At 40.5% G+C, this 523,275-nt stretch overlaps 1 protein-coding gene and 1 pseudogene across 2 annotated transcripts; one reads left to right on the top strand and one right to left on the bottom strand.

Annotated features, from left to right (window-relative positions):
* The first annotated feature begins 99,187 nt into the window (after positions 1 to 99,187).
* On the top strand, positions 99,188 to 491,895 carry VWA8 (von Willebrand factor A domain containing 8). The gene is made up of 45 exons (XM_081082746.1): positions 99,188 to 99,449; positions 124,342 to 124,419; positions 143,474 to 143,604; positions 147,621 to 147,731; positions 156,089 to 156,256; positions 163,200 to 163,364; positions 170,273 to 170,322; positions 171,041 to 171,149; positions 175,149 to 175,253; positions 182,946 to 183,077; positions 185,447 to 185,581; positions 185,671 to 185,748; positions 222,553 to 222,713; positions 224,674 to 224,787; positions 234,352 to 234,520; positions 236,283 to 236,360; positions 243,761 to 243,876; positions 248,196 to 248,302; positions 252,760 to 252,866; positions 259,202 to 259,273; positions 276,607 to 276,683; positions 308,990 to 309,065; positions 310,966 to 311,101; positions 313,604 to 313,723; positions 316,149 to 316,354; positions 317,876 to 318,027; positions 333,541 to 333,649; positions 335,296 to 335,434; positions 339,801 to 340,000; positions 351,013 to 351,123; positions 352,720 to 352,784; positions 353,199 to 353,324; positions 354,398 to 354,507; positions 355,456 to 355,610; positions 358,648 to 358,843; positions 370,819 to 370,900; positions 374,080 to 374,281; positions 441,923 to 442,031; positions 446,878 to 447,034; positions 453,119 to 453,227; positions 471,357 to 471,482; positions 473,454 to 473,612; positions 486,849 to 486,947; positions 487,954 to 488,192; positions 490,255 to 491,895. Exons 1-45 carry the CDS (start codon positions 99,290 to 99,292, stop codon positions 490,361 to 490,363), a joined length of 5,715 nt encoding a protein of 1,904 aa, XP_080938872.1. The 5' UTR covers positions 99,188 to 99,289; the 3' UTR covers positions 490,364 to 491,895.
* Positions 262,636 to 269,648, bottom strand: LOC308511732 (large ribosomal subunit protein eL31-like; annotated as a pseudogene). The gene is made up of 2 exons: positions 269,524 to 269,648; positions 262,636 to 263,021 (listed from the first exon to the last, which is right to left on the bottom strand). The product of its transcript is annotated as a large ribosomal subunit protein eL31-like (transcript).
* Positions 491,896 to 523,275: the final 31,380 nt, after the last annotated feature.

Here is a 523,275-nt window from a genome sequence, read left to right as displayed (position 1 = left end):
GCTCCTTCCTCCGGTTCACGGGCTGCAGGAGCAAGAATGGCCCTGGAGTAGAAAGGGAACCTCGATGCCTCCCGGCCCCCCTGGGTGCACCCTACCACCTCCTGGGCTCAGATCTCCCCAGAGAGACTTGGGCCTCTGCGCAGAGTTGGCGCTGAATAGAAGTTCCCTCCGCCCCCGGATGCAAGGACCTGCCCCGGGTCTGCCTCGCCACCCCTCAGCCTTTCTCCATCGAACCACACCTCTCCCGCCGCTCCCTGGGGCCCGGGTCCTCCCTTTCAGTTGCTGGCCCACCCCCACTCCCAGCCGGTGCACACGGAAGAGAAGAGCACTTTCCGGGAGGTTCCACTCGGCCCTGAGAACTTTTCGTTCCGAAAGAGCGATCCCTTTCGCTAGCAGGAAACTGGGAAGGACGTGGAGAGCGCCCAGAAACAAGACAGTACACGCAGCCCAAGACGAAAGAATGTAAAATAAAGGTCTAAGCTGAAGCGCTACCCGCGCCCGCCTATTAGAAAACAATGCACCGGAGCCCTGTGCATACCGGTGCCGGAGCACAAAAACAGTGGAAGTCCTGGGAGAGCCACTCCCTAACCAGAACCAGTGCAGGAGGAAATGGGATCAACAGGCTGCAGCCAAGGCTCAAAACTCGTTTGGAGCGCACACGAGGGAATAGCAGCCTTGAGGGCGGGCGGGTCGCGCACGCACAGCTTCAAAGAACCGGTGCAGGTGTGGAAGGCTGGCAGCTCTTGGAGGAGAAAATACAAAAACTACAGATGCCTCTTGTCATCCACAGAAAATTCCAAATTGGTGTTAGCTAAATTTTAAAGTCCGGGGGGAAAAAATGGGTCCCTGCCAGACTGGAGTCCCTTAACACTTCAGTAAAATCAATCTAAGGTGTTCATGGGCCTTTAGTACCCATTTGTATTTTTTCAGTTGACATGACCTATTTTTTCAGTTGATATAACCTTTAATGGTAGTCCACACTAAGAATCTATTGGGGGTTTTTTTTAGTTGTAATATTACTCTCAATAATTTGATCTAGTGTCAAAAAACTAACAGTTCTCGTAGTTTTTAAGAAATAATGTGCAATCCCAATACTGTATATACACATTATAGATGAAATTCATTAAACTTTAAAAATGTGCTGGTTTGTTTGAATCTTCAAAGGCAGGAGATTGCTGACTTGTAATACTAACTGATAAAGGCTACCTCTCCAGCTTCAATTGTCCTCATCAGTCAGGGAAGGAGTTGGGCAAAATAAACTTCGAGCCCTTATGAAGGTAAATATGTAATTCTGTATCGAAAAGAACATTACTGTGAACGGAATTCTTTGAGAGAAAAATAACTAATCAAAATAATGGCCTTTATCCCAACCTAGCTGTTTGCTCACTGCTAAGTCCAATGATTCTGCAATGCAGACAAGAACACCTAGTAAATGGTCTTTTGAAAGAATAAACCTAGTTCAAACCTCTTTTAATGTAAAGAAATTGAGGCCCAAGATCATAAGCTGGGACCAAGGTCAAAAATCATATGATTACTATTCTAATGTTCTATTCACTTTACCACACTATATAACAAAAGTTAGTCTATTAATGTTTCTAGTCATACTTTAAGCTTTCAAGTTTTATATAGTAACATTTTTCCAGAATCCAGCCAGAAAGAAAATGATTAAACTGAAAGGCAATTGTTTAAGGCCCATGCCTATTCATTCTGTGATCTTAAGAAGAAAACTGAATACATTTCTCACTGATTCAAATAGTGATAGCGTAAAGATACTTGTAGTTTTAAGCCGGGCCGGTGTTGTTCAGTGGTTGAACATCGACCTATGAACCAGGGGGTCAGTTCCCAGTCAGGGTACATGCTGGGGTTGTGGGCTCCATCCCCAGTGGGGGGCGTGCAGGAGGCAGCCGATCAATGATTCTCTCTCATCATTGATGTTTCTATCCCTTTCTCTCCCTCTCCCTTCCTCTCTAAAATCTATATAAAAATTTTTTTTAAATAGTTTCAAGTGCAAGAACTGGATAATTAATACCTCAAAGTAAAGGTATTCATAACTTCATGAAAATGTAGCCTCAGTTATCCCTGCCCTTCAAAAACTCCTATAACAAGTTCTAAAACTTGGTTGTGACTTTGAAAGCACAGCCAGCCTTTGCCTGCTCAAGCTAATAAATGATCCCTGCTCTACAATTTCCCCAGCACATAGAATGCTGAGTGATAATTCTGTATAGGATGGAATGTCACTTCATTTCGACAAAAGGCATCTTATGAAAAAAACTCTTTTCTTGCATCATTTCTACTGAAGAGAATGTTTCAAGTAATCCCTAATTTAAGGTACCTGACCCACTAGCTTCTTCTCAGGTCTTATCTGTAAATTAGAAGTTTCCAGAATGAATATTCAATCTGTATATTGTTTATCTGCAATGCACTCCACTTCCCTTAAAATATAACAGCAATGTCAAGAGCTCAATATTTTCAACCATTTTAATATAGCTCAAAATGGCAACTGAATAAATTTCATATATGTGGTATATTACATTATTTCTTTGATTTACAAGACTTCTTTGACTTTTTTCCTCAGTGTTTTCAGATTTTCAAACAATTTCTTAGATGTGTCTCACATATTTCTTTTATTATTGCTACTTTGAAATCTCTAGAACATAACATATCACAAACACACTATTAAAAATTTGGAGCCCTAACCGGTTTGGCTCAGTGGATAGAGCGTCGCCCTGCGGACTCAAGGGTCCCAGGTTCGATTCCAGTCAAGGGCATGTACCTTGGTTGCAGGCACATCCCCAGTAGGGAGTGTGCAGGAGGCAGCTGATCGATGCTTCTCTCTAACTCTCTATCTCTCTCCCTTCCTCTCTGAAAAAATCAATAAAATATATATTAAAAAAAATTTTTGGACATAAGCCATGTAGATGCTGCATTCAGGATAAAATGGGAATAAAACTACCACTAAATTAGGTTTCTATTGATAAGGCTTCCTGCCCCATTTTTAAAAAAACAAAGCTATTATACTGAATATATCTAAGGAACAGCCAATTCTCATGCCCATACCAATTTATGAATATTAGCATATTATAATTTATAAATATTTTGAATTATATTATTGATCACTACTTATAACAAAAGAGGTTTAAAATATATTTGGGATTTTTAAATCCTGTATGTTTTATGGCTTTATCTTAAATATTATATCATAAACATGTAGAAGTCTACATTTATGTCTTGAAAAACCCATGTAGGCACTTGAAAAACAGTCATGTTTTAGGACTCCAACTCCTAACCAATGGGAATCAAGCAGAGAACACTGCAGGTTGCACAAGTATAATAGGCCTGCTTTCATCCAAACTTCAGAACTACTTCTGTAATATGCTGTTACATATTTAGAATTTAACATTCAAAACTTTAATAAAAGTTGCCTTAGTTATTAACTGAATAAAAAAGATTGAAATTAATTGTGACATCAACTGCACGTACATATGGTCAACCTGCACCTTAGGTAAAATCCTTTCTTCATCTAGATCTAATGCATACATATACTTATAACCTCTCATTTAAATTTTGGCCTTTTTCCTTTGAAACTCTTCCCTCCTAATGTTCTGTTAGTTCTGAATAGTTTCATCAGAGCCTATGAAACTAGATATAAAAGTCATTTGGAAATAAAAACAAATTTTGGTAAATATATCCTAGTATCACTCCATTGTCTAAGAACTACTTTGCAAATACTCCCACACTTTTTAACTTTTGCCTATTTTTTGAGTAAGTGTTGTTCAGCTAACTACTTCCTACCTACCTATTCCCGTCACCAAAATATTTTTTAATTGATTAGAAATTTAGGTAATACCACTATTTCCAATAACTTGGTTACATTCTGAAGCTAGCATTAAAGAAAATATACAGATACCTGAATGCTAACATTTCTTTTAGGCCTAATGTCCAAGCTGGAGTAATGATGTGGCTAGCAGTTTATTTACATGCCCTCACTTAACTAAATAAATTTCACCCTCAAATACAAGAATGTCATGAAGTCCTACATCTCACAGCTCCAGTCATAGATACATTTCACACAAGAAGTGATGTTCTCTTTACTATCACTCAGCATCAATTCCCAAGGTTATTTATTCCTCTGTGAATAGTTCCATGTAGAATCATAACGTTTCAGATTCCATCAAAAAATAATGACAGTAAATCCTCACATGTATGCTGTTATATATGCAACATGGGATAATGCAACAGGATCTATGTAATGTGAACATTGCCTGTTTGTATGTTTTTCATAAGCATAAGTGCATTTACTTTTATAATAAAGAATTAAAGGTAACTATATTTGAATTCTAAAAGCAAATCCTACATAATAAAACCCTAATATGCAAATCAACTGACCAGTCATTCGCTATGTCATGCACTGACCACCAGGGGGCAGACGCTCAATGCAGGAGCTGCCCCCTGGTCGTCAGTGCACTCCCACAGGGGGAGCTCTGCTCAGCCAGAAGCCGGGCTCTAGGCTGGTGAGTGCAGCAGCAGTGGCAGGAGTCTCTCCCGCCTCTGTGGCAGCACTAAGGAGCAGCGAGCCAAGCGGTAAGGAGCAGGCCTAAGCCAGCAGTTGGCCATCCCCCAAGGCAGTAATGGCGAACCTATGACATGCGTGTCAGAGGTGACACGCGAACTCATTTTTTTGGTTGATTTTTCTTTGTTAAATGGCATTTAAATATATAAAATAAATATCAAAAATATAAATTTTTGTTTTACTATGGTTGCAAATATCAAAAAGTTTCTATATGTGACAGGGCACCAGAGTTAAGTTAGGGTTTTTCAAAATGCTGACACACTGAGCTCAAAAGGTTCGCCATCACTGCCCCAAGGGATCCCGGACTGTGAGAGGGTGCAGGCTGGGTTGAGCCCCCCCCCCCCCAAACACACACACACACACACACACACACACACACACACACACACACCAGTGCACAAATGTCATGCACCGGGCCTCTGGTTTTAAAATAACTGTGAAATGGGTCCAAGTCAAAGTAAATTATTTTTAACCCAAGGTTTTTGAGGGTTCACAGATTGGGCTTCAGGAAATCTGTGATTCCCCTAAAGTTTTATTTAAAATTTTACATGTATGTTGCATAGGAACATTTTGGGGTAAAACAGAGTCCATGGCTTTGATTGGATTCTTAAGAATCATTGATTTACCCTTTCAAAGTTCAAGGAAAGTTCAGGAATACCTCATTTTGATCAATTTTGTATTCCTTCAAAATATATTTAAATTAAACTGATGTTTCTTTTAGCTCAAAATGACTGAAATAATTAACATTTAAATACTCTACTCTTTTCCTCCCCCCAAAATTTATCCCTCCTTTTTTCTAATATATGTCACTTTTCAATAATTTGGATAATTTATTTTTTTAACACATTAAATGAGAATTCCCTTTATTAGTTCTTAGACTTAGTAATCATAGATGAATGGCCACAGTTTCAAATAAAACCACTGTGTCAAAAGTATCATTTTTATGCCACATACCTGAGATCTCTGCAGGTGCTTTCTGGCCTGAATGTAAACCAGGGGTGGGGAACGTCATTTGGTCTGGTCCTGCCAAGCCAACAGCAGTGGGACTCAAAATTCAATAAATCCAGGAGCTTTTTTTAATAGCAACGTAATCTTTAGGTTGATAATTTTGTATGGTTGGAGAATGAAGTTATAAATATCCAAATGGCCCTTGGCAGAAAAAAGCTTCCCACCCCTGATGTAAACCATTAACACATACGAAACAAGACACTGTTTAGTTAAGATGTATACTCTGAGGATTTAAGGATTTGTGTCTATGTTGTTAACTGCTACATCCAACAGTCCTGGAACATAGTAGGTGTTGGATAAAATATCTGTTGAATAAATAAAAGGCCTTCAGCGTTTAAAGAAAATAAAGCTAACTTTTAAGGAGAGTCCTGCAATCTGGATAAAGTGTCACAATTCACTCACACATTTGTGTTAGGGCTCGAGTTTTAAAAGCTAATATATGAGCATTACATGTCTGTCATTTTGAGATGTGAAACAAACAAACAAAGTTTCTCTGTATAATTCTAGACACAAAAGTAGTTCTGGCATCAGCACCCTAAAGTAAAATTAATACAACGGAGTATCTTTCATTGTAATTGGTGATGGCTTAAAATATCTAGGTTCAAAAAGGGCATCATATAGGAAAGTTTAAAAATAAACAAGTAACAAAAACAGGTCAGTCCCCGAGTTTAGTTCTTAGTGATCTTTGACTTAAACTTCAAAACTATATTGTATGTTCAATTTCAAGAATAATTTGATCTCCAGTGATAATCACAATAGAATCTGAGCAGATGGGCAACCTAACAACATGTTCAAATTTACAAAAGCAAAGACAGCTGCAGATACAGAAGGATCAGAGTCCAAGGACACTTATGAAAGGTCGGAAAACAGGAGGCAGAGAATCGTACTCCGGACAAAGGAGCAGGGAGTGTACATATTCGCAAAGAAAAAGGAGAACCAAGCCTGGCACCTGACCTAGACGCTCTCCGCAGGTAGGGGGCCAGCCGGAGCAGACACGCCGAGTCCCTGGGAAAAGAACAACTTGAACACGTTGCTGAAAACAACACGGGTGAGGCCAGAAATTTTGGACGAGGCTTTTCAAAGAGGTCCAGGAATTTCAGCTAAGACGGAGTAAGCAGGGCATGGAGAGGCAAAATCCGATGCCAGGGTAAAGGCAGCCCACGGAGGTTTACAGAGCTCTGAGTGAGCCGGGGATTTCGGGAGAGAATCCCTGGAGGGTTGTGAGGTGGTTCTGACTGTCTCGGTTGGAAGAAAGAAGGAAGTTGAAGGAGTTGAGGGAAGAACTCCAAAGCTCCCCCCCACCCCCCGCCCCCGTCTCCTCCTCCTTATCCACCCTAGCACAGAGAACACGCATACACTACTCTCGGCCCCTAACATTACCCAACCTCCGCGTTGCATGTGCAGAGAAATCGAGGTTAGCTTCCCGCTTCATCCCTGACAAAACCCTTGAACCCTAGCAAAGCCCGGGGCATTAGCGGCGCACAGGAGTCGGAGGCGTGGTTCCGGGCTGCCAGCTGCGAGCAGCCTCCCCGAGCGCCCGTCCCCGGGAACCTGCGCGCCCAGGTGACGGCCAGGGCGCGGTCTCGGTAGCGGAGACCAGGCTCCGCGCCCCACACGCTGATCCCAGAGCCGGGGCTTCTGCTCTCCTCCTCCCAGCCCACGACGCTCTAAAACCAACTTTCAAAGTTGAGAAACCGGCGAAGCGCGGAAACGGTCCTCCCAGGGCCGTCGTCAGCGGTTAGCCGGCGGCCCCTCGGGAAGAGCCGCGGCTGGCGGGACAAAGGCGCTCCGGGCGGCGCGCGAGGAGGAGCCCCAGCAGCGGAGGAAGCGCTGCCCCGGCTGGGAAGCAGCTGGGGACCTCATCCCGGGCCATTTCCTGAACGGAACCCGGCCCGGGAGGGGGGGAGGGCAGCGTAGAAGTGGAAGAGGGTGGGCGCGGGCGCTGTACCCACCGGTTCCTCGCAGGCCGGGCTGCAGGCGCCGGGCGCGGGGCGCACGTGCTGCGGCTCCATCGCGCCGGCCCGCGCCCGCCGGCCGCCCGAGCGCGCAGAACCGGGCCGCCGCCGGGGACGCTGGATGCGCTTCCCTCGCCGCAGTCTTCTCGGCCGCTGCTGCCGCCGCCCCGGCTCCCGCCGGGGGCCAGCCACCGGCCCTCCCGCCGTCTCCGGCTTCCGCCGCGCTGCGCTCTCCCACCCCCGCGCCGGTCCCTTCCTCCTCCACCTCCTCGATCCAGCTCCGCGCGATCCGCTCCCTGCCGCGGCCGCCGCCGCCGCCTCCCACGGCCGCAGAATCCGCCCCTCGCTCCTTCCTCCGCCCCCCGCTCCCTCCCCTTTTCCTCCCCGCTTCCCGCCCCTTCCCCTGCCGCCCCCTCCTCCCGGCGGGCCGCCCGGGACGCACGTGACCCCCCTGTCAGGCCTTATAAGGCACAGAAGCGAAAGCGGCCGCCGGTGGTCACGGGCACCGGGCGCCCACGAGAGGCCTCCCCCGGGAGCAGGCGGCGGGAAAGCCCGGGCTGGGCCGGCCGGCGCGCTGGCGACTGGAGCGGCGGTGGTCGCGAGCCCCGCCGGAGCCTCAGCGCCCCTCTTCCCCTCTCCCGCTCCCGGCGGCCGCCAACTCCAAACGCCGGCTGCCCACGCGACAGGCACCTCCTCGCCTCCGGGCGCTGAGGCTTGGACGAAATCACACTGGACAGTACCCGACTTGAACAGAGCAAGAGAGAAAATGCACTCAGGGCCGCTCTCGAGCCAACTGCGCCAGGGCCGGTGTTTTCATTGTGCGGTTAAAAATATTGCAGATCGGTTCCTTTCTGCAAGTGGGGTTAAGCTTGAGCTTCTTTGAATTCGTTTTGCATCATTAACGGTTTCCTGAAAAGAAAACCCCGCTAAGGAGTCCATCTGCCTTCCAGTTGGAGCAGTGCATTCAGGGGAGGGCAAGGGGCTGGCTCGCAGTGTAATGCTCGATACGTGGAAGTCACCTTCCCCCAACCTTTGAAAGCGTTGCAATAGCTTTCCCGATCATCTTTCTGGTATCTGAGTCTATTTGCATCTATTCCTGTCCAAGATGGGTTTTCACAGGTTATTTCCTCTCCTGGACTTTCAAGGCCCTTTCTGTCATTACCATCCCATGGCCCCTAATCATGTCAAAAAGTAATCACATTTTAAAAACAAATAGAAAACAGTTGAATCAAGTCTGCCTCCACAGTCCTCACCTCCTCACATCCAAGCTCTTTGGGAGATTAACTCCTGTTATTAATCTCACATCCACTTCTTAATCTGCCTTTCATTCTTCCCTCCAACCCAACTTCTGCGGCAACTATTACACAGGAGGCTCTGACAAAGGTCATCTGTGGCTTTGAAAATGTTCTAAACCATTGGGTTTGAAGTTTGTGGGTTTTTTGGTTTTTGGTTTGTTTTTTGTTTTTTTCTTTTCAATTCTCTTCTTACTTATCCTATCTGCAGCATTTGCCATTGGAGACCAGACTTTTTATCCTTGAAATTATCCCTTCCATTGGCTCCTGTGACAAATCAGTCTCCAAGTCCTCTAACCATTTCTTCCTCAGCCCCTTTTGCCGCCCCTCCCTGTTGCAGTGCCCAAATAGTCTGCCCTTGATCTGTTTCTAATGCTTCCTGGTCTATCCAGTCCACCCATGACTTCAACTACCAACCATGTGCTATCTCATAAATTCCCATTCCTATCCCAGATCTCCAGTTCTGGAAAGGCAACTTCTTTCCAGAAATTTCTACCCAGATGTCCCAGGGGCCTTAACCTCAGAAAGTTAACTAAAACAGAAGTTAACTTTCCTGCCAGTTGGCTTCTCTCTCTAGTCTCATTCTCTCAGTAAAATGTCTCCACAATCCCCCCAGACACCCAAAGGAGAAATCTGAAAATTGTCCCAGGCTCCTCCTTCTCCCTCACTCCACATGTTTCTATCTCCTTCCCCCCCATTTCACGGCTTTTCCTGGTTTCAGGTCCTTTGTTTCAAACCCCTGAAACATTGTATTATTTTCCTTATTAGCCTCACTGCCTCTAAGCGAGGGACACCTCTACCCCTGCCATCTCTTACATTTTGAACTTCTAGAATACAAGTACAAAACCGAGGGACACCTCTACCCCTGCCATCTCTTACATTTTGAACTTCTAGAATACAAGTACAAAACCGAGGGAGTCATCCCCTCAATAGCCCTTCAAATGGCTTCCCATTGCCTGTAGGATGAAGTCCTGATAGCTCCCTATCAAGCCACTTTCATTCTGTGCCCTCTCATGGAATGCCCTTTTTCTTACTCCAGCATGTCCAAACACCTACTCATCTTTCAAAATTCAGCCTGAGAGTCACCTTCCTGATAAAATCTTTTGAGCCTGCTGCAGGTTAGAGCTGGACACTCTTTCTAGACTAAATGTACCCTCTCCCCACCATAATGCCTTAGAAGACTTTATTAAACTACTAGAGGCCCAGTGCACGAAATTTGTGTGCAGGTAGGGTCCCTAGGCCTGGCGGGCGATCCGGGCCTCCTATCCAGGCTTTCCTTTCCCGGCTGCCACTGCTTGACATCTGTGCAGTACAGCCCCCACCACCAGTCACCTCCTTCTACGGGCGAAAGGGGTACAATCACTTGGCTGGCCTGGGCCTCCCTCTGCAGGACAATCTCTGGCTGGCCCTGCACACCCACCACACCATCGCTGGCCAATGGTCTGGGCTTCCTTCTGTAGGGCGATCGATTGCGGCCCCCCAGATTGATTACCCCCCGCAGAGAGAGGCCCCGCCCATCTTCCATAGCGCTGCCTGCCCGGTGGCCTGGGCCTCCCTCTGTGGGGCAATTGATCAAGGGGCTCTGTGATTGATTGTCCAGCAGAGGGAGGCCCCGCCCACCCACTGCAGCACCACATCATCTGGGCCTCCCTCTGCTGGGTGATGGTGGGGGAATGGCCAGGCCCTCCTGACCAATCGCATCACACCCACCTAGGTTTGCCTGGAACCAATGTGTGTCATAGCGTGATCGTTCAGAAGGTCGTCCAGACGGTCGTTCTGCTGTTTGGTCATTCAGTCGATTTGCATATTATACTTTTATTATTATAGATTTTTAAAAATATGTTTTTATTGATTTCAGAGAGGAAGTGAGAGGGAGGGAGATAGAAACATCAATGATAAGAGAGAATCATTGATAGACTGCCTCCTGCATATCCCCCCTGGGGATCGAGCGGGCAACCCAGGCCCTTCAGTCCATAGGCCAATGCTCTAACCACTGAGAAAACCAGCCAGGCTATTAAACTAATTTTTACATATAATCTCTCTGATGACAAATATAACTGATTTGCCTCCATTTTCCTAATTTTCAGTACCGTTTCTGATGCATAAAAGGTGCTCAGTAAATGTATTAATATGTGATAAAATTTTATTACTATATTTATGGCTGTAGAAAATCAGATTCCCATGCGTCATCTCATTTAATTTTGATTCTGCCAATATTATCACCTTTTATAGAGATATAAGCTGAAACTAGAAAAGAACAAAGCAATTTGCCCAAATCACAAATCCAGGACTACTAGTATAACCCAGTTTGCCTAGTTAAGTTTATTACATGTTTATCTATTCATTGTGGGGTTTTTTCAGCTCAAATTCTATTTTGTATGATGTAATCACTTTCTTTTTGTTAGTGGTTGCCTAGTATATATCTTCCCATCTCTTTAATCTCAACCATTCTGAGTCATTATGTTTTAAGTGTGTTCTGTAAATAATAGCTGATTTTCAATGTTATTAACTCATTCTGAGAATCTGCCTTTTAGTAGTCTATTTTAATCCATTTTTATTTATCATCTATATTAATTAGGACAAAGGTTATTATAAGAAAGAAGTCCTTTCTCCCTGCCTTTCTCCAAGCTCAATATATATTTCTGTCTCTTGAAATAATCATGGTCCAGGTTGTGGGGTCACTCCTTTGCTCGGTATTGCTATTCCATGCCCTTGCAGTGGTCGGCAAACACATTAGTCAACAGAGCCAAATATCAACAGTACAACGACTGAAATTTCTTTTGAGAGCCAAATTTTTTAAACTTAAACTATATAAGTAGGTACATTGTTATTAACTTAATTGGGGTACTCCTAAGGCTTAGGAAGAGCCACACTCAAGGGGCCAAAGAGCCGCATGTGGCTCGCGAGCCGCAGCTTGACGACCACTGCTAGGGCATTGCCTTTATTTATGTGGTAGAGACTCGTCAGGGAGTCCCAATGCACTGAAGAAGGAAGAGGGCATGAAGGAGCACGAGCCCAGCTTCTTAAGGTCTAGGCCGCGAGTGACACACCTCTCATCTGCTCATTCCCACTGACCAGAGCGTATTTACATGGTCACATCTATGATCAAGAAGTAGGAATATGAGGCCACTACCCAGGCAGCCATGTCCCAACCACAGAACTATTACTATGGAAGACGAGAATAGATCCTGGTGAAAACTAGCATTCGCTGTTACATTATGATCACCATCTTTGGATTTATTACCACCCTCTCATGTCATATTTATTTATCTTTCTTTTACTTTACCTGAGTTTTTCTCCTTTCTTGCTTTCTATTCTATTAACTGAATTTGTCTTTAGTTTACTCCATTTTCTAAACACTTCTACTGATTTGGAATTTATACCTTCTATTTCAATTCTTAGCAGTTACCCTTAAAATATTAACATTTATACTTAACAGCCAAGATTAGTCAATATCAGCATTCCCTTCCTTTAAAGGTAATCTTATACAAACAAAAATAAATAAAGCACCTTAACTCCCAAGTTTCTCTCCTATAAACTAGGTATTGCTATCCAGTGTTTTTAATTCCCCATTTGTTTTAAATTATTTACTAAATTAATCATCACTGTTACTACTTTCATAGTCATTATTTAATTAATTTTTTCAAAGTATTTTATCAATGTTTATCCTTACTATTTGTTTTTGTATCTCATTCTTTTCTACCAGGATCAATTTGTATCTTAGTGAAATACATTAGTATTCTTTTCCCCATCATATCTGTGAGTAAAATTCTCCTTATGTCTTTGTATATCACTCTCATTCTATTTTCTTTCACATTCTTGAATAATAATTTTATCAACTAAGGAATTCTAAGTTGACATTATTGACACCAACACCTTGAAGTTACCACCTGCTTACCTTCTGGCATCTATTGTTGACAATTAGAAGTCTGCAGTCAGCCTCGTTATTTCTTTATGGATTTTTTTCTCTATAGTAACTTAAAATTTTTCCCCCACTTGATGTTTACATTACTGATTAGTGCCTAGGTGGATTTTGTTTTTAGATATCTTGTTCAGGACTTGGTATAAATTTTTAAACTAAAGTTCTTCAGTTTTGGAAAATTTTCAGCCTTTACATAATTCAAATATCCCCTATCCCCACCCCCTGCCTCATGCATTTTTATCTGTTTTATCTTTCTGGAACACATTAGATAAGAGTTGGAGTTTCTCATTTTATCTTACATGTCTTAGTTTTTCTTTCATGTTTTCCATCTTTTTACTTCTCTGTGTTGAACTTGGAGAATTTTCTCAAAAATATCACCCACTTCCTTAACTCTCTTTGCAGCTATATTTTCTACCCTTTAATGTGTCTATTGAATGCTTATTTATTTACGTTTCTAGAATTTTCATTTCATACTTTTTCAAAAGTACCTGTTCTTTTTTTTCACAATATCTTACTTTTATCTTGGAGTCTATTCTTTTCTTTGTCTCTTTGACCATTTTAAACATATTTATATAAAAGTCTCTTTCAAATTGTTCTATTTTCTATAGTTGATAGAGTGTAAATTCTTCCATTTGTTGCACTTGCTGAGTCATATTTGTGGTGGCGTGCTTCCTTGCATGCTTTGTAATGTTTTACAGTGAGCTTACCTTCAATGGGACTTGTTTTTCATGGGAGTAATGCAAGCCCTATAGAGTGTTACTTTTTAAAAAAATATATTTTATTGATTTTTTACAGAGAGGAAGGAAGAGGGATAAAGAGTTAGAAACATCGATGAGAGAGAAATATCGATCAGCTGCCTCCTGCACACCTCCTACTGGGGATGTGCCCACAACTAAGGTACATACCCTTGATCAGAATCGAACCTGAGACCTTTCAGTCCGCAGGCTGACGCTCTATCCACTGAGCCAAACCGGTTAGGGCTGGGGTGTTACTTTTGATTCTTTCAAGACCTATAGATTTTCCTGGCTCACTTCCACATCTGGCAGTGGATGCCAGAACACTCAAACAGATGATGGCTGGCACAGCTGGGACTCCTTATCTATTTTTCTATCTCTAAGAGGCCTTTCCACTACTCTTCCCAGCTTAGTGGCTGGAGGGTACCTGGATGGACTTCTTATATGTAGGATCAGGGCTCCCAAGGTATATGTTGAGGGAGCAAGCTCATGGATGCTTTATCCTATTATGAACTCACCTCATAAATCATACAGCATCATTTCCACAAAGGAATAGATTGGAGCTGTCACAAAACCTTGCCTATTTCCTTAGGTATGAAACACAGACACCATTTGTCAGTTGGAGGCTTACCAAAAACATTGTAGGAAGAACAATGGGATGAAATACACACCCTCATGTACCCTCTTTGGAACACACAATCTACCACAATGGTATACACCTCAGTAAATTTCAGTGGTCATGTGTCTGGGCACCCAGAGATTTATTCTCAGATTACATTGTAAATATAGAGGGATAGTCCTTTCCCACAGGGCACCTGAAGAACATGGGTTATTGTCCACAAAGAATGCAGCCAACTGAAATATAGGCATGGAGTTTTCATACCGGAGAAGCAAAGAGCTGCAACATCTCACTGTTCCAGCTAGCTCTTTTTAATTTTCTTTTCTTTTCTTTTCTTTTCTTTTCTTTTCTTTTCTTTTCTTTTCTTTTCTTTTCTTTTCTTTTTGTTTGTTAATCCTCAGCTAAGGATGTTTTTTCCATTGCTTTTCAGGGAGAGAGGGAGGGAGAAACTGGTCACCTCTTCCACACACCCCAACTGAGGGTGGGGAGCAAACTCACAACCCAGGCTTGTACCCTTGTCCAGGAATTGAACCTGTGACCCTTCGGTGTGCAGTCCGACGCTCTAACGGTTAGAGTCTAACCACTGAGCTCACTGTCCAGGGCCCAGCTGGATCGTCTATGAAGCATATTGGAGTCTCACAAGCCTTCCCATAGAAATAATTCAATAAGACTCTGTACTTAAGGACTGTACTTGAAGCAACTTTAAAAATAGATTGTATTTTATAATAATTTACCTGAAGTAAGAAATAGAAATTTCAGCTCTTGTTTCACTTTATAAAAGTAACGTGGAACGTGCACATAGATCCATAGCAAACCCCATTCTCCTTGAGTCACATTGGTTGTCATCCCTGCTGTCTTAATAAAAAGGTCCTTCATGGTTCTTCCTGGCAGCAGGGTTCTGGTGATAATCTCTATCACAATTTGTAGAATTTGTGCAAATTCTACAAATGCCCTCGTTTCACACAATATCAAGAGAGAAAAAACTTTGCCTGTAGGGGTGGCTCAGTGGTTGAGCATCGACCTGTGAACCAGGTCATGGTTTGATTCCCTGTCAGGGCACATGCCCAGGTTGTGGGCTCAACCTCCAAGTGTGGGGCGTGCAGGAGGCAGCTGATTAATGATTTTTTTCTCATCATTGATGTTTAAATCTCTCTCCCTCCCTTTCTTTGAAATCAGTAAAACATATTTTTTTTAAAAAAAAGGAGAGAAAAATCTTCAGTATTATTAAAAAATTAGATATTTACCTGTAAGGATGCCAAAAATACAATAAATGAAAAGGCAGGTTTTAATACACAGTGTGTAAAAAAAATGTAAGCATTATATATGCTGGGGTCCAACCCCAGCGGGTCCAGGGGTCCCCAAAGGTGTGGACGGAGTCGGCAAAGAAGGAATGACAAGGAGGCAGCGTTCAGTTGATCAGCAGCCTAGCCAGGATCTCTAGCCAGGATCTCCAGGCAAGTTCTGGTCTGGATCTCCAGCGAAGTTCTGTGTCCATGTTCTCTTGCTAGGTTCTCCAGCCAGGTTCTCCAGCCAAGTTCTGGTCTGGATCTCCAGAGAGGTTCTGCTCTGGATCTCCAGCGAAGTTCTGGTTAGGATCTCCAGCCAGGTTCTGTGGCCAAGTTCCCTCGCTAGGTTCTCCAGCCAGGTTCAGTCACCAGGTTCTAGTCAGGTTCTCTTGCCAATTTCTGTAGTCAGGTTCAGTCCAGGATCTTTTGCCATGTTCTCTCCAGCGAAGTTCTTCTGTCTCTAGAGAACGTTCTGTGTAGGTTCTGTGCCAATTTCTGTTTCTCTGTCTCTTGCTGTCTTGTTACATCTGTATTTATACCAGTTGATTCCAATCCTATCAATCTCTATTTCAAAGGTTAGGGCGTTTCTTATCTCCATTCCAGGGAGTAAAGATTATGTAGCTTAAGCATGATTGTTCATAGTTAAAGTGATTAATTACCCGCCTGGCACTTAGTTGAGGGGTTTTATTCCCTCCCTAACTTCAGGGGAAAATCCCTACCTGGGGAAACAACCTTTCTCAGAGAGGAGACCTTGGCTAAAACACACAGTGCCAAGAAGGTGAGCAAACATATCAAGAACAGTATGCCATATATGCCAGGTCCCTTGAAACAGCAAGGATGGACCGGCTCCCGGCATATATAAATATGCATTAAGAAGTTTGGCAGGATATACCCCAAAGTGGGTAGTGATTATTGGTAGGCAATTGAATTCCATAATCCCAGGTAATTGTCCTTTCTTGTCTTGTTTGAAGTGTGGTAGAATTATGGATGTTCTTTGATCTTCTTATTTTTCCCACAATAAACATTTATTGCTTTTGAGAGAAGGAAATTATTAATAATTGATCATAATTAAATTAACAAAAATCAATCTATTTAGGGGAATGTAAATCTCTAAATGCATGAAAAGAGATATTTGGGACTGGGGAATGAGGCAGAGGAAAAGGGAGAATAACAGGGACACAGCGCATCTGTCCTCTAGGCCAGACAAGGGTGAATAATGGGTCTAGAGTTAAAATAAAATGTGACAAGTTTAGTTGTGATTTAAACAACAGCAAATTGTAGGGTTCCCAATAAGTGAGCAGAGCCAAGAGTGGGGAATCTAGCTTCTGGGATCCCTGAGAATACATTCAGTGGACTTCATCTGGGCAGTGACAGGGGCCCAGCCACTTTGGATTCCAGGTCAGAGTTCTAGGTCCTGGGGACAGGACTATGAGGAACCAAGTAGCAGGAACCAAGCCAAAGCAAAGAGCCGGCAACTGGGGCAACAGCTGGAGGATCTCCGACTGGGCAGCTCAGCACCCAGCTCAGTGGCCCCCAGAGAGATGGAAATCAGGAGTCAGGGAGGCTGGGGGAGGACAGTGGGAAACAGTGGTCAGTGATGGCCTTCAAGATTAGGATGGGGGCAATGAACTTCCACAAAACCAGTACAAACTGAGGGATGAATATTTATTCACTGGTGTTCTCAACGCTGGTTAGGAGTATTTTCTTTTGGAAAAGTATGCAAGGAAGAAATAAAGGCAAGGAGAGTGAGGTGTAGCACTTTGTAATTTGAAGTATAATAACATTGAATGGAAAGCACATGGGATTCGCTGTTATAGAGAATCTTGTCAAACTCAAGTTCCTCTACTTATCAACCTCGAACAAGTCATTTCCTCCTTTGTAACAGAGCATAATGACATCAATCTCTCAGCACTGTTTGAGGGCTATATTAAATACTGTCCTAAAAATGTTTGGCATAATACAGGGAGTCTCACAAACATAAAACTACCAGCTGAAAATTAAATAAAAATAATAATTTTTAATTTCTACATTTCACTATTTTTAGTGATTTACATTTTATTGTTTCTAGCACTATTTTTCAATTTAGACTTTTTGTCCAAATATAATAATTAATATACAATTCACATTGTGTCATGTCAAGAGGGATGCAGAATTCGATAATTTGATTAGGTGGTTCCCACTAGATTTATACATTATTAAAAAACTAGTGACCCAGTGTACGGATTTGTACACATTGAAAGGAAATTAATTAGAAGGTGGCCAGCAGGGCAGGACTGGGCGATAGGGCCGAACACACCCTGGAGCCAACCTCTGGTGGTCCCTCCCAGGCCAGCTGCACCTGGGGCATCATGGCTCAAAGGGCGTCTGCGGAGTGAGCAGGGTCCTTCTGGCAGGTGGGGGTCCTTCGGTCTGGCCTGCAGGGATCAGGTGGAAACCAGCTCTCTGACATCCCCTGAGGGGTCCAGGAGTACGAGAGGGCACTCTGCAAAGTTGCTGTCATACAGGATGTGTAATGCAAAGGCAAGTGTGCAGTAAACCAGATTCGGGGCCGACAGTGCCCAGCAAAACTATTACCCACAGCCGAAGGTAGAATTGCGCAGCCCTGCAAGGAATCGGGCTCCCTCATCTCTGGTTTCTGGGTGTGTCACCCGAGAACTGTCGCTGCCAAGTCACTGCAGCTCATCAGCTCCTGCATTGAGCGTCTGCCCCCTGGTGGTCAGTGTGCATCATAGCAACCGGTCGGATGGTCAGACATCTAGCATATTAGCCATATATATATAAATATATAAATATATATATATTTATATATATATATTTATAAATACATATATATATATATATATAAATACATATATATATATATAAATACTTGGAGTTTGTTAATATTCTGTTTCCCAATCAACTTGCATCCACTGGCTATAGCACCCATTGGTGATTCTTGCCTAAATAAATTTTTATATCAGTCCCTCAAATTAGAAGGGAAGCATTGCCCTCGGTCCCTCATGAAGCAAGTCATATATCTTTGAAATGAGCAGTTACTGGAATTAGAAAACCATGAATTTTACAAAAGTGTGCACATAGCAGTTTGCCACTGCCTTTAAGTAAGTGACACTGGATTTAATCATCACAACAACCGCATGCGGTCATTTTTATTATCCCCATTTTACAGATGAGGAGACAAAGGTTCAGGGATTAAGCAATTTGCTGGAGGTCAGAAGACTTGTGAGAACAGAGCCACCCTGTGTGGTGCTCAGCACCTAGGAGTCCTGTTAGAGAGGCAGAGTAAGAATCAGGAGACAGAGGTACAGAGGAAGGAGTGATGGGAGAATGGACCTCACATACTTCAAGAGCTTTGTTGGAAGTTAGTGCTGTTTTGTAGCATAGGGAAGCAAACATGTTTTTAGGCAAGTGGGAGGGAGCTAGTGGAGATAAACGACTGAAGTACCTAAATCCTGGGGAAAGTTCTGATGCCAGGTGAGGAATAAAGGTTACAGAATTCTGTCTCTTCAGAGCCAGGAATAAAGGAGTCAGGGAAGAGAAACGCACCATAAAGGTTGACTGTTGTGATGACGTAAGCTGGAATCTAGGACTAAAACGTGTTTTCTTTCCTGTTGCCCCAGGATACAGCAGCTGCCCTCAGTACAAAGGTCTCAGACAGGCCGGGTCTAGTCTGGCTCTCCTCTTTCCCAGCCTCTTGCCCACGATGCCCCTCGCCTGGATAGTTTTGTTCATTTGCTTTCCTTTGACTCTGCTTCCTGTAGTGCTGCCCGCCCGCCCGCCAGGGACCTGGCCAGCATTCCTTAGTGGCCCCTTCCTCTCCTCCACTTTCCCTACTCTGGCCTCTTCACCTGAATGACCGCACGCAGATAATGGGCCAGGACCTCAGGTTTGTCTGACCCAGCCAGCATTGCCTCATGCCTCTGCCACAAGTGGGTTCCAGGTGTACCTGGGCCCAGAACAAAGCACACGCCATTCTTCTGCCCAGTCCTGCCTCTCCTTATGCAGCCCCACCCCAGTGGACACTCATACACATGCGTCCAGTGGGGCTGGCAGCAGGCTGGGCGTCCAAGGGTGCTGACTGAAGAGGTGGGGGAGAGGAGGAAGCCAGGGGGTAGGAGCAGGCAGGGCTGTTTTCGTTTAATATTCACAAAGGTGCGTGGTACGTGCACTGCGGCAAGTCAGAGAAGACGTCATGGGGCTACTAAGTTGGATGTGAAAACCATCTGAGCATACCTCTGCTTTTTGTGCCACCAAGAAGTGTCTCACAACCTTACATTTCAATTTCTGTATCAATTTATAGAACACCTACTTTGTGCAAATCATTAACATGCAAATCACATTAAAATGTTCTCTAAAATTAGCTAAGTGTCTCTGGTCACAGGTGTGATATTTTGAGAACGTTACAAACTATTACACTGAAGTTAAAATAGCAATCTGTTTAATGTTTTACTTATCATTGTAATTTTTTGAATGCATTAAAGGAAAGTATTTTTCACTACTTAAAAATCATAGTTATTTCATTCATTCATTTATTCAGTGAATATGTATTGAGCACTTACTATTCCATAGGCTTGGTACCAGAGATGTGTCTGTACCTCTATAATGAAGTATGTTAACCCCTGGCCAGTGTACTCAGTGGTTAGAGCACCAGTCTGAGCACCGGAGGGTCATGGGTTCAATTCCCAGTCAAGGGCACATACCTGGGTGGCAGGTTCCATCCCTGGCCCAGGTTGGGGCATGTAGGGAAGGCAACCAATCCATGTGTCTCATCTCTCTCTCTGCCCCGCTCCTCTCCTCTCTCTAAAAAAAAAAAAAAAATCAATGGAAAAAATATCCTTGGGTGAGGATTAAAAAAGAAAAAGTATGCTAAGTGCTATGATGCAGGGAGTTTCAGAGCATGTAGAAGAGATGTCTAATCCAACCTTGTGTAGTTAAGGAAGGCTTCCTGGAGGAAGTGACATCTAAAAGTGAGCCCGAACACTCACTCATTAGCCAGACCAAATTGATTAGAAAGGGGAGAGGTGAAAGGAAGGGATTCTTATGGGAAGAAACTAATTCTTTACAAATGCCAAGAGGCAAAAGAGAACTCTGCTGGTTCTTTGAAGTGCTGTAAAGAATTGTGATATGATTGTTTAGTAACAGGTGGTGAATACGAGATGAGACTAAAGAAATGAACACATAATAGATCATGAAGGGCTTAATACAGCAGCAAAGATTTTCTGTGTTTACATCTTTAACACAATGATAATAGCAAGCAGTGAGCACATCATTTGATTGATTAATTAATCCTTATAATTCCTGGAAGGCAAGTGAGGTTTGATTATAACAACTTATTATCCTATATCTTTAATACTCTGATATTATGTAAACAGAACTATAGAGCAGATATTTTTAAAGACTGACTTCTATTTTCATATATATATTCTATATATAGATATATATATATAGATATATCGATATATACACATATGATTATATATGATCCTTTTTTTTTAATGGAGGCTGAAGGAGTGGGGAATCATAGGAGTGGTGATTGAAGTGTAGAGGGAGGCATGTTGAACAAGCTTAGAAATCCTCTGACTAACCAGTCTGGCATCTTGAAAGATCTAGAAATTAACAGTTTCCTCCAGGGTGGAGTAAAAAATACAGGCTGGAACAGGCTTTACCCTTTGGGGAGGGGGTGGGGACGAGGTTGGAAACCTATTTTAAACACAAGGTTCTTATAATTTAGTTTTTAAAGCACAGCTTTGAATAAAGAAATCAAAGTGAATAAACAATTGTAGGTTGAACTGGCCTATTATTAGAATATGATATTCTTGCCTCACTGTCTAAAGAATATCCTATCTATGACTAGACATCAGATGAATGTACCTACAGAGTAAACTTCCCTAAAGAAAAATTTCCTGTTGTAATCAGTCAGTGACTAGGCCACAGAATTAGTCATGTTGTTTAGTTTGCTTAAGCATATCGTTAACAAGCTTAAAAGCTTTCCAAAAGCTGAGATTAAAGGTAGTGTCATTAGCATTGAACACCTTTGCCCACCCCCCCAATGAAGTTTTTTAAATTAAATTAATATTCTAATACTTGTCAGTATTAAAGGTAAGTGTTGGCTGGGTTTCCCAGTGAATAGAAAGGGAAACAGATAGATTGTGACAGAAACCTAGGCTCCTGCTCTCCCAAAGGTTCTTCAGAGATTTTTTAAAAAAATGCAGAGGCAGTGTGCCTCTGAATTACAGTGAGACTTAGTCCCGAACCATGATTCAGCCCCTTGCTGAGCTGAGGTATGCTGAGGCAAGCCTAGAGTCAGGAGCCAAAAGCAGACCTCTCTTGCCCTTTCTTCCTTCTAAAACAAGCTGGTCTTTCCTTGCCTTCTCTCCTTACTACTCTAATGGTGAGGAAGAGCAGTCCAAAGAAAACAGAACCAACTCCACTTCGCCACTCCCAGCCTCTCCTTAACCCACCTATGAACCCAGCTCTGTCCCTCCCTGGCCATAGAAGCCAGTTGTCAAGCTCACCAGCACCCTCCACATTGACAAATCCAAGAGACACTTTTCAGTCCTCCACTAGCTTAGCCTGACAACAATACTTGACCTTTCAACAGACTTGACCACGCCCTGCTTTCAAAAGTACTTCCTTCTCTTGACCTCTATGTTTACAAATAACCAGGGAATTACACTGATTTTGTTTTCTTCCCAGCTCACTGGCCACTCCTTCCCAGGCTCCTTTGCAAGCTCCTCCTCTTCTGCTCAAACTGAATGATGATGAGACCCAAGGCTCCATTTCAGGCCGTTTCCCTTCTCCATCTGCTCCTTCCCAGGGACTCCTACTCGGCCTCATAACTTCACATTCCAATTATATGCTGATGACACCTATATTTATATTTCCAACCCTGACATTTTCTCAAACTCCATTCTCTTCCATACTCCTGCGCACACCCTCTCCTTTTAGGTACCTAATGTGCATATTAAACTTAACATATCCAAAATAGATCTCACCTTTAACCTGTTTCCCTCTCAGTTTCCCCATAAACGTATCAATATTCACAGAGTAGCTCAAGTGAAAGACCTAAAATGAGTTTTTACCCTTAACCCCCAGAACCAGTCCATTCGTAAGCTGTCAAATTAACCTCCAAAATGAACCTACCATTGTTAGCTGTCTCTCCTTTCTGCCTGGTGTAAGCCACCAGGACTCTTACTGGACTATCGCACTCATCTCCTGACTGGTCTCCCTGCTTCCACTATCCCTTTCGTGTACAATGCATGTTCAACATGGCAGATAGGAGTGTTTCTTTAAGGCGCAAATCAAATCATATCAGTTATCTGCTTAGTATTCACTAATGGCTTCACACACCACTTTGAAGATATCAAATTCTTGCAAACATTCTAAAATTTTTAAGATCCTTTTCATCTGTTCCCCCACCTACTTCTCTGACCTCATGCCGGACCGCTCTCCCTTCGTTCTCTGTGCTCTAGCCGCATTGTCCTCTGTTCCCAATCATGTCAAGCATCTTCTGCCTTGGAGGCTAAGCTGTTCCCTTTGTCTGTTATGCTCCTTCCCTAACCTGCACATGGCTGGCTCCTTTTTATTCCGCGTCATCTCCTTTAAGAGGTTGTCCCTAACCTAAAGCAGTTCCGCAGTCTCTCTCAATCACTTCATCCTCTTTCATAGTCTTCATAGCACTTCTCACTGACTAATATTATTTTGTCTTTTGATTTGCTCATTTGTTTATTAATCGCCTCCCTTCTACAATGCAAGCACAGATCTGGTCTTGTTCACTGCTTCATTCCCAGTATTTACATGCCTAACACATAATGGATGTTTCCTAAATTGATATTGGATGAATACTTTGTTTAAAAGCTAACACATGTATAACACCCACTCTGAACCAGAGACTGTAATAAAAATTTTACACGTGTGCCTTCATTTCAACCCCAACACAACCGTAGAGCCGGGTACTTTTTTCCGGCACTTTTCAGGTGAGGTGACTGTGGCACTGAAAGGTCACACACCTAGTAAGTAACAGAGTCTGTGCTTTTCAATACGTATTACTAGTACACTGCTTGGCTTAGGATGCCCTCCTGGTGCCTTCCCCGGTTAGGGAAGGACCCTCCAGTCTGTCAATCCTAAAATACCTGAGAAAGAGAGAGCCCTGAGGGAAAGCAGAAAGAGCTGAACACTGTTAAAGAAAGAGCATGTGAGCTGGGCTTGGACCTTAGGGCTTTTGCTGTCATAGTGGAATGCTCCAACCACTCTGTGCTCTAAAACAGTGTCCTGGGTGTATGCAAGCGTGAGTCCACCCCCATCACACTTCACTCCTAGTGAGGAGAGGGGAAAAGCGGAATAGGGGCCAACATTCCCCTGATTTTTGGTTCAGTCTCCACAGTGGAGGGAGGAGGTTAGTATAGCACTGAAAGAACCTTGTCTACACCTACAAAAGCCTACAGCCCACCTGTGCCTGTACTTGTGCCCAGGAGTTACCGCCCAGAGCCCATGAGATGGGGACTCAGCCCCTGGAGGCCCCACATGGCCTTGCTATGTCTCTGTGGCCACAGCACTCAAAGGGACCTCATCCTTCCCAGGACTTGAGATCTCTCTTTCCCAGGATCCCAGGTTCCTGCCTGACATCTTTCTTCTGCCTCTATAAATCACGTTCAGTCCAATCACCAGTTCTGATCACAGAGCAGTTAAATGTCCCTACTTCTTCCAGACCCTATCTTGAACAGCAGTTAGACCCAGGTACACACTGTTCCCCACTTCACATGGGGCCAGCCTGACCAAAAAGATCTCAAGCCACCACCTCTCCGGATCCTTTCCTCCTTCAGCTTCATGGTCATGTTTAAAGCTAAGACTGTTTCCTGGGCAACAGCTCTCCGTGCATTTGTAACACCCTGTGCCACTCTGTCCAGCCAACCAAAGACATCCCACTGCTTCTGTACCAACTTGGTGTCCCATAGCCAAGGCCTTTTAATTACAGGGATTTTTAAAGTAATGTTGATGTTTAGATTTTTGATGGTCTAAACTCTTCTCATTTAGAAATTACTTTTGCTATGTGGCAAGTCCACCAATTCTTTTGTATCTGATCACTGATGGACTTTACCACTCCAGGACCCTGAACTCTGTAGGCACAATCTAGCTTCTCTTGCATCCATGAGTCTTGCTGTCAAACCACACAGCCCAGTGAGACTGGCCCTGTTGCTCACCTCTCTGACTACCTCCCCACATAATTACAGAGAACAGAGGTCTGTAACTAGAACGAACCCAAGAGCTTGCAATAGAGTTCAAAGAGACTGCTGATAAGTCACAGGCATTCCCACAGTGAATATTACCCAGGCCCCTTCCTTGATCCTGGATTGGATCTAAGATGTTGGCAAAGATAGGAAAACAATAGAATTATAATAAGTGCGGCAGCAGAGAGCCTCCTCGGTTCCTCCGGACAAGTTCAACAAAGGCTAACAACACGGGCATCTCACTTCCTCTGCGTGTCCCGTGCTGCTCTCTGAATAAATGAGCATGACCTGGGGCAACCAATCTAGAACCATACAGAATTAACTATTAAAAAACCAAAATTCGTACACACCAGCACTGTTTATCTGAAGGTGGCCCACCGTGACCATGCGGAATTTCACCATTATTGCAGGTGACCAGCCACAGGTAATAGGCAAGCAAGACAGACAAAACCAGATAGATAAAGGAAAAAACCGACTAGAGGACAGAGTTTTAATTTTGTCTGTGGAAATACATAACATTATTTTCTACCCTGTCTTCAAAAGAGAAGGAGTCTAAATATGCATCCCAGTGACATTTCTCTGCTCCTTCAATGACACACTATTCCCTACCAAATTAAGTTCAAGCTTTTTAATGTATATCCAAACCTTCAGTGTTTTAGCTTCACCATGATCCTTTTTAGATTATTATTCACTCACTATAGTTCCCAGACTCTGGAATTTCATAAACCAGAGAAATTTTTAATTCTGAGAGATTAATATGGGGATGTTGTAGTAAAGAGCTGTCAATCACAGTGCCCAAAATCTTTTAAATACATTCTCCACAGAGTGATAGTCCTCCCTGTTGTAAGCCCTCCTTCCCATAGTCAGATCCACAAAGCTCCATTTCCCAGACTCCCTTGTCTCTAGGCTTCAGACCTGTGACTGAGGTTCAGACACTATGACCCACCCCTCCCCCCGAAGGAGGCTGACTCGGGCTTGCTCCAGGCGAGGAGTCCGAGCATGTGGCCCATGGTAGGAGCTGTGGTGGTGGCCTCTCTGATGGAACAAGGTCCTGATTGTGAGAGAGGCGGCAGTTCACTTGGGAGGCCGGTTCGGCAATGTGGTTCTGGGAGTGATATGGAGAGTTCACTTCTTTAGCCTTCATGGTAAGCTGTCTATATTCCTTAATTAATCCTTGTATGCTTAAATTAGCTGGAGTGATTTTTTTTGTTTGTTTGCAACCACAAACCTTGTCTAAGGGAGTTGCTTATTATTTTATTATGACAATAGAAAGTATTTTAAAACAAACAGATTTTCTTTCCAGTTAATTGGCATCAAAGGTTCATGCCTCCTTAAGACTGTTATCCTCTGGAGAGAGAAGACCAAATGGATATTTTTATTCAGAAATACATAACTGAAGGATGCGATGAGGTGGAATGCCATCCCACATCTGCCCACGCAGAGCTAATAAGAATGGCAGCAGAGAGCTTCTCAGTTCCTCTGGACAAGTTCCACGAAGGCTAACAACACAGCCTCTCACTTCCTCTGTGTGTCCCCTGCTGCTCTCCGAATAATTCCTACCCTGAGGTCTACAGCTGAACTCCACAGAAGAGCTCTCTGCTATGAAGACAAGGTGTCATTACTGTCTACCTAATCTGTTAAACTGCTCCAGTAGTTTATGGTTACAATATTAAATTCATTAGCCTTGATGGCTTGGAAATTTGTTTTTCATTAATGTCTTTTTCTTCAAGCTCACCATCTTCAATAGAGCAAGAAGAAAGAGACAGATGGTAAGAGGAAGGCAAAACTAAGGGGGGGTAAGAGGAGGGAAGAAAAACACCGAGAAAGAAAAGAAAAGGAAAGAATATATGTCAAGTGGAAGGAATGTCCTAGACTTTCCTTCCTCTTTGAATAGCTACATTGTATTTTCATGTTTGCTTCCAGCTTCCAGGCGATTGGGCCCACGGTTCAGTACCTGAAAGGGGGCACCAGCAATAAGAAATACTGAGTATAGGGCTATGTTGAGAGGGTTTCCCAGATGCCAGCCCACTTGATTCTAATAACCTCCATTTATGTTGGTAATCAGACTTTGATTTCATAGATCTAACCTGAATGAAGCCAATATCCGTGCCATTTCCTTGAGATTGCCTTTCCTGACCCCTTGCCCCAGGTTGACCCTTCTTTACAAGCTCCTATGGCACCTTATATGACTTCACTTTAGTATTGAACAATACTGTAAGTAAATAGCTAATTGCGCAGAAAGAAACTATCTACCATCACCCTCATTTCATAATAGAAAGGTATTTTTAATATAAAAACATTTAGGAAGAGACAAGTTTATTTAAGAAGATACAAAATGTTTTCAAATATAGAAAAATCATACTGTAATTTAAAATGTACATTTTAGGTAATTGTTTTTTGTTTTGTTTTTTTAATTAATTTTTTACAGAGAGGAAGGGAGAGGGATAGAGAGTTAGAAACATCGATGAGAGAGAAACATTGACCAGTTGCCTCCTGCACACCCTCCACTGAAGATGTGCCCACAACCAAGGTACATGCCCTTGACTAGAATTGAGCCTGGGACACTTCGGTCTGCAGCTGACGCTCTATCCACTGAGCCAAACCAGCCGGGGCTAGGTAATTGTTTTTGATGCAAGTTTGTTGACTTTGGCATCTTTATTGGACACTGCAATAAGGAAGAAGAGCTCAAAGTCCAATGTATTCTAGTAGTGTGGTTTTAAAAGATTTACCAAGGATTTTGAGCAAATGGATACCATATTCTCACGTGATCCACAAACATTCTGGGTGAACTGAGAAAGGCTAAAGAACAACAAACAGTGTCTAGAGGTTTAGCCGTTGTGCCCATCTTGTTCTCAGAGCATCAGGGCTGCAAGAACTCTCTCCTCTAATGTCCCTGAAGAGTCAGGAATCCATCTCTCAGGGGTGCTGTGTGCCATCTGGAGATGAATCACCTTTAGCCTGTGGACAGGTATTTGGAGGCAGCCTTGTTTAGTCCTTCTAACCACTCTCCTGCTCTTTTTGCTCCACTCACCCCGGGTGGTAGGGCTAGGAGCTTGTACTTTTCTCACATCTAGTTTACAAGTGTTTAAATGCTTTTAATAAATTTTCATCTTTGTTAACCATAGTGCTATTTTCTAATATAATTTCAAAGTTTAACTGAGGTATTTATAATTTACTTTGGCAGATGCTCTGTAAAGATCATAAAGCTGTTCTTAGTTTGTGCATGAATATAAAGTGGTTTTGCCATTTGTTGGAAGAAACATAAAAACAATCTGTCTTAATTCCATATTACCATGTTTTTTATTTGCAGTGTGACTTCTCTAAGAATCAAGTGACTTCTATCCATCAATTGAATAGAATTGATTCAAGTAATATGCACAGTTGACCAATAAGGTGGGTATTTATACATAACTAGCTTTAATCTTAAGATTTATCAAAATGATTTTAAAGGTCTTCTTTAACAAATATGACAACTTTTTACAACTGGCAACTGCACACCACTAAAAAGAAGATCCAAAATATAATGATTTAATCTGCTATTGGGTTTCATGATCAAATGTCTTGATAAGAATATTTGAAAAATCATCTCAAAATGCCATTTGATAAAATTCAATATCCATTTCCATTTAACACTCTGCATGCACTAGGAAAAGAAGGAAACTTCCCACTTGTACAAGGCTATGAATCACAAACACTAGCAAATATCACAGTTGACATTTATCCACTAAGCCCAAAGAGCAACTGCTTACTATTACTGGGCAAATATTATTAGACAAAAATACCTGTGATTACTGCTATAGATTTCTTTACAAAAATCAATAGCAATAATTAGTTGTACATTTAAAAATCCTACTCATAATAGTAACAAAAGATATAAAATACGTAGGGTAAATAAAAACATGTAAAGTTTATATAAAGAAAATTATAAAATTTAGCTAAAGGACATTCAAATAGATTTGAATATATCTTACTCCTGCATAGAAACATTTAAATGTTATATATAAATATTACATTATATATTCATATATAACATGTATAATGATGTTACATAACATATAGTTAAGTAAGGCATAATATGTAAAATATCTTAATATTTATGCATTATTATATATATTTAATATTAACATACTATTATATTATAATTATTACAACATATATTTTTATATTAGTATATTATTTTAATGCTATACTAATATATTATAGTATATGTTATATTATTATATTTTTATATCTAGTACATAAAAATACAAATATTATATATTTAATATGTAATTATGTATAATATAATATAAATTCTACCTAAATTGATCTATAAAATCAATGCAATTAGTTTTGTGACCAATGGTTATATATATATATATATCTAAAGATGTTCCTATTATATTTAAAAGCAACTTATGGGATAATACATACAGTATGATGGCATATTTAAAACAAACAACAGCCCTAGCCAGTTTGGCTCAGTAGATAGAGTGTCAGCCAATGGACTGAAGGGTCCCAGGTTCGATTCTGGTCAAGGGCACATTCCTCCATTGCAGGCTTGATCCCTGGCCCAGGTTGGGGCAGGCAACCAATCAATGTGTCTCTCTCACATTAATGTTCATCCTCTCTGTCTCCTCCTCTTTCCACTCTGTCTAAAAGTCAATGGAAAAAATATCCTTGGGTGAGGATTAACACAAAATATAAATAAATAAAACAAACAACAAAAACCTGTGGGTGTCCACATATACATGCATTTAAAAAATGGTTTGGAAGGTTGAACCAAGTAAACTATTAACAGGGTTTTATTAATTGCAGAAATATTCTAATTATAAAATAATTAGAATTGATTAATTTAACCAAATCTATATATGTATATGTAACATATAAAATTATACATTATATATCACATATATAACCAACCATTATAACCAAATATCAATTTACCCAACAAATCATGTACTAAACATTTATACTTATCAAGTACCCATTTTATAATATACTAGAGGTCCAGTGCATGAAATTCATGCATGGGGTGTGGGGGGGGGGTGTCCCTCAGCCCAGCCTGCACCCTCTCCAATCTGGGACCCCTTGGGGGATGTCTGACTGCTGGGCCTAACCTGGCAGTTGGACATTCCTCTCAGAATCTGGGACTGCTGGCTCCTAACCACTTGTCTGCCTGCCTGCCTGATTGCCCCTAACTGCTCTGCCTGCCAGCCTGATCGCCCCTTAACTGCTCCCCTGCTGGCCCCATTGCCCCCAAATGCCCTCCCCTGCCGGCATGATCGCCCCCAACTGCCCTCCCCTGCCAGCCACTTGTGGCAGCCATCTTGTGGTGGTCATGTTGTTGTGGCCATCTTGTGACAACGTGAGGGTGGTCATCTTGTGATGATGTCACACGTGGCACCACCTAGGCTTTTATTATATAGGATAGAAAAGTTATAACTTGTTCTAAAATAGTTTTAAGATTTCTACTTTTAAATACTTTGAGGACTACTTAGCTAATTTATTTAATATATTTTAGGCAAACAAGTAGATTTTAAGCTACTAATTGGAAAAAAGAGCAATACTCTCATAATGATAAATATAATTGGAGCATTTCACATTTCCTTGTCACCTCCTTTATCTTTTTTGTTTTGTTTTGTCATGATGAAAAAGAAGAAACAGGGACTGAGCCTAAGTGAACTTATTTCTGATAAAGACTATTTTCTCTGGTAAACTATAAATTTAGAGTTAACTACCAGGATCATTTAGAATCATAGTTCATACCATACACCAAAATGAATTCGGATACATTAGGGAGTTGAATGAAGACAATCACTTTTGGAATTGCTTCTGATCCAGGAACTAATTTTAACAGTAAAATAAATGGTTCAATAGGCTCATGCCCATGAAATTCACTGATTTTACCAAGTCCCCATAATCTAGTGGCCCTTTAGAGAATGCTGAAATGGTTCAAGGTTGGAGTGCTATCCTGTATGATGGAGTACACGTTTTGAACCAGTGATCAAAGTGACCAATTTTACATGGTGGTATTTCTCCCATAACCAGAATATCAGGTCCAGGAATCAGGGTATGGGGGTGGGGTTCACTCCTATCACTATCACATGAAAGAACCCACTTACAAACACTTGCTTCTCATCCCAGCAACTTTAGGCTCTGTTGTTTTAAGTCATAGTTCTCAATGAAGTAGTGTTTCCTTCAAAGTATACAACAATACTTCTTTTCTTGAACTGGCAGTTGAGACTCTCACTTGGTCCACTAAATTAACCTGCAAAGAGTAAACGACACAGGGACCTCCTCTAACTACTCCCACTACAAGAGGAGAGCAGCAGGTATCTTTAAAGGTTCAGCAATAATAGAAAGCAAATCTGAAATGATATGCTTTACAATTTAAAGCTTCAAAGAATACCTATAGACCTAAGAAAACAGATCTCTCCAACTCAACCTGTGAATAATGTTGTCAGAGAAAAAGAGAAGAAAAAGAACATGGAAAGCATACTGAGAGAAATCATTGAAAATAACTTGTCCTCAGTTAAGAAAAAATAAGAAATCTCTCTTGAGTACCTGGAGAATTATTCCTGGATATCTATCTACTTGTCAAATTCTTCAACTACAGAGACATTCAATATTTAATTGAAAAGAGGAAAAAGAGATATCATTCAAAATTTTAGAGTATAAGGTTTTAAAATTTCTATCATAGAGAGAACATAAGCAAGCCCTAAGAATAAAATCATCATAAATCTCTCAAAAACACTTGATTCTCACTTCACAAACATCATAATGCCCATCACCACTGTTTGTTTTGGATAGTAGTTGTTTTGTTTGTTATGGTTGTTGTTTTTGTTTAAGGCAGAAGAAAGTCCTTTGCAGACACAGAGCTTGAAGGAATATTTTAACACAATCTGCAGCTACTAAATAAACTACAAAAGATTGGGGATATAGAAATGACAGTAAATTTAAATGATCTCGATAACTATCATAGCAAAGATAATTAAATTCCTTTAGTAAAGTATTATTGTTATAAAACTTAAGGCAAAAAGAGAAGTGTGAAAGTTGTTTCTGAGCTAAATTTAAAGTTTGAAATTAACACTAAAAGATAAACATAGATCTTAATCTGTACTAAAACTTGGTACATTGCAGACAGCTCAAGATATGTTAATCTCCTTTTCCTATAGAAAAACAATTTTGGAATAAAAACACAGAGAAACAAGAAGTAGAAAAAAATAGATTTTATAAAAGATAAAAGCAAAAACATATGGGGAAATGTAGAAAGCAATTTTATTGATAAACCGAAGCAAGAATTGGTTTTTGTGTTACTAAAATTATTTGACCACCAGTATAACGTGGCTAAAAGAGAAAGAAACCAAATTTAAAATCTATACTAATAAAAGGGCAATATGCTAATTAGACCGGGAGACCTTCCGGAAGACCTTCTGGACCTCCTTCCGGACAAAGCCATGACTGGGAGGGCCGAGGCAAGCCTCCAAGGCTGGGAGGGCCCATCACAGGAGCCCCAACTGGCTGGGCAGGGCTTCCCTCTGCCCAGCATTGATCACAGAGCCCTGGCAGGGTGGGCAGGCAGGCAGGGGGCGGGGGCAGTTGGGGGTGAGCAGGCTGGCAATGGGGGGCAGTTGGGAGCAAGCAGGCCAGCATGCAGAGTGGTTAGGGGCTGTCAGGCAGGCAGGCAGGTGAGCGGTTAGGAGCCAGCGGTCCCACAGGGATTGGGCCTAAACCGGCAGTCGGACATCCTCTGAAGGGTCCCAGATTGGAGAGGGTGTAGGCCAGGCTGAGGGACACCACCCCTTCCCCCCATGCACGAATTTCATGCACTGGGCCAATAGTCTAAAATAAAGAAAGATCTATAATAACTGATATGGAAAAGTAATTAAAGACTATCATATGCAATTTATGCACTAATTTTTAAACCTAAGAGAAAATTTCAAATCTAAAACTGACATATAAAATAAAAAATAAAATTTGAGAATTGTTCCATTGTTTCAAGTCTCAGAAAATCTCCCTTCCTATTAGTTTGAGATATAGTCAATTACGTGGTCTTTTCTTTGTAACCTAAATTACATTGATTATGTTGTCCATCCAATCAGGCAGAAACTTCAGCCTTTTACAAAGTACTACTTGGCTCTCCCAAAGGTTTAGTGTGTGCGTGTGCGTGTGTGTGTGTGTGTGTGTGTTTGTGTGTGTGTGTGTGTTTGTGTGTGTGTGTGTTAGTGTGTGTGTGGCGGGGGTCAGGGGGTGTCGGGTCCTAGAAGGCAATTCCAAGAAGTTGTGATCAGTCCAAGTTGTTGTATCATTTGCTTGTTGCTAGGCTCTGCTGATAACATTGCTCTTGCCCTTCCAAGGTGCAGATCTTCTCAAAGCTCATGGTGTTAGGAGGAATTAGCATAGTCAGTGAATGTTGGCTCTCTTCCATTTGACCAATGGTCTGTTAAAGGAATCCCACAGTATATCTTCTGGGTGCAGAGGTGTTCCAGAGTTTATTAAGGTCCCTCTTTTGATTTATGCAAAGCTTTCTTCCCTCAGGGTACTAATTGTCTGACTTGCTTGAGACTTCGTCATATTGTGGCCACCACTCTCTCTTGACTCTCAGACTCTCTTCCTCTTTGGGGAGGACTCCTTTTATAGTGAGTTCTCTGCCACAGGGTCCATAATCTTCTAGTAATTTATCACCTCTCATTACAACCCCTACCTTCAGAATTCGCCCACACATCAGTTCTCCATATATCTACATCTATGTCTACAACATAGGTGGAAACAAGATTTCACTTTTCGATCCAGGAGTTTCCTGGCTTCCATACAAATCAGTGATGCAAACAGGGTGGGCAGGATGGTACCACCTCACTCCACCTACTCAGTGAATTCACACTTACCATGACTAGCTGATATGCCCTGCTGTATTAGTGAGGACCCAGTCTAGAACACAGAAACCACTTTAGGCATTTCAACAGACAGAACTTATTTAATATAATGATAAAATGTGAGAGTGCTTTATAAACACCACACACAATGGAAACCATTTTTTAACAGTCACCAATGAACTCCTAAATACCAAATCCATTGAACACATTTGATTACTTTGCAGTATTTAAACCTGTTGGACATTTGCTTCCTTCTGAAACCCTTTCCTTGCTTAGCTTCTTTGATACTTTCCTGTTCCCCTATCTGTCCAACCACACTCTTTCAGGCTCTTCACAAGTTCTTCTATTTCCACTTACTGTATCACTTAATAAATATTTGCTGAATAAATTAAGTTAGCACTGATGATCAGAAAAATTTACAATATGATATATGCACATTTTTTCTTATGTTTTTCAAATCTCCCCCCTCCCCCCAAATTTTTAGGTTATCAATACTTAAGCACTTTGTCCCAAACAGTTAATTTTGTTTTCCTTTGTTGAAGAGGAAACACAGGCCTTGAAGTGAGTCATGCATATAAAGCTACCAAGTGAGTTGAAATCAAAGATTCAGTGGCATTTATACAAGCCTGACTTCTAGTTCTTGGCTCTGGTCCAAGACAATAGTGTCTCTTCAAATAATAAGCAAATAAAATTTCTCAGGGAAGTGACAAAATGCCAGCAGGCATTGTTTCTTGTCATTTCCTTGTTTCTGTTTTAATTTAATCATTTGTTTGTTTGTTCTGTGAGAAAGAAATTAAGAAAAAGCCATATATAACATGCATATTTCTATTTTGCCCATTTCCTTCTCTCTTCCTGCCTAATAATATTTTTAGAGTTTTGAAAGTAGTTTTCATTTAAATAAGTTTAACTGAGTGAGTTTACAATATAACAAAATTATTCATTTGAATTATATTTTATTGAATTACTAGAGGCCTAGTGCATGAAATTTGTGCACTGGGGCGGGGGGGCAGAGGGGTAGAGTCTCTCAGCCTGGCCTGCACCCTCTTGCAGTTTGGGACCCCTCAAGGGATGTCCGACTGCCAGCTTAGGCCCAATCTAGGGGGATCAGGCCTAAGCTGGCAGTCAGACATCCCTCTCACAGTCCGAGATTTCTTTTGCAGTCCAGGACCCCTTGCTCTTTACCGCCACCTGCTCACTGCTCCTTACCACTGGGCTCGCTGCTCCTTAATACTTCTGTGGAGGCAGGAGAGCCTCCTGCTGCTGCACTTGCCAGTTGTGAGCCCGGCTTCTGGCTGAGCAGCACTCCCCCTATGGGAGCGCAATGCCCACCAGCGGGCAGCTTCCATTCTGCCATTCAGTCAATTTGCATATTAGGGTTTTATTATACAGGTTATTTATAACAATTCATTTGGATTTTAAGTTTGCAATATAACCAACTTTCTGATCTGAATTAATTTATAATATAACATTGGATTATTTAACTATAAATATTCAGCCTACTCTGTTTTGGATAACAAAATTGCCAATGTTATTGACTCTCCATAAGTTGCTTATGTGAATTATTTTAGTGATATATGGAATGGTTTTTTAGATTTTGTCAATTGGACTATGAAAAATAAATAAATCAAAATGAGGTGTGATAGGTCCATAATTTGAAAGTAGGACTTCAAGGCCCCACATGATCTGCTCCCAACCGTACTTTTACTTCTCTCTGGCTTTTTCCCCTTCTATCTTCCCCTTGCAGGAGCTCCTGTGCTTTTGGATCACACAACTAAATTTAGCACTTTTTCCTGAAAAGTACACAATAATGATACCATTGTTTTTCCTTGCTTACCTTAAATATCAGGCCTCTCCCACCTGAGGACCTTCACACAGGCTGGTCCCTCTACCTGGAACGTTCTTTACTCAAAAATCTTCATTACTCACAACTTTGCCTCTTATAAACCTTTGCCCAAAGGCCACCTATTCAATAAGGCCTACTCTGACAGCCCCATGTAGAATTCAACCTGCTCCTTCCTTCCTGGGCATGCCCTACTCTGCTTTGCTTTTTTCCATGACACTTCTCATCTTCCAACATTCCATATAACATTTATGTTCACGTTAATTTTGTGGGGTTAGCATTTACTGTGAAGGAACTTTGAGCTCAACCCGAGGCTCACTCCCACTCTTGAGAAAGCGACGATAGGCATCACCACCACCTGCTTACTCTGCTCAAAAAGTATCAGCGAAGGAGGAAGGAAAATGCCTTAGGTTCAGGACTCCAATCTTCCAGAGAAGCAGGACTTGGGCATTTTTCAGAGGAGGCATTTAGGCTCTGACTTGCTCAGGGTTGTGACACTGTGGAAGTCACACACCTTCAAATAGAATGGCCTGCTGCATCACTGGTAGCACCTCAGCTTTAGCAAAAAGCCCAACACTGCCAACAAAAATTATGCGCCTTTAACAAGTAGGCCCTTTCTGGGAAGCATCCATTTGAATCCAGTCATAGGAGCTCCTGTCCTTTTGCAGGAAGGGCAGTCAAGTGGGGTCATTTGCCTTAGACGTCTCTCCTCACCAGGCTCACATAAAGTCAACCTACACCTCTTCCTACTTTCTGGAAGAAATGCTAATCAGAAATATAGGAAAAGAGAAAGAAGAGGGGACCACAACCTGGATAATTTAAAAATTATTCAGACTGGATCATATAATTAAATTTAGTACTTTTTACTGAAAATTGCACAATAGGAAGATATATAATATTCAATAAATGGTATTGGAACATTTGGAAAAAGATGACATTATACCTTCCTCTTATACCTTATACTTTGCACTGGAATAAACTCCAATAAAATGAAATTTTAAAAAGTAACATAATAAAATATAAATTAATATTCATTCATTTATTATTTTCTAGCAGTATGTAACCAAAGGTAAAAAAAACAACAACAGATTTGATAGATTTCATTCCACACAAAATTTAACCTTTTATACAGAAAAAGAAATAAACAGAGTTAAAAACAAAGCAAATAAAGAAACATATTCAAAGGCCCAATTTCCTTCACATATAAAGATCTTGTACAAATCAATAAAAAAATAATGTGTTTTTTATTGTTTGTACTTTTGTTTTTAAATTCTTTATTGTTCAAAGTATTACATGAGTCTCCTTTTCCCCTCATTGACCTCTCCCTGGCCATCCCCACTCCACAGCACATGCTCTCACACCCTTAGTGTCTGTGTCCATTGGTTATGCTTATATGCATGCACACAAGCCCTTTGGCTGATCTCTTACCAACCCGCCTACCTTCCCTCTGAGGTTTGACAGTCTGTTTGATGCTTTTTCTGTCTCCAGATCTATTTTTGTTCATCAATTTATGATGTTCATTAGATTCCACAAATGAGTGAGATCGTTGTGATATTTATCTTTCTCTGACTGCCTTATTTTACTTAGCATAATGCTTTCTAGGTCCATCCATGCTGTTGCGAATGGCAAGAGTTCTTTCTTTTTTACAGCAGCATAGACTTCCATTGTGTAGATGTACCACTGCTTTTTAATCCACTCATCTGCTGATGGGCACTTAGGCTGCTTCCAAATCTTAGCTATGGTAAATTGTGCTGCTGTAAGCATGGAGGTGCATTTGTCCCTTCTAATTGGTGTTTCTGGTTTCTTGAGATATATTCCTAGAAGTGGGATTACTGGGTCAAATGGGAGTTCCATTTTTAACTTTTTGAGGAAGCTCCATGCTGTTTTCCACAGTGGCTGCACCAGTCTGCATTCCCACCAGCAGTGCACGAGGGTTCCTTTTTCTCTACATCCTCACTAGCACTTGTCATTTGTTAATTTGATGATGACAACCATTTTGACAGGTGTGAGATGGTATCTCATTGTTGTTTTGATTTGCATCTCCCAGATGATTAGTGACTTTGAGCATGTTTTCATATGTCTCTTGGCCTTCTGTATGTCCTCTTTTGAGAAGTGTCTATTAAGGTCCTTTGCCCATTTTTTGATTGGATTATTTATCTTCCTTTTGTTAAGATGTATGAGTTCCCTATACATTTTGGAGCTTGGGCCCTTATGGGATAAAACATTGGCAAATATGTTCTCCCATGCAGTGGGATTTCCTGTTGTTTTGTTGGTGGTTTCTCTTGCTGTGCAAAAGCTTTTTATTTTGATATAGTCCCATTTGTTATTTTCTCCTTCGTTTCTTTTGCCCTAGCAGCTGTATCGGTAAAGATATCACTATGACATATATCTGATATTTTGCTGCCTATGGATTCTTCTAAGTTTTTTATGGTTTACCATCTTACATTTAAGTTCTTTATCCATTTTGAGTTTATTTTGTATATGGTGTAAGTTGGTGGTCTGGTTACATTTTTTAGCATGTATCTGTCCAATTTTCCCAACACCATTTATTAAAAAGACTGTCTTGACTCCATTGTATGCTCTTGCCTCCTTTGTCAAATATTGACTGAGTAAAATGGCTTGGGTGGATTTCTGGGTTCTCTGTTCTGTTCCATTGGTCTATATGTCTGTTCTTGTGCCAGTACCAGGAAATTTGGAGAACAGTGGCTTTGTAATGTAGCTTGATATCTGTTATTGTGATCCCTCCAACTTTGTTCTCCTTTCTCAGGATTGCTGCAGCTATTATTGGTCTTTTTTTATTCCAGATGAATTTTGGAGAGTTTGTTCTAGGTCTGTGAAATATGCCATTTGTATCTTAATGGGAAGTGCATTGAATCTATAGATTTCTTTGGGTAGTATGGACATTTTAATGATATTGATTCTACCAATCCATGAACATACTAAATGGCATGTTCTTCCATTTGTTTATGTCTTCCAATATCTCTCTTTTCAATGTGCTGTAGTTTTCCAAATACAGGTCTTTTACCTCCTTTGTTAAGTTTGTTCCTAAGTATCTTAATTTTTTTGTTGGAATGGTAAATGGGATTTTTTGTTTGTTTGTTTCTCTTTCTGTGAGTTCATGATTGGTATATAAAAAAGACATAGATTTCTGGGTGTTAATTTTGTAACCTGCTCCATTACCTAATTCATTTATTAAATCTAGTAGGTTTTTTTGATGAAGTGTTTAGGGTTTTCTTTGTACAATATCATGTCATCTGAGAATAATGACAGTTCTACTGCTTCTTTTTTCAATTTGGATGCCTCTTATTTGTTGTTCTTGTCTGATATGGCTAGCACTTCCAGTACTATGGTGAACAGGAGTGGTGAGAGTGGGCATCTCTGTCTTGTTCCTGTTCTTAGGGGAAATGGTTTTTGTTTTTGCCCATTGAGTATGATGCTGGCTGTAGATTTGCCAGATAAGGCTTTTATTATGTTGAGGTCTGACCCCTCTATTACCACTTTGCTGAGAGTTTTTATAAAGAAAGGGTGTTTGATTTTGTCAATTGCTTTTTCTGCATCAATTGATATGATTATGTGATTTTTGTCTCTCAATGTGTTTATGTGTATCACATTTATTGATTTGCAGATATTGTACCTTCACTGCATCCCCGGAATAAATCCCACTTGGTCATGGTGTCTGATCTTTCTAATGTAATGCTGGATCTGATTTGCTAGAATTTTGTTGAGGATTTTAGCATCTATGTTCATCAGAGTTATTGGCCTGTAATTATCTTTCTTTGTAGTGACTTTTCTGGTTTGGGGATTAAGGTGATGCTGGCTTCATAGAAAGAGCTTGGAAGTATTCCTTCCTCTTGAATTTTTTTGGAATAGTCTGAGGAGGATAGGTTTTAGCTCTTCTTTGAAGGCTTGGTAAAATGCCCTTGGAAGACGTCTGACCCAGGGCTTTTGTTTGCTGGAAGTTTTTTGATGACTGCTTCAATTTCCTCCTTAGTTACCGACCTGTTGAGATTTTTTTTGTTTTTCCTGATTAGGTTTGGAAGGTTGTCTTTTTCTAGTAATATGCCCATTTCTTCTAGGTTGACCAGTTTATTGGAATAGAGATGTTCATAGTATTTTTTTTTTTTTTTACAATCCTTTGTATTTCTGTGGGGTCTGTTGTTATTTTGTCTCTTTCATTTCTGATTTTATTTATTTGGGTCCTCTCTCCTTGCTTCTCGGTGAGCCTGGCTAGAGGTTCATCAATCTTGTTTATCCTTTCAGAGAAGCAGCTCCTGGTTTTATTGATCTTTTCTATTGCTCTTTTGGTCTCTATGCCATTTATTTCCACTCTGATCTTTATTATTTCCTTCTTCTGCTTACTGTGGGCTTTTCTTGTTGCTCTCTTTCTAATTCTTTAAGTTGTAAAGTTAGATAACTTATTACCCTTTTTTCTTGTCTTTGTGGTAGGCCTGTAGAGCTATGAACTTCCCTCTCAGGACTGCTTTCACTGTGTTCCCTAGATTTTTGGATTGTTGTGTTTTCATTGTCATTTATTTCCAGGATGTTTTAAATTTCTTCTTTGATCTCTTTGGTAATCCAATCATTGTTTAATAACATGCTATTTAGCCTCTAAGTGTTTGAATTTTTTTGATCGTCTTTATTGTAATTTATTTCTAATATTATGACATTGTGATCTGAGAAGATGCTTGGTATTTCAATCTTCTTGAATTTGAGGAGACTGCCTGTGTCCCGATATGTGGTCTGTCTTTGAGACTGTCCCATGTGCACTTGAGAAGAATGTATATTCTGTAGCTTTGGGGTGAAATGTTCTGAAGATGTGATTAACTCCATTTGAACTAGTGAGTCATTTAGGATTGCTTTTTCTTTCCTGATTTTTTGTCTAGAGGATTTATCAGTGGGGCATTAAAGTCTGCTACTATGATTATATTACTGTCGATCTCTCCTTTGATATCTTCCAGAATTTTTTTTTATGTATTCGGGTGCTCCTGCATTGGGTGCATATATGTTTACCAGAGTTATGTTCTCTTGTTGAACTGCTCCCATCAGTATTATGAAGTGACCTTCCTTATCTCTTGTTATGGCCTTCATTTTGAGGTCTATTCTGTCAAATATAAGAATTGGTACCCCTGCTTTTTTTTTTTTTTTCATTTTCATTTACCTGAAAAATTTCCCATCACTTTACTCTCAGTTTGTGTGATTCCCTTGTAATGAGGTGGTTCTTTTGTAGACAGCATATATATGGATCATGTTTTTTTATCCATGCAGCCACTCGATATCTTTTGATTGGAGCATTTAGTTCATTTATGTTTAAGATTATTATTGAGAGGTATTTGTTTGTAGCCATTTTTATTCTTTATGGCCGTGTTCCTTCTTCTATTTTTATTTCTTCTTTTACAACAGTCCCTTTAGCATTGCTGGCTTGGTAGTGATAAACTCCCTAAGCCTTTTTTTGTCTGCAAAGTTCCTGATTTCCCCTTCAATTTTGAATGATAGCCTTGCTGGATAGAGTATTCTTACAATCAGTCCCTTGCTTTGCATCACTTTGTATACTTCATTCCATTTCCTTCTGCCCTGGTGTTTTTCTGTTGAGAAAGCATTTGATAATTTAATGGGAGATCCTTTGTAGGAAACTCTCTGTCTCTTTCAGCCTTTAATAGTCTCTCTTTGTCATTAACATTTGCCATTGTAATTATGATGTATCTTGGTGTGGGTCTTTTTGGGTTCATGTTGTTTAGGACTCTCCGTGCTTGTGTGAATTTTTTCTTCCTTAAATCATGGAAGTTTTGTGTCATTATTTCTTCAAATATCTTTTCTAATCCTTGCTCTTCTTCTTGTCCTTTTGGCACCCTGTTATACGTATGTTACTTCATTTCATGTTGTTCCAAAGCTCCGTTAGGTGCTCCTCCTGCTTTCTCTTTATTTTTTCTCCAACGCTGTTTAGATTGGGTGTGGTTTTTTTTGCCCTATCTTCTAATTCACTAATTCGATCCTCTGATTCTTCTAGTCTGCTGTTAGAACCTTCCTTTATGATTTTTTACTGTAGCTCTATATCATTTTTATTTCCTCTTGATTCTTACATAAGTTGTTGATTTTCTCATCCATCCATTTTATGAACTGTAGGACACATACTCTGTATTCTTTTTCTGACATATTGCATGCCTCCATTTCATTTAGTTCCTTTTCTGGCGATTTCTCCTTTTCTTTCCTTTGGGGTTGTTTCTTTGTCTCCCCATTTTTGCTGTGTCTTTGGTGGGGAGTATAAATTGGTACACATTTTTAGAGACACTGTGGCAATAAGAACCAAAATGTAATGGATACAGTCTGTAATAAAGCAATTCTATACCTAGCAAAGAATATTGCAGATATCTCATATAAATTTTCAAATATCCTATCTAATAAAAGAGAAACATGCAAGTTGACCATAACCCCGGCACCCTTCCCATTGGCTAATCAGCGAGGTATGCAAATTAACTGCCAACCAAGATGGCGTCCGGCAGCCACGCAGCTGAAGCGAACAGGAGGCTTGCTTGCTCCAGTGACGGAGGAAGCCAACGTTCCCGGCCTGCCGCTGTCAGCCTCTGAGCTGCACTCTAAGCAACTATGTTGCAATTATAGAAGCTAAACAAGCTCCAGAGACCTGCTTTCAGTCAGCTTCAACCTCAGAGCTTAGAGCTGCAGTGTTGGCAACAGAGTTTCAATTATAGAAGCCAAACAGACCCAGAAACCTGCTTTCAACCCTCAGAGCTGGAGCCGGCTCTCAGCTCCAATGACAGCTATAGAAGGTAAATAAATCCCAGAATAAAAAAAGAAAAGAAAAAAAGAAGAGGCTGGGAGCTTAAGTTGCCCTCCAGCCTGAAAATGGCTCTCAGGCCCTCACCCAGATTGGCCAGGCACCCCAGTGGGGACCCCCACCCTGAAGGAGGTGTGACCAGCTGCAAACAGCCATCATCCTGTCATCCAGGCTGGCCAGGCACCCAAGCAGGACCCGCACCCTGATCCGGGACACTTTCAGGGCAAACCAGCCCCGGCCCCCACCCATGCACCAGGCCTCTATTGTATACTACAGGCAGGGCAGGACAGCACGAACTGCCATCTGGGCCCCAAGTGCAGCCCTGGGCAGCAGGGCATAAGCCCCGCCCCCAGCTGGGACCCCTGTGTGCCACCTGAGCCCCCAGCCAGGACCCCTGTGCCGCCTAAGCCCCACACTGCTAAGCCCCTCCCCCAGCCGGGACCCTATGACTATTGGAGAGCAGGAAAGTGCCGCTGGGCCCTGGGTCGCTGTGGTGATCTGGCCATCGGTAAGTAGAAAAGTGCGGCCTGCAGGCAGCCCCGAGCTGTGCCTGATCCGAGAGCAGGAAAGCAAGCCCGGCCTGCGGGCAGCCCCAAACTTTCCCTTTTTCCAGGTCGCCAGGGTGATCCGGGAGTAGGAAAGCAAGCCCGGCCTGAGGGCAGCCCCAAATTTTCCCTGTTTTCCGGTCGCCATGGAGATCCTGGAGCAGGAAAGCCTGTCTTCCAAGCAGCATCCCCATCCTGGCCATAGCTCAAGGGAGAGTACAATATGCAGTAGAGGCCAGAAGCCTGAGAGATCAACACAGAGGGGCTCCTGCTCCAAACCTCCATGGTGTGGCTGGGGGCAGGCCCAGAGCAGACACACACACACAAACACACACACACACACACAGTGCCTGCTCTGAGCCTCCAATGTGGCTGGGGGCAGACCCTCAGTGGGGGGACACACACACACATGGCAACTGCTTTGAGCCTACGTGGTGCGACTGGGGGCAGGCCCTAGCAGACAGACACACACACACACACACACACACACACACACACACACACACGGGATGCCTGCTCCGAGCCTCTGCTGCCAGACTGTGGCCATCAGTAGGACATCCACTGAGGGCTCCCGGACTGTGAGAGGCGCAGGCTGGGCTGAGAGAACCCACCCCCCAGTGCACAAATTTCATGCACTGGGCCTCTAATGTATTTATAGAAATGATCATTGTTGCTTTGATGGAGAACCTGAAACCTGGGACTACCCAAATGTACACCAATATTGGACTAATGCAATAAGCAATACTATATATTGAGACAATTACATAGTATGCAACCATGTAAAGGTCTGGGGTAAAGGTACTTGTATTGATTTGGGGGAAAAAATCCCTGCTATTTCATTGAATGAAAAAAATCAAGCTGTAGAACAGTAGGAATAGAGGAATTATATTGTGCCTCCTCCCCACCCCCCTCCAAAAGGAAGGATCTCTGTAGGTGTAGCAGGATGACCCTTTTTGGTGTTTATAATGTGTCAGTCCCCCTTCACCTCCAGCTATCACTGGGGTTGCTATGACCTTCCACCTATTATAGGCAGAAGCTAGGGCAGCCCCAGGCCTTAGGGGAGCAAGGCATAAGAATCAATTTTAAACTTTTTAGTTTCAAAAGACTTTTGAAACACCTGGCAGAGACAATAGGCTAAATAATAGCTTTGAAAAGAATGAATGTTAATATAAGAGCCAATTTTCATGCTTTAAACTATACGAAAATATTCCTGGAGAGAAAAAAGTGGAGAGAGGAGAGCTGGTGGAATAATACAATGACGAGAGTCAACCTAAGCTGAACCAGAGAGTGTGGAAATCCAGGAGAATGCACAGCTGTGCCCAGGTTCCTGTCTGGGGCCCCACTGAAATTCCCTCTGCTGTCATGTCACAGAGTAGAGGAGAGCCAGAAAATTTAAGTTGTTACAGGTGGATGGGATTGGGGTAACTTCACTGGCTGGGACCCCAGACCCAGCCTCAGGTACCTTGTAGAGCAAGCATGTCAAACTCATGGCCTGTGAGCCACATGCAGCCCACAATGAATATTTTTGCAGCCCAGCCAATATAATGGTATGTAAGAAATGTTTTAATGAAAATTGCATAACTTAATTTTTTCAATATCCTCTTATACATAATTATTAATAATGAACTACAACATTCGCTTATGACTAATTACTATAATTATGTTGCATTCATTTCCCTTACACACATTATACACAGGTGCACTATTTTTCTCCACTAATACTAGTAGCAAATATTTTAGCAGCCAATTGCCATGTCATTAGGCTTGTACTGACTTGTTTGGTGTGCGCAACAGGAATTATTTTGCTTTCAGAGGACAAGAAAAATAGGTTTATTTGAGTTATGCTTACTAATTTGTGCAGTTATTCAGTGTCTGGTAAGTTAATGTTCAAAAAAATATTGATTTTTATTAAAATGTTCTATTATTTTATGTTAGTGATTACATTTATTTCAGCCCTTTGTATTCAGCACGTCTCTATCGAAATAAACCTACGTTTCTATAAAAATTGAAGCTTTTGGTTTTTTGCTGCCCACATAAACTTAAACCTTGTTTATTTGGCCTGTGGTAGCCATTGAGTTTGACACGTTTGTTGTAGAGAGTCAGCAGCCAGTTAAGACGTCTGAGTCAGTGTGAGGCAACACCATCAGCAGATGCAGTTTTAGCCATCTGGCCTGTACCATTTACCAATATGGAAGATTGATGGGCAGCAGCAGCCCAGAGCCAGATGTGGTCGTAGACACTGCCGTACACACACTGCCTGTGTGTTCACACCTGACCCAGGGCTCGCCGCCTCCTCCACAGACCCTGTGTGATCCTCTGGAATCTAGAATAATCCAGGGCAGTCCTGCAGAGAGGAAACTCCTCAGTTAACTGAGAAACCCGTGAAGTGCCGGTGTTTCCTTTGACTGGACAAACATTACATTTTCTATCACTTGACAGAACTGGTGCTCAAAAATAGAGATTAAGTCCTAGCTGGCCAGCTCAGCTGGGTGGAGCATCAATCCCATACACCAAAAGGTGTCCAGCTCGACTGCCCATCAGGGCACATACCCAGGTTGTGGTTTGATCCCCAATCAGGGCACCTAAAGTAGGCAACCAATCAATCTGATTTTCTTACTGTCTGTCTGTCTTTCTGCCTCTTTTTCCCTCTTTCTCTCTCTTTACCTCCCCCACCTCCCATAAGAGCAATAAAAACACATGTTCTCAAGTGAGGATTAAAAAAAAAGATTATGATATTATTTTTCTTAAAGCTACACTTTTGCACTTCTGAATGTGGTGTTCTGAAAATAACCCTGCCTGCAATGTATAGACGTGTGCTTGTTTATATTCAGGAAGGTATTTCAGAAATTTAAAAGGAATCACCTCCAGATAGTAGAAGTGAAAGGATGGGGGCACTAGGGGCTTTTGACTTCCACACTGGTTGAATTTTTGAGCATGTGTTAATTTTATAATAATTTTAAAAATACAGATAAAGACATCATTGCAGGCGAGTGTGTACATGCTCCAATTAAATAATAAATGTCTCCTTAGAGGTGACAATGCAAGGGCTCAGGTAAACCTTTGAAGACCCTAAGACACTTAGTAGGTAGAGAGTCCACTGAGAGCACCCTCCATTAGAATTATTGCAGACATCCCCTGAGTACCTGGTCTGTGAGGAGAGAGTGACTTAGAATTAAATTGTGGTATTTTTTGTTAATCCTCACCTGAGGACATTTTCCCATTGATTTTCAGAGAGAGTGGAAGGGAGGAGAGACAGAGAGAGAGAAACATCGATATGAGAGAGACACCTCCTGCACATGCCCCGACCAGGGCTGGGAATTGAGCTTGAAACCAAGGTAAGTGCCCTTGACCAGAATTGAACCCGGAACCCTTCGGTCCACAGGCCAATGCTCTATCCACTGAGCCAAACCTGCTAGGGCAAGAATTAAGTTTTGACCTAGATCCAGAAAGCAAAGGAATGGACACTTGAGCAATCCATTTGTAGCAATTAACTCACTCCTTTATATTAATCCTGTAAAATCCTGTGAATGTAACTCTTTTTTTAAAAGACTTTTGTTAAGAGCAATTTTAGGTTCACAGCAAACTTGAGGGGAAGATGAGAGATTTCCCATATATGCCCTGCCCCTACACTTGCATACCATCCCCCATTATTAACATCCCCCTTCAGAGTGGTACGTTTGTTACAATTGGTAAACCTATATTGGCACATCATCACCCAGAGTCCATAGTTTACCTTAGGGTTCACTCTTGGTGTTGTACATGCTATGAGTTTGGACAAACGTTTAATGACATGTACCCATCATTAAAGTATCATCCACCAAATGTATTTTCACCACATGTAACTTTAAAAAAGAAATCTGATTGAAAAAAGTTTTGCAAATGAGTGCCAAAAAATGGATAAGTATCCTCGAACTATTTTTCCTCACATAGTCCCCCAGGGTAGTACTGAGAGAGCAAAGTACATCTGTGTGCCCAACTACGGGTTAAATGTACACTGTTTACAATGTGCTTCTTCCTAGAGAGCTGAGTGGAGGGGTCATTAGTAAAACTTCTAACAATGGCAGGAAAGACTATGTTTTTATTACTGTTGCTATTGTTATTATCATTAATATTCTCATTGGTGGGACTAGGGAAGGGTGAAAAGTGTCATTTGAGCAAAGCTTAGACAGATATCTGGGGGAAGTGAGTTCCAAGCTGAAGGAAAGACTAGAGCAAAGTCACCGTGTGTGAGCCTGAGGCATTTGAGGACAGTGGAGGCCGCTGAGGTCAGGGAGCCCAGCAGGAGGGCCTTGCGGGCCATGAAGAGGACTAGGGTTTTATCCTGAGTGAAATGAGAAGCTGAGGGCAAGGAGGGTGGTGCAAATACAATTCAGAATTTAAAATCATCAAGCTGCTATGATCCAAGTGGACTGTTGCCGGCAAGGGCAGAAACAAGGCCTTAGAGAGGCTAGTGCGACACACACATTTTGTACAAGGTAAAGGGTTATCCATAAGCTGCCCCCCCCCCCCCAACCCTCATGTCTTATTCCCTCTTTTAGGCAGGCTGCACTGTTCCTTATAATTTCAACTCACCAAGTGAAAATGGTCAGGGTGGTGGTAAGTGGGTGATGAGCACAAAGCATATTTTACCCCCTCAATGTTAATAAAATAACATCTTTTTGGTGGTCATTACTGAAAGCTATAGGTAGGAAAGCTGGCAAGATAGTAAAGGCAGCACAAGATAAGAGAATCAGGAAGGAACAGCCATCCTTGAATATGTGTTGGGGACCAAGGAGTCTGGGTTTCACAAATAAATGTGTGGGTAGTGAAATGGAGATCAGAGGCACTGCCTGAAAATCCTATTACTTCAGGCCATTTTTAATCAACTTATTATTGTTTTATTTTGTCAAAGTACTGGGTTTGTGTGTCATTTCAGGCCCTAACTGATATGACTCAGCTGGTTGGCTGTCCTCAGGTTCCCAGAAGGTTGTAGGTTAGATTCCTGGTCTGGGCATATGTTGGGGGTTTCAGGCTTGATCTCTCTCTAGTGGGGGGCCTGCAAGTAGCAGCTGGCCAATTTTTCACTCTCACACTGCCCTTTCTCCCTCTCTCTCCCTCTCCCATCCTCTCTCTCTCTTTCTGAAAATCAACTTTAAAAATATTTAAAATAAAGATGTTGCAGGAAATCATAGTTACTCAGAGCAGAAGCAGATACTTTCCTAAGGACTGCCCTTAGGAAAGGCAGTGCGGAGTGGCACCTTCCCTCACACTGAAGAGCTTCAAGCTAAGGCTGGAATGACCACTTGGAAGGGACAGAGCAGAGAGAATCTGTGTGTATTAGTGGCTTAAAGAATACAAATTATTTTCTCAAGGATCTAGAAGCCCATGATCAAGGTGTTGGCAGGTGTGGTTTCCTGAGGCCTCCCCACTTGTCTTGCTGATAGCTGTCCATGGCTGTGTCCTCACATGGTCTTTTCTCTGTGTGTGCACATTCCTCGTGTCTCTCTGTGCGTCCAAATTTCCTCTTCTAATAAGAACACCCGTCATGTTGGATTAGGGCACACCCTAACAGCCTCATTTTTACTTGATCACTGCTTTTAGACCCTCTTCCAAGTAACAGTCACATTCTGAGGTACTGAGGCTAGGGCTTTGACATAAGAATTTGAGAGAGACACAATTCAGCCCAGAATGCAATGCTCCCATATGTTTTTAAGAACCACAAACATACATAACCAAAAATGAATTCATACCCCAAGGGATAAGTGTAGAGGAAGTATAGAGATGAAATTTAAATGCACGAAAATACATTGAAGAACAAAAAATTCTCTTGCTTAGTAGTAGGTTAAAGAAAAACACTTCACCAAAGAGTTAAATCATTGTCAAATCATTTTCAGCCAGTGGTTAGCTGGGTTAATTGTCACATACTTCAGCAAGACCTAGTGGGGGAGTTAACTCAGTTATTATCTTTAAAAAAACCCACACTTCTTTGAAATGCTATTATGTTTTTGAAGCACATAAAAGGTTTCCAAGGAGAGTCCCTTTTGTGTGATGATGCAAATTGAACCAAGTGGTATGCATCATTTCTAGAATGACAACTGTGGCAAAGTCAGAAAAATCCAAAGGCTGAACACTATGTTAAGATACATTTTCTTGAACTGGAAGAATTGAGATCGCTTCTGAAGATAGAACACACAAAGCTCTGTAAAAAACTGATAACACGAGGGGAAATAGCAGGTTTTAGAACCTTGCAGGTTTCTACTGTTTATAGCTCACAGATCCAAATATAGCTGAATTTTAAGTTTAAAAAAAAACATTCATTTTGTGAAAATCCTTCTCTATAGATAATCTTTGCCTTAGTAAAAAAAAAAAAAAAAGTAGGAAAAGAATATCTGGAACCTCATAGATCTCTTTTTCTTTATTTTTATTGATTGTTTTGAGAGAGAAGGAGGAGGAGGAGGAGAAGGAGGAGGAAAGATATTTGTTGCTCCACTCATGTATGCATTCGTTGGCTGTTTCTTGTTATGTGCCCTGATTGGGGATTGAACCTGCAACGTTGGCATATAAAATGATGCCCTAACCAACTGAACTATCTGGCCAGGGCCCCTCATAGATTTCTTAAAAAGAAAACAATTTGCTCCAAGGAAACCTGACTATCTAGATATTCTGAATATAAATAAAAGAACATCTGGGAAAAGTATAGCAGAAAGAGAAACATTAAAATGGAAGAAAAATGGGAAAAATTATTATCTAAAAAGATGTATAAGCATCTGCTATTACTAATTCTTCTCCTAAATTTGTATTTTATTTCCTGGCACTAATCCCCTTCAGAGACCAAGAATTTCTAGTCCCCTTATTTACTCTTACTATCACTTCTCCTGAGATTGGTATTCAAATAGTATGAAACAACTGAACACTTGCAAGTGCCTTGGCAGTGGGGAATTTTTTTAAATGTGAATCCATTAGACATCTGCCTTTATTACAGCGTAAGTGCACCCTGAGAATAATAAAGCTCTGGATGCATCCAGGCCATGCAGCAAATTTCTCTGAAGTATTTAGGTGCCACTGTGACGAGAACTTCATAAATAATTATGTGTTAGGGCATCACATCATCATTAGAAAAGTATGGTCTCTCTAAAGTGTTTTGAAGAACTCATCTGTGAAATTCCAGTAAAGGATTCATCAGTGTTGTTTGTGTTTGTTTTTTTAATACCGCCTGCACCCAGTCTACTTTGGCTCCATCTCCCATTCTCAATCTTGCTTTCAAATTTCCTGAGAGAATTGAAAACGGTTTGATAGCTGCGCCTCCGCTGATTCCATCTTCATCACCGTCTCCCAGGTGCTTTGTACTGATCGCATCCCCCCAACAACCATTGTTCTGCTTGTGTTCACAGCAAGTCCGAGATAGTGTATCAGAGCTCCAATGAGGGGCTTAGTCTCATAACCACACTAGGATTAACAAAAACCAAAGAGCCCACCCTGTGTCTGTGTCTCACTCTTCAAATGATTTTCCATAATAGTCTACATTTGCAATGCATTATTCATAATCTGTACCTTCACAAAGTGAAAGGGAAAGCAGTAGGAATAGCCAGCACTCAGCAGAAGTGATGTTGGCCAAGGTCTGACTTCCTTCCTTCCTTCCTACTTCCCTCCCTTCCTCCCTCCCTCCCTCCCTCCCTGCCTCCTACCTGCCTTTACATATTTTACACAACGTCTATTATATTTCAGGCCCTGTGTCAGGGCACTGGGCACTAAAAGATGCAAAGATGAATAAGGTAAAACAGCAATGATAATTCGATATAATAAACACTACTGCAGCTGTATAGACTGGATGCTATTAGAATATGTGTTCATTTGGGCACCTCCACCTCCCTGCAGATGTTTGACTTTTAAATCAAAGCCTAAGAAAAATATTTGGATAGAGGTAGTTTATTTGGGTGATCATGCCTGGAAGCAGAAGTGAGGCATATGGAGAGTGAGAGAGGGAAGGAGAAAAACGAACAAAGGGTGTCAATGAGCAACGATGACCTCAAGAGCGCAGTCCCACTGGAGACCCTCTGAGGAACTGGTAGGAAGGGCCTCAGATCATCCACGGACTCCTGTCCCCTATTATTTGGGGGTTGGCTCTGCAGGTAATAGCTACCACCACACTTTCACTTTCAGGCTGAGCAGTTTTCCATCTATTCAGGGAAGGCTCCAAAGCAGCAAAATACAAAGATATTTTAGACTTGACTTGGGGAGGGACAAAGTACATGGAACTGTCCCTAGGCAGGCCAAGAGGATGTGGCACAGTGCGTCACAAGTAATTGCTACAGAGAAGATCAAGGGGTTCCTACTTTGATCTTGGGGGAGGAAGAGGTGGTTTCCTAGAGGAAACAAGGTCTAAGCTAAATCTCAAAGAAAAAATAGGAGTGAGCAAAGGAGGAGAGAGGCATTCGAATACACAGAGGAACTTGAACAAGCACCATAGGAGAAGTGCAAGTGTTTTGGTTGGCTGAATAATGTGAGAAAATAGAGAGAAAGATATAAATCCCAGAGGATTTGGCAGGTGGACTGATGAAACTTGTTAAGGACAAATAGTGTTTTAATAAAGGGGGGAAAGAAGTTTCTGGTTAGGGTGGCAGAGTAGGTGGACACAGGGGGAGGATAGAGACTTATTTGTGGGCTGAGGAACATGATGAGGTTGCTTTGCATTTGAAAGGTCTAAAGTGCCTATGGAACATACAAGGTGCACGAATCCCATAGATAGTTGGATGTTTAAAACTGTGAATCCATTAGAAACCTGCTTTTATTATATTTTAAGTCCAGGTGTATCTGGCCATACATTAACTATGTTTCAGCTCAGGGAAGAGCTGAGGGCTAGAAATGCACACTTATATATACCCACCCCCAGGAGTGACCCAAGGATGTAGGTGCAGGCGAGATCATGAAGGGATAGTGTGTGGAACGATGAGAGAAGAGAGTTGAGGGCAGAGCCTTGATGCTTAAATGGCAGTCAAAGAAAGAGAACTTCATGATGGATGTTGAGAATCTTTGGTTAGAGGGGTAGAATAAAAACCATAAGAAAGTAGTAAAATGGAAACCAAGGGAAGAGAGAATGTAAAAAAGAGAGAGGCCGGCCATGTCAAATACTGTAGAAAGCTCAAGAAAGATAAGAAGTAACATCTGGATTTGGTGACAGGGAAGTTGTTAGTGATCGCAGCATAGTGAAAAATTTCTATTGCTATTTCGCTTTGTGCCCACTTTCTTATTCAGTCCTCAGATCCACCCTCTGTGTTGTTACAATCATTTTTATCTGAGTTGTACAGATGATGTAAGACACAGAAAGGTTATCTCATGAGGCTATGGAATGGTAGAGCCAGGATTGACATCTTGGCCATCTGAATTCCAAGCCCAACATTGCACCATAGTGCATCAGATGGCATGGCCTGAAGGAAGGATACTTCTTCTATGGTGAGGAGAGCGGAGAAGGAAAGAGACGGGTAGAAGCAGATGCTTGTTGTGTGAGAGTGTGTGACTCATGTAATTCATGTCAGCCTCCATTAAGATGACCAGTTCCTCTTCTGAGACAAAGAAGAGCAACACGAAGGCGAGGAGATAGGGCAGAGAACACTTTGGAATGCCTGCTGATGGAAGAAGCAGACATCTCTAATTCTGGAACCTCAAAGCCCTTTTTATTTTAAGAACTGTTTCTCTTCCCATGCCTTCTACCCAGCTGAAACTGGATCAGCCATGTTACCATTTCCCCTCACACAACAAAAATGCTTTCAGAGTCTCAGATAATCCCCACGGGCCACTGGCCCTGCAGCAGGGTGGGCGCAGTCTGAGCCTCTCACTCCGACCTCCACAGGGTGAGTACATTGCCCACACATGGGCCCTGCACGTTTAAGATGACAGAGCAGCTCGACTCGTCCATGAATCCCATGCACACCTCCCTACACTGTCCCTGCTAGCTGGTCCTGCGCAGAACATTGGTGATACTTGATGGGAAACATTGCTTGTTTCCAGGATGGTGGCGCAGCTACAGTGGGGCCGCCATGCTGTGTTACATTTTGATTTAACCTTTTTTTTTTTTTAATATATTTTATTGATTTTTTACAGAGAGGAAGGGAGAGAGATAGAGAGTCAGAAACATTGATGAGAGAGAAACATCGATCAGCTGCCTCCTGCACATCTCCCACTGGGGATATGCCCGCAACCCAGGTACATGCCCCCGACCGGAATCAAACCTGGGACCATTCAGTCCGCAGGCCGACGCTCTATCCACCAAGCCAAACCGGCCTCAGCTTGACTTAACCTTTTAAAAACAATCTTCCCTGAAGTGTAAAGATTGTGAGATATAAAAGCCTGGGGATGTTGGTGGCTGTGGGGTTTCAATATATAAAATCCTTGTTTTATATATACCCACCCAAGCTCAGAATCAACTGAGAAATAGATGTGGGACTCAGACAATTGGAGATCAAGATGTCGTATTTATTACTGATTAAAGTCAGTAGTTTGCTTACCTTCGGGTAAGCTTACCTTCCTCTTTTGGCCCTGTAACACTTTTTAAGCAATCCCTGTATAAAAATCTATGCTTTTTGAAATACTTCAAATGTGTGTGTGGGTTTTTTTTGTGTGTGTGTTTTATGAATGAACACTGACTAATATACCTGCACAGGTGTGTCAGGGGAGGTAGAGAAATACTCTTTTATTGGCACTGATAATATCTAACTGTTCATATTATCTTGTATTTTTTTTTTCAATTAATAAATATGTTTGGGGAATCTTTCCACATCAGCTCATATGAACTAGATACCTCATTGATTTTAAGACCTGTAAAATATTCCATTGGTTGGATATACCATCATTTATATGACCAAGACCCTACTGGAGAGCACCAGTTGTTTCTGTGTTTTCCACTATTACCAACAGTGCTACAAATAACAGCTTTGCACGTATATATTTGCATACTTGCACAAGTACATTTGTAGAATGACATGGAATTTCTGGCTTGTTCCAGTTTTAAAAACCGTATTCAAGACCCAACCCCTGCCTGTGGCCTACTTCTGGTAATTGGGTCACGGATTTTAGTTTCCACGTGGGAGTTTTGTCTTGCTTTTATCAGTACTCCAATCCTTAAAGCCCTGGGCCTCTGCTTTGCTCTTGTCAGTTCCCTACCAGAGACTAACATCCTGCACCTGAACATCCTTCCAGGTGTCTCGCTATCTTGCTACCTCCTGATAGACTTCTCTCATGTCTGCTTGGACCTTGGAATATTTCCATGCTTTGTCCACCTATTGGAATACCTGGTAAATGTTGAACCCCATGATACTATTTACATTGACTACCACTTGTTGCTCTAATTTCTGGATTTTGCCTTATCTGCTGAACTGGATGGTATCTGCAAATGAAGTTCTTAAAAACATAGACAGAACTATATATTATTCCTCTTTGTAGCCTCAGGGCCTCTCATGATAGGGGCTTGATACATGCTTTGAGGTAGTTGTGCATCTGAGGATTATCAAAGATTAGAAGACCAATCCTTGTGAATACAAAGGGTATCCTGTGATTAGAAAAAGAAATTTAGAATTAGAACAGAAAAAAGAAAGTAGAAAGGAGTACAGAGAGTTTTTGCAATCCTGAGGGCCAGATAAATAAAAGTGGTGGTGTTCATAACCTGGTTTTAGTAACAGTGAAAAGAAAGGGAATCTCAGGTGGTGGAGAGGAGGAAGCTCATGAGCATCTGTGGTTTGGTATGGTTTTATCAGGAAAGTTAAATAATTTCTTGGTATCGTTTCAGAAACATATATACTAACATGTTCAGGTCAGCTACTGTTCCAATTGTCCCCCATGCCAGAAAACCCATTGGCAAAGTTGGTAGAATCTAGGGGGCAGGAGAAAGACACAAAACCTCAGAGTGTTACACACACACACACACACACACACACACACACACACACACCCTGGAACAAAACAGGAGAAATTTAAGCATCTCACTAAAACTGCAGAGGAAGGTACTCCTTAAAAGTTTCTAATTAGCAAAGAATGGTAAATACAAAAAGCAGGCTGCCAATTATTGTCCATATAATGGCAATGATCATCAAATATCATTGTAAACTATCATTCTGTGATTAATGGTCTCCCGTTACTTTAGGGAATACAACATTTCAATGAGACTTTTATATATTCGTTCTCAATTTTAGTCCTTATATTCCTTTTTCCATAAAGTTGCTAACTAAAAACTCTCCTGCTGCTGGTGTGGCTCAGTGGTTGAGCACCAACCTATGAATCAGGAGGTCACAGTTCTCATTCCTGGTTAGGGCACATGCTCGGGTTGCAGGCTCGATCCCTAGGGTAGGGTGTGCAGGAGGCAGTTGATCAACGATTCTCTCTAATCACTGATGTTTCTATCTCTCTCTCCCTCCCCCTTTCTCTCTTAAATCAATTATAAAATTATATTAGAAAAATAAACCAAAAAAATTTTTTTCTCCTGCCATTAGAGTTTTTTTAGGGCCTTTTCTAATCCCCACAGTCAGAAGGGGCTAACGCACAGTAAGTTATCTAGGGAAGATGATGGCATTTTCTGGTGGCAGTGATGCTGGAAATGTGCCTTGAACAGGAAGAGTAAAGTTTACCCATGTGACTAAGTCAGAGGGGATATCCCAGGCAAGGAAACATCATGAACAGAATGGTATGAAAGCCTGATAAAGTTATGTTTAAGAACTGCAGGTAGATAAGTATTATTGGAACATAAAATAGAAGAGGCAGTGTATTTGTTATCTGTTGTTGCATTCACACATTATTATAAAGTCTGTGACTTAAAGCATCATGCAGTTATTAGTTCACTGTTTCTGTTATTGGAAAGTCTGGCACATTATAACTGGGTCCTCTACTCAGGTCTCCTGAGGCTAAAATCAAGGTGTTGACTGGTTAAACCTCCCCTAAAGGCTCAACTAGGAAAAGATCTGTTCAAAAGGCTCTTCAGAATATTGATTCTCTGACCTCTCCCAAATAGATCTCTGGATGCAGAATCTCTGAGAGTAGAACAGAGGATCTTTAACCCAGAATCCAAATTGCCTCTTTTTTTCATGACTCTTCCAAGTTATCATATACTTAGCCCATCACCACCACCATGAATACGGCTTTGTTCTTTGGGGTTTCTCTTGAAGGGGACTCATCACACTCCAGGCAAACTTTCTAGAGTCCCTTTGAATCAAGCTAATATGACATATTATGTGGATATAAAAAGATTAAGTGACTGGGCTTCTTTTTGTTGTTGTTCAGCTACCAGAATGGGAGATTGTAGACACATCCTATAACACAAACAAACCTTGAAAACATTACCCTAAGTAAAATAAACCAGTCACAAAAGAACAAATTCTGTGTAATTCCACTTATCTGAGACACCTAGAATAGTCAAATTGATATAAACCAGTGGTTCTCAACCTTCCTAATGCCGCGACCCTTTAATACAGTTCCTCATGTTGTGGTGACCCCCAATTTCATTGTTACAAATTGAACATAATTAAAGCATAGTGATTAATCACAAAACAATATGTAATTATATATGTGTTTTTCCGATGGTCTTAGGCGACCCCTGTGAAAGGGTCGTTCAACCCCCAAAGGGGTCGCGACCCACAGGTTGAGAACCATTGATATAAATAAAAAGTAGAATGGTAATTGCCAGAGGGCTTAGGGGAGAAGGAATGTGGAGTTGGTGTTTAATGGGTACAGAGTTCCAGTTTTGCAAGATGTAAATAATTCTGTGGATGGATGCTGGTGGTGGCTGCACAACATGAATGTACTTAATACCACTGAACTATCACTTAAATGTGGCTAAAATGGTAAATTTTATGTATGTATATTTTACTACAATTTAAAAAATGTCTTAAGGAAGATCGTACCAATGAAAACTCAGCAAGTTTCTTTCCGTGGGGATTCCTACTGTATCTTCATAGAACTAAAACTCTTCATAGAAAAGTAGTCTCCCAACTAATTAGTCTCTGTCTAATGATCCAGAGTCCAGAGCTTCAGTCACATGCTGGCTGTGTGTAGGAAAGGAGCTTTGCTCTTTGAATACTGTATATTTTAATACATTTGTTTATTTTATTTTATTTGTCTGGTATAGACTGTTAAACAAGCACTTGACTAGATTGTGATATGGGAAGAAAACACAAACACCAGGACTTGCTTTCCACAGGCAAGTCTTCGGAGTGATGACAGGTTCCCTGGAATAGAACCTCTTTTGCTCTAAAATAAACATGCAAATGCGTACATATCGGAGGGTCCAACTCCACCTATCTCCATGTTCATGTCTAGGCGCTGACTTTGACTGGTTCTAACCACAGACTGCACGGCAAGCGCTGACTGTCAAACGTGATCAAGCCCGTCGCACCTACAAAGCTGCTCTTTTTCCACTTCTAGGAGAGCCCTATTTTATAGTCTGTCTCTAAACTGTACACTAATCACTCTGTTTTATTTAAATCCATTCGTCCTCAAACTTTCATTTATAATATTAGATTTTAAAATTTATATCCCTGAAGCAATTTTTAAATTTGATAATATAGTAGTTGAGGCTTCACTCTTTCAGAGGCCATCAAATATGTAACTACACATATCAAAATCCCCCTTCCCTGCTTCCATGCTCATTTATAGCTAATGCCCAGAAAGGTTTTTCAGTAAGAATTGCTTTCTTACTGGGGTCATTCTTTCTGTACTAACCTCTGTTTTGTGTGGGTGTTTTTTTAATCTTAGTAACAAAATGACACCAGCATTTTGTTGCAACTAATGAACAGATGTGATAATAAGTAAAATTTTGCACTCTTTCCTGAGGAATTTTGATGTAAAATATCTATTAAAAGTCAATACAAAAGTTTGCATAAAATCATATATATACATACACATAATTATATATATAATTAAAAACTGTATATGCACTTTAACATCTGATAGTTCAATTTTGAAAATGAAATGTATTGTAACAAACACTGCCTTAATAATTATTCAAAGTGTGCGTATACATTGTTTTGGGACACCCTCTATATAATTCTAGATATTCTTTTGTTTCTGAGTCAGGGATTTAAAGCCATATATTTTCTGACTAATCAATTAGGTTTATGCCTAACTGTGTAACAGAGCCTACTGATTCCCCACCCTAAAGTCAGAGAGACTGCCTTGTAGGAGTTAAATATGATATTGTGGTTAATTGCAAAATGCTAACAGCATTACCAGAAGGCAGCCCCTTCTTGTGCCCAATCTGTTGGCACCCACGGGTGCACATTGTGGGTTTTGAGGCCACAGCCTCCACTGCTTCTTCAACATCATCTTGAGGCTAGCCGTATTTGGCGGTTATCTCTGTCGGGTGTTTCATCATCATGACTCTGCACATGAGTGTGTGTGTATGATATACAATTAGTCCCGGCTAGAGGCCCTTGAGAATGTTCTGTTCACTGACCACAAACTTTAATGAAGCATATAATCTGAACTTGGGTTCTGTTCAATTATTTGACTCCTCTAAACTGTTTACTTTTGTGGAAAATTGTCAGCAGGTCTAATTCAATAGTTTTTTTCTTATTTTCCCCCCTTGGATATATGCCTCTCTGCTGACTTCTTTTCAGTTCACATTGGTGGCCGTAATATCATAGTCTAGTTGTTTCCTGATTGGTTGCTTTAAAACAATTCTTCTTCTCTTTAATATATTCTATATGCTACTATGTTTACCTTTATTTTGCTATATTATTTTTCCTTAAATATGTGCAAAGTTATTTTTCTCTTTTTCAAGAAACTAAACTGTTCCTATTTCAAAACCCTTATCAAGTTTAAAACTAGAATACTATTTTTTCTTTAGCTGAACAAGAAATTACATTATAGTCTTCTTGTTAAAAGAAAAGGGCTTGTATTAATAAATTTCAAAGGGGAAAGGTAAAAAGAAGAACGATAAGCTGCTAATACAGCACTATATGTATTATATTAATTATATTTCACACTTGACAACTCAATCTGATAAGCTTGGTTGAAAACATAGAGTTTAACCTAAGAAAAGGAGTAGGTTGGTGTTTCCAAAAGTGTGTTCCATAAAACCTGGTCCCATAGCATGTACATAGTCATTAGGCCTCAAAAGGTTCTTTTGTCCAAGATATTTGGGAAGCAGTGGGTTAAACATAGTTAAGCTTATTCACAGTATGACTTTTAAGAACCTTTAAAATGCCAATGTGCATTGCATAGCACTAAGAGCAGCATTTCCAGCATGTGTGTGCATGTTTCAAAACATCAGACAGAACTGGTGTTTTACAAAACACACTTTGAGAAATACTGGCATAGCAGATGAATTCTTGACCTAGAGACTTGTCTGGCGTGGAATGTAGTTAGTTGAAGCAGTGTTCTAAAATAATTAGTATGGCTTCCCAGGAGCCATACTGAAAAACTTCATAAAAAATCGTGAAGTCTTAAACTGTCCATTTAATTATTTAGCTTCATGTTAATATTTTACACAAAGAAAGGTGAGACATAAAGGTGTCTCATTTTGGGGGTGGGACACAAAATGAGTAAACAGTAATTCAGTAGAGACGTTGCTGCCAGGAGAATGTCTAAAAATACCAGACAGTAAATGCCATTGTGATGCATAATGGAGAATCTGTTTTCAGCTTGGACCAAATGGAAAGTTTAAATACCCACCCCAGCCGCCACGCAACAACGAATGCAGGTAGTTCTGATGGAAGGGATATAAGTGGAAGTTTGCGGATGTGCCTTTTCTCCTTACTCTGCTGAGCTGTGGCCCGGAGATGCAGCAGCCATACGTGATCATGAGATACACAAGGACAAAAGCTGATGGGCTAAGAATGGCCGGGCAAGGAGAGAGAGACACACACAGAGCAAGCACAGGTCCCTGGCAGCCTCCTTGAGCCATGGCACTGGCGCTGGACTACTGTGTCTGAATGTTTTTTTACGAGGCAGAAATGAAATCCTATTTATTGAAGCTGCTATTAGTCAGGCATCATATTATCTGCAGCTGGAACACCTTCTTAACTGAACCACTACTCGGCCTTGGCTGGGAAAAGACCATTGTGGAAATAATACATCTGTATAGAAGGTGAGCTGAAAATCAGACATGACTGAGCACATTGGACAAAACAGTAGGACGACGCTTCCAGAAGCACAGTTTTCTGAGCTCTTAAAAGCCTCCTGGGGGAAACTCATCCTGCAGAAAGCAGGCGCCACACATTGTAAGAGCTTGACTCTGCAAGAAAACATTGGTGGTTTGAGGAGGAGGGAGCATTGTGAAAACAGTATTAATACTCAAACATGCATCTTACATATCAAATACTAGTACTGATATTAAAATTTGTTTCCTGACCCAGAATCTATTGGACGTATATTGAGTCATTAGGAAAAACTAAAGAAGATCTTGACCTCTGTATAACCTCACAGCACAAGCTCGGCTTTCCTCCCCCTTGAAGAGTGTAACACATAAGAGGCACTCTCCCCTGATCTGGAACAGAACACTGTGACGCTTTGACACCTCAAAAGCTCTGGTGTGCCCGCTGCTTCAGAAGGTGCTGATGCCCCAGTAAGCTGGCAAATGCCAGGTGTGAGATGGTGGTACCCAGTGGAAAGGGGAAATTTGTTTGTGGGAACATATAAGCTATTGTCTGGGGACAAGTATATGGAGGAGTCTTTACAGGGGGACTCAAAACTGTTGGATGGGGCACAACAAAACAACGAGAAAACCCACTGTGTGGGAAAACATATTTGCCAATGTCATATCTGATAAGGGCCTAATCTCCAAAATTTATAGGGAACTCATACAACTTAACAAAAGGAAGTTAAACAATCCAATCAAAAAATGGGCAAAGGACCTAGATAGACACCTTTCAAAAGAGGACATTCAGAAAGCCAAGAGACATATGAAAACATGCTCAAAGTCACTAATCATCCAAGAGATGCAAATCAACACAACAATGAGGTACCATCTCACACCTGTCAGACTGGCTATCATCAGCAATTCAACAAACGACAAGTGCTGGAGAGGATGTGGAGAAAAAGGAACACTTGTGCACTGCTGGTGGGAATGCAGACTGGTGCAGCCACTATGGAAGACAGTATGGAGTTTCCTCAAAAAACTGAAAATGGAACTCCCATTTGACCCTGTGATCCCACTTCTAGGAATATATCCCAAGAAACCAGAAACACCAATCAGAAAAGATATATGCACCCCTATGTTCATAGCAGCACAATTCACCATAGCTAAGATCTGGAAACAGCCTAAGTGCCCATCAGTAGATGAATGGATTAGAAAACTATGGTACATCTACACGATGGAACACTATGCTGCTGTAAAAAGGAAGGAACTCCTACCATTTGCAACGGCATGGATGGAACTGGAGAGCATTATGCTAAGTGAAATAAGCCAGTCAATGAAGGAAAAATACCACATGATCTCACTCATTCATGGATAATAGAGACCATTATAAACTTTTGAACAATAATAGATACAGAGGCAGAGCTGACTCAAACAGATTGTCAAACTGCAGCGGGAAGGCCGGGGAGGGTTGGGGGGCAGGAGGGAGGGGGGTAGGAGATCAACCTAAGGACTTGTATGCATGCATATAAGCATAACCAATGGACATAAGACACTGGGGGATAGGGGAGGCTAGGGGACTGTCAAGGGCGGGGGGGGGGGGAAGGACACATATGTAATACCCTCTGTAATACTTTAAGCAATAATAAAAAAAAAAGAACTGTTGGATGGGGCAAAAGTCCTCTTATCCAAAGGAATTGGGTAAGTGCTAGTAACATAGCCCTATCTATACCTATAGGCTGGTGGAGCCTAAGACAATTTATGTTATAGAATGTGCAGAAGCGTTAGCCACACATTTAACTTTACCCTTCATTTCAGCCTCTTCAGGGAGGGTCTCTTCAGGACAAGGCTACAGCACTTAGCTGGGAGGGTGACAGGATTGCAAATGCCATCTTCCTCTCTATGCTTTCTCTCTTGCAGAATAAGGCATGGGCTCTTTGTGTCATCTTAGGTAATATCTTTGATTCTGGTATTTTAAGAGGAATCAGGAAAAGGCCAAAAGAGAGTAGAATTTAAAAGTTGGCTATTCAGAGCTGGGCACGGGCTTAAGAAGAGGATACTCTGCATGTTAAGGTGTCTGTGTTCTCCGGCTAGTTCAACAGGTCAAGGAAGCAGACAAAGATGCAGGGAAGAAACTCTAGGAGAGTGTGCACTCAGCTGGAATAATGTCCTATATTTTACTTATGAATTAAAGTTCAGCAATAGGCAATAGGCAGGATTCAGATGCACTTAAGGAGGGGAAACTCAATAAGTACCAGCTATACCTAGAAACTAAATGGAGCAACATCCAATAATTTCAATTCTCTCTCTTCCCAAGTGTGTGTGCATGTGCGTGCACACACCATCCCTGAACATTCCTCTGCCCTGACTAGTAGTTGAGCTTCTTTACAAATAGAGAGGGGACAGACTTTGGGGGGAGGGTAAAGTGATATATAGAGAAGCCCGTATTCTATATTCTTGGTCTTGCATTTGTGAGCCATCTGCATGTGGGTTAGCCATAGCCTGTCTTTAATTCTTAATTTCCTCATTTGTAAAATACAGCATTATTTACTTCATAAGGGCTATATATATATATATATATATATATATATATATATATATATTACTATATATATATATATATATTACTGCATATATTACTCTATATTATATATATTAAAGCATTTTGTAAACAATGAAGTGCATTGGAGGTGTTCATTATTTGTGTCATATGTGCAGAATATGGTGGGGTCTGAACAGAGTGTGCAGAAGAGGCCAGCACTGGGGTACTGCAGGTGATTCTGGCAGGAATGCTGATCAAAAAGGCCATGGCTGAGATCAGAAAAATACGCAGGATTGGAAGGATTTGCTGGATATTGAGAATCAGGAAGATTAAACTTTGAGTATAGGGCAGGAATGGCTAGATGTATTTCAAAGTATTCAGTAGGATGGAATCATTAATTCTTTTATTGTGCAGTAATTATTGGTCTAACAAAAGCATACGTATTGTGCCCTAGCTGGTTTGGCTCAGTGGATAGAGCATCGGCCTGCAGACTGAAGGGTCCTGGGTTCAATTCCAGTCAAGGGCACATGCCTGGGTTTCGGGCTCAATCCTCAGTAGGGAGCATGCAAGAGGCAACCAGTCAATGATTCTCTCTTATTATTGATGTTCCTATCTCTCTCTCCCTCTCCCTTCTTCTCTAAAATTAATACAAGTATATACTTTTTAAAAAGGATACATATTGTATAATCCCACTTACATGTGATACCTAGAATAGGCAAATTCATAGACAAAAAGTGGAATAGAGGTTACCAGGGGCTACAGGGAGAAGAATGGAAAGTTATTCTTTAATGGGTACAAATTTCTGTTTGGGATGATGAAAGTGTTTTGGAAATGAAAAGTAATGATGGTTGCACAATATTGTGAATATAATTAATAACACTGAATTGTACACTTAACAATGGTTAAAATGGTAAATTTTATGCATATTTTCCACAAATATAATATTGGTGCAGAATCCAAGATTTCAAAGAGTTCTAACATGAAAAAGCAGTCACATTATGGTAGCCACAAGCTAAGGCTGTAGAAATACACAAAACTTGGGTTGAAAATTAGGTGCTTTCACCTAATAGCTCGTTGACCTTAAACAAAAAGTCAGCCAGATACTTTTTTTTTTTAAAAAGGTTGATTTGGGAACAGCAAAGAATTGCAATCCAGAACATGCAACCATGGTGAACCATGTGCAAGTCTGCTAAAACAAATTAATGGAAACTCTTTTATTGAGGGGGAAGGGAAGTAGGGAGGGCGATTACAAACATAGTGTTCCTGTTGTGCTTCTTGATTGACATAGGGAAGCGGTTCTCAACCTATGGGTCGCGACCCCTTTGGGGTCAAACGACCCTTTCACAGGGGTCGCCTAAGACCATTGGAAAACACATATATAATTACATATTGTTTTTGTGATTAATCACTATGCTTTAATTATGTTCAATTTGTAACAATGAAATTGGGGGTCACCACAACATGAGGAACTGTATTAAAGGGTCGCGGCATTAGGAAGGTTGAGAACCACTGACATAGGGCATGAGAGCTCCCCCTACAGGCCCTCCCAATTAATTTGAAATGAGGTTTCTGTTTACTAACACATTTTTACAAGCTATGTGAGGGGCCTTATTTATCAAAGGGGCCATGTTATATCTTTAACATGGGCATAATAACAGATCCTGCCTCACTATGTTATTTGAGGGTTAACTGAGATAATGTGGGGAAGTACTGAGCAGAGTGTTTAGAACATAATAGTTGCTCAGTGAAAGTTCACTCAGCAATAATGCTTAGTGAACAAAAGGCCCTGCTCACACTTGCATGTTGTGTTTGAGCCAAAAAGGCTCACAAGTCTGGGCTTGACCCAGAGGAGGAGGAAAAGTTTAAAATATGAAAATTGATCCTCATTATAGTGGGGGTAGAAGGGGTAGACTTCTTAGGATGCCCTTTGAAAAGAGAATGGAAAGACAGAAAGGATGAAGATTGAGGCTGGGAATCAAGGATAATAGTGATTTGCCCCTAAATAGGGAGATTTAAGTTGTTAAAAGACAATGAGGGTTTCCTTGTCCTATTTCTTCCAGTCTTATTCTTAAGGCATTGTTGAAAACTTTATGTAAGAAAGTGTGGGGGAGGAAAAATCTTTCCTTTACCTTCAAGGTTCTTTGGCTGGTCTAATAAGCAAACAGACATGAAATAGATTAGCAAGAGAAAATTTACCAAATTTAACTACGCACATGTGTATGGAAACCCTACATACATGAGAGAGTCAGAGAGACCCCACATACACGAGTGGTTCTAAGATAGAAACATTTTCCAGCCAGTTGGGCTCAGTGGTTGAGCTTTGACCTATGAAACAGGGGGTCACGGTTTGATTCCTGGTTGGGGTGCCTGGGTTGCGGGCTCCATCCCCGGTGGGGGAAATGCGGGAGGCAGCCTATTAATGATTCTCTTTCATCGTTGATGTTTCTATCTCTCTCTCACTCTCCCTTCCTCTATAAAATCAGTAAAACTATATTTTTTAAAAAAGAAAAAGAAAATGAGGTATATGTGACATTTTGAGCTAAGGATCATCTTGGGGTTTCAAAGGGGGGGGGGGCGGGGAAGGTAAGAAGAGCAGGTGTTCAGTGATTAGAAGTTTGTCCTGCTCTATAGATAGGTCAAAAAAAGGTTATCTTTGATAATTTCTTATTATGGACAAGCCACTAATTCCCATTCTCCTAGGTAGTTAAGAGGGTGGGGGCAGGGAGGGGGCATGGGTGTAGGAGTTGCTCATGAGTCTGTAGGGTCTTGGTTGCTTTTAGCTTAAAATTATCTGCATACCACAGAGGCATATCTTAGGGTGACTTGTTCTGAACCCCTACAGAAGAAAGGAAGAAAATAAGGAAGGAAGGAGGGAAGGAAGAAAGGAAGGGAAGAATTAAGAGGAAGTCAGCATGAGTCTTCCTGCCTTGCATTCTATTTATTGACACCCACAGAACATGCTTACACTTTTGACCAAGTTCCCAAGTCTACTAACACAGAACTTCCCAGGAAGGTGTGCTCTACTTTATTTTATTTGAGTTCCTCTGAGAACAGTTGTAGGACGCAAAAACCTTTTTCCGCTCTTGGTGGGTAATTGAAGCTGGTGAGGAAAACTTAAGCTGGAAAATGGAAATGAATTTAGTAGTTTTAATTCCCACCCCACCCCCCGGAAATGAAATGGAATCTGGGTGTTTTCATTTCCCGCCAGTCCACTAAATGATAGCTTTCTTTTTTCATTTCACTGATTCCCATCTCTAGAATGCACATAAAATCCCCAGTTTGGGAAGATGGACTTGATTTGAGAATGAGAAGAGCCATACTTTTCCAACACTCTCCTGGTTGCTACAGCCACTGTGCCTTGCTCTGTCCATGGGGGTGGCCCTGTTTTGAGGAATGGCCAAACCATTTCCAAAGTGGCTGCACCAGTTTATATTCCTATCAGCAATATAAAGAAGGTCATTTGGTAGAAATCATTCTAGAAACATCATTCAAAATGTTAAAAGTTTAAAGGTTTTAGCATCCCAATAAAAACAATATTATATAATTAATAATTATTTCATAGTACAATGGTTCCTATTATGTGTTAATAAATAACTCAGACAAAAATAAACATGAATCTTGCCCATGTAACTTAATTTTTTTCCTCTCAGTTGTACAGGTCAAATCCAAATGTCTTCACAGAGCAATACCCCATTCCCCTTTCTTTGGTCATAACAGGTAGAAGGAAATTGCTAAATTGTTCACAGAGCATAACAGCCAGAGAATAAAAGTTTCTTAAAATTTTTCCTGGCTCATGGTACAGAAGTAAAAGAAAAATTCCTTTAGACACAGAGCTTAGTATAAAAAGCTTGAAGCACAAACATCATTGTGCTTCATTTTCCTTGGAAAAGATACAAAGCCTAGAAATAAAGTCCAGGAGAAAATTGAGCATGAAAAAGAAATCCAAAGGTAATTATTTTTCCTGCTATAAAGCAGGCTTAGCAATAACCACTCTGTCATTCGCCCAGGGCAGCTGAAAATTTGTACCAGATGAAGGAATACTAAAGAATTCTGACTGTTTTACTCTTATGGAAGGGTTGTCTGGTTGAAACAAAATCGAAATTGATAAATTTATTTTCATTTTTGTGTAAAAAAGATGTGGAGATGAGAAAAATAAAAATCCCAAAGGGTCTTAAATAGCAAAGATACAACTTTTTAAAAACAAAACCAGAGCTTGAGCTACTAGAGTGCAGACCATTCTGGGTTTAAACTAAGGAGATTCACCATAAATGTTAAAGTGTAACAACAATAACAACAAAAATAGGGACAGTAAAATAAAAAAGTTATTTTAAAAAGTCAGCATAGTAATGCTAAAGCAATAAAAATGAGAGACAAAGGCAGTATTACTCATAACAAATTTACCCGAGGAAAAAGGATAAAGGATTACTTATATGGAAGAAAATATCTGTTACAGGAAATACTGATTCTGAGAGGGAAGCCTACACAGGAGGGGGAGTTGCAGGGATCAAAGAGGAGCACAAATAACTCAGTTCAAAACATTTAGAATTAGTAGAAAAAATTATTTTAACTATACATTTATTTTAAGTAATTCAGATATTAAAGAATACCTGCTCATTTAAGGTTTCCAACAAATAGTCCTGTCACAAAATGGGTGAGAGTCAGAAATAAAAATTAGGGGAAAATGTGTATTTTAAAAAAAAAAACACACAGACTCTAATTTCCCATAAAACTTTTCTTGGTGACATTTAAGCAAATGAGCTTCCTGGTAACACTTAAGGCATCTAATGGTGAAATAGTATTGTTCTTTTGAACACTGACTTCCACACAAAAAGCATTAAATTATTTCAGACTGCTAAGAAGCCTTTTTATAGTTGACTCAATTATTTAATAGGAAATGGTGAACCAATGGCTACATTATGTTTAAATGGTAGGGAGTAGGGAGAGTTGTGAAATATGAAAAAAAACACGTAATTCGCCTATTGAATGGTGCCACACTTTTTTCATCTGTAAAATGGGGATAAGAAAATTTATCTCTCTTTTGGATCCTTATGGTGCAAATTCAGTGAACTGCAACCCAGTATTGATGGTATAAGTCCTCTGTGGACTTATTACCAGGGACAAGTCCCTCAGAGTGACCCTACCTGTTTCTGAGGAGCCCCAACGGGCTGCCTAGGTTAGCTGGGCCCTCTGGGGCCCCATTCCTACCTCTTTGTCGAGCTGCCACACCACTGCTGCAGACAGGCTCTCCTGAGATGTCGTCTTTTTGCTCTCCCAAGTGGGAAACAGATTCCTCTTTCTTCCCCACAGCATGATGGTTTTCATGATATTTAAGGGATATTTAAGGGCCTCTCAGAGTGACCACTCCCCATCTTTTTCCTGACCTGCCTCCTGAGGCAGCATGTGCCAGTTGAGCCCTTTGGTAATTAGGAATATAAAAGGTTTATTGGCAAATAAGATCTGTGGGAAGAACAGGGATTGTATAGTTTGAGAGCCATCAGACTGAGCCATCAGCCATCTTCAATGAAGTCTCTCTTGTCCAATAGGAGCTCCAGAGCGAAGACTGTCTTTGCTGAGGTGGACCTGAGCAGTTAACATCTGGAGGCAGTTAGCTGACCATACTCCTCAGAGCTGGGCAATGATTCTTTCTTTCTTTTCTTTTCATTTTCTTTCTTTCTTTCTTTCTTTCTTTCTTTCTTTCTTTCTTTCTTTCTTTCTTTCTTTCTTTCTTTCTTTCTTCCTTCCTTCCTTCCTTCCTTCCTTCCTTCCTTCCTTCCTTCCTTCTTTCCTTCCTTCCTCCCTTTTTTTCTTTCTGTCTTCTTTTAAAATTCTTTGTTGTTTAAAGTACTACATATGCCTCATTTTCCCCTATTGACCTTTCTCCAGCCACTCCCACCCCCCAGCACATGCCCTCACGCCCCCTACTGTCTGTGTCCATTGGTTATGCTTAGATGCATGCATACAAGTCTTTTGGTTGCTCTCTTACCACCACTTCCCACCCTTCCTTGCCTTCCCTCTGAGGTTTGACAGTCTTTTCAATGCTTCTATGTCTCTGGATCCATTTTTGTTCATCAGTTAATGTTGTTCATTATATTCCACAAATGAGTGAGATAATGTGATATTTATCTTTCTCTCTGACTGGCTTATTTCGCTTAGCATAATTCTCTCCAGGTTCATCCATGCTGTTGCAAATGGTAAGCATTCCTTCTTTTTTATAGCAGTGTATTATTCCATTGTGTAGATGTACCATGGTTTTTAATCCACTCATCTACTGATGGGCACTTAGGCTGTATCCAAATCTTAGCTATTGTAAATTGTGCTTCTATGAACATAGGGGTGCATATGTCCTTTCTGATTTCTTGGGATATATTCTTAGAAGTGGGGTTACTGGGTCAAACGGGAGTTCCATTTTTAAGTTTTTGAGGAAACTCCATACTGTTTTCCATAGTGGTTGCACCAGTCTACATTCCCACCAGAGTGCACGAGGGTTCCTTTTTCTTCGCATCCTCGCCAGCACTTGTCATTTGTTGATGATAGCCATTCTGACAGGTGTGAGATGGCACCTTACTGTCGTTTTGATTTGCATCTCTTGGATGATTAGTAACTTTGAGCATGTTTTCATATGTCTCTTGGCCTTCTGTATGTCCTCTTTCAAGAAGTGTCTATTTAGGTCCTTTGCCCATTTTTTTTTTAAAATATATTTTATTGATTTTTTACAGAGAGGAAGGGAGAGAGATAGAGAGCCAGAAACATCGATGAGAGAGAATCATCGATCAGCTGCCTCCTGCACATCTCCCACTGGGGATGTGCCCACAACCCAGGCACATGCCCTTGACCGGAATCGAACCCGGGACCTCTCAGTCCGCAGGCCGACGCTCCATCCACTGAGCCAAACCGGTTTTGGTCCTTTGCCCATTTTTTGATTTGATTGTTTATCTTCCTTTTGTTAAGTTGTTTGAGTTCTCTATAAATTTTGGAGATTAAACCCTTATTTGAGATAACATTGGCAAATACGTTCTCCCATGCAGTGGGCTCTCTTATTGTTTGTTGATGGTTTCTTTTGCTGTGCGGAAGCTTTCTATTTTGATGTAATCCCATTTGTTTATTTTCTTCTTAGTTTCCATTGTCCTAGGAGCTGTATTGGTAAAAATATTGCTACAACATATGTCTGATATTTTGCTGCCTGTGGATTCTTCTAAGATTTTTATGGTTTCCCAACTGATTCTTTCTTAAAGGGGTCTCTGAGCAGCATACATCCCCATCTACCACACAGTTCTACACAGCTAGGTACCCATTCCAAATCATCAGAAATGCCTCAGCAACACTTTGCTCCCCAATCTACCCAAACTGCCCCCTGAGTTCAGAGAGGAGACCTAATTCCATATCCTCATGCTCTGCCCCAAGACAGACCTTTCTCTCATGGGACTGGCAATGGGAATGTCCATTCCACTCATAAGAAATCCTACTGCCACCTACAAAAATGTATTGGCCCTAATAAGACAATAACAAAAAAGTCTAATATTAGTATACAGATGCTCCTTGACTTACAATGAGGTTACATCCTGATAAACCCATAGTAAGTTGAAAATACTGTAAGTAAAAAATGCATTTATTACACCCAACCAACCGCACATCATAGCTTAGCCTAACCTACCTTAAATGTGCTCAGAACACTTCCATTATCAGGACGGACCCCCATCATAGTCAAGGGGCATCTGTAATTGACTTCCTCCTCTTCTTTTCACCATGGGCATTTGGTAGACATGATGGGATGTGAAAATACAATATCCAAAAAATGCTGGCAACATAGTACACTAAAAAGTGTTGGTTGTTTACCCTCATGATTGTGTGGCTGAGCAGGAGCTGCAGCTCCGTGCGATTGCCCAGCATCATGAGAGAGGCGCACTATATATTGCTAGCCCTGGAAAAGGTCAAATTTCAAATTCTGAAGTATGGATTTTACTGAATGCATGTCACTTTCACATCATCATATGAACCACATCCAGTATGGCCAGGGGTGAACCTAAGAAGCGGCGGTGAAAGATTAAAGAAAACAGATAAGAGAATACAGTTGGGACCAGGTGGATCACTGCCTGGATGAGGAAACAGTGACACAGCCTATAAGCAGAAGCTTTATTTTATAGTCAGATCACACAAAGCAAAACAAGGGAAGCAGTCAACATGTTTACAATGTTCTTGCGAGTTTCAAATCTATTTCGTTACTCAAGCCTTGTTTTGGCAGCACTTGCTGCATCTCCCACAGCCCATTAACTACCTACCAACAAGGGAGGACTATAAGGTCAAGCTTAATCATGCTAGAAGGGCTCTGCCCTCCAAGCTGGGACTTGTATGTGGCTCTGCCACAGGTCACTCTGAGGCTTGACCCTATAGTTGCTCCCTACAATCATAAAATTGAAAAATCTTACCTTGAACTATCATAAGTCAGGGACTATCTGTATTTTCCAAATATGGGATAATCTATTTTGAAAAGTATCACATGTGGCATATTGACAACGAATCCAACTGGCACTGTGCCAATTTCCGTAAAAATGCTTACCAGTCTCTTCTCTTCAAGGGTGCCATACTCTTGGAATTCAATTCCATTCAGGGAACCTTATTAAAAAATAAACAATATGTGTGAAAAGTGCCTTGAGATTTGCTTCCTATGTAAATGAAAGAGAATATCTACATAGTGCCAAATATTTATGAATGTATGAAACCATTCTTGGCCAAATTTCTCACTCTCATTCTAAATATAACTATCATGTATTTTCAAATAGTGAGTAATCCGCAGGAACAACATTTCTTAATCCTCACCCAATAACATTTTTTTAAAAATTAATTTTGAGAGGGAGAGAGAAACTGATGTGAGAGAGAAACATTGGTCAGTTGTCTCCCTGATTGGGAATTGAACCTGCAACCTTTTGCTGTATGAGATAATGCTCCAACCAACTGAGCCACCTAGCTAGGTCATCAAAACATTTTAAACGGAGTATTACTCACCCCCTTCACAATACAATTCAATATGGCTAGTAGGAGCACAAAGAAGACTCAAAGATAGAAACAGAAACTCAAAAAGGAGGAGGGAACAGAGGCTTGGAGGGGGGATGTGAGGAGAAAGCTTGGACAACTTTCTCTGTCCTCTTTTCTAATTTTGATTTGCGTTGGCTTTCACCATTTCCTCATTCCCCCAGTGCCTTTCAGTTACCTTGCAAACACCTTTCAGTTACCCATGCCGCTGGGATGGGAAGGGCAATAATGGACATATCACTTCCTCTCTCTCTTTCCCTTTCCCCTCTCCTCCAGTGTCCTCTTTTATCTCTATTTTCCTCCTTATTCTCCTCCATCTTCTCCTTCCCTTTCTTTCAAAAGCCTCGCTAGTCTTCTTCCCTGAGCCACATGCCCCATGATTGCTTGTGTTATATTGTTTCTACCTTTCAATTCCTCTCCAGTTTATCTCCTTTTTGCATCCTATGGTCATCACCTGCTCCGGGCTCTAATCATCTTACCTGCAGCCCACATAATTTTTTCTGCCTCTACTCTTATGCTTCCCATTCAGTCATCATCCTGTAAGACAAATGTCATCATGCTGCTTCCTTATTTAAGGACCCCAATACTTTGGAGATCAAATCTATACTCTTAATATGTGGGTCCTGGCTATTTCTTGAGCCTCGTCCGTTTGCCACCCCTCCATCCATTTCATCTGACTGATTGTTTCCTGGACCCTCAGATTGGGTCAAGTAGGCCTCCTGTAGCCCCCACCCCCACCAGTGTTTCCTTCTGTTTCTCCTACTAGATTGGGAGCCACTTGAGGAGAGTCCACTTTACTACCAGTTTTGGGCGTGGTGACAAGTAAGGTGAAACCTTGGAATAAGGTGAGAAGGAACCAGGAGTGACTCTGGGAAAGAAATGCAGCACATGCAAGAGAGATGTGTCATTCTGAGTGGCTGAGGATCTGAATTAGCATGAGGGAAAGCATCCTGAGTGAGAGGGCAATTCTCAGCTGCTGACGGGAGCAAGGGCCGCTGTTACAGCAGGTGCGAGAGCACAGGCAAGGAACTTGGGGTAAACTGGTTACAAGTAAGCCAGGAGCTTCCTGTACTACTGTTGTACTATATCACAACATAAAAAAGCAAATATTAGAAATTAGTATTACAACTCTAATGCTTTAGTCTTATAAGCTCTGTTGAAAATGATTGCTAAATATGTCTTGCTTTTAAAATTCTGTGAAATGCAGTAATTCTTGTGAAAAAAAAAAACTTCCTATGATACACTTCTAAAATCAAATGTAAACAAATATCTACATATACATCCCTATACATATATATATATATACATATATGCATTACATATAGTTATATATAATGTACATTCTGAAACAAACTCTATTGAATAGCATTTTATAAAGAATACTAGAGGCCCGGTGCACAAAAATTTGTGCACTTGGGGGGGAAGTGGGGGTCCCTCAGCCTGGCCTGTGCCCTCTTGCAGTCTGGGACCCCTCAGGAGATAACGACCTGCTGGCTGAGGCCTGCTCCCAGGTGGCAGAGGGCAGGCCCAATCCCTAGGTGCAGCCCCTAGTCGGGCTCAGAGCAGGGCCGATTGGGGAGTTGGGGCACCACCCCCTGTCATACACAGAGCAGGGCAGATTGGGAGGTTGCAATGCCACCCTCAGTCACGCTCAGGGTAGGGCCGATTGGGGGGTTGGGGCACTGCCCCCTGTCACACTCAAGGCAGGGTTGATGGGAAGGTTGTGGCACCACCCCCTGTCACGCACAGAGCAGGGCCCATCAGGGGGGTTGGGGAGCTCCCCCCTGTCACTCACAGAGCAGGGCCCATCAGGGGGTTGGGGAGCTCCCCCTGTCACGCACAGAGCAGGACCCATAGGGGAGTTGGGGCACCGCCCCTTGTCACACACAGAGCAGGGTGGATCAGGGGGTTGGGGCGCCGCCCTCTATCACCCACAGAGCAGGGCCAATGGGGACATTATGGCTCTACCCTATCACACACAGAGCAGGGCCCGTGGGGGGAGGGGGGATTGGGGCACCGCCCTCTATCACCCACAGAGCAGGGCCGATCAGGGGGTTGGGGTGCCGCCACTCTCACACTCAGGGCAGGGCCAATGGGGAGGTTATGGCTCTACCCTGTCACACACAGAGCAGGGCCCGTGGGGGCGGGGGGGGGGGGGGAGTTGGGGCGCCGCACCCTGTCACACACAGAGCAGGGCCGATCAGGGGGTTGGGGAGCTCCCCCGCATCAGGCACAGAGCAGGGCTGATCAGGAGGTTGGGGTGCCGCACCCTGTCATGAACAGAGCAGGGCGGATAGGGAGGTTGTGGCCCCACCTGCTGTCACACACAGAGCCGCAGGGCAATCCGGGGGTTTGTGCGCTGCCCCCTGTCACACTGATCCTGGTGCCGGGAGGCCTCTCGCTCCGCTGATCCCGTTGCTGGGAGGCATATTACCCTTTTACTATATAGGAGAGAGGCTTGGTGCATGGGTGTGGCTGGCTGGTTTGCACTGAAGGGTATCCTGGACCAGGGTGGGGGTCCCCACTGGGGTGCCTGGACAGCCTGGGTGAGGGGATGATGGCTGTTTGCAGCTGGTCACACACCCTTCAGGGTGGGGGTCCCACTGGGGTGCCTGGCCAGTCTGGGTGAGGGGCTGAGGGCTGTTTTCAGGCTGGGACTGAAACTCCCAACCACTCCTTTTTTTCTTTTTCTTTTTTATTCTGGGCCAGCTTTAGTTCTGGCTCCAGCTCTGAGGCCTCAGCTGCTGAAAGTAGGTATCTGGTTTGTTTAGGTTCTGTAATCGAAACTCTGTATCCACTCCAGCTCTGATATCCCAGCCAGCTGAAAGCAGGTTTCTGGAGTTTTGTTTAGCTTCTATATTTGTTACAATGTTTCTTAAACTGCAGGCTCAGAGGCCAGCAAGGCAGGCGGGGAACGTTGGTTTCCTCCGTCACTGAAGCAAGCAAGCCTCATGTTAGTTTCAAGCTGCCTGGCTGCCGGCCGCCATCTTGGCTGGCAGTTAATTTGCATATCTCGCTGATTAGCCAATGGGAAGGGTAGCGGTTGTACGCCAATTACCATGTTTCTCTTTTATTAGATAGGATTCGCTAAGACTTTCTTTTGCACAGGAAGAACCTCCTTCAAATCTACAAAACTTTTTCCTCCCAAGCAAATCTTGTTCTTAAAAATAGTACTTTTTCTCCCTGGCTGAAGTGGCTCCGTGGTTAGAGCCTGCACACCAGAGGATCATGGGTTGGATTCCCCAAGGGCACCTATTTGGGTTGCAGGTTTGATCCCTTCCCACCACTCCTTTGGCTAGGGGCGTTTGTGGGAGGCAACCAGTAGACTGTCTCTCTCACATCAATGTTTATCTCTCTCTCTCTTTCTCTCTCTCTCCTCCCCCCCATCTCTCTCCCTCTCTCGCCATCTTCCCTCACTTCCACTCTCTAAAAAGCAATGGAAAAAATATCTTCACTCCTCTGGTGAGGATTAAAAAAAAATAGCACTTTTCAAAGCAAGGACAACTAAACTAGATCCAAATTCCTGGTAACAGGATCATTTGCCTAAGAAATTTTCTTCCTTAGGAGTTGGCCGTGTCCATGAATTAACTGTCATGCTACAAGGGAAACACTAATTTACTAATTCTGGAGTGGAAATTCTTTTTTTCTATCCAAGCCCATAGAAATAACAACAACAAAAATCAGTCAAGATCTATATAAATAAGTAATTTAATAGGGGATTTAAAAAGAGAAAGTATTTATTTCATGCTTTAGCATTATATATATCTAATAAATGCAGCAAATTAAAAGATGCTTGTTTTCTTTCTTCATGTGACAGGGAAGACAGAGGATAAGGAAGAATGAGGAAGGGAACAGACTTGGAAATAAAATGAGAGGGAAGGATGCAGAGCCAGATAAACAAAGACAAGTCAATATACAAATGGAAAGGTAAAGAAAGGCAAAGTCAGAAAGGTAGACACAGAGGTTTCAAACCTCATTAGAAAGTGATTAGCACTAATCCAGATGAGAAACAGCAAGACAAGAGGTAAGAAGAGACATCGAGCTCTGTCTCTGAATATTGTGACTGAAGGAGGTTCTAATTCAATAATTGGAAATATAAGACTCAGAGCTAGTGACTTAATTTTGGAGTTCATCCCCTTACAGACAACTAAAGCTGTGAGACTGAAAGGAAAAAAGTATGAGGTGGAGAGTGAAGAAAGAAGAGGCCCGAAGTGAATGTTAAAAAAGGACTTCATTAAACTATTGTAATAACGATTTTTAGAGAAAGCAATGTAACAAAACATGCTGCATTATTTTGCAATATTTTGGTTGCACATTTTGTGATACACTGATCTATTTCTAATGTGATTTCTTGCTATATTTCATTTTAATGGTAATGTATCTCACAAAGATACACAGAATCAAAAGGCAAAAGTGCATCATTGGCAGCACAAACTAAATAACAATACTCATTTTTCTATCCTACGCATTAATTATTCAGAAGTTTCCGTTAAAATCCAGATGGTCAATTTTTTGTCTTCCCTGAGATCAGTTGGTTGTTCTTGCAAATTAATTAGAAAACATTGCCCAAAAATGGGTTCAAAGCCCACGGAAACTTTCATTTGGTAGGTTTTTGAGTTGGTTAGCAAATTAGCAAATAAGTTTTTAGGTGTGCAGATATGAAAGTAGTTTTTTGTTTATTTGTTTGTTTGCTGCTCATGGTCCGTTTTTTATTTTTTAAAATCTTTATTGTTGAACCTATTGTTGACCCCTCTGGCCTGCTCCCGCCCCCACCACAGGCCTTCACCACACTGTTGTCTGTGTCCATGGATTATGCATATATGCATACAAGTTCTTTGGTTGACCTCTTCCCACCCACCACCTTCCCTCTGAGATTCCGCAGTCTGTTCCATGCTTCTTTGTCTCTGGATCTATTTTGTTCATTAGTTTATTTTGTTCGTTAAATGCCACAAATGAGTAAGATCATGTGATACTTGTCTTTCTCCGACTGGCTTATAGCGTAATACTCTCCAGGTCCCTCCATGCTGTCTCAGAGCAGATAGGAAAGTTTTAGTAGGTGTCCTGATTACATTGATTAGGCAACAAAATCACTTAACAATGGAAACATTGCCAACTTCTGTTTTGAAAATGCTCTCTTCAGCTTTCGGACCCGGTGCAGCAGGGCTATCCTAGGAGTCCAGATCGGCCACCACAAGGAGGTTGGGCAAGGAACCCAAGAGCAGGACGTCTGCCTGAGGCTGTTGGTCAACCTGTGCCCAGAGGAACCAACTCCTCCTTCAACCATATGGTGCTGAAGAGGTTGTTCATGTGTCACACCAACTTAGCGCCTGTCCCTTTCCAAGGATCAGAAAGATGAAGCTTCCTGGCGGGGGCAGCACCGCTGTGGTTGAGGGGACTATAACCCATGACACGCGTGTTCAGGGGGGCCCGAACTGAGGTGTGTGCACCCGGAGCCACCTGAAGGCCAGGGGCAGGATCCTCACCTTTGACCAGCTGGCCCTGGACTCCCCCAAGGGCTGTGGCACCGTGTTGCTTTCTGGTTGCCAGGGCGGCGAAGTGTCCAGGCATTTCGACAAGGCCCCACCAAACCTAAGTGCGCTCCAAGGGCCGAAGATCCAGCGCGCTAGAGGCCATGGCACCGGCAAGCCCAGGCTATAAAAACTAACCCCAGGTCCTACCTTGTTATTAAAAAGATTTTGGGTGCTGGAGAAAAAAATAAGCTCTCTTCATAACATGAGTTTATTCTGAAAGCTAATTAACGTCTCATTCTTTGTCTGACTTCATTTTAGATATGATTAGACCATTGCTGCTTCCCTCCTGTGGCTGATGGAAGAGCACTTACTGCGAGGTCAGCTCTGCCAGGTCTTGTTCCCCTGGCTCAAAGTGTTAGTATCAGCTTCAATCAGTAGCCTCTTTGCAGTGATTTTTAAAACCCTTTGTCCATTTTCTGAAGGTTAGTTTGTTTAAAACTAGGTATTATAATCCATACATCCATGTAAACAGCAGCTCGTGGCAATATGCTGAAAGCAAATGAACCAAGGAGATCACAAAGGTCAACTTCCTCATTAAGTAATTCTCAGTCTTCCCTGGGACATCTTGTGCACCTGACATGGCACAGATGGAGAGGGGCAACAATGTCACTCTGCTTGTAAATATTGGTAAAGCCTTTAGAGTGGGACTTCAAAATAATAATTTCTCCATCTTTAGCTTTAAACATATACAAATAGCATTTCTATTATCTGCTTCCTATATCCCAGTGGTTTGTGTCCCAAAACCCAGAGATATGTCCCCACTTTGAAGACCATGACTTCAGAGCAGTAGTTCTCAAATGTCAGAGTGTCAAAGGATCTTTTGAAAGTTATTTATTCATTTATCAGGTTTATTGAGGAATAATTTACATATAGTAAAATTTACCTATTAAGTTATGTATTTCTATGAGTTTGTACCACTGAGTGTTTAACTACAGCTACAATTAAGATATAGAGCCCTGGCTGGGTAGCTCAGTTGGTGGGAGCCTCCTACCCTTCCTCCAAGGTTGTGGGTTCTATCCCAGGTCAGGGCATACAAGAATCAACCAATAACTAAGTGGAACAATGAATCAATGTTTCTCTCTATCAAATAAATCAGTGATTAGATAATTTTTTAAAAGATACAGAAAATTCTATCACCGCCCCCCAAAAAAACAATTACCTCGTTTCCCTTTGTAGTTCATTTTCTTCCCCTACCTGCAATCCTCGGCAACCATAGATGTAATTTCTGTCCCTATAGTTGTATTTTTTAAATATAACTTAATATTGACCATTTAAACCATTTTAAGTGATTTACATATATTCATAATGTTATGCAACCATTACCACCACCTAATTCCAGAAGATTTTCATTACCTGCAAAAGAAACTCCTACCCATTAAGCAGTCTGGAAATATTTATTTTAAAAGCTTGTTCAATAGTTGGATTCCCAAGCATGGGTTGGGGTTTTAGAATCTGCATCTTTAACAAGTCCCAGGTGTTTCTGACCCAGGTAGCCCCCAAGGCACATTTTGAGTAACTCTTCTAAAGATAAAGCTATTTAACTGTAACACAATGCAGTCTAATTTTAGAAGAGACACATATGTAGTAAATGGACTGTTATCTTTTTCTTTTTAAAAAATATATTTTTATTAATATTAGGGAGGCAGTGAGACGGAGAGAGTGATAGAAACATCAATGACGAGAGAGTCATTGCTCGGCTGCCTCCTGCACACCCCCTACTGGGGATCAAGTCTGCAACCTGGGCATGTGCCCTGACCGAGAATCACACCCATATGACCTGTTGGTTCATAGACTGATGCTCAACCACTGAGCCACAGCAGATGGGCTAGCTAGACTGTTTTCTTAGAATACTTCCTAGATCTCTCTGGGACCTCACCATCATCTTCCAACAAGTAAGGTCTCATTGACATTAACAATTAAAATATTTCATTCCTTAACCCCACTGCTCACTCAGGACTTCTGTCTTCTTAGTAAGGCTGTTCAGATATTTCTGAGCATCTGCAGTGGATGTTTCACATCTCTGTCCCATCCTCTAATCACAAAGTCACTTGGAGGCTCTTCCTAGTATCACAAGTCATGGTGGCCATACAAGAATGTCAAAGTCCATGACAAGGGTGCTGTCGTCCAAGCTTCCATGTCTTAGATAGGGTTCCCTCGAAACAGACTCTGAGATGGAGAATTGCATGTGGAACGCTCTCAGGATCTACACCCCTAAAGAAGGAAGGCAGATTGAGCAGAGGGAGAGGCTAAGGGCTCAGCTAGTCCTGTGATCCACTCGGGAGGGAGGACAGCCTTTCAGTGTTGTCCCACATTGAAAGGCAAGCCAGCTGGGTCTTTGTATTCCTGCAGTAGCCAGCCATTGGCCATAGGCTGCTCTTGGTGGGGGTGGGGAGAGGGGCAGTTCCCTGTGGTGGAGAGCATTATCTTGTGAGGGACACAGCTGTGAGTCATCAACAGCTGATACTCCCAGCATCTGAGGTAGGGGTGCTTAGACCCTGAAGAGGATATCTGAGCAGAACACTACAGAATCTGCTAAGGTCCACTCTTTGGCCACTCATGTATTTTTTTTAATCCTCTCCTGAGGACATGCTTATTGATTTTAGAGAGGGGAGAAAGGGTGAAGGCAGAGAGAGAGAGAGAGAGAGAGAGAGAGAGAGAGAGAGAGAGAGAGAGACATGGATCAGCTGCCTTCCCATAACCACCCTGACCTGGAATCAAACCTGAAACCTAGGTATGTGTCCTGACTGGGAATCAAACCCATGTTTCTGTGTACAAGAGGATGCTCCAACCAACTTAGCCACACTGGCCAGGGTCCATGTACTTTTTTAATAGCAAATTCACTTTATCTGGAAATAGGTCACTCAGGAACTTAAAAGAAAAGGTCAGTGGAAAGAACAAAAGTCCTACTGATGCAGTTGATTTGGAGGCTGTAACTGTTACTCAATATCCACCTCTTCCTTCACTCATTCTAGCTTCCCTTTAACCTCGGTTGGCACTCACGCTGAGCTAGATGGCTAGCCTCGTACAATGACTCAGACTCCATTCTTGCAGCTTTTGTATTTGTTCACTTACTATTAAACTGAATAACTGAAAATAAGAGATATTCCTAGGATTACTTGAGGACTAAACACAGTCTACCCTGCCCCTCTCGTGTAGCGGTGGGCTCTACACTCCTGTCAGGATCAATTGCACACCCACTTGGCTCCAATGGGCGGGGATTTTGATAGAAACTATCATAACACTCCTGAAGTCAATGGAGCTCTCAGAAATACTGTATCTTTAAGATGCTATGTGTAACTTGTTTACTAAAAATATTCTAGTTGGAAAGGAACTATTTTGATGAAATATTTCCAAGGTTCTCTGTCCTGATACCCGAAGCCTTTTCAATCAAGAAACTAAAACTTTTCATTGATCCTGAATGCTTACCTAGATACTTTTCACCTCTTTCTTTTCTTTCGTAGCCAAAATCTTCATTTTTCAAAGCATCCAAGGAATACTGGTTCCAAGGTATTAAAAAGCAATTTTATGGTAAATGCATTTGGGAATTTTAACTAACAGCTATTATTTGTTGATAGCTTACTAAAAATCAGGTACTATGCTAAGAGCTTTCAAAACATGATCTCATTTATTTTATTTAGGCATTCACTCATTCAACAGGTATTTATTGAGTTCCTACTATGTGCCAGTCACTGTAGTACATGCTATAAATTTAACATAATACAATAACTACAAAGACATAGTTCCTTTTTTCATAGGGTGCACACTATGGTGGGAAGACAGGTATTAATCGAAGAATCACAAGCAAACATACAATTGCAGTGGTGATTAATGCTATAAAGGAAAGATACACAGTAGTATGAGAATGTGATCAGGAAATTGACTTAGAAAAGTTGTAGAATTCCCTAAGAAATTTGAAATTGGGTTGGGAATAATGAATAGGACATATTCATTATTATATATATAGTTATTCGATATATACAATGAATATATAATACATACATATATATACACACACATATATATGCACACAAGTATATACAATTATATGTACTGTATAATTGAGGGTGAAGGGAAATCAGTCAGATATCATGATGTGATTAGATTTGCATTTTAGAAAGATTATCCTGGAAACGATGTGGAGAAGAGATGTGCGGCTGACAAGTTTGGAGAGGTTCCTGCGACAAACCAAAAAGTTGTGATTAAAGTCTGAACCAGGGCAATGGCAGGGTGACTGCGAGGAAGGGAAAGTCAATGGCTATGAGAGAGGTAAATTGGACAGGATTTGGCTATGATTTGGATATAAGAAACAAAGGTAAGGAAAGGTTTAAGGAGCACCTGAGTTTCTAATCTGGTCAACAGATTAAAATGGGTTGCTTCTGAGAAGGCTAGGAGAATTCAGATTTGGGGAGGAAGGATGAATTCAGTCTTGAGTCTAAGGTACCTGTCAGTCATTTATATTAGGATTACTCAGTTTAGACGCTGTTGACATTTTAGGCCAGATAATTCATTGTTGTAAGTGGTTGTCCTGTTCATTGTAGAATGTTTAATTTAGTAGTATCCTTAGCCTGACCCACTAGATGCCAGTACTACCCTATCCCCAATGCTGAAAATCAGAAATGTCTGCAGACATTGCCAAATGTTCCTTGAGAGGCAAAATTGCTCCTTGTTGAGAATCTTTGATTTAGATAGTGAAGGCTCCCAGGGTTTCAACTGCCATGCATATGCTAATGTACTCAGATTTGAATCTCAGCCCACACCTTCTCCTGAGCCCTAGGCTCGCATCATAACAGCTTACTAGACATTGCCAGATTGACTGGACAAGATGAGGGCCCAAATTCAGTTCAGGGTGATATTTACATTCCATCTGCACAAATTCTATTCAGAATTCCATCTGCCAGTTCTTAAAAATGCATAAGGGGCACAAACTGTTATCAAATTCTTATATGTATAGAAAAGCTTCTTTAAGAAAAAGAAAAAATATTATACTTTTATTCAGAGCTCTTTTTTTTTCTTGGAAGTAATGGCTCATTTGTACCTAAATAGGTAGATCTTTTAGGACCTTAGGGAAATCTAAGAATCCAAAAACAGACTTTTCAATTACCTAAAACTGGTCAAATTGGGTTGTCCTACATTCATGGATTTAAATGTGTCAAGGTGAATTCTTTTCTACACATGGTCCCAATGTAGGAATAGAGCTGATGTTCTTCACCTTCATTTTATTATTTTCCCCAATAATAAAATGAATATATGTTTGCAGTAGAAGTATTTTTAAACATAAAAAAGGATAAACAAATTTATTATTCATGAACTGAACACTTAGATGTAACTTAGATTATATGCCCTCATTATACATTTTTAAAAAATTAGAATCATGTTGGATACACAGTTTTGTTTTCTGGCCTTCTAAACATTGCATTGTGAAGATTTTATGACTGCAATATAATTTAGTTAGTTGTTCCTATTGAACAATTAGTCTTCTGTAGTATTTCAGTATAAATAATGCTGCACAAAACACCCTTGGACCAAATCTCTGATAGCATTTCTGTGTATTTCCCAAAGTTAGAATCCTAGAGGGGTGTAAAATATTTCTAGGTCCCTGATGCATGCCATATTGCATCCCAGAATAACTATACTAATTTACACACCCACCAGTAATGTGTAAGATTAACTGCTTACCCCTTTCTCACCTTTATTGCCAAGGCTTAAAAAAAAAAAAAATCTTTGCCTGTTGATGTGCATAAGCATTTTTTTTCACCTTAAGTTGGGTAATAAGATTTGTGTTATTATTGTTTTCCAAGGGCTACAATGCCCATTGCTACCGTGGGAAAGCAAAAGGATTCAGGCTGCTCTGTGCTCTGGGCTGCCAGGCTGGGTACCATGGGGAGGACTGTAAAGTGGGTTCACACCACAACACTTCTGTATACACTGTTGCCTCCTACAACGTGCCCTGTCTCAGGTGCATCCAGCATCATCATGCTTTTGTTCCCTATCATATTTTGCTTTCCAGGGATTTGATAGATATCGGGTAAGGAGAAATTTCTTAACCAGATGGGCATTTAAATTTTGGTTTTGTTTCTGTTACTTACAACACAGTGATATGTTCCTTCTGCCACACAGGGTCCTGTAGGTCTTGCAGGGTTAGGAGAAGACCCCTGTCCTGAAGGACTGACCGGGTTGGTTCTGAGAGAGTAAGATCGATGCCTGTATATTAAGTATGTGTTCCTGAAACTTGAGCAACCGAGTGTTAGAACAAAGGGAGGGAGTAGATAAGTCTGCCTCTGGTTTCAAGCACATCTGTGGATGAGAACTCCTGTTCGTTTTATTGATTTGTTCATTGGGTTTGTAATGTGGGCATGGTGCTGTAAGGTATTTTTTAAATATATTTTTATTTATTTCAGAGAGGAAGAGAGAGGGAGAGAGATAGAAACATCAATGATGAGAGAGAATCATTGATTGGCTGCCTCCTGCACGCTCCCTACTGGGGGGATTGAGCCCTCAACCCCAGGCATGTGCCCTTGACCAGAATCGAACCTGGGACTCTTCTGTCTGCAGGCCAACACTCTATCCACTGAGCCATACCAGGTAGGGCTGATGCAAGGTATTTTTTCTTCAACCTTCTCTTCCTTCTTTTCCTTTTCCAAATTATAAAAATAACATACACTTGTTCAAACCTGCATTTGTCGCAACAGCATGTGTCGTTCTGTCATTTAAAATAATACAAAAGGAAACAACAGAAATTTTTTTCTATCCTGTCATTCACCCCTCTGAGCTAATCAAGTTCGCTGACTACTATGTGACCCTCCCCGTGTTTTGGAGCTGCACTCACACAACATGTACCCACATGGGCTTGGGGGACTGTTCACTTCTTTTCCTTTTATTATTATGCCTATTATTATGTCTACTAGAAGCCCGTTGCACGATTCGCGCAATAGGCCTTCCTAACCCCTGGCTGCTGGCACTGGTTTTCCTCCAGCACCTGGGACCCAGGCCTGTGGTCTGGCCACAGCAGAGAAGCCAAGCCTCTTCAGTCTTCAGTCTTCAGTCTTCAGTCTTCAGTCTTCACTCCAGCTGGAGCCTTCAGTCTTTGTTCTATGTCTGTGTACGCAAATTAACCGCCATCTTTGTTGGTTTAATTTGCATACTCACTCTGATTTGCTGCTGGGCGTAGCGGAGTGACACAAATTTGCATGTTTCTCTTTTATTAGTGTAGATTACTATCATGTCTATTACTATTATTACTATTATGTTCATTACTCCATAGCTTGCTTTATTAACAATACATCATGTACATCATTTATAGTCAATACACATAGAATAACTTCTCTTCCCTTTAAAAATAGCTTTTAACTGAATAAAGCAACAGGTGCACAAGGTACAAAGTTCAAATGTATAAACATATGCAGTAAAATGTTCATCAGCCTCACACCCCAGATCCTTTTCTTCCCCACAGGCAACAACTGTATATACCAATAGGCCTTTAAGAAAGCACCATACATATGATTTCAGTTCTATTATAAATGATACAAATCAAGAGCAACCAAGTGAAGAGACATATAGGGTGAGATCTGGAGGGGGGAGGAGTAGGAGGGGTCCCATAGATACTCTGTGCCCTCTTCTCTAGGAACCAGGTGAATCACCCTCCAACACATCAGTGTGCTCACTATCAGGAAGCTCCCTGAACTTTGGTGGTCAGAATTTTTATTGGAGTTTTGCCCATATGGTGGTTCAAAGCCCCCATCCCTGTAATTTCAGTTAGTTGCTCTTTCCAGCATGACCAGCCTCCATCAAGCTATATGACTCACCTCATTAGCATAAACTCAGGTGCTATCCAATGTGTTTATTCTATCTAATAAAAGAGAAACATGGTAATTAGCGTACAACCGCTACCCTTCCCATTGGCTAATCAGGGCGATATGAAAATTAACTGCCAGCCAAGATGGCGGCCGGCAGCCAGGCAGCTGGAAACGAACATGAGGCTTGCTTGCTTCAGTAACAGAAGACTCCAACGTTTCCCGCCTGCCACTGCAGGCCTCTGAGCTGCAACTCTAAGCAACTATGTTACAAATATAGAAGCTAAACAAAACCCCAGGAACCTGCTTTAGTCGCTGGGCTTCAGCCAGCAGGATCGCAACATTGTTTCAAATACAGAAGGTAAACAAAGGCCAGAAACCTGCTTTCAGCAGCGGAGGCCTAAGAGCTGGAGCCAAGCCTCAAAGCTAAAGCTGGCAGAGAATACAAAAAAAGAAAAAAAGGAGCGGTTGGGAGCTTCAGTCACCCGCCAGCCTGAAAACAGCCCTCAGCCCCTTACCCAGACTGGCCAGGCACCCCAGTGGGGACCCCCACCCTAAAGGGTGTGTGACCAGCTGCAAACAGCCATCATCCCCTCACCCAGGCTGGCCGGGCACCCCAGTGGGAACCCCCACCCTGAAGGGTGTGTGACCAGCTGCAAACAGCCATCACCCCCTCACCCTGGCTGGCCAGGCACCCCAGTGGGGACCCCCACCCTGATCAAGGACACCCTTCAGGGCAAACCAGCCAGCCCCCAACCAATGCACCAGGCCTCTATCCTATATAGTAAAAGGGTAATATGCCTCCCAGCACCAGGATCAGTGGAGCCGCAAGGCCTCCTGGCACCGGGATCAGCGTGACAGGGGGCAGCGTCCAAACCCCCTGATCGCCCTGCGTCTCTGTGTGTGACAGTGGGCAGGGCCACAACCTCCCTATCCACCCTGCTCTGTTTGTGACAGGGGAAGGCTCCCCAACCCCCTGATCAGCCCTGATCTGTGCCTGATAGGGGGGAGCTCCCCAACCCCCTGATCACCTTGTGGGTCTGTGTGTGACAGGGTACGGCACCCCAACCCCTTGATCGGCCCTGCTCTGTGTGTGACAGGGTGCAGCGCCCCAACCCTCACATGGGCCCTGCTCTGTGTGTGACAGTGGGCGGCGCCCCAGCCCCCTGATTGGCCCTGCTCTGTGCCTGATAGGGGGGAGCTCCCCAACCCCCTGATCGCCCTGCAGCTCTGTGTGTGACAGGGGGCGGGGCCACAACCTCCCTATCCGCCCTGCTCTGTTCGTGAAAGGGGAAGGTGCCCCAACCCCCTGATTAGCCCTGCTCTGTGCTTGATAGGGAGGAGCTCCCCAACCCCTTGATTGCCCTGTGGCTTTGTGTGTGACAGCGTGTGGCGCCCCAACCCCCTGATCGGCCCTGTTCTGTGTGTGACGGGGTAGAGTCATAACCTCCCCATCGGCCCTGCCCTGAGTGTGAGAGTGGCGGTGCCCCAACCCCCTGATGGGCCCTGCTCTGTGGGTGATAGAGGGCGATGCCCCAACCCCCTGATCCGCCTTGCTCTGTGTGTGACAGGGGGCTGTGCCCCAACTCTCCTATCGGCCCTACTCTGTAAGTGACAGGGGGGAGCTCACCAACCCCCTGATGGGCCCTGCTCTGTGCGTGACAGGGTACAGAGCCCTAACCCCCTGATGGGCCCTGCTCTGTGCATGACAGGGTACGGAGCCCCAACCACCCTGATGGGCCCTGCTCTGTGAGTGACAGGGGGCAGCACCCCAACCCCCTGATTGGCCCTGCTCTGAGCCCGACCAGGGGCTGCACTTAGGGATTGGGTCTGCCCTCTGCCACCCAGGAGCAGACCTAAGCCAGCAGGGCGTTATCTCCCGAGGGGTCCCAAACTGCAAGAGGGCACAGGCCGGGCTGAGGGACCCCTCCTCCCCCGTCCCCCCGAGTGCACAAATTTTTGTGCACCAGGCCTCTAGTCCTATATAATAAAAGCATAATATGCAAATTGACTAAACCGCAAAATGACTGGTTGCTATGATGTGCACTGACCACCAGGGGGCAGACACAGGAGCTGCCCCCTGGTGGTCAGTGTGCTCCCACAAGAGGAGCGCTGCTCAGCCAGAAGCTGGTCTCAGGGCTGGCAAGCCTCTCCCACCTCAGCTGCAGTAAGGAGCAAGGGGTCCTGGACTGTGAGAGCCCAGGACTGTGAGAGGAATGCCTGACTGCCGGCTTACGCCCTAACAGTGAATAGAGCCTCAGCCTGCGGACTGAAGGGTCCCCGGTTCGATTTCGCTCAAGGGCATGTAACTTGGCTCGATCTCTGGTCCTGGTCTGTGTGTGTGGGAGGCAACCAATCGAAATATTGATGTTTCTCTCTCTGTGTCTCTCCCTCTCCCTTCCACTCTCTCTAAAAATCAATGGGAAATATCCTCAAGTGAGTATTAACAAACAAAAAAAAAAAAAAAAAAAAAGGAAAATCACTAATAGAGCAAAGCTAAGCTTTTAAATATAATACAGCTTAAAAATATTATAAATTCCATGAGAGCAGGGAACTGGTTTATTCACTACTATTCCATCAGTGAATAACACAATACATAGCATACAATCGGCACTCTGTAACAGTGTATGAAACTTTCCTTAAACTCAACCATATGTTGTCTAGGACTTTTTTCCTAGTTATTTCAAGCACCAATATGTATTTTCCCTTCCTTTTATCTACTCTGTAAGCTCCTGGAGGCTAGAGGCCTTTGTATATTCTGACTAAGGGTGTGATAAATGCTTATTAACCAAATTAATCCTACTTTATGAATAATCACAATGCATGATGCTCAAAAAATAATTTCCTTCAAATGATACTTGTGATGGAAAAAAAGAAAAGAAAACAGATATCACACATGATTTCATCATTACACAAACAATTCACAATGTTAATTTAATTTTTTTTAAATTAATTTTTATTTTTTTTAATTTTTTTAAATATTTTATTGATTTTTTCATAGAGAGGAAGGGAGAGGGAGAGGGATAGAGTTAGAAACATCGATGAGAGAGAAACATCGATCAGCTGCCTCCTGCACACTCCCTACTGGGGATGTGCCCGCAACCAAGGTACATGCCCTTGACCAGAATCGAACCCAGGAAACTACAGTCCACAGACCGATGCTCTATCCACTGAGCAAAACCTGTCAGGGCAATTTTTAATTGTGTAAAACATACATAACAAACTTTACCATTTTTATACATACAGTTTGGTGGCATTAAGTACATCCACATTGTTGTACAATCATCACTACCAACCATCCCCAGAATTACTTTCATCTTGTAAAACTGGAGCTTTGTACCCATGAAACAACTCCCTATTCTCCTCCCAGCCCCTGGAGCCAACATTTTACTTTCTGTCTATGAATTTGACTCCTCTAGGGACCCCCGATAAGTGGAATCATACAGTGTTTGTCTTTTCTGTGACTGCCTTACCTCATTTAGCATGATGCCCTCAAGGTTTATTTATGGTGTAATGTGTAAGAATTTCCTTCCTTTTTTATTTTATTTTAATATATCTTTATTGATCTTATTTTTTTATTTATGTTTTATGATATACAAAATAAATCTATTACCAGATTATTGATACAAAATAATTAGCCATTTATATGCAATAAACATTAATATTTCAAGAAAAAACGATTTTAAATATAATACTATCAAAACTGTACTAACAAAGTATATCACAAAAGTTGTAAGAAATATGAAAAATCTGCAAAGAACAGTATTACTTCTATTATATTCCACAAATGAGTGAGATCATGTGATATTTATCTGTCTCCAACTGGCTTATTTCACTTAGTATAATGCTCTCCAGTTCTATCCATGCTGTTGCAAATGGTAAGAGTTCCTTTTTTTTTTTTTTACAGCAGCATAGTATTCCATTGTGTAGATGTATCACTGTTTTTTAATCCACTCATCTGCTGATGGGCACTTAGGCTGTTTCCAAATCTTAGCTATTGTAAATTGTTCTGCTATGAACATAGGGGTGTATATATCCTTTTCGATTGGTGTTTCTGATTTCTTTGGAAATATTCCTAGAAGTGGGATTACTGGGTCAAAGGGGAGTTCCATTTTTAATTTTTTGAGGAAACTCTATACCAGTGGTTCTCAACCTTCTGGCCCTTTAAATACAGTTCATCATGTTGTGACCCAATCATAAAATTATTTTTGTTGCTACTTCATAACTGTAATGTTGCTACTGCTACGAATCATAATGTAAATATCTGATATGCAGGATGGTCTTAGGTGACCCCTGTGAAAGGGTCGTTCAACCACCAAAGGGGTCGCAACCCACAGGTTGAGAACCGCTGCTCTATACTGTTTTCCACAGTGGTTGCACCAGTCTGTATTCCCACCAGCAGTGTATGAGGGTTCCTTTTTCTCCATATCCTCGCAAGCACTTGTCATTTGTTGATTTGTTGATGATAGCCACTCTTACAGGTGTTAGATGGTACCTCATTGTTGTTTTGATTTGTATCTCTTGGATGATTAGTGACTTTGAGCATTTTTTCATATGTGGCTTGGCCTTCTGTATGTCCACTTTCAAAAAGTGTCTACTTAGGTTCGTTGCCCATTTTTTTGATTGGATTATTTATCTTCCTTTTGTTAAGTTGTATGAGTTCTCTATAAATTTTGGAGATTTTTTGGAGATAACATTGGCAAATATGTTCTCCCATGCAGTGGGCTTTCTTGTTGTTTTGTTGATGGTTTCTTTTGCTGTGTCGAAGCTTTTTACTTTAATGTAGTCCCATTTGTTTATTTCCTCCTTAGTTTCCAATGCCTTAGGAGCTGTATTGGTAAAGATATTGCTATGACATATATCTGATATTTTGCTGCCTATGGATTCTTTTTATGGATTTTTATGGTTTCCCATCTTATGTTTATGTCCTTTATCCATTCTGAGTTTATTTTTGTGTATGGTGTAAGTTAGTGGTCTATTTTCATTTTTTTGCATGTATCTGTCCAATTTTCTCAACACCATTTATTGAAGAGACTGTCTTGACTCCATTGTATGCTCTTGCCTCCTTTGTCGAATATTAATTGGGCATAATGGCTTGGGTTGATGCTGGGAAACAATTCCAGCATGTCATAATTTCAAGAGTTTCATCAAAAGGTTGATGAGACTTGGGGACTCAACAGGGTTGAGTCACACATGTAGTCATCTGTTGGGAATGGCTAAAGGCATTTCCCCAAACCTGAATAGGAAACTGATTGTGGCTGCCAGACAGTTAAAGGGTATCTTAATCTACATGTTATTGCCTCCTACTGGCCAAACACCTGAACAGCCGTAGGCTAATTCCCCAAACTGACAATGCTTCTGTACCCTTTGAAACCTTACCCATTGAAGTGTATTATCTCCACCTTGCCTTAGGACAAATTGTGTTAATAAAAGCAAGGGTCCTAGACAAGGAGGGACTCTTCAGTTCCTTTAGCTGAAGGTCCTCTGACCCCCAATGCCTTTCAAAATTATATCTCGTCTCCAGACTCTTTATTAGTCTCTGGATTTCTATGTCATCTATGTGCAGCCTTTTCCAGATTCTTGAACCCTTCTTGATGCTGGGACATGAACCCCGGCAGGTTGATTTCTGGGTTCTCTGTTCTGTTCCATTGGTCTAAATGTCTGTCCTTGTGCCAGTACCAGGAAGTTTTGAAAACAGTGGCTTTGTAATACAGCTTAATATCTGATATTGAGATCCCACCTACTTTGTTCTTCTTTCTCAGGATTGCTGCAGCTATTCGGTTTTTTGTGTGTTTTTTCCAGATGAATTTTTGGAGAGTTCGTCCTAGGTCTGTGAAATATGCTGTTGGTATTTTAATGGGGAGTGCATTGAATCTATAGATTGCTTTGACTAATGTGGACATTTTAATGATGTTGATTCTACCAATCTATGAACACAGTATATTCTTCCATCTGTTTAAGCCTTCCTCTATCTCTTTTTTCAGTGTCCTGTAGTTTTCCGCATACAGGTCTTTTACCTCCTTAGTTAAGTTTATTCCTAGGTATCTTAAATTTTTTTTGGTGCATTGGTAAATGGGATTATTTTTTTAGTCTTCTTTTTGTAAGTTCACTATTGATGTATAGAAATGCCATAGATTTCTTGGCGTTAATTTCGTATCCTGCTACATTGCTGAATTCATTGATTAAGTCTAATAATTTTTTGATGGCGTCTTTAGGGTTTTCTATGTACAATATCTTGTCATCTGTGAATAAGGACAGTTTTACTTCTTCTTTTCCAATTTGGATGCATTTTTTTCTTCTCCTTGTCTGATCACAATGGCTAATACTTGCAGTACTATGTCAAACAGGAGTGGTGAGAGTGGGCATCCCTGTCTTGTTCCTGCTCTTAGGGGAAATGATTTTAGTTTTTGCCCACTGAGTGTGATGTTGACTATGGGTTTGTGATATGTGGATTTTAATTATGTTGAGATATGATCCTTCTATTCCCACCTTGCTGAGAGTTTTTATCAAGAAAGGGTGTTGGATTTTGTCAAATGCTTTCTCTGTGTCTATTGAAATGATCATGTGATTTTTGTCTTTCAATTTGTTTATGTGATGTATCACATTTTTGATTTTCAAAAATTGTACCAGCCTTGCATCCCTGGAATAAATCCCACTTGATCATGGTGCATGATCTTTTTAATATATTGCTGGATATGATTTATTAATATTTTGTTGAGAATTTTAGCATCTATGTTCATCAGAGATATTGGCCTGTAATTCTCTTTCTTTGCAGTATCTTTATCTGGCTTTGGATTAGGATAATGTTGGCCTCATAAAAAGAGTTTGGAGGTGTTCCTTCCTCTTGGATTTCCTGAAATAGTTTGAGGAATATAGATGTTAGTTCTTCTTTGAATATTTGGTAAAACTCCCCTGTGAAGCCATCCAGACCTTGGCTTTGTTTGGTGGGAGTTTTTTGATTACTTCTTCTATTTCATTGGTTAGTATTGGCCTATTCAGGTTTTCTGATTCCTTCTGATTCAGTTTTGGGAGATTATATTTTTCTAGGAATTTGTCTTTTTCATCCACATTGTCCAGCTTGTTGGCATATAGTTGTTCATAGTATTTTCTTACAATTCTTAGTATTACTGTGGTGTCAGTGGTTACTTCTGCACTTTTGTTTCTGATTTTATTTATTTGTGGCCTCTGTTTTTGTTTCCTGATGAGTCTGGCTAATGTTTTATCAATCTTGTTTATCTTTGAAAGAACCAGCTCTTGGTTTCATTGTTTTTTTGTATTTTTTTTTTAGTCTCTATGTTATTTATTTTTGCTCTAATCTTTGTTATAGCCTTCCTTCTACTTACTCTGGGCTTTTCTTGTTGTTCTCTTTCTAGTTCTTTAAGTTGTAGGGTTAAATAGTTTATTGCTGATTTTTCTTGTTTTTTGAGGTATGCCTGTAGTGCTATGATTTTCCCTCTCAGGACTGCTTTTGTTGTGTCCCAGAGGTTTGGGGCTGTTGTGTGTTGATTTTCATTTGTTTCCAGGAAGTTTTTTATTTCTTTCTTGATCTCATTGGTAACCCATTCATTGTTTAATAACATGCTCTTTAGCCTCTATTGTTTGAATGTTTTGGGGTGTTTTTAGTGTAGTTGATTTCTAATTTCATTCCACTGTGATCTGAGAAGATGCTTGATATAATTTCAATCTTCTTGAACTTGTAGAAACTTGTTTTGTGTCCTAACATGTGGTCTATCTTTGTGAATGATCCATGTGCACTTGAGAAGAATGTATACTCTGCTGCATTGGGGCAATATCCTACATAATAAAAGGCTAATATGCAAATCGACCAAATGGCAGAATGACCAGTTGCTATGACACGCACTGACCACCAGGGGGCAGATGCTCAACATAGGAGCTGGCCCCTAGTGGTCAGTGTGCTCTCACAGTGGGAGTGCCACTTAGCCAGAAGCTGGCCTCATGCCTGGTGAGCACATCGGCAGTGGTGGGAGCTTCTCTCACCTCCATGGCAGTGCTAAGGACCCCTCCACAGACATCCCCCAAGAGGTCCCGGACTGTGAGAGGGCACAGGCTGGGCTGAGATACCCCCTCTAGTGCACAAATGTCTTGCACCGGGACTCTAGTGTTCTATTAATGTCAATTAAATCCATTTTATCCAGTGTCTCTGTTTCCTTGTTAAGTTTTTGTCTGGAAGATCTATCTAGTGAAGTCAGAGGGGTGTTAAAGCCCCCATATGACTATATTGTTGTCAATCTCTCCGTTAAAGTCCTCTAGAAGTTTGTGTTTTTTTTTGTATATTTAGGTGCTCCTGTATTGGGTGCATCATCTCTGACACCTTAGCCTTAAAGAGCTAATGCCAAAGAATCTAGTAAAAGTGACAAAAATGGACAGAAAGTGACTGAAATTTAACTAAAAGGAAACTGATAACAACCTCATACCCATTAGGAAGGCTGCTGTCAAAACAACAAACAAACAAACAGAAAATAACAAGTGTTGAGGATGTGGAGAAATTAAAACCATTATACACTAATGGTGGGAATAGAAAAATTATATTCCCCCCAAATTAAAGTAGAATTGTCACATAATTCAGAAATTCCACTCTGGGTATATTCTCAAAAGAATTGAAAGCAGGGCCTAGAAGATATATTTGTAAACCCATGTTCATGGGAGCTTTATTTACAATAGCCAAAAGTTGGAAGCAACCCAAGTGTCCCCTGAGGGACAAATGGATACACAAAATGTGTTGTATACATAGAAAGGGATATTTTTCAGCCTTAAAAGGGAAGGACATTCTGACACATGCTATAACATGGAGGGGCCTTGAGGACATCATGCAATATGAAATAAGACAGTCACGAAAGGACAAATACTGTATGATTCCACTTATAGGATGTAATGGTTAATTTTATGTGTTAACTTGGCTGTGCCAGGGGATGCTCAGTTATTTGGTCAAACATTCTGGGTGTCAGTGATGCTGTTTTTGAGTAAGATTAACATGCGAAATGGCAGAGTGAGTAGATTGCCCTCCCTAATTTGAGTGGCCTTCAGCCAATCTGTTGAAGGCCTGAATAGAACAAAAAGGCTGACCCTCCTGTAAGAGGGAATTTCTCCTGCCTGACTCTTTGAACTGAGACATTGGCCTTTTCCTGCCTTTGGACTCAAAATAACACATCAGCTCTTCCTGGTTGCAAGCTGCCAACTCTCAGACTGGCACAACACCAGCAGCTCTCCTGATCTCTACTTACCGACTGCAGATCAGCCTCCATCACTGTGAGCTAATTCCTTATAGTAACTCTCTTTCTATATATCGGTCTCTATGTCTGTCTGTCTATCTATCCATCCATCAACTATCTATCTATCTATCTATCTATCTATCTATCTATCTATCTAGTCTGTTAGTTCTGTTCCTTTGGAGAACCCTGAGTAATACATATGAAGTACCTGGGGTAGTGAAATTATAGAGACAGAAAGTAGAATTATGGTTGGCAGAGGCCAGGAGCAGGGAGAAAGTAGAGTTAGTGCTTAATGGGCACAGAGTTTCAGTTTGCCAAGATGAAAAGAGTTCTGTGGCTGGATGGTGGTAATGTACATCAATGCATTATTGTACACTTAAGATAATAAATTCTATGTGACATGCATTTTGCCACAATTTTTAAAAATTTGGAAGTTTTAAAAAGCCAACTAATAATCTTACTTATTAATAATTCCAAAGTTAGCTGTGATGACAATAATCAAATACAACATGTATTATTTACCAACCTCATTATCCATAGTTTGTGTTATGGAATCTGGTATCAGTGGGTGTAATGGCAGTCATCAACAGTCTTTTTTTTTTTTTAAATATATTTTTATTGATTTTAGAGAGGAAGGGAGAGGGAGAGAGAGATAGAAACATCAATGATGAGAGAGAATCATTGATTGGCTGCCTGCTGCATGGCCCAGTGTGCCCTTGACTGGAATCGAACCCGGGACCCTTCAGTCTACAGGCCAATGCACTATCTACTGAGCCAAACCGGCTAGGGCAGTTATCAACAGTCTTGCTAATGTCTTGATATTCATTTACTACTGACATTTTATTTCTGCTATAAAAAGCAGTCTTCACACACAATGAGCTTTTGTCTTTGTTGATTCTATTTTATTTTTATATCTTTAAATAATTTTAATATATTTATTATTCCTTCTTTCAACTTCCTTTAGATTTAATCTATTATTCTTTTTTATACTTAAGTTGAATAATTTGCCCATTTTCAGCCTCTAAGCACAGAATGGCTTTAGCTCCACATACAGGATTTAATAGGAGACATTTTCATTATTGTTCAGTTCCCAGGGTTTTTTAATTTTATTTTTTGATCCATGAGTATATCAAAGCATATTTATTAAAAATTGACATAAATTTATTTCTTACTTAATTATATTAATATCAGAAACTGTGTTCTCTATTCTTTGGTATTTGTTGAAACTTGCTTTATGTCTTTTAATATAACCCATTTCTAATGTTCTATTTGTTCTTGCAAATAATGTACACTCTCCAACTGAAGGTTGTTGATTTTTTGGTTTCATCAAATAAAGCTTATTAATGGCACTATTTAAATATCCTATATATTTACTAATTCCATTTTAGGTTAAAATTATTGACATATTTTTTAATAACAAGCAAATACTGTATATTCATGCCTCAAACCCATCTGAGTTTCAAGTAGAAGGCACAAATTCTTAGAGGGGAAAAAAATTCTACCTAGAATCAAACAGACAGACATTATTTCTTGCTGCTACCTCTGCAAATTTTATTTTTCCTAGTCAACCATTTAGCTAACTGCATAGCCCTTTGCCAGTCCTGGCTTTATGCTGGGGTCTTTGACCGCCTTCCTTCCTGTTGGTGCTATAGGCTCCAGAGATAGTAGAAGTTGATGTCTCCAAGGCACTCAGCACTTTCGATTATTCCTTTCCTTCCCAGCCGTTTTATCTAGCTTCATTCCTGGCTTTAGAGAACTTTCCTTACTTTCATATAAGGTTAAAAATTCATTTAAGATGGTATTTAAAAATATTTTATCCAGCATTAGGTTTTTGCCTTTGGAGAGTTTCTGCACGTATATTTCCTCTTTCTCTGTCCCTCTCTTCATCCCACCTTCCCTTCTTCAACTGGTAATATTCTTAATTATTCTTATTTCATGAAGGCTATCTATTCTTGTATCCTTGTTAAAATTAGCAAGCAACATCCCCCCTCCCCATCATTGTAAAAAATTTTCAGCATTTTACATACCTTCTGAATTGACAGCATGTTATTCTATTTTTTGTTCCACAGTATTTTAAAAATAGTTTCCATTTTCCCCTTATTGCCCATTCTTGAATATAAAATGATCTATGCTGACCTGTTTGCCAGCAGACAGACTGGACAAATTGGTTTTGACTCTCTTTTCTATCCACTTCAGTGCTTCAATTCCCTTCACAGATCTTCAGATCTAGCAGGCTTTAGCTCTTGTGGTTCCTCTGGGGTGAACCCACATAATAAAATAGATGGGATATTTTCATATCCTATCACATACATGACTTTTCCATACTCTGGATAGATGGAATTCAGGAAGAACTACAGTTCCAAGTTTTCTCTGGGCTGTTTTTCTGCCCATGGTCTCCTCTAAGAATGTTTTATGATATAAAGGGGCCCTCTTTTCTTCTTTCCTATTTTCTCCCATTCCCTGATCAATTTTATTTTATTGCTTGTAATAAGGAGAGGGTACTTACAAATTATTTTACAAAAAGTGCTGAAGAGGATGAAGAGATGGGACAACCTTAGCAGGAAAACAGAACAAAAGAGAGAACTGTTCTCTAGCTTTGTGACTAAAATGTGTGGCATATAGTTGATCTCCTATAGGTACACCTTAAAAGGCATTTTTCTTGGGCCCTTTCAGACCTCTTGAATGAGAATCTCAGGGTGGGGGTGGGAGTAAAACCTGTGAATCTACATTTTAATAACTTCTCCAGATGATCAGGCTGCACAGTGAAGTCTGGGAACCACTGGTATGGACCTGTGATTTCTCAGTAGGGTGGACAGTAAGGAGGGTTGAAGCATCTACCTTCTTGTAATTGGACATAGCACTGATGGATTAATTGCATTTCCATCCAGTTACATTAGTGTGGTAGGTAAACAATATTCCTCTCAGACTCCAGAAGAAGCTTAACAGTCAATACCAGTTTTTGGTAGTGTGATTTAAAAAATTATATAATTATTCTAGTGAGAATTTGAGAGAAGTTATGTTGAGGTTGTGATGGAGCTCTCTCTTTTTTAAAAAATAGGTTTTTATTGATTTCAGAGACAGGAAGGGAGGAGATAGAAACATCAACGATGAGTCATAGATCAGGGGACTCCTGCATGCCCCCTACTGGGGATCCAGCCTGAAACTCAGGTGTGTGCCCTGAATGGGAATTGAACCATGACCTCCTGGTTCAAGGGTCCATGCTCAACCACTGAGCAACACTGGCCAGGCATGATAGATAGCTCTTAAAACCAAATACCTCCAGTTCATCTTTCATACATTGCTAAGGTCCATTCCTTCCCATTCACCAACAGAATCTCACTGTTTTGAGCAAGAGACTATTTTTGCTGCCACATAGCTAGAACTACGTGGCAGTAAAATTAATGCATAGTTCATGTCACTGCCTTAAAAATGATCAAAATGCCTGGAGGTTAGCCAATTTGCCTATAAGTTGAAGTTCAACTTCTTCCAGCCAGTCAAGAGTCTTTACTCTACTCTTCACTTCAATCTTTTCCTCCATCTCTGACAATACCTTCTCCTACTTTCCAAAGATTATGCCCTCTTACCTTGCTAGTCTCACTGTTGTTAAACTAACCATGCTTGTCAGGCATTTAAGCCTGTTCTGATGCTCTATACTCCGAATCTTTGTTTATCCAAATCTAAAATAGTATTCAAAGTAAAGTTCTGGTGCCACCTTTATTTCTGGCTCAAATTTCTCCTTCATATTGCAGATTTGTCATTCTAAAAAATCATCTCCATTTTCCCATTTCCTGGAGGTTAATGTGCAAACTCTTATCCCTTGCAAACAACATGGTTCCAATTTTTCTTTCCAGGCTTATCTCTACAAACTGCTTTATGTACTTGAACTCCAGACACAGTGCATCCTCCCTGATTCTCAGTTTTGTCATGTATTTTCAGTTCTCTGTATCTTTGTATATGTTCTTCCCTCTGCCAGATATAATTTGCCCTTTTCTCAGCCTGAAACACTCGTTCATTTCCGTCAAAAGTCATTTCAAACATTACCTTCTCTGTGAAACCTCACTGACCTCTCCCAGGTGGAGTGCTCCACTTCAGAGCATCTTGAAGCAAAATATCCCAAACATAGGTACTCAAAAAGTAGTTAAGCATTTCATAAACTGTTACAGCTTGCATTTATGTCATTTTCCCTAGCACTCTTAGAGTTGTGAAGATTATAAGAGAACATGTGTAAAACCATGCTGCAACGCACTACAAAATGTTTACCTTTATTATTACAACTCTAGAATTAACCAGTCCTTTAGCTAAAAGTGAAGCCTCTGTCTTTTTATTATTTTTTGCTGTTGTTAATACCTGAGGATATTTTTTCCATTGATTCTTAGAGAGAGTGGAAGGGAGAGGAAGAGAGAGAGAGAGAGAGAGAGAGAGAGAGAGAGAGAGAGAGAGAGAGAAACATCAATGTGCGAGAGACACATAGATTGGTTGCAGGGGTCGAGCCTGCAACCGAGGAATGTGTACTCAAAGGGAATGGAACCTGGGACCCTTCAGTCTATGGGCCCACGCTCTATCCACTGAGCAACCCGCTAGGGCTTGGCCTTTGTTTTGTAGAACTTGATTTGAACATTTTGCCTTGATCAATTCACTCCTGACATTTTGGAGATGCACTGTAATTATATGAGGATTAACTTCCTTTGTGGTAGGATCACGTCTGCTTTGGGCAGTATGAACAGGAGGCAACTTTAGCCAGTGTCCTACTTTTCTCTCACTAAACTCACAAATCATGTTTATAACTCTTCACTGCAGAGTGATTAAAGAGTGCTTGATTTGGGGCCTTTCTGACATTTTGGCAGTTTCTACATATCACTAAGATATGGGTCTTCTATTTAAAATTTAGGAAAAACAGTAGGAAACAAGATAAGGCGTAAGGTTTTCAAATACTGTATGGGCACCCTGATAAGGATACAATGAATCAAGACAAGTGAAAGTTCTGCAACCTTGTGCATATACACTCGGCATCCGGGAAGGATCTGAAGCGCGCGCGGGGAAAGTGCGCGGTAAGACCAGGCTATGAACCAACAAACGAAGACCTAGTAGGAACCTGTGAAGAGTCCCACCGTCACCTGCCCGAACCCGCCGCATCCCCTGCACTCCGGGCGCCACGGGGTCGCGGGGCATCGCGGGGAGGGGGGAGGAGGCCGGTGAAGCCAGGCGCACGGGTGACGGCGAGGCGAGGCGCGGGAGTCGAGGGCCCGCAGCCCAGGGCGGCCGGCCCGGCCCAGGCTCCCCGCGCGGCTCCGCGGTCCCTCCCGGCGGCCTGGCGGCTTCCCCGCCCCCGCGGCCCGGGCCGGAGCCCGGAGAGCCCGCGGCGCCGGGGGAAGGAGTTTCCGGCGGACTCGGCGCGGTGAGCTTCCTGTCCCCCTGCCGCGCCGGCCCACGCTGCCGCTCGGGACGCGGTTCGCCCGGAGCCCCAAACCTTCGCCGGCGACACCCCGGCCCCATGCAGTCCCGGCTCCTGCTGCTCGGGACGCCCGGCAGCCCCGGCGGCGCGGCCGCTCGGCGCGTGCGGCTGCTCCTGCGGCAGGTGGTGCGCGGCCGGCCGGGCGGCGACGGGCGTCCGGAGGTCAGACTGCTGCACGCCGGGGCGGGGGCCGACACAGGTAACCCGGGCGCCCCGCGCGCCCCCGCCTCGCCCTGCCCGCGGCCGGGAGGGAGCGCGGCGCTCACTGCGGTGTGCGCGGGGGAGGCGGCTCGCTCCTGGCCGCGTCCAGGAGCCCGAGGGTCTGCACTAGGGTTTGGACGCCTTGGAACAGTGCTTTCTCCCCCGCACTGCTGCTTTCGCCCCGCTCCCCCCACCCCCACCCCCACCCCGATTCCGGCTTGATGACTCGATCGCAGTTCACGCAGAGGTTAAAGCAGCAGCCCTCCGAGGTGGTTGAAAGCCAAACTTGACCTTGCTCTCCGATCTCAAGGGCCTGGAAGCCGATTTGTCCCATGCTCCAGCCAGGGCTGGTGGGACATTGTCGCTAAAGACCGTCGTTCGCGGTGTTTTAAATGTATCCATGAGCCTTCCCAAGCTTTGCAGGAGTTTCCTTTCTCACAGGTTCACCTTCTCTTAGAGCTGAACATTACAACTCTAGTTACCCCCCCCCCCCCGCCCCCACGCGGCAATTGAGGTCACTGAGACAGGGGACAGTGGGTTGCCGGAGATCACACAGCTAACTGGGGACTGCACTGGACTCGCACGCTCTGATTTCTAAGCTCAGCATTTTTGTGTGTGTGTGTGTGTGTGTGTGTGTGTGTCCATCTGAACTTTTTTTTAAGGATCTCTCGCGTGTTGAAGTTAGAGCATTTGTTCTGGTTAAAGGAAGGCAAGTATGTATATTGTTACTGCTCTGGATTGGAAAGTGATTCTAGGCAAGGTTTTGTCAGTTATTGTGGTTCAGAATAATGGAGGTTTCCACTATGAAATTGTAGGTTTTATTGTTCCTCTTGCTTTCCTAGTTTTCCGAGCCCCAAATAATTCTCCTTGCTAGGAAATGAGGGCGTTTAAGTCCCATAATTTCATTCATTCATTCATTCACTGAACGAAAATTTTTTTTTCTGTTATGTCACATTTCGCCCCTTATCAATTATTATGACTTCTAGAGTATTTGTTTATTCCTTTATTTTTTTTTTTAATCCCTTGAGTTTCTTTTTGTTTGTTGCTCCTTTGTCTTCGAAGGCAAAGGTCAAGGGTAGGAGTGTAGCATAATCTGCAACTTGGGTTTGGAGTTAGTGTGGGTTGCAGTCCATTTCTGCACTGTTTAGATATGGAGATTTGAGGTAGGTTACATAATTTTGTGACCCAGTTTTCTTAATTATAAAATGAGGATAAGGAGAGTATATCTGATAGGTTTGTTGTGAGGATTTAATTAGTTAATAGAATCCTTGGCACATATTAATATTCAATAAAGTAAGCTTCTTTATTATTCTTAGTATACGTATTTTAAGCTTGAGAGCTATTCTGTGTGAGAGTTCTTGTTTGAGAGTTATTCTGTTTCCTGGGCATAAGAAGAACGGAACCAGTTCCTTGTAGGTTGAGAACTATCAGAAGTATCCGGGTATGCAGACAGAACCGAGTTAATTCATGTGAACTTTCTAAAAAAGAAAAAAATGTTCTTTGTATAGAATAATTCATGTTGGTTATAAAAACGTTAGAAATCCATGTGGGTGTGAATTTTTACAGTCTGTATTTATATAGGTATTGGTGATTACTTGTAAATGTCCTCAGAATTTGTGTTATGTCTGCAAATCAATGTATAAGCTTTGCTTCAAATGTGAGAGACACGGACACATTACAGACAACATATTAACGTAAATTCAGTCTTTGACTCTGGCATATCCATGAGGACTAGGTATGAGGACTATGGATAAATGCAGCTGGGAACTCACCGGAAATCTGGGCTCAAGTAAGGACAGCTCTGACCCAGGTAAACAGGAGGCAAGCTCTTGGCTACCTTGGGCCATGATGATGGCCATCAGGGTTGGAGTACCCATTTTTAAATCAGAAGTCATACATAGGAAAATGTAACACCACACAAAGCAGTGTGCCTTAATGCACTGCAATTCAGGTTGGAAAATGCTCTCAGGAGCACTCACAATGTGAACAGTAATTCTTACCTCCTCTCTGCATAGAATTGACTCTGCTTTCTAATATGTAGTTTGGAAAAAGAGCAACAAGGTACATAAAACAATAAATGCAAGTTATATGCTGTTCTTATTTTGTCTGTACTGTATGCCTGTCTTACTTATCAACACTTTGTATCTCATAAGCATTCAGTGACTTACTATGTTAAAGTTCATACAGAGAAGGAGCTGGAGAGGCTGGACTTGCCTTGTTGGCTTTCAAGATAGGAGCTTTACAAAGCCTGGCGAGCAGAAGGAAGAGGGGGTCATTTATGTTAAGAAAAAAAAAAAAATCCCCAAGCCCAAAGTTTTTTATCCCTGCCTATCAGATAGTCTTAGTATCCATAATTTTTAAATTCTTTGTATTTCTTTACTTCATAGTAGTATTGTATTTTGGTTTTAGGAACAAAGAGGTTAACAAGGAGGTTAGCTACTACAAAGAGTTTTCAATACAAATTATTGTAGTGTTTTCACAGATGGAGCCTAGCAAGTTGTTTCAGTAGGACTCTGATGCTGAATACGTTCAGATATACTATAGATCAAAATCAAACGATAAACTTGGAAACGTGACTTTATAAATCCATCGTGACATATATAGTGCTGTCCTTTAACACCATCACTATTATAGGAATTCACTGTTTTATCTTTATGATTTTTGTGTATGAAGTAATTTTTTAATAAAAATATTTACTTTTTAAAAAAGAAATCTATGTTCATTGTAGAAGACCAAAAAATACAGACAAATACCCTAAAACATAATGCTCCTAAACAGACTCATAACTGTCAATTTTTTGGTGTTAATCCTATCAGATTTTATAATATTTATTTTTTTATACAAATACATATTTCTTTTTTTAAATTGGGGATCATGTGTGTTTTATAATTCTCACTTAGCCTATTACAAACATATTAACAGTGATAAATATTATTATACATGATTTTTTATACCAATTTTCCATTCTTGGATATTCAGGTTGTCTATTTTTAAATATATAAAAAATGCAATAAATATCTGACTATAAGCATTTTTGTGATTTTTAAGATTATATTCTTGGGGTAAAATAGAACCGATGATTTTGGGGTTGGGAAATACAGAACTGGGGCTTCAACTGAGAAATATGGTATTAAGGGAAAAACTATATTATGGCTCAGGTCTTAGCACTAGGTTAACTTTGGGAAATTATTAACTACTTTGAACCTGCAGCAGGCTAGTTTGACCCTGAGAACATTGTGATCCTATTGCGTATTAAAGAATTTAGCAATACAATTCCAGAACAATTATAACTTAGTAAATCGTTGGGAAGACCTATATTAGAAACATGCAGACTAATCTGAAAATTGCTGATATGTTTGGTTTTCTCTCAGTCTAAGTTTTGTATTTTAAAAAAGGTGACAGTCAACCACGGGTGATTCCCCTCCCCCTGGGAACATTCTGCAGTATCTGAAGACATTTCTAGTTGTCATACCCGGGATAAAGAGGGTGTTAGTGGGTAAAGGCCAGGGATGCCGCTAAACATTTTATAATGCACAGGACAGCGCTCACAGTTATCCTGCCCCGTGTGTCAGTAGTGCTGCTGTTGAGAAACCCTGATCCAAAGCAACTTGTTTGTCAGAGCTGCAAGTCACTGAATTGTGAGCTCATTTGTTAGTTTTGAATATCCTAAAGAATGTATATTCTGTAATTTATAATTTTGAGTGGATTGAGAGCATTAAAAGCACATTTTAGATGGGCTTCCACAGATGTATCTGAGATATATAACTGAGAAAAGAGTTTTTGAGACTGGTAAAGATCTTAACACTATAACAACTTTAAAATATCTGAGGAAAATATACAGATTTCTCATGGGTTAGCTAAAAATGAAATAAAAACTATCATAAAAATAATTTAAGAATTATTAGGCACAAACAATATTCAATAAAATTCTGACAGTGCTATATACTGAAAAATTTGTTATTGATTAAACATTGAAAGAATAAAATCATTTTGGTATTCAACCCATGTTGATGGCCACAAAGGAAAACAGAGTTTTAGATGAAATACTCGGTAAAATTCTATATGGACAAAAAGTTATTCACTCTAAAATAATGCTTTAATAAAATATACTGTATAAAAATTGGCAATGGAATCTTTTGGCTTAATTTTTTTCTGAAAGCTAATTACTTGATGACAATTTATAAATGTTAATATTATTCTGCTTACAATGTTTGTTTTCAGAATATCCACAGGGACAAAATGTCCTATATTGCTCTTTGAGCATTTATCTTCTTTGTAAAATAGGAATAGTTACGTTTGCTTTGCCTACCTTTACCTTATAAAAAACTAGAGGCCCAGTGCACGAAATTCGCACACTCACTCGGGGGAGGCGGGGGAGGTCCCTCAGCCCGGATTGCAAGAGGGAGCAGGCCAGGCCAAGGGACACCACCTGTACACTATCGGGGCCGGGGAGGGATGCAGGAGGTTGACCAGCCAGGGAGGGACCACGGGAGGGCTCCAGGGCGTGTCTGGCCCGTCTCAGTCGTGATTGGCCGGACTCCAGCAGCAAGCTAACCTACCAGTAGGAGTGTCTGCCCCCTGGTGGTCAGTGCATGTCATAGAAACTGGTCGACCGGTCGACTGTCTGCCCCCTGGTGGTCAGTGCACGTCATAGCAAGTGGTTGAGCGGTCTTAGCATATTGTTAGCATATTACACTTTGATTGCTTGAATGGCCGACCAGACAACCAGACACTTAGCATATTAGGCTTTTATTATATAGGATGTTTAGCTAGCAATCATTTGCTTTTAAGTGACAGATATGTGCATAGAAAAATGCATTGATTGGTTCACAAAGGTGGGGAGGTCCAGTGGCTTCAGGCCAGGCTAGATGCAGGTTGTTCAAATAGCTTTAGGGCTTGGGCTCTCTCTGCTTTCCCCATGGTCTTCCTACTTTCCATTCTCCATTTATTAGATCTACCATTTTTGTTCTGCTCGTTTAAATGTCTGGCAGGCTTTTTTCAAGTGGTAGCAGTGATAGCCTTTCGGAGCAAGGCTTTCATTGTCCTTACAATTCACAGTGTCAGAAGAAGAGAGAACATTTTTTCCTGTGAGCTCTGACAGAAATCCTGGAGAGAACTTTTATGGGCCACGTTCATGTGCCCATCTCTAAAATACAGTGGCCTGAGGGTGGAATGTTCTTGTGCAGGGTACTTACTTTTGGAGTTTTAGATTTAGGAATAAAGGTTGGGATGAGTGGTATAAACTCTACTCAAACCAAATGGGATGGGTTCTCCACTGGAGGAAGGGATTCTGTCAAAAGAAAGGGGAAAGAGCTCTGGCCGGTTTTGCTAAGTGGTTAGAGCACCAGGCTGAGGACCAAATGGGTCCAGGTTTGGTTTTCGGTCAAGGGTGTGCAGGCCTGATCCCAGCCTGGGTCCAGGTGTGTTCAGGAAGTAACTGATCTGTCTCTTACACATCTATCTTCTCTCCTCCCCCCCTCTTCCTCCTCCTCCTCCTCCTCCTCCTCCTCCTCTTCTTCCTCCTCCTCCTCCCTGCCTTCCACACTCTCTAAAAATCAATGGGGGAAAAATTCCTTGGGTGAAGATTAATTTTAAAAAAATTAAAAAAAGAGAAAGAAAGAGGAAAGAATATCAGGTATGTAAAACAAAACAGTTGTTCATTAAAATTACCTAAAAATCAAGTGAATAATGTCTAAATGGGCTTGGTTAAGATTAAGTGTTACGTAAAAGGTACTATTAATTATCTTACATATAGAAATTTTTCTATAAACCTTTAGATAAATCCCCTTAAATTAGGATTATTGTATGTGATAAAATCAAGCCTTGTTATTTTAAATGTGGCCTTTAATTTCATTTGGAAGGTTTTATCTTTTGGATTCTTTTCAGGTTTTTTTTTTTTTTTTTTTAAGTAAGTCTTCACCCAAGGAGTGAGGATATTTTTTCCATTGAATTTTTTTTTAGAGAGAGTGGAAGGGGAGTGGTGTTGTGGGGGATAGAGAGAGAGAGAGAAACATCGATATGAGATAGACACATTGATGGGTTGCTTCTCACATGCACCCACACCCAGGGCGGGGATCAGACTTGCAACCCAGGTATGTGCCCTTGACTGAAATCAATCAAGACCTTCTGGTGCACAGGCTGACGTTGTAACCACTGAGATATGCCAGCCAGGGCTGGATTCTCTTCAGGGTTTTTAATTCTCAAGTACATATGCTTCATGCCTGAGTAAAATATATAATTTAATTATTGGTAGTAGTGTTTATGTGACAGTTTGTATACTGTACAGCAAGCATGTCAAACTCAAAGGCTAACATGAGCCAAATAAACAAGGTTTAAGTTGATATGGGCCGCTAAAAAACCAAAATCTTCAATTTTCATAGAAATATAGGTTTATTTTGATAGAGACATGCTGAATACAAAGGGCTGAAGTAAATGAGTAATCATTAACATAAAATAATAGAGCATTTTAATAAAAATTAGTATTTCTAATTGCACATTAACTTACTAGACACTGAATGACTGCACAAATTAGTAAGCGTAACGGAAATGAACCTATTTTTCTTGTTCTCCGAAAGCAAAATATTTCCTGTTGTGTACACCAAACAAGTCAGGCCAAGACTAATGACGTGGCAATCAGCTGCTAAAATATTCGCTGTTAGTATTAGTGGAGAGAAATGGTGCGCCTGAGCGTAGGGCACATAAGGGAAATGGATGCAACACGATTATAGTAATCAGTCATTAGCGAACGTTGTAGATTGTTAATAATAACTAGAGGCCCGGTGCACGAAATTCGTGCATGGGCGGGGGGTCTCTCAGGCCAGCCTGCACCCTCTCCAATAGGGGACCCCTCGGGGGATGTCCGACTGCCTCTCGCAATCCGGGACTGCTGGCTCCTAACCACTCACCTGTCTCCCTGCTGATTGCCCATAACCCCTCTGCCTGCCTGCCTGATCGCCACTAACTGCTCCCCTGCCAGCCTGATCGCCCCTAACTGCTCCCCTGCTGGCCTGATCACCCCTAACCACCTCTGCCTCACCCTGCACTTGCGACCCAGGATTCCCTCCTCGGGCTGGTTGCAGGCACCCAGACCCAGGCTTCCCTCCCTCTGGCCGGCCGCAGGCACGCAGGACCTGGGCCGGCTTCGCCTGGGATGGCCACAGCCTCAAGAGACCGTGGGCGGGCGGCTTTGCCTGGGCTGCAGCCACAGGTGCCCAGGACCATGGGGCGGGCAGCTTGTCTGTCTCCTGGGCCACGGCCACAGGCGCTAGCGCCTGGGACTGCAAGGCGGCCAGCTTGTCCCTCTCCCAGGCCGCAGGTGCAGTTGCTGGCTCCCAGGACCGTGGGACGGGCAGATTGTCCCTCTCCTGGGCTGCAGGCGCAGCCCCAGCTGCTGGCACCCAGGACTGCGGAGTGGGCGGCTTGTCCCTCTCTTGGGCCCGGCTGCAGGCGCAGCCGCTGGCACCCGGGACTGTGGGGTGGGCAGCTTGTCCCTCTCCTGGGCCACAGCCTGGCTGGTCCCCATTCCTCTATCCCAAGTGTTGAGTGTCTGAGCTGTTATGGTATGATGGCGTGAGGGTGTGATGTCCATTTGCATATTAGCTCTTTATTTTATAGGATTATGTATAACAATATTGTAAAAATTAAGTTACAAAATTTTTGTTTATTATTATTTTTTATGTCTGTTTATATATTTTATTCTTTTAATATTTCAAGAAAAACGATCTTAATATAATAATGTTACATGCAATAAACCTTAATATCTCAAGAGAAACGATTTTAAATATAATGTTACATGCAATAAACACCAATTATTTAAGAAAAACAATCTTAAATATAATATTAAATGCAATAAACATTAATATTTCAAGAAAAAAAAGGATTTTAAGTATAATAATATTACCAAAACTATACTAACATAGTATGACATCACAAAAGTTGTAGGAAATATTAAAAATCTGCAAATAACTGGATTACTTCTATTATATTCTAAAATAGTTTTTTACTCTGGCTCTATTTTTGTTCATTAGTGTATGTTGTTCATTATATTCCACATATCAGTGAGATCATGTGATATTTATCTTTCTCCGACTGGCTTATTTCGCTTAGCATAATGCTCTCCAATTTCTTCCATGCTGTTAAAAATGGTAAAAGTTCCTTTTTTATAGCAGCATAGTATTCCATTGTGTAGATGTACCACAGTCTATTAATCCATTCATCTGCTGATGGGCACTTAGGCTGTTTCCAAATCTTCGCTATTGTAAATTGTGCTGCTATGAACATAGGGGTGCATATATCCTTTCTGATTCGTGTTCCTGATTTCGTGGGATATATTCCTAGAAGTGGGATTACTGGGTCAAATGGAAGTTCTATTTTTAATTTTTTTGAGAAAATGCCATACTGTTTTCCATAGTGACTGTACCAGTCTGCATTCCCACCAGCAGTGCACCAGGGTTCCTTTTTCTCTGCAATGTCTCCAGCACTTGTCGTTTGTGGATTTGTTGATAATAGTCATTCTAACAGGTGTGAGATGGTACCTCATTGTCATTTTGATTTGTATCTCTTGGATGATTAGTGACTTTGAGCATGTTTTCATATGTCTCTGGGCCTTCTGTATGTCCACTTTCGAAAAGTGTCTATTTAGGTCCTTTGCCTGTTTTTTCATTGGATTGTTTATCTTCCTTTTTTAAAGTTATGTGAGTTCCCTATAAATTTTGGAGATTAAACGTGTATCAGAGATGACATTGGCAAATATTTCTTCCATGCAGTGGACTTTCTTGTTTTGATGATGGTTTCTTTTGCTGTACAGAAGGTTTTTATTTTGATGGAATCCTATTTGTTTATTTTCTCCTTAGTTTCCGTTGCCCTACAAACTGTACCGGTGAAGATATTTCTACAACACATGTCTGATATTTTGCTGCCTATGGATTCTTCTAAGATTTTTATGGTTTCCCATTTAACTTCTTTATCCATTTTGAGTTTGTTTTTGTATGGTGTAAGTTGGTGGTCTAGTTTCATTTTTTTGCAGGCATCGGTCCAATTTTCCCAGCACCATTTATTGAAGAGACTATCTTGTCTCTGTCAAATATTAATCGAGCATAATGGCTTGGGTTGATTTCTGGGTTCTCTGTTCTGCTCCATTGGTCTATATGTCTGTTCTTGTGCCAATACCAGGCAGTTTTGAGAACAGTGGCTTTTTAATATAGCGTGATATCTGGTATTGTGATCCCTCCAACTTTGTTCTTTATTCTCAGGACTGCTGCAGCTATTCGGGGTCTTTTTTTATTCCAGATGAATTTTTGGAGAGTTTATTCTAGGTCTGTGAAATATACCGTTGATATATTAATGGGGATTGCATTAAATCTATAGCTTGCTTTGGGTAGTATGGACATTTTAATGATGTTGATTCTACCAATCCATGAACATGGTATGTTCTTCCATTTGTTTGTCTTCCTCTATCTCTTTTTTTCTATGTCCTGTAGTTTTCCGAGTATAGGTCTTTTATCTCCTTAGTTAAGTTTATTCCTAGGTATCTTAATTTTTTTGTTGCAATGGTATATGGGTTTGTTTTTTTTAGTTTCTCTTTCTGTGAGTTCATTATTGGTGTATACCAAAGCCATAGATTTCTGGGTGTTAATTTTGTATCCTGCTACATTGCTGAATTCATTTATTAAGTCTAGTAGTTTTTTGATGGGGTCTTTAGGGTTTTCTATGTACAATGTCATGTCATCTGCAAATAATGACAGTTTTACTTCTTTTCCAATTTGGATGCCTTTTGTTTCTTCTTCTTTTCTGATCACTTTCAGCACTATGTTGAACAGTAGTGGTGAAGTGGGCATCCCTGTCTTGTTCCTGTTCTTAGGGGAAATGTTTTTAATTTTTGCCCATTGAGTATGATGTTGGCTGTAGGTATGTCATATATGGCCTTTATCATATTGAGATATGCTCCCTCTATTCCACCTTTGCTGAGAGTTTTCATCAAAAATGGATGTTGGATTTTTTCAAATGCTTTCTCTGTGTCAATTGTTCTGATCATGTGATTTTTGTCTTTCAGTTTGTTTATGTGATGTATCATGTTTATTGATTTGCGAATATTGTACCAGCCTTGCATCGCTGGAATAAATCCTACTTGATTATGGTGTATGATCTTTTTAATATATTGCTAGTTGCAATTTGCTAATATTTTGTTGAGGATTTTAGCATATATGTTCATCCGGGATATTGGCCTGTAATTCTCTTTCTTTGTAGAGTCTTTATCTGGTTTTGGAATTAAGATAATGCTGGCCCCATAAAAAGAGTTTGGAAGTGTTCCTTTCTCTTGGATTTTCTGAAATAGTTTGAGGAGTATAGGTATTTGAATATTTGGAAAAAAAACCCTGTGAAACCATCTGGACTTGGTCTTTTGTTTGGTGGGAGTTTTTTTTATTACTTATTCTATTTCATCGGTTGTTATTGGCCTATTCAGTTTTTTTTTTATTCTTCCTCCTTCAGTTTTGGGAGGTTGTATTTTTCTAGGAATTTGTCTACTTCATCCACATTGTCCAGCTTGTTGGCATATAGTTGTTCATAGTATTTTCTTACGATCCTTGGTTTTCCTGTGATGTCAGTGGTTACTTGTCCACTTTTGTGTCTGATTTTATTTATTTGTGTCCTCTCCCTTTGTTTCTTGATGAATCTGGCTAATGGTTTATCAATTTTGTTTATCCTTTCAAAGAACCAGTGCTTGGTTTCATTGATTTTTTTTTTGTATTGTTTTTTTAGTCTCAATGTTATTTATTTTCGCTCTAATCTTTATTATGTCCTTCCTTCTACTTACTCTAGGATTTGCTTGTTGTTCTCTTTCTAGTTCTTTAAGTTGTAGGGTTAAATAATTTATTGCTGATTTTTCTTGTTTCCCTAGGTATGCCTGTAGTGCTATGAACTTCCCTCTCAGGACTACTTTTGCTGTGTCTCAGAGATTTTGGGTTGTTGTGTGTTCGTTTTCATTTCTTTCCTGGAAGTTTTTTTATTTCTTTCTTGATCTCATTAATAACCCATTCATCTATCCCAGGGATGGGCAAACCTTTTGACTCGAGGGCCCACAATGGGTTCTTAAACTGGACCGGAGGGCCGGAACAAAAGCATGGATGGAGTGTTTGTGTGAACTAATATAAATTCAAAGTGAACATCATTACATAAAAGGGTACGGTCTTTTTTTTTTTTTTAGTTTTATTCATTTCAAACGGGCCGGATCCGGCCCGCGGGCCGTGGTTTGCCCACGGCTGATCTATCCTATCTAATAAAAGAGAAACATGGTAATTAGCCGTACCTCCGCTACCCTTCCCATTGGCTAATCAGGGCAATATGCAAATTAACTGCCAGCCAAGATGGCGGCCGGCAGCCAGGCAGCTGGAAGCGAACATGAGGCATGCTTGCTTCAGTGACAGAGGACTCCAACGTTCCCCGCCTGCCGCTGCCAGCCTCTGAGCTGCAACTCTAAGCAACTATGTTATAAATATAGAAGCTAAACAAAACCCCAGAAACCTGCTTCAGTAGCCGGGCTTCAGCCAGCAGGATCGCAACATTGTTTCAAATACAGAAGGTAAACAAAGGCCAGAAACCTGCTTTCAGGAGCAGAGGCCTAAGAGCTGGAGCCTCAAAGCTAAAGCTGGCCCAGAATTAAAAAAAAAAAGAACAAAAGGAGCGGTTGGGAGCTTCAGTCACCTGCCAGCCTGAAAACAGCCCTCAGCCCCTCACCCAGACTGGCCAGGCACCCCAGTGGGGACCCCCACCCTGAAGGGTGTGTGACCAGCTGCAAACAGCCATCATCTCCTCATCCAGGCTGGCCAGGCACCCCAGTGGGGACCCCCACCGTGATCCAGGACACCCTTCAGGGCAAACCAGCCGGCCCCCACCCATGCACCAGGCCTCTATCCTATATAGAAAAAGGGTAATATGCCTCCCAGCACCAGGATCAGCGGAGCCACGAGGCCTCCGGGCACCGGGATCAGCGTGACAGGGGGCAGCGCCCAAACCCCCTGATCATCCTGCAGCTCTGTGTGTGACAGGGGGTGGGGCCACAACCTCCCTATCTGCCCTGCTCTGTTCGTGTCACGGGAAGGCGCCCCAACCCCCTGATCAGCCCTGTTCTGTGCCTGATAGGGGGGAGCTCCCCAACCCCCCGATTGCCCTGTGGCTCTGTGTGTGACAGGCTGCGGTGCCCCAACCCCCTGATCAGCCCTGCTCTGTGTGTGACAGGGTGCAGCGCCCCAACCTCCTGATCGGCCCTGCTCTGTGTGTGACAGGGTGCGGTGCCCCAACCCCAACCCCCACGGAACCTGCTCTGTGTGTGACCGGGTAGAGCCATAACCTCCCCATCGGCCCTGCCCTGAGTGTGACAGGGTGCGGCACCCTAAACCCTTGATGGGCCCTGCTCTGTGTGTGACAAGGGGCGGTGCCCCAACTCCCCTATCGGCCCTACTCTGTGAGTGACGGGGGGAGCTCACCAACCCCCTGATCGGCCCTGCTCTGTGCGTGACAGGAGGGAGCTCCCCAACCCCCTGATGGGCCCTGCTCTGTGCGTGACAGGGTATGGAGCCCCAACCCCCCTGATGGGCCCTGCTTTGTGAGTGACGGGGTAGCGCCCCAACCCCCTGATTGGCCCTGCTCTGTGCGTGAGAGGGCGTGGCGCCGCAACCTGCCCATTGACCCTGTCTTGAGTGTGACTGGGGGCGGTGCCCCAACCCCCCAATCAGCCCTACCCTGAGCGTGACTGAGGGTGGCATCGCAACCTCCCAATCTGCCCTGCTCTGTGCATGACAGGGGCGGCGCCCCAACTCCCCAATCAGCCCTGCTCTGAGCCCGTCCAGGGGCTGCACCTAGGGATTGGGCCTGCCCTCTGCCAACCGGGAGCAGGCCTAAGCCAGCAGGGCGTTATGTCCCGAGGGGTCCCAGACTGCGAGAGGGCATAGGCCGGGCTGAGAGACCCGCCCTTCCCCCCGAGTGCACAAATTTTTGTGCACCGGGCCTCTAGTATATATATAAAAGCCTAAGTTACTGTTTGACCATTTGACTATTTTACCAGTAGCTAGGACACCCAGTGACCACCACGGGGCAGATGCTGAACACACGGGCATGGAAACATGGAACAGACTGATGAATCTCAGAGGGAAGGGGGCAGGAAGGAGGGTGGGAAGAGATTAACCAAAGATCTTATATGTATTGCAATCCCTGGATTGCAAGAGGGTGCAGGCCAGGCTGAGAGACCTCACCAGTGCACAAATCCGTGCACCAGGTGTTTAGTTGTTTAACCCTTTGTGTCGTTTGTCTACTCTCAGCCACCAAAGCTTTTTTACCTTTCCGGTCGTATGTCTGCTCTCAGCCACCACAGCAAGGAACCGTACGAATCTTAACTCTATTCATTCATGTATCAGTTCATAATTTCTCTGAAAGCTCTTAAGTGTCTAAGCGACCTTGTCACGAACCAAAACATTGCCCCGACAAATCGGAGATATCGAAACTCAATATAAACAAACGCGGTCGTTCCACACCCGCCATGCAAAACACCGTGGCGAGTCAGTCGCCTTTTGAGAGTGAAGAAATCGACAAGCTTCGGAGATACTTCGCAGAATTTCAAATAAAGCTTTACAAATTACGTTTAACTGTAATTAGGCATTCTCGCTTGTTAAGATATTTCAAAATAATACTCCAAAATGGCAAAAAGAAAGTTACCGAAAGAAGTGTACTGTGAATCTGAAAGTAATGATGAATACTTTTATTTTGGCACCTTGAATACTGACTGACGTAGAAAGTTATAACGTTTGTAGTGATTCTACTAGTAGTGACGTAGTTCCAAAAAAGAATTAATAAATCTTGTTTATCCTTCATAATCTTGCATGTTATGTATCACTGCTCTTTCAATGGAAATTAATTCCGACCAGTACAACACCCATGTCCAAATTTAATACGACCGCAAAGGGTTAATAACATGCTACGTAGCCTCTATGTGTTTGAATGTTTTTGGGTGTTTTATTGTAGTTGATTTCTAATTTCATTCCACTGTGATCTGAGAAGATGCTTGATATGATTTCAATCTTCTTGAACTTGTAGAAATTTGTTTTGTGTCCTAACATGTGGTCTACCTTTGAGAATGATCCATGTGCACTTGAGATGAATGTATACTCTGCTGTGTTGTGGTGAAATGTTTTATAAATGTCTATTAAGTCCATCTGAACCAGTGTGTCCTTTAGAGCCTATTTTTCCTTGTTTTTATCTGGAAGATCTGTTCAGTGAAATCAGAGGGGTGTTAATGTCCCCTACTATGATTGTATTGTTGTCAATCTCTCAAAGTCCTGTATAAGTTTTTTTTTTTTTTATATTTAGGTGCACCTATATTGGTTGCATATATGTTCGATCGATCCCTTTGTTGTCTCTTGTGATGGCCTTTATTTTAAAGTCTATTTTGTCGGATATGAGTATTGCTACTCCAACTTTTTTTCTTTTCCATTTGCATGGAAAATTTTTTCCCATCCCTTCACTCTCATCCTGTGTGTGTCTTTTGTTTTGAGGTGGGTCTCTTGTGGACAGCATATAGCTGGGTCATGTTTTTTTTTTTATCCATTCAGCTACCCTACACCTTTTGATTGGAGCATTTACATTTATAGTTATTATTGAGAGGTACTTATTTATAGCCATTTTAATTCTGTGTGGCTAGGTTTCTCGCCCTGTTTCTTTTTCTCAGCAATCCCTTACAGCAATCCCTTTAGCATTTCTTATAATGCTGGCTTGGTGGTGATGAACTCCTTTAGCCTTTTTTTGTCTGGGATGCTCTTTGTTTGACCGCCTATTTTGAATGATAGCCTTGCTGAATATAGTAATCTTGCTTTCCATTACCTTGAGTACTTCATGCCATTCCCTTTTGGCCTGTAGATTTTCTGATGAGAAATCAGGTGTCAGCCTTATGGAACTCCTTTGTAGGTAACAGTTTTCTTTTCTCTTGCTGCCTTTTGTATTTTTTTATTTTTATTTTCTTGTTGCCTTTAAGATTCTCTCTTTGTCTTTACTTTTTGGCATTTTAACACGTTAAGCATCCAGTCAGTCACTGGTGACTGATACTATAGTTTCCGTCCGGAAGACAAAACAGGCTGGGCACTTAACGTGTTAATTACGATGTGTCTGGGCATGGGTCTGTTTGGGTTCTTCTTGTTTGGGATTCTCTGTGCCTCCTGAACTTTTGTGACTTTTTTCTTTACCAGGTTAGGGAAGTTTTCTGCCATTATTTTTTCAAACATCTTCTCTCGTCCTTTCTTTCTGCCTCTTCTGGCACACCTGCTATTCTAATATTACATTTCACATCCCACAGCTCCCTTAAGCTGTCCTCCTGTTTTTTATTTGGTTTTTCTTTTTGATTCTCTGATTGAGTGATATTTTTAACCCTGTCTTCTAATTCACTGATTTGATCCTCAGCTTCCCCTAATCTGCTGTGTATTCCTTCCAATGCGTTCTTTATTTGTGTTATGTCATTCTTTATCTCAGAGTGTTCTTTTTTCATAGTTACTATGTCTTTTTTCATAGTGTTGAGCATTTTTACCATCATTACTCCGAACTCTTTTTCAGGTAACTTTCTTATCTCTGCTTCATTTATCTCTTCTTCTGGAGAATTCTCCAGTTCTTTCATTTGGGGGTTGTTTCTTTGTCTCCTCATTCTGGTTATCTTTTTGGGTTTGTGACTATGTTTTAGGTAGATTCTCCACACCTCTCAATTTCTAGTTCAGGACAGTGTTAAAGGCTGTTTCAGACTAATTGGATCAGGCAAAGCCTCTGGAGACTGCCTCTGAATACAGACTAATAGGATTCTGACTTGAATAGCCCCAGGCAATCATCCTCAGGTGTGGCAAGAGTTTTTTTTTTCAACAGGGTGGGGCAGTTGTTTCTCCCTGGAGGCTAATTGTTACTTTTAATCCCTTAAGTGGCCTCAGGGCAAGGTGTTTTCCAATAGGGTGTGTCAACTGTCTTCCCCCCAAGCAAGGCAAATGTGTAGGTGGGAAAGATGTCCTCTGCTGTGTGAGGGAATGACTCAGCCTAGGAAACTTGTGGTGTCTGCCTTCTGAGCTCTATCTCCTGAGTCCCCAGTCCTGGGTTCTGCTCTTACAGCTCCATCCCACTTCACCCTCCCTCTGCCTGAGCATAAGGTGGGTGTCTCCACAGGGAATTTTTATGCATTGGCCCTTCAGGAGGGTGTCCAAACTTTCAGTCGCCACTCCCTGGCAGATAGCACCCTGCTGCTTTTCACAGCACCCTGCTGCTTTTCACAGCACCCTGCTGCTTTTCACAGCTAGATATTATGTGGGTACCCTCCTCAGATTTGGTGCTCTCTGCTGGGGAGCCCAGCTTCGGGATTAGATCCCAGAGTTCTCAGTGGCACCCCCCCCCCCGCCCCCCCCAGCTGAGATAGCTCTCTGGGATTTCAGTTGCCGTCTGTGGGTGCCCAGCTAGTCTTTTTTCGCCACCGCCCCTCCTCCCAGTCTCTATGGGGTCTCCACCTTCGGTCCTTGGGTATCAAGGTTCTCTCCTGTGAGTTTTCTGTTGATTATTCAGGAAGCCTTTCTGTATTTCAGTTGTAATTCCAGTTTGTTCATGGGAGCATGTCTGTGCAGCATCCACCTACTCTGCTGCCATCTAAGTTGCCTGAAATTTTTATTAAAACGTTTCTTACATACTGTTATATCTGCTGGGCCACATGCGGCCCTCGGGCCCATCAGTTTGACATGCTTGCTGTACAGGGATTTAGTTAATCTGAGTTATGTGTGGTTGCTTTTTTGCGTTACTTGTAATAAATATAATTAAATGTTAAGCAGCATATTCTAGAAAAAAATTTTACCTTTTTATTAGCAATTTCTACTTTTATTATATTTTAGTTATTATAACAATTTCCATTTTGAGTATTTTATATTATTAAAATCTTAAAAAATATTATTTCACTTAATCAAAATAGTTTATTTGTAAAAAGGCATGCAGTATTTCCTCTGCCTATGTTATGCTAACTGTTGTTTTATAAGTATATTCATTTCTCTTTAGATGAATACTTATTTAACTGAATTTATGCGTAACTTTATATTTGTATAAAATGCTACTGTTTACAAAACAAAAAAATGAATTTTTAGTTTATTTAAACTTACAGTTGGCTTGACTTCTGAGCATATTGAAGATGGGCTGTTCATAGAAAATAATGAACCAGAGATAATTAAGAAAACAATTTAGTTTTAAACTATAATAATTTACTTATTTATTCATTTGCTAAACATTTATTTAATACCTGCTTGATCTGAGGTATTGTTTTTGTCCCAGAGGTGATTAAAATATAGGCCCTGCCCACAAGATGCTCTCATTTTGCCACATGAGTAAATTTGGAGAGTAGGAGTAAAATAATAGATCTCAGCCACATAGGTCATGAATTTTATTTTAATATTCTTTGTATGAATATATATATGTACTATATATATATATATACATATGTACTATATATATATACATATATATGTATATATATATAGTATATATATAGTTTGCTAAGTTCCTCATGAGTGTTTCCTTAAAACTTCAGTCAAGAAAAAACCCACAAAAAACAAACTTTTTTTCCCCACTTACCTCCTAAAAGGATTTTGCAAATATGTATCCCTTTGAACATTTTTAGGTTGATGTCTAAAAATGTTCCTGATAAGACTAAATACTTGCAGGGGATAATGTTTCCAGTGTGTTATAAATACTGACATTTAAAAGAACTGTTACAGTCCTTTTTAAAGTATATCTTTTAAATGGAATCAGAATATGCTAGTAATTTATTAGCTAGGATCTCTATTTTGAAAATAGATGAAAAGTTCTTTAACCGCCAGAAAATATACATTATTATTTTTATCTCCATGAATTTGTATTTAACTATGCTTCTCATAATTTTAACTTAACATATTTTTATTCTTGAAAGTTTTATCATACATTTCTGCGACAAAAAAATGTTTAAATGTTTCTATCGTTACAGTTATTAGAGCACATTGTTCACAAGAACATTAAAAGGTTCCAAATTTTCATAAAAACTAAAATTTTCTAGAAACATACCTGTTGATGACATGAGTGTTGAATCTTAATTATTGTGAAAAATTTTGATATAGTAATAACACTCAATTCTTTGCATACTTTCTGTTATAATAGTATGTTGATTTATTATAAAAAATGTTACTTTTAATGATCTATCAACTGACAACTTTATTTCAGTCTTTTTCAAATTTGTAGGTAACAAAGAATCAGAAACCACTTGACTTGGATCACTTATTGAATCACTACATTAGGGAGGTTCACTAAAAAGACTAGCAAAATGTACCAAATGGTTATGGTTACTTTCTCACCTAGAGGCTGTTGTTTAATCTAATGTCCACAGCAAATGCTGATAAAATTAAACCATTACTATAGAGGAGACATAATAATTGTAATATAGTATGAGAAATGTTATTATAGAAAATGAACCAGTTATTATACTAGCAGAAAGACGGGAATGGAGTGATCAATTCTTGTGGGAGGTGGAAATTGTGCAAAAAGAAAAGTTAGGGAAGGGTCAGTGGGGAGGTGAAGATATTTGAGGGATAGTTGTGTGAAAGGAAAGTGGTGTGAGAGATTTGAAGGGCCTTCTAGGCCAGTGATGGTGAACCTATGACGCGTGTCACAGGTGACACGCGAACTCATTTTTTTGGTTGATTTTTCTTTGTTAAATGGCATTTAAATATATAAAATAAATATCAAAAATATAAATCTTTGTTTTACTATGGTTGCAAATATCAAAAAATTTCTATATGTGACATGGCACCAGAGTTAAGTTAGGGTTTTTCAAAATGCTGACATGCCGAGCTCAAAAGGTTCACCATCACTGTTCTAGGCTGAGGAAATAAATAATTAGTCACTGAGAAAGGAATACAAGAGGTAGAGCTGTTTAGAGATGGCTGGACAGTACACAACAGAGAATATAGTGTTTGGTTTTTCTCATGTTAAAGTTGAGGTGTCTCTAATATCTAATTAAAATGCCCAGTAGGTTATTGACAGATATGGAGTTCAGGAGAGAGATCTGAGCACAGGTACACATTTAACACTTTAATCATAGTGTCAGAGTTGGGCTATTGGCAAGGATTAGATGACTCAGGAAAGTGTAGCATGGTAACAGAAGATGGCCAAGAACAGCAAGGTCTGAGGCAGGGAGGGCAAATGCCTCGCCCGTATGAATGTCATTTTCCTCTTTGCCTACAGTATCAGGCATGATTAATTGATCACTGCCCTATTTTTTTTTTCTTTTTTAAAATATGTGTTTATTGATTTCAAAGAGAGGAAGGGAAAGGGAGAGAGGGATAGAAACATTTACGATGAGAATCATCTAATCATCGTTCGGCTGCCTCCTGCACATCCCCTACTGGAGATTGATCTGCAACCGGGGCATGTGCCTGACTGGGATTCAAACTGTAACCTCATAATTCATGGGTTAATGCTCAACCACTGAGTCACACCAACTGGGCTGCCCTACTTCTCAATGAGTCCAATTTCCATTCTGATTTCTCTTTTTTTTTTTTTTGTTAATCCTCACCTGAGCATATTTTTCCATTGATTTTTAGAGAAAGTGGAAGGGAGGGACTGAGGAGGAGGAGGAGGAGGAGGAGGAGGAGGGGGAGAGAGAAACATCGATAAGAGAGACACAGATCCATTAGTTGCCTCTGGCACGCACCATGACCTGGACCAGGGATCGAACCTGCAATGGTACATGCCTTTTACTGGGAATTGAATCTAGACCCTTTGGAGCCTGGGCTGATGCCCTAACTACTTAGCACACCAGCCAGGGCTCTTATTTTGGATTTTCAAAGAAGCCTGTTTTTTGATACCCGATTGTTTAGAGACTTTCTAGTTGTTTCTAGATTTTTCTGTTACTGTTTCCATTTTGATCAGAGAACATACTTTGTGTGATTTTAGTCCTTTGAAATTTAATAATTCTTGCTTTATGGTCCAGCCTGTGATCTATTTTGGTGACTGTTCCATGAACAATTAAAGAGAATATGTATTCTGCTCTTGTTGAGTAGAATTAGGTTGAGTGGCTAATAGTGTTTTCATATCCTCTCAATCCTTACTTCTATTCTTAATCTTAGCCAAAAGGTTAAGAAGTGATTGTCTTTACTTCCCTACCTTCTGTTTTCCCCACGCCACACTCTTCTGTCAGCACTAAGAGAAATATCCTATCTAATAAAAGCCTAATATGCTAAGTGTCTGGTCGTCCATTCAATCAAAGTGTAATATGCTAATGATATGCTAAGGCTGCTCAACCGCTCGCTATGACATGCACTGACTACCAGGGGGCACACAGTCGACTGGTCGACCAGTTGCTATGACGTGCACTGACCACGAGAGGGCAGACGCTCCAACTGGTAGGTTAGCTTGCTGCTGGGGATCCAGCAAATTGGGACTGAGCGAGACCAGCTGAGCACACCCTAGAGCCCTCCCATGGTCCCTCCCCGGCTGGCCAACCTCCTGCATCCCTTCCTGGCCCCGATCGTGCCTGGGTGGGGTCCCTTGGCTTGGCCTGTGTCCTCTTGCAATTCGGGACTTCTCGGGGGATGTTGGAGAGCTGGTTTTGGCCCTGTCCCGCAGGCCAGGCCTAGGGACCCCACTGGTTCATGAATTCATGCACCAGGCCTCTAGTATTAATATATTAATCCAAATGATTTTGGATTTGTCAATTTCTACTTTTACTTCTGCCAGTTTCTGGTTCATGCTTATTCCTCAGCACCCTCTTGGCCAGGTCACCACCATAGGTTTGCTGTGTTCCTTCACAAAGAGTCACAGCTCCTTTTAGGGAACTTTCTAAATATACCTCCTCTGCTTGCTCTTTCTCTTGTGCCTCCAGGCTTAGGGGTGGTAGTGGCTTTCTGTTACTACTAGTCCCATTCTTGTTGGTTTTCCTAAGCTCTGCCCAGACCTGCATACATGGTTTCTTTATTATGCTGTCCTCAGTTTCTCAGTTTGAATGTACCATCTGTTTCTTGCCGGGACCCTGATTGGTAAATGGATATGTTTAGGATAAGCATTTCAGTCAGTGGGAAAATCCAGTTCAAAAGCCTGAAATGAGTATGTGTCTGACATGTTTAAGGAATAGTGAGGCTGGAGTAGACAAAGTGAGGAGGACACTAGGAGGAAATGAGGTTTGAGAGGAAATGGGGGAGCCTCATCAGAATAGCCTTTTAGGACATTGCAAAGACTGGAGGGTTGACCAGAGGACTGACGTTACTTGTTACTTGATTCCTATTTTATTATGATCACTGTGGCTACTCTGTTGCGAATAAACTGTAGGGTGCAAGGTTTGAAACAGGAGATCTGTGAGGAGGTGAGAGAGAATGCTGATTAAATGAGAAAATGATTTAACTAGTAAACCTCTAACTTGGGTCAGCATTTTGGTGGTAGAGGATGTGATGAAAAGTGGATGATACTGGATATATCTTAAAGACCAATTCAATGGGATTTCCTGATGGAGTATGAGAGAGAAGAGCTAAGAATGGCTGCAAGAGCCCTGGCCAGTGTGGTTCACTTGTTAGAGCATCGGCCAGGCCACTGAAGGGTTGCAGGTTCAATTCCAGGTCAGGGCTCATACCTAGGTTGCAGATTCCATCCTCTCATGAAGGCAACCATTCGATGTGTCTCTAACATTGATGTTCCCCTCCCCGCCTCTCCGTGAGGATTAACAAATAAAACAAAACAAAAAAGAATGGCTTCAAGATTTCTGGTTTGAGTAACTGGAAGGATTACATTGCCATCAGCAGAACTGTGGAATACTGTGTGGATGGAGCACATTTTGTGGGAAGATCATAAGTTCAGTTTTTTGTTTTATTTTCAGAGAGGAAGAGAGAGGGAGAGATAGAAACATCAGTGGTGGAAGAGAATCATCGATTGGTTGCCTCCTGCACATCCCCCATTGGGGATTGAGCCCACAACTTGTGTATGTGCCCTGACTGGAATCAAACCACGAGCTCCTGGTTCATAGGTCGATGCTCAGCCATTGAGCCACGCCGGCCGGCTAGGCAGAAGTTCAGTTTTGAATGTTAAGTTTAAGTTGACTATTAGGCGTCTCATTGTCTGTTGGTATGGATGTTTGGAGTTCTGTGGTCTGGGTTAGAGATATAAACTTGGAATCAGCAATATATATTAGTTGCACTTAAAAGCATAAGACTGGGTGAACACATCAAGGAGAGGTTATAGGTAAAATAGAAAAGAGGCTAGAACTGGGCCTCTGCACCCAATGTTAAGAAATTAAGAGGAAGAGAAAGCAAAGATGACTTGAGAAGTTAGAGTGAGGTAGGAGGAAAATAGAGGAGACAAGGGAGCAAGGAGGAGAGGGAAAGGGGATGGAGAGTGAGGTGGGATCTCCTATTGTGAGCCTTGACAGGAAACAGGGCCTTGAGTCCACTCTAGAAATCACAGGGACCTGCCTCATGGCAGCGAGGCTATGGACAGTAACTTAGGTTTGGCTAATTAAATGCCCCTACCCAAATGAATCATGAGGGAGTTACACAGAGGCTGCAGGAGCAGTCGCTTATGGCAATGTTCTTATTATAAGATGCTTCTGAAGACTTAAGACTAAAGATGAAGAATCATGATTTCTGCAGCTTAAGATAGTGTTTTTACAACTTTTTACAGGTTTGAAAAATATCAAACTAAAATTGGAAAAAGTTGTCCTCTGCTCCTGGTGTCCCATGGTGGATTTAGTGTTGCCAGGGGCAGTATCTCAGTGTGTTTCTCCTGGGGAGTGACTTTGACTCTGTTTCCTGTTGCCTTCCTGCTGTGCTTTGGACTAGATTCTGAGCCTCGGCCGCTTCAGTGACCTATGGTTTTGTGAGTTATCCTATATAATAAAGAGGTAGTATGCAAATTGACTGTCACACCCTCACAAGATGGCTGCCTACGGCCAGGCCAGCAGGGGGGTTAGTGAGGGACAACCAAACAACTGAACAGCAGGCTGCATGGGGCGACCAGGCTGGCAGGGGGGTTAGTGAGGGACGACCAAACGACTGAACGGCAGGCTGAGTGGGGTGACCAGGCCGGCAGGGGGGGCAGTTAGGAGTGACCTGGCTGGCAGGGAGGGGGCAGTTAGGGGCGACCAGGCCGGCAGGAGGGTCAGTTAGGGGTGCCCAGGTAAGCAGGCAGGGGAGCAATTAGGAGCCAGTAGTCCAGGATTGTCAGAGGGCAGTTGGACATCCCCTCAAGGGTCCCAGATTGGAGAGGGTGCAGGCTGGGCTGAGGGACATCCCCCTTCCCTATGCACGAATTTTGTTCACCAGGCCTCTAGTTTCATATAATTGCTGTAACAGAACCTTTTACTAAGCTACTTTGAGATGGCGTTTCTGTTACAGTAGTTATATGAAGGAGATCACAGAAACCATGGTTACTTAGAGTCAAGATTAAATGAAATAACATAAATAATGTATGTATAGCCCTAGCCAGTTTGGCTCAGTGGATAGAGCGTCCTCCCACAGGCTGAAGGGTCCTGGGTTCTATTCTGGTCAAGTGCATGTACTTCGGTTTCAGGCTCAACCCTGGTTGGGGCATGTGTAGGAGGCAACCAATCGATGTGTCTCTCTCACATCAGTGTTTCTCTCTCTGTCTCTCCCCCTCCCTTCCACTCTCTATCTTAAATAAATAAATAATGTATCTATAACAATATTTGCCAAATAGCCAGTACTCAATAAGTCCTCAGTTAACTGAGTAGTCTAGTTCAGAGGAAAATTCTTTTGATTTGTACAAGTGAACTCTAAATATATATCTTCTGTATCAGAAAGTATACTTGGGTTTTGCACAGTGTTTCTATATTTCTGTCAATTTAACACATACCTGTAATATATTTATTCATCTACTAAAACTATTTTCCCCACAGATTTATAAAATCTTTATTTGTAAAATCTGTCTCATGGGATTATTTTGGGAATGCGTGAAGTACTTAGAAGAGAGTAATCATTTAACAAGTGTTGACTGTTGTTATTATTACCATGATTTAAGGCCTTAGTCTCCAGGTATCTTACTGGCTCGAAACCCGGCAGTGTAAAAAGATGTGTCACAGCTTCTTTTATTGAGTCTTTGAGCCCTTTCCAAATGAAGTTCCAGGTGCAGATGGTATCAGTATGCCTATTTTGCTGTTGGAGAGAGCAAAGCAGAGATTGTTCAATTTAGTCTGGCACTTTAGAAGATCAGCCAGAAATTAATGTTACTTAAAAAAAACTAGAACCATGTAGAAGTTATTGAGAACTTTTGCTCTGTTTTGTTTCATGTAGCATTCTTAGCATACATGCCACTGGGCTTTTGTTCATTTTATGTACCTAGAAATATTGAATTTTGGGGTTATGTTGCTAGTGAACTTGAAGTTGTATGTAGTGAAAATAAGAACCTAAAAAGGTTGCAGATATACCTTAACCCCTGTGGATGCTTTGGATGATCCTAAACAAAATACTTCCTTCTGTATTGTTATTGACTCTATTAGTATTGCTATTAATGAGAAAATAAAGCTGGTTAATATGCATATTTTATTGTATTTCACCTTTTTTGCTAATATAGCATTTAAAATGTGAATTTCACTGATGCTTCACTTCTTTCCAGAACTTGTACTTTGGATAGAAGTTTAGAGCAGCAGTCGCCAATCTTTCGGACCTCATGGACCACCAGTGGTCTGCGGACCACCGTTGGCGACTGCTGGTTTAGAGTATAGTGTTTATGTGCTTGACAGAGACTGATGTGTGGTACATTTTGTAATATCCCTCTTTGTAGGTCAGGAGAATCATTGTTGGGGAAGGCATAGGGTATGTTTTTCTCATTTGTCTCTTGTAATGCTTGTGTTTCTTTATTCTCTTTAGGTGACACAGTTAGTATTGGAAATGTATCCTACAAGTTGAAAACTCCTAAGAGCCCGGAACTTGTGCCACAGAACTACAGTAAGAAATAGTTATTTATTTATGAATTAATAATTTTTAACTTTTCATTATGTGAATTTTTAAACATATACAAAACTAAAGAGAATAATATAAACCTGGTGTACGTATCATTTAGGTTCAGCATTTATCAGCATATGCCAGTTTTCTTTTACCTGACTCCGTTTTTTGTTCTGGAATATTTAAAACCTGCCCCCGACATTGTACCACTTCATCCATGAATATATTAGTAAAACTTGTATTTTTTTATATACTACTAGAGCCCCGATGCATGAAATTCATACGGGGGGGGGGTGGGGGTGGGGGCGGGTTCCTAAGCTCAGCCTGCACCCTCTCGCAATCCAGAACCCCTTGGGGGATATGGATGTCCGACTGCCGGTTTAGGCCTGAATCCGCAGTGGGATAGGGCCTAAACCGGAAGTCGGACATCCCTCTCACAATCCGGGACTGCTGGCTCCTAACCACTCGCCTGCCTGCCTGATTGCCCCTAACCACTCTGCCTGCCTGATCATCCCTAAACACTCACCTGCCTGCCTGATCGCCCCTAACCACTCTGCCTACCTGCCTGATTGTCCCTAACCGTTTGCCTGCCTGCCTGATCGCCCCTAACTATTCTCCTGCCTGCCTGATCGCTCTAACCGCCTCTGCCTCAGCCCCCGCCGCGGCGGCTTTGTCCAGAAGGACGTCTGATTAGCATATTATGCTTTTATTATTATAGATTATTTCTTTTTTAATTAGGATAGAATTACATACAATAAAATGCATAGTATTCATTTTGTTTAGTTTTGATAATGTTATAAACCTGTATAACCACCAAGATTATGTTCATCACTGAGTGTTCTTTTGTGCCCCTTTCCAGTTACTCTGCCTTGAAAACCACTGTTCTGTTTTCTACTATGACAGATTAGTTTTGCCTGTTTTTCAGCTGTATATAAATAGAATCCTATAGCATGGTATTTATGTGTGTGTGTGTGTGTGTGTGTGTGTTTGTGTGTGTGTGTAACTGTCTTCTTTCCATCAAGGTAATGATTTTTAGGTTCATCCATGTTGCTGTACCTATCAGTTTGTTCTTATTGCTGAGTATTATTCTGTTGTATAAATATACCACATTTTGTTTATCTGTTCTCCAGTTGATGGACATTTAAATAGTTTCCATTTTTGGACTGTTATGAATAAGGTGCTATGAACATTCCTGTACAATTATGTGGTCATAAGTTTTCACTTCTCTTGAGTAAATAGGAGTTGAGTTGAGATGTCATAGGATAGATGCCTGTTTAACTTTATAAGATACTGCCAAACAGTTCTACAAAGTAGTTGTGCCATTTTACCCTTTGAGTATGTAACTAGGAGTGGAATTGCTAACTCCATGTTTAATGTTTTGAGGGATTACCACTCTGTTTTCCAAGCAAGGTGCACATATTACATTCCCACCAACAATGTGTGAGGGTTCCAGTTTCTCCCCATCTTCACAACACTTGTTTGTTTTATTATAGCCATCTATCTTTGTGGGTGTGAAGTGGTATTGTTGTTTTGATTTGCAGTCCACTAATGACTCACAGTCACTTCTTTGCTCAAAATCATGCCACTTCTTTTCTCAAAATTCCGTACATGACTAATATCTTAGGAACAAAGGTCAATCCTTACCTTTCATGATCTAGTCTTAGCCTCATCTTTTGCCACTTTCCTTTCCCTATTCTCTGTTTCGGTCATTGGGCACAAAAACAGAATTCCTTTTTGTTCATTCTTCATATTCTTCCTCTAGACTACGTACTCCTTGAGGGAGAATATCTCACTTTCATCTAACATAGATTCTCATTTACTTTACCTCCCAAATGGCTCTGTAATCTGTCTTCCCTACTCTGTTCCATTTTCCTTTTACTGTATTTTGTTTAAAATATATTTTTTATTGATTTCAGAGAGGAAGAGAGAGGGAGAAAGAGAGATATAAACATCAGTGATGATCCTCTTGAACTGAGGATCGAGACCGCCACTTGGGCATGTGCCCTGACTGGGAATCAAACTGTGGCCTGCTGGTTCATAGGTTGACACTCAACCACTGAGCCATAACAGTTGGGCTCTTTTACTCTACTTTAAAAAAAAAAATCTTTATTTTTGAAAGTATTACATATGTCTCCTTCCCCCCTACCCCCTGCCCATTGACCTCTCCCAGCCCACTCCCACTCCCAGCACAGGCCCTCTCCCCCTTATTGTCTGTGTCCATTGGTTATGTTTATATGCATGCATACAAGTCTTTTGGTTGATCTCTTACCCCCCTCCTCTCGTCTGCCTTCCCTCTGAAGTTTGACAGTCTGTTGGATGCTTCTGTGTCTCTGGATCTATTTTTGTTCATCAGTTTATGTTGTTCGTTATATTCCACAAAGGAGTGAGATCATGTGATATTTATCTTACTCTGACTGACTTATTTCACTTAGCATAATGCTCTCCAGGTCCATCCATGCTGTTGCAAATGGTAAGAGTTCCTTCTTTTTTACAGCAGCATAGTATTCCTTTGTATATATGTACCACTGTTTTTTAATCCACTCATTTGCTGATGGGCACTTAGGCTGTTTCCAAATCTTAGCTATTGTAATTGTTCTGCTATGAACATAGGGGTGTATATATCCTTTCTGATTGGTGTTTCTGATTTCTTGGGATATATTCTTAGAAGTGGGATTACTGGGTCAAACGGGAGTTCCATTTTTAATTTTTTGAGGAAATGCCATACTGTTTTCCACAGTGGCTGCACCAGTCTGCATTCCCATCAGCAGTGTATGAGGGTTCCCTTTTCTCCACATCCTCACTAGCACTTGTAATTTGTTGATGATAGCCATTCTGACAGGTGTGAGATGGTAGCTCATTGTCATTTTGATTTGTATCTCTCAGATAATTAGTGACTTTGAGCATGTTATCATATGTCTCTTTGCCTTCTGTATGTCCACTTTCAAAAAGTGTCTATTTAGGTCCTTTGCCCATTTTTTGATTGGATTGTTCATCTTCCTTTTGTTAAGTTGTATGAGTTCCCTATAAATTTTGGAGATTAAACCCTTATCAGATGTAACATTGGCACATATGTTCTCCCATGCAGTGGGCTCTCTTGTTGTTTTACTCTGTTTTTTTTGAGATATTTTCTTAGTGGTCCACTTAAGATTACAATTAACAATTTAACTTAAAACAAACTTGTTCAGATTAATACTAACTTAAATTCATTCAATAGTATACAAAACTTCACTCTGTTCCCTTTCCACTTCCTTTGTGCTGTCATTGCTATACTAATTATAGCTTTATTCATTAAACATTTACTGGCACAGTAAGAAGAGTTACAAACAAAAATATGTTTATGCTGTCTTTCTCTTTGCATATGTGCAGTAAAACCTCGATGTAATGGACTAATTTGGACAAGGGGGTGTTCGTTAAAGCCAAAAGTTCATTATATAATAAAGTAGGTTTTCCAAACATGTATGTTAAAAAATTGACAAGTTAGTTTACTGTTTTTACTTATGTAGACACGTTTGTGTAATTACAATTAAGTACGTATGAAAAATTTAATTTCACAGAAAAGTTTTCCATATGCATTACTATAATTTTAAATTTATACTGAATAGGCCTAGTAAATGTGGGCACTCACCAGTCACCTCTAGTAAACAAATGCACATGGCTAAGGCGTGGCTCACCAGCACTAGTTAAAACTGCTGCAGAAAGTCTCGCCAAACATCAACAGAACAAGTGAAGGCTTGATGCGATGTGCTCACGCGCTACTCATTTCCTGAACATTATTTGTGAGTGGTGACTCTTGGATTTAAATATGTAGACTATAGTTGTAGGCATGTAATATTTACTGATGTCGGCAAATTACTATATTGTTTTTTCCAACATATGACCTATTTGCTAAAATTTGTTGAAAATAACAGTGAATTAATAACAAAAAAAATAACCTGTTAATTTAATTATAAGCAAATCTTGGTTAAAAGCATTTAAATTAATAGGGTATTAATTTTCACATAAGACATATGGACCGGAAAATTTGTCCATTTAATATGAGGTCCATTAAATTGAGGTCCACAAAACTGAGGATTTGATGTAGTAACTGTGACTGGTATTCTTTCTTTGTGTGGATTTGAGTTACATCTTGTATGCTTTAATTTCAGCATGAAGGAAGGATTTCCTTTAGTATTTCTTGTAGGAGAGATCTGCTGGGGATGAGTTCTCTTAGTATTTGTTTATCTGGAAATTTCTTGATTTTGTCTTTATTGCTAAAAGATAATTTTACTGGATATGGAATTTTTGTTTGACAGTTTTTTTTTTCTTTTAGCACTTTGAATATGCCATATTACTGCCTATGGCCTCCATAGTTTCTGATGAGTCATTATTAATTTTATTAAGGATCCTCCTCTGTGTGATGCATCACTTTACTTTGTGCTATCAAGATCCTCTGTTTGGCTTTGGCTTTTGATAGTTTGGCTATGGTATGTGATAACAAATCTCTTTGGGTTTTACCTTTTTGGAAGTTGTTGAGCTTTTTGCATGTGCAGATTAATCTTTCCCATCATTTTGGGGGAGTTGTTTTAGCAATTATTCTTTATTGTTTTATATAATTTTAAAAAATTTAAATTTAAAACAAGACTAGTATATTTGATTTATTACCAAGGTAATTCTAAAAAGGTAATGGTACTTAAGTTATCATGCATTAGAGAGCAATTTTTAAAATGACCATCATTGTTGGTAGAAAATTTTTTTCCTTGTAATTTATTGTTCTTTCTTTCTTTTTCTCTCTTTCTGGGACTCTCAGTATGTGTACATTAGTATATTAGATGGTGTCCCATGGATTTCTGAGGCCTTTTTTAATTTTTTTTTTTTTCTGTTTCTTAGACTGGATAATCTTAGTTGACCTATATTCAAGTTTGCTTGCCCACATCTGTTGTTGAGCTCCTCTAGTGAATTTTTAAATTTTACTTATTGTACTTTTCAACTTCAGAATTTCTACTTGAATTTTTTAAATAATTTGTTTCTTTTTGATATTTTCTGGTGAGATATTGTTGACAGGCTTTCCTTTAATTTGTAGACATGCTTATTTTTAGTTCTTTGAGCATATTTGTAATAGCTCATTTAAAATGTTGTCTACTAAGTTCAATGTCTGGCTTCCTCAAAGATAGTTTTTATTCACTGCCTTTTTTCCTCTATGTAGGGGCTATAATTTCCTATTTCTATGAGTTTCTTATAGATTTTTTGTTGGAAGGCAGCCATATTGAATAATATAATGTGGCAACTCTGGAAATCCGATTCCTCCCTTCCCAAGGTTTGTTTTTGCTTATTGTTGCTGTTTGTTCACCGACTTCCATGGATTATTTTTCTAAAGTCTGTATTCTTTGTCATGTGCAGCCACTGAAGTGTCTGATTGGATAGAAATTTCTTATATGCCTTGAACAAATAAGTTCTCTCAGCTTTGCCTAGGATCTCTGTGTGCATGTTGGGCATGATTTGAGTGTTCCACAGATGGCTTACAAGTGTGTCTTAGCCTTTATTTCCTGTTGTGTAAAGCTTTAGAATCAGCCAGCTGTGTGAGATTAGGTCCTTCTCAGGATTTTCCTGACGTGTGCATGGCCTTCTAGACAGCTAAGCATACACTGGAGCTTTTCAAAGCTTCCTTTGGACATCTCATTCCCAGGTTTTCCTTTTAAGTTTTTTTTTTTTTAAGTCTTTGTCATTCTTACCTTAGCTCCAACAGGTTTTGCTCCCTCAGGCAGCTGTGTTGTTAAGCACGAGTTGCTGATTTTTCTTTGACAAAGACCTTAGGGTAGTGCTGTTTGCACACAGGGAGTTCTGAGAGGGTCAAATAAAGACAAATTCTAAGAATGGAGCTTTTCAGGGAGCTACTGTACAGGTCAATATAGATAGTTCCTTGGAGGTGGGGCTTTGAGGAGCTCTGACCCTGTTCTGGCCCCCTCAGTGGTTGCCAGACTACTGGTTTTCACCATTGTTGTGAGCAGTTGGTGTTCAAGACTATTAAAGAGATGGGGAGAGAGATGAAACAGGGCAAGTTAAAACACCACAAAGCTCATTGTTCTTAGGGAGGTTCACCCATTTTTTCTTGGATAAATGTCAGATTGTTGAAAGTCTTCTGTTAATTATTAGAGTTCTGAAAAAGTTCATTTTTGACAAATCTTGCCAGTGTTCTTATTATTTTTATGGAAGAGTGGGTTTCAGAGGTCCTGAGCTTTGTTGATACTTTCATTACATTCCATTTAAAGCTAAAGAGCTTTCTTTACATATTTGAGGAAAAAATCAGGATTTTCCCTTCAGCAGGTTTGGGATCTGAATTCTGGTGAGATTCCAGAGTTTTTTTAATGTTTTATATCTCAATCTCAAGCTCTACAAACCATAGCCAATCTCTTTGCTTTATAGCTGCCAGATCTTTGGATTACTGGTGAATTCTCTTTGCTATTCAGTCCTCTATTCTGCGTTTGCAATCAGATCTCTCTTTCTCCTATTGCCCTGCCTCTATTCTTCAGAGGCCATGTCAGTGAAGATCAAGAGTGCCTCAGAAGGATTTATCTCAGCTCTTTTATCTCAGCTTCGTCCTTGAGAACTGCTACCTTGCACTGGGTGAAGTCCTGAAGTGCCTTGGAGGGATTTCTGCTGCTTTTTCTGTCCCGCCTTCAGCCTTTTGTGTGTTGTTGACTTGCTTTAAGGAGAAAGGCCCAGCATTCTTCAGGAAGGATGTTTCTCAGCTTCTGTCCTTCATCTGGTTTTTACTGTATACCCCTGTATACTTAGTGAAGGCCAATGGAAAAGAGTTGGTGGGTAGGCGGAGATTTTCTCTGTGACTGGGACTTCTCAGTAGATTAATTTATCTGCCAGGCCGTGTGTGTCCATTTTAAGTTTGTTAAAAGTTTAACTTGTTTGTTGCTTTAAAAATTTTGTTTTTATAAAGTTTACCTTGTTTATCATGACACATCTATGGCAGATTCTTCCTCGTCTTGCCATTGTACCAGGGATGAAAACCAGCTCTGTGTCTTTTCTGTCCTTGAGAGGGCTCATTACTTTTTAGAATTTAGTTCATTAAGGTTTCTTTGTATCCTTACTTGTATGATGTGTTTTTAAGAAACTTGTTTTTGATTGATTAACTGACTTGTTCTGGTTGTTAGATTGGAAATGAAATGCTCTTGTAATTCTCTTTAAGCTAACTAGAAGTGATAGTTACTTTTAATGTTCATTGTTTATTAGTTATGCCTAATTATGTTATTGTAATAGATAGGCTTTCTTTTCAGGGTTGAGACTAGTGACATGATTCTTTAGTTATTATACTTATCTAGAGAAAAATTAACAAAATATATCTGTAACACCTTACATGCCATAGGTACATAATAATTTAAAAAAATCACTCATTTTTCTGATTTCTGGCTTTTTTATTATGAATGTGGCTAACTTTTTAAATAAACTTCAGAAATGAGGAATAATATCCACTGTTAATAGACAATAGGAAGACTTTTATGTAGTCTGAGTTCTATAGGTTAACAACTTACTTAGAGGGAAATTATATTTAAAATTTTGCCAGTACTACTTTTTAGATGTGTGAATTTCATTTTCCTTTTAATTTTTAGATATGTTAATTTCTGTAGTCATTTAACTGCTCTGAGTCTCCTTGCGTATATGGGGATGATCATTTCAACCTTATGGATATATCGTCAGGATTAAGTCAAATAGCACATGTGAAGTGTGTAGGATAGTGCCTGGCACGTAGGGCTCAAATCAGTACGAATTCCTGACACACCATTCCCCAGGCTCCTGGTTCTTGTTCCCTTTCATTTTCCGTCAGTCCCTGCTTATGACTCTGTTGAGTATGGCATTACTGAGGGCTGCTCTGATTTTGCCTAAGACATGTGCTAAAGATATTTATTCTTTATCAGTCTTACTCTTAAAAGATTAATCTGGAATACAGTTTATCTAGATTTGATTTTGAATTAGCCCTGAGGTAGTTTGCAGGATCACAAATAGCATAGACTCTTCAAATAAGCTTTAATTTAATTTCAAAGATCAAACTTAATGTATTTATAGTGTGGAAAGAATGTTGGCCTTTTCAGTCTCACCTAAACATGAAGCATAGTCATTGTCTGATAGCTTTCAATAGAGGATAGCTATCTATCCCTTCTTTTTTTTTCAATCTTTACCCAAGGGTATGTTTTTACTGGTTTTTAGAGAAAGAGGAAAAAAAAGAGAGAGAGAAACATCAATGTGAAAAAGAAATATTGATCTGTTTTCCATACCAGCCACAATCGGGGATCGAACTCACAACCTAGGTATGTGCCCTGACTGGGAATCAGACCTGCAACCTTTTTGGTGCACGGGATGAACCTGTAACCAACTAAGCCACCCAGCCAGGGCATCTCTTCTTTTCTTTTACTTACCTTTTCTTTTTTAAAATCATTTCTTATTTTTAATTACAGTTGACATACATTGTTGTATTAGTTTCAGGTGTACACCCCAGTGATCAGCCATTACAGGGCATCCCTTCTTTTATTATTTTAAAAAATATATATTTTTATTGATTTCAGAGAGGAAGGGAGAGATAGAAAGGGAGAGAGATAGAAACGTCAGTGATGACAGAGAATCATTGATCAGCTACCTTCTGCATGCCTCCTACTGGGGATCGAGCCCGCAACCTGGGCATGTGCCCTTGAGTGGAATCGAACCTGGGACCCTTCAGTCCACAGGACGATGCTCTAGCCACTGAGCCAAACTGGTTAAGGCAAGGTTATCCCTTCTTTTAACAACTAAGATGCTGTAGTCTACTATCTGGGGTCTGTTGAAATATTTTGTCATAGTCACAAATGTTTAATCACTTGGGGGATCTTATTAAGTGAGAGAATTAATATTAGCTTTAAGGATTCAGTGGATCTAAGCAATAATATAAATTTTTAAACTTACAAACATAGGCTTTGAATGAATGTATTTTTATGTTTTGCAAGTGTAAAAGATATCTATTTTTAAATATAGGAAAACTCCCATAAATTGTCACCAAAACCCCATTTTGGTTATTTTCCATTTTTATTACTGTTTTCATGCATCTCTTATGTAATCAAAAAGTTTCACTTTCTTTGGTGTTGCCTTTTGAAATTTATCTGAAGAGAGTTTATATTAAAGCAGTTGGATGGTCCATAGGCACCAATTTGCATTTTCTGTGCTTGCTATTCATTCATTATTATTCCTACCATCTCCACAAGATAAGTATCCTTATCTATTATTTTTTGTATATCAAGATGATGATGCAGCCCTGGCTGGTGTGGTTCTAGTGAGAGCGTCAGCCATCACAACGAAGTGTCACAGGTTCCATTCTTGGTCAAGGGCATGTACCTGGGTTGCAGATTCCATCCCTGGCCCTGGAAGTGGGTGTGGTAGACAACCAATTGATGAGTCTATCTCACATTGATGTTTCTCTTTCTCTCCCTCTCACTCCCCCTCCCTCCCTTTCACTCTCTCTCTAAAAAAAAAAAAAAAAATCAACTGGAAAAATATCCTCAGGTGAGGATTCACAACAACAACAGCAAGAAGATGTTGGTGCATGTCTCTTATGTTTTACCCAGTAGGAGGTTGTTACATAGTTTTTCTTATGAACAACTGTGCCCAGTTGTTAGAAAAAGACTGTTTGGGAGTTTGTTTAACTTGAAATAGTGGCTGAGCTAAATCAACTAAATCTTATGCATCCTCATAAGTATTATGTGGTTGCTACATATTGGTTGGATAGGTATATTGTATTGCATACTATAACATATTTTTTACATCTGTTTACTGTATTAAGTTAAAACATTGTATTCTTTGAACTATTTCTGCCTTCTCTTTCGGACAATTTCCCAATGGGAAAATTATAGTTCTTTTGTTTGCTATTACATGATTGATTAGAAATTATGGGTTTTGGTTATTAGAAAACTTTGATGGATTTTTTTTCCTCTCTTGGAGCTATTTAAAAAGTATTTTGGAAATGGTATTCTGTTGAACTTTGATAATACATTGCTTTGCTTCCTGTATTTATGCTTCAAGTTAGCTTTTTGCCTTTTGAATATTTAATATTTTCAAATGAGACATAAAATGATAGACTTTGGTTAAAGAAAGGAACTTTAGCAATTATTATTCTCTCTGAAACTCCTTTTATAGCTAGGAAGGTAGGACCATGAGAAAGAGGTCCGAAGACTCATTAATTAGTAGCAAAACCTAAATTTCCTGACTTCAGTTTGATTTTTCTTTCATAGTCTATCTCAGTGTCTCTGGCTACTGTTCTTTAAAATAACTCCTGGGGGGAAAAACAAACACAAACAAACAAACAAACAAACAAAAAACAAAATAAAATAACTCCTGGAGTATGAAAGAAAGTCTTCTAGAATTGTGAAAAGTTATTGAAAAATATTGGAATAGCTGAGGCATGGCAGTGCTATTTATTTCTGTCTTTATCAGAGTTAGTATTCGGAGCACTGAAACTCACTGTTGTCTTTTAGTAATGAAGAAATGAAAATCACAGTGTTGAAATATGAACTTTGATATTCATATTTAACATTTCTCTAATAGAAGGGTAGAAATCCTTCTAACTGGCCTGGCCGATACTGTAGACTGGAAATATTTGTAAGTGGAAGTCTGAAATTCTATTAAAAACCCCAGGAAAGCATATTACCTCATCAAAGTAAAATTTCTTCAATTGGTGACTGTCTGATTGAGATAATGAATGCTTATATTTTACAGTCAGTTGTCACAGTGTTGGGCACAGTAGGCCATCTTTTCTGTCTCCAGCATCTATATAGCCCAGTGCCTGTCACGTAGTGGACACAGGAGTTGGATTGCTCTTCAGTTTTTTATTATCTAGGTTTTTCCACCTCCTGCCTTGACCATTATAACTTCCCCTTATCATCTTAGCCCCTGGTCTCTCACCTGCAGGTATTGAAGTGGATAATTAAAGCTTTTCTTCCCTTTTTGTATGAAAGCTGAATCTTATCGCTTAGATGAAATTGACAGCTTTTGATAAGAGATTTCCTTCATGTTTTTGTGCTTGAAGTTAAACTATATAGTATCAAAGTTGGTATTTCTTCCAGGTTTGCCTTATGAGGTTGTGCTCCTGGGTAGCAGTGTTCAATAGATGACTTTAAACCTGACCTTCGAGATATTTCAACTTCCTTATATAACTTTCTTGTTGCAGTCTGTGGATTAATTATATGTGAGGTCATTTAAGTTTTACTGGACACACTGACCTCTTATCCAGGCAATTAGGGCCCACAAAGATATTTTGCAAGAATTACAAAACTGCTTTTAAAATGTTTTGGCATAAAGTCAGCAGGATGAGAGGTGTTTTTTTTGTTGTTGTTGTTTTTTTTTTTTTGGGGGGGGGGTCGTATCCTTTGTTTTTAGTTTATAAATAATTTTAAGAGGTTTGAGAAACTTACCAGCATCATAAATGACAGAACACTATGGAAAAAACTGTCATTTTTGTGTAAATGTAGATGATGTGGAACAGCCATTGCAGCCCTTGTCAGCTGTAATGAATTAGTGACAAGCTTACACAGATGGCCTCCAGGAAGGTGTGACTAAGATTCTCTTACTTAATAGAGTCAGAGCTTGAAAAACAATCTTCGAAACAAGGCCTCCAATCCTTAAGCTTTACCTTATTTTTAATGGTTGCACTAATTGCCTCTCATTACACTAGAATTTGAGGAAAGGATTTCCTTTGAGATTTCTTTAGATGTATTTTAAAAAATAGATCTCTCAAAAGGAAGAGTTCCATCAGAAGAGTTCCATCACTTTAAAACCCTTTAAGGTGGCCTGAGGTTTCCTCTAGAGTCTCTTCAGCAATCTTTATTCGGTGCCTAATTTTTCTTCAGTCTTCTTTCTCCCAGGCACCATATTCAAGATAGCTCAACATTTTTTGATGCATTTTCTTTTCTGTTGAATGACTGTTGTTGTTTTCTGCAACTTTCATTGCAGACATACAATTTTTAAGCTCTATAATATGTTATATAGGTTTCTTTGGGTCCACCTGGTAATTCAGTCACCATTTATGACATTGTTTAAAGAGAAAATGACTTCAAGCAATAAACCATGTAACTCAAAAATCACATTTTTAATGTATATATAACATACAATAGACAGAGGATTAATACCCATAATATACAACTATACCTTACAAGTTGATGAGAAACATCATGTGATCCAGTAGAAGACAGGCAAAGGATTTAAGTAGGCATGCCACAGGAAATGAAGTCCAAATGGACAATAAGTGTATATACATGTGTTCTAACAATGGTTAATAGTTAGAGAGATACAAATGATACAATAAAATAGAACTTTTCATGCATAACGTGGGTCAAAATTTAAAAGTATTGTAATGTTTAGTACCTACACGGTTGCAGAGAAGTGTCATTTTCATACATTGGTGGTGTAAGCATGAGTACATATGACCTCTTTGGAAAATAATATAGTCGTAACTATTAAAAAATATACATACCTTTTGATGTAGAAGTCTCTTTTTAGGTTTTATCCATTAAGGAACAAACCAGCACATAAAAGAGGATATTTGTACACAACATAAATTGCAGCATTTTTGGTATTTTTGGTAGTGACAAAAACTAGAAGCTATCATAGTGAATCAAGAGGAATGATTGGATAAATTATTATATACCCATGTCATGTTATCTTCTGCAGCTGTTTAAAAAGATTAGACAACCAAGAGGCTGTCCATGTGATATTGTTAAAAAAAAAAATTGCAGACTGTAGAGTAGTATATAAAGTCTGATACCATTTTTGTTTAAAAAATTTTTTTTAAACACCTTTTACAGGTATTCTATATTCAGAGAGAAATGTTGAAGGATATACTTCACGCTCTTAAACTTTTATTTCCTTCTGGTGTATTGCCTTTGGAGTGGGATTAAGAATAGGAGGGGTTAAAGATAGATCATTAAAAAATTTTTTTACATCGCTCTAGCTCAGCCGTGGGCAAACTACGGCCCGTTTGAAATGAATAAAACTAAAAAAAAAAAAAGACCGTACCCTTTTATGTAATGATGTTTACTTTGAATTTATATTAGTTCACACAAACACTCCATCCATGCTTTTGTTCCGGCCCTCCGGTCCAGTTTAAGAACCCATTGTGGCCCTCGAGTAAAAAGTTTGCCCACCCCTGCTCTAGCTGGTTTGGCTCGGTGGATAGAGTGTTGGCCTGCAGACTGAAGGGTCCCAGGTTCGATTCTGGTCAAGGGCACATGCCCGGGTTTCAGGCTTGATTCCCAGTAGGGGGTGTGCAGGAGGCAGCCAGTCAAGGATTCTCTCTCCTCATTGATGTTTCTATCTCTCTCTCCCTCTCCCTTCCTCTCTGAAGTCAATAAAAATAGCCAATCTAATAAAAGAGAAACATGCAAATTGACTGTACCTTCACTACGTCACAAGCCATGCCCACCAACCAATCAGAGCGACTATATGCAAATTAACCAAACCAAGATGGCAGCCGGCAGCCACAGACCTGGAGCAAGGAGGAGGCTTGGTTGCCCCGGCAATGGAGGAAGCCAAGCTTCCTGCCTGCCCTGGCTGGCTGTGGCCTCCGCTAAAGGCAACAAAGTTTCAATTATAGAAGATAAATAAATCCCAGATACCTGCTTCCAGCCAGCCTCCACTGGGAGCTTAGGTGGCTGGGGGCCATGGCCAGCCTGCAAACAGCCATCAGCCCCTCACCCAGGCTGGCCAGGCACCCCAGGGGACCCCCCACCCTGAAGGGGGTGTGTCCAGCCTGAAAATGGCCCTCAGTCCCTCACCCAGGCTGGCCACACTCTCATGGGGTGAGGGTCCCCATTGGGGACCGTGGCCAGCCTGCAAACAGTCATCAGCCCCTCACCCAGACTGGCCAGGCACCCCAGGAGGATCCCCCACCCTGAAGGGGGTGTGTCCAGCCTGAAAATGGCCCTCAGCCTCTCACCCAGGCTGGCCAGGCACCCCAGTGATGACCCCCACCCTGAAGGGGCTGTGGCCAGCCTGCAAACAGCCATCAGCCCCTCACCCAGGCTGGCCAGGCACCCCAGCGGGACCCCCATCCTGATCTGGGACACCCTTCTGGGCAAACCAGTCAGCCCTCCCCCCCCCATGCACCAGGCATATAATAAAAGGGTAATATGCAAATTGACCCTAACAGCAGAACAACTGGGACTGACTGGTCACTATGACACACACTGACCACCTGGGGGAAAATGCTCAATGCAGGAGCTGCCCCCTGGTGGCCAGTGCGCTCCCACAGGGAGAGCTCAGCTCAGCCACAAGCCAGGCTGACGGCTGCCAGCACAGTAGTGATGGTGGGAGCCTCTCCCGCCTCCTCAGCAGCGCTAAGGATGTCCGACTGCACCTTAGGCCTGGTCCCCGCTGGCAAATGGATATCCCCCGAGGGCTCCTGGGCTGCCACAGGGATGTCTGACTGCCAGCGTAGGCCCGATCCCCTGGGGAGTGGGCCTAAGCCAGCAGGTGGACATCCCCTGAGGGGGTCCCAGACTGCGAGAGGGCACAGGCTGGGCTGAGGGCACCCCCTCTCCCCGAGTGCACAAATTTTTGTGCACCGGGCCTCTAGTATAAAAATAAATAAATAAAATAATTTTTTTTGTTACATTTTGGATTTTTCTTATGATAAGTATTAGCCAAATCTAATAAAAAACCCATGTTAAAAATGAAAGTTTTTTCAAAGTAAAGAATACATTCATTATGTTTTAATTGCTTTTTCTCTAATCTGACTTATAAAAATAGAAAGTTCATACTTTATGTTTAAAGAATTTGGACTCATTTGACAGGACCTGAAAATTCCTGGTTCTTCTGAGATAATGTTCATAACCAAAGGTCATTCCTTGGTTTCATTTTACAGTTTTGGTTGTCAATGTCTTGTCACGAGTACTAAGACCAACAAATATATCTTTAGTAAATTATCTTAACTTAGCAACAACTTATAGATAAGCACTTTGGGAGGCTGAGTTGCAAATTGAACTTTGGGTATTTTGTGATTTAATTTTCAGTCAAAATATTCTAATATATGTCACCTATTATATTGCTACTTTCTCTATCACAGTTCTCCCCTACTTCCAGTATGGCTATTATTATTTTGCAATACAGTTTTTTTAAAAAACCTTTGTTCCTATTACAAGAATAAAAACAGTCAATATAGAAAACTTGTAAAACACTAAAAATCACAAAGGATAAAACCCAATCATTCATAAGCCAAATAATAAACATTGTTAAATTTTAATTCACTATTATATTTTTTAACAGTGTGACTAAATATCAGTTACATATAATAAATTTCATAGCTTTAAAATGTTAAATTTTCCAAATTTTGGCATTCTATATAATAAAGAGGTAATATGCAAATTTACCATCACATCCTCACACAAGCTGTCCGCCCCCATATGGTCACAAAATGGCTGGCAGGGGAGGGCAGTTGGGGGTGACCAAGCCTGCAGGGGAGGGCAGTTAGGGGAGACTGGGCTGGCAGGGGAGGGCAGTTGGGGGCGATCGGGCCAGCAGAGGTGTGGTTAGGTGGGAATCAGGCAAGCAGGCACGCGAGCGGTTGGGAGCCAGCAGTCCTGGATTGTGAGAGGGATGTCTGACTGACGGTTTAGGCCTGATTCCCACAAGCCCAATCCCCTGGAGGGGTCCCAGATTGGAGAGGGTGCAGGCTGGGCTGAGGGACAACCCCCTCATCCCCCAGTGCACAAATTTTGTGCACTGGGCCTCTAGTATGTGTATAATCATGAAACATTACTATAATAAAAATACTGATTACATAAATTCATTACTCCCTCAAAGTTTACTTGTACCCCTTATAATATACCTAGTTCCTATATTCTCTGGGAATCATTTATCTGCTCATAGATTTATTTGAATTTTTTAAAATTTTATATAAGTGGAATCATACAATATATTCCCTTTTTTTCTCGTTCCTATCAGCATACTTTTTTTGAGATTCTTCCATGTTATATGTCTTAATAGTTCATTCCATTTTTGCTGAGTAGTATTCCATGGTATGGAAATAATGAAATTTGTTTATTCATCTGTTGATAGATTTATTGTTACCAATTTGAGGATCTTGAAATAAAGCTGCTCTGAACCTTCATGTACAATTCTTTGTATGCACATATGCTTTCTCTTTGTGTGTGTAAATAGCTAGTAGTGAATGGGTATATCTCGTGGTAAGTATTGAACTTTAAGGAACTGTCATTCTGTTTTCCAAAGTGGTTGTATTATTTTATATTTCTACCAGTAATGAGAAAGAGTTATAGTTCTTCCATATTCTTGTTATCTCTTGGTATGATCAGTCTCTTTAATCCCCTTCCATACTTGGTTCTTACTGACTGAAGGGCTGGATGAGGGGCTTTACTGATCCTCACAATAACCATGCTCAGTAAGTATTATTCCCTGTCTTTTGAAAATTAGGAACCTTAGACCCAGAAGATTCAGAATATTTGTCCAAGAATATTGGTAAAGGACAGAAAGAGAAATCACAACTTGGTCTGTTTGGCTTTTCATTATGGTATATTATGTTGTCTCTTGGGACAGTAAGAAAACCTCACTAGTTTTGAAGGATTTGTTATAACAGAATTTGAACTATGCATAATTTTCTGAAATTTTAATTTATGTATATATCTCACAAATTTGAGTCTGTGGAGGCAGAAAATTATAATTTATGTAGCTTTTGTAGAATTATTTTAAAGTCCTTGAATATGCCTGGGCAAAGATAGTACATATTTTTTTTTTTTGAAATAAGTATTGGTTAGGAATTGAATAAGGCATTTACCTCAACATGAACCAGATGTTTTATTCTTACATAGAGAAGGAAATTATAGAATATAGGATCAAGCTCTCTGGAATTATTATGACATAATTGTATTACTATGTGGACTCCTAGAAGGTAGCTTCTTGTGCCTGAAAACACTGAGGTTGGGGATTTCTCTCATGCACGGGGCTGTGTTTATATTAGGTTATGCATGGCAGTTTGGCAGTTTGTTTTGCAGATGTTCCTAATGTACAGTCTTACATCTTGTTTCTATTTCTGGAATGCTTTTAAGTATGACTCATGCCTTCTTGAGGCTATCCTAAAAATACAGCTAGTTTCAAGCATTAATGTAAAATACGCCACAGACACCACACAGCAGTACGTAATGCTTTCTCTCACTGGTTTAATGCAATTTCCTGACAAATATTTTCTTTGACAAAATACACTATACTAAAATATAAGTGGAAATGGGATTTAAAATTTTTTTTTTTGAGAAGTGGGTCCTTTGATAACATACTGTAAACAACAGAATGAATTTAAAATTTTAATAAAAGGAGTTAAATATGCTCTTGGTATCACCAAAATCCAAGAAATAGTATTAATGTTCAGAAAAGCAAGTCTACTAAATTTAGTGGACTCAGGTGAGGTCTACACTTATAGGGAAAATATTGGACCTGAAGAGAGAGCATGTTAAAAAGATTTTGGAAGGGCAATTAGACATATGGCTGGAATGCAAGCTTTGGACTAAAACAGTTTAGGTCTAACTCCTGGTTTATGCACTTATCACCTGTGGACAAAGGGTAATGAGCATTTAACAAATGCTTATATGGTAGTTACTATATTATCAGACATTTCTAAATGCTGATTTAATCTTCATAACAACTTTATAACTCAGTACATTTATCATCTCCATTATACAGTTGGAGAAACTGAGCACAGAGGGTTTAAATAGCTGAGTAAGGTTACATAGCTAGTAAACAGAATTGGGATTTGAGCAGTTCAGTTCAGGTCTGTATCCTTACATATTATATGTTGTGAGATCCAGATGCGACACTATACAAAAAATCATTTGTATTTTTACCTGGTACTTGACAAGAATGAAATAAATTATAACTATTATCATTATTATTGAGGGGCAGTAAAAGAAGGAAAATATTACCAATACCATTTGAAACTATGAGAATCTGATTCCATGCCCAGATAACCATTTTCCCGAATTTATCATTTATTGTATTTTTTCTTTTTCAAGTACTGTTTTATTGTATATGTGTATATTTATAATGAATTCAATTTGCTAGTTTATTGAGTTTTATCAAAATAGTACCAAATGTGATATATTCTGAGAATTAATTTCTTCACTCAATATTATACCTTTTAAGAGTTAAATATATTGTTCGAAGTAGTGGTAGTTTATTCTGTTTTTGTCTTTATATAACATTCAATTGTGTGTGTTTTATCCATCTCCTGCCTTTAATTTTATTTTGAATAACATTGCTATGAGTATTTTATATGTCCCCTAATGTACAGGAGTGAGAGTTTTTCTTATATACCTAGGAATGCACCTGCTGGTTCACTGGGTGATTTACAAATGAGCAAACACAAATTAATTGTATTAACTCAAACATTTCAGAAAATGCTTAGGCAGAAGATGAGCAGATTGATGGGTGATTTAATAGTAGACTTAGAAGGGCATTAAATGGAGTAATCTTCTATTCCCAAAAGAGTTGGTATAGAAGAATAGACAATTTCTAAAGAAGGCATTTAAGTCTTCATAAAACTCTTTTTTCATAAAACTTTTTAACTGTGAAGTTTGAGATCTCACATCTCACTGCCAACTAAGTTATAATATAGTTTTCTTAAATTTTAAAAGACTACAATAATCATTAATTGTCTGGGATGATTTTATCATATCCCCTTTTAGAACAAAAGGGGTGGACTATAAAACTGAGATAAATAAGATACTATTCTTTATATCATACTTGAAAATCACTTTCATTCCTTTAGTGACACTTACAGATGAGTGTTCAAATGTTCTTATAAGCTTTTAAGTGTTATGTACCTCTTTGTGATATCATAAACTTTGTCCTGTTTTAATATTGATAATGATGTTTTTATTGTAAAACAGTGTGAAAATTCACCAGGTGTATGTATCAATGGATGTGTTTATGCATGTGTGTATGTATTTTAATATAATATACAATTCTCATTGATTGCTTGGAGGTTTATATTATATGTAGTAGTTTGATCTGCATTTCACTTTATATTCCCTCTTCCCTCCCTTTAAAGTTTCAGACTCTCTGGCTCAATCTGTAATTCAGCATCTAAGATGGATAATGCAGAAGGATCTCCTGGGGCAGGATGTCTTTCTAATAGGACCTCCTGGGCCTCTTCGACGCTCTGTTGCTATGCAATACCTGGTGAGCAGTCAATTCTTGTGCATTCCTAAGGGTCTTAACATTGATAAGTTACGTTGAAAAATTAATTAAGATTAAGAATTTATAAAAATATGAGGATTAGTCATTACTGAAAAAAATTGTTAATGTTGGAGGCTGATTTGTTTATAAATAGTTTGGAATAAGTTATTTGCAAAGCAAGTGTGTAATACTTTTCATAGCTTTAGCAAATCTTTGTTGTAACTAGAAAGTTCTCCACTTCCAGTGGAAAGGAAATACAAATTCAGTCAATGAATAGCATATAGAATCAGCAACTCTGAGATCACAAAACAAAACTTAGTTTTATAATACTTAGGGAACATTCTCTTATCTCAGATCCACATTTTAAAAGGCCAAATAATTCTCTTGACTTTTTGATATAATATGGTCTTTAGAAAGAGAGCCTAGGGTTTGCAGACTATCTCATGTGTTATATGCTCTCTTTTTTTTTCTTTAAATAGATGAGAAAACCAATTCATTAAATTACTCACTCAAGCTCTCTTCATCTAGGAAATGATGGAGCTAGACTTCAAATCACATATTATTTCCCCTTTCTGAAATGTTATCCTTTTAAATGTTTGCAGTTCTATAAGCACATTGTGAAGTGAGTTGAAGTACTCAGTTTTCAATCCAAAATAAAAAATATTACAAGACTTCTTTTTATTTTGTCTTCATTAATAGGTATTGTTCTAGTGATTCGAGGAAGAATGTTATCAAATGAAGTTGCTTTGCTCTGAATATACTTTTTAGGATGAAGAGAAAAATCTTTCTTAAATTTTCCTTGTGTTCTTGATATTAATTCATTAATATGCTGTTGAAATATACTTTGTGTACTCTTTTATGTCACTGGTGAAATTATTTTGTTCCTCACAAAATCATGTAGGACAGGAATGATAATACAATGAGCAATTCAGAACCTAAGTACTTCTAGCCCATAAATCTCATATCTTTTGTTCCTAGAACCAGTTTGTGAGGTATAATGTGCCATTGTATGCATTGTATCCCTATCCTCACTTTATTAATATACAAGGCAAATCTGTCTTATTTAAGAATGCAGAGCCAGCTACCGAGAATTCAAATTCTAGAACCTCTTCCATTTTAAGATGTGCACTTTATACCTGGCTAATTTCAAAGACTACAATATCTCACTTTGTTTTGATTCTGGCAAGACTTGGAAGCTTGTTTGGAAGGAATGTGGAATGAGAAGGGGTAGGAGATTTTAGGAGTCTTCTTGGTTAAAAATGCAACATAAGTTTATAAGGGTGATGTCTTTATGTTAAAACAAAATAAACTTTAAATTGTGAAATAGATCTGAGGCAGCTTTAGGATGTGGAAATGCACCTAAGAAAACTTACTAGCCTAAGCTGCCTCGCAAACTCTGCAGTGGGTACTATGCTTAACTTAGTAATAGCCACAGAAAAGGAGGTCTATAAAAGCAGAAATTTGGGGGCAAGCCTGCTGAATCAATGAGAAATTAAGTAGAAATAATCTGATAGTCATGTTTATATTTATGTCATATATAAGCGGTTCTATAGATAGTTTAAAAAACCCAGCAGACCACTGCTGCCTCCTCTACCTGCTCCTTGGGTGCTGTTTCTGAGCTCGCTCAGACTGCTTCTGTGCAGCAGCAGCAGCTTGTGTGCTCGTTTTGGCTGATGCAGAGTCCTAGGAAGCTGTCAAAACTGCATATATCCTTGATGTGGCAGTTCAGGGTATTACAATGGTACAATCTATCCTATCTAATAAAGAGGGAATATGCTAATTGACCCTCACACCATTGCAGAGATGGTGGTGTTCACAGCCAATAAGGAGGGAATATGCTAATTGACTGCCCCACTCTCAAAGATGGTGATGCCCACAGCTAATAAAAAAGGAATATGCTAATTGACTGCCCCATCCTCAAAGATGGCAGCGCCCACAGCAAATAGGGAGGAAATATGCTAATTGACTGCCCCACCCTCAAAGATGGTGGTGCCCACAGCCAATAAGGAGGGAATATGCTAATTGACTGCCCACCCTCAAATTTGGCAGCACCCACAGCCACAAAATGTCAGTGCCCTGTCCCCTCAGCCTCACTGGGGTGGCAGGCGTGTGGCCTGCCTCCAGAGTCCCCCAGTCCCTTCAGGCCCCCAGCCCCCCAGGGCCGACCCAAGGCACAGGCAAGCCTCAGATGGTGACTGCCCAGCCGCCCAGGGCCGGCCCGAGGTGCAGGCAAGCCTTGATGGCAGCTGCACAGCTGCCCAGGGCCACCCGATGCTCAGGTAACCAGGGCCGGCTGAGGCTTGCGCTGCCGACAGTGACAGCAGCAGAGGTGTGATGGGGGTGTTGCCTTCCCTGATCACCGGATCGCCTCCGGCCCCTAAGGGCACTAAACTGTGAGAGGGGGAAGGCTGGGCTGAGGGATACCCACTCCAGTGCATGAATTTTCATGCACCAGGCCTCTAGTATATATAAAAAAGCCTAAGCAGCTGGCCAACCATTAGACTGGCCAACTGGTAGCTATGATGCGCACTGACCACCAGGAGTCAGACGCTCTATGCAGGAGCTCCTGAACAGCAGTGAATTGGCAGCTGTGGTTGACACACCTGGAACCAGAGAGGAGGGAGCTGATTCTGGGATGCGTCACCTGAGAACCGCCTTCTTGCAATCCGGGACCCCTCGGGGGATGTTGAAGAGCCTGTTTGGGCTCGATCCCCGCAGGCCTGGTTGAGGGACCACATCAGTGTACGAATCCGTGCACCGGGCCTCTAGTTTAGTGATAAAAGGCATGCATCACTTTGTCAAGCAATGTGAATGACAGGGTTTCATAAACAAGAAGTGGGTATCTGCTAAAAAGAGAATTTGCTACTTTACTTGTAAATTGTGTGCTCATAAGCAATTCATTCTTATTTTAAAAAGTCACTGCTATGATGTGTGTTTTCTCTATTTAAAACTTTTTCCTTCTTTCCATTTATTCTTAAATTTATGGGCACATTGCAACTGGCACATTTCAAGAAAACAAATTAAAAATAATATATTTTTATCACCATCACATGGAGATAAGGTGGAGAAAAAAAATCCCTTTTCTGGAGTTTTTTCCAGTATAAAGTAATTTACTGGAGTACTATATAAAGAAATAAGTTGAATGAGCTTGTGATTAAGGACCATTAATAGCATGCTCATTCTACTTTTTTCTTTATACTCCAATAAATTAGTTTTCCCTTTTTAGTAAAAACATCTTGTATGCCTTATTTAATTGGATAACGTCATTGTTTTCAATTCAATGTAAAACCAAGGATAATGTTAAAAATATTTTGTTCATAGATATTCCATGTAGGGTAAAATAACTTTTGAAATGGATAAATTATTCTAAAAGAAATGGATTCTAGATGGTTTCCCTTTCAAATCATATGGGATTTTTTGGGGGGTAAATAATTCTTTTTTCCCTCCTCCTCCTCTACCTCTTCTTGCTTCCCTTCCTCTCCTTTTCATACTTTTCTCTCTTTTTTTCCTTTCTGAATAGCTTTGTATGTATCTCTCTCTTCTGACTGTTGGTATATATCTTATTTTCACACATGGTAAAATACCTAACATAATGTATACAATTGGTAAACATTGGCTCATGGAATTAATTAATTAATTTAAATCACCCTTAAAAAGAAGATGAACATTACTTGTAGAAATGGCTATCATTGGGAGAACCAGGTAGCCAAATTATTACTCGTGACATTTAAAAAGAATTCTATAGGAGACGTTAAGTTTTATAAGATCTAATTTTGACTATTATTGCTTAAATTGTAAATAGTTATTAAGTGGTAAATTATGGGGTGCAGTAAAAGTAGAACTCTTCATGTTTTGATTAATGCTCAATTTATTGCATTTTTCTCAAAGCTGATACTCAAAAGATTTTAATCCAGAATTACCTTTAAATTCACTTCTCTAGGGCAGTGGCATTGTCAGCTTCAAAGCATATGTTGGAAATTTTATTTTATTTTGAAACAATTTCACTCTCTGCTCTGCAGGAGCTGACCAAACGGGAAGTCGAATACATTGCCTTGTCAAGGGACACCACGGAAACCGATCTCAAACAGCGTCGAGAGATCCGTGCAGGCACGGCCTTTTACATCGATCAGGCAAGTTCTGACCACGCTGTAACACATGACTGTTTACTCCAGGACTATATGGAATTGATTTTTAAAGTAGAAAGAGAGTGGTAGCTCATGTAGTAGTGAAAGATAGCTTGTACTGTACTCTCTCTAGATAGATTTGATCTCGATATTTTTTAGCTTCTGTTCTTGGAAATGCCTTCTTGGTTTCGTACTAAATAAGAAACCACAGATAAAATTAATGGTTCTAAAATGTTGGCTAAAGATCATTATGCCATTTTCTTAATTTTCAATTACTTTCTACTTTTTTGGGGGGGTTCTTAGGTACATATTACCAACTAAAATAACATTTTATTAATATTATTATGAAGCTTGTTATATATTTCTTCAAATTATTGTTTCAAATACTAAATATTGTTCTTTGTTAAAATACCTAGAGAAAAAAGGACAGAGATTTTAAATGAGCAGTTCATAGAGAAAATTTTTTAAATGTTCAACACATTTGTGACAAGATGCTTGACCATTTTATTTCTAAAAATAAAAATTAAAACAATAGTGAGCTGCTATTTTTTTTTTTAATTTCTTTATTGGTTAAGGTATTACAAATGTGTCCTCATCCCCCCATTAACCACCAACCCCCTCCCCCCCCCGTCAGCTGCTATTTTTCTTCCATCTCTCAGATAGGCAAAGATCAAAGAATTTAATTGTTGATGAGGAAAAAGGGCTGAGGAAAGAGCATTGCTGTTGATGAGGTCATAAATTTATACAATTTGAAATAAAATTTAGCAATCAATATCTATGTAAAGAATACATTTTGACCCAGCAGTTATGTTTCTAGCAAATTTTCTTTTAATTGTTATTCACAGAAGCATGCAAAGTTATATATACAAGGATGTTTATTATGGTACTAGAGGCCCGGTGCACAAAAATTTGTGCAGTGGGGGGAGGGGTGGGATCCCTCAGCCCGGCCTGTGCCCTCTCGCAGTCTGGGACCCCTTGGGATATAACGACCTGCTGCCTTAGGCCTGCTCCCGGGTGGCAGAGGGCAGGCCCAATCCCTAGGTGCAGCCCCTGGTCGGGCTCAGAGCAGGGCTGATTGGGGAGTTGGGGCGCCGCCCCTGTCATGCACAGAGCAGGCAGATCGGGAGGTTGCGATGCCACCCTCAGTCACGCTCAGGGTAGGGCCGATTGGGGGGTTGGGGCACTGCCCCCTGCCACACTCAAGGCAGGGTCGATGGGGAGGTTGCGGCGCCACCCCCTGTCAGGCACAGAGCAGGGCCAATCAGGGGCTTGGGGCTCCGTACCCTGTCACGCACAGAGCAGGGTCGATCAGGGGGTTGGGGAGCTCCCCCCTGTCATGCACAGAGCAGGGCCCATCAGGGGGTTGGGGAGCTCCCCCCTGTCATGCACAGAGTAGGGCCGATAGGGGAGTTGGGGCACCGTCCCCTGTCACACACAGAGCAGGGCGGATCAGGGGGTTGGGGCATCGCACCCTGTCACATTCGGGGCAGGGCCGATGGGGAGGTTATGGCTCTGCCCCGTCACACACAGAGCAGGGCCCGTCGCGGGGGGTGGGGGGGGGCGGTTGGGGCACCACACCCTGTCACACACAGATTTGCAGGGCGATCAGGGGGTTGGGGAGCTCTGCCCTATCAGGCACAGAGCAGGGCTGATCAGGGGGTTGGGGCGCCTTCCCCTGTCATGAACAGAGCAGGGCGGATAAGGAGGTTGTGGCCCCGCCCCCTGTCACACACAGAGCCGCAGCAAGATCAGGGGGTTTGGGCGCTGCCCCCTGTCATGCTGATCCCGGTGCCCGGAGGCCTCTCGGCTTCGCTGATCCCGGTGCTGGGAGGCATATTACCCTTGTACTATATAGGATAGAGTCCTGGTGCACTGGTGGGGGCTGGCTGGTTTGCCCTGAAGGGTGTCCTGGATCAGGGTGGGGGTCCCCACTGGGTTGCCTGGCCAGCCTGGATGAGGGGATGATGGCTGTTTGCAGCTGGTCACACACCCTTCAGGGTGGGGGTCGTCACTGGGGTGCCTGGCCAGTCTGGGTGAGGGGCTGAGGGCTGTTTTCAGGCTGGCGGGTGACTGAAGCTCCCAACCGCTCCTTTTTTTCTTCTTCTTTTTTTAATTCTGGGCCAGCTTTAGCTCTGAGGCTTGGCTCCAGCTCTTAGGCCTCCGCTGCTGAAAGCAGGTATCTGGTTTGTTTGGTTCTATAATCGAAACACTGTTTCAGCTCCAGCTCTGAGATCCTGGCTGGCTGAAAGCAGGTTTCTGGAGTTTTGTTTAGCTTCTATATTTGTAACAATGTTTCAAACTGCAAGCTCAGAGGCCGGCAGCGGCAGGCGGGGAACGTTGGAGTCCTCCGCTACTGAAGCAAGCAAGCCTCATGTTCGCTTCAAGCTGCCTGGCTGCCGGCCGCCATCTTGGCTGGCAGTTAATTTGCATATCGCCCTGATTAGCCAATGGGAAGGGTAGCGGAGGTACGGCTAATTACCATGTTTCTCTCTCTTTTTTTTTTTTTTAATATATTTTATTGATTTTTTACAGAGAGGAAGGGAGAGAGATAGAGAGTTAGAAACATCGATGAGAGAGAAACATCCATCAGCTGCCTCCTGTACATCTCCTACTGGGGATATGCCCGCAACCCAGGTACATGCCCTTGACCGGAATCGAACCTGGGACCTTTCAGTCCGCAGGCCGACGCTCTATCCACTGAGCCAAACCGGTTTCGGCGCATGTTTCTCTTTTATTAGGTAGGATTGTTTGATATCATATAAAAGTATAAATGAAATTATAATGATGTACATTTAGGAGGTAAATAAAAAGTGGTAAGTAGAGTTCTCTGTAGCCGTTAAAAAGAATGAGATGAATGTCTTTGTGGTGATAGAAAAGAAGACAAGTATGTGAATGAAAAAAATTAAGTTGCAAGACAGTGTATATAATATCCCATTTGTGATAAAAATGAATAAATCTATATATATAAAAGCCTAAGCGACTGTTATGACCAAATGACCGGAACAACCAGAATGACTGGTCAATCAGTTGTTATGATGTGTACTGACCACCAGGAGGCAGATGCTCAATGCAGGAGCTGCCCCCTGGTGGTCAGTGCGCTCCCACAGCCAAAATCCTGCAGCCGCTCCCCTTGGCCGGCCGGCCCCCATTGGCCCCTGGTGCTAAGCCATTCGTAGAGACCTGCTTCTGGGTCGGGGTTTATAACGTAGCAGAGCAGCTCTCTCTCTGTCTCAGCCCTTGACAGAAAGGTTTGTCTAGCTCCTATGCTCTCTCCCTTCTCCAGGGGCCGTCCGCCTGCTGCAGGGCAGTGTGATGTGAGGGAAGGAGGAGGGAGGGAGGCAGGGAATCATGTGGTGGTGGGGTACTGATGGTGGTGTGTGTGTCTGGCGTCCGTTCCTTCCATGCCTGGCCCGGCGACTGTCGCTGCCTCTCCTGACCCTGCCAGGGCCTTCGGGCCCAGGCGGGGATGGGGAACTGGGAGTGGGTGGTGGTGGATACGGCCCTTTTCCCAGGGGGACCGAGGTCCAGCTCCTTCCTTGGGGCCGGCAGCCAACCTCCTGCAGTTCCCCCTCCCCCCCCCCCACCCTCCATGCATGAATTCATGCACCGGGCCTCTATTAAATCTATAAGTGCTTGTGTATACCTTGGAAATTTCCAAAAGGAAACAGAAGAATCAGCTAACAGCTTACCTCTGTGGAAATGTGATTGGACATCTGTGGTGAGGTGAGGAAGGAACTTTCATGGTTCTTTAAATTTGAAGCTATAACAGGAGCACCCAATTACTCTATAATTTAAAAAAGTATAATTATAAAAACTACTGAGTGAAAAAAATTTTTGAGTCCAGAATATTCACATGTTGCATAGATTACTATTAATTACAAAAGGAAAAATGTTAGTGCTGAGTATTTCCATGTGTGTACTTTGCCAAATTGATAGGCTTTAATTTGTATTAAAAATTACTAACCAGGTTAAATATTTTTATGTTTATTGACTATTGCTTCTATAAGATGTCGATGAATTGAGTGGATAAGGAAAAGGAGAGCAGTACTGATAAATAACTTACAGAATATAAAACAAGAAATTTACACCATGTTTATCTATGTAAATATTTGCTATAACTTATCCACTTGTTGATATGAAGTTAATTTAAATACTTTAATGTAATTACTTTGATAAGCAGATAATACATTGAAGTATTGGAAGAATTGGTTAAGGACCAGAAATATGAAAATTTAGGGCTGATATTAAGACACAATGGAGAAATGAGAGATTTTTATTTGCCTCAGAAGAGAAAATAACCTGAAAAAGCCCAAATCAATATTCTAATCTCTTAAAAATCGATTATTGTCCTCATTATTTTCTTACTTTACTTATTGCCCTTATAGTCATTTATTCTGTTTATTGCCATGTGACTCTAAAGAGAGAAGGACTTTAAGTCAATATACAATTGCTTGGATACTCAAATATAAATCAATACAAATTTGCTAAGCTACAAATAAACAACATTTAGGTTTATGTCTGACTGTGAGGAACCACTCTTTATCCTCAAGTTAATTCTGGGAGTAGAAAGCCAGGATGGGAAGTTCAAATGATTTTCTTTAACTTTTTTAGCTAGGAACTCTTTTCACATTTGTATCTTGTTAATTTGTTTGACACAATACTGTGAATTTCCATGATGTACAATATACATAGTTAAGATTAAGTGTAAAGATGCACTTTAAACAATTATCTGATATTACAGTGTACTCTGTTTTGGATTATTCTTGATTTTTCTCTTACTAATAGAAAAAATGAGGATTCACTTTTTAAAGGCACTGTTTAAATATTACAGGTCCTCAAAAGCAACTCTTTATAATAAATTGAATAATCATGTTATCAGGAAATATTTTTATCTTATCTAAATTTCTTTTACTTATTTTAGCAAGTAGAGGGAAATTTTATATTATAAACTTTCTCATTTATGAATGCTGAAGCCACTTTCCACATATAACCACTGTGAAAACTACAAAGTAGTCTTTCAGAAGTTCATTCATAAATTAAGTACTTGGAATTTGGAAACCATCTCCTTCAGAAGCAGGCTCTTTAGGGTGGCTGCATTCTGGTACTTGCATCAGATCCTTTGCAGCCACATTGTCTAATACAGTGGTTCTCAACTTGTGGGTTGCGACCCCTTTGGCGGTCGAACGACCCTTTCACAGGGGTTGCTTAAGACCATCCCGCATATCAGATATTTACATTACGATTCATCACAGTAGCAACATTACAGTTATGAAGTAACAACGAAAATAATTTTATGGTTGGGTCACAACATGAGGAACTGTATTTAAAGGGCCAGAAGGTTGAGAACCACTTGGCTAATAGGTTCTAATTGTCACTTGCACAACTGGAGAAAATCTGCCTGTGTTTAGTGTGGCCTCTGTGTTAGTAACTCAGGCCTTGGCTCCTTACCATGTTGCCATCTTGCACAGGTCAGTTCTTTTCTACTCATATAATGTTAACTGTTTGGCAGAGTTATATAATTCATTTACAAAAATCAAGGAACATAAACATAACTTCTATTGAGGAGACCTCTGCTGTGGTAGGTGCATTTAATTCTCAAAACATCCTTAGGAAGGAGGTGACTTCCTCAGTTTATAGGTGAAGTAACAGAGCCTTAAAGGGCCATGGCCATACAACTGATAAATAGCAGAGGTGGAATTTGTCCAGTTTTAGAGTTTAGCTTTTTTTTTTTTTACCATATTATGCTACTTCCCTGAAAAAATGATGACAATGACTACAAGGATAATAGTATTCATAATAATAACAGCTAATCCTTTTTAAAAGGCTTACTGTGTGCCACAGGTTATCTTTTTTAATCTTCACCATAATCAATGAAACGTGTACCATAGAGTAGCTTTAGAAAGAAATGGAGACCCAGAAAGGTAAAGTGACTAACTTAAGTCATTGATATTTTAATATTTTAAAATAAAAAACTTGGAATGTAAATTTTTAAAATTTTTTCTTTGGCTTCCTGAATGTATTATGCTATAGCCCCTTGGAGTAATTTGAAGCTCTTTGGAATCTTATTTTCACTAAATCATGTCTATATATATTTTCTTTTTCTTTTCAAATGTATACTTTTTCAAGAATTTCATTATTTTTATTTAAATTGTTATTAACCTGCATTCTGAGCACAAGAAAGAGAAATTGTACAGAGAAATAAAAACCAAAATATTATAAAATACTGTCATTAAGGCACGAAACTGGTATTTGAGTGGATATTCATTATTAAAGCTCTAAACTATACAACCCCTTTGAGAATTAACTATTTAATAACTTATATTTATAAATGTATTAACACAAAAAATATTATGAAGTTATTATTTGATATTACCATAGAGCTATAAAGTCCTCAAAGTCAGGTGATGAACATGTAAGTGAAAAATACAGTAACTAAAAGAAAGATCCTATAGTAACAGACCATTAGTAAGCAATTTTGCTTTTCATGCAGCACATTCAAAGAAATTAAGGATTAATCAAAATAATTTTTTAAATCAACATTTTCCCACATGGTAAAAATAATGCCAAGGAATAACAGAACTGCCCAAACCATTCACATGAGCATTTATTAATCCTTTTAACTACGTGTTAATAATAGACATGCTCAAAAGAAAACATAGAATAATCATTGAAACAGAAAAGGGTAAAACAAACGTTAAATATTCCTTAAAAAAGGGCAAATCCTATCAAAAATGCTATCTCAAGAAAGAATTGCAATCACTGTTACTCATTTTCTGCTGCATTAAAGTTTCTGTCACCAAGATTACGTAAGGCCTGCATACCAAGTTCATCATGCAAACTGCTGCGGCTACAGCAGATGCACTGTCATGTGATGCTTCTAAGTGGACATTCCCATTTCTCACCAGCAAGGAGGCACTAGCCCTGAGCACTGCAGCCTGGGAAGGGGGGCGGGACTGGCCTTTGACCTGGGCTGTGGACTGCTGGCCTTCCTGCCCTTCTTGAAGGCGCCACTGACTGCATCTTGCTCTTCACCTTCAGGAAATGCAACTTGGCGTGGCAAGCTATTTCTAGATTGAGTGACTGCCTCTAACTGGGAAGCCCGTCCCAGTAAAGATAGCTCATCTAGCACCTCTCCTTCTCTGGCCTCCATGTCTGATTTTGAAGTGGTTAAGGGTTTTATACTTTTGGGTGCCATTAGCCTGTTGGAGTCATTCAAACACGCTATTGTGCTACTGTCCAGACTCAGCACTCGGGCCGAGTCTTGGGACTATTTGTGCTAGAAGTCCGACGTGTTGTCCACTTTTTGCCGGTTCCGTCAGGACCCAAATGCGCTTTGTGTGTGTTCAGTCTGCCCTTTTCTTTAGGGACAAAGTCATGTCTATGTTAATGGTAATGTATCTTTTAATGGGTTTGATAGCTTTAACATTTTTTCCACTACTGCTTTGATTCATAGTGTACACTACCCCTTGAGGATATTCTCATTTAGGAAATGAGGACACAGACCTCCAGAATAATTGTTTGCCTAAGGTCTTCTATCAAATCAGAAGCAAATCTAGGACAGGAGCTTAGACAGTTTTTGATTTTAGGTCATGCAGCTGCTTTTATCTTGAAATGCGTTGTGTCCACCTGTTGGGTTGTTAAACCTGTTGTATGAGATGATTTGTCCAGAAGGATCTTGCTGTGTTTTTTTTCTGATTTCTCTGAGAAAACCAGGTCTCTGGAAATTCTGTAGTTGGAAGGGCAGGAAAGGATCCTTATGGTTGATCTAATTTCTGTTTTGAGAAATGATCACATAAAATATCTATGCACCGCTCCCTTCTTTTTTTAAAAGACTTCACTAGAAATTGTTGGTAAGTTTGAAATGTTGGCAGCATTGAACATTAGGATAAACCTGAATGCATTTTAACGTGACCCTTGCTTAAAGCTTGACAGTCTCCATGTGTTCTCACCTTGCTTATTTGATCCTCCCAAGAAGCCTGTGGGATGGAGAGGACAGATTGTATCTTCATTTCCCTTCTCTAGTTAAGGACTCTGTTTCCTTGTTTAGTTATGTTACCAATTCAAAGAGAGTTCTGAGTTTTCTATTTCATTGGGTGTTATCTGAAGTGTTACAACTGAAAGGAACCTTAGAGATCGTTTATTTTAATCTCTTCATTTTACAAATGGAGGAAACAGGCCTAAAGAGACAGAAATCACTTGCCCAAGGTCATTTAGGCAGATAAAGCAAAATCAAGAACTGGAACCCAGCTTTCCTGATTTCCAGTCCCTGTAAGAACCACAAGTATAATTTGCATTGCAAGTAAAATTAGGCCATGCTCTGCTATTTTCTATATTTTCATGTTGTTTTTGTTTCTTGGAAATAGTGTGCAGTTCGTGCAGCCACAGAAGGCAGAATTCTCGTTTTGGAAGGCTTGGAAAAGGCAGAGAGGAATGTTTTGCCTGTTTTGAACAACTTGCTGGAAAACAGGGAGATGCAGCTTGAAGATGGACGCTTCCTAATGTCTGCAGAGCGTTATGACAAACTTCTCAAGGTAAGAAAAGAAAAGCTCAGCTGCTCTGTCTGAACTGCTGAGCTGTGGGCAGTGCCGTTGTTGTGTGAGACACACTGTAGCAGAATGAGGACACATGTTCAGGGGCCCATATCTGTGGCAAATTGCTTAAGTCAGGTCATGAGTCTGCAGTTTTACAAGACTATTCTAATATTTGCTGGCCATTTTAGAAAACCTCCAAGATTTTTACTTTATCTTACCAATCTAATAACTTTCTTTTCCCCTTCCTCTCTCTTTCCCTCCCTCCTCCCTCCTTTCCTTTTTTCTTTCCTTTCCCTTTCTCTTTCTTTCTCCTTTTAATTCTTCTTCCCTTTCCTTCTCCTTTCCTATCTTCCTTTTTCCATCTCTCAACAACTGTTTACTAAAAGCCTAATGGCTTTTAGACAGTGGTGGGAATACAAAGCTGAAAAAAGTTCAGTTCTTGGCCTCAGGAAGCACAAAGTCCAGTAGATATTGACAAAAATTAGTAGATATTTAAAAGGTACCCTGGCCCTGCTAGAATTCCCTTTACTACACCTTAAACATGTCAGATGGGCATTCTCCTACCTGATAGCTGCTTTGCACAAGCACTTGACTCTTCTGGAATGGTTTTCTCCCATATATCTGTCCAGCTTACTTCTATACCTCCTTCAAGTCTTTGCTTAAATATTATATTATACTAGAGGCCCAGTGCATGGATTTGTGCACTAGTGGGGTCCCTCGGCCTGGCCTGTGCCCTTTTGCAATCCAGGACCCCTCAGGGGATGTCGGGGAGCCGGTTTTGGCCCGATCTCTGCAGACCAGGCTGAGGGACCCCACTGGTGCACGAATCCGTGCACTGGGCCTCTAGTATGCATATAAGATCTTTGGTTAATCTCTTCCTGCCCTCCCCCCCTCCCTCCTTCCCTATGAGATCCATCAGTCTGTTCCATGTTTCCATGCCTGTGATTTCTGCTTCTGCATTGAACGTCTGTCCCTTGGTGGTCAGAGCACATCAAAGCTACCTGTCGGCCAGTTGCTTAGGGCTTTTATATATATAGATAGATTATCAATGAAGTCTGCCCTCACCCTCTATTTAAAACTATAATGTGCCCTCTATCCCCATACTCCCTTACCCCACTCTATTTTCCCCCCATAAAGTCTAGCATTCTATGTGCTTTACTTATTATGTTTTTAGTTCATTCTCTGCTTCCCTTTATTAGATTCTGACTTTCACAAGGGGAGGGTTTTTTTTTTTTCTTGTATATACTTCTTTTTTTTTTTTATTGCTTAAAGTATTACAAAGAGTATTACATATGTCTCCTTTTTTTTCCCCCCGCCCTTGACAATCCCCTGGCCTAAGGGGAGGGGTTTTTGTCACTGATGTTATCTCAACTCTCAGGGCAATGCCTGGCACCAGGTAGGTGCTCAATAACTGTTTGTTAGATGGATGAATAAGTGAAATAAAATCTTTAAATGCTGTGATACAAGTGTGTATAAAGAGGGCCACAAGTGATTGTGGGGCTTCAGAGACTTTGGAGAAGGGGTTCGTGTAGTGCCACAAAAGGACCAGAAGACAGCCCTGTTCGTTCATCTTCAGCCGTACCACACTGCAGCTCTCTGGCTAACCAGGTCCCAAGGGACTGATTGTTCTGCCTCTGCATTCTAGGATTTAGTCTCTCTCGCACCTGTTCTGTAGAGATACAAATGTGTTAATCTTATTACCCCAAGTTGGTTACAAATTGCTCAAGAACAGGATCTGTGTCTTAGGCTTCTTTTTGATCCTGCTCCCAGGGAGCTAATACAAGCCCAAAACAACCTAGGCATCAAATAATAGATGATACCAGAGGGTCTGATGGAACTGATGCCCATGACTGCTAGGACCAGGAGCATCTCTTTCTGATTTCACTGTATGAGTCTGTTTTCTTGGAAACCGGTTTGGCAACCCTTTCAGTACTCGTTTCTTCACTGTTTCCTAGCTGGTGTTTTCATTGTGCAGTATAGTTGTTTTCTTTTGTCTGTATCTAAAGATGGTACCATACTAGTATAATAATAAAGGGATACTTGATAATTTATTATTTTTATTGATTTTTTTAAAGAGAGGAACAGAGGAAGAGAGAGAGAGAGAGAGAGAGAGAGAGAGACAGAGACATTGATGTAAGAGAGAAACATCAATATGCTGCCTCCTGCACGTGCCCTGATCAGGAATCAAATCCACTTTTGGTGTATGGGACGATGCTCCAACCAACTGAGCCACACCAGCCAGGGCAATACTTGAGGATTTAATCAGTAAGAAAAGTTAAAATCATTCGTTCATATTGTTATAGTTAATTTATTTAAATGAAAGCCAGTTTATTATTATTATTATTATTTAAATATATTTTATTGATTTTTTTCAGAGAGGAAGGGAGAGGGACAGTTAGAAACATCAATGAGTGAGAAACATCGATCAGCTGCCTCCCACATGCCCCACACTGGGGATGTGCCCACAGCCAAGGCACATGCCCTTGACTGGAATCGGACCTGGGACCCTTGAGTCCGCAGGCCGACGCTCTATCCACTGAGCCAAACCGGTTAGGGCTTATTTTTTAAAAATCTTGTTTTATCAATTTATAGATTACAAATAAAGAATAATAATTGATGTTTATTTTAAAAGTAGATAGATATGATACAGAACATTTTCTCTTTAGAAACTTTGTAATCCTATCTAATAATAGACAAACATGGTAATTGACCGTACCTTTGCTATGCTCCCCATTGGCTAATCAGGGCGATATGCGAATTAACTGCCAACAAAGATGGCGGTTAACCGCCAACAAAGATGGTGGTTAATTTGCATATGTAGGCGCAATGCTGGGAGGGGAAAGGGGAAGGACGGAAGAAGCCACCTGCTGCTGATGATGATCGGACACCCAGGCGGCAGGCAAGAGCCGGGTGGCAGGGCAAAGGCGGCCCTGCCCCCGGCCCATGATAGAAGAACTGGGGCCGCCTTTTCCTGCCTCCCAGCTGGTGATTGGAGAAGCTGGGTGGGGCAGGGAAGGGGCAGCTGCCAGCGGCCACCCCTTCCCTGCCCTTCCCTGGCTGGTGATCAGTGTTTGGAGAAGCTGGGCGGGGCAGGGAAGAGTTGGTCGCCTGCGGCCGCCTCTTCCCTACCCCTACACGCCGGTGTTGGGAGAAGTACCTGTATTTTTTTTTCAAAGTACCTGTATTTTTAATAATTTCTTGACATGGTAAAAGAATTTTACATTACAATCCAGGGGTCGTAGGGTGAGGAGAAGGAGCAGCAGAACAATCCAACAAACAAAAAGGGAAACAGAAATGCATGGTGGAAGGGATTTGAAGGGTGGGTAGGGGCATTGCCTAACTAAAATGCAATTGGTTTGTTACTGAGTACTATTCATGGGAAGACAGCATCCTGACTCCTTCTCTATACAGCATATTGGGAGTAAAAATGATGCATCCAGGTGGAAATATGATTAGGGGTTGAAAGACAGACAGGGAAAGAAGAAGTCAGAAATAGACACTGAGAGAGTCACTGGCTGGCTGGCTGCAAATACTGACTCTCCAGTAGTGATAGAATAAAAAAGTGGGTGATATCTCTGGAAGATTCAAGAGACAGGGGGCAACTCTTCTATGGTTTTGACTTGCCCAGCAGATTTCCACATACACATGTGTACACGCCTATGTTTGCATGCACACACATATACACATAACTGACTGCCCTCCCTGGAAGCACAGATGAAGAAGAAGCTGCCAGAAGAAGAAGCTGCCCACCTTTGGTCCAAGCTGCAGCCACCCGGAGAAGCTGCCAGCCCTGTGGTCCAGGGCGCCAGCACCTGTGGCCAGGGAAATAGGTTCCTTCTTCTCCTACTGCAGTCATTACTTCAATATTCCCCTTCTGAATTTCTCTCCTGTGCTGCAACCCAACTCCACTTTTCATCGGAAGGATACGGAACAGAGAGAGCAGTGTTAAATCTTACATTTTTAAGCCGGTAAGGTTGGTACTTAAACATATAAATGGAAAACTAGAGTCCTTAAGGTAACAAAGGCTACAAAGGGAGGAGGACAGGGACAGCGCATGACCTATTATATCCAGCAATCCATATGGGGCTGAAAACTTTGCAATGATGACAATTAGTGAAGATATGAATCAACTAAAATAGTTGACAGGGACAATTCTTCCATCTTTGAAAATATCTACATCAAATCTGTTTAAATAGATTTTCATCTGCGTAATATAACAAATTCTGACAAGACCACCACCACAACCAATGTAGTCAGTGTTGTGCCAATAAATGTTTAATAACTGAGGGACTCCCCCCGACCGAGTGCACAAATTTTTGTGCATCGGGCTACTTGTTACAAAATAATTATTATTTGTCTCTATATAGTTATTTGGCTGCTTTTAGTAAATTACAGTGGGGCCTTGACTTACGAGTTTAATTTGTTCCGTGACGGAGCTCATAACTCAAATTACTCGTGTGTCAAATCAACAGTGAACGAGTGAGACATGTGATGCTGGGCTGATATTGTGGCGTTCACTGTGACGTTCGCTGTGCCAACTAGCGGTGGGATATCTGAAGCTGGCTCGTAACCCGAATTTTAGCTCGCAAATCAAAGCAAAAAATCAGCCGAGAGACGGCTCGTATCTCGAAAAACTCGTTAGTCGGAACACTCGTAAGTCAAGGCCCCACTGTATTTGAAAAAGAATACTTAGATTATTGAATCATTCTTTTCGAGTATATGAGTTACTTCATAATAAGAACTTCAACATATTATTTGTTCGTGTAGTAGAATTCTGTGCAAAGTTATTGAACATATTACTTTGGATAGGAATTTGGGGTATGGGGTCAAGCAGGTTTTACTTTACAAGGAGTGCTTATTATTATTAAATGAGAAGGATGTACTACATTTTTTCCAATGTAATTATCAGTATAAATACATAATTTTTATTGGTAAGTATAATTTCTGTATTCATAGAATCTGTCTCATGGGAACCTCACAGAATATAGGCAAGATCTTTTCACAAAACACCACCATGTTAAAAGGATTTGAACACCATAACTGAAGTCCCATATATTTCTAGCTAGATTCAATATACTAAATTAGAATATCTCAAAATGTTAATGATTTCATAGAGGTGATTATAGTAGAATGTTATTATGGAAACAGATACAGTTGGCTTATATAAATTTTATTTATATTCCGATTATAATTTTCAGATAAGTGGAAAATAGAAATATTTAGCTCTCTGAAAATTATACTCTTGGTTTCTCAGACAGGGTTATATCCAGATTCTTGTTTTTGAGTGCATATGACATAGTGTAGTGTTAGTCCTATTAATTAAATGTAGGGTCATGGTTTTGGTAATGTTAGAAACAATTGTTCATTATGTTTTTTATTTTATTTTTTAAAAATATATATTTTATTGATTTTTTCACAGAGAGGAAGGGAGAGGGATAGAGAGTTAGAAACATCGATGAGGGAGAAAAATCGATCAGCCGCCTCCTGCACACCCCTTACTGGGCATGTGCCTGCAACCAAGAATCGGACAAGGTACATGCCCTTCAGTCCGCAGGCCGACGCTCTATCCACTGAGCCAAACCAGTTAGAGCTCATTATGTTTTTGAATTATTTCATGCAGTCAATCAACAGACATTTGTCCTGCTATGTGCTAGAGGTAATAAGTAAGTCCTTGGATCCAGCAAGAGAAAATCATGTACAGAAGTCAGTGCACATGTATGATGATAGACGCTTGCATAGGACATAGTGGAGGGGTACAAAAGTGGTTCTGATGGAAGGAGGGGATGAGAAAGGGTCCCATTTTAAAGAAGCATTTTTTGTGCTGAGCTTTGAATAATACTTGTGTTTAAGCTGTGCAAAGTGGAAAGAGTGTTCCAAACAAGTGGAGCAGTATTGGTGAAACAGCATGATGTATCTGGAGAGCCACAGTTGTGAGATGGGCACAAGCACAGAGTCATGGAAGGTGGGCTGAGGGGATGGGTGTGAAGTGGTTGCCAAGACTGGGAGAATCAGACATGAATCTGGCCAGAAAAGGCCTTGATAGTCATGTTAAAAGTTTCTACACTGTCATGTGGGCCACATTCATATGAACTTTCTAAGCTCTGTGGATTCAACAGCTGAACACAGTGAAGAGCCATTGATAAAGTCAGGCAGATGTAAGAAATAGCATTTAATAGGTGCCTGCTATGGACCAGTTGCTTTTACATATATAATCACATTTAATTTTCATAAAGCCATAATAATGTTGGTGATATTATTCCCACTTTATAGGTGAGAAAGCTGAGGCTCAGAGAGTGCACTAGAGCCAGGATTTAGAAATCTAAAACCTGCACTGTTTCCAGTCTCTCAACTCCACCATATACTAGTTGCAGGACCAGGGGAAAGTTATATAACTCCTCTGAACAGCAGTTGATTCACTCATAAAAAGCAAGTAAATGACTGTTTAGATTCTGGTGAAAGTTAAATGAGAAAAATTCATGGAAAGTGCTTACCATGTAGTAAGTTTTCAATACATGTTGGTTATGACTATTATTCTACCTTGGTAGAAATATACCCATAGACATAATTATCTGTTTAAGGCCCATGGGCAGGCTCTGCTCTCTGGGTCTACTTTTTTACATCCTTTGGTCTTAGCCGGTACGTTGTCCTTACCCTCGTAACTCTGTTACTCTGTGTGACTGCATTTGACTTAGAAACTGACCCACATCTCCTTTGTTCCTCGATATGTTCACTGCCTCTCCTTTCAACACCAGTCTTCATATTGTGAGCCTTCCCTGGCATCCTGATCCTCCTTTCACTTTGCTTCCTTCCTTGGCAGTTTGACATTGAGAATTTTCTCAAATAGGTTACTCAGTAGTCAGGGCCCAAATTTCTTAGCCTAGAAGCTCTTACAGTTGTAACTTGTATTAGTTATGATGTAATTTTTGATCTCATACTCTTTAAGGATCATACGAAAGCAGAACTGGATGCGTGGAAGATTGTTCGAGTTAGTGAAAATTTCCGAGTGATTGCTTTGGGCTTGCCAGTGCCTAGGTACTCTGGGAATCCATTAGACCCCCCTCTTCGTTCTCGATTTCAAGCCAGAGATATTTATTATCTACCCTTCAAGGTAAGTATGAACAGGATAATTTATTTTTTAAATATTTTTTCTATTCATAATAAATTCACTTACTATGGAAATATTACTGTGTTTATAGATGTCCTTCTCACTAGCTAATGGTAAGGAAAAAGGATATAGGGTGAAGAAGCATTACATATGTCTCCTTTACCCCCATTGACTTCTTCCCTGCCAATCCCACCCCCCAGCACATGCCCTCATCCCCCTAGTGTCTGTTGCCATTGGTTATGCTTATATGCATCCGTACATGCCCTTTGGTTGATCTCTTACACTTCCCCTCCCACCTTCCCTCTGAGGTTTGACAGTCTGTTTGATGCTTCTCTGTCTCTGGGTCTCTTTTTGCTCATCAGTATATATTGTTTATTATATTCCACAAATGACGAGATCATGTGATATTTATCTTTCTCCAACTAGCTTATTTTGCTTAGCACAATACTCTATATTTATCCATGCTATTGTGAATGGTAAGACTTCTTTCTTTTTTACAGCAGCGTAGTATTCCATTATGTAGATGATGTACCAGAGTTTTTTTTAACCCACTCATCTGTTGATGGGACTTAGGCTGTTTCCAAATCTTAGCTATTGTAAATTGTGCTGCTATGAACATAGGGGTGAATGTATCCTTTCTGATTAGTGTTTCTAATCTCTTGGGATATATTCCTATAAGTGGGATTACTGGGTCAAATGGGAGTTCCATTTTTAATTTTTTGAGGAAACTCCATACTGTCTTCCACAGTGGCTGCACCAGTCTCCATTCCCACCAGCAGTGCATGAGGGTTCGTTTTTCTCCACATCCTCTCCAGTACTTGTCGTTTGTTGATTTGTTGATGATAGCTATTCTGACAGATGTGAGATGGTACTGCATTGTCATTTTGATTTGCCTCTCTCAATGATTAGTGACGTTGAGCATGCTTTCATATGTCTCTCGGCCTTCTGAATGTCCTCTTTCAAAAAGTGTCTATTTAGATCCTTTGCCCATTTTCTTATTGAATTATCTTCCTTTTGTTAAGTTGTATGAGTTCCCTATAAATTTTGGAGATTAGACCCATATTGGAGATAACATTGGCAAATATGTTCTCTCATGCAGTGGGCTTTCTTGTTTTGTTGATGATTTCTTCTGCTGTGCAGAAGCTTTTCATTTTGATGCCGCTTTTTATTTTGATGTAGTCCCATTTGTTTATTTTCTTTTTAGTTTCCATTGCTCTAGGAGCGGTCTCGATGAAGATATTGCTTCTGTGTATGTCTGAGATTTTGCTGCCTGTGTATTTCTCTAATATGTTTATGGTTTCCTGTCTTATGTTTAAGTCCTTTATCCATTTTGAGTTTATTTTTGTGTATGGTGTAAGTTGGTGATGTAGTTTCATTTTTTAGCATGTTATCTGTCCAATTTTCCCAACACCATTTATTGAAGAGACTGTCTTGACTCCATTGTATGCTCTTGCCTCCTTTGTCAAATATTAATTGAGCATAATGGTTTGGGTTGATTTCTGGGTTTTCTGTTTTGTTCCATTGATCTATATGTCTGTTCTTGTGCCAGTACTGGGCAATTTTGAGAACAGTGGCTTTGTAATATAGATAGATATCTGTTATTGTTATTCCTCCTACTTTGTTCTTCTTTCTCAGTATTGCTACAGCTATCTGGGGTCTTTTTAAATTCCAAATGAATTTTTGGAGTTTGTTCTAGGTCTCTAAAATATGCCATTGGTATTTTAATGGGGATTGCATTGAATCTATAGCTTGCTTTGAGTAGTATGGACATTTGAATGATGTTGATTCTACCAATTCATGAACACGGTATATTCTTCCATTTGTTTATGTCTTCCTCTATTTCTTTTTTCAGCATCCTGTATTTTTCCGAGTACAGGTCCTTGACCTCCTTGGTTAAATTTATTCCTAGGTATCTTAATTTTTGTATTGCAATGGTAAATGGGTTGTTTTTTTAGTTTCTCTTTCTGTGAGTTCTTTATCCATAGATTTCTGGGTGTTAACTTAGTATCCTGCTACATTGCCAAATTCATTTATTAGTTCTATTATTTTTTTTGATGGAGTCTTTAGGGTTTTCTATGTATAATATCATGTCATCTGTGAATAATTTTACTCCTTATTTTCCAGTTTGGATGCCATTTATTTCTTCTTCTTGTCTGATCACTATGGCTAGCATTTCTAGTACTATGTTGAACAGGAGTGGTGAAAGTGGGCATCCTTGTCTTGTTCCTGTTCTTAGGGGGAATGGTTTTAGATTTTGCCCATTGAGTATGATTTTGGCTGAAGGTTTGTCATATAAGACTTTTATTATGTTGAAGTCTGATACCTCTAGTCCCACTTTGCTGAGAGTTTTTATGTGGAAAGTGTGTTAGATTTTGTCAAATGCCTTTTTTGCATCAATTGATATGATTATGTGATTTTTGTCTCTCAATTTGTGTATGTGATGTATCAGTTAATTGATTTGTGGATATTGTACCAGCCTTGCATCCCCAGAATAAATTCCACTTGGTCATGGTGTATGATCTTTCTAATGTAATGCTGGATCTGATTTGCTAGAATTTTGTTGATGATTTTAGCATCTATGTTCATCAGGAATATTGGCCTGTAATTCTCTTTCTTTGTAGTGTCATTATCTGGTTTTGGAATTAGGGTAATGCCAGCTTCATAGAAAGAGATTGAAAGTGTTCCTTCCTCTTGAATTTTTTGGAATAGTCTGAGAAGGGTAGGTTTTAGTTCTTTGAATATTTGGTAAACCTGCCCTGTGAAGACATCTGGCCCCGGGCTTTAGTTTGCTGAAGGTTTTTTGATGACTGCTTCAATTTCCTCCTTAGTTATCGACCTGTTGAGATTTTATGATTCTTTTTGATTGAGTTTTGGAAGGTCGTATTTTTCTAGGAATTTGTCCATTTCCTCTAGGTCAGTGGTCAGCAAACCGCGGCTTGCGAGCCACATGCGGCTCTTTGGCCCCTTGAGTGTGGCTCTTCCACAAATACCTACTTCTGCGCATGGGCCACAAAGTTTCATTCGCACTATACGTGCACACCCGCACGTGGTATTTTGTGGAATAGCCACACTCAAGGGGCCAAAGAGCCACATGTGGCTCGCGAGCCGCAGTTTGCCGACCACTGCTCTAGATAGTTTAGTTTGTTGCAGTAGAGTTGTTCATAGTATTTTTTTACAATCTTTTTTATATCTGTGAGGTCTGTTGTTATTTCACCTCTTTTATTTCTGATTGTGTTTATTTGGGTCCTCCCTCTTTGCTTCTTGATGAGCCTGGCTAGAGGTTTATCAATCTTGTTTATCCTTTTAAAGAACCAGCTCTTGGTTTCATTGATCTTTTATATTGGGTTTTTTTTTTTTTGGTCTCTATTTCATTTATTTCTTCTCTGATCTTTATTATTTCCTTCCTTCTGCTCAATGTGGGCTTCTCTTCTTGCTTTCTTTCTAATTCTTTAAGTTGTAGAGTTAGATAATTTATTACCAGTTTTTCTTGTTTTTTTGATGTATGCCTGTATTGCTCTGAACTTCCCTCTCAGGACTGCTTTCATTGTGTCCCATAGATTTTGGAATGCTGCGTTTTCATTGTCATTTGTTTCCAGGATGTTTTTTATTTTTTCTTTGATCTCTTTGGTAACCCAATCATTGTTTAATAACATGCTATTTAACCTCCAAGTGTTTGAATTTTTTTGTTGTTTTTATTTTAGTTTATTTCTAATAATATGCCATTGTGATCTGAGAAGATGCTTGATAAAATTTTGAATTTCTTGAATTTGAAGAGTCTTTGCCTGTGTCCTAATATGTGGTCTATCTTTGAAAATGTCCCATGTGCACTTGAGAAGAATGTATATTCTATAGCTTTGTGGTAATTAAGTCCATCTGATCTAGTGAGTCATTAAGGATTGCTGTTTCTTTGCTGATTTTTTTGTCTAGAGGATTTATCCAGTGATGTCAACGGGGTATTAAAGTCCCCTACTATGATAGTATTGCTGTCAACCTTTCCTTTGATATCTTCCAGAAGTTTTTTTATGTATTCGGGTGCTCCTGCATTGGGTGCATATATGTTTACCAGAGTTATAGTCTCTTGTTTTATTAATCCTTTTAGTATTATAAAGTGGCCTTCCTTATCTGTTGTTATGACCTTCACCTTGAGGTCTATTTTGTCAGATAAAAGTATTGCTACCCTAGCTTTCTTTTTCATTTCCATTTGCCTGAAAAAATATTTTTCCATCCCTTCACCTTCAGTCTGTGTGATTCCCGTGGTTTTAGTAGGGTCTCTTATAGACAGCATATATGTGAGTCATGTTTTCTTATCCATTCAGCCACCTGATATGTTTTGATTAGAGCATTTAATCCATTATGTTTAAGGTTATTATTGATAGGTAGTTGTTTGTAGCCATTTTTATTCTTTATGCCTGTGTTCCTTCTTCTCTTTCTATTTCTAATTTTTACAACAGTCCCTTTAGCATTTCTTGCATTGCTGGCTTCATAGTGATATGAAGCCTTAGCCTTTTTTTTTTTTTGTCTGCGAAGCTCCTGATTTCCCCTTCAATTTTAAACGATAGCTTGCTCTGTAGATTATTCTTGGATTCAGTCCCTTGCCTTGCATAACTTTGTATACTTCATTCCATTCCCTTCTGGCCTGATGTATTTCTGTTGAGAAATCATTTAATAATGTAATGGGAGATTTTTTGTAGGTTTCTCTGTCTCTCTCTTGAAGCTTTTAAGATTCTCTTTGTCATTAACATTTGCCATTGTAATTACGATGTATCTTCATGTGTGTCTTTTTGGTTTCATCTAATGTGGGACTCTACGCTTATGTGACTTTTTTCTTCCCCAAATAAGGGAATTTTCTGTTATTTCTTCATATTGTTTTTCTAAACCTTGCTCCTCTTCTTGTCCTTTTGGCACCCCTGTTATATGTATATTACTTGGTTTCATGTTGTCCAAAAGCTCCCTTAAGCTCTCTTCCTGCTTTCTAATTTTTTTCTCCAATTGCTGTTCAGATTGGGTGTGTTTTCTGCCCTGTCTTTTAACTCCACTTCTTCTAATGTAGTGGTGAAACCTTCCATTGTGTTTTTTATTGTAGCTATGTCATTCTTAATTTCCTTTTGATTCTTACATTAGTTCAGTGATGGCAAACCTTTTGAGCTCGGCATGACAGCATTTTGAAAAACCCTAACTTAACTCTGGTGCTGTGTCACATATAGAATTTTTTTGATCTTTGCAACCATAGTAAAACAATGATTTATATTTTTGATATTTATTTTATATATTTAAATGCCATTTAACAAAGAAAAATCAACCAAAAAAATGAGTTCATGTGTCACCTCTGACATGCGTGTCATAGGTTCACCATCACTGCATTAGTTTTTGATTTTCTCATCCAGCCGGTTTAGGAACTGCGTGATCCTTACTCGGAATTCTTTTTCTGACATATTGCACGCCTCCGTTTCATTTAGTTCTGGTGCTGGCAATGCCTCCTTTTCTTTGCTTTGGGGGTTGTTTTTTTGTCTCCCCATTTTTGCTGTCTCTTTCTGGCCCTGGGCTTCCTACTTGGGGTCTGAGGTGTTGAAGCCCCTAGCGGTTCAGTGATCTGGGACTCACTAGACCAGAGGCTGGGTCTGCCTTTTGTTTCACCCCTTTATTGTCTCTGCTCTGAGTCGCCCCCTTCTCCCCCCCTCCCCCCCCCCCACACACCCCTGCTTCTCCCCTGGTTCTGGTTTCTCAGTTGTCCACTTCAGATTCTTCAGGTTGGCAGGGGTGCATGCACAGTTCCTCTGGTGTGCAATTCCCTGTGAGGGCCCAGAGCCCTCTGGCATGCAATTCACTGTATGGCCTTGGCACCCAAGGTAAGATGGTGCCCTAGGTCCCTCTGGCAGCACACATGCAGTGTGGTTCTGTGACCTGTGTTTGGGCACACCAGGTAGCACCAGCAGCTCTGACTTGGGCTGGGGGTAGGACGTGCGCCAGGTGACAGTTCTGTCTGTGCCAGAAGGCGGAGCCTGCCCAAATGCTCTGACCGAGCCAGTGGGCAGACTCTGCAGTGTACTTGTTCGTAGGGGTGGGTACTCTATGAGTCTCATTAAGCAGTCCAGGTGCCGAGTTGTACGGATCCTGTGGCTGAAGTGACGGCCTTAGCGGGAAGGAGCATACTCCGGGGCTCACAGGAGGCTGTGGCCAGGGAGGCTGGAGTCCTGGAGGCTGTGTGTCTGCAGTTGAGGTAACAGCTCTTTGGCTAGAGTGGTACAGGGTCCCGGATGGTATCTTTGGCCAGTCTGGGTGGTGGCCAGCTGGGTTCCTAGTCATGGCAGCTCTCCCCTTCAAGATTGCGTGATTTCTGTTCCAGAGCCAGCCTCCCCTGGAGTGCTTGCAGTGGTATCAGGGGCTCCCCATCTAGGAGAGCCCAGTCTGCCAGCCCCTGCAGGATCTAACTGTCCCTCACTCACACACACACCACACATCCATACACTACCTTTTCGCTCCCTTACTCATGCTCTCTCCCTCACTGCTGTCCTACCAGCTGCCATCTTAACACTCCTCCTTCTTTTTTAGATAGTGGTCGGGGGAGAGAGAGAGAAGTATGGATATGAGAGAAGCACATCAATTGGTTGCCTCCCATATACACCCTTACTCGGCAAGGAACTAACCTGCAACTCTGGTACATGCCCTTGACCTGGAATCAAACCTGTGGCCCTTTGGTCTGCAGACTGATGCTAACCACTGAGCAATGTGGACCAGAGCTGTGATTTTTTAAGAAGGTTACTTTTTTTAGAAAATGAAATGTATCAGTAAATTATTTTTTGCTCTTAATTACTTAGTGTCTGATTAATTCAAAGGTTGGATTGTTTAGAAAACATTTGTACTTAATCCATTATATTCCTTATTAATTTTCTTGATGTTTCTATGTATTTTAGGACCAACTTCAACTGTTATATTCTGTTGGATCCAATGTTTCTGCTGAAAAGTAAGTCAGCTATACATTATATATTTTTATGTAAATATCTGGACACTTAACATAGAATTTGTATTGCCCATTGATTGATTCATTTGTTCATTTGACAACAATTCTTTGAAGAATTTTTTAGTAGTTGTGTTAAGTGCTGATGATAAAAATAACAAAGAAGATAATAAGGTAAAAATCATGGTAAAGACATGATATTTGATGGTAAGAAACTCAACATCTAGAAGAGGTTAAAGATAATTTGAATATTTAAAATAGTTTAACACAGTATAATAAGGTAATACTTTCAAATTGTAGTTGAGAGTTTCTATGGACTTCATAAGGCATTGGCATTTGAGATGGGTCCTAAAGAATGAGTAGGCTTTGCCAGATAGATAATGGAATTAAGGAATTCCAAGAATATTTCCAAAAGCATGGGATATGAGAGTATGTCTCATTTTTGAGCCTATAAAAAGCTGCTGGTGGCTAGAGATAGGTTTAGATTGAGATTGTGAGGTGAGGCGGCCAGGTTATGAAAAACTTAACATATTTTGATGGATGTCAGAAACAGATCTGTTATCTAATCATCTTCTGATTTTTAAATGGAATATTTTAATGTGGAGCTCTTGTTCCTTAATAATCTAATAGTAGATGTCATTTTCTTAAATGTAACATATTTGTGCATATGATATATGAAAACTATTAGAATAAAATTTTAATACCATTTATCTTTTTCCCCTAGAGTTTCTCAGCTTTTGTCTTTTGCTACCACACTCTGTACCCAAGAATCTTCTACTCTAGGACTTCCAGATTTTCCTTTAGATAGTTTACCAGCTGCAGTTCAAATTCTGGTATGTATAGAATAAATTAACGACTGGTGTACCCAAATGTGGCAAAGAATTTAAAAGTTCATCCTTGGATATTCATCACTTTAGTCTGCTTGACATATTCTTTTTAAATATTGTCAGAACTGAGATTAATTTATTGTGCAGTGCAGCAGACTGGACAGAGACCAATGGTATGTTCTGAGCCCTTAAAGAGCTTACAGTCTTAAAGGGGGGAAGGTAGAGATGCAACTCAAGTGAAAATTCCACAGAGAGAAAGACTTTAGCTTGATCACACAGAGGTATGCTCTAGTGTATGTTGTGACTCAGACTTGCCCCTACCTGATGTGAGGGAGCTGGGGCTTTCACATTCTAGCACCATCAGTCATTGGTAAATGGTCGTCCCAGAGTACACAAGTTCCCAGGCACTAGCTAATCTCTCAGCTTGAGCAAAGCTGGCTCTAGGAGCTCAAGGGACATCTTCAAAAGACGGAGGGAGACCTATAACAACTGGCTGCTTGAAGGGAAAGCTGGATGCACAGAAAAGATAAGGACAGATCTGGGGGGATTTGATGGAGCAGTGACATTGTCCACTACAGTATCACAAAAGTCATGACAGTAGTATCTGGAGGGTGGAAAGGCCCTCCAGGTAGAGGGAACAGCATTTACAAGGGTGTTGAATCATAAAAGGGCCTGGTATGTTTGGAGAATAAGTTGTGTCACTAGAACAAGCCTGTGCAGTGAAGAGAGGGATTAGAACCTTAGAATGAAGTGCTTTACATGGTGAATAAAGTTGTCTGGGTTTTATTAAATGGAAGAAGTGGCCTATCAAACATTATTAAGTAGGCCAGGTGTGTAGCAATCAGATATACAGGGGTGAGCAAAAGTACATTTACAGGTTGGAGGAAGATACCTCTGTTTGCAGGAGGAGGCATGGGGAGAGCCTGGATGCACGGGGAGCATATAGACTGTTAAAATAGTTAGTGAGAGACTCTGCCAAGGAGCCCAATTCGAGGTAGTGGGAACACCACCTAGATGAGACATTTTAATTTGATTTATTTTTATCTTTTTTAAAAGTTTATTTTAATTCTTGACACTATTACAGATGACCCCATTTTTCTTCCACTTTGCCCATCTCCACCCAGCTTTCACCACCCCCCTTCCTTCTGGTCATCACCGTACTGTTGTTTATGTCTATCAGTTCTTTGGCTAATCTCTTCATCTACTTTTATCCAGTCTCCCTCCTCCCTTCTCTCTAATAGCTGTCATTCTGTTCCTCATATCCATACTACTGTTTTTGTTCGTCAACTTATTTTGTTTATTAGATACCACATATAAGTGAGATCAATGGTATTTGCCTTTCTCTGACTGGCTTAATCCAATTAGCATAATAATCTCCAGGTCCATCCATGCTGTCACAAAAGGAAAGATTTCTTTATATTTACGGCTGAGTAGTATTCCATTGTGTAAATGTAACACCACTTTTTTTATCCCCCCATTTATTGATGGGCACTTGGCCTATTTCCAGATCCACTTATCTAATGGTGGGCACTTGGCCTATTTGCAGATTTGGCTATTCTATATAATAAAAGAGTAATATGCAAATTGACCCTAACAGCGGAACGACTGTGAACGACTGGTCACTATGACGTGCACTAACCACCAGGGGTCAGATGCTCAACACAGGAGCTGCCACCTGGTGGTCAGTGCTCTCCCACAGGGGGAGTTCCACTCAGCCACAAGCCAAGCTGACAGTTTGGAGCGCAGAAGCAATGGCGGGAGTCTCTCCTGCCTCCTCGGCAGTGCTCAAGATATGTGACTGCAGCTCCCTATGGGGAGCAGGCCTAAGCCATCAGTTGGACATCCCCTGAGGGCTCCTAAGCTGCCAAAGGGATGTCTGACTGGCAGCTTAGGCCCGATCCCCTGGGGAGGGGGCCTAAGCCAGCAGGTGTACATTCCCTGAGAGGTCTCAGACTGCAAGAAGGCTCAGGCCGGGCTGAGGTACCCTCCCCACCCTCCCCTGCCCCCCCAAGAGCAGGAATTTTCATGCACCAGGCCTCTAGTTATAAATAATGCTGCTATGAACATGGGGGTGCAGATATTCTTTTGAATTGGTGTCTTGGGATTCTTAGGATATATTCTCAGAAGTGGTATCACTAGGTCAAAAGGCACTTCAATTTTTAATTTTTTTGAGGAAACGCCATACTATTTTCCACAATGGCTGCACTAGTTTGCATTCCCACCAACAGTGCATGCGTCCCTTTTCACCACATCCTTGCCAGCACTTGTTTGTTGATTTATTGATGGTAGCCATTCTGACAGGTGCGAAGTGATAGCTCATTGTGGTTTTAATTTGCATCCTAGGGCAAGGGAAACAAAGGAAAAAATAAAGAAATGGGATTACATCAAACTAAAAAGCTTCTGCACAGCAAAAGAAACCATCAACAAAATGAAAAGGGAGCCCACTGAATGGGAGAACATATTTGACAATGATATATATCTGATAAGGAATTAATTTCCAAAATATATAAAAAACTCATACAACTCAATACCAGGAAGACAAACAATCCAATTAAAAAATGGGCAATAGACCTGAATAGACACTGCTCCAAAGAGGACATACAGATGGCCAATAGATATGAAAAGATGCTCAGTGTCACTAATCAGAGAGAATTAAAGTCACAATGAGATACCACCTAGATGAGACATTTTTAAAACTTATGTTGCAATTTATTTTATATTTCCTGAGAGTTGGTGAGTTAGGTTTCCCAGGTATTGCTCACATTGTTCTATCCATCTAGAACAGTTTTTCTTATCCTTTTTATTATGTCTTTTACTTTTCATTCTTTTTGTTTTTGCTCAGAACTTTTTACTTGGACAGTTCTTAAATCTAAAAAGGGTTAAAAATATTAAAATGAACGTCTCTAATTCCTTCAAATAGAATCATCAATTGTTAACATATTGCCACATTTGCTTGCTCTCTGATTTTTTTTTTTTTTTCTGGACCATTTGAAAGTACACAACAGTTAACATTCTTTTTTTTTTTTTTTTTAAAGCGTCCCAACTTCGTCACTTTTACAGACCCAGCTAGGCCCTTTTCTTTTGTTCTTTTGTGAGTTTTCTTTTTTATTTTTTTCTTTCTTTATTTTTAAATATATGTTATTGATTTTTTACAGAGAGGAAGGGAGAGGGATTGAGAGTTAGAAACATTGATGAGAGAGAAACATTGATCAGCTGCCTCCTGCACACCCCCTATTGCGGATGTGCCTGCAACTGAGGTACATGCCCTTGACTGGAATCGAACCCGGGACCCTTCAGTCCACAGGCCAATGCTCTATCCACTGAGTCAAACCGGTTAGGGCCACAACAGTTAATATTCTTAATACTTCAGTATTCAGCTTCTCAGAATTAGGACATTCTCTTACATAACCAAACACCATTATCATATTAACAATAATTCTATATCATCTAATAGAGGGTCTATAATAAGTTTTCTCTAATTGTCTCTGTTAATAGACTTTTAAAAGTAAGGTGAACTGAATTGAGAAAGCAATTTATAACTTTGAAGCTAGGTGAATGTGGATGAGATTAATTAAGATTAGGAATAAAGATAGAGGAAAAGGGAGTTTGGGACAAGTAGGGTAGGTAGATGTGTTCAGACATGTAGTTTCAGACATGCTGAATGGGGGACAATGGGATATTCATATAGTCATGTCTAATGTGCAATTGAGAGTTCAAGTCTAGAGTTCAAGAAAGAGGTTAGGACTAGGGATATAAATAAGGAAGTCATCAACACATAGATGGTAACTGAAAGATGGGTGTGGGAGAGCTTACCAAAGGAAAGGTAGTGGAACAGGAAGAAAAGAAGAAATACTGAATATTTGCTTATGTAGACTTTTGGGAAATATGAGTACCATATTGGTTATTGTTTATAAGGTAATTTTAATATCATATGTACATTTCGGATAATTTTTTCAAATTTATTTTAGATGTTCCTCACTCATACATGTTTTTGCTCCTAAATAGAATTCCTTTCCTATGATGTCAATCAAACATGCAATCCACTGGCTTTACCCGTACACTATTTTACTAGGACAGGAAGGGAAGATGGCTGTGGAAGATGTTTTAAAAGTAAGTATCTTCTCCCTTTCCCTTTCCTTTTCCTTTTCCCTTTCCCTTTCTCTTTTCCTTACCCTTCGCCTATCCCACCCACTCCCCCTTCCCTTCCCTTCTCTTTTCTACCCTCTTCCCATCTCTTCCTTTCTCCTTTCCTACTTTTCTGTCTCTTCCTTTCCCTTTTCTTACTTTGTAGGCATAGGGGTATTGGCATGCCAAAGATGGGGGCAGCAAGCATTGAGGTGGCTGGTGTGGCTGGGAGATTGGTTATACTGAGTAAATATGTAAGTCAATTGAACAAATAAGTGAATATATTGAGGAGAATAAGATCTGCATTTTTCACTGTTGGAGCAGGAATTTATAAACAGAAAGGGAGGATGAAAGAACCCTCAGGTATTATACTGGAAATGGAGAAATTGGTATGAACTCATTTTTTTTAGTTTTTGTTTCTCTCTCTCTCTTTTTTTTTTGTCTAAGGTTTTACATATACTTTTTTCCTGCTTGACCCCACTCCCCCAGCCATTCCCACCCTGGGCAAGCCCCACTGCCCCAGTGTCTGTGTCCATTGGTCATGCTAATATGCATACATACAAGTCCTTTGGTTGCTCTCTAACCGCCTCCTCCCCTACTATTTATCTCTGGATCTATTCTTGTTCATCAAATTATGTTGATCATTATATCTCACATTTGAGTGAGATCATGTGATATTTATCTTTCTCTGACTGGCTTATTTCACTTAGCATAATGCTCTCCAGTTCAATCCATGTTGTTGCAAATGGTAAAAGTTCCTTCATTTTTATAGCGGCGTAGTATTCTGTTGTGTACTTAGATGTACCACAGTTTTTTAATCCACTCATCTGACGATGGGCACTTAAGCTGCTTCCAAGTCTTAGCTATGGTGAAGTGTGCTGCTGTGAACTTAGGGGTGCATATATCCTTTCTGATTGGTGTTTCTTATTTCTTGGGATATATTCCTAGGAGTGGGATTACTGGGCCAATGGGAGCTCCATTTTTAGGAGGAAAGCTTTTGAAGGAGAAGGAATAATCAATGTAAAAGCCCTGAGGCAGGAGCACTCTTAGGGTATCTTATGAATAGCAAAGGACAGTGTGAGGGGGGGCAGGGTGAGGGAAGAAGATGTGAGGAGGACATGAGATCACTAGGTAAAGAATATTAGATCATGTGGGGCTTTATAGGTTATTGCCTTCAGTTTGAATGAGATAGAATCTATATATATAAAAGGCTAATATGCTAAGTGTCCGACCATCCGACTGGTCGCTATGATGCGCACTGATCACCAGGGGCCAGACGCTCAATGCAGGAGCTGCCTTGACGCACACTGGCCATTTACAGAGAAATGGCACCACGGACCTGGTGCCGGCAAAGCCACCCTTGGCTTTCCCCAAGTGGGACACAGGCCCCTCTACCACCTCAGAGTGACAAGAGGGTCCCAGACTGCAAGAGGGCACAGGTCGGGCTGAGGGGACACCCCCCCCCCCCCATGCATGAATTTCATTCACCGGGCCTCTAGTTTAATAATAAATGGCACTGTGGACCTGGCGTCCACAAAGCAACTCTTGGCTTCCCCCAAGTGGGACACAGGCTCCACCACCACCCCGGAGTGACACCTTACCAAATCATGGCTGATGCTACTGAGACCCCATGGTGCAAAATGCGGTCCACAGGCCAGCCCAGAAATGGCTGTGGGTGTCGGGTAATGACGTCGCATAGCAACGCCCAGCTTCCTCTCCCTAGCAACTAACCTCCTTGGAGTTTATTCAGCCCAGGAACACGACTTGCTTTATAGCCAGGTGGAAACATTTTACACTTTAACCAAATGTCTGTGAAGCATTTTCCCATGCCCTATCTTATTTGATCCTCACAGAAGTCCTAGGGTAGGTAGATAGGAGACTCAGTGGAATCCTATTTTCTTTTCATTAGCCAGAAAATGGAGATTTAGAAAACTTAGAAACTTGACCTGGCTGAAAAGAAGTAAGAAATGGTGGACCTTGAAAATGACTTCAGGTTGAATTTGGTTGACACTTCTATTATAGGAAAAGGGAAGATAGTGATATTAAAATATTTCTTCTAATTTCCTTTCATTGTCCATGAATCCATGCACCAGGCACTAGTGTCATTATAAGATTTTGAACATAGGAAGCTCTTAAACTGAACCTCTTAACAGGCTCACTCAAGTTACTAAAAAGTGACTAGAAGGTGGAGAATAAGGGTGAAAGCAGGGAAAAAACAGTTGGTAGGTTGTTGTGGTAACCTAGTTAAGAGAGTGTGGCTTTGACCAGCTTTGAGCTTGGTAAGAAGTGGTTGCTTTTGGGTCATATTTTGAAGATAGAATGTGATATGCTGAAGAATTGGAAGTAGGGTTGAGACAAAGAGTTAAGGATAATTTCAAGCTTTTTGGACTGAGCACCTGGAATGATAAAGTTGGAGATAGAGAACATGGGAGGAAGATCAAGACCTGAGTCTTGTGTTTATTGAATTTAAAATGCAAGTGGAAATGTCAAGGGGCAGTTGCATATACAAATCAGGAGTTTAAGAGAGTAGTCTGCATTTCTAGGAGAGAGAAAAGTGGGAGTCAAACTGGATAAGATTATTTACAAAGTGAACATAGGTAGAAAATGTAAAAGATCCACTCTTAGAGTAACGTAACATGTACTGCTCAGGTAGTGAAGAAGGACCTGCAAGAGAGACTGAGAAGGAGGAAACAGTAAAATAAGAAAAGTAATTTATTTAATTTGGTAATAAATAGGATATTATTGGTTGACTTACCAGGAGCAGTGCAAATAGAGTGGTGGGATTGTAAGCCATAAATTAGTGGGCCAAATAGTAACTCAGAGATGAGGAAGCTGAAACAGTGATTATTACTTACTTGTAAAATAAGTTTGATGGTGAGCAGAAACAAATAGGTGGTGGGTCACTCAAGGATGATGTAGAATTAAGAAATGGCTTTTTGTTTGTTTCTTGGAATGGGGAGACAAATGACTTCATAGGAAAAGGGGACAAAATCTGTGGAGAGCATGGAAAGTACTTATAGAAATATGATCTGGGGGAGGCAGGAAAGGACATTTCCAGAGCATCATTGTACCCTGATTTGGAATAGTGGAAAACATATTTTGTACGTAGCAACTGGAATGATCATAAACTGAGATGGAGAAAGTAGACTTCTACTGATTTTTCCATCAACTCATAATGAAAGGAGAAGCCCTTTTTACTGAGACAGTGGGAAAGAATTAAGCATTGATGAAAATGTAGATGATTTTGAGGATGAAGGAAAAATAATTTAATTTGTTTATTCATTTAACAAATCTTTCCTGACCATTGACTATGTTCTTTGTGTCTGATTCTAGGTTCTGGAGATTTAGAGTGAACCAAATAGATACATTTTGATATTACTCTAATGGGGTTAATATTCTTGTGAAGTGTGAAGGTGTATGTGCCTGAAGGCTCTGATGTGGGTGGCAGAAGCAACTAGATTACCTGCTGAAACAGGGATGAATGAATTCAGATAGACTCCTAAGGAGAAAAGTAATGGTTTATATCAGTTGCTAAAGGGCTTTGGGAAGAGCCCAGCAGAGACTGGAGGCTACATCATATTTATTCAGTAGCCAGACAATATGGTATGGTGATTTTCTCTGTTAGTGCTCAAAAGCTTAGAAAAGGGTATGAAGAAAATAAATAGCTTGGTGGGTCAGGATTGGGAATTGTGAGGGTGAATATGGAGGCCTTGCAGACCAACATCCTTGTGATTTACATTTCCTTTTATTTAATTACTAGGGGCCCGGTGCATGAAATTCATGCACTGGGGGGGGGGCCCTCAGCCCAGCCTGCCACCTCTCACATACTGGGAGCCCTCAGGGGATGTTCTACTGATGGCTTAGGCCTGCTCCCTGCTCCCCTTGGGGTGCGGGCCTAAGCCGCAGTCTGGCCTCCCTTTGTGGGATGCAACCGGGCTGATCAGGGGGAGGCACCAGGCCCATCACCCTGCTGCTGCAGCCACTGCCAGTCACCGCAGCCACCAAGGTTTTTTCATCAACATGGACTCCAGTCCCTTCACCATGAAAAAATGACAACTTTCTTTAGGCATTTTCAAGATGTGTCTTTCATAGGATATGACATTTCTTTATTATTTTTTTTATCCTCACCTGAGGATATGTTTCCATTGATTTTTAGAGAATCTGGGAGAGAAAGGGAAAGACAGAGAGAAACATCAAAGTGAGAGGAACACTATGGTTGCCTCCTGCATGAGCCCTGACCTGGGCCCAGCCAGGGAGGAGCCTGCAACCTAGGTACATGCCCTTGGTCAGAATTGAGCCCAGACCCTGTGGTCGGCAGACTGAGGCATTATCCACTGAGCCAAATGGGCTAGGGCAGAATATGACACTTCTTAGCCCCCCAGCAGCGGACCTTCCTTTTTTTTTTTTGCCAGGAGTGTGGTGAAAAACCCTAGATCACCTTTTTGGATTTTTATTACCCAAGTTACTAAGAATATTACCAGTGGCATACAGGGAACTTAGCCAATGAGCAGTCAGAAAAGGTGTTTCCTCTGTAGTTCACACCGATCTCCGGCTCGGCCCCCCACCCAGGCCTGACGCCTCAGCCAGAGGTGTCGACCCCCATCACCCTCCGATTGCTGGATCTGCCCCTCGCCCAGGCCTGACGCCTCTGAACCAGGCATCAAACCTGGGCAGGGGAGCCCCAGACCCCTCTGATCGCCGGCTCTGCCCCCCACCCAGGACTGACACCTTTGGCCCAGGCGTCAGGCCTGGGCAGGGGACCCCCATCTTCCCCCATCACCGACTCCGCCCCCCGCCCAGGCATAATGCCTCTGGCGGAGGCTTTAAGCTTGGGCAGGCCCCCCCCCCCCCAGCTCCGATGGCCTTCTCTGCCCCTGCCCAGGAGCCCCCTGGCTCAGGCCCTTCCTATGCTGCTCAGGGCCCACATGGGGGCACCTTGGAGTGACCTGGGTGCCAATGATGTTCCCGGGACCCAGGCTGCTGGGCGCCTATGTATTCAAACTAACCGCCATCTTTGTTGGGTTAATTTACATACTCATCTGATTGGCTGGTGAACGTAGTGGAGTGACACCAATTTGCATGTTTCTCTTTTATTAGTGTAGATACTTCACAGTTCAAATAATGTAATCCCAAAGAAAGTGTAACAAAAACACATTGGTACTGTTTGTTTAATTGAAATTCAAGGTTTCACAGGAAATAGTCATTAATATAAAATGATAAAGTAAATAAACTTGGTTTTCTACATCTTGCTAAGATGTAGCCTATAATAATTATATATCTACTACAGGCCCAGTGCACGAATTTGTACACCAGTGGGGTCCCTTGGCCTGGCCTGTGGCATCAGGCTGAAACTGGCTCTCCGACATCCCCTGAGGGGTCCCAGATTGCGAGAGGGTTCAGGCCAGGCCGAAGGACCCTACCAGTGCACAATTGGGGCCAGGGAGAGACATTGGAGGTTGGCCAGCCAGGAAGGGACTGTGGGAGGGCTCCAGGGCGTGTTCGGCCTGTCTTGCTCAATCCCCATCGGTCAGACCCCCAGCAGCAAGCTAACCTACCAGTCGGAGCGTCTGCCCCCTGGTGGTCAGTGCACATCATAGCGAGCTGTTGAGTGGCCTTAGCATATTATTAGCATACTAGAGGCCCAGTGCATGAAATTCGTGCATGGGTAGGGTCCCTAGCGGCTGCCAGCTGCCAGCAGGGGCCTCCCTTCCCTGGCTACCGACCTGGGCCTACCTTCGTTCTGCGCTGCCCACTGGTGGTCAGCGCACATCATAGCGAGTGATTGAATTCCCGCTTGGTTGAACTCCTGAGGAGACATTTTGCATATTAGACTTTTATATATATATAGATTACGCTTTGGTTGAACGGCCAACCGGACACTTGATACAGCATATTAGGCTTTTATTACATAGGATTTTACTCCTCAGTTGCCTTTTTGATCAACAGTCTTCTAAATTTCCTATGCTGGCAATGGTAATTCACCTTTCAATTTGAGTTCTTTTACTATCTTAGTTTATTCTAGCCTACTATTATTATCCTACTGAAATATTTTAGCTTGAATTATTTATAATGATGTAACCAGTTTAGCAAATGGTTCAAGGCATTATTTTCATTTCTGGAATATAAGTGCTCTGACATCAATCCTATATTAACTTAGACCAGTGGTTCTCAACCTTCCTAATGCCGTGACCCTTTACTATAGTTCCTCATGTTGTGGTGACCCCCAATTCCATTGTTACAAATTGAACATAATTAAAGCATAGTAATTAATCACAGATACAATATGTAATTATATATGTGTTTTCCGATGGTCTTAGGCGACACCCCTGTGAAAGGGTCGTTCAACCCCCAAAGGGGTCATGACCCACAAGTTGAGAACCACTTACTTAGACTGACAGTATTATAGGTGGGGTAAAAACATACCTTTAAGTACATATGTTTGTTTTCTTAGAATGTAATGTCTCTAGGTTCTAAACTCTCATGAATTTAAACACTTGGCTAAGGTCTTATTCCTTTCCTATTAAATCTCCTTCAAAATACAGTGTAATTTTTTGCAAGAACTTGAAGTGTCAATAATTGTCATATTCCTATGACTTGGAAGCAGTTCCTACCAAATTATGTGATACTATGGGCATTTGCATACATAAAATGTATAATGTGTAAAACTTACTCTGTGTAGTAGCACTAACAGATAACTGTTCTTAGGTTTGGGGAAAAGAGTGAGTGATTGTCTTAAATACTTATGATACCAAACGAAGATTTGAACTAGTCTGCTATGTTTAGAATGTTGAGGTTGAAGATAATTTTCTTTTAAAAAATCTATTTTCTTGGGTTGTGTCATTCTGTTGAGTAAGTGGTGATCTATTCTTTCATTGAGGTTCAATCTTTCACTGTAGTGATAATGTTATGGTTGGATTGGGGGAGCAATTATTTCTGCCTGTTTAATACTAAAATGTATTAAACTTTTCATATTGAACATGCTGCTATTAGTAGGCCATAGTATTTAATTAATTTTAAATTAGTATTCTCATTTTTCATATACTTATTTGTGTTTTCTCTGTGCCTTTTTTACATAACTAGGGGGTATCACCAAGTTAGAGCATTGCTAATTGGCCCACATGGAGAAAGAGTCAATGTTGTTGGCCTTTTAAATCCAGTTTGATAATATTGAGAACCTACACTGTAGAAGGCACTGTGCCAGATACTGTGGAAGATTGGTTGTTATAATTCATTGTAATCAGTTAAGCTAACCACACACACAAACAGCAGAATTATGTCTAGGAAGTTCTGGTTTCATGAATTTCAGGTCAGTTTATTTAAGAAATCAACTGATACAGGCCTTACTTTACTTTACATGTTTTCATGAGTTTCATCATCCCTTTCTAGGAAACTGGACATTTTTATTATCAAGAAATGTAGGCTGCAAACTTTTACCAGTCAGAAATTCAGTAATTCCACTTCCTGTCCTTAGTAAAATTTGGGGACTATTTTCATATCACTTTTAGTAATTGGCGTAAGTAGAATGGTATTCATGAAAGTAGGAAAAAAATTCTCTTTAATTTTTTACCTCTACCTTTATAATGTAGAGTGAGTTTCAGTTCTAATAAGACAGAATCTTCAAGATATCCAACATTAATACTAAAATGAAAAGTCCATGATTTTCTTGTAATTTTACAGCGCTTTGAACTCCAAGATTCAAGAAGCTCTTTGCTTCCTGAAGAGATTGTGAGAGTGGAAAGGATGACTGAAAATCACATCTCCCAAGCTTCTGTTACTGTCCGGATTGCAGGAAAAGAGGTGACCATTAAGGTAATGAGTCAGAGTTTATACTTTAAAAAATATTGATTTAAGAGAGAGGAAAGGGGGAGAGAGAGAAACATCAGTGTGAGAAACATCAATTGGTTGCCTCTCATAAGCATCAAGCCCGGGGATTGAACAACCTGCAACTTGGGTATATGCCTTGACCAGAATCAAACCTGCCACCTTTAGGTATATGAGATGATTCTCCAACCACCTGAGCTACACTGTCCAGGGCCAGAGTTTATACTTTCTAAGATGTGCCTGGTTCTGCCTATTTTTATGACCTACATTGGGTGTATGACCCCCTTATTATTATTCTTTGGCTCTATAGCATCTACATAGCTGTATCTATATTTATCTATGTCATGTATGTTTTAAACTGGAAAAGTTCAGGAGAAACATATGGATAGCCTTTTATTAAAAGCAAAAGTTGACCTCTGAGAAAATGAAGTTAAGTGTTGATTAATGAAAGCATTTTGTAGTCGGAGTCCTTAGTAAGAAACAGTCAGTCTTTTCAAACAAATTTTAGCAGCTAGGGAATACTTTTTAAATAAAATTTTTGTTAACTACATGGGACAGTTGAAAGAAGAGCTGTTCTAGTAAACAGTTTTCAGAGGAGGGGAATGGTATTTGGTCATAGAGCTCCATTTGCTTGCTCTACCATCCTTTCTAACCCTTTCTTTGAGCTCCCTAAGAACCTTAAGAGGCGATGGAAGCTATCTCAAGGAAGCCCAACTTGGAAAAAATCCTGACTTAAATAAATTATAAATAAATAGAGGAAAGAAAAGGCTTGCCTTCTTATGTTGTGACAGACCAAACTTTAATTATAGACTTTTTGTTGTGTTTTAATGTGATATGATTAATACTTATTCATGTTACTGTTTTACTCATTCGTCAGACTGAACATTGATTATGTCTACTATGACCTAGGCTCCGTATTAGGCTTTACTAGTGCTACTGTATACTAGTCACTGTATTTGTCTCTTTGTATATATTATGCTATTAAATCTCCCAGTAACCCTGGAGTTAATTTTATTATCTCCCTTTTGCAGATTAGAAAACTGATATAAAGAGAGTAATCAATTCACCCATGATCACCAGCTAGGAAATATCACTGCTGGGACTTCTAGACAGGATTATTTTCTACTATACCTTTCTGTGTCCTTCAGATGAATGACTTCACCAAGCTAATGGTCAGGGATAGAGGTAGATAAATAGGGACTGCATTGGAATGGTTATGGGTATATAGAGAAGGAAGTAATACAGGAGTCAGAAGGAGTAGAGTAAGTTTCAGAGAGGAGGTGGGACTTGAGCTAAGTCTTGAAGTATGACATAAGAATTTTCCAGTGGCCCAGGGGTAGAAAGATGAAAGGACATTATAGGCATTCTAAACAGTAAATCCAGAGACATGAGGTATGAGCAAGGTTTCATTATTTCCTTCCTTTTAGTGATAGTTTTCGAACTTCATTGCCTCCAGTCGCTTCCAGTTAGCCTTTTATGTTACCACCAGGCTGATCTTTTTAAAATGAAAATCTGATGTTGTCACTTCCAAACTTACAGTTCTTTAGGGTTCATGTGTATATGGTATGATTAAGCCCAGAGTCCTCAGCAGAGCATGGAGATCTTCTTCTGATAGGAGACTAATAAGGAGGAGATAGGAAATAGAAGAAGTAGGTATATGGGATTCGAGGAGAGATTTTAAGAACAGATGCTTCTGAGTGGTTAACTAAAACAAGAGTGGGAAAGGATTTATGGGCATGGATTTCAAAAGTCAGCAGGTCATTGGTGACTTTGGAGAGTCCCAGTGGACTTATTTTAAATTCTATGCTTATAACTGGAATTTGGACAAAAACCTTCATTCTCAAGTAGTGACATTGTTATTATAAGTTATAAATAGGATGAAGATTACATGATTCTTATGAAAATATCTGCCAGCATGGGGCTTTCATTTTAGAGGGATGATTGATTTGGAGGTTGGTTGATGATCATCAGATCTGTGAATGAGAAAATAGTTGCTGCTCTATTGAAATATCAAAAAGAGTATAGAACAGTGGTCGGCAAACTAATTAGTCAACACAGCCAAATATCAACAGTACAAAGATTGAAATTTCTTTTGAGAGCCAAATTTTTTACATTTAAACTATATAGGTAGGTACATTGTTATTAACTTAATTAGGGTACTCCTAAGGCTTAGGAAGAGCCACACTCAAGGGGCCAAAGAGCCACATGTGGCTCGCGAGCCACAGTTTGCCGACCACTGGATAGAATTGAATTGAGCAAGAAATTAGTAGGGGCTTTAAATGGCAGTTATGCGCTTTTACTTACTAATATTTTGAGAAAACCATATGCTTATTATATTTACCTCTCTTTTATTACAGGTGCCAGCTGGGACTAGGCCATTCAGTCAGCCTTTTGCATCAGAACGTTTTATACAGACTTTAAGCCATAAACAACTACTGGCTGAAATGATGCAGTCTCACATGGTTAAGGACATATGTTTAATTGGAGGAAAAGTAAGAATGGCAGCCTCACTGCAAACTTCTGTTTTCTGACTTTTGGTTGTTTTGATTTATCTCTTAAATGATTGTGTTTCTGTTTATAGGGTTGTGGAAAAACAGTCATCGCTAAGAACTTTGCAGATACCTTAGGATACAACATAGAACCTATCATGCTCTATCAGGTACAATGTCCAATTTTATCACTTGTACTATAAACAAATATGTGTAGACCATCAGTTGAATTGATAGGTATTTTCCTTTAACTTATGACCTATTAATTTAGATGTAGATAAATAACTGAAATAGCAATCAAATTGCAAGTATAATTATTTCGAACTTCGAAGGTATGTTCAAGGATATCTGGTGGGCACAGCGTGCCAGGATCTCTTTTTAAAGGGAGATTCATTATACATGCATGTACAAACACACAGTACATTTAATCGTAATTTGGAATTCTAAACAAGGTGCATTTTAGCAGCAGTGGGATATAAGTAGGTACTCACCAAATAGATTATTTTTTGTTGTGGTAAAATATGCATAACATAAAATTTACCATTTTTACGTGTACAATTCATTCGCATTAAGTACATTCACAATGTTGTGTAACCGTCACCACTATCTATTTCTAGAACTTTTTATCATCCCAAATAGAAACTCTATACCAATTAAACAATAACTTTCAATTCATCCCTTCCCCCAGACTCTGGTAACCTCTGTATAATTTTCTATCCCTGTTAATTTGCTTATTCTAGGTACCTCATATAAGTAGAATCATATACTTTTTATCCTTTTGTCCCTAGTTAATATTACTTAGCATATAGTTTTCAATATTTAGCCATGTTATAGCATATATCAGAATTTCATTAACTTTTTTTTTTATGGCTGAATAATATTTGGTTGCATGTATATGCCCCTTTTTGTTTGTCCATTCACACACTGAAAAATTTTGGCTATTGTAAGTAATTCTACTATAAATTATTATACAATAATTGTACAAGTATCTGTTTGAGTCCCTGGGTATTCCTGAATCATATTGTAATTCTGTGTTTAACTTGTTGAGGAGTCCATAGTAGCTGCACCATTTTACATTTCCACCAGCAATTCACAGGTTCCAATTCCTTCATACTAGTATTCTTGTCAATACTTATTTTGTACTTTATAGTAGCCATCCTAAAGGGTGTGAAGTGGTAACTCATTGTAGTTTTGATATTGAGCATCTTTTCATGTACTTATTTGCCATTTGTGTATCTTGTAGAAATGCCTATTTAAGCTTCTTGCCAATGTTTTAACTGGGTTGTCTTTTTTGTTATTGAGTTGTAGGAGTTCTTTATGTATTCTGGATATAAATTCATTCTCAGATATATGATTTGCAAATATTTTCTCTCATTCTGTGGGTTGTCTTCTCACTGTCTTCATAGTATCTTTTGATGCACAAAGGTTTTAATTTTGATAAAATCTAATTTATCTTTTTGTTGCCTGTGTTTTTGGTGTTATATTCAATAAATTATTGCCAAGTCCAGTGTTATGAATTTTCCCTCATGTTTTCTTCTAATAGTTTTACAGTTTTAGTTCTTACATTTATATCTCTCAGCCATTTTGAGTTACTTTTTATATATGGTGTAAAGTAAAGGTCCAGCTTCAATCTTTTGCATGTGGATATCCAGTTTTTCCAGCACTATTTGCTGAAAAGACTGTCTTTTTCCCATGGGATGGTCTTGGCATCCTTGTCAAAAATCAGTTGACTTTATATATGGAAGGGTTTATTTCTGGGCTCTCCATTCCGTTGGTCTATATGTCTGTCATTATATCAGTATCACACTGTTTGGATTGCTATAGCATTGTAGTAAGTTTTGAAATCAGGAAGTGTGAGACCTCCAGCTTTGTTTTCTTTTCCAGGATTGCTTTGCTGTTCAGGGCCCCTTGAGATTTCATATGAATCTTAGGTTATGTTTTTCTACTTATGAAAAAAAAATGCTGTTGAAATTTAGTAGGGATTTCATTGAATCTGTAGATCGCTTTGGGTGGGTAGTATTGTCATTTTAATATTGTCTTCCAATCTGTGTCCATGGATGCTTTTCTGTTTATTTATGTCTTTAAGTTCTTTCAGCAGTGTTTTATATTTTCAGTGTATTAGCCTTTCATCTCTTTGGTTAATTTATTCCTATGTGTGTTTTAGTATTATTTTAGTGGATGTACATGTTGTACACAGTATGATGAAACAGCAAACTTAACAGCTTGTGTTTTTACAGAGTGAAATTTTCTGTCATGTATTTTTTGGTGATAATGTATCCTAAGACATTTTTATTCTTCTAATTTATTGATTTTATATATTAGTCTTTGGGTGATTTTCCTATTTTTTTACTTAAAGAAGAGCCTCTCTTTTTATTCTTTGAACAGTTCTAGAAGTGATTGTGATCCTGTTTATTTACATTTTAGAATGCATTTTTTTTTTGTTTTTTGTTTATTCTTTGGTTAAACATTTTTATTTTTACTGAATATATTTATACATAAAATGTTCTTAATTTTTTCCTGGCCAGTATTCTCCGTGGATAGAGCTTCAGCCCACATACCAAGGGGTCTCGGGTTTGAACCCTGGCCCAGGTCAGGGCACGTGCAAAAGGCAAACAATTGATCTGTTTCTCTTTCATTGTTATTTCTCTCTCTGTCTTTCCCCCTCCTTCCCTCCCTTCCACTCTCTCTAAACAATACCCCTGGGTGAGGATTAACAACAACAACAAAAAGTTCTTATTTTTGAAAAATGACATTTAAACCAGCTTCTTGTAGTGACCTTAGGTAACAGAAAATTTTGTTAACAACTCATATTTCAGATGATTATGTTGAGGATACTGCTTCGTGCTGCTGTAAGGTACTTTGTGCCTATTGGTTGAAGTGGTCAGAATTTAGAAGGAATTGTAATCACATGGTACTGGTAACTTTTGGGCTATAAGCAAGATAATCTATTGTAAAAGATATGTGAGAGTTCCCCCTGAAATTAAATTTTCTCTTTCTTTTGTGTAGTTTAACTCACTCAGAGCACCAAGTTATTTAGGATTTGGAGTTACATTGAAAATAATTTTAGAAACAAAAGAGAAAACATCCTTCCTTTGTACAAAACTATGGTGGCTTTATACCCCTACTATTTTGTTCAATTTTCATTGTCATATTTCAAGAAAGATAGTAAAGGTATGTAGGTAAAAAAGGAGATGAAGGAAAATAGATAATTAACTGATTGGAAAACTTAATAGGTTCAAATATTTACTAAGAAGTACTTTATGATTTTAAAAGATGAAATCAATAAAAAAGCATGTGATCAAGATTATGAAGTCATGAAGAATATGAATTAAGATGAAGATACTTCAATTAGTGGTGATTTTATCTGAGTCTTGAGAGATAAACATGTAGTGAAAAGAAAATAAATGTTTACCTTGTACAGCTGGCAGCAAGTATTGGAACTCACTGAAAGTATTTTTTGAAATTAATTTTTATGTATTGATTCTAGGTCTATTGCATTTTTTAAAGGGAAATAAGGAATTTGGGGGAGGGTAATATCTTTAACTTCGTTTATGGAAGATGCCATGAAGAATACCCTACCCTCTTACAGAATTACCTCTCTTGGTGTCTTCATCAGAGATTAGAAGTCAGGTGGTTAGCTCAGTATGCTAGTTCATCTGTCCTTCACCCTCCACAGTTCATGTTAAAAGTGATCTGAGGAGGACATTCTATCAACTCATCAACCTCTTAACCATCAAATTTCTAGTTTCCAATGAAAATACTTTTCTACCAAATACTGGGGTAGAAAAAAATCATCAATGTTATTGTAAAACAGGTTAAATTCTATTATAAATATACGAGTGACCCGGTGCACGGATTCATGCACATTGAAAGGAAATTAATTAGAAGGTGGACGGTGGGGCGGGACTGGGTGAGACGGGCTGGACATGCCCTGGAGGCAACCTCCTGCTTGAAAGGCTTCTGTCGAGTGAGCAGGGTCCCTCTGGCAGGTGGGGTCCCTTGCCCTGGCCTGTGGGGATTGGGCCAAAACCAGCTCTCCAACATCCCCTTAGGGGTCCCAGAGTGCGAGAGGGCACTCTGCAAAGATGCTGTCGTACAGGGTGTAAAACAGGTTAAGTTCTATTATAAATATACTAGAGGCCCGTTGCACGAAAATTTGTGCACTGAAGGGGGCTGCCTCAGCCTGGCCTGCCCCTTCTCACAGTCCTGGAGCCCTCAGGGGATGTCCTAAGCCGCAGTCCGGCCTCTGCGGGAGGCTACCAGCTGATCAGGGGAAGGCACCGCCCCTATCACCCCCTCGCTGCTGCTGCCTCTGGCCTCCCTCTGTGGGAGGCGATCAGGCGGATCAGGGGAAGGTGATGCCCCCATCTAATATGATCTAGACCAGGGGTCCTTAAACTGCGGTCCACGGGCCACGTGCAAATACAAATATTGTATTTGTTCCCGTTTTGTTTTTTTACTTCAAAATAAGATATGTGCAGTGTACATAGGAATTTGTTCATAGTTTTTTTTTAAACTATAGTCCGGCCCTCCAACGGTCTGAGGGACAGTGAACTGGCCCCCTGTTTAAAAAGTTTGAGGACCCCTGATCTAGACTAATAAAAGGGTAATATGCTAATAAGACTGGACGTCTTCCGTATGTCCTTCCAGACAAAGCTGCAGCGGCTGCCTGAGCCTCGGCCCGGCCCTCACACCAGCAGCCGCCATCCGCAGCTTGCCTGAGCCTCGGCCCGGCCCTTGCAGCAGCAGCAGCCACCATCCACGGCTTTGTTTGGAAGGACATCGGAAGACATCTGGTCTAATTAGCATATTGCCCTTTTATTAGTATAGATTATATTCCATTTTATACGACAAGGGTAAATACAAGCATAATTAACCTCTTCAGGTGCCATTGCTTTGAAATCATATGGAAAAGACCTTTTTTTTTTTTTAATATTTTATTGATTATTTTTTACAGAGAGAAAGGGAGGGGGATAGAGAGTTAGAAACATCGATGAGAAAGAAACATCGATCAGCTGCCTCCTGCACATCCCCTACTGGGAATGTGCCCGCAACCAAGGTACATGCCCTTGACTGGAATTGAACCTGGGACCCTTCAGTCCACAGGCCGATGCTCTATCCACTGAGCCAAACCAGTTAGGGCGGAAAAGACCTTTTGAGGATGATACTTATTTTCTCTGTGACTCCATCCCAATTTGTTATTAGTATTTATAAAATTATATACATGACTAGAGGCCCGATGCACGAAATTCATGCAAGAGTAGGCCTTCCTTCCCTTGGCTGCCAGCACCGGCTTCCCTCTGGCACCCGGGACCTGGGCTTACCTTGCAGCCCGGCTTTGTCCAGAAGGTCATCCGGAAGGAAATCCAGTCTAATTAGCATATTATGCATTTATTTGTATAGATTATTTTCTTCACATGAAAATAAAAACTCTCCTAGTACAAGCTGGAAATTCTGCCTCATCTTTTTCCGGACAGTCCTGTTTCTGCATCAGGTTTCTGTAGTTAGTTTACAGTGGTTTCTTTATTGTAGTGGTAAACTATCCTAAAATCATATGCTTGAGGTGTTAATACTATGGTCACTTCATTCTGCTATCCTTTAAAAGAAGAACCCAGCAAGAGATTATGTATATAGCCATCACTTCCAATCTCTCAGCTCCACTGCAAAACTCTGAACTATCTTGTCATTGAGAACATTATCTTTTTTTAAAAAATATATTTTTATTGATTTCAGAGAGGAAGGAAGAGGGAGAGAGAGATAGAAACATCCATGATGAGAGAAATCATGGATCGGCTGCCTCCTGCAAGTCCCCCACTGGGGATCGAGACCACAACCTGGGCATGTGCCCTTGACCGGAATCGAACCTGGGACCTTTCAGTTCCCAGGGTGACGCTCTATCCACTGAGCCAAACTGGCTAGGGCGAGAACATTATCTTTATATGTGAAAGAAGTAAATATTTTTGGAGAGTGACAATGAGCTTACAAAATTAAAAAAAAATTTTTTTTTTTTTTAACTTTCCTGTTCAGTTTGTTGATTAATGGATAAACAATGGTAGGAAGATGCTACCATTAAAGTTTATGGCAAGGCATTCTATTTCCTGATACTCTTTTGAAATATGAAGTCAGTCTCTTCTAGTTCCTGTCACAGAATAAGATCATCTGTAATATATAATAATAAAAGCATAATATGCTAATTAGACCAGATGCTCTTCCGGACGACCTTCCGGACGAAGCCGGGGCTGTGAGGGAAGTCCGGTTCCCAGGTGCCCTGTTGGTTGCTGGAGGGAAGCCCGGGTTGTGGGTGCCAGAGGAAAGCCAGTGCCGGCAGCTGGGGAAGAAAGGCCTACTCTTGCACAAATTTCGTGCATCGGGCCTCTAGTTTAATCATATTTAATTAATCCTCTGTCTAAAAAATGTAGTTAATGATAGCTGAAAGGAACTTAAGTTTCCCATAAGAATACTTAAAAAAAAATTTTTAAATTGATTTTTAGAGAGAGAGGAAGCGGGGGTGAGAAGAGAGAGAGAAACATTGATGTGAGAGTGAAACATTGATCTATTGCCTCCTGCATGCCCCCTACTGGGGATCGAGCCCAAAACCCAGGCATGTTCGCTGATCAGGAATCTAACTGGTAATCTTTCAGTGCATGGGACAACACCCAACCAACTTAGCCACACCAGCCAGGGCTCCCATAGACTATTTTGTTCATCCTCTGCATATACACTGTCTACCTTGTAGATAGCCTACAAGGATTTGGAAAACTGGTATAGAGATAAGCAAACTAATCACATATTCTGAAAACCCTTTTCTAATTTTACTTTTCTCTATATTAATCTTTAGAGAAATGTCTAGGAGAAAAGAGGTTTCCAGAAGTATGGACTCAGAAAGTTACCCCTCCCCCCTGCCGGCTAACCTCCCCTGGCCCCTTCCCCGCCCAACCTGTGGCGGTCCCAATCAGCCCAATCGCCGGCCAGGTCAAGGGACCACACCAGTGCACAAATTCATGCACCGGGCCTCTAGTAGAGAAATAATAATGGTAACATATTTTTAAGTGAATTTGCTTTTTTCTCATGACTTCTTTTCATGAACTGGACCAAAGCATATATCAGGCACTGTATTAACATTTGCAGATTTTGAAACTGTTAATCCCTTGGTTTTCATGATAGAAACCAAGCTTCTGAGATTAAATATAAGACTTTTATTGCTCACACTTTCATGTTTATTAGAGCTCATTGATATCTGTGGGACAGAGGAACTAATTTAATAGAATTAAATAATGGATTTGGGTTTTATAATGAAAAATTTCCAGACCTGACAGAGAATTCAGTGTGGATAAGTAACCCAACATCTGTTTTCCTAGATGTGGAGATTTCCCTGTTACATGTGCATGTATAAAGCTACGCTTAATCTGTGGGTTCTGCCTTATTTTTAGACTTGTCTATTTCTAGAACTGCATTTCAGATGAAGAAAAACAGAACCTTAACACAAATATGTGGCAGTACATAAAATGAGTTTCATAATAGGTTATGAAAGTCTTGTTTACATCATTTGGCGCAAGTGTTAGGTCAGATTCTTTTAATTGGTTATTCTTTTTTTAATGTTGAAGCCAGTGGTTTCATAGTACTGAAGAAACACAGTTATTATTCTTTTCCTTCACAACCAGATAAGGGCATATTTCCAGATTTCTTTCCACATCATAAACAGCACCAGATTTAAGATCTCTTTCTTCTGTTTAAATACTGGTTGGATTAAAAGCCAAGTCAACTCCAATCACAATTTAAGATCAAATACATTTAAGGGATTTTTAATGAAATAATTACTGTCTAAAACATATTGGAATCTTAGGATCATTCTTGACTCCTTGGCTAAATTTTAAATTTATTTTATTTATTTTTAAAGAGAGGAAAATAGGAGAGAGAAACAGAAACATTGATGTGAGGGAGAAACTTCTATCAGTTGCCTCCCGTATGTGTTCGGACTGGGGATCCACCCTGCACTGTTCGGGTGTACAGGACGACACTGCGACCACCGGAGCCACACTGGCCAGGGCTCTTTCGCTAAGTTTTTCTTCCTGTAGCTAAATTGCAACCAAACCCTTTTCTCCCTCTTCCATCTAATCTATAATCCCCACTTCTTCCTGTTTATCCAAATACAGTGGAAATATCTTCTTTTATTCTCTCTGGTTTGTTTTCACTTCTTTGTCTTGGATTTATTTTCTTGCTTCTCGTTTTGCCTTGACTTTTTGCACTTTTCTCTCATCAAGATTTCAGGATATCTGTATTCACTTAAGTGGTTTATAGTCCACTTTGGAGGCCGACTTTATTATTTTGCTCCACTCTGTCATCCTTTCTGTCTTCTTTGAAATTTTTTCTTTTCCCACGTGGAATAACCTTCATAATGTTATTTTAAGAGTTGACTTACCTCAACTCCTTCAAATTTTTTAAAATAAAATTTATTTTTAAAGAACAATGTATATCATTATCACATAAGAACTTTAAATGCCGGACTCAAGTAATCCCTTCAAGTCCCAGGCTTACCAAGACTTTTATCTCATGTCTTTTTCAGCTTCTTCTTGATAATAATGTTGTGTTATGTAGAATATATCCTGCCTCCTTTATGTAGGATATATTTTTAAATTTTATTTTAACCTATCTGAGTATAAAACATAGTACAGTATCAAATTTTAAAAGTTAGCAGAATAAAATTTCCCTTCTAATTTTAAGGTACATTTTTAGTATATATGATTTTATATTTCCTGCCTATAATATCAGAGGCATGCTATAAGTGGGCCAATAACTACCATGTTCTTTGCCATAATTTAATAGATAAATTATAATGCATTATGATGTTATTTGTAATTGTAAAATTATAAATATTACACCATGTTTTAATCATTTCAGTAAGTTTCATCAGGCTACTAATATGCAGGTATCAATTGCACACACAAGGAATTTTATAAATTAAATTGTAAAGGTAGGAAGTATAACCTTTACTCCAATAAGTTGCTTCACAAATATACTTTATTGAAAATGATGGAGAATGGTGACTCTCTGTAATATAACACCAAGTTTATGCCCAACTAATTATAAGTCACCATTATAATTATTGCCTATGCATACTAACATTTTATATTTCTTCATTTAAAAAATAAATAATGAGATAAATACAAGTTATATAATGGAGGAATTTTTTAGGCAGCTAATATAATTTCTTCTGTTATCACATCTAAAAAATCTTCACATAGTACTTGTGCTTTAGTTTTTATGTAAAAATGCCACACACTTTGTTATTTATATTTCCCAGCTTTAAAAGAAAAGTGAAAGTCAATTTATAATACTTCTCTAATTATTTGAATTCATACTTTAAATACATAGGAAAGCTAGTTGTTTCAGGTAGAAATGGTATAAAGAAGCAGTTATATAGGTTGTAGCTAATTAATTAATTAAAAGGCCAGTGTTTTGTTACTTTAACAACAAAATCCGACAGATGTATAATATAAATAGTAGGTCCAAATGGGAAATGTGATTATAATGGGAAATTTTTGTGAAAGTTTCTTTTAAAATATCTGTAGCTGTTATTGAGAACTGACTGGAGACTTAATTCAGGCTGCATTTGGAAAATAACTCCTTTCTATACCCCAGTGATTTGAATAGAACATTTATGCACATTCTGTTACCTTCTTCCTATTCATTTTATGGACAAGTTTTTTTAATAAGAACCAGACAAATGGGTGATAGTACTTTATAACAAGGTTGAAAATCTCTTTTTGGTTTTTCTTGAGTGAAAGAGAGGGAGGGAGGGAGAGAAACATCGGTGGGGGTGGGGGGCGGAGAAGGGCAGGGATCGAACCTGCAATCCAGGTATGTCCTTTGGCCAGGAAAAACCCTTTGGGATGAGGTTGATGCTCTAACCACTTAGTAACCTAGCTTTTTTTTTTTTTTTAAAGACCAGATAATAAATATTTTAAGCTTTGATATTTTAGGCTTTGTGAACTTGGCAGTCCCTGATGCTCTAACCACTTAGTAACCTAGCTTTTTTTTTTTTTTTTTTTTTTTTTTAAAGACCAGATAATAAATATTTTAAGCTTTGATATTTTAGGCTTTGTGAACTTGGCAGTCCCTGTTGAAACTTCTCAACTCTGCTGTTGTAGTGGAAAAACAGTCATAAGCAATATATAAATGAGTAAATTTGGCTGTGTTCTACCTTATCACAGTTGGTGTTCTTAAAGTAATGTTTATTGAGATTTAATTAACATATAGTAAAATTCAGTCCATTTTGCCAAACACATTGAGATATAACCACCATGATTGAGATATAAAATATTTCCATCACCTAAAAAAATTCCCTTGCGCCTCTTTTAGTCACCCCTCTTTCCTGGCAAACACTGATATGTTTTCTGTTTCTATTAGTTTTGCCTTTTTCCAAACTGGCATATGAATGGAATTAAATAGTTTGTGCCTCTTGAGTCTGGTTTCTTTCACTTTAATAATGCATTTGAGATTTATCACAATGTTGCATGTACTAGTAGTTTGCTCTGTTTAATTGCTAGGTACCTTAACTCATTTTATTAGTGTTTAAATGTCAATACTTCTCTGTGTTCCTACTACTTTAGCTTTATGTCTAATGCTCAGGCCTTCTCACCTAGTTGTCAACACTAGCTTCCTAAGCTTTCCCCCTGTTTCCAGCCTGGGTTTTGCCTAATCTGTTCTTCCAACACTAATTTTGTTCTTTCTTACTTTGCCCTGGCTTTTTATTATTATTATTCAGTTTATTTAAACTAAAAAAAAATTCACCTGTTTCTCTCATCCCCATTTCCTTCCTCTGGTAACCATCAATCTATTCTGTATCTCTAAGCTTAGTTAATTTATTTTATTAGATTCTATACATAATACATATGTGGGATTTGCTTTCTCAATCTCACTTATTTCACTTAGCATAATGCCCTTGAGGTCCATGAATGGTGTTACAAATGGCAATATTTCATTCTTTCTTATGGCTGAATAATATTCTATATGTAAGATATAGAATATTATTTACATACATGTATATTACATCTTTATTCATCTATAGATGGACACTTGGGCTATTTTCATATCTTGGCTTTGGTAAATAATGCTGCAATGGGGGTGTATATAACATTTCAAGTTACTGTTTCAGTTTTCTTCTAATACCCAGAAGTGGGATGCTGGATCATATGGTTCTATTTTGAATTTTCTGAGGAACCTCCATACTATTTTCCATAATGGCTGCAACAATTTACATTCCCACTAACACTGCACAGGGATCCTTTTTTTCTACATCTTCACCAACACTTGTTATTTCTAGTCTTTTTAATAATAGCCATTCAAACAGATGTGAGGTAATATTTCATGTAGTTTTGATTTCCATTTCCCTGATGATTGATGAGGTAGAGCATCTTTTCATATTTGTTAGATATCTGTGTGTCTTCTTTGGAAAAATGGCTATTCAGATACTATTTTTTAATTGTTTTTTTGTTTGTTAATTTTGAGTTGTATGAGTTTCTATATATTTTGGATATTAGCCCTTTATTATGTATATATGATTCATAAATATTTTCTCATTCGGTAGGTTGCTTTTTCATTTTCTTGATGGCTTCCTTTGCTGCACAGATGCTTTTCAGCATGATGTTGCCTTTTTTTAAGTGGCAGATTAAAAAACCATCTCCAAGATCTTTGTCAAGGAGTTTATTGCCTATATTTTCTTCTGGCAGTTTTATGGTTTCAGATCTTGACACTCAAGTCTTTAGTCTATTTTGAGTTAATTTTTCTAAATGGTGTAAGAGAGCAGTTCAGTTTCATTCTTTTGCATGTGCTGTAACATTTTCCCAACACCATTTATTGAAGAGACTGCCCTTTCCTCATTGTATGTTCTTGGCTGTTTTGTCATAAATTAATTGACCATATATGCATGGGTTTATTTCTAGGCTCTGTTCTGTTCTATTGTTCTATGTGTCCGTCTTTAAGCCAATACCATACTGTTTTAATTATAATAGCTAATAATATAATTTGAAATCGGGGAACGTGAAGCCTCCAGCTTTGTTCTTCTGTCTCAAGATTGCTCTGGCTATTCAGGATATTTTTATGGCTTGATACAAATTTTAGGTTGTTTGTTCTAGTTCTGTGAAAAATGCCATCCATTGATAGGACTGCACTGAATTTGTGGATTGCTTTGGTGGTATGGACATTTTAATAATATTAATTCTTCCTATCCATGAACATTTATTTGTTTCTTCTTCAATTTTTTTCTTTAATGTCTCATATTTTCCAATATACAGGTCTTTTACGTTCTTTGTTAAATTTATTCTTACTATTTTATTCTTTTTCATACAATTGTAAACTGTTATTTTCTTAATTTCTCTTTCCAGTAGTTCATTATTAGTGCATAGAAATGCAACAGATTTTTGCTATTGATTTTGTATCGTGAAACTGTACTGAATTTTTTTTATTAGTTCTGTTTTGATGAAATCTATAGGGTTTTCTACATATAGTATAATGTCATCTTTAAATAGTGACAATTTTACTTAATCCTTTCCAATATGGATGCCTTTTATTTCTTTCTCTTACTAATTACTTTGGCTAAGACATCTAATATGTGTTGAATAAAAGTGTTAAGAGTGGGATTTCCTGTTACTAGTAAAGTGGTGGCCTAAGTAAACGCAGTACTTGATTTCTCCCACATCCATATCAATAATACATGTAAACTACAGAACAGCCATCATTCAGGACCGCTTGAATTCTAGCTGAATGTAAGTCCTACAACTAGGGATTTAAAGAAGAGGCCACGTCAAGACTGGTAGGAGGGGTGGAGACGTGGAATGGACTGGTCCTATATCCATGTGTGGTGGTTTAAAATTGGGAGGGATATCTTGGCTGCAGGGCTCCCCCTTGAGGAGTGAGGGGCTCCAGCCCCACACCAGAGCCCCCAGCCCAGGGTTCCATTGCTAGGAAGACAAGTCCCCATAACTTCTGCCTGTCAAAACTAGCAATGATTGTGTGTGAGTGAGATGGAGGGCTGCTGGTGTTCTAGGCAGGGCCTGGGCACGAACTTATTTGGACTTACTCCTTCTGAGCTCTAGCATGAGGGCAGCAGCTTGAAAGGAGCTAGGGACATATGGTAGGAACTGAATTGTCTGGTATCAGGGCCAGAGCTGTGGGCAGGGGGGCAACTTTCTGCCACACAGAAGTGCTGGCAGAGACCATTGTTTCTTTTCTGAGACCCCCCTGCTCCCCCACTGAGCCCACAGGGGGCTCCATATCTGATTCTCCATCAACGTGGCTCACACTGTTTGCCTTACCTGGTAATTCCCTGAAACCCTTTCCTACTCAACTTGTGGGCCCATCCAAATCATTTCTTGTGGCTTTTCCATATAAGTGACCTCTCTTGACTCATGCTTTGGACTTTCCTAAAATCTCTCAAACAAGCAGCATCTGGCTTCTGTGTACCCTGTACCTCTTGCTAAGTGATGTCAGGCTCACCGTTAGTGGTAGCTTGCCTTGGTTCATAGCTTGCCCTCTACTGGGCACCTCCAAGCCCAACACAAGTAGCATCCATCTGCAAATTGCTCTGTAGCTCATGCCTGGTGGGCACAGGCAGTGGTGGTCTTGCATCTCCCAAGAGGCCCCCAAGCCAGTGCACACAGTGGATAGCTTAGACCATGCCAGAATACAACCCTCCATGAGTGACATACACAAAGGTGAATTCAGTGACCATCGAAGCTCCACTGAAGCAAGTCTTGCTCCATAAGGGTGTCTCCTACACAGCAGCTCCTCCACTTTAGTTGCAGCCATATCTCACAGATTAATGGCCTGAGGGACAATCCCTCCCATTGATGTCAACAGCAGTCAAGGCTCAGCTACAACAGGGCAGTGCATACAGCCCACACAGGAGTGCACCTGGAGTACCCAGCTCAGATGACTAGGGAGGCTGTGCCACTGGGCCCTACACATTGCCTACTACACAAGGCCAGTCTACCAATTCCAGGAAATGTAGCAGCTCTACCTCATAAGTAGAAACAAACATAGGAAGCAGCCAAAAAATGCAGAGACAAAGGAACAGGTCCCAAATGAAAGAAGAGGAGGAATTTCCAGAAAAAAAACCTAAATGAAGTGGAGGCATGCAAACTACCAGCTACAGATTTCAAAACAGTGGTAATAAGGATACTCAAGGAATTTAGCAAGAACTTCAGCAGCATAAAAAAGACATAGAAACCATAAAAAAGAGTCAGTCAGAAATAAAGGATACACTAACTGAAATGAAGAATAATTCAAGGGAATCAACAATAGATGACATGGAGAATTAAATCAACAATTTGGAATATGAGGAAGCAAAAAATACCCAATCAGAACAGTAAAAAGAAAAAGAATAAAAAAATATGAAGATAGTGTAAGGATCCTTTGGGACAACTTCAGGCATACCAACATTTGCATCATGGGATTGCCAAAAGGAGAGCGAGAGCAAGAAATTGAAAACCTATTTGAAAAAATAATGACAGAAATCTTCCCTTACATGGTGATGGAAATAGATATACAAGTCCAGGAAGCACAGAGAATCCCAAATAAGATGAACCCAAAGAGGCTTACACCAAGACACATCATAATTAAAATGCCAAAGGTTAAAAACAAGGAGAGAATTTTAAAAGCAGCAAGAGAAAAGCAGTTAGTTACCTACAAGGGAGCACCCATACAACTGTCAGCTGATTTCTCAACAGAAACTTTGCAGGCCAGAAGACAGTGGCAAGAAATATTCAAAGTGATGAAAAGCAAGGACCTACAACCAAGATTACTCTACCCAGCAAAGCTATCATTTAGAATTAAAGGTCAGATAAAGAGCTTCCCAGACAAGAAAAAGCTAAAGGAGTTCATCAGCACCAAATCAGTATTACATGAAATGTTTAAGGGTCTTCTTTAAGAAGAAGAGGAAAAAAAGGATAAAAAATATGAACAATAAAAGGCAATAAATACATATTATCAACAATTGAATCTAACAATCAAAAGAAATGAACAAGCAGCACAAAAACAGACTCATAGATCAGAAGACATCTTGATGGCTGCCAGAGGTGGGTTGGGGATGGGTGTTAAAAGGTGAAGAGATTGAGAAGTATAAATTGGTACTTACAGAATAGCCATTGGGGTGTAAAGTATAGTATAGAGAATATAGTCAATAACATTCTAATAACTATGTATGTTGTCAGATGGGTATAAGATTTATTGGGATAATCTTAGTAAGTTTAGTAAGTTATATAATTTCTAAACACTGGGGTGTACACCTGACACTAATATAGTATTTCATGTCAACTGTAATTGAAAAATTAAAAATGATTAAGAAAGAAGTGGTGAGAGTGGTAATCCTGATTTCAGAGATATTAAAATGTAAAAAGTGTGTATCTTGGAATTAGTGAAATTTATCAGTTTGTCTCTCCCAACATTTGTAAGGTCCTTCAGGTCAGTGACAATACACTGTTCAGTTTTCTATTCCCTTCATGGGCACATAGTCGACGGCTAATTGAAAAAGTAAAGCTGGCAAATTGTACATTCCTTATGAATTTTATAATAGAAACATTAAAGTAAAAGTAGTTGTCTTTTCCTTTTCCTAGAGATATTCCTCATTCTTTTTATTTTTGGTTGCATATTATTCCATTATTATATGGATGTACCAAAGTTTATTCAACCAATCTACCTATGGATAGTTGGGTTGTTTTCCATATCTATACTTATAATAGGGTAATATGCAAATTGGTTGGGACACCATCATGTAACGACTGATCAGCAGGAGCGGGACTTGCAGCATTGGGGATGGGGGTGGGAACTTGTGCCGCTGGGACGTGAGGCTCCCTCCCATCCTGGTGCCCGGCCAGGAACGTGAGGCTGCCTCATGGGCTCCTCATGTGAAAGGTGAGCTCAGATCTTCATTCTTATTCAGTGTAGTAGAGAGTGGGAATTGGTTTATAGGATCCAGTCCCACTTGGGGAAATATTACTACAGTCTGAGAGTAGATGTAAAATGGGGATCATATTTATTTGCTCACAGGCTTACTGTAGAACAGACAGAGTCACCATCCTCACAGAATTTAGGATGCCCTATGTGCAAACCTAGAATGAAAAGTCAGCAACACCCCACATGGCCAAGAACTAGAAACTTCCCTTTGAAAGGAGCGTATGCAACAGAACTGTGAGTCCTTGGAGGGCAAAGAGGAAAGCTGTCCTTGCGGTTAATTTAAGAGTTTAAGGTGAAAAATTGGCATCAGAAAGTAATGGCATAACACCGAGCCCATGCAGTCATGTGGCAACACTGAGACCGCGGGACCCTTGGGAAGAGCGGTTTCCGATGCCGTGGGAACCCCCTGCCCCCACCTTGGCTTCTGGGTGCCAGTTACAGACGATCATGTGCACAGGGATGAGGGCCTCTGGGCCTGCATTGGCGGGGTTAGGGGACAGAGGACCTCCTCCCACAAAGTCTCCCCCAGCCTGCGCAGCATCAGGCTGTGTGGCATGCCCCCACTGATGGCATCACCAGGTGACATCACCTAGGGGGGCTGCTTAGGCAGTTTCCCTGAAGAGGGGCATGCGCCCATCTCAGAGATGAGGAGGTATAGGCTTGGAGGCCACACGACTCCCTGCAGCTCCTGCAGCGAGGCCGGAGCTGAAGCCGTAGGTCTGTCTGGCTGTCACAGGGCCTGGACAGTGCGGTGGCCCCGGTGCTGGCGGCGAGTGTTGAGCGCCTGAATCCAGGGAGCCACCCAGACCCACAGGCCTTCCCAGGTAGACCGCTCCCCTCACCAAACCCAGGTCTGACCCTCATCCTCCCCAACAGACCCCAGGGGCCCAACCTCCCAAATGGTGACCTTTGACTGCTCGCCCTCACCCTAACATTTCAGTTTCAGAACCTAACACCTCCCTTGACCACCTCACCTCCAATCTAACCTTTAACAGGAGCCATTTACAACCACATCTGGTCAGCACCACTCTCCCCCCTCTAGCCTCCCACCTTCCTCAATGGAAGCTTGCCGGGAGCCGGTCCATGCTTGCTGTTTCAAGGGACCTGGCATATATGGCATACTGTTCTTAATATGTTTGCTCACCTTCTTGGCACTATGTGTTTTAACCAAGGTCTCTGAGAAAGGTTGTTTCCCCAGGTAGGGATTTTCCCCTGAAGTTAGGGAGGGAATAAAACCTCTTAACTAAATGCCAGGTGGGTAATTAATCACTTTAACTACGAACAATCATGCTTAAGATACATAATCTTTACTCCCTGGAATGGAGATAAGAAACGCCCTAACCTTTGAAATAGAGATTGATAGGATTGGAATCAACTGGTATAAATACAGAACTAAGAAGACAGAACCAAGAAGACAGAACCTACACAGAACCTAGAGACAGAAGAACTTCGCTGGAGAGAACATGGCAAAAGATCCTGGACAGAAACTGGCAACAGAACCTAGAGACAGAACCTAGCGAGAGAACATGGCAAAAGATCCTGGACTGAACCTGACTACAGAAATTGGCAAGAGAACCTTACTAGAACCTGGTGACTGACCTGGCTGGAGAACCTGGACAGAACCTGGCTGGAGAAGCTGGAGAACCTAGCAAAAAAACATGGACACAGAACCTGGCTGGAGAACCTAGCAAGGGAACATGGCTACAGAACCTGGCTGGAGAACCTGGAGAACATATCAAGACAACTGGACACAGAACCTGGCTGAAGATCCTGAACAGAACTTCGCTGGAGATCCTGGCTGGGCTGCTGATCAACTGAACGCTGTCTCCGTGTCACTCCTTCTTCGCCGACTCCGTCCACACCTTTGAGGACCCCTGGACCTGCTGGGGTTGGACCCTGGCAGAAGCTGCTATTGCTTTCTGTGAACTCTAATGAAATGGGATTAGTTAAAGAAGAATATGTCCAAGCAAAGACCTTGAACTAAAGAAGAAATAAAGTAACTAATATACATAAGAAAGGTTAACTTCAAAGGTAATCAAGTAATTGCAAAGGAAAGATACCTGGAACATTTAAAAAATCACAATATTCAGTACTGGAGAGGGTGTGATGAAACAGACACCTGAGAGCACTGGTCTGGAGTACAGGGGACAGCATTTCTAGAGACAGTTTGACAGGATATAGCAAATATTCAGGCTCCTGGGCTGGATGATTGCATTTCCAGGAATTTATCATCGATAATAATCAAAAAGTTGGGCCAGATATCATCATAATAATAAAAGGCTAATATGCAAATGGTCATCACACCATGACACCATAACGACCGAACAGCAGGAGGCTGCATGCAAGGCAGGCGTGGGTGGGCGGGGACTTGTGCCAGCCTGGGACGTGAGGCTGCGTCCCAGCTCGGTGCTTGGCCTGGAATGTGAGGCTGCCTCCCCGTCCAGCGCCAGGCTGGGGGACGTAACTAGCAATATTAAAATATTTCCTCTCATTAATCCCCTTTTAATGTGCATGAATTTTGTGCACCGGGCCACTACTTTTGTAATAACAAACTAAGTTGCAATGAAATATTTTGTGTACATGTATTTTGTTCGAAGTGTCTCTACAAGATTAATTCCTAGAAGTGTGATTGTTAGGTCAATAGGTAAATGTATGTGTAGTTTTGTTAGATACTGCCAAATTTTCTTCTATATGGATACTATTTTGCATTCCCACCAACAATGACAACAGAGAGGATTCTAAGCTCTTTAATGTTTGCTAACTTGGTAGTTAGGAATGTATCTAAGGAGTAATTTTAATTTGCATTTCTTATATTAGGAGAGAAATTGAAAATCTCTATTTGTAAGGGTTATTATTACATCTTTCCTTAGTAAATTATCTGCTAATTCCTTTTGCCCATTTTTTCAATTGAGTTTTTGGTATTTTTTTCAATTGTTTTTTTTTTTTTTTTATTGCTTAAAGTATTACAAAGGGTATTACATATGTGTCCATTTTATCCCCCCGCCCTAGACAGTCCCCCAGCCTCCCCTATCCCCCAGTGTCTTATGTCCATTGGTTATGCTTATATGCATGCATACAAGTCCTTTGGTTGATCTCTTACCCCCCTACCTCCTGCCCCCCAACCCTCCCCGGCCTTCCCGCTGCAGTTTGATTCAATTGGTTTTTGAGTTCTTAATATTACGCATAATTTACCTTTTTTTTAAAAAAAATATTTTTATTGATTTCAGAGAGGAAAGGAGAGGGAGAGATAGAAAAATCAATGATGAGAGAGAATCATTGATCGGCTGCCTCCTGTACACTCCCTACTGGGGATTGAGCCCGCAACCCAGGCATGTGCCCTTGACCGGAATCGAACCTGGGACCCTTCAGTCCGTAGGCCAACGCTCTATCCACTGAGCCAAACCAGGCAGGGCCATAATTTACCTTTTATCTGTGATAAATGCTGCATGTATTTTCTCTCACTTTGACTTTATGAATAAATTATTTTTGCCTTGTAAAATTAAATATCACAGGTTAAATTATTAATATTTTGTCTTATTGCATCTAGATTTTGAATCAAGTTAGAAAGTTTTTCCTCATACCCAGATTATGGAGGTATTAACATTGTTTGCGTGTAGTTTTTATCGCGCGCTAACAGGTGGCGTGGGCCATTTTTGCTAGTTTTTTGTGCAAATGGCAACGTTCAGTAAAATTACGATAACTTTAGTTTACGTATTTATACGTTACCCGCATTTTACCGCTAGTCTATAAAAAACGTATTAATACGTGTCCCGCGCTCTACTACTACAGTCAACGTAAAACGTATAAATACGTTTCCCGCATACAATGTGTTAACTTATGACTTTTTCAGCTTCTAGATTGACCTCACTTCAGTTCTTGCACAATAGCCCCTTACATTTCAGAACCAGTAACAGAGCACTAAATCTTTCTCATACTGCCACCTCTCTCTTTGGAGCATTTAATCTATTTACATTTAAGGTTGTTATTGATAGGTACTGCCGCCTCTCTCTGAATGCAGCTGGGAAGGGTCCTCCAAATGAAAGGAATGGTGTTATAAGATTGGGCCCACATGGTTAATTCAGGATAATATTTGCATCTCAAAGTGCTTAACTTAATCACATTAGCAAAGTTCTTTTTGCTATGTAAAGTAACATTCACAGGTTTTGGGAATTAAGACATGGACATCTCTGTGGGTAACCTGCCTATCACTCTGACCATTTTGGAAGACCCCACTATTGAGAGCATTGTCATTCATAATATTTGAGTTAAAATAGAGCACACCTGTCTCATTCCATATAGTCCCACCCTCGTGGTGCCCTGACTAGGAATCGAACCTATGACTCTTAAGTGCATGGAATGACGCTCTAACCACTGAACACACTGGCCAGGGCATATAGTTTTCATATTCATAACGATTCTATGTATAGCTTAAAGTATCTAACTTCATCATTATATTTTTTTGTATAGGTCTACCCATTTATTTGTTGAAATATGTGCTATTTTACAAGTTGTTTTTCCTGTACTAAAGATTAAGCATTAAGCTGAGCTTTTATTTGCAATTATGTGTGTAGGCCATCTATTACCTATGGATTTTTTTCGAGGTTATAAAGCAAACATTACACACTATTGTTTGTAAAATGAGGATTTTGGGTCTAACAGAATTGAGAACCAGCTGGTTAGATAGACTGCTGCATCGTGGTTGACATGAAGTAGATACTCAGTTGAATATGCACTATCCTAGAGGCTTGGGAAATCGGAAAATATTTTAAGTAGAATGATTTTTATATACATGAGGGATAGGTGTGATCCTTCGAACACTGTCATTTTCCCCATGAAAAACATTTAGTTGGTTCTCTATAGCATTTTCCAATGTAGAAAAGCTATAGAATTACTTAGATCAATTTCTGATTTTTGAGAATTAATAAGTTCTTATAGTATAGGGCAGGAGATTCTGTTTTGAGACAGATTCATTTCAGTTATTTAATTATAATTTTGTATGTATTTCCTATGTTTTTCAAAAATAAAATTTTACAATAATTTAATAATCTCTTTGCAGCCTCTTGGAAGTAATCAAAATTATTTACTAAATGTTAACCCACTAATTACTCTAAAATAGGTTATTAAAGTAGAATTTCCTCTCTTTCAAAATTAAGTATCAGAAAGGTTAAGTACTAGAGCAGTGGTTCTCAACCTTGGCTGCACATTAGAATCACCTGGGAATCTTTTTTTAAAATCCTGATATCTGGGCCTCAATCTCCAGAAATTCTGTTTCTTTGTTATGGGGTGGCCACAACATTAGTAACAAAGAAACAGAATTTCTAGAGGATGAGGCCCAGAAATCAGGATTTTAAAAAGATTCCCAGGTGATTCTAATGTGCAGCCAAGGTTGAGAACCACTGTACTAGAGTTTATATCTCAAATTAAGCCAAACCTAGTACAACAGACCCTAGTTTATTAAAATTCAACCTATTTTCTTGCCTGCTGAATTGTACATCTTTCAAAACAATAAGTAGCAGATAATGAGGCTCACTCTGAGATAAAAAAACTGAGTTGAGGCCCTACAAGTACCATCTGTTTTTATTTGGAATGTTTTCCTTCATATTAGCTTGATTTGCTTTAGAATGCTATTGTTCTTGTCACATGTTTGTTTTTAAGTATAGTATTGATCTGTTTTCTACTTGCTAGATTTTTTTTCTTTTTTCTTTTTTTTAAATCATATATATCTCTTCAGGACAAAATAGACACTATTGAGTGTCTATTACATCCTATGGAGAACTTCAATTTTAGGTCACAGCGTTAAGAGTACTTGCTAGATTTTTAAAAAACTAATTTGATATTTATTAACCTGTTAATCTCTATAAGCATAATCACATGCACATACATATATTTACATAAATGTTAAAACAACATAATAGAATGGAATAATATTGTAGTTTCTAAACATTAGTGTTGTTTACAACTGATAGAAGTCCATCTCAACAGTGTGTTATTTTTATAATTGAAACTTTGTTAAACATATCTTAGGTTCTCATTTTGTCAGAAAGATAATCTCAAATATTGAATATAATGATACTTATGGTATTTTAATTTAATTTCACAACTAGAACTACTTCAAGTGTTTACATGATAGGACATAGCACAAAGTTATATACTGAGAAAAAAATATATTTGCTGGTTTAACTTGATAATATTTTAAACTTGTACATTCCCCAAACACAAAGTATGTCTTAAGGTTTAACTGTGCAATATATGTTATAAAGGTTCATTGTGAAGAACTGTCGTATGTTGCATAAATTTGTCATTTAAAAAGCAGTCAGTACTTTTAAAACGTATCCAAATTTGATATTCAGATCTAAAGTATGCACTGGACTCATTAATTGAAACAGTACTTTTTAAAAGTACTGAACAACATCTTTTGTGTTATTTTAACAAATTTAGTTTTCATGAGGTATTTATTAGATTTACAAAAACATACTAGGAAGATTTTGGGCATGTGTACAAAAGTAAACATTATAATAAAACCAAATCCATTAGCCCAAGGGGAAAAAAAGTTACCAAGGAACCCTACCAAATAAGGAACTCCAGCTTGAAAGGTATTTCATTTACTATCCTTGCTGATCTAAAAACATAGGATTCATAAACTTGGAGAGGGCAGGAATTTCAAATATGGGGTTTTCCTGTGGAATCGCTCCAAACGTAAGGACATTGTGTAATGAAGATCTAGCACTGGTGGTAAGAACACATTGTTATGCTTGACCATCTCCATTAGCTAGTACTTTTGTTTCGAATAACTTTATAGTAATTTTGATTAGAGCTCTTAGGGCAATCTTTTAAAAGTCCTCAGGATTTAATTAAATTAATTAACTAATTAATTTAATCCTCACCTGAGGATATTTTTTTCTATTAATTTTTAGAGAGAGTGAAAAGGAGAGGGAGAGACAGTGAAAAACACCGATATGAGAGTGACACATGGATTAGTTGCTTCCTGCATGCCTCCGATCAGGGCCAGGATCCTGCAACTGAGGTACATGCCCTTGGATTGAAATCAAGCCCCGGATCCTTCAGTCCGCAGGCCAACGCTCTATCCATTGAGGCAAACTGGCTAGGGCAGGTCCTCAAGATTTTATAGTCATCAGAGATTGCTGCAAGAGTAAGGAGTTTGCTGAAGCTTAATGAGATTAGTGATGAAGGTATATATGTTATATTCTCCTTACAGGGAATATGTTGAAAAAGAAAAGAAAGAAGGATAAAACTTTGATTTGATTTTGAAATTCACAAATTTTCTAATGTATTTTTAAACATTTTATTCTTGGAAATAAAAAGTAAACATGTACTTCACAGATTATCATCTAGTTGCCTTTTATGATTCCTAAATGCTTTCTTTTTCTACTCTTAGCCTATTAAAAAACCTCAGTAACTCAGGATCCAAACCACTTTCTGAATGCATAGTATTTTATTGCTGATTCCAAGCCAGTAGAAACAGGGCTTTCTGAGGTGTGTGAACTGAAAGCTGCTTGGCAGAACCACAGAGATAGAAGAAAAGAAAAAGACAGCAAAGGGAAAGTGTTCTTTAACAGAGCTTAACTAGTGCCTCTGGAAACCTAAGAGTTGAAGTGCGCCCAGCCAGTGTGGCTCAGTGGTTGAGCGTCGACCTATGAATCAGGAGGTCACGATTCAATCCAGGTCAGGGCACATACCCAGATTGTGGGCTTGATCCCCAAAGGGGAATGTGCAGGAGGTAGTCCATTGATGATTCTCTCTCATCATTGACCTTTCTATCTCTCTCTCCCTCCCTCTCCCTTCCTCTCTGAAATCAATACAAATATTTTAAAAAATCAGTTGACGTAGTTTGTGATTTAAGCTGGTATAGAAGCTACCAAAATCTTGATTTTACTTTCTATTGACTACTCTGAAAAGCTAATCAGAGGAGGGGCCTTGGCCAGTCTAGTTCTATGATGCTTCCTGCTCATTTCCCCTCAAGCCTCTGTGCAGGAGAGGAGCGATGCCCATTATGCCCTCGCATAGGTGGGAAGTTGAGCAGGGTAAGCAGATTCCCCTGTTACCTCCACCAGCACGTTTCGTTAGCATTAGCAAGCCTCTTTCTGTGCTGCTTCAGGAAGGAGACTCCACATTTATCCTTCACAACACTCCGTGAATCCTATCAACTCTTCCCTATCACCTACCTAGGGAACAACTGTTTGGCCCCCTACTGCATAGTGTCTCCCTGGGGAAGCAATTCAGGGAAAGCAGCTTTAGCTTTGTGAGGAAGGTTCCAGAAGAGACACATTAAGCCAATCAAAAGAATTGTCCATTGTTGGAGCCATAGCATACTTTTTAGCCTTTTCCTAATCTACCCTACCCCCACAGCCAATTACCAGACGAACATCATTTGCTTTTCGCAGGATACACTGTAGCTACAGACATCTCCAGCGGTTCTAACCCATCATGCCTAGACCCATTGTAGAGAATTTGGTGGAAAATGCATTTAACCTATGCAGTTTTACTTTGTACAGTTTTTTTTTAAAATATAATTTATTGATTTTTTACAGGGAGGAAGCTTGTGGGATAGAGAGTTAGAAACATCGATGAGAGAGAAACATCAATCAGCTGCCTCCTGCACACTCCCTACTGGGGTTGTGCCCGCAACCAAGGTACATGCCCTTGACCAGAATCGAACCTGGGAAACTTGAGTCCGCAGGCTGACGCTCTATCCACTGAGCCAAACCGGTTAGGGCTGTACAGTTTTTAAGAACACATCAGTTATGGTGGAACATATGTAAATATTTATTTATTTATTTTTGGTGAGAAGTTGAAGTTCTGTTCTCCAAATTCAATTATGTAATACAGTGTAATCAGCTTTACCCACCATATTTTACATTAGATCCTCAGACCTTAATTCATCTAATACCTGAATGTTTGTTTGTTTGTTTTTTATTGCTTAAAGTATTACAAAGAGTATTACATATGTCTCCTTTTTTTTCCCCCGCCCTTGACAATCCCCTGGCCTCCCCTACCCCCCAGTGTCTTATGTCCATTGGTTATGCTTATATGCATGCATACAAGTCCTTCGGTTGATCTCTTACCCACCCCCCTCCTGCCCTCCCACCCTCCCCGGCCTTCCTGCTGTAGTTTGACAGTCTGTTCGAGGCAGAGCTGCCTCGAACAGACTACCTGAATGTTTGTACCATTTACCAACCTCTTCCTATTCCTGTGCTGCCTCCCCCCCACCGTGACCCCTCCCATCTAACACCCTGCCCCGGCAGCCACTTTTCTACTCTCTGTTTCTGTTTTGACTTTTTTTAAAAAAGATTCCACATATGAGTAATACCATACAGTATTTGTCTTTTTCTGTCTGCTTAATCACTTACCATAAAGTCCTCAAGATCCATCTATATGTTTGTAGGTAATAGAACTTCCTTTTTCTCATGGCTGAATAATATTTTATTGTATATCTATATATAAAACATCTTTTTTTTTATCCATTCATTTAGGGATGGTGGACACAAGTTGTTTCCATATCTTGGCTATTATGAATAATGCTGCATTGAACATGGGAATACAGATACCACTTTGATATCCTGTTTTCATTTTTTAATATATATCCAGAAGTGGCATTGTTGCATCATATGGTAGTTTAATTTTTAATTTTTTCAGGGACTTCATCTGTTTTCCATAGTGACTGTACCAATTTGTATTCCCACCAACAGTTCATAAGGGTTCCCTTTTTTCCACATCTTTACTAACATTAATCTCCTGTCTTTTTTTTAATAGGCGTTCTTATAGGTGGGAGGTGATGTCTCATTATGGTTTGATTTGCATTTTCCTGATGATTAGTGGTGTCAAGAACCTTTTCATGTACCTGTTGGCCATTTGTATGTCTCTGTTACAAAATTGTCAATTCGGATTCTCTGCCTATTTATTTATTTTATTTTATTTTTTGTTAATCCTCACCTGAGGATATTTCCCCCATTTATTTTTAGAGAGAGTGTAAGGGAGGGAGGGAGAGGGAGAGAGGGAGAGAGAGAGAAAGAAAAAATGTCATTGTGAGAGAGACATGTTGATCGGTTGCCTCCTGCATGGCCCCAATTGGAATCAGAGATCGAACATGCAACCCATGTACATGCCCTTGACTGGGAATTGAACTCCTAACCCTTCTTGCTCGGGTGGACACTCTAACCACTGTTTTTTGTTTGTTTGTTATTTTTCTATTGAGTTGCATGAATTCTTTATATATTCTGGATATTAACCCCTTATGAGATACATGATTGGAAAATATTTTCTCCCTTCAGAAGGTTGCCTTTTCATTTTGTTGATGATGTCTTTTGTTGTGTAGAACTTTTTGTTTGATGTAATCCCACTTTTGTTGCCTTTGCTTTTGGTGTCAAATCCAAAAAAACCCACTGCCAAGACCGATGTCAAGAAGCTTAACCCCAATGTTTTCTTCTAGGAGTTTTATGGTTTCAGGTCTTACATTCAAGTCTTTAATCCACTTTGAGTTGATTTTTGTGTATGGTGTAAGATAGTGGTCCAGTTTAGTTCTTTTGCATGTGGCTATATAGTTTTCCTGCATCATTTCCTTTTCCCAATGACTCCTTTGTCACAAATTTTTTTACTATGTATGAATGGGTTTACTTCTAGGTTCTCTGTTCTATTTTATTGATTTCTCTGTGTGTTGTTTTTTATGCCAATGTCATCCTGTTTTGATTACAATACCTTTGTAATATAGTTTGAAACCAGGAAATATGATGCCTCCAACTTTATTTTTTTCTCAGGATCGGCTATTCAGTATATTTTGTGGTTCCATATAAAATTTAGGATTGTTTGTTCTATGTCTGTGAGAAACACTGTTGAAAATTTGATGTGGGTTGCATTGAATTTGTAGATTGCTTTGGGTAGTATGTATATTTTAGCAACATTAATTCTTCCAATTCATGAATATGGAATTTCTTTTTATTTGTGCCTTTGTGTCTCATAATTTTCAGTTATGTTAGTTGAACATTTGTAGATATCTTTAATTTTTTAAAATTTATCTTTTTTTGGTGAGAACATTTAAGTGCTACTCTCTTTTCTAAAAAATACACTGCCGTATTTGTACATATTAAATATTTTTAGATATTTAATCAGAATACATTGCATTGCTTAAAGAATGGTGGGAGTAACAGTTTAAGAATATAATACAGATCGTGTCGTTTCCCTGCTTAGACTCACTCAGTGGCTTTGCGTCGTACTCAGAATAAAGCATGAGTACTCCATCAGTACTTTTCAACCTTGGCTGCCTGGTGGAGCCATTCAGGGAGCTTTGGTAGATTTCCAGTGTCTAGGCCACACCACCAGATAGTCCGAAGTAATTAGTCTGAGCTGGGACCCGGACTTTAGTATATTTTAAAAAATATTTAGTATTCAGTAATTCTAAAAGGCAGCCAGGGTTAATAACCACTGCCCTACATGATCCAACCCATGCCTGTCTCTCCAGCCTTCTCTCACCCTCCTGTACCCTCTGCTGGTTATGTTTCAACTTCATTGGCTATTTCCATCTCTTATATCTGTCTAACTTTTTCTGCTTCAGGTGTTTTGCACAGATGGATTTTTTGGCCTGGAATACTCTTTTCCTGATCTCCACATGGCTTTTTGTCATTCAAATCACAGCTTGAATATATTTAGAGAAATTATCCTTGACCCACCAAGTCATGTGCCATCACATTACCCTATATTTTCTGCATAGCACTGATCACTACGTGACATTTTTTCTCATTTGTTTCTCCTCTGTATCTTCCTGCCTTCCTTCTTGTCCTCTGTCTACTTTCTTTTTGCTATTTTTGTTCTTTTCCAGTGGAATATAAGATCCATGTTTATTTTTTTCAATGCTGTGTTCTCAGTACCTGGAACAGTGAAGTAGTCTATCAATATATGAAAGAGTGGATAAATACATTTTGAAACATTTTTATTATTTTTGAAGGAACCAGCATAGATCTGACCTTTGTCAACTTTTATTTTTACTAATTCCTACTTGTTTTAATATTATCATTTCTTTAAATTCTAAGACAAGAATTTCTGCTGTCATACAGTATTGTTATGTCACTTCTAATAGTGTCTTGAACTGTCAACTTACAACTATTAGATTTAAGTTTTAATACATTTGTATTTGTTTTTTCAGTTGCCTCAGATTCAGCTGCCATTTATTAAATACCCACTATGTGCCAGACATTATCTCATTTGATATTAAAGATATTTTACTTACTTTACCCATTTATCATATTATAAGGAAGTGGCAGGATTGGAATTGAAACCTAGCTTTCCTCATGTGTTCCCATCCTTTCAGTTGTGTTACTTTCCACGTTGGCTGATGAGAAAGGATTTGAGTGTTGTTGAGTGAGGCCAAGTGCCACATCTGCTCTTGGTGTCTTTACTGAATACTGAACAGGTTATTATTACTTACAACAAGCTTGATCTTAAATCCTATTTACTTCCTTTTAAAAACATTTATTATAAGGCAAGTATTATTGTAGATATTTAAACTAGAATTGATTGCTACTTTCCCACCTGTTCTAACAGTCATATGCTACATTTGTGATAAAATGTAGCATAGTTTGTAGTACCATTTGTTGTTTTTCCATTTGTTGGTTTTTTTTAAAGAAGTATATATTTTTTATTGATTTCAGAGAGGAAGGGAGAGGGAGAGAGAGATGGAAACATCAATGGTGAGAGAGAATCATTGGTCAGCCACTTCCTGCACACACCACCCTGGGGATTGAGCCTGCAACCCTGGCTTGTGCCCTGACCGGGAATACAACTGAGACCTCCTGGTCAATGCTCAACCACTGAGCCATGGCTGGGCTGTAGTACCATTTGAATGAAATGTAATTCTTTAGTTTGTGTATACTGGGGTTTTACTCTATAACATACCTGCTTTTTGCCGTTCTTTTTGAAACTGTCCTTACCCTTTTAAAAATATACTTAGCTGTCTGTAAATATTTCTTCAGAAGCGTTCATAAGTTAGTTTACTTTAAAACATCATCCTTAAGTTGTGGCTGTCTAAAACTGAGAGGGATTTATTTCAGGGTATTAGGTAGCTAACAGAATTTCTGGCAGTATTCAAGTTGCGTGCAGTAGGTACTCAGTGAGTCACCAGGTGGGGGTTAAGAGGTGTTCACAAGATCTATATAGGTTCAAAATTGGTGCCAGTTCGGGTCTGACGCCACTCAGTAAATGTCCCATGGTGTACCAAGTCTAGCTGCCCTTTGCTGGGTTCTCTCATACCTGTGTAGAGGGGCAGGGTCTCAGGGAGTCATCATGGTGAGGCCAGCTGAGTTGATCAGGCCCAACAGACTACGACTTGGCCCTGTGAAGGGAAGACACTGAACCAGTTGGGGTGCGTGGGAAAACTTCCCTTTTCCTAGGGCTACACAACTGAGTCTGTCCCAGATTCTACCAGGCGCCTGACTGAGCAGGGTGGGGTTGCTGGGAGTCCTGAGACGGGGAGTTACTGGTCAGGCTTGGGGGAACTTGCGGGTCGTAGTCATGGTCCCTGTCCCAGAGCCATACTGTTCAGTCTGTCCTGGTTTCTGCCCAGACGTTGGCAGGGTGCACCAACCCAGAGTCAAGAGGGTGAGGTCACAGGGAGCCAATAGAGTGGGGCTAGTAGATCGCACATGTAGTGGAGGTGCCAGTCAGATTCATGGGGAAGTAGGAAAAATGGCTTCTGTCCCAAGCCATACAACTCAGTCACTGACACCCCCTGAGTTTGCCCAGACCTCTGTTCCCCAGCCCAGGCAGCTGACTCCTCACCAGGGCCAAAGCTCTGCAGAGTGTGTTGACAAGGAATCCGAGAGTGGGGGGATTGTATTCCCCCAGGCTGATGCCCGAGGAGGGGTGTTCCACCCAAGAATGATGGCATCTGTGGTGCAGTTGAGGGACTCAGGACAGTGGATGCCGTGGTTGTCCCCTCAGCTCTCTCTCTAGGGCAGCCGTGGGCAAACTACGGCTGGATCCGGCCCGTTTGAAATGAATAAAACTATTGAAATAAAAGAGCGTACCCTTTTATGTAATGATGTTTACTTTGAATTTATATTAGTTCACACAAACACTCCATCCATGCTTTTGTTCTGGCCCTCCGGCCCAGTTTAAGAACCCATTGTGGCCCTCGAGTCAAAAAGTTTGCCCACCCCTGCTGTAGGGGCACAAACCCCAGTCTCTGCTTTGGCTTCCTTCCACAGGAGCCCAGGGCAAATGACTGCGAAGTAGATTTTGTGCATTGGCTTTTTTAAGAGGGTACCTGTATCTCTAACCGACTTCAGTCTCTCCCTGTTGGACAGAATCACTGCTGATTTTCACAGCCACATGTTATGTGGGTGCCTCTTCCTATCTCTGTTGCTGAGGAGCCCAACTTGGGGTTGAGACCCCACAATTGTCAGCAGGAACCTTTGCAGCTGAGATATCCCTCTGGAATCTCAACTGTCACCGTGGGAGCAGGGCTAGTCCTTTTTGCATCTCTGCATTTTCTATGAGTCTTGATGTTCATTCTCCTGTAAATCATTGGTTATAAGACTTCTCTTCAGCTTGTCTTCAGCTGGTTCTTCAGGATGAGTGTTCTGTAATTTAGTTGTAATTCTAGTTTGATTCTGGGAGGAGGTGAGTGTAGCTTCCACCTACTCCACTGCCATCTTGGATCCCCTGTTGTTAGCTTTAATCTGAAGAATTTTGTTCAGTGTTCATAGAATAAATCTTTAACTAGAACAGATATCTTGAAATGGATCACCCAGGTTACAATGAAGAGAGCTGTAAATGATTCAAAATCAACTTCTTTCCATCAATAGCAGAGCAATGTAAAATAATAATAGTACTCTATAACAACATGATCGTGTACATAAAGGGAGCATTTATCCTGTGTGACAGGTTAAAAATAGTTCTTTAAAGGAAGAACCAGAGGGAGAAGCATGGAAGTGTTTATGAATAATTTTACAGTAGCTGTAAAACAAGAGGCCTTTTTGTCTGAGATCAAACATAAATGACACTGAAGAATGTTGGCAACATGCCTTGCATTCTGTTCACAGAGCATGCTTAGACTGTAAATAATGACTTCATTTCTATTATGGGACCTAAAAATTATTAACATTCCGTGTTTATGCAATATTTATGCAGTATTCTGCCAATAATAGTACAGGCATAAGAAACCCCTTATTGCAAAGTTGAAGGCTTGTATCTGCTAATCTTGGTGTATTCTTTTATTCACTTAAGTTCCAGATTTTCTTAATATTTATGCTACTGGCAAGATATTTTTTGGTAAACTTGGAAAGCCTACAAAATTCCAGCTAGTTTCTTCTGGAAAAAAATCATTAATAATACTTATTTACCCAATCAAAACAAATTAATGCCCGCTGTTTATAGTTTTAATTTAGATATCAGGAAATTAAAAGTATATCCACCTAGCGGTACAATTACTGTTAACTGAAGCATTTTTATTTTACTCTTTGGGATATACACTTAATATATTTTAACAGGAATGGAGACGAGGTGTATTTGGGGGCATTTCGGGGAGTAGTCACTAGTTTCCGACTCTTCGCAAAGACTTTGATGGAGAAACAGCTTTCGGGAAGAGTAGCTGAGAAGTGTGCATTTGGTATATTAGCGCTACAGTATATCCACGGGTTGATTATCCAGACCAGCTCTTTCTCTATGGAATTTATTTTCAGAGATTGTTGCTGTATTTGTCACAGTGATAGTCTTGAGGACTGCCTGGCTCCTCTCTTATTGTTTGGATAAGCCATTTAACCTCTTTGTAACTCAGTTTTCTCATCTACAAAATGAAGGCATTGATTGTATCTATCTCTTAGGTTTATGTAAGGATTACATGAGTTAATTTATATAAAGTATTTGACACCTAGTAAGCTCCCCATAAGTCTTAGCTGCTTATAATTATTGTTATTTCTATTAACTCATTAACACTCTTTTCTTTATATGATGACCTGACCCATGTGACACATTTTTCTGAATCTCATTTTCAAGAATTGTAGTGCTGCTGCTCTTTTGGTGTCAATGCTGTTGTCATTATGACTTATGTAACTTTTTTTTTGTCACTCTCTTTTTGTGTGTGTGTTTAGTATTAAAAAGATTAGATTTGCTTTTGAGGTTTTTATAATGCATTTTGTGTATTATCTTTACTTTCCTTTGTTTTATCTTCCCCTTTTTAGTTTTCTTTATCCACTTATTTTAAATATATCCTACTTTTGCTATAATCATTTAAATTTTCTATCAGAAAAATTATATATTCATCAGAATGTAAAATTTTACTTTCTTTATTTTTAAATATGTTTTTGTTGATTTGAGAGAGAGAGAAAGGGAGAGGGAGAGAGAGAGAGATAGAAACATTGATGAGACAGAGACATGGATCAGCTGCTTCCTACACACTCCCTATTGGGGATCAAGCCCGCAACCCAGGCATATGCCCTGACTGGGATTCGACCTGGTGACTTCTTGGTGCATGAGATGACACTCAACCAGCTGAGCCACACTGGCCAGGCTTTACTTTCTTATCAATATTCATATTTAAAGATAAAGGTAGCTCAAATTTCTTTATACACAAAAATTTTACTATAATACTTTCAGTTGTCTTTCTGAATATTATATCTTGGAAAACTAATTCTAATCTGATTATAGCTATTAAACACATAACTACTTTTTGCAGTTATTTTATCAAACTAATGACTTATACCCAGCTTTCTAAGAGAATCTCAGAAAAAATTAGGGTTTACCATTTAAAGGTACTAAAATCCTTAAGATATATAATTGTTTTAGGTTTCAAACCTAGTCTCTGATATATATCATTCAGTTATGTTTCTTCTTATCTTAATGGGATATTTCTGTTTTTAGAAGGGTTTCTTTGTTGCAAATAAAAAATTCAAAATGACAGAATCATAAGAGATATGATATGGGTATTTTCCAGGGATCTAAATGAAGATGAGGTGTTGAAGGATAGACAATGGTAGCTCTAAAGCAATGGTTCTCAACCTTCCTAATGCTGCGACCCTTTAATACAGTTCCTCATGTTGTGGTGACCCCCAACCATAAAATTATTTTCGTTGCTACTTCATAACTGTAATTTTGCTACTGTAAACAATATGTAATTATATATGTGTTTTCCGATGGTCTTAGGCGACCCCTGTGAAAGGGTCATTTGACCCCCAAAGGGGTCGCGACCCACAAGTTGAGAACCGCTACTAAAGGAACTAGATTTCATGTCATGTTATGTTAAATTTTTAAGGAAACAGAAAGAAAACGGTTTGGGCTCTATGATATCGTTAGTACTATTTATATTCTCTTAAGTTCAGAGGTTTCAGGGATAAGAAAATATATGCAAAGATGGAGACATCTTAATTTTTATTGGTGTACTTTCAAAATGCTCTTATGGAATAAGCACACTTTCTTTTTTTAATTTTCTTTCAATTTGCTTTAAGATGTATATGTAGGTGGGAAGAAAAGGAAATCATATATTTTTAACAGTTCCATGTTAAAGTAAAGATATTAAACCAGTATTATGGCAATAAAACCCAAATATTCTATAGATGTAGAAATGCTGTTACTCTATTTAAAGTTAACTTATTATTTAGATTAATTCATATCTCTGACCTTTTTTAAACCATGCTGAAAAAGTTATGTTAATTAAGTTTGATTAGATTGTTTTCTGTGAAAGTTCACTTTTACTCTCCTTGCACTTTCACACAATTAAAAATAACTCACATCATTGAAAATAATTTCTGATTATAAATAATATTGTAAAAACTGGGGCCAATTATTTAAGAAAAAGCTAGAATTTCATCTTCTCTCCCAGTATAGGATCTTAATTATGAAAACCAATCACTTGTCATAAGGGAATGCCTTTTTTCTCTTTAGGAAGGTTTTTATTTTAATTTGGAGATATATTAGAAATGGAGAATAGCTCTTTAAACATGATAATATGCAGAGACTGTAAGTGACAAAACTGAACTGAGCTAGTCTTTTAAGAAATGCCAAGTTTTTTCCATTTTCTTTCTATCCCTCTAAAGATTGAAAAAAGGGAGACTATCTCAGGTCTGTAGTTGTGGTTGGCATTAATATCATTGAACTCTGTTATCTGTTACTGCTAGTTGTGTAGCAACAACTTATCCCTTCATTTACTTCATTAAGTATAAGGGAGTCTTCAATGGCTAAGTTGGAAAAAAGGAGCGGTATTTATTGTCTTTCTCATCATTGTTATTAGTAGATATTTCCTTATTTGAATGGGGCAAGTATTGTAGACATTGTGTGAATTAGCAAGATAGGCAAGTGCTTTTGAATCATAACCATGAAGTAGTGTTTATTCGTGTTGTTCACAGAATACTGATTCAGGATATGTTGATATGAGAGTAAGGAATTTTTTCTTTTGAATTTTTGTTTGTTTATTTTATTACCAATTGCTAGCTCCTTAGGAGTCTATCCTCTTGTGCCAGAGTCACATTCCTCATTTTCATTCCTGGGCCTAGGCAAAAGACTCAAGAGCTGAGTTTGGGTCAGGATCATCATCTATTTTCAGCTTGAAGCTGGGATTTTCAGAATTAACATCTATCCATTTCTTTAAAAATATGGTCAGTGAAATGCCTTCTTTTTAAAAAATATATGTTTTGATTGATTTCAGAGAAGAAGGGAGAGGGAAAGAGAGAGAGAAAAACATCAATGATGATAGAGAATCATTGATTGCCCACCTCACACCTGCTGTTGGGGATGGAGCCTGCAACCTGGGCATGTGCCCTGACTGGGAATCGAAACATGACCTCCTGGTACATAAGTTGATGCTCAGTCATTGAGCCACAGCAACTATACAGTGGGATGCCTTCTTCATGTTACTTTCTCTCTGAATACTTAAAAGAAACAAGGCCCACTCTATTTTTTTGCCTTCATTTTTTTCAACTTTTCATTTATGCCATTTTGTATATCCTCATGCAATCTTATAATTCCTATTAAAATGAAAGGATATAAATACATAGGATGAAACAAAGTTTGACACTAACTTAATGTCTCTTTTGTGTTTGCCACCTGTGAAGCATATCAGATATCACCTATGTAATGTTTAATCAAAAACATGTGGTAAGCCCTACTTTGGACCTATTGAATTCAAAATTTAGGGTAATGAGGCCTAAACTTATATTTTTCAAAACTTCCCCCAGCTCTTTCTGACATGTGTCTTTGATTTAGAACCACTGTGCTAAAGCATGTTTTCTGTTTGTTTTATTTTTCTAGGACAGTATGTGATGTAACTCTATGGTGAATATTTTTCTGGAATAAGTATTATTAGGAGTTGTTGTTTTTTTAATTTTTATTTTTTAAATATATTTTTATTGATTTCAGAGAGGAAGGGAGAGGGAGAGAGAGATAGAAACTTCAATGATGAAAGAGAATCATTGATTGGCTGCCTCTTGCACACTCACACTAGGGATTGAGCCTGAAACTCGGGCATGCACCCTGACTGGGAATCGAACCTGTCACCTTCTGGTTCATAGGTCAATGCTCAACCACTGAGACACACTGGCTGGGCAGGTATTTTTTATTTTTTTGGTTTGTTTGTTTTTTAATTACCTGTTTTTATATTAACTTTAAAAAGATTTTTATATATGTACTTGTGTGTACTTATATGTATGTATATATATGCATACTTAAATATACATACACACTTGATTTTTTCATCATTGGATTATGAAAATGACTACAAACATTTATTTTGATATGTCCTATTTTCCTTGCAGAAGGATCCATTTCCTGGTGTGTAGCACAGCTATGAGTGGGAATGATCTCATTCTCACCATTAACCATTTTAGTAAACACTGATGATGGTGATAAATTTAGTTTTGGCTGTTGTAACTGTCATTGGCAGCTTAGAATGACATGCTCATATAGTTTGCATAGAATTTAAATTCATAATTGAGAAATCAAATAAAATTAATGAGTTAAGCCAAATTTTGGTTGCCAAAACCAGCCTTTTGGGGATTGAGGACTTGCTGAATTTGAATATTATTGTTTTTCAAGTGTCTTTATGATTTAATATAAGCCTATTCATACTTCCTAAGTCGGCACTTTTTTGATAGTGAGAACATTGCTTTTGATACAGATTTGTTGCTATTGTGAATATAAGCAAATTCATTAGTTTTTTTATCTGCTTAAAACTTGAAGTGCATATCACAGAATTTACAAAGACTGAATTTTTGGTTAAAATTGCCTTTTGTTTGATATAAGTGGACAAAATTTATATGAAGCTGATAACAGAAAACAAACTATTGTCTTCAACATAAACACATTTAAGAAAAATTGCTCATATTATATGGCACCAAAAATTTTTAGTACCAGGTAGTAGTTAGATTTTTATATGCAACTACTATTAATAGTTTGCTTAAATCTGTTACACTGTTTTCATGCTAGCACATTGTGTGAGTTAAAAAATTGCTTATAAGCGCGGTGCTATTGTTTGTCAATTCCTATACCTCATCTGATGACTGTTCTCAGCAGTTTCCTTCATTTTCAAGCCCTTTAAATATAATGAGTCACTTTGATGGTTCCTAGCATGGCTTTTCAGAACTCATCAAGAAAAGGCATGTTATTGATAAGCATCTCCACCCATTGAGTTCTCTTATTCTTAAAAAGGAATCCATACATTTTCATCCCTATCAGAATAAAGCTGGTAGAGTTAATTCCATTAAAATCTGGGGAAACAACTGCCATCATCTGTGTAGATATTAAGTGAACATTTTAAAAGGGGAATAATGCTAAATTAAAAGGAAAATAATTCACCCTCACTCTTACTATGTTATGTGGATGAATAAATAGGGAAAAAACCTCAAATGGCCAAGAAAAGCTTCTAAATCTCATTTTCTTTGATGGGTTTGGAGATGAATTCCCAGTTGTTGCATGTAATGTTCAGAGAGAGGTAACTATAAAGCTAAATAAGCTGCCAACCATGTCTTAAAAATTAATTCCGCTTTTTTGTTTTTTTTTTTTTTGGTGGGTGGTGGATTTGGTTTTAGGATATGACAGCTCGTGATCTGCTACAGCAGAGATACACTCTTCCCAATGGAGACACCGCCTGGCGGTCCTCGCCCCTTGTGAATGCTGCTCTGGAGGGAAAGCTGGTCCTGTTGGATGGCATTCATCGGGTCAACGCAGGCACGCTCGCTGTGTTGCAAAGGTTTGCATGTGTCAAACACAAAAAATACTCCAAGGAAACAGTAGACATGGAACTCCCTCCATCTTCTCTTTTAAAACTGGGCTACATAGATCCTTAAAAACTTAAAATTCTATAGCTAAGTAGAACAGACTTTAAAAAAAAAGTCTGTGTGTTTTAAAAAACTTTTAAGTAGTGATTTTGAATGACTTTTTATATATGCTTATTAATATATGCAGCAAGTCACACAGCTCCAGTGTCTACAGTTTGTCAGAGTCACCTCTCCACTGTTTACAACTCCTTGTGAATCATAGATTTACATTACTGGTTGATCTTGTTGGAATTTTTCTTTTTGAGAGAAAACGTAGTTCCTTCTGTAAAATGTGCAATAGCTGTTTTATTGTATTTTTAATCTGAAAAGCTCACTTTGTGTTTACAAACTGGAACATTTGTTTAACTGTTGTTCTCTTACTGTATTTTAGGTGAGGAAAATATCCACACATTCCTAATTAACTGCTCTTGAATTTAATATTAAGGAAAATTTTCATGTGTGATTTTTATGGAAAATATTCCCATTCTATGTCTTCAGTGAAGATACTAATTTTTATAGTTGTTCAAGCTTGATTCTATCACTTATAGGCATTTGGTTTCTAACTTTGACTTATCAGGAAAGTTCAAATAAGTGGAATGATTCCCCAACTAACTATTCAGAGTCTTTTTCCCTTGAAAACATGTAGATACTGAGTATAATTAAAGATTCCAAAAACATTGTGTTAAAAATCCTGATTAGATTTGAGAACATTTAAAAATACTTTCAGTGATTTATCATAAACAATCAATAGATTTATAATTTTTCTCTTCTAAACAGACTGATGCAGACACAAACAAAATAACACTCCCCCCTTTTATTAGCTATCGCTTGCCCATTAGGCCAAGTAGTAATAGCTGCAGCAGCTACCATTAATTGAGTACTTACTCTGTGCTGGGCATTGGGCTAAGCCAGTGTGTCTGAATTCTCAACTTTGGAATCACCTTGTGGGCATGAAGCTTAAAAATGCTTGATGCCTGGGCTCTAGCCAACTTGAAATTTCAAAAGGTGCACCTAACCCTTCTCAGGAGATTCTGATGTGCAGCCAAGGTTGAGAACAACTGTATTAAGCACATGCCTTCCATCAACTGTTTATGTGGTTGGTATTATAATCCTAATTGTATAAAAAAATAAAAGTTTAAAGAGGTGGAGTAATTCCCCCCTCCCTAGTCATTCTTCTCATAATGTACAGAGGTGGTTTGAACCCAAGTCCAACCGATGCCACTGCCCATGCTTCTAACCTTTGCATTGTGCAGACTCCCTTCCCCTCAGTGCTTATAAGTGGCCATTGTGTGGGGCACCTGTAATGTGGGCATCAGGAGACTTGGTGGCCGGAGTAAGATCTAGAACAGCACTTTTCAACCTCTGCAACATCTGGAAGACAATGCTGCCGTGCTGTGGATAGTTAGGTCAACATAATAGTGGATACATGAAATAGCACTAGCTATTATACAGATTTTTGATCTTTTAAATCCTGTAATTCCAAAGGTAGAAATATTTTGAGTAGTTAAAAAATTATATGGACTCAAGGGAGCCCATGCCAACTGCTTTAAACATTAATTTGCACCTCATGGTTATCCTGAGTCACTCATTCAGCTGTTTCTTTTTATTCCCCTCCCCCCTCCACCTTTCCAGCTCCTCCTTATCCTCAGCCTCCTCCTCCCTGTCCATATCTAGTATCCATGACTGTTGCTGTTTAGTACAGAAACCAACATTTTTGCCAACTATAACAGCACTAGCCAACTTGAAATTTTGAAAGATGCAACAAAAATTGTTAGACTCAATTGCCAGTAATAATGGACATTATTAAAATGTTAACTGACTGATTTCTACTTCCAATAACTTCACTGTTCAAAACTGATTACTTTGTTTTCTGATTTTTCTCTGTCCCTTTAGGTTGATCCATGATCGAGAGCTAAGCCTCTATGACGGTTCCAGGCTGCTGAGGGAAGACAGGTATATGCGTTTAAAGGAGGAGCTGCAAATGTCTGATGAGCAGCTACAGAAGAGGTAATTTTGTATACACTTATACTTACTCTTATTATCAAGTGTGCCTTCATTTTCTTCTTCTTCTAACCTTAGTGTCAAACCAAGATAATTTTGAACAAATTAATAATTCGTTGTCCTAGGCATGTTTGTAGTTTGACACTTTTTAAAACTTTGAGGTTACTACCCAGGATGAGTTCCATACTCTTAGCCTAATTTATATAAGTGTTTAAACATTTTATAAGGATATTAGTTTTAAGAAGGTAGTTTTCTGTTGCCCTAGCCACTTGTTTCTTTTCAACAAACAAACAAAAAGTTTCATCAACTCAGCCCACTCCTAAGAAGTCATCGGTTATTACTGGGGTATGCCACCTGGTTCAGGATTATCCTTTGTGGCTTCTTTAAGCATTTTCCAGAGACATAACCACAAAATGCTATGTATGAGACTTGATGGGATCTTGAATCAGGACATAAAAATGAAAACGGCTATAAAAGACACTGTAGGGACATTGAATTAATAATAATTTTCTTAAGTATCATAATGGTATTGTGGTTATGAAGGATAATATCCCTATTCTTAGGGACACAAGCTGAGATATTTAAGGAATAAAGTAGAAAGATGTTTATAACTTACTTCCAAATGTTTCAGGGGAAAAAAGACATACAGACATATACACACTCCATGAAGAGAGGGAGAGAGATCAAGAGAGCGAGAAAACAAATGTAAAATCTTAACAATTGGTGAAATCTTGGTGAAGGATATATGGGTGTTCATATTCTACTCTTTCAAATTTTTGTGGGTTTGAAAAATTTCAAAATAAAAAGATTGAAGGAAAATATTTTTTTCTGCTGCGTACTGTACTTTTCCTTAGAGGAGGTTTGGCAAGTACAAGTTATTTTTTTGTTTCATTACATTTCCATGTTATTTTGACATAATTAGAGATTGTTACTTTGGATAATTCTTAGTCACTTAGTTGGATCTTATTTAATTAAAGCTTAACCTTGATCCAAAGGGTTTGCTGTCACATTTAAAACGTTAAAATTCTACAAATGATAATTAAGTATTTATGTTTTAAGGAGAGTTTTGTTTAAAGATTGCCTTGGTATTTTTTCATTGAGAGGAAATGTTAAATTTTTTACTACCGCTGTATAAAATATTTAAAAATTCACTTGATTGTACAACTATTTATGCTCCTGAGGTGCACATCGTCACACTTCTCCACCCAGTAAGTGGATTGATTGAGTGTTAGGGAGGCAAGGTATAAAGATCCCATTCATTTCACACCTTCAGTTTATGACATTCAGCTTTTGCATGTGACTCATTTGTCAGAGAGAAGTTTTCATTTCTCAGGGAGATGAATCAAAGCAGTTGGGCAGTAGCTCTCAGCAAGCCTGCCAGTCAGTTTCCCTTAGGACCTCAGGAGCATCGTGTTTGTAGCTAAACATGCAGGAAGTGATAACCCTTTTCTATGAAAAGTACCCAAGTTCTCCCTAATGGTCATAGGCAGTTTTACAAATGAAAACACTTTCAGGAAAAGAGTAGCACTGAGCATCATACTCAGGGTTTGGCCCATGTGGTTAGTTGTACTCCTTAATGTGTCCCATCTTCGCATTGTTGATTTTCAACTCTCCCTTGAGTATAAACCAGACTCAATTCCATCTCCAGAGATCTGGGTAGGTGGAGACAGGTCATAGCACTGCTTGGTTTCCTTCACTTACATTTTATTTGAATTTTTTATTACTGTTAAACATTCATGAAATTTGAGCCAGATAGTTTTTCAAGGCTTTTAATTTAAAATATCAGCCCTGTCATCTGTTCTAGGACACTCCCTTTTGCCATTCTCCAAAAGCTACCACTTTCAACTCTTAACTGTTTCTTTTGGTATTTACCTCCATATCACTAAACAATATACTTTCAGTGATATTTCTTGATATATTTTTCAGTATTTGGCACTATCTAGTGATTTCCTACAATGGAAAATTAAGATTTAGCATTCTTTCACCATCCTTCTTCCCATTACACATACATACTTCCTATTCCCCATTCCTCTCCTACATAGTTATATAGTAACTAGGAGCCCAGTGCATGAATTTGTGCACCTTGAAAGGAACTGTGGCTGCGAGACTGTGGTGGGCACAGGGGCGGGTCTTGGCCCATTCTCCGCACCCCTGCCCAGCACCTCCCACTGAGGCCCACGGTCCCCTGTGTGCTGGCAGCCCCACTCCTGCCACTCCCACATGCTGATAGCACCGGCCCCACTCGCACCCACTGATGGTGCGGAGTGATTGGGGCAGCGCCAGCAGTGGGTGCAAGCGGGGCCGGGGTTATCAGCAGGTACAAGTGGTGGCTGCTACCCTGATTGCCCCTCAGGAGCAGGGGGATGTGGAGAAGCCCTCAGGAGTGATCAGGGTCAGTAGCCGCCACTTGCACCCACTGATGGCGCCGAGCGACTGGGATCAGTGCCAGGTGCCAGCAGCTGGTGTGAGCGGTGGCTCTGGTGCTGGCTGTGGGTGTGAGCGGTGGCTCTGATGCCAGCAGTAGGTGTAAGCGGGGCCAGCGCCAGCAGCAAGTGCAAGCTCCAGGTGGGACCGCGGCACGCAGGAGCAAGAATATTCAGTAACCACCAGAGGCTCGCCCCGATAACAGTGACCGGCGCCTGCCTTGGTCTGGTGCCCCTGCTCACCTGCTCCACCATCCCACCATGGTTGACACCTACCATGTTCCGTGCTCTGCTACCTGCTGCCGATACCTGCCATGTTCTGCGTGTGCCCCCTGGTGGTCAGTGCACGTAATAGCAACCAGTTGTTCGGTTGTTCCGCCGTTTGGTCTATTTGCATATTAACCTTTTATTATATAGGATTTTGTTTGGAACTTGATATCGAGTGTTTGCATTATTACCACAGCATAAGAGCTATACACAGATGAGCCATTCAGTAAACTACAGTTGTTTATCCTTTCTTGCATACATTTGTTTTCCTAAAGTTAATACTTGCCTACATATGAAAAGTGGCAGATGTATAAATAACTAATTACAATGCAGCTTTTAAATGTTAGACTAGAGATCTGTATAGTAATGCTTTGGGAACATAGGGGAGGAAATGACCCAATTTTCTATGTACTTATCACTTTTTCATCCAACACTTCCCTATTGTCTCAATCTCCTCTCAACACATTAACATTATCAGTGTATCTTCTGTCAATTTCATTTTCCTCCCATAGTGTATACTGACTAGCAATAATTGGAACTTGTTTTCTATGCTTATAGTTCATATGTCATTCTACCTCTCTCCCCACTTCATTCTACCTCTTACTCCCACTTCCCCTTTCCTCTGGTCTCTTTTTCTGCAACTTTCATTAGTTAAATGTTGAACCTCCTGGGCTGGAATTCTAATCTTCTTTTCTCTCCGAAATTCTGACAGTTTCTCAGGACTTCATTGACTTTTCAGAGGTGAGATATCTAACAACTGATTCTTCTCTCTGTCAGAAATATATCTACCATTTGAAAGCCTAATTCCTTTTCTTATCAGAATCTGCTTCACCTGGTGATATGGATTGTTGGTAAATTTCTTTACATTTTCTTGGTTAACCTTGATTAAATTTTGTAGCCTATTTTTGTCTTTCTAAGAATGTGTTCTCTTGTAGGGTTTTATTAGGTTAGATTTTTTCCTTTAAGCCAGTGGTTCTCAACCTTCCTAATGCCACGACCCTTTAATACAGTTCCTCATGTTGTGGTGACCCCCAATCATAAAATTATTTTCGTTGCTACTTCATAACTGTAATTTTGCTACTATTACGAATCGTAATGTAAATATCTGATATTCAGGATGTATTTAGGCGACCCTTGTGAAAGGGTCGTTCGACCCCCAAAGAGGTCGCAACCCACATGTTGAGAACCGCTGCTAAGCCAATTGACAGTATTTCTTTCAAGGCTGTTTATTGGATAGAGAGCTGGCACCTTAACTAAAAGGACATAGCATAGCCTAAAAAGCAGGAAATTTGTACTCAGTGAGGAAATTAATTTATTTCATGTGTTGTTCTTGTAAGTAATATGGCCCATTATTTAGCTTGGGTTGATCTTATGTGCTCTCTATATCTAATATGTTACTCTTGGCATTAGCATTAGACCTGCAAATTACAAACTCAAGCCTAAGTCATCTGTGCTTTTCATTTCTGTACCTAATAGCAAACTGAAGTTCAGAAAAATGATCTTATATAATAAAAGGCCAATATTCAAATCGACCGAACGGTGGAATGACCGGTCAATATGATGCGCACTGACAACCAGGGGGAAGATGCTCAATGCAGGAGATGCCCCCGGTGGTCAGGGCACTCCCACAGGGGGAGCGCTGCTCAGTCAGAAGTGGGGAGCGGGCCTAAGCTGGCAGTCGGACATCCCCTAAGGGCTCCCGGACTGCAAGAGGGCACAGGCTGGGTTGAGGGACCCCCCGAGTACATGAATTTCGTGCACTGGGCCTCTAGTTATTTATGATAGTCTTGAAACAAACTCAGCTATCAATGTTTGGGGATTTTGAAATAGAAAAAAAGATCAAAGTTATAATGAAGGGAAGGCAAATTTAAGAGCTTCTTTGCCTCTAGACCAGCTGTGGGCAAATTACGGCCCGTTTGAAATGAATAAAACTAAAAAAAAAAAGACCGTACCCTTTTATGTAATGATGTTTACTTTGAATTTATATTAGTTCACACAAACACTCCATCCATGCTTTTGTTCCAGCCCTCCGGTCCAGTTTAAGAACCCATTGTGGCCCTCGAGTCAAAAAGTTTGCCCACCCCTGCTTTAGACCCAAATTGGTAAATTTAGAAGTCTTTTGGGCTTTCAGATAGGAATAATTTTTATATTTGTGTTTGGCAGGACTCCTTTAGTTACAAGTAACAAAAAAAACTTTGTCTTAAAAAGGAACTTAATGGTATCTCCTACTTTCAAAGGAAGTGCAAGAATGAGGTTGTGCCTCATGAAATAACTGGAACCTAGGACTTTAATCTTGTCAGGACTCTCTGTCTTGCTCTATACTTTATTTCTTTCTAATGTCACAACACCTGGCACATACTAGATCACTTAACAAGTGTATTTGAATGAGTAACTAAATCTTAACCTAGGATAAACTCTAGGAAAGCAAGGTAAAGCTGATTCTATTAATCTAGTTTTAGATTATCTTCTAAGCTAGCAATATTTCTTTTTATGAATCTTTCAATTAGGAACACTTTGCCTTTTAATGACAAGTCTGATGCCATAGGGTTTCATAATTAGCAACTAACTACCAAGACTTTCAACTTCATAGTGTTAAACCTTATATTTGACTCCTTTCTGGACTTCATTGTCTATCATGTGAATGATATTATTTGTTTTAATCAATTCTGTTCAAAACCCCAATAGAAATATTAACTTTAGAGGGTAATATCATCCCATGCTAAGAGAAAGGAGAGATGAAACTCACACACTTGCCAAGATATTCAGAAAAAAACAATACAAGTACATAACTAGCATTTCTCCAGAAATGGACTGTGTGTTGCCATTAACTATTATAATGGAGCCTGATAGTTAAGTGATTAGGCTGCTAGCATATCAGGAAGTAGGATATGTGTGGAGAAAAATCAGATAAGTATTTTAACGATTTCGGATAAGGAAAAGTCCTCCTGAAACAACAGGTAGGTCTAAGCCCCTGACCACATAATCTGTAATTGAGAGGCCACACCATAATTTGTAAGCCAAGTAAAAGCAGTTTTTAGAAATGCTCATGTGAAATGTCTGGATGAATCTTTGAAAACTCTCAGACATGATTTCTTTTCTCTAGGTAGGGAAAAAAGACTTATCTACAGATATTCAAGCAGGGCATAGGATAATTTGTCCAAAGGAGTTGTTCTGGGAAAAGAGGGAATGATTACAACATAGATAGTACGTAAAAGTCTTGAGGATAAAGCGATCACTCAGAATTTCTAGTAATTAATTAGGTAGTCATGTAACAGAATCTGGACACAGAAAATTCTGTGATTTGAAAGCTAAAAGGGAAAGTTATCTATTTTTCACTTCTGCTAAGTGGTTTGTTATAATCCAGAGATCTCTGCTTCATGGCCCAGCAACAGATGTTGGATTCATCCTTGGTCCTCTTCTCTCCTAGTTAGAAGAGTAATTAACATGAAGGCAAGTTAGGTGGTTAGAATTTAAATAACATGATGGTCATTGGTCTGGACTAATATATACTAGTATATATTACCTGTGGCTTGCTTTTTTGATACTGACTCTAGCTGGGTACCTGCCCCAATTTAAAGAAGGCAATTTCTGAGATAGAAGGTAGGTTAGGCAGAGAAGTGTATGCTGACTACAGAAACGTTATCAAGCTATTAAATAACAGGATGAGAAGGACTTTTTTGTTTGCTAGCTTCTCCCCAAAGGCTTCCTTATATGTTAATAGGTCATGTGGAAAGTCATTTCCTGATGATATTAGGTTCTCCAAGTCTGCAAGTTAGAGAAGAGAGTACTTCTGAGGATCTGCCAACTAATTTCAGGTGGTTTGACATACTGGTGGGTAATACAAAGGCTGAAGTGGTGCATAATTGGGAATTAAGACACAAGCACTATTAAAATTTAAACTCAAGGGTTACTTTAATTTTACCAGAATTTAACAACAAATAACAAATGAAACTAAAGATATGGCTTAACTTTAGATAAATAGATATTATTTCCTAAATACTAAAATTTTTTAAAGCAAAAAATCTTACAAAAAGATTTTTAAAATAAAAATATTGGAGTCAATATGTTTGTTTGGAGGGTGAGTATAAATTTTTAGAGAGTACTTTTCAGTGCTTCTCAGCAATAAAAAGGAGTTAATTATTGATATATATATATATACATATATATATATATATATATATATATATATCAATGTGGAAGATAATTATGCTGAGTGAAAGAAGCCAGACCAAAAAGAGTACATACTGTGTGATGCCATTTATATAAAACCCTAGAAATACAAGCTATAAAAATAGTTTCCTAAGGGTGTGAGAAAGGGCAGGAGTAAGGGATTACAGAAGAGTCTGAGGATACTTGGGGGGTCATAAATGTTTTCATTTGCTTGATTATAATAATGGTTTTATAGGTATGAATAAATATAAAAAATTATCAAACTGTACACTTTAAATATGCATGCAGTTTATTATATGTCAGCTATACTTCAAGCTATAATAAAACAAAAGAGAAAGGTTACAATAAACTCCAATCTTTTGAAGGAAATATGGTATATTTTTGTCGATTTGTATATAAAGGAACTTGAAAGAATTATATAGAAGGTTTCTGCAAAGACATTAATCATGAACAGAAGAGGATTTTGTAACTGGCCTCCCATACCAGAATACTAGTGCTCCACTTCAGAACCTAGAGGTTATGCAGTTCAGTACACACCCCACATTTCCCCTTTTTTTCTATGCAATGTAGCAAACTCCATAGACACATTCCTTACTCATCTTTATACCACCCAAGGTCTAGTGTAATTCCTGAAGAGAGCAGATGCTAATTAAATAAATGAATGCATTGCTATAGTTCATCACCATCACTGCAAGAAACTTTTTAAAGACCTTTGGTGGAAACCACAAAACAAAAGTAAGTGATAGGAACTGAAAATAATGTGTTCATACCCAAAAGCAGAGCCACTAGTCTAAATCTGGTCTTGAATGAATTTGTGAAACAAGGTAGATTCTCTGAATAAAAGAGACGAAACCAGTACATAAAATAATAATTAGGCCCTTCAGAGTCACAGAATTTAAAATTGGTCCTTGACCATAAAAATGTTTAGGATTATTTTTCCAACTCAGAATCGAGTTAAGGCTTTTTGTTTTGAGAATCAAACACAAAGACTTAGGCATACAATACTGGATCTAGCCCTAGCCAGTTTGGCTTGGTATTTAGATTGTCGGCCTGAAGGGCCTTGGGTTCGCTTCTGGTCAAGGGCATGTATCTCAATTGCAGGCTGGTTGGGGCATGTGTGGCAAACAACCTATGTGTCTCTCTCACGTTGATGTTTCTCTCTCTCGATCTCTCCCCCTCCCTTCCACTCTCTAAAAATCAATGGAAAAAATATCCTCGGGTGAGGATTAACAACAACAAAAATCTGGATCTACCTTAAATTTTTAAAAAAACTTACATGACCCAATTCGCTTAACAAGAAGATGCTTGAGTTTCTGGGAAAGTAGGAGACAAAGCTCAGATCATAACTATCTTCAAACCTAAGAGTAAGAGTAAAAGGGTCCAGAGAAATCTACCGATTATGGATCTGCCCAGTGTCCAGTTATGGTTCACCACTGACCTATATAATAACTGAGAGATTATAAACTGTTTTCAATGTTCAATCACAATAAAAAATAATATATTCAACAACAATGAAAAAAAACAAAAACAAAACCACACATGTTAGAGCATCTATAATTAAAACTGAGACTAGGCCACTGATCTTTACTGCTTCCCTGAGATAACCAGTAGCCTTTTCTTGGCAAAATAAACTATTGGTAATTCATTATTTCCTCAAGAAAATCTCACCCTCCTCATCTATGCTCAGACCAATGGCAGGAAGAGACACATTTAGCAACCTATAGTATTTGTACTCAACCTTTCCCCAAAGAAGTTTTTCTCATCAAAGGAAGCAGTTCTATTTTGGTTCTTACTTCCTGTGAGAAATGCAGGCATGATGTCTGCTGGTGTGTGGCCATCATGCTATTTCTAACTAGCATGTCCATGGTATTACTGGTATTTTGCAACAAGAGGAGAAATGTCTCTTAACATTTCTTAAGCCATTTTTAAGGCTATCTTAGCCATGTGATTACCTGCAAAGAATGTAAAAGTCCTCAGAAACAATAAAGGAATGCATATGGTTGTGGTGAATAGATCACAATAAGGGATTTCTAGTCCCTTCTCCAAAAACTACTCAAGTCATTCCACAAACCATGGCAAGTCTTATTTTATTCCTCTATGTATCCTAGAATATTTACATTTTCAGATTTGCTAGCACAGATTTATAAAAGAGATCACCTTAAAAATCATGTTTCCTATAAAATGACAAGAGTGAATTATATAAAAGTTGTTCCCTCTACTTTTTCAAGACCTAAGTATTCTTATTGCCAATCCAAATTTAAATTTAATCCAACCCCTATGCTGCTTAAATTTTCTATATTAGGAAAAGTTTCCTCATCTTGAATCATACTTCTCTGTCTTTCTAAGTTTGACATATGGTGGGTTTCTTGCAATATAGGAGATTTTGAGGGGATTTGGATAAAGAAAAGAGACGTATGTACTGGATGGGATTTTGTTTCTGGAGATGATGGAGAAAATTTATTGTAGGCACAATAGCATGTCCAAAGCAGTGTTTTGTTCCAGGGATGGAGTTTCACCTGTGGATATGATACATCTTATATTAGCAGTAGGTGATTCTTTCTGTTGTTGTTTTAATTTTAGGTTCTTAGAATGTCCTGACTTTTTTCAAAGTCTGTTCTTTGGATAGTAACTTTGATTATATTAACAGCATTATAGATTTATCTAATTTCTAATGTGATAGATTATGGTTGTTTTTTTTTCTCTCTTTTAGATCCATTTTTCCTGTCCACCCGTCCTTCAGAATCATTGCCTTGGCAGAGCCCCCTGTTATTGGAAGCACAACACAGCAGTGGCTGGGGCCAGAATTCTTAACCATGTTCTTTTTCCATTACATGAAACCACTTGTCAAAAATGAAGAAATCCAAGTGATTAAGGAAATGGTAAGGGTGAGGCCAGCTCTAGCCTGTTGCCTTCAGTTTTTCTCTTTTTAAGGCACTCTTACCCCTGCTGGAGCAGAACTGGACATTTTTGGCTTCTCCCTACTTACTCCCAAATGTCCTTATGAAATGGTTCTCAAATGTTAACATTTTGCAGAATCATCTGGAGGATTTGGTAAAATTCAGATGGCTGAGTCAGTAGGTCTGGGATATGGTACATGATAATTTGCATTTCTGAAGTTCTTAGGTAATGCTGATATTGCCACTGGTCTTGGGAATACTCTTTGAGAACCATGAATGTATTGCTGTCACTCCTCTTTCCTTGTGTGGAGGCAGTTTGGTGGTTCCTTTTCCTTTTATATTCAGTCAAAAGTGACTATTTTAAGTTCCTACTGTAAAGGGAGGTTAAGTATATTTTAGTTCCTTAGGTTCTGTGGCAAAAACCAAGGAGTCCTGGGCTCCTCAGGACTATAATATATCCTGTCCTATACTTACCTGATTAGGTGTCTGGTGGCTTGAAGTATAGGTAATCCATTACTTCAGTGTCTGCCTGAAGCAGGCATTGTGCTTAGCATTTTCTAGAACTATACTATTCAGTGTAATAGCACTGGCCATAAAATTTAAAAAACTAGTGTCTAAGTCATATTTCAAGTGGTCAGTAACTACATGTGTTTTGGCTAACATATTAGAAAGCATAGGTAAAGAACATTTCCGTCATCATAGAAAGTTCTATTCGATGGTGTTGTTCTAGATCACAAATAAGTAACTTTTTTTTTTTTCCTAAAAAGTTAACACTCATTCCCCTTAAAATACTAGAATGAACTTTTTAGGTCTTGTCACATGGTGGTGGATAAGGGTGTAGGGTTTTAAAGATAAACAACTCTCCTTTAAATGCCGAATTTACTACTTATTAACTTCCAGATCTTGGGTAGATTATTCAACCATGATTTCTTTATTTGAAGATGGGGATAATAGTACTTCTTATATCAGTGGATTGATTTAAATAATAAATAAGATAAAGTATGTACTGAATAGAACTTAGAATTTTGAAAAGTTTCAATCACTTAAATGATCAAAGTTTACTTTTGAAATGGCCATGTTTTACCAGTTGTTCTAACATCGCATCACTTTCTGATTTTTTAAATTAAAAGTTTAAATTTATTATTAAGCAAAATTTTCTTATAATTAATTATATATTTAATTAGATTAAAATGTTATAGTTAAGACACTTAATGTGTGTCATTTGGGCAACTATTTGGAGTTCATTGATAAATTAATCCTGTGCCTTGGATATGCAGTTTAAAAGTTCTGAAAAATTGACAGCTTGAGTATCCATTCTTTATACAAGGATACCTTATGTGACTTAGTAGACATAAATGTAAGATTACTACTAAATAAAGGAGTTTGGTTTCAGTAAGAAAACGCCTAAATTAGTTTTAAAAATCATGCTGAAGCTAACAAAAAAGGAAATGATATATGAAAGTTTTTATAGGCATACTATATGCCAATTTTATGCTGGTGATAGAATTGTAATGGAGAAGAGTGGCTTGGTTTTAATGACCTGATTCTTAATGGGAAACGGGTGGGTATAAGCATTTTCTGAGAAGATGAATAAGTAAATTTATCCATGAATTAAACATGTAAACTGTAACCAGAGTTTTTCTAATAGTGTAATTCTAATATAAGTTACTAAGTAGCCATAATTTATGATTATCAGATATGCCAAATCATTCTTTCTGTCTTTCCTCAATTCTCTCATAAATAGGTACCAAATATTCCTCAGGAAGCTTTGGACAAATTGTTATCATTTACACACAAACTCAGAGAGACACAGGATCCAACGGTAAGTCTGGATTTTCTACTGCTGATAGGCTGCTGCTTTTTGTTCTTAGAGTTCAGTGCTTTAAAATCTGTTTTTTAAGCTGGCATTTTTATTCCTGTGTTATGTTTTGTCCTATGCATATGCCGTACTCTTTCAATGATTTTAACATTCTTCTAGCTCCTCATGGCTGATATTATAGAAAACAACTTTAGTTCTAGAGGCGTACTTGGTACTCCTGGGGTTTGGCCCTGTTTCTTCTACCTCCTATGCTGAGCAATTTCATCTATTCTTATGGCTTCAAGTACCATCTCTAAGATAATGCCTACATCCTTTTCTTCACCTTCTAACTTTTCTTTTCTGATTTGTTCTTTATGTATAACTAGAGGCCCATGCACGAACTTGTGCATGGGTGGGGTCTGGCTGTCCCGCCCTGATGGGGGTCGATCAGGGCCAGGCTGGTGTGGGGAGGGGATGTGTGAGGTTGGCTAGCTGGCCCTGCATTCAATTGGGGTGAGGGGGGCCAACTGGGGGTGGGGCCAGCCAGGGGGAGGGGCCGTGGGAAGTTGGCTGGCAGGCCCCGCCCCTGATCAGGGTGGAGGGCCAATCAGGGGCCAGGTTAGCCAGGGGGCAGAGCTGCAGGAGGTTGGGGGTCGATTGGGGCCCTAATCAGGCCGATTGGCCTCCACAGTGCACGTCATAGCGACCAGTCGTTCTGTTCATTTTGTCATTCTGGTCACTTGGCTTTTATATATATATATATATATAGATTGTATTTCCATGCTGGGATAGTATTTTGGAAAGATCTAGGTCTGTCACTAATTCTGAGTCTCAGTGTTCTCATCTGCAAAATAGGAATAGTGGCTGTACCTCATAAGGATGTTGTGATGATGGGATATAGAACGAAATGATCTTTCCCCTTTATATCAACATATTCCTTATATAATTTCCTGACTTTGTTAATAACCTGGATACCAAATTACCTAAATTAGAAACTTTGACATCATTGTTTATTCCTTGCTTTCCCACTATTTCTACTTACCCTGAAAGAATATCTCATCAATTTAACATCTTGCTGTGTAAACTGTGCTCTTATCTATTGTCAGTAACTATCCTAGTATTGGATTTCATTATGTTTCTCCTAGAATATTGTTATTTCCTCTTGTCTGCCCTCTTCACCAATATCCATTCCTCTTGTGGCCCTCTATTACTTTTCCTGTACCTGTTATAACAAACTAGAGACCTGGTGCACAAATTTGTGCATGGGTGGGGCCTGGCTGGCCCCGCCCCCGATCCGGCTTGGGAGGGTGATCGGGGGTGGGGCCGGCTGGGGTGGGGGGAGGCCAAGGGCGGTTGGCCGGCCGGCCCCACCCCCTGGTTGAACTCCTGGTCAAACTCCTGGTCGAGGGGACAATTTGCATATTAGCCTTTTATTATATATGATTACTATAAATTGGTGGTTTATGACAAAAGTTTATTTTCTCACAGCTCTGGACAGACACCAAAATTTTGAAATGGGTATCACTGAGCTGAAATCAGGTATCAGCAGGGTCACATCCCCTTGGAAGCTCAAAGGATTACTACATTCTTTTCATCTTTCAGTTTCTGGTGGCTGCTGGGATTCCTTGACTTGTCATTTCAGTCTCTGCCTCTATCTTCAGATCACCTTTTCGTCTGTGTGTCTGTGTCAAATCTTTTTTTCCCCAATATATTTTACAGATTTTTTACAGAGAGGAAGGGAGAGGGATAGAGAGTTAGAAATGTCGATGAGAGGGAGACATCAATCAGCTGCCTCCTGCACACTCCCTACTGGGGATGTGCCCGCAACCAAGGTACATACCCTCGACCGGAATCGAACCTGAGACCCTTGAGTCTGCAGGCCGACACTCTACCCACTGAGCCAAACCAGTTAGGGCTGTGTCAAATCTTTTTCTGCCTCTATTGCATAAGGATACGTATGATTGCATTTAGTGGCCATCCAGATAATTCAGGATAATCTCCACATCTCAGAAATCTTTAATGTTATCTGCAGCGTCAGCTTTGCCATAAAAGGTAAAATTTGCAAGTTGTTTGTGGGGACCATTTCCTAACTGGCACAGGAGACCTCATCTCCAACTACTCATTCTTTTCAGCTACACCATTCTCCTTGCTGTTTCTTGAACACACTTGTGCCTGCCTCAGGGCCCTTGCCACTTGGTGTTTCCTCTACCACAATTGCTGCACGAAGGTAGCTACAGGTTTGCTCCTTCACCCCTTTTGGATTTACTCAGATGTCTCCTTTTTAGTGAGGACTTCCTGAAGCACTCTATTTAGAATCACATATCTTCCACATTTTTTTTCTTTCTCTTTGTTTTAAGGTTCTTCATAGGGCTTATTACCCTTTGTCAAAATATATATTTTGTTCCTTTTTTTTTTTACATCCTTACCTGAGGCCATGCTGTGTGTGTGTGTGTGTGTGTGTGTGTGTGTGTGTGTGAGAGAGAGAGAGAGAGAGAGAGAGAGAGAGAGAGAGAGAGAGAGAAGAAGAAGAAGAAGAAGAAGAAGAAGAAGAAGAAGAAGAAGAAGAAGAAGAAGAAGAGGAGGAAGAGGAGGAGGAGGAGGAGGAGGAGGAGGAGGAGGAGGAGGAGGAGGAGGAGGAGGAGGAGGAGGGGGAAGAGGCGAGGAGAAGGAGAGAGGGAGAGAGATGAAAGAGAGAGAGAGGAAAAAGAAATATCGATTGGCTGCCTTCCATATGTGTCCTGACGGGGATTGAACCGGCAACTTCTCGGTGCACAGGACGACACTCAACCAACTGAGCCACTCTAGCTAGCCTGTTTTACTCATTTTTTATTGTCCATTTTCCCTCAGATTTTAGTTCTTGGATGGCGAGGTTTTATTTGTTGTGGTTGCTTCTGTATCTGGAACTTTACCTACCACATAGTAGATGTTCAACAAATATCTGCTAAATGAATGAATGAATGAATGAATTTTCAATATTGTCCCAGGAGTGATCTTTCCCAAATCCATTTCCTAAGTTCTCCCCTTCTTTAAAACTGTTAAGAGATGGATTCTCTTTTTCTGTAGACTGAAGGACAACCTGCTAAGCATCCCTGCTAAGTTCCATCTCACCCTGGCTGCTTTTCCTGCCTCATTTTTTATAGTCTCTCTTGAAGCACCCTCAGTTTTACCACAATTTGCTTCTTGCTGTCTTTTAGGCCCATTGTTTAACCCAGCGGTTGCCAACCAGTGGTCCGCAGACCACTGGTGATCCATGAGGTCTGAAAGGTTGGCGACTGCTCGTTTAAGGAAACCTTTGGAGCAGCGGGCGACCCACATGCCTCTGCCTTAGATGATGCCTGGAATGCGTTTTCCTTCTGTCCACTTGCACTCAGGTTGCCTTTTCTATCAGGTGTCTTTCAGTCCCCTTAGGCAGAAGTAACCTCTATATCCAGTCTGCTTTATGACATTTGGCATAGATTTCTCATATTGACCTATTGCAACTGCAGCACAGTGTATTTTTATCTCCCCAATTAGAATATGAACTCCTTGAGGCCACTTCTTATTCATTCCTTTATTTCCATTTCCTAATCTGGTACCTAGCCTATAGTAGACACTTAGATGTTTGATGAAGGAATGAATAAATTAATTAATAGATTGTCTTTAGAATTTTGTCTCCCTGAGAACATGTTATATTTTTGTAAAAGAAATGTCTTTAAGAGGTGTAAGAGAAAAATTATTTTTAATAATTTTGATCAGAATTTTTATATCTTTAAGCTGAAATACTATTTTTAAGTATGCGAACATGAAAAATCCTTAAGGTGTACTCTTAAACTGCATAACCATGGTAACTAAGGGAATGTGCTAACACCCTCACTTGCTCGTTTGGAAATTTGATATTATAAATGTTAAATATATTAGGGATTTTTCAACTAAAGTACACTCTCACTTTTTAATGACTAATGTGAGAGCAGAGATAACCAAACCTTTTATTTAACACTAAAGTGGCTGATTGTAAAGCTTCATTCTGATTTTTTTAAAATATATTTTATTGATTTTTTACAGAGAGGAAGAGAGAGAGATAGAGAGTTAGAAACATCGATGAGAGAGAAACATCAATCAGCTGCCTCCTGCACATCCCCCACTGGGGAATTGCCCACAACCCAGGTACATGCCCTTGACCGGAATTGAACCCAGGACCTTTCAGTCCACAGGCCGATGCTCTATCCACTGAGCCAAACCGGTTTCGGCTGATTTTTTAACACTGGATGCTATTGTGAAGCATTTTTATATTAACTGAAATAGTTGATATTGTTAGGGTTTTTTGGCCAGTGATGCAGGCTGTGAAAGAATTCACAACTAAAAGAAGAGATGGATGGAGAGAGAAAGTTTATTTTACTTTCCCCAAAGGGTGAGGTCTGGTGCATTGCTAATCAATACAAGGGCAAAGAACAAAAACTGCATTCTCCCTTTTAAAGCCTTGGCTGCTGTTGCTAGGTGACAAGGAAGGGAGAGGGATTTGGGAGCTGAAATTGAGCAGACATCAGAGGGGTTATAGTTTGTTTGTTCTTCTGGAGACAATACAGGCAGATGTCCTAGGGAGGCATCTTATCAGTATTTTTCCAAAGTCTGTAAAACATTCTTAGAGCAAAAGTTAAGAAGAGTTCAAAAGTTTGAAGAGGATGGAGGTAGGGGACTTTCTATTAGAGACTTCTTGGGAAAATTATCCCTGAGTTGTGAAAATAGCAAGGAGGGGAAGTATGCAAGAGTGTAGCCTTGAGAGTAGCTTATCTTGTCTTGTAGTTTGAACAGGGAGCTGTTTGAATCAGAGGAGCTAACAATTTTGGGATTAAATTAACAGGTGCTTCTCATAAATTGTGGCAGGCTACAGCAAAGAAAAAGAAAAGGCCTTTTCCTTTCCTAATAGGAATTTTTGAAATTCATGCGAAATCATTGCTGAATGAAATATGAGGCCTGAACTGTGTCATGCTTGGGATGAGATTAGAATGCTATCTATACCTTACGAAGTTGCATTATGGTTTAATAGGATTCTTGTCATGGGAATCTCTGGTTGGAGTCATTTGTCAAACATTTTCCATGATTAAGGTAGGAATTTTTCATGGTCCCAGGTATAAAGGATGGGAATTGCTGGTCATGTTTAACTTCTGATACTTTCAGCCATACCAGCTGAAATAATCTTATCCGCAATTCTTTTTTCTTTCTCATATCCATCAGTTGCCAAGTCCTTTGAAGCAAGTGTTGATCCCTTCCCTCCGTTGCCAATAACCTTACTGTAAGACTTTATCTTTTTGTAGGTAGATTACTGTCCTTCAACCACTTTACATACTGCTGCCAAATTAATCTTTCTAAAGTCATGTTATTGTGTTGCACATAAGAAAGTTCTACTGCCTTTAGGAGCCAGGCCAAATACCTCAAAGTGTCAGTCTTTGATATTTGGGAGCAAGTCTTCCAGCAGGACCCTCTAATAAAGCTGGGCTGGCTTCCTCGTGTTCTGTATGTATTTCTGTTCCTTTTGCATTCATGCCTTTGTTCATAGTATTTCTTTTTTTCCATTTGAGCATTATAACCCCCTATGCAGTTGTCAAGTGCTCCACTTATTTTGGCAGTAAATTATATGCTATTTTGAGTTGCAACATTTTCCTTCTTATATTTAAATATTGTCTCCATGTTTAGAATGTAAATTTGTTGGAAACAAAGATGAACCAATGTTTGCTTATAAATGAGTTATTTGAAACTTAGAATGTGTTTTTAATAGATAAAAAGGATATTTCATGAGTGGTGGTCATGCTTTCAAACTAGTTCCTGAAGGGTCATTTAACCCCTGTCATAACTGAAGTGTAATATTAATAATAGCAGATCAGAGTTTCATAGAACTATGAAATACATGAGGAAGGAGAAATCAATTCATTCTTTCTTCCTTAGGACATACAGAAATGACCTTAAAAGAAATGTTGAAATAAGCAAAAAATACTATGCCTTTTGCATTCTCCCAACATCCATTTTGAACCCTTTGTTAATGTCAGAGTTCCCTTCTCTGCTCCCTTAGGTGCTTAGGGCCACTATACTGCCCTTATCACTCGCCGTGACATTTCAAAGAGCAAGTTGCTTCAAAAGTTATTTACTCTGGTTTTCATTGAAAAACCTTATCTCCTAATGTTAGTGATCTACGTTAGGAATTAGGCCAGTAATAATCTGATTTATTAAATTCATTCTAATATACAGGCCACATCTTCGTTCTCTGTTAAGCTTTTTTTTTTTTTTTTTCATTTTGAAGAGACTGACTTTTTTTAAAAAAATATATTTTATTGATGTATTACAGAGTGGAAGGGAGAGGGATAGAGAGTCAGAAACATTGATGAGAGAGAAACATTGATCGGCTGCCTCCTGCATGTCCCCCACTGGGGATGTGCCCGCAACCAAGGTACACACCCTTGACTGGAATCGAACCTGGGACCCTTCAGTCCACAGGCCGACACTCTATCCACTGAGCCAAACGGTTAGGGCATTGAAGAGGCTGACTTTTAATAATTACTGGTATTTGTTACATAGTCATATGTGTTGGACCTGTACTAAGTGCTTTAGAATAATTTTCTAATTGAATCCTCATAACAACCTTAAAGATGAAGGCATTATTATTGTCATTTTAAAGATGAGAAACTGAGGCCCAAAGAGATTAAGAAGTTTCTCAAGGTCACATAGCTAATAAATGGGAGCCTGATATGTCTGATTTCAGAGCTTATAAACTTTGCCATTACATTATGCTTTCTGCCAAGATCATTTTAAATTCAAGTTAGCAAATATTTATTGGTATTTACATTTCCTAAGTTCTGTACTAGCAACTCTGCTATTGGGATTTGGGGAAGTATAAAACAAGTAAATTATTCTGGCAGTATGGGGGAAGGATTCTGAATAGCAAGCTGCTACCCAAGTGACTCGTTGACATCTCTGTGGGTCAGCAGCCTAATTGCCCATTAATCTTTTTCTGTATTTCAAAAGCCATAGTTTACTTAAAGCTCCAAGCATTTTCAGGATATATTAACAGTTCAGCTTTGTATAAACAGAAAAATATTAAAAAACAGTTTATTGTACATAAGGGCTATTTTTAAGTCGAGAGTGACCTGTATTATGTTATATCCTTCCTTCATTTAACCTCCACCTCCCCCCCAAAACATGTATACACAGCTTTTAGTACAGTGAAAACACTTTAATTGATAAACATTTTTATAGATTAAAAAGACTATCTTCAAGAATGTTTTAAATGTTAATTGGTTTCTATTTATTTTTATTTGTAATTCATTAACAGTGCATATTTATTTAAGTTTGGCCTTGTCCTTCAGGAATAATGAATTCTGCTATGATACCCATCTAAAGGGACTTGCAGCAAGTTGAAACAAGACTCTTAACAGGCTGTCTTTGCCTTTTAATAGGCACAGTCATTGGCAGCATCACTTTCTACCAGACAGCTGTTGCGAATTTCTCGTCGGCTGTCACAGTACCCTAATGAAAATCTTCACAGTGCTGTCACTAAAGCCTGCCTTTCCAGGTAACCATATTCTCCCCTCTTACTGAATTCAGGTTTCTGCATCTTTGCTAAAATAGTAACATACGTTTAATTAATAGTCTGTAAAAGTATTGTTCTGAATATGTAGCTGTTTCAGCCTTGTGTTCAACTTTCAGAACATATCTTATTTAGGTATAACAACAATTTTAAGAGGTACTTTATAGATAAGAAAACTTCTTAAGTCACATAAGGGAAGGCGGGTCACATAGTGGTAAATAAGTAAAAGTATGTTTGAGAATTGAACACCAGGATCATGTGTTTTCTGAGTTAGTGTTCTTAATCATTATACTTAACTAGAGGCTCAGTGCACAAAATTCGTGCATGGGGTGTGGGGGGTTCCCTCAGCCCAGCCTGCACCCTCTCCAATCCAGGACCCCTTGGAGGATGTCTGACTGTCAGTTTAGGCCCGATCTCCTTGTGTTGTGACTTGAATTTGTTCTTTCGTAGTGTAGCCATACATAATGAGGCTCCTCTCCAGTGTCTTTACAGTAATTCTTTGAATAACTAGTAATTATGAGAAATAATAAATTCCCTTTAAATTAAAAGAACATTAGCAGGAAGAAACTGGACAAAAATCATACACTATGGATGAGGACAGTGGGAGGGGTAAGGGCTGAGGGTGGGGTGGGAACTGGGTGGAGGAGAGCTATGGGGGGAAAAAAAGAGGAACAACTGTAATAATCTGAACAATAAAGATTTAATTAAAAAAAAAAAAGAGCATTAGACTTCCAAAGGAAAATTAGGAAAAATGCTTTAAGTGCTTCTTTTTCAGGGTTATAAAATGAAGAAAATATAGACAGAGAAATAGATTCATTACGTACCCAGTATTTTTTTAGTCAGACTTTGTTAATAGAAATAAATAGTCAATGCTAAGCAATGTAAACCACTTTTGGAGCCTAAGGGCTGGATATATTAGAATGAAATAATCACATTTTATGGGTCTTGATATACACCCTGGTAGTTAAATCAACTTTCAATCTCCTTTATTAAAAAAGCAAATAAAAATAAATCAAGTAATGTTAATTGATCAAATATGCACATATAAATTTTAGGTAACCACAAAAAGAATGGAAATGGATCCAGTAGAGGTGGAAATAAGCAAATAGAGAAAACTTGACTCTGTAACATTCCAAAAGTCAATAGGTGATGCATACACAAAATAGTTATTTGACTTATTTGCAAAGGGTCATGGAATGGTAACAAAATAGAGTTTTATAGTGGTTAGTTAATAACACTGGAAAAATGAGCTATTTAATTCAGTGAAATATTTATGAGTATGGAAAGTAAGCATTTTTTAGTTTTTCAAGTTTTTAAGTATGAAATATTTCAAACATAAAAGATGCTCAACTTCATTATTGACCAAATAAATGAAATTAAAATGATAGCTATCATATTATACTTTTTTACCTGTAAAAATTAATTTTTTCATGAGTGGAAGGAAGTAAACTTTTTTTGTTGTTTATTTTTTCTTTATTGTTTAAGATATTACATATGTGTCCTTATCCCCCTATTGCCCCCCCCACCCACCCCCACTCGTGCCCTCACCCCCCTAGTGCCTATGTCCTTTGGTTATGCTTATATGCATGCATGCATACAAGTCCTTTGGTTCTTTGGTTGATCTCTCTCCCTTCCCGCCATCCTCCTCTGCCTTCCCTCTGAGGTTTGGCTGTCTGATGAATGATTCTCTGTCTCTGGATCTGTTTTTGTTCATCAGTTTATGTTGTTCATTATAGTCCACAAATGAGTGAGATCATGTGATGTTTGTCTTTCTCTGACTGGCTTATTTCACTTAGCATAATGCTCTTCAGATCCATCCATGCTGTTGCAAATGGTAGGAGTTCCTTCCTTTTTACAACAGCGCAGTATTCCATCGTGTAGATGTACCACAGTTTTTTAATCCATTCAAGCTATATTACAAAGCCATTCTTCTCAAAACTGCCTGGTACTGGCACAAGAACAGACATATAGACCAATGGAATAGAGAACCCAGAAATCGACCCAAACCACTATGCTCAATTAATATTTGACAAAGGAGGCAGGAATATACAATGGAGTCAAGACAGTCTCTTCAATAAATGTTGTTGGGAAAATTGGACAGATACATGCAAAAAAATGAAACTAGACCATCAACTTATACCATACACAAAAATAAACACAAAAGGATAAAGGACTTAAGCACAAGATAGGAAACCATAAAAATCCTAGAGGAATCCACAGGCAGCAAAATCTCAGACATATGCCGAAGCAACATCTTCACCAATACAGTTCCTAGGGCATTGGAAACTAAAGAGAAAATAAACAAATGGGACTACATCAAAATAAAAAGCTTCTGCACAGCAAAAGAAACCATCGACAAAACAACTAGGAAGCCCACTGCAAAGGAGAACACATTTGCCAATGTTATCTCCGATACGGGTTTAATCTCCAACATTTACAGGGAACTCATACACCTTAACAAAAGGAATGTAAACAACCCAATCAAAATATGGGCAATGGACCTAAATAGATACTTTTCAAAAGAAGACATACAGAAGGCCAAGAGACACATGAAAACATGCTCAAAGTCACTAATCATCCGTGAGATACAAATCAAAACGACAATGAGGTACCAACTCACACCTGTCAGAATGGCTATCATCAACCTATCAACAAATGACAAGTGCTGGCGAGGATACGGAGAAAAAGGAACCCTCATGCACTGCTGGTGGGAATGCAGACTGGTGCAGCTACTGTGGAAAATACTGTTTTGGAGTTTCCTCAAAAAATTAAAAATTTAACTCCCATTTGACCCAGTGATCCCACTTCTAGGAATATATCCCTAGAAACACCAATCAGAAAGGATATATGCACCCCTGTATTCATAGCAGCACAATTTACCATAGCTAAGATTTGGAAACTGCCTAAGTGCCCATCAGCAGGAAGTAAACTTTTATTACTGCCCTCGTTTCATAACTTTGGGGTTGATCATACAGTATCTTTATGCCAAAATATATTAATACCATATCATGTGACAATTCTACTTTTTGATATTACCTCATAGATAGACTTATATGTATCTATAAGGAGGCATGTAGAAGAGAGAGAAACATTTATCAGTTGGCTCGCAAACACGACCCAAGCAGGGATCAAACCTGCAACCTTGATATGAGCCCTGACTAGGAATTGAACCCGCTACCTTTTAGTATATGGGACAACACTCCAACCAACTGTACTACCCAGCCAGGGCACCTTAAGTTATCTTAAATATTTCAGTACTGTTTATATATTTAACATTTAAAATCACAGTTGTAAATTAATTAATTAATGTGTAAGTAATTAATGTGTAAAAAGGCTGCTGGACATCCACTGAGCCCCAGTCTTTTTCTCTCACTCTTACTACTAATACTTCTCCCCTCAGGGTTAGTAATTTGGAAGTATCCCCTATCCTTGTTCTAGCTTCTCATGCTACCATCCTGAGAAATCCTTTTATTCTTTAATCTAAAGGTCCTATTCCATACCTGTGACAAAGACACAGTTATTTGAGTTAGCTTAGGGCAACTGCTTCTGTTTCTGGGTTTCTCAGAATATGTTGAATCTTTCTTTCGTTTTTCTTATAATCAGGATCTACCAAAACTAGAAACTTTCCAATTCTTTTTTTGCTGGGAGTAAATAATAGTAATAGTAATGTTTATTTTTAAAAGACACTATAATGCTCGTATGACTGATAAATGCAGAGTGTTATTTGGACAAAAATACATATAGAATAGATAAGCAGGTACATATTTTAAATGGAAGGAAGAACCAAGTTGGATAATATTAAACTTACTCAATAATATGTGTTAGAAAGTAAAAGAAACCTCATTAATCCACTTTCACTAATTTGAATTTGTGATTGCCAACTTGGAGCAGGTTAAAGTACATTATTGCATTATTGTTTTATCTATTTAAGAAAATTTGATAAGCCAGTTAAATGATAAACAAGATTTATGAAGTATACTAAATCCATTTTCAAAAGCAAATTATCTATCTTGTTCTGCAAAATGTTGTATATAAATGAAGAATACTAATTACAAATGAGTTTTATTTATTAAAAGGAGATTCAATAAACATATACTTTATTGTCACATGTACATGTAATTTATTTACTATTTGTATTTCACACTTCCAGATTGAACTTCCTTAATTGGTTGTAATTAGCGTGTGTGTGTGTGTGTGTGTGTGTGTGTGTGTGTGTACACATGTCAAAAGATATTTAGGGATCACAGAAAGCTTTGACTTTGTCACTAATCGCCCCCCTCCTCCCACCCCACCCCACCCCACAGGTTTTTACCAAGCCTTGCAAGGTCAGCATTAGAAAAAAATCTGGCAGATGCTTCAATAGAAATAAGTACTGATGATAATCTAGAACCAGAACTGGAGGATTACAAATGTAAGTATTTGGTTTCTTTCCCTTTTAAGTGAAATAACTTTCGAATGTTTTCTGTTATCAACTTTAAATTAAAAAATGACTTTGTTTTTCATTTATTTTATTTTATTTAGGGTTGAAAAAAATGAATCTTTAAAAAGAAATTTTTTTAAATTTAGTTTGAAACCCACTTAAAAGAGTACTTCCTTTATTTCCATATCAGAGACAGGTCCTCCCCCCATGCCCACTCCCACTCCTCCAAGAGTTACTGTTGAGGTGAACATGTTAAAGGTTCTCAGAATTTCTGCTGTAAATAAACTTATGCGGTTTTATTTAACCTTTTATCCAACTATATTCTACCTTAGCATCTAAAATTCTGTTTTCCTTGCACAACATTTACATTTTGAGGACCAGATGTGTCTAATGGGAAGCTATTCTAGGTTGAGATAGACTAAAATAATATTCAGAGTACTATTCCATACGTTCCTATTATTCCATGTCCACATATTGTCTTTTTTGGTACTTTTTTCCTGAAGAGCCATATGTATAATTTTGAATTGGGGGGAGATTTAACTCTTCCTATGAAAGATCCTCATTCTTCAATTAGAGCACAATGAAAGGTTCTATGAGTTTTGAGGTATTAATGACCTGTTTTATCAAAACATGCAATGTGTGCCCATTCTCCAAAGGGAACTATTGGTGTTTTCTTTGAAGTAGGTGTTTCTTAATTGTTGGGGATACACTGAATTTGATATTAAGAAAATAAGATGCCTTTTTCAAAAGTACAATGATAAGCTCTGCATACTGATGGATCTGAGTATAGATACACAGAGCCAGTTCAGAGACAGGATAATTTTCATACTTTTTAGACTGTAATGTTATTTGATTGAATTTTTTGACATATACAAAGAAAGACTGCATCATTCAGACTATAGATTGTTTAGTTTTGGTAACAGGGCAGTGTTAGCTATCCCATCTAAGCTTTGTGTAGAGGATAAGGGACCTAAGTCAAGAGGCTTTTGATTGCTCTGATTCCATTCATCTTTAATGTTCTCTCTTTTGGAAAATTTCATTTAATTCACTTTCCTTTTTTTAAAACATAATTTTAGTGATTTGAGTAAGGAAGGAAGAGAGAGAAAGAGATAGAAAACATCAATGATGAGAGAGAATCATTGATTGGCTGCCTCCTGCACGTCCCCTACTGGGGATTCAGCCTGCAACCCTCGCATGTGCCCTGACCAGGAATCAAACCTTGACCTCCTGGTGCATAGGTCAATGGTCAAACACTAAGCCACGCCAGCTAGGCTAATTCACTTTCTTTGTTTAGGGACCATGCTCACCAAGCAACATTATGATACGGATTTAGCTTTTTTAATGCAGGTCTTCCTCTAGATCAGTGGTTCTCAACCTGTGGGTCGCGACCCCTTTGGGGGTCAAATGACCCTTCCACAGGGGTCGCCTAAGACCATCAGAAAACACATATATAATTACATATTGTTTTTGTGATTAATCACTATGCTTTAATTATGTTCAATTTGTAACAATGAAAATACATCCTGCAGATCAGTTACATTACGATTCATAACAGTAGCAAAATTACAGTTATGAAGTAGCAGCGAAAATAATTTTATGGTTGGGGGTCACCACAACATGAGGAACTATATTAAAGCGTCGCGGCATTAGGAAGGTTGAGAACCATTGCTCTAGATAATATGCTGATAGGATAACCAGTATGTCATATAGTCCATATGCAAGTTGCAGTTTTCATTGCAATGTAATACTTTGCAATTTTGGTTTTATATATAAAAATTGCATATAGATCAGAATTTATGTCTTTAATAATTTCCTGAAAGTTAGATTTGTCCTCTGTTGTGAGGACAAAATCAGGTTTTGAGCCTACCAGTCTGAGGACTTAACAGGTTTATAATAATAATGCCTCCTCTGAGATTTCTTAGATCGTTAGCCAGATTTCTCCCAGGAAACTATAATATCACCATGCTCTCTTTTTTATCTTGAAATTTTAACAATAAATATGGGTTCATTGAATTAAATTGTACTAATGCCCTAAATCAGTGGTCGGCAAACTGTGGCTTGCGAGCCACATGCGGCTCTTTGGCCCCTTGAGTGTGGCTCTTCCACAAAATACCGACTTCTGCGCATGGGCCACGAAGTTTCCATCGTACTGTACATGTGCGCCCACACGTGGTATTTTGTGGAAGAGCCACACTCAAGGGGCCAAAGAGCCGCATGTGGCTCACCAGCTGCAGTTTGCCAACCACTTCCCTAAATGTACTAAGTAAATATATCGATAAACTAAACATTAGATGATATCTGATATTGTTTGAATCTGAAATTATGTGTGTCATCTCAACATAACAAGTATATAGTAAATTCACTTCCACAGTCCTGGTCTTTCCTTTTACAGTTTTATATTTGGTCTATTTCAGAGACCTGATGGTAGTAAAATAAAATAAATCCTTAGCGACAGCTTATAGTTCTTTTCTCTATGGAACTTGTAGACAAAAGGCAATGGTGAGGATCTACTGAAAGATGAGGTCTACTGTGCTGTGTGGCAAGTGTGTAGCACCCAGCAGTGATTAAGCAGGGTGACAGTTTAATTATTTTTAGCTTAAAATTGTTCACGGTGCTCCACAGACGCAAATGTTGCTTTTTCACCTTGTCTTTTAAAATGCTTTAGCACACAAATAGAAACTTCCTTATTAAAAGTAGGGAGGGAAAAGTTGGGTCAGTTATTTTAGGATTATAATTGTCTACCTGCTTGCTAGGGTATTTCCATAGGATGGAATATTATTTGGAGTCAAAGATTGAACTACCCCACATGGCAGAAAGAACATTAGTTCTATTTTTAGCTGTATCCATTCTAACTTATGATTTTTTTTACCTTCTTCATAATTCTTGTCTCATTATTAGGAAAATAAAATGAAATTATATGAGAAAACAATAAGATGAAGTTCCTAGTTTGGGATCTGGCACGTAGACGGTTCTCAGTGAATGATAGCTTCTATTATTGTAATCATCAGAATTACTGCAACTATTACTATTAGTATTATTATTATGTTTTAACCTTTTTAAAAATGTACTTTTATTGATTTCAGAGAGGAGGGGAGAGAGAGATAGAAACATCAATGATGAGAGAGAATTATTGATTGGCTGCCTTCTGCACACCCCACACTGGGGATCCAGCCTGCAACCCAGGCATGTGCCCTGATCAGAATTGAACCGTGACCTCCTGGTTCATAGGTCAATGTTCACCCACTGAGCAACACCAGCCGGGCAGTTTATTATTATCGACTGTGGCATCTATTAGACAGTGAACATATATGCCTGGTTATTGTAGAGAATATACATGAAAGATGTTCCTTGACTTCAAGAAACTTAATATTTAGTTTCCTGGCTTCAAGGAGCTAGGATTCTATTCTAGACCAACTATAATAGACATTGCAATAATAATTAATTACCACAAAATAATTGTGTAGCACCTGGGGTGCTTATTGGAAAATATGTTTCTCCTGGATCATCTCTGAATATAGTAATTTGGGAGGCCTGGCATGGATTGGTTCATTTTTATCTTTGACTAGCTATCTAGGGGATTCTCATATGGGGTTTTGAATGAGTGGGTTCTGAAAAAATTATATTCAAGTACTTCAGAGCTTTTGAATGTGTATTTGGCTTATATATGTGTGATAGTCTTGGACTGAACAAGCTTATTACGGTTACTTGACTGAGATCTGAGTTTTGTTTTCTCTCAATTTTATCTATATGCTGTTTGCTACATACATTGTTTTAATTATATTTACTAGAGGCTCAGGGGGCCCTCAGCCTGAGAGGGCATAGGCTGGGACCCCTCGGGGGATGTCCCTAGGGGATCAAGCCTAAGCTGGCAGTCAGACATCCCTCTAGCAGCCCGGGAGCCCTCAGGGGGTGTCCAACGGATGGCTCAGGCCTGCTCCCCATGGGCAGGCCTACACCATCCTTAGTGCTGCCTAGGAGGTGGGAGATGCTCCCGCTACCACTGCTGTGCTCGCAGCCCTCAGCTGTGCTTGTGGCTGAGTGGCCCTCCCCCTGTGGGAGCACACTGACCACCAGGGGGAAGCTCCTGCGTTGAGTGTCTGCACTCTGATGGTCAGTGTGCGTCATAGTGACCGGTCATTTCTGGTTGGTCCCCCGTTAGGGTAAATTTGCATATTACCTTTTTATTATATAGGATTACATTTTGGATCATTGAAAGCTTTTTGTAGAGCTTTAAGCTTTTTATGTAAAGCTAAAAACTCTCTAGCGAGTAAAACACCTTCAAGGTTTTTATTACCACCTTAAAGCTTATTTCTTTTATATGTTAAATTAAAATTCCTTGACGAATCCACAGGATATTAAAGACACTGCATTGCATTTTGTATGGGCTGAATTTGACTTCTGTGAGGACAGTTCTGCAGGTAATTCTCTGTCCTGTGTGAAATTTTTAGGTGAAATAGCATCTGGCTCTCTGAGAATTGGCGCTATTAGTACACCAATCTATAATGCCCACGAGAAAATGAAAGTGCCTGATGTTCTGTTCTACGACAACATTCAGGTAAAATCCCTGCTTTGCATTCATGGATAAATCACCCCTTACATTGTAGTAGTTCATTCTGATTCAAGTGAAACTGTTTAATTATTTTTATAATTTGCTAAATTCAATTCAGATGATGCAAAGTGAAGGGTTTAAACACCTTCCATTAATGCATTATGATGCTGGAAGAGCTGCTGCTATGAGTAGAGTATAATAAATTTTATATGCACACATATACTATACTTCAGGTTAATAAAATGAATATATTATTAAATTAAAAACAAAGTAGAACTAATATCCTCTCTTTTGCTTATTTTGGTTAAATAATTTTAGTTTAAAGAAGGATGTGTCCTATGCATTCTTTTTTTATCCTCAGCTGAAGATGTGCTTATTAATTTTTAGAGAGAGAGAGAGAGAAAAACATCGATGTGAGAGTGAAACATTGATCAGTTGCCTCCTGTATGGTCCCCAATCAGGGTTCAAACCCACAACCTAGGTATGTGCCGTGACCAGAATAGAACCTGCTACTTTTTGGTGTACACAACACTCTAACCAATTGAGCCACCTGGCTGGAGCTGTCCAATGCATTCTTTCCTTCATATTCTTTTCCTTTTTTGGAAAAATTTTAGTATTTTTCCAGCCTTTACTTTTCCTTCGGTGTTTTTTTTTTTTTTTTTTTAAGGGAAGACAGTAGACAATTTCCACTTGCAAAACCTATAATTATGGTCCTTCTGTTAAGACAGAAATAAGTTTGTACACACAATGCTTTATTGTAGATGTTTACTTTAATAAGATTTTTTTTCCAGAGAAAATCACTCATAATATAAATAGTTTTTCCTTTCCAGATTTTCTGTCAATTGGTTATTTATTTTATAATAAAACACATACTAAAATTTTTTCTGTAATATTTGGTCACTAATCTGCATGTAAATAATAGCCTTACATTTACAACGTATGTTAGAAAAACTACCTACTGTTTTCACTATATTAAGGATTTAGAGATATTGAAGTAAAATTCCTTTTATCTTCCACTTTCCAACTCTATTTGTTGTTCAATTAGTGTTCTAATTTATATCCCTATGTTATATTAACAACATTGAAGTTATCTAGGCAAATACTTCTTTCTCAATAAGAATATTAATGAAATATTCTGAAATCTGTTAAAATTTTAGTTATCATTTATAGCATAGCAAAAGGCATAACCCAATTTGCTTTTTATTCATTATGTAGCCAGTTAACTAATATAGATTTTACTTTCTTCCAGAGCATTAATGTTCTTATATAAGCAGTAGACAAATGAACAGAAAATGAAGTTACTTATAAGACACAAAGGAAGAAAAATTTTTTCCTGTCAATAAAGACAAAAACATAATTGTAAGGAAAATATACTATTTTGAAGTATTGATATCACACTCTGTCCTTGTAGTAGAAAAGAATAAAGAAAAAAAGAATTAGGAAACTTTGATATAAGTGAAAATTTGAAAAACTCCATGGTAGCAAACATTTAAAAGACTTGCCAGCATACAAGAATGTAGGATTCAGTAGCAGGGAAGGCCATGTGTCTTTGAACATAGTGTCTGTTGCCATGGTGCTTATGACATAGACATTGAGGTCCACAGGGCTGCTGTGAACTTCACACAGTGGCCCTGAGGGACTTTCTGTAGCCTGGCTCCAAACATACCTTCTTTTCATAAAGCATTAGCTCTTAATGAAAATGTTTAGCTGTACCAATTCTAGGGACAGTGTCTTGATTAAATTTGCTTTTGTTGCATTCATTACTGTTTCCTTTTATGCCACACTCCATCTTTGAAGCAGTAGTTTTCAGTGTTTCTTGAGTATTTAGGTGCTTCTTTCTCCTCTTGTTCTATGCCCTGTGGTTCTCTAACCACGTTATGTTGAAACTGATTTTTTAAATGTGTTTTTCAACATTTCCAGGAAACATTATAGTGCCTGGCATGGAGTGACTGCTGAATAAATATCTGTTGAGCTTATTAATGAAAGGATGAATAAGATTTTAAGTGTTCATAATCAGGAATATTATTTCATTAAATCTGTGACTAAGGAATATTACACTTGCAGCATTAAGGAAGAGAAATTACAGGAGAGTTTAATAGCCTTTTAATAAGCGTAATGAGCTTTAGATCTGAAAAAGTTAAACACTATCTCCCATATGTCAAGCCTTGTCATAAGGTATTAGAATACTGAGATGAAAATACACACATGTACGTGCGCGCACACACACACACACACATAGTTGTGTGCACACACATGTACACAGTTCCAGAGCTGGGTCTGTCAAGGGGGGAGAAAGACATATAAGTACACATAGTTACTCCACAGTAAGATGGAGGTGCACGCAGGTTACCATGGGAGCATTGAGGAGAGGCTGGTCCCAGATTGGAATGATCATGGAAAATGAGTTAACCAGGCAAAGTTGAGAGAGTCTCTCAGGCAGAGAGACTAGCATTTGTAGAAACATGACTATGTGAGAGAGTAACCAATTTAGGGAGCTACATATAATTAATTGTCATTGGCATAGAGCTGAGGTTGCAAATGGAAGAGTGATACGAGATGAGGCTGATGAGTTAGGAAAGAGTCACATCTTCTGGACCTTGCTAATTAAGGAATTTGGATGCTATTCAGAAGAAGTGAGGAAGCCACTGAAAGTTTTTAAGCACATTTCCTCTTTTGCTAGCTTTGCATTCACTCTTTAAAGTTGTCTGTAAGTTGGGACCAAGGCAGAGAGAGACCAGGAAGCTGTTGTAATAGTTCAGGTGAAAGTCATGAAGGATCTAAACAAGGCAGTGCCAGTGGGGACAGAGTAGAAAGGATACATGACAGGGCTGTTTAGGAGGTAGAGGCAGTGGAACTTTGTGTGAGATGAAAGACAAAGATTCTCCCCCCAGAAGCACATGGTCTGGTGGAAAAGTTAAAAAATAAAGAGAAAGCTATTTTAAATTGTGCCCATGACTAGAAGAACACAGTGTAGGAGAAGGAGAGTGATAGCAGATGAGACTGAGACTGAATCAATAAGTTAAGGAGTGACCTTTGATTCTAAGGTATTCGGAGTCTTTTAAGGAATTTTGAAGAGAGAAGTGACATGATTTTGAACAACAAAGTGACATTCAGTACAGGCATACTTCGGAGATATTGTGGGTTTGGTTCCAAACCACCGCAATAAAGTATATACCAATAAAGCAAGTCATAGTCCTTTTGCTGATGGAGAGTTTTACCTTCAATTTGTAAAAAGTGCAAAATCTGTGAAGTGTGATTAAGTGAAATGAAAAAAAAAAAAATGAGCTATGCTTGTACTATAGAGAGCATGTTGGCTCAAGGAGAGACTTAAGTTAGAGAAGCCAAAATGGCTTATAAAAATCTAGGCCAGAGATCATAAAAACCTGAAGGAAAACTGTGGGAATAAAAAGGAAAGGATAGATATACTTGACGTTTTGGTGGCCCAATAGCTTAGACTTGGTATTTTTATTTATTTATTTATTTATTTATTTATTTATTTATTTATTTTTTAATATATTTTATTGAGTTTTTACAGAGAGGAAGGGAGAGAGATAGAGAGTTAGAAACATCGATGAGAGAGAAACATCGATCAGCTGCCTCCTGCACATCTCCTACTGGGGATGTGCCCGCAACCCAGGTACATGCCCCTGACTGGAATCGAACCTGGGACCTTTCAGTCCGCAGGCCGACGCTCTATCCACTGAGCCAAACCAGTTTTGGCTAGACTTGGTATTTAATTGACTCTTGATAAGGGAGGAGCCAGGTGGTGGAAAATGATACTATTAATCAGGATAAAAGATACAGGATAAAGAATGACTTTGAGAAGAAAGTAATGAGCCAACTTTTGGATATATTGAGTTTGAGGAGACTGGGAAATAACCTAGTAGTTCAGTAGTTACTCAGAAGTACAGGGCTAGAGTTGAGGAAAAAAGTCTTGCTGTTGAAGATCAGTGTAGAGTTGGGAGTTGAAGCCATGGGATGGATGAGAAAGGAGTTAGGAGAGTAGGGTCTGAAGTAGCTCTTCAGTTACTGGAGTGGGGCTCCCTAACTCTGCACATGGCCCTTTCTTGGTCCTCAAGTGGATGCCATGTTAGAATAGACACAATCTCCTGTGCCCTATCCTGTCACCCCCCTCATCCCAAGAAAGCATGTAAAAAGATGGAGAGAGAACAGATGAAGGAACATAGGGAAAATTTAAGGAATTACTACAAGAAGAGCCAATTCAGAAGACTATGGATAGGAATTTTAGAGAGATAGGAAGTAATCTGTAGAGACAGAACTTGGAGAGGAGACTTCTAAGGAATTGTCTGTGGTAGTAAGGGGGCCAAGAGGTTACGAGAAGAATAATGTAGGCAGTGACCTGAGCCTTAGCTAATATTTGATTTGAATAATCTAGTTAGATGTAATGAAGCGTGAAGTAGAAGGACATAAGAAAAAATAGACTATAGATATAGCTTGGGTTATTTTTCATTTACTTACATTGCCTTTTTACCTGGCTATACAGGTGCTCATTCCAATATTTCTATCTATTTATGCAGATTAGCCCATTTATTTCTGGGAGAATTTAATGTTATCTGGAAGTTGATATTAAATTTTCATCTTAGTCAGAAGGAAGAGGTCTCCAGACCACATTATAACTAGAACCAGATTAAGAGTGTTCTAGGACTCCTTTGGAACTAAGGTAACCATATACCTTGGTTTGCATGTTGTCCCAGCATAAATATTGATAATGTCTCTTTTTATTCTTAAAAGTGATCCAGGAGGGACAATACATTGACATAACCCTACTCCAAGCCTTCTTAAAATTCTAGCTCCATGGTATATCTGAAAGCATTTTAAAAAATAAAAACCTCCAAGGTAAACATTAAGGAATACTCATCTGTTCTTGAAGAAGGGAAAAAATTTTCTCAATTTTCTCTTGAAGAAAGAAACTCTGAAAGAAAATGTTGCTTAATTTGACAAGTAAAAGGAAAATGTTCTAAATATCAAAAAATACATAAACCACATTGGGAAAAAAAAAAAAGCAAGTGACAATCTAGAAAAATATCTGCAGGATATATTAGATACAAAATGAGGAGCCAATTTAAGCAAAAGAGAGAGTCTTAATCAGATTTTAATACTGAAACAATCAGATTCCTTTCTTATCAATTTCATGGCTTCAGTTACCAACTCTACTCTGCTTTTCTTACAACTAGGGAATTCAGTAATTTCAGTACTTATCAGACCTGTATTGTTTTAATACAGAAAACCAGGAGAAAGTATGGATATTAATTGTTCTGGGATAGTTCTCCCCTCCACCCCCACCTTCTGAGCCTTTGTAACCTACTAATAGTTGTCCTATTTTTTGAGATACAAAAGAGCAATGGGATTTCCTTTGTGGCTATTGTGAACCACTTTAATTTTGTTCTTTTATTATTTTGTGTCTTAATTTACATTAAAAATGTGGAAGGTAAATTATATATTTTTAATTCTAAAGCTATTACATCCTTTGAAGGTAATTGTTAAGGATAAATAAGTGTAAAATCTTCCATGGAAATCGCCAATTATTTTATTTTATTTTTTAAATTTGTTTATTGATTAAGGCAGCGGTTCTCAACCTATTGGTCGCGACCCCTTTGGCGGTCGAACGACCCTTTCACAGGGGTCGCCTAAGACCATCTTGCATATCAGATATTTATGATTCATAACAGTAGCAACATTACAGTTATGAAGTAGCAACAAAAATAATTTTATGGTTGGGTCACAACATGAGGAATTGTATTTAAAGGGCCAGAAGGTTGAGAACCACTGGATTAAGGTATTACATATGTGTCCTTATCCTCCCATTATCCCTCCCATCCCCCCCACTCAAGCCCTCACCCCCCTGTTGTCTGTGTCCATTGGTTAGGCTTATATGCATGCATACAAGTCCTTTGGTTGATCTCTCCCCCTTACCCCTCCCCTCCCCTACCTTCCTCTAAAGTTTGACCGTCTGATCGATGTTCCCCCAATTATTTTCGAAAGCTTTTGTATATTTATATAAGCAAGTGTTAATTTAAATACTATATTATAAACCAAGTCTACATTATTTGATAGCTGAAAAATATATTTGAAATATTGGTGAGTGGCTTAGTTTTGCTCAGGTGTACTATTTCAGGTTTTTAGTATCAGTGACCTAATTGGTTATATAACTGACTTATAACCACAGCATTAATTTTTGTGTTTTTTTTTTAATCAAATTGTTTTGGTATTATCTATTATGATACATGTTTTCCTTTCCATTGAAGACATCACTATAGTTAACTCTTATTTTACCTTGATTGTGCAAAACACAATTAACCTTGTGTTTTCTTTTTCTCTAGCATATGATAGTGATGGAAGATATGCTCAAAGACTTTCTTCTTGGAGAACATCTGTTATTGGTTGGTAACCAGGTAAGTTACGGTTATGGCTGGAACTCAAGGTACTAATGAATAAGTGATAGTAACAGTATAAAAGCAGTAAGCTTTTTGTTTTTGTTGGAATAAGTTTTTAGAAATGATTCTTTTTTTTCTTACCTAAATGACTAGTTTAATTAAATGATGAAGGTCTTCTACCTTCTAAATTTTAGAGTCACCTCAGGGTTTAAATCACCCCCCATTTAATCACCCACCAAGTCCTGTCTATTGTACCTCATAAATATCTACTAGCCCATCTCACCATCACCTAGCACCTGGATTATAGCTATAGTTTTCTAATATAGTTCCACCCAGAACTTAGTCCCACTTTGATCTACTCTCTCCTCTGCAGCCAGATTGATACTTGTAAAACTAAAATCTGATTCAGTCTCTCTTTTTTGTTTAAATTGGCTCTGCACTGCCCTTAGGAATAGTCTTCAGTATGGCTTTCAGTGTCCTGCAGGATCTAGGCCAGTGATGGAGAACCTTTTGAGCTCGGCATGTCAGCATTTTGAAAAATCCTAACTTAACTCTGGTGCCGTGTCACATGTAGAAATTTTTTGATATTTGCAACCATAGTAAAACAAAGATTTATATTTTTGGTATTTATTTTATATATTTAAATGCCATTTAACAAAGAAAAATCAACCAAAAAAATGAGTTTGCGTGTCACCTCTAACACGCGTGTCATAGGTTCGCCATCACTGACTAGGCTCTGCCACCTTTCTACTCATAAGGCTTGACTCCCTCCTTTCAGGCACTCTATTAGCCAGAGCCTGCAGTTTCTTATCTGGGCTCTAGTCTTCGGTGCATGCTCTGCTCTGCATGGAGCACTCCCAGCCCTCTTCCCAGCCCCCTCCCCCTAACTCCAAGGAGGTTTTAGCTAGTCCCTGACTGAGTTAGGTTTCCCCTGCTTCTCTGTGTCTTTCTATCTCCCTGTCATCACACTAGTCATATGTACTGTATTTGTGTGTACAATGATGTCTTTCCACCTTGTCTATATGCTCCTCAAGGGCAGCTACCACACTTCCCTTGCTCATCTCTATATCCTCAGTTTCTAGCAAAGTACCTGCTATATAGTAGATATTCAATATGTGTTTCTGGAGGGAATGGATGAATATTTTATATTTAGGAGGGTTCTGATAATTTTCCTTAATTGAATTGTCAGACTCACAGTAAACAGCACCTTTGGTTTTTTTAAATTGATTTTGACTTAAGGATAACAAGTTTTCAGGAGTTTGGTCTTTATTTTTCCTTTTTTTAACTTATAAAAATAAAACATAGTCCTTATTTAGTTCCTCAGACATACCATTTTAAAGTGCTGACTTTTCTTTTTACAAGAAGTGGGCCAATTGAGTGGTTTACTGGTTGAGTGCACAGGCTTGGCAGTTAACTGGTTAGAGGTCCAATAGCAATACTTTCACAGAGAGCTGTAACTCTGGGCACATTGCTCATTTTACTGAGGCTGAGTTTCCTTAAATCTAACCTGTAGCACTTTATTGGGTTAATGTAGACATCATATGAGGTAAATCTGTGTATCACTGTACTATTAAAAAGGACTTTAATATTCTCTTGTTTCATTTTTTTCTAAATGATTAAAAGGAAAGTGATAAATTATTCATGGTATTTTTTTACTATTTGAAAAGTTCTACCTACTCTTATATACTGAAAAATCATTTTTCCTGATGAGTTTATATATCACAATAGGAGGAAGATGATCAGTTAATAGTCCAGTATTCAGTCCTTGATATTTCTGAAGCCCAAGGAGTCAGGAGATTCTAAGAGAAATTGACTAAATGTTTTATTTTGTAAATTTGCAACATTTTAATGAAGAAAAACAAGTTTGATAGAATCTAGGAGGTGTCCACTTAATAGTTAAGTGGCCCATTCAACTGGACATGGTAACATACTGAGAGTATCAGAGACTGGCAGCATTATCACTAGGAAAGAATAATGCAATACTAATTATTTTTAAATTTCTAGTAATAATTAAGTGCTAATTAGTATTTAGCTAATTAAATGAGGTCTAACTTTGTGCATGCTTACATATACCAGGTCAAGGAGTGAAAATTGGACCAAAGTGGTGGGTTAAAACTACTTAATAGAACTTTTTGAGTACTTTAGCCAATTTCACTTCCTCTCAAACTTGTTTTCAAAAGCTAATGTTAGTGTTAAGATCTCAGAAAGATTATAGACTCTTTCCCCCCAGCTTTATTAAAGTGTAATTGACAAAATTACAATATTTTTAAAGTGTGCAGTGTGGTGATTGGGTATATGTATACATTATTAATAATTACTGCTTCCATTAACTACTTCTATTTGGTATGTATGTGGGAGGATGAAGTTACCTGTAATATTCGTTGGCAAATTCATAGCAAGTACCCCACACAGAGATGTACTTTGCTAAGGACTGGTATGGAGTTACCAGTATGTGTTCTCTTTTCCTGCTTTTCTCCTTCCAGATTTCTTTTTCGGGAACATGTACTTTTGCAGTCATAGTAACTCAGGTCCTTCATCAGCAGCTTTGAAAAAAATTATTTTCTTTATCAGTGGTATTTCAGTATCTCTCTATTTTATGCACCTTCTCACCTTCACTCTTATTTCCATCTTGTGAAACAAAACAAAAAGAAAAAGGCAAGTGAAGGTGCAGTTGATAGGTAAGTTGAGGGCTGCTGCCTCTCAACTCTCATGGGGTAGTGTCACTGGTGTTTTCACTGAAATGCAAAGTGACAGCCATCTGGGAAAATGCCTATTTTAATCACATGATTTATTTTGAATATAAGTAAACCATTTGTAGCAGTTGATCTGGTTCCTTTCTTTCTCTTCGTCTTTCTAAAACATTATATGATAATTACTCAAAAAAAAAACCCCAACTCAATTAGAAGTGAAGCTTTGAATTAAATATTAACAGAGAAGCCAGCAGTGGGTTAGTATAATTATACAATGAAGTGTTAATGAGCGTTCTCTTAATACAAACTGTCTATAGATAGATACAGTCTACCCGGCCTTCTGTCTGCAAAGTAGAAACTGGCTAAAGTCCATGAACGAAACTTTTCAACAGTTGAAGCTGTAAATTTAGAGATGTTTTGAAAGATTGCTCTTTACCAGAGGAAATTACAATGAGGAAATTGAATAGACGTAAGAAAGTGTGTTGATTTTGAGAAATCTCAAGGTTTATCATCTTTATTAAGCCTAATCCCACCTTTTCTTCCCTTATAATTCTCTCAAGATTAGACAAGATTTTATAACTATTCTATTGGTAAGCTAACAATTCCATAAACATCCCTTATGGCAAAACAAAGTGACCCTCATCTTTTGGTGAAATAAAATTGATTTTGACTTTATTGGACAATCAGCAATTAGTTCTCATCCACATTGTTTGTAGATTTTTTTAAAGTGGTGACAGGTATGTAGATGACCAATTTATAAAGTTTGTTTGATGAGTCTTCATCCTCATACAATTTCTGGACCAACTATCAAAATATGATATGGGACATGCCTATTCCTTTGGCCCAGACAGCCCTGTTGAGCCTGGTGTCAATGCCTGGTGTCAGTGTATACATATGGAGTTCCCCTATCCTTCATGGCAAATCTCCAAGTCTCTGTGAGTGCCCTACAGGCATGCTTCTTGAAGCCCACTCCATGATGGGCTTGTGAATGTTGATTGTGTATTCTGTGGTCACTACCTCCTTAATGGCAGAACAGCCCCTTCTTCTTGCCACCCTTCTTTGTGGGAGCAATTAGTCTGGACCCAAGTTGGAATGAAAGCCAAATTGATTTTTTTCTCCTTCTAATTTTCTTTGTGGGATTTTAGGGCACAGTACGTGTACTTTTCAGTAAGTGAGGCAGAATTGCTGCCGGTTAGCCAAAGTGATATGGTGCCTGGAAATTGCACGTTTGATGGTCCCTTAGCATATAATGCCGCATATTGTAGAACCACTTTTGTATGCTGTTATATGCAGTATCTTCTACTTACTATGATTATAACATGGCATGTACCTTTCATGCATTTACAAGTTTCATACTGGCTTTTTAAAAAAATCATAGCATGACTATTTATTTCAGCTTTACTGAGAGGGTAAAAGGAGAAATGCCTGTGAATTTTCTGTCAGTGGTACTTCTGTCCCAACTCTATTTAAGATTAATCCTCCTTCCCTCCTTCCACATCTTTTCTTTTGATTTGTAGAGCTATATTCTATTTTATATACACAACTAGAGGCTTGGTGCACGGATTCATGTACATTGAAAGGAAATTAATTAGAAGGTGGCTAGCGTGGCGGGACTGGGTGAGATGGACCAGACACACCCTGGAGACAACCTCCCTCGGTCCCTCCCCAGACAGCTGCACCTGGGGAGTGACCAGGGTCCTTCTGGCAGGTGGGGTCCCTTAGCCTGGCCTGTGGGGATCTGCCAAAACCAGCAGTCTGACATTCCCAGAGGGGCCCCCCCTGGAGTGCGAGAGGGCACTCTGCAAAGTTGTAACTCAGCAGCTCCTACATTGAGCATCTGGCCTCTGGTGGTCAGTGCACATCATACCTACCAGCCAGTTGGCTAGTTGGCCAGTTGGCCAGTCACTTAGCCTTTTATATATAGATACTTATTGTGAATATTTTGGGTTATACAGTCAGCCTATAGTTGGTCAGTCACTTAGCCTTTTATATATATTGATACTCATTGTGAATATTTTGGGTTATACAATCAGCCTATAGCAGCATTTTTTTGATGTTGTTTAAAAACTTCGTAAGAATAACTTTTTTTTAAATTAAATCTTTATTGTTCAGATTATTACAGTTGTTCCTCTTTTCCCCCCATAACTCCCCTCCACCCGGTTCCCACCACACCCTCCGCTCTCACCACCCACCCCCTCCCCACCACTGTCCTCATCCATAGGTGCAGGATTTTTGTTCAGTCTTTTCCCGCATCCCCCAAACCCCTTTCTCCCCAAGAATAGTCAGTCCACTCCCTTTCTATGCCCCTGATTCTATGATAATCACCAGTTTATTCTATTCATCAGATTATTTATTCACTTGATTTTTAGATTCACTTGTTGATAGATGTGTATTTGTTGTTCATAATTTGTATCATTACTTTTTTCTTCTTCCTCCTCTTCTTAAAGGATACCTTTCAGCATTTCATATAATACTGGTTTAGTGGTGATGAATTCCTTTAGCTTTTTCTTATCTGTGAAGCTCTTTATCTGACCTTCAATTCTGAATGATAGCTTTGCTGACTAAAGTAGTCTTGGTTGTAGGTTCTTGGTATTTATCACTTTGAATATTTCTTGCCACTCCCTTCTTGCCTGCAAAGTTTCTGTTGAGAAATCAGCTGACAGTCATATGGGTACTCCCTTGTAGGTAACTAACTGTCTTTCTCTTGCTGCTTTTAAGATTCTCTCTTTGTCTTTTTGCTCTTGGCATTTTAATTATGATGTGTCTTGGTGTGGTCTTCTTTGGATTCCTTTTGTTTGGGGTTCTCTGTGCTTCCTGGACTTGTAAGTCTATTTCTTTCACCAGGTAGGAGAAGTTTTCTGTCATTATTTCTTCAAATAGGTTTTCAATATCTTGCTCTCTCTCTTCTTCTGGCACTCCTATAATTCGGATGTTGGTATGCTTGAAGCTGTCCCAGAGGTTCCTTACACTATCTTTGTATTTTTGGATTCTTTTTTCATTTTGCTTCTCTGGTTGGGTGTTTTTTGCTTCTTCGTATTTCAAATCATTGACTTGATTCTTGTGATCCTCTAGTCTGCTGTTGGGAGTCTGTATAATATTCTTTATTTTAGTCAGTGTATGCTTAATTTCTAGTTGGTTCTTTATCACAACCTCGAGGGTCTCATTAGATTTCTTGAGGGTCTCATTAAGTTTATCGGCGGTTTCTAGAAAATTCTTGAAAAACCTTAAAAGTGTGGTTTTGAACTCTATGTCCAGTAGTTTGCTTTCCTTCATTTCTGTCATTTGTGTCATGTTTCTTTGTCTCCGCATTTGTTTATGCTTCGCTGTGTTGGTAGATTGGCTTTCTGTGCTAGGTGTCCTACAGGGCCCAGTGGCTCAGCCTCCCCAATTACCTGAGGTAGACACTCTTGTTGCACCCCCTTGTGGGTTTTGTGCACAGTCTTGTTGTAGGTAACACTGGGAGGGATTGACCTCCAGGCCAATTGGCTGTGAGAATCAGGTGTGTCTGCAGTGGGAGAACTTCTGTGCTGGAGCCACCCCTCCAGGGCAGGACTTGCTTCAATGGGGCTTTGATGCTCACTGAGTCTGCCCCTGAGTGTGTCCTTTATGGATCCTAGGAGCTGCAATCTGGATGGTCCCACTCTGACCACCGGGCACACTGGCTCCTGGATCTCTAAGGAGGTGCTACTCTATCCTGCAGGAGCCAGCTGTGACACAATGCAAGTTGCCCTGGGGCCTTGGGCCAGCTGCAGTTTGTTAGGTAATTATCAGATTGCAAAGGGCCAGGCCTTTCATATGCAAAAGCATCCGTGGGCTTGGGTGGGGCAGGGTTCCAGGGGATCAACAGGGCGGAGCGAGCAGTTATGGCTGCCCAAAGTCCTGCCCTCAGAGACCCTGCTTCTCAGTGTCCGGGCAATCGCTGCAAGCACCCCCGAGAGAAAGCTGCCCTCGAGTTCCGACGGTGCCAGACAGTCCAGTTTCTGCTGTATGAGTCTGGGTCCCCAGAAACTTGCCTGGAACTGGAGCTCAGAGCTTGAGACTCCCTCCCGATTGAAAAAGACAACCATGTCCTCAGCCGCCAGCCCTCTCTGCATGCGCCTCTGTACCTCTGTATTTCACTTCCGCACAGCACCTCCTCTGAGTCTCGGTATGCTTTTCTCTTTCCTTCTAGTTGTAGAATTTCCACTCAGCCAGCTTTCCTGTGGTTCTGGATGATGTCCGTTCCGTCTTTTTGTTGTATTTTTTAAGTGGTTGTGCAAGGCAGCAATCTCTGGTGTTTACCTATGCCGCCATCTTGGCTTCTCCCAAGAATAACTTTTGTTTTTGTGAAGAAACTTGAGCTTTGAGAGGCAGTTGCATTTTATCAAATATTTGAAGGAAAAATATTTTATCAATATAGTGTTCTAAAACATTCAGGTACCCCTTACATAAGAATTATTTTTAAAATATGCAGTATTTTGATTTAAGAAATGAAAATTTAATCATCTACAGATAGTGATTTTTTCTTGTTTCTTTTTTTTTCTTTATTGGTTAAGGTATTACATATGTGTCCTTATCCCCCCATTGCTCCCCAACCCCCCAACTCATGCCCTCACCCCCCTGGTGTCTGTGTGCATTGGTTAAGCTTATATGCATGCATATAAGTCCTTTGGTTGATCTCTTCCCCTTACCCCCACCTTCCCCTACCTTCCCTCTGAGGTTTGATGGTCTGATCTATGATTCTTTATCTCTGGATCTGTTTTTGTTAATCAGTTTATGTTGTTCATTATATTCCACAAAGGAGTGAGATCATGTGATATTTATCTTACTCTGACTGGCTTATTTCACTTAGCATAATGCTCTCCAGTTCCATCCATGCTGTTGCAAATGGTAACAATTCCTTTTTTTTTTTTTTTACCATAGCGTAGTATTTCATTGTGTAAATGTATCACTGTTTTTTATCCACTCATCTGCTGATGGGCACTTAGGCTGTTTCCAAATCTTAGGTATGGTGAATTGTGCTGCTATGAACATAGGGGTGCATATATCCTTTCTGATTGGTGTTTCTAGTTTCTTTGGATATATTCCTAGGAGTGGGATCACTGGGTCAAATGGAAGTTCCATTATTAGTTTTTTGAGGAAGCTCCATACTGTTCTCTACAGTTTTTCTTGTTTCTGATGTTAGGCAAAATTGCAAAACAAGTCATCAAAATGTAATTTATATTTAATGAGCTACAGTTAACAATTTGCAGTCACTTCTACTTGAATATAGTCCAATTATTTGTCAGGTTTATTAACTTCTTAAACATTTTTAAGCCAGTCTTTTTATCATTTTACCAAATAATAGCAATCGGTGAAATTTTTATATGTAAGCTCTTGTAATCCACAGAGCATAGGTTTTGCCCTTACCAGAATTCTAATATATTATGCCTTACTTATCAGGTAAAAAGTTAGCTCTGGCTGATTCTCATACAGGATGCCCTCTCTCTCTTTGACTATCATGTGCTTCATGTTTTCACAGTACTGATACTTTAGGAAATTTTTTTAATTCATGGTAATTTCTGATCAGCAGTGAGATAAATTTTAGAAAGCATCTCTTAATTTTATTTTCCTGCTTAAAGTTGAAAGTGGTCCTGCCTTTCCTATCAGATAAAGTCTCTTTCTTAGGGAGATACTCAGAATGTCCTATTACCTGGCTCCAAACTACTTTTATAATTCTAGTTCTTCCAAAGTAGAGTTTCTTTCCCTCCCTGGGTATACCATGACCTTTTGCTCCCCCAGCCATTTTTCGTACTGTTTGCTTCTTACAGTGCTCCTTCCACTCGTCTTTGCCTATGAAAATCCTACCAGTTTTCAAGAACTCAGATGATTTTTTTCTCTATGAAGGCTTTTTTTAGTCTCTTCCAAATAGAAATAATCTTGTCTTCCTCTGGACTTTTACAGTATTTCATCATTATTTTGAATTAATTTTTTTTAAAGCGTGATAAGTTTTTATTTCTTCTATAATTGAATTTTAAGTTTCTTTTGAGCAAGTATTAAAAATGCTAATATTTGTATGTTTTACAATTTCCAATGTACTTTTTTGATCATCTCATTTAGTTCTGCAACCCTTTGAGATATATATTTTTATTTTCCACATTTTACAGATAAGCAGTCTGAAGTTCAAACAGGTATAAATATTTGCTCAAGATCACATAGGTAGTTAATGACAATTAGGACTTAGACCTTCAAAGCGCATGCTTTTGTTTTTTATCGGATCATGCTAATTCTTATTCTAGTTGTAACAACAGTTATAACAATAACAGTAATAATATTTAGTAGCAAACTTATGTTCAGTACTTTACATATAGAGTACAGGGCATTTAAAAAAATTTTAATATGGAAAATTTCAAATATATTCTACAAAAAGTTGAGTAATGAACTCCCTTGTACCCGTCACAACAATTATCAACATTTTGTCCATCTTGTTTTATCTGTTCCCCCAACACTTTTTAAAAATGTCATATTTTTTGTTTTTAATCCTCACCTGAGGATATTTTTTCCATTGACTTTTAGAGAGAGTAAAGGGGAGGGAGGGAAGAGAGAGAGAGAGACAGACAGACAGACAGACAGACATCTATGTGAGAAAGACACATCGATTGATTGCCTCCTGCAGGCACCTGATTGGGGCCGGGATGAAACCTGCACCTAAGGTACATGCCCTTGACCAGGAGTCAAACCCATGACCCTTTGGTCTGCCAGCCAATGCTTGAATCACTGAGCCAAACCAGTCAGGGCTAAATATATCACCTTTTAATACATCTTTTACATAATGCATTTTTGTTATAATAGGAAATGTCTCAGAATTTCTCTCTAGTATAATCACAGGTCTATTATTGTACCTAATAATTAATACCCAAATGAAACTTGGTCATTGCATTTAATTAATGTGCCTCCCAAGTCCCTTTGAAAGAGAAAAGATATACAATCCTGTTCTCATTATCTAGAGATACATTGGCCAATTTTCATGAATACAAATATTTTATTCAGAATTATACCAATATTGATAAACTTCAAATGAAGAAATATATTCTAGAATAAATTTCATTAAGCCAATTTAAGTTCTTGATTAATTTACACAATGAAATTAAAATGTATTATTTTTTCCCAAACTAGAAATAATTGCTTTATTTTCTAATTTTTATAGCTTTTGATTTAGAACTCTTTTATACACTATGAAAATCAGTAAGCATATATTTAGTGCCAATGAAGTAGGACTCCATGCACATTATTACTATAATTCTATATCATGTAACTATATAACTCTATATAATTCTTTATATCTCATTTCATCTATTAATATAGGTTTATTATGACCAGGAACTTAGTTTTTCTTCTGGTACAGGCTCAGTAAATGTTTGTTCAATTATTTAATACTGAGATACTGTGAATATTTTATTGCCAAAATTAAAGAATGTGTGAATTTTACTAATTAATGATTTGAACTGAGCCGTAGCAGATTGCTGTGGTACAACATCAGAAATATACCATGTTGCTATGCCAGTATAATTGTCTAATATGTATGAAGGGGCTGAACAGTTTGTTCTGAAATTTTCTTGCCTGTGTCCCAGCTGGTAGTGGCAGCAGGGAATTTGATAACTAAGTGGCCTGTACTTGTAGCTCCAGCAACCTGGTAATCCCAAAGCTATGAAATACTTGGTTTCATCAAATATAATGACACTCATCTTTATTTATATTATACTAGAGGCCCGGTGCACAAAAATTTGTGCACTGGGGGGGGGGGGGGTCCCTCAGCTCAGCCTGTGCCCTCTCACAGTCTGGGACCCCTCGGGGGATGAACACCTGCTGGCTTAGGCCTACTCCCCGGGGGGTTGGGCCTAAGCTGGCAGTCAGACATCCCTCTGGCAGCCCAGGAGCCCTCGGGGGATGTCCACTTGCCAGCGGGGAGCAGGCCTAAGCTGCAGTCGGACATCCTTAGTGCTGCTGAGGAGGAGGGAGAGGCTCCCACCACCACCACTGTACTGACAGCCATCAGCCTGGCTTGTGGCTGAGCAGAGCTCCCCCTGTGGAGTGCACTGACCACCAGAGGGCAGCTCCTGCATTGAGCATCTGCCCCCTGGTGGTCAGTGTGTGTCATAGTGACCAGTCATTCCCAGTTGTTCTGCTGTTAGGGTCAATTTGCATATTACCCTTGTATTATATAGGATAGAGGCCTGGTGCACAGGTGGGGGCCAGCTGGTTTGCCCTGAAGGGTGTCCCAGGTCAGGGTGGGGGTCCCGCTGGGGTGCCTGGCCAGCCTGGGTGAGGGGCTGATGGCTGTTTGCCGGCTGGCCACACCCCCTTCAGGGTGGGGGTCCCCACTGGGGTGCCTGGCCAGCCTGGATGAGGGGCTGATGGCTGTTTGAAGGCTGGTCAAGCCCCTCTCCCCCAGTGGGGACACTCACCCCATGGAGGTTTGGCCAGCCTGGGTGAGGGGCTGAGGGCTGTTTGCAGGCTGGCCACACCCCCTTTAGGGTGGGGGGTCCCCACTGGGATGCCTGGCCAGTCTGGGTGAGGGGCTGAGGTCTGTTTTCAGGCTGGTCAAGCCCCCCGGTGACAGAAGCTCCCAGCCTCTCCTTTTTTTATTTTTTTGTTATTCTGGGATTTATTTACCTTCTATAATTGAAACTTTGTAGCCTTGAGAGGAGCTCAGAGCCGGCCAGGGCAGGCAGGAGGGAAGCTTAGCTTCCTCCATTGCCAGGGGCAACCCACGCCTCCTGCTCACTCCAGCTCAGTGGCCACAGCCGGCTGAAAGCAGGTATCTGGGGTTTATTTATATTCTATAATTGAAACTTTGTTGCTTTGAGTGGAGCTCAGAGCCACCATGGCAGGCGGGAAGCTTTGCTTCCTCCATCATTGGGGCAACCAAGCCTCCTGCTTGCTCCAGCTCCATGGCTGCCAGCTGCCATTTTGGTTTGGCTAATTTGCATATAGCTGCTCTGATTGGCTGGTGGGCGTGGCTTAAGGTGTAGCAAAGGTACTGTCAATTTGCATGTTTGTCTTTTATTAGTGTAGATTATTATATGTCCCTTCTCAATCCCCTTGCTTAGTGAATTTGCCTGAATTACAATCTGAAAATTCTTTGCCATTCTGCCATGTTGTTCTCTCTACCAATTAGTTTGTCCACCCAGTGTTTCTTAGTGAATATTTTTCTTGGATTTATTTGGAATTTGTATTTTGTTTTTGTAGACACACTGATCTCCCCGACCCCCAATATCTGTCATGGCTGTTTTGTTCATACCTAATGACCAAACTACTCAAAAGTATATCTTTGTCATTTATAGCAATGTGGTATTTTAAAGGGAAATTGCAGGAATGTGGATTTTATTATTTCTGCTTGAAAAGGAGGTTATAACTTTGATAGGAAGCTTTTATGTGTGTGTTTTATTTATTTTTTATTTATTTTTTATTTTTTTTTTTTTTATTTATTATATGTGTGTTTTAGAGCCATGAAAAAATAGCAGTGTGATTGAAATGTGTCTTCTAGTTTGACTTCTGGGCACTGTTTGTTGGCTCTGTTTTTGAAGAAACCCATTTATGCAAATGTTTCGGATCCTTTACTATTCAGTTTTATTATTTTTTTTTTCCTGATTATGTAAGTAATGCATGTTTACTGAGAATTTGGAAAATAAATTTCCATTGATCATATATCAGGGATATCTTATTTATAGGATTAAATAAATATATTAGAATCAGATAATATTTAGAGATCAGGTTGTCTAGGCCCTCTTTATTTAAGTGAGCAAATCTGGGCTCAGATAGTAGTAGAAACTCCACCTGAGAGAAAGTAAGCAGGGGCCGAGTTTCTTAATAGTATAGTAAGTATATTTTCAGGCTAGTTTTAAGCAAAGTTGGAAAATTCAACATTTGATGGGAATTTTAAGCTTAAAGAAAAGCTGCTGCAATTTATTTCTCGTGATTTTACTGTAATATTAGCTTTCTTTTTTTACTTTTGATTGCAGTTGGTATTTGTTAATGTCATTTATATAGTAGCTTTTCTAAAAAGGAAAAATGCAGAAACATCTCAAAATATTATACAAACTGATATAACTCTATGAAAGCTACATTAAAGAATTAGGGGAGGAACTCCCATTTGACCCAGTAATCCCACTTCTAGGAATATATCTCAAGAAACTAGAAACACCAATCAGAAAGGATATATGCACCCCTATGTTCATAGCAGCACAATTCACCATACCTAAGATTTGGAAACAGCCTAAGTGCCCATCAGCAGATAAGTGGATTAAAAAACAGTGGTACATCTACACAATGGAATACTACCCTGCAGTAAAAAAGGAGTTCTTACAATTTGCAACAGCATAGGTGGAACTGGAGAGCATTATGCTAAGCAAAATAAGCCAGTCAGAGAAAGATAAATATCACATGATCTCATTCACTTATGGATTGTAATGAACAACATAAACTGATTAACAAAAACAGATCCAGAGACAGAGAATCATAGATCAGACGGTCAAACCTCAAAGGGATGGTAGGGGAGGGTGGGGGTAAGGGAGAGATCAATCAAAGGACGTGTATGCATGCATATAAGCCTACCCAATGGACACAGACACCAGGGGGGTGAGGAGATGAGGGGTGGAGGATAATGGGGGGATAAGGACACATATGTAATGCCTTAATAAAGAAATTTAAAAAATAAAAGTTCCCTCAAAAAAAAAAAAAAAGGCGGGGGTGGGAGTGGGTACTGGAAGAAAGGCCCAAAGCTATGGCATTTCAGAGACATGAGGGAAAGCTGAATACTGGCCATGGAATTAGAGTCCATTTAAAATATTACTCTCCAGGAAAAGATTCAGCTTGACTTCCTCATCGTTCCCCTCCTAAACCTTAGTTACCATGCAGGGAGTTCCCGGACTTGTGTTTTAAGCTGTTTTTATAGCCTTGGACTGACTGATTTTTGACTCTATGACATCAGTTCAGTGCAGCTATCTCCTGACATTCTGTTTGGCAAGATGGGGAAACAGAAAATAGCCCAGTTGTTGAGTCAGAATGTATTTGCCTTCAAAATCCTATTGTGTATAAGGTTCTTAACTGCTTAGAATTTAAATTTCCTTCTCTCCAAAATAGGTACATTATTTCCCACTCACATGACTGGCGTGAGGATTCAAGTAATTAAGCACTGAAAGGGTGTGTATGCAGAAAGCAAAGGGCTCCGTAAATGTCAGTTTCCTTTTTGTTTGATAAAAGGGAGCAGAACTGCCCTGGAAGAGGTTACTGGCCCCTGTAATAAGAGCAAATTGCATGACTTCCATTTCCTTTTCTTCCTTTCCTCAAATTGTAATAGTTATTACCTATTAAAATTTATATGTGAGTCACCAGTGGTAGGAACATGAATAGGGGGACTGTCCTGGCCTCAAGGAGTGCGTCTTCTTGCTGAGACACTTGACACATTGCTAGCGTACAGTGTGGTGAGTGCTCTAAGAGATGGTGGTTTAGGAACCCAAAGGAGGGAACTATCCTGGTCTTCAGGTTTGAAGGAGAGAAGACAAAGCAAGAATTGGGCAAAGCTTCAGAGAAGCAGGGACATTTCACTAGAACACCAAGGGGTGAGTGGAAGATAACAGATACATGGGGAAGGATGGGCTCTTCTAGTCAGAACAGACAGTGTGAACAAAGACAGTTGGCTGATTAGGAACATGTTTGAGAGCCTTGCAGTGGGCCGACACAGCAAGCTTGCAAGTTTTTCTTCTTTGGTGGCAATCCTTCAACTTGTAAGTCCCAGGACTTAAAATTCCATCCCTAGACTCATTTGCTCTCCCCGCTTTCCATTCCTCTTTGGCCCTTTTCTTCTACTCTACTCCTTGCACTTTCCCCCTCTTGACAGGATGTGGATAGAGTTTTCCAAGTTTTGCATTTTCTTCTTGTCCAGGAAGACAAATGCATAAGCCCTTTCGTCAAAAGGATTTTACTGCTAATCTCTCTGAGGAAACAGGGTGACTAAAATAGTAAGCCTGAGCATGTCATAAGAGTCCCAGACTTCCAAGTCTTTGAAGTCATGGTCCTTGAACATTTCTCTCAGAAACTGAAAGCACATTTATTTCCAGTCCTCAGTGTGATTTTCGCCTGTGGGGCTTACCATATTCCCTGTTTCTCCTAACCCTGCACTTAAAGGCCATCTGACTCCTACCTCTGTGATACTCCTTTTTTCCAGTCCGTTGTTATGAGGAACACAAAAGACTAACCAGTAATTGATAAGTGCCATTGTCATGAGACAATTTCTACCTTTGAGGATCTCTCATCATATGGGTTCCTTTTCCCTTTTAATTTTTCACTCTCTTAAATTGTCTTCAAAATGAGTAAATAATGATGTTAAAGCTATTTCGTGCTAATTTTTATTAAAGGATACAGATTGTATATACAGAATAAGGACTAGTAAGCACACATAAATATGCACAGCAACAAAAAAAATGGTGGCAGATTTGTTTTAGCAGTTGCACATTGGGAAGTGCTTTGTTTTCTCAATTTCCCAGTGAGAAGAATGAGTACATACAGCGTTTAAAATGGGAAGATAAGATACTATGTATGTATTTATTCAATTAAAGTAATCCTGAGGGTTTTCTGTTTTAGGTTAAAACTATGATTGGAAAGCGTAGATTGCTATGATGTTTGATTTTGCTTAGGATATTTACACGAAGTTTTTCCGAGGTTATGCTTTTAGCATTTACTTAAAGGGACTATAAGAGCTTTAAAAGTTTAGTCAGAAATGACCTGATGAGGTCTTTGTTTTAGAAAAATTAATTGCTACAATACTTTTCCCTTATCTGTCTAATTTCTGTTCTTGCTACCATACTTTTTCGTTATCTAACTTTTTTAAAGGTTGGATTCCTAGATGTTGGGAAAGAGATAATTCAAGGCCCAGGTTACCAAAACCAATTACAGATTGAAAGAAATATAATCCACAATGTTGAAACTAAAAGCATGAGCCACAGAATGAGACAGGCCTGAATTTGAATCCCAGCTCCATGATGATTAGCTGTGTAGCCATGAACATGTTGCTTAACTTTTCTGAGCTTTGGTTTCTTGATTTGTGAGGTTGGAATAATCATAATATCTACCTCATGGAATTGTTATGATGATTAAATGAAATAACATATGAAAATAATTAACATAGAGCCTTGCACAGTATAAGAAATCAATGTATTATTTATTGCTATAACCTATAGAACTCAGCTTTTTAAATCCACTTCTATTCTTTCCACATAAATCAATTGTTAAAATATTTACATCTCATTTATGGAGTATTCCACCTCTATGTGAAAACTATTTATTTATTGTTATTTTAAAATTAAATTTATTGGGATGACATCTACACTAATAAAAGAGAAACATGTAAATTGGTGTCACTCTGCTACACCCACCAGCCAATCAGTAACTATGCAAATTAACCCAACAAAGATGGTGGTTAATTTGCATATGCAGGCACAGAGTGAATACTGAAGGCTCCAGCTAGAGTGAAGACTGAGACTGAAGCCAAGCCTCGCTGCGCTGGAGGGGAAAAGCCTAGTCTCAAGGCTTGGCTTCTCCACTGCGGCCGGACCAAAGGCCTGGGTCCCGGGTGCCGGAGGAAAACCGGTGCCGGCAGCCAGGGGAAGGGTGGCCTGTTGTGTGAATCTTTGTGCAGTGGGCTTCTAGTTGGTTAATAAGGTTATATAGGTTTCAAGTGTACAATTCTATGATACATCATCTTTATGTTGCATTGTGTGCCTACCACCAAAAGTTAAGTCTTCCTTCACCATATATTTGACCCCCTTTACCCTTAAAATGGGGAAATAGCATGGGAGTGGATTTCATTTTTAACTGTCTTCTGCAAAAGGATAGCAACTCTCAGCATTAGTAAGTGGTAAGGAAATGAGAGCGTTTGTAGGAAGAACACATATTGCTGAGACTTAGTAATAAACCCTGGTTATAATTTTAGGTTTCCAAAGTTTTAAAGAAGTAGAAAGAGGGATAAAAGGAAAAGTGAATGTTTGAGTATTACCTCTTCCTGCAACTGAAAACCATGCATCTGAAGAACTGATTGAAAGAAATCATTGTTTTTACACTTATTTGATCACCTTTAATGATATTCTTCAAATCTAAAATAGTTAATATTCTGCTGTAATGTTGACACTTCAGTATAAAATTACAGAAGAGAAAAAACAATATGTAGAAGGATAAAATTACTTATATATTTTTTAATGAGAAGAGTTTAGAAATAGTGTATTTAGAAGTAAATTAAGAAAAAAGCCTATGTCATAGAAGTTGTGTTGTGTAGGTTTGCTAGTTTCGTTTTCATTAACAGTAGGTAAAATAGGACAACTTTGAGGAAATAGGTTTTAGTAAAAAAAAAAAAAAAATTCTGGTTTGTTTTATCTCCATATAAAAACTTCTTCTTCCCCCTCCCCCACCCCCTCCCTCTCCTCCTCTTCCTCCTCCTCTGAAATGAGCTCGTCAGAGAAAGACAAGTGCCATATGATTTCACTCATATGTGGAATCTAATGAACAGAATAAACTAACAAGCAAAAGAAAGAGAGAGATTCATAGATAAGAGAGCAGGCTGACAACTGTCTGGGGCTGCATGGGTGGTAGTGGGGAGATTAAGAAAAAAAGAGAAAAAATCTCTTTTTAATGTTTTCTGTGTAATTACAGGGTGTAGGAAAAAACAAGATTGTTGACAGATTCCTTCATCTGCTCAATAGACCCCGAGAATATATCCAGCTGCACAGGTAAGAGGAAAAGCCACATACCTCTTAAGATCTGATTTAATCATTTAATTTTCCTCAGTACAACTTAAAAATACTTTTTTAAAGTCCAACTGTACTAGTATAAACCAGTTTCATTTCTGTTCCTCCTGCTATTATCTCTCCTTTCCTTAAAAGGTAATAAAACCAGGCAAAATTTATTTTTAAAGTGACTAATACTTTGTAAACATGAATTAATAGATATTTTGTGGACAGAGAGTAATGAACTTTATATTCTAGGAGCAGATTTCATCAACATAAAGGCTCTTAAATTAGAAGAAAAATATGTAGAGGCAAATCCCACTCTGACAGGAAGCTAACATAGCCCCCAAGGGAAACAATAAACTATGAATCCCAGGTATGAGATAAGGAACCAAAAAATATGGAAGAAATAAGTTAGTTTCTTTGCCTTCCTTGAAAACACTTTTTACCTAAATTTGTGTGGTCATAATGCTGTTTCAGGGATAGTTTTTAATCAAATAGATTTTCTAGACGTGAATTGGTTTTAGATTTATCAGTTAACCTATTCCAAATCTTTTAAAAATTAAATATAAGCACGTCAATAGAGGGGACTGAGGAGGGAGGGAGAGAGAGAAATTAAGGAATATACCAAGTAATAAGCAACTTAAAACTAGATTAAATTGTTATTGTTTTAAGCCCAGGAGATAAAAAAAACAAAAAAACAAAAAAACAAAAAACATTGTGTAGTGGAAAAAATATTGGATTGAATTATAAGAATTGTTTTCTTGTTTGGGTCCTTTCACTAAATAATTATGTGTTCTTAAAAGATAATTGTAGAAGAAAAGAAGGCAGAGTTAGTGGGCCAAAAGAGAAGAGAACCAAAGTAAAACAGAAGAATGGTCAAAACCTCCTTCTTGGGATTTGAAGGAGTAACTGGCACCAGACTAGTCCCACCACAGTAAGGTTCACAAGCACTGGGAAAAGAACAACCACCAGAGATAGCTGTGCACTGAACAACCACTAGAACTCCCGCATAGTCAGGGACTTAAGTAAATACTTCTGGTATTCACATTAAAAGCTACTCTACAGACACCCTTACAGAGTTTAAAAATAAGCCTTAAATAAATAAGGATGCTTTCTATTTAACATTATTTAGAAGTTTTTTTCATATAAAATGATTTTTGTATGAATTTTTCTCATACAAAATTAACTGCTTAGCTGAACAGATTTAACCTTGAGTGGAGAAAGACTATAAAATCCAGATATTCAACAACATAGTATTCATAATGTTAATCATTCAATGGAAAATTGCTAGATATACAAAGAAGCAAGAAAATTATTTAATAGAAATAGACCCTAAAGTGGTAGATAATGAAATTAACAGACAAGGACTATAATATAATGCCATGAATATGTTTAAGCATTTAGACTGTAAATTTCTTCAACCTGATAAGAGACATCTATGAAAAACCTATGACTAACTTATAGTTAATGGTGAAAAACTAAATGCTTTCCTCCTATGATTCTGGTAAAGGCAAGGATAGTCAGCATTATGTTGAAGATCCTAGCCAGTGCAATAAGGCAAGAAAAAGTAATAAATGGCATACATGCTCAAGTAGAAGAAGTAAAACTGGCTCTTTTTAGAGATGACATGATTGTGTGTATAGAAAATACTAAGAAATCTACACACACACACAAAATCAACTAATATGTGAATTGAATAGGGTCACAGAATACAAGGTGAATATAAAAAAAAAATCAAATGAACAATAGGGAAATAAAATTGTAAAAGTACTATTTACAATAGCATTAAAACATGAAATACTTAGGAATAAATTTATCAGCATATGTGCAAATTTTAATTTGCTAATTTTAATGGGGGAACTTATCTCAACTTTTAAACTTCTGTAAGTCACCTGTATAGTTCCAGAAAATTTATAGCCTATTACCATATCTTCTCATGGTTCTTTTTTGTATTAGTGATGCCTTATATAAACCTAGGAGTTTTGACTCACTTTTATAAGAAAAAAAAGAATATACTATATCAAAATGGCTAGATGTTATAGGAGATATAGAATGGATTAAGAAATAAAATCTCTATATTTAAGGAGCTGTAATACTGTTCTTGTTTGTAATTATTTCAATTTTTCATGTTCACTGAATATGAAAAACTTCTTATTTTTTCCCTTACCTTTTAAGCATTTCCACCAGTTTTGTGTGTTTTTTTAAGTTTGGGAAAAATAATGAAAGAATCAAAGTATTTAACTAGTTTGCTAGTTCTCACCTTAATAACTTTTTATAACATATCACTGGTTTAGTTTTTGAGCCATGGCAAGACCCATATTTTACAGTTTAAGGATGATTCAATGAACATTGCAATTTTACATTCTTAGGAGAATTTGTGCTGCTTTATTTTGTTTACATTGTGTTTAGTTTTCACTGTTTAACAGTGCCCTTAAAATATGTAACTGTCTGAAAGTTTTAATGAATGTATATACTGCTGCCACTTAAGCATATGATGTCAATTTAGAGCAAAACTAAATAATTTAAATTTTATATTTTAAAATAGTTAAGCAGAAGGCCAACTTTTTCTTAAGAATGACTTCAGAACTTGAAATCAGTTCTCAAGTTTATTCCCCAGAAAGAAGTCACTTTTTATGAGAGTCTCTTTTTATAGTGGGATAGTTTCTCCATTTCTTTATATTGGACAAAATATTTTTTAAGAAAGGTATATTAGGCTCAGCTACCTCAGTCAGTTCTGATTATAGATTATGGGGGTTACTTAATCAGCAAAAAAGGAGGTAAAGAAATATAACTGATATTTAATAATTATTCTTGGGTGTATGTCACACTCATTGTAAACAGGTCTTTTGCTTATGATTTAATTTCTTTAATAGTTATAAGAAGTTTTGATGCATCTTATTTTTGTAGGAATTATTCCTTCTAATTATTGGTATAAAGTTGTTAATAATATCATCTTGTGATTTAAAAAATATATTTTTTTATTGATTTCAGAGAGGAAGGGAGAGGGCGATAGATAGAATCATCTATGAGAGAGAATCATTGGTTGGCAGCCTCCTGCACGCCCCCCTTACTGGGGATAGAGCCCACAACCTGAGCATATGCCCTGACCGGGAATCGAACCACGACCTCCTGGTTCATAGGTCGATACTCAACCACTGAGCTACACCGGCCAGGCATCTTGTGATATTTTAATGTCCCTGGCTCAGTCAATGGTATCTTTATTTTTATTCTTGGTATTGGTTATTTGCCTTCTCTCTTTTCTTCATGATCAATTTTGCCAATCCTATTGGTGTGTTCAAGCAACCAATTTTTGTCATAGTTGAATCTCTCTTTTGTATTTTTCTTTTCTCTTTTAATATTTCAGATTTTATCTTTATTGTATCCTTCCTGTTGTTTTCTTGGGTTTAGTGTGTCCTTTTTAAACTTTTTAAGATGAATGCTTAAATCATTGATTTTCAACCTTTAGTCTATATATGTGTTTGAGGCTATCTATTTTTGAATCTCTCTTTGGGTTTTAGTGTTTTCATAAACTTCTCTTTGAGTCTCAGTGTTTGCATCTCTTGAGAGGAATAGACACCATTTCTAATATCTCTTTTATTTCTATACTAGAGGCCCAGTGCACAAAAATTTGTGCACTCGGCGGGGAGGGGGTCCCTCAGCCTGGCCTGTGCCCTCTCACAGTCTGGGACCCCTCGGGGGATGACCATCTGCTGGCTTAGGCCTACTCCCTGGGGGATTGGGGCTAAGCTAGGAGTCAGACATCCCTCTGGCAGCCTGGGAGCCCTCGGGGGATGTCCACTTGCCAGCGGGGAGGAGGCCTAAGCTGTAGTCGGACATCCTTAGTGCTGCTGAGGAGGGGGGAGAGGCTCCCACCACCACCATTGTACTGGCAGCCATCAGCCTGGCTTGTGGCTGAGCAGAGCTCCTCCTGTGGGAGCGCACTGACCACCAGGGGGCAGCTCCTGCATTGAGCGTTTGCCCCCTGGTGGTCAGTGTGTGTCATAGTGACCAGTCATCCCCAATTGTTCTGCTGTTAGGGTCAATTTGCATTTTACACTTTTATTATATAGGATAGAGGCCTACCTGGTGCATGGGTGGGGGCTGTCAGGGCCAGCCTGACAGGGTTGAGCCGGGCTGAGGCAGGGAGGTGGGAATTGAGAAAAGAAAGAAAGACAGGAAAGCTGGGTCGGGAGGACCCCAGTTCTCTTGATGAACTGAAGCGAGTTTATTAGCTATACAATCCTATTTATACACAACACACTGAATAGGAGGTCTGTCAAGAGGAATGTATTCTTTGTTCCTCTTAATCTCTAAGGGAGAGATACAGCAGAAGGACAAGTTCTCAGTACAGCATATCTCAGTAAATAGTTACAGACTTCTGGGCAAGCTATGAAAGGCTGTTCTCATTCTACAAATGTTACTCCCATTCTACTCATAATCGCCATCCAAACAAGTCTGGGAAAACTGTGTGGGTTAGGGTCCCAGCCTTGCTAGCCCCTACAGGTGCAAGGACCTTGCCAGCTTACATCTGGCCCCCAACAGAGGGCTACCTGGTTTGCCCTGAAGGGTGTCCCGGATCAGGGTGGGGGTCCCACTGGGGTGCCTGGCCAGCCTGGGTGAGGGGCTGAGGGCCATTTTCAGGCTGGCCACACCCCCTTCAGGGAGGGAGGTCCTGCTGGGGTGCCTGGCCAGTTTGGGTGAGTGGGTGATGGCTGTTTGCAGGCTGGCCACAGCCCCTTCAGGGTGGAGGTCCCTGCTGGGGTTCCTGGCCAGCCTGGGTGAGGGGCTGATGGCTGTTTGCAGGTTGGCCACATCCCCTTCAGGGTGGGGGTCCCTGCTGGGGTGCCTGGCCAGCTTGGGTGAGGGGCTGATGGCTGTTTGCAGGCTGGCCAAGCCCCACAGCCGGGACCCTCACCCCATGACGTTGTGGCCAGCCTGGGTGAGTGGCTGATGGCTGTTTGCAGGCTGGCCACGGCCCCCAGCCACCCAAGCTCCCAGTGGAGGCTGGTTGGAAGCAGTATCTGGGATTTATTTATCTTCTATAATTGAAACTTTGTTGCCTTGAGCGGAGGCCACAGCCGGCCAGGGCAGGCGGGAAGCTTGGCTTCCTCCATCACTGGGGCAACCAAGCCTCCTGCTTGCTCCAGCTCCGTGGCTGCCCACCGCCATCTTGGTTGGGTTAATTTGCGTATGGTCGCTCTGATTGGCTGGTGGACGTGGCTTGGGCATAGCAGAGGTGCGGTCAATTTGCATGTTTCTCTTTTATTAGATTAGATTCTGATATCTTTGAATAGGCAAGAAGAAGGTGGTATTAAAGTGTTTTAAAAAGTTTAGATTAGAGATGCGTACTTCTTACCTAGAATGTCTTTTACACCAACCTTTTCTTGTGAAATAGCAAATGATAAAGAATTACATACTGCTTATTTATATTTGTATAATTCTGACATTGGCTATATATATGTGTGTGTGTGTGTGTGTGTGTGTGTGTATTCTAGAGCCTGGGTGTACGAAATTTGTGCACGGAAGAGGGGGCGTCTCTCAGCCTGGCCTGCGCCCTCTCACAATCCAGGACCCCTTGGGTAGGGTCCCTAGGCCTGGCTGATGATCAGGGCCTATCGGAGCTTTCCTTGCACCGGCTGCCAGCAGCTGGCCCTGCCCCCGCCGCTGCCACTGCTTGAGCTCCGCAGGCAACGGGCATGGGGTGTGATCGCTTGGCTGGCCTTGGCCTCCGTCTGTGGGGTGATTGCTGGCCACCCTGCACACCCGCCACAGCATCGCTGGCCGATGGCCTGGGCCTTGGGGCTCCGTAATCAATAGCTGTGCTGAGGGTGGCCCCGCCCCCCCCCACCCCCACCCCCCCGCACTGCATAGCCACTGGCCAGGTAGCCTGGGCCTCCCTCTTTGGGGCAGTTGTGGAGCCCCCCCTCCCCTTCCCCCCCCCCCCCCCCGATTGATCACCCTGCTGCTGGCCAATGGCCTGGGCCTCCCTCTTTGGGGCGATAGATCGCGGAACCCCCCAATTGATCGCCCCACAGAGAGTGGCCTGGGCCTCCCTCTGCAGGGCAATCGTGAGGCGATGGCAGGGCTCCCCAACCAATCACATCACACCTGCCTTGGCTGGCCTGGTGCCATTGCGTGTCATAGGGTGGTCATTCAGAAGGTCCTCCAGGCGGTTGTTCTGCTGTTCGGTTGTTCAGTCAATTTGCATATTATGCTTTTATTATTATAGATAGCTAAAGAGAGAGAGAGATGTTATCTATAAAAACGCTTTCTATATTTAAAATGTAATAAAAATTTCAAACCATATATATTTTTAAAATATATTTTTATTGATTTTAGAGAGGGAGGGAGAGGGAGAGAGAGATAGAAACATCAATAATGAGAGAGAATCATTGATCAGCTGCCTCCTGCACACCCCCTACTGGGGATTAAGCTGGCAGCCTGGGCATGTGCCCTGACCATGAATTGAACCGTGACCTCCTAGTTCATAGGTTAACACTCAACCACATTGTCTAGGCAAACCATATATTTTTATTTTTGTTCTTACATACATTGCTATATTAGTGATGGATGATAGTATTACAAAAAATCTCCTCACTTTAACAGAAACCCCAGGTATCTCAATTTGGTGATATTTGATATTTATTATGTAATGTTAGAAGTAAAAGGTTCTATTTCTGTTTAAAATATGTCATATTAAAGAATTTTCATTAATTAGACTGACATTTCCATTTCAGTGTGGTGAGTTTTTGCCATTAAGACTTGTATTTGTCATAAAATTTAAGCTCATAAAATTGCTTTAAAAGAAAGATATATTTTTAAAGACATAAAAATAGTGGTCAAAAATGTTTAGACTTCTCTGATCTATGGGTGACCTACTTAAGGTCTTTACTTTGTTTATTTTAGATTCCTTTTAATGGATTTGTGATGTTACCATCTAAATAATGTCATACTCAATTTAGGTTTATGGATGTCATTCTAACAAAATTAGTTATGAGCCAATTAAAACATAAGTAAAACCATCATCAAACATACATGAATGGCCTTTTTATATTATAATGATCAGATCTTATAAGATAAGTAAACTGGTCAATTCATATCCTTAGTTAAAATCACGATATTGTCCTAAGCATATGATTTAGGTAATTTAAAAGATTAATGGATATAATTACTTGTGATGTTATATATTTCAGATAGAAGAGACTACATGGCTCACATTTGTGAAGTACATTTATTTACTTATTTTTTCATAATTTTATGTTAATTTGACATTAAAGACACTTGATATGTCAATTTTTAGAGCTATATTTCCCCCTTGGATAAAAGTACTTTTTTGTGTTACAATCAGAATTATCTTAAGGTTTTTAAATACTGATGCTATAGGATTTTCCTCCCACTTACTACCTCTTATACATGAAGATGAAGGCATAGGTTCAGGCATGAGCATGACCTATTCTGTTGGTTATTTTTCTAATAGGGGAGCCCATTGTAAATATAGAGTTCCCATGTCCCTCAGTATAGTTCCAACTTCTCTTCCAATGGGATTTTCCTCATGTATGCTTCACTTATTCCAGACTGGACCATTCTCTGTCCTACTCAGTTTTGAACTTGTATCCATGCCTGTCTTTATTTTCCCACCTAAAATGCACTCTATTTCTCTCCTAATCCTTTAATATTTGGTTTACTTCTATATGGAACTTTGTTATTCTGGTGTAACTCTTCCCTTCTCTGAAACTCCATAGGACTGAATTTGTACCATTGTGCTAGAAAGAACATGAACTTTAGACATCAAATTGCATCTTCGCCATTAAGTTCTGTGTGGCCTTGAACTCCTCCATTGGTAATTTCCTTTCCTATCAAGTTGAAATAATAATACCTTGCAAGGTAGTTGTGAAAATTAAATGAGAGAATGTGTGCAAAGGATCAACCACAATGTCTAGTATACTTTAGGCACCTACATTTTTAGGCAAACAAATAAATACTGGTTTCTTATTACATACCCCACTTTCTTGTCTCATTTCATATCTTATTTTTATCACACACACACACCCCCCCCCCCACACTCCCCACCCACTTTCTCCAGTTGTGCCTTTCCAACATAGGGAACTTTTTGAGAGCAGGAGTCTTGTTTATTTGATATATATTGATTCATTCATCTAATTTGTATTAGATTCCAGTTGATTGCCAGTGACTATTTTAGACACTGATAATGTATAGATGATGATATTGGTGCTTGCTTGTTTTCTAGTGGGTGAGAATACATCAACATTTATAATATAGTGTTGTATATCAGTTATGAAAGAGGTATATGCAGGTTCTGTGGGAACCTTCTGAGTGTATTTATGTGTTGTGGTGGAAGGTTCCTGGAGAAGGTGGCACTCAAATAGTCTTAAAGGACAAGTAGGGATTTTCTAAGTGTAGAACAGAGAAAGGGGCATTATTCTTACTGAAAACAGGCTATCTAAACACCAGGAAGTGAGAGTCAGCTTGCTTTATCATGGGATGTATATGCATAGATGTAAGAGGAAGATGTGGGCCTTACTGGGATTCATGGGCCCTGCTGATGTTGAATTTTATCTTGAATGCAATGTGATGGAGTTAAAGGAGGAAAGATCATTATGACCATAGTCTGTGGGTAGCTCAGAGTCAGATGAGACTTGAATCACAGAGGGGACTAGGAGGTGATTGCAATAATCCAGATAAAATTGTTGGGGCTGAACAAATATAATGCCAATGAGAATGGAAAGAAAGGACATATTTGAAATAGTTTTAGCTGGCTAATTTTAGAAGCCTTCTTAACCATGTGGAGGGTGAGGCAGGTACTTTGTGTGGTTCCCAATGCACAGTGGAATCCCAATATGTATTTGCTGAAATGAATTGATATGTGATAATTCCATCTGGACCTTCCAGCTCAAGCTCCCCTATGGTCACCCCTCCCTGCTTAGAAGTTGTTTTAAATTGAGTCAAGTGCCTTATCTACATACTAGAGGCCCGGTTCATGGATTTGTTCACAATTGGGTTCTGGCCAGTCCTTGCCCATTGGGCCAATTGTGCCAGGCCAGCCAGGTGGAGGAGTCGTGGGTGGTTGGCTGTCCAGCCCCGTCCCCGATTGGGATGGGAGGGGCAATCAGGGGCAGGGCCAGTCAGGGGAGGGGCTGGGGCCGGCCCCGCCCCCTGGTCAAACTCCTGGTTGAGGTCACGGTCAAGGGGACAATTTGCATATTAGCCTTTTATTTTATAGGATATATAACCTGTTTCTCATTATGCCAGTACTCGAACTCCTACGGCAGTGGTCAGCAAACTGCGGCCCCTTGAGTGTGGCTCTTCCACAAAATACCACGTGTGGGCACGCACGTACAGTGCAATTGAAACTTCGTGGCCACACTCAAGGGGCCAAAGAGCTGCATGTGGCTCATGAGCCGCAGTTTGCCGACCACTGCCCTAAGGTGCTTAAAATATTGCATTGTGGATTGTTATTGTTATAGCACCAGCTTTTCTCCTTTCATATTTTTATATAATTCTTCTTTGTGAAATCAAATGAGATATAATGAAGTGTAAAACTATAACATTGACCCTCATCAGATCAATTATCTGGGATGAATGTTGACATGCTTTAAAAAGCACAGCATAATTCAACATACAAATCTTTCCTCAGGCTGACAAAAACTGAATGTGACAGTATAAAATTTGAAATTCATAAAGTCCCAGAGGACAAATAGATGTATTAGTAAAAGATAGAAAAACTAAAAGCTTTTCTGAACTCTCCTGGAAAAAATTATTGAGCCATTAAGACATTCTTAGCACGGGTAAGAGCAGTAGAGAACTGGAGGCATGCCAGCTGCTCCACAGCACCTCTGGGCTACTCCTTCTGTCTCCTCTTGCCCATTATGCATTTGAAAAGGCTATTTTAGAAACATTTTTATTAGCAGTTGGACAGTAGCTTTCCCTTTAAGAATGCCTGCCACTGCCTCTGTTTTACTAAATAAATTATGCTTGTACCTCTAAGTTTTCCATGTATATCTTTAGGTTTGTAATAATTTTTTATTCTTCTTTTGATCTCCAAATCCATTTAAGTCTCTGTATTATTTTTGGTGGAGTCTTTAGGGTTTTCTATATAAAGAATCCTGGCATCTGCGAAAAGTGCCACTTTTGCTTCTTCATTCCTAATTTGGACGCCTTTTATTTCTTTCTCTTGCCTGATTGCTCTGGCTAGGACTTCCAGAACTATGTTGGGCATCCTTATCTTATTCCTGATCTTAGAGGAAATTTTAATGTTGATAGTACTTTAGTCAGAACCTCATTAAATCCTAGCCATGTGGTAAGACTGTTGGTCAACCAATTCTTACACTCTGTATTTCAGTCTGTTTTTAAAAATTCTAGCATTATATTTCTAATACTTGCCCAGCATGACTCCAAGGTCTTTCCTTTGTCCAGTTAGTCCATATTTTTACATTTTTTTCAATGGTTATAGCCTTATTAAATTTTATTTTCTGTTTTCTTGACCAGATTATTAAACTTACTTTGACTTTTAATTGTATATAACATAGGAGTTGTGTTATCATTAAATGTAATAGCTCTGTTTTCTGTAACTCATAAAAACATAAACAAAAACATAAACCCAAGTACTTGCTGTTGTCTTTTACATGATGCTCCTCCCAGGCTGACACTGCCTCAGTTCTTTCAGTGCACCTACCAAGTCAATGTGAGTGAAAGAGGTTGGTGAGTCAGACCTACAGACAGACTCCTGAAACGAGACACCAGCAAGTAGCACGCTCTAGTTGGTTTTAGAAGAGAAGACTAGAAACAAAGAGGATGCTATGGGATTCTTTTTCATTTTTATTTCTTAAGTCACAAATTAAACAAGCTTGTGAACCCCTCGTACAATGTGGATTCTTTCTCAGTTTTGTTATACCCCTTGCAGTTAGAGAATAACTACATTACTTTCATGTTTTATATTCTTTAATTAAGAAAAACGTCAACAATCCAAAAAAGGAAATAAAAATATATAACTCATGCTCAAATTTATTACTCAGATTTAAAAGCTGTTAATATTTTTTTCAAATTTGATTCTACTCTTTCTTTTGCAGAAACAAAACACTATATATAACGATAAATTTCCCTTTAACCACCACCTCCAATCTCATCTTCCCTTTTTCAAATCATTCACTATTATCAATTTAGTTTATAAAATTACTATTATCAATTCAGTCCTTTGGTTTGTTTTTTTTAAACATGTAAAGCAAATTTTTGTTAAGAAAATTTTATTTCACACTAACTTCCTCTATAAAGTCAGTGATATTCTGATGGGCAGATGGATTTTTAAGTCCTCAGTTGATATGAAAATGAAATTAAAATCAATCTTACAATTGTTTTAATGTCAGATTATGTTAACATGCTTCACAGCATGTCTCAACCACATAACCTTGCTCTCCTCTCTCTGGCCCTCTCCAATTAGCATTAGCAGCAGGTTTCTTACAGAATCCTTAAGTAAGTGGATAGACTGAAGAAGTATCCTGGACCAGTGCCCAAACAATCCTTTTATTCATTAAAATCTTTTTAAAAGTTGGTTGAGTTTATAAAGTTCTGTTTCTCATAAGTGAAGCAGATATTTCTGTAGCCAGACTCTTCAGGTGTGAGCAACAGTGACAACATGGGCAGAAGGGATGGCATGCGGTGCTTAAATTCACTAAGTCGATTTGTACTTAATGGGATTGCCCGGTTCACAGCTTCTTAAGTAATTTCTGTTAACTGAGATATAGCTGTATTGTCTGTGCAAGAAGAATTAAAAGCATTGCTGAAAAGTCTAAGAATTGTTTCTACATTTAACTTCATTTAATCATCCAAACAGTCAACAGATATCTAGGTCAAGTACTTCAGAAGCAGAGCAAGAGATGGAAATGCTTGTGTCAGTGACTTTAGAGGGAGAGCTTTTAGTTGAAACTCATAGGGAAGTGAAGAAGTCAGGATAAAGCTATGGAAAGGTCTTAGTTGGAGCTTGACCTCAGCCTGTTCACAGGGAGCTCTGGAGAATGGCACCCTCAGTTACCCCACCTGGAAGCAAGAACAATAGCCTTTTTTGCCCTCGTATCATTGAGTCGTTGGTTAAGGGCTTCCCCCTAGGAGATGGGTAAGGGGAATCTCTAACCTCCCAGGCATTTTTAGGTGAGGTAGTCCCATTGGTGGAGGGCAATTCTCTAGAGAAGCTGAGCTTCCAGGAGTCAACACTGCAGTAGCTGGGATGGGCGTCAACAACATCTACTATAGGACACCTACTGAGTGCAGTCCCTGGATCTGTCTGGGGCCTTGAGAAAAACAGAAGCTTCCTTTCTAATGATAACGAGGAAATATGCAATCTACACTAATAAAAGAGAAAAATGGTAATTGGCGTATGGTGATACCGTTTTCATTGGCTAATCAGGGCTATATGCAAATTAACTGCCAACAAGATGGCGGCTAATTTGCATATGTAGGCACAATGCAGGGAGGCGAAAGGGAAAGCAGGAAGAAGCCCCCTGCCACTGACAGTGATCTGAAACCCAGGGGGGAGCTAAGAGCTGGGGGGCAGGGCAAAGGCGGCCCCAGGGCTGCCTTTGCCCTGCCCCCCAGCCATGATCGGAGAATCAGGTGCCTTTTTCGCCCTGGCCAGTGATAGCAGGAAGTAGGGGTGGAGCCAGCGATGGGAGCTGGGCACAGTTGAAGCTGGCAGTCCCAGGAGCTAGGGGTCCCTTGCCTGGGCCTAAAGCGGAGCCCACGATCGCGGGCCGCTGCAGCTGCAGGTCCCCGCTGCCTGGGCCGGATGCCTAGGCCAGAGGCGTTAGGCCTGGGCAGGGGCGGAGCCTGCAACCGCGGGGAGCTGGGGGTCCCCTGCCCAGGCATGACACCTCTGCCGGGGGCCTCAGACCTGGTCAAGAGGCCGATCCGGTGATTGGTGATCGGAGGGTGATGAGGGTCAACACCTCTGGCCGAGGCATCAGGCTTGGGCGGGGGGCGGAGCCGGGGATTGGGGGGATATGATGGTCCCCTTGCCCAGGCCTGAAGCCTGGGTCAGAGACGTCAGGCTTGGGCGGGGGGTGGAGCAAGCGATCAGAGGGAGATGGGGGTCCCCTGCCCAGGCATGATTCCTGGGCCAGAGGCCTCAGGCCTGGGCGGGGGCCAGAGCCAGTGATCGGGGGGAGATGGGGGTCCCCTGTCCAAGCCTGACACCTCTGGTGGAGGCATCAGGCCTGGGCAAGGGGCCGATCAGGCGATCGGAGGGTGATGGGGGTCAACGCCTGAGGGCTCCCAGTATGTGAGAGGGGGCAGGCTGGGCTGAGGGACACTCACCCCCCCCCCCCCCCCACACCCAGTGCACGAATTTCGTGCACCGGGCCCCTAGTAAACAAATAATTCAATAAACAGAAAAATATCAATACCTTAATGGAAACGGTATAAACATTTTTAAAGGGCAATGTGATAGGAAGTAAATGGGAAACTAATTGGGGACTAGAATTCATAAACATTAAGCTTGACAACAGTTACTACCTTCGTAATTGTGGGATTTGCAGGAAGGCATTATGGCATTTTAGCAGCTTCGTCTGTTCTGGAGACTCAGTGGGTGAATTGACTCAGCATAGGGTGGATCCATAAAGGATTACAGATTGCTGCGACTAGTGGGTTGTGAGAACTTGGGCTAGTGACAGTGTAGAATAGGACAGCCAACACCAGAGGTACCAGACCTCGCTAGCATCTCACCCTGGGGAAACGGTGTTACCAGGGATGCTGGTACTGGTGGGAATATTGGTGTGATAATCAAGAAATGAAGGGAAAAAAGGCAGACATGTACGAGGCTTGTCATAAATTCCTAAATGTAAGATGCATAACCTCTTTGAGCATGACCAATGTGTCATGTATCTCATTCTCTAATTAGAATGGAAATCAGGAACTGAGCAGAGCTGAGGAAACGGAATAAAGCAGGGGTAGCGCTGCTGGCTTTCCAGTCTGTGATAACAAAGGTGTCTTTATATCAGAACACAGACATACAGACACACATTCTGAATGTGATTTTTTTAACAACTCTCAGTGACAGTGTATATAATTGGATACCATTTTCCACCAAGGACTTAAAAATTCTGCTGCTGTCTTACCTGAATAATGTTACTAATACTTAAGTATTCAAACCAAAGCATTGCCATAAGGAAGGAGAAAGTACTTGCACAAAGCAAGATGTCTCCAGTGTGATATAGCATAGAAATAATTTAAGACCCTTAAAGCCAGACTTACTGAAATATTTTGTAATGAGATAGGAACTGTGAAAATCTTTTAACTACATAGTCTCACAATCTCATTGCATTTAAAAGTCTGTCAAACTTACACGTTTGTCTTTAACAAAGTCGTGTTCACAGTTTGTTGATCCTTCTATGTGTTAAATGGCTGCTAGAGAGAGATGCTATATCACAGATATTTTAAAAATTAAAAACAAATTTTTAATTTGATCCTTTGAGATAAAGATCATGCATTAGCAGTAAAGAAGAAGATAACTCCTTTAAATAAATCTCTGGTGAAAGCATTTTTAAGTCAAGATATTTATAACTTTTAATTGTTACGTTATTAAGGCTGAAAATAATGTATGTAACCCTATGATATCATAATGTAATAAAAATATATATTTTTGCCTTTGTCTCTGTTCATGGCACAAGAGCTTCTAAAACTCTTGCCATCCATTTTCTGAGTTTTAGGACTGTCTTTTGATAGAATATTTGATTTCCATTCCCAGTCCTAAGACTCATGGAATCTCTATAGTGATAAGTCCTTTATTTTGCTACTAAGGTGACTCTAGGGTTTCTAGGTAGCTTCAGAATGGGGGCAGGTTGCCAGAGGAACCAACCTTGTGATTAGAGGGTTGGAACCTTCCCCCGCCCCTATCCTCCCCTACACACACACACACACACACACACACACACACACACACACGCGCGCGCGCGTGCGCGCGCCCACACACCCCTCAGGGAAGGAGAGAGGAGAACCACTGAACATTAAGTCAATCAGCAATGGCCAATGATTTACTCAGTCACACCTACCTCCATAAAAATACTAAACAGTGGAGTTGGGAGAGCTCCCAGGTTGGTGAACACGTTGAGGTGCTAAGAGGATGGCAACCCAAAGAGGCTTTGGAAGCTCTGCTAGTTCCTCCTTCCCCCCCCCCCTATCTCTCAGCTCTTAAATTGGGCTGTTCCTGAGTTGTAGCCCTTCTAATAAACCAGTCTTCACAAGTAAAATGCCGTTCTGAGTTCTGTAAGCTATTCTAGCAAATTATGGAATGTAGAAGGGGGGAATGGGAACCCCTGATTTATAGCTAGTCCATCAGAAGTATAGGAAGCCCAGGGCTTGCAATTGGCATCTGAACTGGGCGCGGTTTTGTGGGAATGAACCCAAAATCTGTGTGGGTGTGCTCTGGGGTGTGCGCTAATTCCACTGGGTAGTGTGAGAATTGAATCGACTCATAGGGCACTCCATTGTCATTGGTGTCTGCAGAGAATCAGAGAATTGCTGAGTGGAAAACCCACACATTTGGTGTCAGAAGTATGAAATGTAGAAATAGATTATACACCCCTAAAATGTCTCATGTCTGCATACCAAAACAATTTGAAATACAATTTCCTAACATGTTTAAAAAAATTTATAAAGGAATAGTTTCAGTGACCCATTTGTTCAAAATATAAAATGTGGCACTTTCCAATTAGTTTGCAAAATCACTGATTATCATTATGAAAAATGGAAATTCCCAAGCCTAATTGTAATAAAAACCTTTGTTAAATGAAATTTATGTTGACCCATAGGGAGTGGAGTATTGTGCTTCTTCTGTTTAGATCTACATGTCTTTGTGAACTCTTTTCAGCTATAATAGTCATTAAGACAAGTGTAAAAATAAACTGAATTAGGACTAGACCTTTAAATCACACAAACAAAGTGTATCAATCACATTGTTCTCTCCAAAAAGCCTTCTTTAACTTTTAATGAGAATAAAAAGTTTTTTGTATTATTAACAAAATCTAAAACTGTTTTTAAGGTATTTTCATCTTTAGCTCATTTTTTGTTTTTATTTTTCTATATTTTAGAATGTATCTTCTCAAAAGAAAACTCTTTTATTGATAGCATGTTTAGAGCCTCTGGCCTAAAACAGGCTCTGCTCTTGTACATGTCATTCTTTATCATAATTACATGCTCCCACCTCTGTCTCCCCTTCCAGACAGTGAGCTCTCCTTAAGGGCAAGGATTTGTCTTTGAGCTGTCTCCTTCCGACATGATGTCTGGAGTACGGTGAATGTTCGATACACATTTAGTAAACAAATTAATTAATGCATCCCTCCTATCCATCTTTGAGACATCCAGTAAGAGAGTCCTGTCTCTGAAATGGATAGGTTATTGGTCCTTCATTTCCATGAAGGGAAAGTCTGACTGTTGAGTGTGATATTTAAGAAAACTGTACACTGACTCCTCACCCTATCCAGGTCCCTCCCCTCCACACTATGTAGATTCTAGACATACTCAGCGTCCCCAACTTCTCTTATACCTCCAAATTTCTATGTGTTTGTCTCTCCCTCTTCCTGAAGCACCTTCTACTCATCTCTGCCAGTTAAAGTCATTTTCAGTCATTGAGACCTGGTTCTCTTCATTCAGAATTAATTGCCTTCTCCTCTGAACTTAGTTTTTATTTCTATTATAGCTCTTACATGAATAATATTTAATTGTCTTGTATCTCTATCATATGAGCTTCTTGAGACCATACCTCTGAATTATTCATATTATAACACTTCATGCTTAATAATCTGCTCTACCTCTAGCAGTAATATACTCATGCATTCATTCATTCTTAGGGCAAACATTTATTGCATACCTAAAAGGCATGAAGCATGATAATAGGCACTAGACACATTAAAAAAAAGGATGATATCCCCTTGCCTATAGATGATATGCCTTGTAAGGGGACAGTTATATGAATAACTGAAATGTTTCTTAGGTGTAAAGTACTTTTTATGGAACAATTATTTCAGCTGGGAGGATAGAAGTGAGCAATAAGGAGTGCTTCAAAGAGGAGGCCACATTTGAACTGAGCCTTTAGGAATGGGCCTTAACAGTTTGTTAGGCAAAGGCAGGAGAAGGGAAGAAAACAATTTCTAAGAGAAGTACATACAGGTATGTATGTAAGTGCTTTAAGGAGTGACCAGCTACTCAGTTTGTAGGCCTCAGGGTGCATAACTGAAGTAGCTGACTAGAATGTGTCCTCTCAACAAACATGGTTGAACACCTATTATGAGTGATTTCTAAGCATGAGTGATTACCCCCAGCCTTCAGGTGTATATTCTAGTTGCTGGTGAGAGAGAGAAGGAGGGAGGGAAGGATAGAGGGAAGGTGGGAGGGGTGGATAATATTAAATATACCTATGGGAAGAAATGAAGCATGGAAGGGGACAGGCATAGGGTTTAAGATATTTAATAGGTTGGCCAGAGATCCTCCCTGAGTAGATTGACATTTGAGTAGCACTGATAGACAGTAGCCTATTTCTAGTCTTTTGCCTCTAATAATGCCTTTTTAAAATTTTTTCATCTATAATTAAGTAATTATTTTCTTTTTGTTGTGGTTTTGGAGATGTTCTGAATAAACTTAAATAGCAATAATACGTAAACTCAAATGACAGATAGGACAAATGAAGCACACCCTCATATTCATCCTGAAAGAGTAGAGATTGCCCAAGAGATGAGCGAACTTTTCATTCCCAAGGTGACATAGTGATATCTTTAACCCTTTGCGGTTGTATTAAATTTGGACATGGGTGTGTCGTACTGGTCGGAATTAATTTCCATTGAAAGAGCAGTGATACATAACATGCAAGATTATGAAGGATAAACAGATTTATTAATTCTTTTTTGGAACTACGTCACTACTAGTAGAATCACTACAAATGTTATCACTTTCTACGTCAGAGTCAGTATTCAAGGTGCCAAAATAAAACTCTTCATCGTTACTTTCAGATTTGCAGTACACTTCTTTGGGTAACTTTGTTTTTGCCATTTTGGAGTTTTATTTTGAAATATCTTAAGCGAGAATGCCTAATTACAGTTAAATGTAATTTGTAAAGCTTTATTTGAAATTCTGCGAAGTATCTCCGAAGCTTGTCGATTTCTTCACTCTCAAAAGGTGACTGACTCGCCACGGTGTTTTGCATGGCGAGTGTGGAAAGACCGCGTTTGTTTATATTGAGTTTCGATATCTCCAATTTGTCGGGGCAATGTTTTGGTTCGTGACAAGGTCGCTTAGACACTTAAGAGCTTTCAGAGAAATTATGAACTGATACATGAATGAATAGAGTTAAGATTCGTACGGTTCCTTGCTGTGGTGGCTGAGAGCAGACATACGACCGGAACGGTAAAAAAGCTTTGGTGGCTGAGAGTAGACAAACGACCTCAAAGGGTTAAATGGTGCAGAAGTGCCCAACCAGCACAAGGCGGAAAGTGCTGTGCATACAGCCTTCTCAGCATCATTCTGGTGGCTCTCCACAGTGTTTATCCTGACATAGTGCATAAAGCAATGAAAAGCATAACTGCCATCTTAAACCACTCATTTATTTAATTTTGGGTTCAAGAAAAGTGATAGATACCAGAAGAGAAAGGCAGCCAGATGTTGAACTTGCTCTGCAGCATCAGCTATCTTCAGCTCCACCCAGTTTCCAGAGGGGTTGGCTCAGGATAGCAGCTCCTTGTTGCTGTTTTCCCAGTGGTGACTTAAACGTTTCTGTATGGAAACAACTGGGTATATTAAGGAATAGCAGTCAAAATCTCCACCAAACTTTAAGATAAAACAAAGGTGACAAAGTGATGTGCTTTCAGGGCCGTTTCTGCCCTCTGCCCTCTAATTCCTCCGTGGTATTGGTTCCTTCTCCTTTACCATTACAATGACACTGGAAAATAGGCCAGAGTTGAAAGAAACTATTTAACTTCTGCTAAAGGCAATATATATTATTTTTCTTATGATACACTGGTGTTTTCCTTTAAGAAAATTGATCATAAAAATTTAAAATAGGTAAATTACAGAAACCTTAAACATAGATTTCCTTTAAGTTAAGAATTCTCCAAATATAATGTGCATACTTTTTATTTGACTCAAGTAGTTAAAGTGTGATACATTTAAAATGGGAGCATTGGGAATTTTTTCTAGTTGATGAATAACCAGAAATGAGGATAAAGTAATTCACGGGTTATAATGTACCAAATAATTTTATGAGGTTTACAAAATGCAAATTATACAGTAAGTTTATGTGAAAAATGTATTTGGGGTTATTAGCCAAAAGAGACATGCCTCGCCATCTTCATGGAGATGCCTCTTCTGGTGGACTTAAATAGCAGCGGGCTAGTTTATCATGTGTTGGTGATCAAAAGTACTTATTTTAACTTTATTTCTTTGAGTTGCCTGTGGTTAATCTTATGCAAGATCTAGTTCATACTGTATCAAAGGTAGTACAATGTTAGTATAGTACAATTAGTAAGTCCACTTAAATATGATATAAGTCAGCGATTTTCAACCTTTTTCATCTTACAGCATACATAATCTAATTTCTAAAATTCTGCAGCACACCAAAAAATACATCTTTTTTTGCTGATCTGAAAAAAAATAGGTATAATTTTGATTCAGTCACACCAGATGGCTGTTGTTGTGTTGGCTGTTGTCATTTTTTTATTTGACAATCTAAGGGAAAAGAGGTCAGTGCCTCTGACTAAATAGTCAGGTATTGCATTTATTAAAATTCTTGTGGCACACCAGTTGAAAACCACTGATCTAAGTTTATCAAGGAAAGGAATTTTTTTTACCTCTTTTGTTCACAGACACTTCAGCATCTAAAGCAGTGCCCATTAGTAGGTGTTCAATAAATATTTATTGAATGAGTGATTCTGGAATGTCCTGATATTATAAAATTGGTCACTTATTAAATTTTGACTCTTTGTAACACTTTTATGTTGTTACGCAAGTAGTGAGTCTTTTAAAAAATACATAAATTACTAGGTACTATACTATTTCTGATAAAGATTTATCTAGTGGATACTATATTCACCAGCCTCACATTGTGATTTCATCTTGTGTGTGCATCTTTGCACACTCATTCAGTTGTATTTTAATCTGCATTTCATTTTTCTATTCCTTTTAAAAAGCTGATTAGAAAATATATTTTTTAATGACAGGGGAAATGAAAAACAAAGAGTTTGGGCACTTTCATTTTTATCTGGAAGAGGATAAATGAAGTATGTACAAAGAAATTAGGTCATTTTGAGTTCCTAAAATTTACCAGGCTAGAAGGTTCGTTTTAACAGTAAAGTTAATAGATGTACTTTCTTCTCTTTTTTTTAAATATATTTTTATTAATTTCAGAGACAGGAAACGGGAGGGGGAGAGACATAGAAACAACTATGAGAAACAGCTTTGGCTGCTTCCTGCACAATACCTACTGGGGATTGAGCCTGCAACAGGGGCAGGTGCTCTGACCAGGAATTGCACTGGCGACCTCCTGGTGCATGGGATGATACTCAACCAACTGAGTCACACAGGCCGGGGCAGTTCCAGTTTCTCAATGTACTGTTTCAGTAGACTTATTTTCTTTTTAAATGCTAGACAACTTACAAAATTTTCAGAGTTTGTTAGAAGACTTGATTATCACGTGGCTTTGAATATGAGGACTTTTTAAAATTGTGTCAATATAGTGCTAGAAGATGTAGTGGAAGGGTAAGCAAATTTTGAAAACAGCATATTTTGAAATGTTTACCTTCCATCAGATGATTGTTTTGCCGTGGCTAGTTTTTTCCCTGCTTTTTCCAGCAAGAACCTACCTCTGAAATGCAAAGTGCTGTATCATAGTAGACTTGCATTCACAAATATTATCCCCCTACTAGAGGCCTGGTGAATGAAATTTGTGCATGGGGGGGGGTCCCTCAGCCCAGCCTACACCTTCTCACAATCTGGAGCCCATTGGGGGACATCCCTCTCGCAATCTGGGACTGCTGGCTCTTTACCGCTGGCCTACCTGCCTGCCTGATCGCCCTCTAACCAATTTGCCTGCCTTTTTCATCGCCCCTAACCACTTACCTGCCTGCCTCATCGCCACTAACCACTCGCATGTCTGCCTCATCGCCCCTAACCACCTCTGCCTGCCTGCCTGTCTGATCACCCCTAACCACTCTGCCTGCCTGCCTGCCTGATTGCCCCTAACTACTCGCCTGCCTGCCTGATCACCCCTAACTGCTCTGCCTGCCTTCCTCATCGCCCCTAACTACTTACCTGCCTGCCTCATCGCCCCTAACCTCCTCTGCCTGCCTGTCTGATCACCCCTAACCACTCTGCCTGCCTGCCTGATTGCCCCTAACCACTCACCTGCCTGCCTGATCACCCCTAACCGCCTCTGCCTCTGCCCCCACCACAGTTTCGTCTGGAAGGACGTCCGGAATGATGTCCGGAGGGTCGTTTGGCTGTCCGATCTAATTAGCATATTATGCTTTTATTATTATAGATGGTCTTCCTTTTATGGTTTGTTAGGATTTTCTCCATCTGGACATGATAGTGATGAGTGACTGACTACTACATAAACTATTTGTCCTCTAAAACAGTGGTCGGCAAACTGCGGCTCACGAGCCACATGTGGCTCTTTGGCCCCTTGAGTGTGGCTCTTCCACAAAATACCAAATGCGAGCGCACACGTACAGTGCAATTGAAACTTTGTGGGCCATGTGCAGACACAAAATACCACGTGCGGGCATGCACATACAGTGCGATTGAAACTTCGTGGCCCATGCGCAGAAGTCGGTATTTTGTGGAAGAGCCACACTCAAGGGGCCAAAGAGCCGCATGTGGCTCGCGAGCCGCAGTTTGCCGACCACTGCTCTAAAACAAGTATTTGAATAGGTAGAGTCCTTTCAGTCACTTTGATAGAAGTTATATTTTACCTCACTAGAAGGACTTTTCTCTCAAAACACACATTATAATACTATTTCTCTCTCTACTTTTATCTTCCTTACCTTTACTCTACTGTATTCCCTCATATGTTTTATTTTAATTCCCTATGTAGAGATGAGTAATCTTGGGCTTTCAAAGATTAAGTGATTGACCAAACTAGACGGATTCAGATTTAGGCCATTGCTGGTTTTTCATTATCACTGCAGTAATTATAGCTTACTCTTTCTCTTTTTGTATTGGATGGCAGCACTGTTGTCTCCCTTTGAGGGCCTGGGAAATTTCTCTCCCAACATGGTGAAAGAAATTTGCCTTTTTTACGCAGGGGTAGGAAGGTGGTATGCTGCTGCTATTCAGTAGATAGCCCAGAATGTTTGTAAATATAGATTAATTCTTAATTTGTTAAATGCCTCCAATATGCCATATCCTATCTTTTCTTTCTCATGTTTGCCTTGTATTAATGAGTGGACTCTGGCTATAGCCATATTTATCTTAATGAACTGTAAAGTTAGATAAGGTTCTTGTCAGCTATTTGAAACTCTGTCTATTTCTTCCTTCACTTTTGTGTTTAACTATTATTTTTCTAAAAGAAAGTTAACTATAAACCAATTAAAATACTACTCATTAAGATATCATCCTCAAAATAAACATCATTGTTTTGAGATCTCTTGCACCTCAGTAAATTAGAGGATATTAGCTTACTGTACCTTCACAAGCACCATGTCAGGACAGGTGGTGCTTGCTCTCTAAAAGCCAATTTTCTTTTGACTGTAAAAAAAACAACCGAACAAAAAACCTGGTTCTTGTACAATCTAATTACTTTTATTGCTCTGGAATAATTTAAAATTACTATTGAAACATTAATTACTCCTATTTAAAAAAAAACTTTAAAGTCACAGATTTAAAGAAGACTAAAGTTTAGCACCATATTTCATTGAGTAGCCCCTTTATTAACACAGGGTTTAATTGATACACAGCTTCAGTTTGTAAGAAGTGAGAACAATTGGTGCTAACATAAATGTCAGCAGGAACATTTAATTAGTTCATTAAGTATACTGGTAACTGTTATGTACTGGGAAGCCATATCTTTGTTAAACCTCAGATTTAGGAAATGTGACTAGATGTGTTTTAACTTTTCTTCTCCTAGTAGTGTTGAAATTGTTGACTCTATTTAAACATTTATAAGCTTATATTTCAAAGCTGTTCCTGGGAGAAACAAATCATAATAGAATGGATATTGTAACAAATAAAATGTTCTGCTAGGGTTATTACTTATTTGTATGGAAAATTAATTTCTTTTGATCCATGATGCCCATAAATACAGAGCAATAATTGTAATAAGATACTCTGAAAAAGAATCAGTCTTTGAGTCACTGTGCTACCTGTGAGAACAGTGGTCACCGTATAACTTACAAAGTGGAAGTTTATAATGTTGTAGGATATCTGTAAAACAATCTTTCTTCCCGTATTAAGTACCATGCTGAAGATAGTGGACTGTTTCTATTCTTACATAATCAGAGAAACTTACTGAAATATAAGTCAGCCTACTTTTTCCCCCTTTTGTCAGTTATTTATTTATTTATTTTAAAATCTTTATTGTTGCAAGTATTACAGATGTCCTTCTTTTTTTCCCCCATTTCCCCTCTCCACCCGGTTCCTGCCCCACCCCAGGCCTTTGTCACCCTATTGTTTCTGTCCATAGGTAATGCATGTATGCATATAAGATCTTTGTTAAATCTCTTCCTGCCCCTTCTGCCCGCCTTCCCTTTGAGGATTTTTAGTCTGTTCCATTTCCATGCCTCTGATTCTATTTTATTCACCAGTTTATTCTGTTTCTTAGATTTCTTATTCATTTATTTTGATTTTTAGATTCAATTATTGATAGATATTTATTTATTGCCATTTTATTGTTCATATGTTTTATCTTTTTCTTCTTCTTCCTCTTCTTAAAGAATACCCTTCAATATTTCATGTAGTACTGGTTTGGTGCTGATGAACTCCTTTAGCTTTTTCTTATCTGGGAAGCTCTTTATCTGACCTTTAATTCTAGATGATAGCTTTGCTGGCTACAGTAATCTTGGTTGTAGATCCTTGCTATTCATCACTTTGAATATTTCTTGCCACTCTCTTCTGGCCTGCTTAGTTTCTGTTGAGATATCAGCTAACAGTCATAGGGGTGCTCCCTTGCAGGTAACTGGTTTTCTCTTGTTGCTTTTAAGATTCTCTCTTTATCTTTAGCTCTTGGCATTTTAATTATGATGTGTCTTCCTGTGGTCCTCTTTGAGTTCCTCTTGTTTGGGACTCTCTGTGCTTCTTGGACTTATAAGTCTATTTCTCTCACCAGGTAGGGCAAGTTTTCTGTCATTATATTATTTCTTCAAATAGGTTTTCAATATCTTGCTCCTCTCTTCTTCTGACACCCCCATAATGAGATTGTTGGTACACTTGAAATTGTCCCTGAGGCTCTTTACATTATCTTCATATTTTGGGATTCTTTTTTGTTTCTCTCGTCTGAGTGATTTTTCCTTTTTCATATTTCAAATCATTGATTTTATTCATGGAATCCTGTATTCTGTTGAATTCTTTAATGTTATTTTTTATTTCAGTCAGTGTATCCTTAATTTCTGACTGGTCTTTTTCCATGTATTTGGCATTCTAAGATCCTTGAAAGTCGCACTAAGTTCCTTGTAGGTTTCATGAAGATTCTTGAGTAGCCTTATAACTGTGGTTTTGAACACTATATCCAGTAGTTAGCTTTCTTTCATTTCTTTCATTGTTACCTGTTTCTTTATCTTCGCATTTTGGCTGCTTCCCTGTATTGGGTAGAGCTGCTTTATCTCCTGGAGTAGGTAGAGTGGCCTTGTATAGTAAGTGTCCTATAGGGCCCAGTGGCTTAGCCTCCCCGGTTCCCTGAGCTGGGCACAGTAGGTGCGCCCCTATGTGGACTGTGTGCACAATCTTGTGGTTGAGTCTTGATTGCTGTTGGTGTCACTGGGAGGAATTGACCGACAGGCCAATTGCTGTGAAGACCAGCTGCAGTGGGAGAGCTGCTGTGCAGGAGATACCGCTATGGAGCAGGACTTACTTCAGTGGAGCTTTGGTGCTCACTGAGTCTCCCCCTTGAGTGTGTTGCTTATGGATGTATGGTCTGATGCTATCCACAGGGGCACTAGCTCTTGGGTCTCCAGGGAGGTGCAAACTTAGCCTACTTTTTAAAATTAATTTCCATTTTATGTATTTTATTAGCCTTTGCTTTTCTTTTCATGTATAAGACAAAAGGACCAAGAACAGGACAAAAATCACTTTTATAAATTCCCATTTGTATTTATCCTCATTTATAGTCCCTTTTGGAAGTCATCTGGTTTGTGCTTGTGGTTTTGATTTCTGGGCAGAAGTCTTTTCAGAAATCTATTTTGACAGATAGCATGATATCAGTATCCATGTGTTATCGAGCAATTTTATTTGCCTTTTTAAAGTTGGAATTCAGCTTGCATTTCCTATTATTAATCTGCTATGAAGCATTCTTAAGGTAACTAAATTTTCCTTCTTCCACCAATGATATGAGTTCCTTTTCCATTTTGGTGCTGGAATGTGTTATGTTGTTGCTTATTAAATATGTGACAGCTGAAGTGAGAAATTCACTATATTGCTATATAAATCCATGTGAACACATCATTTTCTATTCCTCACCTACCCCCTTCTGTATTGCTAGAATATAAGTAGTGAATGTAAGTAAGATTAATTAAATCCTGTTCTTGGTTGTTTTTAAACTCTAAAAATTAATTTTTAGCAGAAGAGAGCATAAACCATTCCTCCAGTAAGACCTAGGAATACAGAAAATGAATATACGACTATATATTACTATATTTCATAAGAATTAGTTTATTCATACTAAAGTTAATAAGTGCCAATTAATTGCCACAAGATATTTTCACTTTCCTTAACATCACCAAGGCTTTCTTTTAGACACATTTAAATTTGAATTTTAGTGAAGTTTAAATAGTAATAATAGATGCTTTGTAAAGTGTAGTGCTGGGATCCTCGGAAGCAATAAATCATAGGACTAGCTCCATGAGAGCCTGGATCATGGGTTGGGAGCTTGGAATAGGGGTAAGGTATGGCAGCATGCTAGATTGCCAGGGAATTAACTATAGAAATCAGTCACCATTTGGTCAAGTTAGAGGGAGAAGCCTTTCAAGTTAGGTGCAAATAGGGCAAGTAGTCTAGAAATTCTTTTTTTTTCCTCTTTTTTTTTAAGTTTTATTTTTTTATTTTATTTTATTTTATTTTATTTTTTAGGTTTAGCCATATTTTTATTATTTTTTTAATTGCTTAAAGTATTACAAAGAGTATTACATAGGTATCCCTTTTTTTCCCTCCCCTTGACATTCCCCCGAGCTCCCCTACCCCCCAATGTCTTAAGTACATTGGTTATGCTTATATGCATGCATACAAGTCCTTCAGTTGATCTCTTACCCCCCCTTTCTGCCCCCCAACCTTCCCCGGCCTTCCCGCTGTAGTTTGACAGTCTGTTGGATGCTGCTCTGCCTCTGTATCTATTTTTGCTCATCAGTTTATAATGGTCTTTATTATCCATAAATGAGTGAGATCATGTGGTATTTTTCTTTCATTGACTGGCTTATTTCACTTAGCATAATGCTTTCCAGTTCCATCCTCTCTCTTGCAACCTTTAAGATTCTCTCTTTGTCCTGAACATTTGCCATGGTAATTATGATGTGTCTTAGTGTGGGTCTTTTTGGGTTCATCTTGTTTGGGACTCTCTGTGCTTGTGTGACTTTTTTCTTCCCCACCTCAGGGAAGTTTTCTGATATTATTTCTTCGAATAGGTTTTCTTTTCTTTTTTTTTTTTTTTTTTTTTTTCTTTTAATTAAATCTTTATTGTTCAGATTATTACATTTGTTCCTCTTTTTTTCCCCCCCATAACTCCCCTTCTCCCAGTTCCCGACCCCCCTTTCCGCCCTCACTCCCCACCCACTGTCCTCATCCATAGGTGCACGATTTTTGTCCAGTCTCTTCCCGCATCTCCCACACCCCTTACCCCCCAAGAATAGTCAGTCCATCCCCTTTCTATGTCCCTGATTCTATTATAATCAACAGTTCATTCTGTTCATCAGATTATTTATTCACTTGATTCTTAGATTCACTTGTTGATAGATGCATATTTGTTGTTCATAATTTGTATCTTTACCTTTTTCTTCCTCTTCCTCTTCTTAAAGGATACCTTTCAGCATTTCATATAATCCTGGTTTGGTGGTGATGAACTCCTTTAGCTTTTCCTTATCTGTGAAGCTCTTTATCTGACCTTCAATTCTGAATGATAGCTTTGCTGGATAAAGTAATCTTGGTTGTAGGTTCTTGGCATTCATCACTTTGAATATTTCTTGCCACTCCCTTCTGGCCTGCAAAGTTTCTGTTGAGAAATCAGCTGACAGTCGTATGGGTATTCCCTTGTAGGTAACTGAGTTTCTTTCTCTTGCTGTTTTTAAGATTCTCTCTTTATCTTTTGCTCTTGGCATTTTAATTATGATGTGTCTTGGTGTGGTCCTCTTTGGATTCCTTTTGTTTGGGGTTCTCCACGCTTCTTGGACCTGTAAGTCCATTTCTTTCACCAGGTGGGGGAAGTTTTCTGTCATTATTTCTTCAAATAGGTTTTCAATATCTTGCTCTCTCTCATCTTCTGGCACCCCTATAATTCTGATGTTGGTACGCTTGAAGCTGTCCCAGAGGCTCCTTACGCTATCCTCGCATTTTTGGATTCTTTTTTCATTTTGCTTTTCCGGTTGGGTGTTTTTTGCTTCCTCGCATTTCAAATCATTGACTTGATTCTTGCGCTCCTCTGGTCTGCTGTCGGGAGTCTGTATAATATTCGTTATTTCAGTCCGTGTATGCTTAATTTCTAGGTGGTTCCCCAATATAAGATCGAGGGTCTCATTAGTTTTCTTGTAGATCTCATTAAGTTTATCGGCGGCTTCTAAACAGTTCTTGAGAGACCTTAAAAGTGTGGTTCTGAACTCTATATCTTCCTTTGACAATTTTGTCCTGTTTCTTTGTCTCCGCATTTTGTTATGCTGCCTTGGTGCACCCCCTAGTGGTCTTTGTTCACAGTCTTATAAACCTTGATTGTTGTAGCTAATACCAGGGAGGGTTTGACCTCCAGGCCAAGTGGCTATGAGAATCAGCTGTGTCTGCAGTGAGAGAACTTCTGTCCTCTAGGGAGGTGCTAATCTCGCCTTTGCCTGAGGCTATCCGGCAAATGCCTCTGTGCAGGGCTTGGGCGGGGCGGGTCGCACAGGATCAACAGGGTGGGCCGGAGAGAGCAGTAATGGCGGCTCTCAGTCCTGTCCCCAGGGGCTCTGCCTCTCTGAGTCCCAGCAACGGCTGCAAACCTCGGAGAGAAAGCTGCACTCGCTCTGACCGAAGCCAGGCAGTCCTGCTTCTCCCGTTTGAGTCTGGGTCCCTAAAGACTCGCCCGGATCTGGAGCTCAGAGTCTGCGACTCCCTCCCGATTGAAAACGCCAACCGCGCCCTCCGCCAGCCCGCTCCACGCACTCCGCACCTCAGAATTTGACTTCAGCGCTGCGCCTCCTCTGAGTGTCCGTATGCGTTTCTCTTTCCTCCTAGTTGTAGGACCTCCACTCAGCAGGCGTTCCTGTGGTTCTGGGTGATGTCCCTTCCGTTTTCTGGTTTCACTTTTGAAGTAGTTGTTCAAAGCAGCAAACTCCGGCGTTAACCTATGCCGCCATCTTGGTTCTCGACGAATAGGTTTTCTTACTCTTGTTCCTCTTCCTGTTGTTCTGGCACCCCTATTATTCGTATGTTGTTTCGTTTCATGTTGTCCCATAGCTCCCTTAGGCTCTCCTCCTGTCTTTTAATTTTTTTCTCCAATTGCAGTTTACTTTGGGTGTGTTTTGCTACCCTGTCTTCTAATTCGTTAATTCTGTCCTCCACTTCTAGTCTACTGTTGAAACTTTCAATGGTGTTTTTTTATTGCAGCTATATCACTCTTCATTCCTTCTTGATTCTTACAGAAGTTGTTGACTTTTTTCATCCATTTCTTCTTGATTCTTGCAGAAGTTGTTGGTTTTTTCCTCCATCTGGTTTATGCACTCTAGGACCCTTAATCTGAATTCTTTTTCTGACATGTTGCATGCCTCTGTTTCACTTATCTGCTTTTCTGGCGAGTCCTCCTTTTCTTTCCTTTGGGGGTTTCTTTGTCTACCCATGTTTGATCTCACTGACAGATCTAAATGTTGAGTCGTTCAGGGGCTGCTCCTTGGGTGGCAGTGGCTCCTCGGGCGGTTGTAGTAGCAGCTGCTCCTCAATTGGCAGCAGCTCCTTTGGTGGGTGCTGTTCACAGCTGTGATGGCTCCTCTGGCTGGTGGGGAGAGGCTTATCACACAGCTGCTGTTCCTCAGACAGAGGGTGTGCTGATCACGAGGCTGCTGTTCCTTGGATGGGGGCAGGCTACACACGCAGCTGCTACTCCTTGAACTGGGACAGACAGCTCACATGGCTGCTGATCCTTGAATGGGGGCTGGCTGCACGCTGCTGTTGTTCCTCTAATGTGGTGGGCTGCTTGTGGGGCTACTGCTCCTTGGACTTGAACAGGTTGATTGCAAGTCTGCTGCTCTTTGGATGGGAGTGAGCTGTACGCGTGGCTGCTCCTCCTTGGACGTGGATGGGCCCTTCACCCGGCTGTTGCTTGTCGGACAGGTGCAAGCTGTGTGTGGCTCTGCTCCTTGGACCGGTGTGTGCTCGCAGGGCTGTCGCTCCTCAGACATGGGCGGTCTGCTCGTGTGGCTGCTGCTCCTCGGACCGGTGCGAGATGCGGGCTGTGCGCAGCTGCTGCTCCTTGGATGGGGGCAGGCTGTGCAAGGTTGCTGCTCCTCAGATGTAGGCAGACTGCTCGTGCGGCTGCTGCTCCTCGGACAGGTCGGACTGCTTGCATGGTTGCTGCTCCTCAGACGGGGGGAGCGGGCTGCTCACACAGCTTCTGCTCCTTTCCAGGGGAATTCTGCCCTTCCCAGCTGCATACTGTCTCACCAGCTCAGTATACTTCGCCAATTCGGGGTGGATGTTCCTTGTTTCAGCTGCTCGTTCTATTTGCTCCGGGACAAGCCTTGGGATGCGTCTGCCTATTCCGCCATCCACTGATTTTTTCTAGAAATTCTTAATGTCAGTAGTTATACTGCCAGCATCCCTACTCATGCCCAAAGTTTCCTGCTACAATAATAAGTAGAATTTAACTCAGTTAGAGTCTATGACGGACATAAAAATTCTGCCTCTTAGTCCCTTGACTAGTGAACCCTAAATTTACTTCTCAACATGACTGTACTTTTTAATACACACTTATAAATGAATAAGGAGGGTTCCTTACCTCTCAGAGAATCAGTCTTAATCAAACTAAACATTTATGAAAATGGGTTCTGTAGTTCCAGATTCTCTAATTTAAAAAAAATGTTCCATGATCCAATGAATTTGAAAGTTCATATACTGTATGTTGTACTATAAGCTTTGGTTGATTTTTCAACTTTTAGCATTTTTGTTCATTTTATTCATGCATTCATTTATTCAATAAATACTTATTAAATTCTTCCTGTGAGCCAGACATGCATTAGATGCTGGGGACAGGATGAGGGACAAGGTAGATCAAGGTAGAGGGTCTACATTCTTAAATCTTACCATCTGTGTATAAAGATAGATATTAAAATAAGCAGCTACACTATAAATTGTTAAGGGCTAAAACAGGGAGAGATCCAGGGCTCAGGAGGAATAGACAGCAAAGCTACCTAACCCAGCCTGAAAAGGATCAGTGAAGGTATTCTCTGTTAATACTGTCTACATTGAGAACTTGAAGATCAAGTAGAAGTTAGACAGGCAAGTAACTTTCAGTCATAAGAGCAGCAATAATGATAACAGGAAATAGTTAAAGCTGACATATACTAGTAAGTGCACTTTTTACCCGCCATATGCTGTGCTAGATGCTTTCCAAGTGTTCCGTCAATGAGCCTCCTGGGTGGGTTTTATTACTTAACCCAAGATCATATGACAGTAATTGGCAAGAACCAGAATTTAAATCCTGATTGCTCTGATTTTCAAGTCTTCTTTCCACCTCCTCTCTACTGGCTCTCAAAGCAGTGGACTGATTTTGATTAACTATATTTTGCTAAAGCAAAAAAAGATTTGACTTATATATGAAGTTTGTTTTGTTTGTGATTTTTATATATTTTTTTCTAATGGATAGACATTTTATAATTTTGATAAATTATAGTAAAATCTGGAATTTGGGTAGAAGTTTCAAAAGTATGTTTTAGCACTAAAGTCTGAAGTTCCCATTCCAAGTAGTGTCTTACACATAGTAGGTACTCAAAACAACACCATTGTAACTGTACATTTTACTTCGAATAAGTGGTAGGGTAGTTTGAAAAAACCACTTTGAAGTCTTGTAAAGAAAGGAGTTACATTTAAAAGTAATTTAATTCTCTGTATGATGTGATCAAGATGGCTGTAGGATAATTTTTTTAAGATAGAACATACGTAAAATGTGAAGATATAAAATTGATTCCCTTAAAAATGTCTGGACCTGTCTATCAACTGCAGCTTATAAACACATTTTTTACAAGAATAATCATGGGTGGAGTGAACATATTTCTTCAATGAGGAGTACATAGCATCAAGACAGCTTACTATTAATACTTCTGAATATCTAAAAGGAAGGGTCAGGAAAAGAGGAGCAGGTAAATTTAAGAAAATAAAATGGATTGCCATTATCACAGCAGATGTGTTTAAAATCCCTTGGGTCCTGGAGTGAGGTGAAGTAGCCTGGCTTTTGCCTAATGATGGCAGATTGGGCCAGGCCCAGACGTAATTCATAGATTTGCTTTAATTGGTATGTCAACATTCCAGTCATCACCAAACTCACCATCAAAGTTACTTTAAAATAATATATATAATGTATATATCATACAAATATGTATTTTTAATTTCTCCTCTTCACTATCAGGTGGTGATTTTGAGGAGTGAAATGTTCACAAGGAAAGAGAAGTGATCACTTATTTTATCTGGAAGGAAAAAGAGAAGTGAAGAACTTGGATAATTTATAAACCTGGATTAATTTCCAAATCCTTATAACTTATATTTACATCTACAAAATACTGTTGCTGAATAGAATTCCATCTGCTATTTTTATTTATTTGGTGAAATACAGGATAATGAAGAAAAAGAAAATAGGAAGTGTTCTTGTGTTCTATATTTATTCATGATCAAATGTCAGTGTATTGCCTGACTAACTTTAAATTGTGTTGGTTTCACTTTAGGGACACCACGGTACAAAGCCTTACTCTTCAGCCTTCTGTTAAAGATGGACTTATTGTGTATGAAGACTCACCTTTGGTTAGTAATCCAATTATATGAATATTCTCTACTGTGTGTTTGTTTTTTTTAATGGTAGTTGCATTTCAGCCTTTGAGTAAGGGGAGTATGGAATCTCCCATAGATTCCAATATATTTCATTCTTAACTGGAAAGCACTCATTTATGTCATTTGGGGAGTGGGTGTTTAATTGTAAATTATTTGGGGAAAATAACATGGTTTCTTACTCTGTTCTCTCTCCAGAGTGAGAGATTTAGGGAATGATTGAAATCCTCTAATGATTTCTTTTCCATTCCAGAATCTAAAAAAGGAAAAAGTTTTCTGTGTTTTGTTTTTGTTTTGTTTTTTTTCAAATGTGTAGAGTTTGAAATTAGATAATACTTCTGGAATGTTTTTAAAAATGGTTTTAATAAGAATATTAACCAAATGTTTTAGGCAACTGGAAAGAGCTATTCCTCAGCTTCTCACATAAGGCCTCAAAGAAATCCTGTCCTGCCTGACCTACCCCTCTGAGTAGATAGTGCCTTTGCATCAGTGTCACAATAAGCCATCATGAGAACCTGTGTGACCCAGACCCCAATGACTGGAGTCTTTAGGAACTCCTGCCTGAAGTCTCCCAGTGTGGGCCTGACTTTCCCTGAACAGAGAAGTGAAGGCTGAGGTTGGGGGTAGAAGCTATATGAGTTACCATCTTTTTAAATTCAGTTTAATTTTACCCTGATATTAAAAAGAAAAGTATCGGTTTTTTAAGAATGTGGAATAAAATATCTGTGGTAGAGGAAATCACTTCTCAATCTGTATTTCCTTACATATTTATTTGCCAAAACTATGTAATGAGAAAAGTTTATGATTTGACCCATTTTATGTTATGAGATATTTCTTACTATTTAAAAATGTAATCTTTGGGTTTACAATTAAATTCATTGAGTATCTCTTCCTATCCATTCTCTAAAAATATTTTAAAGAATGTTCATCGCTTCTACCTTTCTTTTCACAATGTTACCATTCAGTCAATCACCTAAGACCCACGAGTTTTTCTTATTTTTTTTCCTTTCCCCTCTCTCCATCTAATCAGTTGCCAATACTATAGATTATACCTCTGAAAAACTCTTGAGATCATCTAATGCTTTTTATTTCCATTTTCCCCACTTTCTCTCTAAAATCAGGTGCCAAACCATTTTTGGACCAAGTTATTATGCTAATCCCCCTTTGGTCGATTCTGCATATTGCTGCCCAATTAAATGTCCTAAAGTATAGCTCCCAGCTCCATTCCGATAATTTCTGAATTCATATATCTTAGTTACATCCCACTACTTAGTGAGGAAAAGTACATGTTTTTTCGTAGTACAGACCTGATCTACCCTTTCAGACCCTATTCTCTTTTCTTACATTTAACCTCTGCTTCAGACAAGATAGACTATTCTTATTCACTCTTCCCTCAGAATACTTCAGGATTTCTTGAGTTTGACCATTGATACGCTTTATCTTGAATACCCACCTCTTCACAGTCCATTCTGATCTGTAAAAATTGTATACTCTTTCAGAGCCATAACAAATGCAATGTTCTGAAATCCACCATTTGTTGTAATGTCTCACTCCACCCCCATGACACTTTAATTTCTCCATTTGTCATACTTGTTTTAAATCTCCCCTAGTCTGGTGTGTAATATGTTGTGGACATCACCAACATAGGAATAATTACACTGCTAACGGGAAATAAATTACTGTGGAGTTAGCAGTTTAGTAACTATGAGAAGCTTTTTGTGGAGATCCATAAATTTTGTTTCCAGCTCTGCTACAAACTGTCTTTGTGACTGTATATGCATAACTTAACCAGCTATTATAAACCCCAAGCACCGAATGATGAAATTTTCAGTGTTTGCTTTCATTTTTGTTTATGGTAAATGTTCTGTCTTCAAAGGTTAAAGCAGTAAAGTTGGGTCATGTTCTGGTAGTAGATGAGGCTGACAAGGCCCCAACAAATGTTACCTGTATTTTAAAAACTCTAGTAGAAAATGGAGAAATGATTCTAGCAGATGGAAGACGCATCGTTGCAAGTGAGTATAAAAAAGCAACTCTTCCGCCGTATATGCAACTTTTACTCCCTGGTATCCAATCACACCCTTAGCTGGCTCCTTATCTCCAAGTAACAAGTCTAAGTTCAAGTTGTCTTTACTGACAGTCATTTACAAAAATCAAATGTCTGAACTTAGCTTTCTCAGTTTCATTTTTTATAGTCAGAGTGTATCTTTGAAAATTTCAATAGTAGTTTTAAGACAGGTCAACTTCAGATTTTTCTACTCTGAAATTACCAATATATAATCCTTACTATATTCATCTCTCAATTACTACACGATATATTTTCTTTTATTGTTACTTGGAATTTTTGAAAGCTCTAGCATGTTTCTATTACACTATTAAAATTAATGTCTTTATTATCTCAGTATAATTACAAAAATTTCTGGGTATTTTATATATATATTTGTCACATTTGTGTTTGAATAGATGTGTGTGTGTACACAGGTATATTATAGACACATACACACCTGCCACAGGAAGAAGTTATCCTCTGTTTTAGATTATCTTCTTCCTTTTATTTACTTATTTTATTCCTGTTGTTAGAGGAAATGTAGGTAGATGAATCTAATCATTCTGTTTAACCTACAAAGAAAAATTAAGTTTCTCTAATGCAATGTGAGAACATTTTCTAGTTTATAATTTAAAAATTTTGTATCATGAAAAGGCTTCACAATCTATAACTAGCCATTGAAAATATATAACCAATAGCAGAGTATCCAAACAAGTTGCGACTGATAACTAAAATTTTCAATATTCACAGAGAACATGTTAAAAAAAACCTTATTAAAAATGTACAAGTGCATCACCACAGAGATGTTTTTCTTGGGCATTGCCATTACAAAATTTCTGTGTCTGAGCCTGGGAAACTCAGCACTAATAAAAGTATTCTAACATTTCAGTTTCACAATGAATTTATGGGGAAAATGAGAATTTGAATCAGACAGCCCGAATACTATCTCCAAGAAAGATTATTCGGACTCTCAGGACTAGAATTCTGCCTGCCTTTTTTAGAGGGATTATGAGGACAGTGAAATGGAAAGCAAGAAAGAATTGCTGAAACAAATTTTAGTTTAAGAGTGATATTATATCCTGGTAACCCTTTTTCTGATACATTTTTTTAAAGATCATCTAGAAGTAAAGGGGTCATCATACTTTTTAAACTCAGGTTTGATTGTAAACAATATTTTATTTTATTATTATTATTATTATTATTATTATTATTAGTTTTAATCTTTATTCCCCTTTTTCCCCCAGTGACACCTTCTAGCCCCCTAACACCCCCCCCCAAGCCTTCACCACAGTGTTGTCTGTGTCCATGAGTTATGCATATATGCATACAAGTTCTTTGGTTGATCACTTCCCACCCACCCACCTACTTCCGCCTTCCTTCTGAGATTCGACAGTCTGTTCCTATTTGTAAACAATGTTCTATTTTTTTTAATTTCTTTATTGATTAAGGTATTACATATGTGTCCTTATCCCCCCATTGTGTAAACAATGTTTTAAACACAAGAGCCCCTGAAGCTCCTTTGAACATGATTTCATAAAGCATCACTTCTAGAGCTATTTTTTTTATTTTCTTTGCTTTTTTAAATTTTTCATTTTTTATCATTTTTTATTTTAATTAACTAATAATTAAATTTTACCTGTGACCACATACCTTATTATTTGCCACTACTAAAATTAATGGAGATCAAACATGAAAACTATTAAGACTATATGGTACATTGAAAGGTTAGTTTTTGGTATCATAAAAAGTGCCAGTTCAGGTTCTTATAGACTCAAATGAAACTGCAGGTGCTTCACAACTATCATTTTTAATGATAGTATTCAAGTCCCTTAATACCTTAAACATTTGCACACAAAAAGTTCCAGTCAACCTAAGATTACTTATTTTAAGAACTATGGTAGAATTTTTTCATTGGAAATAAATCAGCATTGCACAAATGAGTTGACTGTGTTCAAGACCATTATTCTCTTTGGCTAAGTTTCAGAGTGAATAGTTTGAATAGGAATCACTCCTTAGCTGCATAATGGCACGTTCTCTGCAATGTGATGCAGCTGCTGATTTGATAAAAACTAAAGGCTGTTTGGATTGTCCTTGAGTGTGCTTTGGATTATTCCTTGTTATTGGTTCTTATTTTCATTTTTTAAGGAATAACAGCATCTCAAGCCAAACTAAAATACCATAAAACAACATTTGGACAAATTTGCTTTTTTAATAAATAAATGTACATTGAATAACATAAAAATGCAAGTTCCTGTATAATTAGTATATGATTTATCAGTATTCTGTTCTTAAGCAAACTTTCTCAAGAAAGTTTTTTTTCTGTAAACAAGTCATTATTAACCATATTTCTTAGTGTTTTTATAATAATTGAACAGTATGACAACTTGTTATATTATTTAAAGGCTATAACTTGGTATTCTTAAGAATTATTAAATGTCAATAAAGAGTAAATAGAAATTTTGTTTTTCAGATTCTGCTAATGTCAATGGAAGAGAAAATGTTATAGTGATTCATCCTGATTTTAGGATGATTGTTCTGGCCAACAGACCTGGATTTCCTTTCCTGGGCAATGATTTCTTCGGTACTTTAGGTAAAAGCAATAAATGATAATAACAAAAACAGTAGCAATAGCAATAATATCGCTGTCTTAGTAACTCCTGTAATGGCTATCAGTGAATGCTTCGAAGTGCAGTGTCACCATCCCAGCCTCCTGGGAGAGTGCTTGTTATCCCCATTTTAGAGAAGAAGATCTGATATTCAGAGAGGTTAACTGCTTTTCCAGGGGCACTTAGATAATGGCTGTTAAAGCTTGGCTCTGATTCCAGAGCTCATTTTCTTAAACAATTACACTATACTTTGTTGTTTAGGACCTCTTAGAAGTAAAATACAAAGTAAGGATTGGTTTTTAGTGTTTGGTTTTTGTTACATCCCCATAACTATGAAAAGGTTGGAAGCCAGCTCAGAAGACTGATTGGAGAGGCCCTTGGCTAACCTTAACCACCAGGAGCCTTTAAGAAGGACATATCTTTCTATGGCACGTAGGTAATTCTGGATACTGGTAATTCTCATACTCAACATGAGCAGGCTCAGTGTCCTAGGAGGAATTTCGATTTAGTAATTCCACATCAAGGAATTCATCTAAGGGAGTTACCCATACAACGATGTAAGTACAAAGATAGGCAGTATAGCATTTTTTAATAGTAGCAAAAAATTGGAAACAATCCAAATGGGACTGGATAAAGAAATTCTATTATATCCACACAATAGAATACTATGCAGCTGTCTTAAAAAAAGAATAGGGTAAGTTTACCCATACTGATTAAAAAATAATTCCCAAAATACAGTAAATCAGAACAGTGGTTATATTAGTCTACCATTTGAATCAGTAAAAAAACAAAAGGCAAGAGGGATATGTGTACAAGATTAAACTTGTACATGTGTAGAATTTCTTTAGAAGAGCACAGAGCATGTCTCCCAAATCCTCTTCTCTCTCTGACCTCATTTTTTATTCGGCTCTCTTCATCACTCATTCTATTCCAACCGTTCTGCTTTGCCGCCTCTTCTGCGAACATACCAGGTTGTGCTTGCTGTAGCGTCTGTATTAGCTGCAAGCTCTCCAGAATGCTTTTATCTTCAATATCTGCATTTGCAGACATGAGGCCCTGCCTGACTGACTTCCCCACCATCACCATTTTTGATGTCCTACCCTCTGCTTTTCTTTTTCATTGAAACATTGAGTTTCTAACATTTATTCTTATTTTTTATTGTCACCCTATGCCAGAATGAACACTCCATGAGGACAGGGGTTTTGTGTTTTTGACCACTGAAGCATGTAAAGTACTTAGAATAGTACTTGGCACATGGAAGACACTTAATAATTACTTGATGAATGAATTAATAAGGGGTAATTATAGTTTTATATTAATGTTACATTTGATCATAAACAAAAAAGGCAAAAGCTGTTCCTCCCATTTGTATTTAATGGATTTAGTCTATGACATACGAGGTTAGGATGACGATTCTGTCCAACAGATCTGGATTTTCTTTCTTAGGCAGTGATTTCTTTGGTACTTGCATTTTATTCCATTGCTGTTATAAATATGTAATAATGATAAAATGATAATTCGAATGGTTTCTAAATTAAAGAAGATCTAGATGTCCTTTCTTTCTAAAATGAACATCTTAGATAATGCAAATTTATTTACTTTAACTCCCTTTTGTTCCTCATCTCCTGGATTATGAATCAGTAGAATTATATGAACTTTGAATATAAGAAAGTCACCTTTCTTTAGCATAGATTCTATTTTTCTACTATATTCTCAGTTGTCTAAATTACAGATGAAATATTTTGTGTTTAGACATTGTTGCTGCAGGTTTGCTTTTCCAAAACTGACTTCTTATATTCTAGCAATCTGCGCAAGGTATAAATTATTTAGAGTGATGATGCTGATTCTCCCTTTTTTAGTAAACATAAAGCATGCATATGAGATAGATATATATAATTTCTCAAGATATTTAATGTGTTAAAGTTAAAAATGCAGTCTTAGAACAATATGAAGGTTATGTTCCAATTAAATGGAAAAGGACTAGATCACCAAAACTATATATGTTTGTATGTGTGCATTTAAAAAAAACCTGAAAGAATAATTTCACTGAACTGTTAACACAGGTTCCTGTGGGGAGCAAGTGGGATGGCAGAAACACACAAGAGGTTCTCTTTATGCTCTTTATATACAATCTCCCAATGAGATTGTATCCAAGTGTTATTTAGTTTTTTAATAGAAGCAAATCTATGCAGAATAAACCACGCATCACTCAATTTCCTTTTCTTTAACTGTAGTGATTCGCTGTCTTCTCCACATCCTCCTATTGTGGAGGGGCTTTCTGTGCAGTTTTATACATTTAAAAGTTTGCTTTTGTGACCAACTGGTGGCTCTTTAAACAACCATTGCATATTTCCTATGGCAGTATAATGGATTCGTTGCATGCTGAATGTGAATTTTTTTCTCGTATAGGTGATATTTTTAGCTGCCATGCAGTTGATAATCCCAAGCCCCACTCGGAGCTTGAGATGCTCAGGCAATATGGACCAAATGTGCCGGAGCCCATCCTTCAGAAGCTCGTGGCTGCCTTTGGAGAGCTGAGGAGTTTAGCTGACCAGGGGATTATTAGCTACCCTTATTCTACCAGAGAAGTTGTCAACATAGTCAAGCACTTACAGGTATGGCAAATGCTTGTGCATAAAGGTTTAAAATAAGCCATCAGTCTTTTTTTAGACAGCTTAATTTATACCAGATCTTTCAATTTCTGTAAATATTATACCGATTCAGGTGATATAAGTGTTTGTCATCTAGATTTAAATCTGGAAAACCAGTGGCCATTTTATGTTTAGCCTTTGAATTAAATTTGGCGAAGTTCTTTGTCATGGCCATTACCAAAGAGCCATGAAATCTGGTTGGGGGGCGGGGGAGTGAAACAAGAGAGTGAGACAGCAGGGAAACTTTTTACTATTTGACTTTATACAACAAGCACATAGTATCTGAGTGAAAATAGAAGACTTGGGTATAGGAAACAAACTGGGGACCAACAGTATTATTAATTATATATCTGTAAATACTACAAGACAGTTTTATAAGATAGAGTAAATGAACAGGAGAATGAAATTCCTTGTAGCCATGTGGAATGTGTAGTCTACTTACCTTGGTAAAGAAAACAAAAAAATCTATGTAAATTCTATTTATAACAAATAATTGTTAGATCTCATTATTAGATTTAATGTTTATAAGTCTAGTTATTTTAAATTCAGCAATTGATGTTTGCTTAGAAATTAGGTAGCTTGTAAGTATGCACTGAGTTGAATTAACAGTACACATAACAATAAAACTACATTGTAATTTATAAGATATTTGTTAAAATTTTGCTTTGTACTGTTTAGAAAACTAGGTATTGTTGTACTCATGTAATCATATTATTCTGTTCAGACTCATTTAAGGTAATGAGTTGGAAGAATGCTCAATAAAAAATTAATAATTATGAAATAAGAAAAAAAATGAACTTTAAGCTAACAATTACAACCTCATGACTCTTGATCTTTGCCCCATTCCAACCCTTCAAGGAAAACCAGCAAAGGAATATAGAAAGCTTTATTCTGATTGTAAAACCATGGTAAGCCCAGCTCAGATCTCAGTGTGTGAGAAAGACAGAGCCAGTGAAGGACCCAGAGGACACTGTAGTGTGTATTTACACGAGTGGGAACTTGTTTCTTTCCCTCTGCTACACCTCATTTCTCTGTGCTCTGTACTTGATGTTCTCTCTGTCTTTTCTTGTTCTGTTATCATATTTTCATTTCTTCATAGACCTTTGACTTTTCTAAATACTTCTTTATAGATATTCAATGCTCTGCTCTGTTTAAACAGTATTTTTTTATTTGTTCAATCTGGTATTCATTTTAAAGTCAGGAGATTTCAGAAAGCAGTGGAAGGCACTGAAACCAGCATCTAACATGGTTTAACATTTGACAGAAGGAACTGGGCCCCTCAAATTCTAATATTTATTTAAAAAGGAAAATTCCAAGTCATCAGAGCAAAATTAATAGAGAAAATATACATATTCCTCCTATCTGGTTATGAGGCCAGGCTGTTAATGTCTGCTCAAGTTCATTGTATCATCATTGTTCTATCAGTTTTGTACTTATATTGTGTATTTATCATATACATAATAAGGTGTGTGTTTTTTAATGCAGAAATTTCCCACCGAAGGTCTCTCCAGTGTGGTTAGGAACGTGTTTGACTTTGATTCCTACAACACCGACATGAGGGAGATTTTAATTAACACTTTGCACAAGTACGGGATACCTATTGGAGCAAAACCTACCAGTGTGCAGCTGGCGAAGGAGTAAGGCAAACTCACTACTGATAAAATGCTGTTGAGTGTTACTGTTCTAATTCTCTGAATCATGCTAATAATTCTGAATCTACTTTATACTCCACTAAACTAAGTTGGTATAGAAATTACTTTCCACAAGTAAACTTTTCAAATATATGTTGCTATTTGCTGGCTGGCTTTCAGTTAAATAGCATTATTTAGAAGCCTGTAAATTGAGAATTTCAATTTTGAATGTTCCAAGAGTAGATGTAATATAATCAAATAAAGGGAAATATTTGTTTCTTTAAGTCTCTGTCTTTTTGTTGAATTACTATGACTCTCACTATTTCTTAACCTAGTGCAAAATCATTGTGCAATGTGAAAACAATGTAAAGGGATAATATGTATTTAGCTAAGATGTTCTTATTTATGTTACCATATATTTTTATGTTATGATAGTTTCTAAATTTATAATTATATTAGCTTAAGAGATGTTTGGTTACTTTTTTATCTTGACAGATGAAAGATAGTGAAAATAAGTGGGTTTGCTTCATATGGGCCAGTTGCCTGACTTTTATTTTGTAATTACAGGCTACGTACTTAACCTTACCAAAGAATCTTGCAAATATTGTTGACCAGAAAGATAGTTGACAGAATTTATTAGTAGAGTAGTTAAATCCATGCAAAGTCATTAGAAAACAATTTTTGAAGTGCATAACTTATTAACTTATGATAAAGATTCCAATACTTTGTCTATAAAAATAATTAGCATAAATTTCTAAGACACAATAATTACTTTAAAATTATTATTTAACTTTAGTTTCATATAAGAAGCATTCTACTTTCCTTAATAAAAACTTTTTAAATATTATAGTCCAGCTATATTTATGTGTTTATATATACACCCATATAAATACATATATATCCTAAATGTATACATGATCCTCATTTATTCTTTGAAGTTATCATAAAAACTTATCAGAATATATGCCAATAAAAATACATCATTAAAACATTAACAATTTCTTCAAAGATTTCTTAAAGAGAAACAAATATTTCCCTTTTGTGGTAAAGGCTCAAAATAGAGTTATGTTAGAAATTATCAGTGAATTGGTTTATATTATTAATGAGTTAGTAAATTTTTTTTGAAAAGAGTGATTTTGTTGTTGGTAGAAATGGGGTCATTTTATGGAGTTGTGAGAAAACCATTTTGAAGGACCCATGCATGGGAGGTTGAGGTGTTGTGGTAAGATTTACTGGGGTTGAAATGGATGGCTCCCCACCAGGTTCCCTGGGTCTCATCTCCCTCATTCCCACTGTGGGAAAACTCCAGCCTTGTCTTCATCAGGCCCAGAAATCCTGTGCGATGCCAAGGCTTAGTCCAATTTAGTCTCTGTCCCCATCTGGCTAGCTTAGTTTGTTTCTGGCTATGTTGCTGTACCCAGGCTTAGAGTCTGCACTTGGACACTTGGAGTCCTTGAGGCTGCCAGGCCTCAGGCAGCTGCTAGGCCCAAATGGCTGCTGTGGAGAGAGAATGTGCGAGTGCACTGGGTGAGCATGTGTTACCGTGTGTGGGTGTGTGTGTATGTGTGTGTGTGTGTAAGAGAGAGAGAGGGAGAGAGAGGGAGAGAGAGGGAGAGAGAGAGAGAGACACTCCACTTTATTAAGTTTGGATTATATTATCTAGGGCTTGGGAAGGACCAAGTGCCCTTTCAAAATAACCAATCAATTTCCCAATTTTTCCCCAGGCTTCTGGTAGGTCTTCCCCCTAACCAATCCATTTCCTGGATATTCTGGGGTTCTGTGTCTCTTACCCAATCTGATTCTTGCCCCAGGCTGTGCTTTGCCCCTTATAGTTGCCATCTTGGTTTCTATTGGGCATGCTTCATAATAGAAGGATTTTATCCTTTGCCATCTTGGCTTCTACTCTGCGTGTACCCAGCAGAGGAATTTCCTCTCCTCCTTCCCCCAATAATCCTGATAATCTGGTACCAGGCCAGCAGTTCCCTGGAGAAACTCTTCTTGCCTATTAGGAGATTGCCTGGGGTTTGCCCAAGGATTAAGTCCCAAGGGTGGAGGATGCGATGGTTTCCTGGAGTGGGTGGATGAACCTGTGATGCTATAGCTTCTCAGTGAAGCATGCCCAATATTTGTTTCAGCTCCCTAGTTTATTATGCTTAATGTCTGATTCCCTTTGCTCCCTTCCTTTATTAATATCTAGCTACCTACACTAACAATTTGGTGTGAGAGCTAATACGTAAACCTTTCTGTAAAATACTATTTTACTAATTGATTAGCAGTTTTTGTGGGCATTTTGGAACTAGTTTGGTAATTTAGTGGGTATGATCTATCTTCTGCATTAGAAAGTTCAAGAAATTGTCATCAATATGCAAATTCTATTACTGTTCATGTTTTTTTTTAACTTTTTAAATAAACTAAATCTTTATTTTCAATTGGAAATAGGATGGTTTTTATTACCATTAACAAATTTATGTAATTAGAGTTCTAGGTTCTTGGAAACTAGGCTTATTATTTAAAAGTAACTTTTTATACTCTTACACAACTTGAAATAAAAATACATATTAGTTGGTAAGCGCAATCAAAGTAAAATTGTTGGTAATTTTCTAAGGAAGACAGGTAAAATAATTTAACTTATTTATTACTGACCTTAGTTCTAAAGTGAAAAATTCTTGCCACGGCACATTAATTCCAACTCTAGTACTCATGAGTGGAAGCAAAATACCTGGTACATTGAGCCTGGAAATAAGATGGTCACACTTGTGCCTAAGACGGGGATGGAAACAACAAGTTGTCCACCCACTGCATATAGCTAAAAATAGAGTTATTGCAGATGTGGAAAATGAGGGAATTTTTCCCTTGGGGTGGAGATAATAGTAGACTACAATTTATACATTCAAAACATATTTTCCTCATCTGTGAATTGCAGTGTCTTGGGCAGCTCAAAAGTAGTGATGTCATATCATTGCCCTTTAGTGAAATCTGCAGTTTCTATGTGTGTATTTCTATCAAATTATCAGCTTTTTACTTTAAAGTTGGCATGGTAAAGTGAACAAACCAATGGCCTGGGAATTCAGTAGATAGTTGTACATTCAACCTGCATGTCCGCGTCAGGGAGAAATAAATTTTAACCTATTGGTAAAAAGAGGGTATTTTGTTATAGACTATAGGCCTGATGCATGAAAGTTGTACACTCGGGGCCCCTCAGCCCGGCCTGCACCCTCTCACAGTCCGGGAGCCCTCAAGGGATGTCTGACTGCCGGCTTAGGCCTGCTCCCCACCAGGCTTAAGCCATCAGTTGGACATCCTTAGTGCCGCCACGGAGGTGGGAGAGGCTCCCACCACCTCCACTGTGTTCGCCAGCAGTGAGCCCAGCTTCTGGCTGAGCAGTGCTCCCCCTGTGGGACCGCACTGACCACCAGGGGGCAGCTCCTGCATTGAGCATCTTCCCCCTGGTGGTTAGTGCTCATCATTGCTACCAGTCATTCCTGGTCATTACCCCTTTAGGGTCAATTTGCATATTACCCTTTTATTATGTAGGATAGCATAACTATGTAATTTATCACTTTAGGACATTTTTGAAAATGGTAAGGGGTGCTATTAATAATTGTGTAAAAAGAGATATAAAATAAGACTACCCTAGTGAGGCCAGAATATATAGTCATCTCCATAAGATTAATAAAGTTCCTTCCTATTCTAACATCCTTTGCATTTTTAATGTAATCTTAATTTTTGGTAATTTTGCCCTCGTCAGTTTGGCTCAGAGGATAGAGCATTGGCCTGTGGACCAAAGGATCCTGGGTTCAATTCCAGTCAAGGGCATGTACTTTGGTTGCAGGCTCCTCCATGGCCTGGGCCCTGGTCAGGGCTCATGCAGGAGGCAACCAATCAATGCATTTTTCTCATGCTAATGTTTCCCTCTCTCTTCCACTCTCACTAAAAATCAATGGAAAAATATCCTCTGGTGAGAATTAACATAAGTAAACAAACAAACATATATATATTCTTTTGCCCTGAATGAAAATATTTTTGCCAAAGCTATTATTTTCTTGTACTGTAATCCAACTATAGTGCTTACTGAATGGGAGCAAACTTACCTAGAGTCCAGAATAAAATGGATATGGATAGAAAAATAATTGTCCTCTTACTGCATATAACTAAAAAGAGATACAAAGCAAATGTTGTAGAAGAAGGAAGTTTTCACATGGGGAGATGATACCAGACCACTGTTTGTAAAGTCTTCTACAGCACCTTCTTCCTGAGCTGAAATCAGAATATACTTTGGCTGTTTGGTTAATGATCTTTAGTCAAATTCCCAAAAGAGAGATGCTGTCATTCATTTTCCCTTTTGTCCTCCTAAATAGTGCAGTGATGATACATATCTCATAGTCTCTGCACATTTTTAAAAGGCCCAAAATGATATTCTGAGGCGAATATTACTTATCTTCTTTATGAAACCTTTGGTAAACCTGTACTTTGGGCCATGTCTGACTGGGTGATTATTTTACCTTGGGGGACCACACCAAAATGCAGCTCTTTTCCTGATCTATAATATATTCCCAGATCTTAGTACCATAGTCAGATTTGGCTACCTACACCCCCACATTGCATTTACCTTGTCCCACTGGTACTTCTTGAGGGTTTATTATTTTTATTATCATTATTATTATTCCCTTTTAAGTTTCTAATACATGGGAAAGATATGCCAAAGAGATGGTGAACATAACCAAATGGGATTCACTGGAAAAAAATTTAGGTAGAGATAGGGAGATTCAGGTTAAAATCTGAGCTCTTAAAAATTAATCTGAGCTCTTTAGTTTCAAATGTCATTTGTGGGGAAAAAGAACGCACACACACATAATTAGGTCCAAGCACCAACCAAAAGCATATAGATGACATACTCTAGTATTAATAGACATAAATTTCAAAACAAAGTTTGTTTTTCCATCAAATGAACTTTTATTTCTGAATTATCTTTTATTTGAGAAAAACATACTGCTAGCACATTAACTCTTCCAAATTTAAAAGTGTTTTCAAAGTAATTTATGAACTCTCACATGTTAGGGAAAACATTTGTTTTAAAGGAAGAAAATCCTTTTTATTTTCAGCCTCCATTTTTAAATGATTTATACAATATTTTATCTTAAATTTACATGCCACCCTCAACCTGACAGTTTTTAAGAAGAGAGAATTGTCATTTCATAAATTTAAGATGGAATATACTCTACCTCTAAGTATATTAATAAGTCAAACATACAGAGAATTTATCTCTACCTTCTAAAGTTATGCATTTTTCTCACCCTGTCTTCTTGGGAGGCACTCATGTCTATAAAATGTTTATTTATTTATTACATTTTTTCTTACTTTTTTTCTTTGATTTTTCCCCATCACCATTTATCACCCTTACACCCTTTTCCACCTCCACCCATTCCTCTGTGCCCCCCCTCAACCCCGCAATCACCACACTGTTGTCTGTGACCTCTTTCTTTTATTTTTTTTAAAATATATTTTATTAATTTTTTACAGAGAAGAAGGGAGAGGGATAGGGAGAGTTAGAATCATCAATGAGAGAGAAACATCGATCAGCTGCTGAAAGGGCGAGGACTACGCCCTCCATCTTACCCTGGGTCCTCCACTTTTGGGCAGAGCCATGTGCTCGGCAAGGCTTCTTCCCGGAAGCCCAAGCCTCTGCTGGCCACACCCAGGATTTCTCTAAACTAACCAATGATAATCAAGGGAAGTGCACGCCATGGAGATGACCACATCCTGTGTAACGAGACACCGACTTGCGCCTGGCCAATCGGCGGGGCCCACAGTCCCCTCTCCTGCCCTTACTCCACCCCCCTATAAAACTACTCGTCCCATCGGGCTAGGCCTCTCTCTGCCACTGGGCTTACCGTTGCATCGGTGAGTGTGGTCGGGGAGCCGAACTAGTTCGAAATAAAAGACTCTTTGCTTTTGCATCAGACTTGCTGGCTCCCTGGTGGGCTCTTGGGAATCTTGAAATCTGGGCATAACAGCTTCCTCCTGCACAACCCCTACTGGGGATGTGCCCGCAACCAAGGTACATGCCCTTGACTGGAATCAAACCTGGGACCCTTTAGTCCACAGGCCGACACTCTATCCACTGAGCCAAACCAGCTAGGGCTGTGACCTCTTTCTTTTTTGCCCAGTCCCTCCACCCTGCCCACCACCACCACCATCAGAGCTGTCTGCTCTCTATATTTAAGTGATCATCCTTCTTACTCCATATTCTTTGTCCTCAACTCATTATTTTTAATGCTGCTTTGTTTATTCTTTTTTTAAAGTTTATCTTTATTGTTGAAAGTATTACAGTTGTCCCCTTTGTTTCCATTGACAACCCCCCCTCCCCACACTATTCCCCCAGGTCTTCACCACACTATTGTCTGTGTCCGTGGGTTATGCATATAAGTTATTTGGTTAATCTCTTACCCCCATCCTCTCCCATCCCTCCATCCTCCCACCCTCCCACCCCCCTACCTAACTTTCCCTCTGAATTCCTCAATCTGTTTTGTTTACTCTTAGGCCAGTTTCATATTTCCCCCCAAAGCATTTATTGCCTATTTGTCACTGGAAAACTACATATAATCTACCAATCATTTGTTTGTATCAAAGTAGAATAAAAAATTTGAGGAAATTAAAAAGTTTTAACATGTAGTATTTCTTTGTGATGCATATGTACTAAAGGAAGAATGAATTTCCATTTATATTTAAATTAACACAAAGAAAATTAAAACACCTAAAATTCCACTATCTGAAGATAATCGTTTTTAAACTCTTCCAAAAGATCTTACCTTGTGGTTCTATGTGTTATTTCATACACTGAGAAATATTTCTTTTGAGTTTTTTCTTTTTTTGCACAGCTTTTCTTCTTAATGGAAGATACCTGTCCCTAAAGGGGGGTTCATTTTTAAAAATATATTTGTTAATTGACTTCAGAGAAGAAGGGAGAAGGAGAGATAGAAACATCAATAATGAGAGCGAATCATTGATCGGCTGCCTCCTGCATGGCCCACACGGTGCCCTGACTAGAATTGAACTGTAAACTCCTGGTTATAGGTCAATACTCAATCACTGAGCCACGCCAGCCAGGTGAAAAGGGGTTCTTTTTAAAACATTTGATTCCCAAGCTCCTTTGTTGAAAAGAAATTTATCTCTAATGAAGTAGATTTGAGTGCAAATGACACTCTTCCTCAACCCTACTCTTTTCTCCATTCTTCTAGAAATTTTGAGTATTAGATATTATTGTAATCATAATAAACAGATTCATAAAGTATATAAGGTACTCTCACAAGGAATATAAACATTCATATCAACCCTTTGTGTCTTTCTGCATATGTTTAAATCTCATTATCCTTCTCAAACATGTAAAAATGCTGTTGCCAAACAGACTGCACTTCTCAAAACAATTGTCGTGTGAGACTTTAAAAGTGCCCCATAGCTGGTGAAGAAGCCCTATTGGAGTCTTAAAACTGCTCCTCAGGTGTCCTGTTCACATCGTATCCTTCTCTGCTTTCAAATACTTGATTAAAATTTTTTAACTTACTTTTTTAGACAAAATAAAGTAACTTTGAATTAACAAGGTCTAGGACCGTATTAGCAAATTTTCAATTAAATTTCTTTAATTAATTCACATTTGGAATAATTTGAAAACACAGTAGTATTGACAGTGGTTCCCTTTGAGAGGCCTCACTTTCTGTACTATTTTAATATTCTAACATGTGTATTATTTTCTGTATTTTATTTTTTAAATGTCCACAGACAATCTGGGCACTGGAATTTTTTATTTTGTTTTCTTATTTAAATAAAATAAAAGTTTTAAAGAAAAGGTCTAGTCTGTAATTGCTATTTCTTGCCTCCCATACAGCAAAGCTTATGCTGCACTGTGATGACTACTCCAAAGGTAGAACACTGGCACGCTTCCCGATGGCAAACAAGAAATTATGTGAACTGAGCAATTCTAGGGCATTTCAACACAATCTAAGTTTAATCATTGGTAACGTGTCAAGTGAGGGTAGACAACACATGTTTAAAGCAGCAAAAATAAAAATAGTTGATATTTCTCAAGTGCTTACTAAGTGCTGTAAGCACTTTACAAATATTAATGCACAATCTCGAAAATTCTTTTTTTCTATTAGGCAAGTAATTTTTAAAAGTTTATTATCAGGTAGAGGAGTCTGTGTGTGTGTGTGTGTGTGTGTGTGTGTGTGTTTTACAGATGAAGAACTGAATTTCAGGAAACTACTTAACAGACTATACAACTAATAAATGACAGGGTTGGGGATTCAATCGCAGTTCTGTCTGTTTCAAAACGATCATCTTTTTGCTCACTCCACCACGTTGTCTGTAGTGCTTTATACAAGAGAAGCAATGCAATACAACACTGGACTGCAAGATTTTAAAGATAATGGAAACTTTGGAGTTTTTCAAATTTTATTTCCCTCCATTTAGGGACATATATCATACAAAATATGCATATAACTTTTACATTAGTGACTAAGCTAGCCGTGGGCAAACTACGGCCCACGGGCCGAATCCGGCCCGTTTGAAATGAATAAAGCTAAAAAAAAAAAAAAAAAAGACCTTACCCTTTTATGTAATGATGTTTACTTTGAATTTATATTAGTTCACACAAACACTCCATCCATGCTTTTGTTCTGGCCCTCCGGCCCAGTTTAAGAACCCATTGTGGCCCTCGAGTCAAAAAGTTCTCCCACCCCTGGACTAAGCCCATTATTTTAATCACATTTTCCTTCAAGTTAATGCTATTTGTCATTGATTCCATAAGTAAGTAAAAAATACTTTTTATCCCTAGCCAGTTTGCTTCAGTAGATAGAGCATCAGCCCACGGACTGAAGGGTCCCAGATTCGATTTCAGTCAAAACCATGTATCTTGGTTGCATGCTTGATCCTCTGGGGCATGTGCAGAAGGCAACCAATCGATGTTCCTCTTACTTCAGTGTTTCTCTTCTCTCTCTCTCCCTCTCCCTTCCACTGTCTCTAAAAATCAATGGAAAAACATCCTTTGGTGAAGATTAAAAAAAAACCAACTTTTTATAAGATGTAAGCAAATTCTCTTAAATCAAATGTGTCTTTGAATGGGTGTCTGACTAGCCTGGGTTTTCTATGTTAAAGACTCATCCTGTGTAATTGTGGCATCAAAAGCAGCTGCTGCTTCTCTGCCCAAGACCAACCATGGGGTCTCCAAAGTACCAGAGGCATTAAAAAGAACATCCCCAACCAGAACCTCTCTTTTGAGTAATTTCATCAGGCTTATCTTTGGAGATGGGAGTGATTATCAGCTTACTGTTTGTCCCATTAAATTTTAAGATTCTCTTCTTAAAGTTTTGTGCCTCTCCTTCTGTTTTCTAAACTATTATATCCTATAATTTTATTTTTATATTCTTAATTTTTACAAATGAGTTCACAATATTGGCCATGGGGTTCTAAGTTATACAATTCCACTCTGTATGATGATTTACTTTTACTTCATAAAAGAGCTCTTAGTTTTCAAATATAATAAGGTTTACATTATGACACCTCAGACCTATTACAAGTAGAAGGGTGGTGGTAGGTTTTATAGTTTCATAGTCCTTGCCCTATATTCTTTTCATATGTTAGGAAGTAGCTTCACAGCCATTTCACTTGCTTTCAGCTCCTTTAATGGAGGTACAGAAAAAATGAAAAAACACACCCAATATGCATAGAAAATGTCAAGATCGATGACTCTTTTATCCTCGTCTTGGCAATCTCACAGAATTAACCTTGATCCCTTAAGCATTTGTGATACTTTGTGAAAGCCTGTCACCTGGCTGGGTAGAAATCCCCAAACCCCACCTATAGCTAACTCTTCCAGATTCACCTGCAAAGTAGATGGCATCATTGGTTGAGAATTGTGTAGTCAGGACGCAATGGGGAAGATTTGCCATGGTGTTTTGCAACTTGACACTGAGATAAGGAACAAACAGGAAAGATGGCAGTCCTAGTGTACCCAAACATTCACTCATAACAAACACTATTGAGCCCTTTTGTGGTAACCACTAGGTAGGGAGTCAGAAATATAAAGGAGAGGAAGGCTTAGTACCTACCTTCAAGGGGTCACAGTGAATTGGGAAAGCACTCAAGGAAAGGGTGACTTGTGTGTGTTAGAGCCACACAGGAGAGAGCAAGGAGAGGAGTCCTGCCTTCTGCCCTGGGGAGAGTCAGGGAGGGTAACCAAGCCAACTCTCAAGGATTACAAGGGGTTCTCCAAGCAAACAAAGGAGGAGAAACGCTTCAAGCAGAGAGGGTTAAGGGGGCATGGTGCATTTTGGAAATTGCAAGTAGTTCAGTGACAAATTAATGGTGAAGTGAGGGTGTCCTGTGTGGTGAGCCTAAAAGGGAGAGGAGTCAGGGGAATCATAGAAAAATGTTAAACCAGATTGTAGCACAATCAGATTCATAATGTAGAAAGACCCCTTAAAGATAATAAACTGAAAGACAGTGAACCTGAAGGCAGGAAGACCGGTTTGGAACAGCTATAGGAATCCATGCAATGAACAATGTGGGCTCCCATTGTGGCAGTGGGAATGAGAGGGAAAGGGGTGATGTTTCAGTGGCCAAAGTGAGGGATTCCAAGTGCCAGAGATTTGAGTGAGTGTGATGTAAGCCTTACCTTCAGTGAATTAACAGTTGGGACAACATGTAAGCTATCAACCTTGTTATGCAAAACTACATTCACAGTAAGGCTATTTCCTCCTATAAGTACTTCTTGTGAGAAATACAGAGGGTTTTTTGTTTTTGTTTTTCTGGGGAAATTTCCAACTGGAAGAATTTTAGTCCCAGTCCTTTTTGATGTGGATAATTAGAAAAGGAAAGAACTTGAGATTCAGAAATACTTAAATGTGGTTGGAAAAGCAGATGGCAGAAAAAGAAGTTTTTGCAGTGAAATTTGAAGATGAGGGAAAGGAAATGCAGGCCCCAGAACTGTAGTCTGGCAACTGCTGTGAGGGGGAGGAAAGCCTGAGATGTGTGGGGCCAGCTGACAACATCTGCTTTGGCACAAATGATGCTGGGCAGCAGCATTGAGACTGCACAGTGTCATTCTGGATATTGGTGATCATATTTGAGAAGTGTCAGCCGAGAATAAGTTTCCCCAAATCTTGTTCCATTGCAGGCATCCAAATTACTCATCATTTCTGTGACCTTGATGGGACCTAGGTGGCAGAGGTGCACATGTCTAAGCTATAAAGGGAAAGCCATATGCCTGAATGCAGAGCCAAGCACAGAAAGGAAAAACCCACACACATCCTTGTTGTATGCATATCATTTGCAACAAAATTAATTTACCAGCAACATGTGAGACTATAGGGAAGGGAGATTCAGAAGTTTCTAGTAAACAAGGGAGGTTAACTTGGAATAGTAGTACCCATTATTACTAATTTAAAGTGCTTAAAGGGGATTTTCTATTTTCTTTCTTTAGTGTGCTGGTTTTTAAGTTTTGTTTTAAATTAAAACAATTTATGAGGGATTTCATTAATTCACTTATGAACTTGAATTCTTAAGTTTTTATTCTCCCTATCAGGTCATAAATTTGAAAATTGCAAATTACATCAACTCTAGCTTAAGAATGCAAATTTACATGGAAAACCAGAAGAGCGAAAGATTTATTCTGCCCAGAAAGACTATGGGAGAGGGCTGCAAGGGTAAATGACATTGTAATTGGGCCTCAAGAATGAGGATTTCATTAAAGAGGCAATAGTAGAAATGCCTGGCAGAAGCATGAAGTAACATGTTCAGGACTAGCAAGTAGCAGTTCAAGGTGGTGAAGGCATAAATTAGCTGATATGTCAGAGGATGGGGTGAGAGCCAAAGATAGAAACATTTGTTTGGGTTATTCTGTTCAGCTTCAGTAAACTCAGTTGGACAGTCCACCTTAATGTGTACCAGAGAATAGATTTAAAACATTAGGAATGAGTGAGGCCTTGTAAAATTGGAGTTGTTCTTTTTCTTCTCAAAGATGGGAGTAATTGGTGAATTTTTTAGAGTTGGTGGAACTATCCTGAAGGGTTCCATTATTCCTATGAAAATTAGTAGTTCTTGTGGTAAGGAAATGTTTTAGGAATTGCTGATAATAGGTATGTCAACAACTTCCAATTACATAATGCCCCTAGAAAGATCCAAATCTTTTTCATGTGTTTCTTTCAAACTCCAGAAATAGTACTGGCAAATGTTCAGAGAAGGCAGAAATTTGCCAGAACATGCGCCTCGAAAACCCAGCTCACCTCTTTATGAAAACAATCTTAGACAAATCTCTTACATGTCATTCAGACTATATTTCTTGACTTTGGTGTCCATATGGCTCATGTTAGAATTATATGCATGTGAAAAAAAACACCACAACTCTTTTCCTGTCTGTAACTGCTCAAGTGCTATAATTTGACCTGGTCATGATTTCTATATTCACCATTCTTATAGTTAAAACTTTTACTTCCAGATCTTTGTTAATACTTCCACAAAGGATTAAGAAACATCACAACATATGAATTGAAATACTTCATTTTTTTAAAAAAAACGTAAATTCATGAATGACATTGAAATTAAAAAGTAGTGCTATTTATAGGCCCTAAATTCTTTCTCCTCTTCTTTAAAATTAAATCCAGACATCATTCCTGCTAGAACTTTAACAAAGTTAAACAAAACAAGTGACATGTTCTTAAAACCATGGAAAATACCATTGTTGTTTTAATCAAATCAGGTGTGACAACGTAAGTCTGGCCAGAGTTGGATGACATCTGTATATATAAAAGCCCAGTGACTGAAAGACGGGAATGACCAGGAAGACTAGAATGACTGGTCGCTATGATGCACACTGAGCAGGCAGGCAGGCAAGCAGTTATGAGTGGGCAGGCAGGCGAGCGGTTAGAAGCAGGCGGTCCCAGATTGTGAGAGCGATATCTGACTGCCTGCAGGGATCAGGCCTAAACCGGCAGTTGGACATCCCTCGAGGAGTCCCAGATTGCGAGAAGGTGCAGGCTGGGCTGAGGGACCCGTTCCCATCCCGTGCACGAATTTCATGCACCGGGCCTTTAGTATTTTAATAATGGAATATAGTATCTTTTGCTAACTAGTTATTAGTTTAGAGTTCTACCCAAGCTAATGTTGATTATGTTTCAAATTCAGAGCTTGCTCATGCATCCAAGTTTAATGCTTCCCTTTTCCCCTGACTACTAACTTAGCGAAGGGGAGTGAGTTAGTAACCATCAAAACTTTCCACAGCTTATTGGGAGAGCTTATTAGTGGAAAATAAGTGAGGAACTTTGGTTTACATCCATTGGCCTGCCTGGAGCCCACTGGGAAAGTCTGGAAACAACACTTGATGTGACCAAGGAGCTGGATGGAGCCAGTTTGATTGTGCAGCTCCAGGACACCCTGCAGATGTGCTCTCAGTTGTAGTTGTGGTTGCCCATACACGTCATCTTATGTGGTACTGGAATAGATTCTATATGGGGCACCTGAAGGTCCTTCTCATACCTGACAACCAGCTAGTACTATTTTTAGATGGGTCCCAGACAGCCTGTAATTTCCATGACTATTAAATATTTAGAATGAGTTGGCAAGTTCAAACCAGGTTTCATGACTACTCCTGGAATTGTCAGGGATAGATGCCAAGTAAAGTTACTTTTTGTCAGGTAGATGAAGTGTTTTGCTTTGTTTTTAGCATCTATATGATATATTTATGATTATTAAAGGATATATTAGATCAATCAATTTTAGGCTATATATTAACCTAACAAACAAAATTCATTTTTATTAAGCAATTCTCCACCTCTTAAGAAACACAGTTAAATTTCAAACTGTTTCTGTTGTCTCCAAAAACTGGAAAGTATTTAGAACTTTTTTAAAAAAAGTTAATTAGTAAAGCATGCCTTTCAGGGCACCTATTTCTATTGATAGGAATAGATATTTTCATTTTGGTTCTTTTATTTTCACTCCAGAGCACCAAGGTGATACAACACTGTTGAATCTACCACTGACACTTCCCTTGTCTCACTTAAGTGATCTTCAGAGGCTACTCCACCTCTAAGGAACCGTACAGATCTTCCCCTTGATTTCACAAAGGAAGAAATTAACACTCAGAGAAATTAGCTTACTTGTCCTCTCCAAAGTCTGCATAGATTTTCACTACATTTAATAGAGAGAACATAATAGTAATCCCCTGGCTCCGTGCCCTTCCTACCTCACTTCCAGTAAAACATGGAAATAAGTGGGTGACCAATCAGAATAATTTGAAATGTATTTTAGATGTTAGATACAAAAGTACCCACTTCCTTTTAAGAGATTTGCATAAGATGACATCAACGAATATTATTACTTTTATGTTAAGTATTTCAAAAGGCCAAAGAGCATATTCTACCAGAATGCTTGATTCTGTTATTTTATGCCAAAAATGTCTGAACCTTATGTGGTCTTTTTAAGCATATGGAAATATTGTGTCAGACTACTCTTACTGAAATAAAATGGTTTCAAAATGTGAATATGTACTCTTTTAATGATCATCAAACTCATTCCAAGCATGCATTTTAATTTATATCTACATGTGCTTTTTTTAAAAAAAAAAAAAGAAGAAAAGAAAAGAAATTTAACTCTGAGTTATTGTTTTCTTCAACTTACCAAGGAATAAGAACTTTATAATTAATTAAATGACAAATTGATGGTTCCATTTTAAAAATTTAAAGAAAAAATAGTATGATTAAAAATGAAGACTTTATTCTCAAAAATTTGTCTGTGGTTTTGTACTTTAGCATTGCCATCTGTGTTTTGGCAAGTCACTTTATTTAAAAGTCATTTTAAATAAAAAGGAATCTAAACACAGACTAACTTCATTAGAAATCAGGATAGCGCTCCCTTCCTGAGTAAAATGACCAAAGTGGCCCCGAGAGGCTTTCTGGGAGCTGGTGATGCTCTGTTTCTTTGGGTGCTGGTGTGTTCAGGACTAAATGGCACATTTATGTGAATGTTTCTGTATATAATATTTCAATTCAAAGTGAAAAAATTAAGGTGCTAAATAGAGTCTATGAAACTTGTCCTGTACAACTTACAACCATGTGACCGGTAGTATTGTGTACTATTTATTATTTTATTCCAAATTTAAAAGAATATACTGAAAATTTGATAGATTGCTCTTTTTTTTTTCCCCCCCTAAATCCTTCCTATACTCTACTAGGAATTTAGATGTCAAATTGCTAAGTATTTTACCAATTCAAGGAAAATATATGTAATCTATTATATTTGTCATTAAGGTAAAAACAGAGTAGGACTTTACCTTCTGAGTTTCAGAAAAGTGGCATCTTTTCTTAAAGTACATTCTAAACATGGTTTTATAGACTCTTAATAACGTGTAAAGAACTTTCAAGTTAAGCATTCTTCATATTTATTTGTGTAGTTGATAATAGATGGTGCATTATATTTTCCTGTGACTTAGAAACAAGAAAGAATGTGTACTTTTCAAATTCTCCTTGACAGGTTGCCTCTGCCAGAGCAGACATTCATGGGCTACTGGACCGTGGGCCAGTCAAGAGATGGAATGCAGAAACTGTTGTGTCCTGCAGAAACTCATCATATAGACATAAAGGTTGATATTACTTCCTCACTAAAATATTGAATGTTACAGATTTTTATATATCTTCACTGGAGAAAATTCATATAAGCTCAGAAATGACTTGTTCTGATGTTATTTTAGAGTAGCTTGAGCTTCTGCGCGAACTCTTAAGTCAGTTTGGCCTCTGAGAGACTCCATGTAGAGAATTGCTAATGGTCAGTAGAATTCTTAAGAGCTAACCTTTATATCTTGTGTGTTATTCTAGGACAGTTAGTCCAATATATTTGTAAAAAGGCAAAAGAAAAGAGTATCAATCACTAGTTGCAATGGAAACCCCTCTATTGCAAAATCCAATTCCCTACAAAGTTCCTTGGTATTTCAAGCAATAAGAGATTTATTGTAGGGAATTAGATGCTTATGAAATTTTTAGAAAGAACAAAAGGACTTAGTTTCAAGATCAGTGTTTCTGCTTCTGCTACTACCCCTGTTGCTGAGCGCTACACAACAAAGCAGATCGGCAAACTTTTTCTCTAAAGTATCAGGTAGTAAATATTTTAGGCTTTGTGGCTATACAGATTCTGTCACAACTACTTGACTCTGCCATGGTAGCACAAAAGCAGCCTTAGACAGTACTTTAACAAATGAGTGTGTCTATGTTCCAGTAAAATTTTATTTACAAAAGCAGGCAGTGAATCAGGGTTGACCAGGGTGGTTTGTTGATCAATGCTTGCAGGAGAGCATAGAATCTGATGGCTCATTTTAGTCAGAGACTCCTTGTAGACTACAGCTGCAGGAAGACAGCCACTACCTCTTCTGCCTTCCAAATCTCATGCAAGTACATTTAATTGGTAGAACTAAATCTCATCCAGAACCCTTGCTGCAAGGGACTATGAGAAATCTGGTTTCTAGTCTTCTTGCTCCTGAGATACAGAGACTATTCTGAAAGGGTGAGGGAGCATGCATGCCACAGTAGTCAATATCTAACCCAAACACTTCTTTTATTAGTTAAGGACTGACTGTATACAAGTCATTGGAATTTTAGTTATATCTATATAATTTCCAGGATACCATATCTGAGTACCCAGTACTAATAGCAATAACATTATTAAATTTGTTCCTCTGCTTATGTCACTATTGAATAATATTTTAGCATGTGTGAAATACTCTACCTTTTTTTAATTATCAGTGAGTTGTTTTTAATTTCAGTTGTTACTGTTTTTTATATTTTATTTCAAAGACCCAGGGTTAGCCATTACATTCTGTATAGTGATGTAATAATCATCTTTGCAGTGGAACTATATCAGGCTCTGATTCATTCATTTGCAAATTATTCTCCTGGTTTGGACAGTTCTGAGTCCCAGTACTTGGCATTCAAAGTTGCTCTTGGCTTAGAAAGAAATGAAATAATGAGAAATACTATGGGGTTTTACATCTGGTATATTTTATGAGTAAAAAAGAAAATAAAGTGAGAAATTAAATAACAGCACATGTGGAAGCATTTATAAATGCAATCTTATGGTATTATTGTTATAAATACCATGGCAGTCAATAAAATAAGAAGAGAGATATCAAGATATTGATTATTTGAATGTAAAGTCTGTATTTTGGAAGAACTACAGCTTTTCTACATTTTGGTAACTACCCAAATTTCTTAACTCAGGTAAACTACTTTATTATAGGGTCCAGCACTTATAAACATACAGGAATATCCAATAGAAAGACATGAAGGAAGATCTCAAACCTTCACTGAAGAATGTGCCTCCTGGAAGTTGCCATTGGATGAAATTAACATAATCTGTGACATCGCTACATCACATGGTATGTCAGTTTTTTCTTTTGATTTTTCCTTCCTGCACTGATTTTTTTTAAAGGAAATCAAGAAGGCCATAGACTCCTTAACCGTCATCCGTGGATTGGATAGCAATTATATATAATTTAGAACTAATTTCCTATACCAACCTAACAAAATACTATTGTGGAATCCCTTAAGCACTGCTAAGTTTGTCTGCATATGTCTGTTTCTCATTACAACTGTAGCACAAAGTTAAACACACCCAGGCTTGGGCTAAAAATAGAAGGGAAAAATAAAAAGGAGAAACATTGGACTCTTTGGCTGGGATTCCAGTTTTGTGATTGCATGAACCATGAAAGCAGGACTGGAATGATTTGCAGTCATTAAACTTCTCATTGTGAAGAATGACAAATAAAGGATGTGAAATTTTGGCATCTACATTTCTGGACTGTTGCCATTACCTACTGACTCATGCAGTGTGCCCTGGTACCTTTTGGTAGAAGTTTCTCAATTATTGGCAGTTACTAAAGTAATATAAACAAAAGTGAAGGCAGGGGGAAGGGAGAGAGTCTTTAACTTGACTAAGATGGAGATTGTTTAGGCAAAAATTCAGTAGCAAGTCTTATTCATATAAGTTCTATAGATATTGATTATTCCTAAAAGCAGTTATATTGAATAAAAATGTGCTTTAAAAATGTACAGAGTTTTTTGGTAACAGATTGGTGCTCTTATTAAAACAGTAGAGGCCCAGTGCATGAAAATTCATGCACTTGTTGTGGGGGGGGGGGGTCTTTCAGCCTGGCCTGTGCCCTCTTGCAATCTCGTACCCCTCAGGGGATCTACTACCCTGGGGGGAGTGGGCCTAAGGTGGCAGTCAGACATCCCTCTGGCAGCCTGGGAGCCCACGGGGGATGTCCGACTAATGGCTTAGGCCTGCTCCGGGACCGGGCCTAACCCATTAGTCGGACATCCTTAGTGTTGCTGCACAGATGGGAAAGGCTCCTGCCACTGCTGCCGCACGGGACAGCCATGAGGTGGCTTCTGACTGGGCGGCACTCCCCCTGTGTAAGCGCACTGACCACCAGGGGGCAACTCCTGCATTGAGCGTCTGCCCCCTGGGGGACAGTGCGCGTCATAGTGACTGATAATTCCCAGTCATTCTGCCGTTAGGGTCTATTTGCATATTACCCTTTTATTATATAGGATTTTACACTCACTAGTAGAGAGTAAATAGGGATTTTATGGATATAGTTTAAAATTTGGCCCTTGTCTCATATTTAGGACTTGTACATAAGTATACTGTGATCATGTGCCCCATTGCCAATCACTAATCAGTGCAGTACTTTTTTCATTAACCCTTGTCACAGTGTCACACTTCTCCATACAGCATTCCAGGCAGCTGCTGCCAGTTAGTCAGAATTGGCCCTTAAAAGATGAACTCCGCCCTAGCTGGTTTGGCTCAGTGGATATAGTGTCCACCTGTGGACTGAGGGGTCCCAGGTTCGATTCTGGCCAGGGGCACATGCCCGGGTTGCAGGCTCGATCCCCGGAGTTGGGGGAGGGGGGTATGCAGGAGGCAGCCAATCAATGATTCTCTCTCTTCATTGATGTTTCTATCTATCTCTCCCTCTCCCTTCCTCTCTGAGATCAATAAAAATCCTATATAATAAACAAGAAACATGCAAATTAACCATCCCTCTGCTATGCTCAAGCCATGCCCACCAGCCACGCCCACCAGCCAATCAGGAGTGAGTATGCAAATTAACCCAACTAAAATGGCGGTGGCCGCAGAGCCGGAGCAAGCAGGAGGCTTGGGTTGCCCCCGGCGATGGAGGAAACCAAGCTTCCCACGTGCCCTGGCCAGCCCTGGGCTACGATCAAGGCTACAAAGTTTCAATTATAGAAGATAAATAAATCCCAGAAAAAAAAAGAAAAAAAGGAGAGGCTAGGAGCTTGGGTTGCCGGGGGGCATGGCCAGCCTGAAAACGGCCATCAGCCCCTCACCCAGGCTGGTCAGGCACCCCAGCAGGACTCCCTCACCCTGAAGGGGCTGTTGGCAGCATGAAAAGGACCCTCAGCCCCTCACCCACGCTGGCCACACCCCCATGGGGTGAGCGTCCCCACGGGGGGGCTTGACCAGCCTGCAAATAGCCATCCGCCCCTCACCCAGGCTGGCCAGGCACCCCAGTGGGGACCCCCAGGCTGAAGGGAGTGTGGCTGGCCTGAAAACGGCCCTCAGCCCCTCACCCAGGCTGGCCAGGCACCCCAGCACGACCCTCACCCTGATCCAGGACACCTTTCAGGGGCAAACCAGCTGGCCCGCACCCGTGCACCAGGCCTCTATCCAATACAATAAAAGGGTAATATGCAAATTGACCCTAACAGCTGAACAACTGGGAATGACTGGTCACTATGACACACACTGACCACCAGGGGGCAGACGCTCAATGCAGGAGCTTCTCCCTGGTGATCAGTGCGCTCCCACAGGGGGAGCCCTGTTCAGCCACAAGCTAGGCTGAGGCTTCCAGCACAGCGGTGGTGGTGGGAGCCTCTCTCGCCTCCTCAGCAGTGCTAAGGATGTCCGACTGCGGCTTAGGCCTTCTCTCTGCTGGCAAGAGGACATCCCCCGAGGGCTTCCAGCTGCCAGAGGGATGTCTGACTTCCAGCTTAGTCCTGATTCCCCGGGGAGTGGGCCTAAGCCAGCAGGTGGACATCCCCCAAGGTGTCCCAGACTGTGAGAGGGCACAGGCTGGGCTGAAGGAACCCCCGAGTGCACAAATTTTTGTGCACTGGGACTGTAGTATATTTATAAAAAGAAGATGAACTCCTTTGCTGTCCCTCATATAATTTAACCCTTTATTTGAGTATTGTCTACATTTGAAAACTAGGGTGTTTTTTTTGTTTGTTTCTTTGTTTTTTTACCTATTTTGTATTTGTAAGAGAAAATAGCATTATATATAGAATTATATATATGCCAAAGACCAAACAGTATTTAATGCTTGCAATATCAGAACAATTAATAATTTTAAGTATATCTGTGCTAATGTTTTGACTATATTCCCTGGTATTCTATATTATGTGCAAAGGTACTCAATAAATGTTGAATTGAACTGATTTGTACACAGGCTTCTAAATAATGTCTTCTTCTACAGCTTCTGTTGACTTGTATTTCTTATCAATGTTAGGTGTTTATTTAAATTTCCTATATCTTTAAATGCTCTTTATTTGTACATGTCTATGATGTGTGCCCACACATACACACACACACACGCACACACGCACACACACGTATACATATGTCCCAAATTTTCCGGTATAGTACCAAATATAAATGTTATATCTTGCGTCTTAATTTTGAGTTCAGAAAATATGACCACTGTCAAATAGATACCTAGATGAAGAATGAGGCTGATAGCATTTATTATACAAAAGCAACTTATTCCCTTGCAACTTATTCCTGGAGATTATACAAAACATATTCTATTGTCTGACTGTTCAAAGGGAGGTGCTCAAACCAGCACCATTGGCATCTCCTGGGAGCTTGTTGGAAAGGCTGAATCTGAAACCCATCCCAGACCTTCTGAATCAGGAGCTACACTTTCATTAGATCCTTAGTGAATCATATGCACTTGAAAGTTGAAGAAGCCCTGATAGAGGATTCAGAAAATGGACCTAGTCAAGTACTCAGATTGAAAATACAGTGATTTTATTTTATTTTTTATTGAGTTATTATGACATATAACATTATATTAGTTTCAGGTGTACAACATAATGATTTGATACTTGTATTGTGAAATGGTTGCCATAATAAGTCTAGTTAACATTCGTCACCATACATAGTTAACACAATTTTTTTGTGTGTGTGAAGAGAAGGGAGGGAGATTTTATAATAAGAATTCAAATGATAAGCAGTAGTTTGAAAAATTAGATCCATAAAGCTAAGAATAAAAAATGGGATTATTTATAGCAAGAAAAGCTTAAGGATCTAGTAACTATCTAGGAAATGCAAGATTAACAGATAGAGGTTGACCAGCTTTTTTTGTCCACCTGAAAAACAATAAAACAGGAGAAAACAGACCTTATTGAAGCACAAAGCACTTTTCATTCATACAGGGAAGAATTTCCTGCATTGAGAAGTGTTAAATATTTAATGGTGTTATTGTGAGATATTATGGAATTCTCTTGGGAAAAAATACTTCCTCAAATAGTTAGCTGTGGCCCAATCTACTTCCAGAGCAGGAACTAAATTGCTTCTCATGGTCTTTCAGCCTAATCAATCCATCTGTTGAGTTTTAACTGTGTTTAGTCTCATGATTCAGTTTTCACTGGATCTCTTGACCAGTCAGAAAATTTGTTACAGATTAAAAAATTAACTCCTTTTTGTCATTTCAGAAAATGAGGAATATACTCTGTATGTAGTGACTTGCAATCCTGTTTCCTTATACTTCATGAGTATGGCTGGGAAAATTGGCTACTTTGTGGACTTTTTTGACATCTTCCCACGAACCGCCAGTGGAGTTTGGCACCCATTTGTGACAGTGGCACCCCTGGGGAACCCCCTCAATGGTCAAGTGGTCCTCCATGAGCAGCAGGTAATGCATCCAGGTTACTCAAATGTTACTCACATGCCAAGGGTAACTTATGTGGAGTAAAAGGCAAGAATGATTTACAGCCTATAACTGAAAATAAGTATTTTTATAAAGATTAAGAAAAGGGGCTGGACAAAGGATCCAAAGTTGTATTTTGACATTACCACAAAGACAGGTTAATGTCTTCCTCTCTTCAGAGACTTCAGCATGACATGTAAGTCTGGAAACATGAAAGTCAGGGTTTCTTAACCTCAGCACCCTTGACATTTAAGGCAAGATAATTCTTTGTTGTGAACCTTGCATTCTCTTTGGGGAGATAAACAACAAATAAAAAAATATGCCAATTTCAGATAGTGTGTTTCACAGGCAGTGTGTTTTAATTAGTGAGAATTCTAAAGGTCTAAGTTCATCTGTACTGTATCAGTAGAATGGAGTGTAAAAGAAACTAGATAATTGTCTAAGGAATGGTGGGGATGGGTAGGAGGCATTGGGAGGGTAACCAATATTAAGAGATGACATTTTCTCTGAAACCTGAATGAATCCTTTATGCAGAGGATGCCATGTAATTGCTTTCGTCCATTTGGGCTGCTATAACAGAGAAACCATAGAAACTTATTAGCCATCTCTTTCTTGCATGAAGAAGGAGTGATAAATCTATTTGGTGTTTCATATTTACTTATTCATTGAATGTATTGGGGTGACATTGGTTAATAAAAACATGCAGATTTCAAGCGTACTACTCTATAACACATCATCTGCATACTACATCTCGTGCTCACCACTCACCCAAAGTTAAGTCTCTTTCCACTGTCATTTATCCGCCATTTGACTTCTTCCATCTCCCCCACCAGTCTTTCCCTCTAGTGATCACCATACTATTGTCTATTTCTGTTTTTTTTGTTTGTTTATTTGTGGGGTTGTGTGTTTTTTGTTTGTTTCTTTGTTTTGCTTAATCTTAACCTTTACCTTTTCCACCGAGCCCCTCAACCCCCCACCCTTCTGACAGCTGTCAGCCTGTTTCTATTTTAGTTGTTAGTTTATTTTGTTCATTAGATTCCACATACAAGTGAAATCATATAATATTTGTCTTTCTCTGACTGGTTATTTCACTTATTATAATACTCTGCAGCTCCATTTATTGCTGTTACAAAAGGTAAGATTTTGCCCCAGCTGTATTGGCTCAGTGGATAGAGCATCAGCCTGCAGACTGAAGGGTCCCAGGTTCGATTCCAGTCAAGGGCACATGCCTGGGTTGCGGGCTTGATCCCCATTAGGGGACATGCAAGAGGCAGCCAATCAATGATTCTCTCTCATCATTGATGTTTCTCTCTCTCTTTCCTTCTCCCTTCTCTCTGAAATCAATAAAGATATATTTTTTTAAAAAGGTAAGATTTCCTTCTTTTTATATGACTAAGTATTTATTCCATTGTGTAAATGTATCACAGCTTTTTATCCACTCATCTACATATGGATACTTGGGCTGCTTCCAAATTTTGGCTATTGTAAATAACACCTCAATGAACATAGGAGTGCATATATTGTTTTAAATTAGTGTTTCTAGTTTCTTCTGATACATTCCCAGAAGTGGAATTACTGGGTCATAATGCAATTCCGTTTTTAATGTTTTGAGGAAACTCCATACTGCTTCTCTTAATGGCTGTACCAATCTGCATTTCCACCCATAGTGCACAAGGGTTCCCTTTTCCATATTCTCACCAACACTTGTTTGCGAATTTATTGATGATAGCCATTCTGACAGGTGTGAGGTGATATATCATTGTGGTTTTAATTTTTATTTCTCCGATGATTAGTGACATCGAGCAACTTTTCATATGTCTGTTGGCTATCTGTATGTCCTCTGTGGACAAGTGTCTATTCAGGTCCTTTACCCATATTTTAATTTAATTGTTAGTTTTCTTTGTGTCGACTTGTATAAGTTCTTTGTAAATTTTGGAAATTAACCCTTTATCAGATGTATCATTGATAAATATGTTCTTCCATTCAGTGGGTTGTCTTTTAATTTTACTGATGGTTTCCTTTGCTGTGAAAAAGCTTTTTAGTTTGATGTAGTCCCATTTGTTTATTTAGTTTTTGTTTCCCTTGCCTATGGAGATAGATCAGAAAAAATATTGCTATGAGAGATGTCTGAGATTTTACAGCCTATGTTTTCATCTAGAATTTTTATGATTTCACAACTTAAATTTAAGTCTTTAATTCATTTTGAGCTCCCTTGCAGGTAACTAACTGTCTTTCTCTTGCTGTTCTTAAGATTCTCTCTTTATCTTTAACCTTTGCTATTTTAAATAAGATGTTCCTTGGTGTGGGCCTCTTTTGGTGCATCTTGTTTGGTACTCTCTGTGCTTCCTGAATTTGTCTTTTGTTTTCCTTCATCGGATTAAGGAAGTTTTCAGCCATTATTTCTCCAAATAGGTTCTCGATCCCTTGTACTCTCTCTCTCTCTTCTTCTTCTGGTAGTCCTCTGTTGCAGATGTTGTTACAGTTAATATTGTTTCAGAGGTTCCTTAGACTTTCCTCATTTAAATTTTTTATTGTTGTTGCTGCTGCTCTGCTTTGGTGTTTTCTGTTCTCTTGCCCTCTAAATCACTGATTCAATCTTCTGCTTCATCTAACTTGCTGCTTATTCCTTCTAGTGTAGTCTTCATTTCACATGTAGTATTCTTAATTTCTGACTGGTTCCTTTTTACAATTTCTGTGTCCTTTTTAATGCTTACTATCTCTTTGCTTAGGTTCTCACTGAGATCATCCATTCTTCCTCCAAGTTCTTAAGCATCCTTATAACCATTGTTTTAAATTCTGCACCTAGTGTCTTGATTGTTCCCATTTCATTTAATTATTTTTCTGGGGATTGCACTTGTTCTTTCATTTGGGGCATATTTCTTTGTCTCCCCATTTTCCCTCTATTTATTCAGTAGATCTGCTATGACTCCCAAATTTGTTATGACAGCTTTCTGATGTAGGTGTTCTGTGGGGCTCAGTGGCACAATTTCCCAGATCACATGAGTTCAGTAATGTCTCCTTTGTGGGTTATGTCTGCTGTCCTGTTGTAGTTGAGTCTTGAATGCTGTTGGCCCATTTGTGGGTGAAGTTAAGCCTCTGGCTGGCTGGCTGGCTATAAGGATGGATATCAGTCACTGTGTTTGAGTCTCTGTGCAGGGGCTGCCCCTATGTCAGTTATTCCCAGCAGGATCTGTTGCCTGTCAGAATCCCCCTTTCTGTGTGCCACTTGTGTGGCTAGTTGTGTAGAGCTCTGGTGTGGTCTGAAGCCCACCACTGGTTGTGTTGGTTCTGGGTCCACTTGAGTGGGTTTTCAATGCAGATTGATGTCAGATGTTATCTATAACTGGCTTTGGGCTACCTGTCTGGCGCTACCACTCTATTCACTGTTTGTGGCTGTGTCTGCTGTGCCTGGGTGTGTGTGGGAAGGGTCAACTTCCTCCAGCCGTGAGCTGAGGGAAGATAATAAAAGGTCCAAGGCACCCTGAAGTCCAGCTCACCTGTCAGCTGCTCCACCACCCCTGAGGTTGCCTGGTCTTCCTACAGAGCTTTCCAAAGAAAGACTGTAGAATGTTCCCAGGCTGGCCACAACCCACAAATCCTTCCACAAGGCACGAGCTTGATAGGGTGGGGTGACCAGTGTTGGGAGGTTGGGAGGATGGGGCTAGAGGGGACAAGCATGGTCAGGCATTTATTTTGCGGGGGAGGCGTTGTTCTCTACTCCAGAGCCATACCACCCTGTCTCTGCCAGAGTCTCCAACCCTAGCTCCTTCAGGGGAAGTGTACTGCAGGTTTAGGTTGGATGAAGCCTGCTGTCCCTTCTGCAGGAGCAGTCTCAGCAGGGCAGGGCCACTAGGAATTGGGAGGACAGATCAAGTCTCCCATTGCGGGTGTTGCCTACTGGGCCTGTACGATGGGGGCAAGCACATTCCCTACTCCCACACCACAGTGCCCATCCAAGTATTCAATAAGACTGGTCCCCATTTCAAAGCCTCATAGTTCAATGACTGAGAGCCTTCCAAGAGCTTCTCTAGAAAAAGAGCACACCAAAGGTCTCTCTGCAGGACTTGAGGTTGGCAGGGTGGTGTCACTAGTAGTTGGAGGTCTGGGCAGTGTAATGTTCTGGGGCCTAACTTTGAGTGGAAGGGGAAGGTGTTAGAGGGTTTCAAGCAGAGGAATGGCATGCTCTGACATTTTTAGAAGATTTCTCTGACTCCTTTATGGTGAATAGTCTATAGGTTCTATGGCAGAATGGAGGAGACTAGTTAAGAGATTTTTGCCATGATTCAGAAAAGAGATAAGGGCTGTTTGGAGGAGTATGGAGTTTGTAAGTAATGATGGATTCTGGATATCTTTTGAAGGTAAGACCAACAGGATTTCCTAATAAATCAGATGTATTGGATGAGAAAGAGTAGAATTAAGGACAACTTCAAGCATTAGGGCCTGAGCAAATGAAAGGATAGAGTCGCCATCAACTGAGATGAGGAAGGGATCAGTTTTGGAAAGAAGATTAAGTGTTTGATTAAATTTTAGATGTCTGTTAGGGATCCACATAGATTAATCTGGAGTTCAATGGAGAGGTCAAAACAGGAACTATAAGTTTGATAGTCATTGGCATATAAAGCATTGGAATGAAAAAGGTCATCAGGGGTGAATGTGGGTAGAGAAAAGAAGTTTGAGCACTAAGCCCTGCAGCAATAAAACATTAAGAAATCAAGGATATGAGGAGGAATCCACCAACGGGATTGAAAATGAGTAGCCAGTGAAGTAAGTGAATAAACCAGGAAGTGTGGTACCCTCGATGGGAAGTGATGAGTGTCTCAAGGAAAGGGATCAATTGTTAAATGCCAACAATGTGTGAAATAAAAGATTGCATACACTATCCCATCTTATTCTTCTAGCTGCCCAGTGAGGTAGCAGTTAGTATTATATATGTCTAAGTACACTAAGGCTTGGGGAATTTGAACACCTTGCTCATCTACATGGGACCTGAGATTCAAACCACATTGGATGGATCACAGCAGAGTCAAACTTTACCCACTCTCTCACTTCAGATACTTGGGGAAAGAATAGTCTGAGAGATTTTAGAGTATTCATAATAGGAAAATAATAAAGAAATGCAGTGCTGTTGCTTACGGGTATTTCAGGTCACTATGAAAGTAAAGTGTTACCAAGAAATAGTACTTTTGGATTGTGTCTAATTAAGAGGAAAATGTTGCATAAAAAAACATGTCAGTCATTAACTGAGTAAATAAGTAAACTTTAACTTTAGGCCTTGCCTTAATTTATGATAATTCTGAGTTAATAAATTTTTTCTGGTTTTAAAATTTTTCTTTTCATTTTTTCCTAGAAGCAGAGTTATGAATATCCAGATATTGCTTATAAAATTATGTTTCTAGCATATTGGAATAAGGATGTTACTTTTTAGATTTCCAACAGAGCATCAATGCCATTGAATTGAATTCTATAGCCAGAAGAATCTGTCTTTATGATTGGTGATTTTTAATTCTGTAAGCCAATTAAATTTGGACAGGAATCTAACTATGAATTACTTATTCAAACAGTCCTGCCAAATTTTCAGCTGTCGACTTTACATACACCAATTCTTTAAAAGTTTTTTAACTTCTCACCAAGTATTTTATTTCCTCAAAAGATTCAATTATTTGGTAACATTGCTGGTTAATACTCTGTTCACTTACAACAACTTTCATCAAGAAAAAAAAATTGTTTTTCCCCACGAATAAGAGAATATATTTGCCAATACATCTGATAAAGGCTTAGCATCCAAAATTTATAAGGATCTTACAAAACTCAGCACCAAAAAACCAAACAATCTAATTAAGAAATGGGCAAGCCCTAACTGGTTTGGCTCAATGGATAGAACATCAGCCTCAGACTGAAGGGCCCCAGGTTCAATTCCGGTCAAGGGCATGTACCTTGGTTGTGGGCACATCCCCAGCAGGGGATGTGCAGGAGGCAGCTGATTGATGTTTATCTCTCATCGATGTTTCTAACTCTCTATCCCTTTCCCTTCCTCTCTGTAAAAAATCAATAAAATATCTTTTTTTTTAAAAAGAAATGGGTAAAAGCATCAGTAGATGAGTGGATTTAAAAAGCTGTGGTATAATTTACCACAGTGGAATACTATTCAGCTGTAAAAAAGAAAGATCTCTTACCCTTTGACACAGCATGGAGGGACCTGGAGAGTATTATGCTAAGTGAAATTAGCCAGTCCAAGAAAGACAAGTATCACATGATCTCACTTATATGTGGAATCTAATGAACAAAATAAACTAATGAATGAAATAGATCCAGAGACATGGAAGCATGGAACAGACTGACAAATCTCAGAGGGAAGGGGGGAGATGAGAGCAGGAAGAGATTAACCAAAGAACTTATATCTGCATATGTATAACCCATGGACACAGATAATAGTGTAGTGAGGGCCTGGGGGCAGGAGCCAAGAGGAGAGGGTCAATGGGGGGCGGGGGGATATCTGTAGTACTTTCAACAATAAAGACAAATGTTTTAAAAAAGAAATGAGCAAAGGACTCTTCTCCAAAGAGGACATACAGATGGCCAATAGATATATGAAAAATGCTAATCTTCAGAGAGATGCATGTTAAAATCACAACAACAAAATATCACCTCATACCTGTCAGAGTGACTATCATCAATAAATCAACAAACAAGTGTTGGAGTGAATGTGGAGAAAAAGGAACCCTTGTGCACTCTTGGTGGGAATGCAGACTGGTGTAGAAAGCAGTATGGCGTTACTTCAAAAAAAAATTGCAAATGGAATTGCCTTGTGACCCAGCAATTCCACTTCTGGGAATATATCTGAAGAAACCCAAAACACTAATTCTAAAGAATATATGCATCTCTGTGTTCATTGCAGCATCATTTACAATAGCCAAGATTTGATAATAGCCCAGGTGCCCATCAGTAGATGAGTGGATAAAACAGCTGTGGTACATTTACACAATAGAATGAATATTTCCCGGCTGTATCTCTACAAAGTGGAAACAGACTCATGGATACAGAGAACAGACTGACAGCTGTCATAGGGGAGGGAGTTGGGGCTGGGTGAGATGGGTAAAGGGATTAAGCAAAGAAAAAAAAAAAGATTCATGAACAAGGACAACAGTATGGTGATTGCCAGAAGGAAGCGGGTGGAGGGTGAGAGAAAGTAAAAGAGCATAAAAGGGGGATAAATGGCGATGGAAGGAGACTTGTCTTTGGTGCTAAACACACAATACAATATACAGATGACTTACTGTGGAATTGTATACTTGATACCTGTAACTTTTATTAACCAATGTCACCCCAATAAATTTAACTTAAAAAGAAAAATATGCTTAACTTCCATAGCCAAGACATGGCCTTTTGCCATTCTAGCATGTTATCTGACTTACCCTTTTGACTATGGTGTTAACCGTTATCCAGAAAGCTACCACAGTACCCTGAGCAGTCATTGCTCAGCTTATCTGAAAACTTCCATTCTACCTATCATCTGAACTGCCTCCTCTTTTTCCAGAGAGAATATCTTAGCTGTCTATTTTATATTATGGCCCTGTTAGGATGTAAGACCTCTTTAATTCCAAATAAACAGCATGCAGCTGTAAAGTTAACAAATGGTAAATAGTTCTGATGGAATAAAAAAAATGAGTGCACTGCCTTTAATTCCTTCTTCATCCTGCTATAAATGAAAACAGAGCTAAAATAGTGTAGAGAAGTGCTTCCATTAATTCATCTATCCTTTGTCTTTTAAAAATAAATCTTTGCTCTGCGTGCATTTCCCTGGTTAGCTTAAGAAGTTGTTCAAAAGGCCTTGCTAAAATAAAATCTTAAGTAAGGAAAGGGAAACTTCTCCATGCCTAAAAATAAAGTGCCCCACCCCCTCCCCATGAGATTACTTATTACATCTGTACAAAGTTTAGAATTTCAGACTTTGGGACATTGAGGTCATCCAGAGGTTACTTTTCTCCCAGTCAAATACAAACATAATAAAATTGTTCATTTGCTTCTCCTCCCTGCCCCCTTAAAGGAGCGCCAAAGCCACAGTTACATGTACTTGTGTGTGACGCAAAATTCTATTTTTAAACTCAGACAGAATATATCATTAGTCATTTACAGAAGGAAACCATTAACTTCTAAAAGGATGGAACAACAGAACTTCTTCACGTTGCCAATTGCTTCTAAAAACTAATTCTAAATACAGCAGTGGCTGGAAATACATGTTTTCTGTCACTTAGAAAGATACAGTTTTTCAGTTCACTTGGACCAGGTTATGAGTATATAAGTATTAGACCCTAAAAAGGAAGAAAAATGCAAAACTGTAGTAACTTATTTTTCTGCTTAATCATATCTGTTTAATCATCTGCTTATTCTTCTGTGTAATCATATTTTGGAATCAGACATTATTTTTAGGACTTTTTTTTTTTTTTTTTTGCTTAGAAAAGTTAATGTTACCCCCAGATTGCTTCAGCACTAAGAATTCATGTTAATGTTGTATATATTTTTCATACACAAAAGAGTTTCTCCTTTGTTTTTTTAAGTTTCTCCTTTAAAAAACAGTTGTTCAAAAAAAATTTTAATCTAGAATAGAAACTGTAAACTTTCAACTTATTAACATGTTTTCTTAAGAAAAACTCAGACATCACTGTCATTTTCAAACTTTCTAATGCCAGAAATAATACTTATTATATGAAATGTTATTTTTAAAAAGAATATTTTTTAAAATACATTCTTAATGGAGAATTACTTTTTATATAGAATAATGGATTCTAAGGGTGATGCTTGTGGAAAAATTTAAGCTTTGTCAAAATTCTTAGTTGAATTTTTACTACTGCCAAGATTGAGTATAGATAAACTATGTGATATGCATTCTAATTTAATTCTTGAACACTTCAATAAAACTAGCTAGTAAAATAAATTTGAAATCACACTATGTGGTTCCAGATTTGCAGATGAGTCATTAATCCTTTTACATTTTAAAAATTTCTCTCTGACTGAATTATATAATAGATGACAAGAGCCATAGTTAATTTACCATTGTAATCTCCTTTGTGTTTTAAATATCAACGGTTCAATAGATATTATGGGAGAAATAAACAAACATTTCATATTCTGTTTCCTAATTTTGCAGAGTATATTAATTATTTTGGTGCTTTGTGACGTAATTTTCCCCAAAGGAACTTCCTAAAATGAAAATTCATAAGAATTAGGATAATGGAGGAGTCCCAACTTAAAAAAAAAAAAAAAAAAAGGAAGAAAGAAAAGATAATTGTATAGTGTAACAACAAGGCCTGACAATTTGCTGATGCCTTTTTGCAAACCTGTTAAAGGTCTTCAAATTTTAACTAGAAAAGCTAATTTTTCATCCCTTTAAAATATTTAATATTTCCTGGCTTTCTCAATTTTAAGTTCTTATTTCTTGTGTACTTTTAAAAAATATATTTTTTATTGATTTTTCAGAAAGAGGAAGGGAGATGGAGAGAGAGATGGAATCATTGATCAGCTGCCTCCTGCACACCCCCTACTGGGGATCAAGCCCTCAACCTGGGCATGTATCATGACCAGGAATCAAACTGTGACCTCCTGGTTCATAGTTCAATGCTCAACCACTGAGCCACACTGGCTGGACTCAGTTCATTTCTTTTAAATGCTTAAAGTTTAGTTAAAATTTTCTTTTCTTGAAAAACCTCTTCTAAATACTGAGAGATTATTACTTCATTTGCATACCTGATTAATAATGCTGGAGTAACCTCTTGTATATTATTACAATACCAACTATGAAAATTTTGTAAGCTTAGTGAATTTCAAGATGAGGAAACACTCATTTCTAGCTAGGTTCTTGTAGTTCTTGATATTTTCTTGCTAACCCATCTTTATATATCATGTACATATTTTCTGAATTGAACTAGATTTGAAAAGAATTAATTTAATTATTATTTCTAATTATTTAATTTTAATATGATTGTGTTCAGTGTAAAAGAGTTTCAACAGAACATTCTTTAAGTGTCATTTTGATAAAAGTACATGGACTTGGTTCCTCTTCCCCAGAGCGACCATAGGTGACCTCTGAAAATGGTTCGCTACTCAACTAGACCCAGAAAACTCCACGAAATCATGCAAATCAAGAGGCTCAAATCTTCGTGTTCACTTAAGAACACTCGTGAAACTACCTAGGCCATCAAGGGTATGCATATTTGAAAAGCCACCAAGTATCTGAAGAATGTCACTTTACAGAAGCGAGATGTGCCATTCCGTCGTTACAGTGGTGGAGCTGGTAAATGTGCCCAGGCAAAACAGTGAGGCTGGACACAGGGTCATTGGCCCAAAAAGAGTGCTGAATTTTTGCTGCATGTGTTTTAAAATGCAGAGAGCACTGCTGAACTTAAGCTTTATATGTAGTTTCTCTGGTCATTGAGCACATCCAGGTAAACAAAGCTCCCAAGATGCAGCATAGAACCTACAGAGACCAGAGGTGGATTACCCCATACATGAGTTCTCCCTGCTACAGTGAAAGGACTCTTACTGAAAAGAGCAGATTGTTTCTAAACCAGAAGAGGAGGCTGCACAGAAGAAAAAGAAACTGAAGAAACAAAGACTTATGGCCGGGAGTAAATTCAGCATAAAATAAATCTAATAAAAGTTAAAAAAAAAAGTAAATGGACTTTTAAAAAGTATTAATTCTCTTAATTTTATCATTACTATGTAATAAAACTAGCCTATATTAAGAAGGGGATGGTTTTTAAGATAAAATCTTCAAAAAGAATACCTTCTACATCATATAATTAGAATCTTCTTCATAAAACCATCAAATAGTTTAAATTCTCTATTAAGGAAATCACTGGGTATCTTCATCTTTAGTGTTTCAATATTTCCATCTTCCATTTGGATTATCATTATAACCTTTACTCCCAGGTTGCCAAGAACCTTCTACTTCTGCAAAAGGGAACAAATCTTGAACTTTTCACTGTTCTCTTTACTTCCAGAGTAATACCATCCTATTGTTGGATACCATTGGCCGAGCCGTTCGTCGTCTCATCCTCCCTTCAGAAGAAGTTACATCTAAGAAACCTTCCTGGTGGAACAAGGAAGAAGCTGTAAGGAATATCCAACTTGTCCAGCAAATTGTCAAGGATTTTCTATAGCTTTTTAACCATAAACATGAATGCCTGCCCATCCCTTTCATTGCCTTTTGTTCATTATAATGCACAAGAGAATTCTCTTACTATGCACTTGTAGATTTTAACACAATACAAACAGACATAGATACACATACCATTACATAACATTGGCTTCTTTTTGTATCCATTGTACACACATGAAAGCTTATCAGGACTGAATTAATAATAATAGAACATTATGAGCTATTTGAGTATGATATTTATAACAAATTCCTAATCATGAACCACTTTAACTTGTTTTCCAGATATGCATTTATGTTTTGGATTTATATGATAAACCCATGAGTACAACACCTGTGGGAAACTGATATAGGGTTGAGCCTCGGACTGACCTGCTAGCAAAGTCACAAACAAGTCCCAGCTTAGAGGGCTCAGTCGTCTTAGCATAATTAGGCTTGACCTTGTAACACTCCCCAGATCTTACCTGGGAAGCTAATAGGCTGAGGGAAGTGCAGGGAGCATAAACATGATCAAAACAGGTGAAACTCACAAGAACTGTAACTATGGTAACCACTGCATTGTTTACCTCAGACTATAAAAGGTCCGTGCGGACTGAGCACTGGTGGAAGTCCTTCCTCTTGAGTTGGACTTACCCGCCTGGTCCCCCAATGTTTCCAAATTATCTCTTGTCTTTTCTATTTCATTTGTGTGCGGCTCCTCTTCCAGATATTGAACCCTGAACCATGCGGGACGTGGAAGGAAACATTTACAACAAACACCTAATTACACCTACTAGATAAATAAAATTAAACTAGTAAATAAACATTTTAGGCCAACCCAAAGAATTTATTATGCCATTTAGGAAAACATCATGGATATATAATAAGGCTTATCCTCTGCTCTACAGGATAGCATACTTATGTCTTAAAAGTCCATGAAAAGAGATTTTTTTAAAATGTCATGAAGGTCTCCAAATCTAAGAAGAAAAGCATTTTCTATTTATTTATGTTAAATTCCACTGTTAACCCTTTGAGTGCCAACCAAGGTCCTAGGAACTACGCTAAAATTGCCAAGGTATTTTTGCTGATTTACAGCAGTTTAGGAAAAAAATTATGAATCACAAGTAAATGAAGTTACATATTCAAAAACTTAAGGAAACCTTTACTACATTGACATATTTAACAATATCATCATCACTAATAAAAGCAGACTTAGAACTGGATGCCATTTTGAAGATTTGATAGCGCTCCTGGCACTTTTGGCGAAAGATAGGAGGAGCATGATCGCGCTCCCCAGCTCTCTAGGGGTTAATCATCCAATAGCACGTGTATTTCTAACCAGTATTGGGTGTTATCTTTTAACAATTCCAACGATGTTTAGTGCATAGTTCCCAGTAAATTTTGACATATATTTTAGCCCATGTTACCATAAGTCTTGGCCTAGATAATGAGGTAGCTTTTCTGAAAATTACTTTTTACATGTTGAAAAATTTTATTTAAGGCAAAGCAGCTGAAGAGACATGACTGCATCTGACATATTTAATGTGAATATTTTGTTTTGTTTTGTCTTTAGGAAACGTATAAAATGTGTAAAGAATTTTCGCACAAAAACTGGCTAGTATTCTACAAAGAAAAAGGGTGAGCTCTTGGTTGTAGATTTAAACTGTGGTCCTTATTTTGCCCATTATAATTACTCTTTTAAATATATTTGTTTATTATAAAACTAATGTATCCAAATTATAAATGTTTTATTATAAAAGAAACTCATCCCACATTGTAGAACATTGAACAATAGACATGAGAAGAGACAGTGCTCATAGCTCCTTTATTCAACTACTACTAGTATGGCAGCTGGCACTTTCCATTATTTCTTCTGATGCATACCCTTGCATAGTTCATAATTTTGTGTAACTGTTTGCTTAGTTAACTCTTTTCTATGTTATTACGTAGTCTTAAAAATAATCTTTTTAAGGTTGAAATGATTTTGCCATGATTATGCAACCGTTATCCTGAGCATCTCCTTTCAGATACAGTTTTCTTCTCCTTTTTCAGGAGCAACTTGACTGTGCTGGATGTGCTAGAAGGGCGAACTCATACCATCTCACTTCCCATCGACCTCAAGACAGTTTTTCTTGTAGCAGAGGACAAATGGCTTCTGGTGGAGAGCAAAACCAATCAGTGGGTGGACCTCCATAGTGTCTCATGCCACCGCTCCTCCTCACCCATTATCCAGCATCCTTACTGTTCTGTCTTCCTGTGTCTTTTAACAGTTTCTGAATTTGGCAGCACCTCTGTGGGTGAAAGTTAAAAGAAGTGAGGAGAGAAAATTACAGTAAATTAAAGGTCACTTTACAGAGTAATTACAAAAGTGTTTTAGAAGATCACATTGAAATTAACAGTAAAAACATAATAACTTCTATGTATGATCCATATTTCTTTGAGCTTTTTCCTGTTAGCACATTGAGAACTCACTGTGTTCTTGCCAAACTAGAGATTCTTCAAAATAGATCTTCAGTTTGTCCTGTCTTCAAAGGGCCACAGTCTCCATCATAGAGCTGTTGCTTTTTTGTGCCTTCACAGAATCACCTCTTAGAAGCTTCTTCTTCATTTGGTCATGTTTGTGTTTGTGTTGCTTCCCCATTGCACTGCGCACTTCCTGATGAAAGGGACATTGTGTGCGCTTGGCATAAAGAGGGTGGGTGCACGGTAAATATTGAGTGCCCTCCTTCATGCATTTACCCACTAGCTAAAGGCAGCCTTTCTCTGCAGCCCTGCTGGCAAGCTTAGGTAGTCTGCTCAAAAGATTTCTGACTATTTCTACAGCACCATCTCAGAAATCTTAAAGGTAAGGAGATCAAGGAGATTACAGTAGTAAAGGCTTCTGTCCCTTAGCTGGTCACAAATCAGAGGTCAGGCTCCCACTTCCTGGCTGATCAAACAGTTGTATCAACAGCAGGCTCCATGATAATAAGAGTGCGTATCGTTGCAGTTGTTTTTTCTTTTCTTTTCTTTCTTTTATAGCCCTTCCTCTTACACGAAGTGCTAGATTTTTAGTTCACATTTGTTACTGCATTGTGATTATCACTGCTCCTTCTACATGGTGTTGACAATCACAATGAAACTCGGAATTGCAAATTATGCTAAAAATATAAAAAAGAGGCTTTGGGAAGAAAAACTTGATTTTTCTAGTCTGGCTGCACGATTACTAGAAAAATAAAAACTTTTCACTTAGAGGTTTTGTTTGTTTACAGGAAATACCTTTTAACTAAACCTGCACACATCGAATCTGAGGATAGTGGGGTTTGCCAGTTGTATGTACTGAAGGAGGAGCCGGCCAGCACAGGGCTTGGAGTCTCACCAGGTAAGCACTGTGCTCTCTGTGTTTATGGCCGTGCGGGTGTGTGCTCATGTACACACTGTCCTCTAGGACCATTTAACAGCAATAATATCAGCATACGTTAAATTTATACCAAAAGCAAACTTAGTCACTACACTGGTAATAGTTAATAGGAATCCACCATCTTTTAAGTTCTGTCTTTGAATTTTTTTAACTGACAAATCAGAATTTTTATATACATTTAGGTTCCAAGTCTATTTTAGGATAGCATTTTTCCTTTTCACTTAGACCAGTGGTTCTCAACCTTCCTAACGCCGCGACCCTTTAATACAGTTCCTCATGTTGTGGTGACCCCCAACCATAAAATTATTTTCGTTGCTACTTCATAACTGTAATTTTGCTACTTTTATGAATCGTAATGTAAATATCTGATATGCAGGATGTATTTTCATTGTTACAAATTGAACATAATTAAAGCATAGTGATTAATCACAAAAACAATATGTAATTATATATGTGTTTTCCAATGGTCTTAGGCGACCCCTGTGAAAGGGTCGTTTGACCCCCAAAGGGGTCACGACCCACAGGTTGAGAACCACTGACTTAGATCATCAGGCTTTCTACTTAATTCATCACAGTTTTGGGGAAGTAAATAGTACTTATGAAAAAACTCTAAAACATACCATTACCAACATGGATTGGGTCAATTTCATGTCTTTTCTGCAGGGCTCTACTAATGATAATATTCATTGCTAATAAAAATTTGAATGCCATAAGTACTTGAAATTACTTTGAGAAGATGCCTTGACAGTAAAAAAAACTGAGTTTTCTCAGACGAAGAGCCATGAATGTAATTCAAAGTGTTTCCTCCTTTTTAACTTGTGCTTTTCTGTTTAGGATGGTGAGAATGAAATCTTGTAAAAATTAATTTTATGGGCATGTGGTATCTAATGTTTCTCTGACACTATTCAGAAACAGATTTCAGCATACCTCATAGAATTTCAAGTGAGCAGCTATCATCTGAGAATCTGAGTTCAGCTGTGGGACAAAAGATTGCCTCTCCTAACCGAATTCTCTCAGATGAGAACAGTTATGCTACAGTCATTGTTGGTTTCCCAGATCTCATGGTAAGATCAGTTTTTTAACTTATTGAATAAATATTTCTTCTTAATTTGGCCTATAATATAAAGCCTATTTGAGGAGGTAATTAAAAATGAAATGATTTTCTGATAAACATTTCAGAACAACATTCTGTTTCCCAAATAAATCATTGAAAAATGTTTTACATAAATGGTTTCATTGCCTTTTTTAAAAATATATTTTTATTGATTTCAGAGAGGAAGGGAGAGAGAGATAGAAACATCAATGAGAGAGAATCATTGATTGGCTGCCTCCTGCATGCCCCCTACATTTAATTTTCATAATTTCCTTTATAGGTTTTAGGTGGGATGATAGAATTATTTAAAGATAAAAATGTTAGTTCTGCTTGATAGTATACCAATCTCACATACCTCAAAATTTTAATGTAATTAATGAATGAAGAGTACTTCAGGGTAAAAGACTTCTGAAATTCAAAACCCTATAGATAATATGTGGCTTAGAACTTTGCCATATGTCTTCCTAATTATCAAGTAAAAAGCATTTGCTATAATATTATGTAACTGAAAATAAACCATGTTGAAATACAGTATCTAGAGCAGCTTTGATTGAATGAAAGAGATGTTTAATATGCTTTCTACAATGCTTGCGTTATCAGTATAGAAAATACTGGAGCTATTTTTCTGAAGGTATAACTATTTACAAATTCATATTCTGATTAAAGAAATTAGTATAGAAATATAATCCTATATAATAAAAGGCTATATGCAAATCGACTGAACGGCAGAACAACTGGTCACTATGACATGCACTGACACTCAACACAGGAGCTGCCCCCTGGTGATCAGTGCACTCCCACAGGGGGAACGCCACTCAGCCACTCACAGCTGGTGAGTGCAGCAGCACTAAGGATGTCCGACTGCTGGCTTAAGCCCACTTCCTATCAGTCAGACGTCCCCCGATGGCTCCCAGACTACAAGAGGGCACAGGCCAATTTCATGCACTGGGCCTCTAGGGTTACTATAAAAAGGTTAGAAAGTACAAGTTGAATATAAGGCATTGTTTTTATTAGCCCTGTAGAAATTCCTTATAGCCTGTAGAACAAGTGACCTTGTTAAATTAAAAGCTCTATCCTTGTCCTGGCAGGTGTGTTCAGTTTTTAGAGTATTGGCCCTTGGACCAAAGGGTCACAGGTTCCATTCCCAATCAAGGGCAGGTCACCTGGGTTGCAGGTTCCATCCTGGTTGGGGTACATGAGGGAGACAACCAGCTGATGTGACTCTCTCACATTGAAGTCTCTCTCATTCTCTCTTTCTCTCTCTCTCTCTCACTCTCACCCTCCTCCCTCCCTTCCTCCTTTCCCTCTCTCGAAAAATCAATGGAAAAAACATCCTTGGGTAAGGATTAACAAAATAAATATATATAAAAGCTGTATTTTCCACATTTAATATGGTACCCATCACATAGATGTTCAATGAATTTTTGTTTAATGAAGGATTCATCGATTATGCAGCCTTTTAGCATTTTATACCAGTCATATGTTTTAGGCCTTAATGCAATAGGCAGGCACTTCTGCAAGATTTTATAGATGAAGAAACAGAAACAGAGAGGATGTATCCCCTAGGCCCGTGGTCGGCAAACTGCAGCTCCCGAGCCACATGCGGCTCTTTGGCCCCTTGAGTGTGGCTCTTCCTAAGCCTTAGGAGTACCCTAATTAAATTAATAACAATGTACCTACCTATATAGTTTAAGTTTAAAAAATTTGGCTCTCAAAAGGAATTTCAATCGTTGTACTGTTGATATTTGGCTCTGTTGATTAATGAATTTGCCGACCACTGCCCTAGGCTACAGCGATTATGAGTAAGTCAGCTGGGATTTGAGCTCTGGTGTGATTGACCGGAAAGCATAGACTTTCTACTATAAGACAGTCCCTTTCCACTTCTATGTGAATTTCTTTCGATTCTTCATAAAACTGTCAACAAAGGGGTATATTGCCTTTTATTAACTTTTTATAGCATTATCAGAGGCACCTAAATTATTATAAACTTATTAAAACTTTCTAAACTAATACCAAATATCTGCAAAAACCTATAGCAAATATCATCCTCAATAGTGAAACATTAAAAGCAATTCTTTCAATATCAATAAGACAAGTATACCCACTGTCACCACTTTTATTAAACATCTCATATGTGATCTATTAAAAAATTGATAAATTACATTTCATCAATGCTAAAAACTTAAGCTCTGTAAAAGACACTGTTAAGAGAGGAAAAGACAATCTACAGGCTGGGAGAAAATATTGGCAAATCACATTTCCAACAAAGGACTTGTATTAGGAATATATGAAGATTTATCAAAACTCAAGAGTAAGAAAACCAATAATCCAAAATAAAAAAAAATGGGTAAACAGTGTCACAGTGTGAGGTGTCAGAGGTCAGAGCCTGAGCAAGTGAAAAGGACATCTGTGATGGGGGAGGGGGAACCACTAGTGATGGCAGTCAGTCCAGGCAGGGTGAAGATGCTGTGTCCCCTTAAAGGGGCAACTTGATTTGGGAGCCAAATAAGGTGAGGAGGGCATCCAGGCATGAGCATAGCCCAGGGTGGGCTATCGGGACCTTATGATAAGTAGACTTACCATGGTGTTCACTTTGTAAGGTAAAATAGGCATTGAGTCTTTGTGTTGTATACCTGAAACTAATCCAATGTTGTATATCAACTATAATTTTAAAAAATACTGGTAATGTTCTATTCCTTATGCCAGATAGTTGATGTGTTAGTTTATTTTTAAACTAACTATATTGTTATATTTCATCCTTTTAGTTATAATTCATTTCAAGATAAAACATAGGTTGTATAATCACACTTGTCTGAAAATTATGATTATTTGTGAAGCAGCTATCTCCTATACCAAATTCAAAAAGTTTAAGGAATAATTTTATTTTCTTATACTTGTGAAATGTAAGTTTACTACTGGTATCTGCATAGAGGGCTGTATTACCCAAACTGTGATGAATGTGGTTCATAGCACTTCAGTACTTGCATCTCTTTTTGTGTGTTTTTCAGTCTCCCAGTGAAGTTTATTCTTGGAAAAGGCCATCATCTTTGCATAAATCAAGGGTCACTGATACAGCATTCTATGGGGGGAAGAAGAAAAGTGGAACTCCAAAACAGAGCAATTGTGTGACTCTTGTGGACGCTAATCAGATAGTCCGGATTTTGCCCCCAGGAGAAGTCCCTCTAAAAGATATCTACCCAAAAGGTAAGAAACTTACCAATTCCTAATTTAGCAAGGTAGTTAAAGGCAGTTTCCTTTTGGTAGGGATATTAATTTATCATTGACATTGTATATTTATAAGTATAAGAGCGGTCTAGGAGTTTTAAAGACCTGTACGTACTCAGGAAGTTTTCACTCAACTTCCCACACTGTGTAGTTTTAGTCTTTGCTGTTAGAACTCATCTTCATTTGCATTAGAATCTATACAATAACTTTACTTAAAATACATTGTCAAGGAGACCTTTAAAAATCAATAAAATATTAGACATAGATCTGACTTTTTTCTTAAACCAGAGATTTCAAATGGTGGGCAAAGCACCCGGGTGTGCTGCAAGAATTTTTAAAACATGAGTTACTTGACTATTTAGTCAGGTGAACTGACATCTTTTCCCCTAGATTGTCATATAAAAAATTATAGCAGCCAACACAACAATAGCTGTCTGGTATAAATGAATCAAAGTTATACCTATTTTTTGTCAGATCAGCAAAAAATATATTTCTTGGTGTGCCACAAATTTTAGTAATTAGTTTATGTGTGCCATGAGATGAAAAAGGTTTGAAAATTGGTGGCTTAAACTCTTGTGATGAAAGGCGAGGGACTTACGCAGATGGATTCACTTACTAGTGCTCTCAAAAATCAACTTATATTTATAACTACACTAGAGGCCCAATGCACAAAAATTCATGCACTCGGGTGGTGGGGGAGAGTCCCTCAGCCCAGCCTGCACCCTCTCAGAGTCCAGGAGCCCTCAGGGGATGTCTGACTGACGGCTTAGACATGCTGCCTGCAGTCTGACCTCCCTCTGTGGGAGGCGACCGGGCAGGCTGATCAGGGGATGGCGCCGGCCAGCAAGTGGCCGGCCCCACACCCCTGATCTCCCCTCCATGTCGCTAGTTGCCGCCACCTCACCCCATTGCCTTCCCCTCCCTCTGCCCGCTGGCACGTGCCTTGGCTGGCTTGGTGCCACTTGCTTCCTAGCCCCACCCCCCTGCCAACCAGTTGTTCTGCTGTCCGGTCGATTTGCATATTATACTTTTATTATATAGGATGTTTTGTTTGGGGCTGCAAATTATGCTCAGAGACTGAATTTGTCTTTGCAAGCTTAACACAGTTTCACTGTAGGAATTTCACTACCCAATAGCATACAGAATAATGTCTTTTAATAAGCCAATAAAGAAATAACATACTCCAAACCAATGATCAGTTAATCACACTATTGTTCCAGGCAAGTGGAGATGAAAGAAATAAGTCCAAATTTAGTCAAGGTGTACCTTTTCTACGAGAGACTGCTTAACCAACCTGGAGCACACTTCCAGCACCAGCACAAAACCAAAGTCCCTATTGCTATAGTGCGTGGCCAGGAAGCAGTAGCATGGCATTGGACACAAGATGGTCTCCTTCTGAGACCACTGCTAGTATGAGTTGCCTTTATGAGGACAGGAGCTGATGCCCCAAAGGTCTTCAGAGATCTATTTAGGTCAGCAAAGGGTTGCCTAATACTTATCGAATAGGTCCTCACAAACTCTTGGTATTTAGAGTGAAATGCCCTCTTGCTGTAGCTGCTTCTCCACGTTTTATTTGATAAGTCCCCCTAGGAGAACGACTCAGCATCTGAGCTACTGAGTGCTTATCAATAACAACAGGTGAGATAATGACATTCTGGCACAACTTTCTTCATTCTTACATCTAAACTACTGTATTTCTAAAGACAATATGTGGGGTTTTTTTGTCTTTGCCAAAAACAAGTGGATTTAAAACAACTTTGATTTGAAATCATACCAAACCAGTACACAACACTGCATAGCATATGTCAGGTCCTCCGCTGATCACTTTTCTTTGTATAAATTCACTTAATTTTCAAATCCCCATTTTATTGTTAATGTAATCTCTAATTTATATGCAGGGAAACAGAGAGGTAAAATAATTTGCTGAGGATCTCCCCACCAGAGGCCGGCAGAGCCAAAGTCTGCACCAAGGTCTTCCAATCCCTATTCTTACTGAAGCACACTGGCTTTAATTATCCTATATAAGAAAAGGGTAATATGCAAATTGACCCTAACAGCAGAACGACTAGGAATGACTGGTCACTATGACACACACTGACCACCATGGGGCAGACGCTCAATGCAGGAGCTGTCCTCTGGTGGTCAGGGCGCTCTCACATGGGAGGAGCTCTGCTCAGCCACAAGCCAGGCTGACGTCTTCCAGCCAGCAGGTGGACATCCCCCAAGGGGTCCCAGACTGCGAGAGGGCACAGGCCGGACTGAGGGACCCCCCCAAATGCACAAATTTTTGTGCACCGGGCCTCTAGTAATAGATAATTATGAAATTTTGTTATCATTGATCCACTGATTATTATTTGCATCACAAAGGCAGTAATAGGCTGTCCTGTATTTATATTTATTATACTAACGTGGACTTTGTAAATATAATTCTAAATGCATTACAGAAATCTATTACTGGGTTTGAAAAGTCCTGGTTATATGTTAATATTTAGAATTATTAGTTCCTTCCACATAAGTCATCATTTCCTTAAAATGTTTTTATGGTAGAAGAGGCAAGTGAATAAACTGCCAATTGTAGCACATTGCTATGATAGGAACCTTCACAAGTGGGAGGAAGCTTACAACCCAGACTGGTGATTATGATCTGACTCTTGAAGGATGAGTGGGAGTAAATCAAATGAAGGAATTGTTCCAGAAAGAAGGAACCTCATGTGAAAGGTACAGGGGCATGACAGAGCATTCCAGGAACTACAAGAAATTCTGCACTAGTGTTTAGAGCACCTTTATCCACCCAAAAACCTGGGGTCAGCCCTGATATTTCTCCCTCGTTTTCCACTGCTAATCCATCATCAATTACATGTCCTTCTGATAAATCTTACAAACTTATCTGATATCCACCCTCTTGTGTACAACTCTGTTGCCAACATTTAAATCATCACCAACACTGCACTGGAATATTGCAGTAGCCTTCTGACAAAGTTCTCTCTTCCACTCTTTCTTCCTCCTCCCATTCTCCACACATCAGAGTGATATTTTTCAAGTATACATTTTTCTCTTAGTAAGGCCCAGTTAACATACAGTAAAGTTCACACTTTTTAGTGTTATAGTGCTATGAGCTTCACGAATACTTATAGTTGCATAACTGTCACCACAATCGACAGAGAACAGTTCTAGTTCCCCTAAAATATCCCCCATGACACTTTGCCGTCAAATCCTCCTCCTACTGCCAAACTCCCACTGACCTGATTTCTGTACTTACAGATTTGCCTTTTCCAGAATGTCATATAAATGGAATCACACAGCATGTGGTCTTTTGAGTCTGGCTTCTTTCACTTAATATAATGTACTTGAGAATCATTTATGTTGTGTGTACCAGTAGTTTGTTTCTTTTTATTGCCAAGTAGTAAGTAGCCTATTTTGTGAATGAACAAAACGTTGTTTATCTATTCACAAGTTGATAGATATTTGGATAGTTTCCAATTTGGGGCAATAGTGAATAAGGCTGCTATGAACATTTTGTAGAGGTTTTCAAAAGAACTTAAGTTTTCCCCTTGCCAGGTGGCTCAGTTTTTTGGAGTGTCATCCCATATACCAAAAGGTTACAGATTTGACCCCTGGTCAGTCTCTCTCTCTCGCTCTCGCTCTCTCAAATCAATGAAAAAATATATATCCTTGGGTGAGGAGTAAAATAAATAAACAAACAAACAAACATAAGTTTTTGCTTCACTTGGGTGAATACCTAGGAATGGCATTTTTATGTCATGTGATAAAACTGCCAAACTGTTTTCCAAAATGGCAATACCATTTTGCATACCTGTCAGCAATGAATGAGAGTTCCAGTTGCTCTTCCTCTTTTCTGGTACTTGGCACTGTCAGTTTTTGCCATTCTAATTGGTGTGTAGTGACATCTCATTATGATTCTAATTTGAATTTTCCCTAGTTCCTGATGATGTTGAGCATCTTTTCAAGTGTATCTTCTTTAGTGAAATGTCTCTTCAGATCTTCTGCCTACTTTTTGAATTGGGTTATTTGCTTTCTTTTTAGTGAGTTTTGGGTGTTCTTTATGTACTAGTATTCTAGATACAAGTTCAGTATCAGATATATGTTTTCCACAGATTTTCTCCCATTTTGATAAAAGGAAAATCCCCTATGTTTTCTTCTAGGACTTTTATATTTTACATTTATGCTTCATGTTGACTTAATTTTTTTATATGGTACAAAGTATGGGGTGAGGCTCATTGTTTTGCATGGGGATATTTGTTTTAGGATCATTTGCTGAAAAGACTGTTCTTTCTCCATTGAATTATTTGAACCTATGCTGAAAATCAGCTGACCACATATGTGTGGGTCTATTTGGGGATTTACGGTCCATTCCATTGATCTATGTGTCCATCCCTTTACCAATACCATACTTTTCTTAATTACTTTCTAGCATTGTACTTTATATTTATCTTAAAATCAGTTAGTATAGATCCTCCAACTTAGTAGGGATCAGTGGGTGAAAAATTACTAAGAAGACATCAGAGTTAAGGGAAAAATCTGACAAAATCAGCCTAACTGGATTCTTGCTGAAGGCAGCCAGAGTGAGTGATCAGACATCACGGCAGAGATGATGGAAGATCAGGAACCCAGTCAAATTTCGAGGGCAGGGGATTTGGGTTAAGCTTATATGGCACTATTCTTACTAAAATTGGACAACGCAGAGAAAACTTTTGGAAGTCCAAAAGTTAGGGTCTAGTTGGGAAGAGTCTAACCAGAATTTGGTTAGAAAGAGAATCTTTGTCATCATCCATACTGATAGCTCTACTTCATTAAGTTTCACTGCTGTAATACCACAATTTATTCATCTGTTCTTTATTGATGCGCATTTAGGTTTTTTCCAATTTTTTACTTTTAAAAATAGTGGGCTATGCACTGGCTGTGTGGTTCAGTTGGTTGGAGCGTCACCCCGTACACTGGAAGATCGCAGGTTCGATTCCTGGTCAGGGCACATAGCTAGGTTTTGGGTTGAGTAACATTACCAAATTGTTTTCCAAAGTTGTTAATTCAGCAGCATAAAAGAAGTCCCGGGGCTCTGCATCCTCATCTAGTCTTGTAGGAGTTTTTTTCTTGTGGTTTTATACTACCTTTGCCTGTTTTCTAGTAAGTTTAAATATCTTTTTACATGTCATAGTTTACTCTTCTGATAATTGTCTGTTTATATCTTTTGCAATTTTTTCTTGGTTGGTAGGAGTTTTATTTCTCCTCATTTGTTTAAGTAGTGTTCCTTAAATATTCCAAATGTATATAAAAGTGCTTAGGATCTTGTCTGGCACATAGGAAGAATTTTATTGGACTGTAAAAAAAAAAAAAAATCCCTAGGAAAATGGTAAAGGGAAATACCAGGATGATAGCTAGACACTGACCTAGGGACCAATCACTGCAGATTAGAAAAGATGAGAAGATTTCAGGAGAGATGCCTCCAAAAAAGTGATGAATCCAATATATTTGAACATATTTAGAGATTTTTGACAATTAGGAACTTTGAGTATGAATTTGTACTAAGTGAAAAACTAAATCAACGACAAAACATGATAATTATTAGCTACATGAAAAGAAAAAGTTATACAGGAAAGAGAAAGCAATAACAGCAAAAATAAGACATATCTCAGCTATGAATAGCATTTATCTTCTATATATATAAAACCCTAATATGCAAATTGTCCCCTCAGGAGTTTGACCGAGAGACTGGGAGTTTGATTGCTCATTGTGACATGTGCTGACCACCAGGGGACAGCGCAGAATGAAGGAAGGCCCTGGCCAGCAGCCAGAGGCCCCAATCAGCCCTGATTGCTGGCCAGGTCTAGGGACCCTACCTGTGCACGAATTTTGTGGACTGGGCCTCTAGTATAATCATCCTATCTAATAAAAGAGAAACATGGTAATTAGCCGTACCTCCGCTACCCTTCCCATTGGCTAATCAGGGCGATATGCAAATTAACTGCCAGCCAAGATGGCGGCCGGCAGCCAGGCAGCTTGAAGCGAACATGAGGCTTGCTTGCTTCAGTGACGGAGGACTCCAACGTTCCCCGCCTGCCGCTACCGGCCTCTGAGCTTGCAGTTTGAAACATTGTTAGAAATATAGAAGCTAAACGAAACCCCAGAAACCTGCTTTTAGCCAGCCAGGATCTCAGAGCTGGAGTTGAAACAGTGTTTCGATTATAGAACCCAAACAAACCAGATACCTGCTTTCAGCAGCAGAGGCTTTAGAGCTGGAGCCAAGCCTCAGAGCTAAAGCTGGCCCAGAATAAAAAAGAAAAAAGAAAAAAAGGAGCGGTTGGGAGCTTCAGTCACGCGCCAGCCTGAAAACAGCCCTCAGCCCCTCACCCAGACTGGCCAGGCACCCCAGTGGGGACCCCCACCCTGAAGGGGGTGTGACCAGCCGCAAACAGCCCTCAGCCCCTCACCCAGACTGGCCAGGCACCCCAGTGGGGACCCCCACCCTGATCCAGGACACCCTTCAGGGCAAACCAGCTGGCCCCCACCCGTGCACCAGGCCTCTATCCTATATAGTAAAAGGGTAATAGGCCTTCCAGCACCGGGATCAGTGTGAAAGGGGCAGCGCCCAAACCCTCTGATCGCCCTGCGGCTCTGTGTGTGACAGGGGGCGGGGCCACAACCTCCCTATCCGCCCTGCTCTGTTCGTGACGGGGAAGACGCCCCAACCCCCTGATCAGCCCTGCTCTGTGACTGATAGGGGGGAGCTCCCCAATCCCCTGATCGCCCAGCGACTCTGTGTGTGACAGGGTGTGGTGCCCCAACCCCCTGATCGGCCCTGCTCTGTGTGTGACAGGGTGCGGCGCCCCAACCCACCCCCCCCCATGGGCCCTGCTCTGTGTGACGGGGTAGAGTCATAACCTCCCCATCGGCCCTGCCCTGAGTGTGACAGTGGCGGCGCCCCAACCCCCTGATCAGCCCTGCTCCATGGGTGATAGAGGGCAATGCCCCAACTCCCCTATTGGCCGTACTCTGTGAATGACAGGCGGGAACTTTTCAACCCCCTGATCGGCCCTGCTCTGTGCGTGACAGGGGGGAGCTCCCCAACCTCCTGATGGGCCCTGCTCTGGGCGTGACAGGGGGGAGCTCCCCAAACCCCTGATCGACCCTGCTCTGTGCATGACGGTTTGGAGCCCCAACCCTCCTGATTGGCCCTGCTCTGTGTGTGACAGGGGGTGGTGCCCCAACCGCCCCATCGACCCTGCCTTGAGTGTGACAGCGGGCTGTGCCCCAACCCCCCAATTGGCTCTACCCTGAGCGTGACTGAAGGTGGCATCACAACCTCCCGATCCGCCCTGCTCTGTGCATGACAGGGGGCGGCGCCCCAACTTCCCAATCAGCCCTGCTCTGAGCCCGTCCAGGGGCTGCACCTAGGGATTGGGCCTGCCCTCTGCCACCCGGGAGCAGGCCTAAGCCAGCAGGTTGTTATCTCCGGAAGGGTCCCAGACTGCGAGAGGGCACAGGCCAGGCTGAGGGACCCCTCCTCCGCCTGAGTGCACAAATTTTTGTGCACCGGGCCTCTAGTCTATATATATAAAAGCCTAAGTAACCGTTATGAGTGAACAACTGGTCAACCAGTCGCTATGATGTGCACTGACTACCAGGGGGCAGATGCTCAACGCAGGAGCTGCCCCCTGGTGGTCCATGCACTTCCATGGCCAACCTCTCGTGGCCCCTCTCCCCGTCAGGCCGGTCCTGATCGGCCCCGATAAGCTCCTATCAGGACTGGGCAAGATGCCCCCGTTGGCCCAGATTGTTGGCCAGTCCGAGGGACCCCACCTATGCACGAATTCATGCACCAGGCTTCTAGTAATAATATAAGCACTGGATGTTAATCTAACCAACATTTTCATAGAAACACTAGAGGCCCAGTGCATGGATTCGTGCACCAGTGGGGTCCCTCGGCCTGGCCTGTGCCCTCTCGCAACCCGGGACCCCTTGGGGGATGTCCGAGAGCCAGTTGCAGCCCAATCCCTGAAGCCAGGCTGAGGGACCCCACTGATGCACGAATTTATGCACCAGGTCTCTGGTATGCATATAAGATCTTTGGTTAATCTCTTCCTGTTCCCTTCTTCCCTCTGAGATTCATCAGTCTGTTACATGTTTCCATGTCTCTGGTTTCCGCTCCTGTGTTGAACGTCTGCCCCCTGGTGGCCAGTGTGTGTCATAGCTACTGGCCTGTCAGCTGGTCATTTAGGCTTTTATATATATACTAGAGGCCCAGTGCACAAAAATTTGTGCACTCGGGGGGGTCCCTCAGCCAGGCCTATGGCCTCTTGTAGTCTGGGACCCCTCGGAGGATGTCCACCTGCTGGCTTAGGCCCTCTCCCCGGGGTATTGGTCCTAAGATGGCAATCAGACATCCCTCTGGCAGCCCGGCAGCCCTCAGGAGATGTCCACTTGCCAGCGGGGAGCGGACCTAAGCTGCAGTCAGACATCCTTAGTGCTGCTGAGGAGGCGGGAGAGGCTCCCACCACCACCGTTGTACTGGTAGCCATCAGCCTGGCTTGTGGCTGAGCAGAGCTCCTCCCATGTGAGAGAGCCCTGACCACCAGAGGGCAGCTCCTGCATTGAGCGTCTGCCCCCTGGTGGTCAGTGTGTGTCATAGTGACCAGTCATTCCCAGTCCTTCTGCTGTTAGGGTCAGTTTGCATATTACCCTTTTACTATGTAGGATAGAGGCCTGGTGCACGGGTGGGGGCCGGCTGGTTTGCCCTGAAGGGTGTCCCGGATCAGGGTGGGGGTCCCGCTTGGGTGCCTGGCCAGCCTGGGTGAGGGGCTGATGGCTGTTTGCAGCGGGTCACACCCCCTTCAGGGTGGGGGTCCCCACTGGGGTGCCTGGCCAGTCTGGGTGAGGGGCTGAGGGCTGTTTTCAGGCTGGCGGGTGACTGAAGTTCCCAACCTCTCCTTTTTTTCTTTTTTTTTTTTATTCTGGGTTTTATTTACCTTCTATGGCTGTCACTGGAACTGAGAGCCAGCTTTAGCTCTGAGGCTCAGCTCCAGCTCTGAGACCTCGGCTGCTGAAAGCAGGTATCTGGGTTTGTTTCGCTTCTATAATTGAAACACTGTTGCAACTCCAGCTCTGAGACCCGGCTGGCTGAAAGCAGGTTTCTGGGGTTTGTTTAGCTTCTATAATTGCAACATTGTTTCTTAGAGTGCAGCTCAGAGGCCGACAGCGGCAGGCAGGGAACCTTGGCTTCCTCCATCACTGGAGCAAGCAAGCCTCATGTTTGCTTCAGCTGCCTGGCTGCTGGCCACCATCTTGGTTGGCAGTTAATTTGCATATCGCCCTTATTAGCCAATGGGAAGGGTAGCGAAGTTATGGTTAATTACTATGTTTGTCTATTATTAGCTAGGATAGCTATTGAGAGTGGGAAAAACAAGGTTGGGCAGGGAAGAGGTGTATGAAAAAGAGTTATAAACTCTCATCTTCCATGGTGGGAAATCAATAAATGATCCCTAAAACTAAAACATCATAAAACTAAGTACCATAAGGAGGAAGGTGAATACCAAAGAAACAGCATAAAAGTTGACCATGTCTCTGAAAGCCGGAAATGAGGGATAAGAGGAGTAAAGGGACTGATTGCTTTTTCTTTCAGCTTGTGTGACTCCTTAATCTATGCTCATGTAGGTCTCTGATGTACATTCAGTTTTTTAAAGTAAATAGAATCCAACCATCTGACAGAAACTAATGCTTATCAGCCTTTTATTAAGGAAATCAATAGAAACTATAAAGGCTACTCTCCTGGTGGCTTAATGATGGTGCAACTTTTGTTTAATGCAGACAGGCAGAGATTTATTGCTTTCTCCCAATTGTTTTTCTTCTAGCTAAGTGTTAGCTTTTTTTCAGTCACAGCCCTTAGCTCTTTAAATACAAATTAATGACTCTTGATTGAAAGTAGTACTCTGTTTTTTGAACTTTTAGTAAATTCAGAGATTTGGTATTAGCATGTTTGCAGGGTATAGAAGATTGTTAACTAGTACTTAACAGATGTACATCAAGTTACATTGCTAGGAGTAAATTTTTTAATGTAATTTCATCTTCCCTCTGAAAATGTTCTTGGTACCTTTGCCTGACAGTTTATACCTCCTCCTAATCTTGGCACTGTACATGTAAGCTGTCCCCCGTCTTCAGGGGAGCAATGCCGTGAACACTGCAGTACTGACTTCCCTTCATCATTAGTAGACTAATCCATAAATATAGTTTATACCTGACTTTGAAATCCACCTGGATTATAAATATAATGGAACTTTACTGAGCCTCCATCCTCTCAACAGTGTTGGAACATTTAAAATGGATAGACAAAGTTAGGAGGGAAATCTGACCACGGTTTTTTACTTCTTTAATATAATCATATGTTTTGAGCTGATTTATTTTCACATCAGTAAACATCAATTCTGATTATTTTTCAAAGTGCTTACAATTATCACCACCACTACCACCACCCTTAGTATCTTTTAAATACTTTATAGCCACAAATTGCCTTTTCTAATAGTGAAAATATTTTTTAGCAGCAAGAGTAAAGTTCTTGCTTTCTCTTCTTGAAATAGACATGATCATTATTGAATTTTCTCATCCTCTTTATGTCCAAATTAATTTGCACAGTGAAAGAAAAGAAAAATATAGAGAAAAGATAATTAAAGTAAATGGACTTACTTTGCTTTCACGGGCAGTTTAAACGTGCTAATGGCAGTAGCTTAACTTAATACTAATAGTTATGAAAATAGTTCCTGTTAGCGGCAAGCCAAAAAGCTAGGCAGCTCTATCCATCCCAACTGCTTCAATAATTGGTCATTTTTGGAAAAGAGCCTAGGTCTATAAATAATTCAATCTAATTCAACGAGGTCTTAGCAGCAGGAACTGTCAAAAATGATATATGATGCAAAACTTTATCCAAGATTGACCTTATATCCCAGGCAACATTTCCAATGTAGGCAGTGCCTGACTTAGTTAGGATAAGCATGTTCATTTTGTACAAACGGCCATCTGGGGACAGCCAATCCAGCTGGGAGGTCAGATCACCATAGTAACTCTCCCGTCTTGCCCTCTGCTGTCTCTGCACATTATCTCCCCTTCCCCTGGCCCTTCTGTCCCTGGCACCACTCCTTGCCTAGCTCTGCAGTTCACACCTGGCCTCGGGCCTGTGATTCCCACCCTGGAATTCTTTCCAAGTCCTTAAGGGCTGTGTTTGTGATTTTTGTTTTATTTTGTTTTCCAAAAAATAACTTTCCTCTTTATGCTGGGGGTTCCTCATCTCTTTAAGCTCTGTCCCCAGTGCTTTGCATTATGTCTGGTGCACAGTAAGCTCAGCCATGGTTGATGAATATGTAGGAGAGATTTTGAGTTTTTCAGGTGGCCCTACTCAAAAACCTTCAGCTGCAAATGTGAAATGAAACAACCATGCTTCTTATTTTTGTAAACTGCATGTGATAAACTCAGTGTGGATATTTTTGATGTATCATTCTAATCATAATTTATTAGAAGATTAGTTGGACAGAAATCTTTAAAAGGATGGGTTCTGTATAGGGGAAGTTGCTGTTTTTTTAAGAGACAGTAGTAGCCCAGATTTTGTAAAATGGGGCTATTTTTAAAACTGTTTTGCCGTAGGGCCAGCTCAAGTAGGAGCTGTGGGGAGTGGTAGACAGATCGTAGATTTGAGCCAGAAAAGCATGCATTTGAAAGCCATCTCCATTACTCTACAGCTATTAGTACATGGCCTCAAGCAAACCACCACATGAGTATATCACTTCTATAAGCTTCAGCTTCCTCATCTCTCAAACAAGAATCCTAAGAGTTCTGCTTCAAGCTATCGATAACTTCATTCCACTTTTAATAGGATTTGTGCTTTTGTTGTTGTTGTTCCTATATTGGTATCATGTACTAATTTAATACTCTGTTCATGTCATGACTATTTGCAGATGTTACCCCTCCACATACATCTGGTTATATAGAAGTCACTGATCTTCAATCAAAAAAACTCCGATATATCCCTATTCCTAGGTAATCCAGTTCCACTTTTGTTCTTAGCTTGTATGTTAGATTAAAAGAAAAAAGAGTGACTTCTTAACAAGTACTTTGAATAAATGTGTGCTTTCTGCTTCCTTAAATAGAAAGCTCTTTTTTTTTCAGCTACAGTTGGTTTATAGCTTGCTGTTCTTCTGCATGCCTTACTGCCGTTTTAATTTTCATTTTGGAAAAATGTTCAAATGTTACATAGGTATAAATCTATCAGCCTTGTAGCCTTCATTTCTCTTTTATTGATCTGTCCTAATGATAAATTTTTCTGTATCTGAAACAGCATTTTTAGTATTATAGAAATTTTCATACTTATTAATTTCATATGTTAGTTTTCTGAGGTAAATGTATTCAAACTATCAAAGTAATTTAAATATCATTTGGCTGATATTCTTTTAAAATATGTTATTGCACAGTAGTGACGGTCATACCGTGGTCAAAGGATTTCAGAGATTTGGGATGAAACTCAGTGTCATTCACTGCTTTTATTGTCCAGGGATGGAAGGAAAGCATTCACACTAGCGAGACTGAGGATATGAAAGGAAAAGCACTGATGCTCTGTGTCTGAACACATAGGTCCTCGCCAGTAGCCCATCCCTCTCTGGATGCCTCCATCCATGACCTCCTGCAACCTGACCGTGTACCTGCCTTGATCTCACACCCCCTCCTGACATATACTCCCTCACAGGCGACTGAGCCTTCACAGCACTGTGGTTAAAACATCACTTGAAATCCTAAGTGGAGAAGCCTGGAAAGCCTTCCAGTGTCACAGGAAGACCAGGGACACTGGAACTTGTCAGAGACCTGGAACATCACCAGATCTCCCTTTTAGCCCCTTCTCCAACTCCCAGAAGAAAATAGCTCAGCATGACAGTACAGAATAACTCAGAAACACAGTTTCCTTTACCCTTGAGTCAGGTTCAAGAAATATGAATAATGAAAACATATCCAAAGAAATAGATTTACTTATTCCAACATATGTAAGTATGGCTTCTTGTGTCAGTTTAATGGAAAATGGCCTTTAGTCATTTAGGAAAAGTCTTTATTCCATATTAATTATATGCTTATTAAAATATACTATTAGTGCAAGTTACAAAAGCAAAGAACTTATTTTACATTTCTAAAGCATTAAATAATGTTTTTATTATTTGTCCTAATTTCTGCCTCATTAGCCCTAGCTTTTTATTTCCGTGTTTTTCTCTTTTAACTTTCTCTGTAACCTGTATGTTATACCTGCTATAGAAAGAACATCTGGAGAGCAATTGTATATATAACCAGTGCCAGCTGGTCACCATAATTCATTTAGAGCTGCACTGTCCAGTAGAAATATATAATGTGAGCCACATATGTAATTTTATACTCCTTAGTAAGCACATTAAAAGAGTAAAAAGAAGTGAAATTAACTTTAACATTGTATTTAACCCAGTGTATATTAAATATTATCATTTTGACATATATTCAATATAAAAATTTAATGAGATAATTTACATTTCTTACTTTCTCTAAGTTTTTGGTATCTAGTGTATATTTTACACTTACAAAACATCTAAATGTGAAGTTGGCACATTTTAAGTGCCATGTGATTCTGTCTGTTCATTGTCAGTATATCTGAGTTTCTCTCGAGATGAACTGCTGTCATATTTTGGCATATATGTAATCCAAGGGAGAAACCCATTTGGATTCCAATTTTGTTGCTAAGTACTTAAATTGAGCATTCTGCTAGATAGCAGGAATTTTTCATTTGATGGCTAACTTCAAATAATAAAAAATACAGTAAAATTATATGTAAATGCAAGACCAAAATGAATATATCACATTTGCCTTCAGTAAAATTTGAGTATTGTTTCTCAAATTTTTACATTATTTGCATTTGTAAAATGATACTCCCTAGCCCTTGTATGTGGGTGTATGTAAATCTAGGTTTCACTCTACTGTAATTCTATGTTTTTCTTGAAGAACTTGTTATGTATAAGGGGAACGTGTTACTTTTAAAGGTGAAGAGATTCTAGATCTGGTGTACAAATTGTTGTAGAAAAGTAATTTATTCTGCACTTTTTATTGGCATGTTGAAGAAATTGCCCTTGTAAATTTCCAGTTTCATGGAGATTTAAATATGCAAGCAGTAGATACAGTGCTCATTGGACGCACACATCTTGAGTGCTCTTAGAAAAGTTTCAAACATAGTTTCACATGGATAAATTTCATTATTCTTAAGTAGCCATTTAACTTCACCATCTGTACCTACTAATTTATTTCCTAAAGTAAATATTTTTTTGGAGAGCACAATAAGTTATATCCTGTATTATATCAAATATTACTTTCTTTGAGTCCTTCTAACACTGCAAAGTAGTTCTGAAACACTTGTTCCCATCCTACTGTTATCATCCTCTTCATATAAACATTTTCTAAGACTTCTGCATTCCAGAATAGCTGGCTTTGTTACACTGTGTTTAAAATCTACAAGGCAGACTGAAAAGTCAAAGTAGTCTTGGTTTATTTTTGGTATATTATAAGAATTTCTCTAATACATAGTGTGGTTTTGTGGTTTTACGAGATCAGCAATGATAGTTTATGTTTTTATTATATAGAATGTATCAGATGTGTTTAGGGAGCACACAAACTGGTAATTAGGATTTCTAATGTATGTATGTTATATAGATAATAAAGGGAGTATGTCTGCAACTGACTCTTACAGGCAAACGCTGCATTCCTAGAAATGACTGTATATGTACCATAAATATAAAATAAAGGAAATGTATATGTATGAATATATAATACAACTAATATATAAATTCTTTATTATAAATCCTTACAGTTTTCTAAAGTAGGAAAGGCAAAATATCAAATGCAAAGGAAGTTAAAATACATAAACAAAACATCAGTTTCAGCGCTGACCTTATGCTGCATGTTTGTGAAATATGAGTTGGTTTAGAGTTTCTTTCTGATAATGAATACTAATGTCACCTAGGATAAATACAGAAAAAAAAAATGTAAATAACCAGTAACTAAATATGTATTTTTTTACTTACAGATGGATCTGGTGATATCTTTTAATGTGCTTATTATTAGAATTCTTTATAGCAAGTTTAATACACCTAAATCAGGTTAAACTAGCTTCATTACCTAGATTACCAATTGCTTGAATACTGTGATTTCTTTTTCAGATCAGAATTTCTCTCCCCATATACCACATGGATATCTACTATTTCAGACACAGATGCACTGCTAGCTGAGTGGGGCGGAGGTGGTGTTGTTACTGTTGATATGGGAGGTCAAATCAGACTTTGGGAAACTGGACTTGAACATCTGCAACGCTCACTCATGGAATGGAGAAACATGATTGGACAAGATGACAGACATATGCAGGTACCACTTGAATTGATCTTACCTCTTAAGGGTGCATATTCAAGTATAAATTGAGTTCATGAATATGCACCCTTAAGTGGTAAAATTCTACTTGTGAAAACGTCTAGCCCAACGACTCAAATATAGTTGTTTTAATGGCTAAAATAAATATCAGATCCAGAAAAAGGCAAATCTTACTCATCTAGAATAGTGAAAAAGTAAAAATATGCCTTTTTCTCTGACAGTGCTTAAATATACAGGTTCCTCATAGCACTGCATGTGAATACAATCAACTTTTATATTTTAACCTTAAGCATTAATCATTTTCCAGCACCACCTTTGCATCTCTTCTGACGTGTATTGTCATCATTGTCAGCATCTCCACTTGAGATACTCAGGATCTAAAATGCAGCGTATTTTACAAGGTCAAAACCGTTAGACTAGAGAAGATAAACAAAGCTATGCATCTAATAGAGATGTGTTTTTACCAAGTTCCTTATTTCCAGACTAGAGGCCTGGTGCACGAATTTGTGTATGGGTGGGGTCCCTCGGCCTGGCCAGCGATTGGGGCTGTCTTGCCCAGTCCAAGGGGGAGGGACCACGGAAGGTTGGCCAGCCACGAGAGGTTGGCTGTGGGAGCACACTGACCACCAGGGGGAAGCTCCTGCATTGAGCATCTGCCCCCTGGTGGTCAGTGCACATCATAGCGACCATTGTTCGGTCAACCGGTTGTAACGGTCGCTTAGGCTTCTATATATATAGATAATGCAAGTTTAGCAGTTAGAATAAATAGACCCAACCCTACACTGGAAAGGTGTATGGGAACAGGTGTCCAAAGTGAGAGGAAACCCCAAGACTCCAAAAATGACTCAGTCATCACCTAATCTAGCTGCTGTCGAGAACTAATGTGAATAATGAGGAAGCCTGTGTACCCATAAATACTAAAGCATATCATAAAAGCATTTATTTGTAATTAATTTATTTTAATCTTCAGAAGAAAACTTCCTTGTTTACATTTCATTTTTATCCATTAAAAAGAAAGATAGGTTTCTACCAGCTGTGTTGCTCTGCAAAGAGCCAATTACCGAGATAAGAAATTTCCACAAACTATTCTATTAATACCTGATTAATAATTACTAGTTTATTTGGCTATTTTTGTGATTTCCTTAAAGAAGAAATATATATATTTGTGAATAAATAATTCATAGTTCTCTTATATTCTTAAAAGCTGGACGTAACATTTTGAAAATCACAAACCAGTATAGGCAAGCAACCTCAAATCCTTTTGGAATGGTATTAATATATTATTTTAATTAAGCTAAAACAAATGTATAGCTCTAAAATAAATATGTCATTAAGTGCAATGGACTTATCACAGCAACAGACTGAATGTTGGTCACTATCCATAACAATAATTAGAAAAGTAATTAACTGTGGTTCTGACTTTTTATTATTCTAAACATTAATTTCTTCACCCTTTTAATTAAGCTCCTATTTTCATTACAGTGATTGATACCTAATAGTACATACTATTGTATTTGAATCTTGTATTTTATTTTAATTTCTCAGTGTTATAGACATCTGAGGTCATGTTTTTCCTGTGGCCAGCATTTGTGGCCTATTAAGTTTATCGTTTACAACAGAACTTTAAAAGGACTTTTACTCATGATTTTGGTAACTGGTGTCGACTACTACAAAAATTAACCCCTATTTGTGTTCAGCTGTGTAGCTTTTCTCTTCCCAGTGCCTTTCCTGACTCTGTTGTGCAGCTCTGTATTCTCAGCTCCTAACATAATGATTCGTACATAACAGGAAATTAATAGGTTTGTTTATGCTCACATTCATATATACTAAATTACACTGGTCATTAAAGCTACTTGATAACAAATGGAATTATTTTAAACTGTCATACATTATTCATTTGTTTTTATGTAACTGAATACTGAATAGGTATTTGTTGACTATATATGGTTATTAAGTTAGGAATAAACAATTATAGTACCTAACATCTCAAAAATAAAATATTTGGCTGTATTATACAGGGCAATATTTGATCTTCCCCAAACCAACCATTTTCAGCTATCACAGAAATAAGACTTACTTAGTAATAAAGTTACATAATTCAGAATTAAATTGTAGTTCCATTTGGAAAATTAGAATAGATGTTATGTAACATTCTCCTTCCATCTCTGATGTTCCTTGATCCATTTTGGTTCATATTGAAAATGTATACTTATATACAGATTCAAACTGCGAAACAAATTGTCTTTTTGTCTAAACAGATGGGATTCATTGTCCAAATAGTCTGTCGTTGTTTTAATTTTTGGTTATGTCTCTCCTCTTCCTTCTCATTGCTTGGTAAACAATGAGACAGCATATTTAATTGCTCTTACTTAGACCAGTTCATGTTATTATTTACAAGTAGTTTATACAACTAACTCTAAATACGAATTATCCCAGGGGCAACGGTAATAACAAGTAAAAAATTTGTCTTTTATAGTTCTCCTCCTGTTCAGTCCTTCAAGCTCTTCCTCATTTATGGATACTTTATTCAACATGGGTCTGCTCCTGATTTAGGAGCTTGATTGGAAGTATTGAGAGAAGATTAGATTCTCCACAACATACTTACCACTTGACTGCCAGCAGCTTCCCTTGTTCCTGGCAGAGTAACCTGATCTCCATCTAGTGGCCAAAAGGACTTACTTTACATTACAGAAATTAAAAGGCCAAGTTTGTTCTCCAGTAGTTTGGGGCAGCGCAGGCTGGTGTGGGAGGTTTACACACCCCTGCTTGGGTGGTTCCTGTTAGTCCTGCGATGCTCTTTAGATCAGCAGCGAAGGCCAGGCAAATAACCTCCCGTGCCATCCACCACTGTTGACCCCCATCTTTCCCTAATTCCTTTGCCTGGTGTCAAAAGAACTATTATATTTAGATAAACTAAGCCAGTCATGTGCGTTATCTCCATCCTTTATGTTTTTGCTACATTTCAGGCTTCCAGAGTTAATAGCTCTGAAGCCACTATTGCTTTGAATTTTTGTTTTGTTTAATGGATTCATTGATAGTTGTTTTAATGAGTACAACTTGCAAGAGAGTATGTATTTAGCCCTGCATAGAGAGTGTGTCCAGTAATTTTACATGCTTTGATAGGAACATGTGTTTTTCTTATAGTCAACAACTATAACAACAAACTCAAAGCACCACTGTCACTGTCATCCTAAGAGCCCATTATTAAGAATCAATTTTTATTCCTTTTAGACTCCATGTTTTCAAAAGCCTGGGTTCATTATAAGCCAAAATTCTTCTGACTGCACTTCACAGTATTCTTTATAAAGCATACTTTTTACATATTTTTATTTGGTCTTGGATTTTTCCCAAAAAGGCTGTTAAAAGCTACACCACAGTTTTCCTCAGAAATCAAGTCCTCGTCTCTAAAAGGCTTCTGGTGGCTATTCTTGTAGCAGCAGAAAGGCTGAAAGGTTGTGGCTTTCAAATGTTGTTTTCTAATTACAGTAAACTAATCAGAAACTAAGTACTTTATATATTGCTGGTAGAATCTCTTTGAGGCCTCTGAACAGTACTATGTACTTAAAAATGGGTAGAGCCATCTGACACAAACACTGTGGGACTGGAACTTACTCATCCTTTATAGTGTGCCTGGCACACAACAGGCACAGTGAATATTTGAAAATTGAGAGAAGCGTAGAGAAAATACATGGAAAAGATAGCTAGTTTCTATTAAGCACAACTCATCCTTCCCCCATTTCAAAGAAAATGTTCTGGAAATATAAGTAAATGTAGCTTGCTGTACTTAGGTAGCCAAGCCTGGCCTTTTCTGTAACCACTAGTTAAACAGTTGGGAATTTTTAAGGCTTACTCTCAGCTTTGGAAACCACTAAATTACTTAATTGGCTCTCTATTAGTAAATTTAGGTTTTCGCCGTATAGGCTGTTATCTTCAGATCCTCTGTGGAGGTTTGAAATTCTTTATTCTTTTTAAGGAGCATAATCCACTTTTGTACATCGTTCATTGCTCTCCTTGGTAACTCTGAAAATACTTAACAATTTGATTCAGTGTATCAATGTTATAGAATAATATATATTTTGTAGGGCTTTTATATGCACATATGAAAATCATCCTTGGCCCAGAAAGGCAATGCTTTTTATAAAAACTTCTATAATTTCCCACCATATCTCCTAGCAATGTGTCAGTAGAGCTGGTTTTCAGATGGTCTAGCTGTTTGTCTATATAGTAACACTTGGGCAGTGCCTTTAAGAATTTTCCCATTGTTTGTTCCTGTTAGAGAAATCCCAGCCATAGAAGTTCACTTTGATTCTAGTTTTAGGTCAGCAGTACCTGACGAAAGCAAAAGATTCCCTGGAGAGCATGATACCCAGTGGTGTGCTGATGAACTAGCTCTCTGGAGTGAGGTGGGGCAGTTTATAATATTTATCCTTTTCCATGGTGTGCATATTTCCTCCATGGCTGATTTCAAGCTACCAAGTTAACAATCTGCTCCCCAAAATTCCTGAATATTTAGCAATCATCTCTCAAGCTGGCTCCAGCATGCTACTGGCCTGGTTAAGCCTGTAGCAACCCAGGGAGAATTATGACAGTTACCTAACTGCAAGGCCGTGTAGCAATAAGGCAATGGAAATGTAGAGAAGAAGCGAGAGAGAAGCAAAAAAAAAAAAAAAAAAAAAGAGGAGAAAGGGTATTGAGGACGCAGATAAGGTGGAATATCAATTACCTTTGGGAAATGTTGAAACTTGCTGTTATCCTACTTACCAATTGGCAATGTTCTTCTTGAACCAGAAATTCAGTTTTAGTAAAGGATTAGAGAGAAGTCTGCCCTCAAGTAGGATGACACTCATGGGTTCATGCACAGGGGCCACCTTTCTTCTAAACACTGTATTTCAGAAGGAAACTGATAGTTGGTTTTTACATTCCTCCAAAGGTATTGCTTCCATTGGATCACAGCTTTATCAGTAATTGCTAAATATATCCAAAATCAAATCACTTTCTTAAGATAAGCAAGTCAACAAGTATATGATTTTTAAGTATAAGGAAAACAAATTAATTCTACATTGTATCCTATCTAATAATAGACAAACATGGTAATTGGCCGTATCTTCACTACGCCTCCCATTGGCTAATCAGCGATATATGCAAATTAACCATCAACAAAGATGGCAGCTAATTTGCATACTGCAGGCAGGGCAGGTCAGCACCATCCTGCCTGCCCTGCTGCTATCCAGGCCTACTATCTGTGATCTGGGGTGGTGGGCGTCCCATGTGTGACCCGACCTGGGGCAGCCGGGCAGGGCAGCAGCGATTGGCCGGCCCGCCCAGGCATCCTATGTGCGACCCGACCCGGGGCGTCTGGGCGGGGCAGCAGCGATCGGCCAGCCCGCCCTGGCATCCCGTGTGTGACCCAACCCAGGGCGCGGGGTGGGACAACATGGCTCCTCTGTCACCCCAGTTTCCTCATCACAGCTCCCTTGGGGGCCTAAGCCTTTAGTCGGATATCCCCTGAGGGCTCCCTGGCTGCCAGAAGGATGTCTGACTGCAAGCTTAGGCCTGATTCCCCGGGGAGTGGGCCTAAGTTGACAGGTGGACATCCCCCAGGGGGTCCTGGACTGCAAATGGGCACAGGCTGGGCTGAGGGATCCCCCCACCCCTGGTGCACAAATTTTTGTGCACCGGGCCTCTAGTCAATTATAAGTTGAGATGTCAAATGCAGTGATTATGTTGAATCAATGACTATAGAATTTTTATGGCTCTGAGCTCATAATTTATATACTCATGTAAAGTCAACACATCACAGTGGCAGTAGAAATAAAACCTTGCAGTTATATTTATAGATAGAATTGTAATTTTATTCATAGGCTATATAGCCTATTGTTTAAGCACATAAAGTTTGAAATGGTTAAATCTGGGTTCTAATCCATGTTCTACTTTGTCTGTGATCTTTGCCAATTACTAGTTCTTTCTACACTTGCCTTTCAATTATAATATAAAGATAAAATCATCATGCCTTACAAAGATGTTGTAAGAATGAAATGCATTAATGTCTGGAACAGAGTAAGTACTTAGTAAACAAACAAAAACTTAGGAAAAAGTTAAAAACATGGAATTCAGCTAATATTAGACTACAGAATTCTTTAATGTTTACATGGAAACAAAGCCAAATTAAAATGAAGCCCTGTTACCCATACACCTAATATTACATTATGACCCAATGAGTTACATAATTCATAATCTATTCTAGTGTTAAATTTGTGACGTTTGTTTATAATCCTATTTGGAAAAACTTTCGTTGGCCCCAAAAAGGAATTGAAAAAACTGTCTGTGCCTAAACTTGTTAGCTGGAAGAAAAGCAGGAAATCAATGATAGGACAATTGTCAGCAGAGGATTATAGTGTCTAGCCTTATTTAAAAGACAAATTAGAACAGGACCAAAAAACACACAGCAAAATATACATCATCTTTAGCCTGAATCCTGAGAACAGTTAAGAACAAGTCAAATTTGGAGCTATCATTCTCAGTTTTTCTGTATACAGTGTTCTTCTGTTTCTCTTTTTAACATTCTAAAAATATTTCTCTTTTTATTTTCTACTAGAGGCCCCATGCACGAATTTGTGCACCTGTAGGGTCCCTTGACCTGGCCTGTGGGATTGGGCCAAAACTGGCTCTCAGACATTCCCCAAGGGATCCCGGATTATGAGAGGCAGAGGCCAGGCTGAGGGACCCCACCGGTGCACAGTCGGGGCTGGGGAGGCCGCGGGAGGTTGGCCAGCTGGGGAGGGACCGTGGGAGGGCTCCAGGGCATGTCCAGCCCATCTCACTCAGTCCCAATTGGCTGGACCCCAGCAGCAAGCTAATCTAATGGTCAGAGCATCTGCCCCCTGGTGGTCAGTGCATGTCATAGCAGCGGTTGAGTGGCCTTAGCATATTATTAGCATATTATGCTTTGATTGGTTGAACAGCCAACCTGACAACCAGACATTTAGCATATTAGGCTTTTATTATATAGGATTTCCTTACAAGGTCAGGCCACCGATACTATCTCTAACCTCTCTCTTTGAATAGTTTCAACCATCCATTCATTTAATTTACATCTTTGAGCACTCAGTATCCTCCTATATAGTAAAAGACTAATATGCAAATCGACCAAACGGAGGAATGACCATTGCTAGGACACACACTGACCACCAGGGGGCAGACACTCAATGCAGGAGCTGCCCCCTGGTGGTCAGTGCGCTCCCACAGGGGGAGCGCTGCGAGCGCAGCAATGGTAGCAGGAGCCTCTCCCACTTCCATGGTGGCGCTAAGGATGTCTGACTGACAGGGAGCAGGCCTAAGCTGTCAGTCGGACATCCCCCGAGGGCTCCCGGACTACAAGAGGGCGCAAGCTAGGCTGAGGGCCCTCCCCCCGACTGTACGAATTTCATGCACTGGACCTCTAGTTGTGAGGATAAAAAAATAAGTAAGGTATAGGTGCAAACCCAGGGAACTTAGAGTCCAGTAAAGCTATAACCAAATAAATTATGGTGCAGTGTGGTGAAGAAAGGTATAAAAGTATGATTAAAAGATCAGAGGGTGCACAGAATAACAACTCTATCTTTGGAAGTGGTTCCAAGATGAATTAGTACCTGAACCCAGTTTTCAAGAAAGGAGGTAGGGACTCCTGACAAACCAAATACATGTGATTCGTTTTACTTCTTATCAAAATCCCAGTGAAAGAAAGATAAAGGGTCAAAAAAGGTACAAGGACCAATGGTCCAAAATCCACAAGGACAAAGAGAACTGAAGGCATAACAACGCAGGGTGGCAAGCAACACTTGGGAGAATGGAAAATAGCTGGGTGGGTGTTAACTCAGTTAATGACTGGAAAGAGCTAAAACCCATTTCTGCAGAGGGGAAAGCCAACAAGACTCAAGCTAATTTACTCTGCCAAAGTCCAGAGCATAGGACTTGAAGACACCATGTACCTTTGAAGGTTGGAGTGCGGATGGCACTCAAAATTGGAAGATTGGTGGAAAGTCTGCATAGAGGCCATTTAGAAATCCAGGTCTTCTCCTCTATCTTAATGCCCATGGGCAACTGGCTCTCCTCTACCCTTATAAAAGACAGGAGCTGTAATGGAGATCTGCACAGCTTCAGGCAGGAGTGAGATAGACAACAAGAAGATAAAGTAAAAGTCTGCATCCATATTTATAACCCTTGAGCAGGAGATTGGAAAAATCCTCTTTGGAAATTGACATGCCCAAGAGAAAAAGCTTTTCTTTTTATTTTTTATAATTTTCTTTCACTTGATTGTTGAATTTATTAGGAGTAATACTGGTTAATACAATTATATAGGCCTCGGGGGTACAAATCAAGTCTTCTTCCATCCCCATTTATCCAACCCTTTTACCCTGTCCTGTCTCCTCCCACCCCCCTTTCTTTCTGCTAACCACCATACTGTTGCCTATCTATGAGGGTTTTGAGGATGTGAGAGTTTTAGTTGCTTAACCCCTTCACTTTTTTCACCCAGCCCCCCAACTTTCTCCCCTCTGACAACTGTCAGTCTGTTCTCTGTATCTATGAATCTGTTTCTATTTTGTTTGTTAGTTTATTTTGTTCAATAGATTGCACATAAAAGTGAAATCATATTGTATTTGTCTTTCTCTGACTGGCTAATTTCACTTAGTATAATACACTCCACGTCCATCCATGCTCTTGCAAAAAGTAAGATTTCTTCTTTTTTATAGGTGAGTAGTATTCCATTGTGTAAATGTACCACTGTTTTTTATCTAATCATCTGATGGACACCTGGACCCCTTCCAAGTATTGGCTATTATAAATTACGTTGCAGTGAACATAGGGGTGCATATATTCTTTCAAATTGAGGTTTCAGGTTTCTTCAGCTATATTCCCAGAAGTGGAATTACTCATTCATAAAGCAGTTCTATTTTTAATTTTTTGTGGTAACTCCATACTGCTTTCCACAGTGGCTGTACCAATCTGCATTCTTACCAACAGTGCACAAGAGTTCCCTTTTTCCACTTTCTCACCATCACTTGTTGTTTGTTGATTTATTGATGATAGCCATTCTGAAGGTTTGAGGTGATACATCATTATGGTTTTAATTTGCATTTCTCTGATGCTAGGTGACATTGAGCATCTTTTCATGTGTCTATGGCCATCTGTATGTCCTCTTGGGAGAAGTGTCTACTCAGGTTTGGATATGCCACTTGTATGGCTAATTGGATTCTACTCTAATGTTATCTCAAGCTGGCCATTGGGTGTGTTTGTTCTGGGGCCTCTTGGGAGGGACTCTGGTGCAGACCAATGTTAGTCGCAGACCAATGTTGTGACTGTCCCTGGGCAGTCTGTTTGGAACTACAAAGAGATCCACCGTTTGTGGCTGCTTCTACTGGGCCTGGTATGCCTGAGAAGGATCAAGCTGCATCCTAATGCTGGCTTTTACCAGCACCAGGCCCAGGGGCAGGCAAGCAAAAGTCCCAAGGAACTCCAATATCCTCCACCACCTGCCTCTACCTGCTTGCTGCCTGTTAGGCTCAGTCACTGAAAGAGCCTCTGGCAGTCTTTGAGTTGCATGCAATAGGTTCTCAGTGAGTCACCAGATAGGGGTGAGAGGTGTTCACCAGATTCAAAAAGTTCAAACTTGGTGCCAGTGCTGGGTTTTAGGCCACTCTGAAAATATACCAGGGTGTACCTAGTCTAGATGGCACCTGCTGGATGCACACCTTTGTGGTAGGGCAGGTTTTCTGGGAGTCATTAGGGTGTGGCCAGCAGAAGTTTATCATGCTAAAACAGACCAAGATTTGGCCATGTGAAGGGAAGGCTCTGCACCGGTCAGGTATGTGAGGGGAAAATTTTCTTCGTCCTAGAGACACATGATTTATGTCTGTCCCACATTCTGCCAGGAGCCCAAACTCAGCATGGTGGGGTCACTGGGAGTCAGGATAGGGGGAAGGTGCCAGTTAGGCTGAGGGGAAGTTGGGGGTGGGGGAATTAGACTCATCCAGAGCCACACAAATCATTCACTGATACCCCCTATGTCTGCCCAGGCCTCTACATCCTGGCCCAGGCAACTGACTCCTTAGCAGCATGGATGCTGTGCAGGGTGAGTTAACATGGAGTCCAGAATTTGGAGTTATTGTTGTCCCGCAGGCTGATTCCATAAGAGGGGCAAGCTCCACCCAAGAAAGATGGCATCTGTGATGCAGTAGAGGGAGTGACTCAACACAGGGATCCCGGTAGTTGTCCCCTCAGCTTTCACCCCAAAGTCACAAACCCAGTCTCTCCTCGCATGACTCTCTGCTGAGCCCTCTCTTCACTGGAGCCCAGGATGAATGGCTGCAAATGAGATTCTGTGTGTTGGCCCTTTAAGAGTGTACCTATGTCTCTAGCAGAGTCCTTCCTCTCCCTGGCTGACAGACTCCCGCTGATTTTCATAGCCAGGTGTTATGTGGGTGTCTCTTCCTGGCTCTGGTGCCCTGGGTTGGGGAGCCTGATGAAAACCTGAAACCCCATATTCCTCAGGGGGAATCTTTTCAGATGAGATATCCCTCCAGAATCTCAGCTGCTGCCTATGGGAGCAGGGCAAACCCTTTTTATGTCTCCTCACTCCCTACCTCTCTGTTACTTCTTCTATAAAGCCTTGGTCATAAGACTTCTCTTCAGCTAGTCTTCAGTTGGTTATTCAGACTGATTACTCTTTGTTTGTTATAATTACAGTTTGGTCCTGGAAGGAGAGTGTAGCTTCCATCTACCCCACCACTACCTTGGATCTCTTCTTCTTCTTTTTTTTTTTTTTTAAAAACAATTGCAAGGTTTTTTGTTATTAGTTGTTATTGTTTTAAATATATTTTTATTGATTTTAGAGAGGAAGGGAGAGATAGAAACATCAATGATGAGAGAGAATCATTGATTGGCTGCCTCCCGCACACTCCCCACTGGGGATCGAGCCCACAACCCAGACATGTGCCCTTCACCAGAATCGAACCTGGGACCCTTTAGTCCACAGGTCAATGCTCTATCCATTGAGCCAAACTGGCTAGGGCCTTGGATCTCTTCCTGAGAAAAGCCTTTCTGACACTGACATGCGGAGGTTCCTACAGAGTAACCTTACAGTAACACCCACTTGTTGACAAGCCTTGCCTTTATGCAAAAAAGTTTTCAGTTTGCTTTTTAATGCCTTATTCTTAAATATTAATAGATAGCCTATATAAAAGATACAAATCAAAATAGAGAAAATAGAGATGATGCAGACAGTAGAACATTTCTCAAAGTGACAATTGATGTTCTCAGAAGGTAACAGAAAAATATTATCTTCACAAAACAAAAACAGGGTGTTATTTTAACATAGGCACCTTCAAAGAACAAGAAAGACTTCTTAGGAATTGAAAAATGATTGCAGAAATAAGTTTAATAGAAAGGGAACTGTCCTATAAGACAGCTTGTGGCTCAGTTTATTGAGGATTGTCCCATGCACCAAAATTGTTGCCAGTTCAATTCCTGATCAGGGCACATGCCCAGGTTGGGGGCTTTATCCTCAGTCCAGGGTCTGCGGGAGGCAACCAACCAATGTTTCTCTTACATCTATGTTTCCCTTTCATTCTTTTCCTCTTCCTTCCCCTCTCTCAAATAATTTTTTTAAAAAAATATTTAAAAATAGAAAAGATAAAGTCTTGTTTGATAATAAGAATTCCAGAAAGAAAAAACTAAAGAGCAGGCAGTGACCCAAAAAGTAATCTAAAAAAAATTCAATGATTTAAAAAACAGGTGTTGGATATAACAAATGGAAAACACACACACTCCAAAGCATATTCATTGGACATTTTAGAAATCCACGAGTAAAAACACAATGTTGAAAACTTGCAAGTTGGGGAAACTGGGAAACAGGTTATATAAAATGCATTAGAAATCCTAATGCCATTGGAATCTAGGGGGGAAATTATTTCCAACCCAGAATTTTATACTCAGCCAAGCTATTAATCAAGCATAAAAGCAGACTAAAAACATTATTAAACATTAAAATCTCAAAAAACTTACATTATTTCTTGGGAAACTTCTACATAATATGCTCTCACCAAAGAGTTGGTAAACCAAGAAAGAGGAAGACATGGACAGAAAGAGTGGTTTTAGCCAGGAGAGAGGCAAAAGTAATTCTAAATGTGATGGTGAAAGGGTGTCTTAGGCTGACAGCTGTGCAGAAGGCCTGAAAACAATCACTCCAAAGCAAAGTGGGAAGACACAGAACTCCAGAAAGAACGTATATCTTGAATTTTAAAAAGAGGAAGTTGTAATGTGGTAGGCTAACAATACTGAAAGTGGTTCACAGCTCTGCTAAAGAAATTAGGGACAAATTACTGAAAAATATATAAAATGGAGCTAAGAATTAGTAAAAAGAACATAAGTGGTACATTGATTAATGGTGAAAGTGAAAAAATATATCTAGTAATAGTATGTAATAATATATAAAACTATATAGTAATATCCTATCCTATATAATAAAAGCCTAAGATGCAAATTGACTGACCAGCGGAACTACCAGTTGGCAGGGGGTGGGGCTGGCGAGCAGGCGGTGCCAGGCCAGCCAAAGCAGGTGCCAGCGGGCAGAGGGAAGGGACAGTGATTGGGGCAGTCACGGGGTGGGGCAGGGCCGACTGATCATATGTGGTAATATAAAATAAACTATTGCTTTGAGCAAAGTTTATGATAATATTCTATTAGAAGGATAGGGGAGGGTAAAGTATATTCAAAGTGACAAAGGTAAAATAATTCTCATCTTTCATATTAGGAAGTCAATAGATAATGTCTCAAATGTAAAAGAAAATATCAGAATTTTTGTTTTCATTTAGCTCAGGGGTTTTTTTGTTTGTTTTTATTTTTTTGCTTGTTTAAGGTATTACATATGTCTCCTTTTTCCCTGATTGACCCCCCCCTCCGCAGGCCACTCACACCCCCCCCCCGACAAGCCCCCACCACCCCAGTGTCTGTGTCCACTCGTTATGCTTATATGCATGCATGCAAGTCCTTTGGCTGATCTCTTACCCCCTCACCCCTGCCTTCCCTCATAGGTTGGACAGTCTCTTCGATGCTTCTAGGACTCTGGTTCTATTTTTGTTCATCAGTTTATGTTGTTCATTATATCCCACATATCAGTGAGATCATGTGATACTTATCTTTCTCCAACTGGCTTATTTCGCTTAGCATAATGCTCTCCAGTTCCATCCATGCTGTTACAAATGGTAAAAGTTCCTTCTTTTTTATAGCAGCATAGTATTCCATTGTGTAGATGTACCACAGTTTTCTAATCCATTCATCTGCTGATGGGCACTTAGGCTGTTTCCAAATCTTCGCTATTGTAAATTGTGCTGCTATGAACATGGGGGTGCATATATCTTTTCTGATTGGTGTTTCTGGTTTCTTGGGATATATTCCTAGAAGTGGGATCACTGGGTCAAATAGGAGTTCCATTTTTAACTTTTTGAGGAAACTCCATACTGTTTCTCACAGTGGCTGCACCAGTCTGCATTCCCACCAGCAGTGTACAAGTGTTCCTTTTTCTCCACATCCTCTCCAGCACTTGTCGGTTGTTGATTTGTTGATGACAGCCAGTCTGACAGGTGTGAGATGGTACCTCATTGTTGTTTTGATTTGCATCTCTTGGATAATTAGTGACTTTGAGCATTTTTTCATAAGTTGCTTGGCTTTCTGTATGTCCTTTTTCAAAAAGTATCTATTTAGGTCCTTTGCCCATTTTTTTATTGCAATTGTTTCTATTCCTTTTGTTAAGTTGTATGAGTTCCCTGTAAATTTTGGATATTAAACCCTTATTGGTGATAACATTGGCAAATATGTTCTCCCATGCAGTGGGCTTTCTTGTTGTTTTGTTAATGGTTTCTTTTGCTGTGCAGAAGTTATTTATTTTGATGTAGTCCCATTTGTTTATTTTCTCCTTAGTTTCCATTCCCCTACGAGCTGTATTGGTAAGATATTGCTACGACATATGTCTGATATTTTGCTGCCTATGGAGTCTTCTAAGATTTTTATGGTTTCCTGTCTTACATTTAAGTCCTTTAACCATTTTGAATTTATTTTTCTGTATGGTGTAAGTTGGTGATCTAGTTCTGTTCCATTGGTCTATATGGTTCTTGTCCCAGTACCAGGCAGTTTTGAGGATAGTGGCTTTGTAATATAGCTTGGTATCTGGTATTGTGATCCCTCCAACTTTGTCCTTTCTCAGTATTGCTGTGGCTGTTTGGAGTCTTTTTTATTCCATATGTATTTTTGGAGAGTTTGTTTTAAGTCTGTGAAATATGCCATTGGCATTTTAATGGGGATTGCATTGAATCTATAAATTGCTTTGGGTAGTATGGACATTTTGATGATGTTGATTCTACCAATCCATGAACACAGTATGCTCTTCCATTTGTTTATGTCTTCCTCTATCTCTTTTTTCAATGTCCTGTAGTTTTCCGAGCATGGGTCTTTTACCTCCTTAATTAAGTTTATTCCTAGGTATCTTAATTTTATTTGGTGCAATGGTACATGGGATTGTTTTGGGTTTTTTGTTTGTTTGTTTTTAGTTTCTCTTTCTGTGAGTTCATTATTAATGTATAAAAAAGCCATAGATTTCTGGGTGTTAATTTTGTATCCTGCTACATTGCCGAATTCATTTATTAGGTCTAATACGTTTTTGGTGGAGTCTTTGGGGTTTTCTGTGTACAATATCATGTCCTTTGCGAATAAGGACAGTTTTACTTCTTCTTTTCCAATTTGAATGCCTTTTGTTTCTTCTTCTTGTCTGATCACTGAGGCTAGCACTTCCAGTACTATATCGAACAGGAGTGGTGAAAGTGGGCATCCCTATCTTGTTCCTGTCCTTAGGGAAAATTGTTTTAATTTTTGCCCATTGCATATGATATTGATTGTAGGTTTGTCATATAAGGCTTTTATTATGTTGAGGTATGATCCCTGTATTCTTACTTTGCTAAGTTATTATCAAGAAAAGATGTTGGATTTTGTCAAATGCTTTTTCTGCATCAATAGGTATGATTTTGTGATTTTTGTCTCTCAATTTGCTTATGTAATGTATCACATTTATTGATTTGTGGATATTGTACCATCCTTGCATCCCCAGAATAAATCCCACTTGGTCATGGTGTATGATCTTTCTAATGTAATGCTGGATCCAATTTGCTAGAGTTTTGTTGAGGATTTTAGCATCTATGTTCATCAAAGATATTGGCCTGTAATTCTCTTTCTTTGTGGTGTCTTTATTTGGTTTGGGGATTAGAGTAATGCTGGCTTCAAAGAAAGAGCTTGGAAGTGTGCCTTCCTCTTGAATTTTTTGGAATAGTCTGAGTAGGATAGGTTTTAGTTCTTCTTTGAATGTTTGGTACAACTCCCCTATGAAGCTGTCCAGACCAGGGCTTTTGTTTGCTGGAGATTTTTTATCACTGTTTCCGTTTCTTCAATAGTTATCAGCATATTCAGGTTTTTTTATTCTTCCTGATTGAGTTTTGGAAGCTTGTATTTTTCTAAGAATATATCCATTTTGTCTAGGTTGTCCAGTATGTTAGAATACATTTGTTCATAGTATTTTTTCATAAATCTTTGTATTTCTGTGGGGTTGGTTGTTACTTCACCTCTTTCATTTCTGATTTTGTTTATTTGGGTCCTCTCTCTTTGCTTCTTGGTGAGTCTGGCCAGAGGTTCATCAGTCTTGTTTATCCTTTCAAAGAACCAATTCTTGGTTTTATTGCTCTTTTGTATTGTTTTTTTGGTCTCTATGTTGTTTATTTCTGTTTTGATCTTTATTATTCCCTTCATTCTGCTTACTCTGGGCTTTTCTTATTGCTCTAATTCTTTGAGTTGTAGAGTTAGATAATTTATTACAATTTTTTCTTGTTTTTAGAGGTAGGCCTATAGAGGTATGAACTTCCCTCTTGGGATTACTTTCACTGTGTTTCATAGATTTTGGATTATTGTGTTTTTATTGTCATTTATTACTAGGATGCTTTTTATTTCTTCTTTGATCTCTTTGGTGACCCAGTCATTGTTTAATAGCATGCTACTTACAGGTGTTTTATTTTTCCCCATTGTTTTTATTGTAGTTGATTTCTAATTTTATGCCATTGGGATCTGAAAAGATGCTTGATATGATTTCTCTCTCTTTGAATTTGAAGTGACTTTGCTGTGTCCTAGTATGTGGTCTATCTTTGAAAATGACCCGTGTGCACTTGAGAAGAATGTATATTCTGTGGCTTTGGAGTGGAATGTTCTGAAGATATCAATTAATTCCATCTGATCTAGTGAGTCATTTAGGATTGATGTTTCTTTGTTAATTTTTTTGTTTAGAGGATTTGTCCAGTGGTGTTAAGGAGTATTAAAGTCCCCTACTGAGACTGTATTGCTGTCAGTCTCTCCCTTGATATCGTCCAGAAGTTTTTTTATGTATTTGGGTGCTCCTGTATTGGGTGCATATATGTTTACCAAAGTTACATCCTCTTGTTGAATTGCTCCCTTTCATATTATGAAGTAGCCCTCCTTATCTTTTGTTATGGCCTTCACTTTGAGGTCTAATTTGTCAGATATAAGTATTTCTACCCAGCTTTTTTTTTTTCATTTCCATTTGCCTGAAAAAAATTTTTCCATCTCCTCGCTATCAATCTGTGTGAGTCCTTTGTTCTGAGGTGGGTCTCTTGTAGACAGCAGATATATGGGTCATATTTCCTTATCCATTCAGGTACCCTATGTCTTTTGATTGGGGTATTTAATCAATTTACATTTAAGGTTTTTATTGTTGACTAGAGGCCTGGTGCACAAAATTTGTGCACTCAGGGGGTGTGGTCCTTCAGCCAGGCCTGTGTCCTCTCGCAGTCCAGGAGCCCCGCAATCAATTGCCGTGCAGACGGCCCCACCTGCTGCAGCGCCACCCACTGCAGGGCAATCACAGAGCCGCCCCCCCGCCCCCCAGTTGATCGCTCCACCTGCTGGTGACCTGAGCCTCCTTCTGTGGAGCAATCATGGGGCAATGGTGGGGCCCCCCCAGCCAATCACATCACACCCGCCTTGGCTGGCCTGGAGCTAGTGTGTGTCATAGCATGGTCATCCAGATGGTCGTTCTGCTCTTTGGCTGTTCAGTTGATTTACATATTACACTTTTATTATAGACTAGAGGCCTGTTGCAGGAAGATTCCTGCAAGAATAGGGCTTCCTCAGGCCTATTCATGCAAGAATAGGGCTTCCTGAGACCGGAGCGAAGCAGAGAAGGGAGCAAAGCCCACCGAGGCGGGCTTCGCTCCCTTCTCTGCTGCCTCGCTCCCTCCCTTCGCCGCTTCGCCCTCGGATCCCTCCCTTCTCTGCCACTTGGGCTGTCTCCCTTCTCCTCTGCTTTGCTCCCTCACCAGGTCATGGATCCAAGGCCCGGATCCCCCGGGCAGCATCGCACGCTGCCGGCCCCACCTCACCAGGTCACAGATCCAGGGTCCGGGTCCCGAGAGCAGCATCACGCGCTGCCAGCCCCGTCTCCCCAGGTCACGGATCCAGGCCCAGGTCCCACGGGCAGCATTGCACACTGCCTGCCCCACCTCGCCGGGTCACAGATCCAGGGCCCATGTCGTGCGCTGCTGCCCCCGCCTGCAGTATGCAAATTTAATGGCCATCTTTGTTGGGTTAATTTGCATACTCTTCTGATTGGCTAATGGTGTAGCAAAGGTATGGTCAATTAGCATCTTTGTCTTTTATTAGTGTAGATAGGCACTTGTTTGCCGCCATTTTTATTCTTTATGCCTGTGTTCCTTCTTCCCTTCCTATTTCTTCTTTTTACAACAGTCCCTTTAGCATTTCTTGCATTGATGGTTTGGTGGTAATAAACTCCCTTAGTCCTTTTTTGTCTGTGAGGCTCCTGATTTCCCCCTCAATTTTGAATGAAAACCTTGCTGGGTATAGTATTTTTGAGTTCAGCACCTTGCTTTGCATCACTTTGTATATTTCATTCTGTTCCCTTCTGGCCTGATGTGTTTCTGTTGAGAAATCACTTGATAGTCTAATGGGAGATCCCTTACAGGTAACTTTCTGTCTCTCTCTGGTAGCCTTTAAGATTCTTACATTGTCATTGATGTTTGCCAATTTAATTATGATGTTTCTTGGTGTTGGTCTTTTTGGGTTCATCTTGTTTGGGACTCTGTTAGCTTCTTGGACTTGTGTGAATTTTTTCTTCCCAATAGCAAGGAATTTTTCTGTCATTATTTCTTCAAACAGGTTTTCTATTCCTTGCTCAGTTTCCTTTCCTTTTGGCACACCCTATTATATTGTTTTGTTTCGTGTTGTCCCAAAGCTCCCTGAGGCTGTTCTCCTGCTTTTTAAGTTTTTTTCCATTTGCTGCTCTGCTTGGCTGTTTTTTCCTACCTTGTCTTCTAGCTCACTGATGCGGACCTAGCTTTTTCTAGTTTACTGTTGATGCTTTATATTTTGTTCTTTATTGGAACTATGTCACTCTTCATTTCCTCTAGATTCTTACACATGTTGAATTTGTCTTCCATCGTTTTTGGCGTCCTTATAACCATTGCTCTGAATTCTTTCTCTGACAAATTGCTTGCCTCCATTTCGTTTACTTCTTTTTCTGGTGGTGCCTCCTTTTCTTTCATATTGTGGCTGTTTCTTTGTCTTCCCATTTTTGCTCCTCTCAGGGTGTCTGGTTATGTAGCTCACTCTCTACCATGTTGACCAAAAGGCACATAATACAACTCGACAAGACATGACACAGAAGGAACAAAATACAGATGCATTCAGGACACCGATAACTCCAAATAAAGGTGACCACCAGAGAAAAGAGAATTAGGGGAGAGAAAAGAATGCAAAAATGATATTGAAGAAAGGAAAAAAGGTAAGAGAGAAAAGGAAAATAAGAAAAAAGAAGGGGAAGAAATATACATTTATGGAAAGAAAACTCCACAAAACCAACAAATAAATCAAAAAATGCAAACAACAAATGCCAAGAAAAAAAGGGGTGGGGGGGAGTGGGACTGAATCTGAAGAGGCAGAGCTTATTTAGAAGGTAAGGTAAAAGAATTGAATGAATGGGGGAAAGGCCACGATTCAGTATAGAGGAGGTAGAAGAGAGTGAGTGTATAAGAAGAAAAGTAAAAAACAAAATACTCAATAAAATAAAATAATTAATAAAAAATAATTTAAATATATATTAAATTAAAAATATATATTAAATGAAAAATGTACATATATATGAAAAAATTTTCCCTTTTCTTTAATCTATCTATCTATATATTCATCTATTTTTGGAAAAGGAGAATAGAGTAGAGAGCAGATAGTCCTGAGTTTGGTGAGTGAAATTAATTAAGCTATTAGAAGAAGAGAACAAGCGAGGAGAGGAAAAACAAAAGCATAAAATAAAAACAAAAATAAACAACAAGAAGAAGAAAAGAAATTGGCTAGCAAAGAAAGAGAAAAGAGAAGGGTGTATGGACTTGGAGCAGGGAAGAGGAAATTAAATATGTGAGTAAGCCTGTAAAGACTACTATAATAGTAATGTGTCAATAAAGCAGGTAAAGAAGATCAATTTTTAACAAGGAGTAAAAAGAAAGAAGAGAGAAAAACTAAAGCAGGAACAGGAAAAGAGAAAAAGAATGAAAAATATAGAAGTGAGGAAGAAAAGGTTGGCAAAAAGGAAAAAACGAGATAAGAAAATAATGATAAAAAAACAGAATGTAGAACACTAATCAAAAAAAAGATAAATGGTTAATAATAATAATAATAAAAAATTTAAAAAAGAAAAAAATTTAACTTTTTAAGTAAAAGATAAAAAATAAAAAAGTGAAGTAGTGCAGTGTCATTCACTTCAGCTGTGTTTTAATATCACAATGGGGCTGGTTTAAGACCACTGTGTACTGTTCTGTCTGCCATGTCTCAGTTTCCTGTTAGGTAGTCAGCACCATGTTGAAGTTCCCAGTGATCCACTGCTCCTCTGTGTCAGACTCCACAGCCTGGGCTTCAGGCAGGCGGGATCAATCTGCCCACTTTGTTTTTCTGCTTGCTTTCTGTCATATTTACACAAGCGTCTATTTCTGACATGGCCTCTAGGTGATGGTGTTGCTGTATTAGTTTCTGGGACCAAATGGCCCCTCCACCCAGTCCCCGAGGGCTTCCTGGGAGTATTCAGAATCTTGTTTACCTGCAGAATTAGAGGCTGGGTGCAGCTGCGCTGCTAGGAGGGGCCGGTCCTCAGGAGTAAAATGGCTGTTCAGGGTTGGTGGGACCAGACTGTTCCTGAACTGACTTCCTGGTCACCTCTCCCTATTTTGCTCCCCAGCTTCCACAAAACCACCTTCCCCTGCATCACAGCCTCGGTGAGTGTTTGTAGTTGAAAGATCCTATGCACTGGGTTTAGTGAGTAAAAGCAAGGAAAATATAAAGAGAGCAACCGTGCCGCTGCATGTCTCTCTCCCCCGGCACTGCAAGGCCAGTGCAGAACTTCAGGCTGCCTTTCTGAGCGCAGCCTCCCGTGGCTGTGGATCCAGATCTAGAGTCTCTGGCTGCCAGCAGCCCTGTGGACCCTTCCACAGTCAAGTGTTACGCATGTCCCCAAGGGACATGGACTTGGGGCAGCGCAGTTCTCTTCTGACACTCTAGTCCCGGTTGCGCGCATCTCTCTCTCTCCAGCCCAGATCCCCGATGCTACCATTCTCCAGGCATCCCCTGTCCTTTCCGGCCACGGATTGTCTCACCAGCTGTGTTTAATTCGCCAATTCTGGGTGGATGTTATTTGATTCAGCTTTCTTCTGTCTGCTCCGTGAGAAGGCACAGGACATGTCCGCCTATTCAGCCACCATTTTGTCTCCTCCTGGACAAACTCCAGAATATTATTTTAAACTATGAAGATGAATAGCAGAAGACATAGTAAGGAGAGTTGAAGTGGTGTCCTTTAGGGAAGAGGAATTGAGGGCAGAGTTGGTGGAGCATGAGGTTGCCGTTTTTGTTGTACATGTTGTAGTACTATCTAACTTATGTAAAACTTTATATTTATTACTTTGACAAAATTAAAAATTAATTTAACAAAGTAACAAGTAGGAATTCACCAGTTAGACAAGAAGAATAAGAGTAGACATGGAAAAAATACACACACAAAAACAACAAAAATCAGCAAGGGGGGTTGCCGCCGTTTCCGCCCACCAGCTCCAGCTTCCTTATCAAGAGGAGCGAGTAGACTAAGCACCAAGCCCAATCATGTGAAGGCCCACAACTCCTCCACTACAACCAGCTGATGCACTGCAAGATGGTGGTTGTGGAGGCCCGGCTACCTCCTACTGTACTATCAACAAGAACGCTTGGCCACCCCGGGCAGCATCCGGCACATGATCCACAAGAACAAGTACTTTCTCCCCAGCACGGCCGCCATCCGCAGGGCAGGCGCCATCCTGCGCAGCCGGAAGCCCGTGATGGTGAAGAGGCAGTGGGCCCCCTCACCAAGAGTTCCTCTAGCACTCCCAGTCCCCCCAAACAATGAAGGAATTAGCTGACTTTCCTACAAGATAAACAAGCAAAAACAGTAGGCATGAATTAAAATTTTAAATCGTCTTTGGATCCTTGACACTTTTAAAAAATACGTATTTTAATAGAACAGAACAAACTGGTTAATTTTTATTTCACTTAAAAATGACTCAAGGGTTCCAGTTCTGAATAGGAAGGAGTAACTACTTTCTATCCTGTCTCTCCCATTGAATTCAGCAAAAAAAAAAATCTAGACAGATGATGAAGCAGCAATTTGAGGTTCTGAAAAACAATGAAAGCAGATGGAATGATGGAAGATCAGAATTTGAACCACCATTGAAATGGCTGTGAGTTTTCCTTTTTCCTCCAGAATCTCCTGACCTTGGCTCAAGGCAACCTGAAAATGAAGATGGGAACTTCCTCTATTTAGAAAAAAAAAAGGGGGGGGGGCATCTGCAAAAGCCCTATAACTAGTAAAAAAATCTAAGACTGGGGATAAGGCAAAGATGACCACACCCATCACTCCTATTCAACATCAAACTAGAAGTCCTAGCCATGCAACAACAAGAAAAATAAATAGGTGTACAGATTGGAAAGGAAGAAATAAAACTGTCCCTATTTGCAGACAACATAACTACCTAAAAAATCCACAGAATCTACAAAAAATATATAAAGCTCAACTAATAAGTGAGTTTAGCAAGGTTAAAAACCAATCATATTTCCATATATTAGCAATTTAATAATTTAAAATCAAATTTTAAATATATGCATATACATTTACAAACAGTTTCCCCTAAACACATATTAAATATGTGTGTAATAAGACAGGTTCAGGATATGTGTGCTGAATACTATGAAACACTAATGAAAGAAATCAAAGACCTAAGTAAAAGAAAAGATATACCGAGTTAATGGATTGAAGAGTCAACTTAATAAAGATGTCAGTTCTCTCCAAGTATACATATAGATTTAACTCAATTCCAACCATAATCCCAACAGGATTTTTTTTTATATAACTATTAACAAGTTGACTCTGAAATTTACATGTGAAATTTACTGTGAAACAATGAAAATAAAAGAGAAAAGTCAATTTTTTTGAAAGAAGAATAAAGTTAGAGGAATCGTACTATCTATTTGAAGATTTACTATAAAAATGTGATGTTGGCAAAAGGATAAACACATAAATCAATGGAATAGAATCAAAGTGTTCAGAAATGGACCCACAGACATATGGCCGTTGATTTTCAACAAAGGTACCAAAGCAGTTTAAAGAGAAAGGATAGTCTTTTCAACAAGTGGTGCTGGAATAATTGGACATCATATGCAAAATAAATTTTAAAAGAACTTATTTTTTTTTTTGTAATGATGTTTACTTTGAATTTATATTAGTTCATACAAACACTCCATTCATGCTTTTGTTCCGGTCCTCCGGTCCAGTTTAAAAACCCATTGTGGCCCTTGAGTCAAAAAGTTTGCCCACCCCTGGTTAGGCCTATATGCTTGCATATAAGTTCTTTGGTTGATCTGTCCCCCTTACCCCCACCCTCCCCTACCTTCCCTCCAAGGCCCGACAGTCCAATCAATGCCTCTCCATCTCTGGATCAGTCCTTGTTCATCAGTTTATGTTGTTCATTATATTCCACAAATGAGTGAGATCATGTGGTATTTATCCGCTCTCCAGTTCCATCCATGCTGTGGCAAATGGTAAGAGTTCCTTTTTCTTATTCCTCTTCTTAAAGAATACCTTTCAGCATTTCATATAATGCTGGTTTGGTGGTGATGAACTCCTTTAGCTTTTCCTTATCTGTGAAGCTCTTTATCTGATCTTCAATTCTGAATGATAGCTTTGCTGGGTAAAGTAATCTTGGTTGTAGGTTCTTGGTATTCATCACTTTGAATATTTCTTGCCACTCTCTTCTGGCCTGCATGGTTTCTGTTGAGAAATCAGCTGACAGTCGTATGGGTACTCCCTTGTAGGTAACTGACTGTCTTTCTCTTGCTGCTTTTAAGATTCTCTCTTTGTCTTTTGCTCTTGGCATTTTAATTATGATGTGTCTTGGTGTGGTCCTCTTTGGGCTCTTTTTGTTTGGGGTTCTCTGCGCTTCCTGGACTTGTAAGTCCATTTCTTTCACCAGGTGGGGGAAGTTTTCTGTCATTATTTCTTCAAATAGGTTTTCAATATCTTGCCCTCTCTCTTCTTCTTGTACCCCTATAATTCTGATGTTGGTACGCTTGAAGTTGTCCCAGAGGCTCCTTACACTATCTTCATATTTTTGGAATCTTTTTTCTTTTTTCTTTTTCGGTTGGGTATTTTTTTTTTCTTTGTATTTCAAATCTTTGACTTGATTCTTGGGATCCTTTTGCCTGCTGTTGGATCTCTGTATTTTATTCTTTATTTCAGTCAGTGTATGCTTAATATCTAGTTGGTCTATTTTCATATCCTCCAGGGTCTCACTAAATTTATCGGCGGTTTCCATAAAATTCTTGAAAAACCTTATAAATGTGGTTTTGAACTCTATATCCAGTCGTTTGCTTTTCTCCATTTCTGTCATTTGTGACCTGTTTCTTTGTCTCTGCATTTTTTATGCTTCCCTGTGTTGGTAGAGTGGTTTTGTGTGCTAGGTGTCCTGTAGGGCCCAGTGGCTCAGCCTCCCCAGTTACCTGAGGTGGACACTCTTGGTGCACCCCCTTGTGGGCTTTGTGCACAGTCTTGTTGTAGTTATGCCTTGATTGTTGTAGGCTCACTGGGAGGAATTGACCTCCAGGCCAATTGGCAGTGAGAATCAGCTGTGTCTGCAGCGGGAGAACTTCTGTGCTGAAGACACCCTTCTGGGGCAAGACTTGCTTCCGTGGGGCTTTGGTGCTCACTGAGTCTGCGCCCTGAGTGTGTCCCTTATGGATCTGAGGAGTTGTAATCTGGATGGTCCCACTCTGACCCCTGGGTACACTGGCTCTTGGATCTAAGGAGGTGCTAATTTAGCTTCTTCCTGAGGTTACCCAGCAGGAGCTATGAAGAGAACTGCAGATTCCCCTTCCTTTTTTGGAGTTTTGAGGTGCCCTGATGAGGCCCAGCTGTGAAGCAATGCAAGCTGCTGTGGGGCCTTGGGCCTTCTCTTGGAAGTTCTGGGTCTGTCTGGCCCAGCTGCAATTTGTTAGGTAATTTTCAGGTTGCAAAGGGCCAGGGCATTCATATGCAAAAGCCTCTGCCGCAGCCTGGGTGGGACGGGGTCTCAGGGAATCAAAGGGCGGAGCAAGTAGCTATGGCTGATCCTCAGCCCTGCCCTAAGGGGCCACGAGTCTCAGTGTCCCGATAATTGCTGCAAGCACCTCTGAGGGAAAGCTGCCCTCAAGTTCAGAGTTCTGCCTGCTGCCAGACAGTCCAGTTTCTCCCCGTATGAGTCCTGGGTCCCCAGAGACTTCCCGGAACCGGAGTTCAGAGCAGTCGGGAGCTTGTGACTCCCTCCCGATTCAAAAAGACAGCCGCATCCTCAGGTGCCAGCCCCTTTCCGCACGCGCGCGAGAGCCCCTGTACCTCTGCACTTTACTTCTGCAGCTCCTCTGAGTCTCAGTGTGCTTTTCTCTTTTCTTCTAGTTGTAGAATTTACACTCAGCCAGCCTTCCTGTAGTTCTGGATGATGTCCGTTTTGTCATTTTGTTGTATTTTTGAAGTTGTTGTGGGAGGCAGCAATTTCCCAGTGTTTACCTATGCCGCCATCTTAGTTTCTCCTCAGAACTTATTAATTTTAAAAATAAATAAAATTTTTAAAGAGCTGTCAACCCAGGAATAATGCTAGTAGACAACAGTAAATGGCACCTATTATATGGAGAATGTGGAGCTAATTCCAAATATTTAAAAACTCCTAAGGTAAAGAAAGCTAATTTGGCAAGAAAGTTTTTCTTTAAGTCTGAACCTTTAAGGGTAAGAAAATATTCCATACTAGAGGCCTGGTGTATGAAATTCATGTACTGGGAGGGAGAGGGGCACCTCAGCCTAACCTGCGCTATCTCGCAGTCCGGGACCCCTCAGGGGATGTCCACCAGCCGGCAGGTGGACAGCCCTCTCTCAGTCCGTGGGACCCCTCACTCCTTACCACCTGCCTGCTTGCTGGTTCTTACCACTCGATTTGCTTCTCCTTAGAGCTGCTGGGAAGGCAGGAGAGGCTCCCACTACCACCACTGCGCTCGCTACCTGTGAGCCCGGCTTCTGGCTGAGCAGTGCTCGTGGGAGCGCACCGACCACCAGGGGACAGCTCCTGCATTGAGTGTCTGCCCCCTGGTGGTCAGTGTGCATCGTAGTGACCGGTAGTTCTGGTCGTTCCTCCATAATGGTCGCTTAGGCATATATATATATATATATATATATATATATATATATATATATCTCACAGATGGGAAATCTAAGGCCCAGAGAGGTTTAGTAATTTGACCAAAGTCACACAGCTAATAAGTGGCAGAGTCCGTGGTTCTATAATGTATGCTCTTTATCCAGCATGTTCTATAGCCCAGGCAGCTTTATGAACTTGCACCATTGAGTCAGGTATCCTGGGTGTACAGCAAGCATGTCAAACTCACGGCCCACGGGCTGCATTCCTCGCTTATTTGGCCCATGTTAGCCTTTGAATTTGACATGCTTGGGGTACAGAGTACCTCCCCATGAAAATGCAAGTGGATTTAAAACTTGCATGTGTTTCTAACCCCATCAGATCATGTTAGTTCTTATGGAAGTCCATGTTTCTGAGGAGCCGAGTAGCATGCAGCCCTGTGGCAGACAGTGATAAAGCATCTTCTTGGATGCTCTTTAATAGTAATGACAGAAATAGAATTCTCAGTGACTACTATGCCATTTCTCAAATCCCTGACACTATTTGCTCTGATAAGTACGTAAATAGTTGCAAATTTTCCATGCTGTTCAAGTATCTGAGCAGTATCTGAGCAGTTTCTAGAAGAGTGAGCCGGCTGACAGGAAAGGGGTACCAACAAGCACAGTTCCAGTGGGGTGATTCAGAGGTATGGAATGGAACCTGCTTTTTCATGCACTATTGATACAAGGTTGTGCGGGGTGATTAGCTTCCCAGAAATTGTTCCGCACCTTACTCCTGTCCAGTGTTCTCTGTCCTCAGTTTAAGAAATATGGATTTAAAAAATAATACTAAAGTTGTTTTCTTGTTCACACATACACCTAATTCATTTTAATTAAAGTTGCATACACATGACTAAAAGTGTGCGAAGGATTAGAATGCTTTTCTAGAACTAGTTTCATTTGAACCTCTATAGACCTTGCTGATAAAAAGATAAAGGTGTGAGAATGGCTCTTCTCCCATGTAATTGCTGCTCATTTTCCAGGCACAGCCTTGCTCGTGTATTTCCTCCATGATCTCTAGCCCCAAATCTGAGCCATCAGTGTTCTTTGCTTCCATCAGAAAACTGCTAAACACTTTGGATCCCAGAGAGAAAAGTACAGTATTTCTAAAGTGGCTGTGTGACAACTTCAGACTGCAGGCAGAGCAGGAGCCTAGCTGAGACACACGGGCAAGGGAGCTCAGCCAGCTGGTCTGTCCCAGAGGAAGCTGGCATTTCATTTACTTAGGATTTGCTTTGCTTTTCCAAAGTGCTCTGTTCCCGTGATTTCATTTAACCAGTAAAGCAACAATCTTATTTCAGCCATGTTAGTCTACCCATGAAATAGCTGTTACTGAGTTTTTTAAATTGAATTGATTTTCCAGTAATTATCTGCATATGAATAAAGTGAAAACTTTATGAAAACAAATGAATGGCCTTCCAGCATCCCCAATATTCAAGCAACAATTGATGCCTGTAGGTCCAAATGTAATTACATATTTCTCAATCATAAATACCTTTTTCTAATAGGGGAGAAGTTTTCCTGTTGTGTCATCATCTCTATAATCTAGTGGCTATTATCATTTGAACCCCAATTTCTTAAAAACTGTTGGTTCGCCCCTCACCTCATATTGCTGGTTGATTCTCATATACCCATAGTGCGTATACTCTAGACCTGGCTTCAGGAAGGTCAACAAACCGTAATTTTTTAGGGAGATGGTAGTGATCCAAGCTGTAGGATTCCTCTGTAGGTTTTTCACCCATGTGCCTTTCATGGTTATAACCATGAAACAGAGGTTAATTCTGTTTCTTTGTTATGGGGTGGGGCCACAACATTAGTAACAAAGAAACAGAATTTCCAAAGGATGAGGCCCAGAAATCAGGATTTTAAAAAGATTCCCAGGTGATTCTAATGTGCAGCCAAGGTTGAGAAACACTGCAAAATGCTTCAGTGAGTATTTCCTCAAAACAAAAGCACTCTCCTACGTAACCACAATACAGACCTCAAAACCAGGAAGTTAACACTGATATAGTACTAATAGCAAATCCACAGGCTTTTCAAATTTCAGATGTGTCAATAACATCCTTTTTAGCAAAAGGAAGCAATCCAGGATCACATGTTACATCTAGTTAACATGTATCTAGTATCTTTCCATCCAGAACAGTCCTCATCTTTCCTTAACTTTCATGACCTTGACATTTTCTAAAAGTATAGGACTGTTATTTTGTAGAACATCCCTTGATTTGGCTTTTCTGATGTTTCTCATTTTAGATTCAGTCTATGCATCTTTGGCAGGAATATCACAGAAAAGATGCTGTTTTTCTTAATGTATCCTATAAGGTGACACAGAATATTCAATATATCCCATTGCTGGTGATACTAACTTTGAACATTTGGTTAAGATATTTTCTCCACTCTATTTCTCCCCTGTGAAGCTATAATTTTTTCCTTTTTTTAAATATATTTTTTATTGATTTCAGGGAGAAAGGGAAAGGGAGAGAGAGAGAGAAACATCAATGATGAGAGAGAATCATTGATGGGCTGCCTCCTGCACACCCCCTACTGGGGATGGAGCCCGCAACCTGGGCATGTGTCCTTGACTGGAATTGAACCTGTGACCCTTCAGTCCACAGGCCAGCACTCTATCCACTGAGCCAAACCGGCTAGGCCAGTGGTCAACAAACTGCGGCTCGCGAGCCACATGTGTCTCTTTGGCCCTTGAGTGTGGCTCTTCCACAAAATACTGACTTCTGCACATGGGCCACGAAGTTTCAATCGCACTGTACGTGCGCGCCCACACGTGGTATTTTGTGGAAGAGCCACACTCAAGGGGCCAAAGAGCCGCATGTGGCTCGTGAGCCACAGTTTGCCAACCATTGGGCTAGGGAAATTTTTTTTTTTAAATATATTTTTATTGATTTCAAAGAGGAAGGGAGAGGGAGAGAAAGAGAAACATCAATGATGAGAATCATTGATTGGCTGCCTCCTGCACACCCCCTACTGGGGACTGAGTCTGACACTGGGCATGTGCCCTGACCCTTAGTCAAACTGTGACTTCCTGGTTTACAGGTCAACATTCAACCACTGATCCCTACCAGCTGGGCTATTTTTTTTTCCTTTTATAATTAATACATGTGTTTATGGGTATACATTTCAAGACTATGTATATATGGTATTTCTCATCAAACTTTCATCCATTAATTTTGTCACCTATTGATGATTCTTGTCTGAATCAATTATTACTACTATGGTTGCCAGGTGGTGATCTTTTCCCCCAATTCCATCATTCCTTCTACATTTATTAGTTGGGATTCCAAGCTAAGGAGCTGCATTGTAGTTTGTTTGTTATTAGTATGACCTCATAGATTTCTATCTTATTTAATGGGTTATAGTCCATTGTCATTCTTTATTTTGATGTTCAAATTGTTCCAGATTTAGCCAGTGGGAGTGGGAGAGCTTTAAGCCAGTTCCCTTGTCTTTTTGACAGGATTCAGTCATTTTTTAATACTTCCTTACTTTGTGGCACAAAAATTAAACCCACTTATTTTTTTCACTGATTTTCTGTACTGATATAAATGTTTCTTTGGGCAGTTTCTTTGAGTACTGCCTGTTGACGGAGGTCAACCTATTAATACAAAAGAAGCATTCTGACCGACTTCCATTTAACCAACTTAGCAAATAAACCTAACCTCTTAAATGGCTGTCCAGAGAATCCTAAACATTTGTAACTCATCAACTTCTCTCTAATAAGCCCTCACACTTCTATCCCCACTAGTTGAGTTGTGCTTACATTTGGCGGAGACATTTTAGTGGAGCTTTCTATGCCTGCACTTACCAGTTGCACACAGAGAGTCCCAGAATGTCCCATCATTCATAACCATGTTCACTGGAGAGAATCTACAAAGATCTGAGGTAGTACAGCCACCACTTATGTTGAACATTTTTCTCCATTACAACAGAAAAATCACCCTTTGTAATCTACCAGTTTCATTAAAGATTTCGCCTGACATAGGTCGACAATTTTTCCTCTGGCCATTGACCAGAGCTTAAAATAATATAATTATAGTGATTTGTTATTTGACAATTATCTACTATCCACACTTTATCATTAACTTTAAATACCTTCTGGTTTTTCTGTGTTGTTGGTGTTTTTTTTTTAAGGTTGAATTTATTATTTCTACTGACCACAAGAGGGTGTCTGTGAGCTAGGAACAGGAGTATTTCAGATAACTAATAGAACTGGAACAATAGTAACTGTTGTCATTTCACTATATTTGGAAGTTATAAAGTGTAGTCAGGTTAGCCAGAAAACTTAACTCATTTTTCTTTCTATTAGAAGATCATTTGTCTATAAAATGAAAGGATTTTGTGAAAAGAATTTAGAAATTTAAGTGAGGTTGTGTGGCACAGATAAATCTACTCAGGTCAAGAATTAAAGGATCCAGATCCTCTTCCAGGCTCCACCTCTCATGTGTGGCTTTTGGCAGTTATGTCACCTCTCTGGGCCTTAAATTCTTTATCTGTAAAATAAAATATATAAGCTGATCCTTTAGGTCCTTACATAAAGGCAACAATGAAGACTGGATCTAAAATGAGATGTACAGCCCTAGCTGGACAGAGCGTTGGCCCATGGACTGAAGGGCCCTGGTTCTATTCCAGCCAAGTGCACGTACCTAGATCTGTGTCTCTCCCCTCCCACTCTCTCAAAAAAAAAAAAAAAGTCAGTGGAAAAATATTCTCAGGGAAGGCTTAAAAAATAAATAAAATTAGATGTACATCAAAGAAATTCTTCATCCCAGTGATTCTTTTAATTGACCGTTTAGTATGTGCTGTCTGCTTTCAATGCATCCTTTCATATAATCATTACAACCACTATTTCAGGTACGTATTAATTCTCTTTTTTCTAATAGTTTCTTATTGATTTTTAGAGAGAGAGGGAGAGGAGAAACATCCATGGGAGAGCAAAACATCAATTGGCTGCCTCCAGCCCGCCCCCATGAGGCATTGAGTCTGCAACTCAGGCATGTGCCCCGGGAATTGAACTGGCAGCCCCGTGGTGCACATGAAGATGCCCAACCAACCAAGCCATACCGGCCAGGGTTGTGCTCATTTTGAAGTTGGTCTTAAGTGATTTGCCCAAGATCATTCATTCCCCTAGCAATGAACAAAACTGAGATTTCAGTCTAGTTCCCTCTCAGAAGCCTGTGATTTTATTCCTCTTTACCACATGGCTTTCCTTAGACCAGTGGTTTTCAACCTTGGCTGCACATTAGAATCACCTGGGAATCTTTTTAAAATCCTGATTTCTGGGCTTCATCCTCCGGAAATTCTGTTTCTTTGTTATGGGGTGGGGCCACAACATTAGTAACAAAGAAACAGAATTTCCGGAGGATGGGGCCCAGAAATCAGGATTTTAAAAAGATTCCCAGGTGATTCTAATGTGCAGCCAAGGTTGAAAACCACTGCCTTAGACCAAAAGACTAGCTTCAATAGAAATTGTACTTTCACAGAAGAAAACAGATCATTCTCTGCCCAGTAGAGTTAGACCAAATGTTTATAGGTACCAGATGGGTAATGTTGGATGGGAGACACAGGCCAGGGGGGTCTGAGGTAACCAGGAAGTCCTGCCCCACCTAGGAGGGCAGCCTCTACTGTTTGTTGCCATGTGAGAATACAGGTTCAATTTGGCCTCCTCATTTTCCGGAGAGGACCAAAATTGGTATTTTTCAATAAAATCTCATTGCTTTGAAATTTTGGCAACAAATTCAGAACTTTTAAGGGGTAGAGAGACAGCAGAATACTCCAGGATCTCTCACCAGATTGGGACAGGGTCAAGAAAAGAAGTCCCATTCATTCTCTTGCAAACTTTTACAAGTAATTGGCCTATATTGGTAAATTTTCTTACTTGCTTCACAAAACTCATAGACTCTCCTACTGGCATTAAGCATTTAAAACAGGGTTTGGCAAATTACCATTTGTTTCTATATGGTCCACAAGCTAAGAATTGTTTTTGTTATAAAACAGAGTCTGTCCACCCAGAAGCAGAGCCAAACACTAACCACTGAGAATTGCAGTGGAGAATAGTGGTTATTTTATTATGACCGGTGCCATCCAGGAGAACTGGAAGCTAATGCTCAAAGCCTGACCTCCCCGGTGGTGTGTAGATTGCAGATTATATGGGGCAAGATCACAAGACACTATAGATTATAGGTTCTGGGTCCAGCTGGAAACTGATTGGTTAGAAGTGAGGCAAGGGTAATAAATCATTTCTTCAGGTCTGACAGTTCTGGGTCTTTTCATCATCCTTCTGTCTTGTCTCATGGGAAAGTACCCAGGGTGTCTTTCTACCTTAGGGCTCAGGAATTGAAATGTAATTTAGGTCAAGATGTTATCTTTAGCCTGCCAGAGGTCCTGATGTGTGACCATTAGTCAGGAATGAGTGACTGCCTCAGGGTTTGCTGATTATCCAAGGGAAAAGGCTAGGTCTCTGAGGGGGTATAGAGAGAGAGTAAAAGGGATATGATTTCTAGAGCTAGATTTAAAACCAAACTTAAACAAAGTCATAAGGCCTCTCAGTTTCATTTTTACATTTTTAACAGCTGAAAAAATCAACAGAACAATATCTTGTGACATGAAAATTATATGAAATTCAAATTTCAGTGTCTATAAATAAAGTTTTATTGGAACAAAGCCACACTCATTCATGTATGTATATCTATTGTTGCTTTTACATGATAAAGGCAGAATTGGGCTACCTCACACAGAGTTGCAACCTAGATCATATAGCCCATAAAATCTAAAGTATTTACTATTTGGCTATTTATGGGAAAAATTGCCAACTTCTGGTTTAGAATACAAAAGCCAAAAGGGATGGGCAGTCTACCTCTCCTTCTGCCCTGTTACCTACCTAGCCAGAGATAATAAAAATAAAAAAGTGGAATCTGCTTAAATCAGAAGGAAGGAGAAGGGGGAAGTAAACAGAAAATTAAACAATTATCTCAAAATATTATCTAGGCATAAAGAGATAAAAATTATGTGTCTTCTCACAAAGTTATATGAATAGTGCATCAAATATATATTTTAGCCCTAGCCAGTTTGGTTTAGTGGATAGAGCATCAGCCTGTGAACTGAAAAGTCCCAGGTTCTATTCCAGTCAAGGGCACATGCCCGGGTTGTGGGCTCAATCTCCAGTGGGGGACTTGCAGGAGGCAGCCGATCCATGATTCTCTCTCATCATGAATGTTTCTATCTCTCGCTCCCTCTTCCTTCCTCTCTGAAATCAATAAAAATATATTTTTAAAAAACAACACAAATGTAAATATACATATATATATTACATGTTGTTTAAGTAACAATAATACCATAACTCTATTAATTATTAGAAAAAATCTAATCTGGCCCAGTGTTTTTATTTTTCATGCATTTTATGAGTGACAAAACAAAATTCTCTGATTATAAGACGAATGATAAGAATGATGCTAGAACACTCCCCACACAGCTCTCAGCATGCATTTTCCTGCCTCATGCTTCCCACCTGGTGTCCTCTCTGCTAGAATGCCTGCCACCCACTTCTGTGTCTCATCCTTCACAGATGGCTCCAGCCTGTTACCCCCGCAGAAGTCACCCGTCCTCCTTGGCATCCCCATGCTCTGGCCACACTCATCTCTCACTTCGATGTGCATCAAAAAGGGCAGGTTCCTCAAGAGCAGAATTCACATCCCCTATGGGCATCCACTTGGGAGCCTGACACCTGGTCAGAGCTCAATAAATCCTTGTGAATCAGTGAATCAGTAAATGAATGTATAATTAATTTGGTCATTTAAAGCTTTTATGAAGTCCTTGAGAAGGGTATAAAGGCTGCAAACTCCTTTGGTGTCTCCTAGAAGGCTGAATCTTTTGTTTCTGTAAGTGAGCTCACTAGCTGACTCTGGCAAAGTTGGCAGAGCCAAATGGTGATAAATCTCCCACCCCGCATCTTCCCGTCTCCCTTTTCCCCCCTACACTTGATAGTTTGTAGCTGAAGCATGAACACCTGAGAACCAGGCAACCAGAACCGGATTCCCAGTTGTATTCAGTGATCTTAGACGAGTCATTTAGCCTCTCGCAAGCTATTTCCCCACCTGTAAAAGGGAGATCATCATCTACCTCACAGAGTTGTAAAAACCAAAGGCAATAACATGTTCAAGTGCTCTGCAAACTGTAAATAGCCTATGAATGTGAGATGTTATTTATTATCATAAACTGTACAATGAATGGGGGTATGATTATAGAACATGGGAAACAAAATCTGAAATTCATAAAGGGCTATTGGATTAAATTTGAAATTTTTAGGAATCCTATTGAGTTTGTGTAATAATCCTTTTTATTGGGAGAGGAGTTAATATTTTGGTCATAACTTATATAGATTAAAATGAACAGTTCAAGGAATTAGATTTTTCCCTGCCCCAACCAGTTTTGTGGAGCCATGATGTTTATTGTAGGGATCTTTTAAATTTTAATTTCTCTCTAACTTTTGCAAGCAAACACTGGTGGTAGAATGTCTTCCTTCTGAGACATGATGCTGAGTGTGTGCATAAAACACTCTGGTAGATTTCCTTCAGCTCTAAAATTATTTGGTTTGATAGAAGCCTTATTGGTAGAAGTGAATTCTGTTTTGACACCAATAGACATTATATTATATTATATCACTAGAAGTATATTTTAATAGAAAAAAAAAATCAGTCCCTCTTAATAGCAAACCTTTGGAAATTATAAGCCGAAAGGGGGGAAAAAAAACACCCTTGTAATTAAATACTAACAATACTGAAAAAATTAGCAATACTCGCTAGATTAACAAATAAAACACACAAAAACTGCTCTACTCAAAATTATTCAGAAATAAGACAATATGATTATCTTCCTGACTGTAATTCATAGATTGTTCATCTAATACAAGTATGCCTATTTATCCCCTAGCATTTTATTACAGAGTCCTTGAGTAACTGAAGATAAAAGTAATTTACCCTAAACATTGCAATATCTAATCCTTTCCTAACAATGGCAGTTTATCTGAGATTTCAGTCTTTCTACTCTAATCCATTCTACATAAACTGATGAATTAAATCTTCCTAATAGTAGCTCTGAATATGGCACTTTAGATCAAAAACCTTCAGAAATTATGCCATTGTCAACCTGAAATACAAACCACTCTTCCCAGCACTCAGGGCCTCCACGGCCCAGCCTGGAAGTGCCCAGCTCACACTCCAGTCAAACTAAACTACTCTGGCGCTTCCCAAACACAGCCCATCCTTGCCCTCTCCTGCACTTTTGCTCTTGCTTCCTGCCGTTTGAGGCACATTCCCTTCTAGCACTCCCTCCTTTCTGTTTCTGTGGGTCACAGCCCTCCAGTCTCAAAGTTCCATCCCAAATGCCACCTCCGCCAGCCACCCATGCCCAAAGTGATATGTCCTTTTCTCCTTCTGACTCCACCCCACCCACTAATCTACTTTCTGTCTCTATGAATTTGCCTAGTCTATACATTTAATGTAAATGGAGGCATGTAATATGTGGTCCTTTGTGACTGGCTTCTTTCACTTATTATCATGTTTTTAAGATTCATTTATGTTGTAACATGTCTCAATACTTCATTTCCATTATTGCTAAATAGTATATATCATATAGATAGATAGATAGATAGATGTATATATGTATATATATAGATATATAGATATATAGATATCCATGGACACTTGGATTGTTTCCCATTTTTGGCTATTATGAATAATACTGCTATGAACATTTGTGTACAAATTTTTATATGGACATATGTTTTCAATTCTCTTGAGTATATACCAGGCCAAGTCATATGACAAATTTGGTTTAATCTTTTAGGTAACTATCAGACTGTTTTCCAAAGCAGTGACACCATTTTGTATCTATACCAGCAATGTATGAGGGTTCTAATTTCTCAACATCTTCATCAACACTTATTATTGTCAGCCTTTTTATTATAGCCATCCTAGTGGGTGTGAAGTGGTATCTCATTGTGGTTTTTATTTGCATTTCCCTAATAGCTGATGGTTTATAAAATATATTAATCTGTGGTGTTCTTTTCTTCTGATGTCTTTTTCTGGCCCGATAACAGAATACTGGCCTCATGGAATCAGCTGAAAAGTGTGTTCCTTCCTCTTCTAGGAATTTGTAAAAAATTGTTGTGATTGGTGTTAGGGTTCAACACTAATAACAGTTCTTCTTTAAATGTTTGGTAGAATTCAATGGTAAAATCATCTGGGCCTGGATTTTTCATTGTGGGTAGTGTTTAAGTTACTAACCCAATCTCTGTGCTTGTTAAAGTACCCTGAAATTGTATTATACTAGAGGCCCGGTGCATGAAATTCATGCACGGGGGAGAGGGGGGGTCCCCTCAGCCCAGCCTGTACCCTCTCCAATCTGGGACATCCCTCTCACAATCTGGAACTGCTGGCTCCTAACTCTGCTCACCTGCCTGCCTGCCAGCCTGATCACCCCTAAACCGCCTCTGCCTGCTGGCCTGATTGCCCCCCACTGCCCCCCCTCCCCCCCCCCCCCCCCCCCGCTGGCCTGGTTGCCCCACGCAGCCTGCTGTTCGGTAGTGACGGCCCCTGGGTTTTTATAAATTAGGATTAGGCTAGGACCTAGGAATGTCTTCCTATCGCTACAGCCTCTCTCTTCAGGATTCCAAACCAAGGAAGCTGTAAACTCAAGAAGACTAGGCAAATGGGACACAGAGTACCAAGGTATTTGTACTAAGTTATTAGTAAATGACCAGTACCAGTTACCCTCAGGGAAGGAATACTAAAAACACAAAACAAAAGGAGGCCAAAGCAGAGCTTCCTGCTTCCCTCCCTTAGATGCTAAGCCATATCTGCAGAAGCCCCAATCATTATTTGAAAATAGAATCCCTAAAATAAAAGCTCATTATCCTCTGACCCTAAGTTTTACTCCATATAGGTCCTTTCCTAAAAATTGTACGATCCTTCTGTAATGATGGAAAAAAGAATCCCAGGTGTTGGCCGCAGTAGGATTTGGGCTGGTAATGATGATAATAAAATGTCTGCAAAACCTGTAGATAGGTAAGGGAAGATTTCTGGAATTTCCCTAATGATTATATAATTTGGTTATAGTATATAATTCTATTAAATATTATAAATATAATCACCTGTATCAATTTTAAATTTATTAGAACTAGGAGGCTTGTGAAGAATAAACTTTTAAGTAGGAAAAGTTAAATACTTATTTTACCTGATATTTCATAATTCCTGACAGTTTAAAATATCATGATCATAACAAAATCTGTTTTTAAAATCTAGTGCCCTGTAATTTTTAAACTCTATTGCTAAATGTAAACAGAGCCTAATATTTTAAAATTTCTCATAAAGCATGTCTTTATTCCTGAAGACTCTAAGCATAAAGGATGTTACTTGTAATTTATGACATTCGTTGCCTTTAGCAATACTCTGATCTATGTATTATTATTGCTATATGCAGTTAATTATAGTTGTATCTCTCCTGAGATGATAGAAAAAAAAAAAAAAGGTTTTGTAGGTCTGTAGGCAAAGTATTCAAAGAAAAGATTATTTTACTGTCTGCCAAATGTAGCTTCAAGCAAGAACTATTGTGCAGGACCTTTTATAGACATAGATGAAATTCCTTTTGCCATGTGAACAGTGTTTACATTCAGGAAAGTTCACAGTTAAGTCTTTGACATACTGTGAAAGGATCTTTTGTTCTCTAGAAAAACATACTTCCTCATCCTTTGAGTCACCTTGTTTTTATTCCCTTGTTTACTTTTCTGGGGAAATAATGCCCTCCTCCCAAGTAATGTCAAGGGAAGAATTGTTTCAGAAATCAAGGTTGTCCTCAGGAGGAAAGATATTGGCACGAAAATCAGAAATATTTTTAAAACTTGAATAAGATAAATAAAGTCATCTCAAGCTTCAAAAAAATTAGTTGGGTAGGATTTTTTTCAAGACTTAAAGAAGGGAATCATTTCTCTTTTTTGTATCATTATAATTAACAGTGGTCTGGCCCAGGAAATGTGAGACACTCCACTTGGGGCTACAAACATAACCCAAGTGCACTTTTTCTATTGTGTTAGGAAAGCACTGCTCTACTAACATAGATTCTCTAAGATGTGCATAGCTTAACATTCTCTCCTAGTTGTGGGATCCAGGACCACTTTTATGCTGAGCTCACGTGAAGGGCACTCAGACCTGAATTTTCTTTTTTTCTTTTTTTTTTTCAGAGAAACTTGTTATTTAATTTTCTTTAAATACATACCTTCTCCCACCCTCACCCACTCTGGGGAGGAATGGAAACCCCCATCCCCTCCATCCCATATATAAATCCTGAGATGGTGAGGATGAAGTATAAAAATACTATTTACAAGGGGAAGAAGGTGTCTATTGCTGCCTTCACCTTCAGACACCCCCTACCCCAGGCCCCCTTTGCTCCTTTAGAAAAAGCCCCTGGAAATCCATGTGAGTGTAGAACAAGCCCTTCCTCTGGAGGGGCACTCACAGACCTGAATTTTCTTAGTGATTTTTATTTATCAGTATTGTTACTGATTCCACATATGACAAAAACTGATTTTGAAGGGGGAAGGCATGGCTCTTTTATTCATCACCATGTGCCCGGAGCTAGGACAGTGCCCTGAACTGTCCCAACTCCTAGTAAACACCAGTTAAGTGAATGAATGAAATAGAAGAATATGCTTAGTGTGACAATTTCAAATCACAGTCTTTTTCTTTAAGGTATTACATATGCTCCTTATGCCCCCATTGCCCCCGCCCCACTCATGCCCTCGCCCTCCTGGTGTCTGTGTCCATTGATTAGGCTTATGTGCATGCATACAAGTCCTTTGGTTGATCTCTTCCCCTTACCCCCACCCTCCCCTACCTTCCCTCTGAGGTTTGACAGTCTGATGGATGCTTCTCTGTCTCTGAATCTGTTTTTGTTCATCAGTTTATGTTGTTCATTATATTCCACATATCAGTGAGATCATGTGATATTTATCTTTCTCTGACTGGCTTATTTCTCTTAGCATAATGCTCTCCAGTTCCATCCATGCTGTTGCAAATGGTAAAAGTTCCTTCTTTTTTATAGCAGCGTAGTATTCCATTGTGTAGATGTACCACAGTCTTTTAATCCACTCATCTGCTGATGGGCACCTAGGCTGTTTCCAAATCTTAGGTATGGTAAATTGTGCTGCTATGAACATTGGGGTGCATATATCCTTTCTAATTGGTGTTTCTAGTTTCTTGGGATATATTCCTAGTAATGGGATCATTGGGTCAAATGGGAGTTCCGTTTTTAGTTCTTTTAGGAAACTCCATACTGTTCTCCACAGTGGCTGCACCAGTCTGCATTCCCACCAGCAGTGCACAAGAGTTCCTTTTTCTCAGCATCCTTGCCAGCACTTGTCATTTGTTAATTTGTTGATGACAACCATTCTGACAGGTGTGAGATGGTATCTCATTGTCATTTTGATTTGCATCTCTCGGATGATTAGTGACTTTGAGCATGTTTTCATATGTCTCTTGGCCTTCCTTCTGTCTTCTTTCAAAAAGTATCTATTTAGGTCCTTTGCCCATTTTTTGATTGGGTTGTTTATCTTTCTTTTGTTAAATTGTATGAGTTCCCTGTAAATATTGGAGATTAAACCCATATCGGAGATAACATTGGCAAATATGTTCTCCCATGCAGTGGGCTTTCTTGTTCTTTTGTTGATGGTTTCTTTTGCTGTACAACAAATCAGTCTTTTAAGTAAACATGTTCTGGAGTGGTGTGTTTTTTAAGTCTTGGTAGTGTATAGTTATAGTTTATACTAGAGGTGCAGTGCATGAATTCGTGCACCAGTGGGGTCCCTCAGCCTGTCCTATGGGATTGGGCCGATACCTGCTCTCTGACATCCCCTGAGGGGTCCTGGATTGTGAGAGGGCACAGGCCAGGCTGTGGGATCCCACCGGTGTACGATCAGGGCCAGGGAGGGATGCGGGAGGTTGGCCAGCTGGGGAGGGACCACGGGATGGCTCCAGGGCATGTCCAGCCCATCTATCTCAGTCCTTATCGGCTGGACCCCAGCAGCAAGCTAAGTTTCCAATCGGAGCATCTGTCCCCTGGTGGTCAGTGCATGTCATAACGATTGGTCGACCAGTCGACTGTCTGCCCCCTGGTGGTCAGTGCACGTCATAGCAAGCAGTTATGTGGTCTTAGCATATCATTAGCATAGATAATTACGCTTTGATTGGTTGAACAGATGACCATACACTTAGCATATTAGGCTTTTATTATATAGGATATTAGTGTGTTTATATATCCTTACCTAATTTACATAATTGGAAGATTACTTGGAGTTTAGGGATTATCTATTCAAACCCTTCTTCAATCACCCTAAGTCTTTGTCATCCAGAAAATGTACCCTCTTAGCTTCTAATCCTAATTTATGTCCTTGGTTTCGCCACAAGCAGGGCATCAAAGTTAGTGATCGTCATGCTCTGGGACGTTTCCATTGGAGGTATTTTTTGTCTGTAAGTGTTAAAGATATGCTTTACTACCCAGTGTAAGAAAAGCTGGGATGTGTATGTAAGGGGAAGGGAAGAGACTGAAGCCTGCCCATCATGGTTAAACATTCAAAACATACTTTCTTCAATTTATTCTTCATGGCTCTCCACGTGATAGGTGATGATATCCCCATTTTATAGATGAAGAAACAGGACCTCAGAGAATTTATGTAATATTCCAGTGTCCAGTATGTGGCGTGACCAGGATTGTACCACCAGGGCAGGCATGGAATCTTCAGGTCAATTTCAAGAGTGTCTGGTATAAAGCTAGTTCAGATCGTATATAAACACTATACTAACCTTCTGAAAGATATACTAGCCCTTTGATCAAGTGTCCTAGTTACTGATATTCATTGCTTTACATAAATCTAATATACATTAAAAAGGGAAAAGTGATGCTTTTCAGACATAGTCCTTGCTTTCTTAAACCATGATGTGCTTCATAAAACATGGATTTTATAACTTTCAAGAACACACTTATTATTTAAAGCCAGCATAGGATAGTAAAAAGAATCTAATAACCCTGACTTTTGGAATGAGATGGACTGGGATTTGAATCCCAGCTTTATCATTTAATAGCTGTGTGACAATATGCAAATTGCTTAACTTCTCCAAGACTTAGATTCTTGGCCTGTAAAGTAGAAATAACAATTACTAATATGGAGAATTGTGAATATTAGAAATAATATGTTTAAAATGTCTAGATTGTAAATGACATGAGGTCAAGGATCATGGATGTATTGTTCATCTTATCTTCCTAAAGCTTGGCACAGGCACATAGGAGGCATTCATCATCAAATGAATGAATATATGAATGAATGAATGAATGATGAATTCTTCTCAGCAGCCAGATTAGATTCCATTGTTCAACTTTGCACATATAAATCAGGAAAATTCTATAAGAATCTTTAGCAAGAGCGAAAATAATACACATGTTCTTCTTTGCATTTTTGGAAATGCCTTTCTTTTACAAGATACATTCAGAAAAATACAAAGTGGAAAAATCACATTTGATGTTTTCTGATTTTTTAAAATTTTTTTAATTTAACGCATGAACAAGTAAAATAGATTGAAGTGCAAATTGTAACTTGGAAAACTTGGAATTTTTAGGCAAAGAATTGCCTTTTCCTTGGCACTTTAGCAAATTTTATTCTAATTTTTTAAGGTATCCATTTCTCTCAAGTCTTGGTTGGCACAGCCATGTGGCTGGAAATGTTTTGAATCCCCTTTGTGCCACATCCTTTGCAGCTGAGAGTGAGCATGTTTTCAGGAGCTCAGAAGTAATCATGTTGTCATCCCAGCTGCCAGAGACATAAAGGGGCCTGCTGCATTCTGGCAGAGGACTACATGAGGAAACATCAGCTTGGTATTTGTAATATTTGCAGCAACACTGAACTTCCTGAGTGAGGTCATGAATGAGCAGGATCACAAGTGTTATTATAAGAATTGGACAGAGTATGGAATTCTTATTCAACCCAAATTTCAGAAAATATTATTGATTCAAATCCTGCTATTTTTCCCCAATGTTGATATTAACATGATATCTATCTGGCATATCTCTGCTGAGAAATGCGTGTTTTGTTCTAAGCAATACCTTTTCTCTCTCAGAAAATAAAATAGAGCTAATGGCTAACATATGCAGCACTTAGTGTGGACGTGCACTGTTCAAAGCCATCATGTGTATTAACCCCTTCAACCCCACAGGGACCCTGAGATGTAGGTACCATTATTATCCTCCTTTTACAAATGAGGTACCTTACCCAGCTACTAAGTGTAAAGAGCCAGGATTTGGACTCAGGCAAACTGGTTCCAATGTCTGTGCTCTTAACCACTGTGTTAGAGTCACAGTGATCCATGTCTGTATTAAGACGGAACCATATATATATATATATTTGATCACCCTAGAGAAGTGCATATGGGCAAGGCAAACCATCTCCCTGTACTTTGTTTTACTTCAAGTGCAACATGGGTTTCACATGTAGATTAGAGGATAACATGAGGAAATCCTCTCAAAGAGCCTTCCAAGGGTCTCCCAAGGCTAAGAGCACTCGCCTCATGTCCCTGGGGGAAGAGTGCTTTGATATAATGGCACAATGAAAAGCATGAGTTAGCTGCCGTACGAAAGTTCACACTTTTAATTTCTGATGAAGTCTGTCTTTATGAACTTGCAAGCAAGTTTTGGGGTCTTCCCTACAAGAAGCAAGAAAGGAGGTGGTAGATTCACTCCTTCACAGTGGTTTGTTCCTTAAGAGCTGCACTTGCCAAATGCAAAATGTTTCCTGTGGGAGCGATGGCCCTACTGGGGCCTCTTCCTGCACATGTGGGCTGCTGGCTGTCCCGTGGAAAGCATGTTAGACAAACATGGACAGACAGACAAAAAGGAGCCACTTTCCCCAGGCTACCCACCTCAGGGCCTAGTGCCGGCCATGCAAGCTCAGTGTGAATTTCAGCCCCACTCACATTGCCTCAGCCAAGACCCACCCTGTACAACCCTGGACGGCTTCCCCATTCAGGACAGAGCAACTACCCAGCGTTCTTTAAACTCTATGCCTGTGTTAACTCATCCAAGAGTTAACACAAACAACATTTTTTCCCTGAGCCCTGTTCACAGCAGGAGGACCCTGAGTGGAAGTGGCTCTTGGAAAACCCAGTTCCACTCAATGAGAAGGAGGCATCAACGTTCATTCATCATTCATTCATTCATTCATTTAACAACTGTTTGCTAAGAGTATACTCTGCACAGCTGTTACACTAGGTGCCAGCTATTCAGAGATGAGTTCTGAATGTCTACTCTTACTGTCAAGAACACAGGCAAGCAAGCAGAATAGAGAATCAGGAGAATATGACTGGCAATGGCTGGGAGTCCAGGTAGGAGGAATCCCTGAAACTCCAGAGAAAGGACAAGACAGGGAACCGAAGCATGCAATAGGGAACCAAACTGGGCCCCAGTTTCTAAAAGAGGGATACAAGCTAGGTACTTAAAGGCAAGAGGTCAGGTTTGACTTAAGATGCAAGAAGAGAGTGGGACCAGCAGCAGGACTGGCCTGAGGCTGAGCAGCATTTGGGTCTAAGTGGCCAGAGCTGTCAGGATCACCTCAGCTACAGCCTACAGAAGTACCTTAAGAAGCCAACATTTGTCTATTATGCTCTAACTTTTTATAAAGAGTCACTGTAAGAAATAGATACCCGAAATTTCATCTGTGAGTTTTGAAGACAAAATTTTAAAGTTTTTATTTCAAAATTCCAAAAATTCTGCATTTAAAAAACTCGTTCACATTGATTGGCTAATAAATAGGAGCTTGCAATAAACATATCGTCATAGAAAAATATAGACAAACATGTGTGCATTCTTCTTCTATCCAGTGGTGAGATGTGTGTGACCCAGTATTACTGTGATTACTGCGAAGAAACAGTTTAATTCAATATCCAAGTGGAATAATAAACTCCTCCAAGGATCTGGGCCATAACTACATGCTCGCTTATTATAGATGATCCATATAATTCCACTTATGAGACTGAAACGGGTACTATTCATAATTACACTGGGCTTGGCCAGTGTGGCTCCGTGGTTGAGCATCAATCTATGAACCAGGTTCAATTCCTTGTCAGGGCACATGCCTGGGATGTGGACTCAATCCCCAGTGTGGGGCGTGCAGGAGGCAGCTAATCAATTACTCTCTTTCATCATTGATGTTTCTTTCCCTCTCTCCCTCTCCCTTCCTCTCTGAAATAAATAAAAAAATATATATTTTTTAAAAATAATTACACTGGGACAATAGACATTAACTGTGACTGTCCCAGTACAACAGGACATTTGATCAACTGGTTATTGTAATTTTATTTTCCTTTATTTTGGTAGGATCCCTCCGGTGATTTGGGAATATAAGTCTAGAATATATGATTATGTAAAACATGTGCACACCAAAAGGTTTTCCTATTCCTCCCACGTAGTGCTTTTTAATGTCTTCATTATAAATCTATAATGCATTCTAGAACACCACACAACACGAATACAAATCACATGGCTAGCTTGCTACTCAGAATCCTGTGATTGCTTGGGGAGACATCATTTCCACGGTCAGACTCTCCCAAGTTTGGTGGAAATTGCTTTCTTTTAATAAATAAGAGCATGGTAGCCATCATAACACTAATAGCACCACAGCAGTACTGGCCTCTCCCCAGTAAATAAGTATTATAATAACTCTTCAAAGAAGCTGAGCCAGTGCACATCAGGAGAGTCAGAACTCTGCCTGAACTCGACTTACTGGGTGTGACCCTGCGCAGGTCCCTGAGACATTCAGTTCCAGATTGCAAAGTGAAATAATCTATCCGGCTTTGACTGGCATTGTAATTTTCTTTAAAACCAGTGATCTCTAAATGTTTTGAAAACTAATTATTCTTGTTTTGGTTTTTATTGATATTTGAGATTAACTTTTTTCTAAGATAGCTGCTCTTCTTACTTCTGATATTCACTCTAGTACACTTTTTCCCTGAGAACATGCCCCTAACCCTTGTATCAATATCTTGTCTGCAAACAACTTAACTCCCTTGGTATTCCTCCTCTTTTGGTTTCATTCAAGGAGGTACTTAAAATATGCATATATATTTTGGAGGAACAATATAGAATAGAAGGTGTTCTGTGCTGTGTAGGCAAATTGTTGATAAACCCAGTGGTTGTCAGCAACGAAGACTTGAATAGAAGGCTGCTCAGAAGGATTCCTCTTTCCCCTTTCCTCCAACCTGTTTTTATCATGTCCTCTTTGTTCTTTTGCTTTTTCTTTTTAATATATTTTTATTTATTTTTTATTGATTTCAGAAAAGAAGGGAGAGGGAGAGAGAGATAGAAACAACAATGATGAGAATCATTGATCGGCTGCTTCCTGCACGCCCCTTACTGGGGATTGAGCCTGAAACCCAAGCATGTGCCCTTGACCAAAATCAAACCCAGGACCCTTCAGTCCACAGGCCAACACTCTATCCACTGAGCCAAACCAGCTAGGGCTGCTTTTTCTTTTTAAATAGAATAAAGCAATTAGTTGTTTAGATACTTTCCTTCAATAAATTAGAAATATCACTTTCCAAGGTTTTATCATCATCAGAATGGTCAACAGATTTACTTATTATCTGTAATAATTGCCATCAAATAAAAGATAATTCTGTAGGGAGTCTCAGACTTTGAAATGAATTTTGTCTTCTATTTTGAATATAAACAAGCCAGAGTTTGGACAGAAACTCCAGTTTTAGCAGTAAGTAGCCAGATCACTAGATAAAGCTCATCTGGTGTGTTTTAAAATAGGAAATTCCCCCCCCCCCCCAAAAAAAAGATATACACTTAATTTTTTTTAAAAAGAGAATTTTTAACTAGCCAGCATATGATTTTTCAATCACCGAATTTGATCTCCTATATGTTTCGGTTCATCTAGCAGCACTTAGAATGATTACTTTTTCTTGCCAGATTGATTTATTTTCCCTCTTAGTCTAGCCATCTTTCAGGTTTAAAGCACTCAGTTTTATTGAGCAAAGGGAGTATATGTCCTTAAAAAATTCATTGCATCTTGGTTTATGTAAGTCTACCAGCAGGAGAAGTTTATCACTCCCTAGGGGTGACTCTGAGCTATTTGGGTCTGGCTGCCGGTTAAATTATTTCTCTTTATTTATGGTCTGTGTAACATGAGGGAGAGAAAAGTTGGCTCCTGTGAGCATTCCCTCAGCCTGGACAGTGCCTTGCTTCTGCTAGAAACACTGACGTAAATAGACTCTGACACAAACTCAAAGGTCACTTTTCTACTTTGTTCATATTGAGAAACACTTTAGATAATTATCTGTCTTTTGTATCTAAAAAGAATAGGACCAGGGGGAGGGAGCTGTTTCATTTCCTTGAATTTTCTTTGTTTCGGCAACATGGGTCTCCCCTGAAATTGTAGAGTTATGTGGCCCATGTAAACAGCATGGTGCTTCCAGGCATGGCCCACCCATTTGATGATATGTTGCTGTTTATGGAAATTTTTTGTTCTTACAAAGATGCCTCACTTATGACATGAGAGTCTGCCTCAATGTATATAAGGTCAATATGTATACATAAGGTAACATTTCCTCTTTAATTTATGTAACTATTTCAAAGGTTGCAAACATTTATTAAGAGACATAATGCAATTCACCAAAGGGTTATGAGTTTTGCCTTAAGGTGCCTAGAGGTTAGCAGGTGGGTAAGGCACACCTGGGTCGATCAGACTGTCACAAAGGACAGAATGGAGAAGGAGAGGGTGCTGTGAGAGCCCCAGGAATGAAAGCATCTTTTGTTTAGGAAATTCAGGAACAACTTCTAGAAGGGATCACCTGCAGGACAGCTCTCTGCATGTCCAGATACTTGCTGTTTGTCCACATGATTAGATTTCATTACTCTAGCTTCCTCTTCTCTTTTTTACAGCCAGCCTATCTATCTAATACTGAATCTCCAAACATGGTTATCTCCACAAAACTTCCATTGAAAGGAGCGCATGCGTTCAGAAATTTAAAAATTCCGTTGAGATGAGAAAAAGTCTTTAATGAGCATAAATGACCTTTATATACTTACTTTCTTCAAACCTTGAGCTACTCTCCCCCATATGCTCCGACAATATTCCAGGCTCATGCTTCCTGAAAAAAACATAAGCCACCAGAATGCAGCTCCTCCAGCTCCCCCAGCGCAGACGTACAAGCCCGTCTGTGCCGCGCCGCTCCCTCCTCTCCCCAGCCTGTCTCTCTCCCACCTCGCCAGGTGCCTTCTTCCATCCTGTGTCTCCTCTTCCTCAGGATTCCTCATTCCCTTTTCAGGTTCTTCCCCATCAGCATTTAGCCCTCACAGTAACTCCTAGGGTGTACGCATTTATTACTATTGGAGAGATGAGGAAACTGAGGTGCTAAGAGTTTGAGTCTTGCCCAGCGTTGTACCACTTGTAAGTAGCAGAACTAGAACTAGAACTCAGCGGGCCTAGGTCTGTGGGCATGCACCATCCTGCCTCTCTGCACTCCCATTATATTTAAATTAATTCAATTATGTTTTAAAACTGAAATTATCTTTAAAAAGAAAGAGGCAAGCACACAACAGTGACAGCAAATACAGTGTGCACGGTTACAGCGTGGCATGATTGTGGGGAAGAGGAGGCAGGGAGGAAAAGCTTCGCATAGTAAGAGTTCTAAGTGTTAGCCATACTTAAAGACTGAGTTAAGTTGTCTGGGGTTTTTTGGTTGCTTGTTTGTTTAAATGTACGTACTGATTACCTAATATCACAATAATGAATGTATTTCTCCTTGAATAAGCTTAGGAGTGATGAGCCCTAACTTCTTTGGTTATTGGGGTTTTCACATAAATCTCTGTGTGCTCTGAATAGTTTATTCTATCTGGACTTGGCAGAACGGGTGGGGGTGGGGATGAGGCATTTCACCATCATAAACCTCAGTGGATCCGTACTATGCAAAGGTAGGTTGTACTGGGGCCGCAGGAAGATGGTATTAACACAGCAGGCACCGGCTCTCCATGAAAACTATCACATGTTTCAATTCAGTGCCCTCATTGCTGTTCTTTCTGCCTGAACTCGCCAGCCTCCTCTTCTGCCCAACTCTGCTCTTCCAGACTCCTCTTGGGCATTACCTCTTCCAGGATGCTCCGCCTGGCACTTATCCTGACCCTGAGCCTTAGGGGCCCTTCCAGATTGTTCCACTAACACACCATGCTGACGCCTGGCATGGCACCGCCCCCTGCACTGATTAATGAGAGCAGAGCCACCTGCCATGCCTGGCTGAAACTCCTTCACAAAGTACAGAACTGGGTCTTGTGCGTGTTTGTATCCTTGGCATCTAGCAGAGGGCCTGGCTCATAGCTGGTGTTTACCAAAAACTGCAACAGGCAGGTAGGCCGTCTGATAGGAAAGGACCAAAGGAAGACCCTTGAGGGTTCAGTTTTTAATGTTAAATTTATAAGGCTGTCTATGAAAACAGCTCATAGACATACACTATGAACTCTTTTTGCTGATTTATTTTTTTGCCCTCGTATCTCTGAGGGCACATATGTTTCTTCTTGATTTTTCCATTTTTAAGCATTCTCTTTTGACTTCAACCGTGGACGCTCAGGGCTTAGCTCTCTTTCACTTCCCTAACCCCACTGTTTGATATGCACTTGATATTGCCCTATCCCTACTGCATGACACACACTTTCCCTCAGTAACTTTATACTGGAATTTTGGTAAGGCCAGAGTTCAGGTTCCATATGTAACTATGTAAAATGTTATCAACCAGAAAAACCATGGGGTGCACTTAAATTACATTTCTGCCAGTCATCCCCCTCATTTTCTGGGTGAAAAAAGGATAAGGGAAGATAAGTAACTTTGGCCAAAACCATTTCACCGTTAATGCCAGAACTAGGATCCAAAGCTAGTCTTCTAACTCCCAGTAAAATGTTTTCCATGACATCAAGCCGCTTCTCAAAAAAATTACTTTTTTAACTTTAAAATCTTAGTGAACCAATTTGAAGAAAAGCCAAACCTTTGCGTGATTATATCCAAATATTCTGTTCACTTAACTTGCATTTTACTCAAACTGATCCCTGGTGACAGCTCGTATTTCTTATAAACTAGAACAGAAATCAGTGTAGATAAGGACCCACATAAAAAACTTACGGTTAGCCCTAGCCGGTTTGGCTCAGTGGAGAGAGTGTCGGCCTGCAGACTGAAGGGTCCCGGGTTTGATTCCAGTCAAGGGCATGTACCTTGGTTGCAGGCTCCTCCCTGGCTTAGGGCATGTGCAGGAGGCAACCAATCAATATGTTTCTCTCACATTGATATTTCTCTCTCTTTCTCTTCCACTCTCTCTAAAAATCAATGGAAAAATATCCTTGGTTGAGGATTAAAAGATAAAAGAACTTAAGGCTAGAGAGAATTTAGTCTGGTTTTTCATTTTGAACATGAAAAAACAAAGCCCAGAAAGGTTAAACGGCTTTCTCAGTGTCAAACAGCGAGTCAGTGGCTCCTCTGGGCTGAAATTCAGGTCTCAGCTTTCAGCCCATGACTCTCCCTATACTGTATATACCCTCATCCTCTCTGGCATTTTTTTGTTTGTTTAAAAATCTGTCTCATACAGACGTCCAACCTCATTCTCTCTCTACGTTAGACTTATTCATCCTAAAAATGACATTAAGACATATCAATATAAGTCAAAAGCGGAGTATACAGTGTGTTTCTTAAAACCAGAATTCTACTGAGCTAGCTCACATTGCTGCACAACTAGAATACTACACGGTGTGAGGAACTAGGGTACAATGACGTCAGTGGAAGGAGTCAGACCTGAGATATTCCTAAGTGTCATAAAGAATTAAAATAACACAGTGGAAGACAGAACAAGCACTGAGAGGACACAGGGGAAGGTCTGGCTGCCACCCTCTCACTCCAGTCCCATCCCAGGGCCCCAGAGTTATATAGTGTATCTGTACATTGTGTTGTGTTCTCCACGCCCTCCCCCCCACCCCCGGTGTAATCCCCTTCATTGCCTAGTGTCCACATCATGGCCCTTGCTTGTAGCCAGACATTCACAACTATGTGTCCCAGCGTCTGTGCTGCCTCCTGCCCTCGGCCTCCCTGGCTACCCAAGACTGACCTAGCTGAGGCATCCTCAGGTGGGGCACAGAGGGACATGAGAGGGTGGGTGTAGGGAGAGGGGGAGCCAGGGAGGCAAACACAGAAGGAACTTGTTGGAATGGCTTCCAGGACTTTGTCCTTTAAGGAGTATGAGCTTCAGGCTATAAGTGGGAAACGGGCAGATTCACACTGTTAAAGAAACTGGGGAATTAACACAAAGAGGAAAGGACAAACTGGTTTATGTTGGATTATTTGAGCCCCTAATTAATTACAGTCATTCTAGAATTTGTTTCTAATTACTTGGTAGCTCAATGTCAGTGACATGTAACCTAAATTTGTATCATATCGGCTGCCCTAAATTTTTTTGGAAAGCTTTAACCTTTGATATTTAGTGTTTTAAGTTTGAGCCTATAGGTTGAGCCTTCGCAACCTATAAATAAGAAAACGTTTCCAATGCAAGAGCTAATAGTATTTGTTCTCCTGCCCCAAAGTCTCTGCTTTCCCACTTGCCTCCTGAAGTTCCAGGAGAGCAGTTCCCAGGCTTCTGTATGTCCTTGGTTGCACCTCACCGCTGAGCCATTCTCCGCTTTTAATGGCCACAGTGCAGTGCCAGAGAGGTGCTCATTCACTAACTCACCAGACACTCACTGAGCTTCTGTGATGCATGAAGACTGTGCAGGAGCTGAAGATGACGGGAAGAACAGCCCGCCCTCCGAGGCCCACAGCCTAGACTGGATGCCAGCTTGCACGCTGGCCACATACTCCCACACACCCCACAGCACCGACTCACGGCAGTGCTGTCTATCACTGAAATCTTTTCTTTAAAAAAGAATGGGTGTTATGTATGCACACATATACATATACACACATACATAAATGTACTATAATAAAAGTGTACACATTACATTTACTTCATATATGCATTGTGCCCGTGTTCCATGTGTTGTCTTACACTCAGCCCATGTGAGCCGGTGCAGCAGCCTGAAAGGTTTCCTCCACAGTGAGCCTTTGAACACAAAACCATGAGTGCTCTCAGGCTTTCCTGAGTTCTATAGCTGTGCAATGCCTATAGCTTATTTCTCTAGAGCCCTTCCTTAAGCCGCTGTTGTATTCTGATTAGTAGTTTTGACCCATAATGACTGTCAAGAAGTGTGTGAAAGTGCTGGGCCTGCTGGAAGCAAAGGAAGACTTCATTGCTGGATGTTAAAAAACAGGTTTTACAAGAACACCATGTGCTTTGAGGGAAAACAGCATAAACATCGATAGGCAATGGCTTTAAACAGGTATTACAGCCTGAGATGCTGAAGCAATGATTGTGTGAAGGATTGCTGGAAGAAATGATGGCTAGTGGCATAATGTGACTTTATTCATTTATTTTTTAAGCCTCACTGAAGATATGTTTTTATTGGTTTTATAGAGAGAGGAAGGGAGAGGGCGAGAGAGAAATATCATGAGAGAGAAGCATCGATCGTTGCCTCCCTTATGCACTGACCAGGGATCGAACCTGCAACCTGGCTATGTGCCCTGACAGGGAATCAATCCCGTGACCCTTTGGTTTACGGGATGATGCCCCAACCAACTGAGCCACACTGTCCAGGGAAGCATAATGTGACTTTAGCAGAAACAAAGAAAATGGAAAGCCAGTTGCCAGAGGTTGATGCTGGGAACACCTCTCCACAGGGAATGTCTAATAACAACCTGCCCAGCACTGGTTCAGTTGGTGTCCCTGTTTTCAGAAGAGTTCCCCGTGCTAAGTGCATTTGCATGGAGTTGTGGTCAGAGCTTCCAGGGTTTTCTAGAAGCTGGGTCTATTAAAACCCCCTTTTGCTCCCACCTACTCTAGTGGTAGGATGGCTTTCCTACCCCCCTTCCATTTCCTAACTACACTTAGTACCTCAGAGAATCCTGTTGACATGGAAAGCACAAGAGCTTCTAAATTTGCCAAATAGATTTTGTGTTTCGGAAAGAGCACAGACTTCAGTTTAAGGCTGAAATCATTTAGCTTCAATAATGATGAAAGCACATGGCAGTAGATGTTTCTTGCCAGGGCCACCTTGGAAATTACAAAACCAAAGCCGTTGCACACTGTTTGGTGCAGCTGAGATGGCCCGTACTGCTGGCCTCCTCCTTGGCTATGGGGAGCTGTTGGCCAGGCTTTCATTTACTCTGCTATTGCACTTTAACCCTTTGAAGGCTCTTTAAAATAGAAAGGGGAGGATGTATTAAAACCTGACAGTTTGCCCCACCCCTGCTGTCTCTGAATTTAATGAGCAGTTGTTCTTTGAGAATGTTTGGAATATTGAATGAGCTGGGCTGAAGTGCCAGCAAACTGTTGCCATACCAGTTATTTGTGGATTTTAGCATGGCGTTTAAATATATATTTTTTTATTGATTTCAGAGAGGAAGGGAGCGGGGGAGAGAGAGAGAAACATCAATGCTGAGAATCACTGATCTGGCTGCCTACTGCATGCCCCCAATAGAGAATTGAGCCCGCAACCTGGGCATGTGACCTGACCAGGAATTGAACTGTGACCTCTTGGTTCATAGGTCAACACTTAACCACTGTACCATGCTGGCTGGGCTTAGCATGGCTTTTTGACACTCACCTACACACAAAGATAACATTTGGTTTCCCTTAAAGATTCTTTGTAACAATAGCATCTTAACCCATGAAACACAACCTCTTAATTCTATCTACATTCCATGTTCTCAGATTTTCCAAGTCTTCTTCATCTTTTGTTCCTATTTGAATAAATGAAGTATTCTTAAGTAAAGTAAGAGATTGCTTTGGATCGATTCTGCAACCTTATAATTTTATTTTGGACAGCCATTCTAACAGCCTTGCCTGGGCCAGAGAACAGGGACAGAAGCCAGGACCACAGACTCAGAGGCTGTGACAGGGGGTCACCCAGCAAGGGGTCTGGCCAGAGACGGAGCTGAGGCCTTGGTAGGGATTAGAGTCAAGCTGAGGGAGGTGCAGGGTCAGATTTAAGAATAACCCAATGCCAAGGGGGCCACGTGTTTCCTCCATCTGTTAGGTGGTTCTGTGCTGACCAGTGTCTTGGCTCTGCTGTGCTTTTGTGAAATACGGGCTGGAAGGCAGAGCTGGGGAGAATCCCAGCAGACACCCCGCTGACAGTTTATTGTGGAGAAGATTATATGCAGAAGATTAAACTCTTAGTGTTCTGTCCCCTGCAGCTTCCCACACATGCCTTTAATATATATGTATTAAGCACCTATTAGGTTCAAGGATGTATGTATAACTACTGTGTCAACTACTACTGTCAGTTAATAATAAAGTAAAATATTCATAAATTGATATTTTACCCTCCTTTTAGCCCAAGTCTGTGAAATCTATGAAGTTTCATTCATTTTAATCCGACTGGGTGTTTTTGTTGCATCGTACTGGATTTAGTGAAAGGGGTTGTTTCAGTGAGAAAGCTCTTTGTGAGAAACTATAAACACAGAAAGAGAAATGGCATGGGATGCATATAGAGATGTGTTCCAGAGCATCACATCAGATCGAGGAAGGGGGATGCTTTGGGTTTTAAATATTTTAAAATTTTTACAAAGCACATCATTTGGTAAAAATTATGCATGTCATGTCTAAGAGTGTTCAAGCAGAAAGGATGGAGTTGGTTGAGTTTGGGGAGGTAGGCAAAGGGGTCCAGCCCAGAGTTAGGACAGAGGGCTGCTAGTGGACCGAGGAACTCTTCTCTGCAGGGGACACCACCCCCAGAGCAAGAGCTCTTGTGGAACAGGCCAGGAACAGTCCATCCGCTTCTCAACTGTAATGTCAGAATTACCCTAATAAGCATTTATCTGTGCAGTAAAACCTCGATATCACAGACTAATTCGGGGAAGGGGTTATCTGTTAAAGCAAAAGGCCTGTTATATAAAGTAGGTTTTCCGAATGCGCATGTTAAAAAATTGACAATTAGTTTACCTGTTTTTATTAATATGGACATGTTTGTATAATTAAAATTATGTAGAAAAAGTTTTATTTCACAGAAAAGTTTTATCTATGTATTACTGCAATTTTAAATTTATACTGAATAGATCTAGTAAATGCATGCATTCGCCAGTCACTGTGAGTAAACAGATGTGCACGGCTGGGCTGGCTTAGTGCGCGTGGGAACATTGGCGAGCACACATTAAAACTGCAGCAGAACAACAGAACCAATTACCATGTGCCATGCAGTGTAATCACGTGCTGATCATTCACCAAACATTGTTTACAAGCGGTACTCCTGGATGTAAATGTATATTCTGCAATTGCAGGTATGTAATATTTATTTATGCCAGCAAAATCACTACAGTGTTTTTTCCAACACATGGCCTATTGGCTAAAATGTGTCAAAAATAATAGTGAATGAATAACAAAAAAATAACCTGTTAATTTAATTATAAGCAAATCTTGCTTAAAAGCGTTTTAAAATTAACAGGGTGCTAATTTTCATATATGGCATATGGACTGGAAATTTTGTCCATTAAATCCAAAGTCTGTTAAATCAAGGTCAGCAAAATCACAAAATCGAGGGTTTACTGAGTAATGTCCCAATGCACCCCCTCCCCCCCATTCTTCCACCTGCTTTCTCCTAGACATTCAAAGGAAATACTCTATTTCTCAATTAATGATAAAGGCACTTACAGTGTGAATGCCCTTTGGGGTTAATTATTTAGTATGAATGAATATCATCTATAATTTTTTTATATTAATGATCAAAAAATCCGATCCTTTCCTGTTTTCTAAGAGTGAGGAGGGATTAAAGAGAGCAGTCATTGAGTATTTGAAAGCAAATGTTGCTACCAGCCAAGGAAGAACTGAAGATAAATCGCATACTTGATAGCTTTGTCAAAGATCTACCTATGGCCAAAGGTATTTTTGTCATGCATTGTTGTAGAAGCTGCAGGTTACTTATGAAAACCTGGTGAGGGCCACCTTTTTTTTTTTAACCAGTTTTCCTCATATGGAAGACCATCATTCCTAGGGACATATTAATATGACTTTCATTGTTTCTCTGTATCTTCATGAATAGTAGATGTATCATAAACGTACTCAGAAATGTGTATATAAGAGAATGAATGAATGGATGTATCATTTGTCTGCGAATCAATCAAGAAAATCTTAGGCAACTGTAATCAGTAGGATTTCTGTCTGATATTACTGTGACAGCTTTTGATATCAGAAAATTCAAAGCACATCTTGTTAGAAGTCGGATACCCTGCAAAAGGTCAAGATAATAAATCCTTCCCTACTGCTTCTCATTCATCCTTTAATACATCAGTCAGTTAGTTTTCATGCAGTTGATTCCAAGCAGCAGAACACCCAACTAACCAGCTTAAACTGTAAGGACATTTGTTATTTGCTTATATGAAAGATCAGAGGTAAGTGACTCCAGGCTGGTTCAACCGCTCAACAGTGGCATCGGGCATTTGGGCTCGTCTGCCACCTTCTTTCGTTGCCACATGGTCACCAGGTGGAGACTACAGCTTTCGCAGAAACCTCCTGGCAGACTTTCTCTTACGTCTGAGATCACATGCCTTACCCTGCGCCAATCACTAGCGAAGGGGAATGAGATTGCTGTGCTTAATTCCAGCCAACCATGATTCATCTGACTTCTGTTTGAAAGAAGAAAGAGGGCTGGGTGTTGGGTAGGTAACTAAGAATGTCTGCTGAGCCCCACCTAGTCTCCGCTGGAAAATGGGAATCAGCTGTGCTGTCCAGTCATAGCTCCAGGCCTAACTGTTCTTTCAGGATTGTATTCTGGCAATTTACATAATTTTACTGATGGTTCTTAAAAATTATGAGCTTGCTCTGGAACATTTTTATGAGTTATAATTCACAAGGTCCATGTTTTTCCCATTTTGATTCATATGGAAGAGGATAACAATTCTTAGGATTGCAGCATATTTACCTAATGGTGTCAGGTATGAGAAACACATCCAAGGTCTCAGCATGTACATCAGTCACATCAGAAGATGTAAGGTTCACAATATTTTGTAATCTGGGGGAGATGTTGGTCCATTTAAGTGAGTAAATACAGTAGTGTCTATTTCAATAATTGAAATGACTTTATTTGAGCTCTTTCTAGGTGAAACCAACCCTCAGAGGAAATGCATTCCAAGTCCTCCACACACACTTGAGAGCACTCGGAAATTTGACCAGGGTTCTATAGCACACATCTGTCCCCAGGAAACGCGCTTCCTCACATGATAGGCCTTCCCTAGTATCTGTTTCAGTTTCTGGGGACAGTCCTGGTTAGACTGTCTAAGACTTCCTGCCTTGTATCTTTCATGAATCATTGTCACTCCATAAGAGATGCCCTAAAATGGCTTTGAAAACCCCTCAGCAGATGTGCTCCTCCCACCCACCTAGAGAAACAGATTCCTGTGAGAATCCCTGGATTTTATGGTATGTGTTTCTCTGGAATAAATCAGTTTGGGCTGATGGTTTTCAGAATTTGTCAATTTTGAAACATCTCTAGACTCCCATTTGGGGTTAGTGAGGGACTGCCTTGCTGGCAATGTGAGCAATGCCATTTCTCAGCAGATGGCCTGGCAAGTCACACAGGTGACAAAGCACACGCCAGTTCCTTTCCGCCCAGAAATTTCATAGCCAGTTTCCTGCCCCACTGTTGGCCCACTATAGGTGTCTTTGCAACTGCAAGAGCATGATTCTTTAGGTAACTGAGGTGGGGCAATTTGTGGGGCTTTTCCTTTTTCCTTGTGCCAACATTTTTAGTAATGATTCTTAAAAGACTATTTTCTTACAGCAGAATTACTGGATTGTGTGAAATACCTAAAGGAGATGACTAATTTTTTATGAAAATAAAGATACAAGACACAGAAATTTGCTTTCTATATCTCTTCAGACATTTTTCACTTGGTTTTTAAATAATGTCCCTAAGCGCGTGCGCATTCGCGCGTACACACACACACACACACACACACAAACACGTGAGGAATGGTATTCAGAACAGTTATTCCAATAATTCTATCACTGCTCAGACTATTTTTGAACTTTATCTCTTAGAATTGGCCTGTAGAACAGGCACAACTCTTACGTATAAACTAGCCTCATTACTGTATAATTGTACCTGGTTTTGACTAAAACACCAGCCTTATCACCTTATTTACCAGATGTTGAGTCGTTTAATCAGTTAGAGCATGGCAGCGTGGGTAGAATGGTATAAATCATTGAGTTCAGCCCCATTTCTTTCTGAAGAGAAAGCTGAGGCCAGAGAAGTTTGACTTGCCAAAGGGTACATACACATAGCAAATTAGCAAATTGTTTTCAGCAGAAGTCAACTCCAAGTATCCTTGGGCTGTTTATTAAAAACAAGATCTATTTGTAAAGAACACGTAATTGCCACCATTAGAGATATTAAAAAAGAATCTTCCATGGACTCTGCAGATCCTTCCAGAAGCAGTCCATAACAGTTTTAAGAAATGACTGTACTATTATAATAAATGTAAAGTTTGTACTTTATTTATTATTATAAAGGTATACAAAATAAGCTTATTGTCTTATAAAATATGTATCTCCATATGTAAGCACTATTATGTTTAAAAATTCAGCTAGACCATAATTATAACATTTACATATATTTCTTTTTAAATTTTATTTATTTATTGGGGGGGGTTCTTTTCAACTTGCAATCTTTATTTTTTTCAATTACAGTTTACTTTCAATATTATTATGTATTGGTTTCAGGTGTGCAGTATACTGATTAGACAATCATATCCTTTACAAGGTGTTCCGCCAATATTTCCAATACCTGGCACCATGCATAATTATCGCAATATTATTGAATATATTCCCTATGTTGTATTTTATAACCCATGACTATTTTGTAACTACCAATTTGTACTTCTTAATTCCTTCACCTCTTTCATCCAGTCCCCCTAACCCAAGCATGTCAAACTCAAAGGCTAACATGGGCCAAATAAACAAGGTTTAAGTTTATGTGAGCCCCCCCCCCCCCACAAAACAAAAACTTCAATTTTCATAGAAACATAGGTTTATTTCAAAAAGTATAGTATTAAAAAAAAGAACAAGAGCAATGATAAAATTAATGTTTTCTTCCTGGCACTTGGCATCTCTTCTCTGTTACTATCTTTCCTACTTTGAGGGAAATCTTGTTCGCAGAGATTACTTTCAAAACCGACCCAAGGTGAATGTCAGTAATTCTGGATCTGACAGGAGACTTATTTCCTTTCATAATTGTAAATAACTGCTCACATCATTATATGGGCTGGGCCACAAAAATATTTCTTGTGAGCTGCATGTGGCCCGCGGGCCACGAATTTGACATGCTTGCCCTAACCCAGCCGTGGGCAAACTACGGCCCTCGGGCTGGATCCAGCCCACGGAGCCGAAAGAGCAGAGGGTTCTCTTGCTCTCCCCTCCGCTCCTTCACCAGCAGCAGTATTAACATGGCAACGTCGGGAAACACGGCCGCAGCTCCTTCTTCTGAGTCCAGTTTAAGAACCCATTGTGGCCCTCAAGTCAAAAAGTTTGCCCACCCCTGCAACCTTTGCCCTCTTTCAAGCACCAGTCTGCATTCTGTGTCTATGGGTCTGTTTCAGTTGTATTAGATAGTTTATTTTGTTCTTTAGATTCCACATATAAGTGAAATCATATTATATTTGTCTATCTCTGACTGACTTATTTCACTGAGCACAATACACTAAGTCCATCCATGCTATCATAAATGGTAAGATTTCATTCTTTTTTTATGGCTGATGTAATATTCCACTGTATATATGTACCACAGCTTTTTTTTTTATCTGCCCCTTTATTGACAGGCATGTGGGTTGCTTCCATATATTGCTGCAAGGAACATGGGTACATATATTCTTTTTTTTTAATATATATTTTATTGATTTTTTACACAGAGGAGGGGAGAGGGATAGAGAGTTAGAAACATCAGTGAGAGAGAAGTATCAATCAGCTGCCTCTTGCACGCCCCCTACTGGGGGTGTGCCGCAACCAAGGTACATGCCCTTGACCGGAATCAAACCTGGGACCCTTGAGTCCACAGGCCGACGCTCTATCCGCTGAGCCAAATCGGTTAGGGCTACATATATTCTTTTGAATTAGCATTTTAGGTTTCTTCGGATAAATACCCAGAAGTGAGATTGCTGAGTCATGAGGCAACACTTTGTTTAATTGTTTGAGAAAACATCATGCTGTTTTCCATACACCAATCTGCATTCCTACCAACAGTACATGAGGGTTCCCTTTTCTCCACATCCTCACTAATACTTGTTTATTGATTTATTGATGATAGCCATTCTGACAGGTGTGAGATGATATCTCATTGTGGTTTTAATTTTCATTTCTCTGACATTAATGATGTTGAGCATCTATTCATGTCTATTCGCCATCTGTATCGCCTCTTACAGATATGTCTGTTCAGGTGCTCTGCCCATTTTTTTATTGAATTGTTTAGTTTTGGTATTATATAGTTTGAGTTCTTTATAAATTTTGGATAATAATCTCTTATCAGATATATCATTGGAAAATACTTTCTTCCATTCAGTAGGTTGTATTTTTGTTTCGTTGATGATTTACATTGCTGTGCAAAACTTCTCAGTTTGATGTAGTCCCACTTATTTACTTTTTTCTTTTGTCCATTGCTTGAAGAGATATATCAGAAAAAAAATTGTTAAGAGAAATCTTAAGATATTTTACTGCCTATGTTTTCTTCTAGGAGTTTTATGGTTTTAAGTCTTATATTTAAATATTTAATCTATTTTTTAGTTTATTCTTATATATGGTGTAAGGAGGTGGTCTAGTTTTATCTTTTGCAAGTATCCAATTTTTCCAACACCATTTATTGAATAGACTATCTTTACCCCATTTGTCATATATTAATTGACTGTGCAGACAAGGTTTTAATTCTGGGCTCTTTATTCTTTTCCATTATCTATATGTCTGCTTCTATGTCAGTGCCATGCTGTTTTAACTATTATGGCCTTGTAGTATAGTTTGATATCAGGTAACATAATACTTTCAACTTTGTTGTTGTTTTTTTACCCTCAAGATTGCTAAGGCTCTTCCAAGTCTTTTGAGGTTCAATATAAATTTTTTAATTATTTGTTCTAGTTCTGTGAAATACACCATTGGTATTTTGATAAGAATTGTTTTGACTCTATGGATTGCTTTGGGTAGTATAGACATTTTAATAATGTTAACTCATTTGATCCAGGAACATGGTATACACTTCCATTTATCTGTATCTTATCAAATTGTTGTCTTTGGTATCTTATAATTTTCCAAGTAAAGGTCTTTTACCTCCTTGGTTAAATTTATTCCTAGGTATTTTTTATGCAATTGTAAATGTGATTGTTTTCTTAGTTTCCCTTTCTGAGAGTTTATTATTGGCATAGAAATACAACAAGTTTCTGAATATTTATTTTGTGCCCTGCTACTTTACTGAATTTATTCATCAGTTCTAGCTTTTTGGTGGAATTTTTAGGGTTCTTTATATTCAGTATCAATATTATCTGCAAATAATGAGAGTTTTTATTCCTCCTTTCCAATATGGATGCCTTTTATTTCTTCTTGTCTGATTGCTGTGGCTAGGACTTTAAGGACTATATTGAAAAACAGTGGTGAAAGCAGATATCCCTGTCTTGTTCCTATTCTTAGATGAAATGGTTTTAGTCTTTGCCCATTGAGTATGATGCTGGCTGTAGGTGTGTCATATGTGGCCTTTATTATCTTGTGTTATGTTCCCTCTATTCCCACTTTGCTGAGAGTTCTTATCAAAAATGGGTGTTGGATTTTGTTTAATGCTTTCTCTGCATCTTTTGATATGATAATGTGATTTTGTCTTTCAATTTGTTTTTGTGATGTATTATATCTATAGATTTGTGAGTATTGTACCAGTGTAGCATCCCTGGAATAAATCCCACTTGGTCATGGTATATGACCTTTTTAATATATTGCTGGATCTGATTTGCTAATATTTTATTGAGGGTTTTAGCATCTGTGTTCATCAGGGATATTGGCCTGTAATTATCTTTCTTTGTCATGTCTTTATATGGAATTAGGATAATGTTGGCCTTATAAAAAGAGCTTGGAAGTGTTCCTTCCTCTTGGATTTTTTTGGACCAGTTTGAGAATAGTGTTAGTTTTTCTTTGAATGTTTGGTCCTGTGAAGCCATCTGGACCAAGGGTTTTGTTTCCTGGGAGGTTTTCTATTACTGCTTCAATTTCATTAGTTGTTATCATTCTATTCAGGTTTTCTGATTTCTCCTGATTTCATTATGGAAGATTGTATTTTTCTAGGAATTTGTCCATTTTGTCCAGATTGTCCAGCTTGTTGGCATGTTGTTGTTCATAATATTTGCTTATAATCCTTTGTATTTCTGTTATGTCAGTTGTTATTTCACCTCTCTCATTTCTGATTTTATTTATTTGCATCCGTATTTGTATCTTGTTTCTTGATGAGTTTGGCTAAAGATTCATCAACCTTGTTTATCTTTTCAAAGAGCCAGCTCTTGGTTTCATTGATCTTTTTTGTATTTTTTTTAGTTTCATGTCATGGATTTCTACTCCAATCTTTATTATTTCTAATTACTTTTGTCTTTTCTTGTTGTTCTCTTTCTAATTCTTTAAATTGTAGGGTTAGATCAGCCGTGGGCAAACTACGGCCCACGGGCCGGATCCGGCCCGTTTGAAATGAATAAAACTATTGAAAAAAAAGACCGTACCCTTTTATGTAATGATGTTTACTTTGAATTTATATTAGTTCACACAAACACTCCATCCATGCTTTTGTTCCGGCCCTCCGGTCCAGTTTAAGAACACATTGTGGCCCTCGAGTCAAAAAGTTTGCCCACCCCTGGGTTAGATAGTTTATAAAAAAAAAAATTTAGCCGAAACCTGTTTGGCTCAGTGGATAGAGCGTCGGCCAGCGGACTGAGAGGTCCCAGGTTCGATTCCGGTCAAGGGCATGTACCTGGGTTGCAGGCATATCCCCAGTAGGAGATGTGCAGGAGGCAGCTGATCGATGATTCTCTCTCATCGATGTTTCTAACTTTCTATCTCTCTCCCTTCCTCTCTGTAAAAAATCAATAAAATATATTTAAAAAAATTATTGTTTTTAGAAGTAAGCCTATAGTGGTATGAACTTCCCTCTCAGGAGTGCTTTCACTATGTCCCATAGATTAGAGGTTGTTGTATGTTCACTTTCATTTGTTTCTAGAAAGTTTTTTATTTCTTTCTTAATTTCATTGGTAACCCATTCATTGTTTAATAACATGTTATTTAGCCTCTGTGTGTTTGAATGTTTTTGGAGTGTTTTTATAGTAGTTGGTTTCTAATTTCATGCCATTGTGTTCTGAGAAGATGCTTGATATGATTTTAGTCTTCTTGAACTGGTAGAGACTAGTTTTCATACCCTAACATGTGGTCTATCTTTGAGAATGTCCTATGTGCACTTGAGAAGAATATATATTCTGCCTCTTTGGGGTGAAATGTTCTGGAAATTTTAATTAAATCTAGCTGATATAGTGTGTCATTTAGAGTCACTGTTTCCTTGTTGATTTTTTTGTCTGAAAGATCTATCCAATGAAGTCAGTGGGGTGTTAAGGTCCCCTACTATGACTGTATTGCTGTCAATATCTTCCTTTTATGTCCATCAGGGTTTTCTTTATATATTTAGGTGCTCCTATATTGGATGCATAAATGTTTATAAGGATTATATTCACTTGTTGGGTTGACTCTTTTATCATTATGTCATATTCTTCTCTGTCTGTTATTATAGCCTTTGTTTTAAAGTATATTTTGTCTGATATAAGTATTGATACCTCTGCTTTTTTATTTTCATTTGCATGAAATATCTCTTTCCATCTTTTCAGTTTAAGTCTGTGTGTTTCTTTCATTCTGAGATGGGTCTCTTGTAGACAGCATGTATGTGGGTTTTGTTTTCTTATCTGTTCAGCTACTCTATGTCTTTTGATTGGAGTATTTAAGCCATTTACATTTAAAGTGGTTATTGGTAGGTACATGTATATACCCATTTTATTCTTTATATTTATACTCATCTTTTTTTTTTCCTTTATTCTTCTTAAAGAAGATCCTTTAACCTTTCTTGTAATACTGGACTCCATTAGCTTGATCTTGTCTGAGAAGCTCTTTATTTCACCTTTAATTTTAAATGATAAACTTGCTCGGTAGAGTAGCCTTGGTTGTAGGTCCTTGCTTTTCACTTTGAATATTTTCTTTCACAGGTTAAGGAAGTTTACAGCTATTATTTCTTCAAATAGGTTCTTGATCACTTGCTCTCTTGCTTCTCCTTCTGGTATCCCTATGATGCAGATATTGTAACACTTGATGTCCCAGAGGTCCCTTATACCAGTGGTCGGCAAACTCATTAGTCAACAGAGCCAAATATCAACAGTACAACGATTGAAATTTCTTTTGAGAACCAAATTTTTTAAACTTGAACTATATAGGTAGGTACATTGTTATTAACTTAATTAGGGTACTCCTAAGTTGACCTTTGCTAAAATCGTCCTCAATCTGATTGAGGTACATTCGCTGAGGTCAACCCCTTCCAACTCTCCCATTTACACTCGTCTTGTATACTTGTTTCATTCAGTGGTCGGCAAACTCATTAGTTGACAGAGCCAAATATCAACAGTACTTCTTCTGTTGTAGACTCGCTCAGGCCGAAAACCAACTTCTGCGCATGAGCCACGAAGTTTCAATCGCAATGTACCTGCGCGCCCGCACGTGGTATTTTGTGGAAGACTCACACTCAAGGGACCAAAGAGCCACATGTGGCTCGTGACCCGCAGTTTGCCGACCACTGCCTTAGACTATCCTCATTTTTTGAAAATTCTTTTTTTTTCCTGCTGTGATTTTTTTACTCCCCTGTCTTCCAAATTGCTGATTTGATCCTTTGCTTCATCTAACCTGATGTTTATTCCTTCTTGATTATTCTTCATTTCAGATATTGTATTCATAATTTCTGTTTTTTTATGGCTCTTATGTCCTATTTTATGCTTGCTGTCTCTTTGTTGAAATTTTCACTAAGTTCCTTGAGTATCTTTGTAACCATTGTTTTAAACTCTGTATCAGGTAGATTGCTTCCCTCCATTTTACTTAGTTCTTTTTCTGGGAATTTCTTGTGTTCTTTCATTTGGAGCATGTTTCTTTATCTCCCCATTTTCGCTGCTTCTCTGTATTTGTTTCTGTGTATTAGGTAGATCTTCAATTCTGCCAGTCTTGGTATGGTTGCCTTATGTGGTAGAAGTCTTGTGGGGCTCAGTAGCACAGTCTCCCTGATCACCAGAACTAAGTGCTTCAGGAATGTCCAGCATGTGGGTTATGTGAGCCCTCATGTTGTACTTGAGTCTTAATTGCTGTTAATTCATGTGGGGTGGGTTGCCTCTCCAGTTGGCTATTAGGATCATCCCCCACCTCAATGTGTGAGCTGCTGTGAGGCAGCTGACCCCACAAAGAGGAATTTGCTTCAACAGGATCTGGTGCCTGCTGAGATCTTTTTTTGGATGTGGTACTTGTAGAGCTACTTGGATTGTGCTCTGATGTGATCTAAATCCCACCCTGAGAAGGCCGCCAGTGCAGGTCAATGTTAGGTGCTACCTATGACAAGCCCTGAGCTACCTATTTGGGGCTACAAAGCAATCCATAGTTTGTGGCTGCCTCTGTTGAGCCTGGGTGTGTGTGGAAGGGACCAAGCTGTGAACCAAGGCTGACTTCCACCAGCATCAAGTCTGGGGGCAGGTCAGCAAGAGACCCAAGGCTGCCTAAGGCCAATCTCTGCCTGCTAGCTGCCTGTTAAACTCAGTCACTGAAAGAAGCTTTGGTGGTAAGCAAGTTGCATGAGGTAGGTTCTCAGTGAGTCACCAGGGAGGGGTGAGTGGTATTCCCCAGACTGATATAGCGTCAAACCTGGAGCCAGTGCTGGGTCTGAGGCTACTCATCAACAGTCTGAGGGTTCATTAAGGTCAGCTGCCATCCACCAGGTACCCTCAGACCATTGTGGTGAGATGGGGTCTCAATGAGTCATCAAGGTTTATTAGAGGCCAATAGAGTTCATCAGGCCCAAGCAACCCAAGATTTGGTTGTGTGAAGGGAGGGCTCTGTACAGGAACAGTGGCTATGGTCGGGCGTGGGAAGGAAAATGGCCCCTGCCAAACTCAGTTTTTCCTGCAGTCTGCCTTGACCTCCTGGAAATCCTGCACTGTGTGACCAGGTTGGCCACAGCACACTAACAGTATTATAGAGTGCAAGCTCAGCAGGGCAGGGCCACCAATAGTTGGGAGGATAGAGGTAGTGGTTCTCTCAAAGTGGGCTAGTGGATCTCGGGGGGGGGGGGGGGGGGGATACTGCTGCTCTGGCAGTGGGAGGAGGGGATAGATTTCTTAAATTAGCAACAATGTAACTATCCCACTTTTGAATTGTTTCTTGCTTTTCTAATTTCTCATGGAGAACATCTACAATATGTTACCAAAATCTCCAAATAGTATCTCCAGGGCTGAGACAAGCTTGTCCTTGTGCTTTGCTGTCCAATGAGATAGCCACTAGCCATGTGTGAGTATTTAAAATGAAATTTTACTTAATTAAATACAATTTAAATTTCAGGTCCTCAAATACTCAGTAACTACTATATTAGATCCTGTGGGTGTAAACACGGACATCAACACAGAAAATGTTATTGGTTAGTGCTGGTTTAGAATTCTTGTAGTCAGTGTACATATTTTAATTTATTACTTATTACATTACCTATGGACAAGTTGGAAAATGGTGGCAAGTTTTGGGGAAAGTATTTTAAATGTTTATTTGTTCTCTAAATGTTACTAACTACTCTGCATAGTTTAATTTTTAAAAAGAAGAAAAAATTATGTTCACCCATTTTTAGAGCATGATTATGTGTGTGGAATTCATATAAATTGTCATGTCCTGGCTGGTAAATTTTCTTAAAGTATGCTGAGGTTATGGCAAAAATTCTGTTAATGCTGCCAAAGCTATTGGCAGAAAGATCCAGTTAATTGAAATCTCTTTACAATGTCATAACATTTGAAATGAACTCATCTGGCTATAAGACAATGGAAGTTACATTGAATTCATTCTTTATAGCCATTTTATTTGTGAAGACCTTAAATTACCTACATGCCTTCATTAATCTTAACATCCAGAATGAAAGTCCTAACAATGACTGGGTCACCTATAAAGACTGCTCTGGTCTCATACTCCAGGTCCATTTGCAACCTCTCCTGCCTCACTGTAAACAGTTTGAGGGCAGACCAATCCTCCCTGGCTTTTATGGACCCCACTAGAGGTCTGGTGCATGAAATTCGTGCACGGTGGGGCGTGGGGGGTGGTCCTTCAACCAAGCCTGAACCCTCTCCAATCCAGGACCACTCGGGGAACATCCCTCTTACAATCTGGACTGCTGGCTCCTAACCACTCGTCTGCCTGCCTGCCTGCCTGCCTGCCTGGTTGTTCCTAACCACCTCTGCCTGCCAGCCTGATCGCCCTTAACTGCCTCTGCCTGCCTGCCTGATCACCCCCTAACCGTTCCCCTGCCATCCTGATCACCCCCAACTGCTCTCCCCTGCCGGCCTGATTGCCCCTAACCTCCTCTGCCTCGGCCCCCGCCACCATGGCTTTGTCCGGAAGGATGTCCAGAAGATGTTCGGTCTAAATAGCATATTAACCTTTTATTAGTATAGATGGAACTTTGCATGATGTCCTGCCAGTACATTTTTCTGTGAGTCTTATTTGAACAAATAAATGAACATCTGATCAGGTCTGCTCTGAAAATCATTGTTTTTGGGAACAGGCTAATAGGGTACATGAAATGTAACTGCTTCAATTCATTTTATTGTGGAGTAATATCTCCTGAACTGCCCACAGGATTGGAATTCCTGTGTGGTTATCAGTCCTTTTGGTAAATCTGTGCTGAATGAAATTAGGGACTAAGAAGCCACAGGCTCTCACAGTGGAAGGCTAAGGTGCTACATATTCTGTTTGAATTGTAGGAATAGTAAATCCAATTTTAAAATTGAGATGAATTAGGAAAAGTACAAAATACCATAATAAAATTAGAGTGGGTCCAGAAAATAAATACACTGTTTTTTAGTGTCTGTGTATACAGCTTATATCACTGAAGCACAATAGATGACATTTTCTTGGGTATTTTCGGTTTATTTTATATGAAATGACATTTTCCAGAGAATGAGATTTCTTTAGAAATTAAATAGGTTAATGTATATCTGTTGTGACTCAGCAAGAATAGGTAGGCAGTGGTCCTTCTAAACTCTGGGAGAGAGGCAGTCTGGTGAGACCATTTTCCCTGCTTCTGGTAGATCTTGTTCCTTGTGTAAATGCTTTTCTTAAAAAAAAAAAAAAAAAAAAAATTCTTTTTTCAATTTGTCTCCTTCCCAACACAATGGAGGTTAAATCTGATGAGATTTTTGCCAGATACTAACAGTATCTTTTGTGCCTTATGGCCTTAGGTTATGGGATACCTTAAGGACTTGGGGAAAACGAATTCTTCTATCTGCCCTGCAGTTTTGGTGTTGGTCATGGGATAGTGATAAGATCTCAATTCTTCATTTTTAGGTAACAATCAACAGAGATAGCGGTGAAGATGTGAGTTCTCCCAAACATGGGAAGGAAGACCCTGACAACATGCCCCACGTGGGCGGCAATACGTGGGCTGGCGGAACAGGTTGGTGGCACTGGCATCCCCTTGGGTCTGGTTTCCTGAGACTTCACAACCCCACGTAGACAGTGCAGCACTCCTAGGGAGGCTTGGGGACCAGCACCTCTTCTGTCTCCCATTAGCCAGTGGGATCGTAACCTTGCCCTGTGTCCCAAACCAGCATCAAAACATGGAAAAACCCTGCCATTTGGAGTCCCACAGACTCTGCCACGCTATGACCTGAGGCCATTTGTACCCAGAGCTGCTTCATCAGTAAAAGGGGGGAAATATTAACTGCCTCACAAGGTTGTGGTGAGAATTAAATGAGCTTATGATTGTAAAGCACTGAGCTCAGGGCCTGGCATGAAGAATGTATTCATTAAAAGTGTTAATCCCTTTTTTAAAGTTCCCTGCCCTTGGAATCATGCCAGAAATCTATAATAAATCCTTTCTTGACTAACTGACTTGGAAAAGAAATGGTGCTTCTCTTCCATGTCTCAGAAGTAAGTACGAGGATGCAGGATTTTGAGATAAGAGAGTTGGTTGCAGTTTGAACTAATGGCTGGGGTCCGTTCCTTCCTCTTGGCTGCCTGAGGAGAGCATTGTTCCCATGGCTGCTGTCTTCCTCTTTCTTCCCAGACAGCTGGAGCAGACACATCTGCTGGGCCACGGGAATCCAGCCAGACTATGTGCGCACTGTCTGATCTTATCTCGGTCTGAGCAGTGCTGGCAAGGGCTGCGAACTTGGCCTTCCCTTAGGATGGTCTGTGCCTCTTGGCCTTGACAGCCTCAGGAGGAAATCGTTTCTGTGCTGGGACAATGTGCTATCAAGTAGGCCTGTGGACTTGCTGCCTGCTCTGTTTATTCATCAAGCATCAGCTCTAAAGAAAGGATATTTTTAGAAATGCCCTCTGATCTGGAAATTAGTTCAAACCTGCCATATTGAATCCATATGGAATGCACTGCAGAATGAGCTGGCCAGATGTAGGTTTCCCAGCTGCTGGCTGCTCTGAAGTGGAGGCTCTTACTTGTTATTCAATTTGAATCTACTACCTCACATATTTGTCTGGACTAGAGAGCCTGCTTTTGCTTCACACAGTCTTTCTTTTTCAATTTTCAAGGCTCCTTTGCTCCAGATTCTTTTTTTCTCTTTCATTCTTTTCCCTCAGAGTTCTCAAATATTGAACTTACCTCTGACCCAACAAGTCATTTGATTCCTTTTTTGTCATCAAAGCCTCTCCCTGGCCCATTTTCTACTTCTCTCTGAACTGACTTAGGATATTCACTGTTAGCTTCAAGATTATGTGAAGTCTAGAACCTCCTGCAAGCTTTTCTTATTTGATTAGTACGAATCAAAGGTTCCTAGAAGTGGAGATTATGAAGAACTCTCCCCTCATGCCCTCTCCACCAGTATGACTTGCCCGAAGGACCATGTGACTCATGCTGACCATCACTCACACCATCTCCAAACAGTTGTGGGTTCTTTCCTCAAAAAATGATGTCACCTCAGCGCCTAGGAAGTTTTCAGCTGTGATTCATGATCCACCCATTCCTAAGGAGAACCTCCTGTGCGAAAGGAGTCAGGTCACATAAAAGCTTTTCCTCCTCTGTAGCTCATTGTCATTGTCCAGTAACTAGTCCCCTTCGTCTATAGCTACCCATGCGTGAGAACCAGGAATAACACACATCCAAGAAGGAATTTTCCACCACCAATATCTAAATAAGAAGGAAATAAGATGTGCTAGAACCAAAGGGTAAAATTACTATAATTAATGGGCTGTTCTTATGGTATTTCCCAGAAGGAAATGGCCTACCTGGACTTTGATAAGAAAAGCAGTACATGCTGAGTTCTTGCTTTGACTTACTACACCAATCAAGGCTCCAATGGAGAAAATAAAAATGTGACATAATTTCACCAAAGCCTAAAAGCTTTCAAATTTTCCACTTAGGAACTTAGAATTGACCTCATTTATGTGACTGGAAGTTACCTATATGATTATAATGAGATCAGTCATTTATTATATAGCTCTTACTTTGTGCCAAACACAGTTCTAAGCATTTTAGCCTTATGGCAGTCCCATGAAGTAAATGATATTAGCAACCCCATTTTACAGAAGAAGACACTGAGACACAGAGAAGTAAGGAATGTCCCTCACGGAAACCTCACTAGTACATAGCAAGGATTCAAACTCAGGCAGTCTGGCTTAACTGTACAATACAATCCTATCTAATAAAAGAGAAACATGGTAATTGGCATACGACCGCTACCCTTCCCATTGGCTAATCAGGGCGATATGCAAATTAACTGTCAGCCAAGATGGCTGCCGGCAGCCAGGCAGCTTGAAACTAACATGAGGCTTGCTTGCTTCAGTGACGGAGGACTCCAACGTTCCCCACCTGCTGCTGCCGGCCTCTGAGCTGCAACTCTAAGCAACTATGTTACAAATATAGAAGCTAAACAAAACCCCAGAAACCTGCTTTAGTCGCCGGGCTTCAGCCAGCAGGATCACAACATTGTTTCAAATACAGAAGGTAAACAAAGGCCAGAAACCTGCTTTCAGCAGCGGAGACTTAAGAGCTGGAGCCTCAGAGCTAAAGCTGACCCAGAATAAAAAAAGAAAAAAAAGGAAAAAAGGAGCGGTTGGGAGCTTCAGTCACCCACCAGCCTGAAAACAGCCCTCAGCCCCTCACCCAGACTGGCCAGGCACCCCAGTGGGGATCCCCACCCTGAAGAGTGTGTGACCAGCTGCAAACAGCCATCATCCCCTCACCCAGACTGGCCAGGCACCCCAGTGGGGACCCCCACCCTGATCCAGGACACCCTTCAGGGCAAACCAGCCGGCCCCCACCTGTGCACCAGGCCTCTATATAGTAAAAGGGTAATATGCCTCCCAGCACCGGGATCAGTGTGACAGGGGACCCCCTGATTGCCCTGCGGCTCTGTGTGTGACAGGGGGCGGAGCCACAACCTCCCTATCCACCCTGCTCTGTTCGTGACAGGGGAAGGCGCCCCAACCCCCTGATTGGCCCTGCTCTGTGCCTGATAGGGGGGAGCTCCCCAACCCCCTGATTGCCCTGCGGTTCTGTGTGTTACAGGCTGCGGTGCCCAACCCCCTGATCGGCCCTGCTCTGTGTGTGACAGGGTGCGGCGCCCCCAACACCCCCCACCACCACCACCACAGGCCCTGCTCTGTGTGTGATGGGGTAGAGCCATAACCTCCCCATCGGCCCTGCCCTGAGTGTGACAGGGTGCAGCGCCCCAACCCCCTGATCTGCCCTGCTCTGTGTGTGACAGGGGGCGGTGCCCCAACTCCCCTATCGGCCCTACTCTGTGAGTGACAGGGGGGAGCTCCTCAACCCCCTGATGGGCCCTGCTCTGTGCATGACAGGGGGGATCTCCCAACCCCCTGATGGGCCCTGCTCTGTGCGTGACAGGGGGCAGTGCCCCAACCCCGATTGGCCCTGCTCTGTGCGTGACAAGGGGTGGCGCCACAACCTCCCCATTGACCCTGCCTTGAGTGTGACAGGCGGCGGTGCCCCAACCCCCCAATCAGCCCTACCCTGAGCGTGACTGAGGGTGGCATCGCAACCTCCCAATCCGCCCTGCTCTGTGCATGACAGGGGCGGCGCCCCAATTCCCCATCAGCCCTGCTCTGAGCCTGACCAGGGGCTGCACCTAGGGATTGGGCCTGCCCTTTGCCACCCGGGAGCAGGCCTAAGCCAGCAGGGCGTTATGTCCCGAGGGGTCCCAGACTGCGAGAGGGCACAGGCCGGGCTGAGGGGACCCCACCCTTCCCCCCGAGTGCACAAATTTTTGTGCACTGGGCCTCTAGTATTATATAATACTAATATACTGTGTTATATTATGCTGCCCCTCCAATATTAGATTCTCTTCTGATTTCCCACATTATGTGTGAATGAACCAAAGAAACCGATTACTATTATTTTAATAATTAAAAAACTAGGGTAATAAACTGGTAGCCCAGAGACCAAATCTTGGTCAATATATGTATTCTTTAGGTCTATGTGGTTTTTAAAAATAATTTGAATTTGAATGTATTTAGACAAAGCAAGTGCTCTAGTTAGCCAAAGTTCTTACCACTTCTTATATTTATCTACCTAGTCTTCTAGGCATTTAATTTATATCTACATGGTAAACAGTCTGGGCAATATTACCTAATGCACACTTACAAGCATGTAAACTGGGTTTGTATTGTAAACTGTTCTAAAGCTGGTAGTGCTTATCTGTTGTGTAGTACTCTAGGCTAGGACTCAAAGTTGGTATAATGATTGGTTTCTAATCTTGGCTAAGCCACTGATATGAAACTGTAAGCAAGTCTTTTAACCTCTCTGTGCATCATTTTTATCATTTTCTAAACATATGAAATGGTTTCTATACCCTAGTTATCTTTCTTATTTTAAGGAAAAGTAAGGTAACATGAGGGGAAAAAAGTTAAGTTGTTCATTTAATTAATATATACTAAGAATTTTTTATATTCAAAGTCACTCTTGTAAGTGCAGATTTACTATGATATATAAACTATGACAATCCATCGTATAGTTGGTGAAAAAAGGTTAACGAATAGTGAGTACACAGGAGCATTGGTCCTTGTGAGGCAGAGTCATCAGATGGCATGTCCTGGAATTTGGACTGGGCCTTGAAATGTGGGTAAGATCTGCCTGGCTGGGGAAATGGAGAAGCATCTGGAGCAGGGGTGGGGGCACCCTTTGTTTCCAAAAGAAGGTCATTTGAATACTTAATTATGAGATGAGTACAGTTAATATGCTTCATGGGACTGCCTGGAATTATGACCTGACTTGATTGGTGGCCTGGATCAGAGAAACAACCTGAGCTTCCATGGCTTCCTTCTAGGGGGAAGAGACACTGCAGGTCTGGGTGGCAAAGGAGGTCCTTACCGGCTGGACGCAGGCCACACAGTGTACCAGGTCTCTGAGGCCGAAAAGGACGCGGTTCCCGAGGAGGTGAAGAGAGCTGCGAGAGAGATGGGCCAGAAAGCGTTTCGGCAGAGGTGAGTGGGCCCGGTCCCTTCAGGGCAGCGCTGGCCACTGTGGTGAAATGTCATAATGGACCCTGAACCGACCCAGATGTGTGTGGATCTCCACCTCATGCGGCCACTTGAACCACAAACAAATACACAGCTTCCCCCTTCCTAATGGACACAGCCACGTGAGCATAACTCCCCATTCTTTCTACTCAGGCTCTTAAATGTATTGATTACCTATGACTGTGTAGAAGATGGAACTGAGCACATTAGGAAGTAAAACCAAAGATATTTTTCTTAAGAGAAATTAAAGTTCAAATCACTCCATCCACATCTGTTCTAGGCCACACAGGGATCTTGGGGATGTATGTGGAGCAGGACGATCACACACCCTCACACTCACTCCCTCACACTCACTCCTGTGAGGGCTGCAGCCACGTGGTAGGAGACTCTGCCCCCTGGCTGTGCAGAGGACAGCTCAGTGGGCTATTGGGAGTTAGGGCAGGAGCTCAGCCAGGATTGGGACATTCCAGGAAGGGAAAGCCAAGTGGGCAGAAGCACCTGTGGGGTGAGCATAGTGTCCTCTCTGGGTTAAAGGCACCAGCTGGGGGTCGGGGAGTGAAGTTGAACGGGAGGCCCTGTCGGTGGAGGCCTTAAAATCAGGGCTGAAGAACCTGTGGCTTTCAGACGATCTGGAACCATCTGGGCCATTTGATCAGAACCATCTTAAAAAATGAGAAGAAGCCTCATGATGCTCTTCAGCTAAAAGTGGAAAATGCCAGAGGAGCGGTGGTGTCTCCCTAAGGACTGAGGGGACCCGTGGTGCCTTGGGAGGTAGATTCAGGTTGTTGCGCCCAATGAAAGGAGCTGGCTGCCGTTCAGAAAAAAGCATGCTCAAGTGTATGTGATCTATGAAGTCCCTCCATGTAGAACATCTGGTATTAGATCACATGCTGTGCTTACACATCCTGCAAGTAAACAGAGCAAAACAATGGGGATAAACATGCAGGTTCCTCCTGCCCCACCCTCAGGAAAGCCTGCAAGCCTTAGGAGCCTCTGTACAGGTGGATAAGGCAAATGTGCTGGCTTTCCTGGTGACCTTGAACAGCCATCTATCCTCACCGCCTGAATTTGCTCTTCTGGAGATAGGTGGCTTCCTCTCCCTGCTTCCCAGGGAGGTTGTGAGGACAGATAACTATGTTAGGAATGCAAGCAGTTTAAACTTCTCAAAACAAACAAAAAGTGGGAAAAATATTGTAAGGAAAGGTCTTGTTGGAATTAAGATATTACTGTACATTTCATATAAATGATATCCATTTAGGGAAGGAACCAAACAATTAGATATGCAACATTCTCCCCTCCCCTCCCCAAACGAATGAGCTTCTATTGTTGCCACGCTCAGGACCTCACAAGGCAATATCCAGTCTCCGTTTCTGAATAAGTGCACAGATGGTTAGATGCTCTGGCACACGAGTAGTTCATGGGGAGGCAGAAAGGCTTTTAGCAAGTGCGTGGGCACAAGTATCCAGCCCCTGTTCCGATTCCTATAATGGGGTTATAGAACCTGATTCTGTTAGGGCCGTTGCCCCACAGGTGAAACAGGTCAAGGAGCATCTGTGACAACAACACAACTAAATTTAGAGGATGTAAGAGAGAAAGTGGGAAAGGAGTGAGAAAACCATCCACCTTTACGCAGTGTTGTGGAGAGTCTCTAAGCCCAGGTGAAAGAGAACAGCATGAAGTGGTTGAGAGACAGGAGGTGGGCAAGGGTATGAGATGGAGAGGAAGAAATAAAAACACATGGGGACCCTGAGAAAGTCAGGGTATAGCAAAATACAGAGGGGAAACACTGTTGCTTTCTACTTTCACACAGTAAATTCTCCCATTTGATGAGTATTCAAGTTAGTGCTGTTAAAGATTTTTCTTTAACTTTTTATTATGGAACTTTCAAACATAAACAAAAGTAGAGAGAAACATACAGGGTGAGGCAAAAGTAGGTTCACATATAATGAACCCCATGGACCAACTTTAAGAAGAAAAGTCTGGCTTTACTCTCAGTGCCCACCCCTGGATTATTTGGAAGCCAATCTAAAGTATCCTATCTTTTCATCATAAATATTTAAGAGTATATCTCTGAAAGATAAGGACTCTGAAACATACATACACACACACACACACACACACACACACAATACTAGTATGTCTACAAAAAAGTAATTCAAATAGTTTTAAAGCTATTTTGTAGCTGTAGGCATATGCAGAATGAGGTCAAGTCCTCATTTATGCTTTTGTCCCTTTTCTCACAGTTCTTATCACTCTCCCAGTATATCATCAGTTGTGTGAATAGTTGCCTCTCCACTGACTAAGTTCCTTGAGGGCAGAGTGTTTTGTTCTATAATATATCCTCAGACCTATGCCCAGAACCTGATGCACAGCAAACACTCATATTTGTAGAATGAATAATGTGCACCTTCATACAGGTGATGGTGTCCCCCTTTAATACTTAACTGAGAGTCTGGCTAAAATCAGACAGACAGAGCTATCCATCAGCCTAGAGGCCTACCATATTGCCTAATACAGCTGATGGGTTCTTGACATCATCAACACAGCATTGAGTTAGCACTCACTTGCATCTGGATTTCATCTAGATAGCAGTTCCTATATATCAAAATTTATTAACTCAGGAACAGGAACAGATAACAGAAGTAGAGAAGCATAAGACATGCATGAAGCACAGCATAAATATTAACCAACAAAACATGAATGAAATAGACAGTAAGGTACTTTTACATGCTTAGAAAAATATTTAGGATGGAAATTGTACCAACTACCATTTGCAAAACTAATCAGGCTTACACAGGGAGGTTAGCTTATAGATCTCAACTTATGTTTGCTTTTCTCATAATTGATCCAAAATTATAGTATTTAAGTCTGACCTACACGAAAAAGTAAAATGAAAACTTAAATTCCCAGACTCTTACGTAACAATAAGTATACCCTGTAAGAATATGCTGTGCCAACAGAGTGCAGTTAGTCCACATGGATTACTAGGATGGGAAGCAGCTGTGCCCTGCAGTTTTGGTCAGGGGTAAAGTAGCAGAAAGACTTATTTTCAGCTAGTTTTGTGGGCTTGAGAGTATTAGCACTAGGCAGCTTGTCTGATACAGAGCCTAAAATTACCCATTTCCTTTCCCCATTCCTTGCTTCAGTCTTCATCTTTCAGAATTTGTTATCACTTTTGAATACCTTTTAGGTGATCTTTCTGAAAGCTGACAAAGTCTGGGATATGATTCCAGATTTCTTCAGAATTAAAACAGCATGTGGTATGTTTTGGGTGCAACGTAGTTGTGCCAGAGGTAGCCCTATGTGAGCTAATTCCAATCTCTCTACTAAGACCAACTTCCTGGCTCCTTCCTTGGGTGTGTGTGTGTGTGTGTGTGTGTGTGTGTGAATGTGTGCGTGAAGTGAGTATGTGTGTGAAATGAGTGTGTGTGTATGTGTCTGTAAGTGTATGTGTGAAATGAGTGTGAGTTTGTGTGTGTGTGTGTGTGTGTGTGTATTTTCCCCCTGCTAAGGATAAGCTATGGCTACAATTTTTTTTCTAATCTTTCTTCTTTGGGAAAAAGCATATTAGCCTCCTAGGTATGCAGTGGTAGGTAGCATATCCAGTAATATTCATTGTGCCCAGCTTCTCTCGACCTTGATACTTGAAACATAACATCTAATGAAAATGTATAGAGATGTTTAAGAGATTGCCAAAACTAAACATGAGAAGTGTTGTTAGGAGGTCAAGTCCTATACACATATTTGTTTTTGTTCTTCAGAACAGAGAGTAAATTTAGAAGGGCACCTTGGCATGTCACCTCAGGAAACAAGCATTCAGATATTATTTAACTTTCAGGTATTTCTCTTTTGATAGTGTTTTTTCAAAGTGTTATGTAACAGCTTTTATTGAGTGCCACTGTGTGCCAGGCATTGCGTTAGGTACTGCAGATTCAGAGAAAAAATAAGACATATTTCTCCTCCCAGAGGAATAGAAGAGAATATCAGAGTGTATCACATGCAGTAAACATTTTTTATTAAATTTTTGGCTCAGTTAAAAACACACACATATGCATTTGTGTATCCTGTATTTCAGTGTATTAAAGCTTATTTCTTATTGTAGAAAATAAAAGTTTGAAAACATCATGACAGATGGAAACAAACATAGCTATTAAAGGCAATAAAGTGTATAGGTTCTATAGCAGATATTTGTGGAAGACAGTGAAGGGGTGTGATCAGGTTACTGGAGAGGTCAAGCAAGATTCCTTAGGAGGTGGCCTTCGAGCTGGGTCTTGAAACCTGAGTTGGCGATAACTAACCCAGCTGGGTGTTAGGGCAGGGATTGCGAATCTTCCCTGTGGCAGTCTAGGCCTAACCTTATGTGATTCTGGTAAGTACTCTATCCTGCGATGGATGGATTCTCCCTAGAGGTTGGCCTGCCAGGAAGGAACAGAGACCATTCATTCTCACTGCAGCCCAAGGTGAGAAAAATATGCTTTAGACAACAGCTTCAGCTACACACCTGGGACCCATACCTCCAACTTTGCACACATGCGCACACACTAATGCAATTGCATGCAGCAGTTTAGAAGACGGTGCTGTGTTCTAGTGTCAGCACCCATTACATTTATAGAAACTTCAAAGAATATGTAATCAAATTAGTGTATTGTGAATATGACGCTCTAAAAACCTAAGAAAAGCTCTCTCGGTGAATGAACTTCTATGTGTGATTAGTTTAAGATGCTGCATTTTTAATGATTCGGAGTCTTATTTTTATTTTGGTCATTCATTTCAGTTTATCTTGAATACCTATTATACGCTAGGTACCCTGCCAGCCGCTGTGCATAGAAAGATGAGAAAGACCCAGCAATTCCCTAAAAGAGCGTAGAGGCTGGTGGGGAGACAGGGCAGGTAGTAAGTGCTCTGATAGTGATGGTGTGAAGTAACAACGGAAGACAGACCTGGGGAATCAGAACAGCTTCCCAGAGCAGCTGATCATCGATTTGAGTCTCGACGAGTACGAGTATGTGGGAGTTAGTAGACAGAGAGGAGGGAAGGGCTCTAATGTGACAGGGACCTGTGTGGGAGCTCCAGGCACAGGCACGTGATGCTCGGGGAACCCCTCGTGCATGGCAGGCCACAGCAGAGGCAAATGATGAACAACAGTGAAAAGGAGCACTGTACTGGGAGGGAGGGCTTTCAAAGCCACAATATTAAAATACAATTATCCCATTAAAATTACATCAGCAATTTCAGAAAACTCTTGTATTTCCCATAGCAGCACATTAATTACATTCTTTGGGCCTGAACTATTAACTTAGTCAACCAAATATACGTCCTTGGCCTTACAAAGCAACTAGGAGCCTCCACATGAACTGACTCGCTGCCAGCATCGAGGCACGTCTTTGGGATATAGCAACAGAGTGAGAGCCAACTGGGTACATTTCTTTCTAACTCAGTGTTAGCGAACTCACTGTTGGCAGCTTGAAACCCATCATGGCATTTACACCACAGAAATGAGCAAATACGACAAAGCATGACTTTCTTTTTTGTCCTGGAGGGCGACGTGTCAACAATTTGCCAGCACGCCACTGGACATTCTCTTCCTTTTATACTCCTAGCGGAGGCGTCACCCCTTGCCTTTTGCTTTTCTCCTCAAAGGCAGCCTGGAGAAGCCATGACATGCCTCTCCACTCTGTTCTGTGTCCTTCCCATGAAGTGTTTGAAGTTGATTACCTTCCGTTATACCAGTGGTTCTCAACCTTCTGGCCCTTTAAATACAGTTCCTCACGTTGTGACCCAACCATAAAATTATTTTTGTTGCCACTTCATAACTGTAATTTTGCTACTGTTATGAATCGTAATGTAAATATCTGATATGCAGGATGGTCTTAGGCAACCCCTGTGAAAGGGTCATTCGACCGCCAAAGGGGTCGCAACCCACAGGTTGAGAACCGCTGTGTTATACCCTTTCTGAAGTTTGCCACAGCTCTAGCAGTAGAGGAATGGAACTACAAGACTGATGCACATGATATCAGCTGCTGTCTTTTTTGCCCCCTTTGATTTCAGGCTGAAGGAGATCCAAATGAGTGAATATGATGCCACAACTTACGAAAGGTTCTCAGGTGCTGTCCGAAGGCAGGTGCACTCCCTCCGGATCATCCTGGATAATTTACAGGTAATCTTCCACTTATGGGCCAAGAAAATAATCTGGGCCTAAAGCTGAACTGATCCCAGAACTATTGGAGAAAATTATCCAAACTCTAATCAACCAATCAGGAAAAAATTAATGCCAAAATGTTTGCATAAAGCTGTAGGCCATTCCATGGCTTCTTAGTTGAGTTCTCCAAGGAAAAAGAGTTGATCTCACTTTCCCCTTGTCCAGGAAGCAGTAACTTGACCAGCAACCCCAGAAGACATCATACATCCTGATTCCCCACATAGAAGACCTGTGTGTACCTCACTTATACTAGAAATTCACAGATAGAACTCTCTTTCTAGAAATCACCTCACTGGCATTGACTGGAGAGACAGAGGAGCATTTTGGATCATCCACGCTATACTTCTCTATGCCTCCTGGCTTCACCTACCCCGCCCTCCCCTTGCTCCCATATTGCCTACTTTTTTTGCAGTTTATAAATTGGTTGCCCCAGAACTATTGCTATTTCCCCGAAATATTGCTATTTCAACATTGCTATTTTCCCTAAAAAATATCAATTAAGATGCTTCAATATTTCCTAAGCAAAGATATTTGGACATTTCAGGGGAAAGGGGCGGGGTTGGGAGCTTCTCCATGACATGCTTCTCCACTCTACTCTGGAACCTTCTTTGTCCTTTCCATGCAATGTTTGAAGTCGCTTACCTTCAGTTATACCCTTTTCCTCTTTGGTTCTTGTTTGTAATTGTTCTTTATGGAGAGGGAGTATTTTTTTATTATTTGCTAAGTATTGGAGGTTAGAAGTTCTCTGATGCAGTTTTAATCCACCATCGTAACTCAAAACCCTGGGAAAGCCTCATTTTTTTAAAAAGATCTAAACTGCATCAGGAGATTAGGAAAAATTCTATCATTTCCAAGAGTAAATGAAGAGGAAAGATCTTTATAATTAACTAAATTCCTAATTTCAAACTCTGAGGACTGTAAGAATTAAGGCATTTGCTCTTTTAAGAAAATCCATATGCATACAGTTATTTAGGATAAAACAGCATAAGGTTTTGTATAAACCTTGTGAAGACATGAACTATTTATACAATCGAATGGTTGAATTTTCTTCTACAGTCACCTACGTGACAAGTGCTATTGCTCTGGGCTTGAGGGCAACCGCTAGGTGGGCTCTGAGCACCAGGGCAAGACAATAGGTAAATAAGAGCCAAAATGATGAGGGTACTGGGACATGGTGCTTGTTCTAAGACTGAAAAATGAATGTGGTTCATTCATTCATTTCTTAAGTTCTTCATGAACAACAGGCATTGGGGCTAGAAAAATAAAATGTAGGCCCTGCCTTCAAAGAAGGAACTTAAGGAAGACAAATAAGCAAACGTCTTCCTAAATTCTGCAGAGAAGTATGCGCACAATGCTGTGGGATGAATGAGGAAAGCCTTCTTGGAGAATGTCATGCTTCAGTTCACTCTTGAAAGATGCTAAGGAATTTCCCAAGTGCTTGAGAGTCGGAACATTCCACAAAAGGCACAGTGTGTGCGAGTGCAGGTTGTTCAGGGTGACTAAGGAGACGTGTGTTAGGTGGGAGGCAATGGCAGGGGAGAAGGCTGGTGAAGTCGTGGCGACCAGATCGTGAATAGCCCTCCCTGGATGCTGTGAGAACAGGCAAATTACATTGGGTTTTACCCTGTGGACAAATGGGCCATTAGAGGATTCACAGTATTAGAAAGGGATGCAGGAATACATTTTTAATTGAGGGGATCAGAATCCTCATCTGGTATTAGTAAATGTCTAGATTGGCATTTACTGTGACTTCCTATAGCAGGCGGAGAGTTAGCAGTCAGAAAGGACTTCTGCTAAACACACTGGGATGAGAACCATGTGAGAAAACAGTGTCCAGTTCTGCTTTCAGAGAGATGAAAGAAAACTGGAATGGACTCAAGAAAAAGCAACCAATAAGATTAAATAGATAGCAAACAAGAAACTGGCACTGATAAAAATATGTAAAGGGACTGGGGTTAATAACTTTCTGAATATTCTTAAATAGAGTTAACTATTTCAGGAAGGTATTTATTCCCTTCTTTCCTAGAAATCTGAGAAAGAAAACATAGGCTTCAATAATAGCAAGAAAGAGTTCAATATATAAGAAAGGGAATAAAAGTGATTTAATTCTTGAAAGAGTATCTAAGATGCATCTAGAAATCTTTACAAATAAACTATTGATCATTTTAATAATACTAAGCATTTATTGAGCAGTTACCATGTGCCAGTCCTCATGTATCAGAATCATCATCATCATCATCACCATCATCATCATCATCAATTTGTGGCTAATAATGCCAGCTTTGGAGCTGGATGGCCTGGGTTCTGTAAAATGGGAATTACAAAGGAAAGGAAAATTAGGAAGATGTACTCAGAAGATATGTGTGAACCATTTCAAACAGTGCCTAGCATATAGCATTCTCTACAGAATTAGCTTCGTCATAATGCTCATTATACTCCCTAGTATTCATGAGCATGGACTGCCAGGCAGGCACCCAGTCAGGTACTTTACATTCATTGTGCCTGTTAATCCTTACAATAACTGGTAATGGCTATTTTCTACATTTGATAGATAAGGAAACTGAAACATAGTCATCTCAATTCTCACCGTCTTATGAAATATAGATACTTTGTTCCCACTTTATAATGAGGGAGTTGAGGATGAGAAAGACGTGACTAGTGAAGCAAGTGACTGAGCCCAAAGCTCAGGTCCAACTCTACAATTCTGTAAAAAGTATAATTCTTGCATACACTCATAAGACATTTTGTATCGTTATCCAGATGCCAACACAGCCATTTCAAGTGTTTTTATTTTTAATCCACAGAGGTGTTATTCTCAGGTAGGCCATCCAGGCCTCAATTTAGAGAGAGTATTTGTTAAAAACACAGTACTGGCCAGAACAGACAGGGCCTCATCTGGAATATGAATCTTTAGATTGTAACCAAAATGAGAAGGTTTTGACTTGGTCCCATTTTTGCCATCTTCTGCCAGCCAGCCCTGTGTGTCTCTGATCGACTAATCACTTCCAGCTGTTTGGGGTTGCTGTAATCCCAGTAACCATGGGTGTTTCCTTGGTGACCAGTACAAAGTCTGGCCAGGCACTAGCAAGTCATCACTGGAGATGACTTTCCAAAGCACAGCGTCAGGCCCACGCAGTGACCGGGGGCTGGAACAGGAAATGTTGTTCCACCCAGTGACCATCTGCTTCAACACATGCCTCTGTTGCAGTACCTCATTCTTCTCAATTAAGAAAGCTCTCACCAGTGGCCTTCCTTTGCTTCTTGACTGGATTCTCTATGGAATATCAGAGGCTTGGTTATTGGACCTTTTATGCATCAGCAGCAAGAATTTTCTCATTAGAATAGTAGAGTCTATAATAATTTCTTATACTTGATTCAGAATCTGAATGTCTAATTCCAGCATTCCCTAACAAAAAAAAAATATCCATTCCTACAAAAAGCCATGTCATTTCTTCAATGTTTTCCTGATCTACAGTCAGTAATTTCATTCTCAGGCTAAACTAAATTATCCTTTCTCTGATTGCTTTGGCTAGCATGATAGCACCAGGAACCAACAATTATGTTTCTTGCTTTTCCTTTTATGCTTCAAAATGAGCTTGTGTTCAGATGAAAGGTGTTTTTGAACACTGACATGTGACATACACTGTTCATGGACCTGAGGGCACAAAGATTAGTAAGATATTATCCCTGACCTCAAGAAGGTTATAGTCTCGAGGGGTGGGGAAGATGGGCACCTAGACAGAGTATTTGTTTAATATGGTAGGTGTCCAGGTTGAGGGATGCATAGAATGCAGTGCAAGTCCAGAGGAAAGGGAGGCTAGGATAGATTTTGAAGGAAAGGATACATGAACTGAGTCTTGAAGGGCACATGAGTATTAATAAGAGAGTGGAAACAGTGCCTTAATAGTGGACACAGCATAGGCAAAGGTATGACCCTGTGGTCTCAGGTGTGAGCTGATGGCCCATAGTGTATGTGAGCAGGATGCCATCCAGTGTGGGTGCCAGTCAAGGAACTTCGACTTTATTCTAAATACTCACTTTGCTAATATGTAAAGAATGGAAAGCATTTCCCCATTTCTTTATTTAGTCTCCAATAACCGTGTCTCATCTTATAGACACTTATTGAATACTTTGCCTAATGGTTCTTGCCTTTGACAACTGAACTAGGGAAGAAATCACGTGTAGCTAAAAGAAGACACAATATGGTAAATACCACAGAAAGGTTTTAAACAAAGTGCTATGATTAAGTAGACATGTGAACAAGCAATTTCTAAGCTGGACAGTTGGGGAGAAACTCACAAAGGGCGTGTCATTTGAGCTGGACCGTGAAGGATGAGCATCAGTTGAGGTGGCCAGAATTTTTTTCAATTGATCATGGATGAATACTTTTATAAAATAGAAATGAATTACTGAAAAAAATGATATAAAAATAAAATACAAGCCCATATTATTTAATACCAGATTCAACAAACATAAAATTGCATTGTCAAATTGTCATACAAGTTTCTAAATGCTTACTGTCAATTTCTGTTACTTATTTAATCATGGACCAGTAACAAGTGTCCACACACCAAAGGCAGTGTGGATGACTCTGGTCTAGATAGAAGAAACCTATAAGCAGAGGGCTGAGACTTAAATAAGGCTGCTTGGAGAAGGGACAACTGTCCAAGTGACTAGAGTTTTGGGGGCATAGTAGGTAATGGGAGAGAAGACTGGAGAGAAGGTGACTCCCCATCGATGTCTGTATTTGTATGGTCATCTGTATAAAGGGACAGCCAAAGTCAAGAGAGAGATGTTGACTAAGGTGAGAGTACAAAGCCAAGAGAGAGGAAAGGTGAAGACAAACATGTCTGGGAACACCTGCCTCTCGAGAAAGCAGTGAAATTCCAGTTCCTTCTTAGCATGTGAATGGCTCGTCACTCAGCACATGGCATCAGTGGCCATGAGCGGACAACTTCAGCTGAGCACAGGCTAGAAATATAGTCCTGGCTTCTAGGCTATTTGAGCACAGGCATCTAATTCCATCTTTGTTGGATGACCATTAAAATTATTAAAACAGTAAAAAGCTGTAAACAGTGAAAAACCCATATGATAGAAAAAATTAGGGAAGAGTACCGGTGACGTACAAGAAGCTAAAGAAGTTTCACTAAATATAATGTAATGAGCCCCATAAGAATGACAGCAAGAAAGACAGCTCAAAACCTTCCTCAGAAATAGCATTACCAGCGAGAAAGTGCATGAGACCAATGGGATCACATTAACATCCCTGACTTGGAGAGGCAGGGAGTCAAGAGAAAGCCTGGAGCTGGTGAGAAGCAGGTCACTCGGCCTCCATGTCGTGACTGCCGAGCAGCAGCACTGAAAGCAGCAGCCTGGGAAGTGGGCGGGTGGGTCTGGGTTTTATGCAGTGGCTATGACAGGCAGAAAGCTGGAAGGGGAAAAACACTGGGAAAGGGCCAGACCAGCCTCAGTTTACACTTGGCTGGACAACTAGGTCAGGTAAATGCCAAATGACCCACAGCAATGGCCTCACCACACAAGTAAGAAACGATGTGGAGATGAGGTTCTCACGCGGTGCTGCTCCACAGTTCCAGCTCCTTCCCCGCCGAGGCCTGAGCTAGTGGTGTAGATTTAGTTCAACTGCTAACATCAGTTTAAAATCTTCAAGGAAGAATTCTAACAAAGTGGCGAGTACATGCAACCAAGGAGAATGTATCTAATCTGTTCCTGAATAGTTTTGTGCAGCCATCTCATCATTCAAGAAGAAGGACACCAGCAAAGGAAGTAAGATGGGATCCGTGAAATCATTCTGCAGGGAGGCAGACTAGGAAGCATTCAAGATGGAGAGGAAGAAGATGCTGCTGGGCTAGAATATTTCTTCAGAAAACACCAGATTTTTCTAAAACATCTGCTTTGTGTTCTCAAAATTCAAAGAATCTTGAAGTATGAGAAATAAGACATGGGTTTAAAAGGATTTGGCTAAGAAGCCAGCAGGAATAATAAAGGAGATGAATGTAATAAGGAAATGTCATAAGAGAACTAAAAATGCAATGCCAAAACTGAAATCTACATTACACGTAGAAAGAACAGATCAATTCAGTCTTAAATCTAAGTACTAACATGAATGGAAAACTTGAATTGTTGTTCCCAATTGTGGAAAAATAAAGAGGTAAAAGCCATAAGAAAGCTGATCAATCAAAATAGAACAGAGAGCTAACATGCAGAGCCGTGAGCCTCCCCAGTAAATAGGACAGTACTTGGCACATGGTAAGTGCTCAGTGCCCGATGAATGTATGCTAAATGGACCAATGATATGCCAAAAGGACACATAACAATAATCAAAATCATAACTAAAGAAAACTGTACGGGGCTGCAGACAGGCCTGAGTCTATGGGTCAGAGAACTTTACTGAGGAGCAGGCAAATTAATGAAAGGGATAAGCACCTTGCCACAACTTTCTGGAATTTTAACATTTCAGAACAAAGAAGATATTTAAAAAACAACAACATACAAGCAGGCAAGAAAACAAGCTATTATTACAGAAAGAAAAATTAATCTTGCATTAGTTCTCCCTGAAACATTGAATGCCAGAAGCTAGTGAAACACCATCTACAGGATTTGGGGGTTTGGGGTGGGAGAAAAGAATTGTGACCCAAGAATTCTATACTCAGCCAAAGTGCAAAGGTGACAGAAAGACATTTTCACATATTCAGAGATTTAAAATGTATGTCACTTAAGTACCCCTTTTGAAAATACTTTGAACTAAATATGTATATAGACATGTGCACACACACATATATGCACATATGTATAAATATTCCAGTCAATTAAGAGGGGAATCAAAATTCTTTAAGAATGGGAAACTTCGCCGAAACCGGTTTGGCTCAGCGTCGGCCTGTGGACTGAAAGGTCCCAGGTTTGATTCTGGTCAAGGGCATGTACCTGGGTTGTGGGCACATCCCCAGTGGGAGGTGTGCAGGAGGCAGCTGATTGATGTTTCTGTCTCATTGATGTTTCTAACTCTCTATCCCTCTCCCTTCTTCTCTGTAAAAAATCAATAAAATATATTTTTTAAAAAAAGAAAAGAAAAGAATGGGAAACTTGTGTTATAAAAGGATTAGCAGTGAGCATTGGAAACATTAAACACAAAATAGAATCAGGTCTAAATAATTGTGATAAATATGTGTGTGTGTTTTTCATTGCTTTGAGAGAAAGAGAGGGAGAGAAAGAGAGATTCGTTGTTTCACTTATTTATGCATTCATTGCTTCTTGCATGTGCCCTGACTGGGGATCAAACCCACAACCTTGGTGTATTGAGATGAGGCTCTAACCAACTGAGTTACACAGCCAGGGCTTAAAGAAAACTCAAATATCAAGAGTATTGTTTTTTTAAAAGTACACAATTTAAAATATAGTGAATCATAATAATAAAAGGCCAAGAGGCATCACAACCAAAACAACCAAATGACCCAGGAGGTGCATGGAGCACCTCTCAGCCATAACGACCTAATAGCTGGTCGCTATGATGCCCACTGGATCCCACCTCCCACCTGGCGCGCACAGACGCAGTGGGTCTGGGTCTCACGCGATATTACGCGCTGGGCCTCTAGTTTAATAATAAAAAACAGGGCCTAAATTGTCACATTATCTCAAAAATTAAACAAAAATCAAGAAGTTGATATAGCCTGGCCAGCATGGTCAGTGGTTGAGCATCAACCTATGAACGAGGAGGTCACAGTTCGATTCTGGGTCAGGGCACATGCCCGGGTTGTGGGCTTGATCCCCAGTGTGGGGCACGCAGGAGGCAGCCAATCAATGCTGAATTGATGTTTCTATCTCTCTATTCCTCTTCCTTCCACCCTGAAATCAATAAAAATATGTATTTCTTTAAAAAAGTTGATATAGAGGAGAAACAAAAGGAAGCAAAAAGTGTGATAATTTATGTTATGACGAAAGAGACAAATACACTTTCATTCCTAAAAGTAATTACAGAAATAAAAGTTCAATCAGGCTTTTTAAAACAATCATGCTGGTATTTTTAAATGTATTTCTTACACATACAACATGTTTTTATAAATATTCCTCTGATTATTGTGTGGAAAGGGGAATGTTGGGTGCAGAGTTGAAGCAGGGGGACCTGTTAGGAGCTGTCGCAGCGGTCCATGTGAGCGATGGTTGGGAGCAAACTACGGCCCGTGGGCCGGATCCAGCCCGTTTGAAATGAATAAAACTAAAAAAAAAACAAACAAAAAAAAGACCATACCCTTTTATGTAATGATGTTTACTTTGAATTTATATTAGTTCACACAAACACTCCATCCATGCTTTTGTTCCGGCCCTCCGGTCCAGTTTAAGAACCCATTGTAGCCCTCGAGTCAAAAAGTCTGCCCACCCCTGGGCTAGGGACAGGCATGGCGATGGGAAGAGATGGTCAGATACTGCTGGAAGTTAAGAGGGCTCACGGGGGACTCGGTGTGAGATGTGAGAGAAGGCGTCTAAGAGGACTCCTAGGTGTGTGGCCTGAGCAGCTGAAGGAACGGAGTTTGCCTGTTGCCTTTACTGAGATGAGGAGAACCTGGGGAGAGCAGGGTGAGTGGGAGCCAGGCCTCAGGTTTGAACTGTTACTATTAAGTATAACAGCCTATTACGCATACACACTGGTGGTGTAGATGCAGCTACTTTGAAGCACAAAAGACTTAATTCTTGAAGGTTAGACATGAAATTATCTTTGTTCATAAAAACTAATTATAAAATAACAATAAATTGTCACTCAAGGTAATAGTTTAATGCCATATCAGCATCCAAGAGTAAAAATTCTTTTAACAAGAATTATCTTTGTTAAATACATGGATCACTGTTTTCCCTTGCAATGAGATGTTACTTCAAGAAACAGGGAAATCTTTAAAACAGGAAGACCTATATCTTCTCTTTTCTTGGTAGTACTATTCAGCATTTAGAGCAGTTTGCAACCTAACAGGCATTTAGTAAAATATTGTTACTATGTCAAAATATTGAGAACCACAAAGAAAAATTTTTATTGCCTCCACTGATTTATACTTTATTTTATAAATATTAAACAAAAGTGTGCCTTAATCCAGCTTATTGTTTCTATTCGAATGATATAGATTAAAATCATAAAAATTATACATTGGTTGAACATGGAGAAATGTTAAAGTAATGGGAGCTAATGTTTAATAAAAGAATCATTGCTCCCAGGTATCCTCAGACATCTATTTACATTTATTCATCTATCCAACAGGTTTTTTTGGGTGTTGTGGTTTTTTTTAAATTTAAATATTTGCTTGATGAGGAAGGGGCTTTGATTTTTTTAAATATGTATTTCTATTGATTTCAGAGAGGAAGGGAGAGGGAGCAAGAGATAGAAACATCAAGGATGAGAGAAGCCGAAACCGGTTTGGCTCAGTGGATAGAGCGTCGGCCTGTGGACTGAAAGGTCCCAGGTTCGATTCCGGTCAAGGGCATGTACCTGGGTTGCGGGCACATCCCCAGTAGGAGATGTGCAGAAGGCGGCTGATCGATGTTTCTCTCTCATCGATGTTTCTAACTCTCTATCTCTCTCCCTTCCTCTCTGTAAAAAATCAATAAAATATATTTAAAAAAAAAAAAAGGATGAGAGAAAATCATTGATTGGCTGCTTCCTGCACACCCCCAACTGGGGATTGAGCCCACAACCCGGGCATGTGCCCTTGAGTGGAATCAAACCTGGGACCCTTCAGTCCGCAGGCCACACTCTATCTACTGAGCCAAACTGGCTAGGGCTACCCAACAGGTTTTTATTAATAATCATCTACATGCTTTATTCTGTAGGATGTATATAATTTCTGCAAAATTGCTATTTAAGTCTTTCTAATCTCTTTATTAAAGAAATTCTGAAAGAATAATAGAAAATTGGCTTGCTTGTAGAGTACAGTGGGTCCTTGACTTACGAGTGTCCCGACTAACGAGTTTTTTGAGATACCAGCTGTCTCTCGGCCGATTTTTTGCATTGAGTTGATAGAGTAATTTGAGTTAACGAGCTCCTTAACGAGCTCAGTCTCAGAACGAATTAAACTCATAAGTCAAGGCCCCACTGTATATAGGTAAAGGAAGACTAATGTCCTCACTACTACAGATGTGTTCGTGGGTGTGTGTGTGTGGGGGGGGGGGGGACGGGAGGGAACAGGGGTGTGTGTGTGTGTACTTTCTGGTTAACCAGTTATTTACCAGAAAAATGAAATAACTAATACACGTCATCCTCTGAGCATTTTGATTAGCTTAAGTGTTCTTTTATTATTTTTATTTTTTTATTGAATTTATTGGGGTGACTGGTTAATAAAATTACATAAGTTTAAGGGGTACAATTCTATAACACATCATCTCTACACTGTATTGAGTTCACCACCCGAAGTCAAGTCCCCTTCCATCACTATTTATCCCTTTACCTTCTCCTACCTCCCTCCACCTAGCTTTACATATAATAAATTCTCATTAGTATTAACTTACTATATAACACAAAATGGACATATTTGTGAGAATACTTATAATAAGAATATACAGTAACATGTTTGGGCCTTTGTTATAAGTAAAACCATGTATTTACAGAACTTACTGTTTAAAGAAGTATTTTAATGAGTCCCATAAAACACACAATCCAAAATAAAAAATATTTCTATACCTGTCCTCAGTAAACTTTTAAAGAGCTCCCCCTCCAGCTCATTACCTTCAAGAGCATTCATTCTGACAGGCTCTTCCTGTTCGGAGTTTCCAAGTTTTGGTAGGCTGGCTACATGATAGATAATAAGTTATCTGCTCATATTGATATGCAAGTTATCTTTTTTTTTAAATTTCAGAGAGGAAGGGAGAGGGAGAGAGAGAGAGAGAGAGAGAGAGAGAGAGAGAGAGAGAGAGAGAAGCATCAATGATGAGAGAGGATCATTGATGGACTGCCTCCTGCATACCCCCTACTGGGGATCAAGCCCGCAACCCGCGCATGTGCCCTGACTGGAAATCGAACCATTGAACCTCCTGGTTCATTGGTCAATGCTCAACCAATGAGCCATGGCAACTGGGCTATATGCAAATTATATATTTGAAAATGAACAGATGGTGCTACTATTATAAAAATGTCTTTGTGCCAATAGTTCTGGATCAGAAGACCAGTACATACTTTAATTCTCAAAGAGAAAAACTGGTTCATGTTCCTGAAAATCTCAGTGACAAGCAGAACTCAAAGTAATTCATTTATCCACAAATAAAAGTACAAGGAAGGGAATATATGATATGCCAACCAGAATGACTAAAAAATTTTTTAAAAAAGAAGAAGCTGTCAATATCAAATGAGGGTGAGAATGTGAGCAAATGAAACTCTCATATACTGCTCACAGGAATGTAAATTAGAAAAAAACACTTTGGAAAACTGTTTGGGAGCATCTACTAAAGCTGGTCGTCTCCAGGATTTCCACCCAACAGAAATATACACATATTTCTGCTCCAAAAGTCATGTTCAGGAATACTCATGGTGGCAGTATTCATGATAGCCCCGACCTGGATGCAGCACATTTGTGCAATAGATAGATTATTTGTGACAAAATCACAGGATTGAATGTATAGCACTGAAAGAGAATAAAGTGCTTCTACACACAACAGTGTAGGTAACTCTCACGGGAGCAATGTTGAGCCAAAGAAGCCAGACACAAATGAGTACATGTTGTATGATTCCAGTTTTATGAAGTTCAAAAACAGGCCAGCCCATCTACGGTGATTAAAATCAGAATAGGGGCTTCCCTATGGAAGTCGAAAAGAGGCCTGGCAGGCTGTGGAGCTGCAGGTGGGCACAAGGGTATATTCACATTTAAAGTTCATTGAGCCAGTCTGTACTTAAGATTTATGTACTTTATTACAAGTATGTTATACTTAAGTTGTAAAAGTTGACAAAAAAAAAAAAAAAGAATAAGAATAAGAAAGGGGTAGCAGATATATTGGAAAAAGCATAGCCCTTCCCTTACTCTCAGCCTAGATTTTACTATTTACTTTTATTGGCATACATAATGGAAACAGAGCCTTTAGCTTAAGAATGCCTTAAGGGATGATATAACAGATAGCAAAAGAAGCAACGTCAGCATAAGAAAATTAGTCCCTAAAATCTTTAGGTTTTTTACATGATGGTGGATCCTGAGACGGCAAACAAACAATATTCTAAGGGGAAAGTATTTTATAATTTTGTAACCTCCTTACTAAGAGCAATAATAGGGCCCCTACAGACCCCATTTTATCATTTTTACTAATTATTTGCAGACACCAAAAGAATAATTCTGCAGTGCTGTTGGGCTAGTTGTTTCATAGACCTTCACTAGGACATGACTCTTGCTCTTCACCTCTCCTGCCATTTCCCCTCTGTGTCCCAAAGATGTACGGCCTGTTGTGTGCCTTTAGTCTCCACACTGATCTGGAATGGATATCAGTAAGGCAGGATTTTGTAAACCTCTCATAAGGAGTTTATATTTGTTCCCTTTAGAGTCTTGAAGAGCCTCCTCATGATAAATTAGCTTTGAAAGTGAACTTTGTTGGCCAGTGAGATTTCTATCTCACAAACCTACTGAAGGAATTGAAGAAAAAATTATCCTGGTAAATGATAAATGCACTAGGTTAGTTTGCCAAATATAGGAATATCCAAAATAGCAAACCATAATTATTCCTGATTACTTTATTACAGTAGGATCTCTATAAGCATATTTATAGGATATCCACTTAACAATTATATTTAGATAATACTCCTTTTTGATTGGCATAAAGCATGCAATTGTGGTATTCTTCGGCAGACTTAAATTTAAATCTTAGGAGTACAAAACAGCATCATGGAATGCTTTCCTAGATATGACATTTAGTAATTGTATCACTTTTCTTATGGTAACGTGGTCATTTGTTTCTATAGTTTTACTTAGTCCATATGCTTATTAATATTTTTAGGTACTCTTCAAAAATATATATCTGTACTATAAGCATGCATCTGTTGATATAAATAATGAACTCAGCCCCTGCCGGGTAACTCAATTGTTGGAGAACCATCCCATACACCAAAAGGATACAAGTTCAATTCTGGGTCAGGGCATATACCTAGGTGTCCAGTTGGATACCCCCTTGGGGTGCATACACATATAGGAGGCAACTGATCAGTGTTCCTCTCTCACAGCTCTCCCCCCCCCCCCCACCTTCTTCTCTCTCTAAAATCAGTGAGCATATCCTTGGGTGTGGAAAAAAATAATCATAATAATGAACTATTTTAAAAATTCTAATGCCCTAAGTGTTTCTAGTATAATTGTTCTTAATATTTCTTAGATCTGGCTCTACCCTGATTTGGAAAACAATATGAATTGCTAAGCAGCTGGCACAGCTGGTGAGGAGGTTTCAGGATCCCCAAAACTCCAGATAATGAAATGCCTGCTGGGTCCTAGGTGTTTTGTGCTTTCTTTTGAATGTGGATGTTAGGACAGAAAGATGAAGTTTGGAAAGCAAAAGCTGGTTTTCTGTAACTAATTTTCCACCAAAGTCTCTCAAAATGCTTATCAATAGCAAACTAGCTTAAAATAAACTGCATTAATATGAATGTCAAAATAAACACGGAATGAACTACTTTCTAAGAAATAATTTGTTGCATTTAGCAGATAATTCACTTATTTCTATTATTGAGGAATAGGTTTACTTACTGAAAAATAAAGTATTTAGCATCCTTAATTTATTTTTTAATATATTTTTATTGATTTCAGAGAGAAAGGTAGAGGGAGGGAGGGAGGGAGAGAGAGAGAGAGAGAGAGAGAGAGAGAGAGAGAGAGAGAGAGAGAGAGAAATACCAATGATGAGAGAGAATCATTGATCGGGTGCCTCCTGCACACCCCCTACTGGGGATCGAGCCCACAACCCAGGCAGGTGCCCTTGACCGGAATCGAACCTGGAACCCTTCAGTCCACAGGCCAACACTCTATCCACTGAGCCAAACCAGCTAGGGTCTTAATTTATTTGTAGAAGCATAAAAATTGGAGCCAATTCCCAGTTATTTGATAAAATATTGCTGTGCTTACCATTGTGGTACAATTAGCAAACGGCAAAGGGTTAAAAAAATAATGTGGAAATCCTTCTCTGAATCCAGGTGATTTTCATTACTAATTAAATATAGACTGCTACACTTCAATCACACATTCACTGACAGCAGCCCCTCATTTTGAAGATCAGACCGTTGAGACCCAGAGAATCTCATTAATTTCCCAAAGGGAGCCAAGACTAGAATTCTCATATGCTGAATCCTAATCTGACCCTTTTTCTACCATGATCCTCTCTTTGCCTTAATCACTGCATTCCTGACACAAAAATAGATTCTGCACAATAAAGTTATTGTTATATTTATAACTAGATTTTTAAAAAACAGACTTCCTTTTTAGACCAATTTTAGATTCACAGAAAAATTGAGCATATAGTACAGAGAATTTATATTTATCTCCTGCCCCACACCCCCACACAGGCTTAGCCTCCCACATTATCAACATACCCCAATAGAATGGGACACTTGTTACAATTGATGAGCCTAAATTGACTCATTATCACCCAAAGTCCATAGTTTACATTATGGTTCGCTCTTGGTGGTGTACATTCTATGGACTTGGACAAATGTATAATGACATGTATTCATCATTATAGTATCATACAGAGTATTGCACTGCCCTAAAAGTCCTCTGTGCTCCATCCATTCATCCTTCCCCCAACCCCTGGCAACCATTGATCTTTATACTGTCTCCATAATTTTTCTTTTCCCAGAATATCATATAGGTAGACTCCTACAATATGTAGCTTTTTCAGATTGGCTTCTTTCACTTAATAATATGCATTTAAGTTTCTTCCGTGTCATTTCATGGCTTGAGCAATCATTTCATTTTAGAGCTGAATAATATTCCATTGTCAGGACTTATCCATTTGCCTGCTGAAAGGCATCTTAGTTGCTTCCAAGTTTTGACAGTTATGAATAAAGCTCTATAAACATCTATGTGACGGTTTTTGTGTAGACATAAAGTTTCAAGGAGAACAGTTGCTGGGTTGTATGATAAGAATATGTTTGGTTTTGTAAGAAACTGCCAAACTGTCTTTGAAAGTGGCTGTAGCATTTTGCATTCCCACCAACAATGAATGAGAGTTCCTGTTGCTCCACATTCTTGCCTGCATTTGGTGTTGCAGTGTTTTGGATTTTGACCATTCTAATACATGTGTAGTGGTATTTGATTCTTATTGCAGTTCCCTAATGACGCATGATGTTAAGCATCCTATATAATAAAGAGGTGATATGCAAATTGACCATCATACCATCACACAAGATGGCCACCCCATGTGGTCACAAGATGGCTGCCCCCATGTGGTCACAAGATGGCCACCACAAGATGGCCAGCAAGGGAGGGCAGTTGGGGGCAAACAGGCCAGCAGGGGAGGGCAGTTGGGGGTGATTGAGCCAGCCGGAGAGGGCAGTTGGGGGTGACCAGGCCTGCAGGGGAGGGCAGTTGGGGGGGACCAGGCCTGCAGGGGAGGGCAATTAGGGATGACCAGGCTGGCAGGGAGTGGTTAGGGGGTAATCAGGCAGGCGAGCGGTTGGGAGCCAGCAGTCCTGGATTGTGAGAGGGATGTCCCAGATTGGAGAGGGTGTAGGCTGAGCTGAAGGACACCCCCTCCCCCCCAGTGCACGAATTTCATGCACCGGGCCTCTAGTCCTATATAATAAAAGGCTAATATGCAAATAAACCCAACAGTGGAACAACAGGTCACTATGATGCACACTGACCACCAGAGGGCAGACACTCAATGCAGGAGCTACCCCTTGGTGGTCAGTGTGCTTCTACAGCGGGAGCACCACTGAGCTGACCGACCATCCAGGTGGCCAACCAGCCTGGCAGCAGCCACTCACTCCCTCTCACTCCCTCAGTAGTCCTGTAGGTCCAATCTACAGAGAACAGGCCAGGCACTGACAAACCGGCACCACCAGCACAATCCCGACAATGCTGCTGGCCTCCTGGAAGTCAGCTTTGGGCATTGCAGCTGCTTCCCCTCCCTAGATGCTCTGCAAGGAAGAAACGATATAAAAGTGGCCACCAGGTAGCTCTCAACAGCCGGCACGAATGTCAATGGGATGGATCTCAATCCTGGGCCAGCAATCCTGCCTGCCCAGAGGGCTTATCCTGTCTCCCCCACCTCCCCACCCTACTTGGGACAGGCGCCAGAGGCAGGACTCACGGCTGGCAAGTACTGCTGCAGTGACACAAGCCTCTCCCAATCCGGACTGACTGGGCGCAAGCCCGCAGCAGGTGCAGCGGGGCCAGGATGAGCAGGAGCAGTAGGCAGAAGTGGCAGGTAGCATTGGACCTAGGGACCCCACCCGTGCACGGATTCGTACACTGGGCCTCTAGTCTTTTCATATGCTTCTTTGCCATCTGTATATTTTCTTTAGTAAGGTGTCTCTTCAGATCATTTCCCCATTTTTTTAATCATGTTGTTCATTTTCTTATTGTTGAGTTTTAAGAGTTCTTTGTATATTTTGGATTAACAGTTTTTTATCAGTTATATCCTTTGGAAATATTTTCTCCCAGTCTGTGGCTTGTCTTTTTATTCTCTTGATATTTTTTTTTTTTTAGTAAGATGAAATTTGGTACATATTACATTTGGGGAGGAAAGTAATAGTTGTGTCATCAGTGTGTAGATAAAGAGATCTCAACACTATTCTAGTACTTTGTCTGTAATAGGAAGCCCCTAAAATAGATACTGGCTACCTGAAGCATGGCTTTGTATTTTCAATGACAATGCTGTCACACTGCCACCTTAGATGAAACAGTGAGATGATGATGATGATGATGATGATGATGATGATGATGATACCAGCTAACATAGATTGCCAGGCTCTTTCTCAACTGATTCCATGTAGTAGCTCATTTAGCAAATAACTCATTAAAGTAGAAACTAGTTCTTTGCATTTTAGAAATGAAGACACTGAAATGCCTTCTGGTTAAGTAACTTATTTGAGGTCAGATATCTGATCACGGTGAAGGGAGGATTAGAACCAGGCTGTCTGATTGTAGATAGAGCACATGACCTTAACTACTACTATAGTTTGCATGAATTAAAGTAATTTGGCTATTCTTCCCACTTCTTAATATAAATACAATTCCTGGGCTCCATCCCACTTCCCTATCCTTTATCATTTAACTATCATCTTAATCCACCTGGCATAGTTGTAAGTTATTGTGGGAAAATACTGTGTGGAAATACCATTAGACTTCTAAATATAGATGGTCATCGAGATGTGGGGCACAGAATGTTCACTACTGTTGTTGTCGGCTGTTCCCATTCGCACTATAAGTCACAGAGAACTTGAGTTACAATTTATTTTCCAAAAGGAAGAATTCTGAAGATCGCATTTTCCCTGTGCTTGCAGACAATGTTAACAAGTTCGAACTGATTGTTCTGCTCCCTAATGAATTTTCTAGGAGTACAGTGACCAAAAGTCTGTAAGAAATGCGTCATGCCCTGGCCGGTTTGGCTCAGTGGATAGAGCGTTGGCCTGCGGACTGAAAGGTTCCAGGTTCGATTCCGGTCAAGGGCATGTACCTTAGTTGTGGGCACATACCCAGTGGGAAGTGTGCAGGAGGCAGCTGATCGATGTTTCTCTCTCATCGATGTTTCTAATTCTCTATCCCTCTCCCTTCCTCTCTGTAAAAAAATCAATAAAATATATTTTTTTAAAAAAAGAAAGAAATGTGTCACTATTGCATTTCCAGATATTGTATATTTCTCAAGGGGTTCATTTGCATACTGTTTTCCCATTAGATGTGCTCTGGGTTCATTTTATCATTCCATTTGTTAAAACAATTAAAAAGGAAACAATCCACACAAAGGGCATTTCTTTGTCAGCAGACCAGGAATTGATTCATTTATGAAACTCTTCATGCAGAAGCATTGCTTATTGAAAAGATTCCGAGTGTGTTTCCTGTTATTCACACATAAAGTGTGTCAGGGGCCCTGCAGAACTAATTAAAATAAGGATTTGTGTGTGTGTCATTGTAGGCTAGAGGTAAAGAAAGACAGTGGCTCAGACACCAAGCTACTGGAGAACTCGATGATGCCAAGATCATTGATGGGCTGACTGGAGAGAAAACCATCTACAGACGCCGGGGTGATCTGGAGCCACAAGTAAGTGACAGTGATCGAGTTGCCTCTGATCCACAGAGCTTGGCCTTCTCTATAGACAGCTGCTTTCTTGAGTTGCTGTCCTTGTCAAAACACCACAAACCCTGAATATGGCAACCAAGGAAATTGTATTAAAAAATTAGGAAAAAAATTAATATTTTACTATTTATGATATGATTCAAGATCCCAGCATGCGTCAAGAAATACCAGACAAGCATACTCAACTTGAGTAATTTAAGAACAGTTAATAAGACCATTTACAACAAAAGTAAGGGTCGGGTTTAGGAAATCATAAGGAGATAGTGTGGCACCCAATTGCCGAAAGGCCGGAGGGCGAGAGCTCACTAGAACCAGGAGGGGCAGCCTGACAGGAGCTATGGCCCTCAGAAGAGGGAGAGCCATGGTCCGCAGTACAGAAGGGACTGAGGTACCCTCTGATCCGGTGCCTCCCATCAGCAGAGCCCACCTGGACGCCAGCAGCCCAGGGAGAGGATAGTGCTATCCTTGCAGATCAGCCCCCAGGATGCGGAGCAGGGAGCACCAGAGGGAACTGAGGACCCTTGGAGTCTGAATCCCAGAGGCTCATGCAAATGGAAACACTAGAGTAGTCTTGGTGGTTTTCTATTGCTCTGCTCCTTTAAAGATCTGTGTCCAACCTATGACTGAAGAAAATTTTAGAAAGGGAGCGATTTTCCTTTATATAACTCTAATGTAAATATATGTAAAGCTTTGGATAGTCATAATATTAAAATATTTTCAAAACAATGGCAATAAGGTGAAACATTGAGTTTCTTGGCGGGCCTTGTGCCTCCCTTTATCCCTGAATGACCAGAACTATTGAATAGCCACTGTGAGCTGGGGGAGCAGGGACTGGTAGGGAGAGGGAGTCACTTACTCCATTTAAAAGTTTATTCAGAGTATCGTTGGGTAACTTGGGGAGTTCTCCTATGTCACTGGTGTAAGTCAACAGCCACTGTCTTTACTGACTCACGGTGGCCAGCAGATGTGTTTAGACACATGTGAAGTTGTGAGTGACCCTGGAAGCACGCGTGGCACTGCTCTTCATGCTGACTCCACACATGTTTGAGGAATACGTTTAATTTGTCTCAAACCATTACACTAATACCCACAATATTTTCTTGAAATTATTAACTCTACTCATTAGTTTTCACACACGTCAGCAAATATATAATTATAGAATAGTCTGGAATTTTTCTTCTTCTTTTTTTTTTTCTTGTAAGTAAACTAAAAAAAATGCTTTCATTTTTTATTCTGAAAATTGCCAGGCATGAGTCCAAAATCAAACTGAAACTCAGGAGAGTTTCACATTTTAATTGACAGTTGTTGCTAAACAGCAGTTAGATGTTACTTTTATGTCTTTAAATGCCAAGGAGAGTAAGGAGAAGTAGTAATTCAGAAACTGGAAGGAAGAGAAGACCCGAAGCTTAGTAAAGACAAAGGCACTGAAGAAAATTCAGTGACACCCCTCTCACAGAACCTGTTTTAGGAGTCTGGCTTTTTTTGTGTGTGGACTCTGTGGAAAATGATTTTCAGATCATTACACATCAGGTACAAGTAAAATTCATGGGGCTTCCACAATAGCTCCATCTTGCTGGAGTAACTGAGTCTGAGGCATGACGTGAAAATGGCATGTTGGGGCTTCTATCTTCCCAGAATATAGAAGACGGCGTCAGCTACATTAAGGCAGTTTACTAGACTAGGTCAGGTCTTGAAAGGACTGTATATTCCAAAGGAAAATCTTTCCCATATGGTCCGACTACCAGCACAAGTTTGAAATCCCATTTAATGAAATACAACCTGGAGGTGCCTTTGCTGGTCAGCCGTGTGCAGCACTGAGCCCAGGGCTCACCTGCCTTCCTCGTGGCTGGTACTCCGGGGCCTGTGTGAGATGCCCAGAACTGCGGCCAGCGACGGTTTTCTGGTTCACAAGACTTCTGTTGTATCCGCCCTTAGGTGGGAAGCCCCCAACAGAAACCCAAGCGTCTGCGCCTGGTGGTGGATGTGTCTGGCAGCATGTACCGCTTTAACGGCGTGGATGGCCGGCTGGAGCGCTCCATGGAGGCTGTGTGTATGGTAATGGAAGCCTTCGAGAACTATGAAGAGAAGTTCAAGGTAATGGCATGAACTAGGATGGTAGAGGCATCACTTACCATGCCTGCCCAAAAGGCAGCCCCGAGTTAGGGCATGATGATGGATAGGTAGATGCAGGCTCTACCCAGAGCGGACAGAAATCTTCATCTTCATCAGTTCACGTATCAACATAGAGAACGTGAGCCTCTGGTTTTCTCTGCTGTAATAATAAAAACATGATAATGCCAGAATTTGAAGGAGCACTTACTACAGAAGAAAGCACTGAACCCTTCCAAGTTGTGTGATACTGGCCATAATGTTAGCGGGGAGGAGAAAAGCAGGCACTTAGAAGAACCACAAGACGCTTCCCCACATTTCTCAGAGCCGCCTTCCTCATTCCAGCTTCCCCACCCCCATTCTTGCCCATCACCAACCAGGCAGCCTCCGAGGTTGGGTGCACCTCAAAGTATGCTGTTCCCAGCACAGCTTTGCCTCTCCACTTGGGCGACCATTACACAGTAGCAGGTGTCTCCCCAGCTGACAACGAAGATGGTAACCCTGGGAGACGTGCAGCCTCCATCCAATTGTTCCCATCCTGCTGTTGCTCAGTGGGCTCTGCATCCTCCTGCAGAGTCTGAGCACTAGAAGGGGTCCCCTGGAGCTGGGTTACTGCCTGAGAGGCGCCCATCGATCCTCTCTCGCTTTGCAAGCCACAGAGAGCATTCACACTCCAGCCCTTTCCAGAGCAAGTAGCTGTGAATCGGAAGTTCAGGTGAAGGAAATGGTGCATGTGCAGACATGTGTGAGGGCTACACAGGCTGTCCATAGACATGCTAGATTGTATTCTGGATCAGGTATGTCCCTCAGATATCATTGAGCTTAGGTCATTATTTGGCTGGACATCCCACCCAGACTTCAGGATTGCTGGGTGTTAGTGGACACAGCAAGAATAGCGAAACCCATCGCCCCATTTACTGTAGGCCAATTTGTGAGGCTCGGAGTCTCCCAGGGCCCCTGGTCTGATGCTCTACGTGAGAGATTCCCCTTAGAATTAAATAGCAGGGAAAAGGAATGCTCTGTGTGGCCAAGCTCTGTAGAGCACAGGATACAAATACAAATAGAGCATGGACTTTCACTGGGAGTATAGGTTTGTTTCCTTTAAAGAAGTGGAATGCATTTTCCCTATGGAACCATTGAAGATTCCCACTTGTTTTCATTGCCAGGAAGCTCAGAGCTAAAATCAAAGACCAGCCATGACCCTTCCTTATGTCTTACAGCTTGCAGACCGGTGTTCAGCTTTTCCTTCCTTTGACCCTCCCTCCCTTTAGATATACCTTTTCCTTGATTTTGATATTTTACTTTTTATGGATTTACATAAAATGTTTATTTTTTAATATATGTTTTTATTGATTTCAAAGAGAGGAAGGGAGAGGAAAAGTGGTACTTAGGCGAGTGTCTGGAGGGAAGGGGTAGGGGCAGGATAGGGAAGGCATACTCAAGTCCTGTCCTGCAGATGCCTCATCATGCCCATGGACTTCAGAATTGGGGTTGCCTCACAGGTTTACTGGCATTTCCTCCTTCCTCAGACAGGAAGCAGACGCAGAAACATTACGGGCTTTTCCCAGTCGGAAGGCTAACTGGAGACAGGGTGGGATGGAGTCCAGGACTCCTCTGTTTCTCCCCCCCCCCCCTTTTTTTGTTTTGTTTTGGTTTGGTTTGGGTTTTTTTGGTTTTTTTTTGTTTTTGTTTTTGTTTTTTTATATTTTATTGATTTTCTACAGAGAGGAAGGGAGAGAGATAGAGAGCTAGAAACATCGATGAGAGAGAAACATCGATCAGCTGCCTCCTGCACATCCCCCACTGGGGATGTGCCTGCAACCCAGGTACATGCCCTTGACCAGAATCGAACCTGGGACCTTTCAGTCCGCAGGCCGACGCTCTATCCACTGAGCCAAACCGGTTTCGGCTTGTTTTGTTTTTAAACTGTCCTCTTTACTTCTCAACTTTTGAAAAATTTTAAACTGACAAAAGAGTTGAAAGAAGAGTAAAATTAACACCGATATGCCCCCACTTAGATTCACCAATTGTTATTAATTCCCCTCTTTGCTTTGTGTTTCCCTCTAAATATATATACTCAAATATATATACTTAACCCCACACCCTGAGTCATTTGAAAGAAAATTATAAACACCACAATGCTTTACCTCTAAATACTTTATTCTGCTTCTCCTAAGACTAAGGGCATTCCCTAAGCAGCCTCACTACAATGATCACATCTAAGGAACTATCAATGACTTCATAACATCTTCCAATATCTAATCTAAAATTCATTTTCCCAACTATCCCAAAGGTGTCTTTTCTACTTGTTCCCCTCCACACACACACACAACCCAGGATCCAGTCAAAGCCCACACCTTATTCTTGGTTGTAATGTCTCGTTAGCCTCTTTCAATCTGGAACAGCCGTCACCAAGGCCACTCAGTTTTTCATGAAGGTCACTGTCTCGAGAGTCCAGACCAGTTGTCTGTAGAATGTCCTTCATTCTAGATTTGACCAGCTCTTTTCTAATAGCGCCATTTACCTTGTCCCAGAGTCCCCTGTATCACCAGAATCCTAACAGGCTTTCCCCCCATGCCAGATACACTGGGGACGTTGCTTAATATTCCCGCCACCCCTGCCAACATATATCTAAGACTTTGAGTGGCCACAGGCCACCCAATCTCTGCTGGGGCTGTCCAGGTCTCCTTTGTAGAGGGTGCAAAGGGGGTGGATTTGGGGCATCTTCTCAGAGACATTTGATGCATGCACATCAGTGGCAGCATAGCATTCTCCTCTGCTCTGTGTCCTTCCATCACATGATCATGTTCAACTCATTTCATCCCTCTGTGCTTTCATTTTCTCTTGTGAAAGAAGCATAAGAACTAGAATAACTCATGAAGGCATGGAATTTACTCAGCAATATAAAGTGATGCATGAGCAAAAGACAGTTTTAGGAGTTCCTGGTGAAAATGTATATTCCAGAACCCAGGATGGCCCTGCATGTGGTGTCTCGGAATTCAGAGCTGTGCTCTGAGACCCCATCCAGCCCCAGACAGTTCTTCATGGCGTTCCTGCAGTTGTCCCTCTGCCGTGAAGGTGTCTAGTCTGAATTTGCTTTGAAAGTGTCAGAAGCCACAGTCCTGGCCAGTGATCTGGACTCTGCCGTGAAACCTCTCTCTTGGCCTCTGCTGTGTGTTTTGTTTGGCTTGGGCTCAGCTCCTGGGCGCTGGGTCATTACAGTCCAGGAGGCTCATTAGAGTCAGCGCATGTTTTATTCTGCCTCAGCACGACCCAGGCCAAGCCACAGGGACCCTGGAGCAGGAGTGACTGAGCAGGAAAGGGAATTCAGTGGCGGGACCCATTTCAGAGCCATGGGGGGTTTTAAAGTTCCTCGTAATTGTTCTACCAACGGAATTGAGTTCTCTGGGACAGCGTTTACGTTAGGTCACCGAAGACAGGAGCAAGATTATTTGCTAATAATCAGCACAAACTCCTCTAATCTTACCATCAGCAGAGTTTTTAAACACGAGAGTGAGAAGTACAAGGTAACAGTTTGTGAACCATTTTATTTACGTCAGGAAGATTTCTTTTCTTATCTTTATCCCAGTGTGGGCTTGTGATTTCTCCACGCCCCCGGGAATGTTTCACCATAATTTTAAATTAGGCCTCTTCTTCAAAAGCTCTTAGTGCCTTAATTTTTTTTCTTCAAAGTATTCAATAACACCAAAACTTAGCTGACTGATTCTGCACAGAACACTCAAATAGTGACACCAGAAAGCAGATTTATTTAGTTATTGACAACTTGGATTTTTTGGGGGGAAAGTACTAAAATTTATTGTTTTTGTGGAGACATATAAACCATATTCTAAGGCCATGGTTTCCTAGCAGTCTAACAAAGATCCCTGGGAGGGTGGTGGGCAAGGGTGAGTGGCAACTTCTATTTCTTCCCTCTCCCTCCCCAATTCAGCCCAAACAATTCCACTCATATTAATAGTACCCAGTTTCACAGTCTGGGCTTTTGCGCAATATTTCATGTGGAGAAGGAGTTCCACTGCTTAAAAAAAAAATTTAAGGTAGAAAACCACTATTCTAGCCCTAACCGGTTTGGCTCAGTGGATAGAACGTCGGCCTGCGGACTGAAGGGTCCCAGGTTTGATTCCGGTCAAGGGCATGTACCTTGGTTGCAGGCACATCCCCAGTAGGGAGTGTACAGGAGGCAGCTGATCAATGTTTCTCTTTCATCGATGTTTCTAACTCTCTATCCTTCTCCCTTCCTCTGTGTAAAAAAATCAAGTATATTTGTATATATATATGAAAACCACTATTCTAGGGCCAATACTGGATTGTGATTTCTTTTTGGAAACAGGTTTATCAGTTCTCAGTTTGGTTTAGATTATTCAAACCCTGAACAGGAAAAAATAAGACACAGGTGTTCCTATGACTAAGTGAAGCAGGCTTTTTACTCCATTTCTTGGGTGTACCATTGAATTTTCATAGAACCTTGGGGATAGGAATGACCTTGAAAATTATTTTTAAACTCTTCGTTTTACAGATGAGAAAATAAAGACCAGAGAGGGTAAATGCTTTGTCCAGGAAACACAGCAGGACTCCTGGCCCCCACATCAGGGCTCTTTCTTAGTTGGTGTTTTATCCCCGTTTATTCCCGCCCAATAGGTGTTTTTACAAAGCTGTAAGTCAGGAGCTGTACCATTCACATAAAGTATCTTCTTCTCCCCTTAACACTTCATCATCCCAAGGAGGTATAATAGGCACTTTTCTCAAAAGTATCTTGATTAGAAAGATGGGGTTAACTTACAGAAGGATATGGAAAGATATGACTCACAAACCAACACCTGCTGGGAAAATTCTTTCTATCAAAAACAGTTGTGTCTTTTCCCCATGCGTCGGAAATATTTCACACATTTAGAAGTAGAAACCAATTGTCCTATCAGGCTCAGGATTTGAATAAATTCTTATTGCCATATGCAGATAGGACCAAAGAAGGGTGTGCAGACTTCTCTGAAGTTAAACAAGAATTTGGAATTGATTCAATTGTTGATGTAGCATTGGCCAAGCCAACTGTTGGTGGCAGCGGGAATGGCACCAGGTGTGAGACTGGTGGGATGAGACTGGACCTGAGTTCAGCAGCGTTGGTACTTGAGTTCTGGCTAGGAAAGAATTCAAAGCCAAGACTCAAACTATAAGAGAACATTTATTTGGAAAATCACAGGGGTAGAAGTAATTTGTAAAAGAAATGGCCTTAGAAACAAATAGAGGCAAAGGAAGGCCCTTGGAGCTTAGAAGTGAGGAAGGTGAAGGTGAGGCTCCTGGGGGATGCGGGAAAGGGAAAGGTGCGGGAGTGGTCCCAGGAGGGGGAGCAGGTTGGGTCCTCCTCCTAAGGGTTTTAAGGGTGGAGATTTAGAGGAGGTCCCAGGGGAAGATCTCAATTCAGCAGCTTTCAAGGTGTGTCCTTTCAGGGTCTGGGTCTCCACTGAATGATTGGTCGGGGTCAGGGCAGGCGGTCATTGTTCAATGCAGCTGGTCTTGAGGTCTGCCTTGGCGCTGCTTGTCTGATGGTGCTGCCTTTCTGGGCCTGAAGCTGAAACACACCTGAGGCCCAGATGTTATCTCTAGGGAGGAAAGGTCAGGGGGTTTAAACCACATGGCCAGCAATATGTTAGGGGAGGAAAGGTCACCCTGGGGATGAAGTCCTGCCCTACAGTTGTCCATTGCTAGGTACCCACCCAGAGCCTTCCACCCTGGTGACCTTCTATACCTGGCCCTGGCCCATCGCCCTTGCTCTGCTCATGTCTGTCTAACTGCCCACCACACAACCATTCAAAAAGCTAAGTAGAGATAGGGCAGGGGAGGAGTTAGGGAATGGTTATTTCTTGATAACCATTGGATTTAAAGTCAAAGCACCTGGGTTTCGGTTCCACCTCTGACAATACTAGATCTCTGACCTGAAGCAGGTCTGTTAATCTCTCTGAGCATCAGTTTCTTCATTTGTGAAATGAGGTTAATAATGCCTGCCTCAAAGGTTATGGAGAGAATCAACATGAGATGAGATATGTAGAAGCACTTTGTAAACTAGTAAGAACTCTACAAATGTTGACGTTATAGTCATTAAAAGCATAGCCCTATCTTTTCATCGACCCTGTGAGGTTAGGTAAAACCACCTAACAGAGATTATCCCTACTGTCAGAGAGGTGACGTGATTTACAAACATCTAGTGTTAGAGGTCATCTAAATCAGCATTATTTACAAGGTAGAAACAAGATTTGGAAAGGTTAAGTGACTTGACCGAGGTCAAAAAGCTTGTTAATGTCGGAGCTAAGTGTAGAATCCTTGACCTGCAGAACATTAATCTTCTCTGATATGAAGAAGTTGAGCTAGCTAACACTGAAGACTATTGGCTCGCTAACACTGTGGTGTTCTGCTGCCCACCGTCAGTAGTGCTATCTTGGAAGGGTGTGTTTGGATTTCTAGAAGGAGGTTAGAATTTCACATGTCAGTCTTCAGAAATAGCTTCAGATGATGGTCTCATACCTACTTATAATGTGGATGCGTAATAAAGCATAGCCCTCCTAAAGTTAGCAAATGATTATCCTTCTCTCGACTTAAACACAAACCTCATTCATAAAAAATGCTGACAGCTCTTCACTCTAAGCAGAGCTTACTTTGCAGTCTAAGTATTATAAATCATCCTTCATATTTGATGATAAATCTTTGTGTCCTAAATCTAAAAACATGAAACTCAGCATGTTTTTATTTGTAATACTTTTCTCTAAATAAATGAGATTTTCAAAAGAAAGTATAGCAAAAGGGCATTTAAACAAGTTTTGAAAGCAAATAAGTATTCAAATTATTCTTCTCTAATTGAGGTTTTTCTTTACTACTGTGGTTTATTATTTATGTTGGGTGCTAAATGTAAGACCCCACAAGGATTTTAGGGATGCTATGAAAAATGCAGAAATCATGATCATAAAAATTTTGAGCTACTCAAAAAAAGTTAAAATCTAAACGTTGGGTGCTTCAATAATGACAGTGAGGTATTGTTCAGTGACTCCTGTGACTGACGCATGCTTGAGACCCTGTCCAGTCTGATTTGGCAATTGTCACAGCAGGAACCAGGGCAGGTGAATGGCAGAATCAGGAGTTAGAGAATGGAAATGAGTGAGTTTATATACTTTTCCTTTAACCCAGTTTTGAGGATTGGCAAATTCCTGCCTGTAACCGTGTTGGGATCCTTGGATAGCAGATAATAGATAATTACGACATAGAAAGTCTTGTTTTAATGGAAGCTCAGCATGATCTACAGTAACACTAAGGAGTGTTCCACATTTGATATCCTTTGGATTCCTCTCAAGCATTTTACTTCCTTTGGGCACAGAATAATCCCCAAGCCCATCTGAAAGATGAGAACCAGGGTCTGTAAGTCATTTTATAAGCCCTATCCTATCCCTTAGGTGTGTCTTCCCAGCACTGGAATGCTAATGAGGCATAAACAAAAGCAGGTCCTTCTGCAAATAGCACTTTCCCTACCACAAATAACAAAAGGAAGGAGGGAAAGGGGGAAGGGAGAGGAAAGGAAGGGGTAAGAAAGGGAGTTCCTCAACCCATTTATCTTTAACTCATTTACCTGAAAAAGTATGATAGATAGATGATAGATAGATAGATAGATAGATAGATAGATAGATAGATGATAGATAGATCAGTCAAATGATAGATGGATAGTTACTGAAATGCTTCTGAAGTATTTAATCAGCTAGGGCAGCCCTGGGCAAACTACGGCCAGCGGGCCGGATACGGCCCGTTTGAAATGAATAAAACTAAAAAAGAAAAAGACCGTACCCTTTTATGTAATGATGTTTACTTTGAATTTATATTAGTTCACACAAACACTCCATCCATGCTTTTGTTCCGGCCCTCCGGTCCAGTTTAAGAACCCATTGTGGCCCTCGAGTCAAAAAGTTTGCCCACCCCTGAGCTAGGGTCTGGGTTTGATAAAGAGCATCCAACAACTCATTTGACTGCTCTTTGTTTGATCATTAACTAGCAGCTGCAGTGACCAGTTATGACAAACCTGTGAGCAGACCACCTGGTCAAATATTTATTTATACAGTCTCATCTATGGTCATCTGATTAGTAAGACTTTGACCTTCAGGTAAAAGGGAGGAAAAGGTTGATATATTTATAGTCCTCTTACCTCAGCCAAACAAGAGGAACTTACTTCTGTTTCAAGGAGCTGACTTATCCCCTCATGTAGGACCCTGTTTAACAGGTTGTTTCACCAGCCCTGCAATGAAAGCAGCCTGTGGCACCTTCTCAGCAGGACTTGGCCTAAAACCCCTTCTGCTGTGACCATTGTCCAGTCAGACATTTCAGGGTCTGGAGCATGTTCCCTGGAGGAATCATGCCAAAACTTTCCACATCCTCACTCTGAGCATGTGGGAGACCCTAGGCGGACATATACTGAAGCTGGTAATCTCCTACCCTTGTCCAGAACAGTACAGATTTTAAGTTTCAAATTTTATTTGTTACCATTTCAATACATTGATAGCAAATTATACTAATGAGTATAGTATAGTTTTTTTTACATATGGAATTTATTGCATCCTTAGAAAGTATTTATTGTCAAGCTTTTAAAATATAGGGTGTCACAAAAAAAATAATACATACATTTTCAATAATTATAAGGCAATGTTTATTAAAAATACATTTCATTGCCTGGCCAGTGTGGCTCAGTGGTTGAGCATCAACCTATGAACCAGGAGGTCACAGTTCAATTCCTGGTCAGGGCACATGCCTGGGTTGCAGGCTTGATCCCCAGTAGGGGGCATGCAGGAGGCAGCTGATTGATTATTCTCATCATTGATGTTTCTATCTCTCTCCCTCTCTGAAATCAATAAAAATGTATTTTTAAAAATACATTTCCTTTTCAAAATTGAGCTATCAGCTGCTAAGGTGTGTATACATTTTGGTGGGACACCTTGTATATTGGTAAATTTCCCTCATAATTATTTTGTATCATTCTTTGTGTTAAAAAATATTTTTTAAAACCAGGCAAGGAATAATCTCCCAGCCCCCTGTCCAAGGCTCCACTCTGGGCCTGCTCTGACCATGCCCCTCCAGTGAGGTGAAGAGTCTGTGCAGCCAAGGGGACGTGCCCACTGAGAGCTAATTTCTAAATCAGGCTCATGGTTCCTGGAATCCCAGCTATCCTGCTTCCAGGGCCTATGTGGACCTCTTCCATCTCTCCTCAGGTCCATCTTCCTCAGGCACACTGACCAATGGTGTGAGCACCAGGTTTGATGGATGGCCAGTGGACCACTGTATGGGGTGGGGGGGGGGGGACGGGTGATGGTGTGTGGATAGGAGGGCTGGATATCCACATGGTGCAGGGGAGGTGCCTTGTGATGTGGGACAGAGTCAACTGTAGAAAGAAAAGGTGATGGGCTGCAAGCCAGGGCCTTGCACTGCCCATACCATGATGTTCTTTCAGAGAACTTCAAGGAGTCCAAATATTGACCCTAGCTTTCCAGGCCATTATATATATACACTAGAGGCCTGTGCACGAAATTCATGCACAGGGGTTGGGGGTCCCCCAGCCCAGTCTGCCCCCTCTCACAGTCAGGAGCCCTCAGTGTATGTCCTGCTGACAGCTTAGGCCCACTCCCCACAGGGGATCCACAGTCTGGCAGCAGAGGCTCGGAGCAGTCGCCGTGTGTGTGTGTGTGTGTGTGTGTGTGTGTGTGTGTGTGTCCCCGCTGGGGCCTGCCCCCAGCCACACCGTGGAGGCTTGGAGCAGCACCCCTCTGTGTTGATCTCTCAGGCTCCTGGCCGCGCCTGCATGTTGTTCTCTCCCTTGAGCGGCAGCCAGGGTGGGCAGGAAGCTTGGCTTCCTCCATCGCTGGGGGCAACTGAAGCCTCCAGCTCCATGGCCGCTTGGCTTCTCCGCTGCCGCCACAGCGAGGCTTGGCTTCTCCCCTCCTGCGCTGCAGCCTCAGCAGAGAAGCCAAGCCTCTTCAGTCTTCAGTCTTCAGTCTTCAGTCTTCACTCGGAGCCAGAGCCTTCAGTTTTCTCTCCCCGCCTGTGTATGCAAATTAACTGCCATCTTTGTTGGGTTAATTTGCATACTCATCTGATTGGCTGGTAGCTGAGTGACACCAATTTGCATGTTTCTCTTTTATTAGTGTAGATACTAGAAGCCCAGTGCACAAAATTCATGGATGGGGGGTGTCCCTCAGCCCAGCCTGCACCCTCTCCAATCGGGGACCCCTCAGGGGATGTCCTACTGCCAATTTAGGCCTGATCTTTGCAATCAGGGACCACTGGCTCCTAACTGCTCACCTGCCTGCCTGCCTGATGCCCCTAACTGCCCCCTGCCTGCCTGATGGCCCCTAACTGCCTCTGCCTGCCTGCCTGATGCCCCTAACTGCCCCCTGCCTGCCTGGTCGCCCCTAACCACCTCTGCTTCAGCCCCTGCCACCGTGACTTTGTCTGGAAGAACGTCCGGATAGATGTCCAGATGATGTCCTGTCTGATTAGCATATTACCCTTTTATTAGTATAGATTTATTACAGCCCAAATATTTATGCATCCTATATGAGCCTTCATTGTCCTTTCCAATTGTGCATTTATCTTGTCTACTCCTGTTCTCTCTGCCTCCCTTTTACTCTCAGAAAAAGGAGTATCCTTCCCCCTTTTCCAAACGACCCTCTGACTATGAACCTGAGCTCCTTCTAATACCTCCACTCTGGGCCTGTGAAACACAAACACCTCTCCCCCAACAGCCCTCCATGTGCTGCTCTAATTCTCTTTTTATACAACAACCTTTTATTGAAGTTGTCCCCCAAAAGTCACCATTGATTCTGGTGCCCAGAAGTCATTAGTCATCTCTCCTTGATGACATGGTTAGTGTAACCCAGTGCCATTGCACAACCACTTCCCGAAACCCTGCACTCCCGTGCCCCGGGCTACGGCCTGCTCTGGCCCTGCTCCCTCCACTCTCACTCAGCTCTGAGTCTTTCTTCCACTCCACCAGGGAGGATGCTCCCCAGGTTTCCAGGGAAGGGCCCACTGCTCTTCTCTTTCTGTATAGTCACCCTTGGCAGTCATGTGTCTCCCTCCTGGGGAGACAGCCACATCTCTGAATGCATTAAATAGATTTCCTCTCTGATGCCTCCCCAAATGCATGATTTCAGCATGTCTGAAATGGAATCCATCTTCCCCAATAACCTAATCACCTTCTGACTTCCCATTTATACATAAAAATTATTTCAATGGGAATTTTTTTCCTACTTTTCATTTTAAACACAATGGTTTCAGTTATATTATGGGTTGTTTTTTGTCAGCTAGCTTAAGCTAACCACCATTTTTTACATGATTGCTCGTGCGGGGGCGGGGGGGGAGATATATTCCAACTTATAAACAGTTTATTTGTAAAAAGAATGTACCTCACACGGGAAAGGGAATTTCCCTATTGCCTTAACTTGATTGCAGACATTTTTAAAGCATTTGTGCAGTAGACACACCAGATACACTCATGGATGCTGAAATTCAAAGGTGAATAAGATACGGGCTCACCTTCCAAGAACTCACCAGTTAATAAAAAGGAAGACATGTAAAGAGATAGTTGCATTCCCCCATACACCTACAGAAGTGTGTTACATATAGTAAGAGTTCCAAAGACAGCTGTTGATTAATGCAGTTGGTAAACAGAAGTAGTGATTCTTAAGCATTTTGTGTCATAGTACTCCAAGTACTCCCTGGAATCTTTGCCCCAGACTCACACTCAGAATTTTCTTTGCAGATGTCCCAATTGCCCAGATACCCTGAGTTTTAGTCATATCAACATCACAAAAATTCTTAGTGGGAAGGGAGGAGGGAATTTGAGGCACACTCAGCAGTCAGAGGGAACTCTTGCCCAAGTTTAGTCTGCCTCAGGCCCCACTTCTTTCCAGATTCTGTGAAAGGCAGCACCTCACCCTCAGCTCTAGTCTCCTCTCATCAGACAGGACTTTCTCCTGCACATTGTAAGTTAGAGAATTTTAAAGGTATTTTCTAAATTGAAAAATATATGTTATACACTGTCAAGTTGAAAAGTGGGTTATAAAATCACATGGGCAATGTTACCCATTTTGGTTAAAAATTATGTCGATGTAATTGTGTGTATGTGTGAATGTGCAAGCCTAGGATTTTATACAACAAAACAGTAACAGAAGTTATCTTTAAGTAATGAGATTATGGGTAATTTTTACTTCCTTTTTGTTCTTTTCTGTCATTTGTACAATGAATATGTTTCAATTTGTGTTCAGAAAAAAAGAGCATTCGTATTAGTTTGCTATTGCTGTGTAACAAATCACCACAAACAATAGTTCAAAGCAAGATCCATTTATTAACTAACAGTTGGTTAGAAGTTCAGCAGGTTGATCTGTCTTCTCTGCTTGGGGTCTCATTGGGCTGAAATCAGGGTGCCAGGCAGGCTTGGCTGTTACCTGGAGGCTCTGGGGAAGAATCTGCTTCCAAGACCATTTAGGTTGTTGGCAACATTTGGTTCCCTGTGGTTATAGGACTGTGGTCCCTGTCTTGCTGGCTCTCAGCCAGGGTTGCTCCTAAATGCCACTTTTAGGGCCTTGCTAAATGGTCCCTGCCATTTCAGCCACAGACAACTCCCACATGTCAAGTCACCCTCTGCTTCAAATCTCTCTATCTTTCTGTTCCACTACCAGCAGAAAAAAAAACCTCTGCTTTTAAAGGGCTCATAATATTCGATTAAGCCCAGCTAGGTCATCTCCCTTTTGATCAACTCAAAATCAACTGATAAGTAACCTTAATTAAATCTGCAAAATCCCTTTTGCCTCATAAGGTAACATGAGTGATATTCGCAGGCTGTCTAATACGGGGCAGGAATCTAAGAGCCACCTCAGAATTCTACCTGCGACAGTGTGTGTGTGTGTGTGTGTGTGTGTGTGTCTGTGTGAGAATTTTTTTTAACTCTCCCTGAAAGTAAAGAATGGAATTCTTAGTAGCATCTTCTGCCTCCTGCTGGAGAGCAGAGATCACACAAGAGGATGGACCAGAGTGGAGGACCTGGGCTGTGTTGCCTTGGCTGGTAAATACATATCCGCTCTCCGCAATTCTGGGCAATAACCGACAGGAGAGTGGGGCTTATAGGTCCAATGACAGTTCCATCGTGGACAGAGGCTTCTCACTCTCCGATTCTCTTGCCTGTAGTATGACATCGCTGGACACTCTGGAGACGGCTACAACATTGATCTGGTTCCAATGAACAAAATCCCCAAGGACAATAAGCAAAGACTAGAAATTCTGAAGGTAAATACATCGTTGCCGCTATGCTGTGAAAGCTCCCACCAGATTAGGCAAAGTATCTTCTGTCACTGCAAAAATTCTCTGAAGAAGCAGCAGATTCAGGGAAGACTCTCTGTCTCACAAATATTCAAACTAAGAAAATACTCATGCCTAAAATCCTTTTCTCCACCACAACAAATTTAAACTTCATTCCCTACATACTTTTCAGGTACTCAGTACTGTGTCAGGATTCTCCAACCAGGGTCACTTCCTGTCTCCTATGGAATTCTTCCCAGCCCCTAAATATTTCAGTAGAAGGAGAAAAATGACCTCTTATAATATACTCTGTAACCCTAATTTTATGTATTTCTTAGTATTTAATGATAAATTTAGTTTTACATACTTAGATCTACAATAGAAACACACACCATGATTTTAATGTAAATTCCCTCTATTGCTATTGATGTAAGTACATTGTTTCATATTATAACTTTGTTTATTAGAAACTCTACCCATTCCTTATTTTTCTCCTGTGTTCATCCTCCAGTGTGATACCAAGTTTTATATTTTCTTACACTTTTCTTTATTTTTTTTTATTTTATTAAATTTTATTGGGGTGACATTGGTCAACATGAACATATAGGTTTCATGTGTGGATTTCTAAGTTACAAAATCTGTATAGAGCACCATGTGCCCACCCCCCAAAGTCAAGTCTTCTGTCACCTCATATTAAGACCCCCTTCTCCCCCAATCCACCTTTTTCTCACTTTAAATGGCTAAATTTTAAAAACTAAATGCCGACTGGGATTGTTTTGGAGCATTTCCTATTTCTAACAAAAATCTGAACCACATACAAATATTACTGGGCGCTGTTGTCACTCCACAGTGCCAGTTAAAGAGAACTCACTCGAGACTTCTTATTCTCGTGTAATAATTGCTATTTATGAATATTTATGATCAGTAGAAAAATCAGGTTTGCTAAAAAGAGGTTTCTCATCCATGGCTTTTGTGCAACATCTCCTATCCCCAGACGATGCATGCCCATGCTCAGTTCTGCATGAGTGGGGACCACACTTTAGAGGGGACAAAGCATGCCATCCAGGAAATTGTCAGAGAAGAAGCTGATGAGTACTTCGTCATCGTCTTGAGTGATGCGAACCTGTCCCGATATGGGATACATCCTGCCAAGTTTGCCGAAATCCTGACAAGCAACCCTCAAGTTAATGCTTTTGCCATCTTTATTGGATCTTTAGGTGATCAAGCAGCCAGGTAAGTGTTGCCTCTGGATGGAGACATACTTGGGGCAGGCACAGAGATAGTTGGGTCCCTAAGGCAGGGCATTTCCTGGGCTTAGCACCTTGAGGGGCAGTGGGACTGGAGGAAAACAGACACCAGAGTCACCCCTGAAGGAGCTGATGGTCTCGTTGAGAGGATATGACGTTCAAGCTTCTGTTTGGATGAGCAACAGTAATTTTAAATTAATTATTTTTCAGCTTATATTTAAACTTACCAACAATGACATAAATAGCAAATTGATTTGTCTAGTAAATTTAATAGTCTCTTACACATTTTGTACTGTACATCTAAGTCCCAAGTTCAGTTCTAATCAGTTCATGTTCAAAACTTACTCAAAGTAGCAAACACCTACTATTTTCATAGCATGAGAGAGAGATTGTGTATGTCTATACAATGTATATAGACATATGCAAACATATGTAAGTAGCATATAATTTGTGTGTGTATATAACATACATTTACATAGACATACATACATACACACACACAGAGATGCATGTGCCTCCCTTGCTGGGGAGAGGAGGCAGGGGAAACACTTGGAGACAATGTAAGGCAGTGTTTAGAGGAAGATGCTGTACTGAATATACTGAGTGTTCAGTAGAGGAACTGATGGTCAGACAATAAGCACCATTGTGGATGCTCTGAAGGCAGAGATCTGGAAACACTTTCAATGACTTAAACACACTAACATTTCTCCTTTTGAATTACAAACAGAAAGAGCTCATGTTTTTTTATCTGCTTAAAATACTTTAAAAAGCAGAAAACACAAGTGAAAGTATACCTCCTCCTCCACCAAAAAATAATTCCTGCCTAAAACTCAAAAGGCCATGTGCCTCTGCTATCCCACCTTTTACCTGCCGTACTACAGTTTAGAGTCCTATATGGACTAGGAAATGTTTTAGTGTCCAAGTGCTGGCATTTTTTCTCTTTATATTCCCTTTTCCACGCTGCAGGATTGCACAGTTCCATTGAGAACAGACTTAATATCACGTAACTACAGTCACTTTATTACTTTGCATTTTTCTCAGTTTTGGATGTTAGCCTTTTCTAGAACTCCCATGTCCTTGAACCCAAACCATGTCTTTTCTACTCAGATTTTCTTCACGACCAACCCAGTGTTAAGCAGACAGCAAACTCAGCAAATGCTGCTTGAGCTGAAATAGCTATTTTGTCTTTCTAGTGAACAGATCCTGTTTGAATACTTAAGAAAGTACAATAATACCCTTGTGGTTTCCTAGGGAAATGGTCCAACATCTACTGGCAAAAGATATGTTGCAGAATTAGCTGGTCTACTGGGCATGCCAAATGTATGATACTATACAGGATGGCTGACTTTTATTAAATGTCATTTGAAAACCAAAATCTGCTGGCACAGTGAAAGGAGGCTTTCTTTCGGATGGAATTGTGTCTTACACTTTTATTGCCTTTGAAATGGCCCTTTGTTCCAAATGATAAATTGGCATTTAAAAAAATTATCATAAGCCTGTATAACCTCAGTGCCATCAAAGCAGCAATTGCATAAGTCAGGTTGCATTTCACATGTGTGTGAGGGGCAAAAAGAGAGGTGGTGGGTGGGGAGAATACCACTCGAGGTTTAACTGGGCAGCATTTTTCGAGGCCTGTTTTCTAGTAGGAAAAGCACTTAGAAATACAGTGAGGCCAACACAGTCACTGGGCCCAGGTGAGCTAATCTCACTTTGGTTCCAGGGCTCTGTCAAGGGAATATTCACTGATTTTCTCACTGAGAAGAACTTTCCTTCAGTTCACTCCTTTTTATTTTTAATTTACAGCATTTTTTTAAATTGACAGCATCACAGATGTCCCAGGCCTCCCATATGCTCTCCCTGCTGTTCTCCCGAAGCTTTCATTGCCTGGTGACAGTGGGTTCAGTTGCAGGCAGGGAGGGGCAAGGTATTAAGAAGTAAAGACATCCATTCCTGAGAAACCAGTTGGATGCTGTGCTCTGTGGAGGCAGGAGGTGGAAGGGGCACCCCAATTTGCAATGGTAATTTCCTCTCCCTTTCCATCCTGGCAGGCTTCAGAGAACTTTGCCCGCTGGCCGGTCTTTCATTGCCATGGATACCAAGGACATCCCTCAGATTTTACAGCAGATCTTCACCTCCACCATGTTGTCCAGTATTTAAGAAGTGCCCTTTGACACCCTAAGGCCTGGGATTTGCAATACGATGGGAATAAAGAGTAGTCTGAAGAAAAGCAGGCACAGTAAAGAGAACCCATGCAATGACTGGATAATTCTGACATCCCTGGCTCTTCCTACACATGCCCAGTAACCAGAATTCAGAAATGTATCCAGAGGGAGGCTTGTGCATGGAAATCTACAACCATTGACAGGTTTACAAATAATTAGAGGAAGCAAGTTGAGCTGCATTTTATAAAAGGTGAGGGTGAAAGGAAGGTGGTTTGACAACCATGGTGCTTAGTCCATTTCCAAAAACCTGAGGGATGGAGAATACCTAGCTTTGCCTTAACACATCATCATGTCACCTAAGATAACAAAAGTGACCTCATCGCGAAGCCCCGATGCCACATTCTGACACTGAGCAACAAGTCTGTACAAACCCACCCAACTGGTTCCTGCCCAAAAATTATTTTTTTTAAATATATTTTATGGATTTTTTTTACAGAGAGGAAGGGAGAGGGATAGAGAGTTAGAAACATCGATGAAAGAGAAGCATCAATCAGCTGCCTCCTGCACACCCCCAACTAGGGATGTGCCCGCAACCAAGGTACATGCCCTTGACCGAAATCGAACCTGGGACCCTTCAGTCTGCAGGCCGACACTCCATCCAGTGAGCCAAACCAGCTAGGGCCCAAAAATTATTTTTATTTTCTCCCCACTTTGTGTTGCCCAACAATGATGTGATAGTATTAAACCCACTGAAAAGTTCTTCTAACAGCAGCATTTTATAAAAGGTTGGATTTTCTCAGTAATTCCATTTTCTTGGCCAAAACCAAAAGGAATCAAAAGATCCTTGGATTGCTTCCTTTCCCACGTGACTTTTTAAAGATTCTTGAAGTAATAAAGAGCAAATGCCCTATTCTCTGGGGGGCCGGGAGTGGAAGGATAAGGATGTCTGGCATCGAGTTCCTTTTCTTCTTGTTCTTCTACTGCTTCTCAGAAGTTTCACACTACTCCCGCTTGGTTTCCAAAATGCAGTGCTCAAAATAACAAATGCTTATGTTTTTACTTAAAGTAAAAGCACGGCAGTATGTTTGAACTCAATGATAACTGGAAATTTCTTTAGCTGTTAAAAAAATACCCTGTTCAAGCGTCATTCTTTTTCTTTCAAAGTATACCTTACTCCCACCCTGTCTTGGGCTGACCTTTATTTATCAATAGGCTCAATGTCAGTTAGTTTAAAAGCAAATGCTTCAGCAGAACTCAGTATCTCCAACCATATAATAAAAAGTTCCTCTTCGCCACTGATGGTAGAGTCAGAAACACTGGGGCACCAGTGTGTGTGCCTTCTTTCAAGTGGGAAAAACTAGCCTTGCTAATAATGTTACCTAATTCACTCACATATAGTAGTGACATTGTACAGATTCATTTCATTGTCATTAATTAGAGGAGATGTGAAAAGATAACACCCATTTGTTCCACCACCCCATCTCCCTATCAGCTGTCAAAGAAATAAAAGCAATCGGATTTCCAATACACTATTGCCAATGAGTTTGCAAGGCATGTCTTGTTTTCCTAACCAGAGCCTGCCCTGTGTGTTGAATCATCCAATGATGCAAACAGTTGCAATGAAGTAAGTACCTTTAAAAATGTGGTTACAGCCCAGCCAGTGTTGCTTAATGGTTGAGCATCAGCCCATGCACCAAGAGGTCACTGCCTGAATTCCCCGTCAGGGCACATGCCAGGGCTGTGACCTCAATCTCCAGCAGGGGGCGTGCAGGAGGCAGCCAGTAGATGTTGATGTTTCTTTCTCTCCTCCCTTCCTCTCACTAAAATATCAATTAAAAAAAAAAACCACATAAAAATGTAACCACATTAACAACAATAAGAGTAAGAACAACAGCAGCTAGCATTTACTTTCTGGGCACCAGGTATGTTAAGTGATTGCATATGTGATTTCAGTGAGTCCTCACAGCAATGCATGCAAAGTAAGTACTTTTTACCTCATTTTACAGATAAGAAACCTGAGGCTCAGGAACTGGAGTCACTTCCCCAAGATTCACAGTAGTAGACTATTGACTATTCGTTGCACTAATAAAATCCTCAAAGAAGGAAAGAGGCTTAGAGAAGTTCAAGGACATAGACCATGCTCACTGTCAGGCGGGGCCGAGCCAGAGGGTGCTGGTCGCTCTCATTCTTCTTTATTCTCGCAAACCTAGACGTCAACTCTTGCGCCTTTTCTTCTTTCTCCCAGTGCACTCCTCCTTCTGGCCAAGTGACCACATTTCACAGAGCTCCCTCCTCTCCTTGGTACTCAGAAACTGCCTGCACATATCCAGGCACTGGGCGGGGGGGGGACTGAGGACATGGGACACTGCTGGCAGCACTTCCAGCCACTCCTTCCTGGGCACCGCGGCAAAGGGAGGATGTTCCCACCCAAGGGTCAGCCTAGCCCCCAGGGGCACCCCTCTGTCAAAGGGTCACAGCCCCTGAAAGGCTTTAGAAATCCAACCAAGAGCACCCGATAGAACAGCCTTGTAACAAATCTTCCACATGTGCAAGAGTAAGCACAGCTTTTTTTTTAACATGGAAAGAATGTTGGCAAGTAATTTAATTTACCTTTCCCCACTGGCCAGACATCCTTTGCAATTATTATTTTAAAACAAACAAACAAACAAAAAACAACAGCAAAAACACAATAATTCCACGCTTTTCTGATTTCTAAAAGGGAAGGATGATGGGAGAGGGGAGTGGAGAATGAGAATACCTAAGAAGTGTGTGCCTTTATTATTAAATGCACTTAATTATGGGCCACTCCAGGCTGTTCCCAGGCCCTTCTTAGGGCCAGGACTTTACAATAAATGCATTGTGTGCCTCAGGGGGTTCCACTGAAAGGCGGCTAGCCCAGCCCTCTCTGTAGTGAGCCCCTGTAATGCTGAGAAGGTTCATTGTTACCCGTGAGCAGCCAGGAGGAATGAATGCGATGAATAGCGCAGTACATGGTGTGTGCTGCCCGGAACCCTTTGTGTACCCGGCAAAATGACCTCGTTGCACGGGGCAGCCCAGGCACCGCCACAGAAGTGCATCAGAGCGGGAGTACTTGAGCCCGTCACAGGTTTGGAATGAATCATTTAATTCTTTACACTTATACCCTTTCCTGTGAACTGTCAGAGGAGAAGAAATCCATCAATGCCAGCAAGAGACTCTCTAACCAACTTCTGGGGCTTGGGAAGCCATTTGGAAGTGGGGCTCTGTAGCCAGCATTGTCCGTGTTCCTGAAAGGCCGGCCCCAGAGGCTGCAGCCACTCCACCCGCCCCTGTGCCTGTCAGATCAGCTGGAATTCACTTTCTCAGAGCGCAGAGCACAGGGTACGGACTAGGCGCAGTGATGGCGAACCTTTTGAGCTCGGCGTGTCAGCATTTTGAAAAACCCTAACTTAACTCTGGTGCCGTGTCACATATAGAAATTTTTTGATATTTGCAACCATAGTAAAACAAAGACTTATAGTTTTGATATTTATTTTATATATTTAAATGCCATTTAACAAAGAAAAATCAACCAAAAAAATGAGTTCGCCTGTCACCTCTGACACGTGTGTCATAGGTTCGCCATCACTGGACTAGGGCAACAAGAGCAATAGTCACTTATTCATTGTGTTCCCTTCTAATTTGTTTCTAACAATCGCATTATAAGAGATATTCCACAAATTCTAAGCTGATTTCTCCTGACTGGACAAATTTTCCTGGAATTGCATCTCAGGAATAGTTAAATGTCTGCTTGTGCTTAGTATATTGTCCATAGCTTTTTCATCTTATTAAGAGATAAAATGCCCACTTTTTAACAGTTGCTCCAACCCATAACTTACTGTTTATAAAATACTTCAATGAAGCGTCTCACTTACTACCAGTTCCTGGCAGGGCTGCAGCAGAAAGCTCTTGCCTGCTGCCTCCCTTCCCCTTTCCTCTAAGACTGGCTGTGACCACATCCTGCAGGCGCTGGAATGGAGAGGCTCCTGGTGTGCCACCTGCAGAGGGAGGTTACACATCTGCATGGAATTGGTCAGAGAAAGGAAGTTCTGGATGCTGCTCAGCCATTAACTACCTGTGCAAACTTGGGCTAATCATTGTGGGTCTCCACTGCTTCATCTCTGCATTTTAAATTTGGACAAAATGATCTGTAACCGAAGTTCCATCTTCCTATGTCTCGCACAGTGAAGTGACTTTGTCCCTCGATGTCTTACAAGAACCACATCACGTCAGTGTATTTTGCCTCCTGAACCCCACACACATTAGCCCTCTCGCACAGAGGACTTTGGCACCTGTATCAGTTGCCCTAAGAAAAGATGTTCTTGACGGAACGCGCACTCTAAAAGTTATGCAATTGTCATTAGAATTGGAAAAGGGCTTTCCCTCATCAGCTGGACAGATATTTCTACAGAAATTTCTGACCATTGTCTCTTACTTTGCACTTTGCTGCCTTAAAATAAAACTCCCTCTCTGCTGATCTGCACAGTGGGATCCAAAAGGATGCGGAATTGGAAAAGTACTGTGTGCCGAGAGCTGGCCTTTGTGCCGAGGCTGAACAATGTGCAATTGTGTGTGTGGTTTTTTTAATTGTTAAATCCTGTAAACAGGATTTGCCGGGCTAACCTCTCAAGCTGAGACTGATAGGACACTTCTTGAGACTGAGTGCTGTCTGGAGCTCCCACCTCCCACCAGAGCCGGTGTCTGTTCTTACAGCCACACATGTTGGCTTTGGAATGCCAGGGTTACATAATTTTAAATGAGCGGTGCTGTGGCATTCGGCCCCTCAGAGCAAAGTATCGCACTCCTTCAAGGTGGTTGGGATCCAGAGGCGTCAAGAACGACATGTTCTGCTGAAAGGAATCTCATCAAGAGACATAACTCCAAGGAGCCGCCGTGGGGTCCCCCCTCGGCAGGCACAGAGCCTCCCTGGGTCTCCCCTCTTCCCACAGGCTTCCGTGAAAGGGTTTGGGAGCCGCCAGCTCTTTCTCTAAAGGAACAATCAGTGTTTGGCAATAAACTGTGACCCCAAAGATAGTATGTGACCCCCCAGAGGAGTTTCCGAATATAAGGATTTACTCAAGTTATGGCAACTCTGAAATGTTAGTAGTGGTAGCTAGAGCTTGACCTGGTATAGAAGGGAGCGATGTCTGTCTGTCCATAGCTTTTTCATCTTATTAAGAGATAAAATGTGTCACAAGCAAGCATGTCACTAATGTAGCCGGCATGTGGCAGGGAGCTAATGAGCTTGTCCAGAGGCCTCTGTTTAATTGGTCTCATGACGCCATACGTGAAGCCTTATTAACTGAAACAAAGAAAAAAGGTATATTTAATCAGACCAGACACTAAAGTTGGAATTTCAAATGCAGTGTATGCATATTAATAAATCCTGATGCTGCTGTAATGAGACTGGCCACCTCTTCGTTCCAGTGCTAACTGGGCATCTTCCTGGGCCTCCAGGAGTAGAGTGAGCCTCAGCACAGCTCATTGGTCCATTTCCTTTTACAGACGCTTTTCTGGTCCATATGAATCCAGCCCTGAATACGCTGGCCCAGAAAGGAGTGCTTGCAGGCCCAGTGGAAACCAAACGGCAATGCTGGGGCAGCAGCCTGTTGGCCGGCCTTGGCCATGCCTCCTGGGAGTTGTTCCCACAGAGCCTGGGCTGGTGAGAAATCTGAGGGTCTGTGCAGCAAGCCAGGACCCCCAGATTCCAGGGTGCTATGCACAGAAAATAAAAAGGGCAGGTGATGGCCCTGCTGGCATGGCTCAGTGGTTGAGCATCAACCTAAGAACTAGGAGGTCACGGTGTAATTCCTGATCAGAGCACATGCCCAGGTTGGGGGCTTGATCCCCAGTGTGGAACCTGCAGAAGGCAGCTGTTCAATGATTCTCTTTCATCATTGATGTTTCTCTCTCTCTCTCTCCCTCTCCCTTCCTTTCTGAAACTAATAAAAACATCTTTAGGGGAAAGAAAGGACAGGTAACCAAGGGTATCTAGGAAGGCCATCCAGAAAGGCCAGAGCCTAGTTAATGGGCACGTGGGCTGGGAAATACCACTATTTATTTTGTGGTTGATAAAGAAGGGTGTCTTTGTTATAAAGGTCCCCAAATGCTTTTGAACGACTATTTTCCAGGCTAATGGAATATGCATGTTCATACATTGCAGGCTTAAGTACAAAGACCTGATATTTAATATGAGGGCCCGAACTAAATCTCTTTCATTCTATGACCTTCGTGGAAACTGGGAGAAACAGGAATGCTCCATGCAGAGGGGGAAGATTGCAGCAGCTCCACAAAATGCCTGAAAGCAGACATTCAGTCACTTGGCTGGAACACAGCTCCGCACAGCTGGCCTGGCTCCTCGCCCCTAACATCTGAAGTCTGTCTTTGGAGTGGTGTGTCTCAGCGAGAGGGGCTTCTCTTTTAAAATACAAATGGCCCTGAGAGGCTATCCATCATGTGCATCTTGATTTGAATTCCTTCATTCACGGGCTTTCCTACGAGCCCCAGCTGAGATGAAGGCCTCAGACGGAGACTGTGATGGGGTGAGGAGGTAGAACCTGGGGAGGGGAGGGAGGGATGCATTTGCAGCCTGGAGCATCACCCAGGCAGAGGGACACAGTGTGAGGGCACAGCCCTGGGCACGAAGGGGGTGACATGCTTGCCTTGGGCGATGGATTTGTTCTCTCCTCCCAGGAGCATTCACTGAGGGCTTGTCAGGGGTGGCTGGGAGTAGCTTAGTTTTCTTCCGTCTTGCTCCTGTAGAGACAATAGATTTCCACCTGTATTGTGCCCTCCCTTTTCCAGAAGCTCTGCTTGACATCTGGTCATGCCAGGAGGTGCTTCCCCGGAGGTGATCAAAGGCCCTTACCCCAGGGCAGGCCTCTCCTTGGACACCTCCCACAGCCCCTGGCCAAGTCTCTGGGGAGTGAACAGTCAGATATTTTTATTCCTAGTTTTGTTTGCCAAGGAAGGACTCCAGCCCTGTACTGTGGGCCTTTTGAAAGAGAATTTATACCCCTGAGAGGCCACAACCTTATTGGAAGCCACTGCCCTCGCCAGCAGCAGCAGGGCTGGCCTGCGCCCCATGGGACACACGGCCGGTCAGGGCAGCCCTGTGGGAAGAGCTTTGGGATGCCCGAGCCCCGTCCTGTAGGGACTGAAATGGGACGGTGTGAGCCTCTCGGCCCAGCGCGCTGCTCTGTGGAGTGGGTGTGAGTGCACTTCAGCGGAGCCACCTCCACAGGGAAGTTTTCCGAAGTGTGTGTATTTCAGCCTCAGGAAAGGGCTGTTGTGTAACAATTTCCAAAAACCCTTAAGTAGTATTACCTTAGCACCAACAATAAACCCAGGGCCTGTGAAAAATACAGGTGCTTCTTAAAGAAAATAGCTCCTCTTTTTTCTTTAATCCTGTTCTCTTTTTTCCTCTTCTAAGAAGAACCAGGTTTTTATTGAGAAATAATTGACATATAAGACTATATTAGTTTCAGATGTGCAGCATAATGATTGATTACTTGTGTACAGTGCACAGTGGTCACTACAGTCAGTCTGGTTACCGTCCACACCACAAGCACAAGGAGAGCCAGGCTTGTGTTTCTTGACCCTGGCTCTGCCCCCGCCTCCCTTGCTGTCATGGCACCACCCCCGAAGAGCTTGTAAGTAAAGACCATGACATCAGTTTCCCTCTTAAAACCACGTCAGCTCCTCCCAGGACGATCGAATTTTCCTGTCATTTAGACATCCTTGCATCAGACTGTCCCACCCGGCTCTGCGAAGAGGCCACGCGGCCGGAACCCTGAGAGCATTCCATGTCAAACAAGCCCAGGGCTGAGCACAAAAGGCAGCAGGAGTTGGCATCTGTGCTGGGAAACTCGCCCTCCTTTCTGTAGTCCGCTCCACCCCTGCCATCCACGTACTGGAGGGCCCCAAACGCAACTGTGCCTGGTGCAGGCTGGCCCGGGGCTGAGGCAAGTGCCCTGGTCTTCCTTAGAGCTTTCCAAGCTCTAAGATGAGAATAACAGCCCTAGTCTCAGAGTTCATGGGAAGAGCAAAATGAAATCACGAAAGCCCCTCATCAATGGAAAGTGAAGGAAGTGGTCCTTCAGGAAGGCAGGGTCTGTTTGAACAGTGTTGTTTGGGGGACAAGACATCCTTTGACCCAACACCTCAGGTGGATGCAGAGCCAGGGCCGCCTCCCCTCGTGAATGACGTGGGGACCAAATCAAAGACAGTAAAAGGCAGAGGGGCAGGGGGTACGGGGCAGACGATGGGAGGCCGCTTGGCTCCAGAAGTTCGTGTCCCTCCAGGACGGGTCAGAACCCGCACCCTCTGCCTTGCTTGCAGGCAAGGTGTAATCATCAATTTGTTTGTTGCTCGGGTCCTGCCATCACCCGCCTGGGTGAGGGAGGTGTGTGACCCTTCCTCGGAGGGGCTCTGAGTAGTTGCCCATAGCCACAGGTTTCGCTTCGGAAGGCTGTGCGCGCGGGGACTTGATAAAAGTGAAGGCTGTGACAGCTCATCCGGGAGGCCTCCCTGGTGGGTCCCCTTCTCAAACCCTAACTCTGCTACAGAGTCAGATATGCCCCAAACAACTGGTCCCTGCAGTCAGTCCCTTTTGGGGGTGACTGGGGAGCCTTAGAAGGCTGAGCCTGGGGTTCCATGTTCTGGCATATGCAGAGAGAATAATAAAACTCATTGTTATTCAAAATAATAATAGCTAACTCTTATCTAGTACTTCCCATGTGCCAGACACTTCCTGAGCACTTAGGTAAATAAACTCAAGTCCTTTCACAACTCCATGAGACAGGTACCTTTGTTATTCCCATTTTATTTGGAAAGCTACCATAAAAGGTAAAAGAAAAACCAACTTCCTGGTTGAGGGGGAGAGAAGCTCCTGTGGAAGCTTGAAAAATCTAAGAACCTGGCCATGGTTCCGACTTTCCAATGCCTAATTGCAATTCTCTTTGGGGTTCAGATGCACCCCCTTCCTGGAGACCCATAAAATGCCCTGGCATCCTCCCGACACCCCCTCTTTACTGACACCAGCTTGGGAAGTGTGGCAGAGTGGTTCCTGTTCACTGAATGACCCCCACATATCTCTGTCCCTGGCAATTGGGTTGGGGCCATATAGCTAGTTCTGGCCACATGTTCTAGGCAGTGAGCAGACGTGATGTGTGTTCAAAACCGCCTGAAGCATTTAAGAGCCAGTGTAGACAGGACACATCACTGCGATGTGGTGAAATAACTCCCAGCAGGATTTGACACCATCCTCCCTGGTCATGGGCGCAGTAAGAATAGTCATGAGTGCTTCACACGCTGTCTCATAATCGTTCCCGTATCTGCCCGCCATATCGCCATATCGTAGAGAGAAGCAGAGGTCAAGTCCTGTTTGCCCTTGGCCTCGCCCTGGAAAATTGGTCAATAAACTGTTGCTGAGTTGATAGCCCTGGGATATGCAGGAATGTGGTCTGGAGGTGCAATTATGCTGACTCTCAAGGATGGGCAAGATTTGCACGAGCCAAGAGGAGCAGTGGGGAGTCCCAGGGGAAGAGTAGTTTGAGCAAAAACCCGAATTGGGAATGTTCCAAAGAGTAGCTGAGGTGGCAGTCCTGGCTGGCTTGTTCTCCCAGCCCAGGCTGCCACTGTCCAGCCAAGAATTTCAAAGGCCGCCCAGCCCTGAAAAGCAGCCTTCTCTCAGAGCCCTCAGGGTGGCCTTCCGGGCTCTCCAGCTGCTAACTCCAGCCCTGACTGGCAGGGGGAGGAGGGAGGCTGTGGGCAGTCCCAGCCCTCCCGGAGCCCAGAGTAATGACCTCGTAACAGAGTAAGCCTCATTACATGAGCCACTTCATGATGTGGCTGTTTTGTTTTGCTTTGCATTTTTTTCTCCTTAAAAATGAGCTGAGAACCTTCTTTTACCCATGATTACCAGTTGGGTTGGTGATGAAAGGTCTGTGCCAGGCAGAAGGAGCCTTCGGGAGGAGCTTTCACATTTGCAAGCCTTTTGTTGAAAAAAAGGCGGGGTGGGGGGGGGGGTGGGGGAGGGATGGGGGGGGACAAGCAGGGGCGGGGTCTGACTCATCTGGATCTTTGTGAGGCTGCCTGGGATCCCTGGCTGATCAGCATGGCTGCCAAACATTTCAACCCTATGCACAACCCAGTAGAGTCTCCAGACTCATAAAGCGCTAGGTAACTTAGAAAAAATCAGTTGCCCCTGTTTCCAAACCCCAGTAACACTGTGCTTCAGCAAGTCACTTTGCAGAAAGCCTGGCACAACATGGGTTAGTCAAATGGGATGGATGGATGGACGGATGGATGGATGGATGGATGGATGGATGGATGGATGGATGAAAAGATGAATGAGCAGGTAGGTGACTTGGTGAGTAGATGAGTGAATAGGTAGGTTGAAGAGGGAAAAGTCTACCTATTTAAAATATCTCAGTTGGTTGGATCATTGTTCCATGGACCGAAAGGTCACAGGTTTGATTCCTGGGCAGCATACATGCCTCGGTTGCGGATTTGATCCCTGTCAGGACTCATACGGGAAGCAGCCAGTGGATATTTCTCTCTCACAGCATCAATGTTTCTCTCTCTCTCTCTCTCAAAAAAAAAAAAAATAGCGAAACATATCCTTGGAACATATCCTCAGGTGAGGATTTAAAATAAATATAAATAAATAAATAAAACAAAATACCTCACCCCTCAATCCTCCAGGGCCTAGCTCACGTGACCTCTCTGAGAATATTTTTTGCTATTGCTTTGCCTTATGCATTTACTCACCCATTCAACAAATATTTGCTGAGCACCTGCTATGTTCCACACACTATCCCACGCTGGGGATATAACAATGAACTTACTCTTATGGACCAGACATTCTAGTGGCAAGTGCCAAAACATAAACGGTAGGTACTAATAAGCTCTGAGAAGAAAAATAAAAGAGGGTGAGGGTTGGGCTTGGGCACTATTTTAAATAAGGTACGCAGAGCAGCCTCTGATAAGACAATTGAGCAGAAGCCTGAAGGAAGGAAGTCATGGGCTGCACAAATACCAAGAAGAAGAGCATTCCAGACTGGAACAGCATGTGCAGAGGCCCTGAGTTGGAAGTGCGTTTCACAAGCTTAAAGAACAGCAGGGCCATGAGGCTGGATTAGAGTGAACAAGGGGGAGGGTGCCAGACAACAAGGCCAGAGAGATAGCAGACCATGCGAGGCTTTATAAGTGACAGTAAGAACTTGGGATTTTATACGATGTAAGTTCTGAGCAGAAGCGTAACATACTCCCAATTGCATTTTAAAAGGATCCCTCAGGCTGCCATGTTGAGAATAGACTGTGAAGGGTGAGGACGGAATCAGAGAGACCAGTTAGGAGGTTGTTGCAATAATTCAGACACGGTAAGATGGTACCAGGGTCAGGGGGAAGAGTGGAGGTGGTAAGAAATGGTCAGATCTGGATCTATTCTGAAGGTGGCGCCAACAGGTTTGCTGAGGGGTTAGATGTGGAATGTGAGAAAGATAAGAATCAAAGATGACTGAGGCCCTAACCGGTTTGGCTCAGTGGATAGAGCATCGGCCTGCGGACTGAAGGGTCCCAGGTTCGATTCCGGTCAAGGGCATGTACCTTGGTTGCAGGCACATCCCCAGTGGGGAGTGTGCAGCAGGCAGCTGATCGATGTTTCTCTCTCATCAATGTTTCTAACTCTCTATCCCTCTCCATTGCTCTCTATAAAAAATCAATAAAATATATTTTTTTAAAAAAAAGATGACTGAGACTTTTGGCCTGCAAAACTGAAAACATAGAGTTGTCATTTACAGAAACCAACAGATAAACTGACGCTCGGCACCCCGCCCCCGCCCTGCACTTGTGCTCCCAGGCCGTGCTCCCCCCTCACACGAACACGTTTTGCCCTTGGACATTCCATGGTTGTGGGGTGCCCTTTGGACATCTCCAGCTACGATCCTCTTTCCTCAATGCACATTGTCTGAATATCCTGGAACTAGCAGAGTTGTCCAGGTCCCCGTGGCTGACAAGAGGCAAGGCCCTGAACCCCCCCCTCAGTGAGCAGTCCCTGGACCGAGGCACCGACAAGCTCAAGCAGGGCTGGCTCAGGAGGAGGACGGGCATCAGAGCACGTTCTCCACCTGCCTGCACTTGGGCATCACAGGGGAGCTCTGTCCAGATCCTGCTCCAGGCCAATTCCTAAGAATGTCCGCAGGTGGGAGGCAGACATCCATCTTTTTAGTTTCTCCAGCCGATCCCAACATTGGGCCAACGTGGAGAGCAAGTTCCTCGGAACCAGTACTCTGCAGTGCCTTCTGGTGCTTGCTGATCCCAGCTGTGCTGAGCAAGGGGTAAGGTACGGTGGGGGACAGAAACACCTCTGTCCTTACAGAGTGAGGGGAACCAGGCATGGGCCGCGAGCATGCTTCTACTCAGACTGAAACCAAATGAAACTCTCACTGCACACCTCCACCCACAGCCCTGCTTTGAAGGTGAGCATATTTCAAAGATTTTTTAAATGTACTAGTAATCTGGCCGAACTCTGTCCAGGAATGTTTCCAGGCAAGCCCACCAGCGTGTGGAATGTGGCAGAGGTACGAGAGCTCAGGGCTGGGGGGAGGGAGGGGTGTCAAGTGTTCCTTTCCCACTCAGGCCCTGGGACAGATGGGGGTGGCCAGGAACCAGAGGAGAGTGATAGAATGAGGATCCCCCAAGGCATATTGACTTGGGAACAGGTCAAATTTCAATTCCAGACCCAGGAGCCAGGGCGACCTGCTCCCTCATGAATGCCCCTCAGTCAGCCATTCCCTGCAGCCAGCCAGCAGACAGATGTGCCATTCACTGCACAGAGCTCCGCTCCAGGCCTGCCTGTGGCTGGGACCCCTCCCTGATCATTCAGCTCCCCAGACACTTCTGTGGACAGAACCCAAATAACTTGATTAAGGTAAGATGAAATGAAAAATGTTTGCTCCTGAAAATTGCTAACATCTGTCCAGACCTCCCGAGGAGTATGGGTGTGGGAGCGGAGGCTACTCCTTCTACACCCACCTCCCTGCCCACCTACGGGGAGGAGGGGTGAGAGGACTGTGACACAGGAACTGAGGAGACAGCGAGGGCATAGTCATCAGGCAGACCTGGATGCAAACCTTGACTCCCTGTGACTGCCTAAGGGCCTAAACAAACCTTGACTCCCTGTGACCGCCTAAGGGCCTAAACAAACCTTGACTCCCTGTGACCGCCTAAGGGCCTAAACAAACCTTGACTCCCTGTGACCGCCTAAGGGCCTAAACAAACCTTGACTCCCTTGACCACCTAAGGGCCTGAAGGTGGTTGTTTGACCTCTCTCACCTTCAATTTCCTCACAGGCTTGTCAGGAGGATTAAGCAGATGATGTGAGCAGACGCTGACACATGAAGGTACCCCACTATTTAAGTCTCCCTCCAGGTTCCCCCTCACCTGCCTGGTGGACCTATCATTTGACAGACTCAGTTAAAGCTGAGTCAGGCTCTCATTCCCGATGACCTCCTTTCTGTGGGTCCTGGAGGGGGTGAAAGGGCCATATATGGACTGACTGTGTGTCCCCCCCAAAATTCCTATGTTCAGTTCCTATCCCCGAGATGAGTATTTGGAGGTAGGGCCTTGGGAAAGTCATTAGCTCCCTTGTAAAAGAGAACTCAGAGAGCCCTCACTCCTGACACCATGTGAGGACCCATGAAAAGATGGCCCTTGAAGAACCAGGAGGCAGGCTTTCACCAGACACCGAATCTCCCAGGACCTTGATCTTGATTTCCTAGCCACCACACCTATGAGAAATAATTGTTTGTGTATTAGCCACCAGCCTGTGGTATTTTTGTTATAGCAGTCCAAAGAGACTAAGACAGCCCGAAAACTGATCTCCTGGAGGAGGCCCTGGCATGTGCGTGGGACAGGTCTGGCTTTGAAGTCCAGTTGGTGAATGACTTTCAAGAGCAGTGCAAGGTCAGGTTGACCTGGGACTGGTCCCACAGAGAGGTCATTGTGACACCATTTCATAGAGGAGGACATAAGGTCTGGAGAGCATCTACAGATATTACAATCGATATAAAGACACACAGAAACCAAGATGGTGGCATAAGTAAACACCTGAAATTGCTGCCTCACACAACCACTTCAAAAATACAACTAAAAGACAAAACAGACATCATCCAGAACCACTGGAAGGCTGGCTGAGTGGAAATTCTACAACTAGAAGGAAAGAGAAAAGCACACTGAAACTCAGAGGAGGTGCGGAAGTAAAATGCAGAGGTACAGAGGCTTGAGTGTGCATGGGAAAAGGGCTGACAATGGAGAACGCCAGTGTCTTTTGCAATCAGGAGGGAGGCACAAGCACCCGGCTGCTCTGAACTCCAGTTCCGGGGGAGTCTCTGGGGACCCAGACTCATACGGGGAGAAACTGGACTGTCTGCCATTGGGCGGAACTCGAGGGCGGCTTTCTCTCAGAGGTGCTTGCAGTGATTACCAGGACACTGAGATGCGGGACCTCTTAGGGCAGGACTGAGGATCAGCCATAGCTGTTTGCTCTGCCCCATTGATTCCCTAAGAACCCGCCCCACGCAAGCTGTGAGCAGAGGCTTTTGCATATGAATGGACTCGCCCTCTGAGATCTAAAATTACCTAACAAACTGCAGCTGGGTCAGAAAGACCCAGAACATCCAAAAGAAGACCCAAGGCCCCACAGCAGTTTGCATTGCTTCACAGCTGGGCCTCATCTGGGCACCTGCAAACCCCAAACAAGGAAGAGGAATCTGCAGATCTCTCCATAGCTCCTGCTGGGTAGCCTCAGGCAGAGGCTAACTTAGCACCTCCTTAGAGATCCAAGAGCCTGTGTAACCAGTGGTCAGATTGGGACCATCCAGATTACAACTCCTCAGATCCATAAGGGACACACTCAGGGTGCAGATTCAGTGAGCACCAAAGCCCCATGGAAGCAAGTCTTGCCCCATAAGGGTGTCTTCAGCACAGAAGTTCTCCCACCACAGACACAGCTGATTCTCACAGACAATTGGCCTGGAGGTCACTTCCTCCCAGGGATACCTACAACAATCAAGGCTTAACTACAACAAGACTGTGCACAAAGCCCACAAAGGGGTGCACCAAGAGTGTCCACCCCAGGTAACTGGGGAGGCTGATCCACTGGGCCTTATAGGACACCTAGCACAGAAAGCCACTCTACCAACACAGGGAAGCATAAAAAATGTGGAGACAAAGAAACAGGTCACAAATGACAGAAATGGAGGAAAGCAAATGACTGGATATAGAGTTCAAAACCATGTTTATAAGGTTTTTCAAGAATTTTCTAGAAACCGCCGATAAATTTAGTGACACCCTCGAGAATATGAAAAAGGACCAACTAGAAATTAAGCATACACTGACTGAAATAAAGAATAATATACAGAGATCCAACAGCAGACAAGAGGATCCCAAGAATCAAGTCAAAGATTTGAAATATGAAGAAGTAAAAAACACCCAACCAGAAAAGAAAAAAGAATCCAAAAATATCAAGATAGTGTAAGGAGCCTCTGGGACAACTTCAAGCGTACCAACATCTGAATTATAGGGGTGCCAGAAGAGGAGAGAGAGCAAGATATTGAAAACCTATTTGAAAAAATAATGACAGTAAACTTCCCCTACCTGGTGAAAGAAATAGACTTACAAGTCCAGGAAGCGCAGAAAACCCCAAACAAAAGGAATCTAAAGAGGACCACACCAAGACACATCATAATTAAAATGCCAAAGGCAAAAGACAAAGAGAAAATCTTAAAAGCAGCAAGAGAAAAAAAGTCAGTTACCTACAAAGGAGTACCCATACGATTGTCAGCTGATTTCTCAATAGAAATTATGCAGGCCAGAAGGGAGTGGCAAGAAATATTCAAAGTGATGAATGCCAAGAACCTACAACCAAGATTACTTTATCCAGCAAAGCTATCATTCAGAATTGAAGGTCAGATAAAGAGCTTCACTGATAAGAAAAAGCTAAAGGAGTTCATTATTATATGAAAGTATTATATTATATACCAGTATTATATGAAATGCTGAAAGATATTCTTTAAGAAGAGGAAGAAGAAAAAGGTAAAGATAAAAACTATAAACAACAAATACATATCTATCAACAAGTGGATCTAAAAATCAAGTGAATAAAAAATTTGATGAACAGAGTAAACGGGTGAATATAATAGAATCAGGGGCATAGAAAGGGAGTGGACTGACAATTCTCAGGAGGGAAAGGGGTGTGGGGGGTGTGGGAAGAGACTGGACAAAAATCATACACCTATGGATGAGGACAGTGTTGGGGGTAAGGGCAGAGGGTGAGGTGGGAACTGGGTGGAGGGGAGCTATTGGGGTGGAGGGGAAGAAGAACAACTGTAATAATCTGAACAATAAAGATTTATTTAAAAAAATAAAAAAATAAAGATATTACAATCACCCTTACTTGTCCAAGTCAGCAAAAAATGCGGAAGGAGCGAGGAAAGCATTTCTGAGACCTTCCACATCTTCAAGGTCACATGTCTTTTTAAAAAATATACATTTGTATTGATTTCAGAGAAGAAGGGAGAGGAAGAGAAATATAGAAACATCAATGATGAGAGAGAATCCAGCCTCCAGCACACCCCTTACTGAAGATCAAGCCCGCAACCAGGCATGTGCCCTGACTGGGAATAAAACCGTGACCTCCTGGTTCATAGGAATGACTTCAGCTTTCTCCTTCTTCTAAGCAGAGTCCATATAGGATCTCTGTGGTTGGTTAAAGACAACCTCAATGGCACTGGCCAGGTAGTTCAATTGGTTACACCAAGGTTACACCATTTGGATACACCAAGGTTGCAGGTTCAATCCCCATTCAGGGCACATACAAGAATCAACCAATGAATGCATAAATAAGTGGAACAAGAAATTGATGTTCCTGTCTCTCTCTAAAATCAATCAACAAAAAATATCTCAAAGAAAAGGAAGAAAGAAAGATGCTTTGCCATGCTCTCATCAACAGATTGAGTTTATTTCCCTACCCCTGAGCCTGAGCTGGTACGGGGATGCTTAGCCATCAGAAGGTGGTAGAAATAATTGTGGACCAATTCCCTGCTCAGCCCTAAGGCTGTATCGCATTGGGAAGCCCTCACCTCCGTATAGAAAGCCCAGCTCCTCTGCCAGAAAGTCCACATGGAGACAATATGGAGCAGCCATGTGGGAAGTGGAGGCCCTGAGATGATGTGGAGAGAGGCCCACTGTCCTCAGGCCTGAGAAGATGCCAGGAGACTCCAGCCTCAGGTCACCTGACTGCAACCGAATGACACCCACAGGGTGAGACCACACAGGAACTCCCCCTGCTGAGCCCAGACAACCCAGAACCATGGGAGGCAATAAAATGCTCACTGTTTTAACTAGTAAGTTTAGGGGTGGTTTGTTACGCAGCAATAGTGCTGTTCTTAGGCAACTTCCTCCTGCCTGCATCTAAAATCCCCCCTCCCCTTCCGTGTCTTCCCCCACCAGGGTGTGTTGGGGCCTCTCCTCCGGGCCCCTCCTGGCGCACACACTTCTTTAGTTCCCCCCCCCGCCCCCCCCACCCGGACATGCTCTGTGCCACTCATTGTGTAAGTGCGGAGGACACAGGGGATCGGACCACAGCAGGTTGTGAGACCTCAGGAGCCGCGTCTGGGTTATTGTAACAGGTTTAATCACAAACCAGCCCTCCTACTCCCCCTCCCCCTCTCCCAGTCACCTGGGCCCTCCTCTCATTCTGGTCCTCGGAATCACCATCTGTCCCCCTGCTCCTGCATCCGGATGCGCCTCACTCTCTGGTTCCAGGGTCACCTCCAGGTGGGCACAGTCCTCGCAGCCCTGACCGCGGACTCGGCCTCCTCAATTGCCTCCACAGCCTCCCACTTCGGGGCGCGCTGAGGGTGGGCTCAGCCTGGTTCTCACTAGGGCATCCTACAGACCTCCTCCATCCTCTCCCGCTCCACAGGCGCTGAGGCTGCTGCCTCCCCACCCACCCACCTGACAGGAGCCCCAATCTCCCAGAGAAGTAGGAAGATATTAAAAGCCCTCATTCCAGCGGCACCATCCCGGGAGGGTGAGCAAGGCTCCAGACGTGCAGGTAGCGGAGAGGAAGAGACGACCCTCTGGACTCCGCCTCAAAGGCCTTCTGGGGCGGCAGCCTGAGCCTGGTGAACGTGGACGACATCAGATCTGTCATCCTGGCCCAGAACAGGCTGGACCAGTTTGAGAAGAAAGACCAGATGGTGGCACAACCTACCGAGCCCGCCTGCAGCAGGTGAGCGGTGAGCGAGCAGCTTCCTGCTCTGCGTGAGGAGCCTGTGGCGATGAGGCAGGGCCTGCAGCATCTTCTGCAGGATCAGGACGCTGGAAGGGAAGCTGGCCAGGCGGCACCCGAGCACCCCTCCTGGCGGACCAGGGTGAAGACCCCACCTGGCCCAACACCATGACCACCACTGTCACCTAGGAACAGAGCTTGGGCTCCTGTGACACCAGCTCCCTTCCCTTCGCCCTGGTCTCGAGGACCTGCCCCACATCTGGCCGGACTCCCCTGCCATCAATGGCCATAGCCAGAGGATGACAAGGAGACGCTGGGCGCGTAGCCCTGCTCCCAGGCGCCGTGAGGGGTCCCAGGGCAGTGGCGGCACCCTCCAGGTGTCTGAGGTGGCAGCCGGTAACCCTGCCTAGAGATGGGCAGCTTTGCTCCCCTATTCTGTTATCCAGGGCACCCTGGGGACCAGTACCTCCCAGGGTATGGAATGCCTGGGGGTCTGTCATTCCCACGCCTTCCTCTCCCTCTCTCAGGGCCGAGGATAAGCTGGAGTCCTTGGATTGGCGCAAAGAAGCTTTTCCAGAGCCAGGCCTGAGGCTGCTCGGAACAACACCTACCCATTCCCAGAGACCAAAGCCAGATGTGCCATCTCAGCACCCCAGACAGGACCTCCTTGCGGGGGACAGGCACTGTCATGTCTGTTTCCCCAGCCCACTCCCACACCTACCAACTCTGGTCCCCTGCTCCCTCCTCCAACAAAAAGAAATACTTTCTCCAATCAGTACCTCCGGGAGGCTTCTAAGCAGTTGTAGAGGCTGGAGATGGAGACTGCCCACCCACTCAGCCCCGAGCCTGGTGCGCGCATGTTTCTCTGAGCAGAGGTGGGCCCTGATGGCCCTGCAGGGCCTCCGCGAAGCAAGCCAGGCTACTTTGGAAAAGAGAATATTTTTGTACCCAATGTTGACAGATGCTGTTGGGAAGTTCTCAATGTAAAGAAAAAAGCTGAAACTCTTCATTCCAAACCCGGGCCTGCACTCAGAGATGAAATCCGGTAACACTCTCCAGAAGAGAACTGTAAGGCCACTTCACCCAGCTTGGCACCTACCCCTGCCCTGCCCTGCCCTGCCCTGCTTTGAGGGCCAAGCATGGCTTACAGGTATTTCATGGAAAATTCCAAGCATGTCCAAAAGCAGAGAGATACTACATAACCCCCCATGGACGTCAGCTAGGCCTCACAGCAAATCTTTTTTCTGTCACCTCGCCCACTCTCTGCCAACACTGGCACCTGGAAAAGGTCCCAGGCGAGGCTGGCCTGAGCCGCCGTAGAAACACTCACCATGTCGCCCCAGACACTTTGCAGTTGGTTCCGTTGCACACGTTTTCCAGAGCATTGGCATCCTCATGACCGAGAGGTGCTGCTCAGCCACTCGGGGGTCTGCACCCACTTGCACAGCTATTCCAGCAACCCTGGGCCCCTGTCAAAGCAAACCCAATGCCAGAGGCCCTCTGAGAAGCCTCTTAGTTTGAAAAATGAAAGAAAGGAAAATCTGACCTGAGGAACCTGCCTGGGGTGGGGGGTGGGGGTGAGGGGGGAGTTCTTATTTCCTAAGGAAGTCAGAGTGAGCGGGAAAGCGAAGAGCAGGAAGCACCAGGACTCCTGGCTGGTGGCCTCTGCAAGGCCCTGGAGGCCACAGAGCCGCTAGGATTAAGGTGTTGCATCCTCTGGAGTCCCCAGCCACAGTGCAAGGGTTTCTTTATAAATGAGCTGTCACTTTAGAAAGCAGAGAACAGGCCCAGGAGGCCATGAGCTGAGACAGGCCTGTGTGACTAAGGGAAGATGAGTGTCTGTGGCCCAGGGGGCGGTGGGGATGCTAACCTGCCTCCCTCTGTGGCTGAGCCAGCCTCTCTCTGCCTCTGGGCCCAGGGCTGCTACACTGGAGGTGGAGGGGGCACGTCCAAACTGCTCTCAGGGACAGCCTCTCTGCTTTGAGGCCTCAGTTCAAACCCCACGCAGGGGCAGGGAAGAAAAGACTCTTGTCAGAGGCTAAGTCGAAGCAGGAATCTCCTGAAGAGGGAAGATGAAAATGTTAACCTTTCTTGCTTCCTGAGAGGGCAGTGAAAAGGACCACTGTTCTGAAGGATGGCGACTGTGGGCACACTCTGGGCTCTGGAGACATGATGTGCCCTTGACCAGGGCGCCCAGGGCAGGGAGTTGGGAAGCACTGGCCCTCAGCACAGGGCAGGCTTTCAGGCAGCTATTCCGGGGATCAGCACCTCGCCGGGTGCCCACCAGGCTGGGAGCGGACCCCTCCCGTGGTGGGGGACAGGGCCAGGCCTTGGGAGACCGCCCCAGATGGCCCAGTGCATCCCACTTGCTGGGTCCAGCTCACTCAATTGCTGCCACAGGGGCCCTGGGGACTTGAATAGAAGCTCATATCTGCCAACAGAGGGGACTTTGTTTCCTGGACGGGGCTGGGCTTTTCTCCTCCTCTCTCTGCATGGGGGAACAGGGCTACCAAGGGGAGTGTATGTTATTGTAATCTCCAACTTGGCAAAATGTAAATGTGAGAGTTCACAGTGATGGGGAAATAGATGGCATTTTCTCTGTGAGCCGGCATCAGCCACCACCCACTCAGACCCAGGCGGGCAGCTCCTCTCTGAGGCGTCGCCCGCACAACCTGGGAGCCCCCACACCGAGCAGTGGCAGGATCTGCACACAGGTCAGAGGTGAGGCGCTGCCGGCTGAGGTGGTACCACCTGGCTTTGGAAGAAGGTACCACCAGAGACCTTTGCCACAGCAGCACCTGGGCTCCACTGTGCCCTGACACCCACCCTCGGGGCGTGCCCAGCCTGATCTGCCGACTGCTTGTCTACCTCCCCTCCCCAGATGAAGAGTCTCTCTGTTCCTGGAGCTTTCAGGGTGTCACATTTAATCTTCATGACAGCAAGTTCATTCATTAAATCAATCATTCACTCATTCAACAATACCTATCAGGGTTTTGGGTCAGAAAGGAGGACAAACAGATGTGGAGCAAGGAGGCACTGGGGAAGACATAAAATAAACAAATAACTATAAGAGAGATGAGTAAGTGGTAGCAACAATAATAATAACCACTAACTATAAGAACTGGTGGAGTGCTGAGCATGTGGAAGCTCACTATCCTCCCGATGCCAGTGCCAGAGGATTCTCAGCATCCAATTTTACAGTGAAGACTAAATAACTTGGCAATGGCCACACAGCAGGTAAGTGATAGAGCTGACATGACAGTCTCAGAAATGCCCAAAGGCTGCTCCCTGAGATGTAGCACTCAATTTTCAGAGGCCCCAGGGAGCAGTGAGCTGTGGATGGTAGTCAGAAGCTGCAAAGCAGAAACGCACTGGGTGCAGAACCCCATGGTGGAGAGCAGGGAGCGCACTGGGGTCAGGCTGTTTGCAGAGCCCTGGGCCTTAGGGAGAGGCAAACACTGCTGACTTGGTTTCTACTTCACTCTGGGTCCTCAATCCCATCCTGCTGGGCAGGGTCCCAAGTCAGGGCCTGGTTGCCTGGAAGGACCAGTGCCAACCAGGTGCTTCCAGAAGTGACTTAGGCAGGATGGCCAGTGCCCTATTGGAAAGGGCGAAAGAGCTTAGGCAGGGAGTCAAATGGCCTGACCCTGGATCCTGCTCACCAATTGCACAAAGTTGATTAAGCCACTTGCTGTCACTGATCAAACAAATGGTCAGAGCGAGTGAGGGTGAGGCCATGGTGTCCAGCCTGGTGGGTGATGAGCTGTGAGCAAGGCGCACAGGCAGAGGAGCCTGTGGTCAGAAGACGTGCTGGTCGGTGCATAGGCTGGAGCTCCACCTGGGAGGCCTCTGCCCCGCCTGTGAGATGAGCTTAGTATGGAAATTGAGTGAGAGTTAAACAGAAATCCCGTTTGAACCCGAAAGAAGGTCATCATTTAGTTTTGCTTGTTAGACAAGTGAGAATGAGAGAGCGTGACCCAACATTCAAAAGAGCAACTCTCCAGGGGCAGAACCAAAAAACAAAGTCCAGCATATTAACCAAGGCCAACAGCTGTGAGAAACGATGGCAGTCTGAAGAGGCCAGAAAGGGGGTGGGTGGGGGGAGTGCTGCCATAGTCACTAATCCCCAGGCCCTTCGCCCGTGACCTGGGGAGAGCCGTGAGGCGCTGTGTGAGCCTGTGGTTTGCGGTGCAAACGTCTCCTCCACATCGAGATGAGGTTCAGAGAGGGCACTTGGCTCTCTGTTCTCCGGGGACTTTGGTGAGAACTTGTTCCTGTTTCTCATAATCTCCTGCTTTGCTTGACAAACCAAAGCATAAACCATGGCTTTCTCCATCATGAAGCCCCGTGAGTCATCCCCACAAACCACTTTAGAATCCAAGTTCTAGAAGACGTTCCCTTGGGCAGGAGCAACTGCTCAATGATGAGAAACTCCAGTGGAAAAATATCCTCAGAATCCGGGCTCCTGTTGACAATCACACTGGAGAAAGTCATGTGGTGAGGCAGGCAGGGCCAGTTGATCACGTATGAGTATGTGGGCAGGTCCCCTCCACCACTTGCAGGGCCTGGGCGAGGTTGCCCATAGAGGAAGCTTCCAGACTTCCGCCCACTTCATCCAGCCACCCAGTCTGCCCTTGAGTCACCCTCCCTCCTCTCCCAGAGCAGCTGCCCTCAGTCACCCCTTGGATCTAGAGGGCACACACCAACAGTGAGGAGTCCCTCTCAGGGCCGGCCCAAGAACCCAGGCAAGGGGCCAATGGGAGCTCTGGAAGCTGCTCAGGCCAGCTGGGCAGAGTCTTCCAATACCTGAGAGGTGGCCCAGAAGCACAGGCATTTTCCAATGAGCACATTTCCTTGGCCCTCTAGTTTCCTCATCCTGTGGGTCAGGGTTCACTCAGAAGAGAGCCAGAGCAACTCTTCTCTAAAACAGAACACCCAGTCGGGGTCCCAGGTGATTCTAATGGCAATGCCATATATGTGGAAAGTGGTGTGTGTGTGTGTGTTTTTTTTCTCTCTAGTTTTCTCTCATAAACACACGTGTACATACAAATGCAACCTCAAGTTTTTCTTCTGAAGTCTCACCTCTGGCAGGAAAGAGAACATCTTTTTTTTTTTTAATATTTTATTGATTTTTTACAGAAAGGAAGGGAGAGGGATAGAGTTAGAAACATCGATGAGAGAGAAACATCGATCAGCTGCCTCCTGCACACTCTCCACTGGGGATGTGCCCACAACCAAGGTATATGCCCTTGACCGGAATCGAACCTGGGACCCTGGAGTTCGCAGGCCAATGCTCTATCCATTGAGCCAGGCCGGTTCGGGCGGGAAGAGAACATCTTAAAATTATATTACATCAAAATTATGTCAAGAAAGATTCATATTCATAAGAGAATGTGTTGGCCAGCCAGACCTCCACTATGATGGCATAACCACCATCACCTTCCCTGCATGGGGTGGGAACACGTTGCCCAGTGTAGGACACTAGGCATGAACACTTGGGGGTGGAGAGAGAGAAAGGGGTGCCCTAGGTCAGTGGTCAGCAAACTTCGGCTCACGAGCCACATGCGGCTCTTTGGCCCCTTGAGTGTAGCTCTTCCACAAAATACCACATGCGGGTGCGTACGTACAGTGAGATTGAAACTTCGTGGCCCATGCGCAGAAGTCGGTTTTCGGCCTGGGCGAGTCTATTTTGAAGAAGTGGCGTTAGAAGAAGTGGGGGGTGTCGGTCGGTCAGGCGATGGGAGAATCCGCCGCACAGGTGGGTCGTGAAATACGCAGCTCGGGCGAGGTACATTGTTTTGAGGTACATTCGCTGAGGTCAACCCCTTCCAACTCTCCCATCCACACTCGTCTATCTGAAACAAGTATACAAGACGAGTGTGGATGGGAGAGTTGGAAGGGGTTGACCTCAGCGAATGTACCTCAATCAGATTGAGGATGTTTTTAGCAAAGGCCAGTTTAGGAATACCCTAATTAAGTTAATAACTATGTACCTACCTATATAGTTTAAGTTTAAAAAATTTGGCTCTCAAAAGAAATTTCAATCGTTGTACTGTTGATATTTGGCTCTGTTGACTAATGAGTTTGCCAATCACTGCCCTAGGTGATCAGGTATGAACCCAAGGCCAACAATGAACTGTTTTCTAGCCTCCCTGTTCCATGTTCTTTCGTGTGATGGTCAAGAGGAGACACAGAAGAGGCTCAGACAGACAAATTTTATTACACTCACAGGCCCTGGAGAGGAGGGTCCCCGCGTGGGGAACCACCTTGTGGGTCAGGAGGCAGAAGACAGGCGCGATGGGAGAGCTTAAGCCTCGGCCTTTATTGGAGTTTCCATGGAAAGGCAAGGCAGGGCAGGGTAAACAGCTGAGGATGGCTAGTTTGAATCATTTCACAGTCTCTAATGCAAACAATGCCCTTCCCCTTCACTCGGAGCATCTTTGTGAGCAGCTCTTTCTGGAAGTGGCAGCCCCTGAGGCTGCTCCAGGTGGCATGAAGCTTTGGCAAGGATAATGACCTTGGGCTGACCCACCTAAAATCACTAATGGAATTCAAAACGGAACCAACCCTAAACTAAAGCACCTGATCTAACATCCTCCCTCCCACTTGCACTTCATGACACGATGTTGGAGTTTTTGAGAGGCTGACTCAATTACTCCAGGTGGTGTCAGAGTGTCATTGCAGGGTTGTTGCTCTCTGTGTACTTGGCCCCAGTGGCCTCAGAGAGCAGGGCCAAGACATCAACACCACCTGGCCTAAGGGGTGCCGCATCTCATGTGAGGCTGAGAGCAGCTAGAGGAAACCCTGTCCCACCAGGTCAATGCAGAGAGGCCACCCGATGCATCAGGCCTCCAGGCCATGGGAGGGAGGCCCACCCACCCATTCAACAACAACAAAAAGAAAATGGCAAGCAGGGGCAGGCAGGGCAGCATCCAGGACATGCTCTAGTTTATTCACTCGGCTGTCACCACATTCAGGTAAGCACAATCAGTGCAAGTCCGTAGCCATGGCCCAAGATGATCTCAGCGGAATTGAGCTGTGTTGGACTGAAGGCTGAATGATGAGAAGCAAGCCAGCCTTGCTGGCCGTCCCTGGGCCTTCCTCACAACCACACCTTCCACCTGCCTTTCAGCTTGAGGGTGATGAGGCCCCATGGTGAAAACTGGAGAAATGCCTGCAGGGCAAACTTATTATAATGGACCCTGGAGCAGATCAATTTTTAACATCTCCCATACAATAAAATTATTTTCATTAGTAATAATGAAATAAAATTTAAAACTATGGCAAGAAAAAGACAACATGGTGACAAAAGGAGACTAGATTTTGGATGGTGAGTGCACAGTGCAATTTGCAGTTGATGTATTATAGAACTGTACACTCGAAACCTATATAACTTTACTGACCAATGTAACCCCAATAAATTTAATTTAAAAAAGAAAAAGAAAGAAAAAGACAGTAGACAGGATTGACCTTTGTGTATGTAATTTTGCCAGTCAGAATCTTATCTAATAAAGAAGGAATGTGCAAATTGATCATCATGCTGTAACTGTCAAGATGGCTGCACCCACAGTGGAGGCAGGGATTCCCTAACACAAGATGACTGTGCCCACAGCGGAGGCTGAGTTCCCATAATGAGCCTTAACAAGCCATCAGCAGGGACCTGAAGCTGTGTGGTGCTAGGCCAGGGCAGGGGACCTGAAGCTGCTCCCCCCCACCTGGTGGGGCTTGACAGGGGACCTCAGGCCACACTCCCTGCCCAGCAGGGCTTGACAGGGGACCTCAGGTTGTGTCCCCTGTCTGGTGGAACTTGATGGGAAACCTCAGGCCACGCCCCCTGGCGTGGGCCAGGGGACCTCAAGGCGCACCCCCCAGCCTGGGCCAGGGACCTCAAGCCATGCCCCCCACCCCAGTGGGGCTTGACGGGTGTGGAACTGCCCAGGTCTGGATCTAGCCCAATGGGGGTGGGGCTGGCTGGGTCTGGGTCTCACATGACTTCAAGGCGCCCGTGGGTGGGCAGGGACTTGACTCTGGTTCCCATGGTGTGTTCCAGACTCTGACAGGAGGAAGATTTTCATATACATTTTACTAATTTTCTTTCATCTCTGACACTTCTATTATAGAGAAAGGGCAAATAGCAACATTAAAATATTTCTTCTAATTAATTCCCGTTTAATGTGCACAAATTTCGTGAACCAAGTCACTAGTTTTTTAATAAAAAGTAAAGTAAATATTATAAAACAAAATTAAAAGTTATAGAATGGCACTTTTTAATTACACTAATTTACTTTTTAAAGTGGAGACACGCATGAAGAAACACTTCAGAAAGCGTGAACTCCGCAGGCTTTGGAGAACAACCACACCTAGACAGCCAGAACTGAAGTAAAGCAAGTTCATTGTACTATCTTTTGTTTCCCATCTGCTATTTCAAACAGGAAGATGTAGTACCCCATGATCTGGAGTAATGGACTACACCAAAAGCAAGCTCCAAAAATTCTGATTTTGGAATTTTTACAAAACTAGTCATGGAACTGATTCTCAGGTATCCTGGGTGTCTGTGTCACTAGATGGTTCCCAGAGTAACTTCCATGTGGAATGCAATATCTATTAAAAAATAAAAATGTGCACACTCGAAGCATGTGTGTGTGTGTGTGTGTGTGTGTGTGTACATCACTATGCGATAACACTAACAGCAGCAATGTTTAGAACTTAAACCAGTAATGATTTGTGGGGGAAGGAGCACTTTATCATGGACATTGTTTAGAATTACTGGTATGTAATAATAAGCTGACTGCCCTAGCCAGTTTACCTCAGTGGATAGAGCGTCGGCCTGTGGACTGGGGGGTCCTGGGTTTGATTCTGGTCAAGGGCACATGCCCAGGGGTTGCAGGCTCAATCCCCAGTAGGGGACATGCAGGAGGCAGCCAATCAATGATTCTCTCTCATCATTGATGTTTCTATCTCTCTCTCCCTCTCCCTTCCTCTCTGAAATCAATAAAAATATATTTAATAATAAAAAAGCTGACCAATGGACAAATAGATCAATGGAACAGAATAGAGAGCCCAGGAACAAACCCACATAAACATAGCCAACTAATTTTGGCCAAGGTAACACGATGGAGCAAAGATAGTTTTTTCAACAAAGGTACTAGAACAACTGGACATCCACATGCAAAATAATGAATTTATTAAAGTTAAAAACTTCTGCTCCATAAAGGACAATGCTAAGAGAATGAGAAGGCATGCCAAGACTGGGAGAAAATATGTGCAAAAGATACATCTGATAAAAGGCTGTTATTTCAAATATACAAAGAATTCTTAAAATTCAACACTAAGAAAACAACCTGATTTAAAAAATAGGTCAAAGACACCTCATCAAAGAAGATATGCAGATGGCAAATATGCACATGAAACTATGCTCCATGTGGTATGTTATCAGAAAAATGTAAACTAAGTCGAGATACCACTACACGTCTATTAGAATGGCCAAAATCCAGAACACTGACGGTACCAAATGCTGACAAAAATGTGGAGCAACAGGAACTCTCACTCATTGTTGGTGGGAATGACACATGGTACAGCCACTGTGGGAGACAGTTTGGCAGTTTCTTACAAAACTGAACATAATCTTTACCATATGAGCCAGCAATCACACTTCTTGGTATTTACCCAAATAAGTTGAATACTTATGTCCACACAAAAACCTGCACACATATGTTTATAGCAAGTTTATCTATGTTTATAGCAATTTATTCATAATTGCCAACACTTGGAACAAGCAAGATGTCCTTCAGTAAGTGAATGGATAAACTGTGGTACATCCAGACAAAAGAATATAATTCAGCAATAAAAAAAATGAACTACCAAGCCATAAAATGACATGAAAAAAACTTAAATGCATATGGCTATGTGAAAGAAGCCAATCTAAAAAGGCTGTATATTATATGATTCCAACTATATGACATTCTGGAAAAGTCAAACTAAGGAGACAGTTGCCAGGGGTTAGGGGTGGTAGGATGAATAGACAGAACACAGAGGATTTTTAGGGCAGTGAAACTACCCTGTGTGATACTATAATAGTGGATACATGTCATTATACACTTGTCTGAGCCTGTAGAATGTACAACCGCAAGCGTGGACCCTAATGTAAACCATGGACTTTGGGTTTGATAATGATGTGTCAATGTAGGTTCACCCGTTGTTAGAATGTACCCTCTGCTGGGGGATGTTGCTGATAGGGAAGGCTAAGCATGTGTGGAGCAGGGGTATGTAGGAAATCTCTTTACCTTCCTCCAATTTTGCTGAAAGCCTAAAGCTACTCTAAAAATAATAAAGGTGTGTTTTTTTTTTAAATAAAAAAGCAGACCCACTTTCAGTCAGTTATATTCTTGCTTTCAAATTCTCTTGGCACCATGCACTTACTTACTGCCTGTCCCCCAGCTGGGCTGATTCACAACCCACTCTAGGTACACCCCTATGTACCTGCCCTCAAATTTTATAAAATCTACTGAAGTCTATTTACACTTATTGTTAGAAGCCATACAATTATTGTTGTCTAAATTGCAGAGAAGTTCAGGAAGGAATTAAGGGTACCATAAGTCCTTTTGAGACAGAGTCTACCACAAGTTTTTCCTTTGCAATGGCCCTATGAAAGGATTCAGGGAGATATTTTACAAGGGAAATATTGGCCCTGACCAGATAGCTCAGTTGGTTAGAAGTCATTGTCCCAATACACCAAGGTTGAGGGTTCAATCCCTGGTTGGGGTACATAAAAGAAGCAGCCAATGAATCCATAAGTAAGTAGAACAATAAATCTCTCTCTCTCTCTCTGTCTCTCTGTCTCTCTCTCTCTCATCAATCAATAAAAAATATTAAAAGGGAAATATCAATGGTTTTTATGACTAGTTTAGAACTGAAGGTTTCTGTGTGACAAAATAGAGCAACAACAAAATTTTATAATCAAATAACAAACTAGGGAAATTATTTTCCATTCTTGTGGTAGTCCAAGGGCCAATGTACTTAAATGTAAATCACTCATGCAAATTGGCCTGTGACAACAACCACTGATGGTCCAATAGGAGTATGGACAAAAGACATGAGCAGAAAAGTGATAGATTTCCTTACAATCCTAAGGAAAAATGCTTACTTCACAGGCACGCAAACCAATGCCACTGCCACTTAAAAGTGCAATGCCTTTTTCATCTCTCGGTTTGAAGGTAATACAAGTGTGTAGTGAGACAGGCCACTCTCATACTCTGCCACTGGAAGACTCAATCTACACTAATAAAAGACAAACATGCAAATTGACAGTACCTTCACTACACCTTAAGCCACGCCCACCAGCCAATCAGAGCGACTATATGCAAATTAACCCAACCAAGATGGCGGCCAGCAGCCATGGAGCTGGAGCAAGCAGGAGGCTTGGTTGCCCCAATGATGGAGGAAGCCAAGCTTCCTGCTTGCCGTGGCAGCTCTGAGCTCCACTCAAAGCAACAAAGTTTCAATTATAGAAGATAAATAAACCCCAGATACCTGCTTTCAGCTGGCTGTGGCTATGGAGCTGGAGCGAGCAAGAGGCTTCCCTCCCACCCGCCCTGGCCTGCTCTGAGCTCCACTCAAAGTAACAAAATTTCAATTATAGAAGGTAAATAAATCCCAGAATAAAAAAACAAAAAAGAAAAAAGGAGAGGCTGGGAGCTTCCGTAGCCAGGGGGCTTGGCCAGCCTGAAAATGGCCCTCAGCCCCTCACTCAGACTGGCCAGGCACCCCAGTGGGGACCCCCACCCTAAAGGGGGTGTGGCCAGCCTGAAAACAGCCATCAGCCCCTCACCCAGGCTGGCCAAACCTCCATGGGGTAAGGGTCCCCACTTGGGGGGGGGGCAGTGACCAGCCTGCAAACACCCATCAGCCCCTCACCCAGGCTGGCCAGGCACCACAGCGGGACCCTCACCCTGATCTGAAACACCCTTAAGGGCAAACCAGCTGGCCCCCACCCATGCACCAGGCCTCTATCCTATATAATAAAAGGGTAATATGCAAACTGATCCTAACAGCAGAACGACTGGGAATGACTGGTCACTATGACACACACTGACCACCAGGGGGCAGACGCTCAATGCAGGAGCTGCCTCCTGGTGGTCAGTGCCCTCCCACAGGGGGAGCTCTGCTCAGCCACAAGCCAGGCTGACAGCTGCCAGTACAGCGGTGATGGTGGGAGCCTCTCCTGCCACCCCAGCAGCACTAAGGATGTCCAACTGCAGCTTAGGCCTGCTCCCCGCTGGCAAGTGGACATCCTCCAAGGGCTACCGGGCTGCCAGAGGGATGTCTGACTGCCAGCTTGGGCCCGATCCCCCAGGGAGCAGGCCTAAGCCAGCAGGTGGACATCCTCCAAGGGGTCCCAGACTGCAATGGGACATAGGCAGGACCTATGTCCCCCCCACCCAAGTGCACAAATTTTTGTGCACCAGGCCTCTAGTATCTTAATAATATTAACCCTTGGTCATATACATATTGCAAATATTTTCCATTTTGTTTTTTCCTGTTTTATCTTTATTGTATTTGTTCACTTCACTCAGGATTCAGTATGTCATCCTCTCTAGTGGAAATCTATTCTCACTGCAGCTGCAATAAGAGCATCCCCAAGCTCCAACCTGGGCAGGGCCCAGTATGTTTAGGTTGGTTTGAGATTTGCATCTTCTGAAACATGTATTTCCTATGTTCTGCCAACCATTGGCAGGAGTGCTCTGGCCTGGGGGATATGAACAGCATGCACATTAGGGACCTATCAATAATCAATTTAGCCCTGGCCGGTGTGGCTCAGCTGGAGTGTTACTGCATGCACCAGACGGTGGTGAATTTAATGCCCAGTCTCAGTCAGGGCATATGCAAGAGGCAGCCAATCAATGTTTCTTTTTCACATTGATGTTTTTCTCTCTCCATTATCCTTTCTCTAAAAATCAATAAACGTGTCCTTGGGTGAGGATATTTTGTTTTAAATCACTTTAAATGGAAATGGTTTAAAGGCTCCAATCAAAAGGCACAGGGTAAGAAACGGATTAGAAAATAAGACCCGTATACATGCTGACTTCAAGAAGCCCACTAGAGAACGAAAGACACACAGAGACTGAAAGTAAAAGGATGGAAAAAGATATTTCATGCAAATGAAATGATAAAAAAAAGCTGAGCTAGCAATACTTATATGAGACAAAATAAACTTTAAAACAAAGGCTACAATAAGAGACAAAGAAGGACATTAAATAATGACAATGAGATCAACCCAACAAGAGTATGTTACTCCTGTAAACATTTATGCAGCCAACATAGGAGCACCTAAATATATAGGTGCAGATCTTGATGAACATATGGGAGAGTTTGACAGTAATACAGTCATAGCAGGAGATTTTAACACCTCATTGACATCAATGGATAGAACGTCCAGATGAAAAAAAAACAAGGAAACAGCAGCCTTAAATGACACAGTAGACCAGATGGATTTAATTGATATTTTCAGAGTATTTCATCTCAAAGCAGCCGAATATAAATTCTTTCAATTGCACATGGTATATTTTCTAGGACAACCCACATGTTAGGACACAAAACAAGTCCCCATAAATTTCAGAAGATTTAAATTATATCAGGCAAATATCACACAAACACATGGAGGCCAAAGAACATGTTAATAAGTCATGAATGAGTTGACAATGAGATCAAGGAAGAAATCATTTTCATTTGTTCCCTTAAGACAACTGAAAATGAGCACACAACCACACAAAATCTATGAGACACTGCAAAAGCAGTCCTAAGAGAGAAATTCATAGTAATACAGGCCTATCTCAAAGAGCAAGAAAAATCTCAAATAAACAACCTAACCTTGTGCCTAAAGAAACTAGAAATATAACAACAAAGCCCAAAGTGAGTAGAAGAAAAGAAATAATAAAGATCAGAGTGGAAATAAATGAAAAAGTCTCAAAAAACAATACAAAAGGTCAATAAAACCAAGACCTGGTTATTTTTAAAGATAAACAAGATTGATAAATCTTTAAGCACACTCATCAAGAAAAAAAGGAAAAGTACCCAAATAAATAAAATCAGAAATGAAAGAGGAGAAATAGCAACTAACACCATGGAAATACAAAAGATTATAAGAATACTAGAGGCCTGATGCATGAATTTGTGCACTTGGGGGGATCCCTCAGCCTGGCCTGTGCCCTCTCACAGTCTGGAAGCCCTCGGGAGATGGCCGACTGACAGGGGTCAGACATCCTTAGCGCCGCCTGAGAGGCGGGAGAGGTTCCCACCACCTCTGCTGCACTCACCAGCCATGAGCCCGGCTTCTGGCTGAGCAGCGCTCACCCTGTGGGAGCACATTGACCACCAGGGGGCAGCTTCTGCTTTGAGTGTCTGCCCCCTGGTGGTCAGTGCACTTCATAGCGACTGGTGGTTCCACCATTTGGTCAATCTGCATATTAGCCTTTTATTATATAGGCTATTACAAACAACTGTATGCCAATAAACTGGACAATCTGGAAGAAATGGATATATTACTGAAAACATACATCTTCCAATACTGAATCAAGAAGAGACAGAAAATCTGA

Source organism: Myotis nattereri (assembly GCF_964212035.1).
Source record: "Myotis nattereri genome assembly, chromosome: 2".
Lineage (NCBI taxonomy): Eukaryota > Metazoa > Chordata > Mammalia > Chiroptera > Vespertilionidae > Myotis > Myotis nattereri.
Note: the sequence above shows the minus strand (reverse complement) of the source record. Positions and strands in the feature narration are given on the sequence as shown.

What these genes read in the sequence shown, in the direction of transcription:
- VWA8 (XM_081082746.1), top strand. Translation starts at nt 99,290, where the DNA reads ATGCAGTCCCGGCTCCTGCTGCTCGGGACGCCCGGCAGCCCCGGCGGC. An exon ending in ACATAGTCAAGCACTTACAG is followed by an intron (nt 316,355 to 317,875) that starts GTATGGCAAATG and finishes TTTTTAATGCAG; the next exon opens with AAATTTCCCACCGAAGGTCT. An exon ending in CTCATCATATAGACATAAAG is followed by an intron (nt 333,650 to 335,295) that starts GTTGATATTACT and finishes ACTTTATTATAG; the next exon opens with GGTCCAGCACTTATAAACAT.